Source organism: Mustela erminea, chromosome 15, assembly GCF_009829155.1.
Source record: "Mustela erminea isolate mMusErm1 chromosome 15, mMusErm1.Pri, whole genome shotgun sequence".
In the NCBI taxonomy this organism is placed as follows: Eukaryota; Metazoa; Chordata; class Mammalia; order Carnivora; family Mustelidae; genus Mustela; species Mustela erminea.
This window is the reverse complement of record NC_045628.1, coordinates 80,869,453-81,301,290: the sequence shown is the minus strand read 5'-3', so window position 1 is coordinate 81,301,290 and position 431,838 is coordinate 80,869,453. Positions and strand designations below refer to the sequence as shown.

The window sequence follows — 431,838 nt, the reverse complement described above, 5'->3', positions numbered from 1 at the left end:
GTGTGCTGTGAAGTGTGTAAACCTGGCGATTCACAGACTAATAATACATTATATGTTTATTTAAAAAATTAAATTAAAAAAAAAGACTTGTATGAGAGTGCACACCAGATGCTTTGACCAGACAAGAGGGAAGTGGACGGTACATGTTTGAACAAGAACCATCCGCTGTGGCGTAAAAGGCAAGTTTCTTTCCACCCCACTTTCTCAGTAAATCCATCTCCACTTTCCACTGTTACTGTTTGGTGTCTCTATCCAGTAACCTCTGTCCAGTAACAACTTCCTTTTGCGTCACTCCTTTAAAAAATTTAAAATTTAAATGAGCCACCTGGGTGGCGCAGTCTTTTAAGTGTCTGCCTTTGGATCAGGTCATGATCCCAGGATATGGGATGGAGCCCGGCATTGGCATCGGCACCGGGCTCCCTGCTCAACGGAAGCCTGCTCTCCCTCTCCCACTCCCCCTGCTTGTGTTCTCCCTCTCTCTCTCTCCCTCTCTATCAAATAAATAAATAAAGTCTTTAAAAGATTGTTTATAAGGTAAACAGTGAAAAACAGCTAATGGAATTCAGCTTGCTGGGTTTTGGTTTCCTTTGGGACCTGTGACCCCTTTCTTCCTTCTTTTTTCTCTCTCCTATTCTGTGCCCTTTCCCCCCACCTCCCCCTTGTATTTTGGAAGCAAATAATGTGTCTGGTTTTGCAGGTTCACAGAGGGAGAGGGATTTTGCCCCAGGATGGGTCACACAATAGATCTTCCTTACAACTGACATCGAGGATTTAGATGATGAGACTGAGGACTTTAAGTTGGCGATTTTTAGATGACATTCTTAGACTTAGCATTGATGTTGATGCATGTGGGTTAAGGAGAGTGTATTTGGCACTGGGGAATATCAAGAATTTGGGGGGAACCAGAGCAGTCTATTACAGGTTGAACTTGTCTCCCAAATAGGTATGTTGAAGTCCTAAGCCTTGGTATCTATGAATGTGACTTTATTTGGACTCAGGGTCTTTATAGGTGTAATCAGGTTAAGATGAGGTCACAGTAGATTAGGATGGCCCCTATTCCAAATGACGGGTGTCCTTATCAGAGAGGGATGTATGCACACAAGCAGACAAGGAGAGAAGGTGGCTATGTGAGGATGGGGGAGCGCTGGAGGATTCCACAAGCCAGGCCATGCGTGGGTCCACCCGAAGCTGGAAGCAGCAAGGTAGAACCCTCCTCGAAGGCTTCAGAGGGAGGCTGTGCTGGCACCTTGATTTTAGACTTCTAGCCTCCAGCCCTGTGAGACAATCACTTGCTCTTGTTTTAAACTCCCCAATTTGTGGTACTTTGTTACAGCTGTCCCAGGAACTGAGCACAGGTTCAAGTCTGGCAAATGGTCTCATAAACAACTATTTTGAACTGAATGGTAGTAAAAACCTAGGTTATAAAACAAGCAAAGTGTTCCATGGCTCTCTGGGATGTCTCCTTGTCACCTGCTTACAACTCTTATTAGTTATGAAATGGAATGAACGTTTGAACACTTCCCTGTCCTTTCTCCCAGTGTCCTCAGAAATTCAGATGAGGGCTAAGTCCTGATGTGGTTCCTCCAAGCACTAAAATGACATCAGAATACGAGTCCTATAAGAAATGTATATGCAAAGCACTCTTCCAGTAAAAGAAACGATGGAAAATCATAAGTAACTTATAATAGATAGGGCAAGCATTCTTTAAGATTTCATTTATTTATTTATATGATTTTTTTTTAAAGTAATCTCCACACCCAATGTAGGGCTCCAGATCATGACCCCAAAATCAAGAGTGGCACGCTCTACTGATTGAGCCAGCCAGGCGCCCCCAGATTTTATTTTTAATTAATCTCTATGCCCACCGTGGGGCTGGAACTCCCAACCCTGAGTTCCACAGGCTCCCCCGACTGAGCCTGCCAGGCGCCCTGGTGCAAGCATTTTTAAATTTACTCTTGGAAACAGCAATGTAAGTCACATAAAACCGGCTTTAAGGATAACTTTCCTATTGTTGTCTCTCTATGACGATTACAGTAATCAGAGTGGGTCGCAGAGCAGAGCCATCTGAGAAACTGTTCACCAAGCCAGCTCTGAGGGGGGCAGGGGGGCAGATCCTACACGTCTCCCCATCACTGGCTGCCGAATAGAAGGAAGCCTGTGAAGGTCGTGTCGTCGTCCTCATCTGCAAACAAGCCATTGAACCTCTCCCCGCCCGCGACTTGCAGCCACACCTCGTCCCCCAGCTTCAGTGGCAGCACCAGACCGCCCGACGCCTGGTCCTCAGAGCTCATGTAGCCGTCCTTGGTGTTCAGTATCTTCACCCCATTTTTGACCAAAGATACCTGAACGTTCCTGGAGAAAACGGTGATGTGGTAGGTGAAGTAATAGACGCCAGCAATGTGGCAAATGAACTTCCCCGTGGCCACGTCGTAATGATTGAACTCATTATACAGGATCTTATCAAATTTAATGGGCACATCTGAACTAGGAAACTTGCTTAGTACCGTGAGCCCCACCGTGAAAGCACTCTTGGGCAAGACTGGAGTCTCACCAATTTTTCCTTTCTCGCCTCGGTCCCCTTTCCAGCCTCTCATTCCCCGGACTCCTGGATCTCCCTGGGGTCCCAAGGGCCCAGCATCTCCCTTGGGGCCAGGCTTCCCAATGGGGCCGACGGGACCAGGTAGACCCATTGGGCCCGAAGGCCCAGTACTGCCCTTTAGCCCTTCTGGACCAGTGGGCCCCACATTGCCTTTATCCCCCTTTTGCCCTTGAGGGCCAATCTCTCCCCTGAGACCTTTCTCTCCCATGGGACCAACAAATCCCTTTGGCCCATGTTTCCCCGGGGGTCCTCGTGAGCCTTGATCGCCTTTGACGCCTTTGGCTTCAACTTTTCCATCTGCTCCTAGATGGAAAAAGAAAGAAAAAAGGAAAAGATGATTTGTGAAACATCAACTTATAAAACCAACTTTGGCTTTGCCATTGTTGAGCATATGAATAAAATAAAGCAGTGCCCGGGTTCAGTAGCTGCTCAGGATCTGAACATTAATTTACTCCTAAAATGAGTGCACAGCACACACACACACACACAAGCATGCACACACACATGTGCATATACGCAAAATAACTGACTCCTGTCGACTGTGTTAGTGTTGGGGTTTGTATTAGAAATCACAGATCTCTACCATCCCAGTATACTACTCAGACTACTAAACGATGTAGGTCCTTGAGAATGTTGTCTTTGGAAGGGGGAAGAATGTCCGAAGGCAGATGAACTCGGGCTGCTTTTGGTTAACTAAATTCACCCTACTTCTTTGACATCCTTGACAAAACTCCTCATGGGAGTGAGCACAGAATAAAGTCCTCCTCGAGTGTGGGAGTCACTGCTCTCTGCTGGCCAGGCCATCCTGTCCACTGTACTGACTGTATGACCCCGGTCCCCACTGTGCATACATTCTTGGTGCTTCCCTATCTCCTCCTCCCCGACTGGAGAGCAGTGGTTATGAGCACGGAGTCTGGAGTTAAATGCCAAGGTTCAATCCTGTCTCCTCCACGTAGGCACAATGGGACATTAGGCAAGCTGATTAGCCACCTAGCCCTCTGTTTCCTCCTCTGTAAAACTGGGATAAGGATACTACCTCATGTACAGGCTGTCGTATTGAGTCAATACGTGAAGAGCACTTAGAACAACCTAGCGCAAAGTGAACATTATTTGTGTTTGCTGTTGTGACTTCTCTCTCCCCATTAGTCAAAACCACCAGAGCCCTCCTTACCCCCCAGGGCCCAGTTCCAGCGCCACCTTCTCCATGCAGTCTTGCCAGAAGCACTGAGTCAGAATTTAATGTCACTCCTCAATGTAATCCACTAAACTGGGCTTTAGCGAACAACGGCCCTTGAACCAAATCCAGCCTCCCACCTGTTTATGTGGCCCACAAGCTAAGAACGGTTTGCATTTTTAAATAGTCGCAAATAATATTCGGTACTACATGAAAATTATATAAAATTCAGATTTCCATTTTCATAGAGTTTCACTGGAACACAGCCCCACATACTACTAGAGTATCTGTGGCTACTTTACATAGCAGTTGTGACCAAGACCCTATGTCAGCAAAGCTGAGATTACTTATGATCTGGCCCTTTACAGAAAAAGAATTGAGATTCTAGAGAGCAAGAGCAATCTTGCCCTTATTGCTGGATCGTCCTCAGAGCCTAGGAAAGGACTTGTCCTTGGTGAGCACCAAATGGTTATTCAGTCACCGATGGCTTGGAATTAGAGCACGGGAAGATGAACACCACTTCTGACCTCGTTCTCCTTTCTCTCCCGTCATACCATCCTTCCCGGGGCCGCCAGGATGGCCTGGTTCTCCTAGGCGGAAGAGAAGAAAACAAACAAGAATTCAGGTTCTAATTCCACATTTCCTAGACAGTGGTCTCCGTCGTGAGTCTAGACTGGAGAGTCCTGGGTGTGTGCCCAGCCCTAACACACACACTGCCCCTCTCAGGAGTGCAGATGGAGAGAAGCACGCAAGACTGAGCACCAGGGGTGCAGAGTTGTGTACAAGAAGTGAACTATGAAATGCGCTGGGTGGATCTCCCAAGCACCCAGCTCTGGGAAGGCAGGACAGGAAGGGAGTATGTGCACGGAGGATCACAATGACGTCTTTCTCTTGTGAGAGGAACTCAGAGAGTGACTGACCATTGAAGGCACCGGGTGGCCTTCTCACTTCTCTTTTTCTATCTCTCTTGCATAGAATGGAATGGAAGGTTCACTAGCCTCCTATGAAAACATGGATGACTACAGTTACCTGGCACTATTTGGGATGAAACGGAGGATTCTGGAAGGATCTCTCCAGCACCTTAGAATGGTGGTAAACCTCACTGATCAAGTTGGCATGGCAGACACTATTGGGAACCTCTGGTGAGTGAGGTTTTGCCTACGACACATGAGTTTTAAGCTCAGAGCAGGCTGAGGTCTGACTTCCCATGTTATAGGTCAACGTCTCTAGAGTCAAAGGCAGTCCTTGCTGTAAGGAAGGAGATTGGAGGCAAAAGATGAAGGAGTCATGAAGTCAGAGTTGTATCCTGTGTGTGTACACACACATTATACCCACACGTATGCACCCACATCACACGTGTGCACCCACATCACACACACAGGCACACTGTGGTCCCAGTAGGAGGGTGAAAGAATGGGTTTCATTGACATTGAGATTTTGCCATTAACTTGAACTGGGCTTGTTACTACCCAGAAATGGGACGGGGCTACTGCCACTCTAAAAAGTGGCATGGACTCACTGGACATATTCCTCATTGGAGACCCCACAGAGCAGACTGAAAGGCAGTGGTTAGAGAGATGGTTGGTGATCACCTGATCACCTAGCCCCCCAACACAGCCCTTGGAGCACCAGATACCAAAAACTGGGAAACACAGAAACACCTAGTCTTTCATTCACCTACAGAGTGGACTTCCTGTAAGTGATTCGTTCTAAGACTCATTTCTCTAGATCTTAACAAAGACTTTTTAAAAATCCATATGCCAACAGTATTTGCTGGCAAAGCATTAATTTTAGTCCGTCCTGAAGTTTCTTTCTGTGTATTATTTCAACTACTGTTAATATAGTCAGAGGAATATCTAATCTTCTGATATGGTTATGAAATATCAAAAAGGCTTCTAAATGTTCATCATCAAGTTTAGTGAAGTTTTCATACTATAACATATTGCCGAGGAAAAATGACAGTGGCTTGTGGTCACATTCCACACAGAGTCCTGAAATGTCTAATTAATTGGGGGTGCTTCTATTAATAACTGACATCTCATGCTAAAGTTTACAGTGAGGATAAGGTTCATTTTAATGAATGTAAATATAAATTCATATGTCCAAAGTCCTAAAAGTTTCTAGGTTTTCATCAGACTTCTTGTCAGATCTGATTAGTTCATCACTGTTTTCTCCTACTCACTTACAGTTGAAGAGTTCACTCTAAGAAGACGGATGACAGCTCTCCTATTTTCGTGGGATTCTTTCATGTTTGCATTATCAAATCAATCTCCAATTTTTGATTTTTCTGCAGAAGCATTTTAGGTACCCATCTGTTTGTGATAGTTTGATAGGACAATTTGAAAATCCCTTGGGCTGGGTCGTAACCACAATACACCACAGTACACTGTTGGATAATGAGCGTGTAAAGGCTCCCCCTCCTCCTAGGGGGACACATTTCAGGCCTCAAATGGTAGAGGTCCATCTGCAAAGGGACCAAGTGAAGCCACTCAAGTCAATTCACATCTTAAATTTTTTTTTGAAGATTTTATTTATGTATTTATTTGACAGAGAAAAAACACAAACAGGGGGAGTGGGAGAGGAAGAACAGGCTTCCCGCTGAGCAGGGAGCCTGATGCAGGCTCCACCTCAGGACCCTGGGATCATGATGTGATCCAAAGGCAGATGCTTAACAGCTGAGCCACCTAGGCACCCCAATATTTTTAAAGCTCTTTTTTTTTCTTCATGTTAATTTATCTTTTAAAATGTCAACAGTAGGGGCACCTGCGTATCTCAGTCAGTTAAGTGTCTGACTCTTGATTTTGGCTCAGGTCATGATCTCAGGGTCCTGAGATTGAACCCCATGACAGCCTCCACATTGAGCGGGGAGTCTACTTGAGATTCTCTGTCCCTCTCCTCTAGCCCTCTTCCACCAACTCATGCTCTCTCTCTCTCTCAAATAAATAAATCTTTTTTAAAAATAAAAGAGTGTCCATAGTTTTGATGTTTTCTCCCTGCACCCAGATAGATCAGTCTGCTTATGTCTCAGCTAGGTGACCCTATGATCAGACCCAGGCTCAAAAACCCCATTCAAGAACCAAGCCTATTAGCTGGTGTTATGGAAACCACTCACATAGCCTGGCTTTTGCAGATCTCCTCCCTAGAGGCTGGATCCTGTCGCCAAATCCCCAAACCCTCGGACAGGCTCCAACAGAGGACATACACAACTGAGTACCGCTGTGTGGTTTCAGTTACCGTCTTTTTGTATTCTCTGTCACTCCACGTCACCTGCCTCACTGCGTGGCAAGGCAATAACTCTCCCCTGCTCTGCAGCCGGGCACTCTCTGCTAAACGTTTAGCAATCAGATTTCTCTATAGGCCCCGTGTGCCAAAGACCCACCATAACTGCCATCTGAGGCAGAAAGATCTACAATGTCATATACTTCTGAGGACAGCCTGTAGTATCCGAGGTGATGGCTCACAGTTGTCCCCGCCTAGACGAGAACATCCATGGAGGGGAGGCCCTGTTGGTCTGGGCCTGCACTGTTGCCCAGAATCTGACCTGGAGCAGGCTCCCAGCCCCTGCTTTCTGGGCAAGGGGTGCAGGAATGAAGGAGTGGGGTTAGGCCGGTGATGGCTATGCTCGTGATGAATGAACAAAGATCTAAGAGGAACAGAAGGGTAGACGAAGGGCAGCCGAAGCCCCAGATGTTGAGTACCTGCCTCGCCCTTGTCGCCCTTTGCTCCGTCTCGTCCGTCTCTCCCAGGCAAACCATTGTGGCCAGGATTCCCAGGGATGCCAGGGTGCCCTTGCCTGCATGTGTCCTGCGAGTTCATGTTTCTTGTGCAGATTCCAGCGACAAGCAGGAGCCACCAGATCCTCATGGTTCAGATGTTGGAGCTGAACTGCAAGAGAGAAACACAGACCCAAAGGAGAAGCCTTTGTTGCTGGGGCCACAGACACAGCCCCTCTTCCTTGCCGTGGGACCCGGACCCAGCCCCGGTCAACCTTGGACAGAATGGTCAGGGCAGATAAGGGCAGGAGCTGGTAGCAGACAAAGCTGCTTGCAATCAGAAGGCCACTGCTTGGGGCACCTGGGTAGCTGAGCCTGTTCAGCATCTGCCTTTGGCTCAGGTCAGGGTCCCGGGTCTGGGGATCGAGCCCCGTGTCAGGCTCCCTGCTCAGCAGGGAGTCTGCTTCTCCCTGTGCCTCTCCCCCACTGTTTGTACTCTCTAATAAATAAATAAAATCTTAAAAAAAAAAAAAAGAAGAAGAAGGCCATTGTTCTTGGAAGGAACACATGTGACCTGGACCGCTTTTAATGGTGATGATCAAGGAGAAAGCCAAGTTCCAGGTCAGATAGTTCCATGTATCACTCCACTTTGGGTAAACCATTTTTCAGAGCCAGAGAAGAGATTAACACTTGTCTCACAAGGCTGCTATAAAATCAAATTTGATCCCAATGTGCATGAAAGGACATTTTCTTTTCTTAAAGATTAAATTTATTTGTTTGACAGAGAGAGACAATGAAAGAGGGAACACAAGCAGGGGGAGTAGGAGAGAGAGAGGAAGGCTTCCCACTGCAGGGAGCCCAACGCAGGGCTCGATCCCAGGACCCTGAACTGAAGGCACACACTTAACCAACTGAGCCATCCAGGCACCCCAAAAGCACATTCTCAATAGGAAAGCAAACAATTAGCATTTGATCCCACTTCTAGGTAGATGTGAAAAATAATTGAGAGACTCCAGCAGATACGTGTACACCCGTGTTCATAGCCGCCTTATTCACAATAGCCCGAAGGTGGAAACCACCCCCATGTCCATTGTCACATGACTGGTTGAACAAATGTGATGTACACAGATGGCGGAACATTACTCAGCCTTAAAAAGGAGGGAAATTCTGACACATCCTACAACATGGATGAACCTTAAAGACTTTAGGCTAAGTGAAATCAGCCAGACACAAAAGGACCAGTGCTGTAAGATTCCACTATATGAGGCCCCCAGAGCCGTCACATTCATGGAGACAGAACGTAGAATGCTGGTGGCCAGCGGGGGGGGGGGGGGGGGGGTGTGGATGTGGGAGCTAGTGTTCAGTTTGGGAAGTTGGAAAAGTTCCAAAAGTGGAGGGTGGGGACAGCTGAACAATGCGAATTTCTGACACTTAAAAGTGGCTAAAGTAGTAAATTGTATGTCACGTCTATTTTACCACAAAAAAACCCACATAAAATGGAATGAAAAATAGTAAAGCGTTCCGAGCGGTCCTACTATGATCAGACGTATTCTTCGAGTTAAGGTTTTGCTTCTGCGGCAGACCACTGAGAATTCTTAGGGCCCATGCAGCACAGGACACCCTGCTTGTGAAGCACCCCCTCGTCCTCCTGCGAGTTCTCGATTTGCTTTCCAGCCCTGTCAGGAGCGGAGGCAAAGCTGGTGGTGAGGTTTACAGTGAGACCTGAAGGAGCGGAGCAGCTCACCAGACCAAGTGTCCTAGGCAAAGGGAGCACGCAGCGAGGTCCCAGGTTAGTGTGCACAGGGACTCAGGGGACCCTCTCGATAACATCAAATCTCCCCAGGAAGGGGCACCGCATCCCTTTCGTGGAACCGTAGTGGGGCTTACATCTCTGCTCATGGACTAAAAACCTGGCTCTCCATCTGACTGTACTTTCCTCCTTACTGTATTCCCAGTACTCGGTATTAAGCATGGGCCCATGTGTTGATAAATATGTATCGAATGAAATGAATGTGTGGTGGCAGGTATAAGTTAGGACGTAGAAAAACAATGACATGAGGCTAGGGCAGCAGGTCAGAACCTGGACTCTCATACAGTGCTGAAGGCAAAGGACCTCTGTCCGGTCCTTCGGAAAGCTAAAGAGAAAAGTCATCTTAAACACGGTGATCTCATCCCGAAAATTCTTAATAATCCAAAATTTGTGTGCCGAAGATATTAAGCACAGCATTATCTGTAATAGTGAAAAAACGTATACCACATAACATGTGACCCTAAGTGGTTCATAGAATATTATGTAACCACTGTAATAAGTATGCAGTGCACGTAGAAACAGGTAAAAAATCTACGTTGTGCTGAATTTTCAAAAAGGAGACTAAAATGTCATGCACGGGGTGCCTGGGTGGCTCAGTTTTGGTTGTGTCTATTTTCGGCTCAGGTCATGATCCCAGGGTTCTGGGATTGAGTCCTGCCTTGGGCTCCTTGTTTAGCGGGGGGCCTGCTTCTCCCTCTGCTTGCCGCTCCCCTGTTTGTGCGGTGCACTCTCTGACATATAAAAAAAAATCTTAAAAAAAAAAAAATGCCATGCACGTGATGAGTGTAACCTATGTAATTATGTATGCATAGTGACAAAAACTAGGAGCAAGCATACCCAAGTGAACATGGTTGTTTTAGAATGGTGGGGTTATGAGAATTTTTCTTTTTTAAAAAAATGCTTTTTTACCGTGTCTATTAAAATATTTCTAGATCTATATTTTTTAAACCAGCAAGATTTGCCATCTGAAGGATTATGTCGCCATCTTATGGAAGCACCAAAATATCACAGGGTCCATTTTGATGCAAATAAAGTACTTTTGGAAAAGGAAATACAGATGTTTCCCTTTGAAGTCACAAACTTACGCCATCTCAGGAAATTGAGTTGTTTTCTTAGAGCCAAATTCCATAAATAATCTCCACCATCCTCTTCTGTTTAACTCAGAAATGACTGGTAGTAGTCAAATCTGAATGCCACAGACCAACCTCTGCCCAGGGGTCCAAATCTTTCCTTTTTAATTTTTAAAATAATGTGTGCTACAATTATTCCAATAATACAAAGATCACAAGATCATAAAGGTGTCAAATTAAGATAAAACTCTATTTTGTCCTCCAGCTGGAGAAGAACTAAGATAAAAACAAGCATTTATCCTTCTGCAATTTCTTTCTCTAGTTTTATATATTTGCTTATACCGTGTGCCTAGCATGAAGGCAAACTTCAGTAAATGATTTTGAATAACTGAATATGCTTTGCTCCCAAATATGTAGTGCTGGTCATGATCTCAAGGTCCTGGGATCGAGTCCCACATCGGGCTCTCTGCTCAGCGGGGAGCCTGCTTCCCCACCCCCTCTCTGTCTGGCAAATAAATAAATAAAATCTTTTAAAATTAATTAATTAATTAATTAATATAATAAAATAAAAAGGTACATTTTTGGTTTCACAAAGCCATGAATTGGATCCTCAGTTTCATTAGTTCAAGTACAGTTGATACACTCAGCCTTTAATTGCTAGGTCTGGTGTTGCCCCAGAATGCACTGGAGCTAGGAAGCCCCACCTTCCTTCTCTCCCTCCCCCTCCCTCTTCTCTTAGTTGGAACACCCCCATCTGTTCTCCATGCTACACTACACTGGGATCACTTATTTGGTGCCACGCTATGTTATTAGCATACTGAAGATAGCAATAGCATCTTCTCACTTGCTTATTTTCAGTACATCACAGGCAAATATTTGTGGAATGATTTTAAAAGAAAGAGAAAAAGAGCTTTTGAAAGAAATATCCTGGCTCCAGCTGGGTACGAAGCATCACTTGGGGTGTGACTGGGAGTTAATTCTAATCCGTGTCAGTGCCTTTGGTGGAGATTGCTAGTTTTTCCAACACCACTCCTCTCTTTGCTCCTGGTCATAGAAATTTCAGATGGCATGTGGCTGCCCACAGTGGACACTTCCCAGCCTCCCTTGCGGCAGCCCAGATAATACAGTGAAACTAGATGTGGGGCCCCTGGGTGGCTTAGTCGTTTAAGTGTCTGCCTTCGGCTTAGGTCATGATCCCAGAGTCCTGGGATCGAGCCCCATATGGGGTTCCGTATTTGGCAGGAAGTCTGCTTCTCCTTCTACCTCTGCCGCTCCCCCTGCTTGTGCTCTCTCTCAAATAAATAAATGAAATCTTAAAAAATAAAATAAAATAAAATAGAAACTAGATTTGGGCCAGTGGGAACTGAACAAGAGGCATCTGTGTAAGGACCACAGCCTTAAAGGGAAGGGCTGTCCCCTCCCTGGGTGCCTTTCCCCTTCCCATGGCTGGACTGGGCATAGCTGAGACATCTTGGATTCCTTGAAGGAGGCCAACACTTTAGGGATAGAAAAGCTCTAGTGACTGATGATAGCACAGACCAGACCTCACCTACCAGTCCATCCCTGACATGAGAGAGAAGTCGAGGGGCACCTGGCTGGCTCATTCAGTTAAGTGTCTGCTTTGGCTCAGTTATGATCCTGGGGTCCTGGATGGAGCCCCGTGTCAGACTTCCTGCTCAGCGGGGAGCCTGCTTCTCCCTCTACCTCCGCCACTCTCCCTGCTTGGGCTCTCTTTTTCTAAATAAATAAAATCTTGAAAGAAAGAAAGAAAGAAAGAAAGAAAGAAAGAAAGAAAGAAAGAAAGAAAGAAAGAAAGAAAGGAAGGAAGGAAGGAAGGAAGGAAGGAAGAAAGAAAGAGAAAAGAAAGAAAGAAAAGTAAGAAAAAGACAAGTAAGAAAGAGAAGTATAATACAAACTTGCTTGAGCAGTTGTGATTTGAGGTCTCTTTTCCCTGCTGCTAAGCCCACATCTTGACTAACACAAGGCTCCTGCTGTGAAAGGTTTGAGCACTCATCCAAAGGGAGGGAGGTTTGTGGACTTGGGCAGTCAGCCCAGTCGTCAGACTAGCCAGCACTCCCTCCATATACAGCCCTTCAGGCAACAGATTAAAACGGAGAACAGTCCCTGCCTCAGACAGATCCATATAAGCCTGTGAATCATAGAGAACAGAGGCAATCCCTCTGCTGAACATCAAGTTCACGGGACAAAAGATCCTGGCCTTCTGCTGGGATCTCATAAACCTGATACGCCGACAGGGTTCCGAGCAGAGGCTTACAGACCTCAAGGGCTTTGGAGTTAGACAACCTCCACCCCGCCTTCCCCCCATAGGTCTTTATTTAGTTAACTTCTGATTTCTGGTTGTTTCTCCTATGCTTGACCTAGATGGCTCCCTCACTACTGAATTTCTTGATAAAAGGTTACTTCATTCACTGAAAAACCTGCCAGAGGCCAGCTGAGCTGTAGTGGGTCTCCCAGCCTCTGAGCCTCTGCCTCTGTGCCTCGAATTCAAGGGCTGGAATAAGCCCTATTATCCCTCCCAGATTCGACAGTTTAAGGATCTAAACATCGCAAGTTGTTTCCCCTCGAGTACGTTTTCTTCCACACGCCCTACCCATCGTACATTCCATGTATTTCTTCTTCAACATTCGTGGAGGGGCTCGTTTTTAAGCTACACCTTGTAAATTAGTATAGTCATAAATATAAAAATGTACACACTGCCGTTTGTGCCAAAGAATCTGCCAGCTTCTCTAGAAAGCTCCCTCGAAGTCTGCTACTCTTACCATTTCTTCGACAGCGTCAAGAAAGCTCCCAGCCAGTCTGCAGTGTTCCCGAAGAACTTCAAAATCTGCTTTTATCTCCTGTCCACTCTCTTCCTCAAGAATGAGTTTTGAGACCAGCTTGCTCCTTGCCTACCCATAGCTCTGTAGAATCTGCCTATTTTGCAAATAATTAAGCAGGATCATCGCACACCAGAAATGGGAGAGCCGTTTTCAGACTCTGATGCCTGAAACTGAATTTAAAGAAGTTGTTTCCTAGTGCACTTACCTGACCCCCGGGGCTGCAGGCTGCACCCAGGTGCGGCACAGACCAGGAATCTAGGGCTAACTAAATAGAATCACGTCTTCCTGCCACACAGTTCCCTAGGGGGTCTATCTGCAAAACAGCAGGAAGGGGAGGGAACAGAGTAAGGCACAAGATGTCTTGGAAGAACTTCAAAAATTGCAGCCACACTGGAGTCTGGTAGCATCTTCTTCCGTTACCAGTTCAGAAAACTTAGCTCCTTTCCCCTCCGTCTTTCTCCAAAAAGGGAGAAAGCAGGGTACACTTTCGAGTATTCTGGAAGAAGGAATCTACACAGCAGGTGTCTTCCCGGAAAGTAATGTTTGTACCTTTCCTTGAACAGTTTTCCTACTGATCTTGGGCCCATCGTGGGCCAACAGGACAAAAACCGAAGACAAACAGATTGTCTGAATTCTAGACCATTGGAACGGACATCATTTAACTGTCTCTCTCACACTTCTGTGGAGGTCCTTGGATTTTAGACACTTGTGTAACATTAGAATTTCATGCTCATCTCTACACACACACACACACTACACACACACACACACACACACACACCCCATCTGCCATTGAGGGGAGTATGATGTGATTTTTTTTTTTGATGCCTTGTAACAATTTTTAATTTTTCCCGATCAGAGTCTGTGAACATGGATCTTAAAAATAGCATCAGGATGGGACGCCTGGGTGGCTCAGTTGGTTGGACAACTGCTTTCGGCTCAGGTCATGATCCCGGAGTCCGGGGATCGAGTCCCGCATCAGGCTCCCAGCTCCGCGGGGAGTCTGCTTCTCCCTCTGACCTTCTCCTTGCTCATGCTCTCTCTCACTGTCTCTCTCTCAAATAAATAAATAAAATCTTAAAAAAAAAAAAATAGCATCAGGAGGACAAATGTACTCAACGGTGTATTGAGAACCAACTCAGAGAACCTCGTTGGGTTGCAGAGCCACACAGAGAATGGGGTATGCGGGTGCATATGGTGGTATGCTCCCAGAACGCTGAAGCCCATGTAACTTGCACACACCCCTAGTGTTGCGTAATTCACGCTGAAAATGTTGACGACACCTTTATGTTCCTGTCTCCCTCTGACCACATGCTCCTACGGAGGATTACTCACTTCAGCTTGCTTCCCCAGTGCACAGAGCAGGTGGCTGTCATGAGAGGTCGTCGCCCCCTCGGCTCTTCTAGAAAGTTTCCACTGCCCTCTTTGCACCCCTTCCAACACAGGGCACCAGCATGGTCCCTGGAAGCCACCCTTGAGCGTCAAGCTTTCAGGTTCCCAGCGCTCCCTCTCCCCCTCCTCACCCCTAAGCCAACCCCTCTACCAGGGCAGCCCAAGGAGGGGGAGCAGATCAGTTTGGGAAGTAGGTGGACGTTTAGAGTAAACAAACATGGGGACTGCTGCTTGGCAACCTTCATAGGAATACTTTCCTGATTACAGTCACAGCAAACAATGGGCTATTTACTCAACTTCTCTGAGCTGTTAATTAGAGACGGAAATTCTATGTTCCCTGCCCCCAAAGGGTAAGCAGCCAACCTCCTGGTTGAAGTGGCCTCATCTCCACCAGGGCAGCAGCTCTGAAATGAAGAGTGTATACAAAGGCATGTGCGGTTCATCTACCGTCCCCGTCTAGAGAACAGAGGGGGGCCTTAGCACTTTGGGTTTGGCTTTCTCCAAGCCATGGTGACTTTTTTCACTGGGAGCCCTTTCTTCCATACCTGTCTACTGGCTTAAGCCTGCTCGTCCATGGATGAATTTTTACTGAAAGGAAGTCTATCAATGTCCAGACAGGAAATGAGCTTGAAATGCCAGAAACCCACCTAGCACTCGCTCTCTACATAAAAAAAAATTTTTTTTAATTAAAAAAACTATATATATATATATATATATAAAGAGAGAGAGAGAGAGAGAGAGAGAGAGAGAGTGTCTTATTTTACTACTCAGATGCATTACTGGAACCAGTTTGGCAAATTAACTTTAATATACAGATACAAAACAACAAATATAGATTCACAGCATTTACAAGAAATCATTCAAATAACATTGTAATTTTTTTTTTTTTTACAAAAACTTCATTCAACAGAAATACATGTCAAGTTATAGCAGTCTTGTACAACATACTTCAGCTGTCAACAGCAAATTCATCAGTTTTGAAGCTGGCACGTGACTTAACATTGTCTTGATGTTGAGTTAAGTTCAAGGAAAAGGTTACTAAAAGCTGCAAAATAGTTAAGTTAAATGCAGCTGATTTATTATTTACAAAAAGACCAATTATTAAATTACAGAATCTGTTGGAGTATTTTCTAAATACAAATGTCGATGTCTAGGAGTTCAGTAAGGACAGAAACGTCAAGTGTGTTCTAGCTAAAAACATTTGCATCAAATATGTAAGTTTCTGGGTTTTTCCTTTTAAGTTCAGAGAGTTGCTACTTACTCTTCTCAAAACCGTTTGAGCTCTACTGTCACTGCAAGCCTCCTGAGAATAAGAGCATTAGTCAAGTGGAATTTGAATAAGAACATGTGTCAGTTAAGCTTATAGGGACCAATGTTTTTGAAAAGTTGGACCCAGCTGATTTGTGGCCAGCATCCCTGGCCTGTCAGCCATAGGAAGGACGTGTACCCACACTTGTTAGTGCTGTCCTGTGAGGGACACATCGGTTTCTCCCATCTTCCATAAAATAACAAGACAGCAATTTTCTCCTTAACTCCAGGTAATCAGGCTCTTCTATTCTGGCTAGGTAACTAACTTGATGTGTATTGAGAAATATCAGCAGTTTGGGCATGGAGAGTTTTCCAGCAGATAAATACTGAATCATGGCTTTTACAGAAGACTTCTATTGTGATACAAAGTGTGAATTAAATGCACTTCTGCTTTGTGTCCAGACAACAGTGGTGTAGGATTGAGGGCATTTTCTGAACAGGCATGGAGTTGGTCTTCGTCTGGATTAGGTATAAAAATGTACAACGTATTCAGAAACATATTCGTGCAGACAGGGATGAAATGTTTTCAATGACAAAATCAGATCTATGAGGGGAAAAGAGGAGAGCTACTGAAAACAAACAAAAAAAACAAAAAAACAACCTAGCAAGAAGGATCCCCCAGGAAAAGCTCTGGCACTTTGCTGCCAACCTTTTGCTTACTTGCCGGCCAAGGACGAAGAATGCAATTTCTCTAAGATTTTACAAACATTCCATTTTATGACAGTTTACGATTTATTGCAAGGTGGTTGTGCACTTTAGGTACGATGAAAATCGAGAAGGTTGATTTTGACCCAAGGCCAAGGCCATTTCAACTGTCTTCCAACAGGTTCTGAAACATAAATAATAAATTGAGATTTGTCAAAGCATTTTGCTATCTTTGTGTGTGTGTGTGTGTGTGACAGACAGAGTGCGTGTGTGTGTATTGTGGGGGCATCTGCATTATGTAATACGAGGTTAAAATGAGGAAAAAGGGAGAAAACAAGATTCCCAAGAAATCCATACAAAATCCATTTGGGGGCTCTTGGTTTATTTCTCTCGTGTTCTTTGCAAGTGGAGCACAGGACTTACATCAAGAAGGAAAGTGGGCAAACCTAAAATCAGAATACTGAGCCATCTATTCTTTATTAAACTCATGCATCTGGTAATAAAACTCAAACTAGATAAACAGATTTAAAAGAAGTAAAAGGCATTCTACCTTCTTAAAAAATGTTCTCATTTTTCAAAATCACCAGAGAAGGCCAAGCAGAACCTACTCAGGGTGGGTTGCGATCAAATGACCCCACCCCCCCCACCCTGCATGGAGCTCACGGGGGCGGCGCTGGGCACTGTCCAGGCGCCGGTGCCCGAGCTTCCTGCTATTTCTGGAGAGTCCCTGGAGGGACAGGTGGCAACCAGAAGTCAGGGCTCTGATAGGAAATACAGTGGGACTGGTCACAGAACTTAAATCACTTCATTGCACCTTAGGAAACATTAGTAAATGGAAGCCCATGAAGTGGTTCTTTACTTGAATTGACTCCTCACTGAAAATGGGACATAAGCAAATGGTTCTCTTTTCTTCCCTAATTTTCTTGTATTAAAAAAATATTCAAAATTGTTGCATATACAAACAACTCTGTTTAGCACAGAGACTCCTAGTTATTGCTGACGGGTCCACAAAAAGCATTTTAAGTGTAATTTTCAAAATAGGTCATTATATGCTCTTGGTAAAAATTTTAGGTCAGTTATATAAATGCAACTAAAATCGAGAGGTCTATCCACAAAAGAAACAAGTGTATGTATACACACACACACACACACACGCACGCATGTGCGCGCTCTTACACTCGGAGCCACAGCACCTCCTGGAAGCTTCCTCAGAGAAGCAGCCTCTATCCTGGGACACTGGGTATCAGGGAGCCCAGGGCAGCACCACCTTGTAGCCGTCCTACGTCCAAGTGAGCACATCATGGGGGCAGACCTGACAACATTTCCAGGTAATGCTCAAAGGCCCACCCAGATGTCCAGAATTAGGTCTTCTTGATGTGGGATGTCACCTCCTTCGGGACCGGCCCTGGGTAGGGGAGATGGTGGGGGTGAAGAAGGAGGGACCAGACGCCTGGAGGTACAGTTTCTACCCTTGTCTAGGACGTTACAGGTTTGTTTATTCTCCAGCACAGGCCTACTGGAAAACAGGACTCTGAGTAGTGTACAAAAAGGGGATTCTCACATAGAAAACCAAAGTGTGGATGACAGTATCCCCATCCAGTGCACTAAGTACATTTAAAAGGCCTCTCCCTTGCAGAACTTGTCTCCAGACATATTTAAAAGTTATTTTCATCAACACTTACAATATAGACAACGAGGAGATTACTATCGCCAGATATCAGCCCATGTGGCCTTCGTTAGAACAGACTGCTATGTCTGAGTCTAGATGTATTGTTGTTAAGGTCTCTTAATAAAGAATGAATCTTCAGAACCCTCCTGACAGATTAATAAGAGTGGGGTTAGCACGACCATTGGGGCTTATGCAACGAAGTCAGCTTCGAATCCTGAGGAAGGTGGGCTACTCTGAACCACGTGTTTTCTTGGTGGAATGTTCAGGTCACTGTAACTTAATTACTTATTCTGGTGGGAACTCCAGAAACTACTGGTGGGAAAGCACACTGAGCTCTGAGATGTCCTTCCACGGATGCATGTGCATGTTTCGTTTGTATCAGATAATTAAAATAAATGGGTATCTATATTGCAAATGGATAGGTCTGATTAATTCCTTAGGTCACGACGTGCACATAAGTGTGACTTCTGCCCGTGGAGTTACATGCTGTACACACCAGCAGGAAGGGACCTGCCTTAAGGACAGTTTACCCTGTGGCAGGATTTCACACTTTCTCCCTGGAAAGCAGCTGCATCTTCAGGATGCTGAAGTCCCCCGGACCGTGTTCCCCAGAAGGGATTCATCACGCTTCTCCCTCTAGCCTGTAGGGGACGCATCTTGCCAGGGGAAGCTGGCACTACCACTTGGTAACAATTCAGAGGACACCAGGGGACACCATGGCCATCTGCACTGAGGCGCTAAGTCGCCTAATACTGTGAAGACAGGAACAGCTTGTCCATGCTGTGAGATGCTACTGTACCAACCCCATCAGGACTGTCCCCTTTGAATCCACATGCCAAAGTGGCATTGTCATCGAGTCCCTCCTCAGGAACAGCAACAGGGCGTGCGCCCATCATCAGTGATGCCCACTGGGGTCACCACTCAGCATCACCGCAGAGCAGGTCACTGGTTCCTGCGGCCCAGCCATCTTGGCACAGGGCCCAGAGTGATCTCATGGACATCAAGGCCATGCGTCATGACTCCGTCTCCCTTCCTAGGAGGAGCTGGGTCTTCAGAGGCACCTCGGTCACGTCCAAGACTTCTATTCTTCACCGGTCCCCGAAAGAAATTCTCAGCACTGGGTTGAGCACAGAGAAACAGAAATGGTTCTCCTCTTTACAGACACCTCAGCCAACGTGTGGCCTCCGGTTTTCATTTCTTGAAAGGCGTGAGTTTGTTGAACGTGTGCCAGAAGAGCGACGGCTTCCTCTTGGGCTCTGCCAGGGCAAACACCTGCTGCTGGGGGACGCTGGTGGGCACGGTGACGTGGCGCTGGTGAAGGGGGTGCAGGTTCTGGTGCGGCGGGGCCACAGGGCATCCGCTGTAGCCTAACTCGAGAGGGGAGAAGGGTGGAACACGGACCCAGCGTCACTCGTTAGCCGAAAGGGAAAAACAGCACCAAGACTTGAGTTCTTAGCTGATTCTTAATTCATATGAACCCAAAGTACACCTAAGAGCCAACATAACAGCACCTACCAGCTGCTGTGAGAATTAAGAGTTCATATAAGTAACGTGCTGAAAACAGGCCCCCGAACCGAATCGCATAATCGAAACGGTTTCACTGGAATAGGTTTTCAAATCTGCACTGAGGTAATGAGAAGACCTGGGACACTGAGCTCCAGGACTGCAAGCTAACTGTGAAAGTCAGAGTGACAGGAGGAAAGAGCGTGGGTCCTAGAGGGAGCCAGGACTCAGTCCAGAGGGCATCCTGGCCCTCACCCGCTACAAGACTCTCTCGGCCTTCCCTGCTGAGAGGTGCCCAGCAGGCGACCACCACCACACGCGTTTCCTCCATTCAGGTGCCTAGCTGCTGAGCCAGTGACTTCTGGCAGATGCCGACACAAACTGATACACTCTAACAAATGGATATTTACTGGTCACCTGCTACTGATGTGGAGATCCAAAAAAAGAACGAGAGTTGGTTTTTTTCCTCCTCAAAGGTACTTATCACTTAGTGGGGGGGGGGGGGGGTGGATTCTGCCTCTGAACAGGGGAATGGAACACTGAGGGTTGTTTTGGTCATGAATTCTTCTTGGCCCTCGGCTGATGGCACATCATCCTGGGCTTAACTGGTCTTGTTTTTGCACTTTTGGTTATGAAAATCCTGAGTGGGACACACTTCAGAGGATAAATTGTTCTTAAGAGTAGGAAGTCAATCTGAAGAAAAGGTTGTAAGAATATAACAAATATTTTTGGAATAAAAATCCTTATTATTTTATTTCCATCCGGTGAGATCACGTGTTATTATCAGTACTATAAAAAATGAATAAAATAAAATAGTTTTTTGCTCATCAGGACAACGAATGAGGTGTGACCTGAGCACTGGTCATCTTCAGTAGCCATCAGGCAATCTACTGTGCATGCAGAGTACGGATTCGTTGCTCTAAATAAGCTAGTGTGTTTTCTTTCCAGCTCATTTCTTGATCTACTGGACTTTTGGACCCTTTTTTCTTACCTACGCTAGAATGCAGCCTGCACTGATAAGCACTTTGGGGCTGGAGATTTCCTCCATGCATGCCCGAAACACACAAGAGCTGCTGGGTTGCCTTGGACTGGTGAGCTGGCTGGCCCGAGGAAGAACGCCAGCACGACCTCAGGGTAGGGAGGTGTAGAAGCTCTTCGGCAACCAGTTCAAAACACATCTTACAGGCTCATGTTCAAATGTCAGCATATACTGAAGCATACTCACCCTAAACCCAAATGCAGACTAGTCTAAACCACCTCCTGGGGTGGGGGGGGAGTTGATCCCTATCATTCTGAGTTTCAACCGTACGTCTCTCCTTTGTCGGGAGCTAATCATCAGCATGCCAATGACTTCATTCTCCCTGATTTTAATTCCCATACTGACACGCATGAAGAAGATAAGAAGACGAAGCCTTCTTCAAAACTTACCTTTTGACTTTCCATGTCCCGCCTTTTGAGCATTTAACATGGCGAGTTTCTTTTGATTTTCTGAAATTTCCATTCCTGGATTTAGGAACAGACATGACAAACATTCAAAACAGGTGAAATAAGTCAATCAGAGAAAGACAATTATCGTATGACTTCCCTAGGAGGATAGGGGAAGGGAGCGAAAAATAAAATAAGACAAAATCAGAGAGGGAGATGAACCATAAAGAGACTCCTAACCACAGGAAACAAACTGAGGGCTGTTGGAGGGGTGGCGGGCAGGGGGATGGGGTAACTGGGTGATGGGCATTAAGGAGGGCACCTGATACAATGAGCATCGGGTGTGATATACAACTGATGAGTCACTGACCTCTACTTCTGAACCTAATAATACACTATACACTATATGTTCATTAATTGAATTTAAATAAAATTTTTTAAAAGTGACACCATTAGAGAGTAAAACTAAAACATGACCCATATTAACCTTGAGGTGTTCAACATAACCCGCAGCAAAGAACCTTATTCCCCAAGGAACTGTAAGAGGTTGACAAGATTACAAATGGAGAAGCAGCAAGGACTGTCACCAGGACAGACACTAGGACGACGTCCTCCCAAGCAGGACCCACTCCTGGGTGCAGTGGGTACTCTGAGTATCAACACACAGACGACTGACTAAATGCTGCCTTGTAGGAACTCTGTCTGTCATGGGCTGTCCCGCAGCAAGTTCAGAAGCGCAGCTGACCCCTGAGCAACATGGGGTTGAACAGCGTGGGTCCACTTATATGTGGGGTTTTCTCGATAAATACAGGGCAGTGCTGTAAATGTATTTCGTCTTCCTCATGATTTTCTTAATGACATTTTCCCCAGTTTACCTTATTGTAACAATACAGCATATAATACATACAACATAGCAGATGTGTGTTAATCCACTATGTTATCGGTAAGGCTTCTGGCCAGGAGTGGGCCGGGACTAGTGAAGTTTTAGGGGAGTCAGGCATTAAATACGGATTTCTGACTGGCGCGGGGGTTGGTGCCCCAAGCCCTGCACTGCTCAAGGCTCAGCTGTATTAAGGATGTGTACCCCCCGGGAGAAGGCTGGGAAGAGCCCTCTCCCAGGGCTGTAGGGCCGGCGCCTGAGGCCAGGCGGCAGAGGCGCTGCTCACCCATCTCGCGGTCCTCCCGCACGCGCCGCCTCTCGTCCTCGCAGGCCTGTAGCCACCGCACTTTGTCCTCTTGCTTTCTGGCACAGAACAGATGAACCTCGTCCGTGGTTTTGCTGACGAGCTTGAAGGCGTTCTTCACGCTGAGGTTCCAGTCCTTGTCCCGGCCGTCCTCCAGGTCCACTAGCTCCACGTCGTCCATGTCTGTGCGGCCCCTATAGTAGAGCACGTCCCTGCGCAGCAGGTCCTTCTTGCAGGACACCAGCTGGTGGTCGAACAGGAAGAACGTCCGCTGCTGGCTCTTGCCATGCCTGGTGACCTTGGTCAGCTCCCCGGAATGGATCAGCTCCGAGCTGCGGTCTAGGATATCCAGCCCCTGCGAGGATGAACACGCATCTTAAGACCTTCCCGTTCAGATTGTGTGAGAATGGGTCACGCTACAAGGACAAGTCCTGACACTCTTTTTCCCACTTTCCAGTTAGAGGAGATCCATTCATAGGTCAGCGGGGCTAAAAAAGGGCACTTCCAAACACGGGTGGTTCATCTCCTTGTGTGTGAAACTTCTTCTCTTTATTTCCTACCCAGTGGGAAAATGTTACAGTGCCTCTGTGCTGTCTGAAGGGTCTTCCTTACAAGGATGAATGGACTCCTGTCAGTCTGAAATGGCTGCTCCTCGGGGAACAAGGACACGAAGGAGGCTTTCTACGTGGGGGGGACTTACTGCTCTAGACTCGCGGGCTCTGGCTTTTCAGTCTGGTATGTAGCGTGGCTCCCAGAATAACTAGCTTAGGATATTGGAAACAAAAGACCAGACAGCAAATAGCCAGCAAGGTATCAGTAAAACTTCTGACAACGAATTATCCCCTAAATGTCACAGTCCAAGAACACAAGGAAAAAACACATCTTTACAGTATTAGGTTGGGGTTAACCCAATGGAACTCTGTGATATTCAGTACAACACTGGCCTCTGATTTATAAGATTTTATCCTCCTTTAATCCCAGTCATACACAGTATTTTGTGGAGGCAAAAAAACTACTTTGACTCCAAAATAGTTCTTCTACTGGCTTGCCTAGAGCAATTCTGTGCCCCAGATTCTTCACTTACAAAATAAGAGAGTTTAATGCAGTGATGTCTGAAGGCCCATCCCAGCTCCAGAAGGCTCTATGGCCCCTGAAACAGAAGTATTTCTTTCCAACGTTCACTGCTGTAACCTACTTTAGTTAAAAACCTAACTTCCCAGTCCAAACTCTCTTAATTCTTAGGGACAGTGAGTTCTGCCCAATTAGTTTAATGTACAATGAATTTTGCTTGGTCTGAAAACAATCAGAACAGCATTCCTTGTTCGAGCAAAGCCACTTAACCCTGCCATGTTTCCATTCCCCTATCTGTTAATGTGGGTAACAGCAGCTCCTACCCCACAGGATTACTGAGAGCATTAAATGAGTTCATATATAGAAATGGCTTAGACTAGTGCCAGGCACGCAGGAAACACAACCGCTGTCATTTTTATAAATAAATGTGCATACATGCACGTGCACATACGCACGCTGGACCAGCGTGACCAGCCTGGGCCAAGCACTGCATCTGCCACCGTCTTCCAGTATCCTCATGAGAGCTCTATGAGGTAGCTAGTATTTTCAAACCCATCTTAAGGATGAAAATCTTAATCTTGCCCAGATCATATCCAATTCAACCACAGGCAGTGAAAGTCCAGAGTCCATACACTCACCACACTATTTGTATTCTAAATGTTCTTCAGGAGCGCCTGGGTGGCACAGTCGGTTAAGTGTCTGACCCTTGGTTTCCGCTCTGGTAGTGATCTCAGGGTCTCAAGATAGAGCCCCGTGTCCCACTCTGCACTCCACTCAGTCTGTGTAGGACTCTCCCTTTACTTTTCCCCACCCCCACACCCTCTCGCTCTCAAATCAATAAATATTAAAAAAATGTTCTCCCGTTGGTCTCATGGAACATACTTTCCAGCAGGAAAGACAGAGCGTAAATAATAAATTAATTACAGACATCCTTCAGAGAGGATTTTTTTGGTGGAAGTGAGTTTCTGGTAAAGTAGCTGACTGTTAAGTTCAACCACCTGCCTCAAAATATACATACCATTAGAGCCAAGAATATAAAGTTATAATGTATCAGTGACAGGATGTCACAGAACGTCATCAAATGAGACTAGAGTCAGGGAGGGCGTAAGCAGCGCTGGGCAGTGGAGCAGGTGCGGGAAGGGGTGCACACTTACCTCCCAGCCTACGATGGACACCTGCCACCGCGCTATCTTGTCTATGCTTTCCAGCCTGCGCTTGCGCTCATTGATCAGACACGCCACGTTCTTCATGGCTTCATAGGCTGCCTTTATGTTGTTGTAATCACTGTAAAGTAGGAGGCTCGTTTTAACCACAGAACCTGAAACCCATGAAACAGGACTGACAAAGTAATAAACTCCATCCTGGATTTGTATACTAATAGTCTAGACAGAGTAGCATTTAAATAACAGCCATTGTTTTCTTTTTCTTTTCCTCCATGAATAGACCACAGTCTCCATAGGTTAAGGGAAATGACCAAATGCAATCCGGCATTCTTCAGAATAAGAATCTTTTCATTCATTTCTCAGAAATCACAATGAATGAAAGTAAATGCCACAAGAAATAAAGTTTTAGTCACAGTGACAATGGATTATTTTCAATAAAGAAAGTATAGTCTTTATGACTGATTTGTTCCTCAGAGAGCCAGTTTTGCTATATAAAATACTTTAAAAATAACTAACCATTCTCAAGAGAAATTATTCGCTTTGAGTCTCATCTTCTACCATGATCAAGAAAGGACACAAAGAGGACACAAGCCACAGAGGCTCGACGCGGGGAGTTACGTAAATGCTGACACCATACACAGCTCATTGAGGGACCTTTGTTTCTGGTGCTTCCTTATGCTACAGTCAGAGCAAACTGCAATGTTCTCTGGAGGAGGCTCTTGTTCCTCAGCCTCTAAAACTGCAGGTACCAGGGAAACAAACTATGGGTCTACTTGCCACACGGACTAGAACAGAACCTGGCTCATACTGTGAAGTGTGATATTCAGGTTTTGCTCAGAGTTAATAATCTGGGGACATATAAACCAATCATCCAGCTAATAATCTGATTCTTTGCTTTTCATCACTTTCCTGTGTCTTTTTTTTTTTTTTAAAGAATTCATTTATTTATTTGACAGACAAAGATCACAAGTAGGCAGAGAGAGAGGAGGAAGCAGGCTCCCTGCTGAGCAGAGAGCCCAATGTGGGGCTTGATCCCAGGACCCTGGGATCATGACCTGAGCGGAAGGCAGAGGCTTTAACCCACTGAGCCACCCAGGCACCCCCACTTTTCTGTGTCTTATGAGATAGATAGAGCTTTTGGATCTCAGTAGCACCGAATTATATCCTCCTGCACAGCAAGGAAAGAAAGCCCTGGAAGCAGATTCTATTGTCTATTTACCAAACACAAATAACTCAGCCCCTGGGAAGTCCCTGGGCATTCCCCCACAAGGCAGACCCTGCTGCCTCTAGACAGGCCTATTCATACTCAGCAGCGGAGCACAAAGGAAGAACAAAACAGACACAGGGGACTGCCAAAATAATGGAGCAACCACCCACCCCAGACCTCCAGCAATGAAGAAAGTGTACAAAATAATTGTACATTTTTTCCTACAAGATGTTCTAGAGATATTCAATCTATAAGATGTTCAATTCTAGAGAAGAGACAGAATATAATCGTTTTTTGAAAAAAAAAATTTTTTTTTGTTTTCCTGAAGATAAGGAAATGGGTTTTCTGTCATTTCCTTTAAAAGGATTTTGGTGGGGGAGGGGAGGAAGAGCCAAAATAGGCAAAGGCCTCATACTGAAAAATGCCCTTAAAAAAGAAAAACTAACTACTAAAGGATGATGTATAGTCCCCTGGTCATACCTTGCCCATATTGGAATGTACCAATCTGCTTGTCCATGTCTGTCAAGATGTCTCTGCCTCTTATTCTCTTATATATTTTCTATAGTTCCTTATCGTGGTATATTTTTTAAGCATTTTCTGCAAATTTGTGGCTCTCTTGACTTTGCTATTTTCCCTGCACTCAAGTTTTCTTATTTTTCCATCAGAAAAAGAAAAATATATATAGCTATCTTCCCTTTTATCTACTTCAATGAACTCCTTTCTCTTATTCCTTTAATCTTAATTCTTTATACTAGCATCCACATCTAGCTTCTACTGTTTGGTAACCTAGCTCTCTATCTCGTTCCAGTTTCCAATCTAATTGCAAAAAGATTCCTTTTACAAGCCCTGTGTCTCCACAGGAGTCCAGCAGGCAGCAGACAGGGCGAAAGAATGCTCCGTGAAGCACACCCCCAGGGTCAGGCGCTGCCGCAGATAATCTGACTGCTCTCAGGGCCACACTTAGCTAGTAGAACCCACAACTGTTGTGGTTTGGCACAGCATATTTCCTCTGGCTACAATCCTGTCCCCCCTCTCTCATACTAGAACCTTCCAAGACCGTCCGTTCAAGGGCTGCAGGCGCACTGAAAGCTTTGTACCAGTGCCACGGAGTCACAGCTGAGGTTTGACTCTTACCTAAAACAGTAAGCTTCATCCTAAAACCTTGCCCAATGGCATTCCAGCTCTGGCCTGGTGAGAACACAGCAATGCCCAACCAGTGCCACCTAAAGATGCCACACAGTTTGGGACTTGTGCATCTCGGGGAATGGCACCGAATGACCTGCCCATTCCAACACTGAAGGGGTGAGATCTTACAAAAAAATCACAGCAAGAAAACCAGGAGTTGTTATTAAGTAAGCGATGGATAACTTTTTGGCTCCCCTAGAAGAACTTAGTTAAGGACAAAGCAAGTCACACAAGGAAATGGAGATTTGGGGTAACTGTGATGAGAAACCCTGTGCTCCACGCACAAGGGGATGGGGTGGAATGGATCACGGAGCTAGGCAAGCACCTGGGCTGGGCCTGAAAGGTCTTAGGGGTGCCAGCATGGCTCAGTGTGTTGAATGCACTGGGTGCATTCAACTCCTGGGTTTTGGCTCAGATCATGATCTCAGGCTTGTGAGATCAAGCTTTGTGTCCAGCTCTAAGCTGGGCACAGAGTTGGCTTGGAGATTCTCCCTCTCTCTGCCTCTGCCCCTGCCCCCATTCCATGTGGTCTCTTTCCTTAAATAAATCTTTAAAAAAAGAAAGGGCTTAGTGCTGGACAGGACCTCAAAGGGATGCTTCTCCAAGCTAACCCAATGCATTACGCTATATCCTTGAGATTTCCCCAGTCTTCCAGAAGTTTAAACTATGGTAGTCCTCACCCTTCTCTAAAGAAGCATTTTGTTGCAATACATGATACTGCTCTGAGGGGGAGCTGCTGTAGGATGGGGAGCAAAGTATTTCTGAAACTGTATTCACAACGGTGTCTTTTAAAAATTGTTCTTGGGGTGCCTGGGTGGCTCAGTGGGTTAAGCCTCTGCCTTCTGCTCGGGTTGTGATCCCAGGGTCCTGGGATCGAGCCCCACATTGGGCTCTCTGCTCAGCAGGGAGCCTGCTTCCCCCGTCTCTCAGCCTGCCACTCTGCCTACTTGTGATCTCTGTCACATAAATAAATAAAATCTTCAAAAAAAAAAATGTTCTTATGAACTACTGAGCAGCTACAAAAGAGGAGTTATAAAACAGACATCTGTTTTAAGGACCAACAGTACAATACAAATTCCTCTATGCTCCTGACATAATTTAAGGATTATTCTTACTTTTTTAGTGTTTCTAGGAATGGATATTCTGGAGCCTCTTCCAACAACCCATTTCAAGACCTTATAATTTTGAACATTCTAAGCAAAGTGACAATTTCTTCCATGACACTAATCACTAACTAAGAGCGTCAAGAGGACCCCTAAACCTGCAAGCCGCCGCCACTCTGTGAAGCCCTGAGTGCCGCCCCGGGGACCTGGGGTGCGGGGCTGACAGCGCAGGGTGGGTGCTGCGAGCGCATCCGCCAGCAGGCACGACGCTCCCACCTGTGCTCGGGCGTGGTGTACTTGAGCAGCTCGGCCAGCTGCAGAGGGTACTTGCAGATCTTCTGCACTGGCGTGAGGAGGAAGCCGTCGATGGCGATGTCGATCATCTGCTGGAGCAGGCGGCAAGCTTCGAAGAAGTGTCGGTATCTGCCCTGCTTCATCAGGTTGGACAGCTCCGCGCAGGCGCCTGGGTGGTTGTTACAGTACTCGGAATAGATGGCGAAGCCCTCTTGCTGGGAAGCAGAAGCACAGCTGCGTCAGACCAGGGGCCAGCTTCGGGCCACGACCTCTTCTCTGAGGTGGGGGTAGGGAGCACGTACAGACCAGGTGCGGTTGTGGCTGGAAGGGTGAGGGTGGGGGGAAGGGCTATCTTTGTGGGGTGGCAGCTCTAGGACTTGGCGTCCTGGTCCCACTCGAAGCCCCATTCCGTGTACCCCAAAAGTCACACAGGGCTTCTGTGGGAGAGAGGGACCCTCTGCCACCACTGTGTCCACCCTAGCTCTGCTCTAAGGAAAAGACAGGCACTATTCACAAATCCAACTCTCTCCCCCTCCTCCTCTTCACTTTCACTGATAAACATGGTGGTGATCATGACCATGAAGACAGGATTCAAAGCCACCACCTGCTTCCCTCACTGCAAGTCCTTTCCTTAACAACCTGCCACCTGGCTTCCACACACATGTCCCTTCCGATGTCTGATCAAAAGCCCCTGGATCACTTCCTTTCTCCTCTGCCTCTCACTTCCAGGCTGCTGCCGCCCTGCTGGCCAACCTGTGCAGGCGTGGTGGGCTTCCCCCAGTTTCCACAGAGGCCAGGAGGCCGGCTCCTAGTCACCTACCCTGCCCGCAGCTGTGTGTCTTTCAGCCTGCGTCCTGCCTCACCGTTTATCCTTGTCCCTGCTCAACACAACATGTTGCCCGCCAGACTACTTCCCTACAAAACAGGTTTTCCCACGCACCCGTCAATTCTTTGAGCCCCAACAGTCTGCAAGCAGTTCAAACAGCTACTTGCCCATGTTCCCCAAGAATAGTTTTGTCAGCTGGTGCTCAAAAATCCCTGCCAACATCACTGTCTTTCCGCAGCCCAGCCCACCCTAGCCCCCAGCCCCTTCTGCCCAGAAGCAGCACACCTTGTCCCTCAGCTAGACTCTCCAGTGGTCCAGGACCCCGGCAAGGCCCACACAGCCTAGAGGCTCAACCTTCCCCAGGTCCTGCCCCCTGCAGCCTGACCTTCACTGACCTCTGAAGCCTCTCTCTCTCAGAACCTTCTGCTCTGGCCAAACAGGCCCGGTGCATTCGTGGGGCTGATCTTCCCATGCGTGGGACCACCGCAGCATTATTTCTGGCTGTTTAACCCACCCTGCCTCTGTGTAGTCACTGTGAACACCCAGAGAGCGCCACGTGAGGCAGCTGTTGTCACTGCTGTCACTATCACAATGATTACACCCATCTGGGCTGGGAATGAAGTCTCCTTCCTGTGAAGTCTGTTAGTATTTTTTTTTTTTTTAAAGATTTTATTTATTTATTTGACAGAGAGAGATCACAAGTAGACGGAGAGGCAGGCAGAGAGAAAGAGAGAGAGGGAAGCAGGCTCCCTGCCGAGCAGAGAGCCCGATGCGGGACTCGATCCCAGGACCCTGAGATCATGACCTGAGCCGAAGGCAGCGGCTTAACCCACTGAGCCACCCAGACGCCCTGAAGTCTGTTAGTATTAAACATAGGCAGTCAATCCCCAGTTATAAGCCTGCTATCATCATAAGACTGTTCTGAGGCAGTTTTCGGTATCCTTGGTCTGAATCCACACCTGACCCTTACTCAGGTGTGACCTTGGGTCAGTTACTCTCTGGGCTATAGTTTCTGCATGTGGAAAATGGGTAAAATAATCATACCTTCTCCATAGCAGTACAGGAGCTAATATAAGCAAACCCCAGAAACCGTGCTTAACATACAATAGTCACTTAATAGGTATTATGAGAAATTATTCCAAATACAACCTCCTAAAGCCCTCAAAACTGCATACAAGTGGGAAGATTTTAAAATCTTGAGGTATTTAGGTAAAGAGTAACCACATAAGCGAAACAACTTAATTTGCAGCTGACATCTCCAGTCCCTAGGAGATTAATCCAGCAAACAAAGCAAGAAACAGAACAAAAAGGACTACTTTCTAGAGTGGAAAACATTTCAAAATTATTTAACCGGATGTTAGAAAGAAGAAGTAACAGGTGCATACATGTTGAAGAAAGCAGGATCCTATTTCACTTAAATGAGGTTCCTCTTTATTGTACTGCTTCTCAAGGTCTTTCAGGAACTTTCTTTGGAATTTGTAAATATCTTCAATGTTTCCAAAAATGGTGGCTAGTTGTGCAACAGTGAACATTCCGGTGTGCTTGCGACACTGTCGAATATAGCCCTGCAAACAGCAAAGTAAACTTTTAAAAATTAATCTGGAGATTACAGCAATTATTTATTTGAATAATATAGCATTGGGGATGCAAAGCCATTATTGTGGAAGGGGTTTTAATTAGAGAAAATTATTTTAACCCTATGGGTCCCTGTTGGGATGATCATACCTCGGAGACGCCGGGGTACTAAGAATATTTTAAAAAACAAAAGGAAAGAGAACAGGTGCATGTGGCTGGATGTGTATAGCAAGAAACTATATGAAGTTTTCAGATTATGTTCCTGAAACAAAGTTGATTGGTTTCAAATATTTTAAATATTTAAATATTTTAAAGTGCAAACATTGGGACTGTCACACTTTTTCTAAACCCTTAAGATTCTCTCATCCCTAATGTCATTTTACAGCCGAGAAGACCTGCCAAATACAGCATGTCACAGCCTGATGAAGAGCTCACGCAGCTGGCTCAGTGTCACGGCAAAGAGCCAAGAATATGTTACCCAAGGATTCTACCACCACCTACTTTCTATAGAGAACATAAAGCTGCATCTCTTTAATCCAAGGCCTGCATGGATTAGAGTCCTATTCATTCTCCATGTACAACACCCTAGTTGTACTATGGCTGGGGTAGGAGCTAGTGCGGTGGGAAGGAGAGGCCATAGATATGTGTAATAAGTATCCCCAAATCAGCAGCCCTAATTACACAGCCTAAGCAGACTGGCTGATAAAATACATACCACTGACTATTTGGTATGAACTGTAACAGAAAGACAATAGAAGGTTCAAAACACAGGCTTTAAGGCAGACTGATCTAAGTCCTAGCCCCACCACAGTAGCTACGATGTGCCTCAGTTCCCTCATCTGTAAGGGGGAGCAGGGGGCGTGGTAATAGGACAAGCTGATGAGAGTGTTTGTAGGAGTTAATCCAGGTCAAGGGACGGCACGAAGTCAAAGCCCAACAATCGTTAGCCATGACTTCTTTTCCTAAAATGGTGAATTAAAGAAACTCCTTTAACTAGACACTTACAGGGAACAAGATAGTTAGCATCAATAAGCTAAACATTGGGTGCCTGGGTGGCTCAGTCAGTTAAGTGGCTGTCTTCGGTTCAGGTCATGATCCCCGGGTCCTGGGATCATGCCCCCCATTGGGCTCCCTGCTCAGTGGGAAGCCTGCTTCTCCCTCTCCCTCTACCTGCTGCTCTGCCTTCTTGTGCTCTCTATCTCCCTGTCAAATAAATAAAAAAGAAAAAAAATTAGCTAAACATCGCTCTATCTTTATGGGGCCAGTTAATCCGATTCCAAAATAGGCACTTGTCTCACTTTAGCCTGTCTTCAGCGCTGAATGTCTGCAGCCGAGCTGAGAGTGCAGAACTCAACATTCACAGCCAGGACAGTGGAATGAGGAGATGAGGCCAACACCAGTGCCGTGTCAGGCTCGCACAGAACCCACAGAGACAAAGACTGTCACTGGACAAGTAAAATTTATTGCCTAATAGAATGCCATGACACTGCAGAACATGGCCTTGGATATCACTAGGTAAAACCGGTTTTTCTTTTTTTTTTGGTCTGCATCTAAATGGCTCAGAACCTCATCTGTGAGTCTGATTGTAAACAGTGACAGACCTGTATAACATCATGTGGGTTTCACTGAAAGGATGTTGCCTCTCCTGAAAGGCATTCACTCTGAATCATCTCGGGAGGTCAGTCCTCAGAGCACTAGCTGCATAGCGCCCAGAAAACCGACCACAACAGAGAGCCACTGATGCTCATGGGGGCAGACAAGCACTGAAAGAGGGCGGAGTCTATACAGGGACCACATGGACCAAAAGGCGTGAGGAGAAGGGAGGGCTACGGAAAGGTGTATAAAATGAGCGTTTGACTGAGGACCACCTTGGGGAGTCCACAGGGTCTGGGTCTTACCTCACAGATGTCCTTGAGGTGCTTGATGTACACGCGTTCAGTGTTCATGATCTCCTGGATGACATTGGTCCTCATCTGGTGCTTGCTCTCCGAGTGTTTGTGGCGGTTCTTACCGGCATCTTCCTCATGCTCCTCGCCCTGGGTGCTGCTGGAATTCTCCGACAGCTCCTCCTGATTGACACGCAACTGCGGGCCACACAAAGGTGACAAGTGACTTGGGCGAAGGCAGTAACAGAAGCAGGCGGAAGGCCCCCCAGGGTTTCCGCTTCTCTGTGGCTGTGAGGAAGGCAGCGTGGCCCGAGGCTAAGTCTTCACGTACTCACAGAACCACAGCGGGGCCAGTGGCTCCAACCACAGCAGCAATGTTAAACAACTAGTTGACCATGGTTGAAATGTTTCCTTCAATCCAGTCTAATTACTGAAAACTTTCATTAAACTGATCACAAAGAGAACTGAACCTGGATTGAGGGGGCTCGAGCCTGACATGCCAACTCTACCACTCCCCCACAGATCGTCGTGAGAAGGGTTTGTAAGTGCCACACACTTACTCTGACAAAGCTTGCGGGGAACCAGGCCTCCTTGTCCTCATTCCGGCCCCACCACCAGTCCTTGTTAGAGGCTTCCAGGACCTGGATGACATCTCCTGCCTTGAAGCCCAGTTCCTGGTCATCCATGGTCACATGGTCCCATAAGGCTTCTGCACAGACCACACTGCCATCGCTGATCAGCTGCAATGGGGACAAGTGCTTAGTGCAAAACCAGGTGGAAGAAGAGCAAGGGGTACGCTGTGAGCTCTCCTGGGGGACAAGGACATCTCCTACCTCCTACATGCCATTGGCTTGCAGTCAATGCTTAGCGTTTGATTGTTACACAAAACGAGTTTCCATATTCAGGAAAACAAAATCAGGTAGGCGTCTCTCATATGTTCTTAAAGGAAACCCCGAATCTACTCTTTTTTAAAGAAAGTATAAAAAATGGCTCACTCAGCCGTATGTCAGCTATTTAATGAATGTGAATATTCACCACCAAAACGGCTTCGAGCAAACAACACGGAGCCAGGCCTCTAACGGTTGTGCGCATACTTGACTGCAAGACCCTCAGGACTTCACCTAGAACTTACTCCTCAGACATCATTCACAGTCTGGGGTGCCTGGGTGGCTCAGTGGTTTAAGCCTCTGCCTTCGGCTCAGGTCATGATCTCAGGGTCATGGGATCAAGCCCCACATCGGGCTCTCTGCTCAGCGGGGAGCCTGCTTCCCCCACCTCCTCTGTCTGCTTCTCTGCCTGCTTGTGATCTCTGGCTGTCAGACTTCATTCACAGTCTGAATAAACTGTTAGTCTAACTTTATAGTCCACGGCCATTAAAGAGAACCAGCTTGATCTCCAGATTCTTAGCAGATTCCTTTAAAAAGGAAAGCACAGACACAGCTTGTCTGTCAGTCAGCCATGGGTGGGGGGGCTGCAGGTCCCCTCAGCCCCCGGGGACATTGTCACACTCTACAGTAACAGCGGGTATTACTAATGGAGATGCTAGCTCACTGAGAACGGACACTCCACAGGTCCTAACCAAGAATGCCAAAACTGGTAAGTGCCTTCTGGAAAGATTTCCATAAGAAGGGTGAAGACACACAGAGGTGGAAAGAACACCAGATCTGTAGTGAGAAATACGTAGTTAATTTCAGCTCTGCCATTTGTGAGCAAATGATGTGGCCTCTTAGCTTCAATGTTTGTTATAATATGGGTATTAATTATAACATCTACCTCTTAGACTGGCTGTTCCGAGATAACATCAAGAAGAGCATTTTGTAAGCTGAAAAGCGCTACCCGAACACCAAGCAGCAGTTGCTGCTCTTTTACTTAGAGTGGTGACCAGCATAGTTATCTGGAAAACTCAGTCACATAAACTGTCCTCAGAAATGCTAGAATGCCAGAGTTCAAGGTGTTAGAATATGTTTGGTAAGAAATAATCAAGAGAGGGTGCGTGGGTGGCTCAGTCAGCTAGGCGTCCGGCTCAGGTCACACTCAGTGGTAGGGAGTCTGCTTGAGATTCTCTCCCTCTGCCCCTCTCCCCACTCGTACTCGCTCACTCTTATAATAAATCTTTTTTAAAAAGAAAGAGAAAGAAAGAAAAAGAAAAGAAGCAAGAGGGCAAAGTCTGAAGTGATTCGGCACCCTGAAAACTGGGTATCAAAGATTTGCCCCTGTTGAGTGTGACTCAAGTACCTCGTTGATGGCCAGCTGCTCCCCGCCTGGCTGTAGGTATCTGGGGTTGGCCTGACACAGGTCTTCATAGCTATAGTCCTCCTCACTGCCGTTGTCATCCACTAAGGCTGCGGACTCAGTACCTCCATCTGAAGAGACTAAAAAAGAAACAGCAAGGTTTATGGTTAAAAGGACACAGGTAACAAAAACAAACAAAAAAAAATTAGTGACAAAATAAATGACCTTTGAGAACATACTCCTAAGGGGAAGCAATCACTTTTGTCTTACCCAGAATAAGAAATCATTAGAAAACTCCCGCAGCTCTATCGATCCAAAGGTAGCAGTTGTGCGAGGAGCCGGGGTTGAGTTTACAGTGAGCGGGAAGGAGAGCATCTCAGAGAATACTGCCAGTGTTACCCCACAGCATTATTCTGTCGCTTAGGATACTGAGGAAACTAAGTGTGATGTGGCTGGCAATGTGTGCTCCACGGTGGACATCGAATATATAAATGCAGATCATATTTCTAAGTCCTGCGTTGGTAGTGTCCTAAGTGGAAACACGAGGCCATTCTCTCCAGTTGTCCATAAGGTTGGAATTTATAATACCGGGGTCAGGCATGACATAGGACCTTTGTCAAAGAAGGGAGAAAGATCTTTAAAGGGTGGCTGCAGCATTCTGGACTGCCCACCTTGGCATTCAGATGTCTCCTTCCGGGGACAGTGGGCTACTCTCACCAAGGCTAATTTGTCATCCAGCAGAGGGAATTATAAAGAGAAGAACACTCCTTGTGAAGAAGACGGGGAGAGCCTATGGGATAGCAGCTGGCTTGTTAAGATACTGAGATGGCTCTGGATTGAGAACAAAACGTGGCTGGATCCAAAGCACGTGGTGTATGGACACCCATCCATCCAGTGCAAGATGAGACCTGAAAAGCTAGGTGGGGGATGCGGGGGCCTCAAGGGTCCACAGGAAGCAGTGGGTGGCTCCTTCAGCATTCTGAGTAGGAAGTAACAGGTTTTGAAGACACTGACACTACAGAATGGGTTTCAGAGTCCCAGAGCCTGGTCTGAATTCTAGCCCTGCCCCACTACAGACATGGGACCCAGCAACTACTGCTCTCGGAGTTTCCTCCTCCTGTTGTACAAACTATTTTCTTTCTCTTTGGAGAATGAGGTGAGGGGATGTGTGGCAAGTTCCTAGCATCCTTGATTCGTGGTTGGGACTCACTAAAAGAGGGTTTGGTGATGATGGCAGCGCACGTGGTGGGAGCCCCGCTGGAGGAGGAGGGCTCCACCACAGCAGCGTGAGGGAGGGGCTGGGGACGGACACCAGGCCCCGGAAACCAGCTGGGGAAACAGTGGGGTAGCTGGAGAGTGGTACCCAGGTGCCGCCTCAGGGGAATGGCGAGGGGAACTGAAAGTCAAGGATGCTGTCTGTGCAGGTCAAGCTGACGACAGAGCAACAGAGACGGTGAAGCCAACGATGACTTGGAAAACCCAAAGCAAAGTCAAGGAAGCCAGTGTGCTGGGAAGGAAGAAGGCCAGTGTGAGATCGCAGTGGGAGAGTGCCGTCTGCTCTTGCCTTTTGCAAGCACTTGCAAATCTGGATTTCTAGGAACTACCATCAGGGGACAGGTCTTCTTTCTCAGCTAAGCAACTTTTTTTTTTTTTTAATGAAATACTTCTATTCCTCATTTTGTACCAAGTCTTCAAACCTGACATGCCTTTTACATTTGCAGCCCATCCCATGGGGACAAGCTGCGCTGCAGGTACTCCACAGAACCGTCAGCCCCAGACCATGGCCCTGAGCTCGGCATACAGGGCCCCATGGCTTCCCTCCTGTCATTTCAGCCAGGCTGCTGTCGCGAACTTTTTAAAAGAAACAAACTCTGGGAGCACCTGGGTGGATCAGTTGGTTAAGCGTCTGACTCTGGATTTTGGCTCAGGTCATGATCTCAGGATCATGAAATCGAGCCCCACTTCAGGCTCTACGCTGGGCATGGAGCCTGCTTGGGAGTCTCTGCCTCCCTCGCCCTCTGCCCCTCCTTCCACTCCACCTGCATGCACGCTCTCTAAAAACAATTAAAAATAAAAAAAAATAAAATAAACGCAACACATTGTGTAAACTGAGCCTAGAATTCTTACACTAAAATAATGATAACTACTGAAAACGATTTGTGACAATGGGTGATGATCAACATCTTGACAATTAGTTCTAAGATCATATTATGTACGTCAGATTCTCAAGTTTTCCTTACCGTGCACAGACAGGACTACGATTAAAATGATGAATTCAAACCAAATAAAGGAAACCAGGGAGATGCAGGGAGACAGAAGATGAGCGCCTCTTTCACAAGCTGCCTCCCACTCCTTGATGCCCATCCTGTGTGCCTGAGTGCCAGACAGAGCCCCTCTCAACGATGCCCAACATACCTGGTCTCCACAAGGGCGCAGGCTTTACCTATGCCTTCCTATGGCTTGGGTGCCCATCTATACTCGGGAAGCCCCTACAACCCAGCTGTAGCCTCCTCGTCTTCAAAGCCTCCCTCTTGTGAGCCCAGGTGGGGCCAGCTGCTCCACAGGCCTTCCTCCAGCTTACTTTTATGACCCTAGGTATATGGTGAGTCACAGCCACTGATCTGAGTATCTCTGTCCCAGTTAGGATACCAGATGTTAGACCGGCTCCCCATGCGTGGGACAGTGAGCTGGATGTCAGGGCAGTGAGCTTGGAATCAGAGGACACCTCTGTGGTGAGGACAGAGTTCCTGGGCTCCAACCACCCTCCTTCCCGTCACATCCCCTGGCTGTTGCCAGGCTCAGTCTCATTCAGGGAAGATCAGGGTCTGTATCTGAGAGAGAAACATACAAGTAAGCTGCCTCAAGGATGAACAATGCAGGGGCGGAATGTCCCTGGAGCTGAGCACAAAGTCTAGAAGCAAATGGAAACTCTCCAGACCCCTGGCACGGCCTGGCAGACTGCAAACTTGCTGGCTGATTCACCATGGAAGAGAGGCAGTGCCTGGCTCGCGTCAATGCAGTGCCTGGTCCAGGCGAAGGGAATGCAGAGAGGTGGGGAGAGGGTAGCCAGCTCTGGGTGTGCATGTGCACATGAGTGTGCGTCTGTCCCCAGTGGGAGGCAATGGCCACACAGTAGGGCTTCTGTCTCACGCGGCTTCCCTCTGGAGTGTGATGCTGGAGGTGTGTCTGTTGCCTAATGCTGGTGGATTTGAGTGAGGCCCTGGAGAAAGGCTGCCTTGTCTGAGAAGTGTGCATGAGCTCTGTAAGAGCCTGGATACCGTGTGGTACCTGGGCCCCTATGCTGAGGTCAGAGTGGTTGCAGGCAGAGAACATGAGGTCACTCAGCCTAGGGCACTGTCCTGGTATGTATATGGGGGGGGGGGGGTAGAAAGTCTTGAGGAAGCAAATACAAGCTTTTTGTACATGCATGAGTCTTTCTTATTTGCCTAGAAAAAACAAAACCCAAAACCAAAAAAAATAAAAGAATACCACTAAAGCTCATTCATCTCTAACCAGAGATCCTGGAGCAGCCACTCGGCTACCGTGCCCAACAGCTACCTTGGCTAACAGCTGGAAAGTTCAACCACTCCTGCGTAAGGAAGATGCGCAAACGCTTGGTTTTTAAGGAGGCCTGAAGCGGCAGGAATCTGCACATGTCCGCCAACACTGATCTGGCACAGCCTGGCACTAATGGCATTCCTCCCACCATTTTTCAGCCATGGCTACTGAGCCAAAGGAGGGAAACGCAGGAAATGAAAGGTACCTGGGCCTCCTGCCCACACCAAAGCCCTGAAAATGACACTTTTCCCTCAAAAACCCACTGAACATCGTTTTCCAGGGAGAAGTCTTTACCATTTGATCTGGCTGTTGCCATGGAAATCAGTAAGGGGGGGGGCGGTTCGGGGAAGCCAGTGGTGATAATGCACTAATTCACAATTTACAGGAGTCTAATGAGAAAGAGATTCCATTGAAAAAAGGCTACACCTCCACAGGAAGTAGCAGGATCAAATTGTCTGGAAATCAGGACCTTCATCTACTGAATGATCTGAGTTTTCATAAACACTTAGAAAACTATCTCTGACTGAGCTGCGCCCTGAGAAAGTTTCCAAAGTGACAGTTTCCACAGTGCAGATTAATGTTCACTAATCACTGAAGAAACAAGACAGTTCTAGGGGGGGCCAGCTGACTTAGTCTTCCAGTGGGTGAGTGAGGTACGGCAGGAGGCCTGCAGTGAAAGCCTAAGCAGTGCGGAGCACAAACACTTGGGCAAATACCCTAGCTTTACAGACTGTCTAGCTAAATGACCTTGGCACCTTCCACTTTTCCTCTCCCAACCTCAGTTTTCCAGTCTGTAAAATGGGAGTAAGTGTACACGTTTTCTCTATTCAGAGGTCATTCTTTTTCTTCTACCGCAGACATGCCACACCCAGCTCATCAGCAAATCCTGACTTTCCCTCGAGGATGAGTCCAGAATCCGGCCTGTTCTCACTGCTCTCCCACCTCTCCGGGCAGGTCACTCCAGCAGCCCCTCTCCCTGTGATTCTCCCCGCCCCACCCACCACCAACACACTCTGCACTTCCCAGCCCTGTCACTCGGCTCTGGTTCTGATGGCTGCTCGATCCCTAGGCGGGGCTCTCCCTTGGTGGTGGTGGGGGGGGGGCGCTGTTCCCTGTGCCTGATACCCTCCCACAAGCAAAGGAGACTCAGGCCAAGTCCTTCCCTGACTGGCCCCTTCAAAACCACCCCTCTCTCCACCCCTGCTCTTTTTTCTTCATTCATTTTTCTCCATAGCATCTCTGATCATCTAATATAATTTGTGTGCTATCTGTTTCTCCAACTAAAATGCAAACTACATAAAGGCAGTGATTTTGTCTGCTTTGTTCTTAACTGCATTTCTAGTCCCTGGACCACTGCCTGGCAGGATGGAAATACAACTAACACACAATCCAAGAAGAGCAGGGCTCTTGGTCAGACAAACTTGGCTTCAAATAACAGTGCTGCATAAAAATGGTTTTTGGTGTTTTGTTAGTAGTTTGAGTCCTTGGTCAAGTTTCTTTTTCAATCTTTCACCTGCCAAACTGTCAAAGACAGACAGTAGTAGTCATTTGTAAATCCTCAACAAGTCATTTACTGTTACATGACTGTGAACTTCCAGTGAAACAATACATAAAAGCACTCTGAATAAACTGAAAAACATTACAGAAAGGCAAGATGATTTCCCTGGGCATCCCAATGCACCAGGCCCAGAGCTGCTATTTTGCGTAACTCGGCTCATGTATGCCTCAGCCAGTTGCTATGCGGTAGAGACTGATGGTTTCCCCATCTTCCAGAGGAGTAAACTGACACCCCAGGAGGGCACGGCGTGTGTGGCAGGGGTCAAGCCTGTGTCATCAGCTCCTCCTCACTGGCATGGCTGCCTCTACCAGGTCTACCCTTGTAATCAGTGATAAGACAAAAACGACTGGACACCCCAATCTTAGTACTTGTACAGCATTCTGGAGCGAAGCAGTGCCCACCCATCCCTGCTCACCTCGCCCCCTTTTCTTCCGACTCCGGATCCCAGCCCCCAACTATGTCTGCGATGATCTGATTTTCCACATTATCCTTTTCCCTTCACGATTTTAAAGTCTGTGCTCAGCTGACGACTCCTTGTATTTCTGTCCTATAGTTTATACACATTTTATGGAGTTGGGGTTTTCAAGTCTGCTGTCTGGATGGGAGGGATTTTAGCGCTGCAGTCTGAGGCTGCCTCTGGGCAAACACACTGTCCTTACACGTATGTTTCCCTTCTGAGCCCGGAACTTCTTTAGAGAAGGGACAGGGTCTGTTTTTGTATCCCTGGCACCTCACCTAAAACCTGGCAGAGAGAAGGCACTCAAAACCTTGTTTTTTAACTGAACTGCAAATTGCTGATGAGTAAACTAAGGTTCCAAGAACTTAAACTATTTAATGGGGCTACACAATGCTGGGTCTGAGGCCGATGTCATGGTGGTCTTCCTGCTTGCCGTACCCACCTGGCTCCCTGCCAGCCATCCTATAGCTCACTTTTACGGTAAACTGGTTTTCTGTCTGTACCTTTTCTTTCTTTCTCTTTTTAAGTACAGTTGATAGGCGATGTTACTTAAGTTGGAGGTGCGCCATACAGTAATTTGACAACACTGCTTTTTTTGCAAGTGGAGGTCCCATCTGTTCCCATAGGATGCTATTACAATGTCATAGATTATTTTCCATTTGCTGTGTCTTTTATTCTTGAGACTTATCCAAGGTGAACCTCTTAAAACAAAAGTTTCATCATTTTCACTACAAACTATATAGTAGCTATCCGCAGCATTCTGACAATTCTCCTGCAGTAGTTCAAGGCCCTCTGCAATCTGACCCCACTCTACCTAGCAGATCTTCCTTCCCACCATGTGCCAAAGCCCACAGTCACCTCTAATGGGCAGGCCTCTGCACAAAGAGCAGGTCTGTTCCACTGGCCATGTGGACCACAGGCTTCTTCATGCCACCTCATCACTCCCTCACTAAGTAAGTGTGATCTCATTTAATTTAATGGACTCAAAACCTTCAACTATAGATCAAGGTCAGTCAATGTGACTTTTTCTCTGGGAGTATTTTACATGATGTGGAGCTATGATAAATTCTCAAAATGTACTTTAGCAAAATTAAGAGAAATGAATATATCCTAATAATAAAAAGAATATATTTAGGGGCACCCAGGTGGCTCAGTGGGTTAAGCGTCTGCCTTCGGCTCAGGTGGGATACCAGGTTCCTAGGATTGAGCCCCACATCAGGTTCCCTGCTTAGCAGGGAGCCTGCTTCTCCCTCTCCCTCTGTCTGCCACTCTGCCTACTTGTGCTTTCTTTCTCTTAGTCAAATAAGTAAGTAAAATCTTAAAAAAAAAAAAAAAAAAAGAATAAATTTAATGTCTTCCTTCCTTCCCTTCCTATTGTGGTTTAAAAAAACCAAAAACACACAGAATTAATTAACCTTCTTAGCCATATTTAAGTGTACACTTCAATAGTGTTGCGTATTCACATGGTTGTGAACAGATCAGATCTCTAGAACTTTTCATCTTCCAAAACAGAAACCTGATACTGATTTTCCCTCCTTCCTACCCCCTTCCTTGGCAGCCACCTTCCTACTTTCTGTTTCTGTGATTTTAACTATTGAGATACTTTAAGTGGGATCATACAGCATTCGTCCTTTTGTGACCGGCTTATTTCAGTTAGCATCATGTCCTCGGGGTTCATCTGTGTCGCGTGTTGTTGGAATTTTCTTCCTTTTAAAGGCGGAATAATAGTCCACTGTACGTATACACTGTTTTCTAGATCCATTCCTCTGTGGATGTGCCTGGGTTGTTCCCCGCTCTTGGCCATTGTGAGTACTGCTGCAGGGAACATGGCTGTCCAAGATCTCTCTGAGATCCTGCTTTCGATTCTTTGAGATGTATACCCAGAAGTGGGACTGCTGGATTACATGGTAAATCTATTTTAACTTTTTAAGGAACTTCCAAACTGTTTTCTACCGGCCGCCCCACTATATATGCTCACCAACAATGCATAGGGTTCTGATTTCCCCACATCCTCACCAAATGTATTTCTTTTGTTGAACACATAGGCATGGAAAAGCCTTTTTTTTTTTGGAAAAGCCATTTTTGAAAACAGTCTTGGAAACATGGAGCAAAGATTGTTCTGGGTTAAAATCATTTTTAAAATCCCCCAAAGCTCTATATATACAATAAAATGAAAGCAGATACAGTGTGTTCTCTTTCCACAGAACTTTTTTTTTTTTTAAGATTTTATTTATTTATTTGACAGAGAGCGATCACAAGTAGGCAGACAGAGAGACAGAGAGAGAGAGAGAGAGAGAGAAGCAGACTCCCTGCTGGGCAGAGAGCCCGATGCGGGACTCGATCCCAGGACCCTGAGATCATGACCTGAGCTGAAGGCAGAGGTTTAACCCACTGAGCTACCCAGGTGCCCCTCCACAGAACTTCTTAAAGCTGCACTCAAGCCCAGCGAGACAACCTCTACCATCTAAAAGCTCTGTACACTGATTTTTAGCACATACTTCTGGCTCGGACCAATTATGAAACAACATACCTTTTTCCATAGAGTAAATATACAGAAATACTCTAAATCTGTATACAATGAATTTTTAAGGTGTCTGTTGAATTGTCACCACGTCCTTCTGGAAAGGCTGTTGTTCCCTCGCACACCCCCCCACCAGGGCGCTGCTCTTGGGCTACCTTCTTCCTGTGGCACCCCCTACCTCTGTCCCTTCTACAGTCATACCTTCAGATTCAGCTCTGAATTCTCCTTTCCCCCCTAGATCCCTGCTCACTTCCTGAATGAACTGGTCGCCTCCCCAGGCCACAGCTGCCATCCGAGCATGACTCTCCAGGCCAGTCGCAGCCTGACCTGATGCGGCTTTAGGAACAACTGGAGAGAGCCACACATCCCATAGAGATCAGACTATTTTTAAGTCAGCAGGACCACTGCAAACACAATTAGACATAATACAACCAGAGATGACCTAAGGTTTTTTTTTTTTTAAAGGCCAACAATAAACAGCTTCCACATTCCAAAGGAAAACATTCCTCAGGGAAGCAACAGACATTCTTCTGTCTGGACTTATATTTTGCATTGGTGAAGGGATGAAACCTGCCCACAGACTCCAAAGGTGAATTTTTATGACAGGAAATATCAAACATCACCAACAATGGAAAGTCTTATTTTATAACATGTGCCAAAGGATAAGGACTTCCTATAGAAGTCTGATTTATGCACACAGAAAACAGGCCCATGTCCTGGTGGGATTTTTTCTCAGGACACATAACACGTCTCTTTCCCGTTTGGCTTATTTCTGCATGTTGAAGGACTTTTGAGCAGAGTGATAGAACTTCAAAAGCACCGGCCTGGGAGTCTAGAGACCTCAGTGTGGGTCCAAGCAAGGCCATGCAGAAAGAGACCCTGAGCTCACAGAGTCTTCGCTTTCTCATTTGCAACCAAGAAAAATGGTGCCTCTCTCACGTGTCTCACGCCTCTGTGGGCAGGGTTGGTAACAGGATGCATGTGGAAGTGTTTTGTTAAATAAAAGGAAGGTAACCGGGCACCTGGGTGGCTCAGTCGTTAAGCATCTGCCTTCAGTTCAGGTCGTAATATCGAGCTCCCTGCTCAGTGGGGAGCCTGCTTCTCCCTCTCCCGCTCCCCTGTGCTTGTGTTCCCTCTCTCGGTCATAAATAAATAAAGTCTTAAAAAAAAAAAGAAAGAAAGAAAGAAAAGAAAGGTAAGAACAAACACAGTGGGCTTCCCAGTCAGCCACTTGACGTGAAGGTCAGCCGGATGTCAGCTGTTGTCACGACGCACCTCACCCCAGCACCGACTACCTACCAAGCAGCCCTCTTCCCGCGGCTGGGGCAGCTCCTCTGAGGGGACTTCCCCTCAAAAACTTGGCTGATTGCAGGGGAATTCCTACACTTAGAATAATCTGTTCAAAACACACATTTTAGAAAACCTCCTGCTGGTCACTCAGACTTCCTCAGGTTTGAGATAAGCCCATCTTGCTTCCCATCTTAAGAACGGAAATAGCAAACACAGCGGAGAGAGACAGTCCAGCAGCTTGGGCTCGGGACCCTCAGCAGCTCTCACAGAGCCACTGCTTTAGGCGCTGAAACCCTGACCACCCAGAGCCACTCTCAAGCCACGGAGATGCACACAAAGGGGACAACCCCAGTTCCAGGGGGCTGACTTCCGTGTCAAAACTCAGGACACTACTTCCTCTTCAGTGGTTCCCACACATCCAGCGCCAATGGCACCCAATCGCTTGGGGAATGTTCAGAATCAAGATTCCTGCCTTATGCTGGACCACGGAACCAAGTGCTCAAGGACAGTGGGGAGTTTGCTGAGAATCCATTTTCAAAAGCACCCCAAGGGATTCTGATGCCTGGCTAACTGTGGGAACCATGGGACTTTAAGGCCAAACTTACTTAAGCCACCTGCATGGATTTGTTCTAGGATGGATGGGTTCTGTTGCCTGTCCACGCAGCAAGTCACAATTTGGAGAGCAACGTACCCTGATCTCATTGGTGAAAACCTCTGCTTTTGCTACTTTGTACCACTGAATGTTCCTTATATCAACAAAAAGAGCAGAATCCCTCTGTCCATGCTAATCTCTCCACATGGAGCAACATTCTCATCCAAAGAGCAGATCAAATTCTGCTTCACTGACTTTGAGGCAGCTTGGCTCCCACTTTTGGTGATGGGTTCCATGACTTTCTGGTTCTCCTCCCTGTTATTCCCTGGCCCCCTGCAGCAACAATCTCGGTCTCTGATGTTCTAGAAGCATGGTAGGGCTTAAAATACTCATCAAATTTATATTGTAAATATTTTGTATATATATTGTATAAATTTTAGCTGTTTATAATATTCTGGCTAGCTGTTCATGTGCCCATCTCTTTATATATTGTATATATTGTATATATATAGTATATACATATAGTATATATTGTATATTGTATATATTTTATTGTATATATTGTAAAATAAAATATATTGTATATATTGTATATATTTTAGCTGTTTATAATATTCTGGCTAGCTGTTCATGTACCTATCTCTTTATATCTGTCCCCACCCCTCTCTTAGGGTAAAGAACTTCCTTAGGGAAAGAAACGTGCTTACTAGTCAGTGCCACTTGATTGGGTGAAAGGCTTGAATGAACAACTTTCATATCTGGAATTTAAAATGTTACCATCACATAAGTCACTATTATGTCTAATCTAGACTTGCAACCCATTTCCCAGAAATAGTATTTTTGAGCCTTTTAAACATAGGAACAATAGGATCAAAAATGGTCCTAGATATGGACATGCCAGTATTCACTGATAACCTTTTATAATGTTTATGGATCTTTTGAAAATAATTCTCCCAGGATACAGCTTTCTATCCGATTCAACTTAGGGCCACTGCAGACTTCTGCTGCCCAGAGTGGTTGGTGATGGGAGTAAGTTACATCATAACTGAGCTTCATTTACACAAAACCCCGGACAGTGGGTTTTGTTTCTACAAATGGTTTAATGAATTTTGTTTTAAATTACCTATGAATCATCTTCTCTCTTCTCAATTTAAGGCCAAAAACTTGCCCTAGAGTTGGGTCATATATATACTCTGTATCATTAAGAAAAGAGTCTGCTTGAGCTCTTCTGTCAAATGCGTATTCAGAGCCCTCAGATATCAGGATTTGATATCCCCCAAACAATACTCCTGAGATCTCCCCTCTACTCTCTCCTGGAAGCACAGCGGCTGGAGAGACCTCAGCTTCCTCCTGCTCTGGAAGCTTGCCCTCCATCCTGTGTCCAATTCAGACATGGGATTCAGGCTCTGGGTTTCTTAGTGTCCAGCCACGAACCCTCAGGTTTTACCTTTGGCTTGTCCCTTGGCATCCTCTTAACAAGGTGCTGCTCTTCCCTGGGTTTCTGGTTCTGACCCTGACCCTGACCCTGTGCCCCACGCGGACACATGTGGGTTTGTCCAGGGCTCCTCCTCGTCACTTGGTTACACCCTCGACGGCTCTCTGGGCTGGATATCACCACCCCTCGCTGCACAAATCCTGAGCAGGAGCCTATCTGGTTTCACCAAATCCCCGAAATGAACTCTTAGTGTGTACCAGGCACTACGCTAAACACTTAATATAAATCATCCCAGTCAAGCCTCGTAAGCATCTTGGAATTATTACTGTCTGTTTATAGAAGAGGAAATTGTGACTCAAAGAGGTTAAGTAACTGCTCCTAAGTGGTGGGGCTGGAATTCAAACACAGGTCTGTCTGGCTCCAAAACAAGCCTGCTACACACCTGCCTCAGTCCTGCCCTCTACTTAGCTCACAGGGACAGGACCACAGTCTAATGGGGCCCATCCTCCCCGGGGCCCACGCTCCCCTTGCCTGTCCCTGGCTGGAGCTTCCTCCAGACAGAAGGGCCATCAGGCTGTGCCTCAGGGTCCCCCAGCCCCTCCCCTGCTCCCCGCGCAATCAGGGTACTCAAATAAAATAGAACCCACAATTTAGCAAACTCATTACTTTATCTTATGATGGCATATCATTTAAAGTCGACTAAATACTGTGTTTGCTGTCACTTCCATTATACACACACACACACACACACACACACACACACACACATAGTGAGTATAGCAGTATATGAAAAACTCCTTGGAACACAATGAACCAGAAAACATTCAGAGCCGGAAAAGAGAAGATTCCTACAGAACTAGCCTTCCCAGTTAAAGAGAGTTCCTTCCTTTCCTTTCCAGCCAGACTCATCAAAGGAGCAGAGCCACCTGTGGGGGCAGGGCAGGAGCAGGGGAGCCCTCCTGGAACACAGGAGGGGAGGCAAGTGCAAAGCCTTGCACAGAAGATTCTGCCATGCTGAGTCTCTTTGGCTACGAGCATTCCACTCACAGCCAGAGGCTGGGTCAGGCCTTCCCTCGGCCTTTGCAGAGTGTGGGAAGAAAGACTGGGAATCTTGCCCAGGGAGTGGAGGAATGCTGAGAGGAGGAGCAGCAGGACAGTGGGGGGCTCCCAGCACTGCCCGCCCGGCCGCCTCTGCTCTCCCACGCGCTGGCGTGGCTGACTCGGCTGTAATAAACACCCAGATCCACCCAATGGTGCTCAGGAGGAGTGGGGCACCCAGCACCCCTCTGGTCTCCATCCCAGCCTCATCTGGTCTGCAACGACAACAGGCTCATGGTACCCAGTTACTGAAGCGGACCCTCACAGCCACTCGGGAGGCAGGTCTGTGCTCTGAAGGCATTTATCAGGGAGCAACTTTTTAGTGGAACGGGAGTACAGGCTGCTCTTGTTTTCTCAATCTGCCAGACACAGAAGCCATAACCACATCCCCGTCTGCTCCCGGCCAGCACAGAACACCAACCAAGACAAGAAAAAAGCACAAACTCTAACCGTACTGTACTGCCCCAGTGAGGCCCAAGGCAGCCTTCAAGCTGTCAGCTGCAATTCTCATTCATTTCAGTCTGAGTTACTGGCTTGGATTGAAAGCAAAAACAGAGACAAGACTGTTAAAAAGCATCCTATTGTATCCACATTGTAGCAGTTGGCTAAGATTCTTCCTGTGAAGTACCTGCTTTCTTACTCTTTTTAAAGAATACATGCATCACAATCTATATAACTTCCTAGGGGGAGAGCATCACATTTCCTTCACATTTAAATAGGAACTATCTTAGTAGACACCACTCACAGAAATACTGAAAAATAAGGGGGAGGACAGTGCAGCAACCAAATACGGGACAATACCACTTTTGAAAAGAGTAAACAGTCTTTTTCAGAAACCAGTTGAGAGCCTTCCATACCCCAGATTAGCAAGGAACATTTTTATATACAGCCCAACAATAAACTCTTGTATACAAGAACTTCATGTAACAGAAGTAAACACCAGCACAGAAAAAACCAGATCCATAACTCACAGAGGATGCTTACTTCTTATTTTCTATTTCACACTAACAGCTATACCATAATCAAAGCCAATTTCCTTGATTTACTACATCCACAACTAATAGTACCCTCAGAATGCTGCACTAGGATGAATGAGCTTTCACAGACACACTTAAACTGGCAAGCAGCAGCAAAGAGAAAGCACCAAAATTTGGAAGTAAACGGAGTATAATTAGCAATATTGCCACAATATAGTAATTCATTCTGTGCACACATACCCATGTGAAGGCTTTCCAGACTCCAGAATCTTGCTATCTCCCCTCTGGCTACCATCCTTCTCTTTGAAAAACAGCCACGTTCAGAGCAGGACTGGGGTGTGACTGAGCATCACGGAGAATCACACAGGCTCTCTCAGCTACGGAAACTGCAGAAATCGCTTATTCACTGCTTTGACGCTGTGTGCACTCCCGGCCAGAGCGTGCTTAGAGGCTGACAACTCGCTCACTGCTCAGAGCCGCTAGGGTTAGCGGCTCCAGACGTCCCAGGGATGTCAGAGAGGAAATTCTAAACTCAAGCAAAGCCTCCTGGTATCAAACCCAAACACACTCACAAGCGTATCAGGTGTGGTCAAGAGCCTTCGACAAAAGTGGGAGAAATGCGTTTGCTGCTTTTAATTACAATCCCAAAGGCTGAGTTAGACTTTTAGAGAGCTTTTAAAAAGGTATTTATTTCATGGGGGAAAAAGCAGAGAGGTCGCTGAGTTCAAAAATGGAGTTAGGATTTCATGACAAAAATCTGAGTTATGTTAATTGTAAATTTATGAAATCACCTTAAAGGATTTTGTTCAAATATATGTATGTGTGTATATATATTACTTTCACTCTACTATGTGGAAGTAATATGTCTATCTTTCATTATATAAAGTGTGTACCGCCTATAATGAAAAGAATTGCTGTTTTTCAAAGTTTCTCTCTAGACGACATACAGGTCATTTATTTCCCCCATACTCTTCACTATTTTCCAAGTTATGTCAATGAGCAAGTCTTTCTTTTACGTTGTGAAACAATGATCTTTAACAAACTACACTTCCTTCAATTTCTTCATGACAGGAAGACATTACTTTTTGACTTTATGAGCAAGACATAACATATGCAAAGTAGCGATCACCTGGTGATCCCTTAATAAACAGTGGTTAAAACAGTAACAGTACCAGTTAGCAAATGCGTGTTTTACACTGGTGGGACACAGTGAAGCTGGGTACAATATCTGCTCTACCCAACTGCTTAGGAAAAGTTTCTAAGTCTCTAGGGAATCTCGGTTTCTGGTCTGTAGAATGGGTATGACTGGGGCACCAACAACCCTGTGAGGGTTACTGAGAACATACCAAAAAGTATTTAGAACAATACTGGCACTTCGTTAGAGATTAATAAACATCACCAATCATGCTGCCTCAACTTCAAAAGACCCAAGGTCAGTAAAACAGTGCTGGTTCTCATAAAACTCACACCATGTACTTATTAGGCAAAACTGCCTAATCAATTATATTGCCCATGCTGACTATGTGCCATATTGTAGACTGTTCTTATCTTAAGTATTTGTAGCTATTTCTACTGACTTCCTGTGTCCCACCTTTCAATCCAGCTGAAGAGTCTTCTGGAGAACTCATAGCTTTAATAACCCACAACAAAGGTGAAATGGAGTGAACACACACACACACAATCACACTCACAACACCACATCAGCTTCAAATTTTGCCTTTGCAAGTGTTTTGGTTTTTTTTTTAATGATTTAAGAAAGTCAAAGTTTTTAAACGATTAGTAAACTAGCTAATTCAAAAGGGGCCTATCTCTTCTTTTAAAAGGTGGGACTAAACTAAATTATGGACTCAAAAGCTTCCTTGAAATTGTTTTTCAGAACAGTCTCTCTCCATAAGGTCAAGTTTCCTATATGCCACAGGGCATACTAGTTGCACAGTACAGTCCATGCAAAAAGTCTACCTCATGAAACGTGCAAGTATACATTAGTAGCCACAGGTTCCCATAAACCCAAATGACCTCTGTGCAACACTGTTTACCATAGAATTTCCCAACTTTATTGGGTCGCAGAACTCTTTTATTCTAGTAACACATATTACTACCCACAAAGAAAGTGTGTTAGGGCCTTGGTACTCTGGGTGTGGTCCACGGACACACAGCACTGGCACGACCCGGCAGCTTATTAGAAGTGAAGACTCTGGGTCCCTACCCACATTATGTGGAATCAGAACGTGCGTTTTAACAAGGTCAGAGGCATTCAAATACACATTTGGGTTTGGGAAGTATTATTCTAGGCAATTCAAGAAACTCATTCCTCTGAGGCAATATCGTGATGGCTAGTGTGCCTTTTAAAAATCAATTCAGGGAGCGCCTGAGTGGCTCAGTGGGTTAAGCCTTTGCCTTCAGCTCAGGTCATGATCTCAGGGTCCTGGGATCCAGCCCTACATTGGGCTCTCTGCTCAGCAGGGAGCCTGCTTCCCCCACCCCCACCCCCCCCACCCCCCCTCCCCCCGCCTACTGCTCTGCCTACTTGTGATCTCTCTGTCAAATAAAAATCAATTCAGAAACTAATGAAGACCATGGAATGTGAATGGATAGATACGGTTTTAGTTAGAAGAAAGAGGTGAAATCCTAAACATTGAGATAAAGAGCAGTGAGAAGTTGGAATTAATTCTGATGGGTATCCGTTCTAAGTTTAAATTCCAGCAGGAGGCAAATAAAATCCAGAGTGTTTTCATTTTCTTAAATTTGGGGTTCGTCTGTTTGCTTTGTTGGTTGGATAAAATTGCAAGTTGTCAAAAAGAAAAAGATCTCTTTGCCACATTTCCTTGGTATTGTCCTAAGAGTTTGTTTGCTCACTTTTGCCTTTCAGCGGCAGCTGGTACACAGGATAGCTCTTACATCCCAAGGACTTTTCCAAATCCAGAGATAGGGTCAAGGCACTACACTGAGATCCCTGGGAGTTTAGGATCTTAAATCAAAGGCATTTACTACGTAAACCTACTTTACTGCACACCCAAAATGAAACAAAGATAAAAAGAAGGAAAAAGGTAAACAAATAAAGACTGTGTTTAAATGAGGCATCTTATCAAAGGATACTGATGATACTGACTCAACAACACTTCTAAGATATTTTTGGAAGAAGTAATACTGAGGTTTGACTTACAGCTTAGTTTTTTTCTTTCTTTTTTTTTTTTAGTGATTAAAGCCTATATTTACAAGATCAATAAGACTACTACAACAAAGACCTTAAGCATAGTTGAAAAAAGTCTTAAACTCCACCCCCGCCCCAACACACACATTAATCTATTCTCCTTGGATAAGACACCACTACATTACATGGTCAGGACTGGGAATTACAAACATTGATTACTGGCAACCCTGAAAGAATTAAGTAAGGGATCAGTCCCTCAGGGGAGGAGAGAAATTCAAATTATATCCTAATATCAAATATTTAGAAATCAGTGAAAATAAAGTAAAAGTTGAAAACACATGGAATGTTATGAGATTTTTTCTTATACAGATATAGAAATTAAAGTGATTTTTCAGCGAAGTGGTCCTAAGACCCATATATATTTACACACACCTATATGGAAAGGAAATGCCGTAAAACAACTGGGGTAAGTTAGCAGGGATACCTCAGACTCAAACCAGTGGTCATGTCTACTTCTCCAGGACTGTTTCTTGAGATCGACTAGGTGGTCATTAAGGTTCCATTTAGCTCTGAATTTGAGATCTTCTTATTTTAAATACAATATGGCATAGATTTTCTTATATGACCACCTTCTGCTTTGTGCAGAAAGAATACCAGCACTTGTTTTCTGCTCAAAGTTTCCCAGCTGCTGCAGCTTCTTCACCAAAGCAGCAACCTTTTCTGCATGGTGGAAAGGTGTCGTTAGCCTAGGAATATCCTAGCAACTTTATGTCCCCACTAGGTTTAGATACGGCCCCAGTACCAAGACAGGCACAAGACAGGAGAAGGCCCAGAGGATAGAACAACACTATTCTTCAGCACAATATTGTCAGCTTTAGAAAATGGGCTCAAGGTTGAGTACACGAACAGAGAAATCCCTACATCTGGCTGGACTGAGCTACAGTACAAAGTCCCATGTGAGCAACGACTAACCAGAATCAAGAGTAAGAGAGAAAGAGAGAGCTCACACAGTAGGAGGGACAGTCTCCTGTTGATGTGGGACTCAATCCCAAGACCCTGGAATTATGACCTGAGCCAAAGGCAGATGCTTCACCGACTAGCCCACCCAGGCGCCCCCGCAGCATGTGTTCTGTTGTACACTCTCTTGCTCTTCTCTTATTACTGATATGGGGCTGCAGTTCCTAAAGCTGGAATGGGGGATTCTTTAACAGGAACTAATTTGCTACATTTGCTATCAGTTATTCAAACCAATGCTCCCTTGTCCACTAGCACAAATAACTAAGTATCCAGAGCATTCCCTTTATTCTGAATGATTAAAAACAAGCCATATTATATATCTATAGACCAGTTATGCTCTTTTCCAGGGAAATATAAGAAAATATAACCAATTTCTGAAACTTGTATACATTTTCTTCATTCAACATAATACGTAACGTAACATTTTCTAGAACATACTGATCTAGCTGTAGACGCTATTTTAATATGCTGCCTGCTCATGTATGGATGGCTAAGGCAGGCTCAATCAGGCCTTCCTGAAACATGCCTCAGCAGCCAGGCTCCTCACCACAGAAGGGGAGGACCCTGTCACACAGAGCACACAGGAAATGGAGCCCAAGTTATAAGAAGCTGCTGGGTGAGAACCACCCAGTGCAAACTTAAAGACACAGAGGATGTAAATGTGCCTCTCTGTGTCTTCAAAGCTACTCCTTTTCAACCTGTGGTAACGCAGACTTGAACATACAAGATGATGGAAAATTTTCTCAGTGGCAAATAAATCCTCCCGTTTGCCCTTACTCCATGCCCCAACCTCTCCAAAAAGACATTCCTCCCGAGTACTGTTTATCATACTGTTTAGACTTCAGAAACAAATAAAAATTGCCCTTTAAAAGAAAAGGTAAGGTCTTCATTTTACGACCTTGTTTCTCCCATCTTCTGTAAACACCATGTGTTGGTTTTTTTTTCCCATCCTTCCGGGCCTAGTACGTATTTCATATCTGTTCTGTATTTATGTATTTGTCTTTACATCCTTAAGACTGAGCAGGTTTCAAACATAACAAGAGCAAAATAGGTATTGGATGAATTTCCCTTTCTTCTTTTGTTTTAATTTAAGGCAATTATTAGGGCATGGTCTTAAAAGCCAAACACACAGGTACACTTCTGTGCACATAAAAATAATTTGGATGAATTTCCCTTTCTTCTTTTGTTTTAATTTAAAGCAATCATTAGGGCATGGTCTTAAAAGCCAAACACACAGGTACACTTCTGTTCACATAAAAATAATCATTTTGTGTTTTGTCCCACCTTCCACCTGGAAGACAGACGGCGGAATGGAAGCGGTCTGGGATTCCAACTCAGCCTGATCCGGTCTCGATGCCAGCGACACTACTTATAACTGACATCTTGCCTAACTGAGTGAGGAAAAAGGTCTGAGTAGTTTTAAGCCTGGTTGAATTCATCTCTGAGAACAACATGGACAGAGTACAAGCACTGTGTGGTTGTTTGCTACATGTTTAGATCTCTTGGCTCTCCTTCAGGGACTTGTAATAATCTCTCCTCTACTATTAAAATCCAGTTTCTGAAACCTGCATTGGACCTAGGATATTTGAATGACTTTTTGCTATTTTTAATCTAGAAAGATTGAAGAAATCCAAGTTTTAGAACTGAGCATGTCTGAACCATTAAAATGATAACAATTTCAACAGTTTGCTGGAAAAAGGTGGAAAACTTTTTTTTTAAGAGAGACTAAAACATTATATTCCTTTAAAAAAAAAAATCCCAATTATAGGCAGTGATTAAGGCATGAAATACCAGCGTAGATAAAACTCCTAATGGAGCTAACAGCATCTCTGAAACTTGCAGGCACTACGGTTCAAGGCACTGATGTCCGATGTCCATGTTTGTAATACTTGTTCTTGTATACGGAATAATTTCTAAATTCCTCTGACTGTGGAATCCGCACTGTCTCACAACATGGTCAGGACTGATTTTAACATGCTCAGTGTTAGCAGGCAGGAAAACATTCTTCCTGCAAGTACGTGCCTAAAGACAAGTGAACTGAGTCATCCTGTTTCACAAATAAATACAAGCACTGCCCAGTATCCCCTTGGTAATAAAGTATAAAAGCAGGACAGGGAAAGGAAAAGAGAACTAGACCAGACTCATGACATCCACACGGGGCAACCAAAACTCGCTGTCACCAATCCTTCAACCTGCTTTCCCAAGAACTGTTACCATCACTGTCAGTAGGTGCTAAGTAAGCAAGATCTGATTTTGTATTTTCTCTGATTCATTACTGAAAGAAAACTTTTGAAAAGCAGCCACAGAAAGAGATAATCCAAACAATAAGAGATCAGACAAAAAGGTTTTACAGTTATTTCAAGGCATCACATATGCCTTAATACTGGCTATTGTGTTTCTTTTTCTCTTTTGCTTTAACAAAAAAACTTGGTGTAGTCTCTAAAGTGATACGGAGTCTCTAAAGTGATACTTTGGAACATCCTTAGACAATGCCTAAAGTCTTGGTCAAGATACTCAACATAAAAATATTATTTCTCTTAAAATGTATTTTAAATTTGCTTAACCTACATTTGGATAATAATTAAACAGAATATTGTTCCATACAGACTCCTAGTTCTCTAGGACTTTACTCATTCGATTAAGTGACTTGTCTAAGGTTAAACTGCTGGTTAGCACAGTTAAATAAGTAACTCAACTCTGGCTGGAAACATGGCCCACTGGTTCTCAGTACTTGTCCCCTGTGTAAGGAATACATCCTTCTGGTTCTTTGCAGGAATGACAGCTTGTATTTGCTACACATTTACTGTGCACCATGTCATCCTCACACATCGGTGGGGTATGGACAAAGGAGGAGATTAAGACTCTGAGGTTAAGGTCACATAGCCAGTCAACAGGATTAGGATTCAATTCTGTTTTCTTTCCTTTTTTTTTTTTTTTTTTAAGATTTTATTTATTTCACAGAGAGAGAGAGATCACAAGTAGGCAGAGAAGCAGGCAGAGAGAGAGGGGAAGTAGGTTCCCTGCCGAGCAGAAAGCGCGATGGCGATGTGGGGCTCGATCCCAGGACCCTGAGACCATGACCTGTGCCGAAGGCAGAGGTTTAACCCACTGAGCTACCCATGAGCCCCTCAATTCTGTTTTTTGACCCAAAGATCTGTCAATGAGAAAATTAACTTTCATAACAGTAAATTAGATTAACAAATTAGAAATAGTATCAACAACAGCAAACTAAGGCAAAGGAAAAAAATGTATTTTCTTTGTTTTGACCAAGTAAAGGAATAAATCTAAAGTGTTCTAATGAATTTATTGACTTCATCACACAACTTTTCCAAAAAATTGCTTCAGTAATTTCTTACAACTTATTTAATTAAAAAATCAAGAGTTAAAACGGCATAAACTTTTCAGGCCTCCACCTCCTTTATCTTGGGGTGTTATTTCATAACCATAAATCAAGGAATGGAACTTTCTGATGCATACTTAATATTACTATTTCTTTCAAAAAAATTCAGTAAAAATAAATGCAGACCCATCTGTATCTATGAGCTTTCAGGTACTATAAAGCCAAATTAATTTTTTTAATAAGCTAGCAAGACAAGTTTTTTAATTAGCCCTAACATTTCAAGGAAATGAGAAACAAAATTGATAAAACGCTTCTGTACTAAAACTCAAGGTCCTGACTTCCCCCATGGCCTGGCAGCTACCCTCCCACTGCATTCTGGCTCTGCCCTCCCAGTGAACTCAAGCTGCCTTTGCCAATCAAGGTCAACACTGTCCTTCCTGCCACAAATCCAATGTGTATCTTTCAGAGTGCCCAGCTTCACTCTGGATACATCTAACATTGCCTGTTAACCACTCTGTCCCTGAAAACGAGCCTCCTCTGACATTTAGGACTCCACTCACCAGTCTGGCCGTTCCTTTCTTATCTTCTTTGTGGACTTTGTTATCATTTACTGGTCCCCAAATATTGCTGATCCTCTTCTAATCTTTCACATCCACCCTGGATTATAACACTGCTTCCAATAGCTTTAAGAACAACCATTCATTTGCTGAGGACTTTCAAGTCTTTACTTCTCTCTGGGGTCTTCCTCCTCAATATCAGACTATTATGATAAAGGGCACGGTACGAACATCTTCACTTAGTTGTTGCACCTGTGCCTCCAATTCAACATGCCTGAAACAGAACGGAGCCCCCCCACTCATGTGCTATTCTCTCACACTCTCCCAATACCCAGGCACCTGCGTTTCAGCACCTGAAACATCCAACTGGCCTGATCTCCAAATTTTCATTTCTCCAGGACTATGGCCATGTGATCTCTTTCTCTCTCTCTCTCCTCTTTTAAGATTACTTATTTTGAGAGCAAGAGAAAGATCATGAGTATACAGGTGGGGAGGGACAGAGGGAGAGAGAGTCCTGAGCCTTAAGCACACAGCCCAACCCAACACAAGGCTTGATCTCAGGACCCTGAAATCATGACCTGGGCCCAAACCAAGAGTCAGAGTCTTAACCGACCCCACCACTCAGGCACCTCAACTATGGTCTTGTTCTTAGATCAGGGCTCTGTCTACTTGACTTAGCAACGACTCTTCCTGTCTGTAGGAAGGGCACAGTCTAGCTAGCCATGTATCTAAAATGCAAATCTGAGCACCCTGCTCCACTTAAAACTCTAATATGGCTCCTCGTTGTCCCCAGGCTAGTCTAATCCCCTCTCCTGGAAGCATGGAATGGGCAGCCTCTTTACCTCTGATCTCTAGTCTAGACTTAATCTCTCAACACTCCAATCCTTCCCTCACCTCCTCCTGCTACAGCCAGGAAACCCACTGAAGGGGTCCTCCCACAGGTGCAGTTGGACTGCCTGAAAACCCCAAGTCAAAAATATCACACCTGCATTTATGCCATAAATGTCTTAACTTACAACATATAAAAGTGCAATGGGTTCATCTTTGTTATCACAAAGGACCAGAGGTCTTCATGTATGATCATCCGAATGGAATTCTGCATTCTTTCTTGCCTAGGTCACATGAGAATGTGTCAACTGTGATTTCCAGCTCTGGTTTCTTTCAAGTACAGTAATAACCAGACACTTGTGAAGTATCCTGAGTAAACATTCCTGGATCAATCGATCTTTCTTTCTTTTTTCCTTTCTTTCTTTCTTTTGTTTTGTTTTGTTTTCTTTTTTCTTTTTTACAGCTATCAATTCTCATCTAATCGGACAGAAAATAATTTTTGGCAATTCACCTTTATTGAATCTCTACAAAGTACTCAGCTTAGTTTTCACAGAGCTGAGTCTCTACAGTCTTATATTTCATTTGTTTGTATATCTAAGTAAGATCTCTAATTATAATAACTGATACAGCTGCTATAAATGGGTTTGGAGACACGCCCTTGACTCCTGGTAGGATACAACTCAAGCAGGGCCGAATGAGTAGCCTACTAAGGCAAGGCCTCAGCACGCTGCAGGCTCCTGTCAGCACGCGCAGGACACCTTGAATCTGAGAGGCCTGCGGATGGGGAGAAGCATGCTCTCCTTTCTCTGGCTTTCACCCTTTGCATATGCTATTCCCTCTGCCTGGAACACACCTTTCCCTCACAACAAACCTAATCTAACTTCTATTCACCCTTCATGTTGTCACCGGAGAGACTTCCTTAGCCCAGCAAACTCCCAGAAGCCTGTCCCTATCAATTTTGTCTTTTAGAAACTAGGTAACTAATTGCTGGAACAGGAAAAGAAACATTTGGAGGATGACCTTCCCCTGACCCCAAGCAGGACTACCTCTGAGCAGACAAAAGTGCCCCAGAGTTACCTCAGCTTCTTTATGTTAAAATCCCTGCTCTGGGAGGGGCATAAGCTTCATTAGCGTAACATACAATATATGTATGGGCATGTTTTCTGAGTGCGCATGTGCAACTTTAGGTCTGTCCATTACAGGCAAGGATGAGGTCTCCCTTTGCATATTCATTCCAAACCCCAAGAGAAGGGTTACCTGTGTGGGGGAAGCATGGCTTTGGAAATGATCCTGTATTCTCTTTATTTACTATAAATAAAGATGACCTTGTAATGCCACTCTACTTATTGTAGTTGGTCTGTTTCTCACCAAGGAGAAGACTCATGCTGGTTTAGTAACCAACTCTCAACATTTTCTCCAGGAAGTCTTGGGACTCCCCAGATCTGATCTGCATGCTCTCCCTTTACCCTGAGCTCCTTTATGCTTGCAACGGCTTTTTTTTTTTTTTTTTTTTTTAAAAGATTTCATTTATTTACTTGACAGAGAGAGAGGTCACAAGTAGGCAGACAGAGATAGAGAGGGGAAGCAGGCTCCCTGCCGAGCAGAGAGCCTGATGCGGGTCTCGATCCCAGGACCCTGAGATCATGACCTGAGCTGAAGGCAGAGGCCTAACCCACTGAGCCACCCAGGCGCCCACCTTGCAACGGCTTTAAAGTCCCTTGCAGAAACTGGAGGTTTCTGAGAATGGCCTCTGGGTTCCTCACGACCACCCACCCTCTAGCACAGTGTCTCACTCATAACAGGGCAGAGATTCTGAGATATACAACATCACATATATTTATTAAGTGGGTCAAAACAAATGAGATATCTTCTAAACCAAGAGCACCCTGGGCATTTCCTGAAATATCAGTTTTTGATTATGTCCTAATGACATCTTCTATCACTTGCCAATAATAATATGGTGGTATCAACTGTATAAGGCTGAATAAACTTGTTTTACAACCAATACCAGCTCCTCAATGGGGAAAAGTAGGTAAGTACACCTAAGGAAATCTTTCCCGTTTCTGAGCAAATATTTCAGTACAAAATCAAATTGAAGATACAGAAGTTGAAGACACGGAGACAATGTCACCCCTGAGCAGTAATCCCCCACTGTACTTCAAAACCACCAGGCTGTCAAGGCCGCCGTCCATGCCTTAGTACACTTCTTTCCGTTAGACAAACCAACCTTACATCTGTGCAGGAAACATAGCACAGGCGCAAGCAAGCAAGGCCTGGGAGCCGTCCTGGGGGTGGCCGTTGTGGCGTGGGATGTGGGGGCGGGATGCGGGGGCAGCGCCTGCGTGCACCGCCAGGCCACGCGGGCGGTGGGGGGGCGCCTCTCCAGCCCCCGGAGTCCCGGGATGGATCCACCCGGGTGCAGGTGCGGCTGCACACTGACCTCAGCTTCAGAAGAGCCCCCACTCGGCTCCTCCAAGAGGCAACCACACCCCATCATTTCTGTTTGAGCCTTTCATAGGATCAGCGATTCAGCAAGGAGAACTTCCGGTGTTGCCACAGGGTTCACCCCACCAGATCGCCTACTGGGCACCCCAAGCCTCCTGGGGCTACTCGTGGAGGAAAAGCACCCACCTCTGCGAGGAGAAACCACAGAGGGGGCTAAACCCAGCCTTAAGTCCCTGGGCAGAGGCCAGTGCCTATGAGCAGTTAGCAGATGTTTGACCACACTGGGATGGCCAGTAGGGTCCACCCCAAAAGACAGTAACTAAGCCTGTAATGCGCTAACTAGGACATGCTCTCCTTTCCGTCTCCTGGCCTGACAAGGTCTCCACGAGCATCTCCACATGGCCCGCGCCACGGAAGAACAGCAACAAGCCGGGGCTTATTCGGTGGTAGACACCATTGCCATCACCCTCTTCAGGGTTGACTGTTTCTCTCAAAAAGTCCTCAATTTATTCTGTAACAAAACTAAAATGCAGTAAGCTGGGTTTCTTATCACTAAGTAACTTATTTTGGAAATTTCTACCTTATCTTATTCCTCACTTATCTTTGTATTCTAGCGGTAGTTCCCCGTAGGACCCATGATCAGTTTGAGTTTGGTCTGTACTATTTTTTACTTGCTTTCCTACTGACACCAAAACCAGGAGTTTTTATCCCATGGAGCAGGTTTTCAAGAGAGGTCTGACTCTTGGGCAACATGCGTTTTAGCTACGCAGCTCCACTAATACACACATTTTTTTTTTTCAATAAATACAGTGCAGTATTGTAAATGCATTTTCTCTTTACGGTTTTCCTAGTAACACGTTCTTTTGTCTAGCTTACTTTATTGTACGAATACATATGATAATAATTATTAATAATAATAAAATAATCTATAATAATACATATAACAAAACAAATATGTATTAATCAACTGCTTATGTTATCAAGAAGGCTTCTGGTCAACAGTAAGCTATTAGTAGTAAAGGTCTGAGGGAGCCAAAAGTTACACACAGATTTTGGATTGTATAGGGTGTGGGGGGGGCATGCCCCTAAACCCCACATTATTCAAGGGTTAACTGTACCTCCTCCCTCCACCAATCATTAGCCAGCTCTAATGTGCTCAGACAGTTTGGCCAGGGTATAATTTGGGTCATTCTGTCAAAAAAAAAAAATCAAGATTTTTTTATACACTTGTATTGGTAAAGATGTGGAGAAAAAGGAACGCTCATGCACTGTTGGTGGGAACAGAAAGGGATGTAGCCACTGTAGAAAACAGTATAGAGGTTTCTCAAAACGTTAAAAGAACTACCATACGATCCAGTTATTGCACTACGGGGTATTTATACAAAGAATATGAAAACAGTAATTTGAAAGGATATGTGCACCCCTACGTTTACTGTAGCATTATTTACAAAAGCCAAATTATGGAAGCAGCGCCAAGTGTCCACTGGTATATGAACAGATAAAGAAGATGTGTATATACATACACATACACACATACAATGGAGTATCAGTCATGAAAAAGAACAAAATCTTGCCATTTGCAACAATACAGATGGATCTAGAAGGTAAAATGCTGACTGAAATAAGTCAGTCAGAGATAGACAAATACCACATGATGTCACTCATATGTGGAATTTAAGAAATAAAATGAACAAAGGAAAAAAGAGACAAACCAAAAAATGACTCTTCACTGGAGAGAACAAACTGACAGTTAGCAGAGAGATGGTAGGTAGGGGATGGGTGAAACAGGTGAAGGGGATTAGACGTACGCTTACCATGATGAGCACTGAGTAAAGAATGGAATTGTTGAATCACTAGATTGTACACCTGAAACTAATGTAACACTATATGTTAACTAGAATTTAAAAAACAAAGATGTTCATTGTATACATCATGCCTTTAAGGGCTGTATTTTTTGGTTGTTTTCCTAATGAAAAATGTCGATGGGGGTTATGATTTAGAGTTTCACAATGCCATTGTTAACAACTTCAAGCATTACATCATTCTGCTGTAGACCGTGTAGTTCTGGCCTAGGTCATCAGAGGGCTACACTGGCTTAATTTGATTCTCTTTCCTAGCTTGCCTAAAGTGACTATATTTATAAGAAATTAAGATGTAAAACTATTTAAAAATCAAATCAAGCAACAATTTGAGTAATTTAGAAATATTTTTAAAAGCCATAAGAAGTGTAATCAATTCAGGGTTCCTGGCTGGCTCAGTAGGAGCATGTGACTCTTGATATCGGGGTCATGAGTTTGATGAGCCCCATATGTAGTGCAGAGTTTACTTGAAAAAAATTAATCAAGTCAACTTGTCAACTTCATGTCTCCTTAGGAAACCATTTTATTTTCCATATTTAATTATTACTGTAGCTAATCCTGTGTTCTCTCCTCTCTTATGTGGCATTACTAAAAATACTCTAATATAGTACTTAATGGTTAAGGAGGCTTTTAAAAATATAACGAACAGATATTTTTTAAAATGGCATTCCCAAATCTACTGATCTTCAATGTCATGCTTTAGCTCCTTGCTTGTAACCCATAAAGATTCCACAGAAATGTGATCGCTGAGGAAACGGAATGTTTTCCTTTCTGGGAAATGTTTCCTTTCTGGTTAAGATAATCATTGGGTTTATGTCACATGAGCAAGCTAATCTGAACTCGATGGGTGAGATGAGTAGAAAGACAAGGATGAACAGACATAAGAAGAATAATTTTGGAAAGCAATCAAATTTTACTTCTGATCCGTAGACTAGTAAGGGAGGATATAAAGCTGGAACCCAAAGTAAATATGGGCAAATCAGGAGCATGGGTTAGGCGGTGATGTAGCGACTTGCCCTAGAATTTGCTACATAAGCTTCTCCTAAGAGAAAGCAAAAGGCAGTAAAGATAATACCCTAAGAAAAAGTTATCACTGGGCAGGCATGCTTTGCTAAGACCCAGGGAGAAAGAAGGGCTACAAACACCATCACCAGTAAAGCAATAAGGTTTTTAATAGGATGGCAGCCTCCCAATCACCAGCTTTATAAGAGCACGCACATGCAAGTACCATTGTGATTCCTGATCCAAATCTATTATTTCAATACCACACCCATTGGTCAATAAATATTACTGAGGACTGCTCCTTGTGACCTTTCTTCAGACTGTAAGGGGCTAGTAAGGAGACAGGACAGTCCTCTAACAAATGCAAGCGAGAAGGAAGTGCTGGAAAGGAGCACAGCAAGGTGCTAAGGAATGAGTACTGAGAAGGGGCAGTTCACCTCCACCTGAAAGGAGTATGTCTTCATTTCTTAACAAAAATCAGTTTGCTAATATTCAAATTTCTACATTTTGAGGAAAATTTAGTTATGGGCATTTCTTGATTTGCAGATTTGGGGAGCATCTGACCAGGAAGGAGGGAACATACTGTCATTATTTTTTTTAAAACTTTTGTGATAAATTTCAAACAAACACAAAAGTAGAGAAATCAAATGATGAACCCACAATTATCAAAGCCAATTTTTCCCCCAAACTTCCTCAGCAGCTTTTGAATATTTTAAAGCAAAACTCACATACATTGTTTCATGCAAAAAAACATTTTAGTATGTACCCATAACAAATAAGGACTTAAAAATAACTACACAATCATTATCCCCACTAACAAAATGAGCAATAATTACTTCACTGAATTCTCAGTCCATGTGCAAACTTCCCCAACTGTCTCAAAAGGATCTTTTTATTTTTTGGTATCAGAATCCAAACAAGGTGCATATACTGCATTTACCAAACATAATTTGGATTAAACCAAATTTATCCATTTGGGTGACATCTACCAGAGATCATGCATTCAACACATGGGCTCATTGAACTGGCTGTCACCTCAGCACTTCAATGGGCTGTAGATCTGGACTCAGTACTGTCCCACTCTTAAAGCAATGGGGCCAGCTCTTAGCACATAGGAAGGAAGCAGTGCAAAAACCAGAAGACAGAAATGCTGGAGCTAGTCTGTCATGGACTCACCATCCCCTGGGCTGTGTTTCCCAAATCAGATGATGGAAGGGCTAGAGACTTTTACAAGCACCGTACTGCTCATCTGTGCAGGCGAGGGAGCAGGCAAGGGAAGTCGGTGGGGAAGTCAGTGAGACATGCTTCTATCGCAATGAAGTCCAGGACCTCGGTGGAGGTGGGACATCCATATCACAGGAAAAGAGGGCATAGCTCTTGCACTAGGCAGCAGGGCCAGCTCAGTCACTGGAATGGTTGACCCACATGATCTCGGGCTATGCTTACCCCAGCACAGGGTCTTCAGGAACAAAAGTGATGAGTAACTGTACTAACCTATTACTTGATTTATATGGTAGGAAATCTCCAAATCTGGTGGCAGAGACTCAAATCTAGCTCCCAGATCTCAGCTGGTTTCCACACGTAGAGCCTCTTCATGAGGCAGAAGCCAGGTGACCTTGGGGTAGGTATCCCAGAGTCACAACTCTTTCTTCCAGGCTTCCCGAAAGGGCTCTTCCATTGTTTACCTGGTAATTGTGCCCCTGGCAAAGGGAGCCCCCTCCCACCCCCCCCCCCCGCCCCTGTAGTAAAATCTAAGCCATAATTCTTCCTAATCCTTTCTGACTGAGAGGAGAGAGGGCCTCAGCGGGGATTTAGCTTGTGTGGATAGATGGTTAGGACAAGGGCTTGGCTGAATGGCTTGGAGGAATGTGGAAAGAACAAAGTAGGTAATGGACTGATTTGGAGAAGGAGTACGATTAGATATACCAGAATACACTCAAAGCATGAGAAATCATCTGGCCCATGTGAATGCCTAGTTGTATCCCACGTGAATCTGATTGCAAAAGAGGTTGTTTAATAATTGTGCGAACACTCTGTTCCAGTCTGTGAACGCCAATCTTTGTTCCTAGTCATCTTGATGCTTACTCAGTAGGTTCAGGGAGAAAAAAAAAAGGCCATGGTGGCAGAAATGGATGCCAAGCCTGGGCTAAACCACAGGGTGTCCCTCTGAACCAAGTTAATGATATGGTTCCTTGAAGGAACCAGACAGCTCCTTGTGGAGAGTTGATTACAATGGACCCTTTTCATAATAGAGGGGTATATGATCTGTCCTTAGTGGGAAAGACATTTATTGTAGATCTGGATTTGTTTTCCTTACCTGTCAGACCTCTGCTGGAATATCACTGAAGCCCTGATACACTGTCGCGGCACCTCGCAGGACCATGCTTCTACCCAGGGATACCGGAGGGAACATGGTGATAGGCCAGTGCCCGTGAGGGTCACAAACATTATCCTGTTATGGTCCAGAAGCATGCAATCATAGCCGAATGGAAATAAAGTAACAGAGATGGCTTGGGGACACACCTTGATATTATGATGCCATCTGGCATAGGGTATGCACACTGAACCAGTGTCTGACAAGGTGATGTTCACCCACAGCCAGAATACAAAGGGCAAGCACAGGGGCCACTTCCTCTGATGACTTAATAATACATTTGCAAAATATTTTCTTCCTATTCAGTAACTCTGCCCTGTCATTCTCCCAGGAGAGAAGGACTTCCACGGGAATCCACAGGCCGGGCCCCACTGGATTAGAACCAAGGCTGGCCACTTTCGCCTCCCCATGCACTGGGAAAATGAGCACCCAAGACAGACATGGTTGTCTTTTGTGGTCAGTGCCACTACGGTTTCTCAACTGGACTTATGCAATAACCTCCAAGTCAGTCTCCCTTCCTCTGCTTTTCTCCCCTAAACTGTCCTTCCTCTCTAAAGCTTCAATCAGTGCCTATCACTCCCTCACTGGCAATGGCTTCCCCTTTCACTTAGAATAACTCCGAGTCCTACCCAAGACCTGCAATGCCCTTTCTACCCGGCCGCAGCCTCCCCACCGGACTGCAACGCCCTCTTCTCCTGCCCTTGTTTCCTGAACTCCGGTCACCCCGGCCTCTCGCTGAACCTCAGACACGTCGAGTACCAGCCTAACTCTGGGCACCCGGTGTGCCTGCCACAGGATCTCTCCTCCCTCAGATCTTCAGCTCCTGCTCATCTTTCAAGCATCCAGTCCAGTTGCACCTCCTTCGGGATACCGGGTCACCCTCTGCCGTGCCCTTCCTGACACTCTACCACGTCACCCACGTCCACTTTCCCCAGAGTGACTGTTACTGCCCAAGAGAAGGCATTGACTGACTGACTGACTGAATTGGATGCAATGCTAGAATGTGAACTTGGCGAGGCTTTATCCTCTGCCCTATGCCACATGGTCAAACCAGTGCCTGGCAGGCTCCGGTTGGTGCCCCACACATTTTTATAGATTGACTGATTTTTGACAGAGGGAGGGAGAGGAAAAAAGATGACGGCAACTCAAAGCAAGCAGGGCCACTCACAGCTCCACAGATCTGGCCACCTCGGCTGGCAAAGGACACTACCAGGCAAGATACTGGGCAGGCGCAGGGGGAGCGTGCGATGGGCACACGATGAGCAAAGTCAGCAAGAGCACGTATGGCCTTGCAACCGGAAGCAGGAGAGAGACATTTCCTTTTGTGGCGTCACGTGTATGTGCATAATATTTATTTATCTTCTGTTTCCTTTCCTCCCCCACCTCCTTCCACTTTGACGATAAGGGTGTGCTGCTTAAATGTCCCTCTGGGTATACAGTGGAAAAGGCACTGCAACAGAACTGGAGAAGAAACAGCTACCACTCACAGCTACCACGAGGGAAGGGGTGAGAGTGTTCTTAATTATACATGGAATAGGTGCATCATGTCAGAATGACATTAAAGAAAAAAAAAATGAACACCCTCCACCCTGCTTCATTTTCCTCTATGGAACCACCTGCCCTGTTAGAGAGTCACTTGTTAATTCATTATCCCCACACTGGAATGTAAGTGATTTAAGGACTTTGTTCTGTTCCCTAATGTCACCTGGCACGTGGTAAGCACTCAGTAGTTACTGAATGTATGAATGAATGAATGAATGAATGAACGCACGAATGAACGAAGAACACGTCCAGAATCTATTTCTATTTCTAATACTACTTGGATATCCTCGAACGAATGAACGAACGAACGAATGAATGAAGAACCAGTCCAGAATCTATTTCTATTTCTAATACTACTTGGATTTCCTTTAAGGGGAATAACTTCCTTTCCACTGCGTCCAGCCTCAGTGACAGGGTACCATGTACCTGCCTCCCAATATGAAGGCAAAGGGTCTCTGGAGGCCTCCAGCCCTTCTCTCTGTTCCAGTGCCACCAGGCGGTAGACACCTCACTTAAGCTTCAGGAGGTGATTTCCCTACGCTGTGACTTTGACTCCTGAGCGACACAAGGAATGGCTGGCCCTTCATTCATTCCTATGCCTTCCTATTACGTGTGTCCCTTGGCTTCTTCCACGTGGTTCCTTGGTTCCCAGGAACAACCCTGAAGGCCATCCATTTCCTAGACTGGTTCTCCAGCCATTCTTTCAACTCTGGGGACATCAGACATCCTTCCAATAAATTTCCTTTTTGCTTAAGCTGGTCAGAGTTCATTTCTGTTCCTTCTCAACAGAAGAACATTAAAGCCAAAACAAAACACTATTACAGAAAGCACAGAAATCAGCTGTTTGTAAGTATACAGGGTTTTGGAAGGGAAATCACCTAAAGTCCTTCCATCCTAATCAAACCATTTTCATTTTTACATATTCCTGTTAAATCTTTGAACATTTGTGTTCACGTCGTGTATTGTTGCAATTGTGGTATATGTAATAGGTTGAACTACGTCCCCTGTATGGATGCTGAAATCCTAACCCCCAGTACCGTCAAAGTAACTCTATTATGAAATAAGGTTTCAATAGATGATCAAGTTAAAAGGAGATTATTAGGGTGGGCCCTAACTCAAGGACAGGGAGAAAGCCACAAGAAGGGGGAGGCAGGGATGAAGGCAATACATCTACTGGCCAAGATGCAAGGCACCTGAGACAACTGCAAGCTAGGATGGGGCTGGCAGAGACTCTGCAACCCTGCGCTCAGAAGGAACCACCCTGACAATGCCTTCCTCTCACTTCCAGCCTTCCTGAGACACAAATTTCTCCTACGTAAGGTAAGCCACCTGGTTTGCGCTACTGAGTTACAGCAGCCTTAGCAAATTCATACACTACACGTGATTTTATTTTCCATTTTTCTTCTCACTTTAAAATTGTAGCCATCTCTTTTCCTGCTGTTGCAGGGTCTTCCTATCCATATTGTAAACTGCTGTGAGGTAGTGACCCACGCAGGTCCCCAACTCACTAATCTGCTATGACTAAACATTTGCTTTCCTTTGACTTTTGTGCCATCACAATGTTGTGAAGAGTATCTTGTGCGTACAGCTCTCTTCCTCCTTTTGGATGACTTTCTGAAAACACACCACCAGGGGTGGATGACAGGATCAGAGGCGATGAACATGAGGCCCAGCGCTGAGGGGCTTTGCAGGAAGAAGACAATGACTGCTCACTGCCTCCAAGGGCACGCAAAGGAATGAATTTTGAATTCTGAATTTGAAGAACACTTACATAAGGTAATGGGAAAGAGAGCTCTGAAGGGAGAAAAGAGGAACAGGCGGAAAGTGAGACTCGGGTTGCCCAAAAGCCTATAAACTCATTTAAGGAATTGGGACTTAATTCTAATAGTGGGAAAGAGTTGAACATGAACAGTGACTCTGACTAGAGTGTAAGAAAGCTTGGTCTGAGGAAGTAATGGGGAGGCTGTGAGGGGAAGGGTTAAGGAACCTGACGAGAGAGGTGACCCTGAGATCCAAAGGATGGGATTTAGTGACTCCCTCAGGAGGGGAGCAAGGACTCCTGGATGTCCAGCCTCCTCGGTTGAGGACCTGACAAAGGCATGAGATATTCACAAACTTCTTCGAGCCCCACCTGCAAGTCCCACCGTAAATCCTCCCAGTATACATGACACGAGTTAGAAACTATCACAACACAACTGGGGGTAATAGCATTTCCTCACCATTCACCAATGCTCAGAATTTTCACCACGAAGTGTGACCCTCCTGGGACACGGTTCTTAACAATTCCTGTGAGCTTCTTGTCACCATTTCTGGTCACTAGCCATCATCCTCTTCTACCTGTCCTCAGAAATGCCTCCCCTGACCAGGGAGTCCACACCTCCTTGTTCTTTCCCTCCCTTGACCCATCCTGTTCCCTCTCCTCCTGTCCCTGGAATTTCAGTCCTTCAAGGGACACCCTCCACCTTCATCAAGGCTGTTGAAACCTCATCCCTTCTTAGAGATTCAGTTGCCTCCCTCAAGTGCATGCCACCGTACCCACACAGCAAGATGGTGGCATGGCTGAGGCAGCAGCCATGCTCCCTAATGCCCAGCTCTTACTCTCGTGCTCACCGCACGGTATTCACTTCTAGAAGTACGACAGGAAATCCTGCCGTTGGAGCTATAATCATTAGAGTTTGCTGCACTTCTTAAAGAGTCAATACAGTTCAGTGGTTACAAATGAACCACTTGGTATGACAAGTTCTATTTGTAGATCCAAATCCCATTTCTGCCCCCGTCCTGGGTGAGTGACTTACGGCAGTCTATCTCTGTATACCTGGGCTTTTTCATCTGTAAAAACGAGGATAATAATACCAACACCATAATACCAATAATACCAACATGGCAGGTAGTTACGAAGATCAAATGAGCTAATACATCGCAACACATTCAATAAACGTTAACTCGTTACTCTTGTCCAGTGCACAACAGGCCACGCCACTCATTATCTGACCAGCTGACTGGCACCAACATGAATATTACTGTAAGGGAAGATTTTCCTTTTAAAGAATGTAAACATCAGGGGTGCCTGGGTGGCTCAATCGGTTAAGCATCTGCCTTTGGCTCAGGTCATGATCTCGGGGTCCTGGGATCAAGCCCCGTGTTGGGCTCCCTGCTCAGCAGGAAGCCTGCTTCTCCCTCTCCCTTGCTCCTCCTCTCCCGCTTGCTTGTGCTCACTCTCTCTCACACATAAATAAAAATCTTTTTAGAAATTAAAAAATAAAACAATTCCATTTATTTAAAAAAAAAAAAAAAAGGACGTAAACATCATTCCAAAAACGTGGTATTAATTCAAATCAGTGAGTGTTTACCAGGTAAGTACTGTGATAGCATAGTAGCTACTGTATTAGACAAAGTTTTCTCTGGTGTTCAAAAAGGCGTCAGTGAGTCTCAAACACCCAGAAAGAGCCTCAAAAAGGTTCAGACAAATGCGCCGACTCCATTCTTAGTTCTCTACCTACAGGAACTTGGGTACACAGACACGAGGGGAGCAACTTCTCAAACGGGGTCGTGATGACACAGAGTACCCACCCCAGAGGGCTGACGAGTCCCCGAGGCCTGCACGTGCAGCCCCTGAGATGAGCCCTCCTCACTCCCAGGGGAAAAACGCCCTGGCCCAGAGGCAGTGGAGAGGGGCCCAATCAAATGGGTTTCACAGGAAACAGTCCGACTAAGGACTCTACACCAGCTTCTGGAAAGGGAGCCCCCGAACAGGGTGGGCCTGGGAGACTCACCATTGGAAGCTCGCATCTGCCGCCGGCGTCCCACGCGGTCCAGCCCAATGGGGGTGCTCTGGGAGAAGGTGAAGGGCCGGAAACGGGCCGAAACCGCCTTGTAGGGCAGCACCCGGTGGGCTGGCACGGGAGGCCTGGCTGCTGGCTACAAAAGGAAAGCAAAACGCTGTGAGGGGATGCCAGGAAGTGGCACCTCCCGCAGAGCCCTTCACAGGCACAGCTCTGAGCAGCTTGGCCCTGTCACCTCCAAACCACTCACACACGAGAGACGCTGTCTCCAAATCGTGGCAAGGGCTTCAGGCTGCACCCAGGCCCGGCTGCAATGACTTCTTCCAAGATTTTAAACCACCAGTGTCGACTCAAGGGCTCTTACCTCCCGGCAACACATTTCATGTCACTTGTCAGCAATATACCAGGAGTAACACTCAGTAAAAGCAAAACGTCAAGAAGAGGAGAAGCAGATTTAGGAAGTGGTGGCTTTCTCACAGGGGCGGAGCGGAAGGGTAAGAAGACGTTTTCCAGCAGCAGCCTCCCGGGGAAGCAGCCGTTCCTGGATGACGGACTTGGACCGGCATTCCCGCCTGGCACATCCACGTGCAGGCACTACGTAAGTATTTATGGGAGACAAATGCTCCTTACCTCAACTATCATGACAACTGAGCCGTGTTAAAAAGAAGAGTTGGTTGTCCACTTTCCACAAATTTACCCAGATCTCCTTTGTGCCCTGTTGATGTTTCCACGTGAACCATCTCTACAAATTGAAGGCCACGCTGGCTTATGCTTTCCTTAGTTTTTCTTTGTATTTTCCCACCTATTTCCCTAAATGAGCCTTCACGTGTACAAAGTGACCTTATCACATTCCTTCTTAACACTCTGAAGGGAAATAACTTCTAAGTGCTTTCGATTTTCCCCATACTGTGTTTCAAGTTAAAACAGATTACAGTCTGCTTTGTGGTTCAGAATTATTTCCTAGCGTACTGCACAAGTGAATACCACAGAAAGTTCCTGGGATTCTTCCACTTCATTTTTTTTTTACCTTCAGAATGCAATTCAATTTAACTCAATTTAACAAGAGGAATTTGAGTGCTTGCTATAAACAAGGCATTAGGCTGGGCTTTACAGGGAGAATGTAAACATAAAATCCAATAGTAACATAGATTACCCCCCTCCCTTTTAAGAGAATTTTAGGAGTTATTGATGTTACCAGGTAGCAAGCTCAAAAACTGGAACTTGGTGCTCACTCGTACTGTTCTGGGAACCCCTGACCATGGCTGGGTCTCACCAAATAACATACACTCCTCCTGAACAGGGCCTTTATGTAAATGTTTTGTAGCCTCAAAGTGCTCTTTGGGTAACTGATAAATACTTGTTGAAATACTAAGGGGAAAATAATAAGGATTTTTAGTCTATTGATAAAGTAGTTGTAAAGCAGCAACTTGAATGTAAAGAGTTAAAAAAAATGGTAGGAAAGTGATTTCCTTAGCTCCTAAAAAACCACTTTCTTATTTTCTTCTTATCTTTACTTTTTAACATTGGAGGACACTTTCTCATTCAAGAACTTCTTTCAAGAAGCTCACTGACGATGCACTGTTACCTTCTCCTTATTAAGATCTCAGGTGATTTAGAACAAACAGCACACTAGTTTAACATATTGTTTGAGACTCCAGGAAAGACAGAAGATTAGTAAAAGGCATCCGCGTGTCAGATGGTAAGTTAATTCATGAGTGTTTTCAGAGTCAGGAAGAAAGTCTGGGAGTTTGCTGTCCTTGAAGCAGAGAGAAGAAAGAAAAGCAGCAGTCTGTTTAGTTCACAGAGGAGAACAAAGGCCAGGAAGCTGGAGGGCTCTGTTAGCTTTGGTAGAAGCAGCCAGGTCTTACTTGGGTTAGAAGACTCTCGATTTCCTCTGTCGGGCTGTTCCCATAGAAGCTGACACCGCCTATCACAGAGATGGGGCGTCTTCTCCAGCTTCCTTTGGGGCAGCCCACAGCAGCGCTCTGGTCTGCAGTGTCGCTCTGGTCTGCAGTGTCCGTGGAGGCCATGTTGGGCAGGTGGTCTCCCTCCACAGTGTCTTCTTTCTGGGGGGCTACAGCAACTGAGTCTTCAGGAATGGACAGACTCCGGTTGGCCAGCTGGCCATAGTCGGAGAGAGGTCGAGGCCTTGCTCTTCTCCCAGAACCCCATTTCCTCCTGGTGATCCTCTGAGACTCGGTCCTTTCTTCATCCCGGGATGAGTCCCGCCTCCAGGATTCCTCTGTCACAACCTTTTCAAATGCGAACAAGTTAGGTGAGCACCCAGATCCAGGAAGGTATTGAAAAGGAACAAGCCATACGCAAGCCCTCCCATCCTCTTCAGCCCTGCCTTATGGCTTTCTTGATTTACTTGTTTTTAAAAAGTTATTTCTGTTACAGGAAGGCATAACTGAAATGTGCATTAAAATAAGCAATTCATCTTTAACTGGAAGCTGAATTAAAACCATAATTTAAATAGTGATGTGTAGTGAGCAAGGATGAGCTATGACAAAAGATATTAAGAAAATCAGTACCATTGTGAGTTGTTAGAAAGTACTTTAACTATGGTTTCACCCAAAATAAAATATAAAATATACATAACAATAGCACAGGGAAATACAGGACTCTAGAAGGGGAAATGAATATGTAATGCTTTACAAAGCCGCTCTAAGGTATTTTCTTGCAATAATCTTTAAAAACAGAAGGTGCTTTAACAAGATGAAGTTTGGGCTGTTAGGGCCAGACTCTCAAGGAGTTAGGTCTGGTGAGAAGAGCACTGAACAAGGATTCAGAGAACTAGATCAGGCTACTAACTAGCTATGACCCAGGACAAGTTAACAACTAACCATTCAGGACTAGACAATCCCACAGCTGGGTAGTCTGTGGTCCTAAACACTTTTCAAATTGTTCAAATACTTTTTTCGGAGGTGACCTAATGCACCAGCAAAAAACCATGAGGTTGGAAATGAACAGTCTGCTGTGTAAGTCAGCCTGGGCCACAAGCTAGCTTCGTAACCTTAGGCCAGTTACTTAAGGTCTGCGGATTTGGTTCTGCAGCTATTCACTGGGGAATAATGGGTCCTTGTGTGGATGAAACGCTATACCAATGATAAGTGAAATAGCCCTTATCAGCCACAGTTAATTATTGCTCTTAAAAAGCAGTGTGTGGAATAACCATGCCCAGGATCAGCCCTGCCTGCAGATAACCTCTATGTCAGCACACCCTCAAAGTCTGGGTTCAGAGGAGGGCTGCTGCCTAGTTCCAAAGGAGGTTTCTCCCACCCTTGGTTATTATTTTTTTTAATACCTTTTTTTTTTTTTTTTTTAAAGATTCCATTTATTTATTTATTTATTTGGGAGAAAGAGAGAGCAAGGACAAGCAGGGGGAGAGGCAGAGAAAAAGAGAAAGGGATAAACAGACTCTCCGCTGAGCAGGGAGCTCAGTGCCAGGATCATGATCTGAGCTGAAGGCAGATGCTTAACATACTGAGCCACCCAGGTGCCCCCCTGGTTATTATTCAAAAATAAAATAAAAACTAAAGCCACTCCAGGGCCTGGGGAAAAGAACAAGAACAAGGAGAGTTGTACTTGAGGACAGGACAGGCAGAGCAGGCCACCCAGGCCTGGAGGCTGGCAGCAGAACTGCCCCTGGCCGCCCAGCCCTGCCCCCAGGACTGGTCCAACAGGTCATGCTGCTTGCTAGTCAGTGGCAACCAAGAGCTCAAACACAGTTCCTGTAATTTCCAATCCCATGGCCGCAGTAGTCCCTAAGATCATACACAGCTGACTTCTGAGAAACACAGGGGTTCGAACTGCCGACCCCAGGTGCAGTCAAAAAAACTGCTTGTTACCTTTTAGCTTCCCCCAAACTTAAGTACTAATAGTCTCCTGTTGGATGGAAGTCTTACAGATAATAGTCAATGAACACGTGTTTGGTATGCTATACATAGTATATACTGTGTTTTTATAATAATGTAAGCTAAAAAAAAAATGTTATCAAGAAAATCACATGGAAGAGAAAAGACATTTAGCATATTGAACAGTATTTATTTAAAAAAAAAAACCACGTGGAAACCTGTGTTGTTCAAGGACCCACTGTACTATGAAAAATCAATGATGAGCAAAGAAAGCAGAAAGGAATTTATAGACACTCCACTGCACTGCCATCATTTTTCAAATTAGGAAAACGAAAACCCAGGCAAGTAAGGTGACTGGCCCAGGGCCACACAGCCCACACACAGAATGACATGGAAATGGGGATCTTGAAATATCTGTTCCCACTGTACCAAGTCACCTCTGCTCAAAAGCTATTAAGTTCTAGCAGTCACCGCTTACTTTGCTGTTGCTTCTGACTGCAAAGAACTTCATATTAAAATCAAGTCACCACCGAGGGGTCTAGAATATACCACTGTGCCATCGAAACTCTTCTGAGCTCAAGGTATTCAAGAATAAACTTTTTCCCCCCAGAACTCCCTTATCTGCCTGAAAGCAGAGCCTCCCCAAAGAACTCCGTTGTCATAAATCCACTATCTTGAGATAGGATTTTCGCGCTTCCAACGGGGGAAGATGTGGCTCTTATCAGCTGAGCAGAGAATCCCTGGCCTCAGCCGCTGGTGGCCACAAAGCTATCAGACCTCCCATTCATCTTTCCTAAATCACTGGGTTTCCCATAAGTGCCCTTCCCCACCTCCCCTTCCCCAAGTAAGAAAGTATAAATGCCCCCAATTCTAACCACTTCCTGGAGTCACTTTTTCCTGTCAACTCCCACTTATCCACATGAATGAAAACCTGTCTTTTCTCATCTGTCTTTTGTCAGTTCAATTCCACACCCTCCCCCCAACTTAGTAAGCCTAAGAAGATAGAAAAAAGGGGTTTTCCCTCTGACACCATCACTGGGAAAATATGAGAAATCATGAAAAAGTTAATATTCTTTGCATTACATATGAAAAACAGGATATTATGGAGAGTTTAACTACATTATAACTCAGTGGCACAATTTAACCACACAAGAATAAGCCATTTATGTTATCACCCTGTGATAAAAAGGTTCAGAGACAAGGTGTCAGAAAAACAGAAGCAAGACAAAATTACAGGCAAGGAGTAGTCTAACTGGTAACAAATCTACGTGCATTTTTTTTGAGTTTTTTTTTTTGTTGTTCTTTGGGGTTTTGTTATGGGTTTTTGTTTTTTGTTTTTGTTTTTTTTTTTGCACTTACGTAACAGGCAGCACGCCTCCCTGAAGGCTTGCTGATGCAGATAGGAAAATAAGGAAATGGGTGTCAGAAGACACCCGAGGCGGTCTTAGCTGTTCAGGTAGGAAATCCTTCTGAGACCAAAACATACTCCAGGAAGTGAGGAGGCTGGATAAAGGCAGGTATGCTCAGAGCAGGAAATGAGAGCGCAGGAGACGTGCACAGGATTTCTTTAACACGTCATGCCTCAAGGGTCAACTCCTGTTCCCACCGGGGGGGTACTCATAAGAACCGACTGTCCTCCTCCTCCGAGAACTATTTACACAGTCCCACTGAACCTACAAAAGGAGAAAACAGCCTTTCCAAGTGGTACTGAATATTTTAGGAAGAGCAAAAATTAATTAACAGAATAATATATACAATCGAAAGGTCCGCTTTACTCCCAGCAAAAGAGGGAGGGAGAGACAGTGATTTACATTCCTTGTAAAACAAATCTGAGCTTTGATGCGTATTCTAAAACTGAATCTTCTTTTGGCAAAGTCTGTGTACTTCTGGAATACAGCGGGGTTCATTCCAGGGAACAGAATTTGACCGGGATTATACCTACAACTGCAAACCCCCGCCACCGCCCTGCCCCCACGCTCCACAAGTTCTAACCTACCCCGGACTCCGCTGCCACGGGCAGTGGTGGCCCACAGACACACTGAAGGAACAAGCAGTTGACCACATCCATGCTCCCTGAGCTTCCTTCTCGCCTTTACAACAGGTCAGTGAGGGCATAAGTGGCCATGCCGGAGGAGCTGTGTCTTCGGATGCTCCTCCTCACAACCCGGCAGCCTGGCCTTCAGGTCAGTCCCGCTCTAAGCTTGACTGGCCAATTCTCACCCAAGTCGTCAACGTCTGTAAACAAACTCTGCGGGCGGGGCGCAGCTGCCCTTTAACTCTTGCTTCTCTGTATCGTTTTAAAGTACTTTCCCTCATCAGGAGTCCTGAATTTCTTTCCTTTTTTTTTTTTTAAGAATTTATTTGTATATTTGACAGAGAGAAAAAGAGAAAGAAAGCACAAGGAGGGATGGTGCAGAAGGAGAGAGAGAAGCAGGGTCCCCGCTGAGCAGGGAGCCTGATGCCGGGCTGGATCCCAGGACCCTGGGATCATGACCTGAGCCAAAGGCACACGCTTAACCCACTGAGTCACCTAGGCACCCCAGGAGTTCTGAATTTCTTCTTCAAGATGCCTTTCTTTCCTTAAAGAAGTAAAAAGCCAAGCTAGATCTTCCCTCCAAGGAGACACTTCAAAACGCGTTTCTTTCAAAACTACAGCAAGAGTTGTTATTCACTGAGGGAAAAAGACTTACACACAAAGCCCTGATGTCACATATTCAGAAGCTTCCTCAAAGGGAAGTTTAATGGATCAAATAACAAGAGTGTGGGTTGAATCATGCTCCCCAGAAGGTACGCTGAAACCCCAACCCCAGGACCTGTGAATATGATCTTATTTGGAAATACAGTCTTTGTAGATGAGATTGAGCTCGGATGAAGTCAGGCAGGATTTGGGGAACCCTAATCCAACGGCCAGTACCCTTAGAAATAGAGGGAAATTTAGACACAAAGATGAAAGTAAAGACAGTCCTATGAGGACAGAGGCAGAGAGCAGAGTGGTACCATCTATAAGCCAAGAAATCCCGGGCACAGGCCAGAATGGATCCGCAGACTTCTGGCCTATACAATAATGAGGGTACGTCCTCTTGTTTTGAGCCCCCTAGTTGGTGGCAATTTGTTCCAGTAGCCCTAGGAAACTCATACAGCAAAGTAATTCAGAAGGAAATACTACAAGCAGGGAAAATTAAGATGCTTTGGGAAGATGGAAAAAAAAAAATCAACCAGAGCAGAGCTTTTCCAGTATGTGAGCCAAAGGTATTCTCAAGATGTGCACTAACCCAGTAAGCAAGCCTCCCACATTGCCTCAGCACCCTGAGCACTGTAGGGAATTCAGGGGCAGTCCCAGAACCAGAGGTGATACAAGAACGCATCTCGACAGCTCACATGGCAGAAGGCCAGCCATATGCTAGCAATGACCACTGTGGCTTCTGAATGTCCCTGTGTGCAGAACCACAGCAGGTTCAAGGCCACCTTACCTAACCCTCACCCCCGCCATAGGTAACTATTCATGACATTTTATCATTTAATGACACTGGGGCAATGACTCACTCCAGTGAACAGAGCCGAAGTAGAGAGGCCATTTACAACGCAGTGTCTGACTTCAAAATCACTGTCCTTTCCACTATGCAGCCCTGCATCCTCAGCACACACTTTTATAGAAGCAAGACAGTACTTGGTAGGTCTTCTGCCTTTAGCCGCAGCCCCGGTTGGAAGGGGGTGGAGGTGTGGGGAGGGAAAGGACAGGAAGAGAGGCTCTGAAGGTACTCCTGCAAGCTGGGGAGAGACCCCTTCCCCAAATCACTGCTTTAAATGCATAAAATAAAAATTAAAGAAAATTTTATAAAATGTATAAACATTAAGTAAAATTTTAAATGCATAAAAGATATAAAATTATAAAGTAATCAGATTATCCTGAAATATAATTATCAAAATATTAAAAGAATTAAAATAATAATAAATGTAAAACACATAATAAGGCAGCTAGCAATCAGTCTAAAAACGTCCATACTTTGGAAGTACTGATGAAGAGATTTCAAGAGATCAACGAAAAGTGTTGTATGATGTGAAAAAGATTTTGGTATCTATGGGTGACAAAATCACAGGTGTTGATAGAGTAGTCTTACTGCCTACACTCCTAAACTGAAGGAAATGCTATATTTTACCTACAAGGTAGTGAAAATAAAGCCCCACCCATCAATTTCTGTTGACAAAAACACTGAATGAACCGAGGTTCAAAACTCCCAGGTCGCCTAATTTCGTAAGCCTAATTATGGTACCAGCTCGGTGCTCTGACTCCTGAAAACTGAAATTTTAGGACTTACACACTGTAAAATTTAAGAAGTGGCATCTCACTATTTAGAGCTATACGTCACTAATTTCCCTTAAATGAAAATTAATGTGTCATAAGACTATGCATATGCTTTTTTTCCCTTTTCTTTTAGTGCAGATTTGTTACCTGGATTATCAAGTGCTTGGAATGAGATGGGTTGTAAACATATGTCTGAGGATTTTAAGTGAGGGAGGGAACTCATAAGATCCCAGATCAACTACTACATTTTGAGAAGCTGAAAGTGAGAACAAGAAAATCTTCACATATTTAGAAAGATGAAAGCTTGAGTGCTAGTAACATTTTTTCTTTGTTACTTTAACACCAGAAAGATAGTCTTAGTTACTTAGAAATCTTAAATTGTCATCAACTTGCATTTATAATCTACCTAAAATCATATTTTCAGGTAAGTAAAGAAGGCATTATTATACCCATTTTAGAGATGAGAACCCAATCACAGAGAAGGCAACAGACTTAATGAAATAGGGTGCATGAGAGAGATCAGGCACTTAACTAAATGTCACCTTTGCAAGGCCAGCATGAGACATGATGTAGATGTACATAAGAAAAATGCAATATGGTTTATTGCAAAAACCCTGAGCAACAACTTCCACAAATACTAGACCTTGTAAGGCTGCCCCACAAAAAGCCTCGGTGTGTTTATCCCTTTCACATCTCTCCACCTCCGGTTTATGCTTCCCCTTTGATGAATTCTCTGGGCTGTTTGTGGCTCTTCACTCATCACTGTATGCACACATACATTTCCCCCAGACTCTTCCTCTCTACTCCTTCCTCCCCGCTCCAGCAGCCCAGCTCACCTTCACCCCTCCTCTAGGCTCCATTCCCTTCTCTCTCCTCATAGAGCAGAACTTCTCCCTTCAACTGATCACACACGGAAAGCTAACACAGTTGGTTTTGTTGAACTTACTGAATCATGTTTGGTTTCTTATCTTTAATTTTTAGAACAAGTGGGTGGAATAATCTTTCTTTCTCCAAAGCTGCCTTTTCTTTTATAGATCTTGATGGTGTGTGTGTGCGTGTGTGCGCGTACACACGCCCGTGTGCATATGGACACTGTACTGGCATAAGGGGGTGCCCACCAGAAATGGACTGCCTATCACCGGCTGTGCTAATTCTCCCTCCTCCTAACATTCCAGGTGTTCACACATCTTTTCCTACCACACTTAGGCTAGCTAAGGAATAAACAGCAAGGTGGGGGCACTTCTGAAATTGCCCAAGCAAGGAGAGGAGAGAGGTAGCTTTTGACTTGGTCTGAGATAAGTAAATGGCCAGACACCCATCACTGAACTATGGACCACTGTAAAAATCATGCATGTTTAGCCTGGCTCCATTCCACCTTTCAAGGTTTCTTCTAGTTCAGACTAGTTCCTATGAAGGGATAGGCACCATCATAAACGTGTTGTTCCCCCTTCTCTGAGTCCCAACTTGGACGGGCCCTGGGCAAGAAACAGAAGAGAAAGTAGAAACCCATTCATTTACTGAGTTTTTCCGTCCATGGCTTAAAGGCAGAAGTATATATTAATGCTGGGTGACATTCTTACCAACATGCTGCATCTTTTAAGATGCAAGGTTTCAAGCTGGAAGAACCTTAGGGGCTGTTGGAATTCTGACAGCAAATGAAATGGGAGTGACTGACCAAAACCTGTTCTGATTATTACCAAATGAGATCACACACACACTGGGAATTTTGATGTAACTCTTAAAATTAAAGAAAGAGAGAAGGAAAGGAACTACTATAATCTGGAATGCTGTGGTCTTGTCCTTTGCATTCAGGGAATAGGCCATTTGTTAAAAATAAAAAATATGACACAGCATTAAAAATATTTTTAAAAATATATTAATGCTTCCTAAGGCCCTGGAAGTAAAAGAGGAGTACAGTGGACTTTAATTGCCCTTGCATGTATAAAACTGATGATAAAATATCCTTAAAACACAGTAAATCTACAACCTGTTTTATAGACAGAATAGGAAATTTATTAAAAATGCAAATATCTGAGGTTCATGGAGAACACAATATTCTTAGCCTAGTTCTGTAAGCATATTTTTATGCACTTAAATAACTATGAACATATTAAATATCATCGAAGACTTAGAATAATATACTGAAGAAAGTAGTATAGCTGAGTTCATCCTCACTTTATTTAAAAGAAAGAAATGAAGTCTGTCCGACTGTGATGGACCCCATTCTGGACCCTATGACCACATCCCAAGTCCCCAAATCCCATCACCCTTCCGTGGTGGGAGGGTGCTTACCACTAACCCTGAGCAAACACAGGACCGGTGATTAGTTTGCTTCCCCCGGCCTTTGTAATAGTCACTTAAGGGAATCCCATTTTTTGGACTTACCCAAAAACCCAGACCATCCTACCATCTCCAAAATCAACAACACAATGCTGGGTTAGACATCTAAGCAGAGGAAATAATAGAACTGTAGGCTGCAATTTATGCCTAGACTCATTAAGAATAAAGACACATTTTTGGGGTGCCTGGGTGGCTCAGTGGGTTAGAGCCTCTGCCTTTGGCTCAGGTCATGATCCCGGGGTCCTGGGATCGGGCTCCACAACCGGCTCTCTGTTCGGAGGGGAGCCTGCCTCCCCCCCTCTCTCTGCCTGCCTCTCTGCCTACCTGTGATCTCTGTCAAATAAATAAATGAAATAAATAAATAAATAAATAAATAAATAAATGAAATCTTTGAAAAAAAAGAAATAATGACACATTTTAAAACTACCACGTTATAAAATAAATGTACAAAACAATTCCATCTTAACATCTTAAAATGTATTTTATCTCTGGGGCACCTGGGTGGCTCAATCAGTTAAGTGTCTGCCTTTGGCTGGCTCCAGTCACGATCTCAGGGTCCTAGGATCAAGCCCTGAGTTGGACTCCCTACTTAGTGGGGATTCTGCTTCTCCCTCTCTCTTGTGCTCTCCATGTGTTCACGGACACTCCGTCAATAAATTAAATAAATAAATGCATACACACACACACACACACACATAAATAAATTCCTTAAAAATGTATTTGATCTTTGAAACACATACTAAGGACTACTTAACCTTTCTTTAACTTATAAAAAGCATAATTTTATACAAAGGAAAAATAATTTTATAAAAATTAAAAAATATTTACTTTTTTAAAAAGTACTTTCCTCTTTTCCAATTGCTTCTTGATTGAGGACAACTAAATATTCCAAAATCAAAAATGTTTTAGATTTGAATATATCAGAAACCCATTGTTTTTCTACACCCTCTTGAACATCAGAGGTCTCTTCTTAATGCTCTTTTGACTTCTGTTGTACAGAAAGGAGAGAAGGAAACAGAAGGAGAACGGAAAGAAGAACAGACAGCACAGAATGGGGTCCCAGCGGACAAAAAGGGAGAGAGGTGTCTGTTCAGAGCATCACCTGCGCTTCAAGTCATGGATGACAGCATACAAACATTCAAATCAATGGCCCCAAGTGCCTTTAGAAAACAAAGGGTTTCTGGATTAGAATGTAGAATGGTACCTTCACGAATCATCTCTTCCCAATTGCTTCCTCACATCAGTGAAGGACATCCAGTGTACCCCATAGTAGGCATTTTTGATTCTTCCCCGACCTTCACAAGCCCCAGCCCCCCAGTCACCATGTTCTGTCAATTACTCAACCTTAGGAAGACTCTGTTCCGTTGTTACTCACAGAACTAGTCCAAAAGCCGCCCCGCTGGCTTCCCTGTCCCCAGTCTACTCTATGCTACTGAAACACATCGAATTCTAGCTGGCCATTACCTGGAACAAACCCGAGGCCATTTAAAATCTCGTCCAAGGTCTCTCCAGCTCTGCCTTCAGATACAATTATTCTCCAAACTGTATTAAATGATTCACCACTTACCACATATTTACTTTATGCAACTGTAAATGAGGTAAATGTTGCTTGCTCTCCCTCTGAGATTATCGTTTTGCCTTTGTCAACCTGTAAAATTTACCCTGCAAAACTCAGTTGAAATATTACTTGCTGTAGGAAAACTTCATAAACTCCCCCTGGGCTCTGAGCTCTTTGCTCCTTTCTGGGCCTCTATTAAAATCACAGCAGTGTTTCATAGCATTTATTTATTTGTCTCAGTGTCTGCTGACAAAAGCAGCTGCTCCTATTTTTTCCAAACTCCCCAATACTGTGGTAATGTCCTCACAGTCCATACGAGAGCCTGAGAGACAGGGAATTATAGATGCTCCGCGCATGCGGGAAGGGATGAATGCTGAGTTGGTGGATAGACATACGAGCAAATAAATGGACTGTTCTGGATGGCAACGTAGCTATTTCCTCCCCCACACTCATGTATCTTTTTTTTAAAAATGAGCTTGATTTAAGTTTTTGCTTAGTTATTGTAATTAAATACTTCAAAATCAATAACCATGCTTTAGATCAGGACCCAACCATTCAATCCTGTCTCTTTCATAACCCACTTGAATTGTCCTCCCCTGTAAACAGAAGGACTACAATTTTCCTTCCCTTACTACGGACAACCTTGTTTTGACGGCCTCCTGTTTTGTTTCAGAGATGTGAAGTACATGGTAACGGAATCTTTTCCAACAAACAAGGGTCCACTGCTGTTAACAGAATATAAAAAGAATGACTTAGGACTTTTAAAACATCTCTTTCCTGAGGCATTAAGGCATTGGTAGGAGAAATGCGTAAGATGAAGAGAGGGCAAAGAACCAAGAGGGCCCAGTGATGGCAACTGGAAAAAAGAACCCAGAAAAGTCAGAGAAAGTAATGACATCATCAGGATTCTTTGTTCTTCCAGCAACATTCACTGATGACAGATTGTATCACTTTCCTTTAAACTTGCAAGAATCCAGCAAATGAATCTAGTCAAAAAAAACACTGACCCAGCTGAGCGTCCAAGTCTTGGTTTCAGCTCAGGTTGTGATCCCAGAATCGTGAGACCCTGAAATTGCGAGACCATGAGACTGAGCCCAGCGTTGCTCTCTGTGCTATGCAGGGAGTCTGGTTTCCCTCTCCCTCCCCTTTCTCCCCATCTGCACACTCTCTCCCTAATGTAAATAAATAAATCTTAAAAAAAGGAAAAAAGAAAAAAAAAAAAAAAGAATGGCTCAGCCTCTCTGTATAGGGACTGTCACACAAGGCAAGACTTACAGACAGTACCAGTGGTGTTTCTTTTTTATTTCTGTTGAGGGATATGAGAATGTGTACTAGTGCAAAATATCTTGAAAATGTTAAATTTGAAACTTGGCAGTGAAAGAATTACAGATGAATAATTTATACCACAAAAAGAATAAAAACATAAAACGAAGTGGACAACAGATCCTTGCTATAAGTAAATATGTAAAAACTTACACCACACATGAGAAATGGGGCTGGAATAATGGACCTTAGTCACAAACAGCATTGAAGGCTCCATGCCTCCTATCTCCCCACCTGTGGCACTGATCTGCAAGAAATGCCATACTATGGACCCAGAGTCACACCAGCCAACCCTCCTGTCCGAGGTGGCTTTCTTCAATCTTGTGTCAGAAAGTAAACTACAAAGGAGTTGTCAGAAAAGGGTCCAAAACCCCTTTGTTGAGCTGCTAAGCTCATCCTAAGTAGTCACCCAAAAAAAGCCACCTAAAAAATCTGGAGGAAAGACTCTGATTTGGGCAAGACCAGCTGTGGCAGGAAGTGGCCCAAGTTCAGTGGAAAGAACTCTCATTATGGGGTCAAAAGAGAAAACAGAACGGAAATTCATCAAGGCCTGTGATACCTGAAATGACCGAACCCATTTCATTGAATTAAAATAAAATACCCTCTGCAGCAGCTACTTACACTTCTGTTTTACAGATAAGAAAGATTATGAGATTCCACCAAAGATCAGGAAACCAGCAAATGGTCAGAACTTGGGTTTACGTGCCAGCTGCCAAGCTGGTGGTGTTTCTGGATCTTCCTCCACATTCTGAGACCTGGCTCTGGGCCCCTGCCACTCAGTGGCTCTGTGACTCTGAGAGGAGGTCCTGTGACCTTTCCAAGGCTCAGTTTACCCATTTTTTAAAACGAATACAACAATGCTGGCCTACTTCACAGGGTGGCTCTGAGAACCAACCAACAATGTTACGTGAAGGACTTATTTAAGCTGCAAAAGTGTCACATCAATGCAAGAAGTTACTATTGATACTTGTATTTTTTAAATTTTATTTTTATTTCTCTGATACATTTTTTAAAGAGACAATTATTTTTAGAGTTCCAAATGATTTGGTAAAATTCCAGTTTCCAGCAGTGGTTAGAGCAATTGCTATACTGATATTCAACATTATTTTTTTTTTAGATTAAAAAAAAATTAGTAATCTCTACACCCAACATGGGACTTAAACTCATGACCCTGAGATCAAAAGTCACATGCTCCACTGACTGAGCCAATCAGGCACCCCTTCTCAACATATTTTGGACCAAATTCTTTATTCTACCATTTCCTGCTTGAAAAGTTTTAATTTCACTGTTTTGCTGAAGGGGATTTTTGTATTCTGTAAAAAATTCATACCGCACTGAAAATAGAGTTCAATGAGAAAAACAGGATTACAGGCTACCTTTAACTTTTTCAGAAATAACTCTATTTCCCAAATCAAGAATTAACTGGGGTAGATCTGGAAGAGAACCACCCAAACCTAAAAAACAGGATTCTTAACACCTGTAAGAATCTAGATACTTAAAATGTAGAGCCTCAGGCTGGAGTGTAGATCTCAAACTTCAGGGTGGCAAAAATGATTTCCTGGGTAGCATGTCAAAAGTCCAGATTAGTGGATCTGGACTCTAGTGACTCCAATTCCATAGCTCCAGGTGGAGCTCAAGAATCTACACCATTACGTTGCATCCTGGGTGTGACCTTCTCTCCAAACTTTGGGAAACTCTGGCTAGAAGATCAGAAGTAATTTGTAAAGTTTAATGGGTCTGTACTGAGGTATCTGACCAAAGGCAGTAATTTTAATGATAACAAAGATTATGACTATGATAAAGGCAACATTTATTGACTTTACTAAGCATTATTTCATTTAATCCTAGTAGATATTATTATCTCTATTTTTAAAGAAACTGAGGCTTAAGCATTAAGCAGGTCAAGGACATACAGCTGGTAAGCAGGGAAACTAGGGCTTGAACTCAGGTGGCTCTAGTACAAAGCCCACCTATTTTTTTTAAATTTATTTTTAAAGATTTTATTTATGTATTTGACAGACAGAGATCAAAAGTAGGCAGAGAGGCAGGCGGGAGAGAGGAGGAAGCAGACTCAGCTGAGCAGAGAGCCCAATGCGAAGCCCACCTATTTTATACCACAGAGCTTCTCGACCACTCCGAAATGTTGACATTCATGGCTAGCAACCACATCAGTGCCAGTTTCCTAGGAAAGAACCATCTGTGAGTGTTCTTTCCTCTCCAACCCCCTGGGCCCCTTCCCCACCCCAACTCCAGCTTTACTACTAGCATTCTAAGTGAAGGCAACATGCCAAATTGTCATTTTGTCCCCGGACTGGCAGAAACATAGATAACTCAGTTTATACAGCAACATGTGGCAATTTGTAGCTATGCCCTTCTGCCGGTCAAACGTGAAGTATTCCTTCTGACTGTCACGGCAATGATGTATCACAACAACATGTCACCAAGCCAAGTGAGAAGTGATTCCCAACCTTGGATGCTCTTTGATCTTAATTAATACAGGGAAGCTTAAAATGAGAAAAAACAGGAAAAAAACAGATACACTGGCATCTTAACCATCTTAACCAGCTAAAATTTCCCCCTAAAAATACGAACACTGGGGGCACCTGGGTGGTTCAGTCATTAAGCATCTGCCTTCAGCTGAGGGTATGATCTCAGGATCCTGGGATCAAGCCCCGCATAGGGCTCCCTGCTCATCGGGAAGCCTGCTTCTCCCTCTCCCACTCCCCCTGCTTGTGTTCCCTCTCTCCCTGTGTCTTTCTCTGTCAAATAAATGAATAAAAAAATCTTAAAAAAAAAAAAAGAACACTACTTTTCTGCATTTTCTAACTGCTGTAAGGTCCTACTATGCCTTTGTCATCCATAAATTAAAACAAAGCACCAAATAAGAGTAAACATTAAAACCCTGACAGATACACTATAATACTGGCTCATCTCATTTAAGTATTATATGTATTTTAGAAAGCTTAAAATGCATAGTATTAATGATACCTTATATTATTAATAATTAATTACTGATCATAATAAATTGATTATATTATAATTATGATATATTAACATCATTTATACCTGATTACATATTGTTATTATGGTAACAGTATAAAAACTAGGCTCAGATATATAGGTATGTAATTCTGTCCCTCTCTTCCCCCTTATTTTTATTTTTTTTTAATTTTTAAAAAGATTTTTACTTATTTATTTGAGAGAGAAAGAAAGAGACCACGAGCAGAGGGAGAGGCAGAGGGAGAAACACATTCCCACTGAGCACAGAGCATGACAGGGCTTGATTCCAGGACCCTGAGATCATGACCTGAGCCAAAATCAAGAGCCAGCTGCTTAACTGACTGAGCCACCTAGGCAACCCCTTCCCTTGTCTTTTTTTAATGGGAAAATCCTATTTAATGATATTTTACTAGAGAAAAAACTGTTCTAGAAATGAACCACTTTAAAGTTCAAGGATGACATATCACATGTACATTACACTACTCTTTAGATTTAAGATTTTTAGAAATAATTTCAGAAGTGGCCTTTTAAGTTTATAAAAGTTCAGTAGCCTGTCAAATATTAAGGACCCATTTAGAAATACTTTGAAACATAACACTGCAAAAGATATACCTATTAATTTAATGACAAACATGAATCTTTTTTAGGGCCAGTGGAAACTTCTTTTAAAAGACAGAAAATGTTGACTTGATTATTAAAATAAAAAGCTAGGGGTGCCAGGGTGGCTCAGTCAGTAGTCGGTTAGGTGCCCAACTCTTTTTTTTTTTTTTAAATATTTTCCTAATGTTTTGACAGACGAGAGAGCACAAGTAGGAGGAACAGTAGAGGGAAAGGGAGAAGCAGGATCTCCTCCAAGCAGAGAGCCTAATGCAGGGCACAATCCCAGGACCCCCGGATCATGACCTGAGCAGAAGGCAGATGCTTAACCATATGAGCCAACCAGGCACCCCAAGTGCCCAATTCTTGATTTCCACTCAGTCATGATCTCAGTGTCAGGGCATCAAGCCTCGCATGAGGGTCCCAGCTCAGTGCAGAGTCTGCTTGAGCTTCTCTCTCTCTCTGCCCCTCCCCTGGCTCATGTTCTTGCTCTCTAAACAATAAAATCTTTTTTAGAGAAAGCTTTCACATTTTGGCTCATGACCTGTATTTTATGACTTAATAATGTTTCTTTCTTTTTTTTTTTTAAGATTTTTTGTATTTATTTACTTAAGAGCACATCCATTGCATGCATGAGCTGGAAGTGGGGGGAGGCACGGAGAGCAGAAGGAAAGGGAGAATCAGACACCCCTCACTGAACAAGGAGCCTCTCTTGGGGCTCAATGCCAGGATCGTGAGATCATGATCTGAGCGGAAAGTAGACCCTTAACAGACTGAGCCACCCAGGCACCCCTGACTTACTATTTCTGCAAAAGATTTTTTTCTCTTTAGTTGTTCTCCTGTAAAAGGAAAACTAAACAAACAGAAAACACCTTGGGAGAAACTAAACATAAGCTAGCACAAGGATGACTAACAGAAAGCATATGAACTCTCTTTACAACATCCCATGTGGAGTGCTGCTGAGCAAATATGCACCCCAGGGTTATTAATACTTCGGGGATATACTGATAGTATAGCAGATGTCCTTTTAACAAAATGTTAACTTCATTAGAAAAATATATATATATTTTTAAAGATTTTATTTGTTTATTTGACAGACAGAGATCACAAGTAGACAGAGAAGCAGGCAGAGAGAGAGAGAGGGAAGCAGGCTCCCTGCTGAGCAGAGAGCCTGATGCGGGCCTCGATCCCAGGACCCTGAGATCATGACCTGAGCTGAAGGCAGTGGCTTAACCCACTGAGCCACCCAGGCGCCCAGAAAAATATTTTTTAAAGCACAAATGATATCATATTTTTAAATGATCTTTCCAACTGTAATTGCAATTTCTGTGACTCAAATTTCTAGAGATTCTCTGTCAGAGAAAATTGAGAACCCAGTGGGGTATGGAAACGTATATTCTCTGTAATGTAAAAATTGTCGATCGTTCAACAAATGAAGGTAGGATAACTGGATGTCCATAAGCCAAAAAAGAACTTAGACGTTTATCTCATACACAAAAATTAACTAAGAATGAAGCATTTCCCATTTAAGAAACAAAACAAATGAGCAAAGGAAAAAAAATAGAGAGAGGCAAATAAAAAAACACAATTTTAATATAGAAAACAAACTGATGGTTACCAGAGGGGAGATGGATGGGGAATGGGGGAGACAGGTAAAGAGACTTACCATGATGAGCGATGAGCAATGCATAGAATTGCTGAATCATTATATTGCACACCTGAAACTAATATAACACTGTAAGTTAACTATACTGGAATTAAAATAAAAAACACAATTAAAAAGGGAGCATATTCCTAAGTATGAGAGCTAAAACTAACATTTCCAGAAGATAGGAGAAAATCTTGATGATTTTTGTCAATATAGAGATTTTCGCTCTTCGAAAGACCCAATCAAGAAAATAAAAAGAAAACCCAGAGATTGTGAGAAAACAACTGCAAGTCATATATCTGGTAAAGGACTTATAACTAGAATGTATAAAGAAATCATACTGCTCAATAAAACTAAAAATGCAGTGCAAGTATGAGGAGTTTACCAAATAAGATAAATGAAAAGCTAATAAACAAGATGATCAACAGCATTAGTCATTAGGGAAATGCTAATTAAAATCAAAGTGAGATACCACTACACACCCACCTGAAGGACTAGAATCTAGAATAGTGACCATACCAAGTACTGGCAAGGACGCAGAGAAACTGGCACCCTAATACACTGCTGGTGGGAATCTATAATGGGACAACTGTTTTAGAAAACAGTGTGGCAGAGGCGCCTGGGTGGCTCAGTTGGTTAATTGACTGCCTTCAGCTCAGGTCATGATCCTGGAGTCCTGGGATCAAGTTCCACATTGGGCTCCCAGCTCTGTGGGGAGTCTAATTCTCCCTCTGAAATTCTCCCCTCATGCTCTCTCTCATTTTCTCACTCTCTCAAATAAAAGAAAAACAAAAACAACAGTGTGGCAGTTCCTCAAAAGGTGAGACACAGAATCAAATATGACCCAGAAATTTACCTCCTAGTTATCTACCCAAGAGAATGGAAACATATGTCCACATAAGACTTGTACATAAATATTCACAGCAGCATTATTCATAACAGCCCCAGAGTGGGAACAACTCAAATGTCTAACAACTGATGAATAGATAAACACAATATGGGATATCCATACAACTGATTATTACACAGCCTTAGAAAAGGAATTAAGTGAGGGACGCCTGGGTGGCTCAGTTGGTTAAGCATATGATTTCCACTCAGGTCATGATCCCAGGTTCCTGGGGTCAAGCCCCAAGTCAGGCTTCCTGCTCAGTAGGGAGTCTGCTCCTCCCTCTCACTCTACTCCTGTCCCTACTGGTGTGGGCCCTCTCTCTTTCAAATAAGTAAATAAAATCTTAAAGAAAGACAGAAAGAAATTAAGTGCTGATATACCCTACAACACGAATCAACTTTGAAAACAATATGCTAGGTGAAAGAAGCCAAACACAAGGGACCACATATTATATGATTCTATTTCAATGACATATCCAGAAAGGTATAACCTACAGACACAAAATAGATCAGGTGCCAGGGATGGAACAAGGAGTGACCGCAAACGGACGTGAGGTCTCCTTCAGGAGTGATGGACAGTGGGGATGGCCACACAACTCCATAAATTTACTACAAATCACTGAATTGCTCACTTAAAAAAAAAATTGAGACAGAATACAGATCAGTAGTTGTCTAGGTCTTTACAGGAGCAGGGACTAACTGCACAGGGCATGGGGGAACTTTCTGGCATAATGGAAGTATTCCATAACTTGACCATAGCAGGGGCTGCACATCTCTATAAATTTCCTAAAATCCTCAAAATGTATACTCACAATTGGGGAGTTTCATGTTATGCAAATCATACCTCAATAAAAGTTATAAAAAGCTTTGGGCATACTTTCTAGGGTCACTACATTTTCTTCTGTAAATGCAACATCCAAAATTTCTGGCTCCAGGGATGGTTCTGTGAAATAGCCGTGGATCATTTCCAACCTCCAGAAGAACTGTCAAAGTCTCTCAAATAGCTTTTTGAGGAACCTAAAGATTCATTTGTAGTCAAAATTATGTAATTTATCTCTATCTCTGATTAAATCACACCAAAAACAGCATATTGGAGCTCTCATTAAGTGTTACATACCCATCAGCCTCATAAAACTCCACAATTTGTAACTCAGGTTGAAAAGACCTGACTTTAGCCCCTATGGGATTGCTCCAGTACTGAAGTTGGAGAAAGTTTTATTTTTGTGACACTGTAACTTTTGATGCCACAAAATACCATCCTTTTTGTGAGTCGGGAAGAAAAACACAAGTTGCGGTTCTTGGGTGGGGGGCCACCACCATGAGTGGTGGGCAAGCTAAAATCAGCACTGGCAGAGCCTAGAGGACACCATGAGTGGTGGGCCAGGGCCAGGCGAAAACCAAAGTGGTAATGATAATTTGTATTCTATAACATCTCCCAGTCAAGCAGTCAAATTGCTTTACCTTTTAAGACTGGGTTGTACAATGACTTCCAACAATTTTGAAGCTACAAGTTTCTGAGGAAGAAAATGATAAAATCCTAAAAACACTGGAGTGTTCAAATAAACTGAGGCTCAGAAAAGGAAAGGGATTTCCCACCAAGAGCCAGCATGATAGTGGAAGGGTTAGGATAATAACCTGAATTCAGCTCTGGTCCATTGATTTCATGGCTTGATTACTGATTCCAACACACGAGTAGCCTCCCAACTGCCCCATCATCTTTGACTTCTCTCCCCCCCAATATTCAACTGCTAATTAAAAATATACACCGTGAAATCATTTTGAAGTATAACCTCTTCTCTCTATGGCTTCAGTACAGACCTCATCACATCTGGACTAGACTATTAAGGAATGCTCCCTCCCAGGATATTGCAATCCTCTCTCTGTAGCGGGTCCCCTTCTGCCATCCCGAGTAAACACCTCTCTGGCTTTTTCCTGCTGCAGGGTAAAGTCCAAGCTCTAAGCAAGGCCCTTCTAAACTACGCACAGACCTATCTTTCGGATCTTATCTCCCACTTCTCCACCCAACCACCCTGTACAAAAGTTACGGTGAGCAATGTGCAGTTCCCTTAGCTGCCACAGATTAACATCTTTGTGGACACTTACTACAGGCAAAGCTCAGCACTGAGTTCTCCACCCGCATGGCCTCATTTTATCTTCACTGCAACCTCCATGTGATAGGCGGGTACTCTAGCTACTCCCAGTTTACGGGGCAGGAAAGTAAGTCTTGGTAACTCCTTTGGTTGACTCTCTCCCTATGTCTACAATACCTCCTCCCTCCCCAACGCTCTTCCAGTTGGCCTGGAAGACCCTGCCACTCCTCCTCAACCACTGCCCTCTGCATCTCCCATCCTGATCTTCTTGAACACCCCACACACTCGTCATTCCCCAATTATGCAATTCTTTACCCAGGGTTAGTAATTCGGTCTTTGATGCTCTCATGGTACAATGTATGTTTGTACATTCCTCACTGGAAACACCATACTACAGTATAATTATTTATACACATTCCAATCTACCATTAGAATGTGAGCCTGTAGGAACAAGAATAGCTTTTTTTTCTTCAATTCTTTCTTTTCTTTATATCTGGCATCTGTATCAGGTAGGTAGATACTGAATGACAAGATGCATTAGGCTTTATAATGTGTTGTTTCATTCACTCCTTTTCCTTCTTTCCTTATATATTCTATTCCCATCCCCACATGCTACAGCCTTATTACCTGAGCTCTCTCTGGTATTAAATTCCTGATAGCTTTCCCGCTATCACCTTTCTTTCCAATTCTCTTCTTTACCAATGGTGGATTAACTTCCCTAAAACACAGTTCTGAGCTTAGTTCTTCCCAATTCAAAAATATCCCTGACTCCACAATAATTACCAAGTAATGTATAGATTCTTTACTCTAAATTCAAAGCATGTCCAGAAAACCCAAGGGCTCCACCCCAAAACTGCTAGAACTCATACAGGAATTCAGTAAAGCGTCAGGATATAAAACTAATGCACAGAAATCAGTTGCATTTCTATACACCAACAAGACAGAAGAAAGAAAAATTAAGGAGTTGATCTCATTTACAATTGTATCCCAAACCATAAGATACTTAGGAATAAATCTAACCAAAGAAGCAAAGACTCTGTACTCAGAAAACTGTAGAATACTCATGAAAGAAACTGAGGAAGACAAAGAAATGGAAAAATGTTCCATGCTTATGGATTGGAAGAACAAATATTGTGAAAATGTCTATGCTATCTAAAGCAATCTACACATTTAATTCAATCCCTACCAAAACACCATTAACTTTTTCCAAAGAAATGAAACAAATAATCTTAAAATTTATATGGAACCAGAAAAGACCCCAAATAGCCAGAGAAATGTTGGAAAAAGAAAACCAAACCTGGCAGCATTACCATTCAGGACTTCAAGCTCTATTACAAAGCTGTCATCATCAAGACAGTATGGTATTGGAACAAGAACAGACACATAGATCAATGGAACAGAACAGAGAGCCCAGAAATGGACACTCAACTCTCTGGTCAACTACTCTTCAACAAAGCAGGAATGAATGTCTGATGGAAAAAAAGACAGTCTCTTCAACAAATGGTGTTGGGAAAACTGGACAGCCAATGCAGAAGAATGAAACAGGACGATATCCTTACAGCACACACAAAAAAAGACTCAAAATGGATGAAAGACCTAACTGTGAGACAGGAACCCATCAAAATCCTTGAGAAGAACATAGGCAGCAACCTCTTCCTAGAAACATCACCAAAGGCAAGGGAAGCAAGGGCAAAAATGAACTATTGGGACTTCATCAAGATCAAAAGCTTTTGCAAAGCAAAGGAAACAGTCAACAAAACCAAAAGGCAACCAACAAAATGGGAGATTTATTTGCAAATGACGTATCAGATAAAGGTTTAGTACCCCAAATCTATAAAGAACCTATCAAACTCAACACCCAAAGAACAAATAATTCAATCAAGAAATGGGGTGAAGACATGAACATTTCTCCAAAGACATCCAAATGGCCAAAGAGACACATGAAAATGTACTCAACATCACTCGGCATCAGGGAAATCCAAATCAAAACCACAGTGAGATACCACATGACACCAGTCAGAATGGCTGAAATTAACAAGTCAGGAAATGGGAGGTGTTGGTAAGAATGCGGAGAAAGCAGGACCCTCCTACACTGTTGGTGGGAATGCAAGCTGACGCCGCCACTCTGGAAAACAGTATGGACGTTCCTCAAAAAGTTGAAAATAGACCTACCCTACCACCCAGCAATTACTCTACTGGTTATTTACCCTAAAGATACAAATGTAGTGATCTGAAGGGGCACATGCACCTCTATATTTATAGCAGCAATGTCCACAATAGCCAAACTATGGAAAGAGTCTAGATGTCCATCAACAGAAGAATGGATAAAGAAGGTGTGGTATATATATACAGTGGAAAACAAAAGGTTGCTATTTGCAATGAGAGGATGTAATTAGAGGACATTATGCTAAGCAAAATAAGTCAATCATAGAAAGACAATTATCATATGCTTTCACTGATAAGAGGAATTTGATAAACAAGACAGAGGATCATACAGGAAGGGAAGGAAAAATGAAACAAGATGAAACCAGAGAGGGAGACAAACCATAAGAGACTCTTAATCCCAGGAAACAAACTGAGAGCTGCTGGAGAGGAAGAGGGTGGGAAGGATGGGGTGGCTGGATGGTGAACACTGCGGGGGGCGGGAGGGGGTATGTGCTATGGTGAGTGCTGTGAATTGTGTAAGACTGGTGAATCACAGACCAGTACCCCTGAAATAAATATATGTTAAAAAAATGAAAATTCAAGAGTGCCCATGATCTGGCCTTAATGATTTCATCTTAACTTGGTTCATTCCCCTACACCAAACCAACCTATGTTATTTCCTGTTCTCTCAAATCACATAAAATCTCTGTATATCTGACCACTGAAAATTGTATATAGACATCTCACCTTCTTTAAGTCAGATTCTTTCCTTGATTTGATACATGGGTAAAAACTGTAACTCTTCTGAAACCCCACAGCATACGGTTTTACCTCTTTTGTGGATTTAATCTATTCTGAACAGTTCTAATATGGTTTAGACACATCTTAGCTCATTAATAATGTCCTTGACATCCTTATAGAGCTACATCTCATTTGAGTGTCTTGTAGGTGGTAGGTGCTCAACAAACTGGCTTTGGTGCAATACTAAATGAACACTTAAATGTTAGGTCATACTGGAACCTAACTCTCATGCTTGAAAAAAAAAAATTTAATGTAAAGTCAAACTAACTGTTTAAAGATCTTCACAATCCTCCCTAAGACTATAACAGAGTCAAAAAAACACTTTTGGAAAAATCTGATCTCAGTTGGCCCAGGTTTCAAGCAGTTAGGTCAAACTAGGATGGAAAATCATCTAAGTCGATAGTAATCATCACACAGTGACAACCAGTGTTAAAGACTGGGTGAAGTGCTTAATGGGCCTAAATCCCCTGGTTCCTACAAACATCCGAGGAAAGATGAAGCTATCCCACATTCTACCCTTGAGAAGACTGAAGCCAGGAGAAACTCAGCAATTCACTCAATGGTGGGCATCTTTCGAATGGCAGAGCCAGGATTCCAATGAAACTAAAAAAATAAAATAAAATAAGAATCTACTGTAAGACTATAAAGCTCCTTCTCAAGCAATTACAATAGGTTTTCATCATTTAATAGAGTTCTGGGGCACCTGGTGTCTCAGTTAAGTGTCTGACTCTGCATTCTAGCTCAGGTCATGATCTCAGGGTTATAGGACTGAGCCCCAAGTGGGGCTCCATGCTCAGCTTGGAGTCTGCTTAAGATTCTCTCTCCCTGGAGCATCTGGGTGGCTCAGTGGGTTAAAGCCTCTGCCTTCGGCTCATGCCATGGTCTCAGGGTCCTGGGATCGAGCCCCGCATCGTGCTCTCTGCTCGGCGGGGAGCCTGCTTCCTCCTCTCTCTCCACCTGCCTCCCTGCCTACTTGTGATCTCTTTCTCTCTCTCTCTGTCAAATAAATAGATTTTGGAAAAATAAAAAAAAAAAAGATTCTCTCTCCCCCTCTGCTCCTCCACCAACTGGTATGTGGATGTGCATACCCGCATGCTCTTGTTCTCTAAAAAAATAAATACAATCTTTAAAAATAAATAAATAGGGGCACCTGGGTGGCTCAGTTGGTTAAGTGTCTACCTTCAGCTCAGGTCATGATCCCAGGGTCCTGGGATCGAGTCCCACATCGAGCTCCTTGCTCAGCAGGGAGCCTGCTTCTCCCTCTGTCTCTGCCACTCCTACTGCTTGTGCTCTCTCTCTCAAGTAAATAAATAAAGTCTTTAAAAATAAAGAAACAAATAAATATAATATAAATACATAATATAAATATAAAACATAAATAAATACATAAATAAATAAAATAAAAGAACTTCATCAGTGGCATATTTCAACACTACCACAAATTTCTGAATCTATACGGCATGACTAGGGACTGGGTCCCTTTCCTAGTGACCTAATTCAGCCAGTGGGGCTATTCTGTGACTTGGTGGGAAAACCAGCCAAGAATACGCTGAATTCATGTGCCTATCTCTTTATCAGGGAGCACTGTCCACAGTGTAAGTACTAAATCACATTTTTAAACTTAAACAATTGTGGAATCCTTCAACTGATCATTATTCTTACAAAGAAACTTACCACTAGGTGGCAGAAGTATGCAGTTAACAAGGTGATTTTTCTAGTGTTTCATAAAGGAAGAGCATCCAGGCATTTTCCCACCCTTTTTCCAAAGTAATATAAAATAGGTTCTAAATTTTAAAATTATTCTCCCAAACTGCATCATAACATTTATTTTAAATATCATAATATACACAGATTTCAACCTTTTTTATATTCAACACTAACTATTCAACTAGCTTTAAACATAGAAGTAGAATCATACTATCAATGAATTAAGTAAAAAAAATACACTGTACATTAAGATATATTGATACTGAAATTTAAATTTGTGTTATGCTATATAAGATGGAAAAAAAACTTATTTATTTATTTTTTTAAAAGATTTTATTTATTTCTTTGACAGACAGAGACAAAGTAAGAGAGGGAACATAAGCAGGGGGAAGTGGGAGAGGGAGAAGCAGGCTTCCTGCTGAGGGAAGAGCCTGACATAGGACTCAGTCCCAGGACCCCGGGGATCATGACATCAGCAGAAGGCTGACAATAACTGAGCCACCCAGGCACCCAAAAAACTGCTTTTTAAATCATAAAGTTTGGAGTTCTTGCATTTTGTAATTTCTTTTTCTGTTTATTTGTTTCATTATGCTTGTATTTTGTTTCTAAATGTCAAGAAAAGGTTTCATATTCTATTTTACTGTATCATATATACATTTTACTTCTCTGCAAGTAACCCTAAGATTACCAATATGTAAAATGCAAATTGGGGAAAATCATTATATTTTTCTTTATGACATTTACTTTAAAAGCACAAGAGGAAGCCTGATATGCTTGATAAGAATTTTGAAGAAATAAACATAAATTCAAAATGTGATAAACATCTTGAAGCAAATTTGTAAAATTATCTATATACACGTGTGCACTCCTGATGACCTGTGTCCTGATTTCTATCTTTGGTGATCCCCTGTGGGTAGAAATTAAATTATATATGATGAAATTACTTATAACTATATATAATTATGTTATACTTTACAAATATATGGGCAAAACTATATAATGATCAAAATAATTCTGAGAAGTTAGAAACTACCTCTTGCATATGTTCATTTAATATGTACTGAGGAAGAAAATATTTTAATGATGATTTTTTATTGATTTTATTAAGCAGAAAATAATATCTCCATGTTTTGTATAAAGACCCTCTAGACCTATACAAAACTTTTGTTTTGGACCTGGGGGCTGGGGTGGGGGTGGTTCTAAACCGTCTGTGGGTCAGGCTGGGTGTTTAGTAGAAGAAATGCTTCACTCCTTCCCTGGATAAAACCCAGCCTGGTTCAGGCTTTGGCCAATTACATAGAGCATAGCTAACAGAATTGGAACTCCTTCCCAAAGCTGGCAATGAGTCCAGTGTCCTTACAACTGTTAGATAAGGCTTCTTTGGAAATACGCAAGTGAGCAAATGGTCATCAATATACAAGACCTCTAGAAGACATGCTGGCCCTGAGGTCTCTGTACAAACTTACATCCACAAAAAGTGAGGCAGCCTCACTTTTTTGGCTGCCCAGGGACACATCAGGATAATTTAGATCTCCTGAGAGTCATCTGCAACAGGCTTTCTATTTTCAAAGACTCTGCAAAGCAAAGGTCAAAGCAGACAGTACACAGGCTATCCTGGCTTCCATGTTTGCAAAAGCTGCTGTGTAATCAATCATTCATCTACACACATTAAAATAAAACCAAGGTCCTCTCCAGGGATCAGTGGGAAGAAAGAGTTGCCAGGGGATTATTTTCTATGGCAAGCACCAATTTATACCTGTAAAATAGTCTAGAAATATACGTGAAAAATAATTTGCAATATATCCACATGAATGAATTTCCTCATCTTTGAGCTCTGTAATGTACTGGATGCATTTAGAAATAAGTGAAAATTATACAGTAAGGTGAAGTTGTCTGGATGCTTGACAGGATATGAAAAGAACATTGCTCCTGGAGCCCTGACAGTTATTAGTTGATCTGATTCATGAGATGCTTATGTTCTACTCTAAAAATAAGTACAATAACCATCATAAAAATTTCTTTGAACCATCGTCACTCAGAGGTTGACAGGTATCAAACTGCATGTTTCAAATTCATTCCTAGAAAATAAAAGATTTAGAACATATAATGGTATCTTAACATAAGGAATCTCATTTATATGTAGTCTGTTGGAAGGATACAAAAACAATTTAAAATACAGAGAAGAAAGCTATGGGTAATTTAATTAAAAAACAAAAGTTTCAAAAAAATTTTTGAGAGCCCCTATTAGCTGCATAGAGTGGAAGAGAGGTCTTTATCAACTCCCCTCCAACCCCAACCCAGCAGGTGGTGGGTCCTCTATAAATACCCTTTGAAGGAATGGTGTGGCAAGCGCCATCTCAAGGAATCTGGTATACTAGCAATTCATTTCAAAAGAGATAAAGACAGAGATGACAGAAACTTGACCGGAATAATCGTGAGGGCAGTCCAATTAGCACGGGGCTGCCTGCCTCTCCAGGAGGTGAGGGAAAGAGGATAAATGCCAGGGGACGGGGACACAGACACAAGACACACACACACACACACACACACACCCAGTGTAAGGGCAACCTCCAGGAGCAATGAAAGGTTAGAGCTGGGACAGGTGCCCCCTCCGCAGCAGGTCCTACAGGAGGTCCCTGCTCTGTCCTTACCTCCTCCCTCCTTTCTTCTGCACCCGACGCCAGGTGGGGGCTCAGCTGAGGGTGGCTGCCGGCGCTGTCCTCACGGCCTTTGTCACATGCGGCTTGCACAGAATCCCGGGAGGTCACAGGCCCCTCTGCCCTTTCTTCACTGTCCACTGAGCTGAGGGACAGCGCGCTGAGGCTGTTGGGACACGCAGCACTTCCCGCGCCGGGGCTGTGGGGGCTAGGGGGCTTGGGCGTGGTAGGCCTTGGAGGGATAAGCGGCTGCTCGGCTTCGAACGTAAACTGGCCGCCAGCTCGGCGTTCCTCGGAGTCCTGGGCAACCGGACTCGACGAGGCGCTGGCGGCGCAAGGACGGGCACTCTCTGCCGCCCAGGAGCGTGGGGCTTCCAGAGGAAAGACGGCGGTGTCCACGTCCACCCGGGGGCTCGGGGCCCCGGGCGAGCCGGAGCCGGAGCCGGCGTGCGTGCCCGCGCACCTCCTCCACTCGCGCTCCGCGCTGGTGGACACGCGGCGGGAGTAAGCGTCGTGCAGCCGGCTGTGCACCTGCAGCCTCTGGCTCGCCTCGCCCGGCGAGGGCGCCCCGCTCCTGGGGCTCTCTTTCCTCCAGGCCGCGTCCGTGGCGCTGCTCACAAACCTCAGGACGCGGTCAAAGTCCTTGGCCCGCAGTGGGCTCTTCCAGCGCTTCGTCCTCCTCTCGGAGCCACCGAACTTCTCCGAGTCGGCCGATGAACTGCTTAGCGTCCGTCGGGGCGCGGGCTTTTCCTGCGCCCCCTTGAGGTCCATGAGATTTGAGGTGGACTTCCGCTTGAAGGAGCTCTTCTTCAGAAAGTTCAAGTTATCCGTGCTCTTGCTTTTCCTGTAGATGATGCTGTTGTTCTCGGAGTCTTTCACGAGGATCTCACACACGGTGGGCTCCTGGGGGCAGGGGGCCAGCGGCCGGACATGGCTCTGGGACCCTGGATGCTTGTCACCATCCAGGAGACTGATGCGGCCCAGGCCATAGGCACGGCGGATGCTTCGGGACCGATGGGTGCTCCTCTGGAAGGCATCATCGGCCTCCTCGGGGTCCGAGCAGTCCGACACGCCCCCTGGCCCTGCCTTCGGGGCATCACTTGCTGGTCCCGAGTTGGGGCACCTGCTGGTTTGCATTCCGATTGCAGCACCGTTTGAGATGGGTTTCCCCGGGTCACGTTCTGGAGGGTCTTCCCTTGGCACATCTGACCCCTCTCGGTTCTGAATTCCTTGAAGGACGGAGGACTTCAATTTTTTGAAAGATCCCATTTTCCGAAAGGAGGCAAGGGCATTCCAGGTAGAGGAATTTCCCATCAAGACCATGGAGCGGGGCCTCTCCGGGTTGGTGCCAGTCCTCTTCCTGCTCACGGAGAAGAGGCGCATGAGCTTAGCAGGGCTGAGTCTGGCCTCCTGGGCTTCTGCCTCCCCGCAGTAGCTGCTGCTGCATCCTCCATTCTGACACGCCGGGTAAGTCACCATTTTGGGGTCTTTGGGATCAGAGACAGAACACGGGATTGCAGCAAGTTGCCCGTGGCCATTCTGGGCTGTTGTCATGTTCTCGGGACTGTGAGTCCGTGGCCACAAGGCAGTAGGGTTCAAACCCACCTGCACATCCGTGTCCACAGGCCCCGGATGCAGACCTTCATCTCCCAGGCTGCTGCCAGCCTGGCTTTCACACCTGCTGTGCACATCAGGCTCTTCACTGGTGGCCACTGCCTGCAACACAAAATTAAAAACAGGTATTTACTTATTTTCCCCCACAGCAGAACTTCTAGGAACAGCGGCTTATTTGGTTTAAGAATTACGAAAACAAAAGAAGCATGCCTTGTGACAGGGCTGATCAGTTCAAAACTATTTTAAAATAAAAATTTACCTTTCCTAATTCATTTCACAATGAATTAAAGGGAAGAATGCAAATATACATGCCTTTAAAAAAAAAAGATAATTATGGGTTGTGCATTCAACGTAAAGGTAAATTCTCGAATCCACTGAAAGTTAGTTAACACTTTGGGAAAAATTGCTGGGATGAGGGTACCTGGGTGGCTCAGTTGGTTAAGCGACTGCCTTTGTTTTAGGTCATGATCCTGGAGTCCCGGGATTGAGTCTCGCATCAGGCTCCCTGCTTGGCAGGGAGTCGGCCTCTCCCTCTGACCCTCCCCCTTCTTACGTGCTCTCTCTCTCTTTCTCTCTCTCACGCACACACTCTCTCAAATAAATAAATAAAATCTTTTTAAAAAAATTGCTGGAATGAAAAATTGCTACAATGAGGCCAAGGCATTGTTGAACATTGGACTTCTCTTTATTTGAAGTAGAAGAAATTTTTGATTATCAAATAAAGACAGACACCAACAACTATTTCAAAATGTGTCACAGTGAAATATCAAACCATATTAAATTTAATACAGCTAATAGGCAGATAGAGTACTGTGTGTGCAAGGAGCTGTAGTAGAGACCAAGATGCTCTCAGCTGCCTACTGTCTATAAAACACCCAAACTCTACTGAAAGACAAAGTGATACAGGGACACATGAGTGGAAGGGACAAACTGCGGATGCATGAGGTCTGGCTTTGTGAAGGAAACTGCATTAGTGAGGGCTCTCTGTCAGCAGGATTCTTACTGGCTGGGGAATGGACAGGGATAAGGTTATAAGACGCAAAAATTCAAATTAAACAAAAGTTGCACCTTCTTTTCTCCTCCTCCATGCCCTGAAGCCCACCATATACCTGCGGTCCATGCTCTCTCCCCCAAGTGAAGATGTAGTGCTCTTTACCCTTTGCCCTTCAGGCCAAGACCTGCTCAGCATGCATGGGCCAGCTTAAATGTCAGTCCCTCTGTTCTCAATGAACGATTAGTCAATGAAGGAAGGTAGGAAGAAGTGTGATAATTACCATAAAGGACTACCACTCCCTAAGTGCTTATTACTACGTGTCAGGCCCCTGTACTAAGTGTTTGAAAAATGACGTGCCACTGACTATTCATACAAACCTGCAAGATTTTCATTTTACAGATTACCATTTTACAGATAATCAGATGGGCACTTGGGCAGCAGGTGTTGGGGTTCCTGCAGCTCTCCCTTCCAAAGCTTATGCTCCTCTCCACTACTTCAAACTAATAAACAAAGAGAGCCAGAACTGGGATATGAACCCCAAGTGTGTGACACCAAATTCAGTGCCTTATGACATAACCCCAACTCAAGTCAAATCCCAGATGCCCTTATGCCAGTCAAGGCCACTATTCCAAAGGCAGTATTAAAGACAAAAGAGGAAAAGGAGGAGAAAGTTGCATAAAAACCTTAAGGTTAGGGGCGCCTGGGTGGCTCAGTGGGTTAAAGCCTTTGCCTTCAGCTCAGGTCATTATCCCGTGGTCCTGGGATAGAGCCCAGCATCAGGCTCTCTGCTCAGCAGGGAGCCTGCTTCCTCCTCTCTCTCTGCCTGCCTCTCTGCCTACTTGTGATCTCTGTCAAATACATAAATAAAAATCTTTAAAGAAAACAAAAACAAAAACAACCTTAAGGTTAGGTCCCAATTTAGCTCAGTGCTCTCAAGCGCTGGAGAAAATGTTCTCACACAAAGAGGTCTCATCTGCTTCTACTCTCCAAATTCTCTGGTTGTTCATTTTTATTTACTCCTACATCAAATTAAGGAATTCCCAGGGAGTCACAGTCAAAGGGCTGATTCCATCTAGGACCAGGAAAACTACACAGATTTAGACCCCTGTAGTCTTTCTGATGATTTACCCAATTCCATTACTCAGGAGCCTAATGAGGCTACCACATGCCCTCTGCAGTTTAATGTTCTCATGGAGAAATCAGGAAGCCCGAAGAGCTGTGGGCATGAGCCACAGAAGCAGAAATTTGAATCATCCCGGCATTGAGGTTGGAGGTAAATCTCTAACCAGTTGCAAAATGAGTCTAAAACTGAGTACCACCTGTCCACCCTCCCTGTCACACCCTCCCCCACGGGGCTGTGATTGTATCAACTTCTCACAATCTTGAAACGAAGCAGACAGTTTATACAAATATCAAGTCCAGTCACGGGCACTGACCGATAGCATTTTACATAATAATAATAGCTTTTTTATGACTTACAGAGGAGCAGACATGACCGTTCTCTTGTCATCTGACTGGACGGAGACAATTTACAGATACTACAGCTAGAGGGCGCTACAAGACTTTTTATAACCAAGGATGGAAAAAATGTGTCAGGGGCCCTGAGGTCTCAAGGGGTCCTAGCAGTACTTGATTTTAACGCTGGGTAGATTGAGAATGTTCTATAACAGGCATGGGGGCAGGCCTACATTTTAAACTCAGTACCGTCCACATGAATCTTGAGTTAAGTCATTTCAGTAATGTGTGCTCCAGTGCCACCTATAAAAGATTAGGTACCAACATTTATGTATATGGCATATTAACCAATCAATTAATTTATGAACCTCTTAGGTATAAAGATCTGTGTAAGCCCCACTATAAACCCAAGAGAGTGACAAGGTGATAAACTGTTCTAGATGGGAACTTGGCATGAGCAAAGGAAGATCCAGGAACCTAATTTGATTAGGAGGCAATAAACTTGGGTGACCAGCTGTCCCAGTTGGCCCACTGGTTAGGTATTTTATAGGACATGAGACTCTCAGAGATGAATCCGGAGAAGCTCTTGCCAGACTGGGATGGCTGGTCACCCTACATTAGGTAGAACAATATAATTCGAAGGATGGCACAGTGTCATGTGGTAGTAGAATTAAGATGAAAACAGGTTTAGAAAAGAGGCCATCTCTTTAGTCTAACAATTTGAGACTGCCCATAGGTGTCATCTTCTTTGGGAATCTCTTCCTGATCCTCCTAAAATTAATTAAGACCCCTTACTCTGTGGATTATGGGCATCTCACCAAATTGCTTGGCCAAGACATATTTATAATGATAGGTTTATATGGCTGCCTTCAGAATAAGACTGTGAACTCTTTGAGAGTAAGAATGCTATGCAACACTTATATTATTTATCTTGATGTAAAATTGTATCAGTTATCCTGCCTTGTCAATGTCTGTCCCAACAAAACAATTCATCAACAATACCACCATATTTATCCAGTTTAAAGATGCTTAAATTTTATAACACTAAAAAGTCTAAGTATTTACTAAAACTTAAGTTTTAAGATACAGATCTAGTAAAATATACACAGACTTGATTTCTGATTGGGGCAACATGTTTTTTTTAAAAGTCCAGTGACTTACTATTTTGTTCATGCAGCTGAACAACATGATTGTTGTGTGCTGCTTGGAATGAAACTGAAAATCACGGAAAAAGGCTTTTCCTGGAATTTCCGAGAAACATACCAAGTAGCATTATTTAGAACTAATACTTTGACCTCTATTAACTAACAAGGGTTGCGATTCAATCAGTGGTTTTGTAGCAAGTCTTGTAAATTGTGGGAGCTCTGCCAGAGAGATTTATGAACAGAACTACAAGGAAGATTTTTAGATGGGAATATTGTGAAATCCATTGTCTACGAGCTGGATTCTGGGGTGTATGAACTTTAGAATAGAACATTTCTTTTCACTTGTAATGAGAATTCTTTGAAAACAACTATGACCAATAATTTTTTAAATAAGAACTTATAATACTTGAATTTGAAATTCAGAAATACATATCAGGTTAAATGTACACACAAGAGGGGTTTTATAATCTGTTCATGTAAATTATAGAAAATGTGACATTGGAGGAAAATATATTGAAATCTGAAAGTATAAAGCTTCCAAATCAGTGCTTTAGAATACTGCCTTAAGGAACATCTAACCCCTGTTTGTAAAGATTGGGGCACTGGAACCCAGGAGGTCTGAGAGACATACTCACTGTCAGCCACCACTGGTGAAAGCACAGTGGGGCTGGGAATCAGAGGGACCAACCAGGTTTGGGCCCCAGCAGTGCCACAAACTGGCCAAAAACCTGTTGGTCACCCTAGACCTCTACCTTTCCTTCCAGATCTCATTGGCCACCAAGTCAAAGAGATTCTCCTCCAGATCGCACCAGTCTGTGCTCAGTGTGGCTGCCATGGCCTTATTTCCGATCTGTAGTGCCTTCCAACTGCCTTAGCCTCCTGAAGAACATCCTCTCGCCTCCAAGTCCGGCCAGCGTCCTTCCCAAACACTGCCAGTGGAGTTCTGCCACTTCATCTAGCATCACTGGCCGCCATCTCTGAACCTCGAGAGGATGTCAGATCTCAGCCTAGCATACAATACCTCTCACTCAGGCTGTACGGAATTATTTACTGGGAGAGTTTCTCATACTGCTGTGCTTTGGGTTATTTCCTTGTCTGCTCTCAGAGACTTCCTCCAGCCATTTTTGTCTCTCTGTATTGTAGGGAAACACATTCCGGGGCTCCTCTGACAAAGGGCTTCTGGCTAAGTTGGTCAGTGGGAAGCACTGGTGGGAGACGATGCGTGTGGGAGAAGACGGACACCAGGACACTGTGTGCTCTACCGAAGGGGCGTCTTCCCCTCTCCCTCCAGCCGATGGTGGGACTATCTTCCTGTTGTTGTTCATCTGAGTTCCTCACTCTCTCCTCTTCTGTTTCAAGTCTGTATAAACATAATCCCTATTTTAGATTCTCTTTGTCTGAAATATCTGAAGATGTTTCTCGTTTCCTGACTGATAAATATGTGCTTTGCCTAATAACTTTCATTAATTCACATCAACTTTTCCCCAAGAGGAACTCTTTGCTTCCTATCCAGTTCAAAGGCCCCTTCTCTGTGGGCTCTCTCACACATCGCTCCATTTACGCATTTACCATACTGCTCTGTAATGCTGGTTTCACAGTCTCCTTTCTCTGCTAAACTCTGAAAAGTTCTATTAAGTCCCAAACCAGGTCTTACTTAACTCTGTATTCTCAGCATTCAGTCAGTTATTGAATGAATGACTACCACTTCTTTGGCATGGTGCGTCACATATATATGCGGGGCTGTGTCATTCTTAGCCGTGAGGGCTGTCCTAAGCATTCTAGAAAGCTAGCAGCATTCCCAGCCACTGCCTTCAGTGATACTATTGGGAAAAAGAAATAGAATGTGAAAGAAAGCTCTGAACACCAGGAAGTTTCAGAATGGTTTCTTGGAAACTACTGAAATTTATCATTTTTAATCATAAAACAGTGTTCTATGTATGTACTGTTTGATGATACTGATAAAAAAAAATCTTTAAAATGATAATATTGTTAGCAGCTAATTTGCTGTGGTAGAAATGCTCAACTTAATCTCTATGTTCCATTACTTTAATGGTATCTAATTTTGTAGGTGTTTTTTAAACATTCAGTGAAAAAGAAAATATCATAGGAATGTAAATCCTGACATGTTAATCGCTACATATAGTTTTTAACTATTAATACAGATATTTCATTTTAATATGCAATCATATTTATCTTAAGTTTATGAATCTGAATGCTCACATTACATAAATTATATATCTGAGTTAATAGGACAATGAAGAATTTTATAAACATTTCATAACACACTTAAAGTGTTTTCTAATATTAATGTTGAAATGTATATTTGGGTAACATATACTTCCATCTATCTGTCTCAATGTTAATCATCAAAATTTGAATAAAAATGTCCGAAGAGGGTCCTAAAGTAACTATGATTATTAGGAAAGCGATTTTCTTCTGTAAAATTACATTTTCTGTTTAAAAATATAAAATGTTTCTTCTATAAAATATGTCTTTGAAATATTTAATGCAACCCACACTTTAGTATTTTCCCTACTCTTAGTTCAAAGAAACTATTTCAACTTACTAAGTGTAAAACAAAAGGGAATTAACATAAATATTAAGCTGGTACAACTCTTTATAAATCTCTTTACCCAGGAAATTACAGGTAAATGCATTCATACTTGGGTAGAGAGTAAGAATCTCTATTTCACACCATTCTCTATTTCATACCATAAATTAGATATATATTTTTTGTGTAATCTGAGTACCCAAACTCTTAACTTTTATAATTTAAACCTAGATGGGTGTGTTAAAAAAAAAAAAATCACATATGTGTAGCTAAGACATTCTGATAAATATTAATTTCAAATATTTGACAATAATAAATGCCTAACTTTATTACAATTATATAGATTTTATTGTTACAGTTTAGGGATTGATAAAAAGAAAATACTGAGTCTTTCTCATATGCTGAACTTCCCCTTTTGATTTTCCCTCTTTCTCTTCCTGTCAGGCCTTTTCCTTCTATTATTCGTTCCAATAGCTTTCCCAGAGCCTTACTGAAATCAAGACCCTGAGCAGAAGCTGGAAATTCTAGCACCCCACATTTTATGAACAGGCTGTATTCTAAAAGTACAACAGACAATCTGGTTCCCTCACAGACTCTGTTCATCAAACTTTATTTATCTAATAATATGGCCACTACTGAATTTAACCATAATTTATAACATTTCCATAGGAAAATGTACCTAAGATTCAATTGTGGGTTCTAGATCCAGAGAGGAATCTGCTTCCCACCCCCCAATTCTCACAGTCCTTAATATAAGACACTCTCTCTCTCCTGTGCAACACCATGTACCCCGTCTGTCAAAGGACGAATATCCCATGCCCACATATCTGGTATCCCTGGGTCTCTTCTGTTGAAGAACTGGGGAAAGATACCTCAAAAAAGTTAGAGCTTTGGCTTCATTTAAATATCCAATCACTTAAGTGTTTAAAAATGGAAAGTGTATATAAAAAGGTAACCATGGATCAGACTGAAATCACTGTATCTTTGGGAAAGGTGTCAATTTCAAATAAGCGTGGGACTGTCTTGGCTGGCCTTATCTGGGTTACTAGGCTAAACCACATTCCTGTGGGTGAGATGGGGTTTCCCAATGGGGACAGGTGTTTGCTCTGTCAGTTCCATGGGGCGGAAGGGGAGGAGAAAATGAGGATTTGCCAGGGCAGGTCTTACCCCAAAGAGAGGAAAACCTTCCTTTGATCTCTGAAACGGGGGGTCCGTCAGGTCTAGTGAGACATGCTCGGGGTAGGTCTGGATCTGTGGAACAGCGGATGTGATTTCCTGCACTATACTGCCCTGCCGTTGCCCCAACACTCAGCAGAGTCCCAGCCTCTGAACCTCCCTTCCTCCAATCCCATTTTAAACCTCAGAGCTGAAACAGCTTTGGAACACTTCGGGAGAATCACTGCTAAATTCAAGGTGTGAAGACAGCTTACCCTGATTTCCTACACCTCGTCCCCTGTCCACCGTCTTTCTCCTGGTGAATAAGACTAGAGCAGTAACCACCAAAGTTCATGGTTAGGACTACCTATGTCTGCAACCAATGCCAAAACTGATGTCACCACAGAAACTGGACTTCCTTGCACTTACTCTTCAGAGCAAGAAAGTTTTCCAGATGGATGGCCCTAATCTTGAAGGCACTTTGAAGGTCACTGGAGCAAAAACAATGTTTCTGCTTGCTTAAGGCAGGTTGAGCAGAACCTAGAGCCATGCGTCATCAGACTCACAGCCTACAACACTTGGTGCAGGCTGCAGAGAAAACCCTCTCCAAGGCTCGTTGCAGCTTGTAAATACAGCGTTTGGGAAAACATACTTACTAACTGCTTAGGAGAGTGTATCTTTGCATTGTATTTTCCCTGCATTTTTTTTTCTGCTGAAGTTTTTTGTTTTTGTGTTTTGCGTGAAATATGTTTCTAGGCATAGAACCACAATTTGTAGCACTGCATGCTGGGGAAATAAGACAAAACTTTCCACTCCATTTCTCTCCAGCCACCAAACAGGTTTTCAGTTGGGGATTGCCGTAGCAGCCCATTCTGCCATCATTAAGGACAGAGGTCTGGGAAACACTTTCTCCCTTATATTTGCTTTCTGCATTAAAGCAATTGCCAAAATGCCTTACATTGTCTAATTTAAATTATCTTCTTCTAATTGAACTGACATTTGGATATGGTTTCCCTGTCAGCTCTTCCCACCTCTTGGCAGATATCCTCCTTGCTCTGTGCTGGGTAGCAATGTGCGATGACCCCACTGATGAACTAAGCCAGTAGTGACCAGCTGACTGTTCCTGAGCAGAGGCCCCCTGTCTTACACCTCAGCCCGTGGGACAGCACGGCCCAGCCCAACAAGGGCTGATCTGTGGCCACTTTGTTCTAGAAGGAGGCTATTCTGGTGAGTCCATCCTCACAGGACCTCTTCATACCTCTGGGGCATGAAGAATTAATGCTGAGGACTTCAGACATTGTGCTGGAACAGAAAGAAAACTTCCTGCTGCTACTGGTGGAACCCTATTCTCAAACTCTCCCATGGCTCAGAAAAGCAAACCAGCCACAACTACAAGGAAAACCTGACAGAGGGACGGAGGCACAGAACCCTGGCGAGGAAGACTCACAGTGGAGAAAACGGTGCACAGCTCGAAGGCTTTCATTCCCGCTCCCCAATTTCTCTGCACATATCTGTCCTCCAAAGAGGGACTCAGTGGCAACTCTGAGGGCTCCTAGTGGCTTCTTTTGAGTTTGCCATTCTTTCCCCACACAAAGATTTGTGGCCAGAAGCTTCCATAGGATCACATGAACTTCTCTCTCATCACTTGATTTATCTGTTTAGGGTACCTGCTGTGGGAAAGGGCACAGTTCTGGGCGCTCTCCGATAGCAACCCTATGCACACGGCCTCTAGTGGCACACCATCTACTCTCCCCACTGATCAACTGTGTCCTGAGGGGGCAAGGCCATGCTAAACAGCCTTATCTCTTAGAATCTTGACCCCTCAAGCACCACCCACCCCCCACGCCAGGGATTTTTCTTTCCTTCCATTTGCAGTTCTGTCTTCCCAGTCAGGTCTGTCCTGTCAGCCTGCCAGGCCTCATAGCCCATCAACTTGACCTATGCCTCTGACACTGTGCCCATGAGAAGACGTGGCCATCACCAGGGCCACACCACTCTTTCCTCAGCTTCTTCACCTGACGTGATGTTCTAGCTCTCACAACCCTGACATTTCTGGATGCCTAACGGAGCATAACAGGAACAGGTATCCGACTCAGGAACACCCCGGCCTCAAATCCCATGGACACAGCTCCTCCAATACAGAGCTTAATCGTGTTCTAAAATATGTCAGATGTGGGACACCTGGGTGGCTCGGTCGGTTAAGCTGCTGCCTTCGGCTCAGGTCATGATCCTAGGGTCCTGGGATCGAGTCCCGCATCGGGTCCCTTGCTGCTTCTCTCTCTGCCCCTGCCTGCCACAATGCTTGCTTCTGCTCGCTCTCTCTCTCTCTCTCTGACAAATGACAAAGAAATAAAATCTTTTTTAAAAAAAAACTAAATAAAAAAAAGTAAAATATGTCAGATGCTCGACAGGGCCTGAAACAAATGAATACTATAGTCTGTCTTTTGTGCAAAGTTTAAACAGTTTAGTTGGATGTTAAAACAACAACCACCAACAAAAAACTAAAGAATAATAAAGACTTAAGTATCAGGAAACTAAAACGAGGAAAGCGAAGTAAAGGTCACCCTCTTGAGTCCAGGCAATTAGGAAAGGAAACAGATGTGCCTTCGGAGAGGAGTCGCAAAGAAGCCAGGGCTGAGCAGCCGAGACCCAGGGAGCAGCCGTCTCGGTAAGTCCGTCTCAGAGGGTTACAGCTGAAGCAGGTTGGGTGAGAAAGGGCATCAAGCTGAGGTCTGGAATTCCTAGGTTTGGACTCTTTGCCTTTCACTACCATTGGGAAGCTGGGCCGGTCACTTCCCACCCCATCCTCAGATTTCCCAATGTGATCTTCACATTTTTTTCAGAGTGTTTCATGAGGTTGTTATGAGAAGCAAATGCATTATGAGCAGAATATTCCCGCTGAAATTTAACTATGCTTGACACCTATTTAACTAAGCATGACACCTTTCTTTTAAAGCATACATTTTATAGTTACAGGTTAGTATAAAAATGGCTAGTAGGAAATGAAATTCCAGCTCAAAATTTCTCGATCAGAAAATGAAATACTCTGTTAGGAATTCAAAGGACTTACGTCTACTATATATATATAGGCCTATTATATCTCGACTTAGGCCAAAGTGAGGGATCCCACGCAGTCAATGGAGGTGCAGAAAAGGTACGTACATATGTAAGTCACTGCTTTGTGACCCACAAATGGAAACACATTCTGCTCCCTATAGCCATCCTGCCAATTCAAAGGTCACTGCCAGGTGGACATGTAAGGACCAGCCAAGGAATACCTACCTATATGTGGGTATTTATCAAAGGAGGATCTGGAACCAAAATATATATTAAATTCCATTATTGCGTTTTAAAATCAGCCCTAACTTTTCTCCATACACATGCATAATATATGCTTTAGGACTCTCCCTTACCCTGGCAGTGAGATATAAATAACAAGATGTCTTGAAATTTTGACAAGTAGTATTCTCAACATCAATTTAGGAGCCAAGTGTGCAGAATTTAAAACACATTTTCCTGTAAGATTCGCCTATCATCTGCCCAATCTCCCTTAACTGATAATGTAAACAATGTTTCCAATAGTAATATGACTGCTGTATTAATAACTGAATTATTAGTATATTAAACTAATTTAATAACAGCAATTAATAAAAAAGAGAAACCTAATTTCTTTGGCTTAGCGGCTCAGATGGTAGAAGTAGAAAAAAGGAGAGAAAGAAAACTTTTGTCCCCTATACGAGAAAGGCCCTTGAGATATTTGGAAATAGGAATGATTGTCTTTGGCGTCCTCTGACCTCCCTCTCTTCACACCCATCCTCCGTGAGCTACCCACCCCCACCCCCCCACCTAGGGCATGTTCTATTACGTAAGAGCTTACTTCTGCCTCTTGGCCACCTTCCTCTGGTTTCTCAGGCCAGGAATGTCCTTGATGCCGTGGAGACGAGGGCAAAGCCACGTAGCCCAGCACACGGAAGAAAACCCGCTGTCCTATCCTGAGCTGTAACCCGCTACCCCACCAAGGTCAGGCCCGCTATGGAGCCAGCAACCCTACAGCTCACAGCGCTTGTATCCATGGCATCTGGAGCTCCTGAGCTTGTCTTGCTTGAATGCTGCTTCCCTGGGGGCAGAGCTTTCAGGGCTCAGGGACAAGGAGTGGGACAGCCCAGCAGTTACTTCTTAGGGAGAAGGTTTGTGAGTCAAAGCCTGCCTTTCATTTTTTCAAGACCCGCCAAGGTAGCTGTGCAAGTGTGTGCTTTGATGTGACCAATTTAACTATATTTGAATTTCATTTCAAAACAACCCTGTTTCGCATCTCCTCCACAAAAAAAAAAAAAACAAAAAAAAACTGCCAAAGCCTGCTGGTTCGTTTCTTTTCTAATTCTAATTTCAGCACTGTAATGATAGAGCAGTCAACTCTATAGACCCCAGCAGTCTTACCTAGACCCAGGGCTCTGATGCAAGAATCTGGCAGTTTGGCAAGAGTCAGAGCCTCGAGAGCCTCTGAGGTGGTCACTTACGCAGCACAGGGCCACATGCAGGCAAGAACGCCTGCAGAGTCCACTAAGTCTGTCCTCACCAGAGTGACTGCAAATTAGAAAGAAACACTGATGGCCTCAATGTAAATGATGTTCCTGTGGCTTGTTTCGGATCTTTGTCTTCTGAAAAGAAAGTACCCCCGTGAGGCTTCGTTGTTCGCTCATTCATTCGTTCGTTCATTCATTCATTCATTCAGTAAATGCTTCCTAGGTTCATTCATTCATTCATTCATTCAGTAAATGCTTCCTAGGTTCCTCCTGTCTGGCTGCTGTTGGGGGAGATGCCAGGAGTAGAGCGGTGAACAGCACACATCATCTCGGCCACCACAGACCTTTCTCTAGCTGAGGAAAAAGACACACTAAAACAGCACGTGGCTAAACGGTATGGGTCCATGGACACATGGATGTGGATGTTTTTTAATAAATACAGTAAAATATGGTAAATGTATCTTCTTCTTCTTGTGATTTGCTTAATCACATGTTCTTCTCTCCAGCTTACTTTATCATAAAAATACAGTATAATTGGAAGGGGAGATGAACCATGAGAGACTATGGACTCTGAAAAACAACCTGAGGGTTTTGAAGGGGTGGGGGGTGGGAAGTTGGGGGAGCCAGGTGGTGGGTATTATGGAGGGCACGTATTGCATGGAGCACTGGGTGTGGTGCAAATAATTAATTAATTAATTAATTAATTTTAAAAACGGGAAAAAAAATAAAAGCTATTGTGGAAATAGAAAAAAAAAGAATACAGTATATAATACATCTAACATACCGCATGTGAATCAATTATTTAATGTGCTCAGTAAGTAAGGCTTCTGGTCAAGAGTAGGCTACTAGAAGTTAGGTTGGTGGGGGATCCAAGGTTATATGCAGATTTCTATGTTGGGGGTCGGGTGCCCCTCAACCCCGTGTTGTTCAAAGGTCAGCTGTACAGTAAGCAACTGTGATGAACTCTGCATTATTTTGACACCTGAACTAGCCTCCTTCCCGAGGTAACATAGTACTAGGACCTGACAGATGATCGAAGGTGGAGGGGACTGAGCTGGCTGGAAGACGGTGAGCAGGGAGAGGCTACAGTTTATCCTGAGCAATGGGGACCCATCAGCAGCAGGTAACCCACGAGGATCTGGAGGACTAGAGACTGAGGAGGCAATTACATGGCCACCGGGCTGAGGCAGCAGTGGCCTGGACTCACATGGGCACTGTGAGATGGGGATGGGGATGGAGACATTATTCCGTGGCCTGTTGACCAGCTGGGTGTGTGGCATGAGGGAGAGGGAGTCAGTGTGACTCCGGGTGACAGGCTGGCACAAATAGCAGTGCTGTTTACTGAACTACCCAGACCTACAGGGGGGCAGATCTGGAGGGAAGACGAGGACTTCTGATCCAAATGTGCTGCCCTTGCATCATGCAAGTGGACACATCCGGGCAGTAGCTGAAGATCAGCCTGGGCTGAGAATGGGCAGGAGGGCTGGGCTCTGGAGTTGCAGATCCGAGATGATCCTATCACTCTGGAGGAGGACTAACATGAGAGGGGGTAGGAGAAGCACCACTGAGTGACAGCTAGAGACGAGTGGCCTAGAAGAGGGACCTGAAAAGGAAAGAGCATAAAGTTTAGAGATTCAAGGTCAGGATCTAGAGCTCCAGGAACGTGAATGCCGATACTGTCAATGCAGGATGAAGGTTGTCACTTCATTTTACTGACCGGCCCTTTCGGCAAGAACTGTCTTTTTGCCTTCAATTTGCTCGCCCCACAATCTAATTTTAATAAAAACACTGATATTTTTAAAATAAAAATGGAGTGAAGTTAAGGTCTCAGATAGCTCTCCACCTGAGACTGTCTGGCTGTCTACCTGTCCAACTGAAAGCATCATTGTGGCTTAAGAGAAAAACCTTTAAAATACCTACTGGTGATACGGCTGTGATCACTGTGCATTTCCAAGTTGAATTCCTAAAATCTGCTTGATCCTAAGCATAGTTCTTGCTCCCTTAAGCTGGGAATTAGCAACGTTTCTCCCTGCATCACTGTGACAGTAGATCTCCACATGGGAACTGGGATCTCACCAATACTAGGTGAGGCCCAAGAAACCACATTCAACATAGGCCTCCTCCGCAGAACTATAATCATGTCATGAAACAACACAAACATTATTAGAGTCCTATCTTCCAGGAATTTTGTGAACCTTTGATTAAACAAAGCAAAGCACCTCTATCCAATCTTCAACAATGGAGTTGAGATGATTCCTCTCTTAAGACTCCCAGGTGACTTCAAATTGCACCAAGCACACTAATTTCTGAAGAAACTTGAGTTTTTCTTAGCTTTCTTGTTTCTACATTTGGAAACATCCTTTTTCAGACAGCTAATGAAAACTATTTAGGTAAATGCCATTGGTAGGTATTTCTTTTGGCCTCTGGATTCTGTAAGAGACTTAAGATGCTCATGGACTGAGAAAGTCTGGGGGTCTTCTGAACCAGAGAGGGAAGCCTATTTGCAGCTAAAGATCGATCTGGAAAATGCTCCACCCCCACCAGGCCTTTCATGCCTGAGTCACTGGGAGCACAAGTTCAGAAGCCAGTGAGAACGCCATCCTGAGAGGAAGACGAAATGGCTCTCTGAAAACTCAGACTGTCACTCCCCATCCGGAATTCTAGTAACGCTGGGCGGTTATGAAATTATGCTCAACCTCCAGTCTTCCTCCAGCACATTTTCTCTTATTCCACAATAGAACAATATGCAATTGGACCCACCATGCATCTAACCAACAGGAATATGGAGCATGTGTCATTCATCCTGACTGGCAACTGAGCCTCTTATAAGCAATCACTGGTATACAGTTGCTTCCTCCCCATTTTGAGAGGCCATCAGGTCCTTGATTCTAAACACAATCAACAACTCAGAGCCTCCCTTGACATTAACTGCTTTCTTCCAGCTTGCTGACAAAGGAATTCCAGTCTCAAAAATTATTGGCAGACAATAAGAACGAGGCTTGCGACTTCCTAGCTCAAAGTTTTTCCACAACTCCCCATCAGGCAATGCTGCTCAAATATTCCTCTAAATTACTCCTGATAATATCATTCAGTGAGAGAGAAAGTCTTTATGCCAGGTTTTCTCAATGCTCATAACCACTGAGGCTGGGCCCTACGATCACAGAGGAGAAAAAGAAGAAGCCAGCGTCTCTATCAGGTAACCAGCTCCTCACACCTGAGCCTTAACTCACAGCAGTTGCCTCTTGCTGGGGGCCAGGGAAAGCCAGTTCACACCTTGAGGAAGGCTGAGGGAAGGAGGTCACTGAATGCAGAAAATTTAAAGTTCCACGATTTATCTTTACAAGTCATACAAATTTTTCATTGCTTTCAGAAAGTTCATTTTTATGAAAAACAATGTGTTCCACCTTATAGCCATTAAGGATGGTTTTTACCCAAAATACAGAAAAAGAGCAATGACTAGTGAGGATATGGAGAAATTAGAACCACTGTTTCCTGTTGTGGGAGTGGAAAATGGTACAGCTGCTATGGAAAACTAGAGGCTTCTGGAGGCTCCTCAGAAAGTTCCAGAAAATTCCACTCCTAGAGATATACCCAAAAGAACTGAAAGCAGGACCTTGAAGAGGTATCCATACACCCATGTACTTACTATCATTATCCTCAGCAGCCAAAAGGTGGAAGCAGCCCCAAGACTGACCATCTACAGCTGAGTGGATATACAAAATGTGGTATATCCGTACAACAGAATATCATTCAGCCTTTAAAAGGAAGGAGATTCTACGCTATGCTACAACATGGATAAACCCTGAGGGCACTAAGAGAAGTGAAAAGGGCCGGGCAGGAAAGGTCAAATACTTCATGATTCCGGTCACACTGAGGTACTAAGAGTAGCCAGTTCATAGAGACAGAAAATAGAATGGTGGTTGCCAGGCAGCTTGGGGGGTAGAGGAGGAATGGGGAGTTGGTGTTTACAGGGTAGAGTCTGAATTTGGGAAGACGGAAAGATTCCGGAGATGGATGGTGGTGACGATTGCACAACAATGTGAATATTGTGCACTTAGTGTCACTGAACTGTACAGCACAAAATGGTTAAAATGCTAAGTTTAATAACATGCATTTTGCTACATTTTTAAAAAAATGCTCTGGCTTAAAAAACAAAAAACAAATAAATAAATAAAAATGAAAAACCAGTTTCAAATTTACCCATTAAATGAATTAAAAATTTCCAAAATATATTTGATTCAGGAAAGTTCACAATGAGGCCATAGTTTCAAATATCCCTGCACACAAAGCTTCCTCAGACTTTTCACCTGTACCGTGGGGATAACAGGACCAGAGACCTTGGAGGATCATGGCAAGGATTAAATATTATTATTCATGCAACACTGATACACAACTGGAGCTCCGGTCAGCCCCTGACTATTGTTATCCCATACATTGTCACCTATGAGATTCAGCTTAGAAGGGAAATTTCCCCGATGGCTTCCTGAAAGTGACAGGTCCAGTGGTAAACCACAGTGTTGCAGCAGACCGCCTCTAACACACACCATTAGTTTGTGTGTGACTGACGCATACCCAGCAGACACAAGCCCCCCGAAGACGGGGCCTGTCTGAGTCACCCGTAGCATGTACATAGTAGCACAGTATTTGGCACCTAATAGCAGCTCAACAAATATCTGATGAAACATGCAGAGTCTCTTTATAAACATTAGGTCTGGATGCCCACAAGGTGAATGTATCCATCTGTGAGAAAGACTACCAAATTCTTCCATGAATTACCTGGACATTGTAATAACAAAAGGGGTGGGGGGACAGGCTTCCCAGCTTCTTTTCCTACAGATCTATCAAGGGGAAGAGAAAGAAGTCTGAGAATTGGAGGGCCCATTGAATTGAAGCCACAGAAACTATCTTATCCCAATTCTTGCCTTCAGGAATCATCCATGAAATGAACAGACAGCCCTACTTGACTGGAGCCCTGCCCTCCCAATACACACGTGTGACTGTCCATCTACATGTAACATCCACAGACCCACGTACTGCATCGAATTCTCAGCAGTGATGTTTCAGGAAACATGTGATGGGCCACAGGAGTTTCATCTCTTTTCTTAAGTTGACACCTGACTTGCAAGACAGGTACCAAAAGAGACTTTATGAAATGAAGGCTTCTTTGTGTGGAATTTAGAGAAGAGACATGGAAAAAGCTGAAGGGCTGTATTATCAGTATTTTTTCCTGCCCTGTTAAGTGATGATTACCCAGGCACTGATTTTTAGCCTCCATGGAATGGGTCTTTGCACTTGTTTGGGGCGGGGAGGCCTGGCACTTCAGAAAGTAGCAACTCCAAATGTCTGTTCCCCAGAAACTCTGACATAATAAAAATCACCATATAATTCTTGGAGCTATTTATTGCTTCCTGAGTTAGGGCTCACTATTTCCTTATCAACTACCACCACACTGGACAAACATGTGGTGTGTTTCAGCATTATGCCATGCTTTAGTTCACAAAATAAGTGGTTGTTTATAACATTATTCTGGTCTCTCGTGAGTGCCTTGCAACCTTTGCTGAAATTTTCTTATCCTAGAAAATAGGAAATGTAAAAAAAAAGAAGAACAAAAGGAAAAAAAAAAAAAACCCGTCTAATGAAAGAGTTGTCACTGTCTTCTACCTACATCTTCTGAATAGGATTATTGGACCTATTAGCTCTGATTTTCCAAGATTCTTCTTCCTACTCCCTTCAGGTATTAAATCTCAATTTTAATTTTCTTCTCCAATCTTCACACACACAAGAAGTCACAGAACGTTCCAACACTGTATCTCAAAGAAAGGTAAAGTTAAGAAATAAGGAACTTAGGTCTTTGACCGGGGCCAGCACCAGGTTCCAGGGACTGTACTGGCAGGATGCCCTGCTCTGGAGCAGATGAGAAAGCACTCAAGCAGACATTTGTCCCCAGGCTAGTCTCAAGAATGTGTTGTTCTCTGTGGGACCAAATGCCCTTTATGGTCATGGGCAAAATATTTACAGCCGCCCATTTAGTGTAGCTGTAGAGCTTTATAATCAAAAGAGGGCTTGGGGGACCAGTCACAGGAAGATCAGACTTTTCTGCACAATGAGATTATTAATGTCCATCTGATTTAATCCTAGAGGAATCAAAAAACAAGCTCACCACCCCACAATAAAATGATATCCTTCCTTACCCGTTATCTTTTAAAAGCAAGAATAAACTCAGATGTATGGAAGACATGAGTTACTTATTGCAAAGTCACTTATTTTAATTGTATAAAAATAAATATTGCTGCACATAGTTAAACCTCAAAAGCTAAGTAAAACCTTACAGGGCTAAGAAGAAGACAGCCACGAAGCCCACGTACTGTTTGGTTCTAGCGATATACTGAGATGCCCAGAGAGCAAATCTAGAGAGACAGAAAGCACATTAGTGGTTGCCAGGGGCCAGGGAAGGAAGCAAGTGTTCACTACAAATGGACATGAGGTTTCTTCTGGAGATGGTGGCAACAATCAGATTGTTGCGATAGCTGTTTACAGCTCTGCAAATTTACTAAAAATTACTGAATCGTACAATTAAAATAAGTTAACTAAAAACACCAATAAAGCTGTTAAACATATAAAATAAAAAATACTGCCTTATGATCAATCTAATAAACATTTGAGGAGGATTTAGACAACAGGTCACAAAATTCAGGGTAAAGCACATCTTTACTGTAAGCATCCAGGTCATAAATCTTAGTCAAGTGCCACAACATATTTCTCAAATCTCTACCTCAGAAAAGTCGGTAGCATGTCTATTTTTCCATCCTCCTCACTCACAACCTCAGAAAAAGACTTCCTTCTTGATGGTTTTTCTGTTACTCTGTTTTAAGGGACTTTCAAACAAACATCTTGATTTCTTAGTATTCGCCCAGTGGACTTGAGCTTTTCTCCAGGGCACAAGCCCTCAATTACACAGGAGGGGAAACCTAGTTCCATTAGAGCCACAGAGAGAAGGCTTACACAACAGAACAACTGGGAGCTCTCTAAAAAATGATCTTCTGGGATATACCCTGGCTGTGATCCAGAAGGTAGAGAGGTTTCTCGTCAAGAAGCTGCACTCTGAGGGCTGGCAAGTTCGCCATGCGTAACCCCCTGGGTCAGATTCAGAATAGAGTCTGAGTTACCTCAGTGTGAGGAACTGGCTGGTTCGAGGGCCATGACAGGCGCTGGCTGTGTGGTGATCTCTGCTGTTGCTACTGTTTCAAGTAGATGTTGCTGTCGCACCAGTTCAGCAGATACATTTGTGCATGTTTGCCTGCTGTCTGTCCTTCCTTAACAGCTCCACAGGCAAACTAGTTACACCCTGTCAAACTCGCCCCATAAACTGAGCAGCAGGTGCCCTGACTCCTACCACCAGCCCCTCTGGAAAATTCCTCCTTTCTCTCAGCCTGACGGCGGCCCACCCAGAGCTATGCTTTTTGCTGCTCTTGGTTTTGTTTGCAATTTTTAATCAATTAATTAAAATAATACATAGGCCTGCAGCTCTATCCAGTCTTTCTCATTTGAAGCCTCTCTCTTACCTCGCGGTCACCCTTCTCTTTCCTCCTTGGGTGTGTCTTCCCCTCAGGGGACTTCTTACATCTGACTTAAAAATGTCACCCAAATTAATTTTCCTGTTGCTGGTAGTCACATTTCTTCACAGATGGGATTTTTGACTGTTAGAAATGATAAAGGCTTTTGTTCAGTGTCTCATTTTACACACGAGGACCTGAAAGACCAAAACTAAATAGCTAAGGGGTTTATGGGCGCTTTATTCATGATTGCCCAAACTTGAAAACAACTACGACGTCCTTCAAGAGGTGAAAGGATAAATAATGATACCACAGCCAGACAATGGGATATCACTACAGTCAGTGGTTTTTATCGCTATAAAAAGGAGTGAGCTATTAAGCCATGAAAAACAGAGGGAAGCCTTAAAAGCTACCAATCTGAAAAGGCTATGTTCTGTATAATTACAACTACAGGACATTCTGCAAAAAGCAAAACCATGGAGACAGTAAAAAGATCAGTGGGTTGGAGCACCTGGGTGGCTCAGTGTGTTAAAGCCTCTGCCTTCGGCTCAGGTCATGATCCCAGGGTCCTGGGATCAAGCCCCGCGTCAGGCTCTCTGCTCAGCAGGGAGCCTGCTTTCCTTCCTCTCTCACTGCCTGCCTCTTTGCCTACTTGTGATCTCTGTCTGTCAAATAAATTTAAAAAATAAATAAATAAATCAGTGGGTGCCTGGGGTTAAGGGGGAAGGACGATGACTAGAAGGAGCACAGAGAATGTTTTGGGGAGTGAACCTACTCTATGATACTACAGTGGTGAATACACATCATTATATATTAGTCAAAACCCACATGCTGCTCAACGCCAAGGTGAACCCTAACATAAACTATGGACTTTAGTTAATAATAACAGATTTTAATAACATTGGCTCATATAAAATGTCAATAACAGGAAACTACATGCAAGGAATAGGGGTATCTGGAAATGCTGTACTTCCCAATCAATATTTCTGTTAACTTAAAACATAAAGATCTAAAAAATAAACTATATTAATTCAAAACATAAATAAAGAGCTGCTGATGGAGTGGGAGTAAGGCCAGTGACACAAACCTTCTAAGACTTGAGAACTTTGTAAACAGCATAGAGGGTCCTTGCTCACCTAGTGAAGTGCCCAGAAACCACCCCTTATGTTAATAATTATGCCAACCTGACTAAGGTAAAGGGAGAACCACAACTATTTCAACATCATGATTCAAAAATCCCTTCAATCAAAATCCAGACTCTGGATGTGCATAACCTTGACCAGCTGACTTTAAAATCCACATGGAAAAACAAGGGCTTGGGATGGCTGGGGGCGGGGAGGGGACAAGGAGATAAGCCATGCCCTGCCAATGCCAGGAACCTCGATTTTAAAGCAAGATTCAAGTTTGATTATTATATGAAGTTCAGTATTTCAATTGAAGGCTTTTTTTTTCCAACTTGAAATGAGATTCTTATGAGCCAAAAATGATCAGGAAAGTCATGGGAACTGCCTGAGTCTTCATGGAGGACATGGCAAGAACTAATCACAGAGCTGATTTATGGGGACAACATGGAACAAAAAAGTTGCTTCATGACCACATCTCATATGTTATGTTTACTCAACTAGACAGTTATATGAAAATATATTGTTTGGGAATATATTTATATGTGGAAAACAAATTAGGAAAAATTTAACAAGTGATAATCCCAAAATTAAGAATAATGGTTACTGATTTGTAGGGGGATGGCAGGGCTTGAGGACAAGGAGGAAATATTTATAGGTGTTGGTGGCATTTTATATTTCAGGTTGGGTAATGCATATATATTATTTGTTAATTTTTGAATTCATACATATGTTACAAATATTCTTTGTATAAGTTAAATACTTATTAAAAGGGTTTTTTTTCAAGATTTTATTTATTTGACAGAGATCACAAGTAGTCAGAGAGGCAGGTGGGGGGGGACGGGGGAAGCAGGCTCCCCACTGAGCAGAGAGCCCGATGCGGGGCTCGATCCCAGGACTCTGAGATCATGACCCGAGCTGAAAGCAGAGGTGTAACCCACTGAGCCACCCAGGTGCCCCTTAATAAATTTTTTTAAAAGATAAACAAGAGCTAAAAGAATGGGTCAGAAAATATTAATATAAATAACATATAATAAAACTAAGTAGGTGTGACAATCATTTGGCATCAGCTAGGCCTACGTTCAAATTCCTAACATACCACTCAGTGGCCATATAACCCTGAACAAGTTACATAATTATTTTGAGCTTCAGTTCCTGCATCTGAAAAAGGAATAAAAGTATTCTTCAAGGGGCGCCTGGGTGGTTCAGTGGGTTAAAGCCTCTGCCTTCAGCTCAGGTCATGATCCCAGAGTCCTGGAATCGAGCCCCATATCAGGCTCTCTGCTCAGCAGGAAGCCTGCTTCCTCCTCTCTCTCTCTCTCTCTCTCTCTCTCTGTCTCTGTCTGCCTGCCTCTGTGCTTAATTGTGATCTCTGTCAAATAAATAAATAAAATCTTTAAAAAAAAAAAAAAAGAGTATTCTTCAAATTGTAGTTGAGTTAAATAGGATAATGTCTATTGAGCTCAGTGGGAGTCTGGCAAAGAGGATAAAAACAGCTCTCATTTGTTGATCTGCCAAGAGCCATGGTAAGTACCTTACAGGCACATCACAATTAATCACTCAGGGTCAAAAAGCAAGAGACATAGGATTTGAACCTGTAGGGACTCTGATTCCAAAACTAGGTTCTTAATCACCACTAACTCTGATGAAAGTTATATATCATTACTAACGGCGCTATTTATTATGAGTTTCACATCCAAGGTTTTAAATTAGGTTAAAAATTACGTGCACATGGCTAAGATGGGACTACCTGATACAAAAGCAATTTACTTCAAAAAGAACCCAAAGATGTAATGAACCAAATAGCTGATGTGATTGGACAATGTCACACAGCTATCAAAAATCCCAATACACTCTTGGTCTACACAAATGATAGATCTTTTGATCTGAGCAGTCTTTTCATCCTTCCTCTAAAACCATACACTTGCCTGCTAATTTAGAGTAATAAATGCAGTTCTAAGCAACACATCTTAAAAGAAACAAACTTCAAATCAGTTTGGACAGCCATCTGCCACCATATCCTTCCATGAGCAGTAGAAGGATTCTGCGAGTCTGAGCTTTAAAAAGACAACTATTAGGGAAGATATCACAGTGATTTTCCTATGGAAGAGGAAACAAATTTATTTGGATGTGCACTCTTGGGTAGACTCAGTGCACCTACGAGTTTGCTTTCGTTCTTGGACAGAGAATTTATGATCATGGAAACAGAACATGCCATCTAGGGAGGTTCATGCTTTCCACTAAAGGTGGGCTCAGTAGCTGGAGCCACAGACCACAAATGGTGTGTGGGCTAGATTCATGATCTTTGAGGTTTCCACCTTTACAGTTTTCTGATCCTGCAATATGTAATACATATCCTAAAAATCCAGTCCTTACATAAATAGCAGACAAATCCTACATAGGAAGGGACACCACCAATCTTGGATGCCCTCTAGTTCTCACCTGGGAACCCGCCGTTGCTGGGACTCTTCTAACTTTGCTGAGCTAGTTTCCAGGTCCTAAAGATCATATGTGAGAAAGGCTCACACAATACCTGGGCTTTGTAAAACAAGGACAAAGAGAAGAAACTATAAAACAAAGCCCACCTATTTATCTGCATAAGCCTCTGTCTAGGTTTAAGTTCAAACAGTTGTTTAGGAAACTGATGTAGAGAATGCCACAAGAATGAGAAAGAGTGATACCCCTACAGTAATCCCAGACCAAACTTAGTAACTCAGTGAGAGAATCCTGTGGGTTTTGTTACTGGAGTCTAAAGGATTTAGTAGCAAAGCATTTCAGAGGCCTCTACTTTTTTTTTCTTGTTTCTGAAACATACAGCAAAGCAATCTGTATCTGAAATAGGATTGCTGCTTTATTACAAAGTGAATTTCTGTGAGTCTATATGGGAGTTGGGGGGCGGGGAAGAGGCTGTGAAGACCTGACATATAAACCATCAGTTTAGAAACAAAATGAGAAAACAAGAGAGGAAAAATGGGAAGTCTAGTTGTTGGAAGAGCAATGGTTCTGCTTTAGAGAAACCAAGCATCGAGGGGCTCCTGGGTGGCTCAGTCACCTGAGCATCCAACTCTTGGTTTCAGCTCAGGTCTTAATTTCAGGGTCATGAGGTTGAGTCTGGTGTCAGGCTCCATGCTCAGTGGGGAATCTGTTTGAGATTCTCTCTCTCTCTCTCCCTCTGCCCCTCCCCCAGCTCATGCTTACTCATACTCTCTCAAATAAAATCTTCCAAAAGAAAAAGAAACCAATCGTGTTATTGCAGGATGTGAGCCCAGGACAAAACTCTGCCTCCGGAAGATCTATGAACATTGAGAGACACAGGGAACTTGATCGATGGATAGTCCCACACAGCCTAGTAATTTGGGTGATTAATGGTCCTACGTAATTCTTACACATATTTGTAAAAACTACCCAGAAATGAAAATAAGGTAAAGGATGGCCACCTGTTAGTATCCTCCCAGAGCAGGTGTAACAGGCCCACCCAAGATTCTTCTATTCTCTACAATAGACCTTATTCTGACTTGCTGTTTACCACTGATTAGATAAGTTACAGGTTAATCTGTAGATTATTTTTGTCCAGTAGCGATGCAAATAATTTCTGCCTTGCAGAGAACATACTGAAAAGGTTACTGCCCCGTAGGACTTGAGCTAGCTTTGTCTCTAACATAGCAAACATTTCAGCTGGACTTTCCTTACGGCCTATATAAATCTCTGCTCCTCTTGAAAACTGTTTGATATATTTAGTCTATATTTATTCATCACTTTGCCATTGACTATTTCCACTTTATCAATTCTACTTTGGCTACATCACAATTTTTGTCACTATTATCGTACATTTAACTACTTTAGCAATTAATGTTAGTTAATGTAGCTGTTATGGGGGTTCCAGAGAGTAGAATGAAAGACTTGTCTTCCTTGAAACAGGAGTCTTTCCTAAAGACCAAAAAATTAACAAAAATTAAAACAAAAAAGTTTTATCACAGAGTTAAGATTTCCAAATAACTTAGTCCTACTTTCCCAAGATATCTGATCACTACTCACCCACGACTGATGCCCATTTCACACTCAACTCCTTCTTCCGCTGGATCCAACCTTCTAGTCTAGTTTAGAAAGTATGCCTATTATTGTCTATTGAAATATACTACTCCCTACTAACCTGCCAATTTCTTCAGAAAGTAAATGGTATTTAATGAACTTTAAGTACCATACATTGTAATAGATCATTCATGTGTATGAACAAACAGGCAAAGAAGAAATCAGAAATATCTCTAAAATGAACTGCAGTCTTCACTTAACTTTCTATGAACATCATAAACCACAGTGATGATTCTTAAGTCTCATCTTCTCTATTTTTCTACCATCTGAGTGCTTTCTATCTTTTCTACCTCTCTTCTTTTTCTATAGGTCATTAGTATAGATATTATATTACAATACATTACACAGGCCTACTTAGCTGCCATGGTTCTTAGTCATGTTCTCTTTGTTCTACTCATTCTCCAGATTCTATATCAAATGTCCAGACATGTAAAAAGATCTGAACAGCCTCATTACCCTCGTCTCTGCTGTACCTATAATTCCAGTTACTTCATTTCACATAGGAGGATGGTGAGTCCTAGAGACTTACAGAGAAGTCCAAAGCCACACAGTAGGAGGCTTGAGTTGATGAACCCCAATGCAATAACAGAATCTGACCTCTTCTCTACCACACTCCACTGCCTCTCAAAACTGATCTAGTTCTAGAAATTTCCATCAAGAACTTAACTATGCATGACACCTTGGGGGAAACAAAGTGATGCTTATAAAGGGTAACTCACTTGACCAAAGTCATAAGGCAATTTTAAGCACTGGGATGTGAACTCAGGTCCTTCCAGCTGTAAACCATCATCTTCAACAATTTACTGACATATATTTAAGCACCCTGCCCAAAAATCTGTTTCCACAGCATCCTTGCCTCTTTTTCATTTTATGTTACCTTTTTCATTTGATGTTGACTTGCACTTGACACTTGCACTTGCACTATAACATCCTGGTGCTGTTTCCTCAAGTGCCTTGCAGGATCTTAAAGCAAATGGGTAACATTTTTTATACTTTTTTATACTTTTTATGGCCTTAGTGCAGAGACCAATCAACATTCATGAAATGAATGGATGACACGAAAAGGACAATCAAAAAATCTGTTTGACATAAATTGGAACTTCTTTTAGCATGCTGGAGAAAGATGCAGCTGTTTTCATTTGATGTTATGTAATTTAAGACTTTATTTTATATTATAATAAATACTACTATCATTTATGTAAATATTAGGAAACAATATAAATTCACATAAAGGTTAAAGATTGTAGCTTCAAAGTAATGTTCACTTGCAACGGGCTTCTTTGTGCAAAGCCTTCGACCCTTTGGGAGTATGCCTTCATTCTCACTGTCATTACAAGGGCTTCCTTGAAAACACCAGAGGAGTACGGACTGTGACACTCCTCGCCACCTCTGCATGATATAGGAAGCCCTTAGTATTTATCCCAGGCCCCCAGAGAGATTTTGAAAACTTCACATTAAATGCCATCACTTCTGTTGAATTTCTTGGCACCGAACAAACTCAAACACAAAGGCACTAAAATTAAGTTTCAGTTTTCCCTATATGGCAGTCATCCAGATAATAAGGAACATGCTTAGTTTTCACTATTTTCATAAAGGAAAACCCCAAATTTACAAATTAGAATAGTAGCCAAAAATACATCCCCAGTCCTATGGGGAGCACTTGTCACTAACCCAAAACCTCACTCAAGTTGGTACACTCAGACTTTTCCCCCTTAAACCTTTCTAGCCAACTGGTTAACAGGGGTTAATATGTATCTACATTAACTAGAGAAACTTCTCCCGTGTTCCCTTCTCCCGCCTAGCCCCTGGAAAGTGAAACTGGGTATTATTATTGTGAAACTGACAAATCAGGTCCTTGGGACACAGAGAAACCAAAATCTTAGAAAACTCATCTTCTAGATAAGCAACGCCTGAATGATTAGGAATTTGCTGTAATACTGCACTGTTCCAGACAACAAGAGTTGATGAGGATGTAAAGAAATCAGAACCGCTCTTACGTGGCTGGTGAGGATGTAAATGGTGCAGCTATCTTAAAGATTTTTATTTATTTATTTTTGAGAGAGAGAGGGAGAGACAGCACAAATGGGAGGGAGGGGCAGAGAGAGAGGGAGAAGCAGATTCCCTGCTGAGCAAGGAGCCCCATGCAGGACTTGATCCCAGGACCCTGGGATCAGGACCTGAGCCAAAGGCAGACACTTAATCCACTGAGTCACCCAGGTGCCCTGGTGCAGCTACTTTAGAAAACAGGCAGCCCTGCAAAATATTAAATATAGAGTTATCATATGACCCAGCGAGCGATTCCAAACTGAGGTGTATTCCCAAGAGACTTGAAAACGTATGTCCACACAAAAACTTGTACATGAACATTTACAGAGACATGAACATTTAACCATTAGACTTAATGGTTAAAATGTGGAAATAAACCAATTATCCATCAACTGAGGCAGGGAGCAACCAAACAGGACATACCCACAGATTTGAATAATACTTGGCCATAGAAAGACGTACTAATGCACGCTACCCGTGGAAGAGCCCTGGAAATATTATCCTAAGTGAAACAAGCCAGTCACAACATGGGGAACATGTTACATGATTCCATTTATATGAAATGTCAAGAACAGGCCAAACCATGGAGACCAGCAGACTAGTGAATGGCATAAGCTAAGAGGGGGAAAAATGGGAAAGCTATTTTTAAAAGCTGTATTATGGTGAGCTTGAGTGACTTAGTCAGTTAAATGTCTACCTTTGGCTCAGGTCATGATCCCAGGGTCCTGGGCTCAAGCCCCACATTGGGCTCCCTGCTCAGTGGGGGAGTCTTCTCCCTCTCCTCCGGCCCCTGCTTATGCTCTCTCTCACATGTGCTCTTTCTCTCTCTCTCTCTCTCTCAAATAAATAAATAAATAAAATCTTTAAAAAGTAAATAAATGAAAAAATAAATAAGTAGCTGTATTGTCCACTTCCTGTGAATTTAGACCTAATTCACCCTTACAGGATGTATTATTTTTACCTTCTGTTCCAATAAACACTTTGCAACTGTTCTTCAGATAAGAAATCTATTGTGAGCTCCTTGCATAGCTACAAATGAAATCTCTGATCTGACGTTAAGCAGATAGTGTACAAGTGATTTGGCCACAGAAGAAACAGTAGTGTTAGAAGGAGAAAGCCTTGTCCTTCCAACCTAATAGAGCAGACCAAATCAGATGGTAGTGAAATGTTGACTATGTGATTGCTAGGACCATAGTCCTAACAATGCTGTATTTGAGCTATAAAATAATCGTCCTTTGGGGGGCCTGGGCGGTTCTGTCAGTTAAGCCTCTGCCTTGGGTTCAGGTCATCATCTCCTAGTCCTGGGATCGAGCCCTGTGTCAGGCTCCCTGCTCAGCAGGGAGTCTGCTTCTCTCTGTCTCTCTCCCTCTGGCCCTCCCCACTGCTCATTCTCTCTAAATAAATAAAATATTAAAGAATAAAATAAAATAATCATCCTTAAGAAGGTCACCTGAGAAGTAGAGGGTGAAGTTAGTAATCCATTTCCATGGTCCATGAATGACTCCAAAGTCCACAGGAACCAACTACAGCAAATATCTAAAGCACTGGTCCACCTCCCCATTGGTATCCATCCTATTTCATTGGCTGGTTCTGCCAGCAGTTCTCCAATATTCCAACAACATGTACCTCCTCCTGAAGAGAGCCTGGGAACTCTCCTTTCCAGTTCCTGCCCTGTTCTTGCAGGCCACCAGAGAAAAAGAAGTCCCAAGGTGATCTTAGCTGCATAGAGTTTTCTTTCTTTTTGTAAGAAACTGTATGTTTTGAAAGGTCTTAAGTTCAGGGCACTTGTCAGCACATTTAAGTCACTTCCTGGACTAGCACTCATCTGCCATCATCGGCGTCTCAAACCTAACCATGTCCAGCAGCAGTGTCACCATCTTAGAATCCCTGTCCCACAAGGACCCTCAGTGTGTGGTAGGTGGCAAAGATTAATGAGGCAACATCAAGGGCGCCTGGGTGGCTCAGTTGGTTAAGCAACTGCCTTTGGCTCAGGTCATGATCCTGGAGTCCCAGGATGGAGTCCCACATCAGGTTCCCAGCTCCAAGGGGAGTCTGCTTCTCCCTCTAACCTTCTCCCCTCTCATACTCTCTCTCACTGTCTCTCTCTCAAATAACTAAATGGAATCTTCAAAAAAAAAATTTTTTTTAGAGTGAGGCAACATCAAGGCTCTGCTGCTGAAACACAGATGCAAAGATGGCAACAAGGGCCTGGAACTTAAATGCTGGACAGTGTAAGTCTCCTCTACAAACTATTCTAGAATTTCTGCTTCTCATGCTTCTATAACCCTCAGCATGTCCTCCCTTTTAGACTCATCACAACGTACTACAATTCTGATTGCTTATCCGACGGTGTCCGACCTAGAAACCCTACGAGGAAAGAGATCTCCTCCACCTTCTACATCACTCAGCACAACTTCTGTGCAGGTAAACAGCTAGGTTTTTCATCCACCTGCTGCCTCCCTACACTCTTGGAGCCGCTCCAGCTCTAACACTCAGGGAGCCTCTTCACCAGGATTTACCTCTCGCGCTCACACACAACCAAGTTCAAGTGCTCTTCTCAGCAGTCCCCCAGTGCCAACTAAACCTCCCTTCTCCCAGATGCCCACACCCACAGCCTTGAGAACCCTATCCTTCTCCAACTCCCTATGCCCAACCCCACTCCCCACATCTTTGGATTCATTCCCTTGAGTCACTTCCTCTGCGGGTCTCCCACCTCAGAGCTTTCTCACCTCTCACCTAGATGTTATCAATTTTCCATTTTTCCACTCTCCAGTCCATTCAGTGCCCCAATGCCAGATGAAAGTTTCCTGAAGCGCATCCCCAGTCGCACTCAATATCCTGCTCAACAACCTTCAATGGCTCTCTGGATTAAAATGTAATCTCCTCAGTCCAGCCTTCAGGGCTTTCATCATTCATACCCACTCTCACTTTCAACTATTTTCAAAAACTTGAAGGAGCTCCTTCAGTGCATGCTGTTTTAAGAACAGCAGAAGAAGAAAAACTTATTTCATCTCATGCTATCCCCATACGAAGATACTCTTGGTCTCAGTCACCCCGACCACCTCTTGGTCTCCGCAAGTGCCTTCTGCTCTCTTGCCTGTTGAGATTGTCCTACTGCACAGAAGGCCTTCTTCCCCACGTTAGCCTCTCAACATCCTATGAGCTCTTCAGGATTTGTCTCACACGACACCTCCTCCTACAACTAAATCTTCCCTTTGCTTCGCCACCACCCTAACCCCATTCACACAATCACACCCTGGGAGATAAACTCAGACCAGCTCTGTCTCTTGGAGCCTGTACATAGTACATATGCCATTGCTAGGCCACTCGGTCCTAGGCCAGAACACTAGCTGTGCTGTCACTCACATCCACGTGTCCACCACATTAATCACATAGTAATGCCAGAACTTTGGGTCTTGACTCAAAAAACCCCAAGTGTCAACGAGACATGTGGAGTAAGTGGGGACGAGGTCAGGGGGAGGGCCACGAGAATGGCTGGAGTTGAGAAGAAAGAGGGTGCTGGAAGCCAGCATCCTGAAAAACACCCCCAAGTCAGTACAAGGAGGAGGAAGGGCTGGCACAGAGACCTATGGCAAAGGAGCAGAATGAGGAGCGCAGGCAGCAGAGGCACCAAGCAAAGTTTCAAGAAGGAGGCAGAGATTCACAAGGGTCAGGGTTGCAGAGAAATCAAGAAGTAGCACGAAAGGGCCATGAGTTGGAAAATTTTAAAATCACTGTTTAACTGGGAAAGTACTTCCATTACTTGAAGTACATCAAGTGCAAGGGCTTTAGAAATAAACTCACAGTGAAGAAGAGGGGCAGGTATCTCCCATGCTCCTGCCAAGCTTCTGGAAGAAGAGGATGCAGAGACACAGGGCAAGGTCTGTGCATTCACAAAGCCAGCTGAGAGCCAGAGCTAGTGAGGGCTGCTCAGAAAAGCAGTCACCTGTCAGTTGAGAGCTGTAACGACCTCACCCATGCCTAGGAATGACTCCTGCACAATGGAGTCAATGATGATTCTGAAGTAGAAAAAGAGGTCTACTTTTGCCAATTACTTGCCCCTTTCTGTGGACAGTAAAGGAATGAATGGGCTCTGGAAGCCTGGAGGTGCCTGACCAGTGACAGTGCAGGTACCACTGCTTTGAAAAGAGGAGTTTCCTGCTAAAGTGTCAGAATACAGAACTTGGTGTTTGCTGGACCAGCCTCCTAAAGAAAAAGGGATTCATAAAAGGCTACCTGTTGGGCGCCTGGGTGGCTCAGTGGGTTAAAAGCCGCTGCCTTCGGCTCAGGTCATGATCTCAGGGTCCTGGGATTGAGTCCCGCATCGGGCTCTCTGCTCAGCAGGGAGCCTGCTTCCTCCTCTCTCTGTCTCTGCCTGCCTCTCTGCCTACTTGTGATCTCTCTCTGTCAAATAAAAATAAATAAATAAATAAATAAAAGGCTACTTGTTCATTCTGCTTCGTTTGCGTAAACCCACACCTACACATTTGACCAATACTAAGTCTCTTTCAACTCAACAGCATATTAAGTGTGACTCTGCAGAAATGAAATCACTTCCTTGATAAATTTGCCAATTAGAATTTCCTGAGGATATACAAAAGCTGAATGTACTGCTATTTCCTATCCTAGTTCTTGGTATACTGCTTTCTTTTTCTCTTAATTTGGTTGATTTTTTCCCCCCAGTGGTTCTGGTGCCCATGTCAAAAAGCTGTTTTGTGGAGGACTTCTCTCCAAAACCTGGATTTTCCATGCAGAAAATTAATGTGCCTGCTACATGACTGTACTTTCCTTTTGCTTTTTTGAAACTTAAGGTTGAGGAATTCTGGAAGGAGACCTCTCTCTAGCTATTGGGCCTAGCACAGCGGCATGATTTAGAACCTGAGGACAACCTAACATCATTTCTGCTGGAATCTTCTATCAGAGGGCACCCATGAAGTTCTATTTGTGTTCAGTTCTGGGACTTTGGGGTCGTCTGTCACTGGTTTTGCTGAGTTGTCATTGTTCCCTCTCCCATATTTGTTTCTGTTTAAAGACTATTCTCAGCCCCTGCAACCACAGGAAATAGGGCTCAGCAAATCCTTGTCATACCTTGAATTTCCATCCTTAATCACACTACTAATTTCTAACTGCTGGTGTGGCATCCAATTTTCCTGTGGTGACTCTCCAACTTTTTAACGGTCCATGCTTACCTTTCAGTTATTTCTACATCGTGGAAGCAGGTAGATAAAGGAAGATGACTTCCCCATGTCCACAGGTAAAATGTAACATGAACACTTCCCCATGTGGTGGTGGTCATAGTTAATTTTATGTGTCAATTGGCTAGGTCGTGGTGTCCAGAGTTTTGATCAAACACTAGTCTAGATGTTGCTGTGAGGTATTTTTTAGATGTAATTAACAGTTAAATCAGTAGACTTTGAATAAAGCAGATTATCCTCCAAAATGTCAGTTGGCCTCATTCAATCAGTTGATGACCTTAGAAGACAGAGGTCCCCGCAAAGGAAGGTATTAAGTCTCATGACTGCACCTGACTCAAGACTGCAACATCAGCTCCTGCTGGAATTTCCACCTTCTGAGTTGCCCTACAGATTTTGGACCCACCAGTCCCCACAACTGTATGAACTAAATCCTTAAAACCAAGCATTCATTCATTCATTTTCTCTCTATATATACATACACATATATACATACATACATACATACATACAAAATTGGTTCTATTTCTCTGGCAAGGTTTGATAAATCCAGGTTATTAGAAACCTTCAATAAAATTCATCACAAGATCTTCTAAATAGCATGCCTATTATGTTATAACCAAGGATCTGCTTAAGGTTTCTGAAATGAGACTGTATTAAAAGACTAGATATACATGGGCACCTGGGTGGCTCAGTGGGTTAAAGCCTCTACCTTTGGCTCAGGTCATGGTCCCAGAGTCCTGGGATCGAGGCCCTCATCAGGCTCTCTGCTCAGCAGGGAGCCTGCTTCCTCCTCTCTCTCTGCCTGCCTCTCTGCCTACTTGGGATCTCTCTCTCTGTCAAATAAATAAATAAAAACTTTAAAAAAAGACTAGATCATAATGCCGATCATAATGAAGCCAAAAATTATACAAGGCTGAAAATGGATTTTAAATTAAAGGAGCAATTATTTCCAGAGGTAACAAAAAAGTCATAACTTAAATTGGCCCTTTCAAATCTCAGTCTCTAATTCTCTACATTGGCTTATTTCTTACTGAATGGATCTCCAGGTAGCTTCAGAAGAAATTATAGCCTTGAATCAGGAAAATCTAAATTACAGGCCCCTAAAAATCATACTCATGGAAAAATGTTGCCAATAAATAAAATCCCTGTGGGGGGAAAAAAAAATCTTTGATAAAGTAACAGAATTTTACTGAGTGCCTATCACATGTGTTGGGAACTATTACAAACAAAAGCATTTATTGTACAGTCTTTTGTAACACAAACTAGCATCTGCTCAGTGCCACAAACACATATCACAGTGAGGTACATTGGTCTCTGTTATTAGGAAAGGCTTATGCTAAGTTACATAAAGGGGGTAAATGCCCACATTGGTAATAAATACAATTATCCAGTAGGTCCCCTGGAGAAGCAAAACGTAATGCTACATGAATGCACTTTGCAAAAGATTTGCAAATTCCCAGGGCCTGCCCTGAAAGGCGTTAGCTATTTCCTAAGGTAACAACTAATGAACGCATTTTCAAATCCTGTAATAGTAAAGCACTGGTCACTTTCTGTAGATGCCAGCACTTGACCTTAAACTCAAACAATAACCAAACAACGGATTTTCCTTTAACTCTGATCTTTATTAAGATAATTAAAGAAAGAACTATTTCATTTAAAAACAATAGACTGGACCCATTCCACCTTCCCAAGTCTTCGAAAGGCCACTAAACAGGCCACACCACAGTAGGCACAATTTTATTTTAGGTCCAGTTGTTCCGTAAGGGAGCTCAGACCATGAAGTTATCAGAGCTTTGAACTTTGTCCTACACAGAATACAAAAACCCACCGGTGTGATTTCTAAGTACGTGCTGTTGCCTGGCATTAAGTTAATATATAACACCAGAGAGAAAAAACTCAACAAGTTAAATATACACTCTAGGAAAACCAAAACTGGCAACAACAAGAAAGTGATAATCTGGGCAATTTGGTTGGCCCCATGGGCACGTTTTTTCCCCACACTTTGCCACAAATGTGAAGACATCCGCTCGTGACTAAGTGATTCTGACTGATGATTGCTAGGCTCACCCTGATCCACTCAACAGGTACAGGGTCTGGGAACTGAGTGGTTTTCATTTCAAGAGATAAGCAATCTGACCACTTGGGTTCAGGTAGAACCAAAAATTCTTCCCAGAAAATACTGTACGAATTTCAACATCCAGAAGAGTTTAACATTGATTTCTCAAAATAAGTCATTCTTAGTAAGCACTGATACTAGACAGCTACTCAAAATCTATAATTCAATCATGGCAGCCAACACCTCCACAAATAAAGATATCCACAGAGCTCTAGCCTGTGGAGATCCACAATCTCCAATTAGCACTCAATTCTATGTTACTTTTCACAACAATCCTGTGAAAAAATTAGCTTTTCTGAGGGCACCTGGGTGGCTCAGTCAGTTAAGTATCCAACTCTTGATTTCAGCTCAGGTCATGATCTCAGGGTCATGAGACTGAGCCCCACATCAGGCTCCACAGTGGGCATGGAGCCTGCTTAAGATTCTCTCTTACTCTTCCTTGGTCCCTCCCCCATGCTTGCTCTTGCCAATCCCCCCACCCCCAAAAAATTAGCTTTTCTGGGTGACTTTTAGCAAACCATCTTATCTCATTGAGCTTTAGTCCCATTTGTACACTGGGAGGAATAATGCCTACTTCGTAGAAAGCTTACATGATTAAAAAAAAACCACACACACACACAGAGCAAAATCAGGATTAGAATGAACTCTCCAAAACTGCACCCCCATTGTAGAGAGAAACCCTCTCTCAGTCCAGGCTTGCTCACAGGTAAAGCCACTCTTATTAGCCAGTGGAGAACATTATAAAATAACAAAAGCCTCACATTGGAGCTCTTTGACAACTTTCCACATATAAAGGTTTCAACTTTTGAATATTATGTTTTTTTGGATACTAAGTTTAAGGAGTGATGACAACCTGGTCAAGTGTTTCTAGTTCTACCATTAATCTTGGTTTGGTTTCATGGCAGCTTTCCACAGGGAAACAGTGAAGAATTAGGTCTATCTGGAAGGAAATTTGTATGCATTATATTTGACAAATTTATGTTCAGTTTATGTGATTTTGTATCTAAAACATTTAGCCCTCTGCTCAAACAACCTCCACATGCAAACAAATGAAAACTAGATGAAAGCATTTAGACTCAGTCAAGAGTACCTGAGAGAATACTAGAAATAATAACTTGGAACAAAAGGCATTACAACTTTGAAATCACGGGTATACGTAGCAATCTTTCTACCTTTTCTGGCGAGTTATCATAAATAGGAATATATGAAAGTAGACCCCTTTCTTCAGAAGCTTCAGATACTCTGATCCTAAATGTGGCAATAAAAATAGTGGTGCATTATTGGGTATTTACCCCAAAGATACAGATGTAGTGAAAAGAAGGGCCATCTCTACCTCAGTGTTCATAGCAGCAATGGCCACAATCGCCAAAATGTGGAAAGAGCCAAGGTGCCCTTCAACAGATAAATGGATAAAGATATGGCCCATATATACTATGGAGTATTATGCCTCCATCAGAAAGGATGAATACCCAACTTTTATATCAGCATGGACAGGATTGGAGGAGATTATGCTGAGTGAAATAAGTCAAGCAGAGAGAGTCAATTATCATACGGTTTCACTTACTTGTGGAGCATAAGGAATAACACGGAGGACATTAGGAGAAGGAAAGGGAAAGTGAATTGGGGGAAATCAGAGGGAGAGACAAAGCATGAGAGACTGTGGACTCTGAGAAACAGACTGAGGGTTTTGGAGGGCAGGGGAATGGGGGGTTCAGGTGAGTCTGGTGGTGCGTATTAAGGAGGGCACATATTGCATGGAGCACTGGGTGTGATGCATAGACGATGAATCTTGGAACACTGAAAACATAAAATTAAATTTAAAAAAAATCAAGACAGCCCCTCCTTTCAATGTTCTTTCCCTGAGCAAATAAACATTGTTTAAAATTGTAAAAAAAAAAAAATAGTGGTGGGTGCTGCATGCTACTAACCCTCTGTAAGTACCAGAGCCACCACAGGGACCAAGATCAATATGGTCACCACAGTTCCTCTGGGTTTCATTAATGAACAAGGCTCCGTTTAACAGGTCTGATTAATGAAGTAGAACACAGTAAGTTTTCTGGTGCTGATCAAATCTACACAGCTAACTACTTAACCCTATTAGAAACACACAAATTTACCAAACAGGAAGGTTTAAAAAAAAAAAAGAGAGAGAGAGAGAGATAGCTAAAGCAGGATAAAGACCTAACCATTAGCATCGCAGCCTTGTTAATCTCATCTTTAAATTCAAGGTGATGAAAAGGACGCTTCCTAACTCTGACTCTTAGCCTATATAGAAATAGCTTTGCATCTCACCTAGGCAGGCCTCCTTCCCAGTGTAGGATTCCTCCTGCAGAGAAGCAAAAACCCCAGAGAGTTTTCCATGGGGTAGGTTAATAATTTCAACAAAACTGTCCACTCAAACATTTACTGAATGTTAGACAGTATACAAGGTGCTCATGACACAATAAATAAAAAGAACACAATTACTTAACATTTAGCACTCACCAAATGCCAGGTCCTATGCTAAGTGTTTCTCACTGAGGATCTCTCTGAATCACCAAAGGGCCCTGAGAAGTGGATACTCGTTCCTGTGAGGCAGAGAAGGAAGTGGGGAGACTAACCTGGTTAGTGAGCGCCTGAAATTGAATCCAGGCTCTCGGGCTCTAGAGCCCACGGTTTTACGCACTTCCTCAAGCACACAGGTCAAGGAAAATTTATAGCAACAGCTTCTAGAGATTTTCCAAAGAAATAACAGAAAAAAGAGGGGTGCCTGGGTGGCTCATTGGTTAAGTGTCTGCCCTTGGCTCAGGTCATGATCCCTGGGTCCTGGGATCTCCAGCCACCTTCTCCCTCTCCTACTGCCTGCTGCTCTGCCTAAATAAATCAAATCTTTAAAAAATAATAATACTAATAGAAAAAGGAATATTCTTATGTCAAAGTATTAAGGAAAAATCTCAGCTAATCAGTTATTAAACAAAATTTAAGACTTTTAACCAAATCATCTAGTATTTCAATTAATCAGAACATGATTAATATCAGATAAATATTAAGTACCAATATTAAAGTATGGTTCATATCAGATTCATTCTTTAAAAGGAGCTTAAGCTATTAGTTAAAATAGTCATTACATACTAAATGCCTACTAGCAGAAAGTACTGAGTTAATAATTAATTTTATAACAATTAATAATTAATTTTATAATAATTCTAATCCTCACACCAATTTCCATATAATGTATAAGAGAACAGACTAACAGCAAACCTCGGTCCAGGAGTGCTGCCTCCCAAAGTCTCTTTTTACACTTAGGTCTATGTTTCAAATAATGCACATAGTCATGTGAAAACGTTTATACAAATACATAACACACACACACACATACACACACTCTTATAAATACTAAGAAATCTTGAAAAAGATTATTTTTCAGAGACTTTAAATCTAAGTAACTGGGGACACCTGGGTGGCTCAGTCAGTTAAGCGTCTGCCTTTGACTCAGGTGATGATGCCAGGGTCCTGGGATTGACTCCTGCATCAGGCTCCCTGCTCCCTCCACCCTTTACCCAGCTTGTGCTCTCTCTCAAATAAATAAATAAAATCTTCAACAACAACAAAAAAAATTTTTTTAAATAAAAAATATCTAAGTAATTGGATAGGATGTTCCACTTTTACTCACTGCAGTGTGTTGGGTACTCCAGGACAATGTGTGGAGCTAAGAACCCAGGAACCCAGTCACAGCCCTCAAGAAGCTCACAGTCAGTATGGTAGACCAAAGGAGCAGGTATGAAACACAGGAGACTGTAACAACCTAGTACATGGTTACGTATGCTAAAGGGCCTTAAGCATTAATGACTGAAGTCCAGCAATGAAACCAGCTTCACAGGCAAGAGTAATCACAGAATGCATCACAGTGCAGTTTGGATCCAACTACACAGGCCATGAAAGATGAAAAAGAGTGATGGGGGGTGGGGAAGGACAGGACAGTATGAAGGGGGTACCTTCTTTAAGGAATTAAAAAAAATAAAAGTAAGGTAAGGAGAATTACTTCTTTACAAAGTCTTCCCAAAACAAACAACAACAACAGCAACAACAACAAAAAACACAGGAAAAGAGAGAACATTACCAAAATGATTCTGTGAAGCCAACATTACTCTCATAACAAAAATGGGAAAAGAAATTACAAGAGTAGAAAAACACAAACTAATTTCTTTTATGAATACACGTGCAAAAATCCTAAACAAAATACCAGCAAACCAAATCCAGCGACATATAAAAATGATTATATACCATGACCAAGTGAAATTTCTCCTAGAAATTCAAGCTTTGCTTAACATTAAAAAATCAATTAATGTACTACACCATATCAATAAAGGACAAAAAAAAAATCACATGATTCAGAAAAAGCATTTTAAAAATTAAATTTGGGGCACCTGTGTAGCTCAGTCAGTTAAGTGCCTGACTCTTGATTTCAGCTCAGGTCGTGATCTCAGGATCATGGGAGTGAGCCCCACATCAGTGCACAGTCTGCTTGAGATCCTTTCCCTCCCTCTCCCTCTGTCCCTCCTGCTCCCCTTGCTCACGATCAATAAATATAAATAAATAAATAAATAAAATATTTTTAAAAAATTAAACTTCCCTTCATGATAAAAACAGTCAGCAAATGAGTAGAAGGGAACTTCTGCAATCTGATAAAGTGTATCAACATACAACACACAAGGGGCGCCTGGGTAGTTCAGTGGGTTAAAGCCTCTCTGCCTTAGGCTCGGGTCATGATCCCGGGTCCTGGGATCGAGCCCTGCATCCGGCTCTCTGCTCCGAGCCTGCTTCCTCCTCTCTCTGCCTGCCTCTCTGCTTACTTGTGTAGTCTGTCAGATAAATAAATAAATCTTAAAACATGAAAAATAAAAAACAGACAACACACAAGTTAACCATCATACTTAGTGGTGACAGACTGGATGCTTTCCCCTCAAGACCAGAAACTGGGCAAGACTGCTGCTGCTGTCACCATTTCTACCTAACACTGTTCTGCAAGGCATTTAGGCAAGAAAATGAAATAAAAGCCATCCAGATTTGGCAAGGAAGAGGTAAAACTATCTTTATTTGAAAAATAAAAAGACCTTATAGCTACAAAGTCCTAAGGATAACACTAAAAAACTATTGGACTAATAAAAATTTCAGGAAGGTTATAAGATAAAAGATAAATAATAAAAAGATCAATTGCATTCCCATACATTTGCAATGAACAATCCAAAAGGAAATTAAGAAAGCAATTCCAGGGCCACCTAGGTGGCTCAGTTGGTTGGACATCTGACTCTTGATTTTGGCTCAGGTCTTCCTCTTAGGGATGTGAGATCAAGCCCCATGTTGGGCTCCATGCTCAGTGCAGAGTCTGCTTAAGATTCTCTCTTCCCCTCTGCAACCCCCATCCATGCTAGCACTCTCTCTCTAAAAAAAAAGAAAGCTATTCTATTTGCAGTAGCATCAAAAAGAATAAAATACTTAGGAATTAATTCAACAAAAGAGTTATACAACTTATATTCCAAAAACTGCAAGACATTATTAAAAGAGATTAAAGAGGGGCACCTGGGTGGCTCAGTGGGTTAAAGCCTCTGCCTTCGGCTCAGGTCACGATCCCGGGGTCCTGGGATAGAGCCCTGCATCAGGCTCTCTGCTCAGCAGGGAGCCTGCCTCCCCCTCTCTCTGCCTGCCTCTCTGCCTACTTGTGATTTCTGTCTGTCAAATAAATAAATAAAATGTAAAAAAGAAAGAAAGAAATTAAAGATCTCAGTAAGCGATTCATGGAATGGAAACATAGTTTGAAGCAATATTCTCCAAAATTAATTTATAGATTTAATGCAATTGCTATCAAAATTCAGTTGACAGGACACATGGGTGGCTCAGTCAGTTAAGCGTCTGACTCCAGGTTTCCACTCATGTCCTGATTTCAGAATAGTAAGATTGGGCTCCATGTGGGACACGGAGCCTGCTTAAGATTCTCTCCCTTTCTCTCTCACTCTGCCCCTCCTCCACACTCATGTACACACATACACGTGGGTTCTCTCAAACAAAACAAAACAAAACAAAACAAAACGGGGCACCTGGGTGGCTCAGTCAGTTAAGTGTCTGCCTTCAGCCCAGGTCATGATCTTGGAGTCCATGGATGGAGCCCCACATTGGGCTCCCTGCTCAGCAGGGACTCTGCTTCTCCCTCTGCCCCTCACCCTGCTTGTGCTCCCTCTCACTCTCTGTCTCTCTTTCAAATAAATAAATACAATCTTTAAAAAAAAAAAAAAAACCCTCAGCTGACTACCTTGCATAATCAGCAAACAGATCCCAAAATTTGTATTAAAAACAAGGGACGCAGAATAGTCAATACAATCTTGATAAAGAACAAAGTTAGGGAGCTTACACTTTACAGTTTCAAAACTTACTATAAAACTATACTAATCACGGCATAAGGGCAGACGTATCAATGGAAACAGAACTAAGAGTCCAGAAATAAACTTTCATATTCATGGTCAATTCATTTTCAAAAAGGACTCTAAGAACACTGAATGGGAAAGAATGGTCTCTTCAATAAATGGTGTTGGGATAACAACATGCAAAAAATGCAATTGGATCCTTCTCTCATATATAAATATAAGTAAAAATGAAGCATAGATCTAAATTTAAAAACTAAAGCCACAAAACTCTAAGATGAGGACATATAAGTAAATCCCCATGGCCTTGGATTAGGCAATGGTTTTTGAGGTATGATACTTCATAAAGCACAGACAGGAAAAAAAAAATTGGTAAATTGGATTTCGTCAAAATGAAAAACTTTGATACAAAGGATGCTACTAAATATGTGAAAACACAACCTATGGGAAAAAAAGAATTTCTAAATCATGTATCTGATAAGGGTCTAGTATCTAGAATGTAAATTCTAAAAAACTCTTTTAACTCAACAACAAAATAGCAAAGAACCCGATTACAAAATGGGGAAATAGGGGCATCTGGATGTCTCAGTCAGTTAAGTGACCGACTCTGTGTTTTGGGTCAGGTCCTGATTTGGTTGGTCCTGAGCTCCAGCCCCAGGCTGGGCTCCACGTTCACAGGGAGTCTGCTTGAAGATTCTTTCCCTGTGTTCTTGCAACAGCTTGCACATAGTTTATAAGAGCCAGTGTGGGCAAAAAGGGATCCCTCTAAATATCAGGAATCTGTGCTCTGACTGCTGATTGCTGGGTCTGATCACAGACCTGCAGACAAGGAGGCAGGCAGCCATTACTGTTCCACCTCCCCCACATTGTTACAAGCTCCTGCCACTCTGGCTGAAGTGATTTCCAGGAGATTTAAAAGAACCTGTATTCTTTTCTCCCCTAGCTTTATTTTTTGTCTTTCTCCTTTTAGGGAGCTGGACATTAAATACTGGGACATTCAGTACAACTGCATACACAGGGGAAATTAGAAAGTGACCAAGCATGCCCACAGAAAGGCTTAGAAAATGAAAAGTCATTAATTTTACACCTCAGGCCAGTCCTCAGCACAAAGATAGCCTATAAAAATCAAAACCACAAAAACAATACCAAAAAGCAGCAAACCCTGAGGAAAGGGGAGAATCTGATTTCTAGAGTTAGCACATAATTCCATTCAAATGTCCAGTGTTCATTAAAAAGAAAAAAAATCCCAAGGCATACAAAGAAACAGTAAAGCATTGCTCATTCAAAGGAAAAAGAGGAAAAAAGACCAAAGGCAGATCTACTATGCAGACTTTAAAATAACAGTCTTCAAGATATTCAAAAGACTAAAGGAAGATGTAGAAAAAGTAAAGAAAATACATGAACAAAATCCAAATATCAGGAGATTAAAAATAAGGAGATTTAAAAAAAACTAAAAACAAAAAAAATTCAGCTAAAAATTAAAACAACTGGAATGAAAAGTTCATGAGAGGGATTTAAAATCATATATGAGCAAGCAGATGAAATAATAGCAACCTTGAAGACAGGACAATGGAAACTAGTCTAAGGAATAGAAAGGAAAAAGATTGAGGAAAAGCAAACAGAACCTAAGAGACCTGTGGGACACCATCAAATGGACAAACATACACATCATGGGAGTCTCAGAAGAGAGAAAAAGAAGCAGAGAAAATGTCTGAAGGAAAAAAATGGCTCAAAATTTCTCAAATTTGATGAATATAAACATTCACAAAACCCAGCGAACTCCAAGTAAGATGAACTCAAGGATGTGCACTGAGACACATTAAAATGAAACAGCAAGAGAAAAGGAAATCCTCATATAAAATGAATCCTTAACAAAACTGTCAGATCTCTCCTTAGAAACTGTGGAGGCCAGAAGACAGGGACCAATATATCAGTGGGCTAAAAGAACTGCCAACCAAGAATCCCATATTGAGCAAACCTGCCCTTTGAAAGTAAGGGAGAAATTTAGACATTTCCAGATGAACATAAACTGAGGGAATCTGTGACCACTACACCCACCCTGCAAGAAATGCTCAAGGACTTCTGCAAGGTGAAACAGAAGGGCACTAGGCAGTAATTCAAAACCATATGGGGATCTCAATAAAGGTAAATACATGGGAAATTATAAAAACTAATATTACTGTTAACTTTGGTTTATAACTCCAAATCTTGTGTTTATATAATTTAAGAGGCCAATGCATTTTAAAAAAATTATTGGTTTATGTTATGGCATTCAGTGTATAATGTTGTAATTTTGTGATACCAATAACCAAAAGGGGTAGGGATGGATCTATAAAGGAGCAGAGATTTTATATGTTATTAAATTAAGACAGTATAAATTCAGATTAGAGTGTTATAACTTCAAGACATTAAATGTAATCCCCATGGTAACCACAAGAAAATATCTATAGAGGACCATCTGGGTGGCTCAGTTGGTTGAGTGTCCAACACTTGGTTTCAGCTCAGGTCTTGATCTCAGAGTTGTAAGATTGAGCCCTGCCTCAGGCTCTACACTCATTGGAGTCTGCTTGAGATTCTCTTCCTCTGGCCCTCTCCCACTCCCATGCACACACACACGTGCTCTCTCTCTCAAAAAAATAAATCTTTTTTAAAAATAGAAAATAGCTATAGAATACACAAAAGGAAATGAGAAAAGAATTTAAACATTTCACTACAAAACATCAACTATAAACAAAAGAAGACAGTAATCCAGGAAGTAAAAAACCAAAAAAAAAAAGAAAAAAAGAAAAGAAAAAGCTATAGGGCATAGAGAAAACAAATAGCTCAATGACAAAAGTTAAGTCCCTCTTTAGAAATTACTTTAAATGTAAATATGTTAAATCTCCCCCAAAAAAGACTGAGATTAGCAGAATGAATAAAAACACACAATCAACTACATGCTATCTACAAAAGACTCACTTAATACCCAAAGATACAAAAAGCCTAAAAGTGAAAGAATGGAAAAAGATATTCCATGCAAATAATAACCAAAAGAGAATAGGGATGGCAATACTAATATCAGACATAATAGACATTAAATATATAAAGTTTATAAGTGACAAAGAAGGACATTATATACTAGTAAAACATTCAATATGGCAAGAAGATATAACAGTTATAAACATTTACATACTTAATGACAGACCATCAAAATATATAAAGGAAGCAAAAATAAACTATTGAGACTACATCAAAATAAAAAGCTTCTATACAGCAAAGGAAACTATCAACGAAACTAAAAGACAACCTATTGAATGAGAGAAATAATTGCCAATGACAATCTGATAAAGGGTTAGAATCCAAAATATATAAAGAACTTATACAACCCAACACCAACAAAACAAAACAAACACATACAATCCAGTCAAAAAATGGGCAGAAGACATGAACAGACATTTCTTCAAAGAAGACATACAGGTGGCCAACAGACACATGAAAACATGCTCAACATCACTCATCATCAGAGAAATGAACATCAAAAACACAATGACATTTGTCAGAATGACTAAAATAAAAAACGCAAAATAGAACAAGCATTGGCAAGGATGCAGAGAAAAAGGAACCACTGTGCACTGTTGATGGGAATGCAAACTGGTGCAGCCACTGTGGAAAACAGTATGGAGGTTCCTCAAAAATTATAAACAGAATTACCATATGATCCAGTAATCCCATTACTGGATATCTACCCAAAAAACCTGAAAACACTAATTCAAAAAGATATGTGTACCTCTATGTTTACTGCAGCATTATTTACAATAGCCAAATTATGGAAGCAGCCCAATATAGATGAATGGCTAAAGAAGAAGAGATACATATACACAATGGACTATTACTCAGCCATAGGAAAGAATGAAATCTTGCCATTAGCAACAATATAGATGGATCTACAGAGTATAATGCTAAGAGAAGAAAGTCAGAGAAAGATGAACCCCATATGATTACAGTCATGTGGAATTTAAGGAACAAAACAAAGAAAAAAAACAAAAAAAATACGCTCTTAAATACAGAGAATAAACAGATGGTTATCAGAAGAGGTGCATGAGGGGATGGGTGAAATAGGTGAAGGGGGTTGAGAGTGCACTTATCATGATGAGCACGGAGTAATGTACAGAACTGCTGAATCACTGTATCATACACCTCAAACTAAATTAATTAAGGGAGCACTGTATGTTAACTATACTAGACTTAAAAAAATAACATTCGTAATTTCAAATCACAAAAACTTATACATGAAGGAAAAACTGACAGAATTGAGGGAGAAATACAGTTCCACAATGATACTTGGGAGACTCTTGGAAGAGTGTCAACAGTAATGCAGTCACTCAACAGTAATGCTGAGAACAACCAGAAGTAAGGAAACAAGAGAATTCGAACAATGTAATAAAAGTACTAGATCTGACAGACACAAAATGCTTCCTCCAACCACAGCACACACATTCTTCTCAAGGGCACATAGGACATTTTCCAGGGCAGATCAAATGTTAAATCATAAATTAAGTCTTAAGACTTAAAAAAAAAAAAGGGGCGCCTGGATGGTTCAGTCAATTAAGCCGCTGCCTTCGGCTCAGGTCATGATCCCAGAGTCCTGGGATCAAGCCCCGCATTGGGCTCTCTGCTCAGCGGGGAGCCTGCTTCCTCCTCCCCGTGCCTGCTGTTCTACCTACTTGTGTTCTCTCTGTCAAATACATAAAATCTTTAAAAAAAAAAAAAAAAAAAAAAAAAAGACTTAAAAAGACAGCTATCATACAAAATATCATCTCTGAACACAGCCAGATAAAGTTAGAAATTATTCAGCAATTCTGGGGCGCCTGGGTGGCTCAGTGGGTTAAAGCCTCTGCCTTCGGCTCAGGTCGTGATCCCAGGGTCCTGGGATTGAGCCCCACATCAGGCTCTCTGCTCAGTGGGGAGCCTGCTTCCCCCTCTCTCTCTGCCTGCCTCTCTGCCTACTTGTGATCTCTGTCTGTCAAATAAATAAATAAAATCTTCAAAAAAAAAAAAAGAAAAGAAAGAAATTATTCAGCAATTCCAATTATACAAACCCAAAAGAACTGAAAGCACAATTTCAAAGAGACATTTGTACACCCTTGCTCACAGCACCATTATTCCCCATAGCCAAAAGGTGAAAGTAACTGAAATGTCCAACAGTAGAATGGGTAAAGAAAATTTAGCATATACATACAATGGCATATTATTCCATCTTAAAAATGAAGGAAATTTTGACATATGATACAGCATGGATGAACCTTGAGGACACTCTAAGTGAAATAAGCCAGTCACAAAAATACAAATACTTTATGCTTCAACTGACACAAGGTATTTATAATAGTCAAAATCATAAAGAACTTGTGGTATAATGTACTAATGGCTGCCAGGGGCTGGGAACAGAGGATAATGGGGAGTTACTGTTGAGCAGGAACACAGTTTCAGCTCCACAAGATGGAAAGGGTGATGGGGACAGATGGCGGTAATGGCTGTACATCAATGTGAACATACTTACTACTACTGAACTGTATGCTTTAAAGTGGCTATGATGGACAATTTTAATATGTGGATTTTACCACAATTTTTTAAAATATGCACAAGTGTTGGTAAGGAAGTGGAGAAATTGGAATCCCCATATATTGCTGGTGGGAAGGTAAAATAGTGCAGTCTCTGTGAAATAGTTCGATGGTTCCTCAAAAGGTCAAACATTGAGTTACCAAGTATCCAAGCAATGTCAGTTTTACCCCAGGGAAGTAAAAACACAGGTCTACAGGAATATATGGACACACATGTTCATAGCAGCACTGTCCGTAAGAGCCAAGAGCTATAAACAACCCAAATGGCCATAAACCAGTGAACAAATACAATGTGATATATACATGAGATGGAAGGTCATTCACTACTCAAGAGAAATGAAGGACTCAGAATACTTACAAGCAAAAACCCTGAAATGCCATGTTGACTGGGAAAAAAAAAAAAAAAAAAACCAAAGGCCACATAGTGTATGATTCCTTATACAAAATGTCTAGAAAAGGCAGATCTACAGTGACAGAATGTAAATTAAGTCATTGCCAAGGCCTAGGAGTTTAGGGGAAATGGGGAGTGACTACTAATAGGGACAGATTTCCCTTCTAAGGTGATGAAAATATTCTAAAATTGACAGTGGTGATAATTGGCATGACTTTATGACTATTCTAACAACACCTCAGTTTTACACTTTAAATGAACGAACTAGATGGTATGTTAATTACATTTCCATAAAGCTGTTTTAAAAAAAAATAAATAAGGCTAGTTGCTTTGCTATGGTATCAACTCATTCTTAATCTGGACAAAAGGCACTAACAGCCAGGAATGGTACCGTATGAACTGCTGGGTTATAATCTCACTCTGCCATTAGGAAGAATGTAGCTGCTTGGGTCATTATTTAAACTTTCTGATCTTTAATTTGTGCATCTTTTTATATGGATTAATAATACTTTCCTACCAATGCATGGCACATAGTAAGCTCATTTACAGTACTTGTTATTAGTAAATGCTTTTAATAATTCTGTGTAAGTAATATCTTGTCTAGTTAAAAAAGCTCTTACTGTCAGAAGACAGATGTATATTCCTCAGAAGTATCAAAACAATCTCTATTCATGGCAGTCATAAGATAAAGGAGCTCAATAAGTCAATGAACATTATTGTTCACTGCTGTTAGTTAATTCAACAAACATTTTTTAAGAGCATGCTCAGGTAGCAAAGCTTTGGCTTTGGGTTAAATTTCCTAGTGCCCACACCTTGTTTGGCCTACATAGGGGATTTTTCTTAAACCGAATTAATTAGCAATATTTAAGAAGAGAGAGATTTCACTTAGAATGCAGGATTCTGGATTCTCTTGGAAAATAGGAGGGTTTGTTAACACTGGGCCACGTTCCCACTGGATCCTATAGGTGGAACTTACAGAGTTTCCATGTGAGACTGCAGAGCTCTTGTGTTACCTGCCTGGCCCCAAATGCCATAAACATTTGCAGTATCTGGGCTGTCACAGACTGGAGATACAGGTGTAAATCAGCCACAGCTATCAATCTTCTGGAGCTCACAGACTAGCATGTTATAACAAAAACAGCTATAATAAGTAGCTAGGTCACTTATTATCAGCCAGACCCATTTTACAGAAAAGGAAACAATTAGGCTCAAAGAAGTTATGTGATTTACAGAAGGAAAACCATATCAGCCTCACTAACTGATACATGCCTAAATTATTATAAAAGTATCTAACCACTTTCTCCAAATATCTACAAGAATGAAATGCAACAGTTAAAAGTAATGGTGAATCAGGGAAGTAATGTTCAGGACCACCATGCTTTGATTAACTACCACTTTCAACATTTTTTTATACAAGAAAGGAGGAGACTTGTTAATAAAGTGATACAAAATGAAGCATGAGCTTATTATTCATTAATAATTAATAGCTTATCGGGATGCCTGGGTGGTTCAGTGGGTTAAGCCTTTACACCTTCTGCTCACGTCATGGTTTCAGGGTCCTGGGATTGAGCCCCTCGTCGGGCTCTCTGCTCAGCAGGGAGCCTGCTTCCCCCTCTCTCTCTGCCTGCCTCTCTGCATACTTGTGATCTCTCTCTCTGTCAAATAAATAAATAAAATCTTAAAAAAAAAAATAAGTAAGAGCTTAACAACCAAACACCTATCATTTGTTCTGATATATGAAGCTTCTTCAGAAAATTACCAGACTCCATTTTCACAGAAAACACAGTAATTAAAGAGCCCCAAGGTGAGAGAAGGAAGATTGAGGATCATTTCTAGGAACCATGCCAGGTTCCTGTGTGTTTAATCTGTCCTTGGACTGACCTGGCCCCATTAATCAAAGCAACTGGTTGTCTGGGAAAATAACATGTTTTCTGATCTGAAAAACAGATATTAAAGGGAAACTATGATGTAATGAAGAAAAAGAAAGCAAAGACTATGATAAATTCAACTATATTTTCTCGCTTTCTGTGGTGTTACATGAAAAGTAATGGACCAAGGTCTTTATTGCCCTTCTGTAACTATACCTGGTTGAACAGGTTAAATTAATAGATGTGCTTACAAAACAATGTGGAATAATTTCAGTATTGATACCGCTACTAGACCTGTTTACATTTAAGTTCAACATGACTTACACAGACATTCTTCATAAAACTGTGTTCTTAAAAAAAGATGTAAAGAAAAAATTTTCCATTATACATGGAAGCTTCTTTTTCTTAAAAAATAAAACACAAAGATAAATATAAGTTCAAGAAATTTACATCTGGCCTCTATCTTTATATCAGGCTTAAGATAAGGGGCTGAACGAACCCAGACCCTCTGTACCCATTTCAGTGCCTGGCACACAGGAGACATGCAAGAAATACCAGGCTTTAATTGAAAGCCACTAGGTAACCATGTAATAAAACATACTTCTCTTAAAAGCATTTTTAATATTATTTTTCAAATTTAAATGTATAGGCTATGAAACTATAATAATATTCAAGGCTGAATTTATTCTTATGTTTCCTAGGTGTCAGTCTTAGCCATTGGGATTTCTAGGTTTTCCTTCTGTGGGAGAATAAAGGATACTTAAGTCCGTGTTGCTCTAGTTTATTTTTATAACCTCAGGAACTAGTGCCACGTCAGGAATAGAGAAGTTACACAACAAATGTTTTAGAATAAATTAGTCTAACTTTTATATTAATAAGCTACTTCTCTGCTCTGGATCTAATTAAAGTAATGATTAAGTAAGCACTTAGTACACAATAAGTTAGTTAACTCATAAATACTATTCAACAAGAAGTAATCCAAACAAACTTAAAACACACACTTTTTTCCCTGTCCTGGTTGGCAACTTTAGCTGTCTGACCTTTGATTTTCAGATTAAGCTTGGTTTTCTTCAGACTTTCTAATTCTAAAACAATGGTTTGAAGAAATGGCCCTCTAGTAATTATATTTTCAGAATATAAACTACTCTCTCCTTGGATAGTTGTCAAAGTTACCTTAAACTGGCAATATAGACTCGGTCTCCGTATTTTTGCTGGACAATATGACTTCAAATTCTCTGCTATCTAATCCTTATAACACCCCCTCCATTACCAGAAAAAAGAAAAAGAAAACAAAAACAAAAAACAGCTACTACCAACACCACTACAACACTCCATTACAGGAGTATCAACATCAAACAAAAGGATGAGACATTTATAGCACACTCCATCCTACAACAGCAGAATATATATTCTTGTTCAAGAGTATATGAGAGATATATGAAGACAGATAATATCATGGGCTATAAAACAATCCTCAAAAACATTTTAAAAACTAAAATCATATAGAATGGGGCGCTTGGGTGGCTCAGTGGGTTAAAGCCTCTGCCTTCGGCTTGGGTCATGATCCCAGGGTCCTGGGATCAAGCCCCACATTGAGCTCTCTGTTCAGCGAGGAGCCTGCTTCCTCCTTTCTCTCTGCCTGCTTCTCTGCTTGCTTGGGGTTTCTGTCTGTCAAATAAATAAAATATCTTTAAAATGAAATAAAATCATATAGAATGTATTCTCCTACCAAAATTGAATAAAGTAGAAGTCAATAAGAGAAAGATAACGGAAAAATCTCCAAATATTTGGAAAGTAAACAAGACACAAGTAAATAATCCACAGGTCAAAACAGAAGACAAAGAGAAGTTTTAAAAAACACATTTAACTCAATGAAGATGAAAATGAAATACGTCATTATAGGATATACCTAAAGCAGTACTCTGAGGGAAATTTATAGCATGAAATAAATACATATAAAAAGAAGAAACATCTCAAATCAGTAAACTCCCACCTCAAGAACCTAGAATAAGGGCAAAATAAACCCAAAGAAAGAAAAAAGAAGGAAATAACAAAGGTAAGAGCGGATAAAAACAAACTGAAAATAGAGAAAATCAATTAAACCAAGAGCTGGTTTTTTTAGATTAATAAAGCTCACAAATTTCTAACAAGACTGACAAAGAAAAAAGAAGAAGACACAATATACCAATATCAGTAATGAAACAAGATATCACTATAGACCCCCTCCCCGATATAAAAAGGCCAATATGGGAATATTAAGAACTCTATATACATAAATTTGACAATTTAGACAAAATGGGCCATTTGCTCAAAAAAACACAAACTGCCAAAATTCACACAATATGAAATAGATAGCTTCAACAGCCCTTAACCATTAATAAACTTGAACTTGCAATTTCAAAACTACCAAAAGAGAAATCTCCAGGGCTCAGAGAATCTCACTGAAGTAGTCTACCAAATATTTAAAAAAGAATTAACACCAATTCTACCAATTTCCAGGAAATTAAAGAGTAGGAAATACTTCTCTGCTGTTCCCCCTGCTTGTGTTCCCTCTCCCTCACTCTCTCTTTCTCTCTCTGTCAAATAAATAAATAAAATCTTGGGAAAAAAAATTCAACACCCATTCACCCATTCACCATTTAAAAAACAACAGCAACAACAACAGAATACATGGGAGCTTTTTCAACTTGCATCAACCAAGAGCCTGTGAAAGACAGGGTGCTTTTCTCCTAAGATCAGAAACGAGAGACAAGAATGTTTGCTCTCACCACTCTCTTATCCAACATAATGCTAGAAGTTCTGGCCAGTGCAATAAGGCAAGAAAAGGAAATAAAAGGCATATAGATGGGAAAGGCAGAAATTAAACCATCCCTATCTACAGAGGACATGACTGTCTACACAGAAAATCCCAAGGAATCTACCAAAAAATTCCTAGAGCTAATGAATGAGTTCTTCTCGGTTGTAGGATATAAGCTAAACATACTAAAAAACCTGCTGTATTTCTATATACAGCAATGAACACATGGCCATCAATATTAAAAATACAAACCATTATGGACCTTGAAAATATTAGGCTATGTAAAATAAGGCCGACATATAAAGACAAACACCAAGATTTCACTCATATGTGAATCTGAACAAACAAGCAAGCAAGTAAGCAAAACAAAAACAAGTTCACAGATATAGAGAACAGATTGGTGGCTACCCGAATGGAAGGTGAGTGGGGGGGCAAAAATGGGTGAAGGAGGTCAATTGCATGGTAATGGATGTAGCTAGACTTTTTGCAGTGATCACTTTACAGTGCATACAGATGTCAAGCTATAATGTTGCACACTTGAAACTTAGGTAATATTATATACTAATTGTATCTTAATTAAAAAATACAATACTATTTATAGTCAAAAAATGAAATACTTAGGTATAAATCTAAATCATGAACAGGATTTACAGGTGAAGACTACACAATGATGATAAAATCAATGGAAAGATACACTGAGTTTACTGATTGAAAGACTCAACACTAAAGATGCTGATTCTCCCAAAATTCCAGCAAGATTTTTTTATAGATAAGAGATTATTCTAAAATTTATATGGAAAGGGAAAGGAGCTAGGATTGCTAAAACAATTTTGAAAAAATGAGAGGAATCAGTCCATCCAATTTCAAGACTCATAACTACAGGAATCAAGACTGTGATGCTGGCTGAGGTATAACACAGTCCAACTGGACAGAAAAGAGAACCCAGAGAAATACCTACATAAATATACCCACTTACCTTTTATAAAGGTACAAAGCAACTGATGGAAGAGGGATAGCCTTCTCAACAAAAAAGTGCTGGAGCAACTCGACATCCACAGGCAAAACAAAACAAAATAAATAAACGAAACCACCAAGATCATGACCTAAATCTCGCACCTTATACAAAAACTCGAAAGCTTTATAAATTTAAAGATTTTATTTGTTTATTTGTCTCAGAGAGAGGGAGAGGGCACACACAAGCAGGGGGAGCAGCAGGCAGAAGAAGAAGCAGGCTCCCCACTGAGCGAGGAACCCAACATGGGACTTGATCCCAGGACTCAGGGATCATAACCCCAGCTGGCCAAAGACAGAGGTTTAACTGACTGAGCTACCCAGGTATTCTGAAATGATCACAAATTTAAGTTTAAAATGTAAAACTATAAGACTTAAAAAAATAGAAGACATGGGGCGCCTGGGTGGCTCAGTGGGTTAAAGCCTCTGCCTTCAGCTCAGGTCATGATCCCAGGGTCCTGGTATCGAGCCCCGCATCGGGTTCCCTGCTTGGCGGGGAGCCTGCTTCCTACTCTGTCTCTGCCTGCCTCTCTGCCCACTTGTGATCTCTGTCTATCAAATAAATAAATAAAATCTTAAAATATATATATATATTAAAAAAAATAGAAGACAATCTTTGAAGAATTCTTTTTCTTAGACTTGACATGAAAAATATGATCCATAAAAGGGAAAACAAATCAATAAATTGGACCTCATCAGAATTAAAAACTTCTGTTCTGCAGAGAACCTGGTTACAAGCTAAAAGGGAAAACTAATCAGAACACAGATTTGCAAACCGCATGTCTAAAGAAGAACTAGTATCTTCAGAAAATTATGCTGAGAAAAGAAATCCTAAACATAGTATGTTCCAATTTTATAAAATTTTTTAAATGACAGAATTATATGGAGAACAATTAGTGGCTGCTAAAGAGGGAAAGGAAGGAGTGCGGACAGGAGGGAAGTGGGTATGGCCATAAAAAGACAACATGAGGGATCTTCGTGGTGATGGAAATATATGTATCTTGACTGTATCAATGTCAATATCCTAGTTGTGATGTTGTACTCTATCATATAAATATCACTGTACTACATCATGCATGTATATCTATAATTATTTCAAAATGAAAAGTTCAATTAAAATTAATAAACAAGAATTTAAAACTCTCCACAAATACAGTTATATATTGCCTTAACTCTCAAATCCCCACTCCCTTCTTCAGCAAACTCCTGCCTCTTCTGTGTCAGATATCCACTTTTACCAACCTTACTCTAGTTAATGAAAACAACCTATGTACCATCGTCTTCCACACAGCCAATTATTGGAATCTGGGTGTGCATTTGGCTGAATATCCCCACAATGGATGCAGATGAGGTCAGCAGGAAAGCCTAGGACCAAGACCAGCAGTCTGTATAATTCCGGCACAGGTTACCCAGTCGGGCACCAGCAAGAAGGTGTGGCCACCTGCCTGTTAGGCTGTGGGTAATTATCAGCCCTCTCTATACTGCTTCCTTTGAAGCCATTCACCTAACCCTTGGAACACTTCCACTGTTATCTGTATCACACTATGGGAGAAGCAAGCGGCATTGCAGTCATAACACCATCCAGCAGACACATCAGTGACAGACAGCCGTCCCAGCACCAATTCTCCTTATTTATCTTCCACATGAAAGCAGCAGATGCCATCAGATCTTCTCTGTTGGTTCCGAGATGAAGATCACTACTTCATCATCTTCCTTCCCCTCTTGCCAAATGGCGGCCCTGAAAACATGAGGCAGCCAATGGGCAATGCTTCCCAAGTCCCTTTGCCCTCAGGTGACACAACAGTCACTTCCTGGGGAATCTGAAACCAACCATAACTCCGGGCGAGCAGTCAGTGAGTGGGGGGTCCTGCCAGCACTCTGAATTTCTCCCTCATCTGAGGAGAGAGCTATAGGGTTCTCCCTATGGGCACATCTCTTTCCAACTAACAATCCATGAGAAGTGTTTTCTAAGCTCATTCTGACTCCTGCAGCAATGACTTTACACAAGGCAGAGGGAGAATTTGTAAAGAGGCAAGAATTTGTACAGAGAAGACCAGTCATAACTGGTCAAAGGGGGATCCAGTACTCTTTAAAGGAGCACATAAAAGTACATCCCCGGTGTACTTTTGTGACAGTGACAAAGACACATGCTTGCAAAAGTTTTGTAGGTTTTTTTCACATCTTCTCTCACTAACGACTAAGATGCTTCCCAGGTCTTTCCAGGTGACCTGGACATACACAGAGAAGGTGGCTGTCCCAGCTCTGTATGATGAGAGCCTGGGAACCCTCCTGCTGAGCCAGGTCTCCTTTCACAATGTTCTTTATCCCAGACTGATCTGCACAGATACCCACTATCTTCATCTCAGAAGAAAAGTGTTCCAAGTGACACAAAGGGCTCTTAAAAATCCCCAACCTCCATTGTGTACAGAGTAAGACCTGGCCTCTACAGAGATGGCTTTCCAGGAAAGCCAAGAAAACAACACTGTCCTACTGACAATAGGCCATTTCCTTCTTCCTCTAGAGATTCTTCATCCCAGCAGGAAAGGAAATCTAAGAGACTGGCAGTATCTGCCCATAAAAATGAAAAAAAGGGTATTAAACTCCTATGCTACAAAATCAACAAAACTGTAATCATCTACTTGAATAATTTCAATTCGGTAGTCCAGCATGCACCAAAATTTAATAAACCACTTTGCTTTAGAATAATTGTCACATGGGGTTTGATTTAATTAATCTCAGCAGGCTTGAAAATAGCCCCCAGGAAGTCAATGCGATCAACTTCCCTCAATTGTGCTAGAATGAAAATGTAAGTTAACTATGCTACCAAATCAAGACATATTTAGGCAGTGGTGGCGATTTTCTGTGCTCTGACCTATCTACCTGTAAGCACCGACCTTGTAATGCTCGATCAGTCTCGCTTCTATGTACCAGGAAGGCTTCTGGCTCAGTACCCTTTCAGGGTGAGCACCTTGTATGAGGGGTCAGATTAGAAATAAAGATTAGGGAAAAGCAGAAAGAGTTCTTGCTTCCTCCTCCATGTTTCTTCTATGTTAGAAGGAAAGCAGACCCCGTTCTCAGAGCCCAGGGTATTTTTCCTAATTCTGACTGGAGTTAAGAGAAGACCAGATGATCTTCCGGCAGCACTGCTGACAGGCAGAAGAAAGCATACTTACCCTCTCCCTTCTGAGTGTCACTGCCCTGGAAGAGGATTCTAGCCCAGAGAGCAAAGCCGAGAGGAAGTGAATCTTCATCACTCTCCTCCCATCCAAGAGTGAGATCTAATGAGAAAAGGTGAGACTCGCAGGGGGCAGGAGGGCTAAGCTCTGCCAGAGTTACAACTTAGACTTGACCCTGTCCATGTGCCCTCAGTACAGTGCCTCACCCTGGCCCAAACTGGGTCTGCATTTATGAATGAATGGTCCCTACGTCTCAAGGAGCAGAGCATTGTCATTATCCAGAAGCCATCCCGACTTGCAGAAGCACAGGATGCTCAGCCAGGTGCGTGTGGCATTTCCAAGGCTAAGCCTGGAGACAAGCACCTGCCTCCAGGCGACTCAACACTGAGCAAGAGCTGTTTATACCAACGCCGGGTGGTAAGGACCGCACTTGGAGATACAAATACGACCCAGAAAGCCTGATTCCACAAGCTGCACATTTATAAATCACTCGTCTTACCCACACCTTTGCATGTCTTGTCATTAAAAAACTAAGAGTTCAAGAGAAGCTGCCACTTTCCTTATTCACAATTCCACAATCCAGAATTCATTCATTTACTTAGTGAGGCCAGGAGTCTAAGACTCAACTTAGAAGGGAACTTTATGTAATGAGGAGCTCACTCTATGTCACACTGTCAGAACACAGTATGTGGTTTTGGCTCCAGCATATACACCCTCCCCTACACACACACACACACACACACACACACACACACACAAGTACATGTGCACAAGCACACCACAGATCATGGCCAGGAACCGAAGCTGGCACATAAAGTACGCAATCCTTTTCCAGGAAGTACAGGACGCAATAGTTTTGGAGAAGTGGCCTAAGGTCACAGAGAGCAGTCTTTAATGGTAGATCTGAAACCGGATTTGGTAAAACAAGTAGGCTCCTCAGTTAAGACGAGCCAAGCAATCACTGGGGAAGTTTAGATTTGTTTCAGAAAACTCAAAGGTAGAGAAAACAGGTCTAGCAGATTTTAAAACATACCATTTTAGAAAATATTTTGCTTATTTTTCCTAGCGCATTTCAGATTGTTAACCTCAAATGTTTAAAACCTAAATGTACTTCGAACTGTTCTCATTTTGAATATATAATCCTTCCGAATAGAACTAAAGCTTGTAGATATTAATATAGCCTCGCCTTCTTTACTGTTTTCAACGAGGACTTGGGGGATGTTATTTCAGAAGGATCCATGGAACATTTAAGCAAGGGCAAGTCCTTTGAAGGCCTGTATTTCTAAAGCCTATTCAGTCCGAGAGTAACTGCAGTGATAATGGTAAGACCACACAATGGAGGCTAGTCTTTACCATAATACTGAGCCACTTGTGTGCTGGCTCTACGAAAGTTTCCCCAGTGGTAGGTTTTCACTTAGTAATCGGGCAGCAGAACAAATATAGTGAATCAATTATTTCCATTTGCAGCACACACTTAAATGTCCCAGGGCCAATCTCACAGTAAACACCAATTACTTGCATGCCTGACACAGAAAACAAAACCAAACATGTACTCTTTTTCACAGAAAGAGCACAAATCAGAAACCTGAGATATGAATTCACTTATTTCTCATTTCTTTGTTTAGTTTGGCCACACTAAGAGGACTGGTTGTAGACTGAAAGATAGGACTAACCCACAGAACTCAATCTGCATCACCCATTTCCTTCTGAGGGTACTAACTATTGCTCACTTACTCAAGCCTCCTGGTCCCAGGCAACCTACATTTTAATAACTTGCCAGGATAAATTAGAATAATTGTTGCATGGGGTTTGGCTTAATTAATCTCAGCAGGCTTCAAGGAAGGCCCATGAAGTCAACAGGAAAAATGTCCTTCAGATGTTCCATTATTAAAAGTGGAAGAATTATGTCACCAAAAAAGACAGGTATAGAAAAGACTGCAGTTATAAATCAAAACCGAAATACTTACACATGCTGATAGAGACAGAGACATGTTTGTCCCTCCAAAGGAGGAAGGGAAGAAATAAACTTGCTAGCTTGGCTCTTTTGGTACAAAGCAGGTACTTATCAATAGTTGTCAAATTAATAAAACAATGAATAAACGTTGATTTAATGTATGTGACAAGACAGGGCATGCAAAAAGATTATACATCTTTACAAGTAATGGTTAGAAATACATAATTTAGGACATAGTGACATTTAGATCCCAGAAAATAGAACCATGCCAAAGAGATGAAGTCTAAAGATTTATTCCAGGTTTGAAAACTGGCATTTAGGTACAAATGACAGATTAGAACTGGTACAAAATAAACTGGGTTCAGATCCCAACTCTGCTGCTTGCTAACTCTGTGACCTTGGGAAGGCATTTACCGCTCTGTGTTTCAACTGCCTTATCTGAAAAACGTAGACAGTAATGGTCCCCAAATATTAAGTACTCCCCAGCCATGTTGTAAAGCATTGCTACTTCATGATTTTAGAATGGTTATATTCCAAAAATTGAAGTTTTTCCATAGAGAATTGGGAAAATGGTGCCCAGGGCTGAGAAGGCTGTGGGGGAGGACACGCTCTGTTTACAGCATGACCCTTGCAAAGAGAGGGCTTAGAGAATTAGATGTGGAGATCCATGGCACTGGGCTATTTCACCTCTCAACTCTCAGAACAAAAGACGGGACCACCAGAGATTTCCAAACCAACAGGCATTTGACAATTAACAAGTATTCATCAAACAACTGAAATGGCTCACTTTCCCCTCTTGTTGCCATAAAACCATCAGAGTCTCCTCCAGCACATGTATACGAAGCAATTATTGCGCCAGGCACTCTGCTAAGCAAGAATGGACTCATTTCATCCTCCCAACAGCTGAGCACAGTGATTCCCAAACCTCCCTGCACATGGGAAGCTGCTAAAAATTTCAATGCTTAGGTCACACCCAAAACCAATCATAGTATTTGGGGAGGGAGTAGGAATCAACTTTTAAAAAAAAAAAAACCTGGCTAATTCAAATGTGCAGTGAAGTTTGAAATGCTACCAAAAGGCTGGGTATTGTTCCCACCTACATTTTTCAGATAAGGCAACTGAGGCACAGAAAGGGTAATTAATACCTTCCCAAGGTCACATAGCAGAGTTAAGATCTGAACTCAGTTTGACTACTGCCAACACTAAAAAATCAGGAAAGATGGAGGTGTTACAGAAATAATATAAAACACTAATGGGCAATGAAATGAAGTGGGGGGCAGGGAGAAATTGTGAGAAAGTACATACACTTGGCAAAGAAATGCAGGACATGTGGACAGCTGTGGACTTGAGGAAAATCCTACCCAATCCAACCAGGTAGGATCAGAGTTTTCACTCTCTGAAAACCTTATCGTGTAGCCATGAAGAATAACTATTTAGGACCTCCTGAAAGCACATGTACTAGAACAGTGCTTCTCAAACTCTGGACCTCTGCAATTCTCCATAGGTCTGAGAGAAAGCCCTAGAATTTGCTCTTCCAACAAATCCCCAAGTGATACTCAGGCCAAACCACTGCTCTAGACACACAACAGTCATAAATGATAATCTGGGAGCTATGCCATGCAGAAGTGTTCAGAGTCCCTAGGGTCCCGGAGCTAAAGTCTGTCTCCCCACCTGTGCTTACTCAATCTGGCTGAATCCACCTGCATTATGCCTCCCTCCCTCAGCTCCTTCCCCAATCTGCTCATCCCATTCAGCCCAGGCTGTAGTTAACTCCTCCTCCAGGAAGGCTTCCTGGATCCTAGATCTCTCATGGGCTCCCTAAATCCACTCCTCACAAACTGATCACTATATCTGCTACACATTTTAAGACTTTCCTTTCACATATCTACCTCCCCCACTGGACAGGAATGTGAGGCTCCTTGAGGACCACAGCTGTTTCTGAGGACTCTTTCCATCTTCTCCATCTGGCACAGGCCTGGCACAAAAAAGATACACTATAAGCATGCACATGTGAGCACGCCATTCTACCAGAAAGGGTGGGAATGGAGCAAGTAGAAGCAAGACTCAAGTAGGAGCTGGTTTTCTCAGAGCTATAGCTGATTTCAGTGTATAAATTGGATGTGTCTCAACATACATGTGTAAGTTGTTTCAGGACTCAGGACTCCATCTCTCACCATACACGGTAGTTAAATACTAGGGCCTGACCTCAGAAATGTGTTTAATGTGACTGAATTGTAATTTTAACACTCAAGTACAAGACTGCTCACTGTTTATATAGAAAGATAATTTCTACAAGACTGTGATCAAAGTTCCAGTAGCAGAAACATATCTCATTCCCCGCCTCCTGTCCCTCTGTTTTAAGACAATAAAATCCTGGACTCGCCCTCCCCTTGCATCTGCCCTAGACCAGGAGATCGCAGTTTCCCACTTTCTGGCAGGCTGCCTCCCTCCACCAACAACACTTTCCAGTCTGTCTGGTCATTTCAGACCTGGGTTCTATTTTTCTCCAAGGACAGCTTGCCAGTCTTCGGGAAAAAACTCTGTCATGGTGTCAGTGGGGGCTGGGGAAAGGCTGGTTGCCCTCTCCTTCCAAGTTAGCCATGCAGCGTCGTCTCAGAGCTCCCCAACCTGGCTGACTCCAGAGAGTGAGGATGGGAAGCAGGGGAAGGTTCCAGTCCAGATCTGGCAGGCAAGAGCGCCCAAAGATATTATGAGTCAGGCACACGGTCCCTGAAATTACAATGTTGAGTTCTCATTTCTTCCACAATGACACAGAGTGGTCCTACTGCAGGGAAACAGGCAGAGGTTATATCTGACCAAGAAATCTAGTCCTTTAGGGGCGCCTGGGTGGCTCAGTGGGTTAAGCCTCTGCCTTCAGCTCAGGTCATGATCTCAGGGTCCTGGGATCAAGCCCCACATCGGGCTCTCTGCTCGGCAGGGAGCCTGCTTCCTCCTCTATCTATGCCTGCCTCTCTGCCTACTTGTGATCTCTCTCTCTCTGTCAAATAAATAAAATATTTAAAAAAAAAAAAAAAAAAAAGAAATCTAGTCCTTTAAGGTCTGGTGAAGATGGGGTAACAATTGTCTCCAGGACATTTGAATATTAGGGCAAAAGCACGCGATATTACCTGCATCCACAAATGTGGACATTCTGACCACAGTCACTGCCATGTATTAGAAATCTGTATCATCCTCTTTCCATTCGTGGCATGGCAGCAGCTCCCAGAGCCCTCTCAGGCAATGACAAAGCGCCATGTACATCCCAAGTGAGACAGACAGGGATGGGCCCTGAAACTCTTCTGAGCCTGCCCCTCCCCACCAATTGCAGATGCAATGTTACATCTGCAGTTCACCAAACAGGAACCATCTAGTTCGGAAAAGCCTCTGCAAAAGAGTGTAGCCAAAGGGAGTTACAAGGGACAGAGGAGACAGACACATGGAAGCATATACCCAGATCTCCTGAGCCAGGCAGCCCAGTGCTCCAATCTCATCCTTGTCACTTACTATGAGGCTTTGGCCATGAAAAAGTCCTTCACCTCCATTTTCTCAGCTGTTAAAGGGGAGCAGAGAAATCTAATTTGCTCTTTAGTTAGAATGATCCTCATCTCAACCACAGAACACAGATAAATACTTGAGATAACTACTGTACCCTCAATTCTCCCAAGGATGGAACCTTAACTGCCCTTCTCATTCTAGAAGCATCAGAGAAGTTAATTACATACGACATGTACCTTAGGGCATTAGGGTTTAATTCTGTCAAGAAAGACTGATACAGAATGAGTTAAGCAGCATGGGTAAATACTACCCTCTAGGTTCCCGGAGGGTTCCTGGAGGGAAGGAATTAAATAGAAAGGTAGGAGCTGGGAATCAGGGGGGCTTAGGTGGGAGTCCCAGTCCAAGAAAAGGGGGAGAGCATGGCAGAGCCAACACAGAAAGAAAAGCTAACCTGACACGCTCTGTCCCCTTCACTTGTTTCATGTGACATGCAAGGATGAAGGAAATCATATGAGCACTTTGTGCCTAATGCATTTGTCTGCAAATGGAAAATACAATTAAACATTACAGTTACTGATCTTCAAACGCCCACGTATTATATGATTTGCCTCTAGAAAGCAAGGTACATTTGGTGTTCCTTCCTGATGTTTTGGAAATAACAAAATTACTTTTCTAAATCCTCTGAATTTATACTTCCATGATTTTATGATCCCATTTATGCCATTACATATTTCAAAAGCAAACATTTTAAGTGTTTAGCTTTCAGACCAAAAAAAAACAAACCCAGAAAACCCTGACAATTTCTATTTTAAATGAATCCTTCCAGAACCTCTTAGCTCAGGAAAGGAAGAGGAAAGAAGGCTCATTGTTTTCAGCAGCAAGCAGACAGATCAACCCACCAAGCTGTACAGCCAGTCATGAGGAGCCCTGGACCAAAGATCAACAGATCTGGGATCTAAGCTCAGGTCTCCTAGCCTTTGGAGACTGCTGCTTTCCCTTGGAGACGTCATTTTACTTCTCTGGGTCAGTTTCCTCATCTGTGGAGCGTAAGATCCCTTCCAGCTATCAAAGTATAAAACTTTACCTACACTCTGCCTCAGTAGCTGCAAAAGGGGAAATATTTGCCTCCAACTTTCAGGATGGTAAAGACCAACAAGGAAATATTTGAACAAGCTTTTGAGATTACATAATGAAATAGAAATAAACGAGACTCATAAAATCACAGGGCTATCAGGGGGGCCCTAGAGGTCTGACCAACTAGTCAAAGTGAATCTCAAATTCCCAATGCACAGGAGACTGCTGGCGATTATCTCTCTTCCAGCCTTCCTGTAGCTAAGGGGACCAATGTATTCTCTTTAGGAAGCCAACTGAAAGAAAGCCTGAATTGACAGTCAGCCCAGACAGTGTCCCCAATCTTTCCAAAGGACATCAGGCATTGGATTTTCCCCCTGCACTGTTCTATAGGTATAGATAATATGCCCTCAATTGTTGTAAACTGCAGACTAAATAAAAGGTGCAATTCATGACCTTATTCCCAAAACCAAATCCCGACCTATGTCTGAGTTCAGAAGTTCCTATAGCATAGAAGTTCAGCACCTGGCAAGAAGGGCTCTGCCACTAGAGAGCCTTGAGAAATTGGGCCTGTTACTTCTCAGCCTCTCTTGTCTCATCTGTAAAATGGGGAAAGTAATAGTATCTACATTTCAGGGATGTGAGGAGGATTAATGAGGTATTAGAGCATGTAAATCCCTCAGAAGAGAGCCCGGCCCAGACTAACTGTTTGATAAGTATATTCAATATTGATATCAATATTAACATAATCCAGTAACTATGTATATGATACTGGAGCAGATTGGAAGGTCCTGAAATCCAGGGTACTCCTGGGGAAAGGCAGAGGCTCCCTCCCTCCACCTTCGGACCCTTTTCAGGCAGTCTGAAATTAAGATGTCTGCAACCTAATGGAGGACTGATTGTAAAAGAGGAAAGGGAACCTAGGAATGGTGGTGGCGTAGAAAATTCACAACCAAAGGAACTGAAACAAGGTGTGCTGTGAAGGCAGCAGCAGGGAAAGCATTTGTGGAGAAGTAGGTAAAAGGCAAGAAAGCACCATGTGGGAGAAATTGGGGAGAGAAGCAACACATGTGCACGTGCACGTGCACAGCACAAATAAAAAAACAGATAATCATCCTGGTTGGAAGATGGCAAATTTGGGGGCCGAAGGAGGTCACTGAAAATTACAATATCGTATAAAAACCAGTCACATATAAAACTCTATAAAGGATGTGGGGGCAGAGAACAAGGGTAGCACAGGGAGGACTGCATAATTAACAGGCACCAGGAGAACAATGGAATGAGGAGGTATGCAAGTTGGGGGACATGAAGAAAAGGTGCATTTGTTATGAATGGTGCAAAAATAAAATGGAGTGAGATTTCTGTGCCTGTTAGCAAAGGGAAGCAAAGAACTGGGAGATCTGAAGGGAGGTTGTGGGAATGAAAACACCAGGCAACACAAAAAATGATATGAGGAGCAGAGAAAACCTGGCGGGGGTGTTGATTTTTGGATAGTCTTAATAATAAGTGTTCACTAAATTCAAATTATTGTTCTATTACCAACACTATCATCCAGTGAGGCGAAGCAACTAACCAGAGTTTTTTTGTTTGTTGGTTTGGTTTGGTTTGTTTTTTCGCGTTTGGAGGGAGGGGAAATTTGTTGAAGCTCTGTAACTTTACACAGTCAGATGGGTGGCCCGCCAGCCAGCACAGGTCACCTGAGTTCCCCCTGACGTGAGCAGCACTGCTGGTGTCTACCTTCCTGGAGCTAGTATGCAAATTCCCGCACCACGTCAACCACAGCTGGAACCAAGCCGACTCCAGCAAACCTTCCAATTCAGAGGCGACAGACACCGAGTCCCGGCGGTCTTTCTCGTGAAATGAGACGCAGCTGGGACCTGAGGAGAATCTTGCTTTCAAAACTAAGTTCTCGGACCTCATCCGCTCCATGGCAACCAGCTACAGCAGACCCGGGCCGGTGCCGGTGGCACCGGTGGCGCCACCCGAGGGAGCGGAGCTGTGAAGGGAACACCCGCCGCACCGGGCTCCCCGAACCTTTGTCCGCCCTCCCCGCGCAACCTCGAAGGCCAGGCCCAACGAGTCGGGAGCTTGGCGTAAAGTTTCAGGGTAATCCCCGAACGGGTCGCGCCGGAGACGACCTCTTCCAGGAGCGCCGGCTGCACGCGCTCCCCGGGGTCAACGCCGCTGGCCGAACCTGGGGGTTGGGGGGGTCGCCGAGCAACCACTGCAGGGCACCAACAGGTGGGCAGCTAGGGCTGCCCCGAGAAGCGGCCAGGAGGATGGAGGACGAAGGACGGCGTCCTCGGGCTTTGAAAGCCGTCGCCTGGGGCTAATTCCGCTCCGCGGTCTCCCGGCTAACAGCCCCAGACGCCTGCCCCCACGCCCCGCGCGCGCCCCGCACAGACGCACGCCGGGGTGCAGCCTCACCTCGTGCGGCTCCCACTCGGCGGAGCCTCCAAAGCCAGAGGATCCAAGACGTCCCTGCGACACTGGGCCGGTCCGGGTCCCACGGAGCTCGGAGCACGCCGGGCTCTCGCAGAAGCCTCTGCTCCCGTGCGCTGCCTCTGGGCTGGCGGCGGGCGGGGCGGCTGCCAGAGAAAGCGCGGCGCTGAATCCCGCCCGCGCCGCGGCAGCCGGACTCCCAGGCCACGCCCCCACCCCGCCTCGGGTCACACCCCCAGACCATTTTAGAGCTACGCCCAAGCCACGCCCCCAACCCGGCTCTCCCTCTACTCCCCTGGCCCCGAGCGCGTTTCCTCTCCAGGCCACGCCCCCGACCCGTTCCGGCCGCGCCTCCAGCCCGGTTCTCTGTCCACTTAGGCCATGCTCCCGACCACACTCACCCTCTGCACCCCGGCCTTGCCACGCCCCCTGCCCGGAGACCCGGCCAAGCCGGTCCCTACCAACATCCCGGCTTCCCCCACCATCTTCCCAGTCTTTCCCAGCCCCTCAAGGTATCCCTCATCTCCCATCAGGATATCCCCCAGCCACGCCCCTGGCCCTGCTACACTTCCCCCCCAACTCCTCTTGCCCTCAGCTACACCCAGAGCCCGGCTCTCTTCCAACCACCCCCAGAGACTACCCCATACCACCACCCCCGGCCGGGTCCCCCTAAGCTAGTCTCTTCCCCTACGCCATCAACCCCCAGCCTCACAAGCCCAGGGTGGGAGGAGCCACCTAGTAGCCCAAGCAACCCCTCGTACCCCAGTCCACTTGCCCCACTTCTGCCTCGGTTTGAAGTTCTCTTTACGCGAAGGAGCAGAGGCTATGCTCACTTCTGAGCAAAGGAAACACTGGGTGTGGATTTTTAAAACTACCCTTCTCCCCAGGAACTAGGGCAAGTCTTATTGTACTGTTTAGTGAAGCCACTCAAAGCACTACCGTAACCTTTTCCTTGTGGCCCAAAGGGTAATCAGTAATTTCACATGAAAACCACAGAGGCGAAGCAAGCCCTTCTGTGCGAGGATGTGGACCCCAAACACTCTGTTGATTGTTTACATGCAACTAATGAAACTTGTAAACATATTCTTTTAATAAGTGCCAGTTTTTAGATGATTCATTTAAACGGTTATTATCCACCAACACTACTTTAAACGTGGATTATTTTTATAATCAAAGAACCATAACAACTTTTTTTAAACTAAAAAACATAAAACGATTAAAGTACCCAATGAGGGGTAAAAATTAACTTTATATATGCTTTTTTAAACGGTGAAAAAACTTCTAAATAGTGAAAAAACTTTTTTAAAATAGTAAAAAAAAAAAATCAAATGGTGGTTACAAGTGGTTATGCATTTGTCAAAATCCACAGAAAGAGTGAACTGGAATGTAAACCTGTTCATCATAATGTATCAATATTGACTCATCAGTTCTAACAAATGTACCACAGTTACCTAAGATGTCAATGATAGGAGAAACTGGGGGGAGGGAGGGTTAGTATATGGGAGCTCTCCTTTACAGAAAAAAACTTTTCTGTAAACCTAAAACTGCTCTAAAAAAAGTCTATTAATTAAAGCAAACACACCAAAATATTAATGGTAATTAACTCTGAGTGGGGGAAATTTGAACAAATTTTTTTTGTTATGTGAATTTTTATTGAAATCCCCACATTTTTGGCAAGGAGCATATATATTTTTAAAGCAGAAAAAATATTATGCAAGCAAACTATGGAAAATTTTGGAGGCATAGCATGAGAGGTTAATATCAAATATTCCATTTTATTTTTATTTTATATAACTTTTAAAACATCTGTCTAAAGCTCTTATAAATGTTAAAAATTATATCTATTCTACTATTGTTAAAAAAAAATTTCAAGGGCTACACTGAATTTTTTAATGATCTGTAGAATTAGCACCCATCTGGGGAGAAAAATTTGATTTTTCTTTTTAAAAAATCTGGGTCTCAAAGGATCATTTCTGCCTTCTTGGAAATCATAATTAATATTTACATGCAACATTTTTTCTAGTGAAGAAAAACACTATACTCAAAACCAAGTTTGGGGGTGGGGGGTAGAATTAAAGAGTCCTGGCCCTCAAATACTTGGAGCTCTGTAGAGTTAGAAGCATCTGCCTCCGTGACACCTATGACCCTAGCAAAGCCTTTTTGCCTGAGTTTCAGTGTCCTCAGGGAAAAGGGAAACCCCTCTCTCTCTGCATTGGTCGGAAAATACCAAACTTGACCCCATATAAGAATCTTAGCATCTTAGCCCACACAGGGGCTTAATACTTACTAGTTCTTGCCCTTTAAAAAAAAAAAAATTATTGTTTTAGGGAGAATCTTGAGCTCCTGAGACAAAAGATACTAAGTTGTTGGAACAAGGCAGGATAGTTCAAGAAAAAACTCACTGATATGACCTGGAGGGATTGGATGCTTAACACTCAGCACCATCACTAGCCAAAGCATGAAGGGGATAAATCACCAAACTTCTTCACATCTCGTTTTTCTAATCAATTAAATGAGAGATCTGGACCAGCGGTCTCTAAGTATCCTTCACTTTCCATCACTGCAAGGGGAATTTCAGTGTGGCTTCTGAGTAAAAAGGCCTAAGTCTCCTGTAGTGACCTCTCTCTTTGCCCACAGGACCAGCCATCAGTCACTGCCCTGCAAACAAAGTTGACATCTGCTTTCTACCCTCCCTACAAAAGAGAACCTCCCAAGGCTTCTTTGAACTTTTTTGTTCCTCTCCATGATCTGCTACTACCAGACACTGACTAGGAGCCGAAATTCTAACAGTAGCCAACCTACAGCTTTCCCCCAAGATTCATTGTAACACCACTCACGGGTGCTTTCTGCAAGAGAGTGTCCAGGGATAGAAGCTACCATTTCTCACCCAAGTGTGCGGTGCACTTTTCTTTTTTCTCATAATTACGTCTTCAAAATTTTAATGTTTCTGTTACTATTTATTGAGCACTTTAATATGCTGTGTCATTGACATTCCTTATTTCGTTAAAGCCTCAAAGCAGCCCCTGAAGTACTATTATGTTCCTGTTTTAAAGATGGGGGAAACAAGCATCAGAGAAAGTGAATTAATTGTCTAAGGTTACCCAGCTGGTAAGTAATGGGTCGAGGATTTAATTCCATGCTCCTGCTTTTGAACACTATGAAGAAGACTGTACTGGGACTTCCCTCAGTGTCCTGAGGACTCATTATAGTGTTCCTCTGCTGAAAGTCCCCACTCCTTAGGGGTTTTTCAGGAGCAGGGACAAGGGAAGAAAGTGCTCTGGATGCAACGCTTGTCTCCCACCTCTCAGCCTCATATGTTGAAGTCCCACCCCACAGTGAGATGGTTTTAGGAGGTAGGACCTTGGAAGGTAAGCAGGTTTAGAGGAAGTCATGAAGGTGGGAATCCATGATGGGATCAGTGGCCTAATAAGAAGAGAACTCTGGTTCTCTCCCTCTCCCACTTCCTCTCCCTTGGGAGGACATGGCAAGAACGTGGCCAGCTGCAAGCCAGAAAGTGTGTCCTCAACAGACACCTTGGACCTCCCAGCCTCCAAAAATGTAAAAAATAAATTCCTGTTGTTCAAGCCACCCAGGGTGGTCTTTTGTCATGGCAGCTACTCTAATACAGAAAGCAAACTCCTTTTTCCTTGTTTTAGATTGTTTTTCTTCGAGGAGCTTCCAAAATGGAACCCTTCTGGCCTCGAGCCTCACCCTCTTCTGCTTAAAAAGTTACCTGACTGGGGGGAGAAATCCATTGCTCCACCTAACCTAATAATAATTTATTAAAGCTTTTCACTCTTTTCGACTTCTCAACCCAGACTACTCCAGGGAGCAATCTGAGGCCAGTGTCTCTTCCTCAGAGCCAGACTGTCACCTGGATGGGGTACCTGATGGTCCACACCTGGCTGGGGGAGTGGGAGGGCCATGCAGAGAATATTAACCAGAACTTGTCACACAGACCCAAAGTCACAGTCTCTCATTGACTTTATCTCAGGGACATTCTCACTGACATTTTTATCTTCATCTGTCAGTCTCCAGTGTCCTGTTTCTTAATTGGTTGTGAAAGTGGGAAGGGGAGAAAAGATAGCTTGGCTGGCCCACAGTTGTCCCTGAAGGGGAAGGTAAAACCTGAACAGGCATCAGCCAGCCTTGTGGCTCCAGGAAAATTGTTTAACCCCTCTGCGACTTTCTCCTTCTCTGTGACATACTGTGGCGAATTTGTGATAATGTATGTAAAATCCTAACTCACTCTCTGGCACGTGGTAAATGCTCCATAAACGGTAGTTATCATTATTGATCAGAACGGTTAAGAACGATTTGCAGTCTTTTATTCCACAGTTTATCAGAGCAGACATCTCTCTAAACCCAAGCTTCCTAGGATGGAAGAGTAATGTCTGGTATTTGTCAAATTATTTGGGCACATAAATATCTATTGGAGGGAGGGTAAGTAGTGTCCAATTAATCTGGGCATAGAGAGAAAAGGGTTTTCCCTGTTCTTTTTTTTTTTTTTTTTTTTTTTTTAATATTCTATTTTATTTACTTATTTGACAGAGAGAGGATGGCGAGAGAGGAAATAGAAGCAGGGGGAGTGGGAGAAGGAGAAACGGGCTTCCTGCTGAGCCGGGAGCCCAATGCAGGCCTCAATCCTAAAACACTGGGATCATGACCTGAGCTGAAGGCAGACAGACACTTAACCAACAGAGCCACCCAGGTGCCCATTTTCCTTGTTCTTTGTCCAGAAGCCAGCTCCAGTAACCTTCTACTGTGCCTTCCCTGTGGGCTCAGCCGAAAGGATGCTGGAGGGAATCTGATGGCTCTGGAAGGAATAAGATGGGCAAGGCAGCCATAAGGAAGAGAGGAGAATGAGCAGTAAAACCATGTCCCCAGCTTTCTTACCAGACAACCAGAATCTACACAAAGCCACGAGTGTGGGGGAAGTAGCTGTCTGCAGAGCCCAATTCCCAACTGGTTCTGAAAGCTCTGCAAGGACTCTGACCCGCTCTGAACAGTGACTCGAGGTTTCAAGGGTGTACATTAGCTAGACTAGAGAGGAGACTTTTTGAGACCAGTTCTCCACAAACATAGTCTTTCTCTTTGCCTCAACTAAGCAACTCCTGAAATCCTGTCTTCTTTATTAAATTGCCATGAATGATACCTTCATCTATCAATTTTGCTTTATCTCTCTACCCTTCACCGTGTCACAGCATGCCTTTAATCCTGTACAGGATGTAATCTCTCTGTTAGTGATGAGGCACTGGCTTCGGAAGCAGGCAGAGCGGCGTAGGTCCCCCTTTCACCTCTCCCTAGCTGGGTGGCCTTGGATAAGCTCTTTTGAACCTTTGTTTCTTCAACTGTAATATAGAAATAACAACATGTACCCTGTTGTGGTGGGGAATTTTTTTTTTTTTTTTTTTTTTTGAGAGAGATTGAGAGCAAACACAGAGAGAAAGGCAGAGGGAGAAGGAGAAGCAGACTCCCCACTGAGCAAGGAGCCTAACCCGGCTCCATCCCATGACCCTGGGATCCAGACCTGAGCCGAAGGCATACACTTAACTGACTGAACCAGCCAGGGGCCCCTGAGGTGGGGAATTAAACGAGATCATCTGTGTGAAGACTTTAGAATCGCCAGACCTACAGAGAATATGTAATATGAATGTCTGCTAAGAGCACACACACAGGCAAACCAGATCTGCCTGGTGAACGCCAGTCTTTCTCAAGGCTCACCTCAAGTTCACGTCTTTGAAGCCTTCCCTAACTTCCCTAGGTTTGTTACTTTGTATTCTGTGACAACCTAGACCTCAGATACACTTTTATTTTAGGACTAACCAAGAAGATTATGAATCTCCTGAGGCAGAAAAAAAAAACACATATATAATATAGTGTGTGTGTTTATAGTATAAAATATATTTTTGGGGTGCCTGGGTGGTTCAGTCGTTAAGTGTCTGCCTTTGGCTCAGGTCATGATCTCAAGGCCCTGGGATCGAGCCCCGAATCCGGCTCCCTGCTCAGCAGGAAGCCTGCTTCTCCCTCTCACACTCCCCCTGCTTGTGTTCCCTCTCTTGCTGTGTCTCTGTCAAATAAATAAATAAAATCTTTAAATATATATATATATTTATATTTTATAAATATATTTATATAAATTTATAAATGTAAATATTTATAAATAAATATTTATTTTATATACTCACATATTTTCTTAAGATTTAGTTGTCTGTCAGAGAGAAAGAGAGAGCACAACCAAGGGAAGCAGCAGAGGGAGAAACAGGCTCCCTGCTGAGCAAGGATCTTGATGTAGGACTCTAATCCCAGGACTCTGGGATCATGACCTGAGCTGAAGGCAGACGCTCAACTGAGCCACCCAGGAGTCCCTATTATATATATATATATATATATATATATATATATGTTTTTAAATTTTATTAATTTTTTTTGACAGAGAGAGAGATCACAAGTAGGCAGAGAGGCAGACAGAGAGAGAGGGGGAAGCAGGCTCCCTGATGAGCAGAGAGCCCGATGTGGGGCTCGATCCCAGGACCCTGAATTCATGACCCAAGCCTAAGGCAGATGCTTAACCCACTGAGCCACCCAGGCACCCTATTTTTTTTTTTTAATTAATAGACTTTATTTTTTGAGAGCAGGTTTTAGCTAACAGAAGAACTAGTCAGGAAGTTCAGAGTCCCCACATAACTCTTATTGTCACCCTCAACAGTTTCCCTCCTTATTAACATATGGCATCTGTGTGGTACATTTGTTAAAATTGATGAGCCCATACTGATACATTACTATTAACTCAGGTCCATAGGTTACAGCGAGGTTCACTTTTCCATTATACAGTTGCACGGGTTTTGACAAAGGCAGGATGTCACGAATCCACCATCACAGTATCACAGATAGTTTCACTGTCCTAGAAACCTCCTGTGCTCCACCTGCTCCTCCCTCCCTCCCAGCTAAGCCTGGCAACCACTGATCTCTCCACCATCCCATAGTTTCACCTTTTCCAGAATGTCATATAGTTGGAATCACACAGTATGTAACTTTAGCTGGCAATAATTACTCCTTTAAAAAAATAAAAAAGATTTATTGGGGTGCCTGGGGGCTCACTCAGTTACGTGTCTGACTTTGACTCAGGTCATGGTACCAGGGTCCTGGGATGGAGTCCCAAGTCAGGCTCCCTGCTCAGCAGGGAGCCCGCTTCTCCCTCGCCCTCTGCCTCCAGCGGACTCACGATCTGTCCCTCCCCTCAAATAAATTTTTAAAACTTAAAAAAAAAAAAGACTTATTTATTTACTTGAGAGAGAGAGAGTGAGTGCACAAGAGAAAGGGGCAGAAGGAGCAGAGGGAGAATCTCAAGCAGACTCTGCACTGAGAGGGGAACTTGATCCCAGTCAGGGCCATAAGATCACCACCTGAGCCATAACCAAGAGATATTTAAGCGACTGCGCCATGCAGGCGCCCCTAATTGTTTCTTTTATCATAGCACCCTAAGACTTCAGACACAAATTTTTTTTTACCACTGATCAAAGACATAACCTCCTTAAGGGCAGAAATACTTTTTCTTTTACTTTATTTACTTTGGGATGTCCCATGACACTAGGTATATTGCAGGTACTAGGTCTTCAATAAAATAATAATAATAATACAGTATTAGATGTTATTATATCCCTTGAGGTATATTAGAATCTTGAAGTATGAAATTTTTTTTGAAAAAAACAGTTCCTAAATTCAAGGTTCTGACAGTCTAGGCAGGCTGCCAGCTCTTTTTGGCTCATTTTTATAAGTCCTATTAAAACAATAATTCTTTTCAACTCCAAAATTCTAAGCAAACTCCTAATAACCCCAGAGCCCACAACTATAATTTGAGATGAATCATGTGACCAGTTTTGAATTTCATCTCTGACCAAACTCTTCCATTTTAAAACCCAAGTTAATTCTCCCCCCTCCCCCACTGACTTCAAAAGTAAAGGAGAGCAAATGGGAGAGAACAAGATGATTCACTGTTCACTTATAAGTAGCCTTTAAATAATAAGGGACAAGTTAAGGAGGCAGTTAGAGTATATTTTAAAACAGAGGGTTCCTTCACAGATCAGAATATTAACTAAGGAATATTCACAGTAAATTTCTAGACCTGGGTAGCAAGGGAATTTAATAAATGGATATGCCAGGAAAAGGAGCTATAATAGTAGAATCATATTTGTAGAGGTTTAAGAAAACAGTGGGAAAGCCACATACTGATCAAAGTCAATTAGACTCAAGCATTCTAGCACCTTCTTGGACTTACTGCTTTGCTTGAGACATACAAAATGCCCCCTGAACATTTTTCAGAATTAAACTGGTAATGTTTACAAGTAATAAAACTAAAATATCTCACTACCATTATGATAGCCACCATTCTAAGAGCCAAAGCATACTTGAGGCTTAATTACATCTTTTCTATCTTTTTTTAAGTTTATTTATTTATTTATTTATTTATTTTTTTAATTTTTTTTTAAAGATTTTATTTATTTATTTGACACAGAGAGATCACAAGTAGGCAGAGAGGCAGGCAGAGAGAGAGGAGGAAGCAGGCTCCCTGCTGAGCAGAGAGCCCGATGTGGGACTCGATCCCAGAACCCTGAGATCATGACCTGAGCTGAAGGCAGCGGCTTAACCCACTGAGCCACCCAGGCGCCCCTATTTATTTATTTTTAGTAATCTCTGCACCCAATGTGGAGCTCAAATTCACAACCCCGAGATCAAGGGTCACATGCTCTTCCAACTGAGGCAGCCCCAACATCTTTTCATTCAATCTGCAGAGTGAGAGCACAGGTTTCCTATAAGACATAGCTGAATTTGAATCCCACCCCTGCCACTTAGTAGCCAAGTGACAAAAAGCGAGTTACTTTATTTCTCTTGCCTCAGATATTTAAAAAATTGAGGTATAAAATACTATGCAGTACATAAATCTTTCATGTGTGGTTGGATGAGTGTTTGTGTGTGTGTGTGTGTGTGTGTGTGTGTGTGTGTGTGTTGGACAGATCCTAAGATGACCCCTATGATGCCTTTCTCTTGATGTTTGTGTCTTTATGTAAGCCACTCGCCCACTATAGATAGAATCTGCAATTTTCACCCAACCAATAGAAAAATGGCAAAAGTGATAGGATGTTATATTGTATAAAGACCCTCTCCTAGTAGACTAGAGGGAAATACTCATTGCTGGCGTGGTAAATGGCTCTGTTGGAGAGGCCCATGTGGTAAGGAACTATGAGCAGCCCCAAGGAACTGGGCAGTCGGGGGTGGGGATGGGGGGTTGCCCTTCAGCCAATAGCCATAAAAAATCTGACCATAAGCTTCCTTACTTCTTCAAGGAAGTTCTGCCAGCAACCTGAATGGGCTTGGGAGAGCTCGAGCTTCTAGATCAGAACACATCTGAGCCCATATGCTTTTTTTTTTTTTAATATTTTATTTATTTATTTGACAGACAGAGATCACAAGTAGGCATAGAGGCAGGCAGAGAGAGAGAGAGGAGGAAGCAAGCTCCCTGCCGAGCAGAGAACCCGATGCGGGACTTGATCCCAGGACCCTGAGATCATGACCTGAGCCGAAGGCAGAGGCTTCACCCACTGAGCCACACAGGCACCACCGAGCCCACATCTTGATCACAACTCAGACCCATGCTTCACTGGGTCCATACTTCTGATCTATGGAAACTGAGAGAAAATATCCATGTGTTGCTTTAACCCCACTACGTTTGTGGTAATGTGTTTTCATGTCACAGAAAACTAATGCAGTATCAACGTAACCGCAAGGCTGATCAAAAGATAGAACATCTCCAGCACCTCATGTGCCCTTCCAGTCAGCAATGTCGATATCCAAAGGATACAGATTATTCTGACCACCATCACCATAAATTATTCTGTTTGTTTTTGAACTTCATATAAATGGAATCATGCAGTAGGCAGTCCTTTGTGTCTGATTTCTTTTACTTAACATTGTGTCTGTGGGATTTGTCCGTGTTCCGTGTAACAGTAGTTCATTCTTTTCCATTGCTGGGTAGTAGTCCACTGTTTCAATCTACCATGTCCCATTCTACTGGTGATGGACAATTAAGTTGGTTCTACTGTTGGTTATTACGCTTCTATGAACATTCTTGAGCATGCTTGTACTAGAAAAAAAATTATACTTTTTTGGGTAAAAAGCCAGGATCAGTATTGCTGGGTCATAGAGTTTGCACATGTTCACCTTTATTTGGTACCACCAAATATTTTTTCCAAAATGGTTGTATCATTTTACATTCCTACAAGTGATATAATAGACTTCGGGTGCTCCACTACCCTCATTAACATTTGGTATTGTCTTAGCTTAAAAAAAAAAATAGGGATAACAACAGTATATACTACCTAGAGTTGCTGTGAACATCAGGTGAGAATATGTGCAAATGTCCTCAAAAACTAGAACTTGTTTGGGGCGCCTGGGTGACTTAGTGGGTTAAAGCCTCTGCCTTCAGCTCAGGTCATGATCCCAGGGTCCTGGGATAGAGCCCCACATCAGGCTCCCTGCTTAGCAGGAAACCTGCTTCCCTTCCTCTCTCTCTGCCTACCTCTCTGCCTATCTGTGATCTCTGTCTGTCAAATAAACAAATAAAATCTTTTAAAAAAAAAAACAAAAAACTATTACTTGTTTGATAAATAGTAGGTATTTATTTCCATTTTGCTTTTCAGATCACACAGGTGGAAGACACTGGGCTGGAATTCAAACTCCAAGGGAAAAATTCCAAACATCATCCTCTTTCTACCATACTTCCATTAGGTCACTTCCCAGATGTTCTTTAATGGGCATCAATCTTTACAAATGTTTCAAGATTAATTCTTTTTTTAGACTGCATTCTCCTACATAGGTCCCCAGAAGTACGTATTCTTTCTGTATGACATAAAAGGTAAATAGACTTGCAGCCCTACAATGTAAGGGTATTAGCAATTTCTTTTACAGCAAATTCTCACACTCTTTATTGCCATTTACTACAGTGCATTCCCTCTACCAAATATCTTCTGTTGAAAGTGGCCTTCGTTGCCTTTGCTGATTTCCTCAACTAAAGAGCTTAGTTTATACTTAGTCCTAAATTGTCAACTTCTTCACTTTCCTGCCATACACTAATAGACCACTTGTTCTATTACTTCTTTCTCCTTTACATGACAAGAACAAGTTCTATTCGCAAATAAAGGCAGTGAAATGGAACATAAGGATTTTGTTGGTGGCAGCAAGAGAGAAGCTGGCGAGACAGGCCATGTAGCCCAAAGACAGAACAGCAGATGGACAATGTGGTTCCCACATCAGAGGTCCCAGGACCACACAAGGATCTACTTGAAAAAGTCCCAATGACATTTGGGCTCATCTAGCATCAAGGCTCATTTGACAAAGGGCTAATGTGTTTGTAATGCACTGGAATGTTATAATGTTAATTTAATGTTTGTGGAGGAAAAAATACAGATGGAAAAAAATCAGATTGAGGACACCGTCTAAGAAGGATGCCCTAGTCTCAACTCAGAGAATATAATTAGATGTGAAAACAGATGTCATACAGATTTTTTTCTCAGACACATATTCAGGATTAATTTTTGTTTTGCACATTGCCTTTATCATATTCAACTACCCTGTGTATAGAAATTCAGAAAAGTTAGCAAGGAAAAAAGTATTACAATCTGAAATGACACAGAGAGTCAATATTCAGGCCTGAACACTGAGGTAAGAGAAACAAAACTGTTTCAAGACCTGTAAATTCCTCCAGGATGGCTGAGTTTTGCCAAACACTTATTATTTTTTTTTAATGATTTTTATTTGTTTACTAGAGAGACACAGTGCACGAGACAGAGACAGAGAGAGAACAGGGGCATAGGGAGAGGGAGAAACAGATCCCCCTCACTGAGTAGGGATCTTGACACAGGGCTTGATCCCAGGACCGTGGGATCATGACCCGAGCCAAAGGCAGACGCTTAACCGACTGAGCCCCACAGGCACCTCTGCCAATCACTTAAAGAAGACTTAATACCAATTCTTCTCAAACTATTCCCCCCAAAAAGAAGAGGATGGAAAGCTTCCAGACTCATTCTACAAAGCCAGTATTACCCTGATGCCAAAACCAGATAAAGACAGTACAAAAAAAAGAACACTACAGGCCCATATCTCCAGTAAACATGGAGGCAGAGCAGACCAAATCCAACAATACATTTAAAAAATTAATTCACCACACTCAAGTGGGATTTATTCCTAGGATGCAAGGCTGGTTCAATATTTGCAAGTCAATCAACATGATACATCACATTAATAAGAGAAAAGATTAAAGTTATGACAAAGTAAAAGTACAGCATCCATTCATGATAAAAACCCTCAACAGAGTAGGTTTAGAGGGAACACACCTCTACATAATAAAGGTCATATATGAGAAACCTGCAGCTAACACCATCCTCAATGGTAAAAAATAGAGAGCTTTCCCCTTAAAGTCAGGAACAAGACAAGGATGTCCACTCTCCCTACTTTTATTTAACATAGTACTGAAAGTCCTAGACACAGCAATCAGAAAAGAAAAATGAATAAAAGGCATTGAAATTGGTAAGAAAGAAATAAAACTTTCACTATCTGCAGATGATACCATTAATAGAAAACCTTACAGACTCTACCAAGAAACTATTGGAACTGATAAATGAATTCAGTGAGATTGCAGGATACAAAAGTCAATGTTTAGAAATCCATTGCATTTCTATACACTAATAATGAACAACAGAAAGAGAAATTAAAACAATCCCATTTACAATTGCACCCAAAATAATAAAATACCTAGTAATAAACTTAACCAAGGAGGTGAAAGACCTCTACTCTGAAAACTATAAAGCATTGGTGAAAGAAATTCAAAGCAACACAAACAAATGGGAAGACATCCCCATGCTCATGGACTAGAAGAACAAATACTGTAAAGATATCCATATTACCTAAAGCAAGCTACAGATTTAATGGAATCCTTACCAAACTACCAATAGCATTTGTCACAGAACTAGAACAAGCAATCCTAAAATTTGTTTGGAACTACAAAAGACCCCAAATAGCCAAAGTTACATTGATAAACAATAAATTTCTACTCCCTATTCTCTCTTCTCATTCTGGGATCCCTGTAATGGTAATGTTATTATGCTTCATGGTGTTGCAAATGTCTACTCCCATTTTGCATAATTTTTTTTTTCTCTTTTACGTGCTCAGCTTGTTTACTTCCCATAACTCTGTCCTCCAGGCCACTGATTCATCCTTCTGCTTCCTCTGGTTGGCTATTTAGTCCATCTAGTGTATTTTTTATTTTATTTAATGTGTTTTTCATCTCTGTCTTGTTCTTTGTTTATCTCCTTGTTAAGGGTCTCACCAATGTCCTCCACTCTCTTCTCAAGTCCAGTGAGTATCTTTATGACCATTACTTTAAATCCTCTAGCAGACACGTTACTCATCTCTGTCAAGCTTAGATCTCTTGCTGTGGTTTTGCCGTGGTTTTCTTTGGGACATATTCCTCTGTCTTCTCAGTTTGTCTAGCTCTCTGTGTCTGTTTTTGTGTGTAAGGAAAGTCAGCTCTATCTCCTGCTCTTCAGAGTACTGGCCTCATGAAGAAGAGGTCTTGTCGTGCCCTGCATGCAGTGCAGTGTCCCTTACTTATCAGAATCTGCAACATCAGGGGTATCTGCTGGGTGTACTGTGTGCATGCTCGTATTGTGTCTGAGCCACTCTTTCCTTTAGTCCAGTCATCTTCAGTAGCTCTCTTTGACTGTTGTGGGCAGGGTTTGGTCCCTGTGGTGTTTGTGGACCAGTCTGGAGCCACCTTGAGCTTGAGCTGAATCAGACCAAGCATTTGCCAGAGATGGAGGAAAACCAAAGTGCAGTGCATTTGAATTCATTTATCAGTTCCAATAGTTTCTTGGTAGAGTCTGTAAGGTTTTCTATTAATAGTATCATCTGCAGATAGTGAAGGTTTTATTTCTTTCTTACCAATTTCAATGCCTTTTATTCATTTTTCTTTTCTGATTGCTGTGTCTAGGACTTTCAGTACTATGTTAAATAAAAGTAGGGAGAGTGGACATCCTTGTCTTGTTCCTGACTTTAAGGGGAAAGCTCTCTATTTTTTACCATTGAGGATGGTGTTAGCTGCAGGTTTCTCATATATGACCTTTATTATGTAGAGGTGTGTTCCCTCTAAACCTACTCTGTTGAGGGTTTTTATCATGAATGGATGCTGTACTTTTACTTTGTCATATACTTTTTTTCTGAATCTATTCCCTATGTTGTTCCTTGAGATGGTTTCATTGGTGGACAGGACCTATAATATGACCAGCTGTCTACACCCAGCCCACTGCTGGGCCTCCATCTGACTCGTGTGTGTGTGTGTGTGTGTGTGTGTGTGTGTGTGTGTGTGTGTTTATATATCTTCCCCTTTCCCTGCCAGGGCTGCTTGCACATTGCCAGGCTCTGTCCCTGGTTTGGATGGGCTTTGGCCAGCAGCATATTGGAGGCAGCAGATTCACGAAATGTTCAGAGGAAAGGGCATGGAGTGTTAGCAGCACAGGGACTGAGGCCAGCCTGGCTGGAGGGGACAAATCCAGGAAGTATGGTGGGCGTGAGGGCAGGGTGTAAGCAAAGCCTTGTTGGTTTCAGCAGGTGGCCATAGATTGTTTACCCTGGTGGGGGCAGGGAAAGGAAATGGCAACAACTTTGCTCTTAGAGAAATCCCTCAGCAACTCTGAGAGTAGTAAATAACCTTCCCTCCCCTATGCCCCAGGCAGTTTTCGAACTGTTCCTCTTCAAACTGTGTCTCTGGGGGCTGTCTGGCACTATCTCTTTAAGTAAGGATGGAGACTCGGTATCCCCTCATTTTCCCAGGTCACCCAGAGCCTAGCCTGCTGATTTTCTAAATTCCAGGTTTTAAGTCCCACTGATTCTAAGAAGTCACAAAATTCAGCCCCTTTGGTTGTCAAAGCCAAATGCTATGGGGATTCCCTTTTCCTATGCAAGCTCCCCAGTGTGAGGGTCTCTTTCCTTCCCCTCTCTGCAGCCATGCTTTGTCTGTAATGGTCCCGCTATTCTGTTTTGCTCCCCACTGTGTCTCTGCTCTTCCTACCCTCTTCAATGTGGCCTCTTGTCTACTTTTAGTTGTGGAGTCTATTCTGCCAGACTTCAGATCATTTTCTGGGTTACTTACACTGATGTGAGTGTTATCCAGTTGTATCCAAGGGATGAGGGGAGCTTAGGGTCCTGTTCCATCAGCTTCCCACAAGGTGAAATGTTTTTTATGAAACCCTGGCAGAGACAGCACTTCCAGGTATATAAATGGGTATTTACCTTCTTTCCAAATAAGTTGATTGTGAATGATTAAATGTTCTTGTTATTCCTGCCATTAATCTGCACAATTACTTCTTGCCAGGCACCATGTTGCATAGTTCATCATTAAAGCCACACTATGGAAAGCTTATTATTATCTTCATTTTATAAGTGAGGAAACTAAGGCACAGAGAGGTTAAATAAATGGCCCCAGGTCCTCAGCTGCATGTGTTTAGCAGAGCAAGGATTCAAGTCAAGGTGTGTTTGACTTCCACAGCCCCAGCATCCCCAGTATGGACATCTAGCAGCTCCTCTCTGCTGAAGGACCAATCAGCACGTTCACAGCATATAGACTACAGTGCCACGTGGGAGGCATCCAGAATCGAGGCTATGACCTGGCTTCCATTTCCAGAACTGTATGACTTGGGGCTTGTGTCTTAACCTGTATGAATTGCAGTGTTGCCATCTCTAAAATGGTGGAAATTATCCCTCTTCCCAGGACTACTGACAGAATGGACTAAAATATGTTAAGTCCCAGATAAGAACTTGTCAGTTCTTTAGTGTGTATGTGGGGGCAGGGGTTAGGTCGAGATGGCTAATTCTATGTGCCAGTTTGGCTGAGCCACGGTGTCCAGCTGTTTGGTTAAACACCCGTCTAGATGTTTCCTTGAAGGTCTTCTTAGATATAAATAACATTTAAATCAGTAGATTTTGAGTAAAGTAGATTATTCTCTGTAATGTGGGTAGGCCCTATCCAATCAAAAAGTATTAAAAGCAAAGATAAAGTTTTCCCAAGAAGAAGGGATTTGGTCTCAAGCCTGCTACACAGAAACCCTGCCTTATTTTCCAGCCTGCAGCCCGCTCTGTGGATTTTAGACTTGCCGTACCCACAATTACATGAGCCGTTCTTTATCTCTCTCACCTTCTCTCTCTCTGTATGTATCTCTATTTCTATATATATAATCTATGCCATTTCTCTAGAGAATCCCAACGAATACAGGGGTAGAAGGCAAGTTTGGAAAGTCTTCAAATCCTGCCTGAACCTAGTTCTCCAGAGAAGTATACATGTACCAGTCAGAGACACCTGATAGGATGTGAATGCTCTGGATACTAAAAATAGCTAAAATGGAACTAAGGGTCTCATCTGCTCTCTAGCTGACAGGCAAAAAGTAGTTCTGTAGCATGCCAACCCAGGGATCTGTGGGAGCCACGGGGTATACCTGGGGCAGGGGCCGGGGAGGGGAGGGAATGTGGGTTGTTTTTAGAGAGGCCTAAGCTGTGGTAGGAGAGGGAGGAAGAGACAAAAGGCATTTTAGAGCGCAGGCACTCAGTGAAGGCAGGGCCTAGTCCTTCTCACAGCCTATGCTTCTACTCACTGCCATTTTCCGACACGACCATCTGGCCATTCGTCTGCCTGAGATCTCAGCATTACCTGGGGCCATACTCCCCTTCAGAACCCATGCCAGGAGCTTCCCCCATGCCTGTGACCTACTTCTGGGGGTCCCTCCACCTGAAAAACCAGCTCTACAGTTCTCCATTTGCAATTCAATGCTATTCTTTCCTCACAGCTCAGTTCACACAGTCCACGCCACCCTTCCTGGGCATAGAATTGAGTATCCCCCCATCTCTCCTCCTAGAGTTCTCTTAAAAGTATGTGCTTTTTGTCATCATCAGCCTGAAGCTTCTTTAGTTCCCTGTGCCTAGTTTCATACCCTGCATTTAGTACACATTCAATAAACATTCGCTGAATGAAATTGGGCTGGAAAAGAGTTATTTGGAATGGGGAGATTTTGAAGCAACAATATTGGTGATCATATGACCGATAAATGGCTGACATGAAATTCAGATTCAAGTTTTCAGTCTTAATTTCAGGAGGTATTCGCCATAGCACATCTGGTAGACAAGCCAGCAGTGTGGGGGCACCCTCAGGGCAATCCCTGATCCCTAAGTAGGTGACAATGGTGGGCCTTAACAAACACCTGGGGCAAACAGGGATGGACCATCTATTTCAAGTCTAACAGCAGCCAAATCTAGACACAAAATTTCATTGACTGAGAAGGAAGGTCCAGGAGCAGAAGACAGGCAAAATGTCAGAATGTTCCTCAAACTTCTACCACAGCCTACAGTGAGAAAAGTATTTGACACTCTAATCCGGTAAACACCTTCATGAATATAGACACAGGGAGGAAATTTCACAAACAATGCTGACCCTTAGTGCATGCAGTGGGTTCTGATACTTTTATTCTATCTGTTACTGTCAGTTCCTTCTGTTACTGTTTTCTCTGGTTCTGGTAGACTCACTAAGGGGTGACTCCCATAGTCGGATGTACTCTAGTGCTTGGGAATGTGAAAACTCCCACAGCGTGACAGTAAACAGGGCACAGACGTGACATGCCCTCCCTCTGCTCCCTTTCTTCCTTCTCCCATTTCAGTTCATTCTCCTCCTCCTCTGGGGCAAATGCAGTTTCAGCCAGTGATCCTTTTATGTCTTGCCTTCCTAACAAATAGGTACTGTTTCCTTTTCTTTGGCAAGTTCTACTTATAACTTTAAGCTACTGGCAATGTGATTTATACAGTATCACTGGCATTATATGTTCTCTGTTGTGTCACTGAAAAACCCCAAAAGGGGACTCTTTTTCAATTCTTTCTCAGTATTTCCATAAAACAGAGAGCCCAAGAACTCAATTTTGCTGATTGTTCAGGCCTAACTATGTGAGGACTAGACTGATCACCTTTACTAGGCCCTCAGGATGATAAGGGTTAACCTAACTCCTGGACTCCCATGTGGGTCTCCGGGCCCCTCACTACCTCAGTCACAAATAATTTTACCGGGTGGTCAAATATAACATTCGAATCCTTATTCTACTTCTTTGTAAACTAACTTTACATTCCAGCCAGGCTAGCCAGCCCCACTGAATCACAGGGCTCCTCTCTGCAGCACTCTGACAAGAGCCTTTCTTTATGATTGAAACACTCATGGAAACCATGACTAATAAACAAGCGGCTCTACCCGAATTGACAGCAACTCCTGTGACCCTCCTTCCCTCCATCCAGCCCTCCCTGCCCTCCCCAAGCTTTCCAAGTCTCTGTAGCACCCTCAGGTTAGAACAGAATGTCATGGTTTTTTGCTTTTCTAATCTGGCCAATCAATCCTATGGAAACAGGTGTAGGCACAAGAGAAGGGCTGGGCCAGTTGCCCGCAGAGCTCAACTCCGCAACCATGTTCCCCCTCTGGCTGTCAGCCTCTGCTCAATTCTGGAATAGAGGATGGTGTTTTGACCTCTGTGGTGTGGGAACCAGGTGCCTGGATTTGCGGCCTCCCGTCAGTCGCTCCTCCAGGAGCCTGGCAGGCAGCGCTACTGAGGAGAAAGCTGGGTTTGGTGACGTCTCTAAGGTTGCCAGGGAGTTAGGGAGCACGGTTCCCAGTGCACCCCAGCTTATTCTCTTTCGACTCAATGGGCATTTCTGCTAGGACGTGATACACACGCACATTTCCAAACAAACACTCCCACCTTGTTCTCTTCAGTTGTGCACAAAAGATAGCAGGGTTCACAGGAAAGGCAGGGCTGAGGCAGACCACTCAAACCCACACAACTTTCTTACCAGAGCCCGAATGAAACAGTAATAACCGTAATAAAAAGAATTACACGAGGCGCCTGAGTGGCTCAGTGGGTTGAGCCTCTGTCTTCGGCTCAGGTCATGATCCCAGGGTCCTGGGATCGAGCCCCACATCTGGCTCTTTGCTCGGCGGGGAGCCTGCTTCCCCCTTTCTCTCTGCCTGCCTCTCTGCCTGCTTGTGATCTCTGTCTGCCAAATAAATAAATAAAAATCTTTAAAAAAAAAAAAAAAGACTTACACAATGAAAAGTCCAGGTAGATTCTGAGTAAAGAAATACAACAGAAAATACAGGACTTCACTTTTAAAAATGGTGGAGAATGAAAGATAGGGGCTCAAACATCTGTACCCCCATGTTCATAGCAGCATTACCGACAGTAGCCAAGAGGTGGAGGCAAGCCACGTGTCTACTGACAGATCACTGGATAAACCAACTGTGATATAGTCATACAGTGAAATGTCACTCAGCCTATAAGAACATTCTGACATAGGCTACAACATGGGTGAACACTGAGGAAATGATGCTAAATGAAATAAACCCATCACAGAAGGACAAATACTCTATGATCCCATTTATACGAGCTACAGCAGTCAAACTCATGGAGGCACAAAGTAGCATGGTGTTTGCCACGGAATAGAGAGAGGAGTGACGGGAAGGGAGTTACTGTTTAATGAACTCGGGGTTTCAGTTTCTCAAGATGAAAGCGTTCTGGAGGCTGGTGGTGGTGATGGTTGTGCAACAGTGTGAATGTACTTGATGCCCTTGAACTGTTCACTTGAAAACGATTAAGATGGGGGGCGCCTGGGTGGCTCAGTGGGTTAAGCCTCTGTCTTTGGCTTGGGTCATGGTCTCAGGGTCCTGAGATCGAGCCCCGCATCAGGCTTTCTGCTTCCCCCTCTCTGTCTGCCTGCTGCTCTGCCTACTCGTGATCTCTCTCTCTCTGTGTCAAATAAGTAAATAAAATCTTTTAAAAAATGACTAAGGTAGTAAATTATATTTTCTGAGTATTTTACTTCGATTTAAAAAAATAAGAAATGAATAGCCACACAGAAGGGGTGTGAGGGTTCGACACCAATGAGTTATGGGGACATAGATTGAAAGAATGGAGCGGGGACGCCTGAGTGGTTCAGTTGGTTGAGTGTCTGCCTTCGACTCAGGTCGTGGTCTCAGATTCCTGGGATCAAGTCCCATATTGGGCTCCTTGCAAAGCGAGGAGCCTGCTTCTTCCTCTGTCTGCCATTCCCCCTGCTTGTGTTGTCTCTCACAAGACTGGGGCCCAGAAGAAGGAAGTGGATAAAGGAGACTGGGGAAGAGGCTGCTGCTCTCGGAAGCACCAAGCACTATCCACCAGGAACCTCCATGAACCGGGGAACTTCTACACGATATTGACATCCTTTCCCTGTCTGCCAATTGCACTGAGCTGAACCATTGCATGAAAACTCGACCCAGAGCAAAGCGGTCTACACTACACTGTCCTGACCAAGTTCCTCAATAGGGTCATCCTTCCACCTGCCCTGCCTTGGGTTCAGCCTAAACTACTAGAAAAGCCGCATGTCAAGGCATCAACCCCAGTGCCCATCAAGCAGACCAGTCTTCTTGAAGCACACTATCTATCTTATGGAGAAAACATTCCACTCTCCGTGGTAAAAACAACATTACCTAGCAGCTACCATCTCGCACCGGACACATACTTGGTGTTACGGACTCTGGAAAATAACACGCTCACCTCAAGACCTATAGGGAAAAGAAGTATCGACAGAGATCGAAAATCACCAAAGTGTTTCTCTCCCCTTATTTCCATTTGGAATGCATAGTTTTTCTAGGAAGAAAGCATTTCTATGTCTGAACAAGATCTCTTAAAGGAGGAACTAGCACAAATGGTCAAAATACAGGGGATGTGAAACATGTTCATCCATCGGGGGGATGGGCTGCTCTACAGTGTTGCAGAGGGCTCACGGATTCTCCGCACATTGCCAACCACCGCGGGAAGGGGCTCCACGTACAAGGGGGCAGGCTAACTGAACGTATAACATAATAGTCATGCTTTAAAAATGTCTATGGGCAAGTAAGAAAATTATTGGCAATTAATTTTTTTAAGATTTTATTTGTTTGAGAGAGAGATTAAGCGGAGGCAGGGAGAGGGTGATGCAGACTCCCCGCCAACTGAGCAGGAAGCCCGATGTAAGGCTCAATCCCAGGACCCTGGGATCATGACCTGAAGCCAAAGGTAGACGCATAAGCGACTGAGCTACCGAGGTGCCCAAACTATTGGCAATTTTAAAAATTTCTAGACAGTTTATATAAGGATATCTAAAAGAACATTTTATAGCCTACATTGCTCTATGTTAAACTGTCACGCCTGTTTACTGTTATTTCTTATCTTACGAAGGCTATGTAGATAAAACTGTAGACTACTTAGTTATGTATCTCCTTGGCAATTAGAGTTATCAGTTCCTATCTTTGAATTAAAACGGACACATTTCCTGTCCACCTGCGCACACAGAGATCACTAACAATCACAGGACTCTTGGTCAGAATGAAAACCAGGGGAGTTGGCAGAATTAGTTGATTTACCATGTGGGGTATAAAGAGTTGGATGCTCCCCTCCACAATAAGAAAGTCTTGGTGCTGGGGCCAGAAGGCTTTCACTTAGTTGGCTGGAATCCCTAGCAATCATTTTTGAATTAGGACAGGTTTGGTCACTGAGATAATCTGTTGCCTGAGGCTCCCGCTAGCCTAAACCAACAATGAACAGGTACTGCCTAAAATACCATGAACCCACAAGCTAAACTCCTACCTAATCCGCCAAGGTTCCCAAATCTGATTTCTTCTTCCTGGCTTCCAGGGCTCTTCAGAAGTGGCCCCTCACCACTTGTTTAGTCTTCTTCCCTGCATCTGGGATAGCCTCGTCCTCCGCTCTGCCTACATAAAGCCTTCTCTCCTCCGGACCAGGTAGTGTTCTGGCTTCCGTGAGGTCTTGGTCAATGCCATCTACAGGGATTTTTCCCTCTTAGTCTTTCTCACACTCTCCTGGCCAGCACCACCAATTTGGCATTTAGTGGTTCTCTATTTTTTGTTCATGCACATTTTTCTCCACCTGGATTATGAGTGGAGGCTTTCCGCACTGGTCGAGGACCTTCTGGAAATAGGGATTAGGTCATTTGTATCTATTCTCACTGCGTTAACATTTTTTCTTTTTCTTTTTTTATTCTTGTGTGTGTCACACAAAAGGCAAAGCCACATTCTGTTAGTCTGTAAGAGCACACAGTACTCTAACGCCCTTTTCCTCAGCAAGCACTGGCTTTCTTTCCACTTTGCTGACAGCTCCTCCCCCATCTAACAAATCACATCTTGGCTCTTAATGCTTTTCTTCTCCTATCCCGTAAATTAAGGATTATAGGAAGTACTTCCTAGTCTTTTTCCCAGCACAAATCTACCTATATAAATACTATTGTTCTGGTGCTGGTCTCCACCCTCTTACTCTCCTTCTGGGGTCCTGCACTTATTTTTCCTAAGTCTGCTAACAGTTCACCGGGTTTATGTCCTCTGTGTCCTCAAATTAACTTAGAACCCTCCAGGAACACACTCAGGAATGTGACAGTCAGATTCTCTGGACATAAGCCTTTTCTTCTGAAGGGACTTTTTTTTTTTTTTTTTTAAGATTTTCTTTATTTATTTGACAGAGAGAGACACAGCGAGAAAGGTAACACAAGCAGGGAGAGTGGGAGAGGGAGAAGCAGGCTTCCCGCTGGGCAGGGAGCCCAATGCAGGGCTCGATCCCAGGACCCTAGGATCAGGACCAGAGCCGAGGGCAGATGCTTAGCGACTGAGCCACCCAGGCGCCCGACATACTTCTTCTTCTTTTTTTTTTTTTTTTTTAAAGACTTTGTTTATTTGTCAGACAGAGAGAGAGAGCAAGTACACAAGCTGGGCGAGGGGAAGGCAGCGGGAGAAGCAGGCTCCTTGCTGAATAAGGAGCCCGATGCAGGACTCGATCCCAGGACCCTGGTCTTATGCACTAAGCCAAAGGCAGATGCTTAACTGACTGAGCCACCCAGGCATCTCAGATTTATTTTGATCAAGTAACCTGTCCATGCCTTTCCGTACTCTCTCTTCATGGGTAGCACCAAAACCCAAATTCTAAGTGATGTCAGTATTGCTGGGAATAGAGAAGAAGGTGGTTGGCAGGTTTCCTCTGACTTGCCCAGTTCCAAATAGTGGCTCATCATAGGGAGTTGCTGTATCTTCGATGCTGTCTCTCTTTTAATGCCCCTTTCCTCTCCGCTTTCTGTTACCTCCTCCCTACTCAGAGGACATCCATTTCCTCATCGCCCATGGGGTCACAGGTATGCTAAAATCTTAGTCCAAGCCTGGGAAGGAGTGAAGGATCTCAGGAGAGGGGTCAGCACCTTGAATCTGAAAGCAACTCCAGCAGGAAAACAAGGGCACCAGAGGTCAAGAACCAGAAATCGGCTTGTCATCCGTGTGCTCTAAACACTGCCACCCCTGAAAGCTGAACCCGAGGATCTGGGCCTCCCTGTCTTGGGCTAGCCTGGGAATGGGGAATGGAACCTCCGTGGCTGCTGCACGGAGGGGTGGCAGGGAAGGCTGCAGCAACCTGCAGGGACCAAAGGACCTCCTGAGCTACTCGGCCACGCTCAGCAAAGTCTTCCTGGGCCAGCCTGGCATAGCCGGCCCTGGGCGGCAACCAGAACGCAGAGCCTGTCTTGCGCTGCTCCCATCCTTTAACAACATGCCTCATGCGGACCCCCAGCCTCATACCGGGGATGCGGTTCACTTTCTACCCTCTTGTCCTCTGGGCTTAGGATCTAGAGTTTACGGTCATTCTTTATTGGTCCATTTCGACATGGGAGGACGAGATTGGAGGAAGGTGAATCCTGGCTCTCTTCACGTTGGCATGATGTCACAATGTATGGGAAATGCGTGGTAAAAGGGATCTCGGAATCACACAGATCCGGGTTCAGATCCTAACTCACGCTGACCATTGTGTGACCAGAGGCAGGGGAGCTCAACCTCTCTGGGAAGTGAACCACTCTGCGAAGTGAGGATAATACTAATGGCCTTGGGGCGCCTGGGTGCCTCAGTGGGTTAAGGCCTCTGCCTTCGGCTCAGGTCATGATCTCAGGGTCCTGGGATCAAGCCCCGCATCAGGCTCTCTGCTCGGCAGGGAGCCTGCTTCCTCGTGTCTCTCTGCCTGCCTCTCTGCCTACTTGCGATCTCTGTCTGTCCAATAAATAACTAAAATCTTGAAAAAAAAAAATACTAATGGCCTCACAAGGCTAGTACGAGGGTCACCTGGGCTTCAGCACACAAGACTCATGGATGACTCGCCTGAGATTCAGGGACGTATGGTCTCCCCAACCCACATTGCATACTCCCATGTGCTAAGAGCCTACTGTGGCAAGCCTGGAGCAGGCACTTCTCACTGACAAGGCCGTTATCTATTTTCAGGGCCGCCAGATGAAATAGGTATGATTATCACCATCTTATGTTTCCGACCTCCATTTTAAGCCCTTCTTCTAGTTTGGGGGGCCATTTCAGACCTTCTGGAACTATCCCACAGCAAGATGTAACATCAAGTTGCCAGAAAGCTTCCAAAAAGAGTAAAACCCCCAGTGATAGGTGTTCTAGGCTTTCACTTATTTGCTTTGAGTGAAGTGTGGGTGGCACCATGATATCCCCAAGCTCGGTGAAAGCATCTCTCTTTATAACTGATCTCTCACTTCTAAAGCCTGGGAGGAAAAACCACAACTTGGAAAACAATGGCTCTTTTTTTTTTTTTTTTTTTTTTTTAAAGTTTGGAAGACACGCATTTTTTTCTGCCTTGTGTCATTCATCTTTTAAAAACCGAACTCAGCATCGAGGGACCCAAAAATGTTAGAGTATATTAGTGATATAGTAGCACTGCCTGTCTCTGAGGATTTTTACCTACACATCTCGACTCTGATGCCCTGCCCTCCCATCCAGCACATAGGTTGTTTCTTTTTCTTTCTTTTGGTTTGTTGTGGAGTTTTTTTGTTTTGTTTTGGGGGTTTTTTTGGTTGTTGGTTTTTTTTTTTTCCAATATTGAGAAATGGGGGGAGATAAAAAAAAAGAGAAAGAAGCAAGGGGAAGGCAGAAAGGGCATCAGGTGTCCCTCCCAGATCTCTGGACACTTGAAATTGTCTTAAATACTAAGGGCTTTCTAGACGTTCTACAGCAGGCTCCACTGACTCTCTACCTGGAAGTATTCTCTGGTTTGGAATGGGTCAGAATGTCAAAAAACAAGTGCCCTGGAGCAGCTCTCGTTGGATGGTCATCTGCTGGGGGCTGCAGATTAAACAGCCCAGCCTTCTTCCCTCTCTTGCCTGCTTTCCCACCAGACAAATGACCTAGATTTAAAGCATCATCTCAGGGTTGGCTTCTGGTCGAGCCCCCAACTAAGAAGCAGTTTCTAATCAGCCGTAGACTGGAAATAACTGCCAGCTTTTCAGTGGCAGAAGGCCTCTGCTTGACCACGAGTCCCTGCTAGCGTGACACAGGGAAGGGCCGCCAGCTCCAACTCTTCTCAAATTCCTCAGAGGCAGGGAAACAAATAGTCTTCCAAGGGACTCTTTCCATAAATCAGGATTCCAAACCCGGAGTCCTTCAGGGATCTGTCCAATTTCTGAGAAATACCGAGAATATACAATTGTTTAAAAGCCTTATTTATTTATGCGAAGGAGGGGAGAGGGTTCAAGAGTCGGAAGGGGAAGAAGGAAAGGGAGGGGGAGAGAATCTCAAGTAGACTTCCTGCCAGGCATACAGCCTGACGTGGGGCTTAATCTCATGACCCCAGCTGAAATCAAGAGGAGTCAGATGCTTCACTGACTGAGCCACCCAGGCACCCCTAGATAGGTTTTTTTGCTGGTGGTTTTGTTTTGTTTTTGTTTTTAAGTAGTTATCAGGGCACTTGGGTGGCTCGGTCACTGAGTGTCCAGCTCTTGGTTTGGGCTCAGGTGGTGGTCTCAGGGTGATAAGATCTGGCTCTGAGTGGGGTTCCATACTCAGTTTGGAATCTGCTTGAGATTCTCTCTCTCTTTTTGCCCTTCTCCAACAGGTGTGCCTGTGCTCTCTCTCTCTCTGTATCTCTCTCAAATTAGATAAATAAAATCTTTTTTTAAAAATGAAGTAATTGGGGGTACCTGGGTGGCTCAGTGGGTTAAAGCCTCTGCCTTCGGCTCAGGTCATGATCCCAGGATCCTGGAATCAAGCCCCACATCCAGCTCTCTGCTCAGCGGGGAACCTGCTCCCCCTCCCCCGGCCCCCGGCTGCCTCTCTGCCTACTTGTGATCTCTGCCTGTCAAATAAATAAATAAATCTTTTTAAAAAATAAATAAATAAATAAAAATGAAGTGATTGGGGTACCTGAGTGGCTCAGTCAGTTAAATGTCTGCCTTCAGCTCAGGTTATGATCTCAGGGTCCTGGGATGGAGTCCCACATCAGGCTCCCTGTTCAATAGGGAGCCTGCTTCTCCCTCTGCTTCTGCTGCTAGCACTGCTTGTGCCCTCTCTCTCTCTGACAAATAAAATAAAATAAAATCTTTAAAATATGAAGCAATTATATTTTAAGGAGTAAATTCCAACACATAAAATGTAAATGAGAAAAATTTTTACATATACAGAGAATGGCATGGTATGTGTCATGGATATTTCTGCCCAAAATACATAACCTCAGCCTAACATTAGAAAACATCAGAGAAATCCAAATTGAAGGAATAAGTGGCTGGTGTTCTTTGAAAGTGTTAAGGTGATGAAAGACAAAGAAAGACTGAAGAACTGTAACAGTTTGGAGAGAACAGTTAAGTTCGACAACAAAATGTAACATGTGGAACTGGATTGGATCCTGAACCAGAAAAACATGAGTGAGAAAAATGGTGAATTCTGAATAAATCCTGTAGATGAATCAATGTTAATATCCTGGTTTGGGTCACTGTGGTTATGCTAGATGTTAGCATTAGGGGAAGCCGGCTGAAGGACTTACAGGAACTGTCCTATTTTTACTACATTTTTGTAAGTATAAAATTATTTTAACATAGGGCTAAAAAAACCTTTCCCTACAAAATATTAACACTGTCCAAAATTGCTCTAACACAGGACTGTGAATCATAATAAGGAAAAACTTGCTGGATTATTTCTGGTAAAAAGTGAAAAAAATAGGGAAAAAACACTGCTTGGCCTACCTCTTATAAACACACAAGCTGGAACATCCATAGTCGTATTTCTAAGTCATATTTAGCATATTCTCAGAAACACTGTTTTTAAGGGGTTGTTTCTACAAGGTTCACCTGAGATGCTTGAGCCTGGTGGGTAAATAGCTACATGAGACCGAACACCCCATTAGCCAGTCCAAGTTAAATGGCAGTTTTGAAGAAAAGGAAAATACCAGACTTTCCCAAAGTGGTGGTTAGTTTGCTCTGAAACAGTGCATTATTGCCCTTAAAGTGATGCAGGAATAAGGAAAAAAAAATTGACAATGTTCACGTAATGATATATCTGGGTCTCTTTTTCTTATCCAACTAAGGTTCCACAGTTAGTGAGACAAAAGGCAACAACTTTTCAAGGTTGCCCTACTTCTTACCTGCTTAACAAACATCCATTAAATACTACCTGAATACAAGGCACTAAAGCAGCAAAAATAAAAATAAAAAAACTCAGACTACTCACTCATGAAGTATTACGGGGTTTTTGTTTTATTATTTTTTTTTAAGTAAGCTCTGTACCCAACATGGGGCTTGAACTCACGACGCCAAGATCAAGAATCACATGGTCTACCAACTGAGCCAGCCAGGCACCTCTGAAGCATTCATGTTCTAATAGAGACTATCTTTTTTTTTTAAAGATCTTATTTATTTATTTGACAGAGATCACAAGTAGGCAGAGAGGCAGGCAGAGGGAGAGAGTGGGAGAAGCAGGCTCCCTGCTGAGCAGAGAGCCTGATGTGGGGCTCGATCCTAGGACTCTGGAATCATGACCTGAGCCAAAGCAGAGGCTTTAACCCACTGAGCCACCCAGGCGCCCCTAAAAGAGACTATCTTAATTATGTTGTATAGATAAGCTCTTTAACAGAGGAACATGTAAGGCATTTTTGGAACTTAAGAGAGAGGAGGATTAGTTCAGTTAGAGGGGTCAAGTAGGGCTTTGAGGAATAAGGAGGAGTTTTTTGGGTACATAGGAGTGTGGACTTGTGACATGTTTTAAGAGTTGAAGATGTCTAGAATGTACAGGCAAGCAGGAGGTGGTGGAAGATTCGAAAGCATCACCATGGGGTGCCTGGTGGCTCAGTTGGTTAAGCACTGGACTCTTGGTTCAGGCTCAGGTCCTGGGAGTACACCCCATGTGCCTCAGGCTCTGTGATGGGTGTAGAGTCGGCTTCTCCCTCTCCCTCCCCATCCCCTCCTCGCTTGCATGTACTCTCTGTCAGGTAAATAAATAATATCTTTTAAAAAAAGCATTACCGTGGCCCAACATAACAGACTGACCTTTGTTAGATTTCCTTGGAACAATAAATGAATTCATTTTGTTTATTTTTAAAAATATTTTATTTATTTGAGAGAGAGAGAGAGAGTATAAGCAGGGGAAGTGGCAGAGGGAGAGGGGGAAGCAGACTCCCGACTTAGCAAGGATCCCAATGTGGGGCTTGATCACAGGACCCTGGGACCATGACCTGAGCAGAAGGCAGACACTTACTGATTAAGCCACTCAGGTGTCCCAAATGAGTTCATTTTTTAAAATATTGTTACCACTCCTCTTTAAGATTACATGAAAAAGGGGCACCTGGGTGGCTCAGTGGGTTAAGCCTCTGCCTTTGGCTCAGGTCATGATCTCAGAGTGCTGGGATCCAGCCCGGTGTTGGGTTCTCTGCTCAGCAGGGAGCCTGCTTCCCCCTCTCTCTGCCTGTCCCTCTGCTTACTTGTGATCTCTCTCTCTCTGTCAAATAAATAAATAAAATCTTTTTAAAAATTAAAAAAAAAATTACATGAAACAGAGAAGCTTTCATGATCACAGAGTTGAAAATGTGGTAGAGATTCATCAGAGAAGTGAATCCTGGTCCTTACCAATAAAAAAACAGAAAATTAATCCAGGAGTACCTGGGTGACTCAGTCTTTAAACATCTGCCTTCGCCTTGGATCATGATCTCAGGGTCCTGGGATCCAGCCCCAAATCTGCCTCCCTACTTGGCAGGAAGCCTGCTTCTCCTTCTCCGCTCCCCTCCCCCTGCTTGTGATCCCTCTCTTGCTGTGTCTCTCTCTGTCAAATAAATAAAATCTTAAAAAAGAAAGAAAGAAAAGAAAACTAACCCAGATTTTGTGGGCCCATCTCCCTCATTTTACACTATCATTCTTGGCTTTTTCACTTGAGTGAACTGCAGAGATCCACGGACAATATCTAGCTTAATTTTAGTCCTGAATGTTTAATAAACCACAGATAGTTGGTGCAGAAGGACCTACACACAAATAGAAATATGCATAAAACCAAACTTGTGAACAAGCACATTTGACCTCAGCAGAGAGGCCAGCTCTAGACCCTTCTACATTTGACCCTATTTGTGTTGGGTTCCGGAATGTCTTACCCCAGGTCCCAATCTCTTGTTTATTAAAGGCTTTGAAGATGAAAACTCTATAGTTGAACCACTAGTTTCACTTCCAACATCAATGAGCCTTTTATATTTGGAAAATTTCCTCTCTTCCTGTGGAAAGAACAAAGTGTGAATTGATTATCTGAGCATCTCAGCATCTGACATACAGAGCTCTTGACCTTCCCCAAATCCAACATGGTATTCAAGGGTAACAATGGTTTAAATATAAGCTAATTTTAACCTAAACTACTAGGCTTGTTTACTAAACATAAAACTGAATAGCCATTTACCCCTACAAATATAAATGTGGAAACTGAAGTAAATGGATTTAACTTATTATGACCTTGGCAGCCACAGGTTATTAAACTAGTGTTAAAATTAAAATCCCCTAAAGTGTTCTATACCCGGCATGTTACATATTTTGGAACAAGAATAGATATGTCAATTAAGTTAATGATTTGAAGTCACAAAGATAAACAGTCCAGAACTAGGAAAAATCCTCAAGTGCTTATTCTGCGATCGCCAGAGTTGATTTTTATAGTTCCAGTGATTAATAACCAGTATTCCGAAATCTTAAGACCTAATTTCTATGTTCTTCAAATTCAAATTGTTTATAATTTGGAAAGCATGACTTTCTCCAGTACCTTGATGTAACAGATGGTGATAAACCTACACAGATTTTCCTCTGAGTTATCATTCACCTGCCAGTTCTTTTGCTCCTTCCCCACCAGAAGAACCTTCTGCCCATATTTTCTTTTTAAGTCTTGTTGTGGGCTGAAAGTTGTCCCTCTCAAAAATAGGTTTAGGGGCACCTGAGCGGCTTAGTCATTGAGTGTCTGCCTCTGGCTCAGGTCATGATCCCAGGGTCCTAGGATCAAGCCCCTGTCAGGATCCCTGCTCAGTGGGGCCTCTGCTTCTCCCCCTCCCTCTGCCTGCTCCTCCCCCTACTTGTGCTCTCTCTCACTACATCTTTCTGACAAATAAATAAAATCTTTTAAAAAAGAAAAAGGAAAAGAAAAACTTATATTCAACCTTGCTATTTATTAAAGGAATATCCCCAGGGGTGCCTGGGTGGTTTAGTCAGTTAAGCATCTGCCTTTGGCTCAGGTTATGATCTCAGGGTCTTGGGATTGATTCCCCCATTGGGCTCCCTGCTCAGCGGGGAGTCTGCTTCTCTCTCCCTCTGCCACCACCGCCATCATGCTCACGTACTCTCTCCCTGTCTCGATAAATAAATAAAATCTTCAAAAATACAGACAAAGAAGAAGAAGAAGAAGAAGAAAGAAAGAAAGAAATGCCCCTTAAAAGAACAGTGTGGTAGTTATTTTATTCAATAGCAAAATTCAGCCTAATGTCAATAATCAATGCAGGCTTGATTATGGGAAAACTGACATGATACACTGGTCCTAGAGGAGTGTAGAATTGGTACAGCCCTTGTGGGAAACAATTTGTCAATTATTCAGCAACACTTTCACTCTCACCTCTGGACATCTGATCAGGTCCAAAAGGAACAGAATAAAATTTCAAGAACACACAGTAGCAAGAGGCAGGAAGACACATCGGCGACTGTCAGACTTTATAAAATATAACCGTTAGTCAGTCACCTGCCTCTGTGACCCTTCTGGGTCGAAGGACCCCCTCTCTGATGAGGCACATAAAATTCTCAAACAAAAGTCTGAGAGTACAAGCACTTTTTGATAATACTTAACATTACTTCTTGAGAATATTATTATCCCTTAATATTCCTTCCTGATAATACTTAAGCTGAATTTTAAAGAGGCCTTATTCCAAAAACCCCACTCTAATCTTAAAACTCATAATACACATTACATTCTATAAGCCTTTTCTCTTTTTTTAAGATTTATTTATTTATTTGACAGAGAGAGAGAGATATAGAGAGAAAGCATGTGGACAAGCAGGGGGAGCAGCAAGCAAAGGGAGAAGCAGGCTCCCCACTGAGCAGAGAGCCCTACTTGAGCTTGATACTAGGACCCTGGGATCATGACCTGAGCTGAGAGCAGACGCTTAATGGACTGAGCTACCCAGGTGCCCCTCTAAAAGCCTTTTAGTAAAAGGTATTTCCTATTATAGAATTAATTTCTCACAGAAACCCTCCTAATTTTACCAAAGAGGAAACTGAGGCACAGAAACATTTTGTGACTTGAGGGAGGCCTCTGTGCTCACTTGCGGCAAAGCTGGAACTAGAACCCATGTCTTGTCATTTCAGTCATAGCCATCTTGCACTCCCCCCATGACACAAGGAAAGTCTCTGCCCTGACTTTTTCAAGGTTAAAGAAGACTTAAAAGCTAAGTTACACATGAGGAAACTGAAGCCCAAGGAGACCAGGTAATTTTGCCAGGTTCACGTGGCAATGACAAGGTGTGCAAACTTGTCTGTGCCCCATGACTGCATCCCTTATAGGTAGCAAAACCAATTCCAACCAATTTCCATCAGCCAACATGGATTTGTTGCATCTAAATCCATCCAGCGCTCCTTAAACCGATATATTTGGACCTACTGGGCACCAGCCTTGTGCTGAGGGCTCTCTGTCCAAGCCCAGTGGACTCAGAGGTCAACAATATTGGTGGACACTATGGTCCCCAAAGCCGAGCCTGTCAACTTAGCTTTGGGAGGTCTAGAATTAGAATTTATCTCATGAATTTTCTGAGTATTCTAATTATTTCTGCCCAGGATCATTTATTTCAAAATAAGGCATTTTTGTGGCCTGGCAGTGAAAGACCATTTGGAACCTCAGACAAATAATTTCCTGTTAATAATCTGCTTAGAAAAACTTCTCTCCCACACAGCGGCCCAGCTGAGCTGAACGTTGCCTGAGCAGCTTCTGAGGCTGGCTGCTGTTTAAAGACAACCCAGAACTTCTTACTTTGGCTCAGGAAACTGAACACATTGTTTTCAGGAGATCAAAAGATTTATCTAAAAAGAAGTAACCCTGTCCCCATTGTCTTTCAGATTGTGCTAGGTTTGCAAACTTTTGTGAGAAAAATGAGCTTGTCTCAGTCAAAGGAATCACGCCAGAGGCTCCTAAACTCGGGAGTATTTACCCTCAGTAAATACCCTTAGCATTTCATTATGTTCCCTTTATCCTGCAGTAATTCTCAGGATTAAGCAAAAAGCTCCTGGTTGGGGAAAAGGAGTTCTATCTGACATTACAGCGAAAGTGGGAAAGTGAAGCACAGCACGTAGTTTACAATCTTGAGTGATGGTCTTTTGTAAAAGGAGCTGAACTCCTAATGTAGGAGATTATTTTAACCTTGAACCAATAGGATTTCAGGATACATGGACTTTAAGCCTTCACTGAAAATACATATGCCTTTAAGGTAGATGTGCTGTTTCCTAGACAATTATTATAAATCTGAGGGAAAGAAAGGCAACAAAGGAAAGTAGCTTCCACTGCTCCCCTTTTATAATGTGATGGTGAGCGTAGTCGTCTGACAAGGTTGCCATTACAAAGAACCATAAACTGAATGGCTAGAATTTTGAACAGAAATTTGTTTTCTCCCATTCTGGAGGTATGGCATCTAAGATCAGAAGGTATTGGCAGGGTTGGTCCCTTCTGAGGGCCAGGACAGGAGCATCTGTTCCTGGCCTCTCTCCTTGGCTTATAGATGGCCATCTCCCTGTGTCTGTTTATATCCTCTTCCTTCTCTGTGTGTCTATCTCTCTGTCCAAATCTTCCCTTATATATGGATACCAGTCATACTGGAGGAAGGCCCACCCTAACAACCTTATCTCAACTTATTACATCTGCAATGACCCTATTTCCAAATAAGGTCACATTCTGAGGTTCTGGAGGTTAGGGTTTCCATATGGAGGTTTTAGGGGACACAATTCAACACATAACAATAAGTAAAGCTATCCTGAGGCTCATAAAGCCACTGAACTGAGGCTTTGTACTTTACAGGCTCAGGAGGCCATGTTGGCACTACAAATGGCTAGAACAGTGAGTTTCAATTAGGAAGCACAGGGTTCCTTCTCTGGCTGTCTGAGGAACAAGGATGGAGGTAGGAAACACTGCTGGGCTCAGAAGGACCAAGGCCTGTCCTGGGGTGTCACAAGCTAGCAGGTGACTTGGGTGATGTCATTTACATTTTCCACAGAACATTACATTTTACCAAAGTTTCACTGTCATCTATGTAATCATCTCAATGAAACCTGACAAAAACCCAATAAATGAGAGAGTAGCCTCCTCTTTCAGGTGAGGAACCTAAGACCCAGAGAGGTCAAGTGACCAGCCAAGGTCTTAGCATGAATGAGTACCAGGGCCAAGACTATGACCCACAGCTTCAGCAGCGCAACACCACATCCAGGATTTACTTCTCTAACTCAAAGACCCAGGTTTCCTGCAGCTTGCCAATGTCACCTAGAGCTCAAAAGGTAATGTCATATCTAACTTCTCATGAACCTTGGGTAAAAATCTGAACCTCTTTCCTGCCCCTTCGTGGTCTATCTGTAATGGCAACGTGAGGTGGAAAAGTTTGGACTAGCTCACTGTCTTGTTCAAGAACAGTCTCTTGGTGAGTAAAGATCCCGACAGAATGTTCCTAACCCTGCTGAAATTCGTGCACATGAATGAGTGTTCTTGCTTTTCTGGGAAAAGGTCTGTAGTGTTTCTTCAGTGCTTGGCTGACCAAAAGATGGACCCAGGTACAAGGATTATTTGATAAAACTGGGGTCTAGTGTGAATCTCACTAAACCTCTAGATGAAAACAGATGCCTGTTCCAAGAACTGAGGCCCAAAACAGAGCCAAAGAACACAGAGCATGATTTGGGTCCATCAGTGACTTTCCCTAGATCTCAGCATCAAAACCAAGCTACCATATGTCCAACCATAAGCTTTTCTTCCCTGTTATGGTTTACCTTTCACCTAACACAGTTCTGTAAACTGTGAATCTGCATGCAAATGCTACCGACACTATTTACCTTCTGGCTTTTCCCCTTTCTCTGCTCTCTTCTGGGAACCCATTACCTTTTGTCAGATTGCAGTTCTAGAACATCATTTCCTTTATGTCTTCCCTTTCCTGCTCAAGAACCTGTAGAGCTTCTGTTGTCAGTCCCTAACCCTCAGCCCTTTAGCAACTTCTTCCTCTGCCTCCGGCCCACCTCCTTTCCCAGGACTTCCTGCCAGGGCATCTCCTGTCCTTCAGGCAAGTCCTAGATTTGTCCTGCCTTCCAGCAGTGGCAAGTGCCCATTTCTGCCTCTGACAATTATTAGTGCCTACTTTGTGAATGGCAGAGTCCTGACAGAGGGAATAAAAATAAAAGAATCTGGCCCTGGCTTCTAAGAAGTTTCCCTTTATAAGAATTACTTGAAGCCTGAAGTTTCTTTGCCTAGACTTTGAATTCCGAATACTACATTTTGTTAATGTCTTCCAAGCCTGGCCTCATCACATTAATCTCTTTTTGTACCTTATTAGTAAAGGTATTAGTTAACACTCTATATAAAATCCTATGCCTTTGACATGTTTTCAAATAATTTTTGGTCTTTAACGCGGCCTGTGAGATGTCAAGCCAGCGATTTCACCCCCAGTTCCACATTCGGGGAAATGACAGCCTGAGGTCACAAACCCATCAATAAAGGCCAGAGGCAGAATTGGACCTCGGGCCCTCTGTCCTTTCGGTACAGCCCAGCATAAATCAGGACTGCATTCGGACAGCCATGAGGAACTGAACACCAGGTATGGGGGCTTAACCAAAGAGACATCTATTTCTCTCTCATCACTGGAAATTTAGAGATAAGCCACCCAAGGCTGACATGGCAACTCCATGATGTCATTCGGTTTCAGCCTCTTTCTGGATTTCTTTGCGGTCACACTTGGCATGTGGTTTTCATCCTTGCAGTGGCAAAATGATTCCCACCTCTGAACAATGTGCTCCATGAAGAAGGGCAAAGAGGAAGGGTCAAAATAGTAGCTCTAAGTTACTCCTACTTAGAGCTTCCCTGGAAGCCCCGCCCAGTGACCCTTCTTGCACCTCATTGGCTAAACTGTGTCACCTGGCCAACCCTAGCAGCAAGGGAGTCTGGGAACAAGCACAGCTTAATACTAGGCATGTTGCCACCTTGACCCAAATCAGGGCTATTATAAGGAACAGATGGACCACTGTGTTTGCTGGGACAACTTTCTTCTATACTCTGCTTTCCCTTATTTTAGGCGGTTATATAGTGGTCCAGCCTCCTCATTTCCTTGTCCTCTCTCACCCCAGCTCCCCACACCTGAAAGTGTTACACTATTCAAAGACAGCCAATCTCCACAACTGTGGCCCCTGTTTTTCAGCAAAACTTCTAAATCCTCAGAGAAGTGTTAAAAGCCAACACTCTACTAAAGTAACTAATATGACTACAAAAGCTGTTCACCCTGGATTTTGTTATATTTCCCATTTCAAATATGTGGTCTTCCATAGAGCAAAATACACATTCTCATAAACCGCTGGAATGGCTTGTAAATCCCAGCACTTCTGCATCCAAACTTCACCTCCTGGATCTCTGGAAGTAGGACAAAATCCCTCTCTCCGACATGTCTTGATCTTGAGCTCTTTCCAGACCCAGGATGCTCAGGTGAATGAGACAAGACCCTTGCCTTCCAGGTGCCCTCTGTCTAGGAAGGGAGATGGTCCCGTGTCCCAGTCGGGTAAGCAGAGATGGTTTGGAGCTAGTCCATGCCTCAGGGGTCCATGGAGAGGAGGGACATGGGCCCCCGCAAGAATCCAGGAAGCATTCTGGGAAGAGGAAAGAGGGCTCTTTGACCCGACATGGAAAACGTATGCCCAGAATGTGGTATGACTTCTACTCGTCTTTACTGAAAGTAAGTGCAGGAGAACTTAAAAACCCACAAAGACGTCGGTCTTTTTAAAGCAGCCCCTGTGTGGACTTGAATAATGCAGGCTCTACTCAAAGCATTCTCTTCAAATGCAGTTTCTTTTCTGGATTACTTTCAAGCGTATGTGAAAATCTTGTGGATTTGCTCACTGAGAAATCCTTGTCTTTTAGGATGGGTTTTATTTCTGAGCCTACGGGGACTCATATGGAGACAAACGTGTGAATCGGGATGAAGCAAGACAGCACACTGCCCCAGAGCTTACCCCAGCTTTCTTTCCAGCCAGTTCACCTGCGCAAGGCCCCATCTCCTTAATTACATATGTAAAGCTTATAGAGAAAAAAAGTAAAGAATGTAAAAAGTACTCCAAATTTGAAGAGGCCTTTACTTAAGTGCAAGGCATCAGTATGTTTATTGGTTCTGTTGATTTCTATCTTCCCAACCACATGAAAAGTGGTTACTTCTTCAAATGTGATGGGTATTATCCTGAACACAAGGTGAACCCTTGAGCTCGCTATCAACATGGGGAACTATCCACTTAACTGTTTAGGGAACATGGGTTTGGAATGATTAATTTGTCCGATAAGCCCCCTTATTTTCTTGACACACAACGATGAATTGAAATGTAGCAGGGGAATCAGAAAAGTTACTGTTCCTTCCATGTGTTTCTAGATTCTCAGCTTTACTTTTGCCTTTATTCCTGACCTTTTCTCATTCGGTCCTTTCTCTGTACGTGCTTTCTCTCCTCCTGGCTGGACCCTGGGACAGTGGGTCAATTCATGTGTGCTAAGCAGTCTCCTTTTTAACCTAGTTATAGGTAGGTGTTCGTATTGGCCCATACCGTCTACTGGCAGGATTTTTCCTCTTGACTACCTAAGGTCTGGGCTCTGTTCACTTAGTCACCAGAACCATTATCCTGCCTGTGCAAAGCCACCCTCTGTTGCATCAGCCAGTGGCTCTCCAGTGTGGACTCCTAGGCACTTAGAGGACTCATTTCCCTGGCAAGATTCCCTCACACAAGGCGCTCAGCACACAAGGAGCTCAGTGGGAACACGCCTCCAGCAATGACAGGCCCTAAAACAGAGGATGAGGTCAGCCTGAGGATTCACTGCCAGCACTGGGCAGAAAGAAAACATCCTGAAGGAAAGGGTGGGGTGAGGCAGCCTCCCGGCCACCTCGCCCACCTCTTAGCTCTTTCCTAAAATGCTGGGGAGGCGGAGGTGACTTTCTGCATCAGGAAAAGACAAAGGATCATCAGGAAGCAGCACAAGGAACCAGAGGTTAGGACTCCTGAGTCCTGAGCTTTTGACCCAGAGTCACAGGACTTTTTTTTTTTCTTCTAAGATTTTATTTATTTGACAGAGAGAGAGAGAGACAGACGCAGAGAGAGCCCAAGCAGGGGCAGCAGCAGAGGGAGAAGGAGAAGCAGGCTCGAGGCTGAGCAGGGAACCTGATGTGGGACTTGATCCCAGAACCCTGAGGTCATGACCTGAGCTGAAGGCAGACGCTTAACCCTCTGAGCCACCCAGGTGCCCTGGGTCGTGGGATTATTAGCCCACCACTTTGGTCCCAGAGCTACCAACAGTCTGTAGTCCCGAGGAGGGGGACACAGACAGTGTCATTCCCAACCAGGATTTGGGTGGGACTGTGCTTAATTCCTAGGAGTCCTACCTGACAAAAATGTATCTTGAATGCTAAATACAGATCCAGCACACCGCTTTTGGGCACACTGAGTATATGGAGCCAAACAGCCCGAAATCACAGGGATCAGAAGCCACTAGCTCTTCCCTCTATCCCAGCCACAGACCATTCACTATTCATGTTATTGAACGTCAGCAAATATCAGGGGAATCAAACAGGTGGCTGTTCAGCAGAACAAACCAGCACTTGCTAAACGAAAGTTTCTAATTTGCTTAGGGCTCCAGCGAATGGCTGGTCTGTCACACCCTCAACATCTCTCCAGACCAGCCCCAATTTGTGTTTTTAGCAGGGTTTTTTTTTTCTTTCTTGTTTTTTCCTTGTTTGTTTGTTTTTAAATCCTAAAACAGAAGGTTTAAAGGATCAACCATGGTTATTTAAGGATTACAGTCAGGCTGGATTCTTGTTCCCTCTCTCCCCCTTCCTCCCACAAGGGCAGATTTCTCACTAAATTCTTTGATCATTGGATGGTCTTCTGACCTCCGCATTTTAGTGTGGGCTCTGCCAAGTGGACCTTGCACCAGACGGCCTCTCTCTTCTGTTGGCCCCACCCAGACCTTGGATGTAAGTCCTGCTATGCAGAAGTCACCTTTTTTTTTTTTTTTTTTAAAGATTTTACTTCTTTATTTGGCAGAGATCACAAGCAGGCAGAGAGGCAGGTAGAGAGAGAGAGGGGGAAGCAGGCTCCCAGCTGAGCAGAGAACCCAATGTGGGGCTCGATCCCAGGACCCTGAGATCATGACCTGAGCCGAAAGCTGATTCTCAAACCACTGAGCCACCCAGGCGCCCCTGGGAGTCACCTTTTTAAAATAACATAAACGGTCGTTAGAGGATCTCAGTAGATGGATGGCCGGGGACCTCGGGGTTACACAAAAGAGGGTCGCTGCCCCTCTAGTGTTAAGTCACATTAGATGGTTGTGCTATTGAAACTCTACTGTAACCACTTTTTCATTACCCTAAATAAAGAATATGATTTAGGGGTGCCTGGGTGGCTCAGTTGGTTAAGCGTCTGCCTTCGGTTCAGGTCATGATCCCAGGGTCCTGGGATTGAGCCCCTCATTGGGCTCCTTGCTCAGCAGGGAGTCTGCTTCTCCCTCTCCCTCTGCCCCTCCTTCCTGCTTGTGCTCTGTCTCAAATAAATAAATAAGGGGCACCTGGGAAGCTCAGTGGGTTAAGCCTCTGCCTTTGGCTCAGGTCCTCCCCCTTCTCTCTGTCTGCCTCTCTGCCAACTTGTGATCTCTGTCTGTCAAATAAATAAATACATTCTTTAAAAATAAATAAATAAATAAATAAAACATTTTTTTAAAAAGAAGAATAATATTATTTGCTTTTGGCTGGCAGAAAAAGTAAAAAAATGTTTAAATCACTTGTTTTCCTACCAGGTTTTAAAGATCAACATGTAGTAAAATGTCATTGTCTTGGAAAGGTAAGCACAAAATTAATCATTCCAGAAATAAGGTGAACTAAAGGCTAACCTTTAGTTCATGCTTGTAGTGGGAAGTAGCAGGTTCTTGTGAGGTAGGACATTTTGATGCCTAAATCTTCCTTGAATATTTATTTATTTATTTATTTGCCCCGCCCCCCCCCCCCCTTCTCTCACTCCCAGGGATCCTGTTTCTAAAACAAGACTGTATATCCACATCAACAGGGAGATTTAAGAATTCGGATTCCTGGGCCTGGGACCAGCTAGTTTGTAAAACCTTAGTTTGGGACAGGGAAGAACAGGCTTATTGGTCATAAGCTACCTGAGGCCTGAGCTGCTCCCAAGGGACCCTCCTGTTTGCTCTGCTCCATTACTGAATTACTGCTCAGCTTTTTCCCTCTCTTCAGACAGCTACTCAGAAACCTGGGAAATCGGACCAAGCATTGAGGTTAGAATCAATTTAAGTCGATGCTTTAGAATATTTTGAAATCGTTACAGAGCAGGTTAGGTAAGTTCCCAGGGAACAGAACAGGCAGAGGCAGAGGTCAGAACAGGCCCTGGATGTCATTTCCTCTCCAGAGCTCGACAAGGGCACATACGTAGATCACCCCCCAGAGGCTACCTGCTTGGAGTGGACCCCTGCTGTATTGCCTGCTGAGGGGTAATTTATTCTCCCAACACCCCTGGGACCCTAGAGTTTGCAACTGATAAGTTAGAGGTTCCCTCCGTTCAGAGCCTCCCCTACAACTTCAAAGAGAATCCCAGACACCAGAGACCCTGTGCAGCAGGGGTTAGCCCGCTGACTACAAAGCAATTTACAGTCATTTATTTAAGTGCCGTTAGTTAATTACACTGTCATTTTGCCAAGAGAGGAAGAAGTACTTGGATGCGAACTCAACTCAGAACTAAGGATGGAATGAATAGAGCCATGATAGACTTGATGCTTTTCTGTTTTATCTCCATCTGTGATGTGCAATTTGAATCACCATGCTTTAACATTATATTCAATGCAAATGTTTTATTTGCTCACGAGTCAATATTTTATGCCCTTTCCGGAACCTGATTACTGTTCAGCAAACACCGGTTGGCACATCCTCTATGTGCAGGGATTGACTAATGCTTTTTTGGAAAACGGGTATAAAGGGATCTGTACTGAACTTGAAGTGACTTGTCACAATGGCTTTCATTTCTTGAGACTTTCCTGGCTGGATATCTTCTGTTTCCTTCCTAAGTTCACCCTATAGTTTCCCCTTCTCCAGCCAACTGTGTCCCTAATGGCTGGCCTATATGGACTACGTCCAGGGGCTCCCATGACCTTGGGCTTCTAGTTGGGTTTACAAGATGGGAGCACAGCCCACACTATAAGGAGAGAAGGGATGAGATCAGGCTGGAGGCATTTGGGCTAGCTGCCCTTGACTAAAGGTCATGGCACCTACAAGGCAGTCCTTTCTGCTTGCAGGTTCTGGCAATGACCTCTCAGGTCCCTCCTCTGGCCTGGAGATGGTGTCCCCACTGTTACTGGCCTGGAGAGGCTACCCTCCACCTTTGTAGTAACTCCATTATGGAACATTCTCAAGTGTCCCCTTTTCCTGCCGTGACTGACCAGCATTTCTACTGCGATTTTAGTATTATTTAATTAAATCGTCAAACAACACAATGAAGTAAGCATTACTAACTTTACAGACCCTGGAACTGAGTCTCAGGAAAGTTGGGGATTTCCCCAAGGCCACAAGTGAGATAGCGGAAGTACTGGCATTTCAACCCATTTCTGTTTGACTTCATAATCTTCCTCTTATAATCTCAAGAGAGAGAGAAAGAGAAGCTTCATGGTACAAATTAGCAAAGAGCTGCCAAGTTAATAATGAAAATAATGTCTATTTTTTGCCCCCTTTCTCCTGTTCCTGTCCAGGGAGACTCCAGAATGAACACTAACTGTCACCAGCTTTAGAAAATGACTCAAATCCAGCATTTGCGGGGGAGTGATCTGTCAGTTTCCCCAGCTGCTTAGAGCATGGCAGTCATGAGACCAAGATCTGACCTCAAGCCCCTCTGTTTCTAGTTAATTTAATGCTGTGACAAAGTGTTTCATAGACCCCAGGCTCCATCTATCTCTAGATGCCTCTCCCAAACCTGCATCACAGCAGCAAAGACTCGACCTCTTCAGGGCCCTCCTGACCCGCCCCCCACTCTCTCATCCCTCAAGGCGGTGCCTGCAGCACAAGAGGGCAGAGAAGGGAGCAGAATTGCAGCAGGATCTTAAAATAGACCTAGGGGTGGTCCTCTTGTCATTTCCAGGCTGGGTCAGAGGGAAAGGTACAAGGCTCTCACCTGCTTGAGACAGGGCACCAGCTCTATCCCTGTCTCCCAGGAGCCCACCTGCAGCAGGACCTGACAGTTGCTCCCAGCTGCAGGGACATTCCTCTCTGGGAAAAGGGACCATGTGAAATCCACATTCCGGAGTGGGCTCCCTTTCACTTCTTATTCATCCTTTATTGACTCTGCCAATTAACTGACCAGATATTTACTAAGCATCTCTTATTTTCGAGTAGAGTTGGGTTTCCCATGTCCTTCTCCTGCCTTCTGGCATCTTTCCCTTGGGTTGCCCAAAGCACTTCTGCCTTCCTCCTTGTTTCACATGGCCAAAATGACCTCTTTCCCTTCCTACTCCCAGCAGGAAAAACTCCCATCCCTTGAATCTTGAAGATCCTGGCCATATATGAGGGAAAAATTCCCTGATTATTAATTCAGCCCAAAGGACCTTAAACCTTAAGATGTCTAACTGGTACCCTTACAAAGTGTGGGAGAAAGTCGGTTTCTCCATGTGCCACCCTCCAGGGTTCATTTGCATTCACTCCCTGGGCTGACAGAGAAATGAAAAGGAGACACTTGCTATGCACCTCTGATGCCCTTTCATAACCTGATCACTCACCAGCTTCTGTTCAACAAAGAAATCATTCTTCCTTTCACTCCTGTCTTCCCTCTGCCTCTTCCCTGGATCCTGAGGCTCCAATTGTCCCTTCCAATTTTCTTTTCCCAAAGCAATGAAGATTCTTTCATTAGGAATGAGAGGATGCTTTCCTACTCTGCATCAAGGGTCCTGTCTCTCCCCACTTCTGTTGGAGGAAGCAGTTCCCTCATCTGGAGCCTACAAACTCCTCTTGAAGATTCCAGAAGAGGTAGAGTCTGAGCCATCAAACACCAGCCCCAGAGTCAATGCCTTTGTGGCCACCTCTACATGCTGTGCACGCTTAAGTTATGAGCAAAAACTGTGAGCCTTACAGTGGATACAGGAAGGGAGGAGGAAGGAGACAGTGGAGTCCTTTGTGACAGAGGATGGTGAGATCCTCTAAGACCTCCCCTTTGTCTCCACCCTTTTTTGACCTGTGAGTTTCAGCTCCTTTTGGATCCTCAGTCCCAGTGAGGGACCCACTCTCACAAATCTGGGCCGACAGGCTAGGATGAGAAAGGAAAAAAAAATACTGATAACGTTCTAGTAACATCTGGTTCCACTGCAAACATTTAGACAAGTCTGTACAGAATGTTAGAAACTAACAAAATGGGCCAACCAGTGATTATATAAAGATGCAAATAAAACGGCAAAAACTGGTGTAAACACCCTCTTGTTTGTTTTCGGGGACAAAAGTGCGATGTATACAATAGAACACAACCAAATGAAACTTGGAAAGTTTAGTCAAATGGTTTTAAGTAAACTTTTGAGGGGGTTGAGTGTCCAGTATTGTTAGATTTTGAACAATCCACTCCCAGGACTGACATTTTCACCACAGTCTATGAAAGAGCACAGCCTAAGAAGGGGAGAAGATCAGATATCCTGCAGCTTGCCCTGGAAAGGGAGGGCCAGCACTTCCTACCCCCTCGTGTTTCTGTTATTTCAAACCTAAATAGGGGCTGCTGGTCTAGACCGGATCCAGAGAGGGCTTTCCACAACCTGCCCCTCCTAGTGGTCTACAGCTTAGAGAAACAAGTGGTCATGGACCTCCTAAGCTTATAATTGGGAAACGAGAAAGAGATTCTGCTGCAGCATAGATAAAAACACCCAAAACAAAAATTTAACCCTCCTCCCCAATTTCTTAAAAACTAAAGACCAGTCTATCATTGGCTATTTTCTTTTTCTTTTTTTAAGATTTTATTTATTTATTTGACAGAGAGAGATCACAAGTAGGCAGAGAGGCAGGCAGAGAGTGAGAGAGAGGGAAGCAGGCTTCCTGCTGAGCAGAGAGCCCGATGCGGGACTCGATCCCAGGACCCTGAGATCATGACCTGAGCCGAAGGCAGCGGCTTAACCCACTGAGCCACCCAGGTGCCCTTATCATTGGCTATTTTCTAAGAGCTCAGATAAATGCTTGCTTTGGAGACTGTACTGGTGATTTGATGCTTAGATGACTTCGCCTCAACACGGTGTGCTTGGCAAAGGAGTTTGGTTATAATTGGTGACAATTCTGACACTTCCCTCCCCTCAGAGCCAGCGCTGCTGTGGCCCCGCCCACCTGCCCCGCCCAGGAGCCCAAGCCCCAGGCGCATCCCGCTCCGCCCAGGGGAAAGCATCTCAGGGGCACGGGCACCCCTGCCTTCCTTTCCCATAACCACTTTGCCCCAGTTATCTCAAAAGCCCGAAACAGGAAATTTGTTAAGGAATTAACAATAGTTATCTCTGGGTGGAGGAGTTTTAAGTGACTTATTTTCTGTTTTAAACATTCCCCGAGGGGCCTTCATTGTTTTCGTAATTTTTTTAATCAAAAAAAAAAAAAAATTTAAAAAGCAAGGGGCAGCAGATGACTCCTACCGCCTACTACCTTCTCCTTCCTCTTTATCATTTGTTATCTTGCAGTTTTGGGCCCCAGGAAGTTTCCCACGGTCAGTGTCACTCCTTGTTTCAGGATGGGGCAGCACCCAATTCCCATCTATAGGTAGAACTCTGAACTTTCTCTCATTACAGGTTTGGTCCTGTCTCTCCTATTAAACTCTAAATGCCCAGTGGGCAAGGATTCCAGAGCAGGGGAGCTGGGCAGTCCTGTCAGCTCTTAAATATGCACATGCTTTTTTTAAGCTGGTACTTTGATTCTAATTTTAAACATTTGTAGTAACAATAAAAAGCATTTATGGAGTATTTAGGTCAGAATCTGTCTAAGCACTCCATAAGCATTAACACTCCTTGTGGAACCCTAAGAACTGAGTACTACTATTTTACAGATCCCCATTTTACAGGTGAGGAAACTGAGGCAGAGAACAATATAGTAATTAGAGAGCGGCAGAGCCAGAGTCTGAGTCCAATCTGACCCCAAAAGCTGTGTTCTACTCGTAGAAAACACACATAAACTTCAATTACTTTCCTTGAGGCTGCTATTGCTGCTCTGCATAGTAGGGACAAAGGCAAGGAAAGACCACTTAGGCCATAAATCTTCCCAGAGTCTAAATAACAACAGGACCAAAGTGAGTAACCTAGGCGACTCACCCAGAGAGGTTGTCCGCAAAGACAAGAAGCCTTTTGCATTCTGCAGCGTGTCCTTGCCGTCACACACCAATTTCTTGACAATCATTAACTAGGAAATTAAACAGTGGAAAGCAGAAGCCTGACTTATACAAAGGAGGAACAGAGAGAATCCCAGGAGTTTGTGGGGAGGGAGGAAAAGACGGAGGCTGCCGTTCCCGACTGCCTTAGTGCCAGCTACAGATCACAGCAGGGTTGGATCTGATCAGTTTCTCACTAAAGACAGCTGGAATAAACAAATCAACAGAACAAGGGGCCATTTGGTGATTGTTTCTAGATGCTCTGTTAGAGGAGGGAATAAGTAAGCTGTTTGAAGAGAACTTCAGCATTTGATCCATACTCGTCATGCGTTACGGGAATTCTGTCTAAACACCCTGGTTTTTCCCAGCAGGACATTTTCTCAGGGCATTCTTCTGGGGACACAGAGAGGTAGTTCATCTGTCTTGCAAGCCTGTCCAGCTGTCTTGGGCTTCTGAGGTCGCCTTCCCCAGCTCTGACCAGTTGGTGGTGGTTCAACTCTCAGGAGAACTGTTTATGGGGAAGACGGGAGATAAGACTCCGCACAGGGACAGGTTCAGATTCTTGGCTGAATGAGAAGGCACAGGCTGGGAAAACCCTGCAAAGGGGTTCTGTTTTTCTGAGTGACTCATCGGCTGCTTTTGAAGGACGTTTTTCTAGTGCCAGCTGCTCACACGAAGCAAAGGCTATCATGACGTTCGTGGCAGATGGAGCAAAAGGAGTCTTTAGAAGAGGTTCTAATAAATGCCCCACCAAGGTGATTTCCTAGATGTCTGGGTCCATGAGAAAATGTCTAGCAGTTGCTTTGAGAAAAAAACTGAGTATTTGCACAGGCAAGTTTGGTCAATATTTTTCTCAATATCAACTTCAAGGATTTTCTTTTGGATTTGAGTAGAATTTTCTTCTTTTAAAATAGTTCTGCGTTTATTTCTGTCAGGGATTTGATAAGAGCTTGAAAATGATCACAAAAAAAGAGAACCTTACCCAATGCCCTTAATGTTTCAGTTCAACCCCCTAAACATCTTTCTTGGCCCTACCACACACTGGTCATGTGACAGTAGGCTAGAGACTTAACCTCTCTCCCCAAGGCTCCATGGTTCTCTCTGTAAAATGGGGATATAGGTTGGTATCTCCGTGAAGGAGCTGTGAGAATTAGATGAGAGTCCTTGTAATGTTCTTAATGTGGGACTGAGTCCCAAATAAAAGTTTTCTGTAATGTTGCTGTATTGTCAGTTACCAAGAGGTCATTATGTGCTGGGCACTAGACCAGAGGCTAGAGATGGGTAAAACCATTGTGTGGCCCCTCCTCTCAAGAAACAGGCAAACACAGTGCTTGTCAAGATCTGTTCCCCAAGGCAGTTGCACCAGCATCAAAACCGACTTGTTGAAAATGCAAATGCCTAGGCCCCACCCCCTGATTTCAAACCCGTGGGGGCCGGGCCCAGCCATCTGCCATTTATAAGCCCATAGGTGCCCACTGAAGGCTGCGAGCCATGACAGAATGAATGGGACACATCTGACGTGTATTTGGTAATGATTCTTCGCTCAGGGAATTTATAATTTCCTGTGACCAGTGCCATGATCACTACTAGGAGAGGTACTGGATCAACCCAGCTCACATTTGAAATTAAGTTTGTTGCTCGGCGGTATTTTCCTAATGAGGAAAATACTGAAGTGTCTTTTAAAAAATGTACTTATTGATGTTTGCCATATCGAAAGTGCATGCCACGAGGACCTTCATGATTGTTTCCTTTTCCATTGGTCCTACATGGTCTCTCTTCTCCCCTGAGACAATGTCTCTAGAAATTTCTCAGTCAGGCTCCAGGACCCAACCTGGGCTGGGTTCAAAGCAAACTAAGAAACATTTATCTAATCTGGGGCGGCTTCCCCAAAAGCAAAAAGCAAAAATGGGAGAAATCAGGTGAATCTAAAACATAAAAATGCGACGGACACAGCAGTGTTCTTGAAGCGATGTAGCCGCCAGCCCACAGCCTGATACACCAGAAGAGCGGCACTGGAGGGAGGCCCCAGGCCCCCATGTGTGCTGTTCCTTCTTTTTTGCTCACTAAATGGTCTCCTGAGGTAAAAGCACTATATTCCTGGGTTGCAGTAAAGCACTGACTTGCTACATAAACACACACACACCCACACACACACCCATACACACACACACCTCAAATTAACTTCCATATCATCAAGTATTAGTTTCTAGTCTGTTCCAACACTGAGGGAGCAATGGGGAAAATTCACTATCAGATTCGACAGACCACCAGAAAAAGGAACAACAATCATCCTTTTGTAGACTTTCAAGGAACAGACTAGCAGTTCAAAAGCTATTCCATAAGCTAGTCCAAAAGCTATTTCTGGAAACCATGCTAGTCTTGTAGCACGTCTGAATCAGAAAACCTAACCAAAGTCTACATTTACTGCATATCAACTGTGCACTTCTCAAGTGAGCCCCGTGAGAAGTTAAGTTATTCTTCCACATTCAGACACATAGAAGACGTTTTCACGACTCAAGCCATCTGCATGAAAGATCAAATCCATAACCATAGAGAATGCTTTGCAAACTTACAACGCATCCTCCATCCTTGAGCTGGTTTTATATAACTTGCTTTATTTTCTTATTTTATTTAAAAAGGTAACAGGGGGGCGCCTGAGTGGCTCAGTGGGTTGGGCCGCTGCCTTCGGCTCGGGTCATGGTCTCGGGGTCCTGGGATCGAGTCCCGCGTCGGGCTCTCTGCTCAGCAGGGAGCCTGCTTCCCTCTCTCTCTCTCTGCCTGCCTCTCTGTGTACTGTGATCTCTCTCTGTCAAATAGATAAATAAAGTCTTTAAAAAAAAAAAAAAAGATAACAGGGTTCCTTTACAAAAGTAACTTATTAAACATTCATTTAAAAAAAGAGTTGACGTCACCATTAACAATGGTTTGAACCAAAATAACTTTTGCCTAAATTATTCAATAACTGAGGTAAAAATGTTTGGGTATATGCACAAATTGGCTTACAAAACTAAAACTTAAAATGGATGTTGTCCAGATGACCTCTGCAGGAGCATTCTGGGAACACATTAGAGAAGAGAACCAGGAAGGACCTCAGAGACAGCATCTGTCCTGTTTCCTGGGAGATGCCATCCCCAGCCACCCAGGCCTCCAGGAAGTCAGACTTCGTTGTCTATATGTCCTCACAGTTAGTAGCTCACCCAGTTAAGTGATAGCTGTCAGAATGAACTAGCTATAAAACAGCAGAATTCTAGAAAGCATTCAAGGATATCTGGACCATAAAGAGGAGACCTTAGCCCCAGAGCAGCAGAAATAGCATAAGAAAGTAAATGCATGGGTCAGGACTGGCAGGAAGAGCAGCCAAGATCAGATACTACAACTAGACACTGAAGACCTAGCAGAGAGAGTCTGGGGCCTCACCCCAAGGAGACAAGGAACTGGGAGAGACTGCAGATCACAAGTGAGAAAGTAGAGTGTAGGACTGAAACTTACAATAAAGCAGCAGTAATTAAAACGGTATGGTAACAACAGCACAGACAATCAAACCAAGGGAATAAATAAGGACTCCAAAATCGACGCCTTTTTATGGGATAAATTCATCTATGGAGAGGTGGTAGTGGAACATCCTGGTTAGAAACTGGTAGGAGAGCAAACCACACGTTAGATCTATAATGAGCTATTTGTGTTCAACTCATCAGAACGTTCAGTTCATTTATTCAACAAACATCGGCTGTCTTTTTTGGTGCCTGGTGCTATGCCAGGCATGGAGACTGCAAAGATGGCTAAGACACAGTGTGCTGACACTGACATACTGGTTGGAGATAAGACATGTGTATGGTTAATTATAACACAGCATGGTAGATGCTGCAGAGGTAAGAAGTGCTGTGGCAGTAACAAGAGCCAAGTAGCCAACTGATCTGGCAAGTTTTGGGCAGGTTTTCTTTGGGAGTAGAAGATGTTTTGGCCAAACCATATGGCTTTGTCTGTAGTGCCGGAAGAGAAGCCAACCTGTCTTCACTGGTGTCCTGCCATGAAGGTGGTCAGGGGTCTACAAGAAGGCACAGTAGAAAGGAACACAGAAAGGTAGAAATGCTGCTACTTTAAAGAGTGTCCTGCAGTCCAAGGAGAGAAGTGTAACCAACCATCTGCTTTGTTGCTGCTAAGTAATATAAGACCGAAGAACTATCACTTAACAAGTCTTCAAGGACAATTCCCTTAAGTAATTCAGAATGATCTAAAGAGGGGGAGCCTGGGTGGCTCAGTTGGTTTAGCCACTGCCTTTGGCACAGGTCCTGATGTCAAGGTCCTGGGACTGAGCTCTGCGAGGGGCTCTCCACTGAGCTTCTCCCTACACCCACCCAAGTGCACACACTCTCTCTATCAAATAAAAATAAATAAAAAATGATCTAGAAAATGGAAAAAGTGAGAATGTTCCTCCACTAATTGGATAAATCTTATAAAGTCTTAATAACAATTTCAAATAAGGACAGTACAAATGGTAAAATCATGAGTCAGTCTGGATTAGAAACATGGAGGCAAAAGAGCAGAAATAAGATATTGGGAAATAAATTTCAAAAATGTATTTTAAAAAGCTATCATTATTGTGATAGTGTTGTGTGGTGACAGATGGGACCTACACTTGTGGTAAGCAGAGCATCACACATAGGTTCACAGAATCACTAGGCTGTGCATGTGAAATTAACATAACATCACATGCCAACAATAGTTCAGTTAAAAAAAAAAAAAAAGATATGACCAAGTAGGAGTTGTAATAATAGCTTCATATTGGGAAAGTTATATGCAATTCACCTCATTAAGAGATGGTGGGGGGAAGTATGGTTGATTAAATGCAGCAGAAATATTTGAACACTGATTTCTCCATAAAAACTGTTAGCGAACTAGGAACACAAGTAATGTTGGTGAATTTTATATAAGGCATCTATCAAAAACCTAGTGCAAATATTGTATTTAAAGATAAAATACTAGGAGTTTTCCCTTTTTTTTTTTTTTTTAAGATTTTATTTATTTATTTGACAGACAGAGATCACAAGTAGGCAGAGAGGCAGGCAGAGAGAGAGAAGAGGAAGCAGGCTCCCCGCTGAGCAGAGAGCCCAGCTTGGGGCTTGATCCCAAGACTCTGGGATCATGACCTGAGCGAAGGCAGAGGCTTTAACCCACTGAACCACCCAGCTGCCCTGGAGTTTTCCCTTTAAAGAAAATAGCAAAAATACCTTATTGCCGCTTCTTTTCAAAATTATAAAAGTTATCTAGCCATTAGAATAAGAGGAAAAGAGGGGGAGAAAAAGACATAAAACTGAAAAGAAAGAGACAGCTGTCATTACTCACTGATAACGATAGTCTAAATTAAAAAGACCAAAAAACAGTAAGATTTACAATGTTCCTGAATGGGAGGATATTAATATCCTCCTATTGGGAGGGCAATTTCCTCCCAAATAATCTAAAATTCAGAGCAACTTCAATCAAAAGGCCAACAGGATATTCTGAGGAAGTTTGCAGGCTCTTAAAATGGATGTAGAAAGTTAAGGACCAAAGACACTTTGAAAAAGCACTGAGTATGGCTTGCCTTATTTGAAATGAAGACCGGTATTAAAGTTGTAGTAATAAAACAGTATGGTAATAGAAAGAGATGATTAGACCAACTGAATAAATGGAGAATCCAAAATGGACCCATGTTTATTTGATAAGTTAGGACATGGTCAGACGGCATTAGAACTTAGGAAAAATAATCATACCGTAAATAAAAATAATTCTAGCCAAATGGACACATAACTAAATGTTCAAAACTGGAACTTGAATAAAACTTTTAGAAATGGAATATACATACAGTGAGGTTGAGGAAAAAGGATTTTGAATAAGACAAATAAAACACAAATGATAGAGGAAAAAGTCGATACATTTGAAACAGCCCCATGTAAGGATGGATTCCAGGGGTCAAAATCCCTTCTAGAGAGATAAAAATAATGGGTACCTGAATTAAAATACTATCAATAAAAGTGGAAACGATGGAAGATATTATAATTTATTCTGTTAGAATTAGAAATTTTTTCCCTAGTCTCTTTTCTTATTCTTATTAATAAAGGAGTCAAGAATTATATTATAATCACAGATAATACAAATGTATTTGGTCTTTAGCAGAGATCCAGAAGACTCGGTGTGCAGTTCTTACTCAGTTCTTCCCAACCTTAGCTGAAGATGGTTATTAACTGGAAAGATAGGTCCTTCCTACGTGTAATTTTCTTTATGGGCTATAAAATTATCACTGTATTATCATACATTAAATATTGATTCCTTAAATAGCTTTTAAGCACCTCAACAGCAAGGATGTGTTTATTTCATTTCTGTGTCGCCAGGATCTAGCACAATGTTTGGCACATGGTAGGAACTCAGTAAAGGCTTGATGAACGAAAAATAGTAAATTTATCCCCAAACCCTGCTTCTCTCCCACCCTCTTTTTGGTCTTAGCAAACTTTAAGGCCAGATCAGGGGGTAACAAATCCTCAGGGTTAATGCATTTCAAGGGAAGCACTTAGTCCCTAAAAGTCCAGAAAGTTCCAAGAGTGTGGAGTTGATCCACAGCCTTATGTCAATCTTAAGTGAGTCGGGACCTAGTTCCATCAGTCCTGGCCCTAAGATGCAGTCCAATCCTCAGGTTCATTCTCACTTTTCCCTTATTCCTGTAGATGCCACTGGATAAAGGGGAATGAAGTCTGATCCTAGACCCATCTTCCTCCCTTCCTTTCCCTCTCTTTGACCAATTCTCTCAAGCCTGGAAGAACTGAGGGGGTCTGGGAGAGGCAGCCTTAGCTAGCAGGAGAACATGGCTGCATTGATTCTATATGTTCCAATTTTGATCCCCCCCCCACTTCCTCTGTGGGCCCCCAGTACAGGAAAAGAAACTGAATGCCATTATTCTCCTATAGCTGGAATTAAGTAGTAACAACACAGTCAGGAAACAAAGTAAGGCAGTTTTGCTCATCCAAATTTGTGAGTTTAAAAGTATAATAACATCCACGGTTGGAAGAAAATTAGTACTCGGGTCGAATGAGAGTGAAATTTGATAGGAATTTTCTGTAAAGTACTATGGCAATGTGTATCTAAAACCTTACAAATGTGCAACCCTTTGATGTAGTGATTTCACTTCCAGACACGTCTTCCCAGGAAATGGTCAGCAATGTTCACAGATGATACTAACAAAGATATTAGCTGCAGATTAATTTACTATACTAAAATTTATAAGCAACCTAAATGCCCGGTATTGGGGTGATGATTAAGTAAATTACAGTCTAGCCATATAATGGAATACTATGCATACATTTAAAAAGATAATAGTGATATAGGAAATACTTCAAAACATATGGCTAAATGGGGGGAAGAGGCTCTGAAAGGGTGTGTATAGTATAAGCCCTGGTTTTCAAGAACAGGTTTTTAACTCCGATTCAGTATGACTGACTCAGGACAAGTATATCCTGTATATGTACTGAAGAGGGGACTCTCATCGGTGAGACAGAGATTTTAAACATTTCTGGAAGACAAAGCAAATGCAAGCGTATTGTTGCTTAAAATTGACTGAAGCAGGGGCGCCTGGGTGGCTCAGCCAGCTAAGCATCTGCCTTCGGCTTAGGTCATGTTCCCAGGGTTCTGGGATTGAGTTCTGCGTGGGACTCCCTGTTCAGCGGAAAGTCTGCTTCTCCCTCTCCCTCTGCTCCTCCGCCCTCCCCTGGTTGTGCTCTCTCTCTGTCTCAAATAAATAAATAAAATCTTACCAAAAAAAAAAAAAAAACCCCAAAACAAACAATAAAACCCCCAAACACCTGAGTGGAGTAAACTGCAGCCCAGAATACCCATAGGGAGGGAGTGAGGGAGTAAGGAGTGGGAGCCAGTCTTTCTGGCAAAACCCCAGGGAAGCTCTGGGCAGGGGGCCAGTAGGCTTACAGAGTAAGAACAAGGAAAGGTGCTGAAAAGCAGGAACAAATTGGAAGTCTGCCTACAGAGCCACAGCACACGTCTCCCTTAGTCCTGTGTGTTGCTGGAAAGGAGCCAGCATTTACTCCCGGGCTCCAACAGGAGGGTTCTTCTAAAGAGAAATCAAATGAACCATGGAGGGAGACTTCCCTCTCTAAGGGTGAGTTTCTGCACAAACTCACCAGGAAGCAAGTCCCTAGATTCATCAAGTCCTGCCCCAGAGGCAGACTCCGCATTGACAGTGTGCCTAACAGAGAGGCAGCACCTCACACCCCAGGCATCCAGAATGATTAACTGAGGTAACATATCAACAGGAGACATCTCACTGAGGGGTCAAATTCAACATTGAAGGAACAAGAAACTGAGGTTTCAGTCTAGGTACAAACAAAGGTGCAAAGGGAACCAATGGAAGGAATGAACACAGCAGTTGTTAAAAATGAGAGAACTAAATGCAAATGAACCTCTTTCATACCAAAAGATACCACCTGAACTGATATATTAATCTTTCGGTCAATGAACAACAGATGCATCCCGTTTAGAATTGTAAGAGTTACCACTGAAAGGTCTAACTCAGAAATGACTGTAAGAGTTTCCTCTTCTCTACTCACTGGTTTTGTTTTTTTTTTTATGCCACATATGTATACAGCTTCAATAAAATTTTGAAAGTAAAGGGAAAAACGTGCATATAGAGATTATCACTGGGCTTTTCTATTTCTCATGTGGAATTCAGAGATACATTTAATATAAAAATGTTGGAGTCTGCATTGAAGGACCTTTGGTGAGAGGATGATTTTTCTCTATGAATTTCCAGAAACAGAGAACGGACATCACTTGTTTTTCGTTTTTTCCAAGAGACCCGGCTTACTTAAATCAAAAGCTAGTGCATTTACTTTTGCTTTTATTCCTTACTAGGGCCTTAGGTTGGTTGGTTGGTTTTTTTCAGTTTGGCAAACCATGTTCCTGGCTTCCTGGAACTACACAGTGGCAGTTTTGATTACGAACGCTCCTCTCCCTGGGTCCAGCTGTCATTGTTGCTATGCACATAGGACATTTTTGCTGGCATTACTTAGGGAACTGGGACTGAACAGAGAGCCAGGGCCTTAGAACGTTTTGTTGTGAAAGAAACACTTCAAAGGAGCATCTGAGCACCCAGCCATTTTGTGATCTCCCATTTCAGTCTCTTCCTTTGCTTAATATATCTGCTTTAATTTCTAGTATTTCCTTCCCCTGATAGAGTCGTAAAAGCTTTATTTATTCCCTCCACTACTCTGGCAAGTGTAAAGTCCCTCCCTTTCCCTCTTTTTTCTCCCTTTATCTTCCCTTCATGTTTGTGCCTAATCTGAAGGTTCCCAGAAATATAGTTTTCAGAGAGGAAATGCAACTAAAATCCTATCAGCCAATTCTTCAAATGTTCAGAAGGGTCCACAGACATTAGCACATGGTTACCTTTTGAATTCACATTCCCACATTTGTTCAAATGCACCTGATCCGCTTTATCTGGAATCTGTAATGAACTTAGGAACAAGATTTTTCTTTTGTTGTCTCGTTCTGTACAAGATTACCTACTATCCCCATTTCTTTTAGCAGGTCCTTGGTTTTATACCTGCAGTGCGGAATCTCTGTAAAGTGGACATGGCCCTCACCTTGAACTTGTTTGTCAAGTTTGCTCCGGTGTAAGAGCCAACTCCACAGGCCCCGGCACCAGCGGAGTCCATGTTGGGAACGAACAATTATTGAATTGTTGGTTCTTAGACTCACTGAAACACAATGCAGTGGTTGTTCTGTGAATGTCACTAGCTGACTGACTGACTGCTAACTGATCCACCAACCGGGCTGGTCTCTGCCGCACAACAGCTCAAGCGAAGTGAGAGGAAGTACAGGGAACCAAAAAATCTGTCATGATTCCCACCAACTGCAATGGTTCACATTTTCATATACAAAGAAAAGTTGAGTGTAGAGAAAAAATAACTCCCGGGGTCCAGCAGATGCAAGATGAAAGATGGGAATGATTTCTATTCACTGGTATTAATCACAAACTGAGGGACTTAAGCAACAGAAACCTATTTTCTCACAGTTCTAGAGGCTAGAAGTTCAAGATCAAGGGGTCAATAGGTTGGTTTCTTGTGAGGCCTCTCTCCTTGGGGTTAGATGGGCTACATTCTCTTTATGCCTAAAGACTAGGTGCCTTCCTTCTGTGTGTGCCTGTGTCTTAATCCCTTTTTCTTAGAAGGACACTAGTCATATTGGATCAGGGCCCATCCTAATGACCTCACCTTAACTTAATGACCTCTTTCTCCAAATACAGTCACATTCTGAGATACTGGGGATTTGGACTTCAACATATGAATTTGAGTGGGAGGGGAGACATGATCCAGCCTGTAACAGAGAGCTTTCATGTTCTTTATATTTCTATCCTTTCCATTTCTCTTGACCTAAAACTTATTTTTAGTTCTTATTTCATATACCACCCATTGCTTTTTCCATTCATCAAAATCTATTTATTGAGTTTCCGTAATTCTCCCTTACACTGTGCTTGGTGTTAGAGATCCCAGGGTGGTTCCTACCACTGAGAAGAAGGTGACATGTAAAAAAAACAAAACAAAACAAAACTGTTAACGAGCCAATAAATACCGCCATGGGGGTTTGAATGCCATTTTGTGGGAGCTCAGAAGACCAGTGTCCTCCACCTGGGAGCAAGCAAGTTTGAGCAGAGAAGATGACAATATGGTAGCTCTTAAAATAATACATATGAATTCATTAGGAAGAGAAAATGGAGATAAAGTCATTCTAGAAGATGGGACTAGAAAATACAAAGTACAGAGCATGGAAAGTATGGCATAGTCTTTAGTTGTAAGCTGGGGGCCTGAGGACAGGGAGCAAACAGAAATGAAGCTGGAGAGGTCGGTTGGAGCCAGGGTAAGAAATTAGGACTTTAGGCAGAGAAAGCCAATCAACATTTTAACACATTAATTAACTAATAAATTACTAATAAAATACAGGTTTCAAAGTACTGCTTTTATGTTATCTAGGAAGAGGCTTAATTAGTTCTGCCCTGCCAGCGGGACTCTTAGCTCATCAATGATAGGACCTTTACCTAATACTTCATTTGCATTCCATATGTCCCTATCATCATCACTATGAGGGACTAAATGAGTAAAAAAAAAAAAAAAAGGAATCCTTTTCTTTCTCAGAAACTATCGTCTCTGTGCCTAATATCTGATGAGGATCAAGGTACTTGCATATGTAGGCACATATAAAACACTTTCTCTTACATATATATTTGAGGAAAATTTTTTTAAGAATGGGTAGAAATATGCCTGCTTCAAGTATTTTCCTCAAAACCTATTTAAAAATTGGGTAGACTAAATCACTTCTTCATTTTATAGACCAGTGGAACAAAGATCTCTAAATTAACATGAAGTGAAATCAACTGGTCCTTTCTGTCAAACACCAAACACTCTTTCCCTGAAAAGGTTCCATTTGATCTTTATACTATTCAACAAAACAATTCACCCTGAGATGAACTTTCCCTACTGGAATTTTCTTGGCATTTACATATATGGTAGACATCCTTAAACTTGTTATCTGCTGTTCTCTAACAGTTTCATAAAAATAAATTCCTTTAAAAGATCATTAAAAGTGGGGCGCCTGGGTGGCTCAGGTGGTTAAGCATCTGCCTTTGGCTCAGGTGAGTTCTGGAGTCCTGGGATTGAGGCCTACATTGGGCTCCCTGCTCAGCAGGGGTCTGCTTCTCTCTCTGCCCCTTCCCCCTCTCATTCTCTCTCTCTCTCTCTCTCTCTCTTAAATAAATAAAAGCTTTAAAAACAATCATTAAAAATACATTTGTACTTTTGTATCCCCCCATCAGCACAGGGCCTGGTGTACAGAAAATAATAATGACAAACATGGTATATAGTGTCAGATACTTAATGTATAATTGACTCATTTATTTCTTATAATAATCCATGAAGTATGTGCCATTATTAACCTTATTTTAAAGATGTAAAACAGGCCCAAAGAGGTCAAGCAACTCACCCCAAGAGCCATGACATGTAATTGGCAAGTTGGACTGGCTGTAGAGTCTGATGTCTTGATTCTTGCTATGCTAGTTAAGAAGGTTTCATAAAGGGACATCTGGGTGGCTCATTCGGTTAAGTCTCTGCGTTCCGCTCAGGTCATGATCCCAGGGTCCTGGGATTGAGTCCCATATCAAGGTCCTCGCTCAGCGGGAAACCTGCTTCTCCCTCTGCCTCTCCTTCTGCCTGCCATTCCCCCTGCTTGTATTCTCTCTCTCTCTGTCAAATAAATAATAAACGGAATCTTTAAAAAAAAAAGTTTTCATAAGTATTAGCTTATTAATCCAGCCATCATCTGAGCCTCTGGGTTATTGCTAGGACAGATTCCCCACTGAATGCAGGCAGCTGCTGGATAAGAAGGCAGCAAAGAACTAGTCTCATCGGTCAGTGCCTGGCAATGCATTCCACCGCCCCGGGCCCCATAGCTCTGTCTCCCAGCACAGCTGTACAAGGTCAAAAGACCTGTGTGTGTGCGGCTCAGGGAGGCAAGGGAAGAGACAATGTCTTGCTTTCTTCTCCCTATGTGCCAGCAGATACATTCGCCAAAAGGCTTTTGTTTTTATAAACGTGGCTCAAGGAAAATATAAAGTGAGAGGGGTGGTTATAATTTCCTAATTTTTTTCTAAAACAATGAAGGACAGATATAATTCATAATAATAGCTACCATTTATTGAACTCTACAACAGGTACTAGGCCAGGTGCTATCCTGCATGGTCTCATTTAATCTCCAGGGCAACCCTAAGCAGTAGGAACTCCTCTTCCACTTAGGAAAGTGAAGCTCAGAGGCCAAGACTAAGCAGCTGTACACAGCAGAGCCTTCCTCTTCCTCCTCTACCTCCTCCTCTTCCTCACCTTCCCCCTACCCATTCCCCATTCCCCTTCTGTCTCCTCCTACGCCACCCTCCCAGTTTGGTCCCTGTTTATCTGTTATTTCTCTCTCCTTATAAGTTGAAGTATCAGTGACACATAGTAAAAAAACCTTTTTTTTCCCACTGTTAATTTTTTTCTGGAATAAAATGGCATTAGGCTTATGACGTTTCTTTTAAATCTTTATTTCTTGGGGCACCTGGGTGGCTCAGTGGGTTAAGCCTCTGCCTTCAGCTCAGGTCATGATCTCAGGTCCTGGGATAGAGCCGCGCATCGGGCTCTTTGCTCAGTGGGGGGTCTGCTTCCCCCTCTCTCTCTGTCTGCCTCTCTGCCTACTTGTGATCTCTCTCTCTGTGTCTAATAAATAAATAAAATCTTTTTTAAAAAAACACTTGATTTCTTAGGGATGTACAGTAAAGTGTTTACAGTGAAATAATAAGATGTCAACCCTAAAATGCTCTAGCCAAAATAAACAAATAAATAAATAATCTAAAATGAGAGAACAGGGTGCCTGGGTGGCTCAGTCAGTTTAGTGTCTCACTCTTGATTTCAGCTCAGGTCATTATCTCAGGGTCCTGGGACTGAACCCTGCATCAGGTTCCATGCTCGGCGGGGAGTCTTTCTCTTCCTCTCCCCCTCCCCCTGCACTCTCTCTCTAAAATAAATAAATACATCTTAAAAAAAAAATAAAATGAGGGCGCCTGGGTGGCTCAGTGGGTTAAAGCCTCTGCCTACATCTCAGATCAAGGTCTCGGGGTCCTGGGATCAAGTCCCCCATTGGGCTCTCTGCTCAGTGGGGAGCCTGCTTCCCCCGCTCTCTGCCTGCCTCTCTGCTTCTTTGTGATCTCTCTCTCTCTGTCAAATAAATAAATAAAATCTTAAAAATAAAATAAAAAAATTAAAAAATACAATGAGAATACAGATAAAAGAGAAACAAAACGGGACACATTTTTATAGTACAGCTGTGTGCCCAGATCTAGATGGGGACATTTCCAGCACCTGAAGGAGTCCAACTCTTTGTGTCAACATTTACTACCTGATGGAAATGCCATTAAAGTCTTGGTGAAAATTCATATCAAAGCAAGACCTTCTTGGGGTAAAGTTTCTTCTTGAGCATTAGAAATGTCTAATGCACAGCAAAGCTTCCTGTGGCTGAGATACCATGGAAATCAGAAAAGTCATTGACCCAACCAGGTCATATTTAATTTGGACTTCAGCAGCTAATTTAAATTTAAATTCAATTGGCCAAAAGTGATTTGCATGAAATCCTTCATTAGGAGAATATGTGTTCATAATGCAAGTTGTTAGTGAGCAACACAGTCTGTGTTGTGATGGGACCTGTGATACAAGAAAGGAGCCCTTCCTCCAGTCCCTGCTTAATTAAGGCTATGTATAGAGGTGACCTGGGAAGGTCGCATAGATGGTGACTATCACATGGTCACTACTATTAGTGGTGTGCTTTTTGTGCTCAGGGTAATGTTGTACTCAAAAACTTGTGATTTTTTTAATGCTCAAAACTTCCTGTAAGTGATAAGTAGAATAACAGATATGCTTAAAACTGTATGGATGCCCTTTTTGGGGAAAACTGAAATTTAGATTCTATCTACTAGTTAATCAAATTTTATTCTATTCAGTTTGGTTATACTCTAGAAGTCTAGAATCTAAAGAGTCTTTAAGTGATTGGCTGGTACTTGCATAAGAAAAGGGGCTAGTTGATGCTGCAGAATCAAGTATCAGTAGTAGGTGAGTAGTGGACATGCCGATGCAGAAGTTAGGTGAGGAGTTTGGCTTCCAGTGTGTTCTTTTTTATTATAGCAGGATTATTTAAGGCCATTGAGATTAGAAAGGCTGCAGTAAGTAAACTAAGTAATCACTGAAAAAAGTGCTGAAATTAGCTCTACTTAGAGTGATCCTACTCGGTTAATAATCAGAAGTGACAAAATGGACATGCAGAGGAAGGGGATCACCTTTGTTATTTTTTCCCTGCAAGAGCAATGAAATGGCACTTTGAGATGCTACAACAATGAAAAAGGATGAAATTTCTCCATAATGGATATATATGCTTAAGTGTGGGCTTTTCTACAGGAAAATCTTACTTCATTCCTCTTCTAATCCTTCCTCTCTTCCCCCCATACACAACATTTGAGTCTCATCTGGAGAAAGATGAACCCACTTCTCTGAGATGTTCATCATGGAGTGTCTCTGCAGAATACATGATCTCATATATCGAAAACCCTAAAGGAGTTTTCTCTACCGGAGGCTGTTAGAACCAATAAGCAAAGTCAGTAAAGCAGCAGGATACAAAATTAACATACCCAAATCAGTTGTGCTTTTATATACTAACAACAAACTACCTGAAAATAAATAAGATAATCCCTATTCCCCATAGCACCAAAAACAATAAAATACTTAGGAATCAACTTAACCAAAAAAGGGAAAGACCTCTAACCTGAAAACTGTAAGACATTGATTAAAGAAACTGAAAAAGACACAAATAAATAGAAATATATCCTATGATCATGGATCATTGGAATTGTATTATTAAAATACCCATGCAAGGGATGCCTGGGTTTCTCATTCAGTTAGGCATCTGCCTTTGGATTGGATTGTGATCCCCAGTGTCCTGGGATCAAGTCCCGTACTGGGCACCCTGCTTCTCTCTCTGCCTGCTGCTCCCCCTGCTCGGATTCTCTTTCTCTGGCAAACAAATAAATAAAATCTAAAAAAAAAAAAAGTCCATGTTACACCAATCCCTATCCAATTCTGACATATTTTACAGAAATAGAAATTATAATCCTAAAGTTAGTATGGAGCCACACCAAGTACATCCTACTTTCAGACTGTATTACAAATCTATAGTAATCAAAAAAGTATGGCACTCACATAAAAAGACACACAACCAGTGGGTGGAATCAAGATCCCAGGAAGAAATCCGTGCATATAGTCAACAAATATTTCATGAGGGAGCCAAGTATCCTCAGTGCAGGGTGCATTGTACGTAACTCACAAAAATTATGCAGCTCAAAATTACATTGAAATGGGTTAAAGAATTACATGGAAGATCTGAACCATAATATTTGTAGAAGAAAACATAGGGAGTAAAGCTCCTTGACATTGGCCTTAATGATGATTTTTCAGATATGACACCTGAAGTGCCAGCAACAAAAGTAAAAACAAACAAATGGTACTATAGCAAACTAAAAAGTCTCTGCACAGCAGGAGAAATAATCAACAAAATGAAAAGTCAACCTATGTAATGGGAAAAATATTCACAGGCCATAAATCTGATAAGGGGTTAATATACCAATAATGTAATAGAAAAAAAAAACCACAAATGATCTGATTACAAAATGAACAAAGGACAAAAACAGACGTTTTTCCCAAAGAGGATACATGAATGGCCAACATTTCATGAGAAGGCACTTAACAGCAAAACCATAAGGGAACTGCAAATTGAAATCACAACAAGATATCACCTCATGCCTATTAGGATGGCTATTATGAGAAACATGAAAGATAGCAAATGCTGGTGAGGATATGGAGAAAAGGGGACCCTCAAGCACTGTTAGTGGGAATGTAAATTGGTGTAGCCAATCACTATTTCAGAGCAAAATCTGCAGCCCCATGTTCCCTGCAGGATTATGTACAATTACCCAGTCATAGAAATAACCTGTGTCCATCAACAGATCAACATATAAATGGATAAAGAAACTGTGAGATTATATATATGTATATATGTACACAGACACACAGACACACACACACACACACCAGCCACGAAAAGAAGAAAACCTGCTATTTGTGACAACACAGATGGACCTTGAGGACATTATGCTAAGTGAGGTAAGTCGGACAGAGAGACAAATACTGTATGATCTCACTTACATGTGGAATCTTAAAGACAAAAGAAAACAACTCACAGAAACAGAGAACAGATTGGTGGTTGTCAGTGGCAGGGGGTGGGGGAGATGGGTAAAAGTAGTCAAGGAGTACTTCCAGCTCTAAACTGAATAAATTCTGAAGATCTAATGCACAGTACGGTGACCATAGTTAATGATACTGGACTGTATACTTGAAGGTTACGAGGACAGCAGATTTTAAAAGTTCTCATCACACACAAAAATGGTAACTGTATGGTGATGAATATGTCAACTAACCTTATTGTGTTAATCTTTTTGTAATCACATATCAAATCATCACATTGTATACCTCAAACTTACATAAAATTATGTCAGTTATATCTCAGTGAAGCTGGGGAGAAAACCTTCTGTGCCACAAAGGAAATAATAAGTAGAGTGAAAAGGGGTTAATGTCCAGAATATATAAAGGACTCTTAAAACTCAACACTGAAAATCAAACAGCCCAATTAAAATATGGGCAAAGGACTTGAATAGATCTTTCTCTCAAAAAGATAAATGAATGGCCAACAAGCATAAGAAAAGGTGCCCAACATCACTAATCATCAGGCAAATGCAAATCAAAACCACAATGAGATATCACCTTACACCTCTTAGTACAGCAACTCTCAAAACAACAACAACAACAAAACCTGAAAAAAACGCTAGGAAGTTGTGAAGAACTTGGAACCCTTGTGCATTCTTGGTGGGAATTTAAAATGGTGCAACTACTATGAAAAACAGTGGGGGGATTCCTCAAAGAATTAAAAACAGAATGACCATATGATATAGAATTCCCATTCCTGGGGCTATATCCAGAAGAATCAAAACCAGGATCTCAGAGATACATCCACTCCCATGTACACTACAGTATTATTCATAGTAGCCAAGAGGTGGAAGCACCTGAATGTCCATCTCAACAGATGACTGGATCAATGAAATGTAGTATACACATACAATGGACCATGATTCAGCCTTACAAAAGCAGGAAATCCTGGTTATGCTACAACATGGTTATGATACAACATAATGTCCCGAAGAGAATTAGGCTAAATGGAATAAGCTAGGTGCAAAAAGACAAACATGGTATGATTCTACTTCACTCAGTTACCTAAAGTGGTCGCTTATAGGAACAGAAAACGCAATGTGGTTACCAGGGGTTAAGGGTTAAATGGAGGGAAATGAGGGTTGTTCAGTGGGTACAGAGTTTCAATTTTACAAGATAAAAAAGTTCTGGAAGTCCGTTGCGTAACACTGCTGTGCACTTAAAATGGTCAAGATGGTTAAGTTTCATATTCTATGTCTTTTACCCCCCCACACACACACATAGATCAACTGAACACATAACAGTATTAAACAAGGTTAAACAAACAAAAATATAGCTTGAAAGCAAAAAAATAAGCAAACTGTAAGTAACAATAAAACATGAAAAAAAAATCAGGCATAACAATGGTCACAGTACTTTCTCAAATTGAGAATAACCTACTTATCGAAATGTAGAAAATGCTTAAGTCACATCCGTATGAAGAAATGAAGGTTTTTTTCCCACACAGACCAGTTTCCCAAGACCAGCTGGGTGTCTAACAACTCGATTCTATTCTGACACTATCTACCTGGAGTTAGTACAGACCCTACAGATTATGGGTTCTGTCCCAGGAGACTGCACCCTACCCCAACATCAAAGGCCATGGCCGGTCCAGCTCGTCACCTGGGCTTCTGACTAATTGTGTATAAATCCGAGGTGCCTCCAACTCCTTTTGATAACTGGCTAGAATGATTCACAGAATTCAGGAAAGGTTTATATACTAGATTCCCAGTTTATTTATTAAAGTAAATAAATAAATAAAAGAACTCAGAAATAGCCAAATGGAAGAGACACACAGGGCCAAGTATGGAGTTTCCATGCCCCTTTCTGGGTGGGCCCCCCTCCTGCATCTCCACCAACCTGGAAACTCTTCAAACTCCACACTTCAGAGACTTTTACAGAAGCTCTATTATGTAGGCCTGGCTGATAAAATCAACAGCCATTGATGATTAGCTCCATCCCCAATCCCTCTCCCCTCCCACATGTGGGGCTGAAAGTTCCCAGGCTCTCATCAACCCTCTGATTCCCCGGGTTATCAGCCTCCATCCACCTTCCTATCTCATTAGCATTTTGGAGATTTCAAGGGCTTTAGGAGCTGTGCACCAGGAAAGGAAGGTGGGTAAAGACTAAAAATATATTTATCATCATGTCGTAGTATTAAACTTAAGGGTATTTTTGAGAATTCTATCTGATTTTGTGCACGAGCGTGTGTGTGTGTGTGTGTGTAGAGAGAGAGAGACAGACAGAGGACGGGTAAAAGAAGGGAACAGGTGAGAAAAGGAAAGAGCAGAGTGGAAGGAAAACAATAGCAGGCACCGAGAAACAAAATTGTGTTGTGTGTTAATAGCGGATCGTTGTATTTTTCAAGATTTTATAATAGGCACGTATTTTGACAGCCAGAAAAAAAAGTTTGTGTTTTTTTAAAATTATTTATTTATTTGACAGAAAACAAGAGAGCAGAAGCAGAGGGACCAGCAGAGGTAGAGGAAGAAGCAGGCTCTCCACAGAGCAAGAAGCCCCACATGGGGCTCGATCCCAGCACCCTGGAATCAAGACCTGAGCCAAAGACAGATGCTTAACCAACTGAGCCACACAGACACCCCCCAAAAGGCTTTTTAAATTAAGAATTACATCAGACGGGGCGCCTGGGTGGCTCAGTGGTTTGGGCTGCTGCCTTCGGCTCAGGTCATTATCTCAGGGTCCTGGGATCGAGCCCCGCATCGGGCTCCCTGCTCCGCAGGAAGCCTGCTTCCCTCTCTCTCTCTCTGCCTGCCTCTCTGCCTACTTGTGATCTCTGTCTGTCAAATAAATAAATAAAATCTTAAAAAAAAAAAAAAAAGAATTACATCAGATTGGGGCACCTAGATGGCTCAGTGGGTTAAACCTCTGCCTTTGGCTCGGGTAGTGGTCTCGGGGTCATGGGATGGAGCCCCATGTGGGGCTCCCTGCTCGGCGGGGAGCCTGCTTCCCCCTCTCTCTCTGCCTGCTGCTCTGCCTGCTGCTCTGCCTACTTGTGATCTCTCTCTGTCAAATAAATAAAATCTTAAAAAAAAAAAAAGAATTATATCAGATTAAATCTTCAGGAGAAAGAAGGAAGCACTGGGATGGGACGTCCCTGTCATCCTCAAGGACTGGCCCTTGGGAACAGCAACTGCACAGTGTGGGCACAGGCGCTCAGGAACCCTTACATGAGGGGGAGGGGCCAAACGGGCCAAGGCCACTGAAAGGAGTGGAGGCACCGAAAGTCACACTTAACCTTTAGTTGCACAGGCTTATCTAGATCCCCAAATGCATGTGAATTTCCCTTTAAGAGCATCCAGCAAGTTTTTACTGCATATTACTCATGCATCTTACAGTACTCATATTTCTTTCTAATAATGCTGTAATACTGTCAGTCGCACAAATAGATGTTTTCTCCTTCTCAATGCTATAAAACCCAATGAAAATGTATATCAAAAGAATGCATGAATGCAGCACTGAAATTACTAACAAAACACATGCTTGGGACACCTGGGTCTTTCAGCCAATTCAGCTCAGGTCTTGATCTTGGGGTCCTGGGATTGAACCCCTTCTTAGGATCTCTGCTCAGCGAGGATTCTACTTCTCCCTCTCCCTCTGCCCTTCCTCCTCCCCTGATCATGCTCTCTCTCACTCTCTCTCAAATAAAGAAGTAAAATCTTAAAAGCAAACAAACACCAAAACACTTTCTCAAAGGCAGGGTTCCTTGATGAAAGGTGGGGGACTGGGATGAAGGTACACAGTAAAGATGAATCTTTTTTTTTAAATTATTTTTATTAACATATAATGTATTATTTGCTTCAGGGGTGCAGTCTGCGAATCATCAGTCTTACACAATTCACAGCTCACCATAGCACATACCTTCCTCCATGTCCATAACCCAACCACCCTCTCCCTATGCCCCCAACCCCCTACAACCCTCAATTTGTTTTGTGAGATTGAGAGTCTCTTATGGTTTGTCTCCCTCCGATCCCATCTTGTTTCAAGTAAAGATGAATCTTCACAAAGGTGAAAATTATGGGCAGCTCAGAAGGGAAGAGCTCAGGTAAAAAGAAAATCTGCCCTAGTCTGGATGTAGGGTTTTTTTTTTTAAAGAGAAACAGAGCTGCGGGACTAGAAAATCAAAGTTCTGGCCCCAGCCTTGCTCCAAATTACTTCTGTGACTTTTGGCGAGTAGTTCCATCCTTCTCCGGGCCCCCAGTCCTCTGAAGTGAGTGTTAAGGAGAGTTGACTGGAATCAGTCATCTTCAGGAGTCTTCAGCAGAACATTCTAGCATCACAAGATAGAGAAATGTAAAAAGTGATATGCTTTATTGGAAATAGTGGAAAGAGAGGGTTGAGCACAAGGTCTCCACAAGCACATTTCAAGACGCGTGAGCTATACAAAAGTAAATTCGTCTGAAAACGAAATGCACAGGCTGACAGCAGGATAAAATAGAAAGCAATTTTTTTCTCCTTTATAGAGCTTGTCGGTACCTCAGAGTGAACAGAGTATAATCTTCTTAATGTTAATGCAGTGGGGAATTCAGATGTCACTTAGTAAAGAGGTTCGGTAAGGAAATTTAAAGATCATAAATCATAAGAAATTATCTTGTCAGAGGCATAGTGCTCTGATGAGGTTCTCCTAGGTTATTTAAAAAAAAAAAAACTTTTAAAATCATAAAATAAAAAATTGATAGAGAGAGCCATTACAAAATATGGCTCAATGAATTATAGTAAGAATGCTTATAATCAACATCCAGCTCAACAAATAGAATTTTGCCAGCCATACCAGAAGCTCTTCCCTGGGTGCTGGGCCAGTCACAGCCCTTTCACCATTAGTAACCATTATCCTGATTTTCACAGTAATCCTTTATTTGCATTTCTTTGTTACTTTTTCTTCCAGGTGTCCATTCACAGACACAGTAATTTCACCTTGACAATTTAAAAATTCTGTGAATCTGCAGTTTACTCCCCATCCCACTCATTTTTTTTTTTTTTAAGATTTTATTATTTATTTGACAGAGAGAGAGATCACAAGTAGGCAGAGTCAGGCAGAGGCGGGAGGCAGGAGGAAGCAACCTCTGCACTGAGCAAGGAGCCTGATGTGGGGCTTGATCCCAGGACCCTGAGATCATGACCTGAACAGAAGGCAGAAGCTTAACCCACTGACCCACCCAGGCACCCCTCATCCCACTCTTTTTCTTCTAATTTATTTGTTTAAAACTTCGGGTCATTTGTCCTGTAAAATCCCCCAAATCTAGATTTTCTCTTTTTTCCCTTACCTTTAAAAAAAAAAAGATCTTATTTACCTATTTATCAGAGAGAGAGAGAGAGTGTGTGTACAAGCAGGGGGATCAGGAGAAGGAGAGGGAGAAGCAGGCCGCTGGGATTCCAGGCCCCTGGGATCATGAACTGTGCAGAAGGCAGACGCTTAACTGACTGAGCCACCCAGGCAACCATATATTATCTATCTGATAAGACACTAGGAACCACAACACATAAGAAAGATTTATGATTCAAAAATAAAAAGATAAATAATCCAATTAAAAAATAGGCAGTTTTTGAATGGATATTTCTCCAAAGAAGATATATAAATGGTCAATTAGCACATGAGAAGATGCTCAATGACATTACTCATTAGAGAACCGTAAATCAAGACCACTGCTAGATACCACTTCACACCTTCTAGGTTGGCTATAATCAAAATGATGGACAGTAACAAGTGTCTGTAAGGATGGTAGGAAGTTGGAATCCTCATACACTGCCGGTAGGAATGGAAAAATGTACAACTGCTTTGGAAAACAGTTTGGCAGCTTCTCAAAAGGTTACATATAGAGTTAACATATCACCTGTCAATTCCACTCCTAGATACATACCCAGTAGAACTGAAAATAAGTGCCTACCAAAGACTTATAAACAGATGTTGAAAGCAGCATTACTAATAATTGCCCCAAAGTAGAAACAACCCAAATACCCATTAACAGATGGAGAGATAAATGATATGTGACATATCCATGCAATAATATTATTTGGCCATAAAAAGGAATTAAGTACTGACACATACTATAATACGAATGAGTTTGAAAAGGCTCTCACAAAATCAGTTTATTTATTCTGGTAGTAGCAAACACCTGTGCACCCACCTCTTAACTTTGTCAGTTGTCATCACTTTGCCCTATCCTACTTCATCCTCCCCACTATTTTAAGATATCTTGTACTGGGAGAGTTTTCAAGTTATCCAGTCTTCTCTAAAAATGTTCATGTATTTTTCACAACTATATGAGCAAGCAGAACTATTTATGCAGAATCATTAAATGTACCAAAACCTGGATTTTCTATGCCAACTTCAAGATCCCACTACTAGACACCATGAACGTCCTAAATCCTCATGATTTCTTCAAAGTACACAGACATTTTCTAGGATTGAAAAACAGCAACACAACAGTGTTTTGGGATAGGCTGGAATAACGGTTTGTCAAACCTGTTTGTGTTCTTCTCCAAAAGCTTACGTTCTAGGTCTGTTCCAGAATTTTCCTGGAGCTGGGGTGTCTGGACTATGCTGTCATCCACTATTTACATCTGCATCCCAAAAAGTGGACCCATACCACTAGGGCAACATCTGGGATGGGGAGAGGTCATCTGAGTACCTTATCAGAAGCCTGCCTTCCCTAAGGCTTCCATGTATACTGCATCAAAAGTGAGACCCTTAAATGTTGGGAGCACCAGACAGACACATCCACGACAGGGTGTAGCATCCCTGGGCCCAGGAGAGCATGGTGTGGAAATGGTTTGATACCTCCAGAGGATGGCAGACTTTTTCGAGGACCCCTGATACATGCATACTGATTGGCTAAGATAAGAAAATAACACAGCTCTTCTTATTAAAACCCCTCAGGAAAATAGCTACAACTGCTTGTTTTTTATAATTCTATTAAAATCTCAAGCAGACAAGAAATCCTCCAATTTTTTGTCATTTTACGTAAAAGCCAAAGTTTCCGTAGCCTTCACTGAATGAGAAAATATGCTTTTGCAATATAAATGATTATGGGTTCTGGTCTGTTTTCTTATAAGCATTAGAAACATTTACTGAAGAGCCATCTCCACTTGCTTAAATTCAAAGTTCTTAATAATATCTTTCATTTTATATCTAGAACTATCAAAATTTGAAAAAACACATGTGGGTATCATGGATGCGAGTGTGTCTGGGAACGGGGGGTAGAAGGCAATAAGGGGCAAAGGAGAGGAGCAGAATTACTTGTGTCAAAAATCGCCCCCCCCAAAAAAATTAAGCACATATTTTTATTAAAGTCCTAATAAATCCAACTTGTCAAGTACATCTTTCTTCATCACACATATCAATCACCAGCGAGATATAAGCTTAACTAATTATGTAATTAATTAATTCAACTCACTGAAATTGTGACTCTCAGGTTACATTTGTCCTGAGAGTTTCATGTGTTATGATTCAGGGGGTCCTGAGTTCTCCTCGTAGACCTGTTCTCAGATGACTATTGGGTGTGTGAAGTAGATTCTCTTTACCCCACTGCAATTCTCCACTGCTAAATTTGGTAAGAGGTACAAAGTTACCCTTGAATATGGGAGTTAAATTCTTCTATGCAAGTTTGCCCAAAGGTTGGGTCCAGATTCTAGAATGACCTGGGGTGAGAGGTACACCCGATAAAGGCAGATTCTTGGCTCCCACTCCATATTCACTGATCAGAAGCTGGGTGGTTGGAGCCCAGGAATATCTATTTGGAATGAGCCTTAGGCTATTCCTATGCCTATGGGTGTTTAAGATGCAGTGACTCGTGCCTTAGCTCTGCACTTAAGATGACTGCCATGAGGTGAAAGATGACTTGTGATGACGAGCTGGTTTAGATGCAGTGACTCAGCGCAGTTCATATGTGGGTAACTGAGAGATCCAGGGACCTGATCTGGATTTAGCTACTTGTCCTTTCAATATCACCATAGACAAAACTGTTCCTGGCTCTAGCTGTAGGGGATTCTAGAACTGCGCTTATCTTTTGTCAAGCATCAAGCCCAGCAAGAAATGAAGTTTGCTTTTTCTTTCTAGTCTGAGAAGACAAATGAACAACAATAAAAAAGTTCTAAAAAAAAATTACAGAGTAATGGACATTTTTTCCTTAAAAAAAGAAAGATGCATTTCTTTATTTGAGGGGGTGTGGAATAGAGGGAGGAGGAGAGAAAATTCAAAGCAGACTCTCTACTGAGCGGGGAGCCCAAAGCAGGGCTCCATCCCAGGACCCTGAGATCAAGACCTGAGCTGAAACCAAGAGTCAGAGTCTCAACCAACTGAGCCACCCAGATGCCCCAAGAAATGAATATTTTTATAGAGAAGATCCACCAAGAGTTAGGAATACAGTTTAGAGGAGCCCAAGTGAGAATCGCATAAAGAAAAGAATCCTGGCAAGTGGAAGCTGTAATAGTGAAGAAAGGCGAGAAGCCTTTAGTATTCAGTTTGTGCTAGAAGCTAGTTTTTCTCTTTAACTCTCATGCTACCTGGGATATTAAGCTGCTTATCAGTGGAAAATAGGAGTTCTTGGTGGTTCTCAGACCTTACAGCGTACAAAATTCTGACTTAAAATTCAAATCCCAATTCCTAGATTTCAATTTATAGGGCAACAAAAGACCCCAGGAAACTATACTTTCACAAGCATCCTGGCTGATTCATACATTTCTGTGACCTGTGCACCTTAAGAAACAGTGTTCAAATTATTATTTGTTTGTTTGTTTTAAAGATTCTATTTATTTGAGAGAGAAAGAGAGAGTGAGAAAGCACAAGAGGGGGGAGGGTCAGAGGGAGAAGCAGACTCAATCCTGGGACTCTGTGATTATGACCTGAGCTGAAGACAGTGGCTTAACCAACTGGACCACCCAGGCGCCCTTTTCCAAGTATTATTACTTGGAACCTGGTTCTTTCCCTACATACCTGCCCTTTATGTAACATAAGAATCTTGACTCTTAGTTCCTAAAGAAGCCCGGTTTTTCTTAAAATTTTAACATTACAAAAAATTCAAAATATTTAAAACAAACCTATTTAGCAGTTGCCTCATAGCTGTGCCAGGCTAAATCTTCTACTTCTATATGATACCTCCTTTTCCCACAATTGCTCCATTTAGCAGAAAAGAGACAAGTCAATCCGATGCTCTTCAAAAGAGCATTTGGGCCAGACCCCTTGGCTGTTCTTTGCAATATATTTCTGAAATGTGCCTGAAATTTCCATTTTTTATTGGAGCCTGTGGTAGACTGTTTCTTCCTAAAGTCCATCTCAAATTTCAGGTAGATAATTTAAGAAAACCTGGATCACTAACTATAAGGTCTCTTCTAAACTTGGCAAATTGCTGTAGAATATTTGCTTTCCTAAGGATATAGAACAGTGAGACACTGGTGAACGGAAAGTGAATTTCTGCATTTCCTGACTTTTACTCGATTCAGGAAGAATGATCAGCTTGAGTGACCCAAAGATGGTTATTTTCACCCTTTATATAATGTATTTGAAACCAGGCTCAGTCACAAAGACAAACAGCAGAATCCATTGATGTTTCTCAGTGAAGTTTATCTTTCAACCCTAAGAAATATATATGATTTTTTTGTTTGTTTTTTTGTTTTTTAAAATTAGGGTCTGGTGGAAAGATGGATGGATTTTTTGCTTTGAAAATAATACAAGTAAAATGTGACCTTGATTTAAAAAAAAAAAAAAAGTGATCACTCTTACTGTTTTACCAGGATGCTCTAGAAAAACAAGATTAATTATCCCAGTCTGCTACTGTGCTCTCAGATTCTATTTGAAAGGAAATGGTCATCTTTATTGTTAATGAGCAGATACCAAACATTTAAAAATTCAACTTAATGTTAGTGCCTCAATCTTACTCAAGCAATCTTTTCATTCTTACTAGCTTTTTCACTAAGTCCACATAATAGTCTATGGAGTGTTAAAGCTCCACATAAAAATGCCCCAATATGGTTACTCAAAATGGCTGCCTCCTTTATAAATTACAACCTAAAACATGTAGAGATGTTAGGGTGCCAAACATGGGCACTCTAAAAGGGAATACCTAGTATATCTATAGAACAATACGTTTCAAAGAGCCAGAGGTCAACAGAGAATATTCCCTGGTGTGGAGTTTTTCTACATAGTGTGCTCTATTAGCCCATTTCCAACAGACCCTAAGGCTGGGCTCCCTAATTAATTACCTTTGAATAACCTTATATGTAAACTTCCTCTCATAAACCCTCTTACTCTTAATCGCTTCCCATTGTACTTCATTATCACCACTTCTTTTTTTTTTTTTTTAAGATTTTATTTATTTATTTATTTATTTATTTATTTATTTATTTATTTGACAGGCAGAGATCACAAGTGGGCAGAGAGGCAGGCAGAGAGAGAGGAGGAAGCAGGCTCCCTGCTGAGCAGAGAGCCCGATGTGGGGCTCGATCCTAGGACCCTGGGATCATGACCTGAGCTGAAGGCAGAGGCTTTAACCCACTCCGCCACCCAGGCCCCCCATCACCACTGTTTTTAAAACTCTGCCTCTTATTAACTCATCTACTTTGGATATGTAAAGCATTCTCTTTTCTTATTACTCAGGTAATATCAATTGTAATCATTCTGTGACTATATGCACCAGCAAAGAAGTAATAAAAGCGTACGGGGGTGTGTGTGTGTGTGTGTGTGTGTGTGTGTGTGAAAAATAAGTGCAATGAATATCTAATGCTTTGTTAAATGCTAGTGTTTTGTTTTTGTTTTGAAAAGATGCTATCATTTATTTACATATTGTTTATTTATTTACTTATTTATTTAAATAAGCTCTACACCCAATGAAGGGCTTGAACTCAAGACCCTGAGGTCAAGAGTCTTGTGCTCAACTGACTGAGCCAGCCAGGTGCCCAAGTATCTAACACTTTTAACTGATCCCAGAGGCACTAAGCATCCTCTTCCTAAAACTGCTGCCCACAGAGGACTGCCAGGATGTCTAAGAAACATCACAGGACTACAGTTTCCTCTGTGAGTTAAGGTAAAATATTGAAAAAGCCCTTTAAAAAGGTAAGCATTGGAGAAGCAGCTCCAGAATGGTGGAGTAAGGACTTCCAAAAAAATCTCCATCAAGACAATGAGAAACTGGCACAATTTGTCAAAAACAACTTTTTCAGAACTCAGTAAACCAATCAGAAATTTGCAGCAATTCATGGGGTATTTATTCAAGGAACATACTGAGTCTCAGTAAGAACAGTGAGTTTGTGGCATTTCAACTTGCTCTGTTCCTATTCACCGCTCTCCCCATGGCAGCCTTGGAAAATGACAGGTTTATACCTTGGTAACTGTGAAAACCAGCAACCTAGCAGCCTCAGGAGAGGGCAGAATAAGTTTGGAACTCCCCCAATCCCACCCCCAGGAAACTGTTACTTTGAAGCCTGTCTGGAAGCTCTCTGCAAAGCTTCATTCTCAGGATTTGTCTTTATTCAACCTTATTCAGAGGAGGTTCTGTGCAAACAGCTGTATCCCTAGGGCATTTGTAAACACAGTCAGTGGCAATTGTCTGACATTGCAGCTGCTAGTGGTAGTGATACCAGTTAAGACTAACAAGACTCAGAACAAAAAACTTAAAAGGAGATGCTGGGGATGAGATGTCTTCAGGGGGTTTTGTAAAGCTGTAACATATTACAAAGAATCTAGAAGGCTTAATCTCTTACCTCTGGCTGACACTGAGACGTTGTACAAGCAAGGGTGAAAGCTAAGGCAGGGATGTAAATGGTCTGCTTGAGTACAGAAAGCATGCCTCAACACATACACAGGGGTCCTTACAAAAGGCAGGGAGACTTAGTATTTCAATGCATTTGAGGAAATCTCTCCAATTATTATTATAACTAACTGAGCAGAGGCTTCAGTAACTGCAAATGACAAAGAATGCATAGTTTGTAAATTAATTCAGGAAAGCTACCAGACAAGCAAGTGGCAAGAACAACAAGAATAACAAAAAATCCCAGGGAAAATGAAAGCTGGATACTTAATACTTAAAACAGCTAGCTTCCACAAAAAATTTGTGAGAAAAAAGACCAAAAAAAAAAAAATATATATATATATATAGTCCATGCACAGGAGAAAAGTAATTAATACAAACTGTATTGAAGGAAGCCCAGATGCTGGATTTACTAAACAAGGACTTTAAGTCATCTATTATAAATATGTCCAAACCACTGAAGGAAACCATGTCTAAAGAATTAAAAGTAAGTAAGAAAATGGTGTTTCACCAAATAGAGAATATCAATGAGACAGAAATTATTAAAAAGAACCAAATAGAAATCCTGGGTTGAAAAGTGTATACTGAAATGAGAAATTCAATAGAGGGGCTCAATAGCATATTTGAATGGCAGAACAAAGAATTTGTACATCAACCGATTGAGATTATCCAGTCTCGTGAACAGAAAGAGAAAAGTAGGAGGAGAAATAATGCCTCAGAATCCTGTGTGACACTGTCAGATGTAGCAACATATACATCACGGAAGTTCCAGAAGGACGGCAGAATGAGAGGAAGAGGCAGAAAGAATGTGTGAAGAAATAATGACCAAAGCTTTCCAAACTTTTGAAAACATTATTTTACATATACATCTCAATGAATTTTGAGGTAGGATAAACTCAAAGATGTCTTTATCTAGACACATCATAGTAAAACTGGTGAAAGACAGAGAGAGAAGGAGAACTTTGTACGCATCAGGAGAAAAGCAACTTACTATACAGTACAGATCCTATTATAAGAACAACAGCTGAATTCTCATCAGCCATCTGGAAGTCAGAAATCAGTGGGCAACATATTCAAACTGCTGAAAGAAAGACTTTTAACCAAGAATTTTATAGCCACTGACACTATCCTTTAAAAAAAGAAAAACTTAAGATAATCACAGATGAACAAAAAATGAGAGTACTCATCACTAGCAGACCTGCTCTACCAGAAAAACTAAAAGGAATCATTCAGACTAAAATAAGAGGACACTAGACATTTACTTGGTTTTGCACTGAGAAATAAAGAGCAACTAGTAACTAATACCATATTTACACAGGTAAATATGAAAGATAGAATAAATATATTTTTGCTTATAGCTATTTTATTTTGCTATCTGATTTAAAAAGATGACTGCACAGGGGGGCCTGGGTGGCTCAGTCGATTAAGTGCTTGACTCCTGATTTCAGCTCAGGTCATGACCTCAGGGTCCTGAGATCAAGCCCTGTGTTGGGCTCTGCACGGGGCAAGGAGTTTGCTTAAGATTCTCTCTCTCCCTCTTCCTGTGCCCCTCCTCCCCAACTCACTTGTGTGTATGTGTGCTCTTTGTCAAAAAAAAAAAAAAAAAAAAAAAGACAAGTACGCTTAGCTACATGAAATAAGTCAATCAGAGAAAGACAAATACCACATGATTTCACTCTTCCATGGAATTTAAGAAACAAAACAGATGAACATAGTGGAAGGTGGGGAGAGAATGACGTAAACCATAAGAGCCTCTTAACTGCAGAGAACAAACTGAGGGTTGATGGAGAGAGGTAGGCGGGAGACGGGCTAAATGGGTGATGGGTATTAGGCAGGGCACTTGTGATGAGCACTGAGTGTCATGTGTAAGTGATGAATCAACAAATTCTACACCTGAACCCAGTATTACCCTGTATGTTAACCAACTAGAATTTAAATAAAAACTTGTAACAAACAAACAAAAAACCAAAAAAACTAAAAACAGAGGACAACAGCATAAGGCAATAATTATAAAACTATGTTGATGGGTTTAGAATGTATAAGGATGTAAGCTGTATGACAATAATAGGCGGGGGATGAACAGAGCTAAAATGGAGCAAAGTTTTTGTGTACTATTAAAATTAAGCTGGTATTAATCCAAGTTAGACTGTGTTAAGATGTTAATTATAATCACGGGGGAAAATACTAAGAAAATAACTTTTTAAAAAGTAAAATAGAGGTGCCTAGGTGGCTCAGTCAGTTAAGTGTCTGATCTTGGTTTTGGCTCAGATCTTGATCTCAGGGTCCTGGGATTGAGCCTTGCATCAGGCTCTGTGCTCAGTGCAGAGTCTGCTTGTTTCTCTCCCCCTGCTCCTTCCTTGCCCCACTTGCCTTCTCTCTCTCTCTCTCTCACCCTCTCTCTCAAATAAATAAATAAATAAAATATTGTAAAGAAAGAAAGTAGAGTAAAATAAATAACAAGGGAATTAAATGGTATTGGAGAATGGTACCAGAGAATATCTAACAAAAAAAGGTAGTAATGGAGAAAGAAGAACAAATAAGATAGAAGACACATAGAAATATCAAAATGGCAGTAGTAAATCCTACCTAATTGGTGATTACATTAACTGTAAATGCTCTTTAATCAAAAGGCAGAGACTGGCAGTATGGAGTAAAAAAAGAAAGAAAGAAAGAAACAGAAAAACCAAGATCTACAAGGGACACATTTCAGATTCAAAGATACAAATAAATTCAAAATTGAAGGATAGAAAGAGATACCTTGTGCAAAGAGTACCCAAAAGAGAGCTGGAAGAAATACAGTAATATTAGACAAAATAATCTTGAAGAAAAAAAATTAAAGAGATTTTTTTTTTTAAGGTTTTACTTATTCATTTGACAGAGAGAGATCACAAATAGGCAGAGGGGAAGGGGGAAGCAGGCTCCCTGCTGAGCAGATAGCCCCATGCAGGGCTCGATCCCAGGACCCTGAGATCAAAACCTGAGAGGAAGGCAGAGGCTTAACACACTGAGCCACCCAGGTGCCCCTTTTTAAGGAGACTTTAAAAGGACATTTAAAAAAATTTTAAGGGTCAAACCACCAAAGGACATAATAATTATAAACATATGCACTTAAGAACAAACACCAAAAATACATGAAAGGAAAACTCAAAAGTGAAGGGAGAAATGGACAATGAAACTCTAATAGTTGGAAATGTCAATATCCTGCTATCAGTAATGGACAGAGTAACCAACTAGGCAGAAGATCAACAAGGAAATAGACGATTTAAACACTATTATAAAGCAATTAGACCTAACAGTCATGCATAGAACACTTCCCTCAACAACAGCAGAATATGCATTTTGCTCAGCATCAATGAAATATTCTTCAGGATAGACCATGGGGCAGGCCATAAAACAATCAAAAAGTTAAAAAGGAATAAAATCATACAAAATGATTGACTACGATGAAATGAAATTAGAAATCAGGAATAGGAAAAAAATTGGGGAAATTCACAAATACATGGAAATTTTAAAAATGCATTCCTGAATAATCAATGGTCAAAGAAGAAATCACAAGAAAAATTAGAAAGCACTTTGAGATAAACAAAACTTAAGACGGAAGATGCCAAAACTTATGGGATTTAGACAAAGCAGTGCCCAGAGACAAAATCAGAGCTGTAATTGCCTATTTAAAAAAGAAAAAAAAGAAAGATCTTGGGATGCCCTCTGGCTCAGTTGTTTAGGCATCTGCCTTTGGCTCAGGTCAAGATCCCAGGGTCCTGAAATCGAGTCCTACATTGGACTCCTTGCTCAGCCGGGAGCCTGCTTCTCCCTCTCCCTGCTGCTCCTCCTCCTTCTGCTCCCTCGCTCTCCCTCTCTGACAAATAAATAAATCTTAAAAAAAAAATAAAAAAGAAAGATCTCAAACCAATAACATAAACTACCACTTTAAGAAAATAGAAAAAGAAGACCAAACTAAACCCTAAGCAAGAAAAATGAAGACAATGATAAAGATTAGAATGGAAATATTGAAATACAGAATTAAAGAATAGTAGAAAAAAAATCTACAAACTCCAGTTAATTATTTGAAAGACCAATCAAATTGATAAATTTAGCTAGACTGGCCAAGAAAAAATAAGAAAAGACTTAAGTTACTAAGTTGAGGAAGGAAAGAGGAGACATCCTTACCAATCTTACAGAAGCTAAAAGGACCATGGAGAATACTGTGAACAGTTTTATGCCAACAAATTAGGTAACCTAAACAAATTCCCAGAAGACATAAACTACCAAAATTGAGTCAAGAAGAAATAAGAAGTCTTGTTATACATATAACAAATAATAAAATTGAGTTAGTAACCAAACACTTCCCACAAAGGAAAACCCGGACCAAGATGGCTTCACTGGGGATTCCTACCAGATGTTTAAAGAATTAACAGCAATCCATCACAAACTTTTTTCCAAAAAGCAGAAGCAAAGAGAATATTTTCTAGCTCATTTTATAAGGCATATTATTACACAGATATAAAAACTCCTGCCCTTCCCAATCAAGACAACTCATCCACTTTCTTTATAATGCAAATTGCAATTCAATTATTCATATGTTTATTTGTTTATTTTCTGTCCCCATCTCTAGATTGGGAGAAGTGTGAGGACTGGGCTCTTGTGTTTGGCTCACTATTGCATCTGGAAGGACTAGCACAAGAGCCATGCTCTTCAGGACCTTGCAGACTATGCTAAGGATTTTGGACTTTGTCCTGCGAGAAGTGAAATTCATGGCCTGGCAGAGACGTGGTCAAACTTGTGCTTTGAAATGATCTCCCATCTTCCTGTGGCAGGGGTGAGTAAGAGAGGGAAAGGTGAGGAGACAGGGGCATCAATGGGAAGGCTATTGGAGTGGTCCAGGCAAGAGACGATGGTGACTAAGTGTAGACAGTAATGGTGAGAATGGGGAGAAGTGGGATGGATGGGAACTCTGTTCACTGGAGTGTTGGTAGGACTTGATGGCAATCAAGGAGGAGATGCCAAGCTTGAGGGCTATGTGGTGATACCATTCACTGAGAGAGGAAATAGCAGGAGCAGTTAAGCTTATGCTAGAGGGTTGAGTCCAAGGTGTTCATGGCACAACCGGGAGGAGATGTTAGTAAGCAATTAGATATACAGATCTGATGGCTGGCACAGAGCTATAAAAGTAGAAGTTCCATCCACATCAAATACTGTTCACAAATGTCAGATATATGTAAGAGACCAGCTAGAACAGAGCAAGGCAGCAACCGTATGTGAATTTTAATGGGAAAGAAAAACCCAGATGCAAGTCCACACAGGGCTGTGCAAATATATAAAATAGTGTAGGAATCCGACTGATGTCTGAAGAATTAGAATGGCCAGGTTTAAATCTTTTTTTTTTTTTTTTTAAGATTTTATTTATTTGGCAGAGAGAGAGAGTGATCCCAAGTAGACGGAGAGGCAGGCAGAGAGAGAGGGAGAAAGCAGGATCCCTGCCAAGCAGACAGCCCGATGTGGGGCTCGATCCTAGGACCCTGAGACCATGACCTGAGCTGAAGGCAGAGGCTTAACCCACTGAGCCACCCAGGTGCCCCTAGAGTGTTCAGGTTTAAAAAAATACAGGATGCCTAGTTAAATTTGAATTTGAGATTAAAAAAAAAAAAAAAACTTTTTATTTAAAGTATTAAGTTATGTCCCAAATACTGCAAGACATATTAAAAATTATTTGGATCTCTGACGATTTGTGGTTATTTCATAAAAGACATATTCATATTATACAAATTAGACTATAACACTAAAATTATTGCCCTGGCCCTATGGGGTTTTATAATGATGTTTATTTTGTGGAAAACCCACCAGATTTAGAACCCAGAGAACTGTCTTTGAATCTGGATTTTTCCACTTCCTAAATACATGAAAATAAGCAAATCCTTTGCCTCTCTAGCCTGTAGTGTCCATAACAATGAAAATGGAAATACTCCACCTGCTTTCCTCATCACACCAAGCTGTTGTGAGAACTAAGTCAAAGTAATGTATGTGGACAACCTATGCAAATGTAAAAACCATCTATGCAAATAAGAATGATTGTTACTAGGGCGCCTGGGTGGCTCAGTCCTTTGAGCCACTGGCTCTCCGGTTCAGCTCATGTCATGATCTCAAGATCATAAGATGGAGCCCCACATAGGGCTCTGTGCTCAGCATGGAGTCTGCTTGAGATTCTTTGCCCCTACTTGCCCCTCCCCCTGGCTCATTCTCTCTCTCTCTCTCTCTGAATTAAACAAATAAAATCTTAAAAAAAAAAAAAAAGAATGATTGTTATTACCCATCTAATGAGCTGTTACTATAAAAACAGCACAGTTTTCAGGAAGTCAGTGTCATTCAATAGATATTAAACCTGGATATCAAAAAGTAACATGAAATAAGGGCACATGGGTAGTACAGTCAATTAAGTGTCCAACTCTTGGTTTCAGTTCAGGTCATGATCTCATGTTTGTGAGACTGAGCCCGGGAGTGGGCTCTGCGCTCAGTGGGGAGTCTGCTTTAGATTCTCTCTCCCTCTTCCTCTGCCCCTCCCACTGTTGCTCTTTCTATCTAAACTAAATAAATAAATCTTAAAAAAAGAGAGAGAAAAAGTAATATGAAATATAATGTGAGAAAACAAGGAAGATGATAGAACCCCCTTAGATGTGTACTTAAGTTATCTTTCCTTGTGATTACAAGTTAGTTGAAAGACTGTATCCCATTGACTCACGGTTGGCCTTACCCATAAAAAGTATATGTGCTGCCGAAGCGAGCACTGCCTTACCCATAAAAAGGACCAGTTGTCTTGAGACAGCTTCCAGAATTATCTGTGAATATTTCCCACCATCATCAGTATTTATTTAGGTTTCTGTTTGTCAAAACCCAGCAAGTAGAACCTATGTCTTGTCTTCTTTTTTTTTTAGATTTTTAAATTTTTTTATTAGACAGAGACAGTGAGAGAGGGAATGCAAGCCGGAGGAGTGGAGGAGGGAGAAGCAGGCTTCCCGCTGAGCAGAGAGCCCGATGCAGGGCTAGATCCCAGGACCCTGGGATCATGACCTGAGCCGAAGGCAGACGCTTAATGACTCAGCCACCCAGGTGCCCCTATCTTGTCCTAAGATAGGTACTTTTCATCCTTTTTAGCTCTTCTTCATAGTCATCAAGGAACTCAGGGGCATCTGCTAGTATCTTGCCTGTTGCCTTTTCCTCATACGCTCCTTGACCAGCACAGCAAGAAGCCTGAGGAGAAGTGCACAGAGACAGGCAGAGCTGGAAACACAGCACTCGGTAAGGAGCAGACCACAAAGGCCTCAAAGGCCATTATTACATGTCTAAAGTAGGTCATTTGGAAGTAAGAGATTTAGAGCTTTGATTTTTCATTCCATTTTAGAAAGGAAAAAATTTATGTTAAAACAGAGATTTATTACGGTATTTTAGAAATACATCTGGGGCACCTTGGTGGCTCAGTGTGTTAAGCCTCTGCCTTTGGCTGAGGTCATGATCTCAGGGTCCTGGGATACAGCCCCCGCATTGGGTTCTCTGCTCAGCAGGGAGCCTGTTCCCCGCCTCCCTCTGCCTGCCTCTCTGCCTACTTGTGATCTCTCTCTCTCTGTCAAATAAATAAATAAAATCTTAAAAAAATAAAAAAGAAAAGAAATAAATACACCTTACAACAGACAAATTCATAGAGATAAAATGTAGAATGGCAGTTTCCAGGGGTTGGGGCTGGGGACAGGGAGAGGGAAGTTTTTTAATGGGGAGAGGGTTACAGTTTTCTAAGATGCAAAGAGTTCTGGAAATCACTTATAAAATATGAATGTATTTAAAACACCAAACACTTCAATGATTAAGATGTACAAATTTTGTCATGTGTATTTTGTCACAATTAAAAATAAACTTTAAAAAACTCAACAATAAGAAAATGAAAAACTTGCTTAAAAAATGGGGATAATATTTAAGTAAACATCTTAACAAGGATGATATACGGATGGCAAATAAACATATGAAAAGATCCTCAACATCACATGTCATTAAGGAAATCCAAAGTAAAATAACAAGATACCTATATACCTATTAGAATGGCCCAAATCCAAAACACTGACAACACTAAATGGTGGCAAAGATAGGGAGCAACAGGAACTCTCACTCACTGCTGTTGGGAATGAACAATGGCATAGCCACTTTGGAAGACAGTTTGGCAGTTCTTTATAAAACTAAACATGCCCTCCCATATGATCCAGCAATCACAATCCTTGGTAATTACCCAAAGGAGTTGAAAACATGTTTACACAGAAACCTGCATACGGATGTTTATAGCAGCTGTATTCATAAATTGCCAAAACTTGGAAGCAACCAAGATATCCTTCAGTAGGTGAATGGCTAAATACACTGTGGCACATCCAGACAGTGGACTATTATGCAGTGCTAAAAAAGGAATGAGCTCTCAGGCCATGAAAAAGTGTGGATTAAATGCATATTACTTAAATGCATATTACTATGTGAAAGAAGCCAATCTGAAAAGGCTGCATACTGTGATTCCGACTATATAACATTCTGGAAAAGGCAAAAGTATGGAGATGGTAAGATGATCTCTGATTGCCAGAGGTTAGGGGGAGAGAGGGATCAATAGGCGGGTCACAGAGGAATTTTAGGGCAGTGAAACTACAGACGTCCCCAAGGAACACGAGTGTCAACTGCGAAGGTCCATTTTTTTATAGGTCGATTTTTTCTGGTAAATATAATAGAGTATGGTAAGTGCATTTCTTCTTTCTTATGATTTTCTTAACAACATTTTCTTTACTCTAGCTTTCTTTATTGTAAGAATATAATATATGGTATAGATAATATACAAAATATGTGTTACTGACTGTCTGTTTATTGGAAAGGCTTCCAGTCAATAGTAGGCTATTAGCAGTTACGTGTCTGTGGAGTCAAAAGTTCTGTGTTGATTTTCAACTGCACGAGGGCATTGGCAACCCTAACCTCCATGTTGTTCGAGTATCAACTGTACTCTTACGGTGCAATAATGATGGATACGTGTCATACATTTTCTTGAACCCATCAAATACACAACACTAAAAGTGAGCCCTAATGTAAACCACAGCCTTTGGATGATAATGAGGTGAACAAATGTACCAGTCTGATAGGGATGTTGTAATGGAGGAAACTATGCATGTGTGCGGACAGGGGTATGTGGGAAATCTCTTTACTTTCCACTCATTGTTTCTGTGGACCAGGAACTGCTCTAAAAATTCAAGTCTACTAAAAAAAAAAAAGTGAGGAGCGCCTGGGTGGCTCAGTAGGCTGAGTATCTGACTTGATTTTAGCTCAGGTCCTGGTCTCAGGTCCTGAGATCAAGCCCTGGGTCAGGCTCCGTGCTCAGCAGGGAGTCCGCTTGAGATTCTCTCTCTCTCTCTCCCCTCCCCACGCTCTTGCACTCTCTCTCTCACAAACAAACAAACAAATAAATAAATAAATCTTAAAAAAAAAAAAAGTAAGTGCCATTGCTATTTCCTAGGACAGCACCAAAATTTTGTCTTCCAGGGTGCTGATCCATCAATCGATTTTTGTTACCCAACGCATCAGCTAGAAGACAAATCAGTAAACACGCAGAACTACACACCCAGTTTCATATACATTTCTATCTCCGGGGCAAGAAAAACAAAACTGGAGCTCCACACTTGAGCACAGAGTATAAACAGAGTTCAGAAGCTGAAGTCAGTTGGGTTTAGCTTCTCATCCCAGTTTAGTCACTTGAGAGTTACACGGCTTTGAGTACATTCTGGAGGCTTGGAGCCTCGGGTCTGTAAAGTGAAAACAAGACCAACCTCAAAAATTGTTTGGGGATCCAGTGCCACAAGGGCAGCATTTAGCACATGGTAATTCCCAGTCTCCTGGGACTGTGGCTCAGCCTATGCCTTCGTGTGACAGTCTGTCCTCTCCCCAAAGAATTAAGATCACATGGCCAGAAGTGTGTGATCCCAGGTTGCTTAATCCCACTAAGACAGCTGACAAATTCAAAATTAGAGGGTCAAGCATAGCTCTTAGGACATTAGAAAGGTATTACTAGGGGCACCTGGGTGGCTCAGTCAGTTAAGCATCTGCCTTCAGCTTAGGTCATGATCCTGGAGTCCCAGGGTCAAGTCCCTAATCCAGCTCCCTGCTCAACAGGGGGTCTGCATCTCCCCCTGCCCCTCCGCCTTCTCCTGCTCTCTCTCTCTCAAATAAATAAATAAAATCTTTTTTGAAAAAAGTTATTAGTAAATGTGTTTGGGGAAAGCGGGGCCAGGGGAGAAGCTAAGGAAGGCCTTGATCTGGGTGAGTGGCTCATCTGAGGGGCCACCAACCAGTCAGCAACTGGTGTCACAGAGGATGGGAATACTTGGTCCCCAGCAGGTCCTTGTCTGTCGGCTTCCACCGCAGCTGCATAACCAGCAGCAGCTTGGGGGGGGGGGGGGGGGGGAAGCAGCGCTCCTGGTGGCCTCCCAGAGTGCCAGGCTCAGGGAGATCAAAGCACTTCCCAGGGTGACCCAGGGACCTGTGCGGGTGGGAAGAGAAGATGACAGGTGGGAGTACTTCAGCCAGTTCTCAGCTCACTCGAGAATGCTTCATTGTGCCCTGCCGTTCCCCGACTTTGAAACTGAGTCATTTACTTAAAATCTTTTACAAGCCGTCAGAATGTCTAAAACCCAAAGATTTTCACCTGAATAGAAGCCAGAAATCTTTAGAATCTCATTAAGATTCCAATAAATTAAACTACTTTAAATCTCTGGATGCCGTCCATGGCTAAGGGTCACAGTCACTTTTCTCCCCGTGTCCTTGACTGAGCAAAAACCAGAGTGCATGATTGGTCAAGTGTGTGTCCCAATACTGTCCCTTGGGGTGGAGGTGGGGGTGCAATGGGCTGATTGGCACTTGGCCACGGCTGAGACACTTTGCAGAAGAGAAGGGCAGGGGCAGGCAACAGACCACTGAGGGAGCCACCTAGCATGGCTCTGGGGCAGGATCCATGCCAGTACAGGGAGGACCCCAGACCCCTTAATGTTAGGCCTCCTACCCACGTCAGCCACCCCGGACTCCTTCACTCCAGATCTGGGCCGACAGGCATGCGAGCCAGCAGCATTGTCAGCTTTCACTTGTGATCCCTGGGGCATCAGTGTGATGCTCAGAGGGCCAGTCTTTCCAGACATCTAGAGATTTAAGACTACATCCCCCGACTGTGTTCACAAGAGGGAGCCCATTACAGCAACTACAGCAACTGTTTCTCCATATTTGCTTTTCACCTTTACTGAAAACAAAAAGAAAAGGTTGAAGCCACTGGTAAGTGAGACTCGTCTGTAAGTGGGGAGTAGAGAGAGGAATCTATTTCTCGTGTCGTGGATTTTGTTTTCTTCCCCTCCCTGGGCCACTATCATACTGAACCTCGACCTTCTCCTTCCCTTGGAGGGCTCATCCACTCTTCAGCCGGCTTCAGCAGCCACTACTATCCAGAGACTCTTGTGCCAACAGTTTCTACCCACTCTCTCTTCTGGAATTTAGATCTGCTTCTCCTGCTTGCAGAAACTTCCACTTGGTATCTGCCATGAAAAGGTCTTCCAGAGAATGCAAAATTCGACCTCCATTCCTCTATGTCATTCTTCCTCTGAACTATTTTCTCCATGATTCATGCCAGCCGCTGAGCTGAACCCTCGAACTCACCCTCGCTACCGCCACGATCCTCTGCCTCCTTCCCTGAACTACCTCTGGCCGGTCACCATGGCCTGCTGACCCGGCCACTGAGCTCATCTCCTAAAACCATCCCTTTGTGGGTGTTTTTACTGTCACACAGACCCGGGTTCTTTTATACAGTCAAGCTGGGACAATTTCAATCATTTTCCAATGAATAGCCTGTGATATTGTGATTCATAATAATAAGCAATGTTGTATATCTTTTCATCGGCATCCATGGGCAGAGTTCCACGTGGACACGTATGGCACATAGCTCCCAACACTTTGTCATCTCCTAAGTGATAAGAGCCATGGGAGCCTCCTTTGTTAACAATATTTGATCTTTCGTCCAGGGCTCCAGATGTAACTCCTAAACAGCGAGGTGATAGGAGTGTCTTGTTAGTTATAATAAGCCCTTTCAATCTGAACTTTAAGCTCATTAGGCCGTTTGGGGGAAGCCTCTAGCTAATAACCACCAAGACCTGGTTGCTGGGGAAACGACCACGTGATTGGTGAGTTGGAACTTTCAGCCCCACCTCCTGACTTCTGAGAAGGGGAGCTGGGCTGGAGGTTGCGTTAATCACCAATGGCCAAGGCTTCGATCAGTCATGCCTACATAGGGCAGCTTCCATAAAAAACCCTAACTGAAAGGGTTCAGAAAGGCTCCAGGTTGGTGTGCTGATGGAGGTGCTGGGAGGCTGGCAGGTTCGGAGAGCACGGGGAAGCTCCACACCCCTCCCCCCACACCCCGCCCTGGGCCTCTCTTCCATCTGGCTGTTTCTGAGTTGTATCCTTTTACCCTAAACTGGTACTTTTTTTTTTTTTTTTTTAAGATTTTATTTATTGACAGAGAGACACAGCAAGAGAGGGCACACAAGCAGGGGGAGTGGCAGAGGGAGAAGCAGGCTCCCCGCTGAGCAGGGAGCCCAATGCAGGGCTCTATCCCAGAACCCTGGGATCATGACCTGAGCAGAAGGCAGAAGCTTAATGAGCCACCCGGGCGCCCCTAAACTGGTACTCTTCTAAGTAAACTGTTCTCCTGAATTCTATAGGCTGTTCTAGTGAATTTTTGAACTGGGGAGGGGTTTGTGGGAACCTCTGATTTATAGCTGGTGTGATAAACTGGACTCAAGACTGGCATCTGAGGGGAGGCGCCGTCTTGTGGGATCAGAGCTCTCAACCCATGGGATCCCATGCTGTCCAGGTAGATAAAGTCAGAATTGAGTTTGTAAAAAACTCCACTGACTTTCCCTTGCATGAGTTACCAGATGAGTACAGGGCGTCCCGTTAAGCTTGAATTTCAAATAACACATCTATTTTTTTAATATGACTATGTCCCATGTGATATTTAGGACATAATTCTGCTAAGTTATTTCTTACTGATGTGAAATTTAAATTTAACTGGGTGTCATATTTTATTTGCCAAATCTGACAATGCTACCCCTTGCCTACTTAACAGAAGTCAGACCACTCATGTGGCATTTAAGACTTTCTACCATTTGACCTTTTCCCATAGCCTTCTCCCACTATCCTTACAGTCAGACTTGTCTACTCCCTACTTTGGCAATAATTGTCCTCCAGCCCAGGGCTTCCCCTTCCTCTCTTTGCCTGTTTAAATCCGATCCTCTTTTAAGCTCCCTTTCTTCCACGAATCCCTCCCTGGGCTCTCTGACAGCCAGCACTCTGAGCCCATGGAGTCTGTCTACTACATGGATCTGATCTGGTTAAGACACTATGGAATATTAACAGCTCCCTGGGATTTGGTAACCCCAAGAGCTAGGGATGCTTTGGGCCCTAAAAGGCACTATGCTCCTCACCTGGGCAGGACCAGGAAAGCTCCAGTCCCACAGAAAGGCTAGTGGCAGCAGCGCTCACACTCAGTAAGCAGCTCACTGGGAGTCGCTTGGCACATCCCGCAGGAGGTAGGAGGGAAGTCCTCCCTGCCAAGGGAGCCGGGTCACACAAAAGTGAAGGAGAAGGCAGGTAGGGGCAAGTTCAACATCTGTAAAAGGCACATTTCTGCCGATGACAGATTCTCCCTCTTGAAGCTAGGGTCCTTCGGGCTCCCCACTTTGGGCGAAACACCCCCAATTTCTGCAGCTATCCCCATGTGACAGGGCTTCCAGACTCCACCCTCTTCCCTTGGACAGTCTCAAGTCAATCGGTGTTGCTTATTAAAAAAGCAGACCCAGAACCAGATCGCACACTCCGCAGTTAGGTCGCCAGGGTCAGTGCAAAAAATGAAACAACTGATTCCCTTGACCTGAATCCTGCGCTTCTCAGGGGACACATGAAATTGAACTAGGTGTTTATCACCCTTATCATTTTCAGGTTTTATATTTAGCTCGTGACTCAGCAAAATGCTCAAATCTTTTTCTCATAAATTGTTGTCAAGGTAGACTGCCTCTGACCTATCCTTGAATTCTCAAATGGAAATAAGCAGCTATGACATGTCTCCTTGATTTTAGGTCTGTATTCAAGACCATTCAAAACCCGGCTCCAGCAACTATCAGACTGGCCATCTTTCCCATTTTGTGCTCTCTGCAAATCCAATGAGCATGCCCTTGAGCCTCCTGTCTCCACTGGAGGCTCCACCGACGGGCCCTGGGTGGTCAACTGAAATTCATCTGCCGCTGAAGAAGTGTAGCGCATTTCTTCCCATAAGAGACACGAGACAGGGGCACCTGGGTGGCTCAGTGGTTTAAGCCTCTGCCTTCAGCTCGGGTCATGATCTCAGGGTCCTGGGATCGAGCCCCACATTGGGCTCTCTGCTCAGCGGGGACCCTGCTTCCCCCCCTCTCTCTGCCTACTTGTGATCTCTCTCTGTTAAATAAATTTAAGAAAAAAAAAAAAAAAAGAGAGAGACACGAGACAGCACAAGGACCCCGACATTTTGAAAGGGAGTCCATGCCATGCTCAGTGGGCTGGGAGGCAAGCTGCAGAAATTGCTTAGTGCCCTGGAATCAGTTGTTGGCCAGCCCACGACGGCGCACAGTTAGAAGGGAATAGTAAGGGATCCACGTTCCCCTTCTGGACATTCTACCAATCTTGAAGTAGCCCTACAAGCATCTTCTCCACCTCTCGTGGGCTCGGCTCCTCCTCCGTCACTTGCTCCTCTACAGAAGCTGAGCCGCAGGCACATACCCTTCCCCACCTAGCAAATGCCTCCTCACATTGTACCCGGAGCGCCAGGGTGCCCGAGTCCCCTGCTTCCACCCACACCTTCCCAACGAATTTGAATCGTTCCGCTCCTTTCTCTTCTCAGACAGCACGTTGCTAAGTTACAGGAGATAATTAGGAACAGGTTTGGGAGCTCATTGCAATTCCAGTCACGGTGCTCTCTCTCTGCCCCCCTCTCTCTTGCTAAGGAGCACGAGGCGCAGGAGGAAAATGTTCGTTAAGCCGAACCTTCACTTTTAAAGCAGGTAACTCAGGTGCTGGGCATGGCGCAGCGGGCTGTCGCAAACCGCACAGATGAAGGGATGTCGTGGAAATCCATGGAACACGTAACTGGACTCCCACCCTGCTTTGAGGAAAATGTCAGAAAAGGCCCTGGTCTCTAGATGGCGATTGTTTGTGCCCGGTGACAAGGGATAGAGCAGCCAGGAAATGAGCAGTTAAACCTTGTAATTCTAAAGTAGCAGGTGGAATCATTCTAATCACCATTTGGCCAAACACGGTATTTTTCAAACCGGTAAGAACAGGCTGGTGTCTGAAAAGTGACTCCCTTTGATTTCCCAAGCAATCCTTTCAGGACAGATCAGAAGAAAGCAGAGTTTTAATCCACTCTGATTAATATTGCAAAATGAGCTTCCCTGACACCTGGAATATCACTCTCTACACCAATGATGAAGGAGGACAGCGCAGAAATTTAGGGAAATCCAATAAAACTTCAACCACCTGCAAGCAGAGGGAGGTCAACATTGTCTCTCTGAGGTTGGGGTCCCCCGTCACTCCCTGAATGACCTGGTGCCCTCTGGCCCACGCCAGACCCACCCTCCTGTGACCCCACTGACTTGTTTGTGATTTGCAGGTCTCCATTTTCTCACACTTCCCAAGGAGGCAGAGCTGAGGCTGCCTCGGAGGGGCAAGGCACCCTTTGGATGCCAGGAGCTGATGTTTGCTGCATTTGTCACTGGGCATCTGTGTCTTCTACTCTATTTTCCTGGGAGCTCTCCATTTGCTGGTGCAGGACCTACTCAGTCCCCAGATTATTTATTGATGCCTTTCTCTCCCTAGGCCGTAAGCACCTCGAGGCTGGAGAGTACCACATTCATCTTTGTAACAATAGACGTTTTTATTGAACACATAATTTTTCACCCTCAATCTGAAGCTGTAATTCCTGGTCTGCCTTAGAAATCTTGGGCTATTCCAAATATTAACCATTTAGATTTATACTCTAAAGTCCTGAGGAAAAACTGCACAAAAATACTATTCCGATGGATTAAAGAGGTCTCTAGAAAGACAACCCTTCCCTACTGAGATTACTTAGGAGTCTTTGGGTTTTGTTGTAGTTGTATTTATGTGGGAATGATGCGAAGATCTCATTTTTAGCTCAGGTCCGGTTGCATATAAGGGTTTCTGGGGCTCTCTGACCACCCCTCTATGATGGGCAAAACTCTGCAGAGCGCTACTCACTCACCTCGAGGAGAGTTCTCAACCAATGTCACCCTCCCCTGTCACAGTTAGTTGTATGATTTTAATAAAATGAACGTAGCACATTCGGTAGTACATACATTTCAAGTCACACGGAGCTCAGTACCAGTGACTGATGTCAGCTCAGATCCTGCCTCTGTTACAGGAGAGCTGTGTGCCCCTGGATGAGGAATGTACCCCTTCTGAATCTGCTACCCTCACCTATCATCAAGATGTTGGTACACACCTTGCAAAGATGTAAATGTTTTGGATTCTGCACATGAAGCGACTAGCAACACGCTTGGCAGATAGCCGATGTTCGATAAGTGGCAGTGGGCATTATTATTACTATGATTCCAAGTACCAAGTTGATAATACGAAGAGAGCGAAGGGCTGCTGTGAGTGGAAATGGTGCAGCCATCCGAGGGCAATGTGGCAGCAGAACTCAGGGAAATTAGGTGAACATATGACTTAGGACCCATAAATCCACTTTTAGAAGAAGACTCCCAGAGAGCACAGCAGAAGGAACGAGACTCAGGTGACTGATTGCAGCCTTCTCCGTAGGTGGGGAGAGTGGAAGGCAGCCTAGGGTTTCACTTGGGGAATGGATGAGAAAAACAGTGGCTTCCCCTGACAGAAGATGGAAGCAAATGAAGGAATCAGCCAGAGGTACCATCAGAAATATCCCCTGGTCCTTATTTATTTCTTAAAGTTTCTATTTTTTAAAAGTAATCTCTCTACCCAACATGGGGCTCGAACTCACAACCCTGAGATGAAGAGTTGCACACTCTACCAACAGAGCCAGGCAGGCACCCCCATCTGCTGGTCTTTAAAACACAGTCTGCCATTTATTAAAAATTAAGAAACAGGATGAATCCCACAGCACACTATTACTATTGCTATCGCTATAAATTTCAAAGCCTACATTCATGTAACCATGCTCTGTACTCTATGAAGATCTGTATAGATACAACGATATGTGCGAACGTATAGGAGCAGGGACTTAAGGGTTGGGGTGGGGGGTGGGGCGAAGGTTAATGAGAGTGGAGTGAGGAAGAAGTGGGAGCAAAATGAATAAAATAAAGCAAGAGAAGGCCTTTCTAGACTATTAGTGAACTCAAACAAGGAACGCATCCTTTTGCTTTGTTAGAAAAAAACCGTACTGGTCTCTACTGTGTGTCTTGGATAGAGACACTTGAAAGAAAATGACAAGGACAAAATGGAATCCTTGGAGACTCCTCCTTATATCCACAGCACCTAGAATATGATAGGCAGAAAACAAGTGCTGGAATGAATGGATAAAACAAGACATACTTGCATTCACAAAGAACTTTTCCTCCTTTAGGTCCCAGAAACTGACAGAACCCTTGGGATGACAGAAGGAAGTTTGAGAACTTGCTAGGAGGCACCACCAGTGCCTCTAGGAGATGAGGATAGAGGAAAAGAGGCACATCAGAGTTGGGTCTCCAAGCCTCAAGGAGGCTGGTTTCATCTTTGGAGGGAGATAAACCTTAAGCAGAGGAAACAATAGGAATAACCCATGGGAGATGGAAAAGCACAAAATTAGCCAGTGTGTTGGACTCTGAACTCTACAAAACCCAGAAGAAGATGACTCTGCTTGTTACAGCGTAAGGTACACGGTATGCCAAGCTGTATAATTGATATTCTATGACGTCAGGGTCGAGGGCCAAATCCCAGGCCTAATTGCAAATTTAAGGGGAAATTAGCTTTTGCGATGATATATGGCCTGTCAAAACTAATGGATTCCAGGTTCTGGCTGGGCTCAAATTCCCAAATGCAAATGTGCACAATGACTCCAATATTTTCTTCCTACCCCATTCTGTATTTATTGGGTGAGAATGTGCCTTTTGAGCATTTTATTCATTTTGAAACAATGAGGCATGTGATGGTGGCAAGTGATCGGAATCAAACAGCGTGTCCAATGCTTTGTTTTAATTTCTGATAAGTCCTTGGTACCTGCTTAATCTCTTCACAGGCCATTCATTCCATAGCGGGAGACTATCCCATCTGCTGTGTTGTCCCTAGTGGTCTGTTTATAGCAGCAAAACTTTTGGGGTATGTTTTAAAAATCTTTTTCTAGGTATTTCTGTTCTGACATACAGAGCTAAAGGAGACAGATGGTCATAAGGCAAAGATGAACTTTGGGGTTAAAAGGGTTTGAGATTTAGATTGGCCTCTTGCCAATCTAAAGGAAACTAAAAAGCACGATTTTTCAGAATTCTCAATGTTCTCCTGCAGTTTGGTGTTCTTGCATATTTTAACATGGAATTACTTCTCATTTCTGGTGTCATTTCTTTTCTGAGACATCGATGTTTGCAAATCAATCCTACAGCAAGAAACATTGTCAGACGTGAATTTGAGAGTCGTAGCATCTTTAGAAAGACGCTGGCTGGAGATAGAGCCTGACTTTCTGACTTAGTGAAAAATGCACGTGGCTATGCTCAAGAATCACCATCATCAACTAAGGGACAGAAGCAGGAACCAGAAAAGTGCTGGACATCATACCTGGTAGGAAAGGCCTCTCACTCAAGCCCTCAGTACTCCCCCGCTCCAAATCAGAATCATTAGACATCTGCACATTTTAAGTCTCAAGTCAGGATTCTCAGCTAAACCTTCTAGAAAGACCCTCTGAAGGCAATGAGCAACCAGGTCGGCAAAGAAAGTTCAACAAGCATCTTTCAAGTGGAAAAGTCCAGACCAGAGCTCTCTTCTACTCTCCTTCTCTGACTTTTTCAATTAGTTCTGCATCATGATGCCAGAGTAACCTTTTCTAAGAGTATCCGGCATCATGCCATCCCCAACCCAATCCTATCTCTGTTGAAAACCTTTCAGTAGTTCTGTGGCATTCTTGGTATAAAGATAAAATCCCATTGTGACTTCCAAGGCTTTGGATGGTCTTGCCCTTATTTATATCTCCAGACTCATTTCATGCCATACAATTTCTACAGTAGCCACACTGGCCTTCTACACATCCTGCTACCTTACGCCACAGGGCCTTTGCACATGTTCTCACTGACAGGGACGTTCTCACTCTCATCTTCCACTGCTTCCTACTCATTCTACAGTTCTCGAGTAAATATCACTTCCTCTAAGAACTCCTCCCTGATTCTCTAGTTAGATCAGATGCCATGATAGGCTTATAGCACTCTACACCTGCCTCAGAGCACTTGCCAACTCTAATTTTACATTCACTGACTGATGATCTGGTGGGTTTTCCCCCTGAATCATAAACACTGAGAGGACAGAAGCTGCGTCCATCTTGCAAACTGTTGTGCCCACAGTCTCTGGAACAGTCATGTCTTTAATAACTGCCTAAATGGATAAAGGAATGGATGAACCAACCCGGGCCAAAACCCACTTACACAATTGGGACTGCAGCCTTAGGGCAGAGGTTAGAAGGCTGTATGGACAGATGGCAGGATTATGGATTTAGTAACACGACCTTTGATCAGGCAACACCTATTTCCCAAGCACATCTACCGGGAAATGGAGACATGGCTGGGCAGTCACAGCAAGTAGCAAGGACAGGTAACTGAGGCCCTCGTGTGCTGGACACTGCTCTGGGCTTCTCATGGTGTCTCCGGAGGCTGACAGCGTAGGTCTGCATTGCGCCGGCTTAGAATCTTACTTAGCTCCACCACTTACTAAACTGTTTCCTTAAGCAAAGTACTCAAGTGCCAGAGACCTCCCATTCCTCATTTGTAAAATGGGAAAATGACAACATTAACTTCAGACTGGTATTGTGAGGTTTCGATGAGCTGTGTGTGTCAGTTACAGTGATATTTGGCACATGGTAAACATTACAAGTATCGCAGCTGTTATTAACATCCTTGTTTCAAGCACAAGGAAACTGGGAATCAGAAGGATTTGATGACTTTGTTGAAAGACTCACAGTGAGAAAAATGGCTAAGTTAGAACTCAACCAGGATGAGTCTGCCTCCAAAGTCTTTCTTCTCCTGACGCTGTTTGGTTTAGAGGCTGGGAGCTCTGAGCCCCTAGGCTGAAGGTCTTTGGTGTCAGCACATGAGCTAGACTGGGTCAGCTGTGGCGTAATAACCAGCACAAGAAGAAGTACAGGAGGGCAGGCAGCCAGGTGTCGAGTTCTGGCCACAGTTGCCCAGATCAAGTCAAGTTTCCAGGACAGGAGCAGGGCAAGGACCACGTGATGAGACCAGGAAGCTCCATCAAAATTCACAGTGGCTGGGACCAGTTGGCAAAGTTAGTGTGGGATGAACAAGATGGCTGGTGACACTAGGCCAGGCCAGGCCTCGGAAGGCTGTGGATGGAGAATGGGATTATTCCTGAAGCTCTAGGCTTCAGGCACTAGGTTTGCAGGAGGGAGGAATGAAGGATCCAGCCATGGGAACAGAGTTGTGGGGCCAGTCAGGGTCACAACAGTGCTGGGGCCCCTTCTGAGGCATCAAGCCAGGGATGGGGGTCAGAGAGTGGCAGGAAGAGTCTTATCCTGATGTACCACATGGGAGCCGGCCATGAATTTTCCTGCGGAAGCGTAGTTATGCATGACATTGGGATCTACAGGCAGTGTTTGAAGTCCTACAGTATAGGACTTCCTAGATTTCCCAGTACAAATGCAATTTCAGTATTCTATTCTGTTCTTTTGTTGTGGTAAGAACATACGTACTTGCCAAATCATGAATCTCAATTTGGGGTTCAGAAAATATGGCCCCTATAACTATAGTTCAGCTCAATTGTGAATTAAACCAGCTCTTGTGGACTGGAACTGGGAGTCAGATTCCTATTTCTATTTCCTGTGGGAAAATTCCTCCCAACTTCCAAAGAACTTTTGGAACAGAACCCACTTGTAGGTTGGGCACTGCCTACCCAGTGGAAAAAACCATTTGCTGATTATTAAGTTCAACGATAATGATATTGTGCCCCTCCTCGACATTATTCCACATTCCCTTCAGCCACAGGACATGGTGTTTTAACAAAAACCAGAAATACCAAAAACTGTGGCTTGACAAGGAACCCACGGTCCCTTCAACAATATATGAATTAAAAGGAGAGAGCTTGCCATTTTCTGACTGAAAGCTCATGGCTCTTGAGAACATAGCAAGGTTAATGGGGGTCATCCTGCTTGGGGACACGTCCTTGGGGACACATCTTTACATGTGCCAGCCCACCAGTCTAGCTAATGCACAAGAACGAGAGGAGTCTCACCTGCACTTCAGGAGGACCTTGGTGTGTCTTTCTCTGTCTCTGTCTCTCTGTGTATCTCTCTCTGTCAAATAAATAAATAAAATCTAAAAAATAAAATAAAATCACAGAGCCTGGGACCAGTTGAGTGTAGTTAGTGTGGAATGAACAAGATGGCTGGTGACACTAGGCCAGGCCTCGGAGGACTGTGGATGGAGACTGGGGTTATTCCCGAAGCTTGGGATGGCACTAGGCTTGCAGGAGGGAGGAATGAAGGATCCAGCCATGGGAACAGAGTTGTGGGGCCAGTCAGGATCACAACAGTGCTGGGGCCCCTCTTGAGGTATCAAGCCAGAGGTAGCTGGCTCTCTCAGCTGCCTTTTGCTTGGCTTCTGCCTTCTTTTCTTGGGGGCAGGCAACTAAGCAGGACATTCTAGACTTTTTTGTTGCTTGTGAACAAGATCCTTCCCTCTCTTTCCCTTCCCCCACTTCCATCTCACAGTATTACCTCTGGCCTTAGATCCAACACTTTATATCCACACAGCACCACAGCAAACCGTGGATAACCAGAGCCATAGAAACCCCTATGGCCTTGAGTTTTCACGTCTCCCATTCTGCTGGTTTGTGCATAGTCATTTTTCCCCACTACCAAAGAGCTTTGCTTCATTTTTTTGCACAAATGATACCAAAACAAGAATGAGGAAACAAAACAATAACAAAAATCAGTAAATTGTTCTAGCCCTTGGAACATCTGTGTTCCTGAGTCCTTGCCCCGTGGCCAACATGCTTTACCTCTGATCAACTCAGTTTTGCATCTGTCACTCAGTGATGGAGCCCTCACCCGACACAAGGCTATAACTCGTCACATGAAGATGAATCACTCTTATCCCAGAAGGAGTTCAGTCTGCAAAGCTTATAATCAGTATGGACACTGGAATTCACTCAACGTTAATGAGGGAAACTGAATACATGATTTCCCAGTGGAATGTACTTCTTGTCCATGAAGCAGGCAAATGGACAGCCGCCATGTTCTTCACCAGTTCTTTAGCACACTGAGTAGAATAATTTGATTCTAGAAGTGATATAAAACAGATTTCAATTGACTATCTCCAAACTGGATTCCTGGCCCTGAGTTACAAAAATAAAATCCTAATTCCTAATACACCGGGACCCTAATTTTCAACTTCTCTGAGTTAGCTGGCATGCCACATAGCTGGTTTAGTCACATACTGGATTTACAGCTGTTCTTAAATGGCTAAAACACATAAAATGCTATATTTCTGTTTCTACTTAATAGGTGGAAAAACATGTTTATATGAGAAAAAGAAAATGGTCAGCTTAGTTTGGGCAGCACATTCTAAAGATACTGATAGGAACAGAAGGCCTTACAGAAAATCAAATGTTTCTGCCACATGATTTCCTTATTTTTTTTTTCTATTCTAGACCATTTTTGTTCCTAATTCTGCTACAGAATTTTTTCTTTTTTCTTTTTTTTTTCCCAAAGATTTATTTATTTGAAAAAGAGAGCGCACAATGGGGGAAAAGCAGAGGAAGAGAATCTTCAAGCTGACTCCCTGCTGAGCACATAGCCAGATGCGGGGCTCGATCCCACAACCCATGAGCTCATGACCCAAGCCAAAACAAAGAGTCGGCTGCTTAACCAACTGAGCCACCCAGGCGCCGCAGAAATTTATTCTTCTATGGGCGTATCTCTTCCCCAGGAGTTTATCAATAAAGAGCAACAGAAAAGAGGCAGATGCTTCTGAAGACTTCTCTTTCCCTTCCATCCAGGAGTGTCTCTGAGACACAGACAACCCTGTGACTGGCAGCAGAGTGACCAGAGCTTCCTGTCCAGGTATCTCTTGCACTCCTGATTTGGAGGGCAAGATGAAACACTTTCACTCGTTTTAACTTCAGCTGAAATTACAGACAATCTTCAAGTTTCTTGGAACTAAATACTTAACTTTCATGAAGCTGGATAAGCAACTTTGTCATAACCTTTCCAATTCCATAAAGTAGAAACAATGCCAGCATTATAGCTAATCTAATCAGCAAACACAGCAGAACGTAATCAGAATAGTGCGTGGTCATTAGAAATAAGAGAATATTTTAGCCACTCTGCTTAGCTCTTGGGTTTAGGTAAACCCTTGGCTCAATGGAGAGAATTTCCCTATGTTAACATCTGCTTTATTTTTAATTTTTTTAATGTAAAATTCTAAGTTGGCCAGGCTTTTTCCTTTATGCATTCATTCACTGTTACGGCCAACAACTCTTTATCAAGCCCCTACAATTTGCTAACCAGAGTGCAAAGCACTGGGGATCTGACAGCAGAAAGTTAGCACGGGCCTCTGCTTTCGCAGAGCTTACATTTTAGTGGGAGACTGGTGGTGAACAAAAAGTCAATGAATACTCAGAAGTTAGAGAGTAATAGGGGCTTTGTATGGATTTGGAAGAGATACTGTGGTAAAGAGAAACTAAACTGGGGAGTCAAAAAAGTTCTTTCTGGGGCACCTAGGTGGCTCAGTTGGTTAAGCGTCTGCCTTCAGCTCAGGTCATGATCCCAGAGACTCTGGATCGAGTCCCGAGTTGGGTTAGACTCCCAGTTCAGTGGGGAGCCTGCTTCTCCCTCTGCCCTGCCCCCAGCCCCGACTCATTCTCATTCTCTCTCTCTCTCTCTCAAATAAATACATGAGATCTTTTTTTTTTTTTTTAAGGTGTTTCTGAAAAAAGACATTTAAATTGGGCTGTAAATGGCAAGCAGGAACCAGCCGTCAAAGGTCAGGACACCACACATGGCAGCAGGAAGAGCACACTGAGCAGAGTCGCTGTAGTCCTCCGAGGAAGTGACAGAGGTCCCAAGACAGTGAATTCAAAGGCAGCACAGAGGAAGGTCTACACTCCAGAGCCAGACTCGGGCATTTGAATCCCAGCTCCACCACCAGGATTCAAGTATCACTGGAGTACGTTCTCTAACTCCTGTGAGGGTGTTGTTGTTGTTTTTTTTTAAGATTTTATTTATTTATTTGACAGATAGAGATCACAAGTAGGCAGAGAGGCAGGCAGGGGGATGGGGGTGGAGTAGCCTCCCCGCTGAGCAAAGAGCCCAACGTGGGGATCGATCCCAGGACATTGGGATCATGACCTGAGCCAAAGGCAGAGGCTTAACCCACTGAGCCACCCAGGCACCCATCCTGTGAGGGTTTTGTAAACCTTTGTGTCCTTATTGGTAAAGTACGGATCGTGATAGCTTCCCACTCAGATTTGTCACAAGGTTTAAAGGGACTCATATATGTTAGAATAATGCCCGATACATACTAAGCATGATATAAGGGATGGTCACCATTTTTAGTACCAAAAGTGCCCCAGGTATATGCAATCATGATCACACCTGCGTTATTCACAATAGCTAAAAGATGTAAGTGACCCAGATGTTTACAGATGGATAAATGCATAGACAAAATGTGGTCCTTCCACACAACGGAATGTTACTTGGCCTCAAAAAGGAAGGACATTTGGACATGCACCACACATGGATGCACCACGAGGACATTATGCTTTATGAAACAATCTAGTCACAAAAAGACAAACATTGTATGACTTCACCTAATATGGGATGTCCAGAGTAGGCAAATTCACAGAGGCAGAGGGTAGAAGGGTGGTTGCCAGGGGATCAGGAAGGGGGACTGAGGGCTTAGTGTTTACTGGGGGCAGAGACTCAGGTTGGGAAGATGAAAAAATTCTGAAGATGGATGGTGGTGATGGTTGTATGACAATGTGGATATACCTAACATTACTGAACTAGACACTTCAAAATAGCTAAGATAGGAAAATTCAATGCTATGTGTATTTTGACACAACTTTTTTTTTGAAACGCTAAAGGGGGCGCCTGGGCGTCTCAGTGAGTTAAGTCTCCGCCTTCGGCTCAGGCCATGATCTCAGGGTCCTGGGATCAAGCTCCGCATTGGGCTCTCTGCTCAGCGGGAAGCCTGCTTCCCCCTCTCTCTCTGCCTGCCTATCTGCCTGTTTGTGATCTGTCAAATAAATAAATAAAATCTTTTTTAAAAAGTGCTAAATATAAAGTACAATGTTCAATCATATCAGAGTAGAGATGGAGTAGCATTTAGGCGGTAGCCAAGGTTACTGGGACATGAGAAGTTATACATCTCTAAGAGTTTCCACTCACATCTCAGTCTACATAACTGGGACCCCAGGCGTGTTCAGTTCACCGCCCACCTGCATAGTCCTGGTGACCATGGATGGAATTTTCACTCAAGACTATTTTCCTTCTCACAGCTCCCTGATGTAATAGCCAAGGTTCTTGTTATAAGCAACAGAAATTGTCAGGAGAGGAGTTTATTTAAAGGATATGATATGGGCTTGAGAAGTAGGCACAAGGCTATACATCCAGGAAGAGACCCCAAATCATGCCACAATACAGGGCTGCTTGGAAGACTGGGCCAGAAATGTCACTGCACCCCAAATGCCACTATTTACACCACTGTAGCTGTAACTACCACTGTCATCAGGACAAATGTCACTTATAGGTGGGACAGACTCTATGCCGCCACCCCCAAGAACTATATGCCTCAACTGTCACAGCAAGGATAAATTCCATGTGGAACTTCCTGTTCCAGATTTCTTACTTGTAGTTGGAATAGGACTGATAGATGAAAGTCACCGGCCTGTACCTTAACTTGATATGGCCAAGTTAATATGGCCAAGAGTCAATATGGCTCTTGAGTTTCTCTTGGAGTCGTAGGATTCACAAATCTGGAAATTTTACAAAATAGCAAAGGTGAAAAGTACAGGGCAGCCAGAATCCTACCAAACATCCCCTACGGTCCACTCCACTTCTACCCTTCGAGCATCAACATACACTCTTCCTTCACAGTGAAACTTCACAACCATACGTGATCTAGAAAAATGACCACAAAGTTCCTATGATTGTCTCGGCAAGGAAAAACCTGATGTCCTCAAAATATCAATGATCCTTAAATCAACCTCTAAACTTAAGGAGATGAGAACTAATGGCATCAGTGTTGGGCAGGTTCAATTTGAAATGCTAAAGAGAAAGTCAAATCTAGAATCCAGGAGATGGTCTGGTTTGGATGTATGAATGGAAGAGTCACTTGTGCGTTAGGTTTGCTTTCTAACACAACTGCTGAGGGTGACATCTTGGCCAACACTTCATGGAGGAGGCAGAAGAAAAAGAGCCAACAGGGGATGCTGACTAGGAGGCTGGGGGAAAAACAAGGAGAGAAGTGAGGCCAGGGGAGCGGCCAAGAGTATCACAGGCACAGAGGGGTACAGAGACCGGGAAAGAAAAGAGTCTCTAGTCCTTGACGACGTTCCAGAACATAGCTTCACCCAAACCATGAATGCAAGCCAGAACTCAGTGGGCTGAATGGGGCATGAGTGGGAGGCACATAGGGGAGGCAGCCAAGTCCACACCAACCCTGTTATGAAGTTCGTCTCTACAGGGAAGGGGAGGGATGTGCCAGAAGACTTTATATAACAGAGTGGCTGATGTTTGCCCTGCGCATGAGCACACACTGTGTGGTCAACCTGCCTAGGCTTCGACGTGAACATTAATCATCCGTGTGCCCAGTTCAGACGTATGCTTGGTTTCTCATTTATCTTTCAGCGAAGGCTCCATTGAGTTTATTCAGGCACAAAGATTCTAGAGACTGTTTCAATTTAAAATGGTTCGGCAAATGGGCACTTAGATAGAGACAATGGTTTTGGCAATGATTTGGGGGCTTTAAGAAAAATAAATTTGCACCCGCAACTCAAGATATTTTTGTTTTGTTTTTCTGGGGTGAGTTATAAGCCGTTTCTAAGAAAAGTTACCCGGCGACAGTCACTTACATCCTGGTGTGTTCGATTTTGTCGTTTCTCCAGTTCATTCTTACTTAATATCCTTGATTGGAAATGTGCGCTTCTATTTTCTATGCAAATTGGGGAAAGGGCGTATGAACTGAATTATTAATATACCAAGCACATGTCCCATATTTATGCCAACAAAACCAGCAATAGCCTGCTGTCACCAGCTGCAGATCCTGATTTTTTTTTAAAAGAATTTATTTATTTATTTAACAGAGAGAGAGAGAGAGAGAGAGAGATCACAAGTAAGCTAAGAGGCAGGCAGAAAGAGAGGGGGAAGCAGGCTCCCTGCCAAGCACAGAGCCCAATGTGGGGCTCGATCCCAGAACCCTGAGATCGTGTCCTGAGCTGAAGGCAGAGGCTTAACGCATTGAGACACACAGGTACCAGATCCTGATTTCTTCATGTCTTCCAGCTACTAATGTAGCTAGTCATAAAGTGTCTTCATGTCTTCCAGCTGTCATAAAGTGTATGTAGAGAGAATTCCCTTACTCCAAATATCTTTAAAGTCTTGCAGTGTTAAGAATTTTGCCAACAGAAAGACAGCGCTTACGGGCTTCCAGAAAGATAGCAAAGTGGGTGACAATGCCAAGAGCCTCCTCCTCACTAGATGCTATGACATACGGAAGCCACAAAAAGTTTTAGCAGCAAAAATGCCAGCGATGAATAGGAGATCTGACCTGACCCATGCCAGGTTGCTCTGTCTAAATTCGCAGGGCAGTGATGACAAGAGCAAGTTCTAGATCACAGAGGGCTGAATTGGACCAAGGTTCACATCTGTGAGGGCCTGTTTTCCTGAGTTTGCCTCAGAGAAGCAAGGAGAAGGTACCTGATTCCTAATCCTTTGCCCCCTCATCTGTATATTAGGGATAATCAGACCCACTTTACAGGTTTCTTAGGAAGACTGAACATGTCCATGCTGGTGGAGTCTCACTTGCAGGCCTTGCACCAATGATGGTGGTGGCCTCATTCTTATTCCACTTGAGTTCCGGCCACTGAAGTTCACCATAGCAGGCTGAGCTCCAACTAACTTCTGTGCCAGGCCCTCCCCCCACCCCTTGTGTGTGGCTTCCTGCTCTTTGGTCTTGCAGCTCTCTATTCCAATGTGTCTAGAATGAGTTCTAGGCTCCTCTGAGTCTCCTGGGACATAGACTTCCCTTCTATAAAGAAACAATGCTGCCCTGTTCAATCAGCTTATGACAGCTAAGGCATCAGATTTCTTTCTTTCTTTTAATAATTTTTCATTTTTCATTTTTTTTAAGATTTTTGTTATTTGAGAGAGAGAGAATGAACAGTGGAGGTCAGAGGGAAAGAGAGAGAAGCAGACACCGTGTCAAGCAGGAGGCCCCATGTGGAGTTCAGTCCCAAGACCCTGGGATCACGACCTGAGCGGAAGGCAGGTGCCTAACCAACTGAGCTACCCAAGGCATTTGGGTAACCAACTGATGCCCAAAACATCTGTTTTCTCAGCACCTCTAGTTCTCATGACTATATGAAAGTCCTTCTCTGAACCATAAGTGTATTGGTCAAGGTTCACAGAGAAACAGAACCAATAGTGCATACAGAGATATAAATATAAAGAAAATATGTAAAGGATAGGCTTGTGTGACTACAGAGGCTGGCAAGTCCCAAGATCTGCAGGGCCATTCCTTTGGTCCCTGATTTGGCAAGGTGGAGACCCAGAAGAGCTGATGGATGAGTTGCAGTCTGAGTCCAAAGGCCTGAGAACCAGGAGAGGCAAGGATGCCGTTCTAGTTCAAAAACTGGCAAGTTTGAGCCCCAGGAAGGGCCAGTGTTTCAGTTTGAGTTCAAAGATAGAAAAAAAAAAAGCTGATGTCCCAATCCAAAGGCTATTAGGCAGGAATTCTCTCCTACATTGGGGAGGCTCTGTCTTTTTGTTCTGCTTAGGCCTTCAACTGATGGGTTGAGGCCCACCCACCTTAGGAAGGACAATCTGCTTTGCTCTATCTACAACTGAAATATTAATCCCATTTAGAAAAACTCACAAATGCACCCAGAATAATGTTTGAACAAATATCTGTGAACACCCTATAGCCCAGTTAAGATGACATATGAAATTTACCATCGCAATAAGCATATAGTCCCAAGGCTCAAGCCTAGGCTAATTGTAAGATTCCACTAGCTAAAGGTGGACACATGACAAAACACTAATGAAGCAGACCAGATAAGTCATATACTGTGGACTTCTAGGAAAGGACATCCTTTTCTCTCTTTCTTTCATTGGGATGCCTAGAGCTACTGTAGCTGTTCACCATCCTGAAGAAGTCAGTATAAGGAGACCAGAGTGTGCCAGGAGAGTCCCAGAGGAATGCTATGGCCCTAATCAAGCTATATATAAAGTCTGATTACCTTGCAACATTTCCATTACCCATCCTCCACTGTGTGACCCAATTTGGTTGGGTTTTCTGAAACTTGCAACATGAAGTCTAACTGGTCTATTTACTCCAACACTAGGATCAATTTTGTCAGCAATCTGCCCCTGTTCCTGAGTTCTGTCCCTGTATAAGCAGTCAGTATCTGGGACAATGTCCAACCTAAATTATGTACTGGACCTGGAAAGTCTCCCTCAAATGTCACCTCTGCCTAGTCTTACCAGAATGACCTCTACCCTGCCCTGCGAAATCTCAAGCAGAGAGGAATGATGTCCTAGAGTGAACCCCAATTTGGAACATTCCTTTGGCCCTTGAGATTTGAAGTCCTTTTCGGAAGCAGCCCCTCCATCCTGCCCATTCCCAACTTTCTCCCTTTTGCAATAGCCAGTGCCATCTGGTAATGGATTATGACCAAATAGTAGAAAAAATGATTGCATTGGTAATATGACAGGAAAAACAAAATAAGTGATCAAAGACAGAATAGTTGTTGCTGGCAAGTATAATTGTTGAAGCAAAAGCTGTATTTGATCAAATCAGCAGCTTTTTCTATCCCCAAATTATTTCCCTGAGAAAAGAAACAGGAGGTAGTTGGTGAAAGAAGAGGTTGCCTCCCATACTGCTAATTTCAATTCAGCTGTGAATTTACTTATGTGAACTTCCTCCATCTACTTATGTTTTTGACCCACACCGATTTAGGCTTAATATTGGGTAGATATTTCTTTATAACTTATTTTTTATTGAGCCACTTATTTTGATGCTCTGAAGTTTAATGAATAAATTTTTATTCAACTTAATCCTGCTCAATTTACAAACAGTATTGATAACTCAAAAATAAAATAAAATAAAATAAAATATTTAAAGCATGAAGCCAGAGTCAGAGATCTAGGATTGGTGGGATTTCTAAGTATTTGCTGCCTCGGTTCTGGTATTTACTCATGAAAGTCACAACAGAGTTAAATCCTGCCCAGGAAGGAGGAAAAGTTTAAGACTTAGATGTTCTGACTAGGGAGTCTGTATAACCGATTGGGAGGGGACAGAAAGACATACAACCAATTCCATCGGGTTCCAGGGGAGCCTTGAAATCCTATCTTCAGGATGACATGGGAGAAATCCACTGAGCACTAGGTTTATAAAGTGAATGGAGGCTGCTTTAGCAGAATCTTGAAAATGGCAACCCCAGGCCTCTTCTTGGTTTGGTCTGTCTCTTCCCAGGCTGAGGTTCCATGACTGCTGGCCAAGTCCAATCTTGAGTTTCTGAATCTGGGTGCTGCAAAGATAGGGTACAACTCTTCTTCCTGATCCTAAGGCAGAGTGGATATGGGAGAAGGAGCCATCCTACTCGAGTGAGCTTCAGGGAAGCTCGCTCTTGAGTGACAGCCAGAGTTCAGCTCAGGCAAGGAGGTGGAGGAACATTTAGTGATGATGGAGGGGAGTGTGTTTTCCTGCAATGAGAATTCCAGAGGGCAGGGCAGAAATGTTTGAGTGTTAGTCAGCTGGGACCCTTGGGCCAGGGGAGAGGGAGCCCAGATCAGCTTAGGGTCAAGAGAAGTGGATGGTGGTTGGCTGGAGGGCCTTATAACTTGGGCATGGATCAAAAATTACAATAATTCACTCATCCGTCCTATGAATATTTATTGAGTGTGCTCTCCATGCCAGATGGTGGTTTGGCAATGAGAATACAGGCGAGAATAACACAAAGTCCTCACCACGTGGAGTATATCCTCTACTGGGCCAGACATCAGGCTCTGGAGAAGCGCAGTGAAGAAGCATCAGATAGTCAGAGAACTGACAGGGATAGGGGCTGCTTTCTTAGGTAAGGTGGCTGGGAAAGACCTGCCTGAGGGATCCCATTGAGCAGAGAACTGAAGGGAGCAGGGAAGGCCAAGACCAGGAGGCTTCCCCCAGAGGCCATGGGGGCCATATGGTATGTGGAGGAAGGCTTCTAGAACAGAGGGGCCAACACAGGAGGAGGGGAGGGAAAGGGGAAACAGGAGTGAAGGGCCAGAGCAGGCAGGCTCTGAGAGGTCCTGGCCTGGTGTTTGAACTTTATTCTGCGTGGAACACCAGGACAGTGGCACCGAGTGTGGAAGTGTCATGATCTGCTATTACACCACAGACCTGTGGTGTGAGGGGTTCAGCTGGCCTCAGGCTGTCTGGAGTGTTAGTCCCATCAGCAGCCATGAAGACAAGCATGGCCCAGGCCTCTCGGGGGCAGCCACATGCAGGAGTGGGGGTTTTCCCTGCCCTAAAAGTGAGGTGGCAGAAGCCAAAGGTGGTCTTCAGCTCCCGAGACTTATACAATATGGGAAACTTCTGGTGAGGGAACTGTGGTTTCTAAAAACAATCATCTCCCACCGAGAAAGGTTTGGCTCCTCTAGAGAGGCACACACAGCCTATTGACTGGACTTCCAAGCAAGGCCTATTCGTTCCAGGCTGCTGGCAGGAAGCTCAAGGCAGGGGTGGGAGGTGTGTCCTCGTTGCCTGCGAAGGCCCGAGCTCTGGGCCAGAAGGGCACAGTGGCTGGGCTAAGTGGGAAGGCCGCACACTGTCACCTGGCAGGACCAGAACCATAGTAAGAACAGCAACAACTAGAGCACTGTCTGCAACAGCTTCCAGAGTAAAATCTATCCAAATGAAAGTGTAGAAATTCTTTTTTTTTTTTTAAGATTTTATTTATTTATTTGACAGGCAGAGATTACAAGTAGGCCGAGAGGCAGGCAGAGAGAGAGAGGAGGAAGCAGCCTCCCTGCTGAGCAGAGAGCCCGATGCAGGGCTCAATCCCAGGACCCTGGGATCATGACCTGAGCCAAAGGCAGAGGCTTTAGCCCACTGAGCCACCCAGGAGCCCCTGAAAATGTAGAAATTCTGATTCTTCCCTCACTTAATCCTACTGAGGGACTCTGAAATGGATAGCAGACAGCAATGACACACGCAAATGGGTGCCCATGCACACATGCACACACACGCGCACACACGCCCTCCCATCCCGCACAGGTTACCAGACTGGTTCTGAACGGATCCCGTTACTGCGCTCTGCCCAGACACGCAAGTCGCAGACTGGTAAAGACGTGGAAACTTAGAACTGGATTGAAGCTCTTCAGTCACCTGATCCAATGTGCTCTGTTTTGCAAGTAAGAAAAGGGAGGGGGTCTTCCAGAAAGATGAAGTGGCCTGACCAGGAATGTGGGCCCTGGGAAGCAGAGGAGGAGGAAAGGCAGGGCCCCTCCGTGTGCTGCAGATTGGGACTCCTATCCTCCCTGTCCAGGTGAAGGCCAGCCCATCTGAGTGAAAATTCCATCATGTTCACCTACCACCCTAAGTTGTCCCCGTCCTGATCAACCCCACCCCCGCCCTCCAGCCTCCTCTCAAAAGATGGCGACCTCACCCAGACCCACAACCATTTGGGTGGTGCTCAGTAAACAGAACTCTGGGACCACAAGAAGTAGGCACGGGGCTAAAAGTTCTGACAGCTCTAAGAATAGCACCAGCATTAAGCAATAACTTGCCAAGAGCCACAGTTAAAATGGTCTCAGATGTAACCAAACGGATTAGCATTTACACGTGGAAATGAATGTGCTCTCCTTCCCAGCATTCTGATTGGTGGGTTCTGTCTCTCTCCAGTGATGTTTCTATTGCTCATAACATCCCTGGACCTTCTCTTTAAGACAATAGCAGTGAAGTAGGCTTTTGAGTCAAAGGTACCTAAGTTAAATCATAGTTCTAAAACATACTGGCTAGCTGTGTGACTATGGGTGGGTTACTTAATCCCTCTGAACCGTAGCTTCTTCAATTATAAAAAAGAGCCATAATTATCCTTACGTCACAAAACTGATGAGAAATTAAATAAGATGACAGAAAGGAAAGTACCTGTGCTTGGTATATAATAGATTCCCAGAAATACTTTCTTTCTTTCTCCTTTGGGAATGACCCTCAGAAAGTGAAGCATTAGTTTAAGTAACTTAGTGGAGCCAAATTGTTACCTATTATTCTGGAGGTGAACAATATCTTTGAAGACGGCCAACAGTTATTAGGACTCAAGTGTGATAAGTAAGAACAGCAATCAAAAGGACAGTGCAAGGTACAGCCGTCGTGTTCGTAATAAGAATGGTTTTCTGTATAGATCAAAGACAGTTTCCTTGATGTTCACCATGTTCTAAGGTAGTGTGACTATAACACTAAATACACCATAGTCTTTGTCCCGAGGAGCTCACGAGTCTGTAAAAGCGACAGTGGCATTGCTAGTGAAGTTTTCAAAAGTAATGTATATGGTGTTGAAGATATTCTAGAAACTTTGTTAAAAATAAATTTTACTGCCTCATATCTTAAAAACTGCCTCTACATAAATCATTAGAAAAATAATTAGAGGGGGGCCTGGGTGGCTCAATGGGTTAAAGCCTCTGCTTTCGGCTCAGGTCATGATCTCGGGGTCCTGGGATTGAGCCCTGCATCGGGCTCTCTGCTCAGCAGGGAGCCTGCTTCCCCCTCTCTGTCTGCCAGCCTCTTTGCCTACTTGTGATCTCTGCCTGTCAAATAAATAAATAAAATCTTTAAAAAAAATAATTAGATAATTCCCCAAATAATTAGCTATTCTTTACTAATTTGGCATGGTTTTATCAAGATAAGCAATTAATAAATTATTTTAATTTCATAATTATGTAGGCATTTTCCAAACCTAGGTTTTCAAACCAAGAAAGTTACTGATATTTTCTTTGTTAGAATCTCTGATCAGGGGCGCCCCGGGTGGCTCAGTCAGATAAGCTTCAGCCTTTGGCTCAGGTAATGATCCCAGGGCTCTGGGATTGGGGGGAGGGGGGGGTCCCTGCTCAGCGGGGAGTCTTCTTCTCCCTCTTCTGGCCCCTTCCCATTGCTCCTCTCTCGCTTGCTCTCTCAGGTAAATAAATAAAATCTTTTTTTGCAAAAGAATCTCAGGACGCCTGGGTGGCTCAGTGGGTTAAAACCTCTGCCTTCCGCTTGGGTCATGATCCCGGGGTCTTGGGATCAAGCCCCGCATCGGGCTTTCTGCTCAGCAGGGAGCCTGCTTTCTCCTCTCTCTCTCTGCCTGCCTCTCTGCTCACTTGTGATTTCTGTCTGTCAAATAAATAAATTAAAATCTTTTAAAAAAAAAGAATCTCTAATCAGGTTATTAATTATTATTTTAACAGTAAGTGGCCTTCATAACACAAAGACAAAGCTTCAACGTGTGAACTATTTTTCTATCCTATATAGAACAAAAGCCACCCTCCCTAGGAAGTTTAATGCCCTTCTATTTTGCCTTGGTTTCCTTAATTGTGAAATGGAGATATTAGAATTACCTACTCAAAATATTGTGGTGAGGATTAAATGAGCCCATAGGATTTAAAAGGTTTAAGCAGTCTGAGCAGCACAGTGAGTTTGCTGTTACCATGTGTTATTCTAATCTGATACCCACACAATAATACCAGGTAGTGGGTTATGGACAGCCTTCTACACTGGAATTCTACATTCCCCTTATGATTAAAAGATGTCATCCAAAGTCAGCTTTCTGGGTTTTGTTTCACGGTCAGCAAAAACTCAATTTATGAGGCATTATGAGTATGCAAAGAGAAACAAATATAAAGATCCAACCCTCTGATGTGGCCTGAGGCGGGGAGGCCATGAGTGTGGGGAAATGGGAGTTCTTCCAGGATGAAGCCTAGAGGCGCTCATTTTGCTATGTTGGTAGCAGCTCGCCAAGTCTGAATCTGACCATGAACGTTCCTTCTTGCATTCTACAGCCCTTTGCCACAGCATCCGCAGAACGAAGATACAGCAAGGTGGGGTCTGGCCGTCACCCCAGGCGCTGAGATCACAGGAAAACGGAGGAAGGGGATCTGGTGTAGTAAACCTCAGTCTGACTTCCTTTCAGTCCTCCCGGACCCCGAGGCTGGGGGTGTGGGGGCGGGCTGTGAACCTTCTCTCCTACCCCAGCGGCAGCCTTGGTGTAGCGTCATTGCATGCAGAGAAGAGAAAGTAAGGACACATGTGGCGTGGAGAATCCAAAAGGCTACGGCTCTCCATCTCAGGACTCTACATCTCTGGTTGAAGGCTGGGGAGAAGGCAGTAGGAATGGGGTAGACCAGGAGGACAAAGAAAAAGAGTTTATGTCCCAATACATCCAATTCTCTGCCCTGAACCAGAATTTTCAGTGCTTTCAACATTTAGACATTCCTGTAGAATGCCTCAGAGCAACTGGTCTGACGTGGATGCCGTCAGACAGGCCGTCAGGTTTTGCGGAGGGCCTCTCCTCTGGAGAATGAGAGAAGGCCACTCCCCGGAAGTGAAGTGAAGACACCCCGTCACCGGCTGAGAGAGAAAGCTGAGGACGGCCTCAAGAAGACCAGCAGCTGCAGGGGGATGGCAGGTGCCAAAGGCCAGAGAGGGGGCGAGTCTAAGAAGTTCCATTTCCCCTTCCTCGGGAAGCCTGGTGGATAAGGAAGACGGCTCCCCTTTTATCTCGGGAAAATCTAAGGAGCACAGTGAGACTGGTGACCTGAGTGGTTCAGATCTTATCAGAAACACAGGGCGCATGACAGGAAGTAGTATTGAAGAAGCGGAAGTAGCATGTGTCTGAGAAGGCGGTGGTAATCCAAACGCGGAGGAGAGGCTTGAGGGGCTCGGGGGCAACTAGCAGCCAAAATGAAGGTGAAGATGCTGAGCCGGAACCCTGACAACTATGTCCCCGAAACCAAACTGGACTTACAAAGAGTTCCAAGAAACTATGATCCTACCTTACATCCTTTTGAGGTCCCACGAGAATATGTTAGAGCTTCCAATGCTACCAAACTGGAACGGGTATTTGCAAAACCATTCCTTGCTTCTCTGGATGGTCACCGAGATGGAGTCAGTTGCTTGGCAAAGCATCCAAAGAGCCTGGCTACTGTCCTTTCTGGGGCATGTGATGGAGAGGTTAGAATTTGGAACTTGACTAAACGGAAATGTATCCGTACAATACAAGCCCACGAAGGTTTTGTACGAGGAGTATGTACTCGCTTTTGTGGGACTTCTTTTTTTACTGTTGGCGATGACAAAACTGTGAAGCAATGGAAAATGGATGGGCCGGGCCACAGAGAAGAGGAAGAACCATTACATACAATATTAGGAAAGACAGTGTATACAGGAATTGATCATCACTGGAAAGAAGCGGTTTTTGCCACATGTGGACAGCAAGTAGACATTTGGGATGAACAAAGAACAAGGCTTATCTGTTCAATGACCTGGGGATTCGACAGTACAAGTAGTGTTAAATTTAACCCAATTGAGACATTTCTCTTGGGAAGTTGTGCTTCTGACAGGAATATAGTACTATATGATATGAGGCAAGCTACTCCTCTGAAAAAGGTCATCTTAGATATGAGAACAAATACAATTTGTTGGAACCCTATGGAAGCTTTCATTTTTACTGCAGCAAATGAAGATTACAACTTGTATACGTTTGATATGCGTGCGCTGGACACTCCTGTAATGGTACATATGGATCACGTGTCTGCGGTGCTTGATGTGGATTATTCTCCCACTGGGAAAGAGTTTGTGTCTGCTAGTTTTGATAAATCTATTCGTATCTTTCCTGTGGACAAAAGTAGAAACAGGGAAGTCTATCACACAAAGAGAATGCAACATGTTATCTGTGTAAAATGGACTTCTGACAGCAAATATATTATGTGTGGATCTAATGAAATGAACATTCCTCTGTGGAAAGCTAATGCTTCTGAAAAATTGGGTGTGCTTACATCACAAGAAAAAGCAGCCAAAGATTATAATCAGAAGTTGAAGGAGAAATTTCAGCATCATCCACATATAAAACGCATTGCTCATCACCGGCATCTACCAAAATCTATCTACAGCCAGATCCAGGAAGAGCAGATCATGAAGGAAGCTCGCCGACAAAAGGAGGTGAATCGTCTCAAACATAGCAAGCCTGGATCTGTGGCAATTGTGTCAGAAAAGAAGAAACACGTAGTGGCAGTTGTGAAATAACACTTGGTATTCCTACCAATCCTGATGTATAATTATTTGTTATATTTTGATGTGCAGACTGTGCAAATAAAGTACTGGCTCTAGAATAATGACAAACAGCTCAGTTCCATGTGTAGAACACTACCCTGAAAAACTGTCCTGAAAGATGGCCTGGTTGATAAAACTATCCAACATTTTATCCTTTATCTGCTTGCTTATTTCATTGAAGAATACAGTATTGCCAATTAACATGTTTATTACTGCTAGAAATTGCAGATACACTTTGATCTATTATTGTAGGTATACTGTACATTTGAATTTATGTTTATGACCAAACATGTCTTTTGTTGTCTTTAGTATTACTTTGGGTAATTATTGCAATGATTCTTCCAGTGATTACATATAATGCGTGGAAAAATTTTGTCAGAACTTTTAAAAATTCATTTAATTTTCTGTGCTTTATTTATATTTGGCTCTTTGAGACTTTAAAGATAATCAAGTTGCATTTATATAACTTTTATAAATAATCATTATAATTTATGGTCAAGTTAAGATAATAAAACATCCTTTTCTCAGCATTATAAAAAAAAAAAAGAAACACAGGGCAACTTGCTTATTCTTGTCTGGGGTCCTCTCCCAAAACAAAGTCACCAGAGCACATGGAAATAGGCAACGGTTCTTAGAGTACTGGGAATGCACGATTCAGAAGACGAGTGCTAAAACAGACTGTCCTTTCCATTCACAACACGGATGTGTATTTTCCTCCTATGTGCTGGCTACTGAGCTAGGCACTTAGGGCCCAACAACGAACCATCAGACAGCACCACCACACCCACAGAGCTGAAATTCTGGAGGGGGAGACACAGCGCTAAGCAAGAAATGAAGAGTGCCCTCTCCGCTCGAGAGCTGAGCGCTATGGGAGGGTGTAGGAGGCAGATTTAATTCGACATACCTCTTGTATGGATAAGGAGTAACAGCTCTAAGGTTATTCTTTTATTCTGTTATTCTGTTACTACTTTATTCTGTTACTACTTTGAAAGTCCAAACGCCAATCTACTGGGTTAGTCAGATGCTTAAGCTTTCCCTATCTGCCCCTTTCTGGAACCCCCAAAGCACCTCCAAATGGATCCCAAAGTACTTTCAGGTAGGTATACCACAGACACTGCAGTGAAGCTGTTCAGGCTCACCTTCTATTCCTTCATCGTTTACATGTTTAACTTGTCTTATTTACTCATTTGGTAAAAAGTGACTCAGTTCCTCTGTTCGACTGTTTTAGCATCCATGAAATGTGGAGGAGCTCCCTCTATCCCATCTTCCCCGTGCAAACACTAGTTACGGGGTCTTGAGAGGGCTTTTCACTGAGAGCAGTGTTGGCCTCTCACATTAGTAAAACCTATTGTTAATATGCTCCCTAAATTGTTCAAACCACTAATGTTAGCATGTGATCTTTATCACTCCTTTCATCCCAAACCGCTTTCCATAATAAGATATGACATTGCCAAGGTTGTTCATTTAATACAGCACAACTGCTTTTTCTGGGTCTGTGGGAGTAGACAGACTAACCTCTTTAGTCCACTGAAATGAATTTCCACCAAGCCTACTTGACTTGTTGTTAGAATATTCAAGAATACGTAGAGTTGGAAAGTAATTTTTGAGATTATTGATGCCATCTTTGTTACTGGGCAAAAGGGAAAATCATAGGGTTGCTGATCTGAACCTCAAATGCTATGTAAAGTAAGACAGGGCACAACATTTGCTTTCTTGGCATGTAAATTTTGAATCATAGCAACTTGTATTAGGTTGTTCATAAAAATTTTGAATTATAGGTGTAAAATGATAGTTATAATAACCACCTTCTGAAAGATTACCTGGATAAATCTACTTTTTTTTTTTTTTAATGTCAGAGAACATATTACCACAAGAAGTTAATGCCATAATTGCGTGACTGATCAGGACTAGGTTTCTCGCGCTATCGTACAATTTCCCCCAACACTAAACTGGAACGTTATGGCTGGGCATGCTGGTATTTCCAACACCCTTACCATCGACACTTGCACTTGGCAGTTACTTCTCAGAAGCCCCTCCCACTCAACAACTTAAAAATTGAATGGAACTTAATTTGCCAAACTTGACACCTACCTCTCCAAGATTATTGCAAATGGATTTGATGTTCTCTTTAAATTCCCTTGAATGATTTTCCTCCTTTCCTGGCGAAAGGAACCAGTGGTCTACCACACCAGGGCTGCTGGGATAGGATGTGATGGGAACCTCGAACTTTCCCACGATGGAAGTAGCGTAGGAGGGATCTGTCGTGCTCTCCTTGAAGTGATTACTCTTTGTGGGCTTCTTCACATCCTCCTCCACGTCTCCCCTCTCTCCTTCGCCAGGCTGCCCCGCAACACAGGGCGCCCATTATTTGGAGTGACCCAGCCCAGGCAAAGCTATGCAGGAGCCTCAGGCAGACGCTGAACAGAGGCTAAGCCTGTGACTATTTCATTTTTAAAGATGTCTACACCTAAAGCATATAAATCATCCATAATAATTCTTCCTGTCTTGGTTCATCGATGTTGGAAAAATCATTGTAAATTCCACTTCCACAGCACACACAACGATCCATTCCTGGAAGTGGGATGGTTCCCAGTCAGGTTCCAAAGAGACATCAGGAAAAAACTAGGGGGTTGTTTGGGTGTCTCTTGAAATTCTCGTCTGAGTGGCAATGCCTGAGTCACCAGCTCTTAAATATTATAAACATGAAACCAAAGCATGGAGTCTTCCCATCAGCAGGATTCAGATGCTCCCAGAGAGGACGAAGCCAGGAAGACCAGCAGGAAGGATCGCCAGGTCTCCCAGAAACATCAACATCTAGTGGCCGTAGAGAGAAGACTATCCTGAACTCGACACCCCCACTCTCAAGAAAGATCTAGAAGGGTGCTTAGGCATTGAACTAGTTCACCCTCCACATTTCCAGGTAAGAAAGTTGAAGCCCAGGCCCAAAACAGCTCACTGAATTTCACACCTCTAATGGGTGGTGTTAGTGCTTATTTCCCACAGGTCACTGCTACCTGATTACTAATATGCAGGAACCCCTGGCAAATCAGTCATGCAACAATGGTTAGTGGGTAAGAGGGAGTGTCAGTGGTTTACGGTTCACCAGATACTTGCATCTAAATGCGTTGATTTTCCAAATTTGATCATTCATCCTTTATCGATCATGGCACTGCTTTATGAAAGGGGGGGGGGAGTCAAAATCATATCCCCGTTTAATGGAAAACAGGGCAAAGTAAGCTTTGAGGAGGCATATCAGGCAGGCTCTAGCTCTGAAACTTTATGCAAACTGAACTTATACAAGACATTTTCTGCATTTTGTGATGATAAAACACGAGTAAACAGAATACTCTTGCTCCCCAAACACTGGATGTTTTATATCTACAGTAAAAGTCTGTAATAAATCTAGAAGAAAAAAAATATCACAGAGGTAAATAACTTTGTGCTGTAGGTACAGATTGGTCCCATAAGCTTCAAACAGGGTGCTGAATGAGACTTGCTATCTTACAGATTAATGGACAGCAGGGGAGACAGAAAATTCCAAAGATTTGAGAATCAGAGCTGTTACGCAAGGTAGGGGGGAAAAAAAAGAGGAAGCCAAGGTTCTTAGTCCCAAAATATCCCTACAGGAAGCTCAGTGGAACAATTTTCCATGGCAAACAGGAGACATGTCTCATAATAAATAACAAGCCAGGCAGGGCTGTGAGCAAGACAAGGAACCTGTAAGGGAGGGAGGGAAAAGCTGACGGAGCAGGCTCGCTGTTGTTGACTTGCCCTCCCAAAGGAAAGCTGTGGGCTCCAAGGCCCAGACACTGAATATTTATATTCTGCTTGTAAAATGTGTCTTTTATAGAGAAATTTCATCACATTCTACTGCATCCAAAGAGTTCCTTGAAACAAGATCCTTTTATACTTCTCATCTCCCCCAGTCATCAAGACAGCAGATGTGGAAACTGGTCTTTATTTGGAAAGGGGGAGTCAGGCAGAGTTGCTCTGGCCAAGGCCGAGGCTCCCAGCAATCTGCCTGCCTGCCTCCTATAACAAATTAAAAATAAAAGCAAAAACAAAACCAAGATAACAACTATATTATATATATGTTATATATCAGATCTACGTACCTGAACATAAATATACCTGAATGAACCTGGTCCATTCTGAATTTAAACATAAGGTCATATACTACTCAGCCATTCAAAAAAAAAAAAAAAAAGAAAGAAATCTTTGCCATTTACAATGACGTGGGTGGAACTAGAGGGTAACTCAAAACAATTACATGATCTCGCTGATGTGTGGAATTTAAGAAACAAAACAGAGGATCATAGGGGAAGAGAGGAAAAAATAAAACAAGATGAAATCAGAGAGGGAGACAAACTCTAAGAGACTCTTAATCATAGGAAGGAAACTGAGGGTTGCTTGAGGGGAGGGGTTGGGAGGATGGGGTAACGGGGTGATGGACACTGAGGAGGCACGTGATGTAATGAGCGCTGGGTGTTCTATACAACTGATGAATCTCTGACCTCCACCTCTGAAACCAATAACACATTATATGTTAACTGAATTTAAATAAAAATAAAAGAACTAAAAAGAGCCAAAAAACATAGATCAATTCTTAATGACAATCAAGAAACAAACACTTTATGATCCAACTGTGCCATTGAGAGCCCAAGATCTTTCAGAGTCATGCTTGTCCTCCCACTTGTTCTTCCACTTGGAAATGCATTAAGAACAGAGACCTGAGGAGCTCTGAAGGTCCAGTATGAGTGAGTCATGGGAAAAAGCCAAGCCATACTCACAACCGTACTCACTCCCCAGCAACTAGGAAGGTTTTAGTTCATAAAAAAGGAGACAACTGATGACAAGCACAGGTGGCATGGACAAGCTGGAGACAGATCTCAACATGGCAGGAGACCCAGGCAGGTGACTGCTGCAGCAGGGGTGGACTCACTAGTAGGCAAGGGACAGCAAAGTCACCTGTGCACAGATCATGGGAACTCCTGGGGCCATGCCTCTATGGCCTTGTCTGCCCATCACAGCAACTCGTCCCCCTGTCCCCTGCCTTCCCCGTGGTCCTCGCCAACTCAACTAATAGCATGCTCTTGTCCTATGAGCTTGATCCTCTGCCACCTCTGTCCCCAGCCCCCACCCATGCCTTACCTACCTGCCCCTGACACTGCCTACTTCTCTTGGGATTTCCCTCAGATGTTTCCTGTATGGAGTCTCTTCTCAAACCCTCTTATCCCTGAAGCACCCCCAAAAGGGATCATTCTCTCCCTTGGGCTCCACTGTACTCAAACAATGGACACACACCCTTATCTGTCCACTTCCTTTTACTGACCATCCCCTGGATTAACCTCCCCCCACTTTCCAGGTTGCACATGTATGTACCCCCAATGCCTCCTCCCAGAATTCCATGCCTGGGCATCCTCCAAGAGCCCCTGAGCAGGAGTTGAGGGGCACACAACATGAGACACGATCCTGTCAGCTGCACCTGTCAAAGCTGGATGGAACCTGCACAGGTAAGTAAGTCTTCAAGATGTTGCTGGAATGTGACAGCCGGGAGGCAGAGGGAGTCCATAAGGGGTGTTTCATGTGGCAAGACAGGATGCAAACTGGAGTTCATGGGCATGGGGGCAGGAGCATGACAGGTGGGGGCCCGAGCAGGAACATCCAGGAGAAGAAATATCTGGCTTCTGAGGAAGATTTACCTCCAGCCCCAGGCATAATGTCATTCACTTAAAATGTCAGGACAAAGTCAGGCACTCAGATCTCTGCAGGCACAACCTGTCCACTGGGACTGGAACTCACTCTCTGCTGTTCACACCCTTGTGGCGGATCACAAGGACGCCGCAACAAGATAGGTGCTGCGTGGACAGACAGGACAGGAGCTAGAAGCTGCCAATCTTCACATAAAAAAGCTGCGAGCTATACATCAGAAAAGTACATTTACCATCCAGGCTTTTTAACTTCCGCTGAGACAGCATAAAAAACCATTTCAGCTCTTGCAGACTGTAGCCCGAGGCGGAGTCCCAGCCAGCGCCCCGCTGTGGCCTGGGAGCTGCTCTGGCTGGATGCCATCCTGGGCTCCCGTTCCTCTTGCTGCTGTTGCAAGACTTGGGGAAAGTGGGCCCTGAGGGATGGTAGAAGGTCTGAGCTAGCCTCGGATCCGGTAATACATAAGACCCCTCAACTATTCTGTGACTGTTGTGTATTGTGTGTGTGTGTGCTGTTTGTTTGTTTCAACATTCTTTCCTTAGAACCAGGATGTTGGGTTTCCTGGGAAGACCAGTCAAGCAGGTTAATTTAGCTCTGGGAAACTGACCAGACAGCATTATCAGATTTCACTGGAGCTAGAAACCCAGGGAAGATTTTAGACTTCTACCAGCGAAGTTCAGCTTTCTGTCTTCTAATGTCTTCTATATACAAGGAACACTATAACAATTTCTCATAAATTCATGGCTAATATCAATCTCTGATGTACGCAGATGGTTCAAAAAGAAAACATTCACAAATATAAATCATCAGGCAATGTCTTCTTGGCTTGCAGATGACTATGGTGGCCCCACATTAAGGGGGAACAACAGCAGATATATGGAAGAAATACACTGCCTAAACTGCAAGACGACAATATTACATTTTTAAAACCTATTGCGATCACTTACAGTCTTAGGTATTATTAGTAGTAGTATTAGTATTATTACTGGCACTGCTATTATTAATTTTACAGTGAAGGAAACTAAATATTTCTTTCAGTTTCTTAGGATGAATTCTAACTTGTATTTTTAAAAGTCTTTCTCTAGTGAAGAGGTGTCAAAGGCTATTTCCTCTAAATACAACTTTCCTGGAGCCCGTAGACTTGATATGGGATCACCTAGTTTTTGTTTTGTTTGGTTTTGGGGTTTTTTTTTTTTTTTTAAGTGTATTTAAGTAATCTCTACATCCAACATGAGGCTAGAACTCACAACCCGGGATCTAGAGCTGCACAGTTTTCCTAGTGAACCAGCCAGGTCTCCTAGTTTTAAAGTTTGCTAGCTAACTTGAAACTTCATCCTCAACCTCCTCTTTGCTCTGTGGATACTCGATAAGAGTGCCTGCTAATTTGTAAGTATTTAAGACTGGGTCTCTATGTAATTTAACTAATTCGATTGGATTTTGATCAGAGGCCGATGGTGCAAACTAAAATCTCTACTTTCTTGAACCACTTGAAATGTCCATCATCAAGTACCAAACTGAATTTTATAAATGTTAAAGGACAAAAAAAAAAAAAAAAGGAAAAACTATATATTCTCTATATTCTCTACATGTAGGATACAAATTTCATCATGTACTATTACAGGAGATTATAAATGTGCGAGGATCCTATTTCTCCTTGATTACTTAAATGTACTAGATCTGTTGAATTGTAAAATAAAAATATTTAAAAGCATTCATTATATTTGTGCTTATCAAATTCTGTTTAGATTCTAATAGTTTTTGCTCTCTGTTTAGAATCACTTTTTTTTTATGTCAGTATCTTATTTTATCTCAACAATATATGGCAATGTTAACAATGCAACAGAAGCATTAGTCACCCGGGAAATACAACTGAAGAGCATAATGAGATATCGCTATGCTGCCAAGTAGTGGGAACAGCAAATGAAAGAGACAGACAATGCCAAGTGTTGATGAGGATGAACAGGAGCTCCCACCCTGTACTGGGGGCATAAACTGGCATGACCGCCTGGGAAAACTGGTGGGATTTTTTTTTTGAAGCTGGTCAGTTTGCACAGCCTCACATCCCCAAGTACACATCTAATCGAGATGTATATATATACTGACTATAAGACACATATAAGAATGTTCAGAGCGGGGGTGCCTGGGTGGCTCAGGTCACTCTCTCCAGGTCCTGGGATCAGCCCCCGCATTGGCGCAGGAGTCTGCTTCTCCCTCTGCCTCTGTCCCTCCCCTTGCTTGTACTCTCTCTCTCACTCTGTCCCTCTCAAATAAATAAATAAAATCTTAAAAAAAAAAAAAAAGAATGCTCATAGCAACTTTATTCGTAACACTCTCATACTGGAAGTCCCAATTTCCATCAATAGTAAAATTAATAACTAAATTTTAGTATCATATAATGGACTTCTATACAGCCACAAAAATCAACAAACTATAGCTTTCCTCCTGCGGAGGAATCTTGCCAATGTTATGCTGCATGAAAGAAGCGACACAAAAGGGTACACACCCAAGAACGCCATTTATATAAAATTCTGAAATAGGCAACACAATCTATGGTGCCGAAAGTCTAGATAGTGGATGGATACTTTCTTAGGGAAGAGTAGTGACAACAGGAGATGGGAGAAGAGTATCTGGGGGCTGTTTCTTGATCTCAGTGTTAATACATGATTGTGTTGGTTTTGTGAAAATCCCAGCAGCTGCCTGTGTAAAGACTTGTGCGATTTTCGGTGTGTGTGATATACTCCAGCAAACATGTTTGGTAAGAATTGAATACAGGGCTCTACCCTGGATTTAGGATGAAACTGAGAATGCCACACTTTCCCTTTTTTACAAGGTAGAATTCAGATTTCAGGGAATAGTGAGTCAGGCTCACTGTGTGAATTTCTTCTCCTAAGTCACTCTGTGAAACTGTCAGCACCTCCCGATGAAGTAAGTAGTATGATCCCATTTTGCAGATTCACAAAGGGAGGCCCCCAGTGGAATCAGTTTGTCCAAAAGCTCACATCTGCTGAACAGCCAATCCCTCCGTCTTGGAGGATGCTGGATCCAGAGGGCAGCCCACCAAAGCTGAGAGCCTGGAGAAACCACGAATGACTACACCCCTGCGTGCTGACTTTTTCCCCTTCCTTCAGGGTATTTCATATAGATTGCTTAGAGATAATTCAAACTGAAATTACACTTCAGAGTTCCTCCATCTAACTTCTCAGCTTCCCTTGCACATTGGTTTTCTTCTAGCACCCTTTCTCATGAAGCCGGGTCATCTTTACAGTGTTGTTTCATACCCTAGATTTCTTCTGCTACAAGATTTGCTTTTACAGTATTTGTAATAACAAAACAAAACAAAACAACATGTATTATGTGACCCACCCAATTTCATTTAATAATACTGCAGCTTTATATAAGGTGTTCGGTGTTTTTATTTTATAGCAAATTAAACTCAGGGCAGAAAGTGTTTATTCAAAATGTATACACACACCCTACCTATTTCCAAGCAGCTCTGGCTCATGATAAAAGGTGCATATAAAATAAAGCTGAAATACACAATTTGAAACCTCATAAAAGGGGTAGAAACTAATTTAGGTTAATAGAAAAGCCATCGCTGAACATGAAAATCAAATCACTGAGCTCTAAACTTTCTGGAAAACAAATGCATAAATCTCCTAATCTGATAGAAAGAAATAAATCAGTTTTAAAAGGAAAACAATTTTTTACATAGAAATTTCCAAGAAGCATGCCAAAGAAACTTATATAAAAGGTTTGATAATGAATAATACAAATCATATATAGATATCAAGTGACGGTAAGAAGAGTCATGTCATGTTGGCGGCGCCTGGCTGGCTCAGCAGGTGGAGCTCCTGATCTCGGGATTGTGAGCTTGAGCCCAGCAATGGGTACAAGGATCACTTAAAAATAAAATCTTAAAAAAAAAAAAAAAAAGAAGGTGTCATTTTAGGAGGGAAGTGTTAGCCCTGGATTTTATTTTTCAAGAACAAGTTCCAGGGGAAAAAAAAAAACAAAGGAAAGCAGAAATAAAGAGAGGTTCTTAAAAGGCAGCAGAGACCCACCGGGCTGGCTGGGCGGTAGCCCTGGGACAGCTGGTGAGCCCTGAGGGGCCACAAGGCCAGCCTTGCCCTCTACCTGCAGGGCCTCCATCTTCCCACCAGGCCCAAAACACAGAAATAGCAATGCTTAGCCTGCCTACATCACATTACGGCCCTCTGGGCAATGGGACACGCTCTACCGTGTCAGTCCATCCTCTCATCTGTAGCGGTGCCATACATGGGGGAAAAAACAACCACATTTTCAAGGTTGAGAAATCTGTCCTTTTTGGAACCTTTGTCTTGAGGGTGATTTCATTTTTTCCACTTAGTGTCCTTTCCATTTTTGTCAGGAAGGGCATTTATGAGACGATCTCAATGTGTGATGAGTCAGCACAGAGTGACAAAAATGTGACCTTTCACTATGAGTTGTTCTTGTCCAGGGTTCTATCCTTCCCCTCTGGAATAAGTCCACAAACAAACAAACAAAAAACTCCCCCACTTAAGGTTACAAGAGACAATTCACTGAAGACTCCATCCTCCAGAGAGGCATGCTCTTTTTCTCGGAGCTATTGACTATGGATTCCCATCTGGAAATTACCAGTGGACCCAACATTCCGTGTATGTGTGCACATGTGATGTGTACTCACATAAACATGTGTTCAGTACCTGTATGTGTTTTTGTAACTATCATGCAATCAAGGCCCAGAATCTGGAAGATGGAACCTTCTCTTTGCCCCGAGCAGACAAGCAATTACCTGAATCTCTCAAACAGGGGCCACTGCCCCTGAGTTGGGAGAAGCTAGCAGAGAGTATGACTTCTTGTTTATTTTTTATTTATTTTTTTAAGGTTTTTGTTGTTGTTGTTGTTTATGTATTTGAGAGAAAGAGAGAGTGAGAGTCAGAGGGAGAAGCAGACTTCCCACTGAGCCGAGAGTCCAATTTGGGGCTCAATCCCAGGACCTGGAGATCAAGACCCAAGCCAAAGGCAGAGCCACCCAGGAGCCCCAGTGTTTGATTTAAAAACAAAACAAAACATTATTTGACAGCTGCTAAGGTAGTAGATGTTAAAAGTTCTCTTCACAAGAAAATAATTATAATTTTTTTTACAAAAAATGTATTAATAAGGTAAACTTATAGTTTTTATTTCATAAGGTATCAAGTTGTTATGCTGTGCACCTTAAACACATACAATATTGTATATCAATTATAGCTTGGTAAAACCAGAAGGGGAAAAAAGTAGATTGTATCATCACATAAGCATCTTTCCTCTCGAGCCCCACATGTGTCATTGCCAAAGCAAATGTCCGCGGTAAGGCAGCTAAGGTGGAGCAGAGGATTAATGTGCTGCTGAGCAAAAGAAGGGGACTATGGAGAAAGTTCTGCTAGGCTGTTGGCATCTCTCTATCTACAAACATAAAGCTGAAGAAGAGAAAGGACCTTGCCAACACCAAAAGCAAGTACTTGAGTTTTAATGTGGGTTTTTTTTTTTTTTTTTAAGATTTCATTTATTTACTTGTCAGAGAGAGAGAGTGAGCACATGCAGGAGAAGCAGAGGAAAGCAGGCTCTCCGATGAGCAAGGAGCCTGATGTGGGACTCGATCCCAGGACCCTGCGATCATGACCTGAGCTGAGCTTAACCCACTGAGCCAACCAGGTGTCCCGAGATTTAATGCGTTCGTATGCCCCAGTCAACTAAGCCGTGATTGCCATTATTAACAAAGACACGCCGTATTTCATACCACGTTTGCATCTTCCTATCAAGTTCCAGACTGTTGTTAATGCTTTGAACATGTGATCTAAACAAACAGTGGCTGGGGCGCCCGGCTGGCTCAGCCAGAAGAGCATGCGACTCTTGATCTTGGGGTCATGACTTCGAGCTCATGTTGGGTGTAGAGATGACTTACACAAACAGGTTTTTAAAACATTAAAAATTAAAAAAAAAAAATAGTAGACCTCTGAAGAACCCATTTTTTTTTCTTAACTGTATGTTCCCAGGGGGTACTTCTCTAAGTGGGGTTCTCAGAGCACTGGTGTCAGAATCAATGGGGAGGGCTTGATAAAATGCAGATTCCCGGGCTCCACCACTGGCCAAGTAGAGCAGCCCCTCTGGGGTTGATGCTTGGGAATTCCCATGTTAGTCAAGCTGCTTGGATTGTATCTGTGCCCAATACATCTTGAGAAGGTCTGTCCTATAGTTAATTCAGGAAGCTGCCCTGATAGTCAGCACACAAATGACTACTTGGGAGCCAGTTTTGTGAAATGATAAATTAGAGCACACGTGTGGATGTGCCCTCGCTCCTCACACCCACGTGACTTGTGAGGAGAGCAGTCAATGGTTTCATCCAGCAACCTCCTGTGCTTTAAAAACTGCAGTGTTATAAATACATGCCTCCTCCTCCCCATTTGTGCTTTTTAAACTTTTTTTTTTAAGATTTTATTTATTTATTTGTCAGAGAGAATAAAAGAGCACAAGCAGGGGGTGTACCCAGGAGAGGGAGAAGGAGGCCCCCCACTGAGCAGGGAGCCCGGTGCAGGACTAAATCCCAGGACCCTGATATCATGACCCAAGCCGAAGGCAGGTGCTTAACCCACTCAACCACCCCAGACGCCCCCAACTAAATTTTCTAATGAAATGATATAAAGATGAAGGCTGCGTATCAAGGCAGTAATGTTGACCTTGACAACTCACTCTGATTCCCACTGGCCTTTGCAGCACTGAGGTTGGTCCCAAGTCCCCTCTGCTCTGTTCTCAGGAGACAACAGCCTCCCTTTACCTATCTTGCTCTTTCCCTCTTTCATTTTAGGCACAGTGCACGTGTGACCATCTCCTTGAGTGAATGAGACTAAGCCAGTCGCCCGGATCCACCATCCATGCTAATGTCTGTCTTTCCCCAGGCCCAGCCCATACCTCCCATTTTTCTACTCTCTAATGGGCATTTTCCGTCCAAGTTTGGAGGCATGAAATTATGAGCCGGGATGGGGTGGGCGGGGAGGGGGAATCGAAAAACTAAAAAGAAAGCATTTTCTTACCACCATCATGATTCCCTAACCCAATTCCAGACTTGTCTGTGTTTCTATTTTCTTTAGGGCTTTCATCTACAAGCTATTTGACAAAACTGATACCGACTTTTTTATTTGGTTTTATAGAACGTCTTTTATACCAGGGCTATTTAAATGTGAGATTCTGATTCTAAGGCATTCAACTTTGACATAAGCATCAGACTACGCTAATCTGTACCTGGCCAAAAATTTTCAGTTAGGAAAATGGGCTTTAAAAGGAAAATGGGCTTTAATCAGAAAGAAAGAGAGGGAGAGGGAGAGAGAGAGAGAAACAAAAACAAAAATAAAAATAAAACATTTATATCCAAAATTCAGGTTGAAAACCCATTATTTTGAAAATCCCAGTCATCTATAACTTTGAAACTGCCAGGGGATTCTACAAAGAAAACATGTTACTTTTATTACAAGAAACGAGCTTTCCAAAATTTCTGGTGCGTTTGGAGCGTGCTGTGGGCTGAGTCAAGCTAAGTGGACAGACTTGACCTATTTCCACTCCATCCCAGCTCACACGGTCTATCCAGTTTATCTGGAGTAGCGGGCCCTTGTCATTTGGTTTGGCCACCCAGGCTCTCCACCCTGTGTTTCAGGAATGTCTGCTGATTGGGTTTTAGTGACAATTCAGAGAAATTGCTGGGGGTGCAAATCTAATGAGAAGTTGCTTGGGATTGGCCAAACATCGTCTGGTCTGCAGTCTTCCTTGTTTCTAGGGCAATGGCACGTAGCCTCGGCTCCACTATCAGAAGACCTTCACCATGCTTTGACACAGAATGGCAACCCAAGAGAGACAGATCAGGGTTCAGCCTCTCCTACGTGAGGACAGCACCAGAGGTGACTGGAAGTGTGCTTTCTTGGGGCAAACATGGCATTGCTGATAACAGCGTTAATAGTTGCCAGAAAACCAAGTTCTGGCGGAGAAAACACAGGACCAGAGCCAACTACAGAAGTCCCCCCACTCCCAATCACACACATGGCAACTTACTAAAGACAAATAAATACATGTAGGTGGGGGCACCTGGGTGGCTCTGTGGGTTAAGTCTCCGCCTTCGGCTTGGGTAGTGATCCCAGGGTCCTGGGATGAAGCCCTCATCGCATCAGCTCTCTGCTCAGCAGGGAGCCTGCTTCCCCCTCTCTCCGCCTGCCTCTCTGCCTACTTGTGATCTCTGTGAAATAAATAAAAATCTTAAAAAAAAAAATTGTAGGTGACTCATCTATCCCTCTAGTTGACAGAGCAGCAAAAGACAAAGAAGGAAGGACCAAATTCAAATCAGCATTGCTTTTGAGATCCAAGGCTTCCTACTGAGAATAAAAAAGTTCCCTTTTATGCAAGTTGATAATAGAAAGGAATTTCTGAGCATTTGCCATGTTTTAAAATTCTGATTTGCAAGTTGAACCGTTTAAACCTGTTTTCAGATCATTAAACTTGGAAGAAGTTGTGAATCAGCTTCGACTATTTGCGCTCTCTCAGGAGTGACAGTGTCAAGTCTCCACCTACGAGTTCTGCTCCCACCAGGCTTTCCTCCTGCCAGGCAAGACGGGGAAGCTGACAAAGCCAGTTTGGTAAATGAGTAGTAGCTGGTAGAGAAATGACTAGCAGCTGCAGCCACAGCTGGGTTCAAATGCAGAACTTAACGTGGAACAATCAAGAGATTGTTTTTAGGGTGACATCATACACCGTGAACCTTTTATTCATCTGCACAGAACAGAGAAAGAAAGGGTCACTAATTACAGAGAGGCCGATCAGAGAGCAATCCGGATTTTATAGCAGGAGCCTGCCCTCTCCTTGTCGGTGATGGTGTGAACAATAACCTTTTTTATTGTCTCTGATAAAGGGTGCGTGAGAACTGGAATCGTGATAACAAAATCACCCCTATTTCCTTGCCTGTGTCGCTGGGCTGCCGGTCTGGGCCATTACCTGGGATGAGCTGGTTCCTTTGGATTTGTATGCTCATTTTTCAGCCAAGATTAGAATTACATGCTATTGATGAAATGCAGAGTTTTGAAAGGCATGCCTAATTATTTGGTGGTGTGCCTTTTGGTTGTAACTGGGATTTCCTAGGTCCTAGTGAGCCATGAATTAGATCAGAGGTTGGCAAACTCTGGCCCACAGGCCAAATGTAGTCACTGCCTGGTTTTGTAAATGGAGTTGTACTTGGCACAGCCGTGCCTATTGCTTATCTATGGCTATCTTCATGCAACAATAGTAGAACTGAGAAGTTACAACAGAGACTGTCCGACTGGTAGAGCCTAAAATATTTATTATTTGCTCTTTACTGAAAAAGGTTGCTGACCTCTCAGTTAGGTGCTTCTCTTGCTTCTTTGCACTACAGAGGCACCTTGATAAATACTGTAGTCACGTGAACCATTTCACCATATCTAACCACATGTTTGCACGGGACAAGACAGAATTGAGGAGGCAAACCAAGGGTTCTCTTTCTTTTTTTTTTTTTTTAAGATTTTATTTATTTATTTGACAGAGAGAAATCACAAGTAGATGGAGAGGCAGGCAGAGAGAGAGAGAGGGAAGCAGGCTCCCTGCTGAGCAGAGAGCCCGATGCGGGACTCGATCCCAGGACCCTGAGATCATGACCTGAGCCGAAGGCAGCGGCTTAACCCACTGAGCCACCCAGGCGCCCAAGGGTTCTCTTTCAAACACAGATCCTCCCTTGAAATTCCAGAGGTGACCAGATGATTGGAATTCCAATGTAAACACACAATGGAGAGAACTAAAAGTCCACTGGCATAATTCCAGAAGGATTTGCTTTTATAGTGGAGGGTCTGAAGGATGAGATGGTCCATGAGACCTTTCCTGACCATGTTATTGCATTTAAAATCCCCTAAAGGGGTGCCTGGGTGGCTCAGTGGGTTAAAGCCTCTGCTTTCGGCTCAGGTCATAATCCCAGTGTCCTGGGATCGAGCCCCGCATCGGACTCTGCTTGGTGAGGAGTCTGCTTCCCTTCCTCTCTCTCTCTGTCTGCCTCTCTGCCTACTTGTGATCTCTCTCTGTCAAATAAATAAATAAAATCTTTAAAAAAATAAAATAAAATTCCCTAAAGACCAGGGTACCTGGCTGGCTCAGTAAGTAGAGCATGCAACTTTTAATATCAGAGTAGTGAGCTTGAGGCTCACATTGAGGGTAGAGTTTACTTTAAAAAATAATAAATAAGTAAATAAAATCCCCTAACAACCAATCAAAATATATCTGTTGAGAATCTAGCTTAGTTGTTATTAACCCTTTTGGGAGTGAGGGTGGCTAATACTTACGAAAACTGATATATACACAGACATCCACAATTTCATTTGTAATTTCCGAGGGTTCTTGGACTCCCAAGAACCAGATTAAGAACCTGGATCTTTGGGGGGAGGGGGGTTGGGAGAAGGGGGGGTGGGGTTATGGACATTGGGGAGGGTATGCGCTTTGGTGAGTGCTGATTCACAGACCTTGTACCCCAGGGGATAAAAATACATGTTTATAAAAAAAAAAAAAAAAATTGGGGGGAGGGGGTTTGGGAGAAGGGGGTGGGATTATGGACATTGGGGAGGGTATGTGCTTTGGTGAGTGCTGTGAAGTGTGTAAACCTGGTGATTCACAGACCTGTACCCCTGGGGATAAAAATATATGTTTATAAAAAATAAAAAATTAAAAAAAAATTAAAAAAAAATTAAAAAAAAAAAAAAGAACCTGGATCTTTTTTTTTTTTTTTGCTAGTTGTGGGAAAACAAAATTTAAAAGGCACCAGCCAACAAACCTGTTTTCAATTAACTTAATTAACAATTAGCAAGTATGTACTTGGCAATTAATTTAAAATAAGCAGCATCTACTAAGTGCCAAATAAGTGATACATATAATAACATTACCGAAATTGAGAGACTACTGTTGTTTAGTAAGGTGAGAGAAGCCTTCACCGAAGAAATGGGATTTATCTCAGCTCGGAAAGAATAGCTAAGTGTTAGACACGCAGAAAGGAGCAGGGAGGGATGGTCCACAAATGTCTTCTAGGCTCAAACAGTTCTCAGTCTTAGGTTTGGAGTGTCTGGGTGGCTCAGTGGGTTAAGCCACTGCCTTCGACTCAGGTCAAGGTCTCAGGGTCCTGGGATCAAGCCCTGCATCAAGCTCTCTGCTCAGTAGGGAGCCTGCTTCCCCCCTCTCTCTCTGCCTGCCTCTCTGCCTACTTGTGATCTCTCTGTCAAATAAATAAATAAAATCTTGAAAAAAAAATTAAAAAAACAAAACAAAACAGAAAAACAGTTCTCAGTCTTAGGTTTATTACCTAGGGGCCCCGGGCAGAGGAGCATCTAAGACATCCCTAAAAAAATAGTCGCCTCTACAGATCTCCAGAGTTTGAGGCCTCAAAAGAAATCTCTTCACCTTGTCTCTTGGTACTATTGTGACCTGGCCATACTTGGCCTACTGTTGCCTTCTTAAAATCTGTTATAATTTTTTAATAAATAGTAGCATTTTCATTTTGAACTGGGCCTTGCAAATTTTGTAGCCAGTTCTGATCCTGGGGGAAGAATGGATCCAACAGTAATATGATCAAACACGGATAAGATAGGAAAATGTACCATTGTCCCCATCCCCAAGCTGGGACACCAGTCTAAAGGGTGAAAGAGCTCCAGTTCATAGAAGGCATACTGAGGTCTTCTCACCAGGTCTTACAAATAAATTTAAACTCCTTTGGATGATTAATATGAAGCTAATTATAATCTTCAAACTTCTCTCATAGCAAGGGCTGTCTAACCTTTCACTTGTGCAATTAAAACTTGCTTTCCTAAATTTTAAGATTTCTATCACATTTTTTTAAAAAGATTATTTATTTATTTATTTATTTGACAGACAGAGATCACAAGTAGGCAGAGAGGCAGGCAGAGAGAGAGGAGGAAGCAAGGCCCCGCCAAGCAGAGAGCCCGATGCGGGCTCGATCCCAGGACCCTGGGATCATGACCTGAGCCGAAGGCAGAGGCTTTAACCCACTGAGCCACCCAGGCACCCCTCTATCACATTTTTTAAAAAGAAAACCAATCTATAAATGCTATGGTTAAATGGGGGGGGGAAGATTTTAGATTTATTTTCAATTTCATTATTTATGTCTTTTATTTTAAAACTTACTCTATTTTTATTTCTCCAAGTTGCTGGAACAATTCAGGTTCTCCTTTTCACCTACCCAGAGTCTTTGGTTCAAGAGGCTCCAATCCTTTGATCTACCTGAAGGACCAACCTTCCCCCCCTTTAATCTTCATGATGTTCCTTGTGAGTTAATTCAAAGCAATTTCCGTCAGGACTTCATTGTTATTGGGGATTTTGCTTTTCTTCTGAGAATGAAGAATTCTAAGCTTGAATGGAGTGAAAAAAAAAAGCTTGGTACCGCTGGAACCGTCAAGGTTTGAATTTGGTTTGGAGAACTCAGTATAGGGGTGCCTGGCTGGCTTACTCGGTAGAGCATGTGACTCTTGATCTTGGGGTCATGAGTTCAAGACCCACGTTGGGTGTAGAGTTTACTTTAAAAAAGGAAGGGTACCTGGGTGGCTTAATTAGTTGAGCCCAAATCTTGATTTTGGCTCAGGTCATGATCTTGGGGTTATGAAATCCAGACCTACATCAGATTCCTCGCTGAGCATAGAGCCTGCTTGGGATTCTCTCTCCCCTTCTCCCTCTGCCTCTCCCCACTTACACATGCACACTCTCTCTCTAAATAAGAAATAAAATCTTCAAAACAGAAAAAAGGAATTAGAGAACCTAGTATTTATCCAACAGACTACCACAGTGCTCCCATTACTATGAGAATAAATTTGAACTCTTCCTCGGGGCATGAATGCGAAATGTAAAACCAATGAGCAGAAGGAAAATGATGTTAATGGACCACATGTCTTAATGGTACTTTATTCAGGGGAGCCAACCATTTTGTATAAAAAGTATAGTATTTGAATCTGACAATTAAGAAACTAGAGATTGGCTAAGCTAAATATGGGTGGGGAAATTCTAGAGTCAAATTCAGTTTGCTTTGATGGGAATGATCAGCCATGTAATTTAAGTCTATTGTAACTAGACAAAATAGAGAAGTTCGTGTAGTTCTAAAAGATCAAGACTGGAGATGCCTTAAGTCAGTGGTTTTCAAGTGGGGTCTATAGTTCCACTTTGAAGGAGTCCTAGAGATCAAATTATTTCTATAATAACATATGAAGATGTCCTTTGACGTTCATTGTGTTGACATTTGTACCAATGCTACTAAAGCTGTGGTGGGTGGAGCTATGGAGTCCTTGGCCTGAGTCAAGGCCCCCAACTATACTAGGAGTCCCAGCAAATATGTCACTACCCTATACTTGTAGTTCAAAAAACAAACCAAAACAAAACAAAAACATTTTCACTTAAGAATGTCCATGATGTAGTAAAACTTTAAATCTCAACCTTTTTAATATTTTGTGTGACAAAATGGAAGGTACTCATAAAGCTCCCCTCTTCCACCCAGACATACAATAACTATAGAAGGAACACTTGTACAACAGTTTGAGTTGTGAGCGTTTGGTTTCCATGGTGCACTATTTTTGCTTGAAAGAATAACCGACAGACACTGGTTACTCAGACTTGGGTTTGTTGGTTATTTTCTGAAAAATCCAGTCCCGGAAAGGAAAACAACAGAAGGCATTTGTTGCCAATAGAAAAATTTAAGTTTCAGGCAAAAATGAGGTTATTGAAAATCTGTCTGTCACCATGAGCTTGACAGCTTTCCAGTATCTCAAGACTTCTCTGATAAGATTGGTGTTGCTATTAACAGATGTACTTTCTTGAAATGTATATCAACATTTGGAAGATCTGCATAATTCAGTGAACCAGTATTTTTCAAGTGATCAATGCACAATATAACCAAGTCATGCATGGATAAAGCAGCCACTGAAAGTGAAAATAGAGCAACAGATTTTAATGGAACAGCATGGATCTGAAACTGATAGGATTTCCGATTCTACACTGTGACTTACCTTTAAGAAACGACACTTGTCGAGAAACTCAAACCTACCATTATTTGAAATACTCCTTTATTTTCCACTTGTATATCTGTGTGAGGCCAGATTTCCTCAGACACTTCGACCAAGATAACATACTGCGACAGATTCAAATTAAATGGAAAAGCAGAGATGAGACTCCTGTCTTCTATTAAGCCAGACATTAAAGAGATTTGTGAAACTCCTAAACAGTGCCACTCTCCTTTTTTTTTTAAAGATCTTATTTATTTATTTATTTACTTACTTATGAGAGAGAGAGAGAGAGAGAGAGAGAGACTGTACAAGTGGGGGGAGGGGAGGAGGCAGAGGGAGAGGGAGAAGCACACTCCCCACTGAGGAGGGAGCCCAGCACAGGGCTCCAATCCCAGGATTCCAAGATCATGACCTGAGCCAAATTTTTTTTTAATATTTTATTTATTGATTTGAGACAGACAGAGAGTGAGAGCAAGAGAGAGCACAAGTGGGGAGGGGGCAGGGAGAAAGGGCAGAGGTAAAGAGAAAAGCAGGTTCCCCGCTAAGCAGCGAACTTAGCTCAGGGCTCATTCCCAGGACTCTGGGATCATGACTTGAGAGGAAGGCAAGATGCTTAACAGACTGAGCCACCCAAATGCCCCAACAGTACCACTCTTCTTACTCAATTTTTTTTTTTGAGAATATACTTATTTTCATAGAGTATGTTATTTACAGCATAGGGTTATTACTGTACTTTTAAAGTATTTTTTAAATTTCTCAATTTTTTCCATACAGTAAATATTAGTAATTTAGTCCATTGTAAACAAGCGCTCTTGAGCATTTTCAATTTTTTTTTTTAAACTAGGCTCCCAGTGTTGGGCTTGAACTCATGTCCCTGAGATGAAGAGTCTCATGTTCAACCAACTGAGCCAGCCAAGCGCCCCAGGCTCTTCAATTTTTAAGAGCATAAAGGGGAGATCAACAAGTTTGAGAACCACTGCCTTATAGGAACTAAATACAACTTGAGGACGTGCAACCAATTAGTCTTACTTCTCTGGCATGTTTTTCCTCATGTCTGCTTCTTATTTCTTCTAAGTGAGGCTGTGTGCCCAGGATCTCCTGGCTTTTAAGGTTCCTACCACTCTGTTCCAAGTCTCCATGGCCAAAGCTAAACCAGGTGGCTTAAAAATGTCATTTAGGGAGACAGTGCCTGAATTGATGGCAAAGTGGACCAGCCTTCCAAGTGATCTTATCCGTCGAGACCTGTGAGGGTTCATTAGACATGAAGTAGCAATCAGTGATACAGACTCAAAAGTAAGCATTCTGCATGAAATGATTGAATCCAACCAATTTCATGGAGAATTTGGTGTCCTGTGCTATATTTGATCCAGAGCAGAAAGGATATTAACCTTTTTTTCCTCTTCATTAAATTCTACCACTTGGTGGTAATTATATTACGAGGAGCAGATTAGCAGGTTATGTAAGGAAGGTTCTCCTGGGTTTGGATTCAGGTTGTTATACTACTTGATTTTCCCATTCTTGAGTTCCTTTCTTGTCCAAGACCATAAATCCAAGAATTTCCCAGCATCATTCCAGGAGTCTAAACAGTCTTTTAAACAGCTGCAGAATGTTGATGGTCTCATGATTCCTTAAAGGAATTTTTCTGTGGGTGGGGGAAGCCACCGCCTTATGACTCTTAATTAAATGTTGAAAGCTCGCCTGCAATATAAGGCACAATGTGGAATCCTCAGAATGTCAGTGTAGACAAACTGTCCCCTCTTCCATAAATAAGGACTTGCTCCAGAAAACTCCCTATCGCCTTTTTCCTTTGTTTCATGAAAAGACTATTCTTGATAAATGGCAAAAGCAAATGCATGGCTTCCATAATTGCATTCACTTTACCACATTTCTCCTGGCACTGACTACCTAAGGCTATCATACTGGTTGGACTGTAGGACTCACTTGCTGTGGAGTGGATGGAAATGCAGCCAGGCAAAGGTGATTTTCTCCTGTGACCCACATCGGGCTCTCTGCTCTGCAGGGAGCCTGCTTCCTCCTCTCTCTCTCTCTCTGCCTGCCTACTTGTGATCTCTGTCAAATAAATAAATAAAAAATTAAAAAAAAAAACACAACCCACAGGGCAATATGGAGCGCCTGGGTAGATCAGTCCGTAAGCATCTGCCTTCGGCTCAGGTCATGATCCTAGGGTCCTGGGATGGAGTCCCGCATCGGGGTCTCTGCTCAGCGGGAAGCCTGCTTCCTCCTCTCTCTCTGCCTGCCTCTCTACCTACTTGTGATCTCTGTCTGTCAAATAAATAAATAAAATCTTAAAAATAAAATAAAATAAAAAAATAAAAAGGTAAATAGCTGTCTTTATTTATTTAGATAAAATGTGAATTTCTTCTTTTTCCCCATCAAGAGGGTTGTATTAGGCTAACCCTTCCAATCTACCCCAGAGTCAAAAAAAATGAGTCAAACACTCCCCAGCCAGGACTATATCAAATGCCCAGTATTTCCATGTTTAGTGACTCAGAAAACAGAGATGAAGTCTCAGACCTACTGACTCAACTACACTGAATTATAAGGATGGAAACCAGACCCTGAACTATGGCAACTCTCTAGGGAAGGCCACCCCGATGTAGCAAGGAGGGCATTTAGATTTGCTCCTATTTAAAAGTTTGGTTACATTTTTGAGAACACATAACTTTCAAATGTAAAGTTAATTTGAAGTTACTAAGCTCAGGAACCAGATTTTCCTGTGTGCCCAAATCTGGAATGTCTTATTTGCAACCCAAAGCCTCCACACTCTCCATTACTACAGAAAAGGAATAAGTAAACAGATTTTTCCACACAGTCAACCACCTCTGTGAAAAAAGACAAAAGGAAACTCAAGATATTTGTAATCACTCCCTGTGAAATCTCTGGCAGACACACAGGTGGATTGATTCCAAGAGTGTTCACTTCCTGCTACTGCCATATTGAGTAATTGTTAAGAAGCAACAGCGCCCCAAGTACTCAGCACACAGGGGACAACTGTGGGTGAAGAATTAGCTGAAAATGGAGAAAAGTGAAGCAACTTGCCTAAAGAGATAGCTTGTAAATTCAGTACCGAGAACATCTTGGAGTCATAGAAATCTAACTGGGGGGTCTGAAGTCCATTTCATCAAGTCTGGATTTAACTGAAGAACGTTGCACATAGATATAAAACAGAGTTTCCAAGTTTGATTGGGCATTGTTTAAGGCATTGTTTAACATATGCGATACAAAGTCGTCAAGAGTAGGTCACTGTCTTATTGACCTTTGTGTTTACAGTGGCTGGCATGGTGACAAATACGAAGTAGATGCTTAGTACATGATCGTAATTGATCTATTTTATGGTAGAAACCTTGGTTGTTAGAAACACTGATTTTATCAGAAATCCCGAATAAGCCTGAAAGCCATTTAATTTTTCTTAGGTCACTTAATTCTCCTTTTCCTAATTCAAAATTTGCCAAGCATACCACTGGCCACAGATAAGTTTTCCCCACTCTCTTGACATCAGGAAAGTCCCTGGAGCGTGAATACAAGTAGTCTAGTCGCAGAAAAGGTTTATCTCCCACTATAAACTGATATATTGGAATTCTGGCCCATGACTTGTTAGCATGACTCAGTACCGTAGAGTTGATTAGCTCCAGGTAAACTGATAATCATCAAGTTTCCAAACCAGTAAAGCTCAAGACAAAACCTTGATCTGTGCCAAAACTTCAAGAGATGTCAATAAACAGGCAGTCCTACCTATGCCGCAGGCCAGTCCTGATACCACCATCAATGCCACCCACTACGGGCAGCAGTTCTAATGGTGGCCTAAATAAATAAGACATAACTATATAAATAAATAAAAATAAACAGTAACACTTTTGCTGCTTTGAACGGTAAAAAACATTGAGAAATGGAAGTGAATGAAACAAACTAGGTGAAAATACAGGTTTTGGAGGACACATGGGTGGTCAAGGGATTCAGTGGGAGGAGAAACAGATCACTACAGAAAGTCAAGGTACATAACAGGCTATGCTCTCAGAGAAATCTCAATTAAGAGGAAAACATAAACACCCTACCCGAGATAGACAAGGAAAGTTATTTGTCTTGGTCTTGACTTGTAGTGAGAGAAGAAAAAAATCTCCCTTGAGTAAGGTTGTCAGATTCAGAAATAAAAATCAGAGCGTCAAGGATTTCTAGGGCAGTGAAACTATTCTCTATCATAATATAATGGTAGATACATGTCATTATACACTTATCAAAATTAATAGAATGTACACCACCAATGAACACTAATGTAGACTATGGACTTCAGGTGATATAATGGGTCAATGCTGGTTCATTGATTGTAACAAATATACCATTCTCGTGGGCGATGTTGCGGGGAGGCTCTGTGGGTATGAGGAGGAGGGATATGTGAGAACACTATAGTTAATGCTTACTTTTGCTGTGAACTCAAAGCTACCCTAAAAAATAAAGTCTATTTATTTTATATAAACAAAATACTTATAGTAAAAATGTATTCATTGTTTATTTGAAATTCAAATATTAACAAGGCATCCTGTAGTTTTTATGGCAATACTACCCTTGAGATCCATGGTTATTAGCTAGACCTAATATGGATTTGGGTCTTGAATTCACATTATCTGTCTAAAAAGGTAAAATATTCATATTAAATAGGTCATAATTTGTATTATCCCTGGGTGCCTGGTAAAAGCAGACAAAAAAACTTAATCCTATAAAATGTACCTTTACACCAGGCTGAAAACATTTCCACAAACAGATTTCAAATAAATATAACATTACAATGAAAAAAAACAAAAACCACACAAGGAAACGGAGGAGCCACAGAATAGATAAATAAATAAATAAATAGAGGAATAGACTCACCAGGACTTTAGATATAGGTAGGCTCAGATATAGAAAATAAAGTGTTTAAAGAAATAAAAGAGCAGGCACCTAGATGGCTCAGTTGGTTAAGCATCTGCCTTCTGCTCAGGTCATGATCCCGGGGTCCTGGGATTGAGTCCCAAATTGGACTCCCTGCTCAGTGGGGAGCCTGCTTCTTCCCTTCCTCCCTGCTCATGTTCTCTGTCATTATCTCTGTTTCTCTAAAATAAATAAATAAATAAAATCTTAAAAAAAAAAAAAAAGGAAATAAAAGAAACCATGAGCAAGGAGAATTTTTTAAATGACCAGAAACATTAAAAAAACAAACTTCTAAAATAAATAGAATTATTGAAACCCAGAGAAACTATTAAATAGCAAATTAGACATGACTGAATAAGGAATTAATGATCTAGAATCCAGAATCCAGCACAGAGAAAGGAAATAAAAGTATGAAGGGTAAGTAAAGAATACCAAAGCTTGAGTAAGAAGAACCAACAAACATTTGATTCAAATTCCAAAAGGAGAAGAGATCAGAATTTTCCAAAACTGATAGTGGTTCTGAGGATTCATAAATCCTCAGAATTAAGAATCATAAAGAATACCAAGCAAGATCACCTTAAAATAATAAACAAACATTACTAAAGAACTGAAGAGGGATGCCTGGGTGGTTCAGTTAGTTGGGCAACTGCCTTCAGCTCAGGTCATGACCCTTGAGTCCCGGGATTGAGTTCTGCACCAGGCTCCCTGCTAGGCAGGGAGTATGCTTCTCCCTCTGACCCTCCCACTTCTCATGTTCTCCCTCTCTCATTCTCTCTCTCTCAAACAAATAAATAAAATCTTTTTTTTTTAAAGATTAAAAAAAAAAAAAGATTTTATTTATTTATTTGACAGAGAGAGATCACAAGTAGGCAGAGAGAATGGGGGAAGCAGGCTCCCCACTGAGCAGAGAGCCCGATGTGGGCCTTGATCCCAGGACACTGGGATGATGACCTGAGCCAAAGGCAGAGGCTTTAACTCACTGAGCCATCCAGGCGCCCATAAATAAAATCTTTTAAAAAATAAAATAAAGAAAGAAAGAAAGAAAGAAAGAATTGAAGAAGCCCCAAGCCACAGAAGAGATTCAAAAGCAGCCAAGGAAAATATATTACCTTGTATCTAATTAGACGGTCAACTGACTTCACAGCTGCAACCATGAACCCCAAAGACTATCATCTCTGAGGTACTAGGAGAAACACAACTATCAATCTAGAATTCTGCACTTAGCAAAACTATCAAGAAGTATGGCAAGGGGCGTCTGGGTGGCTCAGTGGGTTAAAGGCCCTGCCTTTGGCTCAGGTCATGATCCCAGGGTCCTGGGATTGAGCCCTGCATCAGGCTCTCTGCTCAGCAGGGAGCCTGCTTGCTCCTCTCTGCCTGCTTCTCCGCCTGCTTGTGATCTCTGTCTGTCAAATAAATAAATAAATAAAATCTTTAAAAAAAAAAAAAAAAGAAGTATGGCAAAATAGAGACATTTTCAGATAAACATATATATTCCAATAAATTGGGGACTATATTCCAAGAAGAGACCATCCCTAAAAGACTCTTAGAAGAATTTACTACAGGAGGAAGAAAATGAGACCAGATACAAAAAGGAATGATAAGCCAAGAAGGAGGTAACTATGTAAGTAAATCTAAACAATCATAAATAGTATAAGATAGTATTATGTGGGGATAAAAACTAAACAAAACAATATTTATAAAAATACATATTAGACCATAAACTATGCCTTGCAAATTCTGCAAAATTGATATCAAATAGACCACACTTTCTGATCACAATATAGTTAAGTACTAAATCAATTTTTAAAAAACTAAAAACTCTCCTGTATGCACAGAAATTATAAAACATATATAATTTATGTATCAAAGAAACAGTATAATGGAAATTAGAAACAACTAAAACTGAACTATGACAAAAATATTTTTTATCAAAGTTTATGGTGTTTAATAGTTATGTGACGTTTAAGAGGAAAATGAGAAGAAGGCAGGGGTCGGGGAGGGGGGAAAGCATTTGTCTATTGTTTATTCTGCACCAGGTCTTATTCTAAAGATAAGAGCTGAAATTCATAAAACAGAAGACAAAAATACATTAGAGGAATAATAAAGTCAAAAGTTGGCTCTCTGAAAAATATAAATAAGATTAATAAATCTCTAGCAAGATTAATCAAGAAAAAGGGGAAATCATGAGATATTCTTAATGACAGAGAACAGAGGGTTGCTGGAAGGAGGTGGGTGGGGGATGGGCTAGATGGGTGCCAGGTATTAAGAAGGGCACTTGCTATGATGAGCACTGGGTGTCATATGTAAGTGACAAACCAATGAACTCTACTCCTGAAACTAATATTGAACTAACCAGAACTTAAATTAAAAACAAAAATATGGGTGCCTGGGGGGCTCAGTGGGTTAAAGCCTCTGCCTTCAGCTCAGGTCATGATCCCAGGGTCCTGGGATTGAGCCCCGCATCGGGTTAACTGCTCGGAAGGGAGCTTGCTTCCTCCTCTCTCTCTGCCTGCCTCTCTGCCTACTTGTGATCTCTGTCTGCCAAATAAATAAATAAAATATTTTAAAAAAAACAACAAAAAGAAAAGTATTAAAAAAAGAGAGAGAGAAACAAGATAAAGCAAAGAATATCATCAAAGCAATATGACCGCAATATAACACAGATCTAAAAGGTAAGACTATACTATAATCAATTTTTTTGGCTATGCATTTGAAAACACAAACAGAATGCACATATTCCTAAGGGGAAAAAATAGAAAACTGACTTATGAAACAATAACCACATCCATTAAAAAAAAGTAAATCAATCATTTAAAACCTTCCTATAAAAAGAACAGTAGTTTTATAACCTACACACACTATTATAAACCATTTTACTAAACATTAAAGGATCAAATAATTCTATCTTACTCAAACTCAACCACAGAAAAGAAAAAGAGTAAATAATACTGAAACAGACCTGGAAGATGGAGAGGATCTCTACTTCTCCTCATACTCCCTCCCCTCCACACACCAAACAAATAATAATTTATGTGCCATTGATGTTAAAGACATGAAACTTCAAACTTTTAAAAGGAAGGCTATTTGGAGAAGACTATATGACTGCAGGATAGGAAAGAACTTCTTAATTCACAAAAAGCATTAATCATAAAAGGAAAAAGAATTAATACATTAAGAACTTCTGTTTTGAAACTTCTGTCTCACCATAAAAATATTAAATAATCACATATAGTCACACACAATTAGGGAGAAGATATTTGGAAACTATATAACCAACAATGAATTAGTATCCAAAATATATAAAGAATAAACAAGCCAGGTGTTTTTGAAAAGGACAAAGTATATGATTCCATTGGAAAGGAATGTAAATGGCTAATAATTCTATGAGAAGATGCATGGGGAACCTGGCTGGCTCAGTCAGGGGAGCATGCAACTCTTGATTTCAGGGTTGTGAGTTCAAGCCTCACACAGAGTTGTTGAGATTACATAAAAACAAAATCTAAAAGAGAAAGAGAGAGAGAAAGAAAAGAAAAGAAAAAAAGAAATGGAGGGAGGGAGAGAAAAGAACAAAGAAAAGATGCTCAACCTCAGAAGTCAGAAAAGGAAAATTCAAATCACAAGATACAATTTTACATCCTACCAAATTACAGAAATTTGAAAAACAAAAATATTGACTTTTAATAAGGATTTAATAAGGATTTAGAGCAAAAAGAAATTGCACCTACCACCAGTTTTAGTATGAATTGGTATGACCAACTTTGGGAAAGAGTTTAGGATTCTTTTTAGAAGCTGAATATGCAACTCCACTATGATCCTGCAACTTCTAAATGTACATCCTAAAAAATCTGTACGTGGATTCTGGGAGACCTGTACAAAATGTTCACAGAAGCATGTCTGCAACAGGTAAGACTGGAAACAACTCAAATGTTTAGTCATAGGATAATATAGATACATACACATACATTTTGGGATGTAAGTACCATGAAATACTTTAGATCAGAGAAAATGGATGCACTATTACTTTAAGCATCAGTATAATGAATGAAAAAACAATGAAGAGAATACATTATATATACTATGATAGGTTTTGATACAATTTTTTAAAATAAGCAAAAATTGAGGCATCTGGATGGCTCAGTTAAGCATCTAACTCTTGATTTCAGCTCAGGGGATGATCTTATAGGGTCATGAGGTTGAGTCCTGCACTGGGCGTGGAGCCTGCTTAAGAGTCTCTCTCCTTCTCCCTCTGCAACAATCTCCCACTTGTGCACACTCTTCCTCTCTCTCTCTCTCTCTCAAAAAAAGGGGGGGGGGACAAAATTAAGATATGTATTGCTTAGGGACGTATATATTTATGGTAAAATAATAAAGAAAAGAGTATTAAAAGCAATATTCAGAAGTGGGAGTTTGCAAATGATATATCCAGTAAGGGGCTGGTATCCAAAATATCTAAAGAACTTATACAACTCAATACCAAAAAACCCAAATAATCCAGTTAAAAATGGGCAGAAGACATTTCTTCAAAGAAGATTTACAGATGGCCAACAGACACCTGAAAAGATGCTCAGCATCACTCAACATCCAGGAAATACACATCAAAACCACTTCATACCTGTCAGAATAGCTAAAAATCAAAAACAATAAGAAACAAGTGTTGGAGAGTCTGTTGAGAAAAAAGAACCCTCTTGCACTGTGCACTGTTGGTGGGAGTGTAAACTGGGTGCAGTCACAAACAATATGGAGGTTCGTCAAAAAATTAGAAACAGAATTACCCTATGATTCAATAATTCCACTACAAGGTATTTACCCAAAGAATATGAAAACATTAATTTGAAAAGATATACACACCCCTATATTTGGAAGCATTATTTACAATAGCCAAGATAGAGGAAGCAAACCAAGTGTCTATCAACAGATGACTGGATAAAGAAGATGTGATTTATATATAAACAATGGAATATTATTCAGCCACAAAAAATGAAATCTTGATATTTACAACATGGATGGATTTAGAGGGCATAATGCTAATGTCAAAGGAAGACAAATACCATATGATTCACTCATATGTGGAATTTAAGAACAAAACACAGATAGAAACAAACATGAAAATAGACTCTTAACTCCAGAAAACAACCTGGTGGTCACCAGAGGGGAGGTGGGTGAAATAGGTGAAGGGGATTAAGAGTAGACTTATCTTGATAAGCACTGAGTAATGTACAGAATTGCTGAATCACTGTATTGTACACCAGAAACTAATAACACTGTACATTAAGTATACTGGATGAAAATTAAAAATTTTTAAAAACCATTTTCAGAATACTGACTCCCTTTTGAGAGAAGACAGGATGTACAATCATGACTAACATGCATGGAACTCCTGGTATTTATAATGTCCTATTTCTTAAGAAATATGAGGGATCCAGATGTTCACTTAATTATTATCCATCATAACACACATACAACACATATTCTTTTGCATTATCAAATATTTATAAAAACATGAAAAATGTTTAAAAAGAACTTACTGTATAACACACAGTCAGCATTCAATACTTAATGTTCTGTAGGAATGGTGCTGTGCAGCTACCAGAAGATCTCTAGTGACATGGGACTCAGGGGCACTGGGTCACTATCTGTCCGGATAGGACCCCCTCCCCCAATTCATGCATGGCACTGGTCTTATCATGACCACAGCCTAGGAAAGTGAAGTAGTGTTTCTTCTTTAGCCAGCAGCCAGGTTCATCTTTACCCCTTCCTCCTCCTCACCCACCCATCCAATTATCCACTCAATAAATATTCAGTTACCTCCTAAGTTCTGGGAATCTCCAGATTTCAGCCTTCAAAGTCCTATAGTTTGAAAAATCGTAGGGCAACAAATCTGTTCTCAAATTATAGATACATGGATGGAGTCTAGTCCAAGGTGCATCTGGTCATTCTCCATTGGCCACCACTTCTACCAGTATAGATTGTTCAGATTCATAAACTTGCACAGCCTACAACTCACAAACCTCTCCCACATGTTGGCCATTTTCATCCCCTCAATCCTGGTAACGGAAGCTCCCAGCTCCCAACCACTAACATGAAATATCTACATGACAGGTAATCAGGCGATTTTACCATTAACTGACAGTGATATTAGAGGGGGTCTATGTATTTTAGTTTCCTGCTGTAATAAATTATCACAAACTTGAAAACAGATTTGTCACCTACATCTCTGTAGGCTAAAACCCAACAGGTGTCTTACTGGGCTAAAATTAAGGTGTGAAGAGGGCTGCATTCTTTCTGGAGACTCAAGGGAAGAATCCATACCCTTGCCTTCTCCAGCTCCTAGAAGCCACCCATATTCCTGGTCTCCTGGTCCCTCCTCCACCTGCAAAACCAGCAGTATCAGATTAAATCCTCACAGAATTCTCCTGACCTACTCTTCTGCTTCCCTCTCCCCACTGTTAAGGACCCCTGTGATTCCTTCTGGTCTACCCCCATAATCCAGGACAGTCCCCTTGTTCTAGCATCAGCTGGTGAGCACCCTTACTTCCTCTTTGTCATATAAAGTAGTACGTTTAGGTTCCAGGGATCAGGGCATGGACATCTTTGGGGGTGGGGAGTATAATCATTCCACCTATCACACTATGAGACATCACTCATTATTTCCTGATTTTCTCTCTAAATCTTACAAAGAGTAAGCTATCAGGATCCTGTTATCTTCATCTTCCAGTGAAATGAATCACTTGAGCTGTGCCTTAATGTCTATCTTTAGAGAGGATCCAAGTGTGAACAACCTCTGCGTGTTTTTTAGGAACAATTAAAGTCATTGTTTGGTACATTACTCAATGTTCTTTTAACCTAAGAGCCTACACTATAAATTTTTGCTGGAGTTTAATTCCAGGAAAACTTCTGATTCGGCAGATGGATTCATCAAATGCAAACAACGTGGACCACAGTGTTGTCTGCCTTGCACTGGTGGTTAGAAAACTTCAGAATAAAATTCATCCCACTTCCTGTAGATAGTTTGTTTTGTTTTAACTCCAAAAAAAAAAAAAATTCTTAGTTTGGATTTTTGAAGTTACTGCAAGTACTCTAAGAAGTAGTCATTTCTGTCTTAATAAATATAGTAAAATCATCCGTTTTTTAGTTTATAAGACACTCTCTTCTAAAAGGGGATATAAAGATAAATAATTCAAATGGTTCATAAGCAAGTGTGCATGTCTACGTATGTACACTTGCATTAGGAAGCAGAACATAATATATAAGAACCAGAAGAAAGAAATAAAGTACCATGGAGTTTCAAAAGCAAGAGCCTACCTCATGCAAGGCCGGATGGAGGAGGTGGCATTTAAGGAGGCACATGAGAGTACTGGGCAGGGGGGCGGCGGTGTGTGACAAACTAACCGTTTTTTAGTTTTTTTTAATTTTTTAAAAAGATTTTACTTATTTATTTGACAGAGATCACAAGTAGGCAGAGAAACAGGCAGAGAGAGAGAGAGGGAAGCAGGCTCCCTGCTGAGCAGAGAGCCCGATGTGGGACTTGATCCCAGGACCCTGAGATCATGACCTGAGCTGAAGTCAGAGGCTTTAACTCACTGAGTCACCCAGGCACCCCTATTAACCATTTTTTAAAAGAAAATTACTTTCAGTGACTTTTGAAAAATTTACAAATGCTTTAGCAGTTTCAGAATACTGTAATTAAGAAATATTAAGGTTTACTAAGAACTTGGGGCACATGAATGGCCCAATATTAAGCTGGCTTTTAACTTCAGCTCAGATCATGATCTCAGGACTGGAGATCAAACCCCACAATAGGTTCCTCACTCAGCGGGTGTCTGCTTGAGATTCTCTGTCCCTCTGCCTCTCCCCTTCCTCACAAATAAATAAATAAAATTTAAAAAAATATTTTCTAAAAACTTATCTCTAGTATGTGCGCCACAGATATTTGGTGAATAATGCCTAATAAGCAGTTTTGTTAAATCTAGTCCCGCTGACCGAAATGTTGCTAGAATATTCCATGGTTTTGAGGCCCCAAACCACCAGGGGTAATATGGGAAGACATAGATAATAGAGGATATGCTTCTCAGTCACACTTCTGCATGTGCAGGCTAAGAGTTCCTTCGGCCATTCTGACACTCAGAGCAATTAGGTACAAATAAACTCTCTAGCATTTATGTGGGATCATAATACATAATACAGAATACATAATACAAGCCATGGCAGCTGCCTTTCCAGCATGAAATTCATTTAATTACATTTATGCAACCTATGTTTCAAGCAAACAGGAATTTTCAGGGTTCTCCAAAATTCCTTTACTTATGCTGTGCTTTGCACTTAGCATATTTCTCCATCTCCCATTGTCACACACAGCCGCCCCCCTGCCCAGTACTCTCATGTGCCTCCTTAAATGCCACCTCCTCCATCCGGCCTTGCATGAGGTAGGCTCTTGCTTTTGAAACTCCATGGTACTTTATTTCTTTCTTCTGGTTCTTATATATTATGTTCTGCTTCCTAATGCAAGTGTACATACGTAGACATGCACACTTGCTTATGAACCATTTGAATTATTTATCTTTATATCCCCTTTTAGAAGAGAGTGTCTTATAAATAATATGCTCTCTAAACTATTCATTGAATTTAACTACTGTACTTCTTAAATACATGCATAAATTCTGTCCTAATAGGAATGGAAACCATGCTACTGCTGATTACATTGTATGACATTGTATAGACCAGATTATCTGAATAGTTTACCCAAAAGGTTTGTTGAAATTCAAATATATTTTGTTTAAGATTCAACAGCTCCCTCTCGTGGCCTGTGTGGGCAATTGAGCTCCAGAGTTAAAACAATTTCATTTCATTTTTGCAACTTAAATTTGAAGTGATTCCCAATCAATTTCAGTTTTGATGTTAAAAGTTAACTAATACTGAATGGCAAATTTTATTTGGCATAAAGGTGTCATTTTTATCTTATTTTATTTTAAGACTTTATTCATTTGTCAGTGCGAGTGAGAGAGAGAGCACACAAGCAGGGGAAGCCACAGGCAGAGAGAGAAGTAGTTTTCCTGCCAAGCAAAGAACCTGATGTGGGACTTGATCCCAGAACCATGGGATCATGACCTGAGCCGAAGGCAGATGCCCAACTGACTGAGCCACCCAGAGGTGTCCCATAAAGTGTCATTTTTTTATATGAAGAATAAATAGAAGCAATTATTGGTCAATGGTTTCCATCTCAAAAGACTATGAATCTGCTTTTTAAAAAACTAATCGATTTTAATTTAAATATTAACAAATATTTGATTAAGGCTCAAAAACAAGTTTTCAGAAAGTCACATTTACATTTGTAGTACATGAGAATGAATGTATCTTGGAACTCAGTGAATATATATAACACTCTGTTTTTGTTTTCTCAAAACTGGAACAATATCAATTACAAATGAGTTTAAAAGCTCAAGCATTCAAATTATACAGTCAAATGTTCAAGTTTGAAATGGAACAATTTAAAACAAGGAATCAAGTAAAATGGCAAAACATTAAACCCAAAGAACAACTCTTCACGAGATCCAAATCCCTCATGTCACCATGCCTATGACCCGGGGGTTTCTCCCAAAAAGGGAAAAGCTGACTGAAGGAGGTCAAGGTCTGGCTGTGGGTAGGTCTCCACGCTCTATGGTGGGCGAGTCACACAGTGAGAGGCTAAGCTTCAGGAAAGAAAAAGTGTCTGAATTCTGGCTGGGCATAAAGAGCTCCAGCTGGCCAGAAGGCTCTCCAGGACTCCAGGGAGGTAGGGGTGGGGATCCTAACCTCCCCCACTCCTTCCTGAATCCAGACAGGAGGAAAAGAAAGAGAGTGGCAACACTGAAATATACATCTGTCATTGCTAACGTGACCTCGTTTGAGAAAAGAAAACATCTATTTAATAGAAGCTTTTCCAGGATAGAAAAAGTCTCTTTCCCTTTGGATGCCCATGGTCTAGGATTCCAACCATTCTTTCCAAGCACCATAAGTTTCGTGAATAGTTTTTTTTTTTTTTTTTTTTTTTTAAAGATTTTATTTATTTATTTGACAGAGAGAAATCACAAGTAGATGGAGAGGCAGGCAGAGAGAGAGAGAGAGAGGGAAGCAGGCTCCCTGCTGAGCAGAGAGCCCGATGTGGGGCTCGATCCCAGGACCCTGAGATCATGACCCGAGCCGAAGGCAGCGGCTTAACCCACTGAGCCACCCAGGCGCCCCGTTTTCGTGAATAGTTTGATGGTTTTCCTTCTGTAGTTGTATTTTTATATAAAATCTGACCTCAGAGAAGCATTTTCATTAATGACATTTATTCTAATTGGGAAGGATGCACAAGAGAAAAAAGGAGAACACGCATACACATTTAGCATGTGACGTTAAAAGAATGTTTTAAGATACACATAAAGTATTGCTAGAAGAGAGATTTTTTTTTTAATCATGAGTTTACCAAAAAGCAAAACAAAGCAAAAAACATGCAGAAATTGTAACTAGTTCTACTGTTACTGAGTTTGTTATTCTACAGTAGGGTATAAAAATGCACACTGTTTTTCTCTTCCATTAATAAAAATCATATAACCTTGGGGCTCCTCCTTCTTTAGAAACACATTCACTTTCTCTGAGTTTCACCCGAATTATAATAATGCCCACTGAAATCCACCCGGTCAGAGAGGCTTCAATAGTCTCCTTCATCCTAAATGTCAAAAACATTATAAAACAGGCTGGGTAAATTTTTAAGTTTCTCATAATCTCTTTTCATCTTAGTGTACACCAAATGATTTTGAAGTAAAATATAAAAGTATATGATAATCCATTCATGTAATATACACAAACTTTGGAACCGAAATACCATTATGTAATCTTTCCACAAATGAATACAAATAGTTAAAAATTTTAAAAATGCACCAAGTAGGCAAAATATTTTTAAAATAGCCCTTAGTTCAGGTCAATGGTAAATGGCAAACCGTCAGGTAAGGTTGACGGTCCATGAAATCAATGACCTTCAACCAAATCAGCCAATCACCTCGCTAATAAGCTGCACCTTACTTCTCATCAATGGCTATTGATGGAGAGATATCATTGAGTTTCGGACCGGTAAATGTCATCTCAAAATGGATTTCCTAAATTTTACATTGTCTAGCTCAGTTAAAGCTTCCCATAAGCCGTCATCCACCTTAGTTGGAGAATAAGGAATACAGAAAGACCTAAATGGCCTTCCTAACATTCTTTACCTGTTTTAGTAAGCCCCAATGTGTAAATTATGGCTATAAATAATGCTTAGATGAAAAATATGATCTTTTGTAGCATTTCTATCTATCCATCAGAAAAGACATTTTGGCCTTACAACCATGAAGTGGTTGTTAATACAACTCAATTTATAACAAGACATAAATATGTTACATACATATATATGTATACTAAAATGTGTTGAACCCTAAGTGTATGTCCATACAATAGGAAAAAAAAGCCCCAAAACATTCCCAGGTTTTTATCACAATCAAATATCTTAAAAATGGAAGAAATCTCATGTTTGGTTTTCCAATGTGATGAGGTGACTAATTTGCATTTGTTTACCAAAAAAAGTCATCCCCAAGTTTGCCTACAAATGGATTGGCCACAACAGCAGAATATTTGGTGGCGATATTGCAGATTAGTAACGTTCATTTATGGTCTAAAAATACAGAAAGAGGAGGCCTAACTTCAAAAACGAAGAGGTCACCCAAAGGCCCTGACAAAAGGTACATGGTTGAAAGTCAAGAAAAGCGTGAAGCTGTGGGTCTGAGACTCCAGAAAGGACAGTAAGGTGGGGAAGGGGACCGAGGACCAGAAGTCCTTCTTACCAGGTTTGGAGCACTGGAGACACGTAAGGACAAGTCCTGGAAAGGAAGGGAAAGACGTGCTGTTAGTACACAGATATGTGAAAGATTATTTGAAGTTAAATTTGAATATTAGTTCTCAATTTGACCTGAAAAAAATATATAAAGAAGAAAAAATACACATGTACGTGCATACATTTGCATACAGACACACACACACACAGCCCACATGGCCTTAATAGCAGATTTTAAAAGAACTGAGAAAATGATGCATTTTACCCAGCATACTTGGATCACACAGCAACTCCATGGTTCTGGCCGTGTTATTTTATAACTCTCAGCCCTGGGTTTCTAATCCATTGATCTCTGGTTAAGTGCAAGGGCTCTAAAGCCAGAGAGCAGAGGGTCAAATCCCAGACCACCACTTCTTGTTGCAGGACCCAGGGTGGTTATGGACTCTCTCTGCCCGGCCAGCAGTGAACTGAATGAGAACTAAGTGAATTAATGTATATAAAGTGATTAGAGCAGTGCCTGACACATTGTAAGCACGTGCGAATGTTATGCTGCTATTTTGGGGATTCGCTTTCTACGGCTACCAACTAGACAGTTTCTCAGGAACTCTTGTACCTTTACAGATATTTATTTATTGGGATCTCTCCCTGGGCTCACCATCCAGAAAGAATTTCGGTTCCCCTGTCCCTACGACCTCACCCCATTCTTCGGAGCGCATCACCAGCTCTTAACTTCAGAAGGCACACTTTCCTGGAAGCTGCCTGCCACCCCTTAGTTAGCATCGTGCTAATTTATGTTCATCAGACCATCTGGGTGAGCAGCTACCTATTCCCTCTCTCGTTCGCCAAGCTAACACGTATTTAGTGAATCCTGGCCGCGGGCCGTGGTGCGAGTAACACAGACAGGAATGAGGACAGCAGTCTCTGCACACACGTGTCTTCCCATGTCTTTCTTCCCATGCTGGGGGGCCAGGCAGAGTGGGGACAGATCTGCTGGAACTGTGGTATACTGCACACTCCATATCCTCAAGGATCTTATAGGGCTTCTCTCTGAATAAGGACGCGATAAAACTTCTGGGAGAGGGAATACTAGAGATGCAGTGAGGATACGGGCAAGGGAGGAGGGCGCGGGTGGAGCCAGGAGGTGCTCAGGCTCTTGGGCTATGCAGTGGGTCCCTGGGAAATAGAGCTGGCTTGGGTAGAGTCAGTGGTGTCAAGGTCAGCCCAATGACACCCTGGTTGTGGGCACAAAAAGGCCATTTTAAGCCCAACGATATGGGTGCTGTTTGTATCACTTTCCCACCCAGGTGTTGAAGGATGGATGTTCCAAGCTCTTCCAGCAAAAACTCAAGAAAGTTGGAAGCCAGTTAAAGCAAATTAGTGCAACACCCGGAATGCTGTCAGAGATGGGAAGAATTCCCATCTGGACACTGCTGAGAACTCTGCTGGGACACAGCTCTCCCAGCTTCAGAAAGGGCACTACTGTCCTTCAGCATGACTAGAGCCATGACCATGCAGCAGGGCACACCCACGTCCTATCGGTCTAGCCTGCCCCATCAGGAAAAACAGCCGGGGAGGGAACAGCACAGAAGGATAAAGCCAGAAGCCAAGACCAAGAACTGACAGGCTGTAAGAACATCAGAGGAAAATGCACAAAGTATCCCCCAAACCCTGCCGGGCGACGGAGGGGCTTGGGTTGGGGTTCCTGCCATTTTACCGTGGGGCTCAGAGCCCAGACCCTTGTCACCATGGCCAACACCCCCTCACACACACCGTCTGTGCCCTCCCCACCACCACAGGGCTGGGGGTATAGGTGACATCAGAGAACAGATCGACAGTAACATAGTCCTCATGCCGGAAGAATGAAGTCAGCACTCAGAGGGGTTGCAGGAAAACAAATCTATGCTCTGACTCCATGAGGAAGTCTCAGTAAACCAAGAAAGTATCCCTCCTGGATAGTGAATTATCTCTAAGTGAAGTTAACTTTGTTTCAGTTTTGTAGATTTTGTCAGGAGGGGGACTCTAGAAGGTTTGCTAGCTGAAATTCACATTCCAAGAGATGCTCAAAAAAGCCACCCAAGAGGAAGGGGCACCTGTGAGGGCCACTGAAGGACCCAGGGACTGTGCAGACCATGAGGACAGCCTTGGGGGGAGGGGAGGACTTAGAGGGCAAAGGTGGAGAGGGGGTTTGTGAGCTGCTGCTGTGGGGGAGGTGGCTACGCAGAAGCACGAGTGATCAACAATGACTGAGAGGAAGCCTGTGAAGCAGCCAATGGCAAGAAGCGAAGCTGAAGAGATGGACAGATTTAAATGGCTTTTTTGCCGGTTTAGAGCCTATCCTGAAGGATGACAGCCTCCTGGGACACGGTCATATTTGTGCTACTTGTAAGTCATCCCTATGAGAGAAGGGACTTCAGGGAAAGAAATGAGCTTAGAGGCAGGGTTATCCCTGAAATTTCACGTTTACTGATGCACCCTTCAAAGAAAGAGTTTTTTTAATGTGTCCAGTCCATCTGGTCCCTGGCAGGGAAAGGTCAACTGATAAGGCTTTAACTGATGTTCTCTGAGTACTTTTTCAAATAAACATTTAACGGGCATCTGGGTGGCTCAGTCGATTAAGTATCTGACTCTTGGTATCAGCTCAGGTCTTGATCTCAGGGTCAAGAGTCAAGCTCCGTGCTGAGCGTGGCACCTACTTAAAAAAGAAAGGAAGGAAAGAAGAAAAGAAACATTTAATAACTCCATGCATCAGTTTTGTAGCAGATTTTCTTCTTTCAAGGCCTGTCCTGTTAAAACTTATATAGGTCAGAGACACCTGGGTGGCTCAGTCAGCTAAGTGTCTGCCTTTGGCTCGGGTCATGATCCCAGGGTCCTGGGATGGAGCCCTGCATGGGGCTTCTTGATCAGTGGGGAGCCGCTTGTCCCTCTGCCTGCTGCTCTGCCTACTGTGCTCTCTCTCCATCTCTCTAACAAATAAAAATAAAATCTTAAAAAAAAAAAAAAAACTCATATAGGTCACTGTTTAGAAAGAACAGGCCTTGCTCTGTTGAGAAATTATTGCTATTACCACTAAAATCCAGAAAGTGTCACAAAAGCAACCAGAAAGGGAGGGTGGCATGAGGCTAGCACAGTGCATGTCAATTACAAATTTAGCAGTTAGGGCAACCATTTCCTTTTATCTGTCCCACACTAAACCAAGCACTCTTTCCTTTCATAGGAGGCCAGTAAGGAACAATGATCAACATGGGTAGGAAGACCTACGAGAGTTAAAAACTAAGAAACTAAGGAAACAGGTGAACAGGCGGTTAAACATTGTTTGACTGAAATAACTGAGACAATGGGGCACCTAGGTGGCTCAATCAGGTAAGAATCTGCCTTCAGCTCACATCATGATCCTGGGGTCCCAGGATCAAGTCCCACATCAGGTTCCCTGCTCAGCGGTGAACCTGCTTGTCCCTCTCCCTCTGCCTGCTGTTTCCCCCACCCCTTGTGCACCCGCTACCTCTCTCAAATAAATAAAATCTTTAAAAACAAAAATAAAGAAATAAAATAACTGAGAAGATGTAGCAGTCAAGATAACACCTGAAAGAAACTTAATTTTTTAATTCTTTACATGATTGTATTTTTAAACTTTTTTATAGTAAAAATTTTCAAATACACTCAAATAGAGTTGAAACTTTTTCCATAGGGGCTCCTGGGTGGCTCAGCCTGGTAAAGTGTCGGACTCTCACTCTCAGCTCAGGTCTTGATCTCAGGGTTGTGGGTCAAGCCCTGCAGTTTTAAGCCAGGAAGGAAGAAAGAAAGAAGGACAGAGGGAAGGAGTGGGGAAGGGAGGAGAGAGGAAGGGAAGGGAGGGGGAGGTTGGGAAGGGGAGGGAAAGGGAGAGGAGGGCAGGGGAGGGGAGGGAAGAGGAGGGAAAAGGACACTTCCCTGCACAAACAGAACGCCATTTCCACTGTAAACAAAAATCTTAACTCTTGGTTAAGTTAGCTCATTAGTTCAATGGTCCATTTGCTACAATCCCCAAGCTTAAAAAGAGGTGTTGTTCCAGAAATTTGGTTATGTATCACTTTAGATTTCAGGAAATGTTTCCTACAAGAGCATCTTTAACTCCTACATCACCTGAACAAGAATTTAAAAAAAAAAAAAAAAACAAAAAACACAATTTTTCAGCTGAGAATGATAGGAAGTAGTACTTACTGCAAAAAAAAAATGTTTTATTTCTATGGAAAAACCTGGAATAAACCTCTTTGTATACACTGTTTTTGTCCATGTTTAAAATTATCTCCATTCTAAGTGAAATTCAAGAATTAGGGTTAGCCTAAGAATCTTGCTTCATGTTGTCATTTTTCTTTCCAGAAGGTGCTATAGACAGGTGCTTCTCACATCTTAATGTGCAATGGAATTGCCCCAGCATCTTGTTAAAATGCAAATGCTCCTCAGTACATCTGGGAAGGGGCTCCCACGTGACGGCTACACTCTCTGCTTATTTGGGGTGTCTACTGATCACCCACTATGGGCTGAACTGTGCCCCCTATCCCCATATTCATATGTTGAAGTCCTAAACCCCAGCACCTCAGGATGTGACCTTATTTGCAAAGAGGGTTGATACAGATATAATTAGTTTAGTTGAGGACAACAGGCTGGACCTTAATCTCCTTATAAAAAGCGGAATCTGGACCCAGCCCAGCACACACAGAAAATGCCACGTGAAGACTGCCGTCAAGCCACTGGAAGGCCGGAGAGAAGCCTGGAACAGACCCTCCCCTAGAGCCTTCAGAGGGAGCACCAACCTATGGACACCTGGATCCTGGACTTCCAGCCTCCAGAAAGGTGAGACGTTCAGTGTCTATTGTTAAGTCCCCCACTTCCTGGTCCTTCTTTACAGTAGCCCTAGAAAACTCATACACCACCCTTGGCACAGCCAGGATTGCAGGATAGCAGCACTGTATTCAAGGTTAGGGTAATGGCTAAGAACATAGCCCCTGCATTCAGGCCTATGTTCCATTCCCTGTCCTGACTCACTTCGCAAATGACTCAGGCCAGGCTTGGATTTTGTCCCCTGAGACATGGACATGGGAACACGGAGACCTATCTTATTCGAGTTTTGCAAGAATTCAATAAAAAAACACATGTAATGTTCCTAACTCTGCTGACTTTCAAGAGAGTACTCTTTAGTGCCAAAAAAGTGGAGAAAAACTCGGAAAAACTTGTCCGGAAGCAGGGAGCAAGTGGGTAATATGGACTGGAAGCAGCAGGTGTGGAATATTCTTTCAAACATTTTGTTTTTTTGTTTAAAGGAAAGTTAAAGAAAAATGGGATTTGGAAGGACTCACAAGGTCAAAGAAAAGATACTTTTTAAGGTGAGAAGGACTTAAGCTTGATTATAGGTATCTTGACTTCCTTTCTGAGAATGGGTGGAACCCAGGGCCCCATCCCCAAACTATGTCCCCAGATGCTGGGGATGGAACAGGGTGAGGTGTGACCCCCACAGCTGCTCCAGAGCCTGGAGCCGACAGGCCAAGAGGCAACGAGTCACAGCCTGGGCAATGATCAGTCTGAAAGGGTCAGGCAAAGGGGCTGGGCCAGGTAGAAGGAAAGGGATGTTCTGAAAACCAGGGAACTCGGGGCGCCTGGGTGGCTCAGTGGGTTAAAGCCTCTGCCTTCAGCTCGGGTCATGATCCCAGGGTCCTGAGATCGAGCCCCGCATCGGGCTCTCTGCTCAGCAGGGAGCCTGCTTCCTCCTCTCTCTCTGCCTACCTGTGATCTCTGTCAAATAAATAAATAAAATCTTAAAAAAAACAAACAAACAGGGAACTCAAATAAGTCAGAGGCTTCCTTCAGGTGTGGGAAGTGGGACTGGAGAAATTCCTTGAGGGGAGGGCATGGGATAGGTGAAGAAGTGCGGGTGGGGAGGGACTCCGAAGTGCCCTGAGCACTGCTCAGAAAACCCAGGCTCACACTCCTTTTCAGTAGGTGGACTGGGTGGAAGTCCCTCCAGGTCTGCTGTCAACGTTTCCCCCATGACCTTGGGCCACCCTCCCACACTGGCTCTGGGTTCAAACATGCAGGTCGTGCCCCATGGGGTACTAACAAATAGGGCACGGCAAAGGCTTGGGAAACTCTTGCACAATTTGGACTTGCTCACCTTTCCCCTCAGCCACCACACAAAGAACAAGTCCAGGCTAGCCCATGGGCTGAGGAGAGACCGTGGGCTTAGCTGTACTGTCCCTCCAGCTGATAGCTACTGCTGGGTGCCCATAAGGGGGCCCAGTCAAGGCCAGCCTGTAGACTCATGAGCCAGATAGATGCTGAGTGTCTTGGGCCACTAGGCTTTGCAGTGGCTCATCATGTGGCAGAATGACAGCAAGAGATGACTGATGCAGACTAATAATACAGGCTACTCAACAGCTCTGACAATTTCTTCTCTAAAACACTAGAGCCCCCAGCACACACTCGGGCTGAGGGGCTGGTAATGAGAGATAGGTGGGCCACAGAAACTAGGAGCAGAAAAAGCAACCACGGGAGTTCTTAAACTTGGAAGGCCATGATCATGCTCATCTTGGCCAAGTTGAGGGATCTTCACCAGACATCAAAGCGGGAAGCCTGTCAGAATTTCCCACATGGGTGTCTCTTTCAGCCCTTTGACCGAGTAAGTATAATCTTTGTACCCATATAACCCTAGTTATACCTAGGGATATTCTAAAGGTGTTTCTGGGTGGCCTGTGGCTCTTCCAGATACTGACCAGAAGTAAGCATCTGAGACCAATGGGGCAAGCTTAGACAAGACAGATGAGAATTTCATCCACAAGTTGGTCTGCTCCCATGATGTAGTTTTGGAATGTTTTGGTGAGGTTTATGGAGTCCAGAGCCAACAACCAAGAACGAATTCTTGAGCCGTCTCCGGTGCAAAACAATGATTTTATTACAGCTTGGGGACAGGACCCGTGGGCAGGAAGAGAGGCTGCCCTGGGATTATGAGGAGCCACTGATTATATACTTCAGGGCTGGGGGTTAGTAAAGATAAGGGAAGTTTCAAAAGGACTTTCATATGCTAAAGAAGACTCACAGGATACTGGGGCCTTGCTATTGTCAAACCCAGGTTGTTTTTCTCTTCTAGCAAGGCATTCACATTCAGACAGCTGGGAGCTTCCTGGAGGAACAGGATACTCCGCAGGCCTCAAGCATTTGTTTATGAGCTGCAGGTTATAAGGACATTCCATTTTATCTGCATTTCCTTCTGCCTTTGTTTTCCACATTACCCACCATCTCAAAGTATTTTGGTCTGAAAGCAGAGAAAAGTTCCCAGCTCGGGAGTGGTCCACAGACTTGTGATGGAGGGTATGCGGAGTTGCAAAGTGCAGGCAGCGAGATTCCCAGGCAGGACTGAAACCTGCACCGACCTTGCATCCTTGGCCAATTATAAGCTTGGCTTTGCTTGGCTTCTTGGCCATGGCTTGCCAGTGACAGGGTCCCTTGCATTCCCGCTGGGCTCCATGGTCTGAGGCAGTGACCACAGGCAATTGCTGCAGGCCCCCCAGGGCTTCTAGCCTCTCAGTGAGTTACAGATACAATGGTAGGCAAGACTAGGTCCTGTTCTCCAGGCTCACTGTCTTGGTGGGGTGGGGTGGGGTACAGGAAAGCCTGGGGCCCCAGGCCAGGGCCTGCAGTTGGCATCACGGGCTGCCCCTTGCCACCCAGACTGTCCCAGACTGGGACAACCACGTGCTGGGATGGACAGGTCTTGGCCAGAGGAGGAGGGCCTTGTCTCAGTGTGTTCTCTGCCAGGCAGGATGTTAGAGACTAGAGCTCTGCTCCCCTCCCTCGTAAAGTTAGACCCCAGTGTTTTCAGCCATAGTACTTGAAGAAAATAAGGCTGGTTCAGTCCCTTGTTGGCCAGTCAAAGGGTCCTGGGGCCACTGGGTGTGCTGGCATCGTCCACCAGCCTTATTACAGCCCTATGACTCAAAGACACTACCCAGCCTGAGCACAGAGAGCAGTGGCAGGGTTCTAGAACTCTTCCACGGCTTGGGGCTTTGTCCTCACCAGCAGCTACCCTCCCACAGCTGGGTTATCAGGGTCCCCAGGGGAGCGGCAGTAAGGCCAAGTTCCATGCCAGGGCTATATCAGGGCTCAGACCAACTGCGGAATGTGATGACTGAGTAGGACGGCCACGCCGGCATTGCCTCGGGAATGGGGAGAGGAAATATTCCTAGAACCAGGACTTATGCTCACTTCCCCTCCGGAGGCAGGTGGGATCTCTGAATGCTGATTGATGTTGGGGGCAAAGTGTCCAGCCGAGGGCTGAAGCTGGCCTGAGCCACCTGCAAAGCAGGGCAGTGCAAGGAAGGAGCACAGATGATGGACCAGGTCCAGGGAGGAAACCAAAACCAAGGCTTCCCAGAGGTCAGCCAGCTAGAGAGTCCAGACACCTCAGAGCAGGATGGAAATAGGGCAAGAGACAAAAAGAGTTCAAAGTAGAGATTCCCTCCCAGGCTCAGGGAGGTTTCCATAGGAAGCATCAGTGTGCTGTCCCTTGAGAACTCAGGCAGGGGCAAGGCACAGGGTCCGGACACATGGCATGGGAGACTTTGGGTAGACCATGGGTAAAGAGCCAGTGCAGGAAAGAAAGGAAGGAGACGATGGATGGGAACAAATATCTGTGGAAGTGACAGGGAAAAACTGTACTCTAAGATGGCTGACCAAACCAGCAAGGGAATTCCAGTCCCGGTCTCAAAGGACTTCCGGGTGGTTCTTCCTACCCCGTTTCCTGCGCACGCGCCAAAAGTACCAAGTATGCGGAAGTAGAGAAGGGTATAAATCCCCCTTCCTGCTTGTGCTGGGGCTCGGACCCTCGGAGAACAACCTCCTCTGAAACCGCCGGTGTTAAATAAACCTCCGATCCTCCAAAGTCTCTGATCTGCCAGGATCCAGTCCAGGTTCCGCAACAGAAGGAAGAGCAAAGGAGAAGGAAGGTGGCACCACAGGAGGAAGAGTAGAGCTGACAGAGGGCGGAAGTAGAAGGGGGGCAGGGACAGTGAGGAAGAAGGAGGCCCTGCTGGACCGGAGAGGGCCCAAAGAAGAAAGAGACCAACATGACTGCTCTGATCTCCATGTTGGTCATGGCTGTGATACACAGAACCGCATTTGTCAGCTCCTGCCAGAACCAGAAGTGGCATCTGGGAGGGAGGTGGAGAGCAAACTGGCTCAGACCTACATGGTGACCCCCCCACCTCCCTTCCTCTGGTAGGGCCTGGCAGAGTTCAGAGACCTGCAGCAAAGAGCAAACTCTGGGCACATTCTTGCGCTGCCCTTGGCAGCAAACTGCTCACCTGGGTTCACCACCTCATTGCCCTTTATGCTCCGGGTGTTCCCAGAGGCCACACGACTACTGCCTTCTGTTTTATGAGCCTTCACCCCATTGGTGCCGTCACTGTATTTTTGCCACCTCTTCTCTCCTCAGCCAGCTGGATTCCTGGAGCCTTTGGTTCACTCTATCAGCTAGAGGCAGGAAGTCTCTTTCTGAGAGGCTGCAGAACAACTAAGAGCTCCCTGGGATGTGTGAGGAAAGGGAAGGGAGCACTGAGGGAAGGGGAGAAGGAAGAACACGGGGAAGGAGAGGAGGTGTGAGCACCCAGAGAGGGAGAGGGGGAAGTAGCACCCAGGGAAGGAGGGGAGGGAGCACCCAGGAAAGGAGAGAGAGAGGACAAGGAGCAGCACTCAGGAAAGGAGAGAAAAAGGAGCACCCAGGGATGGAGAGGGGAGGGAGCATGGGAAAGGGTGAGGAGAGAGCTTGGGACCACATTTTCTCTCACTGGGCAGACTGGGAAACTGAAAAGGAAAGATGTCTGGAGTACTGGTCTCTCCTTGAATCTACCCATTTTAACCTTGATTTAAGAGAGTCAGGGGACACACAGCCTACACTTGCGCTCCCCCTGAGTGTGACCCTACCTCTAATGGCCCACTCTACTCTGCAGCACAGACCCACACACAGCAGCTTTTAAGCTGCAGCTACCACCGTTTTCCCGAAGAACTTCCCAGTTAACTCTTCATGGCTTAAAGGAGAAGTAAAATGTACACTTTCTGGGGTGACACGTGCTCACGCACCATAAATGCTATTTATTATGTCTTACTATGTCATATCAAGCATAAATAAAATCTCATTTAATCCTCACAATGACCCCTCAGGTAAATCGTACTATTACTCCTAAATTTAAAATGGAGAAAAAACCTGAGCCTTAGTAACTTCCCAGATCACACAGCTAGTCATGGGAGGAACAGGATTTTGAGCCCCAGGGCCCAAGTAATAGCCACAGCTATGACACCACACATATAGAACAGCTCCCACCCAAAGGCAAGCTCTGGCCCCACCTGCCCCCTGGGAAGACATGAAGAGGTGGCCCAGCTGGTCCTTCCTTATTTCCAGAGGCCACTCAACAAAACTCAGCTGGACTCTGCCCAGCTACTGTACCCAGTGCTTCAAGGAACACTGGATGACCAGGCACCAGTCCTGAGATGCTTTCTAGTTGGATGAGAGTCCCCAGAATAACTGCAGTGACTACAGGCTGGAAGAGATTCTTCTAAGAAGCACAGCGGGGGCCAAGGCAGGACATGTGCTTTGAGCTGGAGGAGGATTTGTGGGGGAGCAGGGAAGTCTCTGAGAAGGAGCTGGGAGTTGGCCTTTCAACTAGGTCTAGGAGGACCAGTAAGGATATAGAAGGATGGGGCGGTGGACACAAGGAGAGGCTGGTCCAAGATGAATGAAACAGTGAGAGCTGCAGTGACCCTGTGCATCACCCTTTTGAGGGACAGCTTTCTGTTTGTGGCACAGCAAGAGCATCCTTTCCGGGCCACCATTCACAGGATTTCCCTCCGCACTGGAAGGAAACCTACAGTCCCTGGGAGCTGATAGGCGCGATGAATAAGTGGGAGGGGCTTGGATCACGTGTCTGGGCGCTCTCTTGCCGCCACCTGTCACAACTGAGACTCAGCCCCACAGGCCGGCACCTAGGATGGTGACTGTGTTTTGGCCATGGCATTATTGTGGGGAGTCAACACTGGTGTGCGGCAGGAGCTCAGATCAGCGCTGCGCACAGGTAGTGCTCAGAAGCACAGCTGCTGTGAACTACAGGCCCTGTCAGCTCTTCTGCCCCACGCTGAGCCCTGGTTCCTCCTCCGCTGGCTGCGCTCCACTCTGGCCTTCTTTCCATCCCTTTTCAGATCACAGTGCACGGAAAGAGAACACCCTGGAAACAACTTTCTCATGTACTTGTCTGAAACTGTTGCTTCCTAACACCGGTTACAGATTTTTTTTTTTCTATCATATTCCCAATGCCTGGAAGCCTGTTTTGTGCAATTCGCAAGGACCACCTGCTAATGAATTCGTGGGTCTTCTAGACGCAGGGTGACAGCCCACAGGTACACTCAGGCTGAGAAAATTTTCACAGAAGTTATTAACTACTGGGGGATGCTACTGTATAAAGTACCCTTTAGATCCTCTCAGACAGACTTGCCTCCGTCCATTCTTAACCTCTCACTTAATAGAATTATGGATGGTTACTCACAAAATTGCTGCATTTTCTCTGAGCTTTACAAGAAAACAAAGGGCTGTAGCAGGCACCTACGGTCACTTCCAGCTCAATGGTCTGAACGTCTTCTACCCAGAATTATGAGTCCAAGCGAGGCAGCTGTGTAGCCAAACAGGTGATAAGTATGCAAGAAATGGTGGACTGCAGCTTAGAAGGTCAGCTCTAAAGGTCAAAGGAGTGGAAGTCTTTATTAAGAAGAGAAAAAATGTCAGTTATGTTGCTGTGTGTGTAGAAAGGAGCCTACTCCTCCATTGACAAAAATGCCGAGGCTGCTTCTTGTGCTTCAGAGACAACATCTTGGGTTTGTTGACAAATTGAAAAGAATGTGCATTCCTTGGAAAATGCCCTTTTAAATTTTGCATGTCCTCAGACCCCTGACATGACATTTATCAGCTGTTCTTCTTCGTAGTGATTCTTTGGAAGGGATTCGCATAAACTACAGTCTTTCCTGTCTTAACCTTGTCCCCACGCCAAGAGTGGTCAAAACACATGAATTCATTCCTTCACCAGACAAGAAAGCTATCTAGTTGCACCTTTTCACCCAGGAGTTCATATTCCCCGAGCACCCATAAAAATACTGTTCATTTGATATCTGCAGATACAGTCGACCCTTGATCAACAACGGGTTTGAAAGCATGGGTCTACTTATACGTAAATTTTTTTCAATAAATAGATTGGAAAATTTTTTGAAGATTCGTGACACTTTGAAAAAACTCACCCACAATCTGTTTAGCTTAGAAATATTGAAAAAATTAGGAAAAATCTGGTATGTCATCAATGCATAAAATATATGTAGACAGTAGTCTAGTTATCATTTACGACCATTAAATATACACAGATCTATTATAAAAAGTGAAAATTTAGGGGCGCCTGGGTGGCTCAGTGGATTAAGCCGCTGCCTTCGGCTCAGGTCATGATCTCAGTGTCCTGGGATCAGGCTCTTTGCTCAGCGGGAGCCTGCTTCTCTCTCTCTCTCTGCCTGACTCTCCACCTACTTGTGATTTCTCTCTCTGTCAAATAAATAAATAAAATCTTTAATAAAAAAAAAAAAAGTGAAAATTTATCAAAAGTTATGCATGCACAGATCATACGTGGCACCACTCTCAGTCAAAAAAAATATGAACAAATGTAAAGATGCAATATTAAGTCATAACTGCATAAAATTAACTGTAGTATATACTGTGGCCATCTGTTGCCTATATTAGAGTGAGCTCCAAAATAGGTGTGTAAAACATCTGTAATGCCAATCATCTTTTACCATGAGCAGTTCACCTCTCTAGTAAATTGTATATCACAGTAAAACGTGTGACTACTCTTAGTAGTTAAGTTTTGGGGGAGTCACAATTTATATGCAGATTTTAGACTATGTATGGGGTGGGGTTGGGGCCCTTAACCCCCAGGTTGCTCAAGGGTGAACCGTACTCTATCATATTTAAATCTGAATTCCTGTCCCTGGACCTACCCTGCTAAGCCCTGAGCTAGCACCCCATTTGTGAGCTAATTCCATGGCCTAAGAGTCTAGGCAGTTCTCCATTTCATCTAACCTGGTCCCTGATTCTTGCTACTAAACACATGTGTATCTTTTAGAACATAGTTTCAAGCATCCATCCAGATTTATTCAACTTCATCAAAATGTAAAAATTTAAAACCATATGAAAATGTGAGCAATGTATACGTTGTCAAATAACAGATTTTCTTTACAATTGTGCGAATGTCATCCAGCACCTAAGTCCTCCTCCAGAGAAGCAGATAAAGCAGTCTGGTTTTAAAAAGAAGGACTTCAAAATATTTACTTTGAGAAAAGTTTAGAGTTTTTAAAATTGAAAGCAAGTTGGCAAAGATCATTTACATATTAGTAAAAGGTAGTAATAGAAAAGGGAATATAGTGCATTTTCAAATGCCTGTCAATTACTTCCTCTAAATTTAGTCTCCCCTAAAGTAGATGATAATAGTATCAGTGAAGCAAAGTCGGGAGCTAAGTTTTCACTGGGAATCTGGTGGTGGGAAGGAGTTTATACTCTGATTTGGGGGAATCTGGTGGTGGGAAGGAGTTTATACTCTGATTTGGGGGTCTCTGTGTAGGGCCATTTTATTATCTGATTGCCCCCTTTCATTTTATTTTTGGCTTCAGCTCGCTGCAGAAAACCTGGGAATTGACATTGGATAATGTGACTGAACATCATTGGGGATGATAAATGCTATGGAAAGTAAATTTTCAGCCCTGTGTAAGAGAATATTCTTGGAACTGAATTAATTGATGCAGTGTGCTGATTGCTTCCAGAGCCTTCCCAGGGGAATATCTATATTGCCTACTACCAGTTCCAGCAAAATACCTGAAGGAACATAGTCATGATGGGGGCGGCCCCTTCTTCACTGAATGTTCATCTTCTCCCCTAAGGGGAGCACCTCACTCCTGGATGACCAATGAGTCGGGGAAACAAAAACCTGGAGAACTAGATAACTTGAAAATAAATGATCCATAGCACAGGCTTCCACATTTCATGAATCTCAAATAAACAAATGTCAATCCAACCTAGATAAATCAATTTGGTAAGGAAGAAGTAAGCAATTGGCTACATTAAAAACTTTGAACATTGATATAAATGGTAGCCATTCAAAATGTACTTACAGTCTGTCGGTATAAGGAGTCACTACTTCATTCCTAACTATGTGGGTGACGGCACAGCAATATTTTTATGTTTTTTATTTCATTTTTATAATTGTTCCTTCTTACTTTAATTTACAAATATTGGTTCATTATACTTTGGAGATTTAAAGAAGCAATCCTTTACCAGGACCCCTGCCTGACTCTATAGAGGAGGTAACTCTTGATCTCAGGGTCATGGGTTCAAGTCCTCCATTGGGTACAGAGCCTATTTAAGGAAAAAAAAAAAGAAGAAGAAGAAAGAAAGGAAAAAGCAGCAATCCTTTACCAAAGACAGAGGGGCTCTGCCTAGAGGTGTAAACATGCCTGGAAGGAACCTAGGTCCCCAAATAGCCTTGAAAAGTATACCAGAACTCCAGACTGCTCACCAGAAACTATGAAAGGTGATAAGAGTAAGTTTCTATATTTAAAAAACAACAGTAATATAGATTGTTTATGTATGTATGTATACGAAACAATTCATGGACAAGGTGTCCAGAGAAGAGAATGTAACTGGAAGGAGCTTCAACTGTATGTGTACTGTGTTTTTATTCATATATTTTAAAAGGTTTCTAACATTGTATTATATTTATAAATTAAATTAAATATAGGACCAAAATAAGCTATGTTACGACATCATGAACATAGTGAATAATGGCTGATGGATAATGTAAGATAAATTGTTTTGCAAATATTTTGCCTTTGCAAAAGAACCACGGACTTTCTACGTTCATATTATTAATAATTTATTTTTTGCTTTAATCCAAAGTTTTTTGAAATGCATTATATGCAATTCAGTCTGTGTTAGGGTACTACCATTATAGTATATAAAGAGCTGATTACATAGTGAAGATTCTAATCTTAACTCCATTATTTTTTTAATTTTAGGCTTTCTCAAAAGCTACTTATTATCATCAAAGTCCCTTCATGCCTCCCAAGAGGACATTACTTGATAGTTAGCACAGCAGCCTATTAATTCACGTTCTTCACACAGATACACAAAACACTCTCTTTTCTGTGTCCCATTCATTATTTGAGCTGTCAATCTTTTTTATAGTCTAATTTGCCAAACCTTCTCTTGTAAACTTGCTGTTATTTCAAGGCCTAGTAATGAAATTGTCACTGGTGCATGAGAAGCAATGTCTCAAGCTTGAGACGTCTGTTATTGAAACATGAAAATGAATTAATTCAACCCTTTCCCTGGGTTATTTGATACAGATACTCCCCCCTCCTTATCTATATATGTATGTACACACACACACACACACACACACACACACACACACTGCATTTCTAGACCAGTGTGGGGGCCGAGGGGTGGGGGGAACACTATAAACAGAACGATGTAGAACCAGAGAAAGAGGATTTTGAGTTACTGCAAATGCTGGGCTTCTTAAAACTGTGTGGTGGCCTCAGGGGGCCAGCCATACACCCAGACCTGAGTTCACAGGGAAAATCAACAGAAGCAATGACGGAGATATTCTCTGTTCATCCCATATGCTGAAAAAGAAAAATATTTAGCTGTATCACATCTGGAAACATCGGAAGCCAAGTTTCTGACACGGGCCTAGTTCCTAACGGGGAGAGCAGGTGACATTAATGCTGTAGCGATCCCATCTGTAATTACTTACGAGGACGACAGGGAGATGTGGGTTCTACAGACACAGCTGAAGAATGAGGGAAGGAGAGCAGCGGCAGGTAGGGAAGTCCGTCAGAGAACACAGCCGGGGCCGCACCTATGGGAGAGGTTCCAGGGGTGCTGAGATCCTGATTCCTTTCCTAGACTTGAGGCAGTCTTCTTTCATGGAGACTCTGAGGGAACTGGGGAAACACTTCTTTGGCTTCTAATCCTTGTAGTCAGGTCAGTCCAACAGGCAGGGATTTAGGAATCCCAAAGACCAGTACAACTAACTACTACTTCTGTCCACACCTCAAGTCACTCGGGCCAATTGTGGGTTTTTCCAAACCCAGACTGCTGTCCTAGGAAAGCTATCACCAGCTTCTCTTCGCCCTCCCTCTGTTAACTCTCTCCTCTATGAAATACAGACCCAGAGTGACATTTACCTATTCTTGGAATCCAATTCTCAACACACCAGTCTTGCTTATGATTGCAAATACCCTGAGAAAAGACTTTTTCATTTACACCTGGGACTGCAAGCCTAACTCTGAGTTTGCTATATTCTTGTCATTCTATATATTTTCACACAACATAGTTTTGGAAATGCTTTTAGATCATAGGCCCAGTGCTAAGGCGAGCTACTGAATGGATAGATAAATAAATAAATGGTAACGATCAGACCTCTTCTGACATAACCACTTCATGTTTTGGGGGAAGAAAACCCTTACACTGCTTTTTAGAAGCTCATGCCTCAAGCGTGAACCTGACTCTGTATTTACAGCCTTGGTATGGGGCTCAGTCAACCTCTCCCTCTCCACCATCACCTGAAGTGAGTTCAGTGTCTACATGAATGGCTGCTGGTGTCTCAATCCACTCATCTCCTCTCTTCCCTTTGTCTTTTCCTTTCCCACAGTAATACCCTAGGCCTGATCCTCCCCCCGAACTCTGTCCCAATTCTCTTCAGGAAGCTTCTCATAGCCTCTCCCTGCAGCTTGCCTGTTCAGTTATCAACTCCCTGAAGTGCTCTGTTACTCAGTCCTCTACTTTCTCCAAGCCGTCAGTCCCCTCCTTTCTTCCTGGCCCTCCTTATCTAAGGGCCATCATTTAAGTAACAGCCAAGCCAATATCCTAACCTCCTTACCCCACCATCTACCCATGATGCTTATCTGGACGGATTCAACTCCCTGCTTTATCTGCTCTTGGGGTCTCCTCGTGAGCCTCACAGTCAAGTACGGAGACAATTCATGACCACCAGCCTCAACAAAGACATCTCTCTGGCTAACTCGTTCTCCACTTTCGATGGTGACAACTTCACACTTTCTCTACTTCCCTCAAACTTCCAAGCACCACCCGACTATCCCAACCTCCTCTCACTTGGTAGGGAGCCTCACTTCCTACTTCTCAGAGAAAATAGATGTCAGCAGCAGGAAGTCCATTAAATTCCATCTCTGTAAACCTGTGTATATCTACTTGTGTCTCTTCTCTCTATTTTACATTTAGAACTGAGAGCTCTCCCTCTCCGGGCCCTCTGGCTATGACCCTATTCAATTTCTCCACTGAACAGTTAAAGCAAGACACAAACCATGCCTCATTTCTTCCCTTCGGACTCCTTCTTCAGCTGGGCTCCTCTATCATTCCCAAAACAGCTCACAGCTCATACAAAGGGCGCCAATGATAGCTGTGCTGTGAAATTCAATGGAGAGATTTAATCCTCAAATTATATCAAAATGCTTGACCTTTCTGCAGCCTTTGAAACTACTGACCACGCTTCTTTCACAGAACCTCTCTTCCTTTGAATTCTGCAATGCCATTCTCTATTTGTTTTCCTCTCTAACAAGGCCCCTCCCTCTCCTTCCCAGGTTACCCTTCTCTACCTGGCCCTTCCTTGACATGGTTTTTCAAGGTTTGCCTTGAACCTCTTCTGTTATCATTCCACACTCTCTCCCTAGGTAAGTTCACCCATGCTCACCACTGCATTACTGTCTGCTACAGGCTGAATTGTGTTCCCCACAAAAATGTGGAGTCCTACCCCCCAGCACCTGTGAATGTGGCCTTATTTAGAAACAGAATCCTTTAGATGATGGGGTTACGATGAGGTCATTAGACTGGTCCTAATCCAGTATGACTATCTCCTTACAAAAAGGAGAAATTTGGATGGAGAGACAGACATATACATAAAGAAGATGATATTAAGACACAGGCAGAAGACAGCCACTTACAAGCCAAGGGGACAGGCCTGGAACAGATACTCTCTCACATTCCTCAAAATGTGGACAGACCCCGCTGACCTCAGACTCCCAGCCTCCAGAACTGTGAGACAGTGTTTCTGTTAACTAAGTCAATTGGACCATGATACTTTGTTTTGTTTTTATTTTTTTTTTTAGATTTTATTTATTTATTTGAGAAAGAGAGAGAGCATGAGTGGGGGTGGGGAGAGGACAAAGGCAGTGGGAGAGGGAGAAGCAGGCTCCCTGCTCAGCTGGGAGCTTGATCCCATGGCCTTGATTCCAGAACCCTGATGTGTGGCTCGATCGCAGGACCCTGGGATCATGACCTGAAACAAAGGCAGACGCTTAACCCACTGAGCCACCCAGGCATCTCAGTCTGTGACACTTTGTTACAGCAGCTATGAGAAGCCAATATACTATCCAGTCCCAAAATTCTATCTCTGATCTAGACATTTCACACAAACTACAGTAGGTCCACTATCTTAACTGGCTACTTGATCCCTTTTGTGGCTTGTCAAAAAGGCACTACAAATCTAACATCTCCAAAACATAACTCTGTTCTTTCACATCCTTTGCTACAAAACTTGACTAAACAAAATTTAAAAACAAAGAAACACTAGGTTTCCTATCTCAGTAAGTCATATACCTGTGAAACACAGTGATTAATTCTTAAAACCTCTGACTCCATGCCCTCCGCCCCACAGCCAAATCCGAGTGCTTGGAAATTCCTCTCAATCATCCACTATACCCTATCCATCCTGACAACTCCATGGTAGAAGCTGCCACCATTTCCTAGCTGGAGAAAGAGCTCGAGATCACGCAGGAGAACTAGAGCACTGCCATCTGCTTGGAGCTTGTTACCTCTCTAGGGAACAGGCCTCATCTGGCTTCACTTTCCCTTGGCACCACTGCTCCCTAGTCTTTCATTTCCTTAAACACAACAAAAACCTCTTCCCACACAGGGATGTTTCAAGTCCTCACCTAGAATCCTCTTCCGGGGCTCTCCCCCACTGCGGTGCGTGGTTTCACACGGCTAAGTGCTCTGTGAAATTTAGCTCTTGGCTTAAATGTCACTTCCAGGAAGGCCCTCCTGGCCAGTGCTATCCAGAGCTGCTTCTCCTAGAGCCGTTGTCTAGCTTGGCCTTATTTATTGCCTTCACAGATCTGATCCCATTAGCGAACATTCCGTAGTCGCCGTGTACTCAGCTTGTGTCTGTCTCCCCACAAAAATTTGTTTTGAGACGGCATGGGCTGTCTGCGTTGCCCATCATCACACACACAGTTTCTGGGAGTGGTCCTACACCCTCGAAGCCCACCTGGCTTTGCAGCCTCATCTCCCACCATGCTATCTCTCATTCGGTTCCACGTACCCAGCATGTTCTCCTCCAGGGCACGACTCCTCTTTTCTCCTACTCATACCACAGATACCATAACGTCCACCACTTCCTCAATGAGGGCGTCTCAACTCCCAGACAAGGTCAGACTCCCTGTTGTATCTGCTGGCCCATCTTTCCCTTTTAACAGCACTTACTGGAGCTGAAATTTGCCATAGATCAATGTCTGACTCTCCCATAAGACCACATGCCCATCAGGGCAAGAACTGTAGCCAGTTTTGATCAAGATTGTATTCTAGTCCCCGGCACACCGCTGGCACATCACTGCTTTCAAAAATATTTGTTCAATAAAGAAATGAAGCCATTTGCCCAAAGTCACATAGCCTATTAGAGGCCAACTAGACCTCTAATCTAGAACTAGACCCCACATTTCCTAACTCACTGTTTGTGTGTGTATACATGCAAAATACACCATATGTTAAAGACATATGATTTAAAGAAAAAAGACAGAACGCTCACATCTGCTCAGGTTCAACAATAAAATATCTTTGTTTCCTTAGAAGCTTCTTGTATGCTCTCCCCAGTAACATCACCTTACTGCTCCCAGAGGTAACTGCTCCCAGAGGTTATCCAAAGTGTTATTTTTTTTCTCTTTTTTTTAAAAACAGATTTTTATTTATTTATTTGACAGAGAGATCACAAGTAGGCAGAGGCAGGCAGAGAGAGAGAGAGGAAGAAGCAGGCTCCCTGTGGAGCAGAGAGCCTGATGTGGGACTTGATTCCAGGACCCCGAGATCATGACCTGAGCCAAAGGCAGAGGCTTAACCCACTGAGCCACCCAGGCGCACCTCTTCAAAATGTTATTAACTGTGCTCCTGCTCTTGTTACAAGGATGGATCTCTAAGTAATATATCACTTAACAGAGCATGCATATATTCTTCTGTGTATGCTTTTTTGTTATTGTTTAACATTATGTTTTTGAGATTCCTTCATATTAATGTGTGTACTTAGAGGTGATCTTCACTGCTGGACAGTTACTCCATTTTGTGAATATGCCACAGGTTCTCTCATGTTTGACTGTTGGTAGACTTTTAGGGTGTTTCCAACTTGTGACCACTATGAACAATCCCAGCATTGTCATGAATATTCTTACACTTATCTCTTGGTATGTGTGTTTGTAGGGAAGTAGGAACACAGTTGCTAGGGCCTGTGTTAGGCACATAATGCCCTGTGTTGGTGCACCAACCATCAGTTTTGTGACACTTCAGATCTTCTCAGCCATCTCCAGGATACGTGACTACACATTCTGCCCTGCCTGGCCCTGCAGCAATGAACTCGGTGAGTTTTGCAGGAGAGACAACCTGATGCAGTTTCTGCCTCCACTGCTAGCTCCTAGCTTCCTCCCCTGCTTTGGACTCTGATGAAGCACCATGATGCTGGCCATGACTTTTCCAGCTGCTGGATATACCAGATGTAACCTTAAAGTATAGGGAAGTCAGCTCCCAGGGGGCCAAGCTTGGATCCACAGGGAGCTGGAAGAGCGAGCAAGAGAGAACCAGCAGGCAAGTTCACTCTGCCTACCCATTGCAAAACAACCTAGCAGATCACTCTGTATGCCTCTCTTCAAAAATGAAGCTAAGGGGTGCCTGGGTGGCTCATACAGTTAAATGTCCAACTCCTGATCTGGGCTCAGGTCATGATTTCAGGGCCCCGGGATCAAGTCCCGCATCAGGCTCCCTACTCAGCACAGAGTCTACTTGAGGATTTCTCTCCCTCTCTCTCCCTGTCCCTTCCCCAGCTTGTACTTCACGTGTGCATGCTCTCTCTCAAATAAATAAATAAATCCTTTAAAAATGCTCAGATATGGACAGAACACATGCTATTAGGGGTCTGATCACTTCTGGGAGTAATAGATCACCAATTCCCAACCAATTCAAGGCAACCTCACACTTCAGGAATTCCCATGGCTAAAGGGATGGACACTTTCATTTTTTCCATCTTGGGAAGGCTGCCAATTTGAATTTCTGTGCCCTTTGCACTGTCCTCTACTCTTTTCAGACTTAGACCCTGTGTGCTTGGTTGCAAATTCATACACTACTTAATACCCCTTCTTCCTTTCCCCACCTTTCACCATCTATGTTGTTTTTTCAGTGGATTTTGTTAAGAAGAATGAAAACTATCCAGATCACAGAATGTGGTTATTAAAATATGAGAATGCACATCAGATAAAGATGGACCCAACACCACATATTTATTACAAAAAGAAAACCTCAGTCAGCCACAGGATTGCATTTGTTTTGGATTGAAATTGTCATCTTCTTTTAAGGCCACCTGCCAAAGCGGACTGCTTTCTATGGCTCTGCATCTGGGCATGATTCATTTCAAGTTATCAGTATAATCAATGTTCTAAAAATAAGTTAGAAATAATAACAAGTCTAAAAACTAAGACCCAGTAGTGTTGATGTTAATGTCAAACCGAGTTAAATAGAATTCATCCAAGGACAATACCAAACTCTACTTGGATCTGATCAAAGCAAACTGGTAAAACAAAATAAGCTTTGGTTTATATACGTTCAAAGACATATCTTTCTTTGTCTTTCTAGGGATCAGAAGATCAGTCACGCATGATAAGTCATTTTAACACGATTTTTTTATAGTGTTCCAAAAACAAACCAAAGATTGCTATATATCCTAAGATTACCAAGGTTTCTTAACATTGGCACTATTGACGTTTTGGACACCATTCTTTGGGGGCCATCCTGCGCATTGGGGGGCATTTAGCAGCATCCCTGGTGCAGCACCCACTAGATGCTAGAAGCATCCTATCACACACCTCATGACAATCAAAAACCTTCCCAGACCCTGACAAATGTCCCCTGGAAGCAAAATCACCCCTTTCCCCCACTGGAAACACAGCTTAAACTAACTCACCTGTTTAGTAAAAATTAGTGCAAATGCTTTGTAGATTAAAGCAGATGTTTTGTAACCATCTTCCTGTAAATTTAACTTTTAATCTGCCTTTTAGGTCTAAGATGTAGGGCCTGATTACAAGGTATTTTCTCCATAATTCCAAGGAGCTATAGAAGAAAATCTATTGCCTACTGCCTGTTACAATTCTGTGTCCAAAAATTAGTTCTCAGAGACACCAGTTTTGCAAACCCAACCAATCAATGAATAACAAACAACTAAATAAAATTTTTAAAAGTCACTCTATATTCATTTCCCCCTCTTTGTCATTACTCACTGAAGAACAGGAAACCAATATTTCCCACCTTCAGTCGGTAAAGACAGGCTCCCAATTATATGTGGGTGGGACCATCCCCCAACTTGGGAGAATCACAGTGATCACCTCTGAAAGATGCCTTCAGAATAATGCTGACCAAGCCTACATGAGAATCTCCTCAACCACAGAGCTGCCTTTATTACGAAAGACTCCATTATCCTCTACTTTCACTCTAAGTCTGCTCTCTGGGGTCATGGCAGGATCTGTCGAGGTCCTCCTCTGTAGGTAGTTCTTTAGAGAAGTTAATGTTCCATTCATGCTAAATTAAAATATGTCTCAAATTCTTTTTTTTTTTTTTTAAGATTTTTATTTATTTATTTGACAGAGATCACAAGGAGGCAGAGAGTCAGGCAGAGAGAGGAGGGGAAGCAGCCTCTCTGCTGAGCAGAGAGCCTGATGTGGGGCTCCATCCCAGGACCGTGGGATCATGACCTGAGCCGAGGGCAGAGGTTTTAACCCACTGAGCCACCCAGGCACCCCAGTATGTTTCAAGTTCTTAACAACCGTATGACATAAGCCCACATAGGACCTTTCAAACTCGTTTTGTCAAGGTTTGGTTACAGGTGATTTTGTGAGCCAATGTTATGGTATTAAGCCCCTAATACTTTTCATAGTATTGAAATTAGAGAATGTTTCCATTAGAGAACTATTCCAAGCTGGAATTCATCTCCTTTACCACAAACTGCAGCAGCCTGTTCCAAATCTGCAAAAATGGGCTCTGACTTCAAAGTTTGGCAATCATTTCATAATTGAGAAGAACGATGTTTCATTGTAACTGCTTGTTACTTGTCAAAAAAAAAACAAAAAAAAAGACTGAAGAAGCATGTGACACACTTCCCAGACTCCAGAAAAGCATCCCTCACCTTCCAAATGGCTAGGGCCTTGAGCACAATAAGTGGATTTAATTTCCTAATGAAGTCTGCTATTCAAACATTCAACAATTTCACCCTCAAGCACCCAGAGACCCCATCAGAAAGTAATCCCAGCTGGTTTTTCTCCATCTCGCCAGAAGATGGGTTTTTCTAGGTAAATTCTTTCTTTATCTTAGCCTTGTGGGTTTGAATCTATGATTCAAGAATGTAAGGTGGTGGGGCGCCTGGGTGGCTCAGTGGGTTAAAACCTCTGCCTTTGGCTTAGGTCATGATCCCAGGGTCCTGGGATGGAGTCCCACATCTGGCTCTCTGCTCAGCAAGGAGCCTGCTTCCTCCTCTCTCTCTCTCTCTCTCTCTCTCTCTCTGCCTCTCTGCCTACTTGTGATCTCTGTCTGTCAAAAAAAAAAATCTTAAAAAAAAAATAAGTAAATAAACTTAAAAAAAAAAAGAATGTAAGGTGGTCTGTGGGGAGTGGTGGGGGGAATGACAAAGGCACATCTTATCAGTTCCCTGGCTGAGAATGTCATTGGCAGAATCTGGCATCAAGTACTTGGCATCCATGAAACAGTGTCAGCCTTCTTGAGAGGTGGCATTATCTCTTATTTGCAGACCTTATTGCTGTAAATTGCTGACAAGGGAAATATGTCTGATTCTATGCATAACACATTGTTAGAAATAACAGCATTTTAATATCATTTACACCAGCCTCACACTAGTTAGTAATAGATTAATTAAAATCATTAATAAAAATGTAGTAGTCCAGGGTGCCTGGGTGGCTCAGTGGGTTAAGCCACTGCCTTCGGCTCGGGTCATGATCTCAGGGTCCTGGGATTGAGTCCCGCATGGGGCTCTCTGCTCAGCGGGGAGCCTGCTTCCTCCTCTCTCTCTCTGCCTGCCTCTCTGCCTACTTGTGATCTCTCTCTGTCAAATAAATAAATAAAATCTTTAAATTAAAAAAAAAAACAACGTAGTAGTCCATATAAAATTGCTGCCTTGGACTACAAATGTCATTGACCCTGGGATGCTCTGTCCTCCTCCAGGAGGCAACAAATTGTGTGCAATTCTGCAGGTGCAAAATGTCAGGCTTGGGATTCTGAGCTGCCATGGCAGGCCATGCTTTGGAAGCACTATGTTCATGACCTTCCACAGAGCTGGCTCATTTCATCCTCTGTGTGTCAACCCATGTTGCTTTTTTAAAACCACGTTTTCTAGTACTTTCCACTCTTTTCTGAAAGCACAGGTGACACATCACCACACACTGTCAGTGGATGATATGGGTAAAAGTGAGACATCCTACCTAGAAATACAACTAGAAAAAGAATCCCTTTGAGAATTGCACTTTAAAAACTAACACAGACAGGGTCGGAACAGAAAAACCCAAAGTTAGGCTGGGTTGTTCTCAGCTTTATATGGCAGCCTTCCCAACCTGGAGAACTTGAGTGTACCCAAACAAAGACATTAATTATTAGAGTAAATACAGAACCACAAAAAGGGGTATTGATCGGCAATGGAAGCATGAAAAGAACGCAAACTGGAAGACAGAGTTTATCTGTATGTGAGGAGGGCTACATCACAGACGCCTGCTATCCCTGTCAGAGGCAACAAAACGTCTGAGTAACAATAACTGACATTACGGGGCGCTAAGCAAGTGACCATTAATTACTGCTCAGAACACTTTTTATGTGTTAACTCTGTTTTCTTAACAGTTCTAGAAGGTAGGTTCTGTCATTAACAATGCCAATTCTGCAGAGGATAAACTCAGGCATGGATGAATTAGAGGAAGGCATACAGCAGGGTGACAAATTTGGGATATCATGGCTCCTACCTACCATACCACCCAGCCTCTTGTCCCCTTTCTCCTGCTTACATGCTCACAAAGTGGTCTTCCAAGTACAGAAGCAGGTTCCATTCCCCACTTCAGTCAGCATCAGATTGGAGGGGTGTGGGGCGGCTTCAAGTCTAGTCCTCTAGGTAACTGTCAGATGGCAATTGGTCCTCTAAGCTCTCTGGCATCTTCCTCAGTCCTGTGCTTGGCTAATCTGAGCCCACAGCTGAAACACATCACCTTCTTAGTGCTGACCAATCATGTTTCTGACACCTACAATGCTTGAATTTGTCCCAATTCTCAGCCCCAACCACTTGGGGACCTTTTAAATCAGAAATGCTTGGCGAGCTTTTAAAAAAATTCCAATTATATCAGAATCTCTGATTGAGGGACTCAAGCATTGGGATTTTTTAAAAAGCTCCCCATGTGGTCCAACAGGCAGCCAGACTGAGAACAACACTGCCTAAGATTACTTTGCCACGGGCCCTACTGGGGGCCTAACCAGGTGTATACATCAGGGTTCCCCACAGAAACACAACCAATAGGAGATTTTAGATAGAAAGATGATTGATTGATAGATCTATCTGCCTATTTAGAGAAAAACTGATTTATTATAAGGAATTGACTCACAGGGTTTTGAAACCTGACAAGTCCCAAGTCTGCCAGGTGAAGTCTACACACTGGAGAGCTGATGGCATCATTTCCAGTCTGAGTCCAAAGATGAGAGAAGATCAATGTCCAGGCTCAAAGACAAGCCAAGAGAGCAAACTCCCCTTACTCAACGTTTTTGTCTACTCAGGCTTTCGGTGGACTGGATGAGGACCATCATGCTGGGGAGACCCACCTGCTCTACCCCACCCACCCATTCACATGTTAATCTCTTTGAGAACTACCCTCACAGAACACCCAGAATGAAGTTTAACCAAGCATTTGGACAGCCTGTGACCAGGGTAATATGACACATAAAGTTAACCCTCACACAAGCCTTGTTCAGGGTATTTGTTTGAAATGTCTGTACTATACCCATTAGGTATCTGCACATTAAACCCTAACACTTCCACTGCTAGGGTATCGCCTCTCAAGATAAATGGGCTCCACACCGTTCCAATTATACATCCCCATAAAAAAATGTTTAAAAATTCTGTACGTCCCTATACACATTTTTTATTAATCTATATATTATATTGGATATAAAGATACACATATATTCTGATATATACACATAGGTGTGTATATACATGCATGTTTATACATGTTTATGAATGTGTATGTCTGTGTGTGTACACACACATTCTGATCAGTCTGCCCACCCCAAACGGAGTACTCCCACCACTTTAGTGGTATAGACATGACATTTGTCTCTCTGGTGACCGGGCTCTGTACTGTTCATTCTCCATTTTTAAAGAGATATGGTATCTCCTCAGCAAGGCTAACTGTTGAGCGCTTAAGCTTCTTTACGGGGCCAGCGGCAACACAGTGCCTGGGACATACTGGTGGAAATAGTAATGGCAAGTAACCAGCAGGGCATGCTGGTCTGTATGGAAATTCTCACGCAGCATTATAAACGAGTGGCTGACACCATTACTTAGCTTTGCCATATTCTTGAAGCACTTTTCATACCTGGAGCAGAGCCTTCTAGCAGTCACCTCCCTTGGACACACCAGACGCGTTTTGGAGCACTCTGTACCCTCAGGGTCTAGCCAAAAGGGTGTCAGCTACAGAGGTGTATGGGCCATGACACCAGTCTTGGCTGCAGGGCCTCACCTGGGCCTTGTGCGGGGCTGTAGCCATCTGGTCACAGGCCACGTTCTATTTTTCTTAAAGAGCTTCCCCCACATGGTATTCTCTCCGAGCCTCACCATACCAGCGACCACTCCTGCCAACACCCCTCGGGGGACCCCCCCACCCTCCCGAGCCGGGCCTGTGGGTGGGGCATCAAGCCCCCTGGGGCCCAGGAAATCACTTGTTGAGAGTGCTGCAAACTTCAGGAGCAAATATCCCTGCAGACCAAAGAAGCCACCCGCCCCTGCCCAGAAACATCCGCCTTCCACCATTAGCGATGCGGTGGGCTCTTCCTGCGCCGAGCCTGAAATGTTGGGCTTTGTTTATTGTAAGACTTCCTGTTACCCTCAGACTTGAGGGTATTTAATGCCAACATTGACACTGTTGTATTTAATCCCCACAACTGCCTGTGTGCTTCACATGGCTGTAATGCAGAGCTCCGTAAACTGCAAACTGCGCATGTCACGCAGCTGGGCGGGGCGGACGCGACTCTCACCAGGGGGTGTGGCCCTGGACGCCAAAGTGGGTGAGGATTCGCTGGGGCTAAGAGCGCACAGGTGCCCGCCCTCCGTTTAATACTCAGCGCTGCGCTTCAGTCATCTGACTGCAAGTGGGCATAATTATTTTACCGACTTGGTATCGAACTGTGAAAGCTATTTAAATAATGCACCTGAAAAACTTAGAGTGCTTGGGTTACGAATGTTAGTAGCTATCATTACAATAACGCTGTGGTCATCATGATCGTTTCCTCCTCCGGTTTGGGGTAACTTCATATATTTACATATTTCACTGCGCTAACATCTTCATTCCGAATGAGAACTAACTCTCTACGTGTAAGATTTTTCTTCTCAAAAACAAAAACCACATCCCATTCCCCTCTACCCCGCATCAACCAGTACAAAATCTCCCTGATCTGACCTTCTATCAACAGAGGTCAAGGTATTTTGAATACTCATTCTCCTGGTATTATGGAATAAGAAGAATATTTACCTCTTAAACAGTTGTCCTCATGAACTGTGCTGCTGTTGTAACCCTCTCTCTTTTTCCTTGTCGGACTCACCATGAAAACTAGTCCTATAGGCCTGCACAGGGAGAGAATAAAGTAAGGGCACAAAGACAGCTGGTTACTGGGAGGCTGGATCTCACTAACTTTGCAGGTGAAGCTCCACGAAGGAGAAGCTTCTTATGACCACGACATTCACAGTAAATTTCCAAGGAGAAAAGGTGAGCAGGAGGGAAGTCTTTCGAGTGTTTTAAGCTCACGATTTGCTTGCTTACTTTAGACAGAGTCCACTAAAGTTTGACCTTTGTTATTTTCACTCTACCGCATGCTGATCAGACCCTAAGTCTAAGTCAGTGACTCTATTTTGCAAACACAGGATTTCTTGTCCTGAATCGGCTCCACTTACATCTTAAAGTGAGGACGTGACTGTATTAAAAAGAAAGAACAGTGGAGATTCTCTTCAAGCCTGTACTCAAAGGCAGTTGACATTATGGTGTGCTCAAACCAACCCCCTCCTCACTGACCACCATGGGGACCTCTGCCCCAAGCGCGTAGGCCCCAACTGCCCTCTGTGAGCTCCTTCCCTGTCTGGGATTCTGCCCAGAATATTGGCAGGTGCCCTTTGTTTCCCTGCTACCCAGACTCAACCTTGAGTAACCCTTATCCTCAGTGTCATGCTCCTTGAGGCTGGCAGGCCATTAAGCAAACAGGAGCACAGCTAACCTCACCCTCTTTTCTTGCCAGACAGATTTCAGAATTTGTGAGGAAGGCATTCACAGTTTCAATACATAACATTAGCACAATCCTCTCACACAGAGCAACACCCCATTCTCAGGAGACACTCTCTTTCAGAGCCTCAGGTCCCTTTCAACAATCACTTATCCACAGTTATTTATGAGCGATAAATGTGTTTAGTTGTTGAGGCAATGGTGGGAAACAAGGGAGACACGGTCCTGCTCCTTGGGCACTTATGGCCTGGTGGAGAGTACCTACCTGTGCAAGGAAACAGGCCCTTACAGTACATGAAATCATAATCATGAAAGAAAAGGGATATTCAGGGGTTCCGGAGAAGCCACTGACTCAGACTGGGGGAGTTGGGTGAGACTTGGCTGACAAGACTGAATAGGAGTTTTCCAGGGGAAGGAGGAGGTAGAGGGAATGGAACAGAGGAGAACATTCCAGAAAAGTCAAAGTTCCTGAAACATGAGTGTGCACCCTGAGTTTGAGGAATTGAAAGATTAACCAGAGAAGAGGGAAGTGTAGAAAAAGGGGTGTGGTGAAGGAGGCACCTGAGGGATAAGTGGGACAGGCCAGGGCTCGCTGGCCTTGGAGGCTACGTTAAGGAGTTTTTCTCCTAAGGGCAATAGGGGACCATCAAAGGATTTTAAAGAGATGTGCCAATCCGATTTGCATTTCATAAACTTCACTCTTGGCTACAGAACACAGAACTACTGAGCAGGGACAAGGATCAGTTGGAGGTTGCTGCAGTAACCCAGAAGAGCTCCGATGTGGGTCTGGACAAGGTGGTGGGCATGGGGACACTAGGTGGTGGATGCACCTGAGGGACATTGGTGACAAGCTAGCTGGATGTGGAGGAGTGACAACTGCCTTAGAAAACCCAAATGGGAAACACAGGAACTGAGGAGAGCTTTGTGGGTCAAAGGAATGAGTCCAGAGTGGGGCATGTTGATTGGAAGTACCCAGTATAGGGTACATGGGTTAACAAAATGAAATTTAACAATATGCTACTTTGTTTCTGGGTTGTTGGGTTTTTTTCCAATATATACCAAGTCATTTATTATCATGGGTTTTTATACCACCTTTTGAAAGATGAGTAAATCCCTAACAACATTAAAACACATTGTGAGAACTTTTTCTGTTGTTCTCACAGAGATACACTTTCTTCTGAATATAACCTCTCCAATAAAGCCTCCTACAGCATCAGATGGTATGTCTGCTTGGTCAAATGTATTGTCTTGGAGTCAATATTTGGTCAATGGTGTTGAAAAGCAGGGTTCACTATTCTTAGACAAAGCTCCTGTTTCACAGCAGACCTCCGAAAGTCTCCCATAAGCTACACTAAGGATGCCAAACAAAAGCAAATTTTTCAAGAACAGCCAGTATAAAGCAGAGGGAGGGGAAAAAAAAAAAAAACCCTCAATAGCCCAGTTGAGAAATGAACAAAAGAAATGAATATAGTCCCAATAAAACAAACAAACTAACTAACTAACAAAAAGCAATGGTCCTAAGACTTCCAGAGTTCACTCAAGATAAGAGAAATGCAAACTGCAACTATTGTGAAACACTGTTTTCCACCATATGATGAACAAAGATGGAGTTTGGTAATGCTCTGCATTGGTAAGGACATAGGGAAAGACAGTCTCTATAGGGTGTGTAAATTGGTATAATTTCCATGGAGGGCAATTTAGTAATGGCCCCAAATTTAATATATGTATAACATTTTTTTCAGCAAATCCATTTCAAGAAATGAGTTTTAATAGATATACATATATGAAGTGGTTTAATTTCACAATTAGTCACTGAAACATGGCAATAACCTGACCATCAATAGGAAACTGGTTGATATAATATGTTACAACCACAGAACAGAACACTATGCAGCCATCAAAAAGGATGGAGGAAAGGGGAAACCCAGATGTCCATTGACAGAAGAATAGATAAAAATGGTATAGACATACAATGAAATATCATTCTTCCATTAAAGGGAAATTAAATTCTGATATAGGCTATAACATGGATGAACCTCTAAGACATTATGCTAACTGAAATAAGCTAGACACAAAAGAACAAATATTTTATGATTCCACCTGTAGGACGTAGCTAGAAGAGCCAAACTAGAAGAGTCACATTCACAGACATAGAAAATAGAATGGTGGTTACCAGGGGCTACAGGATGTGGGGAGCAGTTGTTTAATGGAGACAGAGTTTCAGTTTGGGATGATAAAAAAGTTCTGGAGATGGATGATAGTGACAATTATGCAATATGAAACTACTTAAAGCCACTGAACTGTATGCTTTAAAATAGTAAATTTCATGTTGTATATATTCTACCACACTAAAAAAAAATGAAGAATTGCTTTATGAACTAAAAAGGAATAATCTCCAAAGCATATCATGAAGTGAAAATGAAAGATCCAGAATAGCATGTAGATGATGTCATCACTCATATGACAAACAGGGAGAGGATAGAAGAAAATATATTCTCTTACACAGGTCTAGTCTTCCTCTGAAGCACATGGAAGAACCAGGTAATACTGGCTCATTCCAGGGAATTGCGTGATATGGAAGTGTTGGGGGGTGGAAGACAGGAGACAACTTTTCAGTAGATGCTATTTTTTATGCTCTGATTTCACAGCAAATAAATAAGGTACATATTTTTAAAAATTAAAACAATTTTTTATAATTAACACACTTATATTTTAAAAAATAGAGTTTTTGGTGCTTTCCTACAAACTGCCATCTTGCCCATCATGAAAACCCATATTTGAAATAATCAGTTTTTTAAACTAGATTTTTAGTAAACTAGCCCTTTTGTTCAATTGGCAAATTAAGCTTTCAGAAACACTGATCTTTAATATGAAACTACTTGAATAAAAATATCAATGAAGGATGTTGTTTTCCATCATCTCTCTAATTCATATTCATTTAGCTACTTGGGCTAAATCTTTCCCTCTCATAAGCAGTTTTCATAAATTGGATCCCAGTAAAAATTCCAGAAGCCCCTTTCCCAAAGAAAGAACCAAGTAAGGACACTGGAAAACACTGTCCCTGCCTTCCTTCCAGTCCATTCCCACAGCCCCTGTCCTGCCCCGGTGCCTTCCATTCAGCCGCTGGGGACTTCTGCTGTGTCTTTCCTTTCCTAAACCCATCTCGTCATAACTAGAATAATGTGGCTGCAATTAAATTTTGCAGGTATAACACTCATCAAATCTTGATAATAATGTCTCCTGTTGCCTTTAATAGAGGCCATAGGACTCCTATACTTCTGATTAAGAGTTCTAGTAAAAAAAAAAAAAATACAGTTTTTACAAGGAACTGTATCATTGGTCAACATTCTTGGGAACTTCTTTCATTTTTCTCATGTTTAATAGGGAAAAAATCTTAAGTCATTTTCTAAAGGATTTTACCCTTCTTTTCTTTTCTTAAAAAAAAAAAGGCAGTTTCTCTCTGCTAGTGGCATTCAAATTTTTCTTATCCTCATTACCTTAGTGTATGGCTTACAGTGTGGCTTTAAAGACCGGCCAATTTGAAATTAAAATTTTTACATCTGTTATTTATTGTTGGGGGGGGGAACTATTTATACTTTGGATCATTAAAATACCAAACTTTTCCAAATCCAGGGCTTTTAGCTCCTAATTGGTGAACATTTAATAGCATAACCAAATTCTTACTGACCAAATCATGTCTTTTAGGGGGAAAAAGTGCCTAATTCAGTGGTTGACAGCTTAAGTTGGCTGAACACAAACATTGCAGGAACAATGATTTGTTTGGGCAGATTCCCAGAGCTGCCAGTGAATAATATATTTAACTTTAGAAGCACTTACACTTTTCTCCAGAGAATATCTTCCCACAATCAGAGGAACTGTTGATTTTCTCCTTATTCCAGACATCTTCCATCCCATTAAAACTGTGGTTATCTTATAAGTAGTGTGCTTCCTAGCTTTCAAGTCACGTATATATTTCAGAGCTAGCTGGGGAAAAAAATGTTCTTTCTTTTTTTTTTCCCGCCTGATGTTTGATCTATTAGTTCATTTAAAATAGAAATTAATGGGCTCCTGGGTGGCTCAGTGGGTTAAGCTTCTGCCTTTGGCTCAGGTCATGATCTCAGGGTCCTAGGATCAAAGCCTTGCATGGGGCTCTCTGCTTAGCAGGGAGCCTGCTTCCCCCTCTCTGTCTGCCTGCCTCTCTGCCTACTTGTGATCTCTGTCCAATAAATAAATAAAATCTTTTTTAAAAAAATAAATAAATAAAAATAAAAATAAAATAAAATAAAATAGAAATTAAAATACCAAAATTTAAAATTTTCCAAAGTTTCATGTTATGCTTTATATTTTACACTATTTGTAAATGTGTCAATATTGACACTCTTACATATTCTACACTAAATGATAATTTATGCTTCGTTTTGTATTGCTGCAACTGACTAGTCGCACAGGGACATCTTATGTTCCCAATCAAAAGAAATGACAGGCATTTGGGTTGAGGATGCATCCTGAGATATTCTACTTGAGATGTGCATAATAACAACAAAAACAGCCTCAAAGGACTGTGACATTTAATGGCTCTATGGCTGCTGAGTGGTCTGATAGCTTCTCGAGGCTGAGATCTCACAGCCAAGACATAGAAGCCAGGAGCATCTGAAGACAATTTTATTTTTACAAAACCAGGAACTGAAAGAATGAATTAAGAAAAGCTAATAGGGACGCCTGGGTGGCTCAGTTGGTTGAGCAGCTGCCTTCGGCTCAGGTCATGATCCCAGCGTCCTGGGATCGAGTCCCGCATCGGGCTCCTTGCTCTGCGGGGAGCCTGCTTCTCCCTCTACCTCTGCCTGCCATTCTGTCTGCCTGTGCTTGTTCTCTCGCCCTCTCTCTCTGATAAATAAATAAAATCTTGAAAAAAAAAAAAAGAAAAGCTAATAACTTTTCACCTCTAAAACTTTTCCTGGAAAGACTTTCCCAACCTTGTGCGTGAAAACAGGTTGGTAACGTTAATCATTGACCATTACAGTCCCATAGGGTCCCTGGAAAACTTATGGATGGAAGGCAAAAGGATTGATCCTTGACAAGCATTTGGGATTCTTAGAAAAGGCACTTTCTTTCCAGTTCAGGCTGCCTTTTAGAAAGAGCAGAATTCCAGACAGTGAAGAGCCTTAGAAATTATCTAATCAAGTCCCTCCTCTTGCAAATAACAAAATGTCACCTCTGGGAATTTGGTTTGCTAAACATTTCTTAATTGGTATTAGACACAAGACTTAAATGCACGTCTCCCAACCCTCTTCTAATGCTCTTAGCTCTTACATCTTGGCCATCCAAATAAAATTCTTGCTGTACTAATCTTCATGCCACAAACACTTTGTGCAATAAAAATACATCTCACTTGTTTGGAATTTGGCATATATTTTCCTTAGCAATAGATACACAGTGAATGTGTCCCTGAGCCAACCCCAAACACCAAATGCTCTCACCTGAATAAGTGGTGTGCTTAACAAACAACCAACACCACCTGCGAATCTATCTAACACCAAACTGAATTTATTTTTCTACCTTGAAACACAAAGAACAATGGCATCGACACTCCCTGCTGGGGACCCTTCCAGCGTGAAATCCTGGCTGATCATCAGGAAGGGAGGGTGAGGAGTGGGGAGCCTGGAGCTTGGGGAGGATAACCCCACGGGGCACTTCTGTACCCTGAACTGGCTTCCCAGTTGCCATGTTTGTTTTCTTCCCAGTCTTGGGGTAATGGCGACTTGCCGCTGCCCTATTTTCTGTCACCATCTAGGATTCTGGACCAATGTTTTTCTCCTCTCTGCCCTGCTGCTGCCCTCAACACAGTCTCATAGTTATATGTCATTGCCAACATATCTTTCTGTCCTTAAAAATGTATGTAAACTCTGCCAGTCTTTCATGGCTTGCCAAAAATTTACAACTACTATCCATGGGGGAAAAGATTGAAAAGGTCTCTCTTCTGCTCCTTCAACCTAGCCCCTTTTTTTATTTCCTTCAAATGGTGATGCATTTCCTCCAGGATTATAAAGCTTAAAATCCTATAGCTAGATTCACCCTGTGTGTAAACACATTCAAAGATAGGATTTCTTGAGGATCCTTACCGGATTGAAGCAATACTCTGAAAAGCCGGAAAGGGCCTGGGCTTAGGGGGGTTGGGGTGATGAGAACTTGAAGGAGATAAGCATGGGCAAAGCCACAGAGGAAGGAAGATGTAGTTCTCTGGCCCCCAGGTCCCACCTGGAGCAGTCGTTCCTAGGGCTTCCATATGTCCAGGAGCGCACACAACAAACTTTCAATGTTTTCATGCCTGTTTACCCGGAACTCTAGCATCAGCTACTTGAGGAGAAAGCTCATGACATTTCTTCTTATGCCCTGTCAGCACCGGATCAGATAGTAAGTGATTGATAAATACTTGTTGACTGCCTGGGAACTTTCCAGACACTTCAAGCTCATGATTTTCTTCAGTAACACAGGGGAATGAAAGGTATTTCAGTGTACCAAAATCTGAGGAAGTCTAAACAGCCATGGACGGTAATTTTTCCTCACTCTTTACACATATGTCTTTGGCTCTTTTCTCCTAATTTGAGGGGAGTGCCTCTGAGGCAAGTTTTTAATGAAAAGGTGTTAAAGAAACAGCTATGGAACAGGCCAACCTACCTCCTGACCCTGTGTCAGCCAATTCGCACAACTGACCGCTTAGACCAAAGTCTGGCTCATATCACAAGGAGAAATACATAGTTTTGCCCTTCAGGGACTTGCACAAACTTTCAAAGCTGACTTTTCAAATTCCAGGCCCTGGCATCGATCCCGTTGCTAATTAAGTATGCATCGCTCTGAGAAATAGGCACTCTTTTTTTGGCTGGGTAACAATAGCTACTCCACACAAGAACCTGCTTCTGAAACCACCCATCATGGAATGGAAAGCTACTGGATCACAGCCAAAGGGCACATTTCAAAAGCTTCTGGTATTTCTTAAAAATGCTCCAACAAGTATATTGGATGCATATTCGTCAGTAGAGAAATTTCAGAATATAGTCTGGGGCTCCACACTTGATGTAAATAGGATGGTCCCCAAAGGGGAACAAGTCAGGGGGGTGCCAGGAAGACATAAATAACAACTCTGCAATTCCAGATGGTGAGGGGTAGCTTTCATGGGACTAATAGAAACAGATTGCTAAAACAATGGACAGAGTTTCAGTTCAGCTTACAAAAAAGGGTCGAGCAGTGTCTTATTAAAACTGTTTTAGCAAATCACAAGATATTGGGGCACCTGGGTGGCTCATTCGTTAAGCATCTGCCCTTCCGCTCAGGTTATGGTCCCAGGGTCCTGGGATCGAGCCCCGCATCGGGCTCCCCATTCAGTGGGAAACCTGCTTCTCCCTCTACTACTCCCTCTGCTTATATTCCCTCTCTCATTGTCTCTCTGTCAAATAAATAAATAAAATATTTAAATAAAGTAAAGTGTTTTAAAAAATCACAAGATATTGCATGAAGAAAAGTGGACAGGTATATTTCACCTTTTCTGAAGGCAGAATATGAAGTAATGAAGGAAGTCATTACCCAAAGAAATAAAAGTACTTTGAGACTCTGATTATTTGGTTATTTACAGAAACTTTTATTGCAGAAGACTCTGGAATCTTCTTTGGCTGTCTTGATTCCTACCTGATTCCTACCTTTACAAAGCAGTGTCTGTGCTTTGAGCAAGGCACTGGCCACAAGACTTCTAGTCTTCCCTCTTGTCCCTGTTATTCTATGACCAAAGCATTTTAATAATTTGAGTCTTGGCAACACACTCCAATTATAACCTTGTTAGCTGCTCAGTGCCTCAGAGAAAACTTTCAAATTCTTCTGGCAACCGTTCAGTCTGAAGTACTACGCTGAACATCTTGTTAGAAATAAGCTGGAAAATGCCATTCTGATGGGTCTCCCTCGCTTACCTCCATGACTATGACATATGACAGCTTCACTGTCCTCTCAGTATTTTGAGTTCATGTTTCCTAGATTCATCACACTACACAGGGACTGCATAGGACACAAATCGTATGCACTCCACAGCTCCAAAAAAGCAGAGAGATAGGTTAGACCTGGCTGGCAATGGACTCAATCATCCGTTTCGTCTGCCCTTGTCAAAACTTGACAAGGCTTGAAGTTGGCCCTCCAGAGGTGAGAGTGAAAATAAAGTATGAAGCAAGCTAAATATAGAAGAATTCAGTTCTGAATCTTTTTTATCTTTATACATCCAATGGAATATACTGATAGAAAAAAATTGCCACTACTTGCTCCAACATTTATTTGTGCCAGGAGAGAATAAGAACAGGAATAAAACAGTTGAAATAGGCCATGTCTTCGGAATCGTAGATCAGGTTCACTTTTCTTATTTTTTATTATGGACTGAATTGAGTTCCCTCTAAATTCGTATGTTGATGTTCTAACCCTCAGGTGCCTCAAAATGTGACTTAATGTGGAGATAGGGCCTTGAAAGAGCCAATTAAGGTAAAATGAGGTCAAATGAGTGGCTCTAGTCCAACAAGACAGGTATCATAAGAAGAGATTAGGACAGACAGACAGACACACAGAGGAAGACCAGGTGAGGATACAGCAAAAGACAGCCCCATACAAGCTAAGGAGGGAGTATCAGAAGAAAACAATCCTGCTAACACCTGGACCTCAGACTTGAAGCCCCCAGAACTGTGAGACAGTAAATGTCTGTTTTTTTCAATCATTCACTCTGTGGTACTTTGTTGTAGCAATCGTAGCAAACTAATACACCTTTTATCAACTTCATTTCACTGCTTTTTTCCCCCACTCACTTTTTTTTTCTTTTTGCTCCACTGAGCATGTCTTCCTTGCTTTTGCCCTGCCTCTGTCTGTACTTGTCTTTTATTTTTTGTTGTTGTTTCTTTAAAAAGATTATCTGTTTATTTGAAAGAGAGAGAGAGAATGAGCAGGGGGAGGAGCGAAAGAGAGGGAGAAGCAGACTCCCCACGAGCAGGGAACCTGAAGTGGGCCTCAATCCTAGGACCCTGGGATCATGACCTGATCCCAAGGCAGAGGCTTAACTGACTGAGCCACCCAGGCTCCCCTGTACTTGTCTTTTTTTTTTTTTTTTATGTTTTATTTATTTATTTGACAGACAGAGATCACAAGTAGGCCGAGAGGCAGGCAGAGAGAGAGGAAAAGAAGCAGGCTCCCTGCCAGGCAGAGAGCCCGATGCGAGGCTCCATCCCAGGACCCTGGGATCATGACCTGAGCCGGAGGCAGAGGCTTTAACCCACTGAGCCACCCAGGCGCCCCTCCCTGTACTTGTATTTTAAAAGAAGCTTTCTCCCCTTTTGCCCAAACATGTGGAATCTTGGAAGGTGAGACAGAGAGCAAGTGTCTTGCACCTAGCACCCCCAGGTCTGGCTTTGATTCTCAAAGCTCACGGGTGCATCTGGTTTGTATGGGTATAGTGCACAAAATCACTTGACATCATTATCAGAGGTGCCTCTCCCTCTCATGTCACTCAACTTCTCTGAGCTTCTGTGTTTTCATATATTAAAAAAATAATGATGAGAATTACTGCATGTGGTTGTGAGGTTCAATTAAGATAAAGCATTGGAAAATATTTTATATACTAATCGCTGGGGCTCAGTTTTTCTATTTGTAAAATAGGTACTACCTATCAGTTTATAGAATAGTATCATGAAAAAAAATCAAAAAAAGATTAGAATTTCTGTAACTCTTAATATTATGCATTTTAAAGGATTATTTCTACTCTATATTTCATTGGCCTAATAAAGCTTAATTTTGTTTCTCTTTCCACTTAATATTTATGAAGAATGTTGTATTTGATGTTAAAAGATAGATTCTAAAGACAGAAAAGACCTGCTTCTTGCCTTCATGGATCTTGTAATCTATTTAGAAAACTATTTTTTTGCAGTAAAAAACACTTATAAGATCAGTTCACAGTCGTTTTCAGGGCTGTGACCAGGTCAAATCAGGTTCATACCCGAACTTTCTAGGACAACTTCCCAGATAGCAATTTCCAACTATCGTGTACTAACGTCACTGCCAGCAGAAGCTAACAAACCTGATTAAAAAGATTTAAACTAAGAAAAGTAGGGACACCTAGGTGGCTCAGTCGGTTAAGTCACTACCTTCGGCTCTGGTCATGATCCCAGCATCCTGGGATCGAGTCCCATATCAGGCTTCTTGCTCAACGGGGAGCCTGCTTCTCCCTCTACCTGTTCTGACTGCTGTTCCCCCTGCTTGGACTCTCTTTCTCTCTGACAAATAAATAAATAAAACCTTTAATAAAAAACTATAAAATAAGAAAGATAATAAAACCTGAGTGCTAAGTAATGTATTTTGCTTTAAACAAATCTAATTCTATAATCATTTGTAAAATAGAATGCTTTAATATACAAGTATCTCTAATATTCTTAAAACTTGATTTGAATAATCAAATTCCTGGTTTTTCATTAGCTCCTCAGGAACCCCTGAAAAAAGATAGTTGACAATAATTGACAATAGCAATGTTCCAGTAGGAAGAACATACACTCTTCAGAAGTGCAATTGATATATTTTTTAAAAGATTTTATTTATTTATGGGGCAATCCCAGATCCCAGGACCCTGAGATCGTGACCTGAGCCGAAGGCAGAGGCTTTACCCATTTAGCCACCCAGGCAACCCTGCAATTGATATTTGACTTTAGAAATATCTGACTTGGAAAACATCTCAGCCAAAAAGAAAACCACATAATTATTTTTAGAAACTTACACTCACTACTAAGAATCATCAAAATATGGTAATTTGGTAGGGACACAAGGATAAAGGATTTAATGCAGCATGTCATAGCAATCACATTTGGATTTAGATCCTGACTTATCACTTACTAACCGTAAGAACTGTAAATTACTGTAGACAAATTACTGTACTTTTCTAGTCTCACTTTCCTCATGGTTTATTTATTTTTAAAGATTTTATTTATTTATTTATTTGACAGACACAGATCACAAGCAGGCAGAGAGGCAGACAGAGAGAGGAGGAAGCAGGCTCCCCACTGAGCAGAGAGCCTGATGCTGGGCTCAATCCCAGAACCCTGAGATCATGACCTGGGCCGAAGGCAGAGGCTTTAACCCACTGAGCCACCCAGGGGCCCCTCACCTTCCTCATAGTTTAAACTGGTCCATGAATAATACTCAGCGGGGAGCCTGCTTCCCCCTCTCTCTCTGCCCGCCTCTCTGCCTACTTGTGATCTCTCTCTCAAATAAATAAATAAAATCTTAAAATAAATAAATAAATAAATAAAACGACCCATTCCTGATTTCGACTCAGGTCAGGATCTTAGGGTCCTGAGATGGAGCCCCACCTGGGATTCTGCCCTGAGCATGAAGCCTGCTTAAGATTCTCTCCCTCCCACTCCCTCTTTCCCTCTGCCCCTCCACACCGGGTGCGCGCGCGCACACGCACACACACACACACACACGCACACGCACACACGCACACGCGCGCGCGCGTTCTCTCTCTCTCTCCAAAACAAACAAACAAACAAACAAGAACAAATAAAATAAATTAATTGGAGACAGAGAAAGAAATAAACCAGTGTGTGGAACACAGCTAAGAACTGTTAACAGATCAGTTAATAAACAATTAAATCTGAAGAACTAAAAACACCAAACCATAGCTTTAGCTATTACAGGATAAATGGGAAGGGGAGAGGGGTAAAATACTACTGTAGCTGCCAATCACTACTCTAGAAAAGATAATTCAAATTCCTCTCCAATATTTTTTTCTGCAGTGCAGAGCTTAAACAAATAATCTTTGCGATAATAGGCCAAAATTATCTGGCACATTTACATGTAAGAAAATACCCGGTGGAAAAAAATAACGTTCTCTCCCTTGCTTTGTGAAATTTGTGTCTTTGTAAAACATTTTAAGATATAATTATCTGAATGTTTTACACTGCCTGCTACCTACTGTATGTGCTTTTATTTTGCAAAGATTTTGGTTAATATGTTGGAAGGTTGAAAGCCAATTCATTTGCATGGATGCAAACCAGGTTCAGTATTTTTTTAATGATGATAATTAAGGAATATCCCTCGGCAGATGCTGAGGAATATTTTCTATGGAAATATTTTCTATGGAAAACGAGGAAACAGAATATTTTATTGTTATTACTTTTATAAAGAAGTATCTTCTAACTTTTTCATGTCTTCCACCAGACCACAATCCAGTATTTCCAAAGCAAAGTATGAGGGCATTAAGCAGGTGGCAGCCCGATTCTCTCACCAAAGGACAAGTGTCGGCCAATACACTTGAGTTAACGATCCGGTGAGACAAGAACTGGCTCATCTCGGGGAAAAGCTCCCAAAGACTTTGCGCCCCCCTCTCCAGTGCCCCTCCGTCGCCCGGCAACCCAAGCACGCCGCGACTCGGCCCCGCCCCCGCTGCCATGGCAACGCGGCCGCGCCAGCTCGCAGGCTTTGTGCTCCGGACGCCGGGGGGGGTGGGAGGGACAGCTCTGCGAGCTCGCCCCCCGCACCTGCTGGGTCGCGTCAACTTTTCAAATCTACGCTCTCCAACAGCTCTGCCGGATCTCTTACGCAGAACCGCTAATACCCGCCTTCTCTCACGCTTGTTTCCGAAAAAATGTTCCACGGGCAGAGGATGCCGGCCACCTGCTGCTTGGTGGTCCGTCCTCCAAACGTGAGGGAGAGGTGACAACCCACTTACCTTCCTCAGCATTCCTCCACGCCGGCAGGGGGGATCCCTGGATGGATCCGACCTTCCCGCGCCGAGCTCAAACAAAGTGTGAAGGAAGTGTCGGAGAAGCAGCGGGCAAACTTTGTCCCGGGCGAGCGCCGCCCCCCGGGCCCCTGAGCGCTCCTCATTTGCACCACAAAAGGCGGGGACACTCGGCCCCGAGGTCGGGAGAAGGTTAATCCGGCCGGGGGTGGCCTTCCGGGCCGGAGTTCAGACGGGCTCTGAGGGGCTGCTGAGATGCCACATCTCCCTGGCGAGAACCAAGTCCACCGGCTCCTCCTCTGGGGCGAGTTGGGCTTCCCAGGCCCCCGGCTGCGCTATTGTATGCTGGTCCCCGAAGACCCCGGCGGAGGGTGCGGGCGCGGCCGGCGGGAGCCCGTTTCGAGCTGCCCAGGTTGAATTTCCTCGCAGGGCTTTTCTCCCGCGCTTCCTCCCCGCCCCTCGCTGTTGCATAGTCATAAGAGGGCGGAGTCGCTCTCCATCTCATTTGAATCCTCAGGGTTGAGGAAGCTGAGGGAAGTGTAAAGATTGGATTTGGAAGGAAAGACTAGGAGAGGAGGGTGGGGAAATAAGTGCCAACGTAAATATATGAGCAAACATAGGATTCCCCTTTCACCAGTCGCACGCACGTGTACAGACACACACACACACACCATTTCCCCAAACCTGAACTGAGCAAAGGAAATTTCAAGGAGGTCCTGACTGAATTTCTTGGTCCTAATTAGTTAGACTAATCGAGGAATTTTCCCTTTTTTTTTTTTTTTGCCAAGGGTTTTTTAAATCGATGATTTGAACTGTGTGTTCCTCGTACCAAAGAGAACCGTTGAAAATGTGTATATACAGACCTCACTAGCTGCATCGGGTCTATGGCACTCCATCATAATTGATTGGCATAGCACCAATCCCCAAAACCCAGATTTTCGGATTTAGGTTGCTAATGGGACCCCATTTTCAGAAAGCAAAAAGTGGGTAAGAAAAATGACAGGCCTAAGGAAGTTCACTTAGGCGGCAGGGACAGTCTGAGAAGCAGAAAAGCCTGGCACTGAGCCCTTAACGCCCAGACAGACAAAGCAGCCCTCCAGAACGGTTTCTCTTTCCTCCCCAAAATTTCCATCACGAGAATCATCACTAAAGCACGTCCTGGAATTCAGATCCACTCTGCCACTTAAGGCACAGCTGGTTGCCTGAGTAAGGTGATCTGAATGGATGCAAAGTTTCTTCTGCCTAACTCTCTACCCTCAAACCAGCCGTCATGGTGCTCTCATGGCAAGATTTACCGCTCTGTATTAAAGTGCTACAGACAAATCCCTTGTTAGCTCAAAGAGGTGACCTGTACTCACTACCCCTCAGCAATTGTAGGTGGTTAGACTTACAGACTTCAGAAATCCATTCATTCCACAAATCCTCACTGGTATCTATCTACTGAGGCATGGTGGGTGCTGGGGAGACCATTGACAAGGGAACAGTCCAGGTCCCTGCCCTGGATCCCAAGCTTCGAGTGCAGGACAGACTACAAACAAAAGTCAGGCAGTTATTGCTATAAAGAAAAATAAAGCTATTTAGAAAGGTAGATGCTAGAAGTCCAGTGAGTTTGGAAATTCCATGAAATCCCTGATGGAACCAACCAAGACTAAGTCCAGTTTTTCTGATAGGGTTTTAGGTCCATTTAGGTATGTGGGCATACAGGCGTCTTTCTGAGTTTGTTTCCTCATCAAACAAAGAGTAGTCTCTGTTTTTAGCAGTTTTTAGGGTGGGCGAAGGACTTTGTTGTACTGAGTTAGCGAACACAAAGGTTCGGAGGGTCTGACAGTGCTGCTGATGGTCAGCAAGCACATGCTGATGTCAGCCTAAGCTCTAAATGCATCAGCTGGGCAGGACACTTCATCTGACTCTGGTCTCCACAGTTGTAAACATGGGTACTCATACCACCTCAGGGGTTGCTGAGAATATTAAATGAGATAGTGTACAAAAATCGCAGGGCTAGCTATTATAATAATTCCTCGCTGAAGCCACTAACCTTCAGGAGGATAGCCCTGTGGCATATCCTTTGAAAGCTGTGGTTGCCTGATTAAAGGACTACTGTCGCTTTCTAACTCTTGCTACTCATTTGTAATTAATTCTTTTCCTACAAAGGGAAGTAGGATGTGAGTGCAGGAAGACTAACGGTTACCAAAGCACCCTGTTAGCCCTCTACCTACATTATGTCTTGGTCATAGCTACCACCAACCATTGTACAGAGTCAAAAGACAATGCACGAGGTCAATTTCCTTGCCAACAGCTCACAGCACAAAGCCCTGCTAACGCCTACAGCCCAGGTCTCCTTCACAGCATGTGCTACTCTGGGCAGCAACAAACCACTGTAAAGCAAAAGGCAAAGACTCTCCTCGTTTGCCATTTCTCTAGTAATAGAATTGCGGGACTGTTGGTGGGAAGGCAAACTGGTGCGGTGGCTCCAGAGAACAGTATGGAGGTTCCTCAAAAAGTTAAAAATAGAACTACCCCATGACCTAGCAATTGGACTGCTAGGTGTTTATCTAAAGAATACAAAAATATTAATTCAAAGAGAGACATGCACCCTGATGTTTTACAGCAGCGTTAAGTACAAGAGCCGAACTATGAAAACAGCCCAAGTGCTATTGACTGAGGTATGGATAAAGAAGATGTGATGTAGGGGCGCCTGGTTGGCTCAGTGGGTTAAAGCCTCTGCCTTGAGCTTGGGTCATGGTCTCAGGGTCCTGGAATTGAGCCCTGTATCAGGCTCTCTGCTCAGCAGGGAGCCTGCTTCCTCCTCTCTCTCTGCTTGCCTCTCTGACTACTTGTGATCTCTATCAAATAAATAAAATCCTTAAAAAGAAGAAGAAGATGTGATGTACATATATATACAATGGAATATTATTTGGCCATAAAGGAAAAAAATCTTTCCATTTATAACGACATGAATGGAGCAGGAGCATATTATGCTAAGCAAAATAAGCCAGTCAGAGAAAGACAAATACCAGATGATTTCACTCACATGTGGAATATAAGAAACAAAACAAATGAACAAAGAGAAAAAAAAAAAAAAAGACAGAGTTGCAAACTGAGAAACAGACTCTTAACTATGGTCACTGGTGGTCACCAGAGAGGAGATGGCAGTGGGCCGGGGGAAACAGGTGATGGGGAGTAAGGAGGGCACTTGTGATGAGCACCAGGTGTTGTATGGGAAATATCGAACCACTGTGTTGTACACCTGAAACTAATACTACACCATATGTTAACTAACTGGAATTCAAATAAAAACTTAAAAAAATAACAAAGTAGGGGTGCCTGGGTGGCTCAGTCGGTTAAGTGTCTGCCTTCGGCTCAGGTCATGATCCCAGGGACTTGGGATAGAGCCCCAAGTCAGGCTCCCTGCTCAGCAGGAAGCCTGGTTCTCCCTCTCCCACTCCCCCTGCTTGTGTTCCCTCTCTTTCTGTGTCTCTCTGTCAAATAAATAAATAAAACCTTTAAACAAAATAACAGAGAAACAATAATACTTGATTATTTTCTTACACAAAAATGAGAGGGAGGTACATCTTCTAGCTCCTGGGAGCCAGCTGGATGTATATGTCCAGGGTCACGGCAAAGTGATTTAGTGAGAAGAGCTGCACCCAAGTTGCCTTCCACCCAACCCCTCAAAGGTGCCAGGGAGAAACACGCTGCTGGAGGCCCACCTGGGCCACCCTTTGGGCAGTAGTGGGTAGAGCAGAGGAGACCCTACCGTTGGGAACTCCAGCAAACTGCTTCTCAGAGGGCCCTGCTCAGTCCTTCTGTGGGGTATCCCCTCCCCACAAAACAATTCCACTCATCACCTAGTTCCCAAACCTAAGACATGAAAGGAAGACACCCAGATGTCTTTACACCAGACATTGTCATAGCCCAATGCCTAGAAATAGGTCTTCTGATTAAGGAGGAGAAACCATGGAAATATCCCAAGGTTCTGAAGGCAGGTTTTAGAGCAATTCCTCCATATGGAATAGTGCTTTAAAATGCATAAAAATAGGTGGGCATCGGATGCATCAGGGAAAGAAGAAAAATGACATTAGAGGTCAATGAAAAGAAAAGAGTTTGGAGGATAAAGTTGCCCAGAGTAAGGGTTCTATTTAAATTAACGTGTGCTGATCTAAGAATAAACCTCTTGATTGTTCCAGTTAGACTGAGAAAGAATTTAATTTGCTTCCTTCTTTTCTAGATTTCATGTTGCATCTGTGGTTCACTTCAATAAGCATTCATCCTTAGTTTTATGGGAAAGATGTTATTTAAAGCATTATTTTCGGGTATATATGTTGAAATCCATTTTTACTTTAAACTTTTGGGAACACTAATGTTAGTTGTTCCCATGTTCTGAATAAGTGTGTTTATTGTTTTATGAAAATCATGCTTTGGTCGGAAAGAAACTTAGGTGGCACATATAAATACATCCAGTCCAATAGAACAAGAAAGAGAATTAAAAACAGGCAGATGAGGAAAATATAACACAGAGGAAATGAAAACAGAAAAGAAAGATGAACAGGCATTCGTATATTTAAATCTGTGTAAATTCATACATTTATATCTGTTTTCATCAAGACCCTTTTAGAACTAACTCTGAAAGCAATGTAAGCAAACCATACAAAAATGGATCTTCAGCCCTTCTAAAATAAGCAAAAAGACATGATGTAGTTCATGAAAACTATATTATTTTTAAAAAATTTTTTATTTATTTGAGAGAGAAAGAGAGCACAGGGCCAAAGGGAGAAGAAGAAGCAGATTTCCCTCTGAGCAGAGAATCCAACTCAGGGCTTGCTCCCAGGACCGCGGGATCATAACCTGAGCATAAAGCAGATGCTTAACCCACTGAGCCAGATAGGTGCGACATCTAGAAGTTTCCAGGATGCAAACAACTGTAATTACTTTTCTATAATTGTAATTATTTTTTTACATTATACATATTTGTTTTGTGCACTTTTAGAACGTTGACTGTCTTGTTTCTTGATGATAAGAGAAGAATGAAATACATCTGTGTGAGTATGTGTAAGTGTGTCCCTGGTTTTCATTAGCACTGTATTCACTTCTGAGAGTAAATAAAATCACTTTAGAGACCCAGGGATAGACAAGTATGTCCATTGCCCCCGGTTCCAGTCTAATCCGATGCCCTACATCCTGGAGCAGTAAGTACTTGTTAACTAATTTGCTGACTCATCCTTCTTGTTTATTCCTGTGAATGACTTTGGCTGCTGTTTTCTTAGGTGGGAATTCCCCCATCTCTGTTGTAGGCCTACTTTGAGCGCTCACTGAGAAACATACCTGATGCTGGCCATAAATTTGTCTGTGAAAGCATTTAGACAGTGTTTCTAGATTGGAGACTGGCCTTCACACCAAGGATCAGGAAGAGCCTGAAGTGGAGGAAAAGGAGAGGGTAGTGGGGGAGGCCAGGCATGATCAACAGCGGCCTTATGGCCTAGCAGCATGAATCAGCAATGCCTAGGTCTCCAGGAAAGATAAGGGTTAATGCAGGTGCCAACTAGATCTCAAGTAAGTAGCTCACACATGATGGCCTGACCCTAATGATACTTCCTACCAGTATCTACTAAATACAGCAAAATATTTGTTTACTTGTCTGGAGACCTTGAATCTTGTTATGGACACAGTACGTTGTTAGATATTGTCATCTGCAAGATTGAGCTCAGTTACCACTCTTGGTCTTTTCTCAGCTTCTGGGATAATGGAAGGTTAATTAATTTGGATGAGAATTTCTTCTGCATCTGAAATACACAGAAATGCATTGTGTCCCCTTCCTGGATTCCCAAGTTCATGCACAAATACTGTTAGGCTAGTTATGGGGATAGTTTTTTATTCTAAGCCACATACCAAACCAAATACATGCTTTACAATCTCTCCAATTTCCAAATGTAATGTTATTCCCACAAATTCCTCTAGTGCATTATTGGGACTTGAATTAAATGAAAGAAAATCAAGGGGAGGGTGTAATAAAGACTCAAGAATGTCTACTGTTCTCAATTCTTCTAGGCATCAAACAAGCATTTCACCTTGGGATCCTAATTAAAGTCACTTTTAATCATTTTCATCGTGTACCCCTGAGAAATAGGCTCATAAACGAAACTGACAAGATCTGACAGTGTTATTAAGCACTGATGTCAAACTTGATTAGAATCCCCTTATGATATGCTGCTACTTACAAATACCTCCTGGCCCTCAGCCTACCAGGTAGATACGGAAGGAGGAAAAATGAGATGATTCAAGAAGGTTCCTTTGTAAATTCACCCCTTAGTCAGATCTCCCCCAAAAGCATTCATTGTGACCAGCCCTACACATGGCTCTTTTGGTTATTGAAGAAATCATAACAAATTGTTCTTCCTTGCTTTGACTTTTGTTCATTCATTCACTTGGCAATTGTTTTTCATGTAACTTGGTATGAAGCAATATGCCAGGCACATGGGAATTTTTTTTAAAAACCATTGTCCATAAGGACATGAAAATACAATGAGAATATCTATGTATATATACATCTACTATCTGTAAGTTAAGTTGTTTAAATGCGACTTTAAAGAACAATTTGTGGGGCACTCGGGGAGTTGAGTTGGTTAAGCATCAGACTCTTGATTTCGGCTCAGGTCGTGATGTCTGGGTTGTGAGATGCAGGCCCCCCTTTGGGCTCTTCGATCAACAGAGAGTCTGCTTCTCTCCCTCTCCCTCTGTCCCTTTCCTCCCCACTGCTCATGCGCATGTGCTCTCTCTCTCTCCCCTCCCTTTAAAAAAAAAAATCTTTTAAAAAAATAAAAGAACAACTTGAAGAATTTTTTGAAAAATTCTTTTATAAAGCAAGGAATCCCATTATAATACAAATAACAGTCTTAATTTGTAAATTGGGATTTCAGTAGAAAGAGACACATTTGTAAGGTTGAGAGATTACTGAGGAATGGCAGATTTCTTTGTGGAAGTCCTGCTAGCTACAAGTGGTGAGGAGGGGGACAGAGACAGTGAGGGACCTGGACAAGGACACCGGATGGGAGAACGGGGAGAAGATCCCAGCGTGGGAAATGGGACCCCGAAGATCAGAGACACCATGGCACCAGTTAGGAAGGGGTCTCTGATGTGGGGTACAGAGATGAAATGACCACTGTCCCCCTCCAGGAGCTGGGGGTTTGATTTTAAAAAGAAGGAAAGAAAGAAAGAGAGAGAGAGAGAAAAGAAAAGAAAAAAAGAAAAAAACCTTTAGTAAGGGCTCTCATATTAACGGTCACATGGCTGAAAGCAGAAAAACTAGCATAGCTGTTGGTCATCCAGGAACTGATAGGGTGGCGTTGGGACTCAGGTCAGAGGGGAGATTCAGACAGATTCAAGGCATCTGGGGAGAAAGGAGTCGTGCTCAGGGAGACTGATGTGGAAGAAATGGAGAGGCAGCGAAGCACACCCCAGCTCCCTGCCCGCTGCTCCAAACCATGCTCAGATCTGTCTGGATTTCACTAGTTCGAGTTCCATGGAGGCAGGCGGGTGCCTCACTACACACGAGAGCCAGAGCCTCTGAGAGCCCCCACTCCTCACCAATGTGAAATCGCAGCCTTTCCAAAGAAGCATCTTTACAGCAATGGCCCTCCTATGTGCCCTGTAACCTACAGGGGAAGGTGACAAGAGTCTTATTGGACACCTTCTGCATACCCGGCACCATCATCTTTGTTCAGCTCTCTGGATACACACTCCTCTGTGACATGTTTTACCTTTTCCTTTTCTAGCTTCCTTCAAATAATCCATGTGGAACCATCGGCCATCGGCTTATTTAAATCCTTTCTTCACTGTTTCTATTTTTAGCCTCTACATCTTCTAGGAAATAATGAGTGGTGTCTTCTTTTTGATCACTGTAGAATATAAAAAGCCTTTTTTTCCCCTTGTGTCTGTAGGATATTAACATGTCAGGAGTGCACACTCATGCAGCACTCTGCTTACTGCCCTTCATTCACACATTTGCTCAATAAGCATTGATTCAGCACAAACCGTGTGCTGGATTCTGTGCACGTATGTCTGGGGAGACAAAGCAAGGAGCTTCTAGCTCTCAAGGAATTCATAGACTAATAGTGGAGACACACTGGGAAAACCGCCGCTATAGCTGGAACACAAGTAGGAGTGTCAGAGCAAGGTGTGTAGAAGCGATGAAGAAAAGTGCCTTCCTAAAATAATAGGCAATGCCTCGGGAGACTGCCTGCCTCTTCCAGTCCAGATATTTTAGATTTCAATGATCTTTTGTTATTTTTTTATTAGTTTTTCTAAACAAATAATCTTTATCTTTCTATCTGGCCCCTTATAGAAGCCTCTTTAGACTCATGGACTTTTAAATGTACAGTCTATGCCCCTTGTTGGGCTCCCCACTCAGCAGGGAGTCAGCTCTGCTTCTCCCTCTCCCTCTGCCCTTCCCCCCTTACTCGTGCTCGCTCTCTAATAAATGAAGTCTTTATTTTTTTATTTTTTTAAAGATTTCATTTATTTATTTGATAGAGAGAGAGAGAACGGCCAAGAGAGAGGGAGAAGCTGGCTCCCGCTGAGCAAGGAGCCCAATATGGGACTGGATCCCAGAACCCTGGGATCATGACCTGAGCTGAGGGAGACGCTTCACTGACTGAGCCATCAAGGCATCCCTAAATAAAATCTTAAAAAAATAAAAAAAAATTTTAAAAAAGTACGATTTGTTAGAGCTTTCTTGACATTTGACTTGAAATTGAAGAATCTTTCAACTGCGGGCACATTATAAAAAGTTAAGATTGTGCCCTCAGGCTTTCTTTGCTCTTAGATATCAATCTCACAGGTAATTTTGCAATATGCACTGTAGAACTGACATTAGTTTCCTTTGAAATCCTCTCGAATTGTACACGTTGGGAACCTGGCACTCTAGAACTGATCGTGTGTGCGCACATCCGCATGTTTGCGCCTGTCTGTCTTCTTGGTGTGCTGAATCTAAAGTCGGCTAGATTCTTTCATAAATACTAAACCTCCTGCCCAGGATGTATAACTTAGGAATATAGTCCATGACAGCTAACTGTTTTTTAAGGGTATGTGTTTTTTGTAAGAGGTTTCAGTCAATCTAAAAAATACCAGTTGTAGGCTGGTGAGAAAAATCCCAGGATCACCTACAGCCGAGCAGGATAGTGTTGGCAATTGACTTCTACTTTTGAAAAATGGAAGTTGCTCTGAAGTTTGTGATTTCAGTTCATGGATGCGGAAAGTTCTCTGCAGCCCTGACAAGAGAAAGCTCTGGAAAGCATCAACGGAGTACTTTTACTATTACCTTGAGACCGCTGCTGAGAGTGAGTGTCACAGACCCTACTAGCTGCACCTGTGGAGGCACCACAAGCCTCCTTCTGGAAGCTGAGAAATCACACATTACAAGTCCCCTCCTGTCTCTTTGTCTTTCAGGAGGACAAAAGGATACGTATTCAGTTAAAAAGTGTTTGTGGCCTGAATAAAGACAAAGCAATGAAAATGTAAAGTAAAACACATTGATTTATACCATTTAACTAGCAATCGTGACACTTTTAGTCCATTAAATCACACACAACATGTTCATATTTCTATTTCCATCCGACTTACAACCACTTGACATATTATAAATTTACCTCTTTGCTCATTGCCTCTCCCCTCCCGCTATAATTAAACCCCAGAAAAACAAGCTTTTTTGGTCCATTTCATTCGTTCTATCTCTGACTCCTAGAAGACTTGATAACTGCTCAGAAAATATTTATTGAATGAATTCTGAATTTCAAAATGTGGGACTTGAGCCTCAATCCTTACGAATTTAGAAGGAGAAAGATGCTAAACATCGCTGACCATTCCCCTTGAATGTAGAGGATGTTCAGAAAGAAAGATGTTGAGCACCTAGCAGACATTACTTTTGTTTTCCAGCTGCAGCCACTAGTTAAGAAAAATACCAACAATGTAGACGTAAAGAAGATCTCAGAACATAGGACCCACCGAGGATTCTCTGTGTCTCAGTACTGGATTGAAAATCGGTGCAGCTTGGAGCACCTGGGTGGCTCAGTCATTAAGCTCAGATCACGATCCAGGGTCCTGAGATTGAGCCCTGCCTCGGGAAGCCTGCTTCTCCTTCTCCCATGACCCCCTGCTTGTGTTTCCTCTCTCACTGTCTCTCTCTGTCAAATAAATAAATAAAACCTTTTTTTTTTTTTTTAAAGGGTAGAAGGGGGAGAAAGAAAGAAAGAAAATTGTGCCAGATCCTGATCCCTGTGTTAAGTCATCTGAGATGACTCATTGTTCAAGGAAGTTGCATTTGATAATGGATTCAGGAGCAATAAATGTCATAGAGAGAAGACAAGGATGTGAAATGGAGAAAAATTCAACAGCTTTGAGTGTTGTGATTTGCAGATCAAATTCAGACTTGACATGTTCTGGAATGAGCAAGCACACAGCTGTGGACCTGCTGCCAAGATCTCACCTCCTTGCAGCTCTGAGGTCCCCTGACTTTCAGGAGCCGCGTGAGGAGAGGCACAGTGGTTACTGTTCTCACAGGGCTTCCCACCCCAGCCCAGACCGCAGGGAAACAAAGGCTGAGGGCGGAGAGAGGCTGAGGTGAGGCTGGAAAGACGTCATGTCTGCTACTTCATGCAAACGGCATTCCCTGATGTAGACAGCCTCAAAGCCACACCTGAGTCCCAGGGAGGGGGAGGAAATGGATTCCAATGAAGAGGGGCACAAGTCCAGCTGATAGACTGAAGTGGCCAGTGAGAAACAGGGCATACTCTTCCTCGCCCCCAACCAGAAATCCCTGACAGCTTGTATCCTAAACTGTCCTTCTCCCATAGCAGGGAGTCCCCTTCCCGTCTGTTTCTCAACCAAGAGGAGTCATAAATGACCTTGGCTTCTTGCGCCTGGGAGATCTTCACCCTGAGTAAAGCTTCAGTGATGCTAAATGGGCCGTGGTGTGAATCAAACCCCAGCCACCAGCCAGCCCACCGCTGTCCTGTGCAGTGAATGCATCCCTTAGGGTGTCACTCTGAACTTCCAATATGCTGAGCTCACTACAGTTTCTCTCATGAAACAATTTCATGGAAATTTACAGTTACACTGCCAACCCTCTGTCAAGAAAACTCTCTAGCTCCCCCAACTACTGGGTTGGGTGACCTTTAGGACCACTACAAGGAAGCAGCCTCTGACCTCCCAGCCCAGGATCTCCTGCTCAACTGACCATCTCTGGCCTTGCTCCCACATAGCACTAACTTCACTGTTTAATGGCATGTCGGTTCACCTATGTGCCTCCCTACTCCCCAGGCTGAACTGCTTGAGGGGAGGAATTCCTGAGGGGGCATAGATCTGATATATACAAAGGCATTTAGTACATGGACTTTGAATGGCTGCGTGAAAAGAGAAATATGTCCATGTAATTGTTAAGAAAATGCAGAAAAAAGACCTTCCACAGATGTTTTTCCAAGGATTTGAATTATGCCACGAAAGTTGAGATTAGATTTGAGCAGGTGGAAATTGGAGAGGGGGCTCTGAAAGAAGAGAGCATGATAAGAAAGCCTGTATGGGGCGGCGCTCGTTGCCTCCTGCATCTCACCAGCTGTGTGTGGCCCTGAGCAAGTTCCTAGCCCCTGTGCGCGCTGGTTTCCTTTTCTGTGAAATGAGAATAATGTTGGATCTATTTCACAGTGTTCTGGGGTTCGGATGAGATAACATTCGCTTTTGGTTTTGTTTTTGAAGATTTTATTTATTTATTTGACAGAGAGAGCAATCACAAGTAGGCAGAGAGGCAGGCAGAGAGAGAGAGAGAGGGAAGCAGGCTCCCAGCTGAGCAGAGAGCCCAATGCAGGGCTCCATCCCAGGACCCTGAGATCATGACCTGAGCAGAAGGCAGAGGCTTAACCCACTGAGCCACCCAGGTGCCCGAGATAACATTTGTTAAGGACAAAGCTTGGGATAATAAGCCTTTATGCAAATACACACACACACACACACACACACACACACACACACACACACACACAGTACTATTACAAGTACAAATAGGAAATGTGGCAGGAATTCAGAGACAGAAGAATGGGAAGTGACCTGCAATAGACTTGGCTGTTGCTGCTGCTTTGGGGGGATGGGTGCAGCCCAACATTCTAGATTTTTCTGACCATGCCACTTTCAAATAGAGTATTCCAATGTTTCCAATCTATTCCAAGATTTTGTTGAGAACAAGAGGGTTATTGTGCCCCCATAAAGAAGTTACTGGATCTTTTCATTTAAGTTTCTAAAATAATCTGTATTTTGACACTGGGCAAAATTCCTCTCAAACTCATCCTTAATTGAAAAAAAGTCAGAGAACAGATAAATTATATAAGAGATAAACACATATATACACATACACATTAGGGTAATAAGGAAAGCCAAATCATATTTCTCTAAAAATCACGGCTAAATGGGATATATGCAATGGCTAAATTATTTTTTTAAGATTTTATTGATTTATTTGAGAGAGGGAGAGAACATGATTGTGGGGAGGGGCAGAGGTAGAGAGAGATGCAGACTCCTGGCTAAGCAAGGGAACTGGACCCTGGGCTTGATCCCAGGACACTGGGATCATGACCTGAGCCGAAGGCAGACACTTAACCTACTGAGTCACCCAGGCACCACTAACTGGCTAAATTAAATTGTTGCAAACCCCATTTGTCATTTTTTTTTCTTTAAATGTCCTGGTTGAGGTAAGCCCCATTTGCATATACATGGTCATAAAAATTATAAGAGAAAAATATGCTAATGTGGCTAGATGTAAATAAACAAGATTATAATAGTAGACATATAGTGGATGATAGAATGCCTACATTTTTATTAAACCCTTGATTTTCAGTTAACCCTACATTTTCAGTTAAATCCTTGTTCCTTTGTTTTCTTAGTCACTTGGATGTCAGTTTCTTACCCCTTTCTTCAGCTGTGTTCCTTTAAAAAATAAAGTTACACAGAAGTAGTGTTGGTTACCCTCCAGAGACCCATAACAATGATGAACCCAGAGGCCAGCACAATAAGAGGGAAAGTCAACGCTGTGGGCTGATCCAAAGCAGAACACTAAGACATGCTCAGTTTTGGACCTGACCAGTCTAAGTCTGAGCATTGAAACTGGATTCTACTGTAATCTGTTTTCCAAATCAGATAAGATCTCCCAGAGCCTGGGCACCCACCCCAAATGCCCAGGTTCCCCTCCCGCTGTCCGGGGACCTGGACAGGGGCCATTCATCTCTACTCATGGTAGACTGAGATGCCCTGTCACCCTCTCGCCTACTCCTTGTGAAGCCACAGAGGGAGCAGGCACATAGGTCAGCAAAAATCCAGCCAGCACTTACCAGCTTAAGACTTGAGGCCATTCCTTTGGTCATTGTGCCTTTTTCTAAAATAGGTACATACGGCAGGTATCTTAAGGATGCCTTCTACTCGAAATAAACTGGAAAAGAGAGAACAATGAGATGGAAGACAGGGGATCCAAGGAGAAGAGCAGCAAAGGGAAGGCTGATGCAGGATGACAACTGATCCCTGGGGCACCGGCGGGCCTCAAAGATAGAGCCTGGGGCACTCAGCACAGTGCCTGCCTCTGGCCAACTTTTAATGAGTGAACTACTGGAGGATAAACCCCTGCAAAACAAAGGATTGAAGCAAGACAGAGGTAGACATGAGATCCACGGAGTAGGGAATTCATGGAGGAGAAGGGCAAAAAAAGCTAGATGCCAGCTATAACACACTGGACAGCCATCACCCCTACAGGAGGAGAGAGCCCCTAAGGAGGGTGGTGGCTGAGGAACCCTGGAATTCGTTAGTGCTGGGAGATGCTATTGGAGAATATGAGGAAGTTGGTAATTGATTGAGAAGCCAGGGAATTATTGACTTCCAGAAAACAAAAAGTAAGGAAGGAAACCATCACAGTACACTAAATATTTAACTGTGATTAATAGTTGCCTAAGCAGAAAAATGTGGACAGTAAACATAGATTTAATTTAAAATTATAACTATTTTGAGGGGCACTAGGCTGGCTCAGTTGGTAGAACATGCAACTCTTGATCTCTGTGTCGTAAGTTCAAGCCCCATGTTGGGTGTAGAGATTACTTGAAAATAAAATCTTAAAAAATAAAAAATAAATGAAATAGTTGTAATTATTTTGAGTGAAAGGAGAAGAAAAGGCAGAACATGATGGTGAATTAGAAGTATAGAAAGTAAAAAAGTCGTGTTGACATTGATTCAAAAAACCAATATACATATGTTGTTTGGAACTCTGGGCATGTTTAAATGTCAGAACAAACATCTCAAAGAGTTAAAAGTCGCCTCTGAAAAGGGCAGATGATGGCAATGGGGAAAAGCAAAAGCAGGAAATGGTTTTATTTTGTTTTGAGCCTTTCACATTTGAATTTTTAAGCTATGTGCATACATTACTTTGATAAAAATAAAAACTAATTTAAAATCCCCACTTTACCAGATTGTTCCACGGGTTACTAACGATATTTATAAAGTGCTTAGCACAGGGACTGGCACAGAAGGACCCGCAGTCATGGTGACGATGGGCCTCATTACTGTTGCTGGTATCAGCTCAGGGGGTGGTCCAAACAAACATGCAGCTGCTTACTTACCATGTGCCCTGCACTACTCTGAGTTCTATATGTGTATGTGAAAGACATTTGCCAAGTACTCTTAGCACCGTTACAAAATGTTCATGTTTGAATGCTAGTTTTATTGAGATAATGCTTGCAAAATTGAGAGTTTGTAATTATATTCCTTGGTAAGATTTAGGTCACTTTTGAATAGGGAATTTTAGGGGCACCTGGGTGGCTCAGTGGGTTAAAGCCTCTGCCTTTGGCTCAGGTCATGATCTCAGGGTCCTAGGATTGAGCCCTGCATCGGGCTCTCTGCTCAGCAGGCATCCTGCTTCCTCCTCTCTGCCTGCTTATGATCCGTCTGTTAAAAAAAAAAAAAAAAAAAGGAATAGGAAATTTTACCATGGGGTCTTTGTTTTTAATGAATGAACCTCAGTTTTGTGACCTTCCTAGAGCTGTAAACAAAATTTTTGAGAATGGGTGTCAGTGTATTTTAACCAGAGAGCCTATAATTTTCATAAGATTTTAATGAGGTCTTAAGACCTATAAGAGCCCATAAAAGTGTCTCCAGACAATATAGTATATGATACGACTTTTAACAAGTTATGAGTGTTTTTTTTTAATTTGAATTTTTTAAAATTCAAACTTAATGGTGTAAGATCTCATTTCAAGAAAGAGTAAAAACTAACTCCATCTGAGACTTAATATATGTAACATAATTCCATGACTTTAGTTTTTCTTGGGTCATATCTACCAAGAGAAGTTAAAAAGGAAAGGTTTTCTTGAAAGCATCGTAAGTGACAAATGGGAGAATGTTGGTCATCCACAGGACCAGATTACTGGCTACCTGTACAGGAAAAAAAAAAAATGTATGGAAAGTAGAATGTTGGGGCACTTGGTGACTCAGTTGGTTAAACGTCTGACTTGATTTTGGCTAGGTCATGATCTCAGGGTTGTGGGATGGAGGGCTGCATCGGGCTGCACTGGGCCTGGAGTCTGCTTAAGATTCTCTCTCGCCCTCTGTCCCTCCCCTCCACTCCATTCCAAAGAAGTAGTATATTTGTAGGGCATCTAGCTGGCTCAGTCAGTGGAGTGTGCGACTCTTGATCCTGGAGTTGTGAGTTTGAGCCCCACATGAGGTATAGAGATTACTTAAAAATAAAATCTTAAAAAAAAAAAAAAAAGTAGTATGTTTGTGTGCCCATGGCATGCACATGGAAAAGCGGGAGTGGAATGGGGAAAGAGATTGAGAAAGAGAGGAACTGAGAAGGAAAGAGTTTAAAATGTTTAGATCTCTTTAAACCTAATTCCTCTACCCATTTAGTCTTTGAGTTAATCTTCTACTCTTTCTGGGGCAGATAAATGTTCATTTACCTTTAAAAATTCTTTTATCCGCCTTTAGGTTCTCATACGATCTCTTCTATAAATGAGCAATGACACCTTCACGCAAAGGTCCTTGATCTTTTTCATGCCCCAAACATTGGGGATCAAAGGCTCAGGAGCTGTCTGTCACTCAGCAAGTAGGCAAAGAGTGGTGTGCACAAGGTCTACACAGTCTGGGGTTGTCCACACAACCCAGAGCAGAAAGAGATGTGGTTTCTGTCTTCTTGGAGCTTACAGTTTGCTGGAAAAGATAGATTCCTTAATTAGTCACACCAATGACTATGAAATCACACTGGTGGGAAGTGCCGTGAGGGAGGGGACATGGTGCCTGTGGGATCTGGGCAGGTGGTTTGGGCGGAGCAGGGACTTGGGAAACTCTTCCCGGGTAAGTGAGGCTCCCCTAGGAAGCACGGGAAGCTGAGGCTTTCCCTGCTAAAGGGGGGGTGGGTTGGGGAGGATGGGGGAGGGTGGGGAGTGCTCATGACAAGGCCTGCAGCTGCGTTTTTTTTTTTTTTTTTAAGATTTTATTTATTTATTTGACAGACAGAGGTCACAAGTAGGCAGAGAGGCAGGCAGAGAGAGAGAAGTGGAAGCAGGCTCCCTCTACTGAGCAGAGAGCCCATTGTGGGACTCCTTCCCAGGGTCCTCGGATCATGACCTGAGCAGAAGGCAGAGGCTTTAACCACTGAGCCACCCAGGCGCCCCAAGGCCTGTAGCTTCTACCAAGTCTCCAAGGAAGTTGGTGCTTTAACTGTATTATCTTGGGGAGATGGGTATGATGAGGCCAGACTGCAAGGCAAGAGACCAGAATGAACTTTATGCATGACTGCATTCAGGGTGCCTGTCTTCTTGCCACACTAGGCAGAACCACTAAGGGGAAGCCCTGGGGTTGGAGGCAAGGCCAAGGGAGAGAGCTGTGGGAAGGGGTCTTTCTTGTAGTTTCCATGGGAAGGAACAGGCAAAGCAGGATCAACGGGCTGAGTATTGGCTAGCTATGTTTGGAAGGGGAGCCCTCATGAAATTCATGGTCACCGGGACTGTTAGAACATATAGTTTGGGGCTTTCTAAAGTCTCCAGATGGTTTGGGGTGGGCCAGGGCTTATCTGGGACCAGCCAGTGGCCATTTTTGTAAATGTTACAGCATTCATGTACAGAAATTATAAGAATTTTATGGTTGAGAAGACAGTGACCCGGGAGAGGTAGGCAGGCTGAGAGCACTGAGTAGACAAGGTTACAGAGTTACCCTCTTAGCTTGAACTCTTTGAAGAGGACTGGGGTAGGAGAGGGAGGTATTCTCAAGGAACAGTCCAGCACAGTGTGGAGAGCGGTCATGCAAGTTGCGAGTAGACCCATGAGACTTTTGAAAAAGTTCGGGAGAGAGAAGTTTCCTTTCCCACATTCTGCCAAGCCCTACAAAAAAAGGCACCATCCCATTCTAAGAAGACAACATGCATGAGTCTATGGAATACTAATATCTCTGTACGAGTACTCCAGATGTAAGACAAAACTCTTTAGAGCCAAGACTCTACCCTCATAAGGTTAAGAACAACATAGTGTATGTGTTCCCCTTACTGTACATGGGACTAACTACCATTTACTGATCACCAACCATGTGCTGCTAGGCCCTTAATATGACACAACAGCTCCAAGTCCACACAGCAACCCAACGAGGTCTTGTTCATTATCTCCAATTTACATTTAAGAAAACTACTGTCTGGGGTATAACTTAAGTTGGCCAAATTCACATAGCTGGTTGAAACTGGTTTATCTCTAAGCTTGTACATTTTTCATGACCTCTCCGTATATTAGTAGAGGTAAGATACATGAAGCAAAAATTTCTCTCTGAAGAAAAGCTTGCTCTTATGAAAGCATTCCCTTAGCAAATGTAAAATTCCTTGATAAAGTCTTAAGGGAACTGAGTTAATATAGTGATCACTTGTTTTAAAAACTAAGGTATATCACATACAGTAAGACACACAAATCTTAAATGTAGTTGGGTCAGTTTGACAAATGTATACACCTGTGTAACTGCCACTATAATAAACAGAGAGAATTTCTCTCACCTTAGAACGTTCCCTCATGGCTCTCCTTCATGGTTTCTGTCCCTGTAGATTAGTGTTGACTGATGTGGGCAAAAAATGGATTCTTACAGTACGTGGAATCCATGTGGATTCTTTACAAAAATGGAATCCTACAGTACGTGTTCCCTTGTGCCTGGCTTATTTTGCTGAGCATAGTATTTCTGAGTTTCATCTATATTGTATATTAGGAGTTTGCTCTATTTTATTGCTGAGTAGTAATCATGTCTAAATGGATGGCTGGGGCACCTGGGTGGCTCAGTCAGTTAAGAGTCTGCCTTCAATTCAGGTCATGATCTCAGGGTCCTGGGATGGAGACCCACATTAGTCTCCCTGCTCAGTGGGGTGCCTGCTTCTCTCTCTCTCTCTCTCTGCCCCTTTCCCCCTCTCATGCTCTCTCTCTCTCTGTCTCAAATATATACAAATAAAATCTTTTAAAAAATTTTAAAAGTGGGGCACCTGGGTAGCTCAATGGGTTAAGCCTCTCGGCTCAGGTCATGATCTCAGGGTCCTGGGATTGAGCCCTGCCTCAGGCTCTCTGCTCAGCAGGGAGCCTGCTTCCCCCTCTATCTCTGCCTACTGCTCTGCCTACTTGTGATCTCCCTCTCTGTCCAATAAATAAATGAAATCTTTAAAAAAATATTTAAAAAGTGAAAAACTTAAAAAAATATAGATGGCTAATGGATTTTAGCAGACTTTTGCATATCACTACTAATATCTTCTCAGTTGAAAAAGCTTCATATTTTCTTTTTTTTTTTTTTAAGATTTTATTTATTTATTTGACAGAGAGAGATCACAAGCAGGCAGAGAGGCAGGCAGAGAGAGACAGAGGAAGAAGCAGACTCCCTGCTGAGCAGAGATTCCCCATGCGGGACTCGATCCCAGGACCCTGAGATCATGACCTGAGCCGAAGGCAGCGGCTTAACCCACTGAGCCACCCAGGCACCCCAGCTTCATATTTTCTATCATAATATATTTAACCATATCTTCAGTGAACATTTAAGCTGTATCTATTTCTCACAATTGCAAATAGTATTGTAATAAACATCTTTTTGCGCACACACACACACGTGCTTCGTATTTTATTTATTTATTTATTTTTAATGATTATTTATTTATTTGACAGAGAGAGACAGAGATCACAAGTAGGCAGAGAGGCAGGCAGAGAGATAAGGTGTAGCAGGCTCCCCGCTGAGCAGAGAGCCCGATGCGGGACCCGATCTCAGGATCCTGAGATCTGACCTGAGCCGAAGACAGAGGCTTTAACCCACTGAGCCACCCAGGAGCCCCATGCTTCGTATTTTAAATTCCTCATATGTTTGCTGTGATCTTGTTTCTTTTATACAACATAAAGTAGAATTAAGATATAAAATGTCTTCTTTGTCCTATTCACTCATCAATATACTGACAATATCCTAGGCCAGAATTGTGGGCACTAATTGATGGGTTCAGCTCCCCATTGTTGATAATTAAGGCCATCTGCTTCAAATTGTTATCTGATAGGGAGATTAAATCTCCATTACAAGGTAAAGCTTCTATAAGCTTAGCTGATGTTGACAGATTGTGAGAGTGGGAAGCGTTTCTGTGGATGAATTACAAATGAAGGCTGCTACACAATGAGGAAAACTGGAAAATTCTGCCCTAAAAAAAAATTAAGAATGTGTTTTTTGGAAATAAATAGTTATATATTGTTATTTAAAAAGGCGTATGACCCTTGAAAATTATAGCATCCCACACAAACACTGACCACAACACACGTGCTCAATAAAGATAAGATCTAAGAAGACTGTATGGTGAGAAAGAATGCAAAAAATTTCCAAACTATCACGAGGAATAAAAGATCATATGTAGTAGTCATTTTATTTCTATATATTAACAGCAAATGACTGAAAATGACATTTAAGAAACAAATATTGCCATCCTAGAGCAACCACTAAAAACTATGCTTTTTAAAAACTAGTGAAATACCTTAAAAGCCAAGAAATTAATTACACAGTATACTGAAAAAAAATGTTTAATACATAAAAAGCAAGATAAAAAAAGCAGGATAGAGTAATTTAAAAGAGAGAGAGAGATGACAAATCAAAAAATGGCAGACTTAAAATAATTCATATCAAGAATTAAATCTAAGTGGATTAAACATTCCAATCAAAAGACAGATTGGCAGATGGAATATAAAAACAAAACCAACCTATATGCTGTCTACAAAAGATGTTTTTAAATGCAAATATGCAAATGAGTTGAAAGTAGAAGAACAGAAAAAGACATATCATGGAAACAGTCAGCATGAGAAAGTCCAAGGAACTATATTGCTATGGAAAAATCCATCTTAAGGAAGGAGTTTTACTGGAGACAAAGAATTTCAAAACGATACAAAGATAAAAAATCAGGACTGTAGAACATCTACAACTATATATGAACCTAATAACAGAGTCCCAAAACATCAAATATCGACAGAAAGGAAAGAAGAAATAGACAAATCCATCATTTCAGCTAGAGAAGAAACCATACTTTCTCAGTTAATGACAGTTTACGGAGATGGAAAATCAGTATAGAGAAAATTCCACCAACACTGAGGAAGGAGGCAGAGAATCAGTAATGACAGATAAAGCCTGAACAACATCATCAACCAACTTGACCAAATTGGTATTCATAGAACATGCCGCATGGCAATACCTTCTTTTCAAATGCACGTGGAATACTCACCAATACAGAATATCTTGAGCCATAAAACATGTCTCAATAAATACAAACATAATGGGATTGCTTAGAGTATATTCTCAGACCACAACATAATTAAACTGGAAGTCAACAACAAAAAGCTCCCTGGAAAATCCTCAAATACTTGGAAATTGAGCAGACTTATAAATAACCTTTGAGGAAAAAAAAGAAGTCAGAAGAGAAATTAGAAAATATTTTGAGGGTGCCTGAGTGGCTCAGTGGGTTAAAGCCTCTGCCTTCGGCTCAGGTCATGATCCCGGGGTCCTGGGATCCAGCCCTGAATCGGGCTCTCTGCTCAGCAGGGAGCCTGCTTCCCCCTCTCTCTTTGCCGGCCTCTCTGCCTACTTGTGATCTCTGTCTGTCAAATAAATAATATCTTAAAAAAAAAAAAAGAAAATATTTTGAATTGAACAAAATTGTAAACATAGTATATCAAAATTTGTGCAATACAGTGAAAACAAGGGTTAGAGGAAAATGTATAGCATTACTTATATCAGAGAAGAAGAAATGAATAAATCCAATGATATAAACTTCTTTCTTAAGGTAGTAGAAAAAGAGCAAATTACATCCATAGCAAGTAGAAAGAAAGAAATAATAGAGGTGGAATAATAAACAGTGGAAATCAATGCAACAGCAACAGACACACTAAAGAGAAAACCAATGAAATCAGAAGCTGGCTCCTGTCAGATACCAATTACACATAAACTTCTAGGTAAATTGGTTAATTACAAATGCACAAGTTACAAATGAGATGAAAAACTGAAAGAGGATTCTCACTACAGTTCTAAACTCACTAAAGGATGGACAATAAAGGAATGTTGTGAATGACATTATGCCAAAAAATCCAATGACATGAAATCTACAATCTCCTCAAAAGACACAAAAGTATTAAAAACAGACTCAGGGAAAACAGAAAACCTGTAACAAATAAAATATTTAAAGTTTTAATTAAAAGTCTTCTCACAGGGGCACCTGGGTGACTCAGTCAGCTGAGCATCTGCTTTCGGCACTATTCATGATGTCAGGGTCCTGGGATCAAATCCTACATCCAGCTCCTGCTCAATGGGGAGTCTGCTTCTCCCTCTGCCCCTCCCCCACTCATGTTCTCTTTCTTTCTCTCAAGTAAATAAACACAATCTTAAAAAAAAAAAAAGCTTTCTCACAGAGAAAACCTCAGTTCCAGCTGATTTCATGGTAATTCTAGCAAACATTTAAGGAATAAATGGTACCAATCTCTCACAAATTACATCAGAAAAAAGAAGAGGAAATACTTTACTGCATTACTCTAATTTAATACCTGACAAAGACATAACAAGAAAAAAACACTATAGACCAACATCCATCATGGATATATAAATGTAAAAACCCTTGAGGAAATATTGAGAAACTGAACCTGGTAATATGTTAAAAGAATCATGAATCATAATCAAATGGGGATTTCCCAAGAAATGTAGCACTGGTTTAATATATGAGAATCAATTAATGTAATTCATCATATTAATAGGATAAAGGAGAAAAACCATACGATCATCTCAACAGATGCAGAGAAAGTATTTCACAAAGTTTAACAGCCAATCCTGATAAAACTCTCCACAAACTCTGAATAGGATGAAATATCTTCAACCTTGAAAAAGAACATCAGTGAAAAACCTAGCATGAACATCATACAAACATTGAAAAAGTTGAGAGAGTTGTACACTCTTACAACTTGTATTCAGGATTATTGTTCAGCTGGAGGTCCTAAACAGGCCAATAGGCAAGAAAACATAAAATAACAAAGCAAAGAGTTTGTAAAGGAAGAAGTAAAACTGAATTTACAGTCAACATGATCACGTATATAAAAAATCTGGAGGGAATACAAAAACTACAAGAACTAAAAAATGAATTTAGCAAAATTCCAAGACAGAAGATTAATATGCAATAATCATTTCATTTCTATATACTGACAACAAATAATTAAAAATGATAATTAAAAAACCCAGTACAGGGCGCCTGGGTGGCTCAGTGGGTTAGGCCGTTGCCTTCGGCTCGGGTCATGATCTCAGGGTCCTGGGATCGAGTCCCGCATCGGGCTCTCTGCTCAGCAGGGAGCCTGCTTCCTCCTCTCTCTCTGCCTGCCTCTCTGCCTACTTGTGTTCTCTGTCAAATAAATAAATAAAATCTTTAAAAAAAAAAAACCCAGTACATTTACAACAGCATAAAAAACCCTTGAGAAATAAATTTAGTGATGGGGCACCTGGTTGGCTCTGTTGGTTAGGCATCTGTCTTCAGCTCGGGTCATGATCTTGGGGTCCTGGGATCGAGCCTTACGTGGGGCTCCCTGTTCAGCACAGAGTCTGCTTCTCCCTCTTCCCCTCCCATCTCTCGTGCTCTCTCTCCCTCTCTCTCCTTTGAATAAATAAATAAAAGATTTTAAAAAGAAATAAATTTAATGAAAGGTGTAGAAGATTTTTACAGTGTTGAGAGAAATTAAAGACCTAAAGAAATGGTCAGGTATACCATGTTTATGAATTGGAAGATTGAATATTAAGATAGCAATTCTTCCCTAATGAATAGAGTTAAGGCAGTCTTTTTTTTTTTTTTTTTTTTCTTTTAAAGTAGGCTCCACACCCAATGTGGGGCTTGGGCTCACTGCCCTGAAATTAAGAGTCACATGCTCTATCGACTAAGCCAGTCAGGTGCCCCAGATTTAATGCAATCTTAATCAAAAGCACAGCAGGCATTTTCTTTTAAAAATTGACAAGTGGGGAGCCTGGGTGGCTCAGTCATTAAGTGTCTACCTTCAGATCCATTCATGATCCCAGGATCCTGGGATTGAACCCCTGCTTAGCGGGAAGCCTGGTTCTCCCTCCCCTGCTCCCCCAGCTTGTGTTCCCTCTCTCGCTGTGTCTCTTGCTCTCAAATAAACAAAAATCTTAAAAAAAAAAAGAAAAAGAAGAAGAAAAAGGAATTGGCAAGTGGATCCTAAAATTGACATGGAGGGTTGCCAGGGTGGCTCAGTTGGTTAAGCGTCTGCCTTCAGCTGAAGTCATGATCCCAGGATCCTGGGATCGAGCCCCGCATCGATCAGCCCCGCATCGAAACAGGGCTCCCTGCTCAGTGGGGAGCCTGCTTACCCCTTCCTCTGTCCCTACCACCCCCACCTCGCTTGTGTGCTCTCTCTCAAATAAATAAATAAAATCCTTTAAAAAAATTGACATAGAAATGCAAATGACCTAAAATAGCCAAATAATTTTAAAAGAAGAAAAAAGTTGGAAGACTTAAACCACCTGGTACAAAGACACTGTAGAACTACGGTAATACAGGTAATACACGTGTAAATAAAGGTCCACCAATCAGTGGAACAGACCACTGTCCAGGAATGGATCCAAACATATAGTCAAATGATTTTTGACCAAGCTGTCAACATAATTAAATGATGGAAAGGCAACAAATGGCGTTGGAATCATGCCACATTGTTCATATTGGGAAAAAAAGTCTTGAATCTTATCTTTCACCATATGCAAAAATTAATTCAAAATGGATCATAGACCTAAATTTAAAAACCCAAGTCTTGGGGCCCCTGGGTGGCTTAGACATTGGGCGTCTGCCTTTGGCTCAGGTTGTGATCCCAGGGTCCTGGCATGGAGCCCCAAATCGGACTATCTGCTCGGCGGAAAGCCTGCTTCTCCCTCTCCATTCCCCCTGCTTGTGTTCCCTCCCTCACTGTGTCTCTCTCTGTGTCAAATAAATAAATAAATAATCCTTAAAAAAAAAACCAAAAACAAATCTTAAAACCTTTAGGCAGAAAACATAGGAGAAAATATTTGAAATATAAGATCAGGCAATCATTTATTAAAACATAAAGGCTTGGGAGTACCTGGTAGCTTAGTCAGTTGAGCGTCTGACTCTTGCTTTTAGTTCAGTTCAGGATCTCAGGGTCATGGGTTTGAGTCTCTAATCGAGCTCTGAGCTCAGCCCAGAGTCTGCTTGGAAGTCTTTCTCTCCCTCTGCTCGCACACTCTCTCTCTAAAATAAATAAGTTAATTAATTAATTAATTAATTAATTAAGAATTTAAAAGACACAAAAGTATGAAACCAAAGAAAAATATTAATAAATTGGATTTCATCAAAACAGAAATCTTTTGTTCTTCAAAAGACTCTCCAGAAGATAAAATGGGGGAAAAAAGTTGGCAAAACATCCAACAAGGGGCTTGTGCTCTGAACATATAAAGAACCATTACAAGTTACCAATAAGAAGACATACAGTTCAGTCAAGAAAAGGACAAAAGATTTAAACAGACAGTTCATAAAAGAATATATATAAAATCCATTAAGGAATGAAAAGATCCTCAACATGACCCGTTATCAAAGAAAAGCAAATTAAAACAACAAAGAGATACTGCTATATACTCACTAGAACGGCTAAAATTTAAGAAGCCTTACAATATCCAGTATCTGCATGATGGACAATTGGAGTACTCACATATTGCTAGTAGTTACACTATAATTATATATCTACTTGAAAAACAAGTTGGTGTTTTCTTAACATGTTAAACACATACTTAATATTCATCCCACTCCTAGCAGATAACCAAGAATGAATACATATATCCATGTAAAGACAAAGACACCATATGTGAATAGTTATAGCAAGATTATTCTTTGTTTTTTTTTTCTTTAAGATTTTATTTATTTATTTGACAGAGAGAAATAGAGAGAGAGAGCGAGCACAAGCAGGGATGGGGCAGAAGGAGAGAGAGAAGCAGGGCCCCCGCTGAGCAGGGAGCCCAATGTGGAGCTTGATCCCAAGACAGTGGGATCAGGACCTGAGCCAAAAGCAGACACTTAACTGACTGAGCCACCAGACTCCCCAGCAACATTATTCTTAATTACTCTAACCTGGAAACAACTAATATATTCATAAACTAGTAAATAGGTAAACAAGCTGTTGTATATCCAGACAATGGAACACTGCTTGGCAAGACCATAGGATGAACTACTGATACATGCAAAACACATGGACGAAACTGCAAAATATGCGAACTGAAGGGAACCAGACACAAAAGACAATACATTATTTATATGAAGTTCTAGAAAAGGCAAAATCATAGCGACAAAAAGTGGATCAGTGGTTGTCTTGGGCCAGGGCTGGAAGAAGAAATTGACTATAGGGAAACACAAAGGAATTTTGATTTTGGTTGGGCTTGCATAATTGTATTCATTTTGCAAACTCATAGAACTATACTCCTAAAGTCTATGGATTTTATTGACTAGAAATTTATCTCAAAAGGACAATGTGTTGGATATCCTCTGTCTATCCACCAGAGTCATTCTCTACCTCATCCCGCCCTGTTCTCTACCCAGATAGGCTTAATTATATTGCCTATTGACTCTGTCAATGACCTCTCTTGTCCTCTTGCCTCTGGTTGGGTTTGACCGATGGAAAACTCCAACAGGAGATCTGAAAGGAGGGATTAGAGAGAGGTAGTATATTTATTTCTTCCTCTACCTCTGTTCTCTCTGCTGGGATCACAGCAGGCTAGTGATATCCTTGGACCAAGGTTATAACTCCTACATCCAATAGGAGCAGTGTATTTGGGTTATAGCAACTCTTTCCCTTAAAAATTCAACCCTATGTATGAAAATGAAGGACTCTAGAACTGCTGTTACTATCCCAAATGTACTGCTCTGTCCTCTTGCTTCTTCTATACCTGTTCAGACATTTGTAAATAACACTTCTCTCTTATCTCTTCAAGTATCCAACTTAAATGATGCCGTTTGTTTCTTCATTAGAACCCTTACTGATACAGAGCTCACCCACAACAGCAACAAAAAATAAAAATTCCATTGGAATTAGCAAACCAGAAATTGCAGGAGCTATGTAAAAACACTTCAAAATCAATGACAAAAAAAAAAAAAAAAAAAAAAGACTTAAACAAATGGAAGGATATCCACGTACTTGGAAAAAAAAAAGACTCAACACTGTAAAAATGTCAGTTCTTCTGTAGTTAATTTATAAATCAAATGCCAACAGGTATTTCTACTGTCTTGTTATTATTACTGGTATTGTTTTGTTTTTAATTAAACAAATCAGTTCTCATTTTATGTTGGAAAGCAAGCAAGAAAGAATAAGAAAAGCAAATACTAAAACATAAAATTGTCATTAATGTTTTAAAAACCTATGGTACTGGCACGTATACAGGAGAGACCTTCGTAATTGAATAAAAAGCCCAGAAATAAAGACAAATACGAGACATTACAATAAAAATTGCATCTCAAGGGGCGCTTGGCTGGCTCAGTTGGTAGAACATGCAACTCTTGATCTCAGGGTTGTGAGTTCAAGCCCCCACATTACGAATAGGGCCTATTTTAAAAAGAAAATTGCCTCTCAAATCAGTGGGGGAAAGGACTATTTAATAGATGTTTTGGGGACAACAGGTAGTATTCTGGGAAAAAAATATAGTTGAATCCATGCAGTTTAACACACATAGAGATGAATTACAAATTAATTAAGATTTAAGTGTGAAAGCTGAGTCAGAGATATTAGAAGAAATATGAGTGCATGTGTAATAATTGTGGAGTGGAAAAGCCTTTCTAATTATAACTTAAAATCCAGAAGTCATAAACATTTTTTTAAAGTGTCATATCACAAAATGCACGCACACACACACACACACACACACCCTGGAAGTAATGCTAGAATGTGAATTGGGATATAAATGATAGGCTCCTAGAGATCTATAAGAAAAAAAGACTAATAGCACAAAGAAAAATGATCAGAACCAGAAAAATGACCAAAAATAGAAAAAGAGCCCAATGGGGGGCTCAATCCCAGGACCCTGAGATCATGACCTGAGCCAAAGGCAGACGCTTAACCCACTAGCCACCCAGGCACCCCGCAGAAGAGTTTTAAACAGAGAAAATAGATTCAGCTTTTCTCATAATAAAAGAAATGGGAATTACAACACTGAGAAATCACTGTCCACTTATCAGGTAAGAAAACCCAAAAATATGGGGCACCTGGGTGGCTCAGTTGTTAAGCGTCTGCCTTTGGCTCAGGTCATGATCCCAGGGTGCTCCCACTGGGCTCCCTGCTCTGTGGGAAGCCTGCTTCTCCTTCTTCTCCCTGTGCTTGTGTTCCCTCTCTTGTGTGCTCTCTCTCTGTCAAATAAATAAATAAAATCTTTAAAAAAATCCATATAAAAAAAAGAAAACTCAAAAATATGATAAAGTATTCCTGGCGAGGCTGCAGGCAAACGGGCTCTACCATGTACTGCTCCTGGGAGTGTAAATCGTTATCAGCTCTACAGAGAGCAGTTGACAATATCTATCAGAATTCCAAAAGCATTTTCTCTTTGATCTATCTGTCTTATTCCTGTATATTTACTCTACAGATATATTTGCACAAGTGAGAAACTATGTCTGTATACAGTGAGCTTTCCACCTCACTATTGTGTTTAATAGCAAACCCCAAGACCAATCTAAATATCTAACAATGGAGAATCCGTTGAATAAATTAAGATGTATCTATACAGTGTAATACTTTGTTGCCTAAACAAACACTGAAAATGTGCCCTGTGTACTCATTGGCATGAAGCGAAATGGAAATGCTAATTGAAAAAAAAGTAAGGTTCTGAAGAGGGAGTAGAATGGGTAAACAAGAAAGGAAAGAAAGAATATATATATTTGCAGTTGCTTATTTGTAAACAAGAACACTGAAAGAGTAGGCAAGAAGCTATCACAGTGGTTACCTGAGGGACAAAAGTGAGGGGTGGTGACAGCTGACTGGATAAGGGACAGAGGGGAAGGAGGTTTGTCATCATTTACCTTCTTCTATTTGGAAAGGTGTTGAACCCTGTAACCATAACCCCTATCCACATTTTTGAAAATATAAGGACATATTATTCCTAAAAGCAAAACCCCAGAGTGATGGATATTAGTATGTTCTTCAGAAATATTCCCTAAATTATGGCGGGTTCATCACACCCACCATTCTCCAAGTTGTACAATGAGCATTTTCTATCCTCATTTGGAGAAAACAGATAAAAGCAGGTCTCGAAAACTTTACCTCTCCACCTCGTTAATGAGATGTGATCAGCTATATTTATTCTTCTGCTCCTCAACCCCCACAGGACTCTGACTTATAGGAATTGTCCTAAGTACGATCCTCTCTCTGTTCATTGGCTTTGAGTCCTCCTATACTCTCATTTTCATAGCCCCGAAAGTGTGGATTTCTGTACTTCCTTATTTGGACAAGTACAAAAGCATAATTTTGTACTTGTCTATCTGGACAAGTTAATATATGCGACCGGAACATTTGCAACCCCATCATACAAATCAACACCCTTGATCATAATAATATGTTGTCAGTTTAGCCTGACGGCCCATGCTTGACGCTTTTCATTTTTCATTTTTTTACATAACAACCTACTTCTGCCTTATTTGTGCATGAGACAACCTTAAATTTTATCTACAAAAACATTGATGACTTGATGTTCTCTACAGATCATTGGCTCTTTAGCAGATAAGCTCTCAGACCTGTAATTGGTGGAAATCATGAAATGAAACAAACAAACAAACAACAACCCTCCACAACAGAGAAGAGAGAAAAGAGTAAATTTAGTAGACAAATTAATTTACTTTCCTTTTTATTTTGGAAATTATGATGACCAAGAGATTTGATTAAACCACACAATATGTCAATATAGACTCCAAGCATCTTGGGAGGGATATATCTTCTGGATCTATTCAGTTCTTTTTCCTATCAGGCAAAAATTTTCCCACAGAAATCCATTTGTTTGGGCACCTGGATGACTCAGTTGGTTCAACCCTTTGGCTGGGGTCATGATCCTGGAGTCCTGGGATCGAGTCCCACATAGACTCCTTGCTCAGCAAGGAGTCTGCTTCTCCCTATGACCTCTCCCTTCTCATGCACTCTCTCTCTCTCTCTCTCAAATAAATTTAAAAAATCTTTAAAAAAAAAAGCCTTAAAAATCTTAAAAAAAAAAGGTTTATTTTCTATAAACCATAACACAATGGACAGATTGTCCAGTGGAAATTACCTTTTAATGCATGCTCTAGCCTCATATTAAATGTCCTAATGTCACTGGGCTTGGGATTACAATCCTCAAAACTTCTAGGGAAATTTGAAAGTGAAATTATGGATTAAATCATGGGTCTTCAAGCCAGAGTTTTGGTGATTCCATCCCAGCTCTACTCCACCCAAGTAGATAATCCATGAGAAGCATCTTTAGGAAATAAAAGGTAGTTTATATTCACATCCTTGTGAATCTGATTTCCTATCCATTTACATGTTGAAATGGTTTTTCTGTGCTGCCTTTCTTTGAAAGAAAAGAGCATTTTGCATTTGTTAATGAGGCAGAAAATTCACTACACATGTGTAAGTAATCACACCCTTCCTAGCACTTGCTTTTTACAAGACTGCATTCTTGAAATGATGCTATGTTCCTAAAAAGCTGTGTGTTGATTTAATTTTTAAACCTCGAATGAATCTTGTATTAGTGAAGACCATGACTTAAAGAAGCCCTGTTCTGAATTCTTTGTAATATGAACAGAGTTCCCCAGTTGATCTTCTTTGTAGGGGTGGACCTTTTTAGAATGGTTTTCTTAAACAGAATTATTTCAGATTTTCAATTACTTAGATATGTAGTGACATTAGGTCCCAAGGTTAAGATTGTGTACCTTTAGGTATAAACCACATACTTCACATGTGAATTTCCAGCCTGACCTCAAGAGATTATAAATATATCATATTATTAATTATATTTGTTATATATTTCCTACAGATACGTTACTAGATAGTTATATATTTATACAATATGTAAAATATACATCATTATGTAAATTATATAACAATAAAATAGTTATTACAAATGTAGCAACCCTTTTTTTTTTTAAAGATTTTATTTATTTATTTGACAGAGAGCGATCACAAGTAGGCAGAGAGGCAGGCAGAGAGAGAGGAGGAAGCAGGCTCCCTGCTGAGCAGAGAGCCCGATGCGGGACTCGACCCCAGGACCTGAGCCGAAAGCAGTGGCTTAACCCACTGAGCCACCCAGGTGCCCTGTAGCAACACTTCTGAAAAATTACAACATAACTTTAATTTCTATATTTTTTTTAAGATGACTAATCAAAGACACAAACACACAAAATTTAAAAAGTCTAACTGAAGAGGTAGGTGCATCTTCTCCTTCTCACAAAGATCCTCACTTTCAACGATTTGTTCTTTGTTTTTTGTTTTTTTAAAATTTATTTGATAGAGAGAGATCACAAGTAGGCAGAGGCAGGCAGAGTGAGAAGGAGGAGGAAGCAGGCTCCCCACCGAGCAGAAGAAAGCCTGATGTGGGGCTCTATCCCAGGACCCTGAGACCATGACCTGAGCTGAAGGCAGAGGCTTAACCCACTGAGCCATCCAGGTGTCCCTCAACTATTTGCTTTTTAAAAACCATTTCACTGAGGTCTGATGGACATATGGAAAGCTACATATATTTAATGTATACAATGTGATGAATTTGGGGTAAGTATATACCCCTTAAACTATCACCACAGTTGAGAACCTCCAAAAGTGTCTTTCTGCTTCTTTTATTTATTTTAATTAGTTTTTTTTCCTTTTGTGGTAAGAGCACTTAACACATAGTCTACCCCCTTATCAAATTTTTAAGTATTGTTAACTATCGGGTCCGTGTTGTACAGGAGGGCTCCAGTTTATTCATCCTGCATAACTGAAACTTGGTGCCCTTTGACTGACATCTCCTCATTCCCCTTCCCTCCAGCCCCTGGAAACCACCACTCTACTTTGTGGTTTCATGAGTTTTCTCAGAAAAGTGGGATCATGCAGTATTGGTCCTTCTCTACCTGGTTTATTTCACTTAGCATAAAGTAGGATTTCCTTATTTTTCAAGTTGAATACTATCCAATTCCATGTATATACCACATTTTCTTTATTCTTTCATCCATCAGTGGACAGTGAGCTTGCCTCCATCTCTTGGATACTGTAAATAATGCTACGATGAACACAGGAGTACAGATATGTCCCTGAGATCCTGACTTCCATTCCTTTGGATGTATGCCCATAAGTGGGACTGATGGCTCATACAGTAACTTCATTTGTAATTTTTTGAGGAGCCCCATACTGTTTTTCATAGGAACTGCACCAATTTGCATTCCCACCAACCAGGCACCAGGGTTCCCCTTTCTCCTCACTGTCACCAACACTTGTTTTGTTTCATACTAGCCAGTCGAACAGCTTCGAGGTGATATCTTGCTGTGGTTTTGAATTGGGTATCCCTGATACATTAGTGATGTTGAGCATCTTTCAAGAGTGTTGTTTTAGTTTTTTGTCTTGATTACTAGAAGCTCCTCATATATGTTGGATATTAACTTCTTAGCATATATTGAGCCATTTGTTTTTAGTATTTCTAGTAGTCGATTTTCATTAATAATAACTGTACATAGTCATTTCTTGGTTTATCAACCTTGCAATATAACTATTGACATTTTTGCTATGACAGTGAGAGTATGTTGTTTTTCCCTTGCCACCTATACTTAGCTATCACTATTTTTCATTCTTCAGATGGTATTATAAGTTAATGTACACGTTCATGTTATAATTATATTAATTAATGCTACATCTGGTGAAACGTGTGAAAGGATAGCTCACTTAAGCATGTTCCTTTGAGAAGAGCTGAGGCCATACATTGTACCACAGAGAGAAGTGTAGTCATATTACATTACTGAGTAATATGCTATATATACATATAATGTATATATAATATATTATATACAATTAATAATTATAACATATACTATGTAAGATATATTATTTTATACATAATATTTATATAAACATATTTATAGATTCATTAATATATCTGATGTATTATATATTAGTATATATTATATATTTATATTATATATTTTATATACTTATATTTTATTTTTATATTTATAAATATATATTTGATATATGTTAAATATATAATAAATATATGCTATATGTTTTGATTATATTTTATATTTATATTTATACATTATATTTATATAATATATATTTTATATTTATATTTTAATATACTAAATAATAGATAATAAATATATATTTTATATATGTATACATATACATAATTTATATTATGTATATGTATACATATATGTATAAAAAGAGTCACTATATATACACTGTGTATGAATATACATACAAACAGTTGCACAAAGTGTATATATGTGTAACCATAATAATATAAATGCTGCTTATTGATCTGAACTTTGAATTCAATCTACAGGTAAAACACAGAGAATGTCAATATGATTGTGTATATTCTATATATCCAGAATAATTATACTTAAATGATTTTTAAAACTCATAAAGTCAAAATGTTTATATTTGAAAAAAATCTAAAAAATGAGGGCACCTGGGTGGCTCAGTGGGTTAAAGCCTCTACCTTCAGCTCAGGTCATGATCCCAGGGTTCTGGGATTGAGCCCCACATAGGGCTCCCTGTTCAGCAGGGAGCCTGCTTCTTCAACCCCCTGCCTGCCTCTCTGCCTACTTGTGATCTCTGTCTGTCAAATAAATAAATAAAATCTTGAAAAAAAATCTAAAAAAGGATTTGAGTTTTATTATTTATTCTCTGACAGATAATGTTTGACATGTACATTTTGTACATAACAACACTTCAACCCTCAGATGTGACTAGTTTCCAAGGTGGTAAATTCCAGTCTGCTGGTGGTCTTGTCAGCAGTACCTCAAGTAAATATTTTCTTTTTCTTGTTTACAAGGGCTTATATCTGACATATCTATTAGATTATAGGCATCTTAAATACATGAACTGGCTTTCGCATAGCAGTTGATTAAGAAATTTTTATTGGTTAACCAATATACTTCTTGAGTAATTTTTTTTTAAGATTTTTTATTTATTTGACAGAGAAACATAGCGAGAGAGGAAACACAAGCAGGGGGAGTGGGAGAGGGAGAAGCAGGCTTCCTGCTGAGCAGAGAGCCCAATGCAGGGCTCCATCCCAGGACCCTGAGATCATGACCTGAGCCAAAGGCCAAAGCTTAACGACTGAGCCACCCAGACACCCCCTTCCTGAGGAATTTTATATAGTTACTGTTCAAGTGCTTAAATTCTAGTAACATTTCTCAGAATAATTGAGGGGACACTGATTTGAGTGTGCAAAGATAGTCGAGGTGATGGGGGAGGTATAGAAAGAAATAACTTCCAGTCTACAGCCTTAAGGAGCACCGTCCATAGTTGGGGAGGCAGACAGGGAAACCGGTAGTTCTTATTTAATAATAGAAGCATGGGCCAAGTCTATAGGAGAGGGACATCTAATTTCCAACAGTGAGATCTTAGAGGACTTTGTGAATAAGGTGGCATTTAAGTGGAGCCTTTAAAGACGAGTAGGAATTTGATAGGCAGTAAAGAGGAAAATAGATATCACAGATCAAAGGAATCTGACCAGCTTTACTCACAAGATTTCACAACTCTTTCCTTCCATGGAGTACAGCTGTCTCTGGAAAATAGCCCCCTTTCCAAAGTCTGTATTTCCCGGCTTCTTGTTGCATCTAGATGTGGCGTCTCCTTGTTCTCACCCAGGGAACGGTAGTGGAAGTGATATGTGTTGTTTGAAGTAAGGCAGTTAAGGAAAGGGTGTGTTTTCAGGGACGCTGGGTGGCTCAGTCGGTTAAGCATCTGCCTTTGGCTCAGGTCATGATCCTAGGGTCCTGGGATGGAGCCCTGCATTGGGCTCCCTGCCCAGTGGGGAGTCTTCCTCTCCCTCTGCTCCTTCCTCTGCTCATGCTCTCTCTCTCTCAAATAAATAAAGCCTTAAAAAAAAAAAAAAGTCTTTAAAAAAAAGAGAGAGAAAGAAACAGGTGTATTTTCCATCCTCCCTTTCTTGATCTCCTAGAGGCAGAAGATTCCGGTCCCTCTGAGGATTCCAATCCTTCTTTTGCAGAGAAAGAGGAACCAGAGACAGAAGAATCCTGGGTCCCCAAATCACCCAGGAACAAAGCTGCTCGCCAGCGGGGAACACTTGAATTGAACTGTGACATGAACAAAACATAAACTGGTAGGGGCGCCTGGGTGGCTCAGTGGGTTAAGCCTCTGCCTTCGGCTTGGGGTCCTGGGATTGAGTCCCGTGTCGGGCTCTCTGCTCTGCTTTCCCCCACTCTCTCTGCCTGCTTGCTCTCTCTCTCTGTCGAATAAATAAATAAAATCTTAAAAAAAAAAAAAACAAGCCATAAACTGGACCCCTACATTTGGACATTTCCCCATTGTATGTCAGTCTGAAGGAGGACTGGCGTCCTATTGCCCAGAATGAAGCTGCAGCTGAATCTTGTACCCGGGACCAGAGGGAGAAGTGAGGCTAAGTGAGATGTACAGGCTGCAGTCATGCGGTCACAATACAGAACGTTTGTCCCACAAAAACGGAAGTACATCAAGAGACCCTTCAGATAGTAAGTTTCCAATAAATTAAAATGTTGACAGGAAAAAAATACTTATCTTCTTCAAGATACTTTATTTTAAAGTACGTCCATTTGGGAAGGGGAAGCAAAATGGCCACCGCCTAAATGTTGAGAATGAGAGGAGAAAATGTGCCCCTAAAAGGATAACTTCATCCCTCCATCCAAAGGCCCAGGGCTGCAGCTGAGAAATCTCAACTCTCAGTTTCCCCTGGGCGATCAGTGGCTGCCCCTACCACTGAGAAATACTGACTATTTCAATGTTTTGTAAAACTTTCCCCACTTCCAGGAGCTCACTGGATAACCCCTGCCCAGAGCATCACTCTGAACAGACAGTGCTGACCTTGGAAGGCAGCAGCCCCTAGCGCTTCCTCAACAATGCAATTGATGGGGGATGGGAAGTAATTAGACTCCGAGAAGGAGACCAAAGTCCATGTAGGTGACAGGCCTGCCTTCTGAGAAAGACTGGCCTGAAAGTCAATCAGAAAATAAATGTCAAATCTGATCCTATCACTGGACGTAAGTTGACACTAACCAGTTAACAGTTAACCATTGGCCTTTAGGATAAGTCAAGTCAAGATGAAGCTTTTAGATGAAAAGTGACTATTTCACTCCCAAATCAAATGTCTGTTAAGACTTACACATTTAAAAAAAAAAGAAGAAGAAAGAAAGAAAGAAAGAAAGAAAGAAAGAAAGAAAGAAAGAAAGAAAGAAAAAGGACACATAAAACTGCACACAAATATCGATAATTACCCACTATCCTGAGGCCTGAGCAGGTATGTGTGTTGACACAAAGCAGCCTGGGATATATGAGCATTCAGCCACAATTGGTATCTGTCACCTGGGTTGACAGCCATTATAATAAATAAATGTTTATGGTAATGATTTGTAAGGAGCCACACTGGTAAGCACTTTGGATTTGGATAAAAAAGCGATGAGTTATCTGTCCCATCCCTTAGCTTTTACTCCCAATCTGAGGAAAATGATGAGCTAAGTCACCCAACAGTCACCCTAACAGAGATGAGCCCTGAGAAAAAGACCCAGGATATACCTTGCTAAGGGCTTGTCAGTGTTTCTGCCTAAACCGTGATTTGCCATGAGGTGGGGTATATTCATGAACTATTACTGGCTTTACCTTTTGAAAAATACTTATCATGTGTATAATTTTAAGGAGAAGGCTGCACAGACTTTGAGACTAGTATTCTCTTATAGAAGGCAAGGAACTGTGTGTAGTAGAAAAAAAATTGTGTATCTGTTGGGGATGAGCTTTTATGGACCAAGTAGCTAGATGTCTGGGGCCTTGATCAAAGTTAGTTGTGCCTTCCTACACCTAAAGAGGCAGACCATGCCTCCATGAATGCATTTGAACCGAAGTCAACTGAGGTCCTCTAATAGCATCAGTGCAGGTATCATGGGCTTTCTACCTTATCCTGCTCTCAAAGGTATTCAAGGAAGGGGTACAACCATGCTTTTAAGGAGAAAGAAGTCAGGAGGCAGGGAAACCGCAAAGCAGCTTCCAGAGGAATTTATTAGAAAGATAACATAAGCACTAACACTGGGCACTGTGCACACTTTGAAATAGACTTTGACATTTCTAACGTAACGCCAGGAAGCACAGGTGAATTAGGACCAGGAGTCTGACTGCAATCGTCAGGCAGAGGTATCCAAGCAAGAAGCTGAGGAGAAAACTGCCAATCATTCAAGGATCTATCACAGCATTTTCAAAGAAGCTGTTTCCTTCTGATGCATTTTATAAAATAGTTTATACAGACTTCAAGACGCGGTAGGTTGCCAGAAGTCTACTTAGCCCACCACACCGGCATGAGCCCGGCTGATATTTATGGATCCACGGTCGAGAGAACAGAGGTCTACCTATGTCTAAGTATTAAAAATGATAAATCAACATAACAGTCCAATAAAATATACCTATGGCCCTTAAGATATAGTTTCATAATAAAGAAATAGGAAAATATGTGTAGAGCTATGATATCTATATGACTCAAGTCTAAAAGTCACTATTTAGGTTTCTATCATTAAGAAATTAATGTGCCTGGGTGGCTCAGTGGGTTAAGTGTCTACCTTCTGCTCAGGTTGTGATCCCAGGGTCCTGGGATGGAGCCATGCATTGGGCTCCTTGCTCAGCGGGGAAGTCTGCCTCTCCCTCTCCCTTTGCCTGTCACTCCCCCTGCCTGTGGTCTCTCTCTCCCTCTGTCAAATAGATAAATAAAACCTTAAAAAAAAAAAAAGAATTATTAAAAAAAATACAACATTAACACAGAGTAGCCTGTCTTGCTCAGACAGAAGAGCATGGGACTCGATCTCTGGTCATGAGTTCAAACCCTCCTTTAGGTGTAGAGATTGCTTTAGAAAAAAGACATTAACATAAAATTCTGTTGTTTGGCCATGATAATCTAAGGGCTGAAAAATAAAATTAACTTGTATTAAAAGTTTGAGAACTTTCGATATATTATTAAAAGAAAAAATTAAATTGTTTTTCATATACATGTTCCAAAATGTTAGTTTTATTAAACCATATTAAAATTACCTATTCCCAATTCCAATGTAAAGGCAAAATACAGCTTACAGTTAATTAATATAAAAATTTTAAATTCAAAATCAATTAAGCAAACCTGAAGATCATATTCTTTCCAAAGTTTCATTAAATATTAAATGTTATTATCAAGGATATATATACTTATATGTATGTAATATAGCTATCAAAATAAAGATATTTCAGTCTAGTGTTCAATTCCCATGTAGGTGCTTGAGGAAAGAGATGATAAATGCTACACACACACACACACACACACACACACACACACTATAATATTGCAAAATGTTGCCTGAGGTCTAGTCTTGGCCACATTCATGGAACCCTCCGGATTCCCAAGGACAGGTGTCTGGGGATGGGCACAGGCGCTAAGCAGCAGCACCCCCAGGGCGGACCAGTGCGGGGCGCTGTGCTAGCCGGGGAGGTCAATCTGCGGTTCCTCCCCTCCAGTGTGCATCTCTGCACGCTATATGAGCACATTCAGAAGAGCTGCAGAAAGAAGACCCTGGATGAGCCGTACGACTGGAAAATGAGGCTCTGCGACCCCAAACTCGTCACAGGTACAAACGTCTGATGAGTTAGTGAATCTGTCTTTGATATCAGAGTACCTAATCTCCCTGCCCCCTTGCCTTCGATTCCTTCTGGTCCTTTGAAGCAATGTCCATCTCCAAGTTAGCTGTGGCACCCTCCAAACCTTCATGGTAGGTAGATGTACAAAACGGACTCTCTGGGGCCTGAGCACTGCCCGCTGCCAGAGCTCAGACTCAGGCTCCCTGTTACGTGATACCACAGCCGATCTCCCCCACTCAGAAGTGCCCGACACCAGCCGGGAACTACGACGCAAGCCCCGTGTTCCGTTTTAAATTTTCTAATAGCCGCATTAAAAACTAAAGAGAGGTAAAATTAATTTTAACAATTTTTAAAAAGATTTTTATTTATTTATTTGACAGACAGATCACAAGTAGGCAGAGAGGAAGGCAGAGAGAGAGGAGGAAGCAGGCTCCCTGCTGAGCATTGCGGGGGGGGGGGGGGGGGGGCTGGATCCCAGGACCCTGGGGTCATAACCTGAGCCGAAGGCAGAGGCTTTAGCCCGCTGAGCCACCCAGGTGCCCCAACAATTGGTTTTCTTTAAACCAAAACCTCCAAATATCATTATTTGAACATGTAGTCAACATAAGGACTATTAATGAGGTATTTTACATTCTTTCTTTAAAAAATCAAACTAAGGGCAGCCTGCATGGCTCAGTGGGTTAAGCCTCTGTCTTGGGCTCAGGTCATGATATTAGGGTGCTGGGATCGAGCCCCACATCAGGTTCCCTGCTCATCAGAGAGCCTGCTTCTCCCTATTCGTCTGCCCCTGCCCCTAGCCCTGCTCTGTTCTCTTGCTAACTCTCTCTCAAATAAAAGAAGAACATATTAAAAAAAAAATCAAACTAAGACTTCAAAATCAAGTGGTAATTTGACACAGCACATCTGCGTTCAGAGTGGCCACATTTCAAGGGCTCCATTGAGGCATGTGGCTAGTGTGCCTGTTGGACAGCGCAGGCCCAGACATCCACTTCCCCCAAACACCTTCTAGAATGAACACGAACACCTTCTTCTAGCAGATAATAATGGCTACTTTGTTTACTAAACATTTATTTTACCAGAGACCATAATGAGCGTACTGTGCTAATTCTCTCATTTTGTTTCACCCTGGGTAATATTTCTTCGCATATTTTACAGGTAAGGAAATAGACAAGAAAACGGTAGTTACATGAGCAAGAAGAAAAGAGATCTCAAATCCAAGACCCCTCACCCCGGAGCCATGGATGCCATACCTTGGGGACACCCTCGGAGCTCTCTGCTACACTCAGATTCCCCAGACACACTCCACAAAAAGGGAATCAGGAGACATTTTAATGTCTTTGCCCCCTACTGACTCACTTTCATGGGCTCCATTGTGGATTTTCCCTTGTTGGCTTCTCTCACCAAATACAAATGTCACCCCACCTCTCCCACCCTCCAGCGCAAAAGCCAAGGGAAATTCTATGTGAGGACTAATTTATTCCTAGTGAAGACAGCCAAGCACGTTGAGAAATTACATCCTGTTCTGATGCATGAATAATGAACTTGGAATAAGGACACAGTTAGTTGTTAATCTTGTCTCAACCAGACAATTTGGAAATGCAGCAGAATTTTCATCAGATCTATGCATCATGCCAATGTGGAAAAGAATGGGCAAACTTTGCAGGTTAGATCATTGCTCTAATAGCATTCACCAACATGGAATGACGGATTGTGCAAAAAGATAAGATACACCAAAAAGTAAGATTTCAACTCTCCTGTTCACCTCAAGACTGGAAGATACAGGGAGTGCAGATATCTATCAATACCAATGGACAAAAAAATTCTGTAGATTTGGGTCTCTTTCATGTGAAGAATGCATCTATGTATTAAGGACCTTTTTGGTTTTTTTGCTATGAATTAAAAATGCAGAGTTATGTTTTTAAAAAGAAAACCTCTCATCTTTTAGAGGTACATACTGAAGTAGCTACAAATGCAAACATATGATGTCTGGGTTTGCTTTAGAATAATCTGTCAGAGTGTGAGGGGCCAGGAATATCTGAGACGAGTTTGACAAAGCGTTGACAATGGTTGGAGCTGATATGTGGGGTATATTATTCTCTTCCCTCTGTTTTGTGTGTGTTTAGAATTTTCCATGATAAACAAAGGTTGTTTTTTTTTTTAAGATTTTATTTATTTATTTGACAGATAGAGATCACAAGTAGGCAGAGAGGCAGGCAGAGAGAGAGGAGGAAGTAGGCTCCCCACTGAGCAGAGAGCCCGATGAAAGGCTCCATCCCAGGACCCTGACATCGTGGCCTGAGCCGAAGGCAGAGGCTCAACCCACTGAGCCACCCAGGTGTGCCAATAAACGAAGTTTTAATGTACCTATAAAAGAAAAAAGGTATCTTCAAAAACAGCGCTTCATTGGTTTACTACTCATATCCCTTTGGTTTATACCTGTTTGTGTGATGGTTGTCACTTTAGCAGCCCTCCTAACACTTGGGCTTGGATAATCGTCAGGGGGGGCCTGTCCTGTACACGACGGGAGGCTTAGCAACAAGCCCAGCCTCTGTCCACCAGATGCCAGTAGCTCACGAGCGAGCACTGCCCACACCTCCCAACCTTGTGATAGCCGAAGCCAAACACATCTCCGGACATTGCCAAATGTCCCGAGGACAGGAGGGAGCGCACAGAACGCCCCGCCCCACCCCCACTGAGAAGTGCACCTCCAGGTTAGACCGTGGACAATTGGAGGAGTGTTTTCAACCTGGTGCTCCTGGTGACTAAAGCAGAAACTAGACATAGCGTCTAATTTACATTGGAGACCCTTCCGAGAGCTATAGACAAAGCAAAGTAGAAAGGAACACAAACTTATAAAGAAAGCGGTGCTCGGTGTTGGTTAAGTCTGGTGACAAGGCATATGATTTATTCTTAGAGAACAGTTTTTTTTTTTTTTAATCTTCCAGGAAAGGAAAAGTGAATTGGGGCAAATCGGAGGGTCAGACGAACCATGACAGACTGTGGACTCTGAGAAACAAGCTGAGGGTTTTGGAGGGCAGGGGGCTAGGGAATTGGGTGAGCCTGGTGGTGGCTATTAACACTGGGTGTTATACATAAACAATGAATCTTGGAACACTGCATTAGAAACTAATGATGCATTTTACAGTGACTAACATAATAAGATAAAAAAATATATATATATAAAGAAAAATCTTTCTAACTAATGTGGTTTCTTATTGTAAGTAAGTAGAACTTATTAACTGAATTTATAAACTCTAATTTAAATATTGTGCTATATATTGGGGTCTCTGGGTGGCTCGGTCCTTAAGTGTCTGCCCTTGGCTCAGGTGTCCTGGAATTGAGCCCCACATCTCCAAGCAGAGAATTTGGAGGGAAACCTACTTCTCCCTCCACTCCCCCTGCTGTGTTCCCTCTCTCCCTGCCTCTCTCCCAAATAAATACATAAATAAATCTTTAAAAATAAATAAAGTAATTTTAAAAATAAATAAAAATTATGTTATATACAAAATGTTGATTTTAGGGGCACCTGGGTAAAGCGCCTGGAATCGAGCCCCCGCATCAGGCTCTCTGCTCAGCAGGGAGCCTGCTTCCTCCCCTCCCTCTACCTGCCTTTCTGCCTATTTGTGATTTCTGTCTGTCAAATAAATAAATAAAACCTTTTAAAAAATGTTGATTTTATATCTTATACAAAATTTTTATAATTTGTATAAATTATAGGTTCGTAATTAATTTATAATTAATTTATACTACCAGTATAGATTACTGGTATTTGACTTGAATATTATTGCTTTCAATTATTCAAACCGGAATTGAGTGCATGCTACTTGCTCTGTAATATATTCAAATGTCGTAACAGTCACTTATTCGGTGACGTCAATGATTTAATACAGGACCCTGAGATCATGACCTGATCAGAAAGCAGATGCTTAACCCACTGAGCCACCCAGGCACCCCAACAGTTTTGGTTTTTTTAATGACAATATTGGGGTCTTATCCTGGCCAAGAATCTCTGATGTTGGGCCCAGACATAAGAATGCTTTTAAAGCTTTTCCAGGTGCTTCGAATGGGGAGCCAGAGTTGCGAATCACTGAATTGGATTATCTGATCATGCAGCATGTGTTTGGGAGGTAGGATGGTAACAGGGGAAATGAACAAACCCAGCAGACCTGCTGGAGGTAGAGGAGGAAGTAATGAATATCATATTTGGGGGGAAATTATTTTAAAATTCAGTTTATTTAAACTAAAACAAACCCCAAACAGGCTCTCCCATTTCTCTCACCCCCAATCCCCTGCCTCTGGTAACCACCAATCAGTTCTCTGATCTATGAACTTTGTTTGACTGATTGATTGATTATTCCACATCTGAGAGAGATCATACAGTGTTTGTCTTTCTCTACTTACCTCACTGAACATAACGTCCTCAGGTCTATGCATGTTGTCACAGATGCTGTATTTTTTCTTTTTTCTGGCTGAATAATTTCCCACTGCATATCTGTTCCTCAATTTCTTTATCCATTCACCTCCTGATGGACACTTAGCTTGTTGCCAGGTCTCGGCTATTGCAAATAATGTTGCAGTGCCCCCTGAGGGTGCGGATATCTTTTCAAGTCAGGGGTTTTGTTTCCTTTGGATAAATTCCCAGGAATGGAATTGCTGGATCATAGGGTAGCTGTAGTTTTGATGTTTTGAGGAATCTGCATACTGTTTTCCACAGTGGCTGCACCAGTCTACATTCCCACCAACATTGCATGACGAAGGGTGCCTTTTCTCCACGTTCTCACCAACACTTGTTATTCCTTGTCCTTTGGATCCTAGACATTCTGACAGGGATGAGGCATTATCTCCTTGTGGTTTTGATGTGCATTTCCCTGACAATGAGTGATGTTGAGCATTTTTCTATGTACCTGTTGGCACACATATGTCTTCTCTGGAAAAATGTCTATTCTAACTCTCTGCCCGTTTTGTTTTTTTTTTAAGATTTTATTTATTTATTCGACACAGAGAGAGAGAGAGATCACAAGTAGACAGAGAGGCAGGCAGAGAGAGGAGGAAGCAGGCTCCCCGCTGAGCAGGGAGCCCAATGCGAGGCTCGATCCCAGGACCCTGGGATCATGACCTGAGGCCAAAGGCAGAGGCTTTAACCCACTGAGCCACCCAGGTGCCCCTCTCTGCCCATTTTTAATGTGTTTGTTTGTTTGCTCTTAAGTTGTATATGGTCTTTATGTATTTTAAATATTAATGGCTTGTCAGATACATAATTGGTAAGTATTTTCTCCCATTCCATAGGTTGCCTTTTCATTTTGTTGATGGATTCCCTTTGCTGCACAATCATTATGATTTTGACTTGCATTTCCTTAATAACTGACAATGTTGAGCATCTTTTCATTATTGGTCATTTGCATATCTTTTTTGGAGAAATGTCTATTTGAATCTTCATTTTGACTTCTGTTTTTTATATAACAAGTCCCTTTTAAGGTATGATTTGTGTATTTTTTCCCCATTCTGTGGGTTGTGGTTTTTTTTAATCCTTCTTTTTTGGTGGTGTTCCTTGAAGTACAGAAGTTTTTGATTTTGTGAAGTCCAAGTTTTCCATTTTTGTTGTTGTTGCTTGTGCTTCTGGTGTCCTATCTAAGAACGGTTACCTAATTCAAATAAATGAAGATTAGTCCTGAGTTTTCTTTCTTACAGTGAGGTCTATGATGTATTTTGAGTGAAGTTTGTGTGTGGTATGAGTAGAAGTCAAATTTTATTTTATTTTAATGTAGATATTCTGTTGTCCTAACACCATTCTTTGAAAAGACTGTTCTTTCCCTATTAAATAGTCCTGGCACCCTTGTCAAAAATTAATTGACCATAAGTACAAGCATTTATCTCTGGGTTGAATTTAATTCTATTGACCTTATGGCTATCTTCTGTCTGTCTCATACTGTCTTGATTACTGGAACTAAGTTTTGAAATTGGTGGGTGTGGGTTCTCCACACTCTTATTTTTCAAGGCTGTGCTGGGTTCCTTGCATTTCCATAGGAATTTTAGGACCAGCTTGCAATTTCTGGGGAAAAAAAAAAAAAAGGTAACTGGGATTTTGATAGGAGTCATGCTAAATCTGTGGACCCATTTGTAGTAAACTGCCATTTTGCAAGCCATTCAATCTATTAACATGGGATGTCTTCTCTTTTCCTTAGTCTTCTTTTTTTCTTTAAAGACTTTATTTATTTGATGGAGATCACAAGTAGGCAGAGGCAGGCAGAGAGAGAGAGGAGGAAGCAGGCTCCCTGCGGAGCAGAGAGCTGGAGGTGGGGTTTGATCCTAAGACCCCGGGATCATGACCTAAGCTGAAGGCAGAGGCTTTAACCCACTGAGCCACCCAGGTACCCCTTACTTCTTTTAAATATTTTGGCAACATATCATTTTTAGGGTACAGGTCTTACACTATTTTGTAAATTGATTCTTAACTATTTTATTTTTTTCTTTTGCTGTAATGGAACCATTTTCTTTTTTTCTTCTTTTTAAATATTTTATTTATTTATTTATTTATTTGACACAGAGAGAGAGAGAGAGAGAGAGAGCACGCGCACAAACACAAGACCGGGCATGGCAGGCAGAGGGAGAGGGAGAAGGCAGCTCCCCGCTGAGCAAGGAGCCCAATGCGGGGCTTGATCCCAGGACCCCAGGATCATGACCTGAGCTGAAGGCAGACGCTTAACGAACTGAGCCACCCTGGCACCCCAGAATCGTTTTCTTAATTTTATTTGCAGATTTTTAACTGTTAGTGTACAGAGATACAATTGATTGGTGTGTATTCATTTTGCCTCTTACACAGGTATATACATTTGTTGAAAGTAACTGAAACTTGCATGTAAGATACAAAGCATTTTATTGCATGAAGTTTACCTCAATCAAAAAAAAATGTGATTTTAAAGAAAATAAACAAGACTGGTTACCTTTAGAATGAGACTGTTCTAATAACTGGAAATACTCAAGGCTTATGTAATTGGGTTGATTAAGCAAGGCTTGGCCAGAGAGCAAGGGGTGGGGGTGTTCAACAGAGCACAGTGAATGGCTCTTCATGGGAAAATAAAGTCATCCCATATTGATACTTCAGAAAGTGAAGACGACTCCGTCGATCAGTAACTCTGGTGACAGAAGATAGCAAGGGCTGTGACTTGCATTACCCTGACATGTACTTCGTCACAGCAATCTCACAAACAAAAAGGCATTCGTTTTCTTTAATCGTAATTGATGAGCGCCTAAGTCCCTAGAAACTTTGTGCCCAGTATTGGCTCCTATCATTTGCATTTTGAAGCCCCTGAGAATGAATAGAAGACCTCTGATCTCTCTTCAGCCTCCTCGTAAATGCCGAGACCCCGCTGTTTAATAATCGCCAAGAAGAGTGTCAGCTATCTATCCAGAGATAAGCTCTCATGGTGCAGATCCTGTGAAAATATAACACTCTGAGCAAGTGTCCTTAAGTACTGGGATAGGCAGGTCCATCTTTTGCCTAAGTACATTTTATTTCTTCTAGAGGTTTCTCGACATTAGAAAATCTAATGAACACTTGGTGCCTATGCAATGATTCCCATGACTTCTAGAGTTTACAAGGAAAGCTCTAAGATCCAAACGTCCTAGAGACACTGATTTCTGAGCATTTGTAGCTGAAATGAAAGGAATACAGACCAGAGCAGATAAAATGAGCTGTGTGGGCCACATGTATCTATGTATCTTGGATATTTCAGGATAATTCATCTTCCAGGTTTTCAGGCCTGGGTTAGTCAGTTAAGCATCTGTCTTCAGCTTAGGTCATGACCCAGGGTCCTGGGACCAAGCCCTGAGTGGAGCTCCCTGCTCAGTGGGGGCCCTGAATCTTCTCCTCCCCACTTGTGGTCTCTCTCACTGTCTCTGTTGGTATCTTTGTCTCTCTCTCTCTCAAATAAATAAAATCTTTTAAAAAAAAGTTTCTCAGGCCTTATCAGACTTAGGTCTTAGAAAAAGGTCTAAGAAAATATTGTATGAAACTAGCCAACATTTATTTAAGAAAATCTTTTTCTCTTCAGTCTCCTAATGTGAACTGCTGTCATGTAAATAATCTAGATATTCCTGAGATGATTACAAATAATCATCCTTGTAAAGTTTTTTCGGAGAGATAAACACAACACCAGGCAAAGTGGGGGCAAGGCAAGATTTATTAAAAACACTCTGGGGCGAAGTTTCAGGGCTCAGGAGAAGGGGAGCCAAGAAAGTTGTGCCAGGAGGAGGTGGACACCCTTGGGCAAGGTTCCGCGACTCTGGAAAGCAGAGTGGCGGAAGTCGCGCCCAGGGCAGGGAGGAGGGGGCTTTTAAGGGCTCTTGGGGGTGGGGGGCTCAGGGGTCTTTTGGCAAGTTTCCCTTATTCGGATATCTCGCCTGCTCGTCAGGGTCCCATTGGTCCACAGGAGCCCGGGGCAGGGGTCTCAGATTCCTGCTTGGGTCTTTGTTCACCGAGTTCAGGTCTGGTGGCAGGAACTTTCGCCATCTTAAGTAGCCCTTTCCGCCAGCCCAACAATCCTTCATGCACACTCTGTACTAACTGGTATTAAAATTTGTTGAGTGACTGTTCCCTGCATTGTTCTAGTGTTTTTATATGTGGCCCCCAGTTTAATGAGATTTGACAGTCATCCAAGTAAAGTGAGTTCACCTGCCAGATCAATAAATATGTGTTCATTAAAAAGATGATTGAAACAACACTGATATACACGTATTCCAATATTTTTTTTCTTAACATTGTTTTAAGCTTTCCCGAAATTACCACGAAGGCAATCAAAACCTACCATCACAGTTCTGTCCTGCTTTTCCCACTGAAGGACGAGAGAAGAAAATTCCATATCTGTCATCTGAAATCTATTAGTAACTACTTTGGTAAGCCTTGAAACTAAGACGCCACAGATCAGTTACACAGGGATGAGCTGACATTCGCTTCCTGCCCGAAGGCAGTACACACAGGTCCGAGAACTGCTTTTCTAAGTATAGTTCCAGAAAGCACAATATTTACCTTTGTAAAGATCTGAGACTTAGGGAGCTAGCACTAAAAGCTGTATGGTAAAAATAAGAACTCAGATTTTGGGAAATCGTGAAAGGCGTATGTTTCTTCGATACTGTCCTTTGAGCCAGCTTATCTGAAGGTGCTGAAACAAGGGAACGTTCTGTCTTCTGGCAGAGTTGCTCAGAAGTCAGGGGAGGAGGTAAATCTGTAATCCTCTCCCAGTACCTCCAGAAGAAATACTGAAATGTTAAAGTTGAAAGACCCCTTAGAAGCCAAGCCATCCACAGCCCTTGTTTTACAGAGAAGGAGGCTGAGCCAGAGACAAAGATTGAACGTCACTTTTGTTAAAGCTTCTAGACCCTTTGTCAACCCTTCTGCTCTGGGGAGCCATTTACAGAACACGTTTGGAAGTTTCACGGGTGGGCCTTGGTCCTCTGCAACAAAGTCGAAGCAAATGTAAAAATGATTTTTCTTAGATGTATGAGAACCAAATAGCACAGGACACACAGAGGATTATGGACAGCAAGAGTCAGCACCTTCCATTTTCAGAGAACAACTCTCTCCATCACGGCCCTCTAAGGAATCTCAGGTACATCTAGACGAACTGGCATTTATCCCAAATGCAATTTCCCTCGCTCAGGACAGTCTACTAAATTAAGGTGCTCTGTGCTTCACAGTTGGTCCAATATCTGCCAGCTATGAGCAGCTAGATATAGACTGGCTTGCTTTTAAAAATACCACTTGGCTTAAGCACAGACCTCCAAGGCAGCAGCCATCTACAGTCTTAATTTAAAATGAAATTAGACTTAAAAGCATTTTCCTATGGTGTGAATTACAATCTATATCTATATATCAGAGATTCATGGAAGATATATATCTCTTAAATATGAAAAATATGCTAGCCTATAAATATATATACTTATAAACTACATGGATTCACAGACATAATTTAAGAAACTCTGCATTTCTTTTGAATAATAAATAAGTTTATACTTCAGCCTGTTTATTTCAACAAAAAGCGCATGTGCAATGCCACTGACTGATGTCTTTCTAAGAATACAATTAACTCTCAGACTGTCACCAAAAGACAGCTAAGTTCAATCTTCTGTTGTCTAGGAAAAAGACCAGTATCCTCTCTGAGATACCTAGTGAGATTCCCCTTTCACCAAAGTCTATGTTAGATACGAGAAATCCAAAATTTCAGTCTTCCAGATCTTGTAGCCAAAGCAAATTCCCAAGCAATAGATATTATTCCTTGTTGAAACAGTGAATTTCAATGTATTTGCGACATGTATTTTCTGGAAACTGGGATAAGAAGCTCATAGTCCTTGGTTTAGAGCTTGAAGGGAAAACGGCCTTTCGTATTTCTCTTATTTTATGACTAGATCATATTGAATGAATGGCTCGTCCGGTCCCGACTATGCTACATACAGTGATTATTCTCACTGGGAGCGAGTAACACAGGTTCCAACCGGAGCAGCGCTGCGGCTCCCGAGGTGAAAGCTCGCGAGCCGGTGACAATGTCTTAGTGCTGCCATCTGCTGGAGGTTTATGTCTCTGCACTATTGGCCAGATGGTTTTAAAACTCCAATGGCCTCCGAACAATTAATCTCACTTACTGTAAAAGCCAACGTCTCTACATTTGCGGCTCCAGGTGTGTGTACAGAGGGGAAAGACTGACTTTCTGATATATGAAAAGGAAATCATGAAGAATCGATCGTGGACTGGAAGGCATCATTTCTGTAGTCTTACAAATGACTGTGATAGCTAATGAAAAGAACACAACCTGATGTAAAAACACCATCCCACACCATCCTGTCTTCCCCTTCCCCTTGGCCATGTAACTCATAAATGGGATCAGAGCCCAGAAATCCTGGGTCGGCCCCTCCCCCATGCCTGCCTGCACCTCTCTCTCTTCACGTCCAGCCACGGAAGCCCTGGCAGAGTCCTCTGCTCCAGGATGCTGCCTGAGCTCCTGGCAGGAGGGAGTCGGCCAGGTGCAGACCTGGAGAACAGTTCTCAGGAAGTCAGCTTGCTCAGCAGGGTTCTGCAGTCAAGATAGTTGACATGCTCAGCTGCGGGTGGGGGGGTGGGGGTGCTCCCCCCCCCAGCCACTGTGCGGGTTCCAGACTATTTCAGGGGAGCGCAGTGGGGAGAATGCAAGGTGTCCAGATCCAGTGGCCAGCTATGACGGCGCCCTCCTGTTTGACGGGTCTCAACCCCGTGACCCTGCAGGAGGGGACTTCAGAGCTCCAGTCTGGAATTATCCACTCACCTTGGAAAGCTTCCACCAAATGTAAATATTGAGTAAAAATCCCATCGCAGGAGGTTGCTCAAGAGAGGACTTGCCCTGGAAATAAACAGAGGAAATGCTTGTGGGTCAATCAACTCCTCCTCCAAGGTAGGGAACCTCAATGACCTGCATTCCAGGGACAGAAATGCGTGGGATTGATGGATAATTTTTTCTCCTCCCACCCCCTCCTCATCCAGTCTAGTCTTACCCTTTTTCTGTCTCCCAACTGCAGAAACACACACACACACGTAAGTGCAGCACACAAATACACATGTATGCACAATGCAACCACACAAACACACAGACACAGACATAGATACGCCAGCACACACAAACACACCTATGCAAATGCATATACACATAAGCACAGTACAAACACAAACATACATACCAACACAGACACAGAAACACATACAAACACTACAAACACACACACAAACAAACACAAATGCAAACACATATACAGACATACACATACACTCCTCTCTCTCCTCTGCTTGAAGCCAAATGCGTTAAGGTCTTGAATGACACACAGAAGAAGTTTTTAATAGAAAACTAAAATTTTTGAAGAAAGGAGAAACCTAATAATATAAATTATTTATGAAAGTTTAGTAGGCTGGATTAACAGGAGCAGAGATTGGAAGAAAGACCAACGAAATCTCTGTATCTTTCCTCGAACTAGTATTCAGTCAGCTGTGCCATGACTTAGCTCTGCGTGGGGCATAATTCAGAGGTTGCTCCCGCCCTCCGGTGACTCACGTCTCATGAAGGCTTACAAACTCCGGATTCTTTCTTGCATCCTCTCTCCCAGCAGACATTAACTGACCGATACTGTTAATTGCCGAAAGTGAACTAATTCGTAATGCACTGGCCTGAAGTCTCCAGGCGATTTTGTTTCTAGAAAGCAGAATACAGATGCGAAAGGACAATGGAAAGAAAGATGGACAGGGCGCAAACGCTAAATTGAGAGAAGATAGAATAAAACATGATCTATGCTTGTAAACCCAGATGACGAGGAGCTGGGGATGCCGATAATGGAAACAGAGAAGTCGGCAGGGCGAGTCTGACGGGGAAGGTGGCGTGTGCGCTTGGAGATGCAATGATGTGAAGTGGCAGGGAGACGCGAGTGTAACTGATGGGCAGACCTTCAGATGCGAGGGTTTGGGTCAAGAGTGAATGGGCAGAGGAGGGGTGGGATTTGGGAACAATCCGTAGGAAGCAGAATTAAATCAAAGGAACATGAGATAAGAAAAGATGTACCATGATTTAATTAAGTAGAAAAGGTCATTTCCTTTGAACACCCCTGGTCCATACAGAATAAGCCTTGGGAAGGGTGTCCTGGGGCACATCCTTCCTTCTGAGCAAAGATGCTGCAGAAGGGGGTGGTGGAGGGAAAAGGTGGGGAGAGGGAGTTCTGACATAAACTGGAGCGTCTCCAGAGTTTTGGCTGCCTTGTCTTCAGGGACCCCTCATGGAGCCTCAGTCCCCAGCCCGGAGGTGTTCAAAACCCGAAGCAGCGAAAACACTGCCGGACCGCCTAAGTGGACAAAGAACTCAACACACAAGACACAAGCTGCATGTTTCTTGACACCAAAATAGCCTCTTTCTGTATTTTTATTGCCATATCAGGACTTTGGTGGATAAGGTTCACTCTGCGCCCTTCATGCGGCCAATACCCCAACTGAGAGACCCACCTGCCGCCCGGAAAACCCGGCATGGCCAGGCACACAGGACTCTCATTTTCTCTCATTCTCTTTCAGAGTCTTGGCTCTTCCCTATGGCCCCAGGCTGCCCTTCGTGCCTCCGTGACTGGGTTGTCCTGGCGTCTGTCTTGCAATCCAATGCAATCAGTGCTAGCCGAATGCCTGAGCAATCTCAGCATGGTGGGGGAGGGCCTGGACACTGGGCCTGTGCCTCAGCAGATGTCACCTGCCTCCTCTGTCATAGATGAGCTGCCACCCCGCAACCCGGCTTGGCCTCCACTCCCCACACAATTGGGAGCCAATTTGCTGGAGCTGCTCAGTCCTCTTGCTCAGTGTACTGAGCTGCAGACCGCTCAGCCCACTTCCTGTCACCTCCAAAGCAAGGCTGTGCACAGTCCCCAGTGGGTGTTTGTCTTTAAACCACCTGATGATGCTTGGGCTCAATTACTTTTCACCATGTTTTGTTTTTGTTTTTTGGTTTTTGGTTTTTTAAGTAGGCTCCGTGCCCAGCCGCCCAGTGTGGGGCTTGTATTCCTGACCCTGAGGTCAAGACCTGTGCTGTAATCAAGAGTGGGATGCTTAACAGGTCCCCCAAGTTTTCCATTCTTGATTAAATGCTCCAGATGAACTCCTCCTAAGTTTTGTGTGAGGGTTAATCCTTTTCAGGAAAGACTCTGTTCTTATAAATGCCATGACTTGCAGCAAAATTTATTAGGTGCCAACTTGTAAGCAAAACTTAGAAAGCCACAAATTTATGGGAATGCCTAGATATATAGTTAGAAATATCAAAATAGATATTTTGCTATCCAACTTATTCGGGGAAGCCTTACTATAGCAGAAAGAGGCCCAACGTAGGGAAGCTAATCCCATTCTGCCCGTCAAGACCAGGGGGCCTTTCCATACCTCTACTCCATCTGCACATCGGGCGGTTGCATGAGATTTTTCGCTAAGGCTCCTTTACATTTTACCATGCTGAGATTTTTTTTTTTTTTTAAATAGCTACTTTCTTAGGGGATGTGGTTTAACAATTACAAACTCCCAAGCTCCTATTTGACATTGTTGTTTGAGGTGTTAATAATGGGAACCCCGATTCCCCTCTGATCAGCTTTGCGATCATCTGCTGGTTTATGGAGATGTCAAAGAAGGAAGCACTTCGCTGGGACATCTGCAGACAGCATCATGTCTTTTTTCAAGGTCATGATGTTCTAGGTGCACCCGTGGCCTCTTATTTCACTCGGGAAGAATTTTATTTTTATTTATTAGCCAAGCATAATGCAGCAGATTCCACGGTGGCTTAGCCTCACTTCTGAATTAGCTATTTTTTAAATCCATGCTTCCCGTTTTCCCAGCAAACTCTCAAAAAGGCCCTTTTAAGAGGAATAAAAGGTAGTCCTCCAAGTGAATCCCAGATCCAGGGGAGGGGGTGTCTGCCCCGACTCAGACAAGTCAGGGTCCCCAGCACCACTGTGAGGGCCTGGGGATGAGCCCGTGCTAGGCAGAGCAGAGACTTCTGGTCCAAGCATTGCCAACAGGTTGGCCATGGCTTCCCCTACAGCAGTCCTGGTTTCCAGGCCGGGCTGTCCCCTGGGCCCAATGCTGACACCCAAGAGCTTGCTCAGAATGGGCTCAGGCCTCGACCACCCTCTCCCTCTATTGCCCACCCATTTCCCAGTTTGGGGCAGCTTCTCCTTTTAGAACCACCCCCACTCCCTGTGCTGTGGAGAAACTCACCCTCTAATTAACTATGTCCCTCAGGGCTCACTGAAGGCACCTCCTTCTCTAGGCCAAGAAATAAAACCCACAGGTTGGATTTCCACCTCTTAAAAGTAATTTCTAAATACTCAGGATTTTGGCACCAGCAATTCAACACATGAATAGGATTTGAGAAACTCATCAACAAAACACAACAAAGTACATCATAGGTCCTGGTGAAGGTTGTATTTTACTTCACTTACTCCTTTCTTTTCCTCATATTCATTTATTTCCTCAGTGAACTTTTAAAAAACATTTTTATTTATTTATTTGACAGAGAGAGACACAGCGAGAGGGAACACAAGCAGGGGGAGTGGGAGAGGGAGAAGCAGGCTTCCCGCCGAGCAGGGAGCCCGATGCGGGGCTCGATTCCAGGATCCTGGGATCATGACCTGAGCTGAAGGCAGTCGTTAAGCATCTGCCAGGCATCCCTACTCAGCAAACATTTACCTGAGCCCTTCCTAGGTGTCGCATGTTGGTGTCGAAGACAGAGAAGAGCTTGTTACGTGGGGGAGACAGACATAACAGTACACCACAAAATGCAGCTGTTCCCTCTGGTGCCGCTGGGCAGAAGTTACTGTCATGGTCCCAGCGGACTGGCTTCAGGGCCTCCATGGCTCCCACAGTCCGTAATTCTAAAGGAATTATTGTCCCATTTTATAAAGGAGAACACTGAGGCTCAGTGGGGTTCATTCACTCAATTCAGCCCTTCCAGGTAGGAAATGGAAACATTAGCTTTGCTCTTTGGGCCATGTCTAACGTGGACTCCTCCTCTCTGAGGTGCAGAAGTTGGCCGGTCAGGGCATGCTATTGTGAACAACACAATCACAGGCCCCAGATGGGTGCCACTAAGACCGAGATCCCAAATTGGGGCTTCATGTCTCGTCTGCTCACTGTTTCAAGCTCCCCCAAAGATGCAGGCAAAACCGGTCAGTCAGGAATTGTATGATCACGGCCCTGGGGCCCTCTCCATCCCCCAAAGGGAGAGGAAGGAATCTGCCTGGTAAAACCCCTTGCCTTTGCCCCTAAGGGAAGGGAGCTTTGGCTGGAATTTTGCTTGTAACTGTCTTGCCACACCCTCTAAAAACCTTCCATTTTGTACAGACTCCCCTCTGCTCGCTAGCTGGGATGCTGCCCAACCCGTGACTTGTGCAGTAAAGCCAATTAGATCTTTAAAATGTCCTCGGTTGGATTTTTGTTACACAACACTGCTAAAGCCCTCACACCTGCAGGACCCCCTTCACTGGTCCATGGGTCAAAGAAGGGAGCGAAAGCCAGTATGTAGGGGCTGGAATGCAGGGTGCCCTGGCTCCTGCCCCAAGCATGGGCAACACCCCTTGGGCAGTGCATTTCTCAGAAAATTTGCCCTGTTCTTAGCACTATTCAAAAAGTAGAAACAAAGAAAACCCCTGAGGCTCTTGTAATAAATTGACCTATTCCCTCATTCCATGAACACTCATTGATTGAATGCAGGCTTTGGGAACAAAGGGATGGATAAACTTGGGCATTGTCAGCTGGAAGACAAGGCAGATCTCCCTCCTGATGCCAACACAACTGAGCCAGTCCACACTCTATGTTCTCCACCTGGAGGCGAGAGCCAGGATCTGTCCCTCTAGACACCTGTCTGGGATCAACAATGCACAGCAACGCGCTCTACCCTCTATCTCTCCAAGCCGGAGCCTGCCATTCCTGGCAGAGGAAGGAAATGGGCCCCTTGAACTCAGCATTGGGCCCACCATTCTGAGGAGACCCTGGGAGGATGTGTTTGGAAGGCGGCTGGAAAGACAAGGCCATCCAAACACATGGCCATCATCCTGCCCGATGTAGAGCAAGAATATCATCTGGGAGATACTATCTCAGAGAATATCAAGAAGACAAGCAGAAGAGGGAACAGAACATGGGCGTCCTGGGTCCCAGGTCTCCTCTTGACCATTCCATGAGCTGAAGACGTGGGGGTGATGGTTGGGAGAGAGTTGGCAAGACAATGAAGGGGAAGCAAGAGCAACAGGACCAGACGTTTGGCTCTGACCCCATGACGGTGACGTGGGGTGCTCTGCGTGCCTGGAGTTGGAGCAATGCCTGTTTCATCTTCATGGAAGGGACCCTAACGAAAACATGGGTCTTGAAGGATGAATAGCAGTTCACCAGGTGAAAAATGACAGGAAAGGCATTCCAGATACAGGAACCACATGTACGGAGGCATGAACTGGTTTACAGTTTATAGACTGGGGAGAAGTTAGGTATATCATGAGGGTTAAGATATGGGATGGAGACAGGAGGAAGGCGATATTGAAGAGGCTAAGTTTTCGGTGAGAGATTTAAACTTTGTTCTATAAAAGCTAGAAGCCAAGTCAAGTCTTTTAAAGAATTTATTTTTAGGAAAACTCTTCTGGTAGCAAAGTAAAAGATGAACCCAAGAAGAAAGATTCTGGTGGCGGTGGGTTGAGTTGAGGCTTTTGTCCTCCTGAGAGGTGGTCTGGTAATGACCCAGGATAAGAAGTCAGGTCAGTCTGGGGAACAAATCCAAGATATGGTTGACACAATTTGGAATGAGTTGAATAAGGGAGGTAAGAAGGTGAAAGACGAAAGAGATTAGGGACATTTTTAGGAAGAAGAAAGTGAGTTCCATTTTTAACATGTTCGATTCGAAACACCTAATGATGTCCCTCAGGAAGAAGAAATGCAGGAATATGACTGTAGCTCAATTTAGAAATAAAAATAAAGCTTGAGGTATTGATTTTGGAGTTGCCGGTATATGGTGATAGTCATAACTGTTTGATGTGGGTCAGACCGCTCAGAACCGCTCAGAAGGGTCAGGCTTCTGAGACTTCTGAGCGGTCAGACCGCTCAGAAGGGACACATAAAATAAGACGAGAAAAGGACACTTTCCCAGATAATAAATGAGAAGGAGAGGAGAGAGGGAGGAGATGACAGTTCTCAAGTTCAGGAGGAGAATGAAGAAAAAAAGGCCGTGAAACTCTTCCAAACCAAAAAGGAAGAGCAGCGCAGCCCTCCTCGGGGATGGCAGGGACTGAAGGCAAGTTCCTCAAGGTATGGGGGCACCGGCTGTCAGCGTGCAGACCTATGCGTGTGTGCACACACACACAAACACACACACACAACCACACACAGAGACCCTCACAGACATGGATAAACACACACAGAGACACATGCAAACACACAGACATACACACACATGCAAAGACGTACACAGGCATACAGACAGATAGGCACAAAGATATACACAAACACACATAGACACATGTATAGACATACAGACATACACAGACACAGAGACACACACACAGAGACACACACACAGAGACACATGCATATAAACCTACACATAGAAACACACACTCACACACAGAGACAGACACAGAGAGACATACACATAAACACACACACAGACACACAAATATACAAAAACACAGAGGCACACACACAGATTCACACACACATACACACAGGCACACACATAATACAGATACACAAATGGACACATAGATACATATAGACACACACAAACACACAACATACACGGAGATACACACAGCCATACACACAGTATAAGGCCTCCCTGGGCATTTTGAGGGAAGCTCCATGGGCTGTGTCTATCTGTGTCTGTGTGTGTATATTTGTGTGTCTGTCTGTGTGTGTTTTCAACCAGCCCCCTTCACTTTGGGGTAAAAGATGAACAGAGGGTCAGGCTCTAAGACACCAGATGATAGAGACCTCAGGTCTTTATAATGAATAGTGAGTTGCTTTTAAGAGACACTCTTCTTGGGGCGCCTGGGTGGCTCAGTCGGTTAAGTGTCCGACTCTTGATTTTGGCTCAGGTCATGCTCTCAGGGTTGTGAGGTCAAGCCCCCTATGTTGGGCTACATGCTCAGCAGGGAGTCCGCTTGAGGATTCTCTCTCCTTCTCCCTCTGCCCCTCCCCCCTCACGCACTCTCTCTCAAATAAAAATAAAGAAATTTTAAAGAGAGACAGAAACACTCATCTTCTACTCATGTGCCTTCCAAAAAAAATCATCTGAATCCTGCTCCCTAAAGAAAAAAGATAGGACTTGAGTGGTGATCAGTATCTCAGAAACTCCAGTGTGGAAGGGATGGCAACAGGCACCGAGACTTCGTGAGAGACCAAGGGCGGAGAGGGACAGCGGTGGGACCCGAGGAGCTGGGTTCATTTCGGCCATCGTGGGGGGCAGGGGGCTCTCGAACTTCTGCAGCCACAGCTTCTTGACCTTGAGTGCACTTAGAAATCACCTGACAAGGTTGCTAAATATGTGAATTCCTAAAAGGTTCTGACAAAGACCAGGAATCCGATTTTTCACTGAGGGCTCCCCATGGGACTCTGATGTGGGTGATGTGTGGGCCAGCATTTGGGAAGCTGTTTGGCTTCTCACGGGTTAGCTCAGAATAACACCTTCCCTGGGTTGCTTCCGGGGCATCCGTAGGGAGGAAGAGAGAGCCTTGACGTCAAACGGTGGAGAGAACTCCAAGTGCTCTTGGACTGTAGCCTCCTTCCATGCGTACAGCATCTATCACGCCCCATGAAAGCTTCCATGTGCCCCACTAAAATGCTCCAGATTCTTCACTACATGTTCAGGGGTGGTAGGCACAGAGTCTTTGGTCATTTCTCTGTTACTCTCTGTATTCTTTTTTTTTTAATTTAAGATTTTATTTATTTATTTGAAAGATCACAAGTAGGCAGAGAGGCAGGCAGAGAGAGAGGAGGAAGCAGGCTCCCCACTGAGCAGAGAGCCCGATGCAGGGCTCGATCCCAGGACCCTGAGATCATGACCTGAGCCAAAGGCAAAGGCTTAACCCACCAAGCCACCCAGGCGCCCCTACTCTCTGTATTCTAATGTCCATTATCTTTTGTACTAGTTTTTTTCTCTATTTTTCCCAAAGTCAAATGCTTCCTTTGCATTTTGGGTTCTAGGTGGTACTTGTCAGCCGTGTCTCAATTCGGTTGCGTTTCTCTTCAACAGATTCTTTCTGAGCTCGTCCTCTGTCTTCTCCTCAGAAACCGTCACTCCCAGAGACAGAGCTGTCTGTAGAGAGGTTTGCAAGAGATGTGGCACACCCCCAGCCATACAGAGATCCCAGTGCGACTTCACCTGGGTCTGAGGACTTGTCCTAGCATGGGTCACAGGTGCTTTTTCTCCTGCCGGCCCCTGCACTCACTGCTTTCCTACTGTCTCTGACCCTGGGTTGAGTTGATACCACCCATCACTAGCCTCTCAGCGCAGAACATGGGGCCACATCTTCAGGGGGGCCTTTGCAACAACCCCAAAGGAGCTGCCCGGAAAGAGTCTTAGACCACACTTCAGTTCTGCCCTTTGCAAACCCCCCAACGCACGGTACACACATCGTCTGTGTTTAATAGAATTCTCCCCTTTTCCTCTTGTTCTAATGCAAACCCACTGTACTGCCTGCTCTCACATGTCAGCCAGCGAACAGGCTGAAATAAACATTTGCTGAATGGACAAGTCAATGAATGAGTGAATGAAACTGATAGAAGAGTCACTAATGTAATATCTAAGTGTGGAGTTGTGTGGGGTTAGGGTGGGGATAGAGACCACCATAAACTCCCCCAAGAGTGCCCTGGATTCCAGTGCAAAGAATAAATGGCACTGGGGGCTAGTTACATGTGAACTTAGGGAAAACTGTGTAATAGTCCCATGCTTTAGGTTATTGTCATTTTTTTTTTAAGATTTTTATTTTTTTTGGAGGGTGGAAGGAATAAAAGTGAGTAAGACTTCCTCTCCTTTATGAAATCATTATCTCAAAAGAAGACGAATCCATAGGCAAATATAATATTCTGTAACATAAGATTCTGTTTTATTGTGTTTATTCCAGGAAAAAGTGACTTTCCTCACAACGTCATGAGATTAGAAAATGATTTTGAAGACTCTATTCATACTAGACACCTACTAGAACACTCCCACGGGAGGAGGTTCGTGCTTGAGTCACTGAAAACTTGAAGAGGCAGATGGAGCTAATAACGAGAGCTGGAATATTCTATGGGCGCAGGGTTCGCTCTCCATGGCTGCCATGCAAGAGAGCTGTGAAGTGGGAAGGGAGGCTGTCATTGTATAGGCTAGATCTCAGGGCTAAACCATACTTCAAATGTTATAAAACAAGATTTGAGGAGAGCCTGGGTGGCTCAATCGGTTAAGTGTCCTTCCGACTCAGGTCATGATCTCAGAGTCGTGAGATCGAGCCCAGCATCAGCCCTGCCTCAGGCTTCACACTCAGGGGGGCCTCTGTTCGAGATTCTCTCTCCCTCTCCTTCTGCACCTCCCCGTGCTCTCTTGCTCTCTCTCTCTAAAACTAAATAAACCTTAAAAAATAAATAAATAAATAAATAAAAAGGAAGTTTTGCTATAAACCTTGGTTTGGAAGCGAATGTTGAGGCAGCATCTTGAAGTTGGCAAAACCCTCCAGCTTGTTAGAAGTGCGGGATCTCAGGTCCCCTTCTAGAGACACAGAATTAGAACATGCATTTTTAGCAAGATCTTCAGGTGAGTGACATGTACATAAGGGCTTCCGCAGTGCTGGTCTATGTCTGAAGGGAAGATATAGCCTAAGATAGATTTGGAAAATCTAGATCTGGAAAGAAGGTATGATCCAGGACATAACTGAAAAGAAGACAGAGGGTAGAAATAAGGGTTGGAGGGGAGGGAAAGTGTGAACATATTGCTATAAAAGGCTGTCTGGAGGATGAAGCCATCTTGTGTCACGTAAACCTCTTCACTGCATTTTCTGAGATCCTGATGGTCTGAAGTCATCTGTCTAAAGAACTATAAGAATAGCTAACATATGGGGCGCCTGGGTGGCTCAGTGGGTTAAACCTCTGCCTTCAGCTCAGGTCATGATCTCAGGGTCCTGGGATCGAGTCCCGCATCGGGCTCTCTGCTCAGCGAGGAGCCTGCTTCCCCCTTTCTCTCCACCTGCCTCTCTGCCTACTTGTGATCTCTGTCTGTCAAATAAATAAATAAAATCTTAAAAAAAAAAAAAAAGAATAGCTAACATATGATATAGTGCCAGACACTCTTTAATGCACTTTGTCTAATTGATAATTGATAATTTTGAAATTGATAATTTCAGTTCAATAATTTTGAAATTGATAATTTTGATAATTGAAAATTGATAGTTTTATCCTCACAACCCATAGGTGGTGACTAATATTCTCCCCACTGCACAGATGAGGAAACTGAGGTGTTGGGGTGAAGTCACCCCCTCAAACCCATGTGACCTACAAGACCCAGAACCAGGCTTTAAACCTAGGGGGTGCTATCCCTAACTAGTTTTTTATGGCCATGCTCTTACGCCTCTTAAGATCTTAAGCTGTTTGTACTTGCTTTTTGTTCTCCTTGTTTTCCTTGGAGTGTTTCACTTTGTTTGTTTAAGATAACCGTCCTAACTCTACTGTTCCAAGGAAAAAGAAGGGAAGGTACTGGTGTGTTCTGGGCCATTCCTACTCCAGCTTCTTGCCCTCCCACCAGTCACAAATTGGCAGGCTCTGGGCTGGATTCAGTGCACTCTGCTTTGCCCTAAGTGTTTTAAAACGCAGACATCTGCACATGTAAATCTGCATGTTCACCGTGCTTGCTCCAGATGGCCGCAGTACCTACCACTCCCTAAGGTCTCATACCTGGCTGCTTTGTTGGTTCCTACTCTGCCTCCCTGAAATGACATCTTTCCTGTTTTGCCCCCTCCTCCAAGCTGTGAGCTCTGGGAGAATGTGTGTCTCTCTGAGGCATCTGTGTTACTTTCTGAGCCCAGCGCCACGCCTGGGGTGGGGGAGCTGTCATCGATGCTTCTCAGCCCGGGGCACCGTTGTGTGGGAGCAGAATGGAGAGGACAGGGAAGCAGGGGCCCAGAGGAATGGCCGGGGAGGGGAGAGCAGACGACTCACCACGGGAATCCTAGACTCTGTGTGGGAGGCTCTTGTGAAATGACAATAAATCATAGTGATCCAGACACAAATCCTTGCATTGGAGCGAGCTGGTGGGAAAGCCCTCTCATCTTTGAGTCAAAACCCATGCAGTCCTCCATGGAAACGTGCCATGTTGTATCAAAGAGCCGACTTCTTAATAAGCGAATTCATTTCTACTATAATATTCTCTCCTTCATTCACCATCTGTCCCTTTGAGTGTGAGTTCACGGATCCCTTCCAAGACATTCACAGGTTTTGAAGTGGGATAAATGCGGGAAAAAAAACGTTTCACCAACCAGGAGGGCTGTTCTGTTCCCCACCTTCCCCCGTGCCAACTAACATGTTCTTACCTGATCTCTGCTTCTCAGAAGCAGGAGTATTCCTGACTCATGGATGCAACACCGCAAAGGACTTTTTAAGGGAATTTGGTCATGCTCTCTTTAAAGGAAGTACCAGTAAAGCTGGTTCCACTGTGGTTTACTGTCGGAAAGGCCAAAGTCTCCATCTTGTCGTTTGGTTTCTGGAATATAGTTACAGTAATAACAGATTTAACATGATTGGTGATGCACAGCTAAGTTCAAAAACTGAATCTTCGCTTCAATGCAAGTGATTATTTTAGTCCATTTAGAGAATTCTGTAAGTATATTAAATATTCTTGTGGCTCGTGTTTTCTACCAGGAAGTGTCCAAAGGGAAAAATCAAGAGTCCGATTATCATTTCTGGAAGGAAGAAAACTGAACCTGTAGCTGGACACTTAGACCTTAATCGAGACTTAAGCATGAAATGGGTCATTTCTCTCGGTCTCTGATCCTCCTTCCTTCTCTCCCTTCTGCGTTCTCCTCTCTCTCACTCTCAAATTATATCTCGCTTCACTAAGCATTAAACTATGAATTTGTTAACATATATGCAACTTAGTTTTATCCTTCTTCAGGTTCCTCTGCTGTAGCTGTGCTCTTACGCCTTCCTGTGTCACCCTCGACATGAATGGCCCCATCGTGCTGTCCTGGGTCACTTGTGGGTCACTTGTTTCTGTCCGTACTTGGAGTCGTTTCAAGGGATTTCCTGTTTGTTTTCTCAAGTGGCATGTTAATCTCTCTGAAAAGGAAGGATATTTTCTAAAAATAACAATGGGAGTGGAACATCCCATTTAAAAAAAAAAAAAAAAGAAGCCTAACATTTTCTTTATTTACTTGACAGACAGAGCATGAGCTGGGAGAGGCGAAGAGGGAGAGGGAGGAGCAGACTCCCCACTGAGCACAGATCCCAACACACGGCTCAACCCCAGGACCCCGAGATCATGACCTGAGCTGAAATCAGCTTTTTTAAAAAAATTTTTATTTATTTATTTGACAGACAGAGATCACAAGTAGGCAGAGGCAGGCATTGAGAGAGAGAGAGGAGGAAGCAGGCTCCCTGCTGAGCAGAGAACCCAATGCGGGGCTTGATCCCAGGACCCTGGGATCATGACCCGAGCTGAAGGCAAAGGCTTTTAAACCACTGAGCCACCCAGGCACCCTGAAATCAGATGCTTAACAGACAAAGCCACCCAGGTGTCCCCAAGAATACCCTATTTTTAAGTAGTCCATTTCGTACTTGTTCTGGAACCATGCGTTATAAATTTCCAAGTTAATTCAACAGGACCAATATTTTTAAATAAGTGAGTTCTTAATCACACAATTCTGAGACATTTGAATAATTTAATTATCACTTATTTTAATATTCTTTAGGGATATGTTTTTTCCTTCTGATCTACCTCTCCAGTAATCATAATCTTCCTCATCCTCACCCTTGTATACCCACTTGCGTAGGACCTGTAGCATTTCTAAAACCCTTTCAGATGCTTAATCTCACCTGATGTCCAAGAACCCTGTGAAGCAGGTGCTATGATTTCCATTTCTTGGAGAAGTTGAGATGCAGCAAGGGAAAGGGACTTAAATGGGGCAAGTGGCAAGTGACAGCACTGAGATTTTGTTTTTAAGATTTTATTTATTTATTTGAGAGAGAGAGAGTGCGCACCAGCAGGAGGAGGGGCAGAGGAGGAAGCAGGCTCCCTGCTGAGCAGAGAGCCCAGATGCAGAGCTGATCCCAGGACTCTGGGATCAAGACCTGAGCCGAAGGCAGTCGCTTATCCGACTGAGCCACGAAGGTGCCCCAGGGCTGAGACTTCGAAGTGAGGCCTCCTGGGTGCTTCCTTGCATGGGAGAGTGTGGAGATGGATCTACGGATATCCAGGTAAGCAGACTCTGTTCCTGCCATTTATATCATCCAGGTAGCCTTGGACCGGCTACCCTACCTCTTTGTGCCTCCCTCCTCATGTGTAAAATGGAAATAATGATGAATACATTGGGGGCGACTGGGTGGCACAGTCGGCTGAGGGTCCAACTCCTGATTTCAACTCCTGCCATGCTCTCAGGGTTGTGAAATCAAACTCCTCTTCAGGCTCCCCCCGACCCCCTGTGCGCTCGCTCGCTCTCTCTCTCTCTCTCTCAAATAAATAAATAAAAACTAAAAAAAAAAAAAATAATGCGTACATTGCAGAGTCATTATAAGGATAAAGTAAGCTGACACAAGTACAACACGTAACACTGCGTGCAAAGCACCATGCATTTGCCTCTCATGAAGCTGTCACTGCGAGTGAAGGTTCTCTGCGGGTCACTATCCACACCAGAGTCATGGGATAGGGTGTCTGTATTTAAATGACTGGGAAGGAAGAAAACTCAGCAGGTATTCTGGATATCAGTTTTCCTTAGCGCTCATCAAAATACCACCCAGGCTAGGAGTAGCACTGGTGTGGGATTCAAATGTTTTAAAAGCTGGTGAGAGTATCCTGTCAATTGTTCATGGAAATAGCGTGTAGAGTAGATGGAAAGAGGGTCCATTACCGCAGGGCTCTTATCTCGCGCAAGGTTAAGAAGCTCTCTGTCTCTCCTAGAATCATCATTAGTCAGTGAAATAAAGGGCGACAATAGCTTACAGTTCCACTTCAATCTTCCCACAAAAAAAAAAAAAAAAGTTGAATCTGATAAGGGAAAATGCTAACATATTTCAAAGCTTCCATTAGATAATTCAAAAAGAGTTTAGGTTTCTTTGTTTCTCTTAAATTATTCACAACATAAATCTTTGAAATATTTAAACTCCTTTCTCCAGTAGTTAAAGAAGAATGCTGATGGAAAGCTCTCTGTGCATGCCCCAAAGAGACAGATCGATCGATGGATGCTTGGGTTTGGGTTGGGGAAGCAGGGGCGGGGGGGGGGGGGTGGGAGTAGGAGTGGAGGCTGGAGCAGGCGGAAATGGCCTCCCGATAGAACCATCAAAGGCTTTCATTCTGCACGCTCTGCTTTCTGGAACCAGGAAGGTTTTCCTTTTGAGATCAAGGTTTTAACAAATGGGATTTATTTTTTTCTCATGTTGTTCTCAAGGAAGCGCCTTTAACAAAACACAAGCAAACATGTGAAGAAGGGGAAACGTCCTCCTAGGAGCAAATGAAAAGTCGCTCATTAGCAAAACACCAGGGCGCTACTATCTAGACGCGAGTGCAGCTGGCACCGATTCTGAGAGGAGAATGATTCATTACCATGGTTACTGATGCCCGAAATATTACCTTCTGCAATCAGCACACACAAAGATCCTTTAAAGAGAGTGTAAAAATTAGAGCACTGTAAACAATTAGTGAAAATTGCCAACGGGCACGGAGGCTGAACTCACACAATGCTGCTTTCAGGGCAGAAAAACAGGAGTGCACCATTGCTGCACCAGCACTTCTTGCTGAAGACAGAAAAAAAAAAAAAAAGACACTCATGTTCAGGGAGTGAGCTGAAGGCCCCGCCAACAAACGTTTCTGAACAAATTTGTTATCATCCCAACAACGTTTGAGAAAGACCTGTACGATTGGTAATATCTGCATGATCGAGTTCTGGTTCGTTAAATCCACAGTCAATTTTTTTAAGTTTTTCTTTTTTTAATTAAGAAAGCTTATTTTTACACCAGTTGGAAGTTCACAACCAAACTGAGCAGAACGCGCAGAGATTTCTAACACACCCCCTCTTCCTACATTTGTACAACGCCCCTCACTATTAACATCCCCCCTGCCAGAGTGCTATGTTTATTATATAATTGATGCAGTTATGAAAAAAATTGATAGGGGCACCTGGGTGGCTCAGGCAGTACAGCGGTTGCCTTCAGCTCAGGTCATGATCCAGGGGTCCTGGGATCGAGTCCTGCATCAGGCTCCCCGCTCAGCAGGAAGCCTGCTTCTCCCTCTCCCTCTGCCCATCCCCCCATCCATGCTCTGTCTCTCTCTCTCTCTCTCTCTCTCACTCTCATTCAGATAAATAATATCTTAAAAAAAAAAAAAAGAAAGGAAATTGATGGACACGGACACATTACTACCCAAAGTGCACAGTTCCCATCAGTGTTCACTCTGGTATTACACACGCTATGGTGTTGGACACATGTATAATGACACACACGTGTACCATTAGAGTACCATACAGATTATTTACCCTGCTCTAAAATCGCCTGTGCTCTGCCTACTCCTTCCTCCCCAACCCCACTCTCCCAACCCCTGGGCAACCATCCATCCCTTCCCTGTCTCCGCAGGTTTGCCTCTTCCAGAAGGTCATATAGTTGGAATCGTACAGTATGTAGCCTTTTCAGACTGGCTTCTGTCACTTAGTAGTAGGCATCTGTCTTTTCATGGCCCAATAACTCATTTCTGCTTAGTGCTAAATAATATTCCATTGTCTAGTCATACCGTCTTATTTGTCCATTCGCCTACTGAAGGACAGCTTGGTTGCTTCCAGGGTCTGGCAACTAGGCAGAGAGCTGCCGTAAATATGTGTGCAGGTTTTTCTGTGGACAGAAGTTTTCAACTCCTTGAGGTGAAAACCAAGGAATGCAATTGCTGAATCATATGGAAGAGTAGATTCATTTTGTAAGAAACTGCCCAGCTGTCTTCCAAAGTGGTCACACCATCTTGCATCTCCACCAGCAACAAATGAGAGGCCCCCCACGGGTCAGTTTTTGCAGTATTTTGGAAAATGCACTGTTTTCTAATGCTGCAATAGTACAGTCCAGTGCTGTTGCTTCTTAGTAACAAGAAAGGAATAAAGAAGTTCAGGGAAAGGAAGTCTGGTTGCTAACTGACAAGAGTTTCCCTTCCAACTGCAGTGGATTATTTCCCATGTCCAGAAATAGGAAACTAGATTTACTTCCATAAAAAAGCTTTGACTGAGTGGATGAGTCATTCCCATACATATTTTACTCTATTTAAAGAATGTCAACACTTTGAGGCTATACATGGGTTCATAAACTCTAGGCCAAACTCAGCAAATCCCAAAGCCCCACCCTGCTCTGCTGAAAATGGCTGCAGTAAAAACTTGATCATTCAAAAGTCTGATTTCCATCTTGATAGTTGAACACAATGAATTGAAATGTATCCTCTGCACCATAATTGCTTCATAAGAAGGTTGCTAAATCAATTGGTAGTATAAACAAGACAATAACTTGTAAGAAGCAAGTGCTTTTGCATTTTGTAACGTAATTTGTAAGGTCAATTAAAATGTTCGTGTTGGTTTTTTTTTTTAAAGATTTTTTTATTTATTAATTTGACAGAAAGAGATCACAAGTAGGCAGAGAGGCAGGCAGAGAGAGAGAGAGAGAGGAGGGAGCAGGCTCCCTGCCGAGCAGAGGGCCCGACATGGGACTCAATCCCAGGACCCTGAGATGATGATCCGAGCCAAAGACAGAGGCTTTAACCCACTGAGCCACCCAGGGGTCCCAGTTAAAATGTTCATGTTTATCATCTGTTCAGTAAAGAAAGAAATTTATTCATACTTTATTGGCCACCAGTATGGTCTCAAGTGGATGAGATTTCCTAAATACATACATATATACATTCTATACATACATAAACAGAAACAGAGATAGAGATATAATGTGATCTCTACATGAGCATAGATTTTTTTTGGGGGGGGTATATTGTCCATTGTTTTATCCCAACTAAAAAATGCTAGCCCAAAGATGGCTCTATCTATATAGTCTTCTAATACCGACATTGTCTTCAAATACACATATACACACACCACTGCGTGCCTGTATACATGAATATGAAGGCTCTCTCGTCTTTTGAATTTGAAGGGTTGTTGATAGATCTTTGTGAGTTTTCTCCGTCTGAGTGCGTGAACTCCATGAAGCTCCTTGAAGGTTAGAACCGTGTTTCATAGTTCTGCGTATTCCTTAGTCTCATCAGATTCTTTCTCTTAGCTTCTCCAATTTGATTCTGGTCCCCTGGGTCCTGGTCTGGGCCTGTGGGCTCCTTCTGCTTCACCCCAGATCTTGTATCTCCAAACCCAGTTGGAAAGGGCCCTTGCTTCTTTGCTTCGCTCTGATGTACTTCTTGTAACTTCCAAAGAGTAACCAAAGATGGCATAACTAGCTTTTCCACGGTGCTGGTGGCTGGTATTCAATTATGTACTACAGACAGCTAATAGGGAACAAAGTTAGTTGGCAGGTAAGATCCTTTGCACACCAAGGCATGGTCAAAGCCTGGAGACTGGCTCTATCAATGGGTGGGCCTACCAGCATGGTAGCTCTCCAAGCGGAAGGGCCTGGTACAGCAGCCATTACACCTTGATTTTTTTTTCCCTTTAGAAGAACTGCACCTGTTCCTGAGATAAACAGTCCCTGCTTACAGTCATGTGTTTGCCTGGACTCTGCAGCAGAGAGGTTAAGGACAGGTATAAGAGTTATAACAAGAAGCTTTACAGATCCAGGCTGATGGGGGCTTCCCAGATCTCTCACAACGTGAGGCTAGGGCTTGGCTTGCGTGGAGTCCCTGTAGGGATCCTCATGTCTCTGCCTCCGGAGAGTATCCAGAACAGTTCCGCCTCGTGAAGAAATCTGAGAACAAAGAAAATTCCCAGTCCTACTCTTCTTCCTCAGTAGATAGCCTGATGGAGTAGACAAGAGAGCTGGCTTGTAGCCTGTCACAGATAGATTAATGTCTCTGCTCTGTTTCTTACTACCTGCATCATTTTAACCTCTTTGAGTTTGACTTTCTGTGGCTGTCGAACAGCAGAAGGAATCACCCCCCACCCCCCATCAGAAGCTTGTGACGAAGACTGGCTGCCAGTGAGTAGAGAGTGTAGAGTCCACAGGAAGGCCCTAACGATTTCGTTGTAACTCTTCTGGGACGTGTCATAACAGGTTCTCCTATAAAATGTTATGATCATCCTAACGGGCGCCACGTGGGCTACCTCCATTCACTCCTCCCGCCCCCACCCCCAGCAGACCTTAGCCCTTTGACCCATCTCCAGGGGCCGATGCAGTTCCATGATGCAACTATGTGAAATATGTATTTCAGTGGAGATTTGATGAGGATTCTGTAGATATGTCTCAGCATCCAACATACAGCAGAAACAATAAATTCCCCCATTAAACACCTCAGTTCTTTCTTCAAAAGTTTCCCTTGACTGTAATCAACCTCACGTCTTCTCTTTCTCTTGAAACACGGGGTTCTAAAGGGTTCTAAAGAAGCTAGGGTTCTTTAGAACACAGGATTCTAAAGACCTGGCTTGACCCCCTGAGGCCTCCAGCCCTACCCTCAGTTTCATGCCTCCCACTGCCAAGCACAGGGCTGGGGGTCAGCAAATCCCTGCCTGACTCAGCAGCGGGAGTGGATTTGAAGCCCCCAACTGGGCCTTGATCAGCTCTCTCCAGGGGTTCTCCTGTCTCCTGTCCTCCCAGGAGGAAGAAACACAAGGCAACTCCAGTGTGAGACATGAGGAGTTTCATTCACACTTTTTCTGGGGCGGCTCAAGTTTGCACCTCTGAGGGGTTCAGGGCTGCCCAAGATTCCTTCAGTCCTCCATGTTTCCCCTGGGCTTTGAGCCAGACAATTGGTTTTTCTGGCCCATCCTGCTCTGGTGCGTTTTTAGGGGGTATTGGAGATGTCCAAATCCACCCCCCACCCGCAATCAGTCATGATATAAGGCGAACCAGAGTACAAGGCCCTTGACTTCCTGGGAGTAAGCAAACAAAACAGATGGTTTCTAGGCAGACCAGACTTTGCCTTCTTTCAGCCTCCGCCCTGGCTTACCTCCCTAGTCATGCCCTGTAGGCCTGGATCCCAACTACTACCTTTCTGTGTCTGGTAGGAGGTAGACTATAAGCTTTCCTGCTTGGTGTTTGAATCCTTAATTCCCCAACTTGCCACTTGGCAAGTTCACTTTTCCTCTCTGAGTCTCAGTCTCCCCACCTGTAAAACTTGGATGGTATTACCTGCCTCAGAGGATTAGGGTAAGATCTAGCGTCTCAAACAACACACATTCCCAACAGAGTGACTGTTTGGTCCTGATCTGGGCAGAGCTGAACTGGGAGTTCCTGTCACTGTCTGAGTGGCTTCATGATGAGGGTCAGTTGAAGGGGCCTGACTACCTTCCTCAGAGGCTGACCCCATCACACTGGAGCCACATTCCTTCCTATAAGCCTGGACATGGCTTCTCATTCTTAACACCTTTGCTTTCCTCAGATAAGAAAAACACACCAGTGGTTCTAAGTTGGGGCAATCTTGTGACCCCCCGCCCCTCACCCCTCCGGTCAGGGACATTTGGCAATGTCTGGAGACATTTTTGCTGTCACACTGGGAGTGGATGGGGTGCCACCTGCATCTGGTGAGCGAGACCAGGGATGTTGCTAAACGTCACACAGGACAGCCCCACAACAAAAAATTATCCCACCCAAAATGTTGATAGCATTGAGGCAGAAAACTCCAAAACAGACCCTGTCTCCAGAACAGGTGTGATCACAGATAAAATAATATTTCTTATTAAATGAGGTAAACAAGTTGTGGGAGACAACTTTGTAAAAAGTATGCCTGCGGACAAATTCTCTGAAAAGAAAAACAAGAAAGTATGATCTCAGACGATTCTCTTACATTTTAAATCTTCCTATAAGGTGGTTTGGGCCAAGCAAAGGAAAGAAATGAATTGTCCCAGAGTGTGGCACAAGATTCAGTAATTTAAATAAGATAACCAGCACTTGGAAACTCACTGACCTTCAAATTCTCTCCGCTCACCCTGTGGGCCAATATGTCCACACCCAAAGCACTTTGAAAATGCATGAGATAGATTCACAGGAAGAGAAATCAACAGAGAGGCAAGAAAATCCATCCATGTGAAAATAATTTAAGTAGGGTTTTTACTATTCATTTAATTTTTACTTCATTGTTCACTAAACCAGAAAATGACAGCAATCGCCATGACTGGTTAGGTCACTTGGGACAAAAAAAAAAAAAAATCTGGTTTGAATGACTTTAAAAAAAAAAAATTTTTTTTTTTCCCTAGAAACTGTTTGACCTGCCAGGTCATTAAAAACTGTCAAGGCGGGCGCCTGGGTGGCTCAGTGGGTTAAGCCACTGCCTTCGGCTCAGGTCATGATCTCAGGGTCCTGGGATCGAGTCCCGCATCGGGCTCTCTGCTCAGCAGGGAGCCTGCTTCCTCCTCTCTCTCTCTGCCTGCCTCTCTGCCTACTTGTGATCTCTCTGTGTCAAATAAATAAATAAAATCTTTAAAAAAAAAAAAAAACTGTCAAGGCAATCTGTGTGCAAAACAGAACCAAAGCAGAACGGTAGGTCAGAGGGAAAAAAGCAAGCACTTAAAATATCGTTCACATTATTGTTTTTATAATGACAATGGGGAAAAAAATAGGACATTTACAACAAAATGAAGTGGCTGAACATCAGAAGGCACCCTAAAACTGAGGTGGATAAAGACCCCCAACACAAAAGGCTAATCAGGGCAAGACATTTGAAAGTTCTATTCAGTAAAGGCTGAAGAATGGCTCAGCTCCCAAAACACTATTAAAGAACTACTTACACCCCACATTTCTTATTAGCTGGGTGTGTGAAACACAATAAGTATTCTCAGTCACTGTCAGCATCATGGGATGATTTGCATGTGATTTGCATACAATCTTTTCGCAGGCGATTATGGCATTCACAGGTCTGAACTTTTTATTTTTTCAAAGAGGAGGATCCACTGACTACTGCTGTGGACTTCTTTCAAATATGTTAGTTATGGCAGCTTTTGTTGTTTCTGCCCCCAACCACTGGATGATTGCAGGCTTACAGATTGTCCTTTTGATTTATATATTAACACTCTGATCAATGCAAGGAAACATGAAAATCTAACCTTTAATCTTTGAGATGGTTGAGCTAGAATGAGCTTGGTTCCCTACTAGGGAATGCCAAAGTCATGAAATTACAAGCTACATTATTTATGAAAGAGGACTGTGTCTTGACAAAAATCAGCTTTAAGGCAGACTTCTGTAATGGGTACAGATTATTTGATCTGCCCATTCTATCCTGTCTAGTCTTGCTGTCTTACTGTAATAATCTGTTTATTTATTTATTGATTCATTTATGCCACACTCCACAAATATTTCCAGGAAGCACACACATACAAATACCACACACACACTACACACACACAGAATACTTGAGGAGCTAAAGCTAAGGAAAAAGAATGAAGCTAGGGAGAGATTAGAACATAGAATACATGCCATTGATGCTATGAATTCCCGGTGACTACAACTTTGGTCCCAGGTTTCTTAACAGCCCAAGCAAAAAGCACACCCCAATTATTACAAGGTTCACAGAAAAAAGAGAGTGGTTTAATTGCTGAGTGTTTCTTAACTGTGAACCTGAGAGAAAATTCTCTCTTGTGCCTTGTGCTGGCAATTTCTTTCTTTCTTTTTTTAAAGAGATTTTGTTTATTTATTTGACACAAAGAAAGAGAGAGAGAGAGAGCACAAGCAGGCAGAGTGGCAGGCAGAGGGAGAGAGAGAAGCAGGCTCCCAGCCGAGCAAGGAGCCCGATGTAGGACTTGATCCCAGGACCCTGGGATCATGACCCCAGCTAAAGGCAATCGCTTAACCAACTGAGCCACCCACGGGGTCCCTGATGGCAGTTTCTTGAGGGATTTGCTAAATAATTGTAACACTCATGTTTTCAGTTTCACTATTTTCTGCACTTACCTGTAGTGTTTTTTTTTTTTCCTTTAAGACTTTATTTTTGGGACGCCTGGGTGGCTCAGTTGGTTAAGCGGCTGCCTTCAGCTCAGGTCATGATCCCAGCGTCCTGGGATCGAGTCCCACATCGAGCTCCTTGCTCGGCAGGGAGCCTGCTTCTCCCTCTGCCTCTAGCCTGCTATTCTGTCTGCCTGTGCTTGCGCTCTGTATCTCTTTCTCCTCTCTCTCTCTCTAACAAATAAATAAAAATCTTCAAAAAAAAAAAAAAAGACTTTATTTTTGCGAAAGAAAGAGACAGTGTGTGCACCAGCATTGGTGGGGGATGGGCAGAAGGCAAAGCAGTCTCCCAGCTGAGCAGGGAGCCCGATGTGGTATTTGATCCCAAGATCCTGGGATCATGACCTGAGCCAAAGGCAGATGCTTAACCAACTGAGACACCCAGGTGCCCCTGTATTATTTTCAAAATATGTAACAGAACACAATTTTGAAAACTCCCTGCCCTAGAGGAATTCACACATGTGCACGAGGAAGCATGCTTAAGGGGACTTGTCACAGCACTGTCGTACAGAAACAAAATAAACGTTCATCATTAAGAGAATGGATACATTTTGATGTATCCATACATCAGCATACAGTATAGCAGTTGAAATAAATGGATGAATTAGATCTATGTTATGAACATGGATAAATCTCAAAACCACTGAATTAAAAAAGCGAGTTAGAATATGATAAAGGTTTAAATCTCCTTGAATAATACTATACAGTATCTGTAGAAACATATAATTAACAAAAACACATAAACATGGATGGCAAGGGTGCAGGACAACTTCAGGATAGTGATTCTCTCTGGGATAGCAGAGAGGAATATGGTGGTCATGACATTGAACTTCACATGGAGATGCATGGTGGCAGAAGCTTTCAGGGTGTCAGCAAGACTGGCTTGCTTGCCTGCTTTGCTTCTTTCTTCTTTGCTTTTTTTTTTTTTTTTTGGTATAGAGAAATAACTATTTCATACTGTGGCACAGTAGACATATAATCAGCATTATTTCCTAGAGTGTGCAACATGTAAATTATTCACTTTAAAAAAATTGAGAAAAGCAAGCCTTGCACACAGGAGGTATTTGAAAATGTGTACTGAAAGGATGCCTGGGTGGCTCAGTCTTTAGGTGTCTGACTTCGGCTCAGGTCATGATCCCAGGCTCCTGGGATCGAGCCCCACATCAGGCTCCCTGCTCAATGGGAAGCCTGCTTCTCCCTCTCCCATTCCCCCTGTTTGTGTTCGCTCTCTCACTGTGCCTCTGTCAAATAAATAAATAAAATCTTTTTAAAAAATGTGTGCTGAATCTTGAATCTGTTTTTGACAGTATACATGACTAGCTTTGTAAAACTGAATAAATATGACATGATACACATTTGAACAAAATACACATATGGGTCCACTTCAGATGCTTGATTCACCGCACAGATAATGGGCTCTTCACTTTGGTCATTGGGATTCCAGGTGCTGAAGCATATGTGCATCTGAAAGATACTTCCAGAAGTGCATTTATTTGTTACCTTGGCATTTTAAGGATTTCTGTTTCTTCTGTTCTCCTTTATAGTGAGGAGGCCTTTTCCCCTAATAGCAAGAAGACCCTTCAGCCTGTTTTTCGTCGGAATAGTCTGAGCATAACAAGCTTCTTCTATGGCTAATCCTGTTACTAAATCAACCTCCACCCCTTGATTAATTGTTCATTTTGCCACTCACATCCAAGGCCTTACAGTGGGCAGCGTCCCCCTCCTGGTTGTTCTAGAACATGGCTGATCAAGCCCACTGCTTTGGTTTATTGACCACCAATAAGAAACTGCCATCAGGGACCCCGTGGGTGGCTCAGTTGGTTAAGCGATTGCCTTTAGCTGGGGTCATGATCCCAGGGTCCTGGGATCAAGTCCTACATCGGGCTCCTTGCTCGGCTGGGAGCCTGCTTCTCTCTCTCCCTCTGCCTGCCACTCTGCCTGCTTGTGCTCTCTCTCTCTCTCTTTCTTTGTGTCAAATAAATAAACAAAATCTCATGCCCATGCAGAGAAGATGAGCTTTTGGCCAGGGACATCCCGATAGCCCATGGCAGTCACTGGGTGCCCACCGATTTCATTAATCCCTGCACTTATTTCGGAAACAAAAGACCAAATTCACTGGGATTCATTCTGATGCTCTCACTCTCCATCAAGTCCACACCAGCACAGACTATTTCTGGGACTTTACTCCTGACTTAACAGTCCACAATTTCTCTCCTTCTCTCTTCCTTCCTCCCCTCCCCCCCTTTCTTTCCTTCCCTCTTTCCTTCTCTCTCTCTCCCTTCCTTTTTTCTGCCTTCCTTCCTTTCCTTCTATCTTTCATTCTTAGAGAGGGAGAGAGATAATCCTTTTTTTTTTTTTTAAGATTTATTTTTTCATTTGACAGAGAGAGACACGGCGAGAGAGGGAACACAAGCAGGAGGAGTGGGAAAGGGAGAAGCAGGCTTCCTGCTGAGCAGGGAGCCCAACGCAGGGCTCCATCTCAGGACCCTGGGTTCATGACCTGAGCCAAAGGCAGCTGCTTAACCAACTGAGCCACCCAGGCACCCCAGAGAGAGATCATCTTAAACAGGATCCACATACAGCGGCCCAAGCAGGGCTGGATCTCATAATCATGAAATCAAGAGTTGGATGCTTAACCAATTGAGCAGCCCAGGTGCTTAACCAATTGAGCAGCCCAGGTGCCCCACTGTCCTCACTTTCTTTTCAGATTTTAAAGCATCTATAGCTTTTGAGAGCATTTTAATCCAATTTTTACTGAATGAATTCTTGGCATAAGCTCTGTTTATTCCAAGCACCACAATTCCTTGTTTCTCCTCTTCCAGGTACTGCACCTGCCTCCCGGCCTCATCTCAGAGCTGTAGCCCCTCATCTGGACAAAGCTCTGGCTACTGGCACCCAGCTAGGGACTCTGATCCCAGGGCAGCCTCCACTCAGGGCCAAGCCAGGCACAGCAAGCAGCCACTGAGCCAGCAAGTGCGACCTTCCTGCAAGGTGCCCAAGGCACCAGTTGCCGCTGCCACCTTCTTGTCTAAGACTTTCTTTACACATAGGGGCACCTGGGTGGCTCCGTGGGTTAAAGCTTCTGCCTTCGGCTCAGGCCATGATCCCAGGGTCCTGGGATAGAGCCCCAGATCAGGCTCTCTGCTCAGCAGGGAGCCTGCTTCCCCCTCTCTCTCTGCCTGCCTCTCTGCCTACTTGTGATCTCTGTCTGTCAGATAAATAAATAAAATCTTAAGAAAAATTAAAATAAACATACAAAATTAAAATAATGAAAGGAAAATTTGAGGACAGATGTTGAAGGATCTACAGTACCATGCCTAGGATTCTGAACTTTATTCTGTATGTATTAAGAGTGTTTGTGCAAACCTAATTTGAAAAAAAAAAAAAAAGTGAGCAGAGGGCAGGCTCTTGTCAGAGCTGTGTTCTAGAAAGATTACACTAGCAACCACATAAAACTCCACTCTCTTGCTCTTTCTATGATACATACTTAACTCCATCCGCAAACTCTGATGTATTCCCTTTCTGTTCTCAAAGTCGTCCTACAGGGATTATTGGGGACCCCCATTGTTCCACTTCACCACTAGGCTCAATGTTTCTTGACTCAACTATAAATCTGTGCTAGAGAAGATTTTCATTACTGTAAGGAGTGAATGAGAAAAATAGAGACTGTGGGTGGGGATAAGTTCAGGAATCAAGAGACGTTGCTGCTATTAAGAACACCCTAAAGGGAGCAACTTAAAATTAACACTCAAAGCCGAGTTTGTGCAAGTGGCATGCCAGTTCCCTGGTGGCCCAGCTATTTTAAGTGCTGGCTTAGCTACATGTGATTAAGAGGAATATATCAAATCCAAAAATGCACACATGTCACAATCCCTCCCTTGTTCCCCACTGTTTGGGGAATCATTCCAAGGCATGTCATTACATTTTTCCCAGGAGTAAATCTGCCTGCACAGGAAGCCGCTCAGGTCTGCTCCTCTTCTCCCGTCTGTCTATGTCCTCAACGAGTGCATTCAAGGCCAAGCCAGGAATTTCCCATGAATCATGCGCTGTCGTTGATGTGGAGCACCCGGCAACCTGATTATACCTCGGTCTGCAGTGGGTGTATTTCTATTAGCATTTCTGCTTCCCCCTGTATACTGCGGGGCTGGCTACCAAGTGCTGCTAAGGAAGGAAGGAAGGAAGGAAGGAAGGAAGGAAGGAAGGAAGGAGAGAGAGAGAAAGAGAGGGAGGGAGGGAGAGGGAGAGGAGGGGGAGGGAGAGAGAGAGACAAAGAAAGGAGGGAGGGAGGGAAAGAGAGAAAGAAAGAGAGAGAGGAAGGAAGGTAGGAAGGAAAAAGAAAAGAGGAAAGGAAAGGAAAGGAAAGGAAGGGAAGGGAAAGGAAAGGAAAAAGTAAAGAAAGGAAAGAAGGAAAGTCGGTCGCTTGGGGACTCAATCAGTTAAGCGTCTGCCTTCGGCCCAGGTCATGATTCCAGGGTCCTGGGATCGAGCCCCGCATGGGGCTCCCTGCTTGGTGGGGAGCCTGCTTCTCCCTCTCCTGCTTCCCCTGCTTGTGTTCCCTCTCTCACTGTGTATCTCTCTGTCAAATAAATACATAAAATCTTAAAAAAAAAAAAAAAGAAAGAAAGAAAAAAGGGAAAGAAAAAAAGGGGGGGGGGTTAAGGTATCATAAGGATGCTGACGGACTCAGCCAGGTATTAGTGCTAACCTCAGGACCCTCCTCACAATCCTTTTATTCCTATTTCACTGTTTCCCCTTCCGAGTCCCCACGGGGCTGCTTCAGACGGTCAGTCATCCCAAATTCCTCCCTGGCAGATGAGTCCTTCTTGTCCTAAACCAGTGCCTGTAGTTTGCACTAACGGCCCTTGACTCCCCTGCAGCGACTTTCCGCACCCGCCTCTTTGCCCTTCAGGGAAATTTGGTTTGAACGTAGTGGTTCCCGCACAGTCTTTAGGGCTGGCTCTTCAGCTCCGCCTTAATTCCCCTGCTGCAATGATTGGACCAGCGGAGGTCACGTGTCCTGGAGCTAGCCAATCAGAGTAACTCAAGCCCCGGGC

The 431,838-nt window shown here is 42.9% G+C and overlaps 4 protein-coding genes across 17 annotated transcripts; 2 read left to right on the top strand and 2 right to left on the bottom strand.

Moving 5' to 3' along the window:
- Positions 1 to 1,871: 1,871 nt before the first annotated feature.
- Positions 1,872 to 13,952, bottom strand: LOC116574482 (complement C1q and tumor necrosis factor-related protein 9A). The gene is made up of 4 exons (XM_032315237.1): positions 13,412 to 13,952; positions 7,472 to 7,658; positions 4,301 to 4,363; positions 1,872 to 2,902 (listed from the first exon to the last, which is right to left on the bottom strand). Exons 2-4 carry the CDS (start codon positions 7,635 to 7,637, stop codon positions 2,130 to 2,132), a joined length of 1,002 nt encoding a protein of 333 aa, XP_032171128.1. The 5' UTR covers positions 7,638 to 7,658; positions 13,412 to 13,952; the 3' UTR covers positions 1,872 to 2,129.
- A 2,836-nt stretch (positions 13,953 to 16,788) lies between these two features.
- Positions 16,789 to 355,022, bottom strand: SPATA13 (spermatogenesis associated 13). Of its 13 annotated transcripts, none has more exons than XM_032315382.1 (14): positions 354,602 to 355,022; positions 312,974 to 313,009; positions 99,166 to 100,887; positions 72,126 to 72,509; positions 70,249 to 70,393; positions 34,878 to 35,014; positions 33,203 to 33,382; positions 32,655 to 32,840; positions 30,567 to 30,746; positions 28,338 to 28,570; positions 24,558 to 24,687; positions 22,315 to 22,687; positions 21,152 to 21,226; positions 16,789 to 19,587 (listed from the first exon to the last, which is right to left on the bottom strand). In XM_032315382.1, exons 1-14 carry the CDS (start codon positions 354,611 to 354,613, stop codon positions 19,412 to 19,414), a joined length of 3,969 nt encoding a protein of 1,322 aa, XP_032171273.1. In that variant the 5' UTR covers positions 354,614 to 355,022; the 3' UTR covers positions 16,789 to 19,411. The 13 variants fall into 13 exon arrangements, with proteins under 13 accessions (XP_032171273.1, XP_032171271.1, XP_032171275.1 ...); XM_032315380.1 differs by lacking the exon at positions 354,602 to 355,022 and adding an exon at positions 320,364 to 320,429; XM_032315384.1 differs by lacking the exon at positions 312,974 to 313,009.
- On the top strand, positions 70,559 to 106,827 carry LOC116574587. Of its 2 annotated transcripts, none has more exons than XM_032315397.1 (2): positions 70,559 to 70,855; positions 105,144 to 106,827. In XM_032315397.1, exons 1-2 carry the CDS (start codon positions 70,571 to 70,573, stop codon positions 105,252 to 105,254), a joined length of 396 nt encoding a protein of 131 aa, XP_032171288.1. In that variant the 5' UTR covers positions 70,559 to 70,570; the 3' UTR covers positions 105,255 to 106,827. The 2 variants fall into 2 exon arrangements, with proteins under 2 accessions (XP_032171288.1, XP_032171286.1); XM_032315395.1 differs by lacking the exon at positions 105,144 to 106,827 and adding an exon at positions 81,757 to 84,589.
- LOC116574586 (DDB1- and CUL4-associated factor 13-like) lies at positions 274,630 to 276,495 on the top strand. Its single transcript, XM_032315394.1, has one exon. It carries the CDS (start codon positions 275,077 to 275,079, stop codon positions 276,412 to 276,414), a length of 1,338 nt encoding a protein of 445 aa, XP_032171285.1. The 5' UTR covers positions 274,630 to 275,076; the 3' UTR covers positions 276,415 to 276,495.
- Positions 355,023 to 431,838: the final 76,816 nt, after the last annotated feature.

What these genes read in the sequence shown, in the direction of transcription:
- LOC116574482 (XM_032315237.1), bottom strand. Translation starts at nt 7,637, where the DNA reads ATGAGGATCTGGTGGCTCCTGCTTGTCGCTGGAATCTGCACAAGAAAC. An exon ending in GGGCGACAAGGGCGAGGCAG is followed by an intron (nt 4,364 to 7,471) that starts GTACTCAACATC and finishes TCTTCCGCCTAG; the next exon opens with GAGAACCAGGCCATCCTGGC. An exon ending in GGGAGAGAAAGGAGAACGAG is followed by an intron (nt 2,903 to 4,300) that starts GTCAGAAGTGGT and finishes TTTTCCATCTAG; the next exon opens with GAGCAGATGGAAAAGTTGAA.
- LOC116574587 (XM_032315395.1), top strand. Translation starts at nt 70,571, where the DNA reads ATGACTTCTTCCAAGATTTTAAACCACCAGTGTCGACTCAAGGGCTCT. An exon ending in CATCCACGTGCAGGCACTAC is followed by an intron (nt 70,856 to 81,756) that starts GTAAGTATTTAT and finishes TCTGTTGTACAG; the next exon opens with AAAGGAGAGAAGGAAACAGA.
- SPATA13 (XM_032315380.1), bottom strand. Translation starts at nt 320,414, where the DNA reads ATGGCCAAGAAGCCAAGCAAAGCCAAGCTTATAATTGGCCAAGGATGC. An exon ending in TCCCCGCAAGCTTTGTCAGA is followed by an intron (nt 32,841 to 33,202) that starts GTAAGTGTGTGG and finishes TGTGGCCCGCAG; the next exon opens with TTGCGTGTCAATCAGGAGGA. An exon ending in GGGACATGGAAAGTCAAAAG is followed by an intron (nt 19,588 to 21,151) that starts GTAAGTTTTGAA and finishes CTCTCGAGTTAG; the next exon opens with GCTACAGCGGATGCCCTGTG.
- LOC116574586 (XM_032315394.1), top strand. Translation starts at nt 275,077, where the DNA reads ATGAAGGTGAAGATGCTGAGCCGGAACCCTGACAACTATGTCCCCGAA.